The 493,400-nt window shown below is 48.9% G+C and overlaps 2 protein-coding genes across 7 annotated transcripts in view; both read right to left on the bottom strand.

Annotated features, from left to right (window-relative positions):
• Positions 1-6,822: 6,822 nt before the first annotated feature.
• Positions 6,823-420,792, bottom strand: nr2c2 (nuclear receptor subfamily 2, group C, member 2). 5 transcript variants are annotated; one of them, XM_038810866.1, is made up of 18 exons: positions 420,603-420,792; positions 405,107-405,319; positions 367,424-367,550; positions 337,019-337,230; positions 335,715-335,852; positions 316,804-317,040; positions 298,075-298,177; positions 278,001-278,180; positions 275,323-275,470; positions 223,403-223,499; positions 199,498-199,682; positions 153,434-153,611; positions 110,097-110,218; positions 80,882-81,021; positions 62,086-62,187; positions 40,752-40,889; positions 10,255-10,360; positions 6,823-9,004 (listed from the first exon to the last, which is right to left on the bottom strand). In XM_038810866.1, the coding sequence occupies exons 5-18, from the start codon at positions 335,784-335,786 to the stop codon at positions 8,830-8,832; spliced, it is 1,983 nt and encodes a 660-aa protein (XP_038666794.1). In that variant the 5' UTR covers positions 335,787-335,852; positions 337,019-337,230; positions 367,424-367,550; positions 405,107-405,319; positions 420,603-420,792; the 3' UTR covers positions 6,823-8,829. The 5 variants fall into 5 exon arrangements, with proteins under 5 accessions (XP_038666794.1, XP_038666793.1, XP_038666796.1 ...); XM_038810865.1 differs by lacking the exon at positions 337,019-337,230; XM_038810868.1 differs by lacking the exons at positions 278,001-278,180; positions 337,019-337,230.
• A 23,899-nt stretch (positions 420,793-444,691) lies between these two features.
• Positions 444,692-493,400, bottom strand: part of LOC119973207 — a 296,257-nt gene continuing 247,548 nt past the window's right edge. For both annotated transcript variants that reach the window (XM_038810862.1, XM_038810864.1), the window contains 4 exons: positions 460,668-460,801; positions 456,017-456,145; positions 447,019-447,173; positions 444,692-445,851 (listed from right to left, as the gene is read on the bottom strand). In XM_038810862.1, coding sequence (XP_038666790.1) covers positions 445,815-445,851; positions 447,019-447,173; positions 456,017-456,145; positions 460,668-460,801 — 455 coding nt within the window. In that variant the 3' untranslated portion in view covers positions 444,692-445,814. The remainder of the gene's footprint in view (positions 445,852-447,018; positions 447,174-456,016; positions 456,146-460,667; positions 460,802-493,400) is intronic.

Below are 493,400 nucleotides of genomic sequence, written 5' to 3'. Positions count from 1 at the left end.
TACAACAGTCCTCCACCTCATCCAATACTCCACCAATCTTGGTGTCATCAGCAAATTTACTGACCCACCCCTCCTCCAAGTCATTGATCAAAATTACAAATAGCAGAGGACCCAGCACTGATCCCTGTGGTACACCGCTGGTAACTGGTCTCCAGTCTTAAAATTTTCCATCCACCACCACCCTCTGTCTTCTATGTGATAGCCAGTTACTTATCCAATTGGCCAAATTTTCCTCTATCCCACACCTCCTTACTTTCTTCATGAGCCTACCGTGGGGAGCCTTATCAAACGCCTTACTAAAATCCACGTATACGACGTCAACTTCTCTACCTTCATTTACACACTTAGTTATCTCCTCAAAGAATTCAATCAAATTTGTGAGGCAAGACTTACCCTTCACGAATGTTGACTATCCGTGTTGATTATCCCGGATTAAGCTGCATCTTTCCAAATGGTCATAAATCCTATCCTTCAGGACCTTTTCCATTAACTTACCGACCACCAAAGTAAGACTAACTGGCCTATAATTACCAGGGTCATTCCTATTCCCTTTCTTGAACAGAGGAACAACATTCGCCACTCTCCAGTCCTCTGGCACTATCCCCGTGGATAGTGAGGACCCAAAGCTCAAAGCCAAAGGCTCTGCAATCTCATCCCTTGCCTCCCAAAGAATCCTTGGATATATCCCATCTGGCCCAGGGGACTTGTCGACCCTCAGGTTTTTCAAAATTGCTAATTCATCCTTCCTCAGAACATCTACCTCCTCCAGCCTAGAACATAGAACATAGAACACTACAGCGCAGTACGGGCCCTTCGGCCCTCGATGTTGCGCCGACCTGTGAAACCATCTGAAGCCTATCTGACCTACACTATTCCATTTTCATCCATATGTCTATCCAGTCTCCACTTAAATGCCCTTAATGTTGGCGAGTCTACTACAGCTGCAGGCAGGGAGTTCCACACCCCTACTACTCTCTGAGTAAAGAAACTGCCTCTGACATCTGTCCTATATCTATCACCCCTCAATTTAAAGCTATGTCCCCTCGTGTTGGTCATCGCCATCCGAGGAAAAAGACTCTCACTGTCCACCCTATCTAACCCTCTGACTATCTTATATGTCTCTATTAAGTCACCTCTCAGCCTTCTCCTCTCTAACGAAAACAACCTCAATTCCCTGAGCCTTTCCTCGTAAGACCTTCCCTCCATACCAGGCGACATCCTAGTAAATCTCCTCTGAACCCTTTCCAAAGCTTCCACATCCTTCCTATAATGTGGTGACCAGAACTGCACGCAGTACTCCAGGTGCGGCCGCACCAGAGTTATGCACAGCTGCAGCATGACCTTGTGGTTCCGAAACTCAATCCCCCTGCTTATAAAGGCTAGCACACCATATGCCTTTTTAACAGCCCTATTAACCTGGGTTGCAACTTTCAGGGATTTATGTACCTGGATGCCGAGATCTCTCTGTTCATCTACACTACCAAGAATCTTGCCATTAGCCCAGTACTCTGCATTCCTGTTACTCCTTCCAAAGTGAACCACCTCACACTTTTCCGAATTAAACTCCATCTGCCACCTCTCAGCCCATCTCTGCAGCTTATCTATGTCCCTCTGTATCCTATAACATCCTTCAGCACTATCCACAACTCCACCGACCTTTGTGTCATCTGCAAATTTACTAACCCATCCTTCTACACCCTCTTCCAGGTCATTTATAAAAATGACAAACAGCAGTGGCCCCAAAACAGATCCTTGCGGTACACTAGTAACTGAACTCCAGGATGAACATTTGCCATCAACCACCACCCTCTGTCTTCTTTCAGCTTTGATCCAAACCGCTAAATCACCTTCAATTCCATACTATACTGTATTTTCTGCAATAGCCTACCGTGGGGAACCTTATCAAACGCCTTACTGAAATCCAGATACACCACATCAACAGCTTTACCCTCATCCACCTGTTTGGTCACCTTCTCAAAAAACTCAATAAGGTTTGTGAGGCATGACCTACCCTTCACAAAACCGTGTTGAGTATCGCTAATCAACTTGTTCTTTCCAAGATGATTATAAACCCTATCTCTTATAACCTTTTCCAACATTTTACCCACAACCGAAGTAAGGCTCACAGGTCTATAATTACCAGGGTTGTCTCTACTCCCCTACTCACCTGTATCACATTCTCATCCTCAAAAACATGGCCCCTCTCCTTGGTCAACACCTCTCCTATTTCTTCTGACTCCATGCACAAGTTCCCACTACTGTCCTTGACCGGCCCTACCCTCACCCTGGTCATTCTTTTATTTCTCACATAAGAGTAAAAAGCCTTGGGGTTTTCCTTGATCCGACCCGCCAAGGACTTCTCATGTCCCCTCCTAGCTCACCTCAAACATTCTGCAGCAGAAACATTGCACTGCCTTCCCCCTAGATAACTTGCGGATAAAAACAAGAAAAAGAAAGGAAGCGCTTACCTGATATTCACTCAACCCCTTATTCTTATGGCCCCTCCTCATTCTCCCAAGTCCTTTTTTTAGCTCATTCCTTGCTACCTTGTAACCCTCAAGCAACTCAACTGAACCTTGTTTTCTCATCCTTACATACTCTTCCTTTTTCCTCTTGACAAGATATTCAACCTCTTTTGTGAACCATGGTTCCCTCACACGGCCATTTCCTCTCTGTCTGTCAGGGACATACCTATCAAGGACACGGAGTATTTGTTCCTTGAACAAGCTCCACTTTTCATTTGTGCCTTTCCCTGACAGTTTCTGTTCCCACCTTATGCTCCCTAATTCTTGCCTAATCGCATCATAATTACCCCTCCCCCAATTATAAACCTTGCCCTGCCGTATGGCCCAATCCCTCTCCATTGCAATAATGAAAGACACCGAATTGTGGTCACTATCTCCAAAGTGCTCTCCCGCAAACAAATCTAAGACTTGGCCCGGTTCATTACCCAGTACCAAATCCAATTTGCCCCCCCCCCCCCTCTTGTCGGCCTATCCACATATTGTGTCAGGAAACCCTCCTGCACACACTGTACAAAACCTGCCCCATCCGAACTGTTCGACCTATAGAGGTTCCAATCAATATTTGGAAAGTTAAACTCACCCATGACAACTACCCTGAGACCTCCACACCTATCCATAATCTGTTTTGCAATTTCTTCCTCCACATCTCTATTACTGTTTGGGGGCCTATAGAAAACCCGTAACAACGTGACCGCTCCTTTCCTATTTCTAACTTCGGCCCATATTACCTCAGTAGGCAGATCCCCTTCGAACTGCCTTTCTGCAGCCGTTAAACTATCCTTGATTAACATTGCTACTCCTCCACCTCTTTTATCACCTTCCCAACTCTTACTGAAACATCTATACCCCGGAACTTCACCTTTACATAAGCCTCCTTCTTCCTCTTGACAAGTGATTCAACTACTTTAGTAAACCACGGTTCCCTCGCTCGACCACTTCCTCCCTGCTTGACAGGTACATACTTATCAATGACACGTAGTAGCTGTTCCTTGAACAGGCTCCACATTTCAATTGTGTCCATCCCCTGCAGTTTCCTTCTCCATCCTATGCATCCTAAGTCTTGCCTCATCGCATCATAATTGCCTTCCCCCAGCGATAACTCTTGTCCTGCGGTATATATCTATCCCTTTGCATCACTAAAATAAACTTAACTGAATTGTGGTCACTATCACCAAAGTGCTCACCTACCTCCAAATCTAGCACCTGTCCTGGTTCATTACCCAGTACCAAATCCAATGTGGCCTCGCCTCTTGTTGGCCTATCTACATACTGTGTCAAGAAACCCTCCTGCACATATTGGACAAAATAGTCTCGATCTATAGCATTTTCAGTCAATATTTGGAAAGTTAAAGTCCCCCACAACAACTACCATGTTACTTTCGCTCCTATCCAGAATCATCTTTGCTATCCTTTCCTCTACATCTCTGGAACTTTTCGGAGGCCTATAGAAAACTCCCAACAGGGTGACCTCTCCTTTCCTGTTTTAACCTCAGCCCATACTACCTCAGTAGACGAGTCCTCGTCAAACGTCCTTTCTGCCACTGCAGTACTGTCCTTGACTAGCAATGCTACCCCTCCCCCTCTTTTACCACCTTCCCTGAGCTTACTGAAATATCTAAACCCCGGAACCTGCAACAACCATTCCTGTCCCAGTTCTAGCCATGTTTCCAAATGGCCACAACATCGAAGACCCAGGTACACCTCATTCCGGATGCTCCTGGCGTTGAAGTAGACACACTTTAAACCACCTTCTTGCCTGTTGGTACACTCCTGCAACCTTGAAACCTTACTCATGACCTCACTACTCTCAACCTCCTGTATACTGGAGCTACAATTCAGGTTCCCAAACCCCTGCTGAATTAGTTTAAACCCTCCCGAAGAGCATTAGCAAATTTCCCCCCCAGGATATTGGTACCCCCAGGTGTAGACCATCCCGTTTGTAGGGGTCCTACCTACCCCAGAATGAGCCCCAATTATCCAGGTATCTGAAACCCTCCCTCCTGCACCAAGACTGCAGCCACATGGCACAGGTAACAACCCAGAGATAATAACTCTGTTTGTTCTCGCTCTACGTTTCCACCCTAGCTCCCTGAGCCTCACACCCCTATCCCTTTTCCTACCTATGCCTATGGGGACCACGGCTTGGGGATGCTCTTAAGGATCCCGAAAACACGATCCGAGACATCACAGACCCTGGCACCTGGGAGGCAACACACCAACCGCGTGACTGCCCTGTCCGAGACCAGTGACCGTCCTGTTGGAGACCAGTGACCGACCTGTCCGAGACCAGTGACCATCCTGTTGGACACCAGTGACAGTCCTGTCCAAGACCAGTGACCATCCTGTTGGACACCAGTGACAGTCCTGTCCGAGACCAGTGACCGCCCTGTCCGAGACCAGTGACCGATCTGTCCGAGACCAGTGACCGACCTGTCCGAGACCAGTGACCATCCTGTTGGAGACCAGTGACCGACCTGTCCGAGACCAGTGACCGACCTGTCCGAGACCAGTGACCATCCTGTTGGAGACCAGTGACCGACCTGTCCGAGACCAGTGACCGACCTGTCCGAGACCAGAGACCGTCCTGTCCGAGACCAGTGACCGACCTGTCCGAGACCAGAGACCGTCCTGTCCGAGACCAGTGACCGACCTGTCCGAGACCAGAGACCGTCCTGTCCGAGACCAGTGACCATCCTGTTGGAGACCAGTGACCGACCTGTCCGAGACCAGTGACCATCCTGTGCCGTCCTGTCCGAGACAGTGAGCCGACCTGTCCGAGACCAGAGACCGTCCTGTCCGAGACCAGTGAGTCCTGTCCGAGACCAGAGGACCGTCCTGTCCGAGACCAGTGACATCCTGTGGAGCCGACGACCTGTCCGAGACAGTGACCTCCTGTCCGAGACCAGAGACAGTCCTGTCCGAGACCAGTGACAGTCCTGTCGAGACCAGAGACCGTCCTGTCCGAGACCAGTGACAGTCCTGTCCGAGACCAGTGACAGTCCTGTCCGAGACCAGTGACGTCCTGTCGAGACAGTGACAGTCCTGTACGAGACCAGTGACAGTCCTGTCCGAGACCAGTGACCGACCTGTCCGAGACCAGAGACCGTCCTGTCCGAGACCAGTGAGTCCTGTCCGAGACCAGTGACGTCCTGTCGAGACCAGAGACGTCCTGTCCGAGACCAGTGACAGTCCTGTCCGAGACCAGTGACAGTCCATGTCCGAGACCAGTGGACCGTCCTGTCCGAGACCAGAGACCGTCCTGTCCGAGACCAGTGACAGTCCTGTCCGAGGACCAGTGACCGTCCTGTCCGAGACCAGTGACCATCAGTGACCATCCTGTTGGAGACCAGTGACTGTCCTGTCCGAGACCAGAGACCGTCCTGTCCGAGACCAGAGACCGTCCTGTCCGAGACCAGAGACCGTCCTGTCCGAGACCAGTGACCGTCCTGTCCGAGACCAGAGACCGTCCTGTCCGAGACCAGTGACCGTCCTGTCCGAGACCAGAGACCGTCCTGTCCGAGACCAGTGACAGTCCTGTCCGAGACCAGTGACCGTCCTGTCCGAGACCAGTGACCATCAGTGACCATCCTGTTGGAGACCAGTGACTGTCCTGTCCGAGACCAGAGACCGTCCTGTCCGAGACCAGAGACCGTCCTGTCCGAGACCAGGACGACCATCCTGTCCGAGACCAGTGACCGTCCTGTCCGAGACCAGAGACCGTCCTGTCCGAGACCAGTGACCATCCTGTTGGAGACCAGTGACAGTCCTGTCCGAGACCAGTGACCGTCCTGTCCGAGACCAGAGACCGTCCTGTCCGAGACCAGTGACCGACCTGTCCGAGACCAGAGACCGTCCTGTCCGAGACCAGTGACCGACCTGTCCGAGACCAGAGGACCGTCCTGTCCGAGACCAGTGACCGTCCTGTCCGAGACCAGTGACAGTCCTGTCCGAGACCAGTGACCGTCCTGTCCGAGACCAGTGACCATCAGTGACCATCCTGTTGGAGACCAGTGACCGTCCTGTCCGAGACCAGAGACCGTCCTGTCCGAGACCAGTGACAGTCCTGTCCGAGACCAGTGACCGTCCTGTCCGAGACCAGAGACCGTCCTGTCCGAGACCAGTGACAGTCCTGTCCGAGACCAGTGACAGTCCTGTCCGAGACCAGTGACAGTCCTGTCCGAGACCAGTGACAGTCCTGTCCGAGACCAATGACTATCCGATCTGAGTCCAAGGGTAGCACTCCATTTGAGTAAGAGGAAGGGACATGCACATTGTAACCCAACAATGGGAGCAGGTATGGAAGGAAATGGTTGACTTTAATAGTAAAACCTTTCAAAGGCAGGAGGTCTTTGCAACAAAGCAGGATGCAACATTCAGAGAGCATTTAATGAAATGCACCTCCATGCATTGCTACATTCTATGTACAAAAACAATGCAGTTCCTCATCATGATTAAATATAAAATTTCGATTTTAAAAAGGATCATGCAATTATTTTCATGAAATCACATTTACAAAGGTGATTTCACAAAAAGTTGACAAAGGAACAATGTAGGTCTGCCAACACAGCAGACACAAACACTCACCTAGAAATTACAATAATTATTTGCTAGAATACATTGTCTGTGGACAACCTATAGAGTGCATTCTGCATTGCACCGGCCCAGGCAATAGCTCACTTCTTACTTTGAACTTCAATTACTACCAAGGATAAAATTGCATTAAAAATAACATCCTCTTTATAGGGTTTTTCTCACCCAAAAAAGCAAATTTTTCAATCTAATTTGAAACAACAAAGTCAGGAATATGAATAAACCATTTGAACAACACACATAAATGAATGAGACACAGACTGGTTTCAGATACAAGAAATGTCGAGCATGTAAAGGGCCACTGAGGGATAGGAGAGTGTGCAAACAGCAATGTGCACACTGAGTGACGAGCAGGTTCTGTATTGAACAGTGAAAATGGACAGCGAGTTTTTGCAGTAAGTATAGTAATCAGTGAGTATAATAAGCAGTGTGTGCAATGGGTAGGGGATGAAGTGAGGAGAGGGCAAGGTGCGTGGAGGGCGCTGCAAGGGGAACGTTCGGCGAGCAGAGGGAGGGTTATCCGGTGGACGCAGTGACCAGTGGGTACGGTGAGGGGAAAACGCAGTGAGAAGAGTGCTCTGAGCGGAGGGCACAGTGAGGAGGGCATGGTGAGCAGAGGGCGTGGTGAGTGGTGGATGCAGTGACCGGTGGTTACGGTGAAGGCGCAGTGAAGGGAGAGCTCAGAGCAGAGGATGCAGTGAGTGGTGAGGGCGGGTGCAGTGAGGGAATGCCAGGGTGAGAGGAGGGCACAGTGAGAGGCGGGTGCTGTGAGGCGGGTGCAGTGAGAGGCGGGTGCAGTGAGAGGCGGGCGCAGTGAGGGCAGGGCGGGTGCAGTGAGGAGATGCTGGCGTGAGGGCATGGATGGTGAGGGGAGGGCACAGTGAGAGGAGAATGCAGTGAGGGGAGGGTGGATTGAGGGAAGGGCTCAGGGAGGGATGACGCAGTGAGTGGTGACGTAGTGAGGGAAGGGCACAGTGAGGGATAGGTGCAGTGAGGGGTGGGCGCAGCAAGTGGTGGGGCAGTGAGGGGTGGGCGCAATGAGGGGTGACAGTGATGGTGTGGGTTGATGTAATGAGGAGTGACGCACTGAGGGGTGACGCAGTGAGGAGTGACGCAGTGAGGAGTAATGCAGTGAGGAGTAATGCAGTGAGGGTTGATGCAATGAGGAGTGACGCAGTGAGGAGTGACGCAATGAGGGGTGACGCAGTGAGGAGTGACGCAGTGAGGAGTGACGCAGTGAGGAGTGGCGCAGTGAGGAGTGGCGCAGTGAGGAGTGACGCAGTGAGGAGTGACGCAGTGAGGAGTGACGCAGTGAGGAGTGACGCAGTGAGGAGTGACGCAGTGAGGGTTGACGCAGTGAGGGGTGACGCAGTGAGGGGTGACGCAGTGAGGGGTGACGCAGTGAGGGGTGACAATGATGGTGTGGGTTGATGCAGTGAGGGGTGACGCAGTGAGGAGTGACGCAGTGAGGAGTAACGCAATGAGGGGTGAACGCAGTGAGGGTTGATGCAATGAGCAGTGACTGGTGACGCAGTGAGGGGTGAACGCAGTGAGGGGTGACGCAGTGAGGGGTAAATGCAGTGAGCAGTTCCAATAGTTCCCTTTCTGTTCATGCAGAACACTCGGTAATTTGCTCTCTTCCTCCCAGTCGCTACAGCTGCTCAGCTTGGTTAGGAGTCTGGTGTTTGGAGTCTGGAAGCTGAGCTGCACATTATCACGCTGATGAGCCAATGATCTGGCTGTTGTATTCTGCAGTTTCCATTCGCAGGATGTAAGGAATGATGCTGTCGATCTGAACATTTCCAATCAGGCCTGTAAAGAAGAGCTCCTCTGTGATGCTGGAATTCATCAATCGAAGAGCTGGGAGACGAAGCAGGATTCTGGCCAATCTGTCAAGTTAAATCAGTCCAATTTTATTAAAATTCTGTTGATGGTAATCTAATGATCATGATGGATAAAGTTTCACTTCGCCTCAATCGAGGTGAATGAGAATTTCTTGGTGAATCAATGAAAAGGGTTGAATAGTCTTGTCTTTACATATTTACACAGTATTGACACCCACCCATCTCTGCTCCCCACATTACACCAAAAATAATCATCAGGACTTTCCCTATTTTCAATCTTATATTGGACAAATAGCCTCACCACAATAGCCTTCCCTGCTTAATGCCAGATTACAGTGAAATCCCATTTCAGCTGCTCCTCTGTCTCTTCAGACAATCAAGAATGTGTGTTATAAGCAGGCTTACTGTATTTAAACAGCCCGTGTCACAGTGCAAAATAGTGGCATTGCGGCATGGTGGCGCAGAAGTTAGCATTGCTGTCTACGGCGCTGAGGACCCAGGTTCGATCCCCAGATCACTGTGTTGAGTTTGTATATTCTCTCGTTGTCTGCTTGGGTTTCATCCCCATAACCCAAATATGTGCAGGTTAGGTGGATTGGCCATGCTAAAATTGCCCCTTAATTGGAAAAAAAATAATTGGGTACTCTTAAAAAAAAGTGACATTGCAACATTTCCCCGTATCAGGTGATTAAAAAATTAACTTCTAATTAAGTTCTTTCATATCTACACATCAACTTGGGGTGACACAGTGGCAGTGGTTAGCACTGCTGTCTCACATCACCAGAGACTCGGGTTCAATTCCCATCTTGGGTAACTGCGTGGAGTTTGTACCTTCTCCCTGTGTCTCCGTGCGTTTCCTCTGGATGCTCCGGTTACCTCGCAAAGTCCAAAAAATGCGCAGTTGGATTGGCCATGATACAATTGCCCCCCGAGTGTGAAGGTTAGTTGGGGTTTTGGGGACAGAGTGGGGAAATGGGCTGAGATAGGGGGTGCTCGTTCAGAGGGTCGATGCAGACCTGATGGGCCGAATGACCTCCTTCTGTACTGTAGAGATTCCATGATTTTACCGGCCAGCTGACCTTTTCTTTGAATCTCTCATACATGCCATGAATAACAGATGAGGAGCTATTTCTTGACTAGCAGTTCCACAAATCGTATTGAGAGCAGAGCTGTTAACATTGAATTATCCCTGATACACTGTGAATTGAGGTGAAAGATGTTGTTGAAGGCTCACACAGATGCTGTGGTTGTAAGAATATGTGAAAGCTTGTAATTTGTTTGTAGCTAGGTCCTACCTGTAGCTATCTTCGGGATATGTTTTTTGCACATAATCCTGTAACTCCATCTGTGCTTTGTCTTGAAACTTTCCAATCTGACTCATATTACTGAGCCCTGGGTGATCTGAAGGAGAAGGGTACAAGGCAAGTCAATAATTCTATAAGAAACTCCTCTAACCTTTTGCAAAGGTTCTTTATTCCTAAAGTAGGACATTCACCTGTGAGAAGAGCATCAATAACAGTACAAGACAAGTCTGAAACAGTCAGTGTTCAAATGCAGCAAGACCTGGACAATATTTAGGTTAGGCTGACAAGTGCAAATAACATTCATGCTACATAAGTGCCAGGCAATGACCATCTCCAACAACCTTCACCCCTTGACAATTAATGGCATTACCATCGCTGAATCCCCCACAATCACAGTCTGCGTGGGTTTCCTCCAGGTGCTCCGGTTTCCTCCCACAGACCAAAGAATGGATTGGCCATGCTAAATTGTCCCTTAGTGTCTAAAATGTTAGGCGGGATTACTGGGTTTCGGGGATAGGGTGGAGGCGTGGATTTAAGTAGGGTGCTCTTTCCAAGGGCCGGTGCAGAGCTGATGGGCCATTCTCCTGCACTGTAAATTCTATGATAAATGAATAAAAGCAAAGGGCACAATACTAGAAAGTGTAAATTAACAGAAACCTTGATGTCTCTCTACATAAATCCTCAAAGGTGGCAGGGAACGTTTGAGATGATCATAGTGATAATTTTACAGCATGGAAAGAGGCCCTTTGGCTCATTGTGTCTGCAACAGCCATCAAGTACCTATCTATTCTAATCCCATTTTCCAGTACTTGGTCCGTAGCCTTCTATGCTATGGCGTACTTGCAGGAAACTGAGAGGACTAGATTGAGTGGACGTGGAGAGGATGTTTCCATTACTAGAACCAGAGGACACAATCTCAGATTAAAGGGACGATCCTCGAAAACTGAGGGGAAGAGGAATTTCTTCAGCCAGAAGGTGATGAATCTGTGAAACATGCTGCCACAGACGACTGTGCTTTTAAGACAGATAGTTAGGTTCTTGATTAATAATGGGATCAGGGTTAAGGGGAGAAGGCAGAAGAATGGGGATGAGAAACATATTAGCCATGATTGAATGGCTCATTAGTCAGCCATGCTGCCTATGCTTGATTAACCCTTGCCTCTCCAAGTATAGATTAATTCTGTCCCTCAAATTATTTCCAATAACTTCCCTATCACTGATGTTAGATTCACTGGCCTGTAATTTCCTGGTTTTTCCCTACTACACTTCTTAAATAATGGTACCACATTAGCTATCCTCCAGTCCTCTGAAACCCTCTCCTGTAGCCAGAGAGGATTTGAAAACTAGTGTCAGCTTGGGTCTTGGGTTTATAATTGCAGAAATAGAATATAATAACAAAATTATTTTTTCTAAAACCATTTTCAAAATCATTGGTTAGGCTTCAGGTGGAGTATTGGAGGTAATTGTGAGAATCATACTTCAGGAAAGGTGTAAATCACAGAATCCCTACAGTGCAGGAGGCCTGTACCGACCCTCCGAAAGAGCACCCTGCCTAGACCCACTCCCCGTAATCCCACCTAACCGTTGGACACTAATGGGCAATTTAGCATGGCCAGTCCACATAACCTGCAGATCTTTGGACTGTGGGAGGAAACTGGAGCACCCGGAGGAAACCCACGCAGGCATGGGGAAAATGTACAAACTCCACAGACAGTCACCCAAGGCCGGAATGGAACCTGGGTCTCCAGAGCTGTGAGGCAGCAGTGCTACAGTGCCACTGTGCTGCACTTTAGAAAGAGTGCAGAAGAGATTTTGCAGAATGTGACCAGCGATGAAGGCTTCAGTTATGAGGAGAGATTGGAAAATCTAGGGGCTGTTTATTTTGGAGGTGACCTGTGTTGTGGTCCAGGGTTTAGAGAACCCCAAAGTGTCTCATGGAGTTTACCTGACCCACAACTTTTAATAGATTGTGGTTATGAGGAGCACACGGGCCTACTTTACAGGTGTGATGCAACAGAGATCTACAGTACTTTTAAATTAAAACAATGTTTATTTATGAAAACAGTTATTTATAACCCACAGTAAACATCTTAATGACTATCAACACCAATAAATTCCCCAAAGAATACAGTACTCTATAAGTAACTCTTAACCTTTCCTTGCAACATCCATAAGACAAAAAAGAACCCTTTTACAGAAAGACATCAGGTTTAACTTCTCTACAGAAACAGGTATTATTTTTAAATCACCAAAGGATCTAGAGACAGTCTTTAGATGGCAGAGAGTGAGACTAATACACCTTCTTGCTGTGACTGCAGCTATACAGCTCTCAAAACAAAACTAAAACACACCCTGCAGCAGCTGATTGCTGTTATCGTGCGGGGCGCAGTGAGTGCTTGCTAAGGGGAGTAAATTTTTTTAAACTTACTGTTGGCGGTTTCCAGCTGAATCCGGTCGGAGTGAGGACAGAGTGACTGCTGGCTAAGTAGTAAAGATTTAAATAGTTTGCGCGGGCCCATAACAGCTGATTGCAGGGCGCAGTGGTTGCTGGTTAAGTGTTTTATTTTTGCCTGTATTTAAGTTGGGCGGTTCCAAAACCCCAGACACTACACTTGTAGTGTCCCCGACCCTTCCACCTCCTCTAACCTAAGGGGTTGAGTGAATATCAGGTAAGCTCTTTCTTTCTTTTTCTTGTTTTTATCCCCAAGTTATCTCGGGGAGGATGGCAGGGAAGGCAGTAAAATGTTCCTCCTGCAGAATGTTTGAGGTGAGGGACACCGTCAGTGTCCCTGCTGATTTCACCTGTGGGAAGTGCACCCATCTCCAGCTCCTCAGAAATCGCGTTAGGGAACTGGAGCTGGAGCGGATGAACTACGGATCATTCGGATGGCTAGAGGTGGTCATAGATAGTAGCTTCAGGGATGTGGTTACTCCGAAGAATCAAGATAGGTGGGTGACGGTGAGAGGGGCTGGGACGAAGCAGTCAGTGCAGGGATCCTCTGTGGTCGTTCCCCTCAGTAACAAGTATACCGCTTTGTATATTGTTGAGGGGGACGACCTACCAGGAGTAAGCCACGGTGAACGGATCTCCAGCACTGAGTTCGTCCCTGTGGCTCAGAAGGGAAGGAGGGAGAGCAGGAAAGCAATAGTTATTGGGGACTCGATAGTTAGAAGGACAGATAGACTGTTCTGTGGCAACGAAAGAGACACACGGGTGGTATGTTGCCTCCCGGGTGCCAGGGTCCATGACGTCTCGGACCATGTTTTCAGAATCCTTAAGGGGGAGGGGGAACAGTCACAAGTCGTGGTACACATCGGTACCAACGACATAGGTACGAGAGGGGACGTGGATTTAAAACACGAATTTAGGGAGCTAGGGTGGAAGCTGAGAGCCAGGACAAACCATGTTGTCATCTCTAGCTTGTTGCCAGTGCCACGTGCTAGCCAGTTAAGGAACAGGGGGAGGGTGCAGATAAACACGTGGCTGCAGGGATGGTGTAGGAAGGAGGGTTTCAGTTACGTGGATAATTGGAGCATATTCTGGGGAAGGTGGGACCTATACAGACAGGACGGTTTGCACCTGAACCAGAGGGGCACCAATATCTTGGGAGGGAAATTTGCTACGGCTCTTCGGGGGGGGGGGTTTAAACTAATTTGTCAGGGGGTTGGGAAAACGAGCTGTAGTCCAGAAGCCAGTGTTGAGAGTAGTGAGGAGTGAGGGTATCAAGGCTGCAGGCGTGTACTGGTAGACAGGAACATAGAACATAGAACAGTACAGCACAGAACAGGCCCTTCGGCTCTCGATGTTGTGCCGAGCATTGCCCGAAACCAAGATCAAGCTATCCCACTCCCTGTCATTTTGGGGTGCTCCATGTGCCTATCCAATAACCACTTGAAAGTTCCTAAAGTGTCCGACTCCACTATCACAGCAGGCAGTCCATTCCACAACCTAACTACTCTCTAAGTATAGAGCCTACCTCGGACATCCCTCCTATATCTCCCACCCTGAACCTTATAGTTATGCCCCCTTGTAACAGCTACATCCACCCGAGGAAATAGTCTCTGAACGTCCACTCTATCTATCCCCCTCATCATCTTATAAACCTCTATTAAGTCGCCTCTGTTCCTCCTCCGCTCCAAAGAGAAAAGCCCGATCTCCCTCAACCTTTCCTCATAAGACCTATCCTGCAAACCAGGCAGCATCCTGGTAAATCTCTTTTGCACCCTTTCCAATGCTTCCACATCCTTCCTATAGTGAGGTGACCAGAACTGCACACAATACTCCAAATGTGGTCTCACCAGGGTCATATATAGTTGCAGCATAACCCCACGGCTCTTAAACTCAAGCCCCCTGTTAATAAACGCTAACACACTATGAGCCTTCTTCACGGCTCGATCCACTTTCAGAGCTCTGTGGACAGATCTCTCTGTTCCTCCACATTCCTCAGAACCCTGCCGTTGACCCTGTAATCCGCAATCAAATTTTTTCTACCAAAATGAATCACCTCGCACTTATCAGGGTTAAACTCCATCTGCCATTTTTCAGCCCAGCTCTGCATCCTATCAATGTTTCTTTGCAGCCTACAACAGCCCTCCACCTCATCCACTACTCCACCAATCTTGGTGTCATCAGCAAATTTACTGACACATCCATCAGCCCCCTCCTCCAAGTCATTGATCAAAATCACAAATATCAGAGGACCCAGCACTGATCCCTGTGGTACACCGCTGGTAACTGGTCTCCAGTCTGAAAATTTTCAATCCACCACCACCCTCTGTCTTCTATGTGATAGCCAGTTACTTATCCAATTGGCGAAATTTTCCTCTATCCCACACCTCCTTACTTTCTTCATGAGCCGACCATGGGGAACCTTATCAAATGCCTTACTAAAATCGATGTATACAACATCAACTGCTCTACCTTCATCTACACACTTAGTTACCTCCTCAAATAATTCAATCAAATTTGTGAGGCAAGACTTACCCTTCACGAATCCGTGTTGACTATCCCGGATTAAGCTGCATCTTTCCAAATGGTCATGAATCCTATCCTTCAGGACCTTTTCCATTAACTTACCGACCACCAAAGTCAGACTAACTGGCCAATAATTACCAGGGTCATTCCTATTCCCTTACTTGAACAGAGGAACAACATTCGCCACTCTCCAGTCTTCTGGCACTATCCCTATGGACAGTGAGGACCCAAAGATCAAAGCCAAAGGCTCTGCAATCTCATCCCTTGTCTCCCAAAGAATCCTTGGATATATTCCATCTGGGACTTGTCGACCCTCAGGCTTTTCAAAATTGCTAATACATCCTTCCTCAGAACATCTACCTCCTCCAGCCTACCCGCCTGTATAACACTCTCATCCTCAAAAACATGGCCCCTCTCCTTGGTGAACACTGAAAGAAAGTATTCATTCAACGCCTTCTTCTGACTCCATGCACAAGTTCCCAACACTGTCCTTGACCGGCCCTAACCTCACCCTGGTCATTCTTTTATTTCCCACATAAGAGTAAAAAGCCTTGGGGTTTTCCTTGATCCGAGGTGCCAAGGACTTCTCATGCCCCCTCCTCGCTCTCCTAAGCCCTTTTTTTTTAGCTCATTCCTTGCTACCTTGTAACCCTCAAGCGACTCAACTGAACATTGTTTTCTCATCCTTACATACACTTCCTTTTTCCTCTTGACAAGACATTCAACCTCTTTTGTGAACCATGGTTCCCTCACACGGCCATTTCCTCCCTGCCTGACAGGGACATATCTATCAAGGATATGCAGTATTTGTTCCTTGAACAAACTCCACGTTTCATTTGTGCCTTTCCCTGACAGTTTCTGTTCCCATCTTATGCTCCCTAATTCTTGCCTAATCGTGCCATAATTACCCCTCCCCCAATTATAAACCTTGCCCTGCCCTATGGCCCGATCCCTCTCCATTGCAATAGTGAGAGAGGAGGGGGCATGAGAAGTCCTTGGCATCTCGGATCAAGGAAAACCCCAAGGCTTTTTACTCTTATGTGGGAAATAAAAGAATGACCAGGGCAGCACGGTAGCATGGTGGTTAGCATAAATGCTTCACAGCTCCAGGGTCCCAGGTTCGATTCCCGGCTGGGTCACTGTCTGTGTGGAGTCTGCACGTCCTCCCCCTGTGTGCGTGGGTTTCCTCCGGGTGCTCTGGTTTCCTCCCACAGTCCAAAGATGTGCGGGTTAGGTGGATTGGCCATGCTAAATTGCCCATAGTGTCCTAAAATGTAAGGTTAAGGGGGGGTTGTTGGGTTACGGGTATAGGGTGGATACGTGGGTTTGAGTAGGGTGATCATTGCTCGGCACAACATCGAGGGCCGAAGGTCCTGTTCTGTGCTGTACTGTTCTATGAAAGACACCGAATTGTGGTCAGTATCTCCAAAGTGCTCTCCCACAAACAAATCTAACACTTGGCCATGTTCATTACCCAGTACCAAATCCAATGTGGACCCCCCCTCTTGTCGGCCTATCCACATATTGTGTCAGGAAACACTCCTGCACACACTGTACAAAAACTGCCCCATCTGAACTGTTTGACCTATAGAGGTTCCAATCAATATTTGGAAAGTTAATGTCACCCATGACAACTACCCTGAGACCTCCACACCCATCCATAATCTGTTTTGCAATTTCTTCCTCCACATCTCTAATACTATTTGGGGGCCTATAGAAAACTCCTAACAATGTGACCGCTCCTTTCCTATTTCAAACTTCTGCCCAGATTACCTCAGTAGGCAGATCCCCTTCGAACTGCCTTTCTACAGCCATTAAACTATCCTTGATTAACAATGCTACTCCTCCACGTCTTTTACCACCTTCCCTACTCTTATTGAAACATCTATACCATGAACTTCCAACAACCATTCCTGTCCCTGTTCTAACCATGTCTCCGTAATGGCCGCAACATCGTAGTCCCAAGTACCAATCCATGCTCCAAGTTCACCTACCTTATTGCGGATGCTCCTTGCATTGAAGTAGACACACTTCAACCCATCTTCCCATCTTATGCTCCCTAATCCTTTCTGTCTGCTGGTCCACTCCTGCGACCTTGATACCCTCCTCAGTACCTCACTACTCTCAACACTGGCTTCTGGACTACAGCCCATTTTCCCAGCCCCCTGACAAATTAGTTTAAGGAAGGTGGAGAGCACTTTGGAGATAGTGACCACAATTCGGTGTCTTTCACTATTGCAATGGAGAGGGATAGGGCCATATGGCAGAACAAGGTTTATAATTGGGGGAGGGGTAATTATGATGCGATTAGGCAAGAATTAGGGAGCATAAGATGGGAAGATGGGTTGAAGTGTGTCTACTTCAATGCAAGGAGCATCTGGAATAAGGTAGGTGAACTTGGAGCGTGGATTGGTACCTGGGACTACGATGTTGTGGGCATTGCGGAGACATGGTTAGAACAGGGGGGTGGGTACCGGAGCAGTAGGTCAGAAGGTGAAAGCATTGGCGGAGTACTAGGGAATAGGGCCAGTATGGCTCTGAGGAAGAGCAGACAGGGAGGTGTAAACAGCGGTCTGGTGGCCTGAAGTGCATATGTTTTAATGCAAGAAGTATTACGGGTAAGGCAGATGAACTTAGAGCTTGGATTAGTACTTGGAACTATGATGTTGTTGCCATTACAGAGACCTGGTTGAGGGAAGGACAGGATTGTCAGCTAGACATTCCAGGATTTAGATGTTTCAGACGGGATAGAGGGGGATGTAAAAGGCGTGGCGGAGTTGCGCGACTGGTTAGGGAGAATATCACAGCTGTACTACGGGAGGACACCTCAGAGGGCAGCGAGGCTATATGGGTAGAGATCAGGAATAAGAAGGGTGCAGTCACAATGTTGGGGGTTTATTAGAGGCAGCTAGCGGGAGATAGAGGAGCAGATAGGTAGACAGATTTTGGAAAGGAGTACAAACAACAGGATTGTTGTGATGGGAGACTTCAACTTCCCCAATATTGACTGGAACTCACTTAGTGCTGGGGGCCTGGATGGGGCAGAGTTTGTAAGGAGCATCCAGGAGGGCTTCTTAAAACAATATGTAGACATATGTACTGGACCTGGTATTGGGGAATGAGCCCAGCCAGGTGGTAGAAGTTTCAGTAGGGGAGCATTTCGGGAACAGTGACCACAATTCAGTAAGTTTTAAAGTGCTGGTGGACAAGGATAAGAGTGGTCCTAGGGTGAATGTGCTAAATTGGGGGAAGGCTAATTTTAACAATATTTGGCGGGAACTGAAGAACCTAGATTGGGGGCGGATGTTTGAGGGTAAATCAACATCTGACATGTGGGAGGCTTTCAAGTGTCAGTTGAAAGGAATTCAGGACAGGCATGTTCCTGTGCGGAAGAAGGATAAATACAGCAAATTTCGAGAACCTTGGATAACGAGAGATAATGTAAGCCTCGTCAAAAAGGAAAAGGAGGCATTTGTCAGGGCTAGAAGGCTGGGAGCAGACGAAGCCTGTGTGGAATATAAGGAAAGTAGGAAGGAACTTAGGCAAGGAGTCAGTAGGGCTAGAAGAGGTCACGAAAAGTCATTGGCAAATAGGGTTAAGGAAAATCCCAAGGCTTTTTACACGTACATAAAAAGCAAGAGGGTAGCCAGGGAAACGGTTGGCCCACTGAAGGATAGGCAAGGGAATCTATGTGTGGAGCCAGAGGAAATGGGCGAGGTACTAAATGAATACTTTGCATCAGTATTCACCAGAGACGGAATTGGTGGATGTTGAGTCTGGAGCAGGGGGTGTAGATAGCTTGGGTCACATTGAGATCCAAAAAGATGAGGTCTTGGGTGTCTTGAAAAATAGCAAGGTAGATAAGGCCTGATGGGATCTACCCCAGAATACTGAAGGAGGCTAGAGAGGAAATTGCTGAGGCCTTGACAGAAATCTTTGGATCCTCACTGTCTTCAGGTGATGTCCCGGAGGACTGGAGAATAGCCCATTCTGTTTCTTTGTTAAGAAGGGTAGCAAGGATAACAAGGATAATCCTGGGAACTACAGGCTGGTGAGCCTTACATCAGAGGTAAGGAAATTACTGGAGGGAATTCTTCGTGACAGGATCTACTCCCATTTGGAAGCAAATGGACGTATTAGCGAGAGGCAGCATGGTTTTGTGAAGGGGCGGTCATGTCTCACTAACTTGATAGAGTTTTTCGAAGAGGTCACAAAGATAATTGATGCAGGTGAGGCAGTGGATGTTGTCTATATGGACTTCAGTAAGGCCTGGTACAAAAGGTGAAGTCACATGGGATCAGGGGTGAGCTGGCAAGGTGGATAGAAAACTGGCTTGGTCATAGAAGACTGTAGCAATGGAAGGATGCTTTTCTAATTGGAGGGCTGTGACTAGTGATGTTCCGCAGGGATCAGTGCTGGGACCTTTGCTGTTCGTAGTATATATAAATGATTTGGAGGAAAATGTAACTGGTCTGATTAGTAAGTTTGCAGACGATACAAATGTAGGTGGGATTGCAGATAGCAATGAAGACTGTCCGAGGATACAGCACGATTTAGATCATTTGGAGACTTGGGCGGAGAGATGGCAGATGAAGTTTAATCCGGACAAATGTGAGGTAATGCATTTTTGAAGGTCTAATGCAGGTAGGGAATATACAGTGAATGGTAAAACCCTCAAGTGTATTGAAAGTCAGAGAGATCTAGGTGTACAGGTCCACAGGTCACTGAAAGGGACAACACTGGTGGAGAAGCTAGTCAAGAAGGCATACGGCATGCTTGCCTTCATTGGCCGGGGCATTGAGTATAAGAATTGGCAAGTCATGTTGCAGCTGTGTTAGTTAGTTAGGCCACACTTGGAGTATAGTGTTCAATTCTGGTCGCCACACAGAAGGATGTGGTCAAGCAGCCAAGAGCCTCGGGATACACAGGCTCGGAGTCGCCGGTCGGTGTTGCAAGTGTCCGACGGCTTTAGAGAGGGTGCAGAAGTGGTTTACCAGGATGTTGCCTGGTATGGAGGGCATTAGCTATGAGGAGCGGTTGAATAAACTTGGTTTGTTCTCACTGGAATGACGGAGGTTGAGGGACGACCTGATGGAGGTCTACAAAATTATGAGGGGCATAGACAGGGTGGATAGTCAGAGGCTTTTTCCCAGGGTAGAGGGGTCAATTACTCGGGGGCATAGGTTTAAGGTGCAAGGGGCAAGGTTTAGAGATGTATGAGGCACGTTTTTTACACAGAGGGTAGTGGGTGCCTGGATCTCGCTGCCGGAGGAGGTGGTGGAAGCAGGGACGATAGTGACATTTAAGGGGCACCTTGACAAATACATGCAATAGATGGGAATATGGACCCAGGAAGTGTAGAAGATTTTAGTTTAGACAGGCAGCATGGTCGGCATGGGCTTGGAGGGCCGAAGGGCCTGTTCATCTGCTGTACTTTTCTTTGTTCTTTGGGAACAGAAATTGTCAGGGAAAGGCACAAATTAAAAGTGGAGCTTGTTCAAGGAACAAATACTGCGTGTCCTTGATATGTATGTCCCTGTCAGGCAGGCCGTTTGAGGGAACCATGGTTCACGAAAGAGGTCGAATGTTTTGTCAAGAGGAAAAAGGAAACGTATGTAAGGATGAGAAAACAAGGTTCAGTTGGGTCGCTTGAGGTTACAAGGTAGCAAAGAATGAGCTAAAAAAAGGGCTCAGGAGAGTGAGGAGGGGGCATGAGAAGTCCTTGGCGGGTCGGATCAAGGAAAACCCCAAGGCTTTTTACTCTTGTGAGAAATAAAAGAATGACCAGGCACTCTAGGTCCAGGACGGATAGGAGGCCGGCGGCGGCCAAAGTGCTGAGGGGGTTCATGGAGGGGTGGATCCTTGGAGATTCATGAGGCCGGGGGTTAGGGAATTTTCATTCTTCTCCCATGTCCACAAGGCTTACTCCCGGATTGACTTTTTTGTTTTGAGCAGGGCGCTGATTCCGAGGGTGGAAGTTGCGGAATACTCGGCGATAGCCATTTCAGACCACGCTCCGCGATGGGTAGACCTTGAGTTGGGGGAGGGGAGGGACCAACGTCCGATGTGGCGGTTAGAGGTGGGGCTGTTGTCAGACGAGGAGGTGTGCGGGCGGGTCCGGAGGTATATGGAGGAGTACCTAGAAATTAACGATAACGGGGAGGTGCAGGTGGGGGTGGTCTGGGAGGCGCTGAAGGCGGTGGTTAGGGGGGAGCTGATCTCCATCAGGGCACATAGGGAGAGGGGGGAGAAGAGGGAGAGGGAGAGGCTGGTGGAAGAGATGGTGAGGGTTGACAGGAGGTACGCGGAGGTCCCGGAGGAAGGGCTGTTGAGGAAGCGTCGTAGCCTCCAAGCGGAGTTTGATCTATTGACCACCAGGAAGGCGGAGGCGCAGTGGAGGAGGGCGCAGGGGGCGGTATAAGAATATGGGTAAAAGGCGGGTCGGATGCTGGCGCACCAGCTCCGGAAGCGGGAGGCGGCTAGGTAGATAGGGGGAGTTAGGGATGGAGGAGGGAATCTGGTACGAAGTGCGAGGGGCATCAACGGGGTGTTTAGGACTTTTTATGAGGAACTATACCGGTCAGTGCCCTCAGTGGAGGAGGGAGGGATGGATCGCTTTCTGGGCAAGCTAAGGTTTCCGAGAGTGGAGGAGGTGGTTGGGGGTTGGGGGCACCAGTTGGGTTGGAGGAGCTGGTTAATGTGATGGGGAACATGCAGACAGGGAAGGCCCGATGGGTTCCCGATTGAATTCTATAAGAAGTTTTCAGACCTACTGGGCTTGCTGCTAGTTAGGACCTTTAATGAGGCAAGGGGGGGGGGGGGGGGGGGGCTTTGCCCCCGACAATGTCTAGGGTGCTGATCTCACTGATCCTGAAGCGGGGTAAGGATCCCCTTCAGTGCGGGTCATATAGACCGATTTCGCTCCTGAATGTGGATGCAAAACTGCGAGCAAAGATATTGGCTAGGAGGGTGGAGGACGTCGTGCCGCAGGTCATACACGAGGATCAAATGGGTTTAGTGAAGGGGAGGCAATTGAATGTTAATGTACGGAGGCTTCTGAATGTCATAATGATGCTGGCAGTGGATGGAGAGGCGGAGATAGAGGCGGCGATGGATGCGGAGAAGGCCTTTGATAGGGTGGAGTGGGGATACTTTGGGGGGTGTTGAAAAGGTTCGGGTTTGGAGAGGGATTTATTAGGTGGGTGAGGCTGCTGTATGAAGCCCCGGTGGTGAGTGTGGTTACGAATGGGAGGAGGTCGGAGAATTTTCGACTGTACCGGGGGATGAGGCAGGGGTGATCCCCTGCTGTTTGCGCTGGCGATCGAACCCCTGGCCATGGCGCTGAGGGAGTCGAGGAACTGGAGAGGGATAGTGCGGGGGGGGGGAGGAGCATCGGCTGTCGTTGTATGCGGATGATTTATTGTTGTACGTGGCAGACCCTGTGGGGGGATGCCGGAGTTGATGAGGATTCCTGTGGAGTTCGGGGACTTCTCCGGGTATAAGCTCAACGTGGGGAAGAGTGAGCTGTTCATAGTGCATCCGGGGGACCAGGAGAAAGGGATTGGGGAGCTCCCGCTGAAAAGGGCGGAGAGGAGCTTCAGGTACCTGGGGGTCCAGATAGCCAGGACTGGGGGGCCCTGCACAGGCTCAACTTTACAAAGCTGGTGGAGCAGATGGAGGAGGAGTTTAGGAGGTGGGATGTGTTGCCACTCTCCCTAGCGGGCAGGATCCAGTCTGTCAAAATGACGGTGCTCCCGAGGTTTTTGTTCCTCTTCCAATGCCTCCTATCATGATTCCGAAGGCTTTCTTTAGGAGGGTCAACAGGAATACTATGGGGTTTGTGTGGGCGCAGAAGACCCCAAGGGTGAGGAGGGTGTTCCTGGAGCGGGGTAGGGATGTGGGGGGGTTGGTGTTGCCCAGCCTATGGGGGTACTACTGGGCCGCCAATGTGGCGATGATACGTAGGTGGGTGATGGAGGGGGAGGGGGTGGCATGGAAGAGGATGGAGGTGGCGTCCTGTGTGGGCACGAGCCTGGAGGCGTTGGTGACGGCGCCGTTGCCGCTCCACCCCAACAAGATATACTACGAGTCCGGTGGTGGTGGCTACCCTCAAAATTTGGGGGCAGTGGAGGCGGCATGGGGGGAGGTGAAGGCTTCAGTCTGGTCCCCGATACGGGGGAACAACCGGTTTGTACCAGGGAGGATGGATGGAGTGTTTCTGAGCTGGCACAGGGCAGGTATCAGGCGGATGGGGGACCTCTTTCCCGATAGGAAGTTTGCGACCCTAGAGGAGTTGGAGGGAAGGTTGGGCCTTCCCCCAGGGAACACCTTCAGATACATGCAGGTAAGGGCGTTTGTCAGGCGGCAGGTGGCAGAGTTTCCACTGTTGCCGCCAAGGGGGTTCAGGACAGGGTAGACAGGGACGTGGGTCGGTGAGGGGAGGATCACGGCAATCTACCAAGTGACACTGGAGGGGGAGGAGGCCTCGGTGGAAGAGCTGAAAGCGAAGTGGGAGGAGGAGGTGGGAGAGGAAATCAGTGAGGGGACGTGGGCGGATGCCATGGGAAGGGTGAATTCCTCCTCCTCCTGCGCGAAGCTCAGTTTAATTCAATTAAAGGTGCTGCATGGGGCGCACATGACTGGGGCTAGGCTGAACCGGTTCTTTGGGAGAGAGGACAGATGTGTCAGGTGTTCTGGGAGCTCAGCAAACCACACCCACATGTTTTTGGTGTGCCCTACGCTGGAGGGCTTTTGGAGGGGCGTCGCGGAGACGCTGTCAAGGGTGGTTGGGGTTGAGCCGGGCTGGGGGCTCGCAATTTTTGGGGTAGCAACGGAGCGGGGAGTGCAGGAGGTGAAAGAGGCTGGTAGCCCGGGGCAGGATTCTTTTGCAGTTGAAGGATGCGAGGCTCCCGGGCGTGGAATCCTGGATCGATGATACGGCTGGGTTTATCAAACTGGAGAGGGCCAAGTTTGCCCTAAGGGGGTCGGTGCAAGGGTTCTTCAGGCGGTGGCAACCGTTTCTAGACTTTCTGGTGGAGCTTTAGAGGATGGTCAATTTCAGCAGCAACCCGGGTTGGGGGTGGGTTTGTTTTTTTTTTCCTTTATTGGGTATGTGTATTGGTTCTCATGTTAATTATTTTTGTTAATTTATAGCTTCTGTATTGGGGGGGGGGGGGGGGTTTATTGTTTTTTCTCTTTTTCTTCTGTTTTTGTTGGTTAAAATTTGTTGAAAATTTGAATAAAAATTATTTAAAAAAAAAAGAATGACCAGTGGGAACGTGTGCATGGAGTCCGAAGAGATAGGAGAGGCATTGAATGAATACTTTTCTTCAGTGTTCACTAAGGAGATGGGCCATGTTTTTGAGGCTTATAGGCTGGAGGAAGTAGATGTTCTGAGGAAGGATGTATTAGCAATTTGAAAAAACTTGAGGGTCGACAAGTCCAGTGGGCCAGATGGAATATATCCTAGGATTCTTTGGGGGGCAAGGGATGAGATTTCAGAGCCTTTGGCTTTGATCTTTGGATCTCATTGTCCATGGGGATAGTGCCAGAGGACTGGAGAGTGGCGAATGTTGTTCCTCTGTTCAAGAAAGGGAATAGGAATGACCCTGGTAATTATAGGCCGGTTAGTCTTACTTCGGTGGTCGGTAAGTTAATGGAAAAGGTCCTGAAGGATAGGATTTATGACCATTTGGAAAGATGCAGATTAATCCGGGATAGTCAACACAAATTTGATTGAATTCTTTGAGGAGGTTACTAGATGAAGGTAGAGCAGTTGATGTCGTATACGTCGATTTTAGTAAGGCATTTGACCATGGTTCCCCATGGTCGGCTCATGAAGAAAGTAAGGAGGTGTGGGATAGAGGGAAATTTGGCCAATTGGATAAGTAACTGGCTATCACATAGAAGACAGGGTGGTGGTGGATGGAAGATTTTCAGACTGGAGACCAGTTCCCAGCGGTGTACCACAGGGATCAGTGCTGAGTCCTCTGCTATTTGTGATTTTTATCAATGACTTGGAGGATGGGGCTGAAGGGTCGGTCAGTAAATTTGCTGATTTGCTGATCAGTGGATGAGGTGAAGGGCTGTTGTAGGCTGCAAAAAGACATTTATAGGATGCAGAGCTGAGCTGAAAAATGGCAGATGGAGTTTAACCGTGATAAGTGCGAGGTGATTCATTTTGGTAGAAAAAATTTGAATGAGGATTACAGGGTAGGGATCTGAGGAATGTCGAGGAACAGAGAGATCTTGGGGTTCATCTCCACAGAACTCTGAAGGTTGCCACTCAATTGGACAGAGCCATGAAGAAGGCCTATAGTTTATTAACAGGGGGCTTGAGTTTTAGAGCCGTGGGGTTATGCCGCAACTGTACATGACCCTGGTGAGACCACATTTGGAGTATTGTGTGCAGTTCTGGTCACCTCACTATAGGAAGGATGTGGAAGCATTGGAAAGGGTGCAAAGAATATTTACCAGGATGCTGCCTTGTTTGGAGGATAGGTCTTATGAGGAAAGGTTGAGGGAGCTAGGGTTTTTCCTCTTTGGATGAGAGGTGACTTAATAGAGGTTCATATCGAGGGGCAGCAGGGTAGCATGGTGGTTAGCATAAATGCTTCACAGCTCCAGGGTCCCAGGTTCGATTCCCGGCTGGGTCACTGTTTGTGTGGAGTCTGCACGTCCTCCCCCTGTGTGCGTGGGTTTCCTCCGGGTGCTCCGGTTTCCTCCCACAGTCCAAAGATGTGCGGGTTAGGTGGATTGGCCATGCTAAATTGCCCGTAGTGTCCTAATAAAAGTAAGGTTAAGGGGGGGGTTGTTGGGTTACGGGTATAGGGTGGATACGTGGGTTTGAGTAGGGTGATCATGGCTCGGCACAACATTGAGGGCCGAAGGGCCTGTTCTGTGCTGTACTGTTCTATAAGATGATGAGGGGGATAGATAGAGTGGACGTTCAGAGACTATTTCCTCGGGTGGATGTAGCTGTTACAAGGGGGAATAACTTTTAGATTCGGGGTGGGAGTGGTTAGGGTGTGGAATGAACTGCCTGCTGTGATAGTGGAGTCGGACACTTCAGGAACTTTCAAGCCGTTATTGGATAGGCAGATGGTGCACTACAGAATGACAGGGAGTGGGATAGCTTGATCTTGGTTTCGGACAAGGCTCGGCACAACATCGAGGACCGAAGGGCCTGTTCTGTGCTGTACTGTTCTATGTTCAGACAGCCCAAAGTGAAAGTAAAAGCAGACAGACAGCCCAGCTCTGACATCACTGATAAACACGCATTTCTTAAAGGTACATCCACTACATCTATTCTATAAACACACATTTCTTAAAGGTACTCTCACATGACACCTGATAAAACATTTCAACATGATGAGAGTTAATAGAGAAAGAATATTCTCTCTGGTGAATGAGCTAATAACCTGGTAGATTTTAAATAATTGACATGGGAAATAGGATAACTTTTCCATTAGGAATCTGGATGGTACACCTGTAAAGTCATGAAAGGTGATTGGATAAGTAAGAAATTGTAAAAGGAAGTTGGACAGGACCTTGAGGATGATTAACTTACAGGACTACAGACAATAAGTGGGGAAGAGGAACTATATACAGTGCTCTTTCAAAAATATGGCAGAGTGTTCCTATTGATTCCCTTAATTCCCACTTATTTTGATTTGTGGTTATCATTTTGATCCATTCGCGTTTAATGGACCTTCAAGTCGAGATGAAGTGAGCAACTGAAAAGTTTCAAAATTGTATACTCAGCTATCTTTTGCATGGCAGAGCTCAGACTTTTTTGGCACCTGAGAGATCGGAGGGATTTGATTGGTTTGATGATGGCCAATAAATTAGCCAAAGGCTGTATTCTGCCCAGCGACAGGGGGTGAGATAGTATTCAGAGGATTCTGGAAGTGTGAGTCGGATCTTGGATACTAAGAGAAGTGAAAACCATTACAGACTGAGAGAACAAAAGATAAATATGGGATGTTTAGGGAGCCTTGGATAACGAGGGATATTGTGAACCTCGTCAAAAAGAAAAAGGAGGCTTTGGTACAGTCTAGAAGGATGGCGACAGTCAAAACCCTTCAGGAGTATAAAGAAAGTAGGAAGGTACTTAAGCGGAAAATTAGGATGGCTAGGAGGGGTCATGAAAAATCCTTGGCAAGTAGGATTAAGGTGAATCCCAAAACTTTTTATTCATGTGTAAAAGCACGAGGGTGACCAGGGAACGAATTGGATCACTTAAGGACAGTGGGGGGAAGCCCTGTGTTGAGCCAGAGGAAATGGACGAGGTACTAAACTTTGCATCAGTGTTCACCAAAGAAAAGGACTTTGTGGAAGATGATTCTTGGGTAGGATGTGGGGGCAGTCTGGGTCACGTTGACGTCGAAAAGATATTAAGGTAGACACGTCTCCTGGGCCGGATGGGATTTACCCCAGAATAGTGAGGGAAACAAGGGAAGAAATTGCTGGCGCCTTGACTGACATCTTTGTGTCCTCATTGGCTGCAGATGAGGTCACTGGAGAATAGCTAATGTAGTATGGCTGTTTAAAAAAGGTAGCAGGGATAATTCTGGAAACTATAGGCTGGTGAGCCTCACAAAAATGATCAGGTACAGGATTTATACCCATCTGGAAACAAATGGACTCATTAGCAATAGACAGCATGGTTTTGTGAAGGGGAAGTTGGGCCTCACTAACGTGATCAAGTTTTTTGAGGAGGTGACAAAGATGATTGATGAGGGGGGAGGGCGGTGGATGGTGTTTACATGGACTTCAGTAAAGCCTTTGACAAGGTGCCTCATGGCAGACTGGTACAAAAGGTGAAGTCATACGGCATCAGAGATGAGGTGGTAAGATGGAAAGATGGGCTGGCTCGGTCATAGAGGTAGCAGTAGCAGTAGAAGGGTGTTTTTCTGAATGGAATGTTGTGACTAGTTGCGTTCCACAAGGATCTGTGCTGGGGCCTCTGTTGTTTGTAGTATACATAAATGACTTGGAGGAAAATGTAGCCAGGCTGATTAGTTTGCAGATGACACCAAGGTCGGTGGAGTGGCAGATAGTGTTGAGGATTGTCAGAGGGTACAGCAGAACATAGATAGGATGGAGATGTGAGAAGTGAAGTGACAAATTGAGTTTAATCCAGACAAATCTGATGTAATGCATTTTGGTAAGTCTAACATAGAGGGGAAATATACCGTAAACGGCAAAACTCTTTGGAATATAGAAAGTCAGAGAGATCTGGGCGTGCAGGTCCACAGGTCTTTGAAAGTGGCAACACAAGTGGACAAGATAGTCAAGAAAGCATACAGAATGCTTGCCTTCATTGGATGGGCCATCGAGTATAAAAACTGTAGTCATGCTACAGTTGTATGGAACCTTGGTGAGGCCGCACTTAGAATATTGCGCACAATTCTGGTTGTCAAGCTACCAGAAGGTTGTGGTGGCTTTGGAGAGGGTAAGATGAGATTTACCAGGATACTGCTTGGTCTGGAGGATGTTAGCTATGCGGAGAGGCCGAATAGACTTGGACTGTTAGAATAACGGAGGTTGAGGGGCGACCTGATAGAGGTCTATAGGATTATGAGGGGCATGGATAGAGTGGATGGGTCGGCACTCTTTCCCAGGGCGGAGGGGTCAGTCACCAGGGGGAATAGGTTTTAGGTCCATGGGGCAAAGTTTAGAGATGTGCGAGGCAGGTATTTTACACAGAGGGTGGCGAGTGCCTGGAACGCGTAGCCAGGGGAGGTTGTGGAAGCAGATATATTAATGGCGTTCAAAAGGCATCTTGACAAATAAATGGACAGGATGGGTGTGGTACACCATAATTCGCATATGATACTGTAACCTATGACCTGGAAGTGGTGATACGAGCTGCTTCCAGGTACTGTACTGTAACCCCGGTATGGCTCCGCCTCTGGCTCCGCCTCACCGCCTGTGGGCGGCATTCATCTGTACAACCGACTCTGGCTAGGCAGGTTCATGACTAATAAAGCCTACTGTTCACTCGCTCTCTCTGCCTCACTGTGAATTGAAGGTATATCAATTTATTAGTCATAGACAGCACTATGGAAGCCACTCTAAAGCCAGACAGGCTCGAACTCGATGCCCGCGCTTCCGAAGCCAAGGAAATATTCAAACATTGGCTCCGATGCTTCAAGGCCTATCTCGACTCCTTCACAACGCCTCCCTCAGAGACTCTCAAGCTGCACGCTCAGGTGAGCCATTGAATCTCAGTAATGATCGAGAAAGCGGCCACGTACGAGGCGGCAGTCGCAACTCTCAAGGCACACGTCGTGAAGCCCATAAATGAGGTGTTCGCCAGACACCTCCTCACTACTCGCCGTCAACACACCGGAGAATCACTGTACAAGTATCTGGAAACCCTGACCCTACTCGCGAGGAACTGCAGCTATCGAGATGTGACGGCGGAGGAACACGTGAGCTCACAGAAACGGGACACATACGTGGCGGGGGTCCGCTCGAACTATATCAGGCAGCTTCTGCTGGAAAACGGGACCTCCGACCTGCGGGACATGGTAAAGCTAGCTACCTCGCTAGACGTGGCCCACCAGAACCTCAGTGCATTCCCCGCGGGCCTCGCGACCCCCTCATGGACACCCTCGTCGCGGAGCCCCGGTCGGACCCGAACTACATCGCAGGCCTGCGTCGCGCGTTTGGCAGCCCAGCCCGGGGAGCTGCAAGTGTTACTTCTGCGGCCAGGGTTAACACCCCCGGCAGCGCTGCCCAGCCCGCACAGCGACGTGTAGCGATTGTGGGGGAAAAGGGCCACTTCGCTAGAGTCTGTCTGGGCCGGCCTAAGGCCCAGAAATCGAAAACGCACCAGGCCTGACCCATGGACTCGCAGCCCCACAGACCCCGCAATGCGGCTGCGTGCCTCCCCGGAACACCCCCGTCAGATGCGTCATCGGGTGACTCGTGGGGGCCGCCATCTTGGTCACCGGCCCCAACACCGACCAACACGTGCGACCGATGGGGTCACAATCTTCACCCCAGCCATCGGGGTGAAGATGGCGACTCATGGGGGCCGCCATCCTGCTACTCCACCGACCACACAGACTACCCGCAGCTGGGCGCAGTCACCCTCGACCAGTCGCAGCCAAAACAGCTGAACAACTCCATGATGGTCGTCCGGGTCAACGGGCACGAGACCCCCTGTCTTTTTGACTCCGCGAGCACGGAGAGCTTTGTCCACCTGGCACGGTAAGGCACTGCTCCCTCCACACCTACCCAGCCTCCCAAACGATCTCCTTTGCCTCCGGGTCAGTTCAGATCCGGGGGTACTGTATCGCTAACCTCGCGATGCAGGGTGCAAAGTGATGTACCATCAATTGAACGCGAGGCGAGTTGCTGAACAAAAGTATGGCTTTAATCTACTAGATGTTAGCCCTGCGGTCGATTACAGTATAAGGACGACCGCCGGGAGTACTGGGTATTTATACCCCGCCTTGGAGGCGGGGTTAACTCAGCCTCTCGACCATCGCTCAAGCCGTCACATGACTGGTCTCAACCAACCGGTCGAGAGGCACATGACCGACCAGGGCCAATGGTAAGCCGGTGTTCTGCACCAATGGCAGGCAGCTATGCTAATCATACCACCACATTCACCCCTTGCGGAGAAAGAAGCCGGGGGGGGGGGGGGGGGGGGGGGGGGGGTAGAACTGGTGGTATGAGTAGTAAGGAGAGAAGGAAAAAAAATGTATCCTTGGCTTCCCACTGGCCCAGACATTTAGCAACACTACATAGCGTGGTGTTGAAGTTAAATGGACTCGATCAGCCTTTTTGTTGCCCGTGGCATCCTGGCCGACCGCCGCAGTGGAGTTGGTGACGTTGGTTCAGCCGATGGTGGTGGTTCAGCTGATGCCCTGGACTCCGGGAGCGATGGTCCTTGAACTGTCTCCGTACCCCGGGCTGGTGGGGGAGACGCCATGGATGGGGGAGGGGTGGCCTGGGTGGGGCGCTGGGGGAAAAGGGACGGGGGGGTTCTGTGGTGAAGGGGGGGAGGGCCGCACGCCGGCGGGTGCCAGGTCCCGGAGGGAGACCGTGTCCTGCCGACCGTCGGGGTACTCCACGTACCCACGAACAAGTCCAGTTACTCCACGCTAACCCGCAGTATGCGTATACTGCAGGTTAGCGTGGAGTAACTGGACTTGTTCCACCAATGGGTCGGACTTGTGCACCCGCACATGCTTCCGGAGCAAGATGGGTCCGGGGGCGGCCAGCCACGTCGGGAGAGGGGATCCAGAGGACGACTTCCTGGGGTGCAAAGAAGACGTTCATGAGGTGTCTGATTAGTTGTGGTACAGAGGAGGGAGCGGATAGAATGTAGGGCATCGGGGATAACCTCTTGCCATCGGGAAATAGGGAGATCTCTGGACCGGAGGACCAGTAGTATGGTCTTCCAGATGGTACCATTCTCCCGCTCGACCTGTCCGCTACCCTGGGGGATATAGCTGGTCGTCCTGCTAGAGGCAATGCCCCTGCTGAGCAGGAATTGACGCAGCTCGTCGCTCATAAAGGAGGACCCCCGATCGCTGTGTATGTACGCGGGGTAGCCGAACAGTGAGAAGATGGAGAGGAGGGCCTTAATGACGGTCGATGTGGTCATGTCGGGGCAGGGAATGGCGAAGGGGAAGCGGGAGTATTCATCGATCACCGTCAGGAAGTAAATGTTGCGGCTGCTAGAGGGAAGGGGCCCCTTGAAGTCTATGCTGAGACGTTCAAAGGGGCGGGATGCTTTGATCAGATGCGCGCGCTCAGGGCGGTAGAAGTGCGGTTTGCAGATGTGGCAGTCACGGGTTACTGTCCTGACTTCCTCGATGGAGTAGGGCAGGTTGCGGGTCTTTATGAAATGATAGAAACGGGTCACCCCTGGATGGCAGAGGTCCGCGTGGAGGGAGCGGAGGCAGTCTATCTGCGCACTGGCGCAGGTACCGCGGGACAGGGCATCAGAAGGCTCATTGAGCTTCCCAGGTCGATACGTAGTTGTACGTGGACAACTCGATCCGCCACCGCAAGATCTTGTCGTTCTTAATCTTGCCCCTCTGTGCATTATTGAACATGAAGGCTACTGACCGTTGATCTGTGAGGAGGGTAAACTTCCTGCCGGCCAAATAGTGCTTCCAATGTCGCACAGCTTCGACTATGGCCTGGGCTTCCTTTTCCACTGAGGCGTGGCGGAGTTCGGAAGCCTGGAGGGTTCTGGAGAGGAAGGCCACGGGTCTGCCCCCTTGGTTCAGGGTGGCCGCCAGAGCTACGTCTGATGCGTCGCTCTCGACCTGGAAGGGGAGGGACTCGTCGATGGCGCGTATCGTGGCCTTTGCGATGTCCGCTTTGATGCGGCTAACGGCCTGGCAGGCCTCTGACGACGGCGGGAAGGTCGTGGACTGAATGAGGGGACGGGCCTTGTCGGCGTAATTGGGAACCCATTGGGCGTAGTAAGCAAAGAAACCCAGGCAGCGTTTAAGGGATTTGAGAGTATTGGGGAGAGGGAGTTCCATCAGGGGGCGCATGCGTTCGGGGTCGGGGCCTATCACTCCTTTACGCACAACGCAGCCGAGGATGGCTAGACGGTCGGTGCTAAACCTTATTGTAAGTTAGGTTAAGGAGTTTTGCGGTTTGGAGGAATTTTCGGAGGTTGGTGTCATGGGCCTGCTGGTCGTGGCCGCAGATGGTGACATTATCGAGATACGGGAAGGTAGCCCGTAATCCGTACTTGTCGACCATTCGGTCTATCTCCCGTTGGAAGACCGAGACCTCATTTGTGACACCGAATGGAACCCTGAGGAAATGGTAGAGGCGCCCATCTGCCTCGAACGCGGTGTATTTGCGGTCACTCGCGCGGATGGGGAGCTGGTGATAAGCGGACTTGAGGTCCACCGTGGAGAAGACTTTGTATTTCGCAATCTCGTTTACCATGGCGGAAATACGGGGGAGAGGATACGCGTCCAGTTGCGTAAACCGGTTGATGGTCTGGCTGTAGTCGATGACCATCCGGTTTTTCTCCCCAGTCCGGACCACCAGCACTTGGGCTCGCCAGGGACTGTTGCTGGCCTCGATGACCCCTTCCTTCAGCAACCTATGGACCTCGGACCTGATGAAGGTCCGGTCCTGGGCGCTGTACCGTCTGCTCCGGGTCGCGACGGGTTTGCAATCGGGGGTGAGATTAGCAAACAAGGAGGGGGGGTCCACTTTGAGGGATGCGAGGCTGCAGACAGTGAGGGGGGGTATAGGGCCGCCGGATTGGAAGGTCAAGCTCTGCAGTCCTAGGAGTGCCGGTGTGCAAAGGTCGGGAAGGATAAGGAGTTTATCATTTTAAAAAACCTTCCCCTGGACCGTGAGGTCCGCGATGCAGCATCCGGTGATGCGGACGGAGTGCGAACCTGAGGCTAACCCTATTTTGTGTTTTACAGGGTGGACAGGGAGCGCGTGTCTTACCGTGTCAGGGTGTACGAAGCTTTCCGTGCTCCCGGAGTCCAGCAGGCAGCCCGTCTCGTGCCCGTTGAGGTGTATTTGCGTCGTCGTCTTGGCGAGCGTGCGTGGACGTGACTGGTCGAGCTGAATGGCCGCGAGCTGTGGAGAAGATCCGTAGTCGTCGGCGGCCGAGTGGGTGCTGGCAGGACCTTGTGTGCCAGTCCAGGATGGCGGCGCCCAGGACCCACATGTGGAGTCGGGGCCCCAAGATGGTGGTGCCCAGGACCCGCACGTGGGGTCGGCGCCCCAAGATGGCAGCGCGCAGGACCCGCACGTGGGGTCGGGGCCCCAAGATGGCGGCACCCAGGATCCGCACGTGGAGTCGGGGCCCCATGATGGCGGCGCCCAGGACCCACATGTGGCGTCCGGGGCCCAAGATGGCGGCACCCGCAGGGCCCTCGTGGTTGCTGGGGGCGGGGTTAGCGGTGCCGGAGGGCCGATTGGAGCGGCTGAGAGCGGGGGCAGAGAGGCGCGCAGGCCGGGCGCAGGGGCCCGCTGCAGAAACTGGTTTTGACTGCTGCAGAGGCCAGACAGCACTGTGAAAGAAAACACGTTAACATACTAATGAGGCAATACCGGGCGAGTCCCAGATACAATGGACACAAGTTAAGCACAAATCGATACATTCTATGGAAGGCCAGACCCAGTGGCGCCAGAGAAGCCCAAAACAAAAGGTCCCAAGAACCGCCCCAGCAACCAAGGAACCTAGGATTGGGGGGTTCAAACATATCGATTGGGAAGAGACCCAATCGATTCCAAGCAGGTAAGGGAGTCCGCCCAAAGGGGCGCGGACCCCCTGGGACCTATAAAAGAAAGGTCCCACACATGGTTCAGTCTCCTGTCTCCGGGCTCCTGTCTTCTACTACAGCCGTTGAGCAGCAGCCACCAACAAGTAAGTGCCTAACGACGACGACCGCTACCAGACATAGGCACTCCTGACACTCTTGGCAACTGATAGCAATTCGAAGTCTGCAGACCAGAGCAGAGCAAGAGGCCTTGTTCCCTGACTTCGCAGTTCCTTCGAGATAAGTATTAGTTGTTTAGCAGTAGGAGTAAGTTTAATTCTTTCGTGTGTGCATCGGTAGTTATTATAATTGTATTATAAACTCTAGTTGTTTGGACTTACTAATTGGTGTACGGTTTTTATTGCTTTGAACTTCACCTTGAAACTTGTGGCGGTGTCTTAACGGCACCTGGCGACTCCAGAGCTTAGAACGAGAAACAGAGCCAAGTGAATGATAAGCACACTCACCCAGAACGACCAACAGGGGTTAGCGGTGCCGGCGGGCCGATCGGAGCGGCTGAGAGCGGGGGCAGAGAGGCGCGCAGGCCAGGCGCAGGAGCCCGGGGGCGGGGGAGAATGGTGCGGTGTGCTGGAAGGGCCCGGAAGAGGAGATCCCCGGTCGCTGCACAGCACAGCAGCGACCGATTTGGCCTGGCAGACCGACGAAAAATGGCCCTTCTTCCCGCAGCTCTTACAAAGGGCGGAATGGGCCAGGCAGCGCGGGCGAGGGTGTTTGGCAAACCCACAGAAATAGCAGCGGGGCCCCGCGGACTTGTCGGGGCGTCCCGCGGCGCAGGCCTGAGGGGGTTCGGGAGCGGCGGATGGGGGTGGGGAAGCGTGCCAGGAGGCCCAGGGCGCTGCAGCGCGGCTGGGGACATAGGCGCGGGCGTTTAAGTCAGCGACCTCCAGGGAAGTGGAGAGAGTCCGTGCCTCAGTTAGGCTGAGGTCGTCTTTTTCCAGCATCCGCTAGAAGCGGACTGCATCCCAGCCACGTAAGCATCTCTGATCAAAAGTTCCATGTGCTCAGTGGCTGAAACTTGGAGTCAGGCGCAATTCCTCCCAAGGACAGCGAGGGCCTGGTAAAAATCGTCTAAGGACTCACCGGTGAACTGTTGTCTGGTAGACAGCAGATGTTGGGCGAACACTCGGTTTACTGGCTTAAGAAATTGTCCTTTTAGCTTATCCATGGCCACGTCGTATTCGTTTTCTTCCCCTATCATCGCGTAGGCCTCCATGCCCACGCTGGAATGGAGAATATGAAGCTTCTGTGCCATGGTGGGGGGGCTGCTTGCGGTCGCCAGGTAGCTATCGAAACACGTCAGCCAATGCTTGAAGATTTCCGATGCGTTCGGAGTTTGCGGGCTAATGCGGAGGCATTCGGGCTTGATCCGGAGCTCCATCTTCAAATTTCTAGTAGATTAACTTGATGTACCATCAATTGAACGCTGAACAAAAGTATGGTTTTAATCTATTAGATGTTAGCCCTGTGGTCGATTACAGTATAAGGACGACCGCCGGGAGTACTGGATAGCCTGCCTTGGAGGCGGGGTTAACTCAGCCTCTCGACCAATCGGGGAGCCGTCAAAGGACTGGTCTCAACCAACCGGTCGAGAGGCACATGACCGACCAGGGCCAATGGTAAGCCGGTGCTCTGCACCAATGGCAGGCAGCTATGCTAATCATACCACCACACAAAGTACGCTCGTTTTAAGCTCTACGTCCACCCCCACCTCTGCACCCCCCTACTGCTCGGATTGGACTTTCAATGTGACCACCGAAGTCTGACCCTACAGTTCGGCGGACCCTTGCCCCCCCTCACGGTGTGCTGCCTCATGACCCTCAAGGTCTCCCCCCCCCCTTCACTCTTTGCGAATCTCACTCCTGACTGTAAGCCCATCGCCACCAGGAGCAGGCAGTACAGTTCGCTAGACTTGACGTTTATCAAGTTGGAGGTCCAGCGACTGTTGAGTGAAGGGATCATCGAGGCCAGCAACAGCCCCTGGAGAGCCCAAGTGGTGGTCATCCGGACACGGGGAAAAGAATCGGATGGTTGTGGACCACAGCCAGACAATTAACCGATTCACGCAACTGGATGCGTACCCCCTCCCCCGCATAGAGGAGATGGTCAACCAGATTGCGCAGTACCATGCATTCTTAATGGTTGATCTGAAGTCGGCCTACCACCAGCTCCCAAATTTGTCCGGAAGAGCACCACTATACTGCTTTTGAGGCAGCCTGCCGGCTCTTCCACTTCCTCAGTCAACTTCGGCGTCACTAACGGAGTCTCGGTCTTTCAGAGAATGATGGACCGAATGATGGACCAGTACGGTTTGTGGGCTACATACCCGTACTTGGACAATATGACCATCTGCAGCCATGACCAGCAGGACCATGACACCAACCTCCAGAGGTTCCTCCAGGTCGCCCAATACCTCAAATCTCACATACAACAAAGAAAAGTGCGTCTTCCGTACGACCCGACTAGCCATCCTCGGCTATGTCGTCGAGAATGGAGTCCTAGGGCCCGACCCCAACCGTATGCGCCCCCTCACAGAACTCCCCCCTCCCCACAGCCTCAAGGCCCTAAAATGGTGCATGGGGCTGTTCTCCTACTACGTCCAGTGGGTCCCCAACTATGCGGATAAAACAACCACTTTTCCCCTGACGGATGAGGCCCGCTCGGCCTTCAGCCGCATCAAGTCCAACATCATCAAGGTCGCAATGCACACGGTGGACGAGTCCATCCCTTTTCAGGTAGAGAGTGATGCGTCAGGCATCACACTGGCTGCCACACTCAACCAGGCGGGCAGGCCAGTAGCATTCGTCTCTAGGACCCTCCACACTTCCAAATTTCGACACCCCCTCGGTCGAGAAGGAAGCACAAACCATAGTGGAAGGTGTGCGGCACTGGAGGCACTACCTAGCCAGTAGGAGGTTCACCCACGTCACCGACCAACGATCGGTCGCCTTCATGTTCGACAACGCACAACAGGGCAAAATAAAAAATGATAAAATCTTGAGGTGGAGGATTGAACTCTCCACCTACAATTACGATATCAAGTAATTAGGGGCAGCAGGGTAGCATGGTGGTTAGCATAAATGCTTCACAGCTCCAGGGTCCCAGGTTCGATTCCCGGCTGGGTCACTGTCTGTGTGGAGTCTGCACGTCCTCCCCCTGTGTGCGTGGGTTTCCTCCGGGTGCTCCGGTTTCCTCCCACAGTCCAAAGATGTGCGGGTTAGGTGGATTGGCCATGCTAAATTGCCCGTAGTGTCCTAATAAAAGTAAGGTTAAGGGGGGTGGGTTGTTGGGTTACAGGTATAGGGTGGATACGTGGGTTTGAGTAGGGTGATCATGGCTCGGCACAACATCGAGGGCCGAAGGGCCTGTTCTGTGCTGTACTGTTCTATGTTCTAAGTATCGTACTGGGAAGCTCAACGAGCCCCCAGATGCCCTGTCTCGCGGCACATGCACCAGCGCGCAAGATGACCGACTTCGGGCTATCCACAATGACCTCTGCCACCCGGATGTCACCCGGCTTACCCATTTCATTAAGGCCCGCAATCTGCCCTTCTCCACCGAGGAGGTCAAGGCAATGATCAGGGACTGCCAAGTCTGCGCGGAGTGCAAACCACACTTCTACCGGCCAGACAAGGCCCGCCTGGTAAAGGCGTCCCGGCCCTTTGAGCGCTTAAGCATTGACTTCAAAGGGCCCCTCTCCTCCACCAACTGGAATATATACTTCCTCACCGTCATCGATAAGTACTCCCGCTTCCCCTTCGCTGTCCCCTGCCCTGACATGTCCTCAGCCACCGTAATAAAGGCACTGCACAGCCATCTTACACACTGTTCGGCTTCTCTGCCTACGTCCAAGCGACCAGAGCACATCATCCATGAGCGATAAGCTACGTCAGGACCTGCTCAACAAAGGCATCGCCTTGAGCAGGACTACGAGCTGTAACCCGCAGGGAAACGGGTAGGTGCAGAGGGAGAACGCGACGGTCTGGCCGGGAAGGCCCTCAGGTCTAGAAATCTCCCGACCCCCGCTGGCAGGAGGTCCTCCCCGGCACCTTCCACTCCATCAGATCGCTCCTCTGCACAGCCACGAACGAGACCCCTCACGATCGTTTGTTTATCTTCCCCAGGTAGTCCATCTCCGGGGTCTCGCTTCCATCGTAGCTGAAAACTCTGGGACCAGTCCTTCTCCGGAGGCACATGAGGAGCCATAAGACCGACTCTCTGGTTGAAAGGGTCCAGCTGCTCCATGCTAACCCCCAGTACGCCTACATCGCGCAACAGGACGGACGGCAAGAAACGGTCTCCCTCTGGGACCTGGCGCCAGCTGCTTCCCCTGCCAATGCGCCCCCTCCTGCCTACATCCACCCACCTGCTGCCCGCCGCCACCCACAGCGCCCCGTACGCTCCCCTGGATCACTGCCGCCACCCATCACCCCCCTGCCTACCCCCACACCTCAACCGTCTCCGACACACCAGACTGAGGCTCAAGCTCCAGTCACAATGCCCCTGGAGTCACCACCTGCGACAACTGTGCCTGCCACACCGCCAGAGCTGAGGAAGCCGAAAAGAACGATCCGGCCTCCAGATAGACTGAATATGTAATGCCCCCACTTGATTTTTTTAACAGTGGGTGAATGTGGTGAATATATTCACCATAATTCACGTATGATACTGTAACCCATGACCTATGACCTGGAAGTGGTGATAGGAGCTGCTTCCAGGTACTGTACTGTAATCCCGGTATGGCTCCGCCTCTGGCTCCGCCCTCACAGGGCCATATATAGACCGGCCGCCTGTGGGCGGCATTCATCTGTAAAACCGACTCTGGCTAGGCAAGTTCATGACTAATAAAGCCTACTGTTCACTCACTCTATCTGCCTCTCAGTGAATTGAAGGTATTTCAATGGGCATGGAGGGATATGGCACAAGGAAGTGCTAAGGGTTTTAGCCAAGGTTAGTATCATGACCGGTACAGGCTCGGAGGGCCGAAGGGCCTGTTCCTGTGCTGTATTGTTCTTTATTCAAAAGCCTCGAACTGAAAGCCTTGACTGAGAAAGGTGGACTGGAATTATTTTTACACCCCCCTTTTCCCTTCTGTATTTCTTTGTCTGTCATGTGTGTGTGTGAGTGTAGAGTGTAGGGCAAGTTAAAGAGGGAGGGGCTAGAAATTAGACAATAGTTCACCAGTTGTCCTCAATGCATAATATAATTAATAAAATTAATTGTGTTTAAATTTAGAAACCTGGTGACTGTAGTTAATTGGCAGCCAAAGACTTTGGGTGTTTTTCCAAGAATTATTTGTTGAATTCAATTGCGTTTGCAAGAGGGGCTGGAATTGAACCCAGTCCTCGGGGTCGTAACAATAGGCATGGGCAGCTGAACGGTCATCTTCTACGTTGCACTTTTCTATCATTCTAGGACTGATGACTTTGAAGCAAAGGTGAAGCAATGAGACCTTCCACTGGTTGGACAGATCTACCAGCTATGGAAGCAGATTTATAATCAGTCAGAGGGAAGACTCTGTTTAGCCTCTGGCTTAGGGCAACATGAAGTCTGATGTCATCATGGTCAAGGATGCCTTTTGATAATTACCAGCAACGAGCCTCCCGCAAATGATTTGTCAGCACTCCACCAAGTGGAACACCACTTGGGAGTCCTTCCAGGTAGTAGGGCAAAAGATAATGAAGGCAAAGTAACTATGGGAGTCAACAGAATATTTGTAGATTGGAGACAGAGAAATCTGGAAGGGAAACAAGAATTCGGAGCTGAACCAAGTGAAGAAGAGAAGAGTGGAAATTGTAAGCAAATTTGATAAGAGCAGGAAACAGTACCCATACAATCATCAATATGCCGGAAAAAGAGGATAGGGAGGGTTCCAGAGTCAAACTGGAACAAGAAATGTTCCAAAAAAAGGCATTGTTAGAACCTAGGTGCCCATAGCAACTCCTTTTAAGTGGAGGAAGTGAGATTAGTTTAAGGAGAAGTCGTTCAATGTGATAAGGAATTAAGTCAGGAGGAGAAGGGTGGTTTTGGATAGAGACTGGTTAGAACTCTATTCAAGGAACAGTGGAGAGCGTTCAGAATATCCTGGTGGGGGATGGAGGGATTAGACATCAATTGTGAAGAGGACACAGTTCGGGCCAGGAAAATGGAAACTGCTAAAGTGACCGAGTCACTCGCCTGTACCCCTTGATTTGTGGCCGAAGAATATCGAAGCTTACCAGGACTGAAGAGAACAATGGCCTTGAGGTAAGCGTACTCGAACCTGTCAATGCCCAGCCTGGTCATGTTGTTACAGAATTCCTGCAGCTTCCAAATATGTTCCATCACCACTTTCACTCTGTCTGCAGAAAGCTTATCTGTCAAGAGAAAAAATTGTCAGGACTAAATCTCATGGCATAACAGTTTGTCATAAAGTAAAAAAAGAAAATGCTGGAAATACTTGACAGGTCAGGTAGCACCTGTCTTTTGAGGAAGAAAGTTCCAGAGACTCAAATTTCACCTCATCTCTGATTTTTGTGACCCCTTCTTTTTTTTTGATAAACATTTTATTGTAAGCATTTTCAAATATATACATAAGAAAGGGGAAACAACACCAACTGCGGCAACAGCACCACTGAGTCTTCACATTCTCCCTGTGTCTGTGTGGGTTTCCTCCGGGTGCTCCGGTTTCCTCAACAGTCAAAGATGTGCAGATTAAGTGGATTGGCCATGCTAAATTGCCCTTTAGTGTCCAAAAAGATTAGATGGGGTTACTGGGTTATGGGAATAGGGTAGAGTTGTGGGCTGAAGTAAGATGCTCTTTCCCAGGACCGCTGCAGACTCAATGGGTCGAATGGCCTCCTTCTGCACTGTAAATTCTATGATTCTGTGATCATATCTGCAAATCCCATGCAAAACCCCTCAAACTTGGACACGCTCAATATGGACATGATTCACCTGCACACTGCCCACACCTATCCACCACCCCTGGAAAGGACTGACTCATCCTGGACACTGTCATGGGAACCCTGTGTTTCTTTACATTGGATTGGACTTAGCTTTGCATACAACGAGGACGCATTAACACTCCACAAATCTTCTCTCCGTACTCCAACCCTCAGCGCCTCCACCCCCAGGTTCCTCCTCCCACTTATACCTAACCTCCTCCACCGGGGCGCTCTCTCTCTTGAACAGCTCCCCATATCTCTAAGACCTTGCCCTCTCCTTTTTCCTCCTCAGACAGAAATTGTCCTGCAGCACCGGGGCCGGAAACAAAGGTACCTTCTTCCTCGTGAAGTCCCTCACCTGCAGATATCTGAACCCATTCCCCTCGGCAACTGATATGTTCCCTCCAGGTCCGCAAACCTCCGTCCGATAAATAAATCCCTAAAACACTCGATCCCCACCTGCCGCCACCACCGGAACCTCGCATCCAACACCGCTCGAGCAAACCTATGATTGTCGGAGATTGATGCCCACAGGCCCATTGGTGCCTTCCATTCTGAAATGCTGTTGGTACTGGTTCCACACCCTCAACGCTGATACCACCGCCGGGCTCATGGAGTACCTGGCCAGTGAAAACGGAGGGGCGCCATTAATAGTGCCCTCAAAATTGTCCCTTTAATTGTGCCACCAGCACGGTAGCATGGTGGTTAGCATAAATGCTTCACAGCTCCAGGGTCCCAGGTTCGATTCCCGGCTGGGTCACTGTCTGTGCGGAGTCTGCGCATCCTCCCCGTGTGTGCATGGGTTTCCTCCGGGTGCTCTGGTTTCCTCCCACAGTCCAAAGATGTGCGGGTTAGGTGGATTGGTCATGCTAAATTGCCCGTAGTGTCCTAAAAAGTAAGGTTAAGGGGGGGGGTTATTGGGTTACGGGTATAGGGTGGATACGTGGGTTTGAGTAGGGTGATCATGGCTCGGCACAACATCGAGGGCCGAAGGGCCTGTTCTGTGCTGTACTGTTCTATGTTCTATATGAGGGCGCCTCCATCCGCCCCACACCGACCGCTCCTTCACTGCCCATTTCCTAACTATTGTAATGTTTTCTGCCTAATAATAGCTTTGCAAGTTCAATAACGCTAATGCTAACTAACACCCCCCCCCCCCCCCCCCCCCCCCCCCCACGATCCCTCTCCAAGAACACCCTCCCTTACCCGGGCAAAAGGCAGAAGAGCAGAGCGGAGCTAATGATTGGCTGTTCCGGAGAGATTTGCATACGTGCAGTGCGGTCAGCGTAATTTGAAGGTGTACCTGTGCAAGAGACCCGAGGTGTTCGAGCGAAGGCAAGGATCAGCAGAGGGCAGCAGAGCGGAGCTACTGATTGGCTGTTCTGGGGAGATTTGCATCTGTGCAGTGCGGTCAGCGTAATTTGAAGGTGGTTTGTGAAGGGGCTGTTGTCAAGTGACAGTTAAACCCGAAACACTTCCTCAGTGTTTCCCTCCCTACCCCCTCCACTAACCAAAAAAAAAACAACCGTGGTTGTCGGGAAGATAAGTTTATCTCTTTAAAAATTTACCTTGAAGGGTGACATCACAGCAAAGCAGTGACCTGATTGGCTGGTAAAGCAAGTGCTCCAAATAGCAGTTGCTGGGAGAAATTTAACTCTTCGTGTGTTGGTAAGTATTGTGATTGGTAAGTAAAATCTTTATTCCTTTCACTTATTAATTATTTGATACTATAATTGTAATCAGTTAAGGTAAAGGGTAAAAACGGTAGGAGATCCCAGACCCGTGTTATGCTCCTCGTGCGCAATGTGGGAGTTCAGGGACGCGGCCGATGCCCCTGACTCCTTCATGTGCAGGAAGTGTGTCCAGCTGCAGCTCCTGTTAGACCGCATGACGGCTCTGGAGCTGCGGATGGACTCACTTTGGCGCATCAGCGATGCTGAGGAGGTCGTGGATAGTACGTTGAGTGAGTTGGTCACACCGCAGATTAGAATTGGTGACGGAGACAGGGAATGGGTGACCAAAAGGCAGAGAAAGAGCAGGAAGGCAGTGCAGGTGTCCCCTGCGGTCATCTCCCTCCAAAACAGGTATACCGTTTTGGATACTGTTGGGGGAGATGACTCACCAGGGGAAGGCAGTAGTAGCCAGGCTCATGGCACCGTGGCTGGCTCTGCTGCACAGAAGGGTGGGAAAAAGACTGGCACGGCTATAGTCATAGGGGATTCAATTGTAAGGGGAGTAGACAGGCGTTTCTGTGGTCGAAAATGAGACTCACGAATGGTATGTTGCCTCCCGGGTGCTCGGGTCAGGGATGTTTCCGATCGGCTGCAGGACATACTGAAGGGGGAGGGTGAACAGCCAGTTGTCGTGGTGCATATAGGCACCAACGATATAGGTAAAAAAAAGGATGAGGTCCTACAATCAGAATTTAGGGAGTTAGGAGATAAGTTAAAAAGTAGAACCTCAAAGGTAATAATCTCAGGATTGCTACCAGTGCCACGGGACAGTCAGAGTAGAAATTCAAGAATAGTCAGAATGTATACGTGGCTTGAGAGATGATGCAGGAGGGAGGGGTTCAGATTTTTGGGACATTGGAACCGGTTCTGGGGGCAGTGGGACCATTACAAACCGGATGGCCTACACCTGGGCAGGACTGGAACCCATGTCCTAGGGGGTGCTTTTGCTAACACTGTTGGGTAGGTTTTAAACTAATTGGCAGGGGGATGGGAACCAAATGAGGAGGTTAGTGGACAGTAAGGAGGTAGCAACTAAAGCCAGTAAGGTACGAGACAATAAACTCATTGTGACTCAGGGGAAGAGTAGACAGGGAAGAGATGATGAACGCAAAGGGACAGGTGGTTTGAGGTGCATTTGTTTTAATGCGAGAAGTGTAGCAGGTAAGGCAGATGAACTTAGGGCTTGGATCAGTACCTGGGAATATGATGTTATTAGTATTACTGGGACTTGGCTGAGGGAAGGGCAGGACTGGCAACTGAATATCCCAGGGTATAGATGCTTCAGGAGGGATTGAGAGGGAGGTAGAGGGGTGGAGGAGTTGCATTGCTCGTCAGAGATGATGTCACAGCTGTGATTAAGGAGGGCACGATGGAGGATTCGGGCAGTGAGGCAATATGGGTGGAGCTGAGAAATAGGAAGGGTGCAGTAGCATTGTTGGGACTTTACCACAGGCCTCCCAAAAGCGAGCATGAAGTAGAGGTACAAATATGGAAAAATGTAGGAGCAACAGGGTGGTTGTGATGGGAGATTTTAACTTCCCCAACATTGAATGGGATTCGTGTAGTGTTGGAGGCATAGATGGAGCAGAGTTTGTAAGGAGCATCCAGGAGAGTTTTTTTTAGAGCAGTATGTAAATAGTCCAACTCGGGAAAGGGCCATACTGGACCTGGTATTGGGGAATGATCCCGGCCAGGTGGTTGATGTTTCAGTCGGTGATTACTTTGGGAATAGCGATCACAATTCCATAAGTTTTAGAATACTCATGGACAAGGACAAGAGTGGTCTGAAAGGAAGTGTGCTAAATTGGGGAAAGGCAGAGTATAACAAAATTCGGCAGGAGCTAGGGTATGTGGATTGGGAGCAGCTGTTTAAGGGTAAATCCACATTTGAAATGTGGGAGTCTTTTAAGGAATGGTTGATCCATATCTCCACTCCCAGTATAGAATGAGCTCTAATCTCCACTCCCAGGATAGAATGGGAATATGATGTTATTAGTATTACTGGGACTTGGCTGAGGGAAGGGCAGGACCCAAGTTACAACCCAATCTCCACACCCAGTATAGAATGGGTTCTGTATTGTAGACATGTTCCTGTGAAAATGAAAGATAGAAATGGCAAGACTAGGGAACCATGGATGACGGGTGAAATTGTGAGACTAGCTAAGATGAAAAAGGAAGCATACATAGGATCGAGGCAACTCAAAACTGATGAAGCTTTGGAGGAATATCGGGAAAGTAGGACGAATCGCAAACGCGCAATAAAGTGGGCTAAAAGGGGTCATGAAATATCTTTGGCTAACAGGATTAAGGAAAATCCCAAAGCCTTTTATTCGTATGTAAAGAGCAAGAGGGTAACTAGAGAAAGGATAGGCCCAATCAAAGACAAAATTTATGCGTGGACTCAGAGGAATTGGGTGAGATTCTTAATGAGTACTTTGCATCGGTATTCACAAAGGAGAGGGACAAGACAAATGTTGAGGCTAGGGATGGATGTTTAAATACTCTAGGTCAAGTTGTCATACAGAAGGGGGACGTTTTGGGTATTCTAAAAGACATTAAGGTGGGCAAGTCCCCAGGACCGGATGGGATCTATCCCAGGTTACTGAGGGAAGCGAGGGTCGAAATAGCTGGGGATTTAACAGATATCTTTGCAGCATCCTTGAGCACGGGTGAGGTCCCGGAGTACTGGAGAATTGCTAATGTTGTCCCTTTGTTTAAGAAGGGTAGCAGGGATAATCCAGGGAATTATAGACCTGTGAGCTTGACGTCAGTGGTAGGCAAACTGTTGGAGAAGATACTGAGGGATAGGATCTATTCACATCTGGAAGAAAATAGCATGGTTTTGTGCAGGGAAAGTCATGTCTTACAAACCTAATAGAATTCTTTGAGGAAGTGACAAAGTTAATTGATGAGGGAAGGGCTGCAGATGTCATATACATGGACTTTAGTAAGGGGTTTGATAATGTTTCCCATGGCTGGTTGATGGAAAAAGTGAAGTCATATGGGGTTCAGGGTGTACTAGCTAGATGGATAAAGAACTGGCTGGGCAACAGGAGACAGAGAGTAATGGTTGAAGGGAGTGTCTCAAAATGGAGAAAGGTGACTAGTGGTGTTCCATAGGGATCCGTGCTCGGACCACTGTTGTTTGTGATCTACATAAATGACCTGGAGGAAGGTATAGGTGGTCTGATTACCAAGTTTGCAGATGATACTAAGATTGGTGGAGTTGCAGAGGAGGACTGTCAGAGAATACAACAAAATATAGATAGATTGGAGAGTTGGGCAGAGAAATGGCAGATGGAGTTCAATCCAGGCAAATGCGAGGTGATGCATTTTGGAAGATCAAATTCAGGGGCCTCACGGTAGCATGGTGGTTAGCATCAATGCTTCACAGCTCCAGGGTCCCAGGTTCGATTCCCGGCTGGGTCACTGTCTGTGCGGAGTCTGCACGTCCTCCCCGTGTGTGCGTGGGTTTCCTCCGGGTGCTCCGGTTTCCTCCCACAGTCCAAAGATGTGCGGGTTAGGTGGATTGGCCATGCTAAATTGCCCGTAGTGTAAGGTTAATGGGGGGATTGTTGGGTTACGGGTATACGGGTTACGTGGGTTTAAGTAGGGTGATCATTGTTTGGCACAACATCGAGGGCCGAAGGGCCTGTTCTGTGCTGTACTGTTCTATAATTCTAAGAGCGGACTATATGGTCAATGGAAGGGTCTTGGGGAAAATTGATGCACAGAGAGATCTGGGAGTTCAGGTCCATTGTACCCTGAAGGTGGCAACGCAGGTGGATAGAGTGGTCAAGAAGGCATACAGCATGCCTGCCTTCATCGGAAGGTGTATTGAGTACAAGAGTTGGCAGGTCATGATACAGTTGTATAGGACTTTGGTTCGGCCACATTTGGAATACTGCGTGCAGTTCTGGTCGCCACATTACCAGAAGGATCTGGATGCTTTGGAGAGGGTGCAGAGGAGGTTCACCAGGATGTTGCCTGGTATGGAGGGTGCTGTCTATGAAGAAAGGTTGAGTAGATTAGGATTGTTTTCGTTGGAAAGACGGAGGTTGAGGGGGGACCTGATTGAGGTCTACAAAATTATGAGAGGTATGGACAGGGTGGATAGCAACAAGCTTTTCCGAAGAGTGGGGGTGTCAGTTACCAGGGGTCACGATTTCAAGGTGAGAGGGGAAAAGTTTAAGGGAGATGTGCGTGGAAGGTTTTTTACGCAGAGGGTGGTGGGTGCCTGGAACGCTTTACCAGCGGAGGTGGTAGAGGCGGGCACGATAGCATCATTTAAGATGCATCTGGACAGGTATATGAATGGACGGGAACAGAGGGAAGTAGACCTGGGAAAATAGGAGACAGGTTTAGATAAAGGATCTGGATCGGCATAGGCTGGGAGGGCCGTATGGGAGAACCCCATGCGACTTCACTTTTTCCATCAACCTGCCATGGGAAACCTTATCAAACGCCTTACTAAAGTCCATGTATATGACATCTACAGCCCTTCCCTCATCAATTAACTTTGTCACTTCCTCGGGTCACTACAGGATCTGTAGTCCAGCAACTAAGGTAGACGATAGTCAGGACGCCAAAGCACGTAGTGATGCAGTGGGGAAGGTAACAATGACACAGGAAAGTACTTGCAGGCAAGGAGGTGGGTTGAAGTGTGTATACTTTAATGCAAGAAGCATCAGGAATAAGGTGGGTGAACTTAAGGCATGGATCGGTACTTGGGAGTACGATGTGGTGGCCATCACGGAAACTTGGATAGAAGAGGGGCAGAAATGATTGTTGGAGGTCCCTGGTTATAGATGTTTCAACAAGATTAGGGAGGATGGTAAAAGGGGTGGGGGGGGTGGCATTGTTAATTAGAGATAGTATAACAGCTGCAGAAAGGCAGTTCGAGGGGGATCTGCCTACTGAGGTAATATGGGTTGAAGTTAGAAATAGGAAAGGAGCAGTCACCTTGTTGGGAGTTTTCTATAGGCCCCCCAATAGCAGCAGAGATGTGGAGGAACAGATTGGGAAACAGATTTTGGAAAGGTGCAGAAGTCACAGGGTAGTAGTCATGGGTGACTTCAACTTCCCAAACATTGAGTGGAAACTCTTTAGATCAAATAGTTTGGATGGGGTAGTGTTTGTGCAGTGTGTCCAGGAAGCTTTTCTAACACAGTATGTAGATTGTCCGACCAGAGGGGAGGCCATATTGGATTTAGTACTTGGCAATGAACCAGGGCAGGTGATAGATTTGTTAGTGGGGGAGCATTTTGGAGGAAGTGACCACAATTCTGTGACTTTCACTTTAGTTATGGAGAGGGATAGGTGCGTGCAAAAGGGCAAGGTTTATAATTGGGGGAAGGGTAAATACAATGCTGTCAGACAAGAATTGAAGTGCAGAAGTTGGGAACATACGCTGTCAGGGAAGGACACAAGTGAAATGTGGAACTTGTTCAAGGAACAGGTACTGCGTGTCTTTGATATGTATGTCCCTGTTAGGCAGGGAAGAGATGGTCGAGTGAGGGAACCATGGTTGACAAGAGAGGTTGAATGTCTTGTTAAGAGGAAGAAGGAGACTTATGTAAGGCTGAAGAAACAAGGTTCAGACAGGGCGCTGGAGGGATACAAGATAGCCAGGAGAGAACTGAAGAAAGGGATTAGGAGAGCTAAGAGAGGGCATGAAAAATCTTTGGCGGGTAGGATCAAGGAAAACCCCAAGGCCTTTTACACATATGTGAGAAATATGAGAATGACTAGAGCGAGGGTAGGTCCGATTAAGGACAATAGCGGGAGATTGTGTATTGAGTCTGAAGAGATAGGAGAGGTCTTGAACAAGTATTTTTCGTCAGTATTTACAAACGAGAGGGGCCATATTGTTGGAGAGGACAGCGTGAAGCAGACTGATAAGCTTGAGGAGATACTTGTCAGGAAGGAAGATGTGTTGCGCGTTTTGAAAAACTTGAGGATAGACAAGTCCCCCGGGCCTGACGGGATATATCCAAGGATTCTATGGGAAGCAAGAAATGAAATTGCAGAGCCGTTGGCAATGATCTTTTCGTCCTCGCTGTCAACAGGGGTGGTACCAGAGGATTGGAGAGTGGCGAATGTCGTGCCCCTGTTCAAAAAAGGGAATAGGGATAACCCTGGGAATTATAGGCCAGTTAGTCTTACTTCGGTGGTAGGCAAAGTAATGGAAAGGGTACTGAGGGATGGGATTTCTGAGCATCTGGAAAGGCATTGCTTGATTAGGGATAGTCAGCACGGATTTGTGAGGGGTAGGTCTTGCCTTACAAGTCTTATTGACTTCTTTGAGGAGGTGACCAAGCATGTGGATGAAGGTAAAGCAGTGGATGTAGTGTACATGGATTTTAGTAAGGCATTTGATAAAATTCCCCATGGTAGGTTTATGCAGAAAATAAGGAGGCATGGGATAGTGGGAAATTTGGCCAGTTGGATAACAAACTGGCTAACCGATAGAAGACAGAGAGTGGTGGTGGATGGCAAATATTCAGCCTGGAGCCCAGTTATCAGTGGCGTACCGCAGGGATCAGTTCTGGGTCCTCTGCTGTTTGTGATTTTCATTAACGACTTGGATGAGGGAGTTGAAGGGTGGGTCAGTAAATTTGCAGATGATACGAAGATTGGTGGCATTGTGGATAGTGAGGAGGGCTGTTGTCGGCTTCAAAGAGACATAGATAGAATGCAGAGCTGGGCTGAGAATTGGCAGATGGAGTTTAACCCTGACAAGTTTGGGAGTTTGCACGTCCTCCCCCTGTGTGCGTGGGTTTCCTCCGGGTGTTCCGGTTTCCTCCCACAGTCCAAAGATGTGCAGGTTAGGTGGATTGGCCATGCTAAATTGCCCGTAGTGTCCTAATAAAAGTAAGGTTAAGGGGGGGGTTGTTGGGTTACGGGTATAGGGTGGATACGTGGGTTTGAGTAGGGTGATCATGGCTCGGCACAACATTGAGGGCCGAAGGGCCTGTTCTGTGCTGTACTGTTCTATGTTCTAAGTGTGAGGTTGTCCATTTTGGAAGGACAAATATGAATGCGGAATACAGGGTTAATAGTAGGGTTCTTGGCAATGTGGAGGAGCAGAGAGATCTTGGGGTCTATGTTCATAGATCTTTGAAAGTTGCCACTCAAGTGGATAGAGCTGTGAAGAAGGCCTATGGTGTGCTAGCGTTCATTAGCAGAGGGATTGAATTTAAGAGCCGTGAGGTGATGATGCAGCTGTACAAAACCTTGGTCAGGCCACATTTGGAGTACTGTGTGCAGTTCTGGTCACCTCATTTTAGGAAGGATGTGGAAGCTTTGGAAAAGGTGCAAAGGAGATTTACCAGGATGTTGCCTGGAATGGAGAGTAGGTCATACGAGGAAAGGTTGAGGGTGCTAGGCCTTTTCTCATTAGAACGGAGAAGGATGAGGGGCGACTTGATAGAGGTTTATAAGATGATTAGGGGAATAGATAGAGTAGACAGTCAGAGACTTTTTCCCCGGGTGGAACACACCATTACAAGGGTACATAAATTTAAGATAAATGGTGGAAGATATAGAGGGGATGTCAGAGGTAGTTCTTTACCCAGAGAGTAGTGGGGGCATGGAATGCACTGCCTGTGGAAGTAGTTGAGTCGGAAAAGTTAGGGACCTTCAAGCGGCTATTGGATAGGTACATGGATTAGGGTAGAATAATGGAGTGTAGGTTAACTTCTTAAGGGCAGCATGGTAGCATTGTGGATAGCACAATTGCTTCACAGCTCCAGGGTCCCAAGTTTGATTTCGACTTGGGTTGTTGTCTGTGTGGAGTCTGCACATCCTCCCCGTGACTGCGTGGGTTTCCTCCAGGTACTCTGGTTTCCTCCCACAGTCCAAAGATGTGCAGGTTGGGTGGATTGGCCATGAAAAATTGTCCAAAATTCTATGATTATCCTAGGACAAAAGTTCGGCGCAACATCGTGGGCCGAAGGGCCTGTTCTGTGCTGTATTTCTCTATCTGTCTATCTCAGTTCTGGTCGCCACATTACCAGAAGGATGTGGATGCTTTGGAGAGGGTGCAGAGGAGGTTCACCAGGATGTTGCCTGGTATGGAGGGTGCTAGCTATGAAGAAAGGTTGAGTAGATTAGGATTGTTTTCGTTGGAAAGACGGAGGTTGACCGGGGACCTGATTGAGGTCTACAAAATTATGAGAGGTATGGACATGGTGGATAGCAACAAACTTTTCCCAAGAGTGGGGATGTCAGTTACAAGGGGTCACGATTTCAAGGTGAGAGGGGGAAAGTTTAAGGGTGATGTGCGTGGAACGTTTTTTACGCAGAGGCTGGTGGGTGCCTGGAACGCTTTACCAGCGGAGGTGGTAGAGGAGGGCACGATAGCATCATTTAAGAGGCATCTAGACAGGCATATGAACAGGCGGGAACAGAGGGAAGTAGACCTTGGAAAATAGGAGACAGGTTTAGATAAAGGATCTGGATCGGCGCAGGCTGGGAGGGCCGAAGGGCCTGTTCCTGTGCTGTAATTTTCTTTCTTTTGTTCTTTGTTTCAGACTGTTCCTACATTCCCGCTATTCTTCCAAAGCTTTGTCTGTCTTCAGTCACCTAGACCTTATGTATGCTTCCTTTTTCCTCTTAGCTCGTCTCACAATTTCACCTGTCACCCATGGTTCCTTAATCTTGCCATTTCTATCCCTCATTTTCACAGGGACATGTCTGTCCTGCACTCTAACCAACCTCTCTTTAAGAGCCTCCCACATATCAAATGTGGATTTACCTTCAAATAGCTTCTCCCAATCCACATTCCCCAGCTCCTGCCGAATTTTGGTATAGTTAGCCTTCCCCCAATTTAGCTCTTCCTTTAGGACCACTCTCGTCTTTGTCCATGAGTATTCTAAAACTTACGGAATTGTGATCACTATTCCCAAAGTAATCCCCTACTGAATCTTCAACCACCTGGCTGGGCTCATTTCCCAACACCAGGTCCAGTATGGCCCCTTCCCGAGTTGGACTATTTACATACTGCTCTAAAAAACTCTCCTGGATGCTCCTTACAATTCTGCTCCATCTAGACCTCTAACACTAAGTGTATCCCAGTCAATGTCGGGAAAATTAAAATCTCCTATCACCACCACCTGTTGCTCCTACATCTTTCCATAATCTGTTTACATATTTGTACCTCTATCTCATACTCGCTGTTGGGAGGTCTGTAGTACAGCCCCAACATTGTTACCGCACCCGTCCTATTTCTGAGCTCTGCCCCTATCGCCTGACTGCTTGTGTCCTCTATAGTAGCCTCCTTCAGCACAGCTGTGATATCCTCTCCGACCAGTAATGCAACTCCTCCATCCCTTTTACCTCCCTCTCTATCCCACCTGAAGCATCAATATCCTGGGATATTTAGTTGCCAATCATGCCCTTCCCTCAACCAAGTCTCAGGAATAGCAATAACATCCCAGGTACTAATCCAAACCCTAAGTTCATCTGCCTTACCTACTGCACTTCTTGCAATAAAACAAATGCACCTCAGACCTCCAGTCCGTTTGCGTTCATCATCTGCTCCCTGTCTACTCTTCCTCGAGACTTTTTCCTCGGGTGGAACAAACCATCACAAGGGGACATAAATTTAAGGTGAATGGTGGAAGATATAGGGGGGATGTCAGAGGTAGGTTCTTTACCCAGAGAGTAGTGCCTGTGGAAGTAGTTGAGTCGGAAACATTAGGGACCTTCAAGCGGCTATTGGATTACAGTAGAATGCTGGGGTGTAGATTGATTTGTTCTTAATCTAGGACAAACGATCGGCACAACATTATGGCTCAAAGGGCCTGTGCTGTGCTGTATTTTCTATGTTCTATGTAAGCAGTGTCACCGCCGCCACATGGAGCCCGGTTGGTGGTCTCCCAGGCCCCTCAGGTTGTTGCGGGGCAGCGGAGACTGGAGGGGACAAAGGAACTTCCACCAGCTCAGGGCCGGGCTCAGGATTCCCGCCTCCCTCTGGAGCCCGGTCGGTGGTCTCTCTGGGCCTCTCAGGTTCTTCCAGGGAGGCGGCGTCCCGAGATGTGGCTGCGACCTTTGAGCTGGTCTGAACTGGCGCCGGGACAGCGGTCGGTACCGGGCCTAAGTCTTGGATGGCCCGGTCCAACCGCCATGCCGCCGCTTTGCCTTTTTTGATTTCTGCTGTTCTAGCGGAGGCTGCCTCTTTTCCCCACCAGCAGCCATGGTGTTATCGGGGGCCAGCTGCTGGGCAGATGGTAGAGGAGAGGAGGGCAGTGCCAGCCGCAGCCACCATGGAGGTGGTGTTGGCGGCGGCAGTGGGTTGGGCAGTTACAGCCCTCTGTGGGCATGGCACCGCATGCCATCCGCTGACCAAAACACCTTGTGGTCCTCCCCTTGATGGGAGACCACAAAACATCCCTCCGTGACCTCCTCCCGGGTCAGGCGGATGAAACCCTGACGCCAGAAGGAGTGTACATGGCGGAGGGAGGGGTCCCAAGCGTCAGCGGCGCCACCCCGGACCTGATCTCCCCCAGTAGGTTGAGATGGGGGAGGAGGAGCTCGGTGGGGAGGTAGGGCGGGTCATCAATTAAGTCACCCCTGAACCTTTGTTGTTCCTAGGAAAATAACCACTGTACGGGTGGCGTCTGCTGTGGACCTGTTGCAGCGGTAGGCGAACTGTAGTGGATCAAGGCAATCTGGGAGACTGGAGTTGATTCGTGCCATGAATAACCTTTCGAAGCACTTCATGATGATGGATGTCAGAGCCACTGGATGATTGTCATTAAGGCACTGCTTGACTTTATTTTTGGTACAAGGATGATGGTTGTCTTCTTGAAGCAGATGGAGACCTCAGATTGTTGTAAAGAGAGGCTGAAGTTGTCTGCGAATACCCCCATCAGCTGATCCGCGCAAGACCTGAGTGCTCGTCCGGGTACCCTATCCAGGCCAGTGGCTTTCCGTGGGTTGACTTTCGAGAAGGCTGCTCTGACATCTGCAGTGGTGATCTCACTTACAAGTTCATCCGCGGCTTCTGGGGTGGAGGGCTCGCTCTCGCTGACCTCTCGCTCAAAGCGGACATAGAATGCGTTGAGCTCATCAGGAAGAACATAGAACATAGAACAGTACAGCACAGAACATAGAACATAGAACAGTACAGCACAGAACAGGCCCAGGGGGGGTGCGTTGGAGCTGACGATTTTACATGCCTTCATCTTGTAGCCCGTTATGTCTTGCAGACCTTGCCATAGACTGCGGGGATCCGTGTGGCTAGCCAGGGACTCGAGCAAGAGATGAAATTGCAGAGCCATTAGTAATGATCTTTTCGTCCTCATGTGAAATGAAATGAAATGAAAATCGCTTATTGTCACGAGTAGGCTTCAATGAAGTTACTGTGAAAAGCCCCTAGTCGCCACATTCCGGCGCCTGTCCGGGGAGGCTGGTACGGGAATCGAACCGTGCTGCTGGCCTGCTTGGTCTGCTTTAAAAGCCAGCAGTTTAGCCTGGTGAGCTAAACCAGCCCCTGTCAACAGGGGATTGGAGGAGGAGCTCGGTAGGGAGGTAGGGCGGGTCACCAATTAAGTCACCCCCCAACCTCAAGGAAAATAACCACAACCTATCCAATCTCTCCTTCTAGCCCTGGCAACATTCTTGTAAACCTCCTTTGCACTCTCTCCAGAGCAATAATGTCCTTCCTGTAATGCGGTGACCAGAACTGTACACAATATTCCAGTTGTGGCCCCCCAATGTTTTATACAATTCCAATATTATATCCTTACTTTTATATTCTACACCTTGCCAATGAAGGAGAGCATTCCATAAGTTTTCTTTTTTTTTAATAAACAATTTTATTGAGGTAGTTTTTGGCTTTATAAACAGTTACAGACATCATCAGAAAGGAAGCAAAAAAGGCAAAAATGTGCAAACATCCACGTACTTTCAATACTTCCATCGTACCGTATTGCACAAGCCCGCTCCCCTCCCACCCGTACTACCCGCCATATTTTCCCTCCTACTCTACTCTACCCCCCCCCTCCCCCCACCCCCCACCCCCCTGCACTCTCCCGCAAAGAAGTCAATAAATGGTTGCCACCTCCGGGTGAACCCCTGCACAGATCCCCTCAAGGCGAACCTAATTTTTTCCATCCCCAGGAAACTTGACATGTCCGCAAGCCACCACTCAGTCTTCGGGGGCTTTGAGTCCATCCACGCCAATAATATTCGTCGCCGGGCTATCAGGGAAGCAAAGGCCAGCACATCGGCCGCTTTCTCCCCCTGGACGCCCGGGTCTTCCGAAACCCCAAAAATTGCCACCCCTGGACTCATCACCACCCTTGTTTTTAGCACCTGGGACATGACCCCCGCAAATCCCTCCCAGTACCCCCTCAGCTCAGGGCATGCCCAAAACATGTGCACATGGTTCGCTGGTCCTCCCGCGCACCTAGCGCATTTGTCCTCTATCCCGAAAAATTTGCTCATCCGAGCCACCGCCATATGGGCCCGGTGAACGACCTTAAATTGGATCAGCCCGAGCCTAGCACATGTCGCGGTCGAGTTTACCCTACTCAGGGCCTCTGCCCACAGCCCATCCTCCATTTCCCCGCCTAGCTCCTCCTCCCATTTAAGTTTCAGTTCCTCTGTCTGGGACCCTTCCTCCCTCATGAGCACCTTATAAATACCCGAGACTCTACCCTCCCCTTCGTCCCTCCCAGAGACTATTCTGTCTAGGATCCCCATTGGCGGGAGGCGCGGGAAAGATGGGACCTGTCTACGAACAAAGTCCCGCAACTGTAGGTATCTAAAATCATTTCCCCTTACCAACCCAAATTTCTCCTCCAAGCTCCTCAAACTCGCGAAGCTCCCTTCCAGGAACATATCACCCACCCTTCCCGCCCCTGCTCGCCGCCATACTCAGAACCCCCCATCCATACTGCCGGGGGCAAACCGATGGTTGTCGCAGATTGGCACCCAGACAGACGCCCCCATCTCCCCCACATGCCTCCTCCACTGGCCCCATATCCGCAGGGTCGCCACCACTACCGGGCTGGTGGTGTACTTGGCCGGCGGCAGCGGTACAGGAGCCGTGACCAGGGCTTCCAAACTGGAGCCCCTGCACGAAGCCACCTCCACCCGCTCCCAAATAGACCCCGTACCCACCATCCACTTCCTTATCATAGCGATGTTGGCCGCCCAGTAATAATTGACCAGACTCGGCAAAGCCAGCCCTCCCTCGCTGCGGTTCCTCTCCAACATCGCCTTCTTCACCCGCGGAGACTTTCCCGCCCAGACAAAGCTCATGATCAGCCCGTTAACTCTTTTGAAGAAGGACTGTGGGATAAAGATCGGGAGGCACTGAAAAATAAACAAAAATCGAGGGAGGATTGTCATCTTTACAGTCTGCACCCTCCCTGCCAGCGACAGCGGGAGTGCATCCCATCTCCGAAACTCTCCCTTCATTTGCTCCACCACCCTTGCCAAATTTAACTTATGCAGCCTGCCCCAGTCTCGTGCCACCTGGATTGCCAAATACCGGAAATTTTCCTCAACTAACGGTAGCCCTCTCAATCTGTTCTCCTGGCCCCTTGCCTGTACCACAAACATTTCACTCTTGACCGTATTTAATTTGTATCCTGAGAACTGGCCGAACTCCCTCAGCATTCCCAGTATAGTTCCCATCCCGGCCACTGGGTCCGACACGTACAGGAGCAGGTCGTCTGCATAAAGAGAAACCCTGTGTTCAACCCCGCCCCTCACCATCCCCTTCCAACCCTCTGCGGCTCTCAGCGCAATCGCCAGCGGCTCTATGGCCAGCGCAAACAGCAGCGGGGAGAGCGGGCAGCCCTGCCTGGTCCCTCGGTACAACCTAAAGTACTCCGACACTTCTCTGTTGGTCCTGACGCTGGCCCTCGGGGCCTGATATAATAATTTGATCCAATCCACCAATCCCTCCCCGAACCCAAACCGTCCGAGCACCTCCCATAGATATTCCCACTCCACCCGGTCAAAGGCCTTCTCGGCGTCCATAGCCACCACTACCTTCACCTCTCTACCCGCCGGGGGCATCATTATCACATTGAGCAATCTCCTCAGATTGGCCGCCAGCTGCCTACCTTTCACGAAACCCGTTTGATCCTCCCCAATCACCTCCGGTACACAGTCCTCCATTCTACCCGCCAGTACCTTTGCCAGGAGCTTGGCATCTACATTAATCAGGGAGATTGGCCTGTAGGACCCGCACACCTCCGGGTCTTTACCCCGCTTTAATATCAGAGATATGGTGGCTTGTGACATCGTCGGCGGCAGGGTCCCTCTGTCCCTTGCCTCATTGAAAACCCTCGCCAAGACCGGGCCCACCAGCTCCGAGAACTTCCTATAAAACTCTACTGGGTATCCATCCGGCCCCGGGGACTTCCCCGACTGCATGGCCTTTAGGCCCCCCAATACCTCCTCTACTCTAATCGGGGCCCCCAGCTCTTCCACTCGCCCCCCCCCAACTGTTGGGAATGTTAACCCATCCAGAAACATTTTCATCCCCTCCGGTTCTTCTGGCGGCTCCGAAGTATACAGCTTACGATAGAAGTCCCGGAATACCCTATTCAATTCTGCCGGATCCTCCACTTTGTGCCCCCCCCTCGTCCCTCACTCTACCTATTTCCCTGGCCGCCTCCCTCCTCCTAAGTTGCTGCGCTAACAGTCTGCTAGCCTTTTCCCCATACTCGTACACCACTCCCCTCGCCTTCCTAAGCTGTTCCACGGCCCTGCTCGTGGATAGTGCCCCCAGTTCCGCCTGTAGCCTCTGCCTCTCCCTGAGTAAAACCTTCCCCGGGGTCGGTGCTCTTCATCTATCCGGCCCATTTCCCTGACCAATCTATCCATCTCTGCCCGGTCTGCCTTGGCTCTGTGGGCCCCAATTGAAATCAGCTCCCCCCGCACTACTGCCTTTAGCGCCTCCCACATGGTCGCTGCTGAGACCTCCCCAGTGTCATTCACCTGCAGGTAATTTTTTATACATTTCCGAAGCCTCTCGCAGATCCCCTCCTCCGACAGCAGTCCCACATCTAGCCTCCATTGCGGGCGTTGATAACTCGCTCCCCCGAACTGCAGGTCCACCCAATGCGGGGCATGGTCTGAAATGGTAATTGCTGAGTATTCCGTGTTCTTTACCTCCCCCATACAGTCCCTGCTTAGCACAAAGAAATCTATCCTGGAATATACTTTGTGGACGTGCGAGTAAAACGAGTAGCCCCCTTCCTGTTGGCTGTCCCTCTCTCCAGGGGTCCACTGCCCCCATTTGCTCCATAAACCCTTTCAGCTCCCTTGCCATTGCTGAGAGTCTACCCGTTCTGGGACACGACCGATCCAAAGTTGGGTCAAGGACCATGTTAAAGTCCCCTCCCATTATTAGCCTGCGAGAATCCAAGTCCGGGATCTTCCCCAGCACTCTTTTAATGAAGTCCACGTCATCCCAGTTCGGGGCATATATATTCACCAGCACCACTCTTCTCCCCTCCAGCCTGCCCCGTACCATCAGGTATCTGCCCCCCCTGTCTGCGGATATGCCCTCTGCCTCAAATTGCACGCGCTTGTTGATCATGATTGCCACCCCTCTGGACTTCGAGTCCAAGTCCGAGTGGAAGACCTGGCTAATCCAGCCCTTCCTTAGCCTGGTCTGGTCTGACACTTTCAGATGTGTCTCCTGCAACATAATTACGTCCGCCCTCAGGGCCCGCAAGTGCGCGAACACCCGCGCCCTCTTAACCGGCCCATTCAGTCCCTTGACGTTCCAGGTGATCAGCCTGGTCGGGGGGCACATCCCACCCCCCCCACCCCGCTGGTCAGCCATAGCCTTTCTCGGGCCGGCCCCTGACCCGTGCGTCGCGCCCTTCCTGGCCCGCCCTATAGCTGCCTCCACCCTCGACCTCCTTTCCAGTGCCTATTTCAAGTCCCTCTCCCGTCAGCAGAACAACCCCCCCCCCCCCCCTCCCCTAACCCCATCCCTCGATACCCCCACCCCTGCCATCTACTGGCTGTAACTTCCCCCCCCATCTGACTTCCTTGACTAGCCAATCTGCTAGCCCGGTGACTCAACACTCCGGCGCCTTCCTGTCCCATTCCCCTTGTTTCCCCGCCCTCCTCCCCACCCACTGGGGCAAGCCGGCTCCAGTGTCTTCCGCGTGCTGCACAAAAAGCCCAAACAGGAAGAAAAAAAAAAAAGGGAAAAAACATAGAAAAAAGAGAAAAAGCACATAAATGTCCATGAACAAAGGAAAGAGTCTCAAATGTTCCGCTTGGCCCCTTTGGCCCAGCAAACCGTTGAGCAGCAGTCCAGGCACATTCGGCGTTCCTCCCCACAGAAATCCTCGGGCCCTAACTCGCGTCCTTGGGGCCTCCTTTCGGGACCAGCCCCAGGTCCCTCACAAAAACCATCGCTTCTTCGGATCGGAAAAGTAGTGGTGTTGACCCTGGTGCGTGACCCATAGTCGAGCTGGGAACAGCAGACCAAACTTCACGTGCTTCTTGAACAGCACCTCCTTGACATTCTTAAAGGCTGCTCGCCGCCGAGCCACCTCCTGGCTTAGGTCCTGATAGATGCGGAGAACACTGTTATTCCACGTGCTGCTCCTGGCGCTCTTTGCCCACTGCAGCACCCGCTCCTTGTCCACGAACCTGTGGAACCTAATCACCATCGGGCGGGGGGGTCCGCCCAGCCGCCCCTGCCTTGCCTGCACCCTGTGTGCCCCCTCCAGCTCCAGCGGTCGCGGAAAGGCTTCGGCCCCCATCAGCTGCTTCAGCAGGTCTGCTACAAACGCTGCAGCATCAGCTCCCTCCGCCCCCTCCGGGAGGCCGACCATCCTCAGATTGTTCCTGCGGACTCTATTCTCCAGCTCCTCCACTCTGTCCAGCAGTCTTCTCTGCCGCTCTTTCAGGCCGTCCACTTCTAGCGCTGCAATCGTTTGCGCATCCGCCTGCTCCTCCACCGCTTCTCCCAGCTCCTTAACTTTAACATCCTGGGCGTCCAGCCTCTGATTCAGCTGATCCACCGCTTTCTGGATTGGGTCCAAGCTGTCCCGCTTCAGCGCTTCAAAACTGGACTTCATTACCTGGAGCATGTTATCCAGCGCCAGCTGGATTGCTGAGTCCGGGGTCCGTGTGTCCGCCATCTTAGGTCCCAGGTAATTTTCTTCCGGTCCTTGTCTCTGTCCCTTTTTCTCCTTCTTCTTCTGCCTTCTGGAATCCCGCTGTTCCATATGCCGCAGCCCGCTCCTCAGCACCTTCGCTGCCGCTTTCCTTCGCCCAGCTCCTTCAATTTTACCTCCTGGGCATCTGAAGTGGGTCCAAGCTGTCCCTCCTCAGCAACTCCAAACTTTTTCTTTTTCCCTTTGTCCTGGAGGAAGGAAGGTCCGTGGGTCCGCCATCTTATCCTGCAGGTCAGCTTCCTCCTTTCCTCCGTCTCTCTCTCCTTCCTCCTCACCTGCTGGCCTCCCACACTTTCATCTTCTGCAGCCCGCTCTCCTCTTCTGTTCCCGGCAGCCTTTCTGCCGCCTCCGTGGTCCCGCTATCGCGGGGAAACAGCTGTTCAGGCCCGCCGGAGTGAGAGCCCACCGAATGTGCGGCTCACCCGGACATCGCCGCCACCGGAAGTCTCCATAAGTTTTCTTAACAACCTTGTCTACTTTGAACTGCTGCCTTTAGGGACCTGCGTACTTGTATGCCAAGATCTCTCACATCATCTACCTCTCTTAATATATTCCCATTTATTGTGTGCTCCCGACAACTGTTTGACCTCCCTAAAGGCATGACCTCACACTTTGCAGTGTTAAATTCCATCTGCCACTTTATCGTCCACTCCATAGAGTGATAGACTTGTAGAGTCATACAGCGCAGAAAAGACCCTTCGGCTCATCATATCTGTTCTGGTCAAAAACAACCACCTAACTATTTTAATCCTATTTTCCAGAATGTGGTCCATAGCCTTGGGATCAGAAGTGTACATCTAAATGCTTCTTAAATGATATGAGGGTCATTGCCTCCACCACCTTTTCAGGCGGCGAGTTCCAAACTCCCACCATCCTTTGGTAAAAAGGTTTTTCTTCACATCCCGTCTAAACCGCCTGCCCCTTGCCTTAAATACTTAGAATTAGAACAGTGCAGCACAGAACAGGCCCTTCGGCCCTCAATGTTGTGCCGAGCAATGATCACCCTACTCAAACCCACGTATCCACCCTATACCCGTAACCCAACAACCCCTCCCCAACCTTACTTTTATTAGGACACTACGAGCAATTTAGCATGGCCAATCCACCTAACCCGCACATCTTTGGACTGTGGAAGGAAACCGGAGCACCCGGAGGAAACCCACGCACACACGGGGAGGACGTGCAGACTCCGCACAGACAGTGAACCAGCCGGGAATCAAACCTGGGACCCTGGAGCTGTGAAGCATTTATGCTAACCACCATGCTACCCTGCTGCCCCAAATCTCTACCCTCTGGTCATTTATCCCTCCACCAAGGGGAAACATTTCTTCCTGGCTACTCGATCTATGCCTCTCGTAAGTATGAGCTGATCTAACTAAAAAAGTAGCAGTTATAAGTAAATGGAACTAAGCTTAGCGCTGGGGAATAACAGAGGCATTTGGGGAGATAGGCTCTCAGGATATTAAAGGAAGCAACTCAGGCTGATCAAGCTGTTAAAGCACATTCCGAAACACTTTGCAATGTAAGAAGTCTTACAACACCCAGATTAAAGTTTGCAATGTGTGTCTGCAGGACTCCCTGAAGTCAACGAGCAGTAATTCATGGCAAGCAGGTACATTATAAATAAATAAGCACAGTCAAAAAATAAAAACAAGTGAAGACTGAATGGATGTTGTCATGTGGATTGATGGAAGTGGATTGTGAGAGGCTCCACTCAGATACCTGTAACAGCCCCTGACCGTCCCTCCTGTTGCTTCCTCTCACTCGGCTCCTCCAATGAGGCCACCACACCATCTGGGGAATTCGGCTCCACACTTGGGTAACCTGCAATTGTACAAAATCATGGTTGATAAAAACAGGAAACCAGGTTTAAATACAAGGTGAGAAAATTAGCTAGACAGACTGGGAAATCAAGAATGCTGCCAGGCTATGTCTTCCTCTAGGATTTCAAGGTCCCACATGGGAGACTTATAAAGAAGGAAATGCACATGAACTATAGGGTAATTTGAAAAGGTGTATTCAAAATTGGCTCAGCTGGAGGAGACAGAGGGTGATGACCGATGACTGCTGCAGTGACTGAAAGTCAGTGTCCAGTGATGTACCAGAGGGATCTGTCCTGGGTCCCCTATTGTTTGTATAAAAACGACATGGGTGACTATGCAGGGGCAGGTTTAGCTCACTGGGCTAAATCGCTAGCTTTTAAAGCAGGCCAGCAGCACGGTTCGATTCCCGTACCAGCCTCCCCGGACAGGCGCCGGAATGTGGCGACTGGGGGCTTTTCACAGTAACTTCATTGAAGCCTATTCGTGACAATAAGCGATTTTCTATTCTATATGTGGGGTAGGATCAGTAAGATTTTGGATGACAAAGAGGTTAACAGTGAGGTTGAGTGTCTCGAGTTACAGGAAGATATCGGCGGGATGGTCAAATGGGAAGAAAAGTGATGGATGGAATTTAACCCTGATAAGTATGAGGTAATACACTCTGGAAGGAGTAATGTGACACAGAAATATTTGATGAATGGCATGACACTTGGAAATTCCGAGGAACAAAATGAACTTGGCGTGTTTGGCCATAGATCTCTGAAGGCAGGTTAATAGATGGTAAAAAAAGCATATGTGACATTACCTTTATTAATCCAGGCATACATTACAAAGCAGGGAGGTCATGTTACAGTTGTATAGGTGGACAGGGAATATTCAAGGGTGCCTACTGTGGAGGGATTGACGAGGAGGAAAACGTGGCAGTTTGAGAGGCTGACAACAGGGAGGGCGGTAGGGCAACTGCGTAGAGCAAGAGGGGTGCAATATGAGTTTGGGGAGAAGGCGCGCTGGAGCACCAGCTATGGAAGCAGGCTGCATCCAGGGAAATATTGAAGATACAGACTGGGGCTGGGGGTGTGGTGTCGGAGCCAGGGAAGAGAAATAAGGCATTTGCGGGCTACTACCAGGGAATTTATGAGGCGGACCCAGGGTGAGAGGAGGGGGATGAGGTAAGAGGACCACTTAAATTAATTAAGGAAAAATTGGTGAGTGAGAAATTGGAAATTACACTATTGGATTACGTGTAAAAGTTTAGGGAATGATTAAATAGAGCAGGGGAATTGGCTAGACAACATTTAAATGTTGTACAGCATATGATGAAACAGGTAGCGGAGTTCGTAGTTTTGCCAGTGGAGATAAAGTTTTAGTATTGTTACCAGTGGTCGGTGAACCTTTAAAAGCATGGTTTTGTCGACCTTATCAGATTGAAAGGACATTAAGTGAGGTGAATTTTGTGGTAAGAACGCCAGATATAAGGAAAACTCTCCGAGTTCATGTGAATATGATTAAAGGGTACTTTTAAAGGGAAGGAGAGTAAAAGGAGGAGGTTTTAGTGATTCTAGCACCAATTGAAGAACCAAATCTGGGTGACTCTGAATTTGACATTCCTCAAATTAAATTGGATAACGAGGATGTTCTTAAAAATTGGGATAAATTGTTGTGTTACCTTCCAGAGGAAAAACAAACTGACCTGAAAGAGTTATTGATATCACATGGGCAGGTTTGTGGAGATAAGTTGGGAAGTCCTAAAGTGGCTATACATGATGTAGATGTGGGAAATGCTGTTCCATTCAAACAACATCCACACAGACTTAACCCTTTAAAATTGTCACAGGTTAACAAAGAGATTGAGAGTATGCTTAAAAGTGGCATAATTGAAGTGGGTTGCAGCCAATGGAGCTCACCCATAGTGATGGTACCGAAACCGGACGATTGTGTGTGGACTATAGAAAGGTTAATGCAGTTAAAGAACAAACTCTTATCCTATCCCACGCTTGGAGGACTGTATTGAGATGATGGGACAATCAGCTTTTATCTCCAAACTGGATTTACTTAAAGGTTACTGGCAGGAACCTTTATCTGAAACGGGGAAGGGGATTTCAGCTTTTGTGACTTGAGATGGTATATACCAATTCAAAGTTATGCCATTTGACATGAAAAACATCCCAGCAACATTTCAACGGTTAACTAACAAAGTTGTTTCAGATTACCCAATTGAGCGATATACATAGATGGTCTGGTGATATTTAGTCAGACATGGAAAGAACATTTGAAGCATCTGATGGAGTTCTTCTAAATAGTTGCGCGACCCCCGAGCTGGTTTTGTGAAGGGTAGGTCGTGCCTCACAAACCTCATTGAGTTCTTCGAGAAGGTGACCAAACAGGTGGATGAGAGTAAAACAGTTGGTGTGGTGTATATGGATTTCAGTAAAGCGTTTGATAAGGTTCCCCACGGTAGGCTATTGCAGAAAATACAGAGGCATGGGATTCAGGGTGGTTTAGCAGTTTGGATCAGAAATTGGCTAGCTGATAGAAGACAAAGAGTGGTGGTTGATGGGAAATGCTCTGACTGGTGTCCAGTTACTAGTGGTGTGCCACAAGGATCTGTTTTGGGGCCGTTGCTGTTTGTCATTTTTATAAATGACCTGGAGGAGGGCGTAGAAGGATGGGTGAGTAAATTTGCAGATGACACTAAAGTCGGTGGAGTTGTGGACAGTGCAGAAGGATGTTACAAGTTACAGAGGGACATAAGCTGTAGAGCTGGGCTGACAGGTGGCAAATGGAGTTTAATGCAGAAAAGTGTGAGGTGATTCATTTTGGAAGGAATAACAGGAAGGCAGAGTACTGGGCTAATGGTAAGATTCTTGGTAGTGTGGACGAGCAGAGAGATCTCGGTGTTCATGTCCATAGATCCCTGAAAGTTGCCACCCACGTTGAGAGGGTTGTTAAGAAGGCGTACGGTGTATTAGCTTTTACTGGTAGAGGAATTGAGTTTCGGAGCCATGAGGTCATGTTGCAGTTGTACAAAACTCTGGTGCGGCCGCATTTGGAGTATTGTGTGCAGTTCTGGTCGCCACATTATAGGAAGGATGTGGAAGCATTGGAAAGGGTACAGAGGAAATTTACAAGAATGTTGGCTGGTATGGAGGGAAGATCATATGAGGAAAGGCTGAAGGACTTTAGGCTGTTTTCGTTAGAGAGAAGAAGGTTAAGGGGACTTAATTGAGGCATACAAGATGATCAGATAGGGTGGACATCGAGAGCCTTTTTCCTCAGATGGTGATGTCCAGCACGAGGGGACATAGCTTTAAATTGAGGGGAGATAGATATAGGACAGATGTCAGAGGTAGGTTCTTTACTCAGAGAGTAGTAAGGGCGTGGAATGCCCTGCCTACAACAGTAGTGGACTCGCCAACACTAAACGCATTCAAATGGTCATTGGATAGGCATATGGACGATAAGGGAATAGTGTAGAGGGACTTTAAAAGGGTTTCACAGGACGGTGCAACATCGTGGGCCGAAGGGCCTGTACTGCGCTGTAATGTTCTATGTTCAATCGACTTCAGGCGACAGGTTTGGTGGTAAAGTTAGCCAAAAGTGAATTTGGAAAAGCCCAAGTCACGTACCTTGGCCATAAAATTGGACAGGGATGAATGGTTTCTGGAGATGTGAAAACAAAAGTTATTGGGGAGTTTCCAATACCCTCGACAGAAAGGGAAGTAATCCGATTTCTTGGCATGAGTGTATTTTACCGAAAATTTGTGCTGAATTTTAGCAGCGTGGTTGCTCCACTAATGGACTTGCTGAAGAAGCGTAGCAAATTTCAGTGAACGGCAGAGTGTCAACAGGCATCTAACGGCCTGAAGGCTGTGTTAACCACTCCTCCTGTGTTGGCCCTGCAAATTGCACAAAACCATTCAAAGTGGCTGTTGATGCGAGTGATGTGGGTGTAGGTGCTGTGCTCTTGCAAGAAGACGACAAAGGAATAGAGCAGCCTACTGGATATTTTTCCAAGAAATTGAATGATCAAAGAGAGGAAGGATTCAACAATTGAAAAGGAGACTTTGAGGTTGCTGTTGGCTTTGCAACATTTTTACATTTATGTCACCAGCAATTCGTCTGAAACAATTATATATACTGATAATAATCCATTGACGTTTTTGGAGCGATTCAGAAATAAAAATGCTAGAATTTATTAAGAGTACTGTAGCTGTGTGGAGCATTTATGTTGGTAGTTGATAAAAATGCTTACTGTGTGTGTTTCTAAAAATGTTTACTAAATTCGAGGTACAGTGAAAGGTACGTTTCTGCGAACAGCTTAACAGATCATTAAGTACATGAAAAGAAAAGAAAATTCATAATAGGGCAACACAAGGTCACAATGTAACTACATAAACACCGGCATCGGGTGAAGCATACAGGGGTATAATGTTAATGAGGTCAGTCCATAAGAGGGTCATTCAGGAGTCTGGTAACAGCGGGGAAGAAGCTGCCTCTGCTGAATAACACCTGAAAGGCAGGCCCTTGTGCCCATCGTAACCAAAATTAATAAACAGTTGTAGGTCAGGTGAATTCCATGATATACTTTGGAGTTTTCTAAACCCTGGCCCATAACAGGTGGCAGTGCCAGTCACCAAAAGAGTCGCCTTTGAAGTCGGCAGTATGCTACCCGATCCTGGGGTAGATTTGTGATGCTAGAAGGGAAGCAGGAAGCTAGAGGTCATGCCTGTGATGCCCCAAATCTTTTGATCAGTTTTGGGCCCCGTGTCTAGGGAAGGATGTGCTAGCTTTGGAAAAGGTCCAGAGGAAGTTCACAAGAATGATCCCTGGAATGACAAACTTGTCATATGAGGAGCGGTTGAGGACTGTGGGCCTGTACTCGCTGGGAGTTTAGAAGGATGAGGGGGATCTTTTTGAAACTTACAGGAACTGGAGAGGCCTGGATGGAGTGGACGTGGAGAGAATGTTTCCACTAGTAGGAAAAACTACAACCTCAGTAAGTTGTACAACTAGTAGGCACAGCCTCAGACTGAAGGATCCTTTAAATCTGAGATGAGGAGGAATTTAGTCAGCCAGAGGGTGGTGAATCTGTGGAACACTTTGCCACAGAAGGCTGTGGAGGCCAAATCACTGACTGACAGGTTTTTGATTAATAGGGGGATCAAGGGTTATGGGGAGAAGGCAGGAGAATGGGGATGACAAACATATCAGCCATGACTGAATGGCGGGGCAGACTCGATGGGTCAAATGGCCTAATTTTCTCCCACGTCTTATGGTCTAAATTCGGCTGATGTGGACTTTTTGAGGCCGGCTTTAGGGAAGATTCTGGATCTGGACACGCACCAGCTGAATATGGGGGGAGATTTTAACATGGTTCTGGATCCTAAGTTGGACCGATCGTGCCCTAGTTCCCTGAAGGTTTTAGCTACGGTAAGGGAGTTGATACTGTTTATGGAGTGCATGGAGGGCGGGGGATGAGGCGGTGCTTGGACGGCTTGAAGTTCCCAAGGATTGAAGACGCAAAGGTGCAGGGGTTGGGGGCCCTGGTTGGGCTGAGGGAGGTGATGGACTGCACGGTAGTCGATGCAGGCGGGGAAGGCCCAGGAAGCCGGATGGGTTCCCAGTTGAGTTTTATGAGAAGTTTGGATTAGAGCTGAGGCGCCTGCTCATTGGGATGTATAATGAGTCGATGATGAGGGTGGAACTCTTGCCCATGTTGTTGTAGGCTTCTATATCACTCATTTTCCATGGGATCAGGTCTTGAACTTGATGATCAACCCGGTGATACAGGATAAGCTTTTGTCCAAGGATGGCATTGGGGAGGGCAGGATTGTGGACCTGTATGGGGAGCTGATGAAGAGGGAGTGTACTCCTGACTCCTGTGGAGGAGGTCACGTGCAAGTGGGAGGAAGAGTTTGGGTGTGGGGCATTGGTTGGGGGCTGTAAGGAGGGATGGGTTTTGTTACCCGTTGCAGCTCTTGAATATGTATATACGAAAAATGCCTTCAATAAAATGTTTTCAAAAAATCTAACTCTTAGCCAACATCTTGCAAACTACCCTCCTATCTCCAACCTCCCACAGCAAAGCAGTGACCTGATTGGCTGGTAAGGAAAGTGCTCCAATTAGCAGTAGCTGGGAGAAATTTAACTCTGTGCGTTGGTAAGTATTGTGAGTGGTGAGTAAAATCCTTATTCCTTTCATTTATTAATTTTTTGATACTTAATTTATAATCAGTTATGGTAAAGTGTGAAAATGGCAGGAGATCCCAGACCCGTGTTATGCTCCTCGTGCTCAATGTGGGAGTTCAGGGACGCGGCCGATGTCCCTGACTCCTTCATGTGCAAGAAGTGTGTCCAGCTGCAGCTCCTGTTAGACCGCATGACGGCTCTGGAGCTGCGGATAGACTCACTTTGGAGCATCCGCGATGCTGAGGAGGTCATGGATAGCACGTTCAGTGAGTTGTCCACACCGCAGATTAGGACTGGTGAGGGAGACAGGGAATGGGTGACCAAAAGGCAGATAAAGAGCAGGAAGGCAGTGCAGGTGTCCCCTGTGGTCATCTCCCTCCAAACCAGGTATACCGTTTTGGATACTGTTGGGGGAGATGACTCACCAGGGGAAGGCAGTAGTAGCCAGGCTCATGGCACCATGGCTGGCTCTGCTGCACAGAAGGGTGGGAAAAAGACTGGCAGGACTATAGTCATAGGGGATACAATTGTGGTCGAAAACGAGACTCCCGAATGGTACGTTGCCTCCCGGGTGCTCGGGTCAGGGATGTCTCAGATCGGCTGCAGGACATACTGAAGGGGGAGGGTGAACAGCCAGTTGTCGTGGTGCATGTAGGCACCAACGATATAGGTAAAAAACGGTATGAGGTCCTACAATCAGAATTTAGGAAGTTAGGAGATAAGTTAAAAAGTAGGACCTCAAAAGGTACTAATCTCAGGATTGCTACCAGTACCACGGGACAGTCAGAGTAGAAATTCAAGAATAGTCAGAATGAATACGTGGCTTGAGAGATGGTGCAGGAGGGAAGGGTTCAGATTTTTGGGACATTGGAACCGGTTCTGGGGGCGGTAGGACCATTACAAATCGGATCGTCTACACCTGGGCAGGACTGGAACCAATGTCCTCGGGGGTGCTTTTGCTAACACTGTTGGGGAGGTTTTAAACTAATGTGGCAGGGGGATGGGAATCAGATTAGGAAGTTAGAGGTCAGTAAAGAGGCAGCAACTGAAGCCAGTAAGGTACTGGATAATAAACTCAATGTGACTAAGGGGAAGAGTAGACAGGGAAGAGATGATGATCGCAAAGGGACAAGTGGACTGAAGTGCATTTGTTTTAATGCGAGAAGTATAGCAGGTAAGGCAGATGAATTTAGGGCTTGGATTAGTACCTGGGAAATTATGTTACTGGTATTACTGAGACTTAGTTGAGGGATGGGCAAGACTGGCAACTAAATATTCCAGGGTATAGATGCTTCAGGAGGGATAGAGAGGGAGGTAGAAGGGGTGGAGGAGTTGCATTACTCGTCAGAGATGATATCACAGCTGTGATTAAGGAGGGCACGATAGAGGATTCGAGCACTGAGGCAATATGGATTGAGCTAAGAAATAGGAAGGGTGCAGTAACATTGTTGGGAATTTACTACAGGCCTCCCAAAAGCGAGCATGAAGTAGAGGTACAAATATGCAGACAGATTATAGAAAAATGTAGGAGCAATAGGGTGGTTGTGATGGGAGATTTTAACTTCCCCAACATTGAATGGGACTCATGTAGTGTTGGAGGCGTAGATGGAGCAGCATTTGTAAGGAGCATCCAGGAGAGTTTTTTAGAGCAGTATGTAAATAGTCCAACTCGGGAAGGGGCCATACTGGACCTGGTATTGGGGAATGATCCCAGCCTGGTGGTCGGCGATTACTTTGGGAATAGCGATCACAATTCCATAAGTTTTAGAATACTCATGGACAAAGACGAGAGTGGTCATAAAGGAAGAATGCTAAATTGGGGAAAGGCCAACTGTAATAAAATTCGGCAGGAGCTAGGGAAAATGGATTGGCAGCAGCTGTTTAAGGGTAAATCCACATTTGAAATGTGGGAGTCTTTTAAGGAAAGGTTGATTAGAGTGCAGGACAGACATGTTCCTGTGAAAATGAGAGATAGAAGTGGCAAGATTAGGGAACCATGGATGACGGGTGGAATCGTGAGACTAGGTAAGATGAAAAAGGAAGCATGCATAAGATCGAGGCGACTCAAAACTGATGAAGCTTTGGAGGAATATCGGGAAAGTAGGACGAATCTCAAACGCGCGATAAAGAGGCTAAAAGGGGTCATGAAATATCTTTGGCTAACAGGGTTAAGGAAAATCCCAAAGCCTTTTATTCGTATATAAGGAGCAAGAGGGTAACTAGAGAAAGGATTGGCCCACTCAAAGACAAAAGAGGGAATTTATGCGTGGAGTCAGAGGAAATGAGTGAGCTTCTTAATGAGTACTTTTAATCGGTATTCACCAAGGAGAGGGACATGATGGATGTTGAGGCTAGGGATGGATGTTTAAATACTCTAGGTCATGTTGGCATAAGGAAGGGGGATGTTTTGGGTATTCTAAAAGGCATTAAGGTAGACAAGTCCCCAGGACCGGATGGGAACTATCCCAGGTTACTGAGGGAAGCAAGGGACAAAATAGCTGGGGCCTTAACAGATATCTTTGCAGCATCCTTGAGCACGGGTGAGGTCCCGGAGAACTGGAGAATTGCTAATGTTGTCCCTTTGTTTAAGAAGGGTAGCAGGGATAATCCAGGGAATTATAGACCTGTGAGCTTGACGTCAGTGGTAGGTAAACTGTTGGAGAAGATACTGAGGGATAGGATCTATTCACATTTGGAAGAAAATAGACTTATCAGTGATAGGCAGCATGGTTTTGTGCAGGGGAGATCATGTCTTATAAACCTAATTGAATTCTTTGAGGAAGTGACAAAGTTAATTGATGAGGGAAGGGCTGTAGATGTCATAAATATGGACTTCAGTAAAGCATTTGATAAAGTTTCCCATGGCAGGTTGATGGAAAAAATGAAGTCATATGGGGTTCAGGGTGTACTAGCTAGATGGATAAAGAACTGGCTGGGCAACAGGAGACAGAGAGTAGTGATGGAAGGGAGTGTCTCAAAATGGAGAGAGGTGACTAGTGGTGTTCCACAGGGATCCATGCTGGGACCACTGTTGTTTGTATACATAAATGATCTGGACGAAGGTATAAGTGGTCTGATGAGCAAGTTTGCAGATGATACTAAGATTGGTGGAGTTGCAGATAGCGAGGAGGACTGTCAGAGAATACAGCAAAATATAGATAGATTGGAGAGTTGGGCAGAGAAATGGCAGATGGAGTTCAATCCAGGCAAATGCGAGGTGATGCATTTTGGAAGATCTAACTCAAGAGCAGACTATATGGTCAATGGAAGAGTCCTGGGGAAAATTGATGTTCAGAGAGATCTGGGTGTTCAGGTCCATTGTACCCTGAAGGTGGCAATGCAGGTTGATATAGTGGTCAAGAAGGCATACAGCATGCTTGCCTTCATCGGACGGGGTATTGAGTACAAGAGTCGGCAGGTCATGTTCCGGTTGTATCGGACTTTGGTTAGGCCACATTTGGAATACTGCGTGCAGTTCTGGTCGCCACATTACCAGAAGGATGTGGATGCTTTAGAGAGGGTGCAGAGGAGGTTCACCAGGATGTTGCCTGGTATGGAGGGTGCTAGCTATGAAGAAAGGTTGAGTAGATTAGGATTGTTTTCATTGGGAAGACGGAGGTTGAGGGGAGACCTGATTGAGGTCTACAAAATTATGAGAGGTATGGACAGGGTGGATAGCAATAAGCTTTTTCCAAGAGTGGGGGTGTCAGTTACCAGGGGTCACGATTTCAAGGTGAGAGGGGAAAAGTTTAAGGGAGTTGTGCGTGGAAAGTTTTTTGCGCAGAGGGTGGTGGGTGCGTGGAATGCTTTGCCAGTGGAGTGGTAGAGGCGGGCACGATAGCATCATTTAAGATGCATCTGGACAGATATATGAACGGGTGGGGAACAAAGAGAAGTAGACCTTGGAAAATAGGCAACAGGTTTAGATAAAGGATCTGGATCGGCGCAGGCTGGGAGGGCCGAAGGGCCTGTTCCTGTGCTGTAATTTTCTTTGTTCTTTGTTCTCCCTTTCCTGTCCAAAGCCCATGAACCTGTCATCACCTCTCAATCCTGCTCCCATCCATGCTGTAAGGGAATTCTGAATTCTCCCTCTGTGTACTGAAGGTGTCTGAATGTGGCGAGTAGGGGCTTTTCACAGTAACATCATTGCAGTTTTGATGTAAGCTTACATGTGACAATAAATAGATTATTATTAACTGTGTTTGAATCCCTTGGCTTCTACCACTGTCACAGGAACAAAACGGTCATTATCAAAGTGATAAGTGACATCCTCTATGTCTGTGACAAAGGTAAATTTGAATTCCTTGTCCTTTTCAATCTGTCTGCAGCCCTTGACAAAATTGACCACACTTCCCTCCTCAAACGCCTCTCTATCCAGCTTGATGGGATTGCACTTATTTATCCCTTTACAGCCAGTGAATCGTCTGCAAAGACTCCTCTCCCTTCTCCTCCACCATTACCTCTGATATCCTGCACGATCTGTCCTTGGCTCTTCCTATTTCTCACTTACATTTTTCACCTGGGTGACATCATCTGAAAACACAGCGTCCGTTTTCATATGTAGACTAAAGACAGCCAGCTCAACCTCACCACCACCTCTCCTAATTCCTCAATTGTTGTTGAATAATCAAGCTACTTATCTGACATCCAGAACTGGATAAACATAAATTTCCTCCAATTGAATATCAGGAAGCCATTATTTTTGGTTCCTGTGACAAACTCTGTTCCCCAGCCACTGCCTGCATGCCTCCCCTTGTAACTGTTGGAGGCTGAACCAATCTTTTCACAACCTCAGGGTCATAAAGGGAGGTAGAGAGGAAGCAGGGAGTTATGGACATGTAAGCTTAACATCGGTAGTGGGGAAAATACTTGAATCCATTATCAAGGACTTTATAGCGGAACATTTAGAAAGCAGCGGCACGATCAGTCAGAGTCAGCATGGATTTATGAAGATGTAACCAGTACAGTTGACAAGGGGAGCCAGTCGATGTGGTATGTTTGGACTTTCAGAAGGCGTTTGACAAAGTCCCGCATAAGAGATTATTGAGCAAAATGAAAGTGCAGGGGATTGGGGGAAATATATTGAGGTGGATAGAAAACTGGTTGGTAGAGAGTGATGTGTTGGGTAAGCTGGGTCTGCGATGACTGCGTTAACTGCAGTAGTGAGAGAGACAGGCTTCCAACACTTGAAGAAATGCAACTCTATTTTACTGAACTCTTAACTATTATACATACTTTACCTGTGGGTTGACACTATGCTGAGTTGACTGGAGACCTGAGGCTAACCTGACCAGACTATCTTACTACCACATGGCGTAAGTTCTAGTTGTTGCTCACAGGCTCTGACTGTCTCAGAGACTGCACCCCAAGAGAGCGGGAAAACTAGTGCCCTCTGGCTTTATAGTGGCCGTGTCCTGTCTGGTGATTGGCTGCTGTATTCTGTGCGTTCATTAGTCATCCTGTGTGTCAATCAATGCCTGTCTGTGCACCATCATATCATAGAATTTACAGTGCAGAAGGAGGCCATTCGGCCCATCGAGTCTGCACCGGCTCTTGGAAAGAGCACCCTACCCAAGTTCAACACCTCCACCCTATCCCAATAACCCAGTAACCCCACCCAACACTAAGGGCAATTTTGGACACTAAGGGCAATTTATCATGGCCAATCCACCTAACCTGCACATCTTTGGACTGTGGGAAGAAACCGGAGCACCGGAGCACCGGAAACCCACGCACACACGGGGAGGATGTGCAGACTCCGCACAGACAGTGACCCAAACCGGAATCGAACCTGAGACCCTGGAGCTGTGAAGCCATTGTGCTATCCACAATGCTACCGTGCTGTGTGTATATTATGACATCTCCCCCCTTTTAAAAAAAATATGTATAGGTCAATAAATAGTGAGTGTGTGTAGGAGCCTGACTATGTACAAAGTATGTGAGCATAGTTACATGAGCAGGAGCCTGACTATGTACAAAGTACGTGAACGTATTTACATGGGAAGGTGTCTAGTGCAGATAGAGGGAATACAACAAATTAGGAAGAAACAATATGTACAGATGTGTAAACGGATCACAAGGCAAAGCAATATTCAGTCTATAAGTTCAGTCTCTGTGGCGGGCGACGAATTCTGGTTGACCGAACAAGCATTTGGTTCTGTTGAGTCGGAGGCCATGCTCATGGATCCTATGGAACACTCGTTTGAGGCGATCGATGTGCTCCTGAGGAGTTGTGGACCAGACAATGATGGTACACTCGCATCCCCTCGATGCCCTCCATCATTTGCTCCATAATTCGGTGGAACACATGAGGCGGAGATGATGCCAAAGGGCATCCGGTTGTAACAGTAACGACCAAACAGGGTGTTAAATGTGCAGAGCTTTCGACTGGACGCATCCAGCTGTATTTGCCAAAAGCCCTTGGAGGCATCTAGCTTCGTGAAAAACTTGGTGTGAGTCATTTCACTGATTAGCTCTTCACGCTTAGGGACAGGATAGTGTTCCCTCATGATGTTCCGGTTCAAATCTTTGGGGTCGATACAAATGCGAAGTTCCCCTGACGGTTTTTTGACACAAACCATGGAGCTAACCCAGTCTGTGGGTTCCGTGACCTTAGAAATGACGCTCTGGTCCTGGAGGTCTTGCAGCTGCTGCTTTAAGCGGTCCTTAAGGGCAGCACGGTAGCCTTGTGGATAGCACAATTGCTTCACAGCTCCAGGTTCCCAGATTCCAGCTGGGTCACTGTCTGTGTGGAGTCTGCACATCCTCCCGGTGTGTGCGTGGGTTTCCTCCGGGTGCTCCGGTTTCCTCCCACAGTCCAATGATGTGCAGGTTAGGTGGATTGGCCTTGATAAATTGCCCTTAGTGTCCAAAATGGACTTCTTCCATCGGGCAGGAGATTCAGAAATCTGAGAACACGCACGAACAGACTCAAAAAGAGCTTCTTCCCCACTGTCACCAGACTCCTAAATGACCCTCTTATTGACTGACCTCATTAACACTACACCCTGTATGCTTCAACCGATGCCAATGCTTATGTAGTTACATTGTATATCTTGTGTTGCCCTATTATGTATTCTCATGTATTTTCTTGAATTTTGTTTAATTCCCTTTTCTTCCATTTACTGAATGATCTGTTGAGCTGCTTGCAGAAAAATACTTTTCACTGTACCTCGGTACACGTGACAATAAACAAATCCAATCCAATCCAATCCAAATTGCCCTTAGTGTTGGGTGGGGTTACTGGGTTATGAGGATAAGGTGGAGGTGTTGACCTTGGGTAGGGTGCTCTTTCCAAGAGCTGGTGCAGACTCGATGGGCCGAATGGCCTCCTTCTGCACTGCAAATTCTATGATTAAGGGGTGCCGGCAACCGACGCGGTGCATGAACCACAGGTGTGGCATTCAGTTTCAGAAGTATTGTATCTGTAGGGGAGTGTGCCCATACCTTCGAAGACACTGTGGTATTGTGCTATGATGTCATCTAATGGGGTTTGGAAGTTGGCATCTGGTGAGGCTGATGCCTCAGCCGGTGAAATGGTGTGAACCCACTGCACAAGATTCAGGATTTTGCAGGCCTGAGCACCGAGCAAGGAAGCTTTATTGGACCCTGCAATTTCAAATCGCAGGGTGGCTTTTGAAGAACGATGGGATACCACAGGCTGGCATGAGCCACTGGTAGCAATGGCATTGCCATTGTAGTCTCTCGACTACAATGTAGTCAATGTAGTTCTCAGCTGGCAGGCCGGTGGAAGAATGCTCGGCTTGACGTGAATGGTATCCAGGTCAGACTTCGAAATGAGGTTCGCTGAAGTGCCAGTGTCCAGCCTGAAGCGTATGAGAGCCTTGTTGACCGTAAGGGTGGCACACCACTCGTCATCCGGATCAATGCTCATCACTGGGAGTTTTTTAACCTTTTTTGCGGAAAGCATCGTATGCTTGGTGATGATGTCCACCCGGAATGGGGACATGAGGTCCTCGGTGTCGGGATCTGGAACCATGTCAGAGTAGGAGTCTGCTGCACTGACCGGACGTTCCTGCGCTGCTGCTGGGATCGCTGTGTGTTGGGCAGTTGAGCAGATCTGCACAGGACTGCGTAGTGGCCAAGCTTGCCACACTGGAAACAGCGTCGAGTTTCGCGGGACATTGCCGCTTTAAGTGGGCGGAGCCACAGTTGTTGCACGTCATGGCGCCGATGTCAGGACCCTCCGTGCGCCACCGCACATGCACGGTGTGGTTGAACGATGTGCGCACCTGCGCAGTTCGGTCATCGGCCTCGCTGTCCCCTCGGTCGTTGCGCGCATGCACAGGAGCCCGGGAAAAGCGCGTGAAATGGCCGCCCTCATCCAAACTTAGGCATTGGAGCTGTTTTGCAGCCTGTACCCGCTCTGCATCATGGGGGCCTTGCCACGCCGTCTCTGCCGCCTTGATATGGGAGTACCGGTTATTAGCGTGCTCATGTAGGACGCAGGTCTTGATGGCGATGGTGAGGGTTAGCTACCTAACATTAAGGAGCTGCTGGCGAAGGGGATCAGAGTGGACCCCGAAAACGATCTGGTCGTGGATCATGGAGTCGGAAGTGGAGCCGTAGTTGCAGGATTGGGCGAGGATACGGAGATGGGTTAAGAAGGACTGAAAAGGTTCATCCTTATCCTCTGCTGGAACACATAGTATTCAAAGCTCTCATTGACTTCGATGTCACAGTGGCTGTCGAACTTCAGCAGGACTGTTTTGAACTTTGTCTTGTCCTCACCTTCAGCAAAGGTGAGGGAGTAAAAAATATGGATAGCGTGGTCCCCGGCTGTAGAGAGGAAGAGAGCAATCTTCCTGGCATCCGATGCGGCTTCGAGGTCGTTTGCTTCAAGATACAGCTGAAACTTCTGCTTGAAAATCTTCCAGTTTGCACCAAGGTTGCCGGCGATGCGGAGTGGCGGGGGAGGGCGGACGCTGTCCATGTTACCGGATGGCTGATCGCTGGTCAAAGGCTACCGGATGGCTGATCACTGCTGAAAGGCAGACTATCTCAAGGTAGGTCCGTCATACACTGACATGACTCAGTGGTACCATGATGCGTTGGGTAAGCTGGGTCTGCGATGACTGCGTTTACTATAGCAATGAGAGAAACAGGCTTCCAACACTTGAAGAAATGCAACTCTCTTTTATTGAACTCTTAATTATTACACATACTTTAAATGTGGGTTGACACTATGCTGAGTTGACTGGAGACCTGAAGCTAATCTGACCAGACTATCTTACTACCACATGGGGGATGTTCGAGTTGTTGCTCACAGGCTCTGACTGTCTCAGAGGCTGCATCCCAAGAGAGCGGGAAAACTAGTGCCCTCTGGCTTTATAGTGGCCGTGTCCTGTCTGGTGATTGGCTGCTGTGTTCTTTGTGTTCATTGGTCATCCTGTGTGTCAATCAATGCCTGTCTGTGTACCATCATATACTTGTGTGTATATTATGACAAAGAGGAAACAAAGAGTAGGGATTAATGAGTCCTTTTCAAATTGGCAGGCAGTAACTAGTGGGGTACCACAGGGATCTGTGCTGGGACCCCAGCTATTCACAATATATATTAATCATTTGGATGAGGGAACAAAATGTAACATCTCAAAGTTTGCAGATGATACCAAGTTAGTTGGGAGGGCGAATTGTGACGATGATGCAGGGATTCTACAGCATGGTCTGGACAGATTAGGCGAGTGGGAAAATCAATGGCAGATGCAGCATAATTTGGATAAGTGTGAGGTTATTCACTTTGGAATCAAAAACAGGAAGGCAGATTACTATCTGAATGGTTGTAAATTGGGAGAGGGGAGTGTGCAGCGGGACCTGGGTGTTCTTGTACACCAGTCGCTGGAGGTAAGCATGCAGGTGCAGCAGGCGGTAAAGAAGGCTAATAGTATGTTGGCCTTCATTGCGAGAGGTTTCGAGTATAGAAGCAGGGATGTGTTGCTGCAATTGTACAGTGTCTTAGTGAGGCCACATTTGGAGTATTGTGTGCAGTTTAGGTCTCCTTCTCTGAGGAAGGATGTTCTTGCTCTCGAGGGAGTGCAGCGAAGATTTACCATTCTGATGGCAGGGATGGCGGGACTGTCATATGAGGAGAGATTGACTAGGTTCAGATTGTTCTTGCTGGAATTCAGAAGAATGAGGAGGGATCTCATAGAAACTTATAAAATTCTAACAGGACTAGAAGGGTAGATGCAGGGAAAATGTTCCCATTGGTGGGTGTGTTCAGAACCAGGGGTCACAGTCTGAGGATTCAGGTAAACCATTTTGGACAGATATAAGGAGACACTTCTTCACACAGTGGTGAGCCTGTGGAATTCATTACTACAGGAAGTAGTTGATGCTAAAACTCTGAATATATGCAAGAGGTAGCTCGATATAGCACTTGGGGAGAATGGGATCAAAGGCTATGGGGAGAAAGTAGGATTAGGCTATTGAGTTGGAAGATCAGCCATGATTGTGATGAATGTCGCAGCAGGCTCGAAGGGCCAAAAGGCCTCCTTCTGCTCCTGTCTTAAAAAAAAATCTGACTGAGATGAGTTCCGAATACATAACCAATCCATCATGAAGTCTTCCCGTCCCCACCTCCGTGACAATGTTGATCTCCACGACTGCTTAAGCACATTCGTTGCTGAAAACCTAGCAATGCTCTCACTTCCCAAACTGCACCCAACATAAAAGCCGAGTTCATCGAATGTCTACTACCACTCTATTCAATCTCACACAAATTCCTGTTGAACAATCACGTGCATACTTGCTGGATAAACATTGGTTATTCCTACACTGTTGCAAGCCAAGCAACGCCTCGGATGTATAGTTCACTCCTTCATTTCAAATCCTTCCATCACCCTCCATGTCTCAATAACCTCCTCCTGCCAAACAACAACCTGATATATCTCCCTCCCCATCTCCATACAAACTACCCTGCCACACACAGCCTGATATACCTCCATATCTCCCTCTCTATCGCTACACAAACGCCTCCTGCCTCACATAGCCTGATATACCTCCCTCCCTATCTTTATAAAAACTCCTCCTGCCACACAGCAGTTTCCAAGACTGCTCTTCCCATTTTAAAGTTTTACATATCCTTTCAGAAAATGTATTTGCATATTTCTAACGGTAAATGACTATGTAAAGATGACAGACTGCACCTTAGCCTCACTGAAGGGGTTAAATAAAGAATAACCAGTTTGCATGATAATGGCATTAAGTAAATTATTTGTTAATCACCTGTGGCATTGCACATGGAAATAGCTGTCTTTTCCTTTCCTTCAACAATCTTGTTCTCTTTTTCTCCTAGATCCAATCCCTCTCCATGTCTTTCTCACTCTCTCTTTCCTCCAACCCATATTTCTCTCACCAACCCATGACCTCGTCTCCTCTCCAACCATTTCTCTCTCCTTCTGAACCGCAGTCTCACTCTCTCTTTCCTCAACCATTTATCTCTCTCGTCACCATAATCCGAGTCTCTTTCCACAAGTGTCTCACTCTCTCTCCCCCCCCCAACCCCAATGTCTCTGTATCTCTCCCTCTCCTCTCTAACCTATCTCAATCTCTTCCTCTCCAACTTGCCTTTTCCTCACATCACCTCCTTTCTCTCCTTCTCCTTCTCAAGCACCTCTTTCTTCACCATCTCACCTTTACAGGCTTTCCTCTTTGATCCCAGGCTTTCCGTCTCGAACTATAATAATAAGATTTTTTATTGTCACATGTAGCTTACATTAACACTGCAAAGAAGTTACTGTGAAAATCCCTACTGTGACTATACTTAATCTCTGCCAATCTTTCTGCTTCCTTTGTCTCTACCTGACCCCAAGATTTCTCTATAGGGAAAACTTAAAGTATCCAGAGCCAGATTGCAATCAGACTGACCAGTTTACAGGCACTTCTTGAAAAAGTGTGCACATAGGAATGTGCCATGGAAAATATTGGCACTAGATGTGGTTGAAATGGGATTGAAAGTTTTAATGTTAAACTGAACACATTGTTCAGGATATCAAAGTCTTAATTAGAAACTGGGAAGAGAGACGATATAGAGGCATCAGGATGAATGCTTTCTCTGGGGTCTCCCACCTGAGTCCAGCATCAATGGATGGTGGGAGGGAGTTGCAATCGGAGAACGTGTTCAGAGACCTTTGGCAATGATCTCCAGTTATATTGTTGTGGGGTTTGCGAGATGATTTTAATTGGAATCTGTAACTCAGAGGCGCATCCCTGCTCCAGGAGGAAACTCGGAAAAATATTTCCAATTCATGTGCCGTGGCCTCGCTTGACCCTGGATCCACTCCATCCACATACTTCCCAATTGAAGCTGGAACTGTTTATATGCCACACCGACCAAGGTTAAAATCAGGGCTTAACACAACTCTCAGTTACAATGATCCAGGTTAAACAAAATACAGCACAAATAATACAAGGCACCAGCTAATAGGAAAGTGCATCTGGGAATTGCAGCTCATATTCCTGGTTCTGACAGAGTTCACACTCACCTTGCTGTAGACTGCTCTGCAGGTGGTTTACAATCGCAGTCAGTATAGTGGAGAGATTCATCACCTGGGAACACTGTGCCAGGGCTAGTGTGAACAGCTCGTTCCAGCAGGCACGCACCAGGCTCGTGTTACAGTCCTGGCTGAAAAATGTAAAACATTCAAATTTAAACACTGCCCACTCAAATTGTAACACCAAATCTTCACAGGCTGCCCCGATCTTTGTTGTGTATAGCATTAAATAAGGCTAAACATACTCATCAGCAGCCAGTCAGGACAGAACTAACTTGATTTACACCTCCCAACAGAGAGGGCAGGATACCAAAATCCTCAGCTCTTGCAATATATCTCACATCCCACAAAATACAACTTGAGCATGTACATTTTAATCTATATAATTCCCCAGATGCAATGGGTAATTCTCCCATCCATGGTGGGTTTGGTGCAGCGGGAGCACTGAATCTGGTGAGAGCCAGAAAGCCAGAAAAACCCTGGCTTAAAATCACGTTGTGTTTCTCTTAATGCCGGGTCAATCATTTTGCTAGCTGGTGGCATGAACTCCATTTGCATTCATTTGCATCTCATGAATGCTCATTAGAATGCTGCCCGTCAGGCCTCCCAATATTGCATCATGCCAGCGGGAAGTCATGTTAGTCTCAAATGCGATTGCTAATGAGTGGTGTGCTGAAGGCAATTCTAGGGGGTACTAATGGTGTAAATAGTAATAAAACTTTATTTCAAGGCTAATTTCAAGCTAAATTAGTTCACTGTATTGTATTTTAGGCTTAATAAAGGGAACACTACTCAGTGTGCACTGTGAGTGCTTGGCAGAACAAGAGTGCTTTTGGAGTTAGGTGAACAACAGGGAGTTAGGTGAAACTCAGATGTGCTTCTCTCCTGCACGGACATAGACTGAGCTCCATACTCAGTCTTTTCAGCTGAACCTTTGTTGGAACCAACAATTCTACAGACACGTGCTTGTAGGATTAGAATAGCGGTTTTAATATACTCACAACAGAGCCAGCCTATTAGCCATTGAACTTTCGGTGAACTGGCCGGCTGACCATGTGGCACTGACCTTTTATACAGCAGCTTCCGGGGGAGGAGTCCTGGGCAGAGCCAAGGGAGAAGCCCCTTACAACTCGAGCATTCCCAGAGCTACTCCCCCTGGAGGACAGGTAGTGCAACTGCACTTACAATACGGACACATGTATATACAGATTACAATCCGGTGTGAATCACATTCACCACATTCACCCCCTGTGAAAAAATCGAGTCCAGCGGGGGTGGTGGCTCACAGAGTTAGTCTGTCCGGTGGATGAATTGTTCTTTTCGATCTGCGGAGCACCGGGGTTGCAGCCTCTTGCGGTGGCTGTGTGGGTGTTGAGAGCTGGGGTACGATGGCAGACTCCGGGGCGGGTCTCGTCCGAACGTCATACACCTCTGGCTCGACCGGAGACTGGGGGCGGGCTGGTTCTGGCGCGTGGAACCGGTGGGGTGAGCTTGCGGAATCGGGGGCGCAAGGGGGCGGCAGCATAGGGAACGGGGTAAGGGGTTCCTCAGCGGGGGTAGGGGGGGGGCTGGATCCAGCGGGTGCCAGGTCCCGAAGGGATACTGTGTCCTGGCGACCGTCCGGGAACTCCACGAATGCGTACTGGGGGTTGGAATGGAGGAGGTGCACCTTTTCAACAAGGGGGTCAGTTTTGTGCCCCCTGACGTGCTTCCTCAGGAGGACCGGGCCTGGTGTCCTCAGCCAAGCCGGAAGTGAGACTTCCGTGGTAGTGCCCCTTGAAAAAATGAAGAGTCGCTCGTGAGGGGTTTGATTTGTAGCTGTACAGAGGAGGGATCTGATTGCGTGGAGCGCGTCTGGGAGGACTTCTTGCCATTGGGAGACTTGGAGTTTTCTAGACCGGAGGGTCAGTAGGACGGTCTTCCAGACCGTCGCGTTCTCCCTCTCCACCTGCCCGTTCCCCCTGGGGTTATAACTGGTAGTCCTGCTCGAGGCGATGCCCTTGTCGAGCAGGCACTGACGCAGCTCGTCGCTCATAAAGGACGAACCCCGGTCGTTGTGCACGTAGCTGGGGAAACCGAACAGGGTGAAGACACTATGCAGGGCCCTAATGACTGTGCGGGAGGTCATATCAGGGCATTGAATGGCAAAAGGGAATCGGGAGAACTCGTCGATGATGTTGAGGAAATAAATGTTCTTGTTAGTGGAGGGGAGTGGCCCTTTGAAATCGATCGCAAGGTGTTCAAAGGGCCTAGAAGCCTTGACCAGGTGGGCCCTGTCTGGTCTATAGAAGTGCGGTTTGCACTCTGCACAGATCGGGCAGTCCCTGGTGACCGCTTTTACCTCCTCATTGGAGAAAGGCAGGTTTCGGGCTCTGATGTAGTGGGTGAGCAGGGTGACCCCTGGATGGCAGAGATCAACGTGGATGGCTTTCAGACGGCTGACCTGCGCTCTGCCGCATGTCCCGCGGGATAGGGCATCCGAGGGCTTGTTGAGCTTCCCGGGTCGATATTTAATATTGTAACTGTAGGTGGAGAGTTCGATCCTCCACCGAAGGATTTTATCATTTTTTATTTTGCCCCTTTGCGAGTTGTCAAACATAAAGGCAACCGATCGTTGATCGGTGATGAGGGTGAACCTCCTACCTGCGAGGTAGTGCCTCCAGTGACGAACAGCCTCCACGATGGCTTGTGCTTCCTTCTCGACTGAGGAGTGTCGGAGTTCTGAAGCGGATAGGGTACGGGAGAAAAATGCAACGGATCTCCCTGCCTGATTTAAAGTGGATGCTAGAGCTACCTCTGAGGTGTCGCTCTCAACCTGAAAGGGAGTGGATTCATCCACCGCCCGCATGGCTGCTTTGGCGATGTCCTCCTTGATGCAGCTGAAGGCTTGGCGCGCCTCAGCTGACAGGGGAAATCGTGTGGCCTTAAAGAGTGGGCGGGCTTTGTCCGCATATTGAGGGACCCACTGGGCGTAGTATGAGAAGAACCCCAAGCACCGTTTGAGAGCCTTGGGGCAATGAGGGAGGGGGAGTTCTAAGAGGGGGTTCATGCAGTCCTGGTCTGGGCCCAGGACACCGTTCTCCACGACGTAGCCGAGGATGGCCAGTCTGTTTGTGCGGAAAACGCATTTCTCCTTGTTATAAGTGAGATTTAATTTCTGTGCCGTTTGGAGAAAACGGTGGAGGTTGGCGTCGTGGTCCTGCTGGTCATAGCCGCAGATGGTAACATTGTCCAGATACGGAAACGTGGCCCGAGGCCCGTACTGGTCTACCATTCGTTCCATTGCTCATTGGAACACCGAAACCCCGTTAGTGACGCCGAAAGGGACCCGGAGGAAATGGAAGAGGCGGCCATCGGCCTCGAACGCCGTGCAGTGGCAGTCCTCCGGGCGGATTGGGAGCTGGTGGTATGCAGACTTCAGATCCACCGTGGAAAATAGCCGATATTGGGCGATCTGATTAACCATGTCTGCAATTCTGGGGAGGGGATACGCGTCTAGGAGCGTAAAGCGATTTATGGTCTGGCTATAGTCGACGACCATGCAAAATTTTTCCCCGGTCTTGACGACCACCACCTGGCCTCTATGATCCCCTCACTGAGCAGCCGTCGGACCGCCGATCGGATAAAGACCCTATCCTGTAGGCTGTATCGCCTGCTGCGAGTAGCTACTGGCTTGCAATCTGGGGCGGGATTCTCCGACCCCACGCAGGGTCGGAGAATCGGCCGGCAGTGGCGTTAATCCCGCTCCCGCAGGGTTTTTAAATCTCTGACCGGCCAAAAACCGGCGTTGTGCAAATCCCGCCGGCAGCCTCTGAAAACAGCTGGCACCGGCGGGATTTCATTTTTTTTTTAGATTCCACAAATCTCCGGCCCGGATGGGCCGAAGTCCCGCCGACGTGGCCACGGGTCACGTCGGCGAAAATCACAGTTGCTTTAAAACGGCGTCAACCATTGATGATGGTTGACGCCGTTCAGTGTCGGGGGGTGGGTTGCGGCATCGGGGGGAGGGGGGTGGGTTGCGGCATCGGGGGGGGTGGGTTGCGGCATGGGGGGGGTTGCGGCATGGGGGGGTTGCGGCATCGGGGGGGAGTGGGTTGCGGCATCGGGGGGTGGGTTGCAGCATCGGGGGGTGGGTTGCGGCATCGGGGGGTGGGTTGCGGCATCCGGGGGGTTGTGGCATCGGGGGGGGGTGGGTTGCGGCATCGGGGGGTGGGTTGCGGCATCGGGGGGGTGGGTTGCGGCATCGGGGGGTGGGTTGCGGCATCCGGGGGGGTGAGTTGCGGCATCGGGGGGGGGGGTTTGCGGCATTGGGGGGTGGGTTGCGGCATCGGGGGGTGGGTTGCGGCATCGGGGGGTGGGTTGCGGCATCCGGGGGTTGCGGCATCGGGGGGGGGTGGGTTGCGGCATCGGGGGTGGGTTGCGGCATCGGGGGGGGGCATCGGGGGGGGGGGGGGTTGCGGCATCGGGGGGGGGGTTGCGGCATCCGGGGGGTTGCGGCATCGGGGGGGGGCATCGGGGGGGGTTGCGGCATCGGGGGGGGGCATCGGGGTGGGGTTGCGGCATCGGGGGGGGGCATCGGGGGGGGGGTTTGCGGCATCCGGGGGGGGGTTGCGGCATCGGGGGGGGTGGCATCGGGGGGGGGGGGGGGTTTGGGGGCAGCGGCATGCAGAGAGGGGGGGCTACGGATGCCCTGGGCCAACGCACCGTCGCCCCCCCCTCTGTATGCTGCTGCCCCCTACCCCAACCACCCCCCCCTCACCACCCCTACCTCCCTCCAACGCCCCTACCACCCTCCCCACCACCCCTACCCCCCTCCCCACCACCCCTACCCCCCCTCCAACGCCGCCCCCCATCTCTCGCAACGCCGCAACCCCCCACCCTCAACGCCGCAACCCTCCCTCATCGCCGCAACCCCCCCTCTCAACGCCGGGTCCCCCCCCCTCAACGCCGGTACCCACACCCCGTCCCCCTCCCTCTGAAGGCCGGTACCCACACACCCCCCCCCTCTCTCCTCCTCCCCCCCTTCCCTCCTCCTCTCCCCCTCCTTCCTCCTCCCCCCCTCCTTCCTCCTCTCCCCTTCCTTCCTCCACCCCCTTCTTCCTCCTCCCCCCCCTTCCTTCCTCCGTCCCCCCCTCCTTCCTCCTCCCCCCCTTCCTTCCTCCGTTAGTGGGGGGGGGTGCGGCGTTAGTGGGGGGTGGGGGGGTGCGGCGTTGGAGGGGGGTAGGGGTGGTGAAGGGGGTAGGGGTGGTGAGGGGAGGGGGTTGGGGTAGGGGCAGCTGCGTGCAGAGGGGGGGCGACAGTGCGTTGGCCCCGGGTATCAGTCGCCCCCCTCCTCTGCACGCCGCTGCCCCTACCCCAACACCCCCCTCACCACCCCTACCCCCTTCACCACCCCTACCCCCCTCCAACGCCGCACCCCCCCACCCCCCACTAACGCCGCACCCCCCCCCACTAACGGAGGAAGGAAGGGGGGGAGGAAGGAAGGGGGGGGAGGAAGGAAGGGGGGGGAGGAAGGAAGGGGGGGGGAGGAAGGAAGGGGGGGTACGGAGGAAGGAAGGGGGGGAGGAGGAAGGAAGGGGGGGAGGAGGAGGGGGGGGGGTGTGGGTACCGGCCTTCAGAAGGAGGGGGACGGGGTGTGGGTACCGGCGTTGAGGCGGGGGGGACCCGGCGTTGAGGGGGGGGGGACCCGGCGTTGAGGGGGGGGGGACCCGGCGTTGAGGGGGGGGTTGCGAGAGATGGGGGGGGCGGCGTTGGAGGGGGGTAGGTGTGGTGGGGAGGGAGGTAGGGGTGGTGGGGAGGGGGGTAGGAGTGGTGGGGAGGGAGGTAGGGGTGGTGAGAGGGGGGGGGGGGTTGGGGTAGGGGGCAGCGGCGTACAGAGGGGGGGGGCGACGGTGCGTTGGCCCCGGGCATCCGTCGCCCCCCTCTCTGCACCCCGCTGTCCGCAACCCCCCCCCCCCCCCCCCCCCCCCCCCCCCCCCCCATGCCGGAACCCCCCCCCCCCAAATGCCGGAACCCCCCCCCCCCAATGCCGGAACCCCCCCCAAATGCCGGAACACCCCCCCCCCCAAATGCCGGGTCTGTCTCTCTCCTCCTCCTCCTCCAAAAAACGGCGGGTCTCACCACTTCCGCAGCTGGTGAAACTGTCGCGTATCGCGTCAGTCAGCTGCTGGCCCCTCCGGGAACGGAGGATAGCGGCCTAAAAGAAGGCCCCGACGCCGGAGTCATGTACACTGATTTTTCTCGCCGGAAATCGGCGTTACGACGGTCTGCGGAGAATCCCGCCCCTGGAGTGAGATTGGCGAAGAGCGGAGGGGGGGAGATGCGCAGCGTGGTTAGGCTGCAGATAGTGAGTGGGGGCAGGGGCCCGCCGAAGCTGAGGGTGAGGCTCTTGAGGTTGCACTGGAAATCCAGGCCTAATAAGAGAGGCGCGCAGATGTCGGGCAGGACATAAAGTTTACATTTAGAATAACTAGCGCCTTGAATTGAGGGCGTAGCAACGGTGCGTCCTTGGATTTGGACTGAGTGGGAGCCCGGAGCGAGGGCGATAGTTTGGCTCACCGGAAAAATAGAAAGCGAACAGCATCTTACCAGCTCTGGATGTATAAAGCTCTCGGTGCTCCCGGAGTCAAAGAGGCATGGTGTGCTGTACCCGTTGATCTGGACCTCCGCCATTGAACTTCGTAGGTGCTTGGGGCGGGATTGATCCAGGGTGACTGCGCTGAGTTGCGGGTAGTCGGCGGCTCGATCAGCTGGAGTGGCCCCGTGATGACTGCCCTCTGAGTTCGTAGTCGTCGAGGTGAGTTTCAGAGTTTCATGGGGATGGATCCCAAGATGGCCGCCCCCATGAGTCGCACATGGCCGGCCGCATGGAGGAGGATTGCCAAGATGGCTGCCCCCATGAGTCGCAAATGTCGGGTGGGGGCGGTGTCGGCATACAGGCTGCAGCATTTCGGGGCCTGCAGGCCTGTGATTTCAGGGAACGAGTGCTTTGAGCCGTGGGAGGGTTAGAGGCTGGGGCTTTCTTCGCCAGACACACTCTGGCATAGTGTCCTTTTAGCCCGCAGCTGCTGCAGGTCGCGTTACGGGCCGGGCAGCGCTGCCGTGGGTGCTGGCTTTGGCCACAGAAATGGCAGGCTCAAGCAGCCGAGTAGCTGGCTGGGGCAGCAGAGTAACTGGCTTTGGCAGCGCGGTAGCTGGGGGGCCGTGCGGCACAGGCTTGGGGGGACTGTTGGTCGGGGGTCCACAATGAGGTTGCGGGGTCCGCGGGAAACGAGGTGAGGCTGCGGAAGGAAACTTCCATAGTGGTTGCAGCCTCCACAGTAGTGTCCTGGGCCCCCTTTTCTAGCAGTCTTTGGCGAACATAGTTAGGCCTAAGGCCTGCCACGAAAACGTCCCTCACAGCAAGCTCCCTATGTTCAGCCGCGGTAACGGCTTGATAATTACAGTCATTGGAAAGATTGTTCAATTCCCTTACAAACTTGGCTAGCGTTTCTGTAGGCCGCTGACGGCGGGTCGTAAGCACGTGGCGTGCATAAACCTCGTTAATGGGCCTAACGTACATTTTGTCCAATATTGCCAGCGCTGCGGTGTAAGAACCGGCCGGATTTAGCTGTGTGGATATTCTGTGGCTTACCCTCGCGTGCAGTAGGCTGAGTTTTTGTTGTTCCGGTGTTCTGGCGGTGCTGGCTTCTGCCAGGTAGGCTTTAAAACATCTCAGCCAGTGGGAAAAAATTTCCTTAGCCTCTGCATCCTCTGGGTCGAGTTCTAGGCGTCCGAGCTTGAGGGCTGCTTCCATGATTTCTTCGACTGTTTCCTGAGTATATTAAATTGTTGGAACCAACAATTCTACGGACACATGCTTGAAGGATTAGAATAGCGGTTTTAATATACTCACAACAGAGCCAGCCTATTAGCCATTGAACTTTCGGTGAACTGGCCGGCTGACCATGTGGCACTGACCTTTTATACAGCAGCTTCCGGGGGAGGAGTCCTGGGGGATAAGCCCCTTACAACTCGAGCATTCCCAGAGCTACTCCCCCTGGAGGACAGGTAGTGCAACTGCACTTACAATACAGACACATGTATGTACTGATTACAATCCGGTGTGAATCACATTCACCACAACCTTCTCCCAGAGTTTCAAACACGCCAAGGTCGGATTCCTGTTCTCAATTTCACTGCCACAGTGAAACAGCTGTGAGTATAAAATGTGTTTTTGTTTGGAGAAACAGCACAAATAAATGGAAGTCAGGGTCATTATACTGTCATGGGAGAGTCCCTTTAAGAAAAGTTTTTGTCTTATCACACGACTTCAGGGATATCATTGTTTGGGTGGAGCTGGACTCTGGCTCTGGGTTTTTACTTTTGTTTTGAGTTGGGAGCTGGGCTGTGGATCTGGGTTTTACTTTCGCTTTGAGTTTGAACTGGCGCTCTGCACAGGCTGAAAAAATAAGTCTCTGTATTTTAAAAGCTGTTTCCAGACTGCTTGATAACTTGAAAAGAAATAATTCTTTACTGGTCAAAATTCTGCTGTTTTGGAAAGGACACAAGAGCATCCAAACTAGGTCTTGAGTGCTGTGTGCTGAGCCACACCTTTGAAAAGGGGTTTCTGGTTTGTGGGATCTTATTATCAAATTGGAACAGTGAAAGAGGGGAATTTATTAAGGGTTATACATAGATTACTGTAGCTGTGTGGGTTATTTATGTTTGTAGAAATTGTAAAAATGTTTACTGTGTGTGTTTATAATTGAGTAAAAGTGCTTAAGGCCTCTGTTGAATAACATCTGAAAGGCAGGCCCTTGCGCTCATCATAACCAAAATCAATAAACAGTTGTAGGTCAGGTGAACTCCATGATATACTTTGGTGTTTTCTAAACCCTGGCCCATAACAATACTAAAGTAATACAAGTAAACAAAGTAGGGTAAGGAAAGTAAAGTTAAAGTAAGGGAGATACTTACTGCGTGGGAAACCCACGCACACACGGGGAGGACTTGCAGACTCCGCACAGACAGTGACCCAGCCGGGAATCGAACCTGGGACCCTGGAGCTGTGAAGCATTTATGCTAACCACCATGCTACCGTGCTGTCCCAGCAAGTCACGGCATGATATGCTCCTCCTCTATTATGTGGAAAATCATGGAAGCTTCAGTTTTTTTCTGGTGACGTGTGCAGGAAGTGTGTCCAACTACAGCCTCACGGGAGCCGTGGGGCCTCACGGTAGCATGGTGGTTAGCATCAATGCTTCACAGCTCCAGGGTCCCAGGTTCGATTCCCGGCTGGGTCACTGTCTGTGTGGAGTCTGCACGTCCTCCCCGTGTGTGCGTGGGTTTCCTCCGGGTGCTCCGGTTTCCTCCCACAGTCCAAAGATGTGCGGGTTAGGTGGATTGGCCATGCTAAATTGCCCGTAGTGTAAGGTTAATGGGGGGATTGTTGGGTTACGGGTATACGGGTTACGTGGGTTTAAGTAGGGTGATCATGGCTCGGCACAACATCGAGGGCCGAAGGGCCTGTTCTGTGCTGTACTGTTCTATGTTCTATAAGTAAATAGTATTATCATATAGGTAATTTTTTTGTTAAATGGGGATAAATCAGGGGCTTTAGGATAGTCATAGAACATAGAACAGTACAGCACAGAACAGGCCCTTCGGCCCTCGATGTTGTGCCGAGCAATGATCACCCTACTCAAACCCACGTATCCACCCTATACCCGTAACCCAACAACCCCCCCTTAACCTTACTTTTTAGAACACTACGGGCAATTTAGCATGGCCAATCCACCTAACCCGCACATCTTTGGACTGTGGGAGGAAACCGGAGCACCCGGAGGAAACCCACGCACACACGGGGAGGACTTGCAGACTCCGCACAGACAGTGACCCAGCCGGGAATCGAACCTGGGACCCTGGAGCTGTGAAGCATTTATGCTAACCACCATGCTACCGTGCTGTCCCAGCAAGTCACGGCATGATATGCTCCTCCTCTATTATGTGGAAAATCATGGAAGCTTCAGTTTTTTCTGGTGACGTGTGCAGGAAGTGTGTCCAACTACAGCTAGTGGCTAATGTGGTGATCGTAGATCTGAGTAGATGCAATACAACTGAGCAAGCACTAGAGGGAGCACGGAAGAGCTATATATACACAGGGACAGGAAGTGACGACACACTTCACGGAAGGCAGAACTCGTAGCAGGACACAGACACAAGAAGGCAGCATTTGAGGTAGCCATAAGTTAAGCACTGAAGAGAGAATGAATTCACAATAAAGCATCTTCTCCACCTTTGATACTACGAGCTTTATTAAGACACGAGGAACAACACATGGTACCAGGATGGGCTTCAGACGCTTACTACAGGACAACTCAGCTGCAGACACAGAAAGAACAAAATGGCATGGAAATCTCCTACTGGACATTGGACTTGGGAAGACATCGCTGATTCGAGGATGTGGCTTGGATACCCACCTCAGCTGGACACGACCGGCAATGTAAGAAATGTCTGGAAAAGGTTTAAACAAATGTTCAATTTTTATATCATAGCTAATGATGTAGCAGCAGCCTCAGACGAAATTAAAATAGCAATGCTCATCGCAGGACATGAAGCTAGGAAAGTATATAATGGATTTAAATACGCAAAAGATGAAGACAGCAACAGCTTACAAACAATACTAAACAAATTTGAAGAGTACTGTAACTGCATTTCGGAGCAGGAATGCAGAGCATGTCATGGATAGCACGCTTAGTGAGGTGGTCACTCTGCAAGTGAAGATTGAACAGGCAGAAAGGGCGATCACCAAGCAGAGTAGAGGAAGGCAGATGGTGCAGGAGTCCCCTGGGACCACCCCCCTTTTCTAACAGTTTTGGATACTGTTGGGGAGGTGACTGTGTAGCGAAATGTAGCGGCAGCGAACTTCATGGCACCATGGGTGGGTCTGCTGCTCAAGAGAGGAGGAGGAAGAATGCCAGGGCAATAGTGGCAGGGATTCAAATGTAAGGGGAACAGACAGGTTTTTCCATGGCCGCAAAATAAACTCCAGGATGGTATGTTGCCTCACTGGTGACAGGTACAGGGATGTCACTGCAAGGCAAACTGAAGGGGGGGGGGGGGGCAAACAGACAGATATCATGGTACACATTGGTAGCAATGATATAGGCAGATAAAGGGATGAGGTCCTGAAAGTAGAGTTTAGGGAGCTAGGTAGTAGATTAAAAAACAGGACCAGAAAGTATTAATCTCTGGATTACCTCGGGTGCCACGTGCCAGTGAGTATACAAATAGGTTAGCCCAGATGAATGTGTGGCTAGAGAAATGGTGCAGGAGGGAGGGCTTTAGATGTTTGGACACTGGGACCATTTTTGGGGACTGTGGGACCTGTACAAGGTGGACGGTTTGCACCTGAAATTAAATGGAATCAGAGTTCATGCAGGGATTTGCCAAGTTAGTTAAACTAACTGGGCAGGAGCCTGGGATCCTGAGAGAAGGTTCAGAAGGGATAGATATACAGTCAAAATAAGAGTAGACGTCAAGTGAGTCAGCAAAGCCTCGAATGTTTAGACCAGTTAAGGGAGTTTGGCAAGATTGAATGCAAGAATTTAATGCAAGGAGTCTGACAAACTAGGCAGATGGAAAATGGGGTATGATGTCATTGACACATGATTGAGAGATGGGCAGGATTGGCAGCTCAATATTCCAGAATACAGGGTCTTCAGGCGAGATAGGGAAGGAGGTAGAAGGGCGTGTCACAATTTGATCAGGCAATCAATTACAGTAGTAAGGAGGGACAACATCTTAGAAGGCTCATCAACTGAAACCATATGAGGGCATCACGGTGGCGCAGTGGGTTAGCGCTGCGGCTTCACGGCGCTGAGGTCCCAGGTTCGATCCCGGCTCTGGGTCACTGTCCGTGTGGAGTTTGCACATTCTCCCCGTGTTTGCGTGGGTTTCGCCCCTGTGGTGAATGTGATTCACACTGGATTATAACCTGTATATACATGTGTCTATATTGTAAGTGCAGTTGCACTACCTGACCACCAGGGGGAGTAGCTCTGGGAATGCTTGAGAGTTTTACGGGGCTTCTCCCTTGGCTCCGCCCAGGACTCCTCCCCCGGGAGCTGCTGTATAAAGATCAGTGCCACAGGGTCAGCCGGCCAGTTCACCGAAAGTTCAACGGCTAACAGGCTGGCTCTGTTGTAAGTATATTAAAACCGTTATTCTAATCCTACAAGCACGTGTCCGTAGAATTGTTGGTCCCTACAGCCCCCACAACCCAAAAACATGCAAGCTAGGTGGATTGGCCACTGTAAATTGCCGCTTAATTGGAAAAATTATTGGGTACACTAAATTTATTTTAAAAAAAGAAAAAAAACTGAAGCCATATGGGTAGGATTTAAAAAACAAAAATGAGCAATCACATTGTTGGAAGTGTTCTATAGGCTCCCTAATAATCTGAGAGACACAGAAGAGCAGATATGTTGGCAAATTTCAGGGAAGTGTAAAAGTAAGTAGTGATAGTGGGTGATTCATTTTTCCCAATATTAACTGAGCTAGCCATAGTGTGAAAGGTTTAGAGGGAGCAAATTTCTATAAAAAGAATTATTTTTATTCATATTTTTGAGGGAGTGGAATTTTTAAAATGAAATGAAATGAGATGAAAATCGCTTTTTGTCACGAGTAGGCTTCAATGAAGTTACTGTGAAAATGCAACCAGGGGAACTTTTTAAGCCAGAACATAGAAGGTCCTGCAAGAGAAGGGGCAGTTCCGGACTTAATTTTTGATCATAAAGCTGGGCAAGTGGTTGAAATATCAGTGGGGAAACATTTTGCAGAGTGACCATAACTTCATTAGATTCAATGAAGATTGTTATGGAAAGTACAAAGAAACAGAGAGGCAGCAATGCTAACCATTGCGCCACCGTGCTGCCACGGCCGATTTTAATAAGATCAGAAATAATTTTAGAGTGGACTGGGAGCAGAGACTATTAGGAAATCTGTGACAGAAAAATGGGACACATGCAAGAAGATAATAGCGAGAGTACAGGGCTAAATCAATCGAAGATGTTGCAGGCCTCGATCTCTCTGATTTTGAAGCGGGATAAGGAGCAGTGTAACCGATCTCACTGTTAAATCATCACTGCCGATCTCACTGCCTGCAACACTGCCTCGTTAAAAGCCCGAAGCAAAAAGGGCCCCAGAACCCCCGAGAACCTTTTGTAAAACTTCACTGCGTATCTATCCGGGCCAGGGGCCTTGCATGATGGCATCGCGTCCAGAACCTCCACCACTTCTACCAGCCCAATTGGGGCACCCAATCCCTCCACCAGTTCCTCTTCCACCCTCAGGAACACCAGCCCATCCAAAAACCGCCTCATCCCCACCACCTGGCCGGGTGTTCCAACTCATCCAGTCGACTGTAGAAATCCCTAAACATCCGATGCACCCCCACCGGGTCAAACACTGTGTTTCCGTGCCCTCCATCCTCCACTTTTCTGATCTCTCTCGCTGCCTCCTGTTTCTTCAACTGGTGCGCCAGCATCCTGCTCGCCTTCTCACCATATTCATAAACCGCTCCTCTTGTCTTCCTCAGCTGCCCAACCGCCATCCCCGTAGATAACAACCTAAACTCCATCTGCAGCTTCTGCCGCTCCTTCAACAGCCCCGCCTCCGGGGCTTCCGAGTACCTCCTGACCACCTGCAGGATCTCCTCCACCAGCCTTTCCATCTCTGCCAGCTCTGCCTTCTCCCTATGTAAACATATCGCTATGAACGCCCCTCTCACCACTGCCTTCAATGTTTCCCACTGCGTGGCCACCGAGATCTCCCCTGTGTCGTTTAGCTCCACATCCCCCGAATGGTCTCCCTCACCCGTTTATACACCTCCTCTTCCAACAAAAGCCCCACATCCAGCCTACATTGCGGGAACTGACCCCCTCCTTATTCACCTGCAAGTCCACTCAATATGGAGCATGATCTGACACCACTGTCACTGAGTCCCCACATCGCCCACACCCGCCAACAGCGTCCTATCTAAGACAAAAAAGTTAATTCGGGAGTACACCCTGTGCACATGCAAGAAAAACAAAAATTCCTTTGCCCTCGGCCTCCCAAACCTCCATGGATCCATCCCCCCATGTGCTCCATAAACCCCCTCAGCTCCTTCGCTACCAAGGACACCCTCCCCAACCTCAAACTCGACCGGTCCAACCTTGGATCTAGTACCGCATTAAAATCCCCCCCATTATCAGCAGATACAACTCCAGATCGGCGATCTTCCCCAACACCCGCCTCATAAATTCCACATCATCCCAGTTCGGCGCATAATTATTTACCAACACCAATGGCATCCCCTCCAATTGCCCACTCACAACATACCTCCCCCCAGAATCACCACCATACTCGAATGCCACGCGTTTATTGATCAAAATCGCTAACCCCCCCTCCTTTTAGAATCTAATTCCGAATGACATACCTGCCCTACCCAACCCCTTTTCTCAACCTAGTCTGATCCACCACCTTCAGATGTGTTTCCTGTAACAGAGCTACGTCCGCCTTTCGACTTTTTAAATGTGCAAACATACGGATCCCCTTGGCCGGCCCCATCAACCATCGCATGTTCCATGCGATCAGCCATGTTGGGGCACCCCATCTCGTGTCGATCAACCATAACCCCTCTTGGACCAGCCTCCAGCCCGTGTCCCGCACCTCCTCAGGCCCACCTCGGGCGCCCGCCATCATCGACTCTCACCATACCACATTTTAGAAACCCCTCCCCTGTCAGCAGTTCCCTCCCCCCTCCCCCCATCACAGGGGCAGTGCGGCAGCACAGTCGTTAGCACAGTTGCTTCACAGCTCCAGGTTCCCAGGTTCGATTCCTGGCTTGGGTCACTGTCTGTGCGGAGTCTGCACGTTCTTCCCGTGTCTGTGTGGGTTTCCTTAGGGTGCTCCAGTTTCCCCCCACATTTAAAAGATATGCAGGTTAGGTGAACTGGCCATGCTAAATTGCCCTTGGTGTCCAAAAAGATGGGGTGGGGTTACTGGGTTACGTGGGGAGGGTGAAGATGTGGGCGTGGGTGGGGTGCTCTTTCCGAGGCCGGTGCAGACCCGATGGGCTGAATGGTCTCCTTCTGCACTGTAAATTCTATGATTCTATGAATCTATCTATGATTCACTGAATACCAACTCCAACCTCCATCAACAAACTAACCTCCCGCTCACCGCCCACTGCGCTTCCATGAACTAGCCTGCCCAGCTAAGCCTGGCAGCTCCCGACCATGGTGCGTAGCATCCAACACCCCACTGATTCTCCTCCCCCTACTCTACCTTTCTCCCACTACAAACTTAACAACATCCACCAACACAAAGAAAAGAGCAACCCGCCATCCCCCATCAAGGACAAACCCAGAACAATGGCCCCAAACATAGTGCAAAAATAACCCAGACAAACCCAAAGGAACCAAAAGAGAACATCTCCTCCAAAGTTCAGTGTCCACCTTCTCCTGCCAGTTCATTGTCCCTGACAAAGTCCATCGCCTCCTCAGGTGTCCCGAAATACAACTCCCGATGCTTATAGGTCACCCACAACGCGCCTGGTACAACATGCAAAACATGTTTGGAAGCAAAACCAGGAAGACAGATTACTACCTGATTTGGAAGCAAAAACAGAAAGGCAGATGAACCTGAATAGTTGTAAATTGTGATAGAGGACTGTGCAGCGGGACCTGGGTGCCTTCATCATTTGATGAAGGTAAGAATGTAGGTGCAGCAGGCGGTAAAGAAGGCTAATGGCATGTTGGCCTTCATTGCGAGAGATTTCGAGTATAGAAGCAGGAATGTGTTACTGCAATTGTACAGGGCCTTGGTGAGGCCACACTTGGGAGTATTGTGTGCAGTTTTGGTCTCCTTATCTGAGGAAGGATGTTCTTGCTCTCGAGGGAGTGCAGTGAAGGTTTACCAGACTGATTCACGGGATGGCAGGACTGTCATATGAGGAGAGATTGACTAGGTTGGGATTGTTCTCGTTGGAGTTCAGAAGAATGAGAGGGCGATCTAATAGATACTTATAAAATTCTAACAGGACTAGACAGGGTAGATGCAGGGAAGATGTTACCAATGATGGGTGTATCCAGAACCAGGGGTCACAGTCTGAGGATTCAGAGTAAACCATTTCAGACAGAGGTAAGGAGACATTTCTTCACACAAAGAGTGGCGAGTCTGTGGAATTCATTAGCACTGGAAGTAGTTGATGCTAATATATTCAAGAGATGGCTGGATATAGCACTTGGGGAGAACGGGATCAAAGGCTATGGGGAGAAAACAGGATTAGGCTATTGAGTTGTATGATCAGTCATGATTGTAACAAATGGCGGAGCAGGCTCTAAGGGCCAAAAGGCCTTCTCCTGCTCCTATTTTCTATGTATCTATGCCAAACTTCACCCCATTCTTAAAGAGGGCCACATTCATTTTATTGAAGTCCGCTCTTCTTTTCGCCAACTCTACACCCAGGTATTGGTATACACGCAGCTCGCTGCCCTCTCAGGTACAGCGCCTCGTCTGCCTGGCTCACTTCAGGATCCGTTCCTTGTCCAAGAATCGGTGCGGGCGCACCACCATCACCCTCGGCTGCTCATTCCCCTGCAGCTTCCTCAGCAGTGCCCTGTGCGCCCGGTCCACTTTCAAAGGCCGTACAAATGCCCCCTCTCCCAGCAGCTTCTTCAACATTCGAGCAACATACATGCTGGCATCCGCTCCCTCGCTGCCCCCCGGCAGTCCCACGATCCTCAAATTCTGCCTGCGAGACCGATTCTCCAGGTCCTCCACTTTCTCCTGCAGCCGCTCTGTTGATCATGCATCAAACCCACCTTCGCTGCCATCGATGCAAGCTGCTCCTCATGCTTTTCCATCTTCCCGATCGCCTGGTTCTGGGCCTCCAGCCTCTTCTCCATGCAGTGGATCCCCACCTTTATCGGGTCCACCACCCTAGCCAGGTCCTCAAAATTCTCCTTCCTCTGCTGGGTGATCTTTTCGTGAAGGAGCCACCAGTTGCTCTGTTGACCACTGAATGGGTAGGGCCGATCCCTGACTCCCCACCATCTTCTGTGTCACAGGCACCACTCCAGCTATCTCCAACTGCTCCTTTCTTTTTCGACCACTTCTGGTACACAACTCATTCCACCGGTGGGACACTCTCTCCTCCCACCCCTGCTGCACCTTTTTAATCAAATAATCCACCAGTTTGCCAGTGAAAAGGTCTGCAACTTCCACCATGAGCCACCAAATGAGCGACCACTCACACCATGGCCGCCAACGGAAGTCCACCTCAAGTGATTTTTCAAATGTGATGAGGGTTTCTGTTTCTACCACCTATCAATAGCGAGTTTCAGAATCTCATCTTCCTGTGTAAAAATCTTTCTCCTGCACTTCTCTCTAATTACTTTAAATATGTCTCTCTGGTTATTGACGTCTCTGTGGAGTAACCTTCCTATTTGGGCAGCACGGTAGCATAGAACATAGAACAGTACAGCCCAGAACAGGCCCTTCGGCCTTCGATGTTGTGCTGAGCAATGTCCAAAACCAAGATCAAGCTATCCCACTCCCTGTCATTCTGGTGTGCTCCATGTGCCTATCCAATAACCGCTTGAAAGTTCCTAAAGTGTCCGACTCCACTATCACAGCAGGCAGTCCATTCCACACACTAACCACTCTCTGAGTAAAGAACCTACCTCGGACATCCCTCCTATATCTCCCACCCTGAACCTTATAGTTATGCCCCCTTGTAACAGCTACATCCACCCGAGGAAATAGTCTCTGAACGTCCACTCTATCTATTCCCCTCATCATCATTGGGCAGCATGGTAGCATGGTGGTTAGCATCAATGCTTCACAGCTCCAGGGTCCCAGGTTCGATTCCCGGCTGGGTCACTGTCTGTGCGGAGTCTGCACGTCCTCCCCGTGTGTGCGTGGGTTTCCTCCGGGTGCTCCGGTTTCCTCCCACAGTCCAAAGATGTGCGGGTTAGGTGGATTGGCCAGGCTAAATTGCCCTTAGTGTCCTAAAAAAATAATGTCAATGTTAATGGGGGTTGTTGGGTTACTGGTATAGGGTGGATACGTGGGCTTGAGTAGGGTGATCATTGCTCGGCACAACATTGAGGGCCGAAGGGCCTGTTCTGTGCTGTACTGTTCTAATTCTAATTCTAATTCTAGTCTTATAAACCTCTATTAAGTCGCCTCTCATCCTCCTCCGCTCCAAAGAGAAAAGCACGAGCTGGCTCAACCTTTCCTCATAAGACCTAGCCTGCAAACCAGGCAGCATCCTGGTAAATCTCCTTTGCACCCTTTCCAATGCTTCAAAATCCTTCCTATATTGAGGTGGCCAGAACTGCACACAATACTCCAAATACTCCAGAACTGCACTCCAATACTCCAGGGGCTGGTTTAGCACACTGGGCTAAATCGCTGGCTTTTAAAGCAGACCAAGGCAGGCCAGCAGCATGGTTCAATTCCTGTACCAGCCTCCCCGAATAGGTGCCGGAATGTGGCAACTAGGGGTTTTTCACAGTAACTTAATTGAAGCCTACTTGTGACAACAAGCGATTTTCATTTCAAATGTGGTCTCACCAGGGTCATGTACAGTTGCAGCGTAACCCACGACTCTTAAACTCAAGCCCCCTATTAATAAACGCTAACACACTATCGGCCTTCTTCACAGCTCAATCCACTTGAATGGCAACCTTCATAGATCTGTGGACATGAACCCTAAGGTCTCGCTGTTTCTCCACATTCCTCAGAACCCTGCCGTTGACCCTGTAATCCTCATTCAAATTTTTCCTACCAAAATGAATCACCTCGCACTTATCACGGTTAAACTCCATCTGCCATTTTTCGGCCCAGCTCTGCATCCTACCAATGTCTCTTTTCAGCCTTCAACAGCCCTCCACCACGTTGTGGTTAGCACAATTACTTCACAGCGCCAGGGTCCCAGGTTCGATTCCCGGAACGGTCACTGTCTGTGCGGAGTCTGCATGTTCTCCCAGTGTGTGCGTGGGTTTCCTCCGAGTGCTCTGGTTTCCTCCACAGTCCAAAGATGTGCAGGTTAGATGGATTGCCCATACTAAATTGCCCTTAGTGTCCAAAATTGCCCTTAGTTTTGGGTGGGGTTACTGAGTTATGGGGATAGGGTGAAGGTGTGGGGTTGGGTAGGGTGCTCTTTCCAAGGGCCAGTGCAGACTCGATTGCACTCTAAATTCTATGCAATCTGTTCACTCTACCTAAATGCCTCATAATTTTACACACTTCAATTAAATCTCTCTGTTTCAAAGACAACAAACCAGCGTGTCAATTTTTACCCATCAATAAAATTTTCCATTCCTGGAAACATCCATGTGACTCAGCTATACCTGGTCCAGAGTGACCATATCCTTTGTGTAATGTAATGATCAAACCTGCACGCAACATTCTGGCTGTAGCCTAACTGAAGTTTATTTTAGTTGCAGCAGAACATTCATACATTCTACTTTTACATTCTATGTATCGGTTAATAAGGGAAAGTAGAATACAGAACATTACAGTGCAGTACAGGCCCTTCGGCCCTCGATGTTGTGCCGACCTGTGAAACCACTCTAAAGCCCATCTACACTATCCCCTTATTGTCCATATGTCTATCCAATGACCATTTAAATGTCCTTAATGTTGGCGAGTCCACTACTGTTGCAGGCAGGGCATTCCACGCCCTTACTACTCTCTGAGTAAAGAACCTACCTCTAACATCTGTCCTATATCTATCTCCCCTCAATTTAAAGCTATGTCCCCTCGTGCTAGACATCTCCATCCGAGGAAAAAGGCTCTCACTGTCCACCCTGTCTAATCCTCTGATTATCTTGTATGCCTCAATTAAGTCACCTCTTAACCTTCTTCTCTAACGAAAACAGCCTCAAGTCCCTCAGCCTTCCCTCGTAAGATCTTCCCTCCATACCAGGCAACATCCTGGTAAATCTCCTCTGCACCCTTTCCAATGCTTCCACATCCTTCCTATAATGCGGCGACCAGAATTGCACGCGATACTCCAAATGCGGCCACACCAGAGTTTTGTACAGCTGTAACATGACCTCATGGCTCCGAAACTCAGTCCCTCTACCAATAAAAGTGAACACACCATACGCCTTCTTAACAACTCTATCAACCTGGGTGGCAACTTTTAGGGATCTATGTACATGGACACCGAGATCTCTCTGCTCATCCATACTACCAAGAGTCTTACCATTAGCTCAGTACTCTGTCTTCCTGTTATTCCTTCCAAAATGAATCACCTCAACACTTTTCTGCATTAAACTCCATTTGCCACCTCTCAGCCCAGCTCTGCAGCTTATTTATGTCCCTCTGTAACTTGTAACATCCTTCCGTACTGTCCACAACTCCACCGACTTTAGTGTCATCTGCAAATTTACTCACCCATCCTTCTACGCCCTCCTCTAGGTCATTTATAAAAATAACAAACAGCAGTGGCCCCAAAACAGATCCTCGTGGTACCCCATTAGTAACTGGACTCCAGGCTGAACATTTCCCATCAACCACCACCCTTTGTCTTCTTCCAGCTAGCCAATTTCTGATCCAAACTGCTAAATCACCCTGAATCCCATGCCTCCGTATTTTCTGCAATAGCCTACCGTGGGGAACCTTATCAAATGCTTTACTGAAATCTATATACAACACATCAACTGCTTTACCCTCGTCCACCTGTTTGGTCACCTTCTCAAAGAACTCAATACGGTTTGTGAGGCACGACGTACCCTTCACAAAACCGTGTTGACTATCTCTAATCAAATTATTCCTTTCCAGATGATTATGCATCCTATCTCTTATAAACCTTTCCAAGACTTTGCCCACAACAGAAGTAAGGCTCACTGGTCTATAGTTACCAGGGTTGTCTCTACTCCCCTTCTTGAATAAGGGGGCAACATTTGCTATCCTCCAATCTTCTGGCACTATTCCTGTAGACAAAGATGACATAAAGATCAAAGCAAAAGCTCAGCAATCTCCACCCTAGCTTCCCAGAGAATCCTAGGATAAATCCCATCCGGCCCTGGGGACATATTTATTTTCACACTTTCCAGAATTGCTAACCTCCTCCTTCTGAACCTCAAGCCCTTCTAGTCTAGTAGCCTGTATCTCAGTATTCTCCTCGACAACATCTCCTCGGACTCCACGCACAACTTCCCACTACTGTCCTTGACTGGCCCTACTCTTACCCTAGTCATTCTTTTATTCCTAACATACCCTTCATCCTACCTGCCAAAGACTTCTCATGTTCCCTCCTGGCTCTTCTGAGCTCTCTCTTTAGGTCCTCCCTTGCTAACTTTTAACTTTCGAGTGCCCTAACTGAACCTTCACATCTCATCTTTACAAGCCTCCTTCTTCCTCTTGACAAGTGATTCAACTACTTTAGTAAACCACGGTTCCCTCGCTCGACCACTTCCTCCCTGCCTGACAGGTACATACTTACCAAGGACACGCAGTAGCATGTGGAACATGCTCCACATTTCAATTGTGCCCATCCCCTGCAGTTTCCTTCCCCATCCGATGCATCCTAAGTCTTGCCTCATCGCATCATAATTGCCTTTCTCCCAGCTATAACTCTTGCCCTGCATATATACCTATCCCTTTCCATCGCTAAAGTAAACGTTATCGAATTGTGGTCATTATCACCAAAGTGCTCACCTACCTCCAGATCTAACACCTGTCCTGGTTCATTACCCAGTACCAAATCCAATATGGCCTCGCCTCTCGTTGGCCTATCTATATACTGTGTCAGGAAACCCTCCTGCATTCATTGGACAAAAACAGACCCATCTAAAGTACTCGAACTATAGTGTTTCCAGTCAATATTTGGAAAGTTAAAGCCTCCCATAACAACTACCCTGTTACTTTCGCTCCTATCCAGGATCGTCTTTGCAATCCCTTCCTCTACATTTCTGGAACTTTTCGGAGGCCTATAGGAAACTCCTAACAGGGTGACCTCTCCTTTCCTGTTTCTAACCTCAGCCCATAATACCTCAGTAGACGAGTCCTCATCAAATGTCCTTTCTGTCACCATAATACTGTCCTTGACTAACAATGCCGCCCCTCCTCCTCTTTTACCACCTTCCCTGAGCTTACTGAAATATCTATACCGCGGCACCTGAAACATAGAAACATAGAACAGTACAGCACAGAACAGGCCCTTCGGCCCTCGATGTTGTGCCGAGCAATGATCACCCTACTCAAGCCAACGTATCCACCCTATACCAGTAACCCAACAACCCCCCCCCATTAACCTTATTTTTAGGACACTAAGGGCAATTTAGCATGGCCAATCCACCTAACCCGCACATCTTTGGTCTGTGGGAGGAAACCGGAGCACCCGGAGGAAACCCACGCACACACGGGGAGGACGTGCAGACTCCACACAGACAGTGACCCAGTCGGGAATCAAACCTGGGACCCTGGAGCTGTGAAGCATTTATGCTAACCACCATGCTACCGTGCTGCCTGCAACAACCATTCCTGTCCCAGCTCTATCCATGTCTCCGAAATGGCCACAACATCGAAGTCCCAGGTACCAATCCATGCCGCAAGTTCACCCACCTTATTCCAGATGCTCCTGGCATTGAAGTAGACACACTTTAAACCACCTTCCTGCCTGCCGGTACACTCCTGCAACTTAGAAACCTTATTCATGACCTCACTACTCTCAACCTCCTGTATACTGGAGCTACAATTCAGGTTCCCAACCCCCTGCTGAACTAGTTTAAACCCTCCCGAAGAGTATTAGCAAATATCCCCCCCAGGATATTGGTACCCCTCTGGTCCAGGTGTAGACCATCCCGTTTGTAGAGGTCCCACCTACCCCAGAATGAGCCCCAATTATCCAGGTATCTGAAACCCTCCCTCCTGCACCATCCCTGTAGCCACGTGTTCAACTGCTCTCTCTCCCTATTCCTCGTCTCGCTAGCACGTGGCACGGGTAACAACCCAGTTTGTTCTAGATCTAAGTTTCCACCCGACCTCCCTGAATTCCTGTCTTGCATCCATATCCCTTTTCCTACCTATGTCATTGGTGCCTATGTGGACCACGACTTGGGGCTGCTCCCCCTCCCCCTCCCCCTTGAGGATCCCGAAAATAGGATCTGAGACATTGCGGACCCTGGCACCTGGGAGGCAACACACCAACCACGAGTCTCTCATGTTCCCACAGAATCTCCTATCTATCCCCCTAACTATGGAGTCTCCAATGACTAATGGTCCTCTCCCCCCTTCCCTTCTGTGCAACAGGGACAGACTCTGTGCCGGAGACCTGTACCCCATGGCTTACCCCTGGTAAGCCCCCCCCCTCCCCCAAACAAAGCTGTAAACTTGTTACTAAAGGGAACGACCACAGGTGATCCCTGTACTGACTGCTTCCTCCCAACCCCTCTCATCGTCACCCATCTATCTTTATTCTTCGGAGTAACTACATCTTAGGTCAGCCTAAGTTGAAGGTGAACCTGCGAAGAAGACGCAAGGAGTTTGAGTAAAGGCAAGCAACCAGCAGAGGGCAGCAGAGCAGAGCTACTGATCAGCTGTTCTGGGGAAATTTGCATACGTGCAGTGCGGTCAGCCTAAGTTGAAGGTGAACCTGCGAAGAAGACCCAAGGAGTTTGAGTAAAGGCAAGCAACCAGCAGAGGGCAGCAGAGCAGAGCTACTGATCAGCTGTTCTGGGGAAATTTGCATACGTGCAGTGCGGTCAGCCTAAGTTGAAGGTGAACCTGCGAAGAAGACCCAAGGAGTTTGAGTAAAGGCAAGCAACCAGCAGAGGGCAGCAGAGCAGAGCTACTGATCAGCTGTTCTGGGGAAATTTGCATACGTGCAGTGCGGTCAGCCTAAGTTGAAGGTGGTTTGTGGAGGGGCTGTCGGCAAGTGACAGTTAAACCCGAAACACTTTGTGAGTGTTTCCCACCCTACCTCCTCCTCTAACCAACCCCCCCACCCCACGGTGGTTGGGAAGCGGGAGCAGGGGCCTGTCGTGAAGGTGAGTGAGTGCCTTTAAATTTGCTTACCTTTCAGCGGGATCAGGGTTTGAGGTAATATCAGGTAAGCTCTTCCTTTCTTTTTCTTTTTCTTGTTTTTTTTTTTTTAATCTAGAGGGGATGTCAGGGAAGGCAGTACAATGCTCCTCCTGCAGAATGTTTGAGGTGAGGGACGCCGTCAGTGTCCCTGCTGATTTCATCTGTGGGAAGTGCACCCAACTCCAGCTCCTCAAAAACCGTGTTAGGGACCTGGAGCTTGAGCTGGATGAACTTCGGATCATTCGGGAGGCAGAGGGGGTCATAGATAGGAGCTTCAGGGAAGTAGTTACACCAAAGACTGGAGATAGATGGGTAACTGTAAGAGGGACTGGGAAGAAGCAGTCAGTGCAGGGACCCCCTGCGGTCGTTCCCCTGAGTAACAAGTATACCGTTTTGGATACTTGTGGGGGGGACGACTTACCAGGGGTAAGCCATGGGGTACGGGCCTCTGGCACGGAGTCTGTCCCTGTTGCTCAGAAGGGAAGGGGGGAAAGGAGTAGAACATTAGTAATTGGGGACTCAATAGTCAGGGGCACAGATAGGAGATTTTGTGGGAGCGAGAGAGACTCACGTTTGGTATGTTGCCTCCCAGGTGCAAGGGTACGTGATGTCTCGGATCGTGTTTTCCGGGTCCTTAAGGGGGAGGGGGAGCAGCCCCAAGTCGTAGTCCACATTGGCACTAACGACATAGGTAGGAAAGGGGACAAGGATGTCAGGCAGGCCTTTAGGGAGCTAGGATGGAAGCTCAGAGCGAGAACAAACAGAGTTGTTATCTCTGGGTTGTTGCCCGTGCCACGTGATAGTGAGATGAGGAATAGGGAGAGAGAGCAATTAAACACGTGGCTACAGGGATGGTGCAGGCGGGAGGGATTCAGATTTCTGGATAACTGGGGCTCTTTCTGGGGAAGGTGGGACCTCTATAGACAGGATGGTCTACATCTGAACCTGAGGGGCACCAATATCCTGGGGGGGAGATTTGTTAGTACTCTTTGGGGGGGTTTAAACTAATTCAGCAGGGGCATGGGAACCTGGATTGTAGTTTTGGGGTGCGATAGATTGAGAGTAGAGAGGTCAGGAGCACAGTTTTGACTTCGCAGGAGGGCGGCAGTGTTCAGGTCTGTGGTTTGAAGTGTGTCTATTTCAATGCCAGGAGTATACGAAATAAGGTAGGGGAACTGGCAGCATGGGTTGGTACCTGGGACTTCGATGTTGTGGCCATTTCAGAGACATGGATAGAGCAGGGACAGGAATGGTTGTTGCAGGTTCCGGGGTTTAGGTGCTTTAGTAAGGTCAGAGAAGGGGGCAAAAGAGGGGGAGGTGTGGCGCTGCTAGTCAAGGACAGTATTACGGTGGTAGAAAGGATGCAAGATGGGGACTCTTCTTCCGAGGTAGTATGGGCTGAGGTTAGAAACAGGAAAGGAGAGGTCACCCTGTTGGGAGTTTTCTAGGCCACCTAATAGTTCTAGAGATGTAGAGGAAAGGATGGCGAAGATGATTCTGGAAAAGAGCGAAAGTAACAGGGTAGTTGTTATGGGAGACTTTAACTTTCCTAATATTGACTGGAAAAGATATAGTTCGAGTACATTGGATGGGTCGTTCTTTGTACAATGTGTGCAGGAGGGTTTTCTGACACAATATGTTGACAGGCCAACAAGAGGTGAGGCCACTTTGGATTTGGTTTTGGGTAATGAACCAGGCCAGGTGTTAGATCTGGAGGTAGGTGAACACTTTGGAGACAGTGACCACAATTCGGTGACCTTTACGTTAGTGATGGAAAGGGATAAGTATACCCCGCAGAGCAAGAGTTATAGCTGGGGGAAGGGCAATTATGATGCCATTAGACATGACTTAGGATGTGTTGGTTGGAGAAGTAGGCTGCAAGGGTTGGGCACACTGGATATGTGGAGCTTGTTCAAGGAACAGCTATTGCATGTTCTTGATAAGTACGTACCAGTCAGGCAGGGAGGAAGGGGTCGAGCGAGGGAACCGTGGTTTACCAAAGAAGTGGAATCTCTTGTTAAGAGGAAGAAGGAGGCCTATGTGAAGATGAGGCGTGAAGTTTCAGTTGGGGCGCTTGATAGTTACAAGGAAGCGAGGAAGGATCTAAAGAGAGAGCTGAGACGAGCAAGGAGGGGACATGAGAAGTCTTTGGCAGGTAGGATCAAGGAAAACCCAAAAGCTTTCTATAGGTATGTCAGGAATAAAAGAATGACTAGGGTAAGAGTAGGGCCAGTCAAGGACAGTGGTGGGAAGTTGTGTGTGGAGGCTGAGGAGATAAGCGAGATACTAAATGAATACTTTTCGTCAGTATTCACTCAAGAAAAAGATAATATTGAGGAGGAGAATGCTGAGACCCAGGCTATTAGAATAGATGGCATTGAGGTGTGTAGGGAAGAAGTGTTGGCAATTCTGGACAAGGTGAAAATAGATAAGTCCCCGGGGCCGGATGGGATTTATCCTAGGATTCTCTGGGAAGCCAGGGAAGAGATTGCTGAGCCTTTGGCTTTGATTTTTAGGTCATCATTGGCTACAGGAATAGTGCCAGAGGACTGGAGGATAGCAAATGTGGTCCCTTTGTTCAAGAAGGGGAGTAGAGATAACCCCGGTAACTATAGGCCGGTGAGCCTAACGTCTGTGGTGGGTAAAGTCTTGGAGAGGATTATAAAAGATACGATTTATAATCATCTAGATAGGAATAATATGATTAGGGATAGTCAGCATGGTTTTGTGAAGGGTAGGTCATGCCTCACAAACCTTATCGAGTTCTTTGAGAAGGTGACTGAACAGGTAGACGAGGGTAGAGCAGTTGATGTGGTGTATATGGATTTCAGTAAAGCGTTTGATAAGGTTCCCCACGGTCGGCTATTGCAGAAAATACGGAGGCTGGGGATTGAGGGTGATTTAGAGATGTGGATCAGAAATTGGCTAGTTGAAAGAAGACAGAGAGTGGTAGTTGATGGGAAATGTTCAGAATGGAGTTCAGTTACGAGTGGCGTACCACAAGGATCTGTTCTGGGGCCGTTGCTGTTTGTCATTTATAAAAATGACCTAGAGGAGGGCGCAGAAGGATGGGTGAGTAAATTTGCAGACGACACTAAAGTCGGTGGAGTTGTAGACAGTGCGGAAGGATGTTGCAGGTTACAGAGGGACATAGATAAGCTGCAGAGCTGGGCTGAGAGGTGGCAAATGGAGTTTAATGTGGAGAAGTGTGAGGTGATTCACTTTGGAAAGAATAACAGGAATGCGGAATATTTGGCTAATGGTAAAATTCTTGGTAGTGTGGATGAGCAGAGGGATCTCGGTGTCCATGTACATAGATCCCTGAAAGTTGCCACCCAGGTTGATAGGGTTGTGAAGAAGGCCTATGGTGTGTTGGCCTTTATTGGTAGAGGGATTGAGTTCCGGAGCCATGAGGTCATGATGCAGCTGTACCAAACTCTGGTACGGCCGCATTTGGAGTATTGCGTACAGTTCTGGTCGCCTCATTATAGGAAGGACGTGGAAGCTTTGGAACGGGTGCAGAGGAGATTTACCAGGATGTTGCCTGGTATGGAGGGAAAATCTTATGAGGAAAGGCTGATGGACTTGAGGTTGTTTTCGTTAGAGAGAAGAAGGTTAAGAGGTGACTTAATAGAGGCATACAAAATGATCAGAGGGTTAGATAGGGTGGACAGCGAGAGCCTTCTCCCGCGGATGGAGGTGGCTAGCACGAGGGGACATAGCCTTAAATTGAGGGGTAATAGATATAGGACAGAGGTCAGAGGTGGGTTTTTTACGCAAAGAGTGGTGAGGCCGTGGAATGCCCTACCTGCAACAGTAGTGAACTCGCCAACATTGAGGGCATTTAAAAATTTATTGGATAAGCATATGGATGATAAGGGCATAGTGTAGGTTAGATGGCCTTTAGTTTTTTTTTTCCATGTCGGTGCAACATCGAGGGCCGAAGGGCCTGTACTGCGCTGTATCGTTCTATGTTCTATGTTCTATCCCTGAAGCTACTATCTATGACCACCTCTGCCTCCCGAATGATCCGAAGTTCATCCAGCTCCAGTTCCCTAACTCAGTTTCTGAGGAGCTGGAGATGGGTGCACTTCCCACAGGTGAAATCAGCAGGGACATTGACGGTGTCCCTCACCTCAAACATTCTGCAGGAGGAACATTTTACTGCCTTCCCTGCCATCCCCTCGCGATAAAACAAGAAAAAGAAAGGAAGAGCTTATCTGATATTCACTCAACCCCTTAGGTTAGAGGAGGTGGAAGGGTCGGGGACACTACAAGTGTAGTGTCTCGGGTTTAGCAACCACCCAACTTATATACAGGTACTAACAAATCTTCCCAGAAATCCCCACGGCCGACTTCCTACAGCTCTGAAGGTAGGTTTTTAAAGGTTAAACTTACCTTCCCGACAGACCCCCTGGCCACTGCTCCCGCCGAAAATCTGGTATCCGTGTGCTTGTTCACAAATCTATCTACCTGTGGAATTTGTTGACATGCATTCCTCTGTTCCTCTACATTGTTCAGCATTTATTGTGTATCCCTTACTTTACTGCATCTCCCAAAATGTATTACCTCACACCTATCTGGACTAAATCCTATTTTCCACTTTTCTGCCCAACTAACAAATCTAAGATCATCTATATCTAAAGGTTTCTTCCTCACTAAAGTCATATGACTCATTTTTGTATCATCTAGAAATTCTCAATCATGCCCCACACTTTAAGTCTAAATCACTGATATATACCACAAACCCCACTGGAAACAGCCTTCCAGTTACAAAGCCAACAATCAACCATTACCCATTTCCTCCTGCCGCCGAACCTATTTTAGATTTGATTTTCCTTTGGGTTGCATGAGATTTTACTTTGCCAAATGCCTCGCTAAAATTCATGTCAACTACATCACTCGCACTAACTCATCGACATTTCAAAAGATTCAATCAAGTTTGTCAGACAAGAACTTCCATTAACAAATCCATACTGACCGATATTGAATATTCAGTGCCTTTCCAACAATTTGTTCACCATTAAAGTTAAGTTGACTAGTTTGCAATTAGTCAGTCTATCATTCCTCCCTTTTTAAGAAATGGTACAACAATAGCAGTAGTTCCATGCCAGGATGTATGAATTTCGAGGCTTACCCGAGAGCTTGGAATGCCGGAATGGATCTCGCCCAGTGCATGGAGAGGAAAAGAAGTCTGGAGGCAGATTCGCAGATGTAATGTACATTTAGGTATTCGGGCATCGGGGTGGGCATGGTCAGCTGAAAAATAAACCATATCAACAGGATGTTTTTCATTATAGCCCTGTAAAGTCACAACTACAAATCAGTACTGTATTCTAATGTTGAGATAGTTTGACAGTGAAGAAATAGATTTAGGTATAAATCTATATCCCAAATTTAAATAAAACCTAAGGGTTAACATGAGTTCTTGCTTGTAGAGACTACAGTGGTTAACACTGTCGCTTCACAGCGCCAGGGTCCCAGGTTCGATCCCCGGCTTGAGTCACTGTGTGTGCGGGGTCTGCACGTTCTCCCCGTGTCTGCGTGGGTTTCCTCTGGGTGCTCCAGTTTCCTCCCACAAGTGCCAAAAGAAGTGCTGTTAGGTAATTTGGACATTCTGAATTCTCCCTCGAACAGGCAGAGTGTGGCGAATAGGGGATTTTCACAGTAACTTCATTGCAGTGTTAATGTAAGCCTACTTGTGACAATAAAGATTATTATTGTTAGACAAGCCATTGCAATGGCAACAGATAAAACTCCCAAAGACTTGTAACTGAGGCAAGGATGCCTGCGCACATAAAGTTGATTGATACCAGGCAACTGCCGCTCATGTGATCATGAAAGAACACAGGACAATGGGAGTTTGGAGGGCTTTAGCTCAGGTGTTTACTTAATCTACTAACTGACTGAGAGCTTGTAGATAAGAGGCGTCTATGCACTTGGCACATTATAATATTGTGTACGTGTCTTGGTTATGACTGGTAACTATACTGATGTATAATGCATTACGTAATCCGAGTTATTAATTGTGAATGGACACATAATTTTTGAACAGATGTATTCTTTTGATTGGTGTATGTTAATTACTCCAGATAACACTCAAATTATAATTGACCTGTATTTTCTGTGGTCAGGGAGCTGGTAAGTCATCTGGTGATAGTGCAGCTCCCTTGCCATAGCTTCCAATAAAAGTTTAAATTGAACTTTTGGGTGGCACAGTAGCACAGTGGTTAGCGTTGTTCTTCACAGCTCCAGAGTCCCAGGTTCGATACCGCTTGGGTCACAGTCTGTGCGGAGTCTGCACGTCTTCCCTGTGTCTGCGTGGGTTTCTTCCGGGTGCTTCGGTTTCCTGCCACAGTCCAAAGATGTGCAGGTTAGGTGGTTTGGCCATGCTAAATTGCCCACAGTCTTCAAAAAGTTTGGGTGGGGTTGCAGGGATGGGTTAGAGGTGTGGGCTTAAGCAGCATGGCTTTCCAAGGGCCGGTGCAGACTCGATGGACCGAATGGCCTCCTTCTAGACTGTACATTCTATGATTCTAAATGTTGTCTGGTCAGTTGGAGAGTGAAGTGCGTATAGTTGAATAACTACCGGTGAAGCTCCCACAACAGACAGTTATACATTATAGAGATTATTACTTACAAGATCAGGCCCAATATGTCGATGCTCATGTTGATAGGGTGGCACGGTGGTTCGTACTGCTGCCTTACAGTGCCAGGGACCAGGGTTCAATCCGGCCTTGGGTGACTGTGTGGAGTTTGTACATTCTCCCCCCGTGTCTGTGGGGTTTTCTCCGGGTGCTCTGGTTTCTTCCCAGAGTCCAAAGATGTGCAAATCAGGTGGATTGGTCATTCTCAATAGCCCCTTAGTGTCCAAAGATGTGCAGGTTAGGCAGGGTTACAGGGATGGGGGACTGGGCCGAGGTAGGGTGCAGACTTGATGGGTGAATGGCCTCCTTCTGCACTGTAGGGATTCTATGATGTTCCACACATGCCTCATATCAATATAATTACCCAAGTTGAGAGATAATCAGGCAGGGTTGATGCTGTTCTACTCTCAGCTTTTACAGATGTAACTACCTTTTTAAGTCTTTTTTGATAGATTTTTAACACTAGAATCATAGAAACTTATTTCACAAAAGGAGGCCAGTCAGCCCATGAGTCATGTGCTTGCTCCTTGAAAGAGTAGTCATGTTTATTATCACATCCTGCCTATTTCCGTATCGCTGCAAGTTCCTCATTCTCATGTAACTGTTAAATCCCCTGTGAAAAATAATTACAAAATCAGCTTCCACCCCCTTTCCAGGTAGACTGCTTCAGATCCTGACAATGAACATAGAAGATACAGTGCAGAAGGAGGCCATTTGGCCCATAGAGTCTGAACCGACCCATTTAAGCCCTCACTTCCATCCTATCCCTGTAACACAATAAACGCTTCTAACCTTTTTGGTCACTGAGGGCAATTTATCATGGCCAATCCACCTAACCTGCACGTCTTTGGACTGTGGAAGGAAACCGGAGGACCCAGAGGAAACCCAGGCAGAAACGGGGAGAACGTGCAGACTCCACACAGCTCGTGACCCAGCGGGGAATTGAACCTGGGACCCAGGCGCTGTGAAGCCACAGTGCTATCCACTTGAGCTACCGTGCTGCCCTAAGTGAGTGCTCTGAGTGAAAAATGTCTCCTAGTCTCTCATCCAGATCTTGTCCCATATAGCCTCTGGTTACTGACTTTTACTTATTATATCAACATTTCTGCTCACCTTGAAAGTTTCTATTACGTCACCTCACAATCCTCCAGTTCCTAGATCAGTCCAAAATGTTTCAGCTTCAACTCATAACTTAGTAACATAGAAAACAGGAGCTGGAGTAAGCCATTTGACACTTCGAGCCTGCTCCGCCATTCAATATGATCATTCCCAATCCTCCATCTCAACGTCACATTCTCCCCATACCCCTTGACACCTTTAGAGTCTAGAAATCTATCTGTTTCAGTCTTAAATATATTCAGGGACTTGGCCACCACAGTCTTCTACATTGGAGAATTCCATAGTTTCACCACAATCAGGATGAAGAAATTTCTCATCCCAGTCCTAAATGGCCTACCCCGAATCCTGAGAGTGTGACCCCTTGTTCTAGATCCCCCCCTAGTCTGTCCAGCCCTGTCAAAATTTTATACGTTTCAATGAGTCCAGGTCCAGTTGAACCAATCCCTCCTCATGCAACAATCCTGCCATCCCAGGAATCAGTCTGGTGAAACTTCACTGCACTCCCTCGATGATGAGTCTATCCTTTCTTGGATAAGGAGGCCAAAACTGCACACAATACTCCAGATGTGGTCACACCAAAACCCTGTACAGCTGCAGTAAGACATCCTTGTTCATGTACTCAAGTATTCTTGCAATGAAGACCAACATACATAAGAACTAGGAGCAGGAGTAGGACATCTGGCCCCTCGTGCCTGCTCCGCCATTCAATGAGATCATGGCTGATCTTTTTTGGACTCAGCTCTGCCTTCTGCCATACATCTGCCTTCCTAATGGTTTGCTGTACCTGCATGTTTTATTTCAGTGACTGGTGTACTAGCTTCTGAGTCCCAATATTTTCTAGACCCACAACCTTTAAAAACCTTCCACTCCTTCTGCCAAAGTGTATAATTTCAATAAAAGTAAAATTTCAAATCTCCCTACATTATTCTCCAGCCGTCGTCTTCTTTCCCATTCTCGGGGGGGGGGGGGGGGGGGGGGGGGGGGGGGGGGGGGGGGCATTTTACAGGATGGAGGACTGCTTCCACCCCCTGAAAATGAATTGGCTGGTTTGTTCCATGCTAGCCTTGGGAGTACTGTGTGCAGTTTTGGTATCTTATCTAAGTCAGGGTATATTTGCCATTGAGGGAATGCAGCAAAGGTTCATCAGACGGATTCCTGGGATGACAGAATTTTCATAGGAGGAGAAATTGAGTCAAGTGGGCTTGTATTCACTGGAATTAAGAAGAATAAGAGGGGATCTGGGGCAGGGCTGCACCCGGGCAGAGCTGGGGCCAATGTCCTTGCGGGGATTTTTACTAGTTCTATTGGGGAGTATTTAAACTAGTGTGGCAGGGGAATGGGATCCCAACAGCAGGATCAGATAAGTCACGATCAGGGGAATGGAGGTACTGCATTGGCTTGCAAAGTACGGGATGGACGGACAATGGATGGATGGATAAATAGATAGATTGACTTGGAATTACAGGAGAAGCAAAGTTCAAAAAGTCTCCAGCAAGGGAAATGGTAGGGTTGAACTGTTTATAGCTCAATGCATAATAATCTTTATTATTGTCACAAGTAGGCTTACATTAACACTGCAATAGAGTTACTGTGAAAACCCCTTCTCGCCACATTCCGGCACAATGTTCAGATTCACAGGGAGAATTCAGAATGTCCAATTCACCTAACAGCATGTCTCTCGGGACTTGTGGGAGGAAACCGGAGCACCCAGAGGAAACCTACGCAGACACGGGAAGAATGTGAAGACTCCGCACAGACAGTGACCCAAGCCAGGAATTGAACCTGGGACCCTGGAGCTGTGAAGCAACAGTGCTAGCCACTGTGCTACCGTGCCGCCCGCTGCAATGCAAGGAGTATTACAAATAAAGTAGATGAGATAAGGGCACAGGTAGATACATGGCAACATGATGTTGTTTGCTACAATGGAAACCTGGCTAAATTGGCAGCTCAATATCCCTGGAAACAGAGTTTTCAGACAGGAGATAACAAAGGGGAGTAGCACTAATGGTTAAAGAATCAATTCCAGTTGCAAGAAGGGATGATATACTAAACGGGTCAACAAACAAGACTTTATGTGTTGAATGCAGAAATAGAAAAGGAGCAGTAACATGACTGGGCGTATACTACAGAACCCCAAATAGCGAAAGGGAGTTAGAAGAGCAAATATATAGGCAAATTTTTGCCTGTAAGAACAGGAGGACAACTATAGGAGGAGACTTTAACTGTCCCAATATCAAACAATATAAGGGGAACTGAGGGAGAAAAATTCATGCAGTGTGTCCAGGAATTTTTTTCAACCAATTAGTGACAAACCCAACGAGAAGAGATGCAATTCCAGACCGAGTCTTGGAGAACAAAGAAGGGCAAGTGGGTGAAGTGATAATTGTGACCACATTGGGGAAAGTGATCATAATTCAGTTAGATTCAGTATTAGTGTGGAAAAGGACAGAGATAATGAAGGAGTAAAAATTTTGAACTAGGGGGAGGTAGATTTTGTCGAAATGAGAACGGACATGGCTGAAAAAGAAAAAGAAAGTGTACAATAGGCACAAAGAACTTAGAGCGACACAGTGGTTAGTGCTGCTGCCTCACGGCACCAGGAATCCTGGTTCAATTCTGGCCTTGGGTGACTGTGTGGAGCTTGCACATTCTCCCCGTGTCTGTATAGGTTTCCCCTGGGTGGTCCAGTTTTCTCCAACAGTCCAAATATATGCAGGCTAGATGGATTGGCCATGCTAATTCGCCCCTTGTGTGAAAACTAGATAGGGTAATAGAGTTATGGTGATAGGGTGGGGGAGTAAGCCTGGGTGCTCTTTCAGAGGGTCGGTGCACACTCGATGGGCCAAATGACCTCCTACTGCACTGTAGGGATTCTATTCTATTCTATTCTAAGCACTGCAGATAGCCTAGATGAATCTCGGAAATGCAGGGACAAAGTCAAAAAGAAAATAAAGAAATCAAAGAGGGCATGAAAAAAGATGAGCAAGTAAAATTAAAGAAAGCCCTAAAGATCTTTTACTAATATATTAATGGTAAAAGGTTAGTTAAGGAAAAAGAGGGACCGATCAGAGATGAAGAAAGGAACTTGTGTGCAGATGCAGAGGCTGTGGGAAATATTTTGAATCCGTATTTACAAAGGAAACAGATGATGCAGATATTCCAGTCCAGGAGGAACACCTGATAGTTGACAAGTCGCCAGAGCCAAATGAATTGTTTCCAAGGCTACTGAAGGAGGTCAGGGGGAGATAGCAGATGTTCTGGGGAGGACTGGAGAAATGAAAATGTTGTTCCATTGTTTAAGAAGGGATTGAAGGAGAGCCGCCATCGGATATTTTTTCGGCTTTTTCGGGGGGGGGGGGGGGTTTCCCGTTTCCCTCCCCCCCGATCTTTTTCGGCCTTTAGGCCTCGAGGGACGGGCACCAATCCAAGCCAGATTGAAACCAGTGAAAAACCCTGAGGGAGTGTCGGGCAGTCGGACCGGAGGCGTCGAGCCCGGAATGCGTGGCAGTTGGAGAGGTGGGGCAGAGTTTGACACAAGGCAGTCGAGGCAGCAAGCCCAAATCCAGGATGCGAGGCAGCCAAAACGGTAGCTGAGGGTAAGGCAGCTGGAGTGTGGAGCAGCTAGAGCAGCAGGACTGTGAGCAGAGTGTGAAGCAGCTGGAGCAGTGAGACTGAGGGCAGTGCTTGAAGCTGCCAGAACAGGGCCCAGAACAGGAGGCAGTCGGAGCAGCGGGGCAGGGCCCAGAACAGGAGACAGTCGGAGCAGCGGGGCAGGGCCCAGAACAGCAGGCAGTCAGAGCAACGGGGCAGGGCTCAGAACAGGAGGCAGTCGGAGCAGCGGGGCAGGGCCCAGAACAGGAGGCAGTCGGAGCAGCGGGGCAGGGCCCAGAACAGGAGGCAGTCGGAGCAGCGGGGCAGGGCCCAGAACAGGAGGCAGTCGGAGCAGCGGGGCAGGGCTCAGAACAGGAGGCAGTCGGAGAAGCGGGGCAGGGCCCAGAACAGGAGGCAGTCGGAGCAGGGCTCAGAACAGGAGGCAGTCGGAGAAGCGGGGCAGGGCCCAGAACAGGAGGCAATCGGAGCAGCGGGGCAGGGCCCAGAACAGGAGGCAATCGGAGCAGCGGGGCAGGGCCCAGAACAGGAGGCAGTCGGAGCAGCGGGGCAGGGCCCAGAACAGGAGGCAGTCGGAGCAGCAGGGCAGGGCCCAGAACAGCAGGCAGTCGGATCAACGGGGCAGGGCCCAGAACAGGAGGCAGTCGGAGCAGTGGGGCAGGGCCCAGAACAGGAGGCAGTCGGAGCAGGGCCCAGAACAGCAGCCAGTCGGAGCAGCGGGGCAGGGCCCAAACACAAGGCAGGTCGAAGCAGAGGGGCAGGGCCAGAACAGGAGGCAGTCGGAGCAGGGGGCAGGGCCCAGAACAGGAGGCAGTCGGAGCAGCGGGGCAGGGCCCAGAACAGGAGTGCAGTCGGTGCAGCGGGGCAGGCCCAGAACAGCAGGCAGTCGGAGCAGCGGGGCAGGGCCCAGAACAGGAGGGAGTCGGAGCAGCGGGGCAGGGCCCAGAACAGGAGGCAGTCGGAGCAGCGGGGCAGGGCCCAGAACAGGAGGCAGTCGGAGCAGTGGGGCAGGGCCCAAACACGAGGCAGTCGGAGCAGCGGGGCAGGGCCCAGAACAGGAGGCAGTTGGAGCAGCGGGGCAGGGCCCAGAACAGGAGGCAGCATGTAGAGGGGTCGTCGCACGTTGGGTGGCTCTGGCTTGAGGAGCATAGAACATAGAACATAGAACAGTACAGCACAGAACAGGCCCTTCGGCCCTCAATGTTGTGCCGAGCCATGATCACCCTACTCAAACCCACGTATCCACCCTATACCCGTAACCCAACAACCCTCCCCTTAACCTTACTTTTTTATTAGGACACTACGGGCAATTTAGCATGGCCAATCCACCTAACCCGCATATCTTTGGACTGTGGGAGGAAACCGGAGCACCCGGAGGAAACCCACGCACACAGGGGGAGGACGTGCAGACTCCACACAGACAGTGATCCAGCCGGGAATCGAACCTGGGACCCTGGAGCTGTGAAGCATTTATGCTAACCACCATGCTACCCTGCTGCCCCAAATGTTTTTTTTCTTTTGGGAATTTTTAATGCCCAGTCCTGGGGGAAATTCATGAAAGACTAAGAACTGCTAAAGAGGCGAAAGATGTCCAAAAGTCAGAGGAAGATAGCAGCGAGAAAGGGAGAGAATGAGAGCTTGCCGTCGAGCGTGAGGACCAGTCCGGGGACTGACAAGAGGGTGGAGGCCGGGCCGCTGGATGGAGCCGTACTGCTTACAGCAGAGAGGATGGCTGAGGTGGTGTCTCTAGAGCTCGAAAAGCAGTTTGCAAAGCAGGTGATGAGAAAGTAGATAGCAGTGGCACTGAAGGTGTTGGTAGAGGAGGCAATTGCCCCTGTGAAGGTAGCTGTTGTAATGGCGTCAGCCGAGGTGAGGGAACAGAGTGAGAAGATGAAGGAAGTGGAGGAGGCCATGTCGCGGCACAGCGATCAGCTCACCTCGATGTGAGATGAGTTGCAGAGGGTGTTTGAGGCCAATAAGGGGCTGCGAGCAAAGCTGGAGGATTTGGAGAACCATTCGAGACGACAAAATTTAAGGATTGTGGGCCTGCCCGAGGGGGCGGAGAACCCGAGGCCGACAGAGTACTTTGCTGGCAGAACTGATGGGGGAGGGAGAAGAACCCTCTCGGCATGAATTGGACCAAGCTCATGGGTCGCTGAGGCCTAAGCCTAAGTTAAACGAGCCAAATTTCACAGATATCACATGAAGGAGAAGGTACTGAACTGGGCAAAGAAGGAGCGGGAGATGCAATGGGCTGGTGCCAAGGTTCGTATCTATCAGGACTTGATGGTGGAACTGGCAAAGTGGCGAGCGGCGTTCAGCCGAGTGACGGCGGCTGTACAAGAATGGAGTGCGGTTTGGAGTGGTGTACCAGCAAAGCTAAGGGTGACCTAGAGACTTTTATTTTGAGACAGTGAAGGTGGCGGAGGCATTTATGAAGGCAGAAGCCTTGGGACGGAAGTTCCTAATTCATACTGTTACAGAGGTTAAAAGTTTTTTATTATTGTTCTTTGTAGCTTTGAATAATGTTCTTACTTCATGCTGCTATAGATTTTAAAGACTTTTGTTGCTGTTACTTCTAGCGACATTTTTTTAATGAAAAGAAGATGTTTGATTGTTTTTTTTCCCTGGGACTGGACAGGAGGGGGGGAAATGCCTGAGCAGGGCACCCGCACTAGCTAACTTCAGTCGGCTCGCGAATGAAGGTGTTGTGGAGAGAGGGGGCTGGTGCGCAGGTTTCAATGGGCCTCGGACGTGAGAAAAGGGAGAGAGGGAATTGACACTGGGTGCGGTTTCTTTGAGAGATACATAGATACATAGAAGATAGGAGCAAGAGGAGGCGTTTTGCCCCTTCGAGCCTGCTCCGCCATTCATCACGATCATGGCTGATCATCCAACTCAATAGCCTAATCCTGTTTTCTCCCCATAGCCTTTGATCCCATTCTCCCCAAGTGCAATACCCAGCCGCCTCTTGAATATATTCAAAGTTTTAGCATCAACTGCTTCCTGGGGTAATGAATTCCACAGGCTCACCACTCTTTGTATGAAGAAATGTCTCCTTATCTCTGTCCGAAATGGTTTACTCTGAATTCTGACTGTGACCCCTCATTCTGGACACACCCATCATTGGTAACATCTTCCCTGCATCTACCTTGTCTAGTCCTGTTAGAATGTTATAAGTCTCTATGAGATCCCCCCTCATTCTTCAGAACTCCAGCGAGAACAATCCCAACCTAGTCAATCTCTCCTCATATGACAGTCCTGCCATCCAGGAATCAGTCTGGTAAACCTTCACTGCACTCCCTCGAGAGCAAGAACACCCTTCCTCAGAGAAGGAGACCAAAACGGAACACAATACTCCAAGTATGGCCTCACCAAGCCCCCGTACAATTGCAGCAATGCACCCTGCTCCTATACTCGAAACCTCTTGCAATGAAGGCTAACACACCATTAGTCTTCTTTATCGCCTGCTGCACCTGCATGCTTAACTTCAGCGAATGGTGCACAAGGACACCCAGGTCCCGTTGCACACTCCCCTCTCCCAATTTACAACCATTCAGGTAGTAATCTGCCCTCCTGTTTTTGCTTCCAAAATGAATAACCTCACACTTATCCAAATTATACTGTGTCATGATATGCAAACATGCAACCAATGAACACTCAGACTGGGACACAACCAATGGGCAGTCAGGATACTCAGAGGTGGCATCACCACAAGGGGGCATGACATAAACACTATAAAAGGGATGAAGCACTCACATCCTGCCTCTTTCCACAGACATCTAGAGAGTTAGACAGGGTTGATCAGCAGCATCACACCCCAGCACGTGGCTTAGAGCAAGCTGGTACAGTTAGACTGAGTTACTGCAGTTAGATTAGCCGAGAGTCGAACTAATTTGGGAACTGTGTTAATAGTTCAATAAACACGTTGAACTAATTTCAGAGTCTGGAGCATTCTTTAGTTAAGACAGCATCAAGTGGCAGCCTGTGTTATCCGAAGCAGCATAACACAACACAAGATACCAGGAGTAACTGTTCAATCTATTTAGTTCAACTCAGCAAGATCTGTGACAACCAGCTACCGAATACAGGCACAATGGACAAGATTCAGGCTCCTCATCAGTTCAGGACCACCGGCAATCTTAGTGCAACTGGCGATCATTCAGGCAGAAATATTAACTTTACATGGAAGCATCCGACCTCAATGGCGCGACCGATGCTCGAAGATAGCTCGAAGATAGCGAAGATGGGCAGCAGGGTAGCATGGTGGTTAGCATAAATGCTTCACAGCTCCAGGGTCCCAGGTTCGATTCCCGGCTGGGTCACTGTCTGTGTGGAGTCTGCACGTCCTCCCCCTGTGTGCGTGGGTTTCCTCCGGGTGCTCCGGTTTCCTCCCACAGTCCAAAGATGTGCGGGTTAGGTGGATTGGCCATGCTAAATTGCCCGTAGTGTCCTAATAAAAGTAAGGTTAAGAGGGGGGGTTGTTGGGTTATGGGTATAGGGTGGATACGTGGGTTTGAGTAGGGTGATCATGGCTCGGCACAACATTGAGGGCCGAAGGGCCCGTTCTGTGCTGTACTGTTCTATAGCTCTTCTACTCACCACTGTGGGTGACCAGGCGATAGAGATCTTCAACTCCTTTCACTTTTCCGAAGGGCAGGACAAAACAAAGTTCCAAACCATTCTGGACAAATTCAACTGCCACTGCGAGGTGGACACCAACAAAATCTTCAACTGCTACATCTTCAAGCAGAGGATGCAAGGTAAAGACGAATCCTTCAACTCCTATCTAACTAACCTTAGACTGCGAGCGCAATCCTGCAACTTCGGTGATATCACTGACTCCATGATCAGAGACCAAATCATTTTTGGAGTCCACTCTGATCCTCTGCGAGAGCAATTGTTGAAAATCAAGCACATGACCCTGCCAGTCACGATTGAAAAGTGTACTGTGCATGAGCACCATAAAAATCGCTATTCACAGTACTAAACGGCAGAAAGTGAAAAACAAGCCTTCCTTGAGGTGGAGAGTGTTCAGGCCATCTCCCTGATGCAGAGCCTCCACATTGACGAAAGCGGCCATTTCGCGCGTTCTTCCCGGGGCTCGACGCATGCGCAATGCGATCGGGAACACGAAGCGGCCGAAAACCGTACTGCGCAGGTGCAAACGTCCGAGAACCGCACCGCGCATGCGTAACGACACACTGAGCGTCATGATGCCGTGATGTGTGCGAATTGCGGCATCGCCCATTTTTAAAATAACTGCCCTGCAAAAGGCAAACGCTGTTTAAACTGTGGGAAACCCAACCACTATGCAGCCCTGTGCAGATCTGCACCACCAGTCAGGAGCCAGCACTCCCAATTCCGACAGCGGCGCATCAGAAGTGTGCAACACCGAATGCATGACTCTGATCCAGGCAGTGCGACGGATCCAGATGATGAATACCTGGACAACACTTACCGAGTGGGCATTATTGCAAAGTGCGAATACACCACACCGGACACATCGCAAGTCCAATCAATCCTGGCCATGGATTCCGAGGACGAATGGCATGAAGTGATGAAGGTCAACTACTGCCCTATCCAGTTCAAACTGGACACAGGTGCCTCCGCCAACCTGATTTCACAGTGGATTTCAAGAGAATCAAGGAGCCCCCCACAATCCTTCCAGCTGCCTGCAAACTCCTGGACTACAATGGAAACGCAATCAAGGCACTGGGGTCCTGCCATCTGCAGGTGTCCAGCCGACACACACAAGCAAGCTTACGCTTCGAGATTGTTAAACCAGACAGGGCGTCCCTGCTAGGTGTGCACGCCTGCAAGCAACTGAACCTCATTCAAAGGGTCTACACCATGACGCCGTCCCATTCGGATCTTCAGGCCAGCATTGACGACATCTTAACCCAGTACCCAGATGGATTTAGTGGGATGGGCACGCTGCTGTACGAGTACAAGATTCTACTGCGGCCTGATGCCAAGCCAGTCCTCCACGTACCATTACGTGTCCCTGCTCCACTGAGAGAGCGCCTGAAGGCAGAGCTCACGAGTCTACAACAAAAAGGCATCATCTCGAAGGTCACTGAACCAACCGACTGGGTCAGCCCGATGGTGTGCGTAAAGAAGCCTTCAGGGGAGCTACGCATCTTCATTGACCCTAAGGATCTGAACAAAAACATTATGCGGGAACATTACCCCATCCCGAATAGGGAAGAAGTCACGAGTGAGATGGCACACGCGCGTTTCTTCACAAAATTGGACGCATCCCAAGGATTTTGGCAAATCCAACTTTAAGAATCCAGCAGAAGGCTCTGCACCTTCAACACGCCTTTTGGCAGATTCTGCTACAACCAAATGCCATTTGGCATCATCTCGGCATCAGAGATTTTCCATCGCATCATGGAACAGATGATGGAGGGAATAGAAACGGTTCGTGTCTAAGTTGACGATACCATAATCTGGTCCACAACCCCAGAGGAACATGTGTCGCGACTCAAGAAAGTATTCCAACGCATACATGAACATGGCCTCAAGCTAAACAGGTCCAAGTGCTGTTTTGGGACATCCACGCTGAAGTTCCTGGGTGATCAGATTTCACAACATGGTGTGCGCCTGGACACAGACAAAATTAAAGCCATCGAGGCAATGAAAGTCCCCGAAGACAAGAAGGCAGTACTGCGCTTCCTGGGAATGGTCAATTTCCTTGGCAAGTTCATTCCGAATGTGGCTACACACACCACGGCCCTACGCAACTTGGTGAAAAAAATCAACTGCCTTTGAGTGGTAGGCGGAGCACCGAACAGAGTGGCTGGAGTTGAAAGCCAAGCTCATCATTGCACCCATCCTCGCATTCTTTGACCCAGGCCGAGAGACCAAGATGCGAGTCAGGATGGCATTGGGGTGGTGTTGCTTCAAAGAGACGACACGTCATCCTGGGTACCAGTAACATACGCATCACGGGCAATGACACCCACTGAGACCAAATATGCGCAGATTGAGAAGGAGTGGTTAGGTATTCTCACCGGCATCCTCAAATTTCATGATTATGTCTACGGCTTGCCAACATTTAGGGTTGATACGGATCACAGGCCTCCGGTCCACATCATCCAAAAGGACCTGAACGGCATGACGCCTCGCACAGAATTCTGCTCAAACTCCGGAGGTATGATTTCAATTTGGTGTACACCTCTGGAAAGGAGCTCATCATCGCCAGTGCATTGTCCCGCTCCGTCAACTCACCCAGCAAACCACTGGAGATCATCCAGCACATTGAATTGCAGGTACAACTGTGTGCAAGCACTCTCCTGGCAACAGATGAGAAGATAGTTCTCATCCGAGAAGAGACGGTCAAAGACCCCCTGTTGCAGCGAGTCATCCACAACCTCCGCAATGGCTGGCAGAAAGGGCAATGCCTTCAATTCTACAACGTCAAGTATGACCTGACGCCGATCGATGGCATCCTGCTCAAGCTGGACAGGATAGTCATCCCGCTACGTCTACAGAGCATGGTGCTGTGGCAGATTCATAAGGGACACCTGGGCGTAGAAAAGTGCAGACGCAGAGCTCAGCAAGCTGTCTACTGGCCCGGCATCAGCCAGGACATCACGGACATGGTCCTGAAATGCGAAACCTGTCAGAGGTTCCAACCAACGCAGAGCAAGGAGACGCTCCAACCACATGACCTAGAGACCTCTCCGTGGTGCAAGGTTGGCATTGACCTATTCCACACGAATGTTCGCGACTATATCTTAATCATCGATTACTTTTCAAACTATCCTGAGGTGCTGAAGCTGCCAGACCTCACCTCACGGACCGTCATCAAAGCGTGTAAAGAGAGATTCTCACGGCATGTCATCCCGAACACCGTCATGAGCGACGATGGCCCGTGCTTCCACAGTTGAGAATCCCCGAAGAATGAAGAATGTAGCAGATTCTGCTGCAACCAAATGCAATTTGGCATCATCTCGGCATCAGAGATTTTCCATCACATTATGGAACAGATGATGGAGGGAATAGAAACGGTTCGTGTCTACGTTGACAATACCATAATCTGGTCCACAACCCCAGGTGTCCCTCATGAATCTGCCACAGCACCATGCTCTGGAGACTTTTGCCAAGAGCTACAATTTCAAGCTTGTCACCTGTAGCCCGCACTATCCACAGTCCAATGGCAAAGTCGAAAAAAGGGGTGCACATCGTTAAGCAGCTCATCCGCAAGGCCTAGGACTCCGCTTCCGACATACACCTGGCTCCACTTGCGTACCGGGCGACTCCCTTGTCCACTGGCATGTCGCCAGCTCAACTGCTGATGAACAGGGACCTGCGGACGACGCTTCCAGCCATACACCTGCCCAACATTGATCACGTCCCGATGCTGCAGAAGATGCAGCAGCTTCGCGACAGCCAGAAGCAGGGCGATGACGCACATGCCACTGATCTGGACAGGCTACCCTCGGCAGACACAGTCGGGATCAAGATACCGGATGGTGGGTGGTCTGCTCCAGCTGTCGCTGTTCGACAGGCCGCACCCAGATCCTATGTCATACGTGTGGCTGATGGCTCCATTGTGCGAAGGAATCGAAGGGCACTGTGAAAAGTTGCATGCCCACAACCACTTTCCCCTCCATTTCCACATGTCAAATTGCCACCTCCAGACACCTCGAGCCACGAGGTCACCAGTCGTGCCTCCCCCTTGCCTGTCAAGACACCGTCGTCCCCTCCACCACCTCTCCGGCGGTCGACGAGGATCAGACGCAAGCCTCAGAGACTGGACTGATGAGCATTTGTTTTGTTTGTTCTGTTCTGTATTCCTCAGTCAGTCACATTAGACAGACACATTCACATGTAAAAAAAAAGGGGGGTATGTCATGATATGCAGCCATGCAGCCGATGAACATTCAGAATAGGGCACAACCAATGGGCAGTCGGGACACGCAGAGGTGGCATCACCACAAGGGGGCATGACATAAACACTATTAAAGGGATGAGGCACTCACACCCTGCCTCTTTCCACAGACCGACATATAGAGAGTTAGACAGGGTTGATCAGCAGCATCACACCCCAGCATGTGGCTTAGAGCAAGCTGGTACAGTTAGACTGAGTTACTACAGTTAGATTAGCAGAGAGTCAAACTCATTTGAGAACTGTGTTAATATATCAATAAACACATTGAACTCATTGCAGAGTCTGGAGCATCCTTTAGTTAAGACTGCATCAAGTATCAGCCTGTGTTATCCGAAGCAGCATAACACAACATATTGCATCTGCCATTGGTTTGCCCACTCACCCAATCTGTCCAGATCTTGCTGTAGGGTCCCTGCATCTTCGTCACAATTCACCCTCCCACCTAATTTGGTATAGAACATAGAACATTACAGCGCAGTACGGGCCCTTCGGCCCTCGATGTTGCGCCGACTTGTGAAACCATCTGAAGCCTATCTGACCTACACTATTCCATTTTCATCCATATGTCTATCCAGTGACCACTTAAATGCACTTAAAGTTGGCGAGTCTACTACTGTTGCAGGCAGGGCATTCCACACCCCTATTACTCTCTGAGTAAAGAAACTGCCTCTGACATCTGTCCTATATCTACCACCCCTCAATTTAAAGCTATGTCCCCTCGTGTTGGTCATCACCATCCGAGGAAAGAGACTCTCACTCTCCACCCTACCTAACCCTCTATCTTATATGTCTCTATTAAGTCACCTCTCAGTCTTACCCTCTCTAACGAAAACAACCTCAAGTCCCTGAGCCTTTCCTCGTAAGACCTTCCCTCCATACCAGGCAACATCCTAGTAAATCTCCTCTGAACCCTTTTCAAAGCTTCCACACCCTTCCTATAAAGTGGTGACCAGAACTGCACGCAGTACTCCAGGAGCGGCCGCACCAGAGTTATGTACAGCTGCAGCATGACCTTGTGGCTCCGAAACTCAATCCCCCTACTGATAAAGGCTAGCACACCATATGCCTTCTTAACAGCCCTATTAACCTGGGTGGCAACTTTCAGGGATTTATGTACCTGGATGCCGAGATCTCTCTGTTCATCATCTGCAAACTTTGAGATGGTACATTTTGTTCCCTCATCAATATATATTGTGAATAGCTGGGGTCCCAGCACTGATCCCTGCGGTGCCCACTGGTTACTGACTGCCAATGCACGGTAGCATTGTGGATAGCACAATTTCTTCACAGCTCCATGGTCCCAGGTTCGATTCCGGCTTGGGTCACTGTCTGTGTGGAGTCTGCACATCCTCCCCGTGTGTGCATGGGTTTCCTCCGGGTGCTCCGGTTTCCTCCCACAGTCCAAGGATGTGCAGGTTAGGTGGATTGGCCATGATAAATTGCCCTTAGTGTCGAAAATTGCCCTTAGTCTTGGGTGGGGTTACTGGGTTATGGGGATAGGGTGGAGGTGTTGACCTTGGGTAGGGTGCTCTTTCCAAGAGCCGGTGCAGACTCGATGGGCCGAATGGCCTCCTTCTGCACTGTAAATTCCACGATAATTTGAAAAGGACCCATCAATCCCTACTCTTTGTTTCCTCTCTGCCAACCAGTTTTCTATCCACCTCAACGCCTTTCCCTCAATCCCACGTGCTTTAAGTTTGCACAATAATCTCTAATGCGGGACTTTGTCAAATGCCTTCTGAAAATCCAAATATACCACATCGACTGGCCGAAAACTGTCACCTATTTTCTAAGGATCTGTATCCCTCTGCTCCCTGCCCATTCATGTATCTGTCTAGATACATCTTAAATGACGCTATCGTGCCCCCTCCACCCGCAATGCGTTCCAGGCAGCCACCACCATCTGCGTAAAGAACTTTCCACGCATATCTCCCTTAAACTTTTCCCCTCTCACCTTGAACTCGTGACCTAGTAATAGAGTCCCCCACTCTGGGAAAAAGCTTCTTGCTATCCACCCTGTCTATACCTCTCATGATTTTGTAGACCTCAATGAGATCCCCCCTCAACCTCCGTCTTTCTAATGAAAATAATCCTAATCTACTCAACCTCTCTTCATAGTTAGCGCCCTCCATACCAGGCAACATCCTGGTGAACCTCCTCTGCACCTTCTCCAAAGCATCCACGTCCTTCTGGTAATGTGGCGACCAGAACTGTACGCAGATCCTGCAACTGCTTTCTAAGTGTTCCGCTATAAAGTCCTTGATAATGGATTCAAGCATTTTGCTTGAGGAGAGGAGTGTAAGGAGGGATTCTGGGAGGGGGGGATGGGGTTTGATGTTGACAATGGATAGGGACGGGTCAGACTCAGTGGGTCGGGCCCGAAATTATGATGATGGTGGATAAGCAGGGAGGAGGGTGGGTGGGAGAGCGGGGGAGGGCGGTGGGAAGAGACCCCCGTTAAGATAGTTACGTGGAACGTGAGGGGATTGGGAGGTCCATTGAAGAGGTCAAGGGTGCTTGTGCATTTGAAACAGCTGAAAGCAGATGTAGCGATGCTGCAGGAGACTCATTTGAGAGTGAAGGATGAGGCGAGGCTTAGAAAGCCTGGGTTGGGTTAGCCGGGTATTTCACTCGGGTTTTGATAGTAGGGCATGGGGAATTGCAGTTCTGGTGAATAAAAGAGTGAGGTTCCAAAAGGAGAAAGTTTGGCAGATCAGGGAGGTAGGTTTATGGCAGCAGGGTAGCATGGTGGTTAGCATAAATGCTTCACAGCTCCAGGGTCCCAGGTTCGATTCCCGGCTGGGTCACTGTCTGTGTGGAGTCTGCACGTCCTCCCCCTGTGTGCGTGGGTTTCCTCCGGGTGCTCCGGTTTCCTCCCACAGTCCAAAGATGTGCGGGTTAGGTGGATTGGCCATGCTAAATTTCCCGTAGTGTCCTAATAAAAGTAAGGTTAAGGGGGGGTTGTTGGGTTATGGGTATAGGGTGGATACGTGGGTTTGAGTAGGGTGATCATGGCTCGGCACAACATTGAGGGCCGAAGGGCCTGTTCTGTGCTGTACTGTTCTATGTTCTATGTATGTAATAGTGACAAGGGTACTTGGAGAATAGTTGGTGGCATTGGTAAGAACGTATGGTCCCAACTGGGATGATGCAACGTTTTTAAAGAAGGTGTATGGATATCCTGACTTAGATTCACATGAATTGATAGGGGGTGGAGACTGGAACATGGTGCAGGAGACAGAACTGGACAGGTCACAACTGCGATCGCTTACCCAGTCAGGGGGAGCGAAGGCCTTGGCTGGGCTAATGGTGGAAATGGGAGGAGTGGACTCTTGGAGGTTCTTGCACCCGGGGGAGCGGGAGTATTCTTTGTTCTCTTCAGTTCATAAGGCCTATTCACGAATAGATGTTTTTGTGGTGGGGAAATCACTGTTGGCCAGGGTCAAGGGGTCGGAATATTCGGCAATTGTGATATCGGACCATGCACCACACTGGGTTGATACGGTGTTGGAGAAGGGAGTAGTGCAGAGGAGGAGTTGGAGTTTGGTTGTGGGGCTGTTAGGAGACCGAGGGTTTTGTGCTAAGATTGGGAAAGTGATTGAGGAATATGTGCGGTTTAATTGTATGGGTGAGGTCTCGCAGGCGTGGTATGAGAAGCTTTGAATGTAGTGGGGAGGGGGGGATGATATCTTTTAAAGCAAAGGTGGATAAGGAAGAGAGGATGGAATGGCAAAGGTTAACAGATGAGGTGTTTAATGGAAAATATTTCACCTGGATCAGTGACCAGTGGTGTCCCGCATGGATCTGTTCTGGGACCTCTGCTCTTTGTGGTTTTTAGAAATGATTTGGATGAGGAAGTGGCAGGGTGGGTTAGTACGTTTGCCGATGACACGAAGGTTAGTGGAGTTGTAGATAGTGTCGAGGGCTGTTGCAGGTTACAACATTGACAGGATGCATAGCTGGGCTGAGAAGTGGCAGATGGAGTTCAACCGAAATAAATGTGCATTCATTTTGGAAGGTCGAATTTGAATGCTGAATACAGGGTTAAAGGCAAGATTCTTGGAGGTGTGGAGGAACAGAGAGATCTTGAGGTCGAAGTACAAAGATCCCGCAAAGTTGCGACCAAGGTTGATAGGGTTGTTAAGAAGGCGTATGGTGAGTTGGCTTTCATTAACAGGGGGACTGAGTTTAAGAGCTGTGGGGTTTTGCTGCAGCTTTATAAAACCCTGGTTAGACCACTCTTGGAATATTGTGTCCGGTTTCGGTCGCCTCACTACAGGAAGCACGTGGATGCTTTGGAAAGGGTGCAGAGGAGATTTACCAGGATGTTGCCTGGACTGGAGGGCATGTCTTATGAAGAAAGGTTGAGGGAGCTAGGGCTTTTCTCACTGGAGCGAAGGAAGGGTGACTTGGTGGAGATGATGTGGAGATGCCGGCATTGGACTGGGGTGAGCACAGTAAGAAGTCTTACAACACCTTCCTCCAATCACCTTAAAATTATGTCCCCCTGTCACAGCCATTTCCACCCTGGGGAAAAGTCTCTGGCTATCCCCTCTATCCTTGCCTCTCATCACCTTGTACATCTCTACCAAGCAAGAAGTCTTACAATACCAGGTTAAAGTCCAACAGATTTGTTTCAAACATAAGCTTTCGGAGCACTGCTCCTTCCTCAGGTGAATGAAGAGATATGTTTCAGAAATATATATATAGACAAAGTCAAAGATGCCAGACAATGCTTGGAATGCGAGCATTTGCGGGTAATCAAATCTTTACAGATCTAGAGATAGGGGTAATCCCAGGTTAAAGAGGTGTGAATTGTCTCAAGCCAGGACAGTTGGTAGGATTTTTCAAGTCCAGGCCTGATGGTGGGGGGTGAATGTAATGCGCCATGAATCCCAGGTCCCAGTTGAGGCCGCACTCATGCGTGCGGAACTTGGCTATAAGTTTCTGCTCGGCAATTCTGCGTTGTCGCAAATCCTGAAGGCCGCCTTGGAGAACGCTTACCCGGAGATCAGAGGCTGAATGCCCTTGACTGCTGAAGTGTTCCTCGACTGGAAGGGAACATTCCTGCCTGATGATTGTCGCACGATGCCCGTTCATTCATTGTCGCAGTGTCTGCATAGTCTCGCCAATGTACCATGCTTTGGGACATCCTTTCCTGCAGCGTATGAGGTAGACAACATTGGCCGAGTCGCATGAGTATGTACTGTGTACCTGATGGGTGGTGTTCTCACGTGTAATGGTGGTATCCATGTCGATGATCTGGCACGTTTTGCAGAGATTGCCCTGGCAGGGTTGTGTGAGTCGTGGTCACTGTTCTGAAGGCTGGGTACTTTGCTGCAAACAATGGTTTTTTTGAGGTTGCGCGGTTGTTTGAAGGCAAGTAGTGGGGGTGTGGGGATGACCTTGGCAAGATGTTCATCTTCATCGATGATTTGGCCATCGCGTTTAGAGTTCGGTGGTCTGGAGGGGGATAGTGCGGGCTGCGGTGGAGCATAGGGTATCTTTGTACGCAGACGACTCGCTATTGAATGTGTCGGAATCAAGTGTATTGATGGGTGGTATATTGAAGCTGCTTCGAGTGTTTGGGTCTTTCTCGGGGTTTAAACTAAATTTGGACAACAGCAAATATTTTTTGGTGCCCCGGCCAGGGATGGGAGCAGGTATTGGTGGCTGCCATTCCGTAGGGCAGTAACCCACTTTAGATACCTGGGGTGCAGCTGGCACAAGATTGTGGGGCAACTGCGTAGATATAACATCACTAGTTTGGTGGAGAGGGTGAAAGCAGATTTGGTAAGATGGGATTGTTTTCCTTTATTGCTGGCAGCTCGGGTGCAGGCAATTAAAATGAACGTGTTGCAGCGGTTTTTGATCATTTTTCAGTGCCTGCCGATTTTTTTTATCAAAGGCGTTTAAGGAAGCAGAAAAGATGATTGTTTTTTTAAAATAAATTTAGAGTACCCAATTATTTTTTCCAAATAAGGAGCAATTTAACGTGGGCAATCCACTTACCCTGCACAACTTTGGGTTGTGGGGGCGAAACCCACGCAGTCACAGGGAGAATGTGCAAACTCCTCACAGACAGTGACCCAGGGTCGGGATTCGAACCCAGGTCCTCAGCGCAGTAGGCAGCAATGCTAACCACTGTGCCACCGTGCTGCCCGTAGAAAAGATGATTGTAATGAGGCAGACTTGATTAGGGAACTTAAGGTGAAGAAACCTTTAGGGAGCAGTGACCACAATATGATAGGATTTACCCTGCAGCTTGAGAGGGAGAAGCTGCAATTCGATGTAACGGTAGTACAATCAAATAAGGGTAACTACAAAGACATGAGGGAGGCGATGGCCAGAGTTCATTGGAAAAGGAACCTAGCAGGGAAGACAGCGGAACAGCAATGGCAGGACTTTTTGGGGGTTATTCGGGAGGCACAACAGAAATTCATCCCAAGGAGGAAGAAAGATGCTCATGAAAGGACAAGGCATCCATGGCTGACGAAGGAAGTCAAGGACAGCATAAAAGCTAAAGAAAAAGCATAAAAAGTGGCAAGAATTAGTGGGATGCCAGAGGATTGGGAAACCTTTAAAAGCAAGCAGAGGACAACTAAAAAAGCAATAAGGGGGGAAAAAGATGAGGTATGAGTGCAAGATAACTAGTAATATAAAAGAAGATAGGAAAAGCTTTTTTCAATATATGAAAGGTGAGAGGCAAAAACAGACATTGGGCCACTGGAAAATGTAGCTGGAGAAGTAATAATAGGAAAAAAAGAAATGGCAGAGGAACTGAATAAATACTTGTATCAGTCTTCACAGTGTAAGAAACCAGTGGGATGCTGGGGAACCGGGGGCAGAGGTGAGTGCAGTGACCATGACTAAGGAGAAGGTTCTGGGTAAACTGAAAGGTCTGAAGGTGGCACAAGATTGTGGGGAACTGCGTAGATATAACATCACTAGTTTGGTAGAGAGGGTGAAAACAGATTTGGCAAGATGGGATTGTCTTTCTTTATTGCTGGCAGCTCGGGTGCAGGCAATTAAAATGAATGTGTTGCAGCGGTTTTTGATCATTTTTCAGTGCCTGTCGATTTTTTTATTAAGTGGGCAGCAGGGTAGCATGGTGGTTAGCATAAATGCTTCACAGCTCCAGGGTCCCAGGTTCGATTCCCAGCTGGGTCACTGTCTGTGTGGAGTCTGCACGTCCTCCCCCTGTGTGCGTGGGTTTCCTCCGGGTGCTCCGGTTTCCTCCCACAGTCCAAAGATGTGCGGGTTAGGTGGATTGGCCATACTAAATTGCCCGTAGTGTCCCAATAAAAGTAAGGTTAAGGGGGGGGGGGTTGTTGGGTTACGGGTATAGGGTGGATACGTGGGTTTGAGTAGGGTGATCATGGCTCGGCACAACATTGAGGGCCGAAGGGCCTGTTCTGTGCTGTAATGTTCTATGTCTATGTCCTAAAGGCGTTTAAGGAAATAGAAAAGATGATTGTAATGAGGCAGACTTGATTAAGGAACTCAAGGTGAAGAAACCTTTAGGTTCTTGTGCCACCTGGACCGGATGGACTACACCCCAGGGTTCAAAAAGAGATAGCTGAGGCGATTGTGGAAGCATTGGTGGTGATTTTTCAGGAATCACTGGAGGCAGGAAGGGTCCCAGAACACTGGAAAGTGGCAAATGCGACACCACTGTTTAAGAAGGGAGGGAGACAGAAGCCGGGATATTATAGGCCGATTAGCCTGACCTCGGTCATTGGTAAGATTTTAGAGTCCATTATTAAAGATGAGATTGCGGAGTACTTGGAAGTGGATAAAATACGGCTGAGTCAGCATGGCGTCAAGAGGAGGTAATGTCTGACAAATCTGTTAGAGTTATTTGACGAAGTAACAAGGAAGTTAGACAAAGGAGAACCAGAGGATGTGATTTATCTAGATTTTCAGAAGGCCTTTGATAAGGTGCCGCATAGGAGACTGTTAAATAAGTTAAGAGCCATAATGTTTGGGGTAAGGTCCTGCCACGGATAGAGGATTGGCTGACTGGCAGAAAGCAGTGAGTAGGCATAAAGAGGCCTTTTTCAGGATGGCAGCCGGTTACTAGTGGTGTGCCTCAAGGGTTGGTGCTGGGACCACAACTTCTCACAATATACATTAATGATCTGGAGGAACGAACTGAAGGCACGGTTAACATAGAACATAGCACAGTACAGCACAGAACACACCCTTCAGCCCTCGATGTTGTTCCGATCATTGTCCGAAACCAAGATCAAGCTATCCCTGTCATTGTGGTGTGCTCCATGTGCCTATCCAATAACCGCTTGAAAGTTCCTAAAGTGTCCGACTCCACTATCACAGCAGGCAGCCCATTCCACACACTAACCACTCTCTGAGTAAAGAACCTACCTCGGACATCCCTCCTATATCTCCCATCCTGAACCTAATAGTTATGCCCCCTTGTAACAGCGACATCCACCCGAGGAAATAGTCTCTGAACGTCCACTCTATCTATTCCCCTCATCATCTTATAAACCTCTATTAAGTCGCCTTTCATCCTCCTCCGCTCCAAAGAGAAAAGCTCTAGCTCCCTCAACCATTCCTCATAAGACCTATCCTGCAAACCAGGCAGCATCCTGGTAAATCTCCTTTGCACCCTTTCCAATGCTTCCACATCCTTCCTAGAGTGAGGTGACCAGAACTGCACACAATACTCCAAATGTGGTCTCACTAGGGTCATGTACAGTTGCAGCATAACCCCACGGCTATTAAACTCAAGCCCTCTGTTAACAGCGAACACACTATCAGCCTTCTTCACGGCTCTATCCACTTGAGTGGCAACCTTCAGAGATCTGTGGACATCAACCCCAAGATCTCTCTGTTCCTCCACATTCCTCAGAACTCTACCGTTGACCCTGTAATCGACATTCACATTTTTTCTACCAAAATGAATCACCTCGCACATATCAGGGTTAAACTCCATCTGCCATTTTGCGGCCCAGTTCTGCATCACATGCAGCCTTCAACAGCCCTCCACCTTATCCACTACTCCACCAATCTTGGAGTCAACAGCAAATTTACTGACCCACCCATCAGCCCCCTCCTCCAAGTCATTGATAAAAATCACAAATAGCAGAGGACCCAGCACTGATCCCTGTGGTACACCACTGGTAACTGGTCTCCAGTCTGAAAATGTTCCATCCACCACCACCCTCTGTCTTCAATCTGATAGCCAGTTACTTATCCAATTGGCCAAATTTTCCTCTATCCCACACCTCCTTACTTTCTTCATAAGCCGACCATGGGGAACCTTATCAAACGCCTTACTAGAATCCATGTATACGACATCAACTGCTCGACCTTCATCCACATACTTAGTTACCTCCTCAAAGAATTCAATCAAATTTGTGAGGCAAGACTTACCCTTCACGAATCCGTGTTGACTATCCCAGATTAAGCTGCATCTTTCAAAATTGTCAGAAATCCTATCCTTCAGGAACTTGTCCATTAAGTTACCGAACACTGATTACCAGGGTCATTTCTATTCCCTTTCTTGAACAGAGGAACAACATTCGCCACTCTCCAGTCCACTGGCACTATCCCCGTGGACAGTGAGGACCCAAAGATCAAAACCAAAGGCTCTGTAATCTCATCCCTTGCCTCCCAAAGAATCGTTGGATATATCCCATCTGGCCCAGGAGACTTGTCGACCCGAAGGTTTTTCAAAATTGCTAATACATCCTTCCTCAGAACATCTACCTCCTCCAGCCTACTCACCTGTATCACACTCTCATCCTCAAAAACATGGTGCCTCCTTGGTGAACACTGAAGAAAAGTATTCATTCAACGCCTCTCCTATTTCTTCTGACTCCATGCACAAGTTCCCACTACTGTCCTTGACCGGCCCTAACCTCACCCTGTTCGTTCTTTTATTTATCACACAAGAGTAAAAAGCCTTGGGATTTTCCTTAATCCGACCCGTCAAGGACTTCTCATGCCCCTCCTAGCTCTCCTAAGCCCTTTTATTTAGCTCATTCCTTGCTACCTTGTAACCCTCAAGCAACCCAACTGATCCTTGTTTTCTCATCCTTACATACTCTTCCTTTTTCCCCTTGACAAGACATTCAACCTCTTTTGTGAACCATGGTTCCCTGACACGGCCATTTCCTCCCTGCCTGACAGGGACATACCTATCAAGGACACGCAGTATTTGTTCCTTGAACAAGCTCCACTTTTCATTTGTGTCTTTCCCTGACTGTTTCTGTTCCCACCTTATGCTCCCTAATTCTTGCCTGATCGCATCATAATTACCACTCCCCCAATTAGAGACCTTGCCCTGTCGTATGGCCCTATCCCTCTCCATTGCAATAGTGAAAGACACTGAATTGTGGTCACTATCTCCAAAATGCCCTCCGACAAACAAATCTAACACTTGGCCCAGTTCATTACCCAGTACCAAATCCATAGTGCCCCCCCCCCCCCTCTCTTGTCGGCCTATCCACATATTGTGTCGGGAAACCCTCCTGCACACACTGTACAAAAGCTGCCCCATCTGAACTGTTCAACCTATCGAGGTTCTAATCAATATTTGGAAAGTTTTTTTTTTTTCTTTTTTTTTTAAATTTAGATTACCCAATTTTTTTTTCCAATTAAGGGGCAATTTAGCGTGGCCAATCCACCTAATGTGCACATTTTTGGGTTGTGGGGGCGAAACCCACGCAGACACGGGGAGAATGTGCAAACTCCACACGGACAGTGACCCAGAGCCGGGATCGAACCTGGGACCTCAGCGCCGTGAGGCGGTTGTGCTAACCACTAGGCCACCGTGCTGCCCCTATATTTGGAAAGTTGAAGTCACCCATGACAACTACCCTGAAACCTCCACACCTACGCATAATCTGTTTTGCAATTTCTTCCTCCACATCTCTATTACTATTTGGGGGCCTATAGAAAACTCCTAACAATGTGACCGCTCCTTTCCTATTTCTAACTTCGGCCCATATTACCTCAGTAGGCAGATCCCCTTCGAACTACCTTTCTGCAGCCGGTAAACTACCCTTGATTAACAATGCTACTCCTCCACCTCTTTTACCACCTTCCCGACTCCTACTGACACATCTATACCCTGTAACCTCCAACAACCATTCCTGTCCCTGTTCTAACCCTGTCTCCATAATGGCCACAACATCGTAGTCCCAAGTACCAATCCACGCTCCAAGTTCACCTACCTTATTGCGGATGCTCCTTGCATTGAAGTAGACACACTTCAACCCACCTTTCTCTCTGCCGGTGCACTCCTGCGACCTTGATGCCCTCCTCAGTACCTCACTACTCTCAACACTGGCTTCTGGACTACAGCTCATTTTCCCAATCCCCTGACAAATTAGTTTCAACCCCACCGAAGAGCCGCAGCAAATTTCCCTCCCAGGATATTGGTGCCCCTCTGGTTCAGGTGCAAACCGTCCTGTCTGTACAGGTCCCACCTTCCCCAGAATGTGCTCCAATTATCCACGTAACTGAAACCCTCCCTCCTACACCATCCCTGCAGCCAGTGTTTATCTGCACTCTCTCCCTGTTCCTCACCTCGCTAGCACGTGGAACCGGCAACAAACCAGAGATGACAACATGGTTTGGCCTGGCTCTCAGCTTCCACCCTAGCTCCCTAAATTCCTGTTTTAAATCCGCATCCCTTCTCTTACCTATGTCGTTGGTACTGATGTGCACCACGACTTGTGACCTCCCCCTTAAGGATTCTGAAAACACAGTCCGAGAAGACACGGACCCTGGCATCCGGGAGGCAACATACCATCCGTGACTCTTTCTCGTTGCCACAGAACCGTCTATCTGTCCCTCTAACTATCGAGTCCCCAATAACTATTGCTCTCCTGCTCTCCCTCCTTCCCTTCTGAGCCACAGAGACGAACTCAGTGCTGGAGATCCGTTCACCGTGGCTTACCCCTGGTAGGTCGCCCCTTCAACAGTATCCAAAGCAGTATACTTGTTACTGAGGGGAACGACCACAGAGGATCCCCGCACTGACTGCTTCCTCCTAGCCCCTCTCACCGTCACCCATCTATCTTGATTCTTCGGAGTAACTACATCCCTGAAGCTACTATCTATGACCACCTCTGCCTCCCGAATAATCCGAAGTTCATCCAGCTCCAGCTCCAGTTCCCTAACTCAGTTTCTGAGGAGCTGGAGATGGGTGCACTTCCCAAAGGTGAAATCAGCAGGGACACTGACGGCGTCCCTGGCCTCAAACGTTCTGCAGGAGGAACATTGCTCTGCCTTCGCTGCCATCCCAATTCGATAAAACAAGAAAAAGAAAGAATGAGCTTACCTATTATTCACTCTACCCTTTAAGTTAGAGGAGGTGGAAGGGTGGGGGAACACTACAAGTGTAGTGTCTGGGGTTTAGGAACCGCCCAACTTAAATACTGGTAAAAATAAAAGACTTAACCAGCAACCACTGCGCCCCGAACGAGAACAGCAATCAGCTGTTATGGGCCCGTGGAAACAATTTAAATCATTATTACTTACCCAGCAGTCACTCTGTCCTCACTCCGACCGGATTCAGCTGGAAACTCCCAACAGTAAGTTTAAAAAAAAATGTACTCCCCTTCTCAGCAAGCACTCATTCAGCAACCACTGTGCCCCCCCCCCCCCCCCCCCCCCCTCCCCGCACGATAACACCTCGGGGAAAAGAAAAACTACTTACCAGTCACCAGCCAATCACTTACCTGCAGGCTGTGACGTCACGGTTCAACTTCTTTCTACGTCTACCTGCCCTCGAGTCTCCCTCTTCATCTTTACTCGGCTGGCATCCTTACAGTGATTGGTTTTTTTTTGGTTAGAGGAGGTAGGGAGGGAAACACTGAAGAAGTGTTTGAAGTTTAACTGTCACTTGACAACAGCTCCTCCACAAACCACCTTCTAGATACAGTGACCACAATGCACTGATGCAAATTTTCCCTGCAACAGACAATCAGCAGCTCCGCTCTGCTGCATTCTGCTGGATCTGCTGGTTGCTAAGTTTGCAGATGATACAAAGATCTGTAAGAAGGGCAGGTAGTATTGAGGAAGCAGGTGGGCTTCAGAAGGACTTGGACAGCTAGGAGAGTGAGCAAAGAAGTGGCAGATGGAATACAATGTGGTGAAGTGTGAGGTTATGCAGTTTGGAAGGAGAAGTAGACTATTTTCTGAATGGGAAGATGCTTCGGAAATCAAAAGCACAAAGGGAGACGTTGTTCACGATTCTCTTAAGGTTAAAGTGCAGTTTCAGTCGGCAGTTAGGAAGGCAAATGCAATGTTAGCATTCATGTCGAGACGGCTAGAATACAAAACCAGGGATGTACTTCTGAGGCTCTGGTCAGACTGCATTTGGAGTATTGTGAGCAGTTTTGGGCCCCGTATCTAAGGGAGGATGTGCTGGCTTTGGAAAGGGTCCAGAGGAGATTCACAAGAATGATCCCTGGAATGAAGAGCTTGTCAAATGAGGAACGGTTGTGGACACTGGGTCTGTACTCATTGGAGTTTAGAAGGATGAGGGGGAGATCTTATTGAAACTTACAGGATACTGTGTGGCCTGGATAGTGTGGGGGCGGAGAGAATATTTCCTGGCGCTGTGAACCCTAACCACTGTGCCACCCTTATGATCAACAGTACAAATTATAATTGGTGTTAATTGTAATTCTCTTCAGTTCCATAACATGTGGAAAATAACTCATCTTATTGGTTTAGAATTGGCCTTCCAGAGGGCAGGGGAAAATTATGCAAGAGCTCTCATCTTTCCTGCGGTACAATACTCAAACCTGAATATGGAATTCGAGATGGATTTTGACCAAAGGTTGCAATTGAAAAATAAACTTCACTCCTTTGAATTCAAGCCTGCTTTAGATAAAAGCCAACATTCCATGAGCTTTATTGATTTATTTGTGTACATGGGCACATATGACAAAGAACAAAGAAAAGTACAGGACAGGAACAGGCTCTTCGGCCCTCCAAGCCTGTGCCGACCATGCTGCCCGTCGAAATGAAAATCTTCGACACCTCCTGGGTCCGTAGCCCTCCATTCCCATCCTAATCATGTATTTGTCAAGATGCCCCTTAAATGTCACTATCGTCCCTGCTTCCACGACCTCCTCCGGCAGTGAGTTCCAGGCACCCACTGCCCTCTATGTAAGAAACTTGCCTCGTACATCTACTCTAAACCTTGCCCCTCGCACCTTAAACCTATTCCCCCTAGTAATTGATCCCTCTGCCCTGGGAAAAAGCTCTGACTATCCACTCTGTCTATGCCCCACATAATTTTGTAGATCTCTATCAGGTCGCCCCTCAACCTCCATCGTTCCAGTGAAAACAAACCGAGTTTATTCAAACGCTCCTCATAGCTAATGCCCTCCATACCAGGCAACATCCTGGTAAATCTCTTCTGCACCCTCTCTAAAGCCTCCACATCCTTCTGATAGTGTGGTGACCAGAATTGAACACTATACTCCAAGTGTGGCCTAAGGTTCTATACAGCTGCAACATGACTTGCCAATTCTTATACTCAATGCCCCGGCCAATGAAGGAAAGCATGCCGTATGCCTTCTTGATTACCTTCTCCACCTGTGTTTCCCCTTTCAGTGACCTGTGGACCTGTACACCTAGATCTCTCTGACTGTCAATGCTCTTGAGGGTTCTACCATTCACTGTATATTCCCTACCTGCATTAGACCTTCCAAAATGCATTACCTCACATTTGTCAGGATTAAACTCCATCTGCCATCTCTCTGCGATCCAAACGATCTATATCCTGCTGTATCCTCTGACAGTCCTCATCGCTGTTCGCAATTCCACCAACCTTTGTGTCGTCTGCAAACTTACTAATCAGACCAGTTACATTGTCCTCCAAATTATTTATATATACTACGAACAGCAAAGGTCCCAGCACTGATCCCTGCGGAACACCACTAGTCACAGCCCTCCAATTAGAAAAGCACCCTTCCATTGATACTCTCTGCCTTCTATGACCTAGCCACTTCTGCATCCATCTTGCCAGTTCACCCCTGATCCTGTGTGACTTCACCTTTTGTACCAGTCTACCATGAGGGACCTTGTCAAAGGCCTTACTGAAGTCCAGATAGACAACATCCACTGCCCTACCTGCATCAATCATCTTTCTGACCTCCTCGAAAAACTCTACTAAGTTACTGAGACACGACATCCCCTTCACAAAACCATGCTGTCTCTCGCTAATACGTCCATTTGCTTCCAAATGGGAGTAGATCCTGTCTCAAAGAATTCTCTCCCGTAATCTCCCTACCACTGACGTAAGGCTCACCGGCCTGTAGTTCCCTGGATTATCCTTGCTGCCCTTCATAAACAAAGGAACAACATTGGCTATTCTCCAGTCCTCCGGGATATCACCTGAAGACAGTGAGGATCCAAAGATTTCTGTCAAGGCCTCAGCAATTTCATCTCTAGCCTCCTTCAGTATTCTGGGGTAGATCCCATCAGGCCCTGGGGACTTATCTACCTTAATATTTTTCAAGACGCCCGACACCTCGTCTTTTTGGATCTCAATGTGACCCAGGCTATCTACACACCCTTCTCCGGACTCAACATCCACCAATTCCTTCTCTTTGGTGAATACTGATGCAAAGTATTCACTTAGTACCTCGCCCATTTCCTCTGGCTCCCCATATAGATTCCCTTGCCTATCCTTCAGTGGGCCAACCCTTTCCCTGGCTACCCTCTTCTCTTTATGTATGTGTAGAAAGTCTTGGAATTTTCCTTAACCCTATTTGCCAATGACTTTTCGTGACCCCTTCTAGCCTTCCTGACTCCTTGCTTAAGTTCCTTCCTACTTTGCTTATATTCCACATAGGCTTCGTCTGTTCCCAGCCTTCTAGCCCTGACAAATGCCTCCTTTTTCTTTTTGACGAGGCCAACAATATCTCTCGTTATCCAAGGTTCCCGAAATCTGCCGTATTTATCCTTTTTCCGCACAGAAACAGGAGGGTCCTGAATTCCTTTCAACTCACATTTGAAAGCCTCCCACATGTCAGATGTTCATTTACCCCCAAACATCCCACCCAATCTAAGTTCTTCAGTTCCCACCTAATATTGTTATAATTAGCCTTCCCCCAGTTTAGCACATTCACCCGAGGACAACGCTTACCCTTGTCCACCAGCACTTTAAAACTTACTGAATTGTGGTCACTGTTCCCGAAATGCTCTTCGACTGAAACTTCTACCACCTGGCCGGGCTCATTCCCCAATACCAGGTCCAGTACAGTCCCTTCCCTAGTTGGACTATCTATTTTAAAACGCCCTCCTGGATACTCCTTAAAAACTGGCCCATCTAAGCCCCCAGCACTAAGTGAGTCCCAGTCAATATTGGGGAAGTTGAAGTCTCCCATCACAACAATCCTGTTGTTTTTACTCGTTTCCAAAATCTGTCTACCTAGCTGCTCCTCTATCTCCCACTGGCTGTTGGGAGGCCTGTAGTAAACCCCCAACATTGTGACTACACCCTTCTGATTCCTGATCTCTACCCATATAGCCTCGCTGCCCTCTGAGGTGTCCTCCCACAGTACAGCTATGATATTCTCCCTTTTTACATCCCCCTCTATCCTGCCTGAAACATCTAAATCCTGGAACGTTTAGCTGCCAATCCTGTCCTTCCCTCAACCAGGTCTCTGTAATGGTAACAACATCATAGTTCCAAGTACTAATCCAAGCTCTAAGTTCATCTGCCTTACCCGTAATACTTCTTGCATTAAAACATATGCACTTCAGGCGACCAGATGCGCTGTTTTCAACAACATCTCCCTGTCTGCTCTTCCTCAGAGCCATACTGGCCCTATTCCCTAGTTCTCCCTCAGTGCTTTCACCTTCTGACCTATTATCCGGTACCCACCCCCCCCTGCCATACTAGTTTAAACCCTCCCCTATGACACTAGCAAACCTCGCGGCCAGGATATTTATGCCTCTCCAGTTTAGATGCAACCCGTCCTTCTTATACAGGTAACACGTGTTTTGTTATGCTCTTGACGTAGCATACACTGCTTCCTTGATGTGCACTCTAACAAAGGAAGGTTCAGACTTGGAGATCGCTTTAACACATTCATTAAACTGTTAACAATTCTACTACTTGGATTCAACTCTCCTGTTAATCCTGCTATAGCTACTCAGACTGACGAACCAGTCTGCTACAATCCAGGTGGTGAGTGTGATGTGTTCAATAAACCCTGTGTACTCACTAAGTGTCTCCACTGGAAAGAGACTGAGCATGTGTGCTGTGTCCTTTTATATGGGTTGGTGTAATGCCCCCTTGTGGTAGTGTCACCTCTGTGTGTATCTTGAATGCCCGTTGGTCGTGTCCTATCTTATTGACCTATTGGTTGAACGTCCAGCAGAGGGCAGCAGAGCAGAGCTTCTGATTGGCTGTCCCGGGGAGATTTGCATACGTGCAGTACGGTCAGCATAAGTTGAAGGTGGTTTGTGAAGGGGCTGTTCTCGAGTGACAGCTTTACCCGAAACACTACTTATGTAGTGTCTCCCACCCATCCTCCTCCTCTAACCAAAAAAAAAAGTTCTGTATGTCGGATTGCTAAACTAACAAGTTTTTTTTAGTTTTTAGTTTTCAGTAGTTGGGAAGTTAGTTCAGTGGGAATGGAGGCTAGGGCAGTTGAATGTTCCTCCTGCAGAATGTGGGAGGAAAGGGTCATCTCGAGTGTCCCTGCTGACTACATCTGCGGGAAGTGCACCCAACTCCAGCTCCTCGAGAACCGCGTTAGGGACCTGGAGCTGGAGCTGGATGAACTTCGGATCATTCGGGAGGCGGAGGGGGTTATTGAGAGGAGTTATAGGGAGGTAGTCGCACCTCAGGTAAAAGAAGAAGATAGATGGGTTACCGTCAGGGGAGGGAGAGGGAACCGGCAGGCAGTGCAGGGATCCCCTGTGGTCGTTCCCCTCTATAACAAGTATACCGTTTTGGATACTGTTGCGGGGGACGACTTACCAGGGGTAAGCAATGGGGCACAGGTCTCTGGCACAGAGTCTGTCCCTGTTACTCAGAAGGGAAGGGAGAAGAGGAACAGAGCACTTGTCATTGGGGGCTCTATAGTTAGAGGAACAGACAGGAGGTTCTGTGGGAACGAAAGAGACTCACGGTTGGTGAGTTGCCTCCCAGGTGCCAGGGTTCGTGATGTCTCTGATCGTGTTTTTGGGATCCTAAAGGGGGAGGGGGAGCAGCCCCAAGTCGTGGTCCACATAGGTACCAACGACATAGGTAGGAAGAGAGATGGGGATTTGAGACAGAAATTCAGGGAGCTAGGGTGGAAGCTGAGAGCAAGAAAAAACAGAGTTGTTATCTCTGGGTTGTTACCCGTGCCACGTGCTAGCGAAGTGAGAAATAAGGAGAGAGAGGAGTTGAACACGTGGCTACAGGGATGGTGCAGGAGGGAGGGTTTTGGTTTCCTGGATAATTGGGGCTCATTCTGGGGTAGGTGGGACCTCTATAAACAGGATGGTCTTCACCTGTACCAGAGGGGTACCAATATCCTGGTGGGGAGATTTGCTAGTGCTCTTCGGGGGGGTTTAAACTAATTAAGCAGGGGGATGGGAACCTAAACTGTAGTCCCAGTGTACAGGATGTTGAGAGTAGTGAGGTCAGGGATAGGGTTAAAAGTTCGAAAGAGGGCACTGGCAAGCAAGACGCTGGTTTGAAGTGTGTCTACTTCAACGCCAGGAGCATCCGGAATAAGGTGGGTGAGGTTGCAGCATGGGTTGGTACCTGGGATCTCGATGTTGTGGCGATTTCGGAGACATGGGTAGAGCAGGGACAGGAATGGTTGTTGCAGGTTCCAGGATTTAGATGTTTCTGTAAGAAGAGAGAAGATGGTAAAAGAGGGGGGGTGTGGCATTGTTAATCAAGGAAAGTATTACGGCGTTTGAGGGCTCGTCTACTGAGGTAGTATGGGCCGAGGTTAGGAACAGGAGAGGAGAGGTCACCCTGTTGGGAGTTGTCTATAGACCTCCGAATAGTTCCAGAGATGTAGAGGAAAGGATTGCAAAGATGATTCTCGACAGGAGCGAGAGTAACAGGGTAGTTGTTATGGGGGACTTTAACTTTCCAAATATTGACTGGAAATACTATAGTCCGAGTACTATAGATGGGTCAGTTTTTGTGCAGTGTGTGCAGGAGGGTTTTCTGACACAGGCCAACAAGGGGCGATGCCACATTGGATTTGGTACTGGGTAATGAAACCGGCCAGGTGTTAGATTTAGATGTAGGTGAGCACTTTGGTGATAGTGATCACAATTCGGTTATGTTTACTTTAGCAATGGGCAGGGATAGGTATATACCGCAAGGCAAGAATTATAGCTGGGGGAAAGGCAATTATGATGCTATTCGGCAAGATTTAGGATGTATAGGATGGGGAAGGAAACTGCAGGGGATGGGTAAAATCGAAATGTGGAGCTTTTTCAAGGAACAGCTACTGCGTGTCCTTGATAAGTATGTACCTGTCAGGCAGGGAGGAAGTTGTCGAGCAAGGGAACCGTGGTTTACTAAGGAAGTTGAAGCACTTGTCAAGAGGAAGAAGAAGGCTTATGTTAGGATGAGACATGAAGGCTCAGTTAGGGCACTTGAGAGTTACAATTTAGCCAGGAAGGACCTAAAGGGAGAGTTAAGAAGAGCGAGGAGAGGACACACGAAAAGTCGTTGGCGGATAGGATCAAGGAAAACCCTAAGGCTTTCTATAGGTATATCAGGAACAAAAGAATGACTAGAGTAAGATTAGGGCCAATCAAGGATCGTAGTGGAAAGTTGTGTGTGGAATCAGAGGAGAAAGGGGAAGCGTTAAATGGATATTTTTCATCAGTGTTTACACTGGAGAAAGACAATGTTGTCGAGGAGAATACTCAGGTTCAGTCGACCAGGCTAGATGGAATTGAGGTTCACAAGGAGGAGGTGTTAGCAATTTTGGAAAGTGTAAAAATAGATAAGTCCCCTGGGCCAGATGGGATTTATCCTAGGATTCTCTGGGAAGCCAGGGAGGAGATTGCAGAGCCTTTGTCCTTGACCTTTATGTCGTCTTTGTCGACAGGAATAGTGCCGGAAGACTGGAGGATAGCAAATGTTGTCCCGTTGTTCAAGAAGGGAAGTAGAGACAACCCTGGTAATTATAGACCTGTGAGCCTTACTTCAGTTGTGGGTAAAATGTTGGAAAAGGTTATAAGAGATAGGGTTTATAATCATCTTGAAAAGAACAAGTTGATTAGCGATAGTCAACACGGTTTTGTGAAGGGTAGGTCATGCCTCACAAACCTTATTGAGTTTTTTGAGAAGGTGACCAAACAGGTGGATGAGGGTAAAGCGGTTGATGTGGTCTATATGGATTTCAGTAAGGCGTTTGATAAGGTTCCACACGGTAGGCTATTGCAGAAAATAAGGAAGTATGGGATTGAAGGTGATTTAGCGGTTTGGATCAGTAATTGACTAGCTGAAAGAAGACAGAGGGTGGCGGTTGATGGCAAATGTTCATCCTGGAGTTCAGTTACTAGTGGTGTACCGCAAGGATCTGTTTTGGGGCCACTGCTGTTTGTCATTTTTATAAATGACCTGGAAGAAGATGAAGAAGGGTGGGTTAGTAAATTTGCAGATGACACGAAGGTCGGTGGAGTTGTGGATAGTGCTGAAGGATGTTATAGGATACAGAGGGACATAGATAAGCTGCAGAGCTAGGCTGAGAGGTGGCAGATGGAGTTTAATGTGGAAAAGTGTGAGGTGGTTCACTTTGGAAGGAGTAACAGGAATGCAGAGTACTGGGCTAATGGCAAGATTCTTGGTAGTGTAGATGAACAGAGAGATCTTGGCATCCAGGTACATAAATCCCTGAAAGTTGCCAGTCAGGTTAATAGGGCTGTTAAGAAGGCATATGGTGTGCTAGCCTTTATCAGTAGGGGGATTGAGTTTCGGAGCCACTAGGTCATGCTGCAGCTGTACATAACTCTGGTGCGGCCGCTCCTGGAGTACTGCGTGCAGTTCTGGTCACCACATTATAGGAAGGATGTGGAAGCTTTGGAAAGGGTTCAGAGATTTACTAGGATGTTGCCTGGTATGGAGGGAAGGTCTTACGAGGAAAGGCTCAGGGACTTGAGGTTGTTTTCGTTAGAGAGGAGAAGGCTGAGAGGTGACTTAATAGAGACATATAAGATAGTCAGAGGGTTAGATAGGGTGGACAGTGAGAGTCTCTTTCCTTGGATGGTGATGACCAACACGAGGGGACATAGCTTTAAATTGAGGGGTAGTAGATATTGGACAGATGTCAGTGGCAGTTTCTTTACTCAGAGAGTAGTAGGGGTGTGGAACGCCCTGCCTGCAACAGTAGTAGACTCGCCAACTTTAAGGGCATTTAAGTGGTCGCTGGATAGACATATGGATGAAAATGGAATAGTGTAGGTCAAATAGGCTTCAGATGGTTTCATAGTTCGGCGCAACATCGAGGGCCGAAGGGCCCGTACTGCGCTGTAATGTTCTATGTCTGTGTGTCATGTCTTTGGTGCTCCCTCTAGTTTCTATCTAGGATTAATGTGTTCACATTAACCCCTTGTGTATTTACAGTGTCCTAGTGTATCGGCATTAACCCCTTGTGTATTTACAGTGATGCATATCACCACATCCCCCTTTTTTCATGTTAAATATTTTCTGTACAGTGTTAAAGAAAATTGAACAAAAACAGGTAGATAAGTGATGCTGTGTACAAGTTATGAAATTAAATGAAAATCGCTTGTTGTCACAAGTAGGCTTCAATGAAGTTACTGTGAAAATCCTGAGTCGCCAAATTCCGGCGTCTGTTCGGGGAGGCTGGTACGGTGATAGCATGAGTCCAAAATTGATTAATTATTATGATAGAGTGTCTTTCTTGTTTGGTTGGTGAGGTAGTGATGTTGATGGTGGCATTGCTTTGTAAACGCCGTCAGTGTCCCTGTGCGTAAGGAAGCAAGAAGTGGTCAAATCACTTTGTTGTCTGATTTGGAGTCTTGTTTTCGTCCGATGCTTGTGGTAGCAATGTATGCAATCTGTGTCGTCCTGCCATGGTATGTCATTGTACTGAGCTGAGCAGTAACAGTGTCCCTCATTTGCAGAGTTGTACCATGTTGTCCCAGTTGTAGTTCCATTGTTGTTGTTTTTGTCATGCTTGTTGTCGACGTTGTTGCCTCTGGTACGCTTCTTGCTATTGTTTTTGATGTTGCTGTTGTGTTGGTTGGTTTTGTTGTCGTGTTTGCTGCGCTAAAGGACCACACTGGGCTTGTTTAGCTCACTCGGCTAAATCGCTAGCTTTTAAAGCAGACCAAGGCAGGCCAACAGCACGGTTCGATTCCCGTACCAGCCTCCCCGGACAAGCGCCGGAATGTGGCGACTAGGAGCTTTTCACAGTAACTTCATTGAAGCCTACTCGTGACAATAAGCGATTTTCATTTCATTTCATTTTTCACTCTGTGGATAATACGAGTCCTTCACAAAGTTACTCATGTCAACGTGCTTTGTGGCATCTGCTGTTTCCTTGAGTGTGCCGTCACTGAGTTCGCAGCGCTCCCCATCTGGAGTCATGTCTGGCTTACTTGAATCAGCTTTGGCTTGTCGATTCTCCCCGTCTGGAGTCTGGTCTGTTTCACCTGAGTCAGTTTTGGCTTGTCGATGCACCCCGTCTGGAGTCTGGTCTGTTTCACCTGCACCTTTTGAGGTTTCTTGATGCTCCACATCCGGAGTCAAAACCTTCCGGAATTCATTTGCTTGTGGAGAGGCTCGAGCGGATGAGGATTGAATTAACATGGTGTCACCGGAGTCACCAGTAGTCTCACTGTGATTGTCGAGTGCCTCTGTACACACTAGCTGAGGTCTGTCATGTTGCACATACAGTGGGTAGAGCCTCAGTGTCTTCTTGTTGTTCACTTGAGCTGGGTAGACTCAGAACTGTCAGAGTCTTCTTCTGGTGGCTCAAGTAATCTGGGTGGACTGTCATAGTCGCTTTGTTGTTCACGTCAGCGTGGTAGACTGTCATAGTCTTCTTGCTGTGCACTTGAGCGTGGCAGACCTGCATCGTCTGCTGCTGGTTGCTCAGAGGAAGTTGCTAGATCCTCATGGTCTTGTTCATGCAAGGACTGCGGTCTGGAGTCTTGCGTTGCTTCTATCGTGGAGGCTGTCCACAAGCTCGCTGTGGAGGCTTGTGTCACGCCCTCTGTGGAGTCTTGCAGTGTTCCCTGTGTGGAATCGTGCATTCTCTCTGTGGAAACTTTCATCACTTCTTGTGTGGAGGCTGGGACCCTTCGTGGTGCGTGGATCACTCTCTGTGTGTCAGCAGGCTGCTCTTTGTGGGCTTGTACCGCTCTCTGTCTCTTGGCGCCAGGCAGCAGCATAATCCTGCACTCACGAGTCGGAATGTCACCTATGCTGGGCTGAGGATTTCCAAATCCGAAGAACTCGTTGTCGGGGTCTTCAATGTACAACACCTCTAGTTGCGGTTCGGATTTGGTACTGGGGTAGTCACCTCCCAAGATGAAATCTTCATCTGAGTCGGAGTCTTTTAGGACCATATCATCTTCTAAGGCGGTGCTGCTTGTTGCACGGCTCTGTGGAGGTTACTTTCAGCTACTGGTCGAATTTCAGGCATTGTGCTGTTGTTGCAGGTGAAAGAATCTGGTTTTGAGGCTGTAAATTATTCTTTTCTTGCTTTGGGACATTTCCCCTTTAAATGGTCGTGGTCCAGGGCCTCTGATGTCACGAAGCATGTGACGTAGAGCGTAGGAAGCGATGGCGCATGCACAGATTGCTGCTCCTTTACTTGGGGCCTTTTTCGCAACTGCGCATGCGCAAATGGACCTTCCAATGTGCGCTATTCGCGCAACTGCGCATGTGCAGCTCCATTTTCAAGATGGCCGCAAATCAAAACTGTCGTTTGTTGCTGCAAGCCTACCTCGTGGTGAGTTTTGCCGCCTCTTTTACCTTTTCTTCTTGTATCTTCCTCGCAGAATTCTTGGACTGCCTGGAAGTCGCTCTTGTTTTGCCCTTTGAGTATTTGAAGGTCTGGAAGATTTCAGCTGCTCTTGGACCCGCGATGGTAAGTAGAAGCTTTATTTTCTCTGCATCCGCCATGCCATCTAAGTCCGACGTTACCAGGTAGATCTCGAGTCTCTGCCTGAATGCACACCAGTTTTCACTGAGATTGCCTTGGTACCTGAGCTGCTGTGGAACCGGAATCTCGAACATCATCTGCCTGTCTGCTGTTGCTGGTAGTCACTGTCTGCTGAGTTGTAACTTGTTGCTCGTTCTGGGTGAGTGTGCTTTACACTCAATTTGGCTCTGTTTTATTTCTTAGCTCTAGTGTCGCCAGGTATCGTTAAGATACCGCCACAAGGTTCAAGTTCAAGTTCAGACCAATAACTCAATACACCAGTTAGTAAATTCAAACAAGACACGTTTATTATAATAGTTATCTACTAATTATGCATATAAAACTAAAAGACTAGACTATTCTTACCACTAACAGGCCAATACTTATCTGGAATAAGGGAACTGCCGGATCAGGGAACAATGGCCTCTTGCGTTGTCCTGGATCTGCAGGCTTCCAGTTGGTGTGGACTAAAGGAGTCAGGAGTGTCTACTCTCGTAGCCTGCGTTGTATGACACTTACTTAATGGCGGCTGCTGACCAGGCCTTTCCTTCTCAAGGTTCTTCTACTGCAAAGGTGTTCTGTTGGGAGGGCCGGCTGGTCAAGAAGAACGAATCAGTCCTGGGACCTGACTTTTATAGGTCCCAGAGGCTTTGCTTCCTTCTGGGCGGACCCTCTATAAACCTGCAATCGATTGGGTCTCTTCCCAATCGATTGATTTGAATTTCCCCAATAACGGAGCTGTTCCTCGATCACCGGGCGGTTCCTTACACCTTATTGGTGTCCTTTGTCTTAGACTCCACTGGCGCCGGAATGTCTGACCTTCCATAGAATTTAGCGATTGCAGTTAACTGTTGTGTCCATTGTGCCTGGGAATCACCGTGAATCGCTCACTTAATATGCGCAGCTCGTTAGTTACAGTTCTGTCTGGTTTCTGTAGCAGCTAGAATACAGGGGATTCTGCAAACTGCTTGTTTCTTTGCTAATGTCCATTTTTCCCTGTAATCTTTGCATTCTTCCATTTTGTGTGAGGAAGTGGCCAACCCAGGTGGCGACAAACTACATGGATCTAAACAGTTCACTCACTGGTACCATGTCTTGTTATGCTCTTGACGTAGCATAAGCTGCTTCCTTGATGTGCACTCTGACAAAGGTTCAGACTTGGAGATCGCTTTAACACATTCATTAAACTGTTAACAATTCTCCTACTTGGATTCGACTCTCCTGTTAATCCTGCTATAGCTACTCAGACTGACGAACCAAGTCAGCTACAATCCAGGTGGTGAATGTGATGTGTTCAATCAACCCTGTGTACTCACTAAGTGTCTCTACTGGAAAGAGACTGAGCATGTGTGCTGTGTCCTTTTATATAGGTTGGTGTAAGTGTAGTGTCACCTCTGTGTGTATCTTGAATGCCCGTTGGCCGTGTCCTATCTTACTGACCTATAGGTTGAATGTCTGTGTGTCATGTCTCTGGTGCTCCATCTAGTGTCTAGCTAGGTGTAGTGTGTTCACATTAACCCCTTGTGTATTTACAGTGTCCTAGTGTATCTACATTAACCCCTGTGTATTTACAGTGATGCATATCACCACAACACCTACCCCGGAAGAGCTCCCAGTGGTCCATAAAACTGAAACCCTCCCTACTACACCAGCTGTATAGCCACGTGTTTAGCTGCTCTATCTTCCTATTTCCAGCCTCACTGGCACATGGCACAGGGTGCAATCCATAGATTACAACCCGCGAGGTCCTGTCTTTTAACTTTCTGCCTAGCTCCCTGAACTACTGCTGCAGGACTTCATGCCCCTTCCTGCCTGTGTCATTAGTACCAATATGTACAATGATCTCTGCCTGTTTGCCCTCCCCCTGAGGATTCCCACTACCCGTTCAGAGAAATCCTGGACCCTGGCACCAGGGAGGGAACATACCATCCTGGAGTTCCTTTCACGTCCACAGAAGTGCCTATCTGTGCCCCTGACTATAGCCAACCGTTGTGCCACTGCTCTTGCTGCTTCTGTTTTCCCCTGATAGGCTATCCTCCCCGACAGTATCTAAAGGGGTATACCTGTTCGAGAGCAGCACAACCACAGGGGATTCCTGCACTGACTGCCTGCCCCTTCTGGTGGCCACCCATTTCTCGGCCTGCACCTTGGGTGTGACCACATTTATATAACTCCTATCTATGACGTTTTCCGCCACCTGCATGCTCCTAAGTGCATCCAACTGCTGCTCCAACCGAACCATGCGATCTGTGCGGAGCCCCAGTTGGGTGCACTTTCTGCAGATGAAGCCATCCAGGACGCTGGAAGCCTCCCGGACCTGTCACATCTCAGTCAGAGCACTGCACCCCTCTAATTGACATTGTATGAATTAATTAGTAAATTAAACTTATTTTTTTAAAGTTACTGTTAACTATATGTTTCCTAGCACCAGGTTTCTACTATAAATGTGAAAGCTAAATACAGTACTCTCCGATCTCTGGCTTAGATACCCCTCTAAATTATAATGAAGTAATTCAAATTATGTTTAATTAGTAATTATGTTTAATTAGTTTAACAATGCTTAATTTTTAAGTTTAGTGTATATTCCCAACCAGCCAATCAGGTCACAGCTTTACTGTGATGTCACTTCAGTTTCTCCCCCCCACACAATTTGAAAAGGTAACAAACATAAAAATAAATAAAAGTAAAAATCACTTACCTTCCCAGGTTCTCAGATGCGCTCTGGTTCTCTCCCTGCAGAGTAAAAGTTGCAGGCCAGAAGAACAAATAGGTAGGGAAAAAGCACCTTAGAACAGTACAGCACAGAACAGGCCTTTCGGCCCTCAATGTTGTGCCGAGCCATGATCACCCTACTCAAACCCACGTATCCACCCTATACCCGTAACCCAACAACCCCCCCCTTAACCTTACTTTTATTAGGACACTACGGGCAATTTAGCATGGCCAATCCACCTAACCCGCACATCTTTGGACTGTGGGAGGAAACCGGAGCACCCGGAGGAAACCCACGCACACAGGGGGAGGACGTGCAGACTCCACACAGACAGTGACCCAGCCGGGAATCGAACCTGGGACCCTGGAGCTGTGAAGCATTTATGCTAACCACCATGCTACCCTGCTGCCCCTATGCTACCCTGCTGCCCCACTCTCCCTTCTCCCACTCTGCACCGAATTACCTCACTGCACCAAATTACCAAGTTCCAATTCCCACTCTGGATGTGCCTCACTCCGGCTGTGTCTCCTTGACTTGCGCAAATCTTACTGAGTGTGCTTTCTGTCTGTCTTTTATACAGACCTCAGCTAACCAGGGTGACTCACACTATCTAAGCTTCAAAGACAAGAATACAATGTGCACCTCTGTGCCACTAAACAGGCCTCAGGTGACAGAGATAACTGCCTCTCAGCAATTAGGGTGGGGGCAGCTTCAGCCAATCAGACACTAAGCTACACACCGCACTTTTAACTGAAAAACAGCAGAATTAGACTTACCACTTACCTTTCCTGATTACCTCACTGCACCAAATTACCAAGTTCCAATACCCACTCTGGATGTGCCTCACTCCGGCTGTGTCTCCTTGACCTGCGTAACGCTAAACTCCCCTCTAAATAGTTGCCCTTCAGTTTGAAGCTTGTCCCCAGTGTTACACAGTTCCACATTCTGCTGGGCACCCATCTGCTTGGTTGCTCAGTGGGCACAGTTCAGTAAGAGGCAGAAGGTCAGGAACACATGCTCTCTCCAGACCTGGGGAAGCCCCAGTGGCAGCAGGGTACTGTGAGAGGGCAGATCTACCTTAGTCCCCCCCCCCCCCCCCCCCCCCCCCACTTTGTACTCTGGGACATGGACATTTCCAAGAGAGAAAGTATAAGAATACTGGATAAACATGATGTAAGCCAAGATACAACAGACAGCATTCATTGTGATGATCAGAAGTGTGAAGGCAGAGATCAAGTAGAACAGATTCTTACAGTCGGTAAGGCACCACAGCATTTACTGGATTCATCAGCATTGGGTAATGTATGACTGGGGTGATTAATCCCCTTCATGATAACAAACCTTGAAGATCACATGGGTATCTGTCAGTAAAGGTCCTTCCACCTCTATTATTGGCATCGATTGGTCTCTGCTCATCAGCTGGATACTGGGTCCTCCGAGAACTTCCAAACCTTCCATCAGGATGGGCACACTGCTCCCATCCGTAGGGCTCAGTGCTTTTGCCAAAGTGTCAAATGCCCTGCAGTAAAGAACACATGACTAGCGCTTTACTCCCACTCAGTGTAGAATTACAGCACTGCACAGCAACTACAAGGAACATGCTATGTATGCAACATTTAAAAGCACTATTGTAAATTCTTGAGCAACCCAAAGTATCTGTGTTGTTTTATGAACTGTCTTGTGGATAGCTAAAGATCTGTTTCTAACATTCAGCCTCGTGCAAAGTTTATGCCAATAGCTGGGTTCCGCTGAGATACTCAGCTGCCTGCCTGGTTTAAGTGCAGCTGACGGTAGATCACTGCTGTCCACACCAGGAAATAAACACTGATGATCAGAGATCCACCAGCACCTGCTGACTCCCAGTTTGAAAGGTATACAGCATAAGGGTAAATTAAACATCTGTCTACCAGTGAAGCTAGATAAGTGCACACAGGCATTCAGCTACTTGCTGCAAAGCACAGCGTAACACAAATACACAGCAGTCCTTCGTGAACAACTTGCATTCAAGCAACACCTTTAATGTAGTTAAACCACTCCCAGGCACTTCTCACAGGAGCATTATAACATCAAAACTGACAATGAGCCACATAAGGAAAATGAGCACTTACTCAGAGAGATAGCTGTTAAGCAGCATCTGAAGCAAGGAAAGCAAAGTAGGGAGGTTCAGACAGGTTACTCCAGCGTCTTGGCAGCTGGAGGCAAGGACGCCAATGGTGGAGCAATTAAAATTGGGGACATTCAAGGGGCTTTTATGGGAGGAGTGTAGATATTTGAGAATTGGGGGACTGGAGGAGACTATAGATATCGAAAGTGGGGGAGACCATGCAGGGATTTGAAAACAAGTATGATAATTTTAAATTCAAGGGGTTATAGAACAAAGAACAGTACAGCACAAGAATAGGCCCTTCAGCCCTCCAAGTCTGCGCCGACCATGCTGCCGTCTAACCTCTACACTTCCGGGGTCCATATATCTCTAATCCCATCCTATTCATGTATTGGTCAAAACGTCCCTTGAACATCACTATCGTATCTGCTTCCACCACCTCCTCTGGCAGCGAGTTCCAGGCTCCCACCATACTCTGTAAAAAAACGTGCTTCACACGTATCTCTTCTAAACTTTGCCACTTGCACTTTAAACCTATGTCCCCCAGTAATTTACTCTTCCAACCTTGGAAAAAGCTTCTGATTATCCACTCTGTCCATGCCCCTCATACTTTTGTAGACTTCTATCAGTTCGTCCCTCAACTTCCGTTGTTCCAGTGAGAACAAACAGCTTATACAACCTCTCCTCATAGCTCCCTCCAGACCAAGCAATATCCTGGTAAACCTCGTCTCTATCCTCTCCAAAGCCTCCACATCCCTCTGGTAGTGTGGCGACCAAAACTGAACACTATACTCCACATAAGGTAAGATACGAACAGCAGACTTTTGTTTAGTTCCATTTATGTACGATGAAAGCTGAGGTGCGGCCGATGAGAACACCAGAATTGTCACAATGAGAAGACATGGATGAAAGTTCAGCAGTCGCTGAGCGAATGCAGGTGCAGATTGAGGTGCAAGTTGGTGGTCTTGGTGATGGAGTGGTTAAGGGGTTAGAAACACATCTCAAAATCAGATCTAATAATGGAAGCAACCCAACCTTTTGCAACCAACTAAAGGGCCTGCGAAAAAAAGGGGCCAGTGCGAGGACAGCAATAGATAATTATGTTGCCTGACAACAATAGTCTCTAAATTACAAACTTAATTTGAGTAAACAGATAGGTTTAAGAATCATGAAGTGCACAATCTGGTCCATCACCCTCACCATGACCTGCAGGATTTGACCTTTCACCTTCACTATAGCCTTCAGTAGCTGATCTCTCACTCTTCCCATGAGCTGCAGGATTTGATCCATCTCGCTCATTATACCCTGTAGATTGTGATCCTTCTCCACCACTGCATACGAGGGTAGGATGAGATGATGTTATATTACTGTTTCCTTGCCCTAACTTGCATGAAAAGGCAAGGAACAGTGGAAGATTGCTCTTGAATCTGTTACTTTAGTTAGAGATTAATGGTCAGTGAGGTTCAGGATTTTTAATGTAGATTTAGATTTGTCACGGGCACAGTGAAAAGTGTTGTTTGCGTAGAGTTCAGGCAGATCGTTCCATATGTGAAAAATATAGGACATACGATAAATACACAATAGACATGGACATCGGGTGAAGCATTCAGAGTGTAGTGCTACAACTGTAGAGCGATCAATTCAGTTCATAAGAGAGCCATTCTTGAGTCTGAACAGTAGGGAAGAAGCTGCTTTTGAATCTGTTAGTGCGTGTTCTCAGACTTTCTGCCCGATGGAAGAGGTTGGAAGAGAGAATAACCCAGGTGGGAGGGGTCTTTGATTATGCTGCCTGCTTTCCCAAGGCAGCGGTCGGTGTAGACAGAATCAATGGATGGGAGGTGGGTTTGCATGATGGACTGGGTTGTGTTCACAACTCTCTGCAGTTTCTTACAGTTTTGGGCCGAGCAGTTGCCGTACCAGGCTGTGATGCAGCCAGGTGGGAGGTTTTCTATGGTGCATCTGTAAAAATTGGCAAGAATCGATGTGGACATGCCGAATTTCCTTAGTTGCCTGAGGAAGTCAAGGTGCTGTTGTGCTTTCTTGGTTGTAGCGTTGACGTGGGTGGATCAGGACAGATTGTTGGTGGTGTGTACGTCTAGGAATCTGAAGCTGTCAACCATCTCCACCTCGGCACTATTGATGGGCAGCAGGGTAGCACAGTGGTTAGCACAGTTGCTTCACAGCTCCAGGGTCCCAGGTTCGATTCCCAGCTTGGGTCACTGTGCGGAGTCTGCACGTTCTCCCCATGTCTGCGTGGGTTTCGTCTGGGTGCTCCGGTTTCCTCCCACAGTCCAAAAATGTACAGGTTGATTGGATTGGTATGCTAAATTGCCCTTAGTGTCCAAAAAGGTGAGGTGGGGTTACGGGGATAGGGTGGAGATGTGGGTTTAGGTAGGGTGCTCTTTCTGAGCGCCAGTGCAGACTCGATGGACTGAATGGCCTCCTTCTGCAGTGTAAATTCTATGATAAATTCTAGGCAGAGAGGGGTGCGTATGACACTTCGCTTCCAGACCAGATCCTTAGTTTTGCTGACATTGGGGGAGAGATTGTTGTCGTTGCACCATGCCACAAAGTTCTCTTTCTCCTTCCTGTACTCTGCCTCATCATTGTTTGAGATCCAACCCACTATGGTCGTCTCATCAGCAAACATGTAGATAGAGTTGGAACCGGATTTTGCCATGCAGTCATGTGTGTATAGGGAGCATAGTAGGGGGCTGAGTGCGCAGCCTTGTGGGGCCCGGTATTGAGGACTATCATGGTGGAGGTGTCATTGTTTATCCTTACTGATTGTGGTCTATGGGTCAGAAAGTCGAGGATCCAGTTGCAGAGGGAGGAGCCAAGTCCTAAGGTTTGAAGTTTGCAAATGAGCTTGGCTGAGATTATGGTGTTGAAGGCGGAGCTACAGTCAATGAACAGGAGTTTGACATAGGAATCCTTGTTGTCAAGATATTTCATGAATAAATGTAGGGCCAGGGAGATACGTCTGCTGTAGATCGGTTGTGGTGATATGCAAATTGCAATGGATCAAAGCAATCAGGAAGGATGGAATTGATGTGCCTCATGACCAACCTCTCGAAGTACTTCATAATGATTGAGGTCAAGGCCACCGGACAGTAGTCGTTGAGGCACATTGCCGGGCACCGGTATGATAGTGTTTTTTTCAAAGCAGGTAGGAACCTCGGAATGGAGTAGGGAGAGGTTGAAGATGTCTGCGAACCCAGCCGCCAGTCAGTCCGCACTTGATCTGAGTGCATGATCAGGGACTCTGTCAGGACCCATTGCTTTCCATGGGTTCACTTTCAAGAAGGCCGATCTGACTTCTGAGGCTGTGACGGAAGGTATAGGTGTGTCTGAGGCTGTTGGGGCAGTCAACAATGGTTTGTTGGCTTCTTGCTCGAAATGAGCACAGAATGCATCGAGTACAAATGGGATGGGATGCTCAATCGCCAGAGATTCTACTCGGTTTTGATTTGTAGCCTGTTATTATTTAACCTTGCCACAACTGACGGAAGTCCATGTCGTTAGTCTGTGGCTCTAGCTTAATCTGGTATTGCCTCTTGGCATCCCTGATGGCATTGTGAAGGTCGTACCTAGATTTCTTGTATAGGTCAGACTCGTCTGTCTTGAACGCATCAGACCTGGATTTCAGTAGAGAGTGGATCTCCCAGTTAAACCATGGTTTCCAGTTGGGGAATGCACATACTACCTTCTTTGGCACACAATCTTCGACACACTTGCCGAATAAAGTCCATGATGGTGCTGGCATACTCATCTAGGTTGGCCGCTGAGTTCTTGAATATGGAGCAATCCACTGACTCCCAAGCAATCATATAGGAGAAGTGCGGTCGGGGTATGGATCGGTAGGTGCCCTTGATGTTTGTGTAGCAGTGGTCAAGGATGTTGGGAGTCCCTGATGGACAGGAGATGTGTTGGTGGAATTTGGGCAGTACACTCTTGGAGGTTGGCTTTGTTGAAGTCCCCGGCCACAATTAACGAGGCCTTTGGGTGTTCTGTTTCATTATTATTTGTAGCAGTGTACAATTCATCAAGCATCTTCTTCATTTCCACCTGGGGTAGGATGTAGGCAGCTGCAATGATGGCAGAAGTATGCTGGGGAAAGGAGACTTGAAATCATGTTGTTTTCATTTGCAGATTAGCATATTTCCCTCACAGGTTGGTGGCTGCTTCTGGATATTCCTGGGATCTGATGGGAGAAGTCTGACCTTGTGGAAGGGAAGTGGTTGCACCTGGCTAGGTCCCGGGCGCTGGTTGCGATTTTGGTGTCACCAGGAGGGGCCTGTTCGCAATAAGGTCGAGCCCCAGGGTTCTGCAAGGACGGGTCTACCTTTCAGCATATTCAGGTTCTTGTGTGGGGTCTTTACTGTTTTGGGGTGTTTAGGCTGGGTATACACCGCGAGGAGTCCCTTCCTGGGTTGGGCATTCCGGGAGCAAGATCGGTGCTTATTTGAGCCCTTATTTATTCATTTATGGAATTGGTGCATGCTGCTTAAACCAGCACATTGCCTGTCCCTAATTGCTCTTGAGCAGGAGTTGGTGAGCTGCCTTCTTGGACCGCTGCAGTCATTGAGTTATCATAGAGTTATAGAATTTACAGTGTAGAAGGAGGCTCTATCCCCGTAACCCCACCTAGGCTGCACATCTTTGGACTGTGGGAGGAAACCGGGAGCACACAGAGGAAATCCACGCAGACACGGGGAGAACATGCAGACTCCGCACAGACAGTGACCCAAGCCAAGAATCCAACCTGGGACCCTGGAGCTGTGAAGCAACTGCGCTAACCATTGTGCCAGCGTGCTGTCCTTGTGGTATAGGTCCCAGCCACTGTGCCATCAGGGAGGGAGATCCAGGATTCTAACCCAGTGACAGTGAAGGAACGGCGATATATTTCCAAGTTAGGATAATGTGCAACTGTGTGTGGCTTGGAAGGGAAGTTGTTGGTTGTGGTGTTCCCAATGTAAGCATTCTTCCTGTTTATTCCTAGTTCCCCTTTCTTTTATTTTGCCATTATCATTTTTGATCCATGGATGATTAGTGGACGTGTGTCTTTAAGTCAAGCATCAGAGAGGAGTGAGCAATTCCCAACTTACAGGAGGGAAAAATCTGCTAGTCTGAACAGGAGACTGCAGACACTTCGGCACCAGAAAGATAGATAGGGTGGGACTTGGTTTGATTGATTGGCTGGTGGTCAACGAATTGGCAAAAAGGCCGTATTCTGCTTGGAAACAGATGGTTTCTATCCCAGTGGGACGGTTCTCAAAGACCTGAGGGAGCAGCTGAATTCTGGACACACAGCGACAAGGTCCCGCCTACTCTCTCCTCCGTGTTTTCTCCAGAAAGGCTGTGAGTGCTGTATTTCAGAAACTGCAGAGAACCTGAATGGATGAATCTTCGGGGAAACTATTACAGGTTGGAAAAAGGATGAGGACTTGATCTCTCTCTCTCTAGAAAGGCTATTTTGATGTATTTCTGAGAACCTGAATGAATCTATCCTGAATGTTGTCCAGCTCTTGCTGCATTTGGGCACGCAGTGCTTCAGTATCTCAGGAATAGCAAATGGTGCTGAACATGTAATCAATAGCAAGCAGCCCCATTTCATTGTTATGGAGTAAAGCAGCTCAAAATAGCTGAGCCTGAGATACTAACTTGAGGAACTCCTGCAGTTATTCATTTATTGAGATGACTGAGCTCCAACCACCACAACCATCTTTCTTTGTGCCAGGTATGACTCCAACCAGTGGCAAGTTCCCCCTAATTCCCGTTGACTCTAGGTTTGCTCTGGCTCCGTGATGCCACTCGATCAAATGATACTTCTATGTCAAAGGCAGTCACTTTCACCTCACTTCTTGGACACAGTCCTTGTGTCCATGATTGGATCAAGGCTGTAATGAGGTCAGCAGCTGAGTGCCCAGTGGACCCCAACTAAGAGTCAGTGAGCAGATTGTTGCTGTGCAAATGCTGCATAAATAACACTGGCGACAACACCTTCCATCACTTTGCTGATGATCAAGAGTTAGTTAGGATGCTAAGTGGCTGGGACATGCCTGGGGAATTCTCCATATTCCCAGGTAGATGCTGGTATTGTAACTAGGACAGTTTGATTAAGGGTGCAGTTAGTTCTGCAGTACGGCTTCAGTACTATCGCTGGAATGTTATCTTGACAATATGCAGTGCTGTCAGCCCTAACTATAATCAGTCTGCCCTCACGATGATCTTCCAGAGTTCTGTAGATTCAGGAGTAGTGCCTCAGGATTGGAAAATTGCACGTCACTCCACTTTTTAAGAAGGATGAAAGAGGGAAAGCAGGAAATTACGTCTGTGGTGGGGAAATTGTTGGAGTCTATAATCAGGGATGGGGTAACTCAACACCTTGAAAAGTTCTGGTTGATCAGGGAGAGCCAGCATGGATTCATGAAGGGGAGGTCATGCCTGACTAGGGTAGGGTGTCTGGACAGTCTGGTTCATGTTAACATCGAAAAGGAGGAGGTATTGGGTCTTTTAAAAGATATTAAGGTAGATAAGTCTCTGGATGGGATTTACCCCAGAATACTGAGGGAAGCAAGGGAGGCAATTGCTGGGGCCCTTGACTGACATCTTTGTATCCTCATTGGCTACAGGTGAGAACCCAGACGACTGGAGAATAGCTAATGCGGTACCGCTATTTAAGAAATATAACAGGGATAATCCTGGAAACTATAGGCCGGTGAGCCTCACGTCGGTAGCAGGTAAATTATTGGAGAGAATTCTCAGGAACAGGATTTATACCCATTTGGAAACAAATGGACTCATTAGCGATTGACAGCATGATTTTGTGAAGGGAAGATCGTGCCTCACTAACTTGCTCGAGTTTTTCGAGGGGGTGACAAAGATGATTGATGGGGAGGGCGGTGGATGTTGTTTACATGGACTTCAGTAAAGCCTTTGACAAGGTGCCTCATGGCAGACTGGTACAAAAGATGAAGTCACACGGGATCAGAGGTGAGGTGGTAAGATAGACACAGAACTGGCTCAGTCACAGAAGGCAAAGGGTAGCAGTAGAAAGGTGTTTTTCTGAATGGAAGGTTGTGACTAGTTGTGTTCCACAGGGATCTGTGCTGACGCCTCTGTTGTTTGTAGTGTACATAAATGACTTGGAGGAAAATGTAGCCAGGCTGATTAGTAAGATCGCAGATGACATCAAGGTTGGTGGAGTTATGAGGTTTGTCAGAGGATACAGCAGGACATAGATAGGTTGGAGAGAAATGGCAAATGGAGTTTAATCCGGACAAATGTGAGGTAATGCATTTTCAGAGGTCTAACATCGAGGGAAAATATACCGTAAATGGCAAAACTCTTTGGAATATAGAAAGTCAGAGAGATCTGGGCGTGCAGGTCCACAGATCTTTGAAGGTGGCAACACAAGTAGACAAGATAGTCAAGAAAGCATACGGAATGCATGCCTTCATTGGACGGGGCATCGAGTATAAAAACTGGCAAGTCATGCTATAGTTGTATCGAACCTTGGTAAGGCCACACTTGGAAAATTGCGCACAATTCTGGTCGCCACACTACCAGAAGGATGTGGAGGCTTTGGAGAGGGTGCAGAGGAGGTTTACCAGGATGTTGCCTTGTCTGGAGAGTGCTAGCTATGTAGAGAGGCTGAATAGACTCGGACTGTTTTTATTAGAAAGACGGAGGTTGAGGGGTGACCTGATAGAGGTCTACAAGATTATGAGGGGCACGGATAGAGTGGATGGGCAGGCACTCTTTCCCAGGGTGGAGGGGTCAGTCAACAGGGGGCATAGGTTTAAAGTCTGTGGGGCAAAGTTTAGAGGAGATGTGCGAGGCAGGTCTTTTTACGCAAAGGGTGGTGAGTGCCTGGAACACGTTGCCAGGGGAGGTTGCGGAAGCAGATACATTTACGATGTTCAAAAGGCATCTTGACAAACACATGGATCGGATGGGTATAGAGGGTACAGGACAAGGAAGTGTAAGGGTATTAGCAAAGGTTGTTATCATGACTGGTACAGGCTTGGAGGGCTGAAGGATCTGTTCCTGTGCTGTATAGTTCTTTGTTCTAATCTTACTGCATTTTTTGAGGAGGTGACTAAGGTAGAGGACAGGCGAATGTCTATGGATGTCATTTATATGAACTTCCAAAAGACATTTGATAAAGTTCCACACAAGAGATTGTTAACTAAGAACATAGAACATAGAACACTACAGCGCAGTACGGGCCCTTCGGCCCTCGATGTTGCGCCGACCTGTGAAACCATCTGAAGCCTATCTGACCTACACTATTCCATTTTCATCCATATGTCTATCCGGTGACCACTTAAATGCCCTTAAAGTTGGCGAGTCTACTACTATTGCAGGCAGGGCGTTCCACACCCCTACTACTCTCTGAGTAAAGAAACTGCCTCTGACATCTGTCCTATATCTATCACCCCTCAATTTAAAGCTATGTCCCCTCGTGTTGGTCATCACCATCCGAGGAAAAAGACTCTCACTGTCCACCCTATCTAACCCTCTGACTATCTTATATGTCTCTATTAAGTCACCTCTCAGCCTTCTCCTCTCTAACGAAAACAACCTCAATTCCCTGAGCCTTTCCTCGTAAGACCTTCCCTCCATACCAGGCAACATCCTAGTAAATCTCCTCTGAACCCTTTCCAAAGCTTCCACATCCTTCCTATAATGTGGTGACCAGAACTGCACGCAGTACTCCAGGTGCGGCCGCACCAGAGTTATGTACAGCTGCAGCATGACCTTGTGGTTCCGAAACTCAATCCCCCCTGCTTATAAAGGCTAGCACACCATATGCCTTCTTAACAGTCCTATTAACCTGGGTGGCAACTTTCAGGGATTTATGTACCTGGATGCCGAGATCTCTCTGTTCATCTACACTACCAAGAATCTTGCCATTAGCCCAGTACTCCGCATTCCTGTTACTCCTTCCAAAGTGAACCACCTCACACTTTTCCGAATTAAACTCCATCTGCCAACTCTCAGCCCAGCTCTGCAGCTTATCTATGTCCCTCTGTATCCTATAACATCCTTCAGCACTATCCACAACTCCACCGACCTTCGTGTCATCTGCAAATTTACTAACCCATCCTTCTACACCCTCTTCCAGGTCATTTATAAAAATGACAAACAGCAGTGGCCCCAAAACAGATCCTTGCGGTACACCACTAGTAACTGAACTCCAGGATGAAGATTTGCCATCAACCACCACCCTCTGTCTTCTTTCAGCTAGCCAATTACTGATCCAAACCGCTAAATCACCTTCAATTCCATACTTCCTTATTTTCTGCAATAACCTACCGTGGGGAACCTTATCAAACGCCTTACTGAAATCCATATACACCACATCACCACCCTGATCCACCTGTTTGGTCACCTTCTCAAAAAACTCAATAAGGTTTGTGAGACATGACCTACCCTTCACAAACCCGTGTTGAGTATCGCTAATCAACTTGTTCTTTTCAAGATGATTATAAACCCTATCTCTTATAACCTTTTCCAACATTTTACCCACAACCGAAGTAAGGCTCACAGGTCTATAATTACCAGAGTTGTCTCTACTCCCCTTCTTGAACAAGGGGACAACATTTGCTATCCTCCAGTCTTCCGGCACTATTCCTGTCGACAAGGTGGAAGCCCATGGAGTTGCGGGCAAATTATTGACATGGTTAGAAAGCTGGTTGAATGGCAGGCAGCAGAGTGGGGATAATGGGTAATTACTCTAACTTGGCACAGGGATCTGTGTTGGGCCTCAATTATTTGCACTATTCATTAATAATTTGAATGGTGGCATAGAAAGGCCATATATCCAAATTTGAGGATGATACAAAGATAGGTGGCATTTTAGACAGCTTAGACGATAGCATAAAATTGCAAGGCTATATTGACCAGACTAGGTGGATGGGCATAATTGTGGCAGATAGAATTTGATGTAAGCAAGTGTGGGATTATCCATTTTGGACAAAAAAAGGATAGGGCAGAGTGTTTCATTTCTAAATGAAAAGAGCTTAGGTGCAGTGGATGTCGAAAGAGACTTGGGGGTTCAGGTGCTTAGGCCCTTTAAATGCAGAAAATGATCATAAAAGCTATTAGAATGCCAACCTTTATATCTCGAGGATTGGAATATAAAGACACAGGGATTATGCTGTAGCTATACAAAGTGTTGGTGAGACCTCACTTGGAGAACTGTGAACAGTTCTAGGCACCACACCTTAGGAAGGATATTTTGGCCTTGGAGGGAGTGCAATGTAGGTTTACAAAAATTATACCTGGATTACAGGGGTTGAGCTATGAGTGTGGTGATATGCATGTGCACATTAATGTATATAGTTATATAGGCAGCACGGTAGCATGGTGGTTAGCATAAATGCTTCACAGCTCCAGGGTCCCAGGTTCAGTTCCCGGCTGGGTCACTGTCTGTGCGGAGTCTGCACGTCCTCCCCGTGTGTGCATGGGTTTCCTCCGGGTGCTCCGGTTTCCTCCCACAGTCCAAAGATGTGCGGGTTAGGTAGATTGGCCATGCTAAATTGCCCGTAGTGTCCTAAAAAGTAAGGTTAAGGGGGGTGGGGTTGTTGGGTTACGGGTATAGGGTGGATACGTGGGTTTGAGTAGGGTGATCATTGCTCGGCACAACATCGAGGGCCGAAGGGCCTGTTCTGTGCTGTACTGTTCTATGTTCTATATTCTATGATACATCCTCCACAGGCAGATGTGTGTGTGAACCGCACCAACGTCACGGATAATGCCACTAAAGCCAAGAAGACAAGGAAATGAAAAAGAGGGGGTTATTCAAACGAATAGGAGGGGTAAGAGAAGAGTTGAGGGCACAGTTTGTCAACCGGGTAGCAGCCGTGACAATGAAGACGCAAGCATTGGCAGTAAGGCCAATTGACAAGAGCACACACGGAGTAGGAAGCATTGTTTCAAAAGGCTGAAAGAGTTGGTGACTCAGACCAGACAGAAAACCAGTCTTTCGAAAGATGAAGCAAGATCAAGTAATTGGTCAAGATTCAGGAGACCAACAAGAACCTGTCTCTTTGAACGTCAATAAAGTGCGTACAAGGGGCACACTTACAATGATTATGCATATCATGTTTAATAAAGCAGTTACATTTGTAAATGTTAACATTTCCAAAGGATGTGGTGATATGCATGTGCACATTAATGTATATAGTTATCGATACGACCTCCAACCAGCAGGTGGCAATAGAGATCCACCATGTGACTCAAGGTCCGGCAGTTGGTAGTACGTCGTACTAGCCATCTCCCTGCCCAAGTCGCCAAATGACTTGGTAAACAAGGTTGTTGAGAAAACATATGGAATTCTCTCTTTCATTGGCAGAGGTATAGAATATAAAAATAAGGATATAATGTTAAGAGTTGTATAAAACACTGGTGAGGCCACAACTGGAATATTGTGTACAGTTCTGGTCGCCACATTACAGGAAGGATCTATTACTCTGAGTGAGTGCAGAGGAGGTTTACAAGAAAAGTGTAGCTACGAGGAGAGATTTTATAGGCCGGGGTTATTTTCCATGGAACAAAGAAGGCTGAGGGGTAACTTAATTAAGGTGTACAAAATTATGAGGGGAAGAGATAGGGTGGACAGGATGAAATTGTTTCCCAAGGTGGAGAATTCTAGAACTAGATAAGTGGCAGAAGGTGTAGAGGGGACATGAAGAAGAACCTTTTACCCAGAGGTTATTGGGTGTCTGGAATTCGCTGCCCAAGTTGCTGGCGGAGGCAGAGACCCTAAACTCTTTCAAAAAGTACCTGGTTCTGCACCTTTTACAAAATATTTTATTGAGGCATTTACAATTTTAACAATTTTTTTTAATAAACATTTCATTGAGGTATTTTTGGTATTGTAACAACAACAAAATAAACAATGTACATGAAACTATAAACATAGTGCAAAAGCTTCCTTACAGGTCCCACCTTTATTAACCCCCTACTCTAAGCTGAACTAAACCCCCCCCCCCCCCCCCCCCTTCTGCTGACGATTAATTTTCCGCGAAGAAGTCAACGAATGGTCGCCTCCGGGCGAACCCTAACAGTGACCCTCTCAAAGCGAACTTGATTTTCTCCAGACAGAGAAAGCTAGCCATGTCCGATAGCCAGGTCTCCGACTTCGGGGGCTTCGAGTCCCTCCCAAGCTAATAGTATCCGTCTACGAGCTACCAGGGAAGCAAAGGCTAGAACATTTCCCTCTTTCTCCTCCTGGATTCCCGGGTCGTCCGACACCTCGAAAACCGCCACCACTGGACTCAATGCCACCCTTGTTTTTAACACCGTGGACATGACATCTGCAAACCCATGCCAGGATCCCCTAAGCTTTGGACATGTCCAGAACATGTGAATATGGTTCGCTGGTCCTCCCAAACATTTTGCACACCTGTCCTCCACCCCAAAGAATCTGCTCGTCCGGGCCACTGTCCTGCGAGCCCGATGTTCGACCTTGAATTGTATCAGACTGAGCCTGGCACATGTTACGGACGCGTTGACTCTATTCAATGCGTCCGCCCTTAGACTATCCTCCATCTCTCCTCCCAGCTCCTCCTCCCACTTGCACTTCAGCACCTCGGTTTGCCTCTCCCCCGACACCATATGTTCCTTGTAAATGTCAGAGACATTTCACCTCTTCACCTCCCCACCCACTGGAAACTACCCTGTCCTGGATCCCCTTTAGCGGTAGGAGCGGGAAGGTTGACACCTGTTTACATAGGAAGTCCCGCACCTGCGGATACCTGAATTTGTTTCCCCTCGTCAACCCAAATTTCTCCTCCAGTGCCCTCATACTCGGACAACTCCCCTCGATAAACATATCCCCCATCCTCTCAATCCCTGCTCTCAACCATATCCAGAACCCCCGATCCATACTTCCCGGGGCAAACCGGTGATTATTACAGATTGGGGATCAGACCGATGCTCCCTCTGCTCCTACATTGCCCCCAGACTCTCAGGGCCTCCACCAACACGGGGCTGGTGGAGTATCGTGCCGACGGGAACGGCAGAGGCGTAGTTACAAACGCCCCCAAACTGATGCCCTTACATGAAGCCGCCTCCATACGCTCCCATGCCGACCCCTCCCCCACCACCCACTTCCTGATCATGGCTATATTCATCACCCAGTAATAGTTAGTAAAATTTGGCAGCGCCTGCCCGCCTTCTCCCCGACTCCGCTCAAGCATTACCTTCCTTACTCGCGGGGTCTTGCCCGCCCAAACAAAGCCAGTGATCACTTTGTTGACCCATTTTAAAAAGGACCACTGAATAATGATGGGGAGACACAAAAATACAAACAGGAATCTCGGGAGGACCGTCAACTTCACCGTCTGCACCCTCCCAGCCAGTGACAACGGAAGCACATCCCAACTCCTAAAATCGTCCTTCATTTGGTTTACTAGTTGGGCCAGATTAAATTTATGCAGCCGGTCCCATTTCCGCGCCACTTGAATGTCTACTACCTGACTTCCCCCCACTAATCTAAACGGCAGCTCCCCCAATCGCCTCTCCTGTCCCCTCGCCTGGACCGCAAACGTCTCACTTTTCTCCATATTTAGCTTATACCCCAAAAACTGGTCAAATTCCCGAGAATCCTCATGATTTCTTCCATCCCCTCTATTGGGTCCGATACATACAGAAGCAGGTCTCTCCATAGAGCGAGACTCTGTGCTCCACAACCCCCCCCACCCCCCCCCCCCCCCCCCCCCCCCCCCCCCAACCTTCCCCCCCCCCCCCCACCCCGACCAGCCCCTTCCAGGCCCTTGAGGCTCTCAGAGCAATTGCCAATGGCTCGAAAGCTAACGCGAACAACAGTGGGGAGAGAGGGCATCCCTGTCTCGTCCCCTGGTGCAGTCCAAAATAGTCCGATGTTGTCCCATTCGTGCGTACATGTGCCACAGGAGCCTGATACAGCAACCTGACCCAGTCAATAAAGCCGCGCCCAAATCTGAACCGTCCCCGTGCCTCCCACAGATAATCCCATTCTACCAGGGGCCTCATTCTTCAGGGGCCTCATTCTTCAGGGGCCTCACGGTAGCATGGTGGTTAGCATCAATGCTTCACAGCTCCAGGGTCCCAGGTTCGATTCCCGGCTGGGTCACTGTCTGTGTGGAGTCTGCACGTCCTCCCCGTGTGTGCGTGGGTTTCCTCCGGGTGCTCCGGTTTCCTCCCACAGTCCAAAGATGTGCGGGTTAGGTGGATTGGCCATGCTAAATTGCCCGTAGTGTAAGGTTAATGGGGGGATTGTTGGGTTATGGGTATACGGGTTACGTGGGTTTAAGTAGGGTGATCATTGCTCGGCACAACATCGAGGGCCGAAGGGCCTGTTCTGTGCTGTACTGTTCTATGTTCTATGTACCCAATCAAAAACCTTTTTTGCATCCATTGCGATCACAACATCCACCTCCCTACCTTCATGATCATGTTCAACAACATTCTTACATTAGCCACCAACTACCTACCCTTAACAAACTCTGTCTAGTCCTCCCCAATAACATCCGGAACACAATCCTCAATCCTGGAGGACAAAATTTTGGCCAGCAATTTGGCATCTACATTCAAATGGGATATTGGCCTGTAGGACCCACACAGCTCCAGGTTCTTGTCCCACTTCAGAATCAGCGAAATCAGTGAAGGCAGTGCAGGTGTCCCCTGCGGTCATCTACCTCCAAAACAGGTATACCGTTTTGTATACTATTGGGGGAGATGACTCACCAGGGGAAGGCAGTAGTAGCCAGGCTCATGGCACCGTGGCTGGCTCTGCTGCACAGAAGGGTGGGAAAAAGACTGGCAGGGCTATAGTCATAGGGGATTCAATTGTAAGGGGAGTAGACAAGCGTTTCTGTGGTCAAAAACGAGACTCCCGAATGGTATGTTGCCTCCCGGGTGCACGGGTCAGGGATGTCTCAGATCGGCTGCAGGACATACTAAAGGGGGAGGGTGAACACCCAGTTGTCGTGGTGCATATAGGCATCAACGATATAGGTAAAAAAAAGGATGAGGTCCTACAATCAGAATTTAGGGAGTTAGGAGATAAGTTAAAAAGTAGGATCTCAAAGGTAGTAATCTCAGGGTTGCTACCAGTGCCATGGGACAGTCAGAGTAGAAATTCAAGAATAGTCAGTATGAATACGTGGCTTGAGAGATGGTGCAGGAGGGAGGGGTTCAGATGTTTGGGACATTGATTTATCAATTTCTGTCTTAAAGATAAGACCATAAGGCATAGGAGTGGAAGTAAGGCCATTCGGCCCATCAAGTCCACTCCACCATTCAATCATGGTTGATTTCAACTCCATTTACCCACTCTCTCCCCATAGCCCTTAATTCCTCGAGAAATTAAGAATTTATCAATTTCTGTCTTAAAGACATTGGCACCAGTTCTGGGGGCGGTGGGACCATTACAAACCGGATGGTCTACACCTGGGCAGGACTGGAACCAATGTCCTAGGGGGTGCTTTTGCTAACACTGTTGGGGAGGTTTAAAACTAATATGGCGGGGGATGGGAACCAGATTAGGAAGGGCAGCACGGTAGCATTGTGGATAGCACAATTGCTTCACAGCTCCAGGGTCCCAGGTTTGATTCCGGCTTGGGTCACTGTCTGTGCGGAGTCTGACAATCCTCCCCGTGTGTGCGTGGGTTTCCTCTGGATGCTCCGGTTTCTCCCCAGTCCAAAGATGTGCAGGTTAGGTGGATTGGCCATGATAAATTGCCCTTAGTGTCCAAAATTTCCCTTAGTGTTGGGTGGGGTTACTGGGTTATGGGGATAGGGTGGAGGTGTTGACCTTGGGTAGGGTGCTCTTTCCAGGAGCCGGTGCAGACTCGATGGGCCGAATGGCCTCCTTCTGCACTGTAAATTCTATAAGTTAGAGGTCAGTAAAGAAGCAGCAACTAAAGCCGGTAAGGTACAAGATAATAAACTCCATGTGACTAAGGGGAAGAGTCGACAGAAGAGATGATGAATGCAAAGGGACAGGTGGTCTGTCGTGCATTTGTTTTAATGCGAGAAGTGTAGCAGGTAAGGCAGATGAACTTAGGGCTTGGATCAGTACCTGGGAATATGATGTTATTGGTATTACTGAGACTTGATTGAGGGAAGGGCAGGACTGGCAACTGAGTATCCCAGGGTATAGATGCTTCAGGAGGGATAGAGAGGGAGGTAGAAGGGGTGGAGGAGTTGCATTACTCGTCAGAGATGATATCACAGCTGTGATTTAGGAGGGCACGATAGAGGATTCGAGCACTGAGGCAATATGGGTGGAGCTAAGAAATAGGAAGGGTGCAGTGACATTTTTGGGACTTTATTACAGGCCTCCCAAAAGTGAGCATGAAGTAGAGGTACAAATATGCACACAGATTATAGAAAAATGTAGGAGCAATAGGGTCGTTGTGATGGGAGATTTTAACTTCCCCAACATTGAATGGGATTCGTGTAGTGTTGGAGGCGTAGATGGAGCAGAGTTTGTAAAGAGCATCCAGGAGAGTTTTTAGAGCAGTATGTATATAGTCCAACTCGGGAAGGGGCCATACTGGACCTGGTATTGGGGAATGATCCCGGCCAAGTGGTTGATGTTTCAGTCGGTGATTACTTTCGGAATAGCGATCACAATTCCGTAAGTTTTAGAATACTCATGGACAAGGACAAGAGTGGTCCGAAAGGAAGAGTGCTAAATTGGGGAAAGGCAGAGTATAACAAAATTCGGCAGGAGCTAGGGAATGTGGATTGGGAGCAGCTGTTTAAGGGTAAATCCACATTTGAAATGTGAGAGTCTTTTAAGGAAAGGTTGATTAGAGTGCAGGACAGACACGTTCCTGTGAAAATGAGAGATAGATATGGCAAGATTAGGGAACCATGGATGACGGGTGAAATTGTGAGACAAGCTAAGAGTAAAAAGGAAGCATATGTAAGTTCGAGGCGACTCAAAACTGATGAAGCTTTGGAGGAATATCGAGAAAGTAGGACGAATCTCAAACGCGCAATAAAAAGGGCTAAAAGGGGTCATGAAATATCTTTTGCTAACAGGGTTAAGGAACATCCCAAAGCCTTTTATTCGCATGTAAGGAGCAAGAGGGTAACTAGAGAAAGGATTGGCCCACTCAAAGGCAAGAGAGGGAATTTATGCGTGGACTCAGAGGAAATGGGTGAGATTCTTAATGAGTACTTTGCATCGATATTCACAAAGGCGAGGGACAAGACGGATGTTGAGGCTAGGGATGGATGTTTAAATACTCTAGGTCAAGCTGTCATACGGAAAGGGGAAGTTTTGGGTATTCTAAAAGATATTAAGGTAGATAAATCCCCAGGACCGGATGGGATCTATCCCAGGTTCCTGAGAGAAGCGAGGGTCGAAATAGCTGGGGCCTTAACAGATATCTTTGCAGCATCCTTAAGCACGGGTGAGGTCCCGGAGGACTGGAGAATTGCTAATGTTGTCCCTTTGTTTAAGAAGGGTAGCAGGGAAAATCCAGGGAATTACAGACCTGTGAGTTTGACGTTAGTGGTAGGCAAACTGTTGGAGAAGATACTGAGGGATAGGATCTATTCACATCTGGAAGAAAATAGACTTATCAGTGATAGGCAGCATGGTTTTGTGCAGGGAAGGTCATGTCTTACAAACCTAATAGAATTCTTTGAGGAAGTGACAAAGTTAATTGATGAGGGAAGGGCTGTAGATGTCATATACTTGGACTTTAGTAAGGCGTTTGATAAGGTTTCCATGGTAGGTTGATGGCAAAAGTGAAGTTGTATGGGGTTCAGGGTGTACTAGCTAGATGGATAAAGAACTGGCTGGGCAACAGGAGACAGAGAGTAGTGGTGGAAGGGAGTGTCTCAAAATGGAGAACTAGTGGTGTTCCACAGGGATCCATGCTCGGACCACGGTTGTTTGTGATCTACATAAATGACCTGGAGGAAGGTATAGGTGGTCTGATTAGCAAGTTTGCAGATGATACAAAGATTGGTGGAGTTGCAGATAGCGAGGAGGACTGTCAGAGAATACAACAAAATATAGATAGATTGGAGAGTTGGGCAGAGAAATAGCAGATGGAGTTCAATCCAGGCAAATGCGAGGTGATGCATTTTAGAAGATCAAATTCAAGAGCGGACTATATGGTCAATGGAAGGGTCCTGGGGAAAATTGATGTACAGAGCGATCTGGGAGTTCAGGTCCATTGTACCCTGAAGGTGGCAACGCAGGTTGATAGAGTGGTCAAGAAGGCATACAGCATGCTTGCCTTCATCGGACGGGGTACTGAGTACAAGAGTAGGCAGGTCATGTTACAGTTGTATAGGACTTTGGTTAGGCCACATTTGGAATACTGCGTGCAGTTCTGGTCGCCACATTACCAGAAGGCTGTGGATGCTTTAGAGAGGGTGCAGAGGAGGTTCACCAGGATGTTGCCTGGTATGGAGGGTGCTAGCTATGAAGAAAGGTTGAGTAGATTAGGATTGTTTTCGTTGGAAAGACGGAGGTTGAGGGGGGACCTGATTGAGGTCTACAAAATTATGAGAGGTATGGACAGGGTGGATAGCAACAAGCTTTTTCCAAGAGTGGGGGTGTCAGTTACAAGGGGTCACGATTTCAAGGTGAGAGGGGGAAAGTTTAAGGGAGATGTGCATGGAAAGTTTTTTACGCAGAGGGTGGTGGGTGCCTGGAACGCTTTACCAGCGGAGGTGGTAGAGGTGGGCACGATAGCATCATTTAAGAGGAACCTAGACAGGTATATGAATGGGCAGGAACAGAGGGAAGCAGACCTTGGAACGTAGGAGACAGGTTTAAATAAAGGATCTGGATCGACACAGGCTGGGAGGGTCAAAGGGCCTGTTCCTGTGCTGTAATTTTCTTTGTTCTTTGACATCGTCGGGGGCTGCACCTCTCTTCCCTTGCCTCAAAGAACATCGTAAGAAGTCTTACAACACCAGGTTAAAGTCCAACAGGTTTGATTCAAACACAAGCTTTCGGAGCGCAGCTCCTTCCTCAGGTGAACCTGTACAGCCTACTGTAGAATCCCGAAACGCCTTATTCACCCCTGGAATCTCCAACAGTTCCCATCTCCGTCATTTACTTTCCCTATCTCCCTGGGTGCCTCCCTCTTTCTAAGCTGCTGCGCAAGAATTCTGCTGGCCTTCTCTCCATGCTCATAGATCGTTCCCTTCATCTTTCTCAGCTGCTCCACCGCCCTCGCTGTGGTTAACAAGCCGAACTCCTCCTGTAGCCTCCGTCATTCCCTTAAAAGCCCTGCCTCTGTGGTCTCTGCATACCTCCTACCGATCTGTTGCATCTCCTTTACCAGTCGGTCCGTCTCTGCGCAGTCTACCTTCTCCCTATGAATCCGTATCGAGATCAGCTCCCCTCTGACCACCACCTTCAGTGCTTCCTAGACCATCGCTGCTGAAATTTACTCCGTGTCGTTGACCTGCAAGTAGTTCTGAATACATTTCCTCAGCTGCTCGCAAACCACTTCGTCAGCCAAAAGTCCCACATCTAACCTCCAGTGCGAACGCTGGTTACGGTCTTTACTAACCTGCAGGTCAACTCAGGGCGGTGCACGGTCTGAGATTGTAATCGCTGCATACCCCATGTCCACCACCCCTGCGAGTAAGGCAATGCTCAAAATAAAGAACACTTCATGCACGTGTGAGTAGAAGGAGAACTCCTTCACCCTCGGTTGCCCAAATCTCCATGGATCCACCCTCCCCATCTGCTCCATGAACCCTTTTAGTTCCTTTGCCATTGCTGGCACCCTGCCCATTTTCGAGCTTGACCGGTCCAAGCCAGGGTCAATAACTGTGTTGATGACCCCTCCCATGACCAACCTGTGCGAGTCCAGGTCCGGTATCTTCCCCAGCACCCTCTTTATCATAGATTATCATAGAATTTACAGTGCAGGAGGCCATTCGGCCCATCCAGTCTGCACCGGCTCTTGGAAAGAGCACCCTAACCAAGGTCAACACCTCCACCCTATCCCCATAACCCAGTAACCCCACCCAACACTAAGGACAATTTTGCCACTAAGGGCAATTTATCATGGCCAATCCACCTAACCTGCACATCTTTGGACTGTGGGAGGAAACCGGAGCACCCGGAGGAAACCCACGCACACACGGGGAGGATGTGCAGACTCTGCACAGACAGTGACCCAAGCCCGAATCGAACCTGGGACCCTGGAGCTGTGAAGCAATTATGCTATCCACAATGCTACCGTGCTGCCCTTTTATAAGGGGCCTGAACGGGAAACATGCAGCCGCACATAGCTCGTTCTGTACAGTGGGGTTCTTCGCTTAGAACATAGAACGACACAGCGCAGTACAGGCCCTTCGGCCCTCGATGTTGCACCGACATGGAAAAAAAAACTAAAGGCCATCTAACCTACACTATGCCCTTATCATCCGTATGCTTATCCAATAAACTTTTAAATGCCCTCAATGTTGGCGAGTTCACTACTGTTGCAGGTAGGGCATTCCACGGCCTCACCACTCTTTGCGTAAAAAACCCACCTCTGACCTCTGTCCTATATCTATTACCCCTCAATTTAAGGCTATGTCCCCTCGTGCTAGCCACCCCCATCCGCGGGAGAAGGCTCTCGCCGTCCACCCTTTCTAACCCTCTGATCATTTTGTATGCCTCTATTAAGTCACCTCTTAACCTTCTTCTCTCTAACGAAAACAACCTCAAGTCCATCAGCCTTTCCTCATAAGATTTTCCCTCCATACCAGGCAACATCCTGGTAAATCTCCTCTGCACCCGTTCCAAAGCTTCCACGTCCTTCCTATAATGAGGCGACCAGAACTGTACGCAATACTCCAAATGCGGCCGTACTAGAGTTTTGTACAACTGCAACATGACCTCATGGCTCCGGAACTCAATCCCTCTACCAATAAAGGCCAACACACCATAGGCCTTCTTCACAACCCTATCAACCTGGGTGGCAACTTTCAGGGATCTATGTACATGGACACCAAGATCCCTCTGCTCATCCACACTACCAAGAATTTTACCATTAGCCAAATATTCCGCATTCCTGTTATTCTTTCCAAAGTGAATCACCTCACACTTCTCCACATTAAACTCCATTTGCCACCTCTCAGCCCAGCTCTGCAGCTTATCTATGTCCCTCTGTAACCTGCAACATCCTTCCGTACTGTCTACAACTCCACCGACTTTAGTGCCGACTGCAAATTTACTCACCCATCCTTCTGCGCCCTCCTCTAGGTCATTTATAAAAATGACAAACAGCAACGGCCCCAGAACGGATCCTTGTGGTACGCCACTCGTAACTGAACTCCATTCTGAACATTTCCCATCAACTACCACTCTCTGCCTTCTTTCAACTAGCCAATTTCTGATCCACATCTCTAATTCACCCTCAATCCCCAGCCTCCGTATTTTCTGCAATAGCCGACCGTGGGGAACCTTATCAAACACTTTACTTAAATCCATATACACCACATCAACTGCTCTACCCTCGTCTACCTGTTCAGTCACCTTCTCAAAGAACTCGATAAGGTTTGTGAGGCATGACCTACCCTTCACAAAACCATGCTGACTATCCCTAATCATATTATTCCTATCTAGATGATTATAAATCATATCTTTTATAATCCTCTCCAAGACCTTACCCACAACAGACGTTAGGCTCACCGGCCTATAGTTACCGGGGTTATCTCTACTCCCCTTTTTGAACAAAGGGACCACATTTGCTATCCTCCAGTCCTCTGGCACTATTCCTGTAGCCAATGATGACCTAAAAATCAAAGCCAAAGGCTCAGCAATCTCTTCCCTGGTTTCCCAGAGAATCCTAGGATAAATCCCATCCGGCCCCGGGGACTTATCTATTTTCACCTTGTCCAGAATTGCCAACACTTCTTTCCTACGCACCTCAATGCCATCTATTCTAATAGCCTGGGTCTCAGCATTCTCCTCCACAATATTATCTTTTTCTTGAGTGAATACTGACGAAAAGTATTCATTTAGTATCTCGCTTATCTCCTCAGCCTCCACACACAACTTCCCACCACTGTCCTTGACTGGCCCTACTCTTATCCTAGTCATTCTTTTATTCCTGACATACCTATAGAAAGCTTTTGGGTTTTCCTTGATCCTACCTGCCAAAGACTTCTCATGTCACCTCCTTGCTCGTCTCAGCTCTCTCTTTAGATCCTTCCTCGCTTCCTTGTAACTATCAAGCGCCCCAACTGAAACTTCATGCCTCATCTTCACATAGGCCTCCTTCTTCCTCTTAACAAGAGATTCCACTTCTTTGGTAAACCACGGTTCCCTCGCTCGACCCCTTCCTCCCTGCCTGACTGGTACGTACTTATCAAGAACATGCAATAGCTGTTCCTTGAACAAGCTCCACATATCCAGTGTGCCCAACCCTTGCAGCCTACTTCTCCAACCAACACATCCTAAGTCATGTCTAATGGCATCATAATTGCCCTTCCCCCAGCTATAACTCTTGCCCTGCGGGGTATACTTATCCCTTTCCATCACTAACGTAAAGGTCACCGAATTGTGGTCACTGTTCCCAAAGTGCTCACCTACCTCCAGATCTAACACCTGGCCTGGCTTGCCGGAACTCCCCAGTTTCGCGAGAGAGCGGGGCGCCATTTAAAAATGGCATCCAGACCCCCGACCTGCTCTCCAGGCCAAACACACTATAGGAGGGCTGCACCCCCCCCCCCCTCCCCCCCACCCCCGCACAGGGCACTCCTGGCCTGATCGCAAGCATGCAAGAAATGGCAGCTTGGCACCTTGACCGTGCCAACCTGGCACACTGCCAGTGCCATTTGTGCACCTTGGCACTGCCAGCATGCTCAGGTGGCACAAGGAATACCACCAAAGGGAGCTGGGAGCCTCCGATCCCCTTGGAGACCCCCACGAGTGCCGTTCAGTCTGGTCCCCAGACTTGGGTTAAACTCGACATCATCCCAATTTGGCGCATACACATTTACTAATACCACCTGCACCCCCTCAGTTTCCCACTGACCATAATGCACCAACCACCCACATTCGAGATTATTCTACCCACCTCAAACACCACTGGCTTATTGATCAGAATCATGACCCCTCTCGTCTTTGAGTCTAGTCCCGAGTGAAAGACCTGACTGACCCTGCCTTTCCTCAATCTAATCTGGTCAGTTACTCTAAGATGCGACTCCTGCAACATTACCATGTCCGCCTTCAGTCCCCTAAGATGCGCAAACACACGTTCCCCCCCCCCCCCGCTGATCAGCCATCCCCTTTTTTGGACACGCCTCCAGCCCATGCTCTGCGCCTCCACTGGTCCGCCCCCAAGCAGCCTCCGCCCCCAACCTCCTCTCTGTCCCTTACCCCAAGTCCCTCCCTCCTCAGCAGAACATTTACCCCCCTCCCTAGTAACAACACTCTGTAACCCAACCCCATTAATAACTGAACATATGCACACCCCCCATTGTGCTTCCGAGTGCTAGACCGCCCAGCTAGCTTGGTGGCCCCCATCCCTAGCGCCGGATAGTCTCCCACCTATTGTTCCCCCCCCCCTCATACAAACATACTTCAACATCAAACAATCCCCACACAATTGTCCGACAGAAAAACACCAAGATCGAAACAAGCACACCTCCATCCCCCAACAGTGCAAATGAAAACCTTAACTTACTCAGCTATACCACTGGTCCCAAATCAATGCAAAAGGCATTACAGCTCCCACAAAATGAAAAACTCTTTTTTAAAAACAGAAAAACAAAAAAACACCATGAACGTTGCAGCAAAGTTCAAAAGTTCTCAATCCACCACCAGTCCTTTCCTTTTCATGAAGTCCAGCGCGTCCTCAGGCGACTCAAAATAAAAGTGCTGTTCCTCATGCATGTCCCAGAGACGGGCCGGATACAACAGTCCGAACTTCACCTTTTTCTTAAAAAGGATCGACCTAATCAGGTTGAAGCCTGCTCTTCTGACCACTCAGGTCTTGATTAAACCCGCAGGATACTGCTGTCCCACCTACATCTCCGTGTCTGCTTGGCCCATTGTAGAATGCGCTCCTTATCCAAGTACCTGTGGATTTAACCACCATTGCCCTGGGGGGGGGGGGGTCTCCCATTCGTGACTTCCTCGCGAGTGCTCTGAGAGCTCTGTCCACCTCCAGGGGCCGGAAAAATGCCACAACCCCCAGCAGCTTCTCAAATATGTCTGCGACGTATGTCCCAGTGTCCGCTCCTTCGGACCCCTCCGGGAGCCCAACTATTCTCAAGTTCTGCCGGCGGGACCTATTTTCTAGGTCCTCCACCTTCTCCAGGAGCTTCTTACTGGTGTCTCAGTATCCCCACCTCCAACTCCACCGCAGTTTGATGTTCCTCCTGCTCAGCCAGCGCCTTCTCTACCTTCTGCATCGCCCGATCTTGGGCGCCCAATCTAAGCTCCAGCCGCTCAACTGACTCTTTTATCGGGCCCAACCAAGACCCGTTTCTGCTTAGTAAAGCATTCCTGAATAACTTGCATCAGCTGCTCCATTGACCGCTGGGTCGACAAACCAGAGGTCCGGTCGGTAGGAATAACAGCAAACGGGATTATTATTTAAACGATAAAATATTAAAGCATGCCGCTGTTCAGAGAGACTTGGGTGTGCTAGTGCATGAGTCACAGAAGGTTGGTTTACAAGTGCAACAGGTGATTAAGAAGGCAAATGGAATTTTGTCCTTCATATCTAGAGGGATGGAGTTTAAGACTAGGGAGGTTATGTTGCAATTGTATAAGGTGTTAGTGCGGCCACACCTGGAGTATTGTGTTCAGTTTTGGTCTCCTTACTTGAGAAAAGACGTACTGGCGCTGGAGGGTGTGCAGAGGAGATTCACTAGGTTAATCCCAGAGCTGAAGGGGTTGGATTATGAGGAGAGGTTGAGTAGACTGGGACTGTACTCGTTGGAATTTAGAAGGATGAGGGGGGATCTTATAGAAACATTTAAAATTATGAAGGGAATAGATAGGATAGATGCGGGCAGGTTGTTTCCACTGGCGGGTGACAGCAGAACTAGGGGGCATAGCCTCAAAATAAGGGGAAGTAGATTTAGGACTGAGTTTAGGAGGAACTTCTTCACCCAAAGGGTTGTGAATCTATGGAATTCCTTGCCCAGTGAAGCAGTTGAGGCTCCTTCATTACATGTTTTTAAGGTAAAGATAGATAGTTTTTTGAAGAATAAAGGGATTAAGGGTTATGGTGTTCGGGCCGGAAAGTGGAGCTGAGTCCACAAAAGATCAGCCATGATCTAATTGAATGGCGGAGCAGGCTCGAGGGGCCAGATGGCCTACTCCTGCTCCTAGTTCTTATGTTCTTATGTCCTCCGCCATGCTGTCTCCTGCTGCAGCTTCAGCGCAAGCCTTCTCCGTCTTTCCGGTTCTGCCTTTATGAGCACTTCTAGTCCTTCTCTCCATGCACCGATGTGGGAATTCAGTACAAAATTGCCTCTGTCATCAGTTTTACAATTCAAGCCCGGTATAAAATCGGGCGATAAGGTCCAAAAGTCCAACAAAAGCGGGAGCCACCAAATAAGAACATAAGAACATAAGAACTAGGAGCAGGAGTAGGCCATCTGGCCCCTCGAGCCTGCTCCGCCATTCAATTAGATCATGGCTGATCTTTTGTGGACTCAGCTCCACTTTCCGGCCTGAACACCATAACCCTTAATCCCTTTATTCTTCAAAAAACTATCTATCTTTACCTTAAAAACATGTAATGAAGGAGCCTCAACTGCTTCACTGGGCAAGGAATTCCATAGATTCACAACCCTTTGGGTGAAGAAGTTCCTCCTAAACTCAGTCCTAGATCTACTTCCCCTTATTTTGAGGCTATGTCCCCTAGTTCTGCTTTCACCCGCCAGTGGAAACAAACTGCCCGCATCTATCCTATCTATTCCCTTCATAATTTTTAATGTTTCTATAAGATCCCCCCTCATCCTTCTAAATTCCAACGAGTACAGTCCCAGTCTACTCAACCTCTCCTCATAATCCAACTCCTTCAGCTCTGGGATTAACCTAGTGAATCTCCTCTGCACACCCTCCAGTGCCAGTACGTCCTTTCTCAAGTAAGGAGACCAAAACTGAACACAATACTCCAGGTGTGGCCTCACTAACATCTTATACAATTGCAACATAACCTCCCTAGTCTTAAACTCCATCCCTCTAGCAATGAAGGACAAAATTCCATTTGCCTTCTTAATCACCTGTTGCACCTGTAAACCAACCTTCTGTGACTCATGCACTAGCACACCCAAGTCTCTCTGCACAGCGGCATGCTTTAACATTTTATCGTTTAAATAATAATCCCGTTTGCTGTTATTCCTACCAAAATGGATAACCTCACATTTGTCAACATTGTATTCCATCTGCCAGACCCTAGCCCATTCACTTAACCTATCCAAATCCCTCTGCAGACTTCCAGTATCCCCTGCACTTTTCGCTTTACCACTCATCTTAGTGTCATCTGCAAACTTGGACACATTGCCCTTGGTCCCCAACTCCAAATCATCTATGTAAATTGTGAACAATTGTGGGCCCAACACGGATCCCTGAGGGACACCACTAGCTACTGATTGCCAACCAGAGAAACACCCATTAATCCCCACTCTTTGCTTTCTATTAATTAACCAATCCTCTATCCATGCCTTTACCCTTAATGCCATGCATCTTTATCTTATGCAGCAACCTTTTGTGTGGCACCTTGTCAAAGGCTTTCTGGAAATCCAGATATACCACATCCATCGGCTCCCCGTTATCTACTGCACTGGTAATGTCCTCAAAAAATTCCACTAAATTAGTTAGGCATGACCTGCCCTTTATGAACCCATGCTGCGTCTGCCCAATGGGACAATTTCTATCCAGATGCCTCGCTATTTCTTCCTTGATGATAGATTCCAGCATCTTCCCTACTACCGAAGTTAAGCTCACTGGCCTATAATTTCCTGCTTTCTGCCTACCTCCTTTTTTAAACAGTGGTGTCACATTTGCTAATTTCCAATCCACCGGGACCACCCCAGAGTCTAGTGAATTTCGGTAAATTATCACTAGTGCATCTGCAATTTCCCTAGCCATCTCTTTTAGCACTCTGGGATGCATTCCATCAGGGCCAGGAGACTTGTCTACCTTTAGCCCCATTAGCTTGCCCATCACTACCTCCTTAGTGATAACAATCCTCTCAAGGTCCTCACCTGTCATAGCCTCATTTCTATCAGTCGCTGGCATGCTATTTGTGTCTTCCACTGTGAAGACCGACCCAAAAAACCTGTTCAGTTCCTCAGCCATTTCTTCATTTCCCATTATTAAAACTCCCTTCTCATCCTCTAAAGGACCAATATTTACCTTAGCCACTATTTTTTGTTTTATATATTTGTAAAAACTTTTACTGAATGTTTTTATATTCTGAGCAAGTTTACTCTCATACTCTATCTTACTCTTCTTTATAGCTTTTTTAGTAGCTTTCTGTTGCCCCCTAAATATTTCCCAGTCCTCTAATCTCCCAGCAATCTTTGCCACTTTATATGCTTTTTCCTTCAATTTGATACTCTCCCTTATTTCCTTAGATATCCACGGTCGATTTTCCCTCTTTCTACCGTCCTTCCTTTTTGTTGGTATAAACCTTTGCTGAGCACTGTGAAAAATCGCTTGGAAGGTTCTCCGCTGTTCCTCAACTGTTCCACCATAAAGTCTTAGCTTCCAGTCTACCTTAGCTAGTTCTTCTCTCATCCCCTTGTAATCTCCTTTGTTTAAACACAAAACACTAGTATTTGATTTTACTTTCTCATACTCCTTCATAGCCGCCACCGGAAACTCTTAACAATTTTAAACACCGAATTTCAACAAGAACAAAAGAATATATAACCTACAAACCCCCAGTAACAAACTCCAGCCAATATGGCTTACATAGACAGTGCCACCTTACCCAGCCCTCATTTCGTATGCCCTTACTCGTCCTCCCCGGGTCACCCCTGCCCCTCCCCAACCCCCTGCTGACAGCTTAATTTTTCTCAATGAAGTTGATGAACAGCAGCCACGTACGAGCTAACCCTTGCAACAATCTCCTCAAGACAAATTTAATTTTCTCGAGTCTGAGAAACCTTGCCATGTCGCTAAACCATACCCCCGACTCTGGGAGCTCCGAGTCCCTCCATCCTAGTAGGATCCGCCTCTAGGCCACCAGGGAGGCAAAGGCCAGGACATAGGCCTCGCTCACCCCCTGGGATCCAGGGCCTTCGGACACACCAAAGATAGGCACCTCTGCACTCGGCACTACCCTCAGTTTTAATACTTCTGACATGACGTCAGCAAACCCCTGCCAGAAGCCCATCAACCTTGGACATGCCCAAAACATGCCACTTGCACAGTCCCCACAGCTATCTTCCACCCCCTCAAAGAACCAGCTCATCTGGGCCACAGTCATGTGTGCCCTGTGGACCACCTTAAATTGTATCAGGTTGAGCCTCCTCCCATAATCCAGCCTTTAAATCCCCACCCAGCTCTTCTTCCCATTTTATCTTCACAATCCCTATCGGGGTTCCCTCCCATTCCATCAGTTCATTATAGACCTCTGAAACCTTCCCCTCTACTACTCCTGTTCTCAATACCAACGTATCCTGCAGACCCTCGTGCGGCAGGTGCGGGAAGGTCGAAACCTGCAGTCGGTAGACCTTCAGTGTCTTCTTGTCGGTTAGATGAGCTGGGTAGACTGTCAAGAGTCTTCTTCTGGTGGCTCAAATAATCTGGGTATATGTCATAGTCTTTTTGTTGTTCACGTGAGCCTGGTAGAATGTCATAGTCACCTTGCTGTGCACTTGAGCGTGGTAGACTTACATTGTCTGCTGCTGGTTGCTCAGATAAGGTTGCAGGACCTTCATGGTCTTGTTCATGCTCTGGAGTTTTGCGTTGCTTCCATTGTGGAGTCTGTCAACGGGCACGCTGTGGAGGCTCGTACCACTCTCTCTGTGGAATCTGGCATCGTTCCCTGTGTGGAGTCATGCAGTGGTCTCGCTATGGAATCAATCTGTGCGCTTTCAACGGAGTCATGCAGTGGCCTCGCTGTGGAGTCTTTCTGTGTTCTCTGTGTGGAGACGTGCAGTGGTCTCGCTGTGGAGTCTGTCATCGCTTTGCGTGCGGAGTTGTACTCTTCAAGGACCACATAATCACTTTCAGTGGCAGAGCTGTCATTGTGCTCGCGATGTTCAAAGAAGAAATCAATGTCTGAGTTGTAGTCTTCAAGGACTAAATCATCTCTCAGGGCGGTGCTAACTGCTTGTTACAGGGTTCTGCGGAGGTTACTTCCAGCTACTGGTCGAAGTTCAGGCATTGTGCAGTTGTTTAGGTGACAGAATTGTGTTTTAAGGTTTTAAAATTTTATTTTTTTATTTTTGGGCATTTCCCCTTTAAGTGGACATGGTCTGGGGCCTCTGGCATCATGACGTAGAGCGCAGGAATGGATTGCGCATGCGCAGATCATTTTTCCTTTACTTTGCGCAACTGCCCATGTGAAACTGCGCATGTGTGGCTCCTTTCTCAAGGTGGCTGCCAATCAAAACTGCCGTTTTCCTCTGCTGCAAGCCTACCTTAGCCTTGTGGTGAGTATAGGCACCAGTTTTACCGATCTCTTTTGCGTTTTCCTCGCAGTATTTGTCAAACTTGTCCGGGACTGTCTGGAAGTCTCTCTTGTCTTGCCCTTTGGAGTACATGACGGTCTTAAAGATTTCTGCTGCACATTCACCCGCAATGGTGAGCAGAAGCTATCTTCTGAGATATCTTCTCAGCATCGGCCACGCCATCTAGGTCGGATGCTACCAGGTAAATCTCAAATCTTTGCTTGAATGCACGCCAGTTGACACTGAGATTGTCGTGGTACCTGAGCTGCTGAGGAACCGGAATCTCGATCATCTTGCCAGGGTGCTGTTGCTGGTAGACACGGATATGTTGAGATTAACTGTTTAGATTCAACAGGCACTCCTGGAACCATGTTGTGTTATGCTTCTTTATGTAGCATAAGCTGCTTCCTTGATGTATGCTCTGAGAAAGGAAGATTCAGACTTGGAGATAGGTTTAACACATTGATTGAACAGTTAACAATTCTCCTACTTGAGTTCGACTCTCCTGCTAATCTTGCTATAGTAACTTTGTCTAACTAACCAGTCTGCTCTAAGCTATGCGGTGGGTGTGATGCTTCTGATCTGCCCCTGTCCTTCTCTCTGAGTGTCACTTGTGGAAAGAGAAAGAGCATGTGTGCCGTGTCCTTTTATATGGGTTGCACCCTTGTGGTAGTGTCATCTCTGGGTGTCTTGACTGCCCATTGGTCATATCCTACTCTATGTGTTCATTAGCTGTATGTCTACATGTCATGATGTCTCTGGTGCTCCCTCTAGTGTTTAGTGTCATGATGTCTCTGTAATTACAGTGATGCATATCACCACACTGCCTTCGCACAAAATCTCTTACTTGTAGATACCAGAACCCATTCCCACCTGTCAATTCAGACTCCTCCTCCAACTCCTCCAAGCTCGGGAAGCCCTCATCAATAAAAGATTTCCAAACCTCTCTATCATCGCCCGCTGCCACCTCCGAAACCCCTCATCCAGCACCCCCGGTACGAACCAGTGGATTATCACATATCAGCGCCCATGTCATTACATGACAGTCCCATGTGCTGCCTCCCCTGTCCCCACACCTTCAGGGCAGCCACTACCACGGGGTTTGTGGAGTACCTGGCCAAAGAGGCACCGTTAACTGCCCCTAAACTCGTGCCCCTACAGGTGGCCACCTCCACCTGCTCCCAAACCGACTCCTGCCCCACTACCCACTTCCTAACCATCGCAATACTGTCGCCCAATAGTAATTGATAAAATTTGGAAGAGCCAGCTGCAAAGTTTTGACAAAGGGTCATCTGGACTCGAAACGTTAGCTCTTTTCTCTCCCTACAGATGCTGCCAGACCCACTAAGATTTTCCAGCGTTTTCTTTTTCATTTCAGATTCCAGCATCCGCAGTAATTTGCTTTTATGCAGCTGCTCTCACTCCCGCACCACATGGATACCCAAATACCAAAAGCCCCCTCCCACTACCTTGAATGGCGTCTTACTTAACCGCCTCTCCTGCCCACCCAACTGGATCACAAAGACCTCATTCTTACCCATATTCAATTTATACCCTTAAAACTGACCAAATTCCTCTAATATCCCTGTAATCACTTAAATCCCCCCCCTCCCCCCAAGCGGGTCTAATATATAGAAGTAAATCATCCGCGTAAAGCCAGACCCTATGCTCCACCCCACCACCTGTACTATCCCCTGCCAGACCGCTGAATTTGGACTTCTCCTTTGCTTCAGGCTATATACGAACACCAAAAAAAGCATTGCGAGACATTTAAATCAAAACCCTAATTGCCAAAACCATTGCCAATGGCTCAATAGCCAGGGCAAACAGCAGTGGGGAAAGTGGGCACCCCTGCCTCATCCCCCAATGTGACCTGAAATAGTCTGATCTCGTCCGCATACTCGCCACCGGTGCCTGATATAACAACCGGACCCAGTCCACAAAACCCCGCCCAAACCCAAATCGCCCCAGGAACTCCCAGAAATATTCCCACTCCACCTTATCTGTGACAATTGCCACTATCATCTCTACCTCATGCCTCTCTGGAGACATCATGATTACATTGAGTAACCTCCCAATGTTGGTCGTCAGATGCCTCCCCTTAACAAACAACGTCTGGTCTTCCCCAATTACCCCTGGGACACACACAGTCTTCGACCCTCATGATTAGGATCTTTGCCAGTAGTTTTGCTCTACATTTAACAGGGAGATCGGTCTATACAACCCACATTTTTCTGGATCCTTTTCGCGCTTTAAAATGAGGGAGATCGACGCCCGTGACAACGTCGGGGAGGGGGGGGGGGGGGGGTACTCTCAGCTCCTTTGCCTCATTGAAGGCCCTTACCAGCAGCGGTCCCAACATCCCTGAGAACTTCTCGTAAAATTCCACCGGGTACCCATCTGGACCCAATTGCATCGCCTCCACCGCCTCCTCTACCTCTGCCAGCCCAATTGGAGCCCCCAGGATGTCCTCTAGATCCTCATCAACCTTCGGGACCTCCAACTTTCCAGAAACTGTTTTACAATTTACTATGGAAGTTTCCATGCCAAATCCAGAACCGTATTCTCATCTGTGTCCTTAACTTTTCCAATCTCGGGCAGCACGGTGGCCTAGTGGTTAGCACAACCGCCTCACGGCGCTGAGGTCCCAGGTTCGACCCCGGCTCTGGGTCACTGTCCGTGTGGAGTTTGCACATTCTCCCTGTGTCTGCGTGGGTTTCGCCCCCACAACCCAAAGATGTGCAGAGTAGGTGTATTGGCCACGCTAAATTGCCCCTTAATTGGAAAAAATAATTGGGTAATCTAAATTTTTAAAAAAACTTTCCCAATCTCTCTCGCGCCTCTTGCTTCCTCAACTGGTGTGCTAACATCCTACTTGCCTTCTCCCCATACTCACATTCCGCACCTCTCACCCTTCTCAACTGCCCCATCGCCTTACGCCGTAGATAATAGCCTGAATTCTATTTGCAACCTCTGCCATTCCTTTAGCAACCCTTCCTCCGGGGCCTCTGCATATCTCCTGTCCACCTGAAAATCTCCTCCACTAGCATTCTATCTCTGCCCGCTCCGCCTTCTCCCTATATGCACTAATCAAAATAAACTCCCCCCTGATCACTGCCTTCAGTGCCTCCAAAACCGTACCTGCGGAAACCTCCCCCGTGTCATTAATCTCAACATAGCCCCGGATGGCCTTCCTCACCCACCTCATCCTCTGTCAACAGACCCACATCCAGCCTCCATTGTGGGCGCTGGGCCCCCCTTTGTTCACTCATAGATGCACCCAGTGCGAGACATGGTCCGATACCACTATTGCCGAATAAGCAATATCAACCACCCCTGCCAACAATGTCTTGTCAAGACAAAGAAATCTATGTGAGAGTAACCTTGAGCACATGGGAGTAAAACAAAAATTATTTCGCCCTCGGCCTCCCAAATCTCCATGGATCCACCCCCCTCGTGCTCCATGAACTCCCGCAGCTCCTTGGCTGTCCGACCTCCAGTCTCGGATCCAGGACCGCATTAAAGCTCCCCCCCAATAATCAACTGATGAGAGTCCAGGTCAGGGATCCTCCCCAGCACTTGCCTCATAAATTCAACATCGTCCCAGTTCGGAGCATAGATGTTTATCAACACCACCAACATAGAACATAGAACATAGAACGATACAGCGCAGTACAGGCCCTTCGGCCCTCGATGTTGCACCGACATGGAAAAAAAAAACTAAAGGCCATCTAACCTACACTATGCCCTTATCATCCATATGCTTATCCAATAAATTTTTAAATGCCCTCAATGTTGGCGAGTTCACTACTGTTGCAGGTAGGGCATTCCACGGCCTCACCACTCTTTGCGTAAAAAAACCCACCTCTGACCTCTGTCCTATATCTATTACCCCTCAATTTAAGGCTATGTCCCCTCGTGCTAGCCACCTCCATCCGCGGGAGAAGGCTCTCGCTGTCCACCCTATCTAACCCTCTGATCATTTTGTATGCCTCTATTAAGTCACCTCTTAACCTTCTTCTCTCTAACGAAAACAACCTCAAGTCCATCAGCCTTTCCTCATAAGATTTTCCCTCCATACCAGGCAACATCCTGGTAAATCTCCTCTGCACCCGTTCCAAAGCTTCCACGTCCTTCCTATAATGAGGCGACCAGAACTGTACGCAATACTCCAAATGCGGCCGTACCAGAGTTTGGTACAGCTGCATCATGACCTCATGGCTCCGGAACTCAATCCCTCTACCAATAAAGGCCAACACACCATAGGCCTTCTTCACAACCCTATCAACCTGGGTGGCAACTTTCAGGGATCTATGTACATGGACACCGAGATCCCTCTGCTCATCCACACTACCAAGAATTTTACCATTAGCCAAATATTCCGCATTCCTGTTATTCTTTCCAAAGTGAATCACCTCACACTTCTCCACATTAAACTCCATTTGCCACCTCTCAGCCCAGCTCTGCAGCTTATCTATGTCCCTCTGTAACCTGCAACATCCTTCCGCACTGTCTACAACTCCACCGACTTTAGTGTCGTCTGCAAATTTACTCACCCATCCTTCTGCGCCCTCCTCTAGGTCATTTATAAAAATGACAAACAGCAACGGCCCCAGAACAGATCCTTGTGGTACGCCTCCAGTTTCCCGCTCACCACAACATACCGTCCGCCAGAGTCAGCCACTATATTTCCCACCTCAAACGCCACCCGCTTATTGATGAAAATCGCCACCCACAGTTTTAGAGTCCAATCCCGAATGAAATACTTGTCCAACCCATCTCTTCCTCAGTCTAGTCTGATACCCCACCTTCAGCTGAGTTTTCAGGTGTAGCATGGCCACATCCGTCTTCTATCTTTTTAAATGTGCGAACACATGGGCCCTCTTGACTGGCCCATTCAATCCTCTCAGTGTGGTGAATGTGATTCACACTATATATAGTTGCCAATATCACTCCATGTATATATGTTCGTTATCTACCCGTTGTAAGATCAATGCTGTATATAGTTGCCAATATAACTCCGTGTATATATGTTCCCTATCCACCATTGTAAGTGCAGTTGCACTATCCGACCACCAGGGGGAGTCGCTCTGGGAGTACGCGAGAGTTTGTACTGGGCTCCTCCCTTGGTTCTGCCCAGGACTCCTTCCCCTGGGAGTGATGTATAAAGATCAGTGCCTTAGAGTCAGCCTGCGAGTTCATCTGGAGTTCAACGACGAATAGACTGGCTCTGTTGTAAGTGTATTAAAGCCTCTGTTCAGATCCAACTACACGTGTTCGCTGAATTGATGGTTCCATCAATTCAATACACTTAAGAAGCTGCCGAAGTAAAGCATGGAATCCACTCTAAAACCAGGACGTCTAGAACTCGATCCGCAGGATGCAGAAGCGAAAGAAACCTTCTGCCACTGGATGAAATGTTTTATGGCCTACCTGGCCGAAATCAGCACCGCTGAAACTACGGAGGAACAAAAGCTCAGCCTACTGCACGCGAGGGTAAGCCACAGAATTTCTACACAACTAAATCCAGCCGGTTCCTACACCGCTGCGCTGGCGATTTTGGACAAAATGATTAGGCCCATGAACGAGGTCTTTGCCCGCCATGTGTTCATGACTCGCCGACAACGGGCTACTGAGATTTTAGCTGAATTTGCACGCGAGTTGAACAATCTCTCAAATGACTGCAATTACCTGGCCGTAACCGCGGCCGAACATAGGGAGCTTGCTGTGCGGGATGTTTTTGTAGCGGGCCTTCGATCTAGCTATGTACACCAGAGACTATTAGAAAATGGGGCCCAGGGCTTAGAGACTATATCACAATGGAAGTTTCCTTCCGCAGCCTCAACTCGTTTCCCGCGGACCCCGCTAACCCGCATGGGCCCCCGACCTGAGGAGCCCGCAAGCCTGTGCCGCAAGGCCCCCCACCTATGGTGCTGCCACAACCGGCCGCCCTACTGTCCTAGTCAACTACTCAAACTATCCAGCTGGTCCAGCTAATTACTCAGCTCCCCCAGCCAGCTACTCAGTTTGCCAAACCAGTTATTCAACTGCTCCAGCCTGCCACTATTCAGCTCCCCAAACCAGTTATTCAACTACTCCAGCCTGCCACTTCTGTGGACAAAGCCAGCACCCACGGCAGCACTGCTCAGCCCGATCCGCGACCTGCAGCAGCTGCAGGAAGAAAGGCCACTATGCTAAAGTGTGCCTCGGCAGAAGGGCCCCAGCCCTCAACACCCCAACAGTCCAAAAACATCGCCCCCAGCACCAGCAGGCCCCGAAACGCTGCGGCCTACGCTCAGGCTCCGCCCCGCCACGTGCGATCCATGGGGGCTGCCATCTTGGCAAACCTCCACCATGCGGCCAGCCACGTGCGATTCATGGGGGCTGCCATCTTGGACGCCATCTTCATCACCACCCTCCACGTGCGATCCACGGGCCCTAGCTGCATCCCCAGACTCAAACAGCTCATCGGAGGAGTACGACCTCCCCGGGCAGTCCCCACATGGCCCGCAACTCAGCGCAGTGTTCCTGCATCAAGCTCGCCAGAACGCAGCGGCAGCTACTCGACAGGACGCCCGATCGGAAGAATTCGACTTTCCCCGGGCACCCACCACGCGGCCCGCAACTCAACACGGTCACCCTCGACCAATCTCGCCCCAAGCATCTGAGACATTCGATGACGGAGGTCCAGATCAACGGGTACAACACGTCGTGCCTCTTCGACTCCGGGAGCACAGAGAGCTTCATACACCCAGAACTGGTAAGATGCTGTTCCCTCCCTATTTATCCCGTCAACAAAACGATCACCCTCGCTTCGTGCTCCCATTCCATCCAAATCCAAGGCCGCACTACAGCAACGCTAACGATTCGAGGTGCTAGCTATTCCAAATTTAAACTGTATGTCTTGCCCGACCTCTGCGCGCCACTCCTCTTAGGCTTGGATTTCCAATGTAATCTCAAGAGTCTCACCCTCAGCTTCGGCGGGCCCCTGCCCCCACTCACTATCTGCAGCCTCACCATGCTGCGCATCGCACCCCCTCCTCTCTTCGCCAACCTCACCCCGGATTGCAAACCGGTAGCCACCCGCAGCAGGCGGTACAGCCTGCAGGATAGGGTATTTATCAGAACGGTGGTCCGAAGGCTGCTCAGTGAGGGGATCATAGAGGCCAGTAACAGTCCCTGGAGAGCTAAGGTGGTGATCGTCAAGACCGGGGAAAAATTCCGCATGGTCGTCGATTATAGCCAGACCATAAATCGCTTTACGCTCCTAGACGCGCATCCCCTCCCCAGAATCGCAGACATGGTAAACCAGATCGCCCAATATCGGGTATTTTCCACGGTGGATCTGAAGTCTGCATACCACCAGCTCCCAATCCGCCCGGAGGACCGCCACTGCACGGCGTTCGAGGCCGATGGCCGCCTCTTCCATTTCCTCCGGGTTCCCTTCGGCGTCACTAACGGGGTTTCGGTGTTCCAACGAGCAATGGACCGAATGGTAGACCAGTACGGGCTGCGGGCCACGTTTCCGTATCTGGATAATGTTACCATCTGCGGCCATGACCAGCAGGACCACGACGCCAATCTCCACCGTTTTATCCAGACGGCCCAAAAATTAAACCTTACATATAACAAGGAGAAATGCGTGTTCCGCACAAACAGACTAGCCATCCTCGGCTACGTTGTGAACTCACTGCTCCCCCTCTTAGAACTCACCCTCCCCCATGGCCCCAAGGCCATCAAACGGTGCTTGGGGCTCTTTTCGTACTATGCCCAGTGGGATCCCCAATATGCAGACAAAGCCCGCCCACTCTTCAAGGCCACACTATTTCCCCTGTCAGCTGCATCAGGGATGACATCGCCAAAGCAGCCATGCGGGCGGTGGATGAATCCACTCCCTTCCAGGTTGAGAGCGACGCCTCAGAGGTAGCGCTAGCAGCCACTTTAAACCAAGCAGGGCGGCAGGTTGCATTTTTCTCCCGTACCCTATCCGCTTCAGAACTCCGACACTCCTCAGTCGAGAAGGAAGCACAAGCCATCGTGGAGGCTATCCGACACTGGAGGCACTACCTCGCTGGTAGGAGGTTCACCCTCATTACTGACCAACGGTCGGTCGCCTTCATGTTCGACAACTCGCAAAGGGGCAAAATTAAGAATAACAAAATTCTTCGCTGGAGGATTGAACTCTCCACCTACAATTATGATATGAAATGTCGACCGGGGAAGCTCAACGAGCCCTCGGATGCCCTATCCCGCGGGACATGCGCCAGCGTGCAAATCTGCCGCTGAAAAGCCATCCACGATGACCTCTGCCACCCAGGGGTCACCCAGCTCCCCCACTACACCAGAGCCCGAAACATGCCTTTCTTCAACGAGGAGGTAAAAGTGGTCACCAGGGACTGCCCGATCTGTGCGGAGTGCAAACCGCACTTCTATAGACCAGACAGGGCCCACCTGGTCAAGGCATCTAGGCCCGCTGAACGCCTTGCGATGGATTTCAAAGGGCCACTCCCCTCCCCTAACAAAAACATTTACTTCCTTAACATTATTGACGAGTTCTCCAGATTCCCCTTCGCCATCCCATGCCCCGATATGATCTCCCACACAGTCATTAGGGCCCTGCATAGTGTCTTCACCCTGTTCGGTTTCCCCAGCTACATGCACAGCGACCGGGGTGCGTCCTTTATGAGTGACGAGCTGCGTCAATACCTGCTCGACAAGGGCATCGCCTCGAGCAGGACTACCAGTTACAACCCCAGGGGGAACAGACAGGTGGAGAGGGAGAACGCGACGGTCTGGAAGACCGTCCTACTGACCCTCAGGTCCAGAAAGCTCCAAATTTCCCAATGGCAGGAAGTCCTCCCTGACGCGCTCCACGCACTTAGATCCCTCCTGTGTACAGCTACCAACCAAACCCCTCACGAGCGGCTCTTCATTTTTTCCAGGGGCACTACCACAGGGGTCTCACTTCCGGCGTGGCTGAGGACGCCAGGCCCGGTTCTCCTAAGGAAGCACGTCAGGGCGCACAAAACCGACCCCATTGTTGAAAAGGTGCGCCTGCTTCATTCCAACCCACAGTACGCATCATGACCTCATGGCTCCGGAACTCAATCCCTCTACCAATAAAGGCCAACACACCATAGGCCTTCTTCACAACCCTATCAACCTGGGTGGCAACTTTCAGGGATCTATGTACATGGACACCGAGATCCCTCTGCTCATCCACACTACCAAGAATTTTACCATTAGCCAAATATTCCGCATTCCTGTTATTCTTTCCAAAGTGAATTACCTCACACTTCTCCACATTAAACTCCATTTGCCACCTCTCAGCCCAGCTCTGCAGCCTTCTTGTAGAGGGCTGCCTTGACCTGGTTAAAACTCGCTCTCCTCTTGGCCAGCGCTGCACCCAGGTCCAGGTACATTCAGATTTCACTGCCATCCCAGGTGCAGCGCCTCGTCTGCCTGGCCCACCTCATAATTTGCTCCTTGTCCAGGAAATGGTGCAACCGCACCGCCATCGCTCTCGGCGGCTCACTTCCTTGGGGCTTCCTCATTAGTGTCCTATGCGCTTGGTCCACCTCCAAAGGCCGTGGAAATGCACCCTCTCCTCGCAGCTTCTCCATCATCCTCCTCAGATATACGCCAACGTTGGCTCCGTCACTCCCCTCCAGCAGACGCACAATCCTGATATTCTGCCTGCACGATCGGTATTCCAGGTCTTCAACTTTCTCCTTGAGCTGCCTCTGCTGATCTTGCACCAGCCCCATCTCCACTGCCATCAAGGCAAACTGCTCCTCATGTTCCCCCACCACCTCCTTGCATTGCTGGGTGAACTTCTCATTCAGGAAGCTCACCAGCCGGTCCGTAGACCACTGAGCTGGTAGGGCCGCTCCCTATCCCTTCACCATCTCCACGTGCGTCGCAGGCGCCGCACCAACTCTTACAGACCGATTCCCTCTTTTGCGACCACTTCTGGCCCTCAGCTCCATACTCCAGTGGGTCAATCTCTTTCACTCACTTTCCTGCACTTTTTTGCCTCCTCACATCCACCCATTAACCGGGGAAAGGTCCGAAAAAACCGGCACGAGCAGGAGCCACCAAATGTGCAATCACACCATGGCCGCCACCGGAAGTCCCTGGGTCTTCGTCTTAAGTGCTCTAAGCTACAGGGCTCTGGCGCTCGTGCAGGAAGGTGGGATTAGTGTCTGAGGACTGTTTTTAGGACTGAGTTTAGGAGGAACTTCTTCACCCAAAGGGTTGTGAATCTATGGAATTCCTTGCCCAGTGAAGCAGTTGAGGCTCCTTCATTACATGTTTTTAAGGTAAAGATAGATAGTTTTTTGAAGAATAAAGGGATTAAGGGTTATGGTGTTCGGGCCGGAAAGTGGAGCTGAGTCCACAAAAGATCAGCCATGATCTAATTGAATGGCGGAGCAGGCTCGAGGGGCCAGATGGCCTACTCCTGCTCCTAGTTCTTATGTTCTTATGATTAGAAAGGGCACCTGGTATCCTCACCTGGAATGGACAAGATAGGCCAAATGGCTTTCTTCTGTGCTGTAAATTTTCTATGATTCTGGAGAAATTGTCACACTGCAGTTTAAGGGCTGCTGACCACCAGGCAGTCCAAGAGAACTAGGCAGGACTCCCCTAGGGTCCCACTCAGAAAGCAGTTTTCTGTTTTGGAAGCTGGTTCCTCAGAGGAGTGCAGTCAGAGCCAGGTTTGTGGCATGACGTCCAGCCCGGTTGGACTGAAGGATACGGAAGAAGGGATGTGCAAAAGTGGTAGGGGATTCATTAGTTAGGGGAACAGACCGGTGTTTTTGTGGCCATAAATGTGACTCCAAGATGGTATGTTGCCTCCTGGTGCCAGGATGAAGGATATCATGGAGCGGCTGTTGGGCATCCTTCTAGGGAGGATGAACAACCAGAGGTCGTGGTTCACATTGATACCAATGACTCAGTTAGGAAGGGGGATGGGTTCCTGCAATCAGAATTTAGGGAGCTAGGTAGAAAATTAGCATGCAGGACCTCAAATGTAGTAATCTCTGGATTACGCCCAGTGCCATGTGAAAGTGAGTATAGAAACAGGAGGATAAGGCAAATCAATACGTGGCTGGAAAAATGGTGCAGGAGGGAGAATTTAGATTACTGGGTCATTGGTATTCAGAAAAGATAGGAAAGGAAGAGGGATGGCAGTATTGTTTAGGAGAGCATTGCAGTGCTGGAGAAAGAGAATCTCCCAGAGGATTCAAGGACAGATTTAATTTGGCACAAGCAAAGGAACAAAAAGGGTGCAATTATATAACACGGTGTCTTCAGCAGACCACCAACTAATGTGAAGGGTGTCGAAGAACAAGTCTACAGGGAAATGAAATGAAACATTAGGCAGTTTTAATGGGGAATTTTAATTACCCAAACAAAGGCTAGAACAGTGGTAGTGTACAGGGCAAAGAGTCGCAAACATTTCTAGATTTGTTCAATACAATCTTCTACAGCAGTTTGTATCCAGTAAGTGGCTATCCAATAAGGGGCTGTTTAGCACACTGGGCTAAATCGCTGGCTTTGAAAGCAGGCCAGCAGCACGGTTCGATTCCCATAACAGCCTCCCGGACAGGTGCCGGAATGTGGCGACTAGGAGCTTTTCACAGTAACTTCATTGAAGCCTACTCGTGACAATAAGCGATTTTCATTTCATTCCAGTCCAACAAGAAAGGAATCACTGTTGGGCCTGGTTCTTGAAAATTAGATGGCCAAGTGGAGCAAGTGTCAGGGAGGGAACTATTTAGGAGACAGTGACCATTGTTTCGTAAGGTTCAGGGCAATTCTAGAAAGAAAAATCCGGAGTAAACATATTTAACTTGGGTGAGCCGACTTCAATGGGGCAACAACGGAGTTGGGCCGGTTAGACAGGAATGAAAGGTTGGTGGGAAAATTTGCAGCTGAACAATGGGCTACCTTCAAAATAGAAATGATCGAGACAGTCAAGGTATATTCTCTCAAAAGGGAAAGGTAAGCCAACAAATACAGAGCTACCTGGACGAGAAGGGAGATGGGAATCCCAAAGTCTTCGATAGGCATATAAATAAGTAAAAGGGTGGTAAAAGCAAGAGTAGGACCGATGAGGGACCTAAAAGGAAATTTACACTTGGGAGGTTGGTGACATGGATGAGGTATTAAATGAATACTCCTCATCCATCTTTACCAAGGAGGTAGATGCTACCAGGGCTGGTGGCAGATGAGGAAACTCTGTTCAAAATTGATAAGGAGGAAGTGTTGAATAAAATGTTGGTACTTAAAGTTGACAAGGCACCGGCAACGGATGCAATACATCCAAGGATATTGAAGGAAGTGAGAATGGAAATTGCAGGGGCAGTGGCCATAATCTCCCCAACCAGAGGACTGGAGAATTGAAAATGTTACATCTTGTGCAAAAAGATTGTAAGGATAAAGAGTTTGCATATTCTCCCTGTATCTATGCTTGTATCTATTCTCCGCCAGGTCATAGAATCGGCGGGGGCCGGCGTCAATCCCGCCCCCGCCGTGTCCCGAATTCTCCGGCACCAGAGATTCGGCGGGGGCGGGAATCGTGCCGCACCTGTCCCCCCGGCGATTCTCCACCTGCGAGGGCTGAATTCCCGCCGCTGTCATGCCGGTCCCGTCAGCGTGAATCAAACCACCTACCTTACCGGCGGGACCAGGTGTCGCGGGCAGGCTCCGGGGTCCTGTGGGGGGCGCGGGCCGATCTGGCTCCGGGGGGTGCTCCCACAGTGGCCTGGCCCGCGATCGGGGCCCACCGATCGGCGGGCAGGCCTGAGCCGTGTGGGCACTCTTTTCCTTCCGCCTTCGCCATAGTCTTCACGATGGCAGAGGTGGAATTGACCCCCTCCCCTGAGGATGCGCGGGGATGACGTCAGCAGTTGCTGATGCTCCGGCGCATGCACGGAGACTTCCGCACCTTTAGGGCGGCCCGATGCCGCAGTGCTTCACGCCACTCCATCCCGCCGGGACCCCCCTCCCCACTGGGTAGGGGAGAATCCCGCCCCACAACTCATCAGTGCAGAAAGATGCTTTGTGGATCGGGACACCAGATCTTTTGACCCCCCTCTCTTCTCCACTGCGGCCTATGGAACCCCCACTGCCCAAATCACCTCTTTGGGGGTCTTCGAGCCCCCCCTACCCCCATCTCTTAAGGGCAGGGCACCCCATGTCCGATCCCTGGTACAGACAACCTGGTACCTGAGCACCTTGGCACTGCCAACCTGGCACCCTGCAAAGTGCACAAGATGCTGGGCTGGCAGTGCCACGGTTCCCAAGTGCGAGTGGAAGTGCCAGGTACTATTCTGCCCAGAGCCCGACCATCCGGGTCCTCCAATGGCCTGGGGGATCCTCCCAGATACCGTTATGCATGATCCAGGTTTGTGTGGACCAGTGCTAAACGATGCCATGGCAAGGTCTCCCAGGCAAGGACGTTAGTCCACGGTCCTCGGGAGAACCCGGCGTAGACATATTTAAATGAGCCTAATGGCTCACTTAAACATGTTAATCTGGATCTTACCCAGCAAGGGAGAGATCCAGATTGCGAAATCCCATGAGCTTTAATGAGAGCTCGCGAGGCGTTCAGAGCATCGTAAATCTCAAAGGCCTTGTCTCCTCACAGAGTCAAGCATGTTGTGGCCATTAGATCGCGTCCAATGAGAGTAATGCTGTTGATGACACGTACATAGACTTTCAGAAGGTATTTGATATAGTGCCACACAACAGACTTGTGAGAAAAGTTACAGCTCATGGAATAAAAGGGACAGTAACAATTGGCTGAATAATAGGAAGCGAAGTGTAATGGTCAATGGACTTTACTGGTTGGAAGGTTTGCAGTGGTGTTCCCCAAGGGTCGGTATTTAGGCCCATGCTTATCCTGTTGTCTAGTAACAATCTAAATTTTGGTGTGCAGGGGACAATTTCCAAGTTTGCAGATGATACAAAACTTGGAAGTATTGTAAACCGTGAAGACAACACTGTAGAATTTCAAAAGGACATAGACACGTTGATGGAGTGAGCAGATAGGTGGCAAAGGACATGCAATGCGGAGAAGAGTGAGGTGATGCATTTTGGTAGGCAAAGTGTGGAGAGTCAATATGAAATAAGGGGGTGCAAGAGCAGAGGGACCTGGGTGTAAATATGCAGAGAACAGTGAAGGTGGCAGGACAGGTGGAGAGAGCAATTAATAAATCATATAGAATACTGGGTTTTATTAAGAGGTGCGTACAGTACAAGAGCAAGAAAGTTGTGCTGCACTTATACAAGACACTAGTTAGATCTCAGCTGGAATATTGTGTACAGTTCTGGTGCCATACTATAGGAAGGATATGAACACATTGGAGAGAGTGCAGAAGAGGTTTACAAGAATGGTTCCATAGGTGAGAAACATAGAAAATAGAAGCAGGAGGCCACCATTCCAACTCAATATGCCTAATCCCGCTTTCCCCCGATATCCTTTGATCTTCTTCGTCTTAGGTGCTTTATCTAACTGCTTCTTGAAAACATTCAATGTTTTGGCCTCAACTACTTCCTGTGGTAACGAATTCCATAGGCCAACCACTCTCTAGGTGAAGAAATTTCTCTTCATCTCTGTCCTGCACAGTCCACTACGTATCCTCAGACTGTGCCCACGGGTTCTGAACACACCCACCATTGGGAACATCCTTCCTCCACCGACTCTGTTTACTCCTGTTAGAATTTTATAGGTTTCTATAAAATCTTCTCTCATTCTTCTGAACTCCAGCGAATACAATCCTAAATGATTCAATCTCTCCTTATATGAGAAATTTCTGGTACGAGGGTAGATTGGAGAGGTTGGGACTGTTCTCCTTGGAGCAAAGGAGGCGAAGAGGGGATTTGATAGGAAGAGCATGGCGAGTCAATATAAAATAAGGGGTGCAAGAGCAGAGGAACCTGGTGCAAATATGCAGAGAACATTGAAGGTGGCAGGACAGATGGAGAGGGCAGTTAATAAAGCATATAGAATACTGGGCTTTATTAATAGGGGTGGAGAGTGTAGTGGATAGCCTCATTGATATAATTAAAGCAAAGTCAGGTTAATATTTTCTATGTTATAGCCATCCATGAATACAAATACACATCATCACTAGTTCAGGAACTGCACTATCAATACCACTCCTCTTCTTTCTGGGACAGTTAATGTGAACTCACTCAAATGTCCATCCTTCACATTCAAACTTAATCAGTGTCAGGAAGCTATTTGACTGTGGGAAACATCATAGTAAAGATCCTGTTGCTATCAGTTATGCACACCCTCCAACAGCAATCATGCACCCTGGGACACTGTTAAATGTTACAGAAGGCACTTCTTCATTAGAGAAACACTGCATTACAAGCTGCCCACTATATCACAGCTTATCATTTTCAATTTTACTGAAGCTACAAAGACTCAGCAATTATTCCAGCTTTTACCTCAAACACTAAAAAATTCCAGAAATAACCTCCTCATTGCTGGAACCAAAATACAGACTGCCATGGAACTGATTGTAAGTGACTCACAAAATCAGTTCGAGTGGAAATGGTGAGAAGTCAATGTTCTGCACTCTCTTTATTCAGGGAACTCAGAGGGGGAGCCAATAAGTTGCTGATGGATGGCACATTGAGTGGTAGTTGTGTGTACCGTGTAATCTCATTGGTAGACTGGTCCTCTTGCTGCAGATCTGTGACACTGATATCTCCATTATTAAGTGCTTCAATTGCTGTCAGATCACTCAGGCTCTGTGAATTGTCTTTTCCCTTGCTGAGGTTTGCTAGTGAGCTGACGACATTAGCCAGTGTACGCAAATCACCCTGGCTTGTTTCAGTCTGAAATAAAGAGATAAAGTGGAATTGATCACACTACTGATCTAAAGACCGTGACAGGTATCAGAGACGCCAGGATATCTCTAGCCAAATTCCTGTACATATCTGACATTCTGGGCAGAATTTTATCAGCAATCCAGGCCATCACCTTACAAGAATAGCATGTTATAAATTTGATGCAGAAAATAACAGTCACTCCCAAAATCTGACCACCTCAGATTTAATATGTTCTGACTCCCACTGTCCAAACTCCCACATCTACTTTAACAAGGGCATAGCCTTGAGTCGAACTGCGATAGCCCTTGTGATCTAAACCAGATATTCATGCCATCTGCACTGCCAATTCAGAAGGATGTGGAGATGCTGGCATTGGACTGGGGTGATCATAGTAGGTGTGAATTGTCTAAAGCCAGGACAGTTGGTAGAATTTTGCAAGCCCAGGCCAGATGGTGTGGGATGAACGTAATGCAACATGAATCCAAGATCCCGGTTGAGGCCGTACTAATGTGTGTGGAACTTGGCTATAAGTTTCTGATCGGCGATTTTGCGTTGTCGCGCGTCCTGGAGGCCGCCTTGGAGAACGCTTACCAGGAGTTCAGAGGCTGAATGCCCTTGACTGCTGAAGTGTTCCCCGACTGGAAGGGAACATTCCTACATTCCTGTCTGGTGATTGCCGCGCGATGTCCGTTCATCCAATTCACACCTCTTTAACCTGGGGTTACCCCTATCTCTGGATCTGTAAAGACTAATTACCTGCAAATGCTCGCATTCAAAGCAATGTCTTGCATCTTTGACTTTGTCTATATATATGTTTCTGGAACATACCTCTTCATTCACCTGAGGAAGGAGCGGTGCTCCGAAAGCTAGTGATTTGAAACAAATCTGTTGGATTTTAACCTGGTGTTGTAAGACTTCTTACTGACTTCAGAAGGAGTTCAGGGAGTTAGGCCATAAACTAAAAAGCAGGACCTCTAGGGTTGTAATCTCAGGATTACTTCTTGTGCCACGTGCCAGTGAGGCTAGAAATAGGAGGATAGTGCAACTAAATACGTAGCTGAACTGGTGGTGTAGGAGGAAGGCTTTCAGATTTCTGGACCACTGGGATCTCTTCCAGGGCAGGTGGGACCTGTACAAGAAGGACGGGTTGCATCTAAACTGGAGGGGCACCTGTCTGCTCAAACGCAGTGATTTAAAGGGTATTTGTTTCAACGCTAGAAGTAAGGCAGATTGAACTTTGAAGATGGTACAGAGGAGATTTACCAGGATGCTGCCTGGACTGGCAGGCATGTCTAACGAAGAAAGGTTGAGGGAGCTAGGGCTTTTCTCACTGGAGCGAAGAAGAAAGAGAGGTGACATGATAGAGGTGTACAAGGTGATGAGAGGCATGGATAGAGTGGATAGCCAGAAACTTTCCCCCAGAGCGGAAATGGCTGTCATGAGGGGACATAATTTTAAGGTGTTTGGAGGAAGGTATAGGGAGATGTCAGAGGTGGGCTCTTTAAACAGAGACTGGTGGGTGCGTGGAATGCACTGCCAGCGGAGGTGGTGGAGTCAGTGTCATGCGGGACATTGAAGGACTCTTGGATAGGGACTTCTGGTGGCGACCATGAGGGAGTAGGTCGCACATTTGTTGAAACCCGCTCTGGCTAGACATTCGGACCTTTCCCCCCGACTTTGTTTGCGCTTTAAAGCACTGGATTTGAAGAAACAGTGAACAAGTGTTCGGTGTATATATTGGTTTATGGAACAGAGCCCGAAGAGATCGAAAGGGAAGAAACATAAAGTCAGGGTCGAGCTGAGTGTTGGCTGCAGCAGCGGGCAAAATGGCCGGTGTCCAGACCCTGGGGCTTCGACTCAACCATCAACGGAGGAGCTGATGCAGGTCATCCGGGAAGGCTTCGCCAGACAGAAACAGGAATGTCTGGATCCGATTAAGGAAACGGTGGAGCGGAGGCTAGATTCCCAGGACCGGGCAATCCAGAAACTGGAGAAGGCGCCAGCTGAACAGGAGGAACACCAGACAGCTGTGGAGATGGAGGTGGGGATGCTGAGGGACCGGCAAAAAAGGCTGCTGGAACAGGTAGAGGATTTGGAGAACAGGTCCTGTAGACAGTACCTAAGGATTGTTGGCCTCCCGGAGGGGGCTGATCCCGGGGAGTTTGTGGCGAACATGTTCCAGAAGCTGCTGGGAGATGGGGCTTTCCCCCGACCGTAGGTGGAGGATCGGGCGTACAGAGGCTGGCGAGGAAGCCGCGGCAGGGAGACCCCCTCGGGCAATGGTGGTCAGGTTCCATAGGTACCTGGATAAGGAGCGTATTCTCCAATGGGCCAAACGCACGCGGAGCTGTAAGTGGGACAACAGCATTTTGCGGGTGTACCAAGATTTAAGCGTGGAGGTGGCCAAGAGGAGGGCAGGCTTTAATCAAGTCATGTCGATCCTGTTCAAGAAGCTGGTTTAGTTCGGTCTGTTGTATCTGGCGCGACTTTGGGTTACGCATGAGGACCAATATCATTACCTTGAGTCGCCCGAGGACGCTATGGAGTTTGCCAGGAGGAAAGGACTGGTGCCGACTTGAGAATATTCTGCTCTAAGTTTGAGAAACTGTTTCTCCTGTTCGTTTCAAATGATGTTTGCACTGATTTATTTGTTTATTCGTTTTTGTTCTTGGTTTTTCGCTTCGATAATTGTGTTTTGTTTAAGAAGGGGAAAGTAGTTTTAAAATAATTCGATTTCGGTGGGTTTTCTGTGTTGTGGTGGGGATTTTTGACTTTGTATTATTTTGAGTGGTATTACTTTGATCTGTACTATGGCGAGAGTTTGGCTTTGTTTTTCTTTATATTGACTTTGGTTGGCGTCTGTTTCTTAAAATGGGCGGCCGTCTGGGCTGGGTTGATGAGGTCGAGGGTTTCAAGGGGCAGGGGGAGGGCAGGTAGGCAACAATAGGTGGGAGACATGCTGGCGCCGGAGCCGCGGGCCACTAGGCTAGCTGGTTGAGCTAGTCTGCGGGAGCACAGTGGGGGTGTGTACACAATCGAATTAGGGATGGGGTTAGGTTACAGAATGTCGTTGCTAGAGGGGGGGAGGGGGAGGGGGTTGCTTAGCTGACGGGAGAGGGATTTGGTTTTAGAAGTGGAGAACAGGTCGGGGATGGGTGCTGCCAGGAGGAGGGGCTACAAAGGTGCGGGGCAGGGGGCAGACCCAGGAAAGGGGACCGGCAAGGCGGGGGGGGGGGGGGCGCGGTGCCCCCCCAACCAGGCTGGTTACGTGGAATGTTAGAGGGCTAAATGGGATGGTGAAGAGGGCTAAAGTGTTTGCGCATCTTATGGCTTTAAAGGCGGCATGATAATGTTGCAGTAGACGCACCTGAAGGTAGCGGACCAGATCAGGTTGAGGAAGAGCTGGGTTAGTCAGGTATTTCACTCAGGGCGAGATATTAAAACCAGGGGAGTCGCGATTCTGGTGAACAAGTGGGTGCAGTTTGAGGTGGGGAATATTGTCTCGGATGGGGGAGGTCGCTACATTATGGTTAGCGGCAGGCTGGAAGGGAGGAAGGTGGTCCTGGTCAACGTATATGCGCCAAACTGGGATGATGTGGATTTCATAAAGAGGGTGCTGAGGGTTAACCAACCTGGATTCCCACAAGCTGGTTATGGGAGGGCATAACAATACAGTTATGGATCCAGGCCTGGACCGGTCGTGTTCAAGAACGGGCAGAGTGTCAGCAATGGGAAAAGAGTTGAGGGAGTTCATGGAGCAGATGGGGGGAGTCGACCCGTGGAGGTTTGGAAGGCCGACAGTGAAGGGGTTCTCCTTCTTCTCGCATGTTCATAGGGTCTACTCCCGGATCGATTTTTTTATACTGAGTAGGGATCTACTGACAGGGGACGCGCAGTATTCAGCAATCACCATTTCCGACCATGCCCCGCATTGGGTCGAGCTACAGGTGAGTGAAGAGAGCTTCCAGCGCCCGGAGTGAAGGCTGGATGTGGGACTGCTGGCGGATGAAGGGTGAGGAAGTGTATACAAACTTACCTGCAGGTCAATGATTCGGGGGAAGTCTCAGCAGTGGTGGTGTGGGAGGCGCTCAAGGCTGTGGTGAGAGGGGAGCTGATTTCAATCCGGGCTCACAGGGACAAGATGGACGGGGCAGAAACGGACCGACTGTTAGCGGAGATTCTGCAGATTGACAGGAGGTATGCGGGGACCCCGAGTGCGGAGCTCTTGAGGGAACGAAGGAGGCTGCAGGCGGAGTTTGGGGTGGTGTCTACGGGTAAGGCAGTGGAGCAGCTCAGAAAGGTGAGGGGTGCAGTATATGAGCATGAAGAGAAAGCCAGCAGGATGCTGGCTCAGCAGCTCAGAGAAAGAGGGAGGCGGCTAGGGCAATAGGTAAAGTGGGGGATGGAGGCAGTAACTTGGTAGGGGATGCGGCGGATGTGAACAGGGCTTTCAAGGACTTTTATTGCAAACCCTATAGCTTGGAGCCCCTCGCGGGGCCGGAGGGGATGAGATGCTTCTTTGACGGCCTAACATTTCCAAAAGTGGACAGGGAGCTAGTAGAACATAGAACAGTACAGCACAGAACAGGCCCTTCGGCCCTCAATGTTGTGCCGAGCCATGATCACCCTACTCAAACCCACGTATCCACCCTATACCCGTAACCCAACAACCCCCCCCTTAACCTTACTTTTATTAGGACACTACGGGCAATTTAGCATGGCCAATCCACCTAACCCGCACATCTTTGGACTGTGGGAGGAAATCGGAGCACCTGGAGGAAACCCACGCACACAGGGGGAGGACGTGCAGACTCCACACAGACAGTGACCCAGCCGGGAATCGAACCTGGGACCCTGGAGCTGTGAAGCATTTATGCTAACCACCATGCTACCCTGCTGCCCCTAAAGTAGAAGGGCTGGGCGCCGCGATCAGAGTTGAGGAGATATTAGAGGGCTTAAAGGCCATGCAATCAGGTAAGGCCCCAGGGCCGGATGGGTACCCGGCAGAATTTTATAAAATGTTCTCCAGGATATTGGGGCCGTTGCTGGTCAGGGTTTTTAATGAGGCAAGGGACAGAGGGGTGCTGCCCTAGACCATGTCGCAGGCTACCATCTCCTTGATTTTAAAACGGGACAAGAACCCGGAGTTGTGTGGGTCTTATAGGCCGATCTCCCTTCTTAATGTGGATGCCAAACTGCTGGCAAAGATCTTGGCCACTAGGATTGAGGATTGTGTGCCGAGTATTATTAGGGAGGACCAAACAGGGTTCGTTAAAGGTAGGCAACTGGGGGCGAATATAAGAAGATTGCTCAATGTGATCATGATGCCCCCGGAGGGAAAGGAGGTGGAGATAGTGATGGCTGTGGACGCGGAGAAGGCATTTGACCGTAGAGTGGGACTGCTTATGGGAGGTGCTGGGACGGTTTGGATTTGGGGTGGGTTTCATCGACTGGGTCAGGCTGTTATATCAGGCCCCGGAGGCGAGTGTGAGGACAAACAGGACAACTTCCGACTATTTCAGACTGCACCGTGGGACGAGACGGGGGTGCCCCCTCTCCGCACTGCTGTTTGCATTAGCTATAGAGCTGGCAATTGCTCTGATGGCTTCAGGGGGTTGGGGACCGGCTGGGGGAGCTGCCATTCCGGCTTGTTAGGGACAGTTTCAGGTACTTAGGAATACAAGTGGCGCAGGAATGGGTCGACTACACAAGCTGAACCTGTCCCGGCTGGTAGATCAAATGCGAGGGGAGTTCCGGAGGTGGGATGAACTCCCGCTGTGGTTAGCTGGGAGAGTTCAGACAGTTAAAATGATGGTCCTCTCGAGGTTCTTATTCTTGTTCCAATGTCTCCCCATTTTCATTCCATGTTCCTTTTTTAAGAGGGTAAGCAAGATCATTTTGGGCTTTGTATGGGCGGGGAAGTCGCCGCGAGTGAAGTGGGTGATGCTCGAGCGGAACCGGGCGGCGGAAGGGGGGCTTGCACTGACGAATTTCAGCAACTATTATTGGGCGGCTAACAAAGCCATGATAAGGAAGTGGGAGTGGATAGAGACAGCCTCATGTAGAGGCACCAGTCTGGGGGCATTGGTGACGGCGCCTCTGCCGTTCCCGCCGGCGCGCTTCTCCACCAGTCCTGTAGTGGTGGCAGCCCTTTGGATCTGGGGACAGTGGAGGAGGCACATGGGAGCTACGGGAGCATCGGTCTGGTCCCGATATATGACAACCAGCGGTTTGCTCCGGGGGGGGGGGGGGGGGGGGGGGGGTATCAGGAATGGCGGAGGGCGGGGATTGAGCGGATGGGAGATTTGTTTTTGGAAGGGAGCTTCCCTAGCTTGAGGCTGCTGGAGGACAAGTTTGGGTTGACGAGGGGGAATGAATTCCGGTATATTCAGGTGCGGGACTTTTTGCGCAGGCAGGTGCCATCTTTTCCACTCTTGCCACTAAGGGGGATCCAAGATGGGGTAGTGTCTAGAGGATGGGTGGGGGAGGGAAGTGTCTCAGATCTTTACAAGGAGTTCATGGGTGCGAAGGAGAAGCAGACCGAGGAGCTGAGGCATAAATGGGAGGAGGAGTTGGGAGGGTAGATTGGGGAAGGCCTGTGGGCGGACGCGCTGAGCACGGTTAACGGGACTGCAACATGTGGCCAGGCTCAGCCTAATTCAGTTTAAGGTCATCCACCAGGCCCACGTGACAGTGTCCCGGATGAGCAGATTCTTCGGTGTAGAGGACAGGTGTGTAAAGTGTCTGAGAGGATCGGCAGACCATGTCCACACGTTTTGGGCATGTCCAAAACTAAGGAAATACTGGCAGGGGTTCGAGGACGTCATGTCTAGAGTATTGAACACGAGGGTAGCAATGAGTCCAGAGGTGGCGGTTTTTGGGGTTTCAGAGGCCCCGGAAGTCAGGGGGGAGAAAGAGGCCGACGTTTTGGCCTTTGCTTCCCTGGTAGCCCGGAGACGGATACTTCTAGCTTGGAGGGAGTCAAAGCCCCCGAAGTCAGAAGCCTGGCTGTCAGACATGGCGGGTTTGCTGGGCTTGGAGAAAATCAAATTTGACTTCAGAGGGTCGATGTTCAGGTTCGCCCGGAGGTGGCAACCATTCATTGACTTCTTCGCAGAGAATTAATCGTCAGCAGGGGGGCAGGGGGGAGGGAAGGTTAGGGGAATGTAGTATGGGGGGTCAATTAGGCAGATCTGGGTAGGACGGGTTAGAGCAATTTTTTAAAATTTTTTTAGAACAGTACAGCACAGAACAGGCCCTTCGGCCCTCGATGTTGTGCCGAGCCATGATCACCCTACTCAAACCCACGTATCCACCCTATACCCGTAACCCAACAACCCCCCACCCCTGAACCTTACTTTTTAGGACACTACAGGCAATTTAGCATGGCCAATCCACCTAACCCGCACATCTTTGGACTGTGGGAGGAAACCGGAGCACCCGGAGGAAACCCATGCACACACGGGGAGGACGTGCAGACTCCGCACAGACAGTGACCCAGCCGGGAATCGAACCTGGGACTCTGGAGCTGTGAAGCATTTATGCTAACCACCATGCTACCGTGCTTGCACTGGGTACTTTGTTTATTGTACAGTCCTTTTATTTTCATGTTCTGTAATTCTACTGTTTACAATGCCAAAAAATACCTCATTAAAATTGTTTATAAAAAAAGGACTCTTGAATAGGCACCTGGACAGCAATAAATTGAAGGGGTTGGGTTGATCTTAGATTAGCATAAATGGTCGGCAAAACATTGTGGGCCAAAGGGCCTGTACTGTGCTGTTCTATATTCTATAACTTAGGGCACTTATTAGTGCTTGGAATTATGATGTTGTGGCTCTCACAGAAACGTTGTCAAAGGAAGGGCAGGATTGGTAGCTGAATGTTGGAGGATACAGATGATTCAAGAGGGATAGAGGGAGATGTAAAAGGTGTGGGGGAGTAGATTTACTCGTTAAGGAGAATATTATAGCCGTACTAGATACATAGAACAAAGAAAAATTACAGCACAGCTATCCAAGCCTGCGCCGATCCAGATCCTCTATCTAAAACTGTCGCTATTTTCTAAGGATGTATATCCCTCTGCTCCCTGCCCATTCATGTATCTGTCTAGATACATCTTAAATTACACTATCATTCCCACCTCTACCACCTCCGCCGGCAATGCGCTCCAGGCACCCACCACCCTCTGTGTAAAGAACTTTCCACGCATATCTCCCTTAAACTTTTCCCCTCTCACCTTGAACTTGTGACCCCTAGTAATAGAAGATAGGAGCCTCCTCCACCATTTATCACGATCATGACTGATCATCCAACTCAATAGCCTAATCCTGCTTTCTCCCCATAGCTTTTGGTCCCATTCACCACAAGTGCTACCTATATCTATTATATATACATATATATCTATCTATATATATCTATATCTATCTCTTGAGTATATTCAATGTTTTAGCATCAACTACTTCCTGCGGGAATGAATTTCACAGGCTCACCACTCTTTGGGTGAAGAAATATCTCCTCATCTCTGTCTGAAATGGTTTACCCTGAATCCTCCAACTGTGAACCCTGGTTCTGGACACACTAACCATTGGGAACATCTTCCCTGCATCTACCATGTCTCGTCCTGTTAGAATTTTATAAGTCCCTATGAGATCCACCCTGATTCTTCTGAACTCGTTCTCCCCGTGTGTGCGTGGGTTTCCTCCGGGTGCTCCGGTTTCCTCCCAAAGTCCAAAGATGTGCAGGTTAGGTGGATTGGCCATGATAAATTGCCCTCAGTGTCCAAAATTGCCCTTAGTGTTGGGTGGGGTTACTGGGTTATGGGAATAGGGTGGAGGTGTTGACCTTGGGTAGGGTACTCTTTCCAAGAGCCAGTGCAGACCCGATGGGCCGAATGGCCTCCTTCTGCACTGTAAATTCTATGAAAAAAACTCCAGCAAGAACAACCCTAACCTAGTCAATCTCTCCTCACATGACAGTCCCACCATCCCTGCAATCAGTCTGATAAACTGGAGGGCACCTCTGTGGGCTCACACAATGAGGGCAGCACGGTAGCATTGTGGATAGCACAATCGCTTCACAGCTCCAGGGTCCCAGGTTCGATTCCGGCTTGGGTCACTGTCTGTGCGGAGTCTGCACATCCTCCCCGTGTGTGCGTGGGTTTCCTCCGGGTGCTCCGGTTTCCTCCCACAGTCCAAAGATGTGCAAGTTAGGTGGATTGGACATGAAAAATTGCCCTTAGTGTCCAAAATTGCCCTTAGTGTTGGGTGGGGTTACTGGGTTATGGGAATAGGGTGGAGGTGTTAACCTTGGGTAGGGTGCTCTTTCCAGGAGCCGGTGCAGACTCGATGGGCCGAATGGCTTCCTTCTGCACTGTAAAAATAATTCTATGAGGCATTCTGAGTAGAGTTCAGGAACAGGCAATCACAATGTTGGGCGTTATTGCAGGCCTCCCAACTGTAATCTCAGAGAAGGGGCAGTACTGCACCTGGTATTGGGAAATGAGCCTCGTCAGTTGGTTGAGGTTTCAGTAGTGGAACAATTCCGTAAGTTTTAGGGTACTTTTGGATAGGGATGAGGTAATCCTCGCGTTAAGGTGCTAAACTGGGGAAAGGCAAATTCCGATAATATTAGACAGGAATTGAAGAATTCGGCTGTAAATCAACATTGGACATGGGCGAGTCTGTCAAGTGACAGTTGATTAGGATTCAAGAAACTCACGTTCCTGACAGAACAAAGGATAAGTATGGGAAGTTTAGGGAGCCTTGGATAATGAGGGATTTTGTGAACCTCGTCAAAAAGAAAAAGGAGGCTATTTTACTATCCAGAAGGGTGGGGACCGTCAAAATAATTGAGGAGTATAAAGAAAGTAGGAAGGTACATAAGCAGGAAATCAGGAGGGCTAGGAGGAGTTATAAAAGTCCTTGGTAAGTAGGATTAAGGTGAATCCCAAAGCTTTTTATTCATATGTAAAAAGTAAGAGGGTGGCCAGGAATAGGATTGGATCACTTAAGGACAGTGGGGAGAATCTACGTGTCGAACAAAGGAAATGGGCGAGGTACTAAATGAGTACTTTGCATCAGTGTTCACCAAAGAAAAGAACTTTGTGGAAGATGATTCTTGGGTAGGGCATGTTGACAGTATGGGTCGTGTTGACATCAAAAAGGAGGAGGTATTGGGTCTTTTAAAAGATATTACGGTAGATAAGTCTCCTGGGCCGAATGGGATTTACCCCAGAATACTGAGGCAAGCAAGGGAAGAAATTGCTGAGTTCTTGACTGACATCTTTGTATCCTCATTGACTACAGGTGAGATCCAAGAGGACTGGAGAATAGCTCATGTGGTACCGCTGTTTAAGAAAGGTAGCAGGGTCGGGCTACAAGTTGAACCTGGGCAAGAGCGAGCTGTTTGTTGTACACCCGGGTGATCAGGAGGGGATTGGTAGGCTCCCGCTAAAAAGGGCAGTGAGGAGTTTTAGGTACCTGGGGGTTCAGGTGGCTAGGAGTTGGGGGACTTTGCATAAGCTTAATTTTACTAGGTTGGTGGAGCAGATGGAGGAGGAGTTCAAAAGGTGGGACATGCTGCCGCTGTCGTTGGCGGGTAGAGTACAGTCCGTTAAAATGACGGTGCTCCTGAGGTTTTTGTTTTTGTTCCAGTGCCTCCCCATCCTTATTCCGAGGGCCTTTTTTAGGAGGGTGAACAGCAGCATCATGGGATTTGTTTGGGTGCATGGGACTCCGAGGGTGAGGAGGGTCTTTTTGGAGCGGGGCAGGGATGGAGGGGGGCTGGCGCTGCCCAACCTCTCTGGGAACTATTGGGCGGCTAATGTCTCGATGGTACGCAAGTGGGTAATGGATGGGGAGGGGGCAGCATGGAAAAGGATGGACATGGCGTCCTGCGGAGGCAAGAGCCTGAAGGCACTGGTAACGGCGCCGCTGCCGCTCCCTCCAACGAGGTACACCACGAGCCCGGTGGTGGCGGCTACCCTCAAGATTTGGGGGCAGTGGAGGCGACACAGGGGGGAAGTGGGGGGCTCGGAGTCCACCGGTTTGTCCCAGGGAACATTGATGGCGGGTTCCTGGGGTGGCACAGGACGGGCATAAGGAAGTTGGGAGACCTGTTCATTGACGGGAGGTTTGCGAGCCTGGGTGAGCTGGAGGAGAAGTTTGAGCTCCCCCCGGGGAATATGTTCAGGTACCTTCAGGTCAAGGCGTTTGCTAGGCGGCAGGTGAAGGGGTTCCCTTTGCTGCCCCCGCGGGGGGTAAGGGGCAGTGTGCTTTTGGGGGTGTGGGTTGGGGATGGGAAGGTGTCTGACATCTACCAGGTGATGCAGGAGGTGGAGGAGGCGTCGGTAGAGGAGCTGAAGGCTAAGTGGGAAGTGGAGCCGGGGGAGCAGATTGAGGAGGGGACATGGGCGAACGCCCTGGAGAGGGTGAACTCCTCCTCTTCATGTGCGAGGCTTAGCCTCATCCAGTTCAAGGTACTGCACAGGGCTCATATGTCCGGGACGAGGATGAGCAGGTTTTTTGGGGGTGAGGACAGGTTCATTAGGTGTTCGGGGAGCCCAGCGAACCATGCCCATATGTTTTGGGCATGCCCGGCACTGGGGGAATTCTGGCAGGGGGTGCCGAGGACGGTGTCTAGGGTGGTAGGGTCCAAGGTCAAGCGAGGCTGGGGACTTGCGATATTTGGGGTTGGGGTGGAGCCGGGAGTGCAGGAGGCGAAAGAAGCCGGTGTTTTGGCCTTTGCGTCCCTAGTACCCCGGCGGAGGATCTTGTTGCAATGGAAAGATATGAGAAATTAAAATCGCTTATTGTCACGAGTAGGCTTCAATGAAGTTTCTGTGAGAAGCCCCTAGTCGCCACATTCCGGCGCCTGTCCGGGGAGGCTGGTATGGGAATCGAACCGTGCTGCTGGCCTGCTTGGTAAGCCAGCGATTTAGCTCAGTGAGATAAACCAGCCCCTGAGGGGCGAGACCCCCAAGCGTGGAGACCTGGATCAATGACATGGCGGGATTCATTAAGCTGGAGAAGGTCAAATTCACCCTGAGGGGGTCGGTACAAGGGTTCTTTAGGCGGTGGCAGCCTTTCCTCGACTTTCTGGTTCAACGATAGGGAACTAGGTCAGCAGCAGTGGCAACCCGGGGGGGGGGGGGTATTGTTTATGTTAATTTAATTTATTTTTAATTTATTTTGTTGTTCATCGGGTTTGGGGGGGGGGGGGGGGGGGAGACTCGTTATATGCGTTGTTACGGGTCCGGGGGGGTGTTTATTATTGTTATTATTATTGTTTTGTTGTTATACATTTTTCAAAAATGTCAATAAAAATTATTTATTAAAAAAAGGTAGCAGGGATAATCCAGGAAACTATAGGCCGGTGAGTCTCACGTCGGTAATAGGTACATTATTGGAGAGAATTCTCAGGGACAAGATTTATACCCATTTGGAAACAAATGGACTCATTAGAAATAGACAGCATGGTTTTGTGAAGGGGAGGTCGTTCCTCACTAACTTGATGCAAGTTTTTTGAGGTGATAAAGATGATTGATGAGAGAAGGGCGGCGGAAGTTGTTTACATCAACTTCAATAAAGCATTTGACAAGGTGCCTCATGGCAGACTGGTACAAGACGTGAAGTCACAAAAGATCAGAGGTGAGGTGGTAGGATGGATACAGAACTGGCTCGGTCCCAGAAGGCACAGGGTAGCAATAGAAGAGTGTTTTCCTGAATGGAAGGCTGTGACTAGTGGTGTTCCACAGGGATCTGTGCTGGGGCCTCTGTTGTTTGTAGTGTACATAAACGATTTGGAGGAAAATGTATCTGGTCTGGTTAGTAAGTTCACCAAGGTTGGTGGAGTGGCAGATAGTGTTGAGGACTGTCAGAAGACACAGCAGGACATAGATAGGTTGGAGACTTGGGTAGAGAAATGGCAAATAGAGTTGAATCCAGGCAAATGTGAGGTAATGAATTTTGATAGGTCTAACATAGAACATACAGTGCAGAAGGAGGCCATTTGGCCCATCAAGTCCGCATTTACCCACTTAAGAGGAAATATAGAGGGGAAATATTCCATAAATGGCTAAGCTCTGTGGAATATAGAAAATCAGAGAGATCTGGGCGTGCAGGTCCACAGATCTTTGAACGTGGCAACATAAGTGGACAAGGTAGTAAAGAAAGCATACAGAATGCTTGCCTTCATTGCACGGGGCATCCAGTATAAAAACTGGCAAGTCATGCTCCAGTTGTACAGAACCTTGGTAAGGCCGCAATTGGAATACTGCGCACAATTCTGGTCGCCACACTACCAGAAGGATGTGGAGGCTTTGGAGAGGGTACAGAAGAGGTTTACCAGGATGTTGCCTGGTCTGGAAGCTGTTAGCTATGTAGAGAGGCTGAATAGACTCGGACTGTTTTCATTACAACAACGGAGGTTGAGGGGTGACCTGATAGAGGTCTGCAAGATTATGAGGGGCATGGATAGAGTGGATGGGCAGGCACTCTTTCCCAGGGTGAAGGTGTCAGTCACTAGGGAGCATAAGTTTAAGGTCCATGGGGCACAGCTTAGAGGAGATATACGAGGCAGTTTTTTTTTTTTTACACAGAGGGTGGTGAGTGCCTGGAACACGTTGCCAGGGGAGGTTGTGGAAGCAGATACATTAGCGGTGTTCAAAAGGCATCTTGACAAATACATGGATAGGAAGGGTATAGAGGGGTATGGCGCAAAGAAGCGCTGGACAGCACAGTAGCTGGCACAGTGGCTTCGCATCTCCAGGGTCCCAGGTTTGATTCCCGTCTTAGGTCACTGTCTGTGCGGAGTCTGCACGTTCTCCCTGTGTTTGTATGGGTTTCCTCAGGGTGCTCCAGTTTCCTCCCACAGTCCAAAGATGTGCAGATTAGGTGGATTGGCCATGCTAAATTGCCCTTAGTGTCCACAAAGGTTAGGTGGGATTGGTTACTGGGTTACAGGGATAGGGTGGAGGTGTGGGTTGTTCTTTCCAAGAGTCGGTGCAGACTCGATGGGCCGAATGGCCTCCTTTTGCACTCTAAATTCTATGTCTATATCTATGTCTAAGTACTGAGGATTTTGGCCAAGGTTAGTATCATGACCGGTATAGGCTTGAAGGGCCGAAGGGCTGTCCTGTGCTGTATTGTTCTTTGCTACTCAAACAGATGGTTCCTGAAAAGGAGCAAGCTCAAATTGCTTACAAATTCAGCAAATGCCAATGATCAGTTCCTCATAAAGGGATGGGAAAGACATTAATTTACAAGTGAATGCCAACAATACCTTTGGAATAGTGTGCTGATGTAACAATAGTGACATGGTGGCACAGTGGTTAGTACTGCTGCCTCACAGCGCCTGGGACCGGGTTCAATTCCAGTCTTGGGTGACTGTGAGGGGTTTGCATGCTCTTCCCATGTCTGCGTGGGTTTCCTCTGGGTACTCCTGTTTCCTCCATAGTCCAAAGATGCGCAGGTGCAGGTTAAGTGAGGTTATGGAGGGGACTTCCGGTGGCGGCTATGAGGGAGTAGGTCGCACATTTGGTGGCTCCCGTTTCAGTTGGACTTTTGGACCTTTTCCCCTGACTTTTTTGCGCTTTTGAGTATGGAACTGGAAAGCAATAGCACTCAGGCACTGGACCCATACAGAATTGTATGGACCTAAGAAACCGGAGGGACCGTAAACAGCAGAAGAAGTGGTCGAGTAAGGGCACAGTGGAGGCTGTGAGAGAGACCAGCATGGCTGGTGTTCAGAGCAAGGAGCCGACAGCCCAGCCCACAATGGAGCAACTGCTGCAGACTATGCAGAAGGGCTTTTTGGCTTTGAAGCGTAGAACTTGGAGCCGCTTCAGAAGTCAATTGATCGGATGGGAAAAAGGCTGGATGATCAGGCTGAGAAGCTCCAGCAGTTGGGGAAGTCAGTGAAGGAGCAGGCTGACTTTCACATGGTGGCGGATGTGGAGTTTCGGAGGCTGAGGGACCAGCAAAAAGTGCCTCTGGAAAGGCTGGAGGACCTGGACAACAGATCTCGCCGGCAGAACTTGAGAATCGTGGGCCTCCTGGAGGGGGCAGAGGGGCTAGATGCTGCCGCATTTGCGGAGGGTATGTTTCAGAAGTTGCTGGGGAACGAGGTGTTCCCACGCCCGCCGGTGATGGACAGGGCACACAGAGTGCAGCTGAGGTAGACGCGACAAGGGGGTCCCCCAGGAGCGATGGTGGTATGCTTTCACAGGTACCTGGACAAGGAACGGGTGCTGCAATGGGCAAAGAGCACACAAAGCTGTATTTGGGACAATACCACCCTGTGCGTTTACCAAGATTTGAGCACAGAGGTGGCCAGGAGGAGGGGAGGCTACAGGCAGGTGAAGGAGATACTGTATAAAAACAAGGTGAAATTCGGGATCCTTTTTCCAGCACGACTGTGGGTTACGTATAAGGGTATTACTATTTCGAGGAACCCGAAGAGGCGATGGACTTCGTTAAGAAGCAAGGGCTGGCCCTGAGCAGAGGGTGTTTGGACTCATGTTCGAGCTTTTAAGTATATGTGGTGTCTCTCCCGTTTTGGGATGTATCTTTTTTTTTTTTGCGTGTTTTTTGCGTGGTTTTCCTGAATGTTTCTTGTTTGGGCTCTTTGCTTAGTTGGAGTTTGGCTGGGGGGGAATTAATAAAGAAAACAGTTAAAAGGCTTGGGTTAAAATGGATGCTTCAGGGGAACTTTGTGCAATCTTTTTTTTTCTGTGTCTGTATGGGAAGGACTGAAGAGTGCCTGTTATTTCTTATCTTTTTTTTTGTTTAACTTAAAGATGTGCGGGTTAGGTGGATTGGCTATGCTAAATTGCCCGTAGTGTCCTAAAACGTAAAGGTTGGGGGGGGGGGGGGGGGGGGGGTTGTTGGGTTACGGGTATAGGGTGGATACGTGGGTTTGAGTAGGGTGATCATTGTTCGGCACAACATTGAGGGCCGCAGGGCCTGTTCTGTGCTGTACTGTTCTATTCTATTCTATTCTGTACACTTCGGAACCACCCGGGGTATTGGGGGGGACTGACCTTCCGAAGAGTGGGGAGAGGGTTGGTGGACGGACTGGGAGCCTTGGTCCGGATCGAAGAGGTATTGGGGGGCCTGAAGGTCATGCAGTCGGGTAAAGCCCCGTGGTCAGACGGGTACCCGGTGGAGTTTTACAAAAAATTTGCCGCGGTAGTGGGGATGGTGCTGGTCAGGGTCTTTTTAAAAAAATAATTTTTATTGAAATTTTTTTACAAAATATATAACACCAAACAGTAACAAGCAACAATAAAACAACATAATAATAAGCATAACACCCCCAAGACCATAGCAACGCGTATCTCGAACCCCCCCACCCCCCCCCCCCAAACCCAGTAAACAACAAGAAAACAGGAAAATAAATTAAAATAAACATAGTCAACGCCCCCCACACCCTCCCCCCTCCCCCCTCCCTCCCTCCCTCCCTCCCTCCCCCCCTCCCTCCCTCCCTCCCTCCTCCCCTCACTTCTTTCCCCCCCGGGTTGCTGCTGCTGACCTAGTTCCCCATCGCTGAGCCAGAAAGTCGAGCAAAGGCTGCCACCGCCTAAAGAACCCTTGTACCGATCGTCTCAGGGCGAATTTGACCTTCTCCAACTTAATAAAACCCGCCATGTCATTGATCCAGGTCTCCACACTTGGGGGTCTCGCATCCTTCCACTGTAGCAAGATCCTCCGCCGGGCTACTAGGGACGCAAAGGCCAAAACACTGGCCTCTCTCGCCTCCTGCACTCCCGGCTCCACCGCAACCCCAAAAATCGCGAGTCCCCAGCCTGGCTTGACCCTGGATCCTACCACCCTCGACACCGTCCTCGCCACCCCCTTCCAGAACTCCTCCAGTGCCGGGCATGCCCAGAACATATGGGCATGGTTCGCTGGACTCCCCGAATACCTAGCACACCTGTCTTCGCCCCCAAAGAAGCTACTCATCCTAGTCCTGGACATATGGGCCCGGTACAGCCCCTTGAATTGGATGAGGCTAAGCCGCGCACATGAGGAGGAAGAGTTAACTCTCTCCAGGGCATCCGTCCATGTCCCATCCTCGATCTGCTCCCCCAGTTCCCCCTCCCACTTAGCCTTTAGCTCCTCTACTGACGCCTCCTCCACCTCCTGCATTACCTTGTAGATATCAGATATCTTCCCATCCCCGACCCAGACCCCCAAAAGCACCCTGTCCCTCACCCCCCTCGCGGGAAGCAAAGGGAATCCCTCCACCTGACGCCTAGCAAACGCCTTTACCTGCAGGTACCTGAACATGTTCCCCGAGGGGAGCTCAAATTTCTCCTCCAACTCTCCCAGGCTCGCAAACCTCCCATCAATGAACAGGTCCCTCAACTTTCTGATGCCCGCTCTGTGCCAACCCTGGAACCCCCCATCAATGTTCCCCGGGACGAACCGATAGTTCCCCCTTAGCGGGGCCTCCATCGAGCCCCCCACTTCCCCCCATGTCGCCTCCACTGCCCCCAGATCTTGAGGGTAGCCGCCACCACCGGACTCGTGGTATACCTCGTAGGAGGGAGCGGCAACGGCGCCGTTACCAGGGCCCCCAGGCTTGTGCCTCCACAGGACGCCATCTCCAACCTTTTCCATGCTGCCCCCTCCCCCTCCATCACCCACTTGCGCACCATCGACACATTGGCCGCCCAATAATACCCGAGAGATTGGGTAACGCCAGCCCCCCACCATCTCTGCCCCGCTCCAAGAAGACCCTCTTTACCCTCGGGGTCCCATGCGCTCAAACAAAGCTCATGATGCTGCTAGTCACCCTCCTAAAAAAGGCCCTCGGGATAAAGATGGGCAAACACTGAAAAAGGAACAAGAACCTCGGGAGCACCGTCATTTTGACGGACTGCACTCTACCCGCCAGCGATAGCGGCACCATGTCCCACCTTTTAAATTCCTCCTCCATCTGCTCCACAAGCCTGGTAAAATTAAGCTTGTGGAGAGTCCCCCAACTCCTGGCCACCTGCACCCCCAGGTACCGAAAACTCTTCACTGCCCTCTTAAACGGGAGCTTACCAATTCCCTCCTCCTGATCACCCGGGTGCACTACAAATACCTCGCTCTTGCCCAAATTCAGCTTATAGCCCGAAAAGCCCCCAAACGCAGCCAACAGCTCCATTACCCCCGGCATTCCCCCCACTGGGTCCGCCACATACAGCAGCAGGTCATCCACATACAGCGATACCCGATGTTCCTCCCCACCCCGCACCAGACGCCTCCACCTCCCCAACTCCCTCAACGCCATAGCCAGAGGTTTAATTGCCAGTGCTAAAAGCAAGGGGGACGGGGGCACCCCTGCCTGGTCCCACGGTAGAGCTTGAAGTACTCTGATCTCCTTCCATTAGTTACTACACTCGCCATCGGGACCTCATAAAGCAACCTCACCCATTTGATGAACCCCTCCCCAAATCCAAACCTCTCCAGCACCTCCCACAGGTACCCCCACTCAACTTTATCAAACGCCTTCTCTGCATCTAGCGCCACCACTATCCCCCTCCACCGCCGGCATCATGATAACATTTAACAACCTCCGCACATTCGTGTTAAGCTGTCTTCCCTTGACTCCTGTCTGATCCTCGTGTATCACCCCTAGCACACAGTCCTCTATCCTGGTGGCCAGGATCTTCGCCAGCAACTGAGCATCCACATTGAGGAGCGAGATTGGCCTGTATGATCCGCACTGCAGGGGGTCCTTATCCCGCTTCAGGATCAAAGAAATCAGCGCCCATGACATCGTCGGGGGTAAAGCCCCCCCCCTCCCATGCCTCATTGAAGGCCCGCACCAACAGGGGGCCCACCAGGTCCGCATACTTTTTATAAAATTCCACCGGGAATCCATCCGGCCCCGGGGCCTTCCCTGACTGCATTTTACCAATCCCCCTGACTAACTCCTCCAACTCAATCGGCGCCCCCAGCCCCTCCACCAGCTCCTCCTGCACCTTTGGGAAACATAGCCTGTTCATAAAGCTCTCCAGCACCGTGTTAAAGTCTCCCCCCATGATCAGGCCTCCTGCCTCCAGGTCCGGAATGCAGCCCAACATACGCCTCATAAAGCCAGCGTCATCCTAATTCGGGGCATACACGTTTACCAGCACCACCTTCTCTCCATGTAGCCTACCCTTCACCATAACAAACCTGCCGTCCTTGTCCGCCACCACCTCAGACGCCACGAATGCCACCCTCTTCCCCAGAAGAATCGCCACCCCCCGGTTCTTCGCATCTAATCCTGAGTGGAAAACCTGCCCCACCCACCCCTTCCTCAGACGAACCTGGTCCGCCACCTTCAAGTGGGTCTCCTGGAGCATAGCCACGTCCGCCTTCAGCCCCTTCAAATGAGAAAATACCCTAGCCCGCTTAACCGGCCCATTCAGCCCCCTCACGTTCCAGGTGGGGATCAGAGGGCACCCCGCCCCCCCTCCCCTGCCGACTAGCCATAGCTCATTGACTGCTCGCCCCAGGCCAGCACACCCCGCCCGACCCGTTCCCCATGACGATAGCGCCTCTCCCCTACCCCCCCCGGCCCACACCAGCTCCTTCCTGGCCAGTCGAGCAGCAACCCGGTAACCCCCCCAGGCTAGGACCCCTCCAAGCCGCGACACACCCTCCATGGTACTTCCGTGAGTCAGCTGACTTCTGCTGACCCCGGCAACTCCCGCCAAAGCCCGGCCCCTCCCGACATGGGGTCATCCCCCTCCTGCCCCTCCTCCTTGGCACCGCTTCAGCGCGGTAAAAAACCAGTAGAGGCCACGCCCCCACCGCCAGCTCCACCCCTCCTGCCCCGCAGCGTGGGAAACCAGAGGAAAGCCCACCCCACTGCCACTGCCCCACCCCACCTTTCTGACGCAGCTCCCAAATTCCAGCTCCACCCCATCCCCCAGCCCCGTACAGAAAAAAAAACAAATCCCCAACATTCCCCACATAACACAAAACCATACCCAACAGGACCACCCGGAAACAGAGCAAGAACCAGCATAAAAAAAACATATCTACATTACAAAAACAGCAACAGGAAAAATAGCAACAACCATAGTACACAAGACCCCGCAGCCCCCAAACCCTAGTTCCGAGTCCAGCTTCTCCGCCTGCACAAAGGCCCACGCCTCCTCCGGGGACTCGAAGTAGTAATGCCAGTCCTTATATGTTACCTACAGACGTGCAGGCTGCAGCATTCCAAAATTAACCTGCTTGTTATGCAGCACAGCCTTCGTCCGGTTGAACCCGGCCCACCGCTTAGCCACCTCCGCACTCCAGTCCTGGTAGATTCGCACTACCGAGTTCTCCCACTTGCTGCTCCTCTACTTCTTGGCCCAGCGCAGCACACACTCCCGGTCACTGAACCGATGGAACCACACCAGCACCGCCCGCGGGGGTTCATTCGCCTTGGGCCTCCTGGCCAGCACTCTGTGGGCTCCCTCAAGCTCCAGGGGCAGATGGAAGGACCCCGCCCCCATCAACAAATTCAGCATCGTGGCCACATAGGACGGAAGATCCAACCCCTCCAGCCCCTCCGCCAGGCCCAGGATCCTCAAATTCTTTCGCCTCATGCGAAAGTCCAGCGCCTCCAAGCGGTCTTGCCACTTTTTGTGAAGTGCCTCGTGCATCTCCACCTTCCCCACGAGGACCACGGCCTTCTCCTCCCGATCAGCGGCCTACTGCTGCAACTCCTGGATGGCCACCCCCTGGGCTGTCTGGATCTCAAGCAGCTTGCTGGTAGTCGCATTCAGGGAGTCCAGGGAAAACAGTGAAGAGCAGCTTGCTGCTCCTGCGCCCACTTCCACCAATCCTCGGGCGCTCCGCCGGCCGCCATTTTGTCCTCCTTCCCCCGCTTTTTCTGGGGAGCTGCTGCAGCCTTTTTCTTTGCCCCACTCTGGTTACGCACCATAAATTTCGGGGAATGTTCCTCCAAACACCATCTCCCACCTGGAATCGTCGAAACAGCGCCGTTTGGGGCCCTAATACAGGCCCGAAAGTCCTTTGATAGCGGGAGCTGCCGAACGTGCGGCTTAGCTCCGCATCACCGCAACCGGAAGTCGCTGGTCAGGGTCTTTAACGAGGCAAGAGGCAGAGGGAGTTTACCCCCGACGATGTCGCAGGCCACCATCTCGCTCATTCTGAAAGGGGATAAGGACCCGGAGGCCTGTGGGTCATACAGGACGATCTCCTTGATCAACGTAGAAGCCAAGTTACTGGCCAAGATTTTGGCGACCAGAATTGAGGACTTTGTACCGGATGTAATTGTGGAGGACTAAACCGGGTTTGTAAAGGGGAGGCAGCTGGTGGCGAACATAAGAAGGCTGCTCAACGTGATTATGATGCTCCCGGAGAGTAGGGAGGTAGAGATAGTGGTAGCCATGGATGCTGAAAAAGCTTTTGACCGGGTCGAGTGGGATTATCTGTGGGAGGTACTTGGACGGTTCGGGTTCAGGGCGGGGTTCATCGACTGGGTTAGGCTATTGTATCAGGCCCCGGAGGCGACATCGGACTACTTTAGACTGCACCGTGGGACAGGACAGAGCTGCCCTCTCCCCACTGCTGTTTGTGCTGGCCATAGAGCCGCTGGCAATTGCACTGAGAGCTTCTAGGGGCTGGAAAGGGCTGGTCCGGGGGGTGGAACATAGAGTCTCGTTATCCGCGGATGATCTGCTGTTATATGTATAGGACCCAATGGTGGGATGGACGGTATTATGGCAACCCTGAAGGAATTTGGCTGGTTCTCCGGATACAAACTGAACATGGCGAAGAGCGAGTTGTTTGTAATTCAGGCGAGGGGCAGGAGACAGGCTGAAGGGCTGTTCAGGCTAGTGGGGGAGAGTTTCCGGTATTTGGGGATTCAGGTGGCACGGGACTGGGGCAAGTTGCATAAGCTCAACCTGTCCCGACTGGTGGAACGAGTGAGGGAGAAGGTCCGGAGGTGGGATGCGCTCCCGCTGTCATTGGCGGGGAGGGTGCAGACTGTTAAGATGACGATTCTCCCGCGGTTCTTGGTTGTTTTTCAGTGTCTCACCATCTTTATCCCGCGGTCCTTCCTTAAGATGCTCAATAAAATTATTCTGGGATTTGTATGGGCAGGGAAGTCCCCGCGGGTGAAGCTTGAAAGGAACAGAGGAGAAGGGGGGCTGTCGTTGCCGAACTTCAGCAACTATTACTGGGCGGCCAACATAGCGATGATAAGGAAATGGATGGTGGGTGCAGGGTCGGTTTGGAGGCTGCTTCGTGCAGGGGCACTAGCTTAGCAGCCCTGGTCACGGCGCCTCTGCCGCTTCCGCCGGCACGGTACTCCACCAGCCCGATAGTGGTGGCGGCTCTTCGGATCTGGGGCCAGTGGCGGAGGCATGTAGGGGAGGTAAGAGCATCGGTGTGGACCCCAATCTGCAGCAACCACCGATTTGCCCCGGGGAACATGGACAGGGGTATCGACTGTGGAGGGTGGGGATTGTGAGGATGGGTGATCTGTTCCTGGAAGGGAGCTTTCCGAGCATGAGGGCGCTGGAGGAGAAGTTTGGGCTGGCGAGAGGGAACGACTTTAGATACTTGCAATTGAGGGATTTTGTATGCAGATTGGTGCCGTCCTTCCCACGTCTCCCGCCGTAGGGGAGGCAGGACAGAGTAGTTTCTAGGAGAGAGGTGGGAGAGGGTAGAGTCTCAGACGTCTACAAGGAACTAATGGGAGCTGAGGATACGCAGACCGAGGACCTGAAGCTTAAGCGGGAAGAGGAGCTCGGAGGGGAGCTGGAGGACGGTATTTGGACAGAAGCCCTGAGCAGAGTAAACACGACCGCAACATGCGCCAGGCTCAGCCTGATCCAATTTAAGGTCATGCACCGGGCCCACATGACGGTGGCCCGGATGAACAGATTCTTCGGGCTGGAGGACAAGTGTGCTAGATGCGCCGGAGGGCCGGCTAACCATGTACACATGTTCTGGTCGTGCCCTAAACTCGAGGTATTGGCAGGGATTCGCAGATGTCATGTCCCGGGTATTGAAAACTGGGGTGGTAATGAGCCCGGAGGTGGCAATCTTTGGGGTTTCGGAGAACCCGGAAGTCCAGGAAGAGAGAGAGGCCGACGTTCTGGCCTTTGCTTCCCTGGTAGCCCGGCGACGAATACTGTTAGCATGGAGGGACTCAAAGCCCCCGAGGGCTCAGGTATGGGGGGGGGGGGGCAAGGGTAGAATAGAGTATAGTAGGGGGATATTGAGGCAGGTCCATGCGTGAACAGAGCCGTGGTTTGCACTATGTTTAATTTGTAATTTGTGTCTTGACTTCTTTTTTTGTACTGTATAATGTCACTTTTTCTATATGCTTAAAGTATCTCAATAAAATTGTTTGTTAAAAAAAAAGTGAGGTTGTGGAGACAGGGCAGGGGAGTGGGCTGAGGTACAGTGATCTTTCAGAGGGTTGAGCAGACTCAATGGGCCGAATGACCTCCTTTTGCATTGTCGAAATTCTGTTGTATTCCCTGGATTTATGCAGTGAGGAAGAAACCTGGCCTGTAACAATCTATTTAATTCTTTTTGGTCAAATGAAGAGATGAAAATATTCTCCTGCTGATGAAAGTCATGACCTGACAACAAATGAGGGAGAATTCTACTTTACATGATTCAACCATGTGTCATTGAAATCATATATTACAGATTGATTCCTGTGATGGATCTTCAACATATTTACCCGACACAAAAAGATCCCCTCACCTTAGAGTCTGCAGCTACCAAAACAGCACCACTGTCTGTTTGTATTAATGGCTGTTGGATATTCACCAGTGCTCCTGATTCAAACAGATTAGTCTGTCTGCAAGAAAACAGAAAATAAGATTTTCTCTGAGGAAGAAACATACGGACTCGAAGCATTAACTCAAAGTTTCTCTCCACAGATATTGCCAGAACTCCTGAGCTGATCCAGTATTTTCTGTTTTTATTGCACATTTCCAGCATCCACAGTATTTGCTTTTGGTAAAGTGTGTACAACTCATTAAGAATATTCTGCTCCATTGTCTCCCACAACATCATAGCTGGCAAACATGACTTGGTTTTAAAAAGCAAGCGTTCAGGGGTGTGATAGAGAAGAGCATATTTATGTGTTGTTTATATGGATTTCCAGATTTTCCATAGGTTCCATAGAGAAGATTGTTCACACGATGGCTATTTGGCAAAGGAGACAGAGAAGGGTAGAACATAGAACAGTACAGCACAGAACAGGCCCTTCGGCCCTCAATGTTGTGCCGAGCCATGATCACCCTACTCAAACCCACGTATCCACCCTATACCCGTAACCCAACAACCCCCCCCCTTAACCTTACTTTTATTAGGACACTACGGGCAATTTAGCATGGCCAATCCACCTAACCTGCACATCTTTGGACTGTGGGAGGAAACCGGAGCACCCGAAGGAAACCCACGCAAACAGGGGGAGGACGTGCAGACTCCACACAGACAGTGACCCAGCCGGGAATCGAACCTGGGACCCTGGAGCTGTGAAGCATTTATGCTAACCACCATGCTACCCTGCTGCCTAAACATTCAGATTGCCAGGTGGTGACTCACGTTGACCACCAGGGATCTGCACTGAGGCCTCATATTCTCACTACACGCATAAATTATTTGTATGACGGAAGAAAGAGTCATACATCTAAGTTTGCTGGCAACACTAGTCACTAATAATAATAATAATCTTTATTGTTGCAAGTAGGCTTACATTAACACTGCAATGAAGTTACTGTGAAAAGCCCCTCGTCACCACATTCTGTTAGGGTACACAGAGGGAGAATTCAGAATTCTCAGCTGGTACAGGAATTGAACCCTCGCTGCTGGCCTTGTTCTGCATCATAAACCAGCTGTCTGGCCCACGAGTTAGGTGGCATAGCAAATGGTCTCGAGGTGAATATGCGATATTGATAGAACTCGTGGGCAAAACTGTGGCAGATGACACTGAAATGGTGAAATATGAATATTCTCTAGATGATTAGATGCTGGGAATGGCAAAGGGCAAATAAATTTAGGGGTCCCAAGTACAGAAACATACAGTGCAGAGATGTGCAGGTTAAGTGGGGTTATGGGGATAGGGCGGGAAGTGGGTCTAGCGAGGGTGCTCTTCAGAGGGTTGGTACAGACTCAGTGGACCAAATGGCCTCCTTCTGCAATGTAGAGATTCTAATTCAATGTTTCTAAATCCTTAAAGACTAGTGGACAGATACGAAAAATAGTTAAGGGGTTAATAGGATCTAGTTTTTAACTCAGGAAGACTGGAAAATAAAAGGGTTGTAGTTATGGTATAGCTGTAAAGAACTCAACAAATATCCCATCTGGAATACTGCATTCAGTTCTGGCCATTGCACCCCAGGATGCATACAATGGAATTAGAAGGAATGCATTCACCTGGATAGAAATGCTGTAACTGTGAGAGTAGGCTGGATAGACTAGAACAGAACAGAACATAGAACATAGTACAGCACAGAACAGGCCCTTCGGCCCTCGATGTTGTGCCGAGCAATGATCACCCTACTTAAACCCACGTAACCCGTATACCCATAATCCAACAATCCCCCCCATTAACCTTACACTACGGGCAATTTAGCATGGCCAATCCACCTAACCCGCACATCTTTGGACTGTGGGAGGAAACCGGAGCACCCGGAGGAAACCCACGCACAAACGGGGAGGACGTGCAGACTCCACACAGACAGTGACCCAGCCGGGAATCGAACCTGGGACCCTGGAGCTGTGAAGCATTGATGCTAACCACTATGCTACCGTGAGGCCCCCCCTACTACCGTGAGGCGACTAGGCGCAGGATTCTCTAATCCCGTGGCAGAGTGTCTACGCCGTCGTAAACGCCGTTGCATTTTACGACGGCGTGAACGGGCCGACCCCACGACTAATTCTGGCCCCGACAGGGGGTCAGCATGGCACTGGAGCGGTTCACACCATTTACGACGGCGTGGACACTCTGCCGCGGGTCAGGCCACATCAGAGGCCCCCACCCCCCACCCCGGACACCCCCCCCCCCACCCCTCCCCACCCACAGGCCGCCCACCCGACCTTTCCATGCCGAGGTCCCGGTGGCTGAAAGCAGGTGTGAACGGCGCTGGCGGGACTCGCCGTTTTCACGACGGCCGCTCAGCCGTTTGGGTAGGGTGCTCTTTCCAAGAGCCGGTGCAGACTCGATGGGCCGAATGGCCTCCTTCTGCACTGTAAATTCTATGAATCATGGAGTCACCTGAATTAGTGAATGGAGATAAGTGAATGTCTTTCATGTTTGACTAGGTGCAAAGGGCTCGTCCGTGATTTGAACCCAAAGTTCTAGCATGCTCATTGACTGAAAATCCCCAAGCAAGAATCATACCCCTAGACCACCAAGCCCATTGCTGAAATATAATTCACTGGATTCTTTCCTTTGGGAACTTTGCCAAACACTATAAATCTGTGTTCTCTTTCAAGTCTTTTATCCATTCCTAGGATGTGAACATTTTTGGCTGGGCCGACATTTATTGTCCTTCCCTAATTGCCTATGAGAAGGTGGTGGAGCCGCTGCAGTCCATGTGATGTAGGTACATCTAAAGGACTGTTCGGGATGGAGTTCCAGAATTTTTGTTTCAGAAAATATTTTATTGAGGCACTTATAATTTTAACATTTTAAAGAACAGAGATTCAACACATGCAAAAACACCGCAGTAACACACCCGACTCCCCCAGTCCTGAACCCTAACTACCCATACATTAGATTCCATGCACTTAATCACCACAGACAGTGACTCACTTCCACCACTTCCATGCCCCCCGCCCCCTGCTGATGGTCAATTTTCCTTAAGGAAGTCGATGAACGGCTGCCACCTCTGAGCGAACCCCTTAAGGCGAACTTAATTTTCTCTAGCCTAAGAAACTTTGCCATGTCACTGAGACCACACCCCTACTTTGGAGGCTCCGAGTCCCTCCATCCCAGCAAAATTATTCCCCAGGCCACCGGGGAGGCAAAGGCCAAAACATCGGCCCCTCTTCCCCCCCTGGGCTCCCGGATCTTCCGCCACTCCAAATATTGCCACCTCTGGACTCGGGAGTCACCCTCCCTTCCAGGATCTCTGACATGACATCTGAAAATCCCTACCAGAATCCCCTCAGCTTCGGACACGCCCAGAACATATGTACATGATTCACAGGACTTCCCCCATACCGCCCATACCTGTCCTCCACCTCCTCAAAAAATATTATATATTTCCGAGACCCTCCCCTCCCCAACCCCTGTTTTAGACAACACCTTATTCTGCAGTTCCCTTAGTGGGAAGCTAGGAAAGCTTGGGACCTGTTTCCGGACAAAATCCCATACCAGCAGGTACTGGAACCTATTCCCACCCGGTAATTCAAACTCCTCCTCTAGCTCCTCCAGAGTTGGGAAACCCTCCTCAATGAAAAGGTCCCCAAATCTCTCAACCACTGCCCGCTGCCACCTCCTGAAGCCCTCATCCAGCCCCCCCCGGAGCAAACCGGTGGTTAGCACAGATGGGTGACCACACTGACACTCCCTCCAGTCTCATGTGCTGCCTCCATTGTCCCCACACTCTCAGGGCTACCACTACCACTGGACTTGTGGAGTACTGCGCCGGCGAGAAAGCCAGAGCTGCCTTTAACTTTGGAGAGCCTTTAGACTCGTGCCCTTGCAAGATGCTGCCTCCACTCGCTCCCACACCGACCCCTCCCTCACTATCCTAACCATTGATATATTGGCCGGCCAGTTGTAATTAATAAAGTTTGGAAGGGCCAAGCCCCCCTTCCCATGCCCCCGTTCAAGAAGGACCTTCTTCGCCTTCGGGGTGGGATCGCCGCATTCAACTTCCCAACAAATGCCTTGGTGATAAAGATTGGGAGACACTGAAACACGAACAGCAATCTCGGCAGGACTGTCATTTTCACAGTCTGTACCCTCCCTGCCAGTGACAGCGGGAGCACGTCCCACCTACGGAAATGCCCTTTCATTTTCTCAATCATCCTGCCCAAATTTAGTTTATGAAGCTGACCCCAGTCCCTTGCCACTTGAATCCCCAGGTACCTAAAATTCCCTCCCAGCACCTTGAATGGTGCCTCCTGCCCCCTTGCCTGGATCGCAAAAACCTCACTCTTGCCCATACTCAGTTTATAACCTGAGAACCGACAAAATTCCTTCAGTTTCCCCATAATTCCTGCAATTACCCCCAACGGGTCTGTTATAAGGAGCAAGTCATCTGGATAGAGCGAGATCTTATGTTCCGCCCCCTTCTCTCACTATCCCTTGCCAAATGTTCAATGCTCTCAGCGCCATTGCCAAATCTTCTATGGCCAGGGCAAACAGTAGTGGGGAGAGTGGACACCCCTGTCTCGTCCCCCGGCACAGACTAAAATATTCTGATCGAACCTGGTTTGTCCTTCCATTCGCCACTGGACGCAAACCACACATCCTTGCCCAAACCCAAACCTTCCCAGAACATCCCACAAGTACTTCCACTCCACTCGATCAAAGGCCTTTTCTGCATCAATGGCCACCACCACCTCGGCCTTGCACCCCTCCGCAGGCATCATTATTACATTTAGGAGCCGCCTAATGTTGGACGTCAGGTGTCGTCCCTTCACAAATCCCGTCTTGTCCTCTCCTATTGCCCCCGGAACACATCCTCTATGCATGTGGCCAAGATCTTTGACAGCAATTTCACATCTACAGTTAACAGGGAGATTGGCCTATATGAGCCACAGCTCTCCGGATCCTTATCCCTCTTCAAAACAAGGGAAATCGCTACCTGCAATAATATTGGGGGGAGCACTCCCAGCTCCTTTGGCTCGTTTAAAGCCTTTACCGGGAGCGACCGCAACAGCCCGAAAAACTTTTTATAAAACTCAACCGGGTATCCATCAGGTCCCGGGACTTAACCCGATTGCATCGCGCCCCCCCGCCCCCCCCCCCCCCCCCCAACCCGCCTATATTCTCTCCAATCCCAATTGGGGCTCCCAAATCCTCCACCAACTCCTCGTCTATTCTCGGGAACTTCATCCCCCCCAGAAATTGCTGCATACCCTTCTCCCCAGCTGGGGGTTCCGATTTATACAAGTTACTATAAAACTCCCGTAACACATAAATTACCCTGGCTGGATCCATAACCACCTTCCCCCCTGTATCTCTCACTTTCCCAATCTCTCTCGCCGGCTCCTGTTTCCTCAGCTGGTGCACCAACATCCTACTGGCTTTTCCCCAATATTCATACACCGCCCCCTTTATCCTCCTCAGCTGTCCCTCCGCCTTACCTGTGGACAGGAGCCCAAATTCCAGCTGCAGTCTCTGACGCTCCTTCAAAAGCCCATCATCCGGAGACTCCGCGTACTTCCTGTCCAACTGTAAAGTTTTGCCTACCAATCTGTCCAATCCCACCCGCTCAACCTTCTCCTTACGGGCCCGAATTGAGATGAATTCCTCCTAATAAAACCCTTCAGTGCCACCCCTGCCGAAACCTCACCTGTGTAATTAATCCCTATATATCCCTGAATGGCCTCCTTCACCCGCTCACATACCTCGTCCTCCGCTAACAGCCCCACATCCAACCTCCATTACGGGCGCTGGGCCTTTCCCTTGCTAACTTGCAAATCCACCCAGTGCGAGGCATGGTCTAACACGACTATAGCTGAATAATCAGCATCTACCATCTCAACCAGCAACGTTTTATCTATCACAAAGATGTCTATCCGAAAATACACCTTATGCACATGGGACATAAGAATTAGGAGCAGGAGTAAGGCATCTTGCCCCTCGAGGTTGCTCCCCCATCCAATAAGATCATGGCTGATCTTTTGTGGACTCAGCTCCACTTTCCGGCCCGAACACCATAACCCTTAATCTTTATTCTTCAAAAAACTATCTATCTTTACCTTAAAAGCAATTAATGAAGGAGCCTCAATTGCTTCACTGGGCAGGGAATTCCATAGATTCATAACTCTCAGGGTGAAGAAGTTCCTCCTCAGCTCAGTCTTAAGGAGTAGAATGAAAACACCTTATTCCTCGGCATTCCAAATCTCCACAGATCGCCACCCCGCGCCACCCCCCCCCCCCCCCCCCCCATCCCCCCCCCCCCCAAAACCCCTATACTCCATGAAACCCCGGAGCTCCCTTTCCATAGCTGATAACTTGCTCGACCTAGAACTCGACCGGTCCAGCCTTGGATCAAGGACCGTATTGAAATCTTCCCCCATAATCAGTCGATGTGAATCTAGGTCTGGGATCTTCCCCAGTACCTGTCTAACAAACTCAATGCAGCATGGGGCAGCAGGGTAGCATGGTGGTTAGCATAAATGCTTCACAGCTCCAGGGTCCCAGGTTCGATTCCCGGCTGGGTCACTGTCTGTGTGGAGTCTGCACGTCCTCCCCCTGTGTGCGTGGGTTTCCTCCGGGTGCTCCGGTTTCCTCCCACAGTCCAAAGATGTGCGGGTTAGGTGGATTGGCCATGCTAAATTGCCCGTAGTGTCCTAATAAAAGTAGGGTTAAGGGGAGGTTGTTGGGTTACGGGTATAGGGTGGATACGTGGGTTTGAGTAGGGTGATCATGGCTCGGCACAACATTGAGGGCCGAAGGGCTTGTTCTGTGCTGTACTGTTCTATGTTCTATGTTCTATGGGTTGGTACCTGGGACTTCGACGTTGTGGCCATTTCGGAGACATGGCTAGAGCAGGGAAGGTGGTAAAAAAGGGGGAGGGGTTGCATTGCTAGTCAAGGACAGTATTACGGTAGCAGAAAGGACGTTTTATGAGGACTCGTCTACTGAGGTAGTATGGGCTGAGGTTAGAAACAGGAAAGGAGAGGTCACCCTGTTGGGAGTTTTCTATAGGCCTCCGAAAAGTTCCAGAGATGTAGAGGAAAGGATTGCAAAGATGATTCTGGATAGGAGCGAAAGTAGCAGGGCAGTTGTTATGGGGGACTTTAACTTGCCAAATATTGACTGGAAACTCTATAGATCGAGTACAGTAGATGGGTCCGTTTTTGTCCAATGTGTGCAGGAGGGTTTCCTGACACAGTATGTAGATAGGCCAACAAGAGGCGAGGCCACATTGGATTTGGTACTGGGTAATCATTGGATTTGGTACTGGGTAATGAACCAGGACAGGTGCTAGATTTGGAGGTAGGTGAGCACTTTGGTGATAGTGACCACAATTCAGTTACGTTTACTTTTGTGATGGAAAGGGATGGATATATACCGCAGAGCAAGAGTTTATAGCTGTGGGAAAGACAATTATGATGCGATGAGGCAAGACTTAGGATGCATAGGATGGGGAAGGAAACTGCAGGGGATGGGCACAATTGAAATGTGGAGCTCGCTCAAGGAACAGCTACTGCGTGTCATTGATAAGTATGTACCTGTCAGGCATGGAGGAAGTGGTCGAGCGAGGGAACCGTGGTTTACTAAAGTAGTTGAATCACTTGTCAAGAGGAAGAAGGAGGCTTATGTAAAGATGAGACATGAAGGTTCAGTTCGGGCGCTCAAGAGTAACAAGTTAGCTCGGAAGGACCAAAAGAGAGAGCTCAGAAAAGCCAGGAGGGGACATGAGAAGTCTTTGACAGGTAGGATGAAGGATAACCCTAAAGCTTTCAACAGGTATGTCAGGAATAAAAGAATGATTAGGGTAAGAGTAGGGCCAGTCAAGGACAGTAGTGGGAAGTTGTGTGTGGAATCCGAGGAGACAGGAGAGGTGGTAAATGAATATTTTTCGTCAGTATTCACGCAGGAAAAAGACAATGTTGTCGAGGAGAATACTGAGATACAGGCTACTAGACTAGAAGGGCTTGAGGTTCATAAGGAGGAGGTGTTAGCAATTCGGGAAAGTGTGAAAATAGATAAGTCCCCTGGGCCGGGTGGGATTTATCCTGGGATTTTCTGGGAAGCTAGGGGAGAGATTGCAGAGCCTTTGGCTTTGATCTTTATGTCATCATTGTCTACAGGAATAGTGCCAGATGACTGGAGGATAGTAAATGTTGTCCCCTTGTTCAAAAAGGGGAGTAGAGACAACCCCGGTAACTATAGACCAGTGAGCCTTACTTCTGTTGTTGTCAAAGTCTTGGAAAGGTTTATTAAAGATATAATCATCTAGAAAGGAATCATTTGATTAGGGATAGTCAATACGGTTTTGTGAAGGGTAGATTGTGCCTCACAAACCTTATTGAGTTCTTTGAGAAGGTGACCAAACAGATGGACGAGGGTAAAGCAGTTGATGTATTGTAAAATTTTTGATAAGGTTCCCCACGGTAGGCTATTGCAGAAAATACGGAGGCATGGGATTCAGGGTGATTTAGCAGTTTGGATCAGAAATTAGCGAGCTGTAAGAAGACAGAGGGTGGTGGTTGATGGGAAATGTTCAGCCTGGAGTTCAGTTACTAGTGGTGTACCACAAGCATCTGTTTTGGGGCCACTGCTATTTGTCATTTTTATAAATGACCTGGAGGAGGGCGTAGATGGATGGGTGAGTAAATTTGCAGATGACACGAAGGTCGGTGGAGTTGCGGACAGTGCGGAAGGATCTTGCAGGTTACAGAGGGCCACAGATAAGCTGCAGAGCTGGGCTGAGAGGTGGCAGATGGAGTTTAATGCAGAAAAGTGTGAGGTGATTCATTTTGGAAGGAGTAACAGGAGTACAGAGTACTGGACTAATGGTAAGATTCTTGGTAGTGTGGATGAGCAGAGATAACTCGCTGTCCATTTTCGTAGATCCCTAAAAGTTGCCACCCAGGTTGAGAGGGTTGTTAAGAAGGCATATGGTGTGCTAGCCTTTATCAGTGGGGGGATTTAGTTTCGGAGCCACGAGGTCATGCTGCAGCTGTACAAAACTCTGGTGCGGCCGCACCTGGAGTACTGCGTGCAGTTCTGGTCACCACATTATAGGAAGGATGTGGAAGCTTTGGAAAGGGTTCAGAGGAGATTTACTAGGATGTTGCCTGGTATGGAGGGAAGGTCTTACGAGGAAAGGCTCAGGGACTTGAGGTTGCTTTCGTTAGAGAGGAGAAGGTTGACAGGTGACTTAATAGAGACATATAAGATAGTCAGAGGGTTAGAAAGGGTGGATAGTGAGAGTCTTTTTCCTCGGATGGTGATGACCAACACGAGGGGACATAGCTTTAAATTGAGGGGTGGCAGATATAGGACAGATGTCAGAGGCAGTTTCTTTACTCAGAGATTAGTAGGGGTGTGGAACGCCCTGCCTGCAACAGTAGTAGACTCGCCAAATTTAAGGGCATTTAAGTGGAGACTGGATAGACATATGGATGAAAATGGAATAGTGTAGGTCAGATAGGCTTCAGATGGTTTCACGGGTCGGCGCAACATCGAGGGCCGAAGGGCTCGTACTGGGCTGTAATGTCCCATGTTCTATGTGTGCGAACATACGGGCCCTTTTGACCAGCCCATTCAGTCCCCAAACATTCCATTTGACCAGCCTGGTCGGGAGGGCACCCCGTCCCCTCCCCATCAACCAGAACCTCTCCTAGGCCAGTCTGTGGCCCATGTCCCGCACCTCCCCTGGCCTGCCCTTGGGCAACTACCATCATCAACCCTCCTCCACCTCCAATTTGAAAGTCACCTCCCCGTCAGCAGTATAATCCGCACCCCCCGCCCAACATGCACCACTCCCATTCTCCTCCCTCCCCCCCCCCCCCCCCCCCCCCCCCCCCCCACTCCAATCGATCTTCAGTTCACCCCCCACTTTGCTTCCATGAACTAGCCCGCCCAGCTAGACTGGCAGACCCCGCCCGTGGTGCCTAGCATCCTACCCCGCACTGATCCCCCCCCCCCCCCCCGGCTCTTAGTGCAAACAGTCAAAACAAAAGCAAGAAGTAAAAAGAAATAAACAGTCCCTCCCAAGGTCCAAACACCCCGCATCCCTTAACAAAGCACTGCAAACCAACTTAACCTAAACAGGACCGAAGAACGGGAAAAAAATGAAAGAAATCCCAACAACATAAACGCAAAGTTTTTCACAACATAGTTCAGTTCTCCTCAATCAAAGTTCAAGGAACTCCTTCTCCTGCCAGTCCATTCTCCTTCATAAAGTCCGCTGCCTCCTCCGCCGAGTCAAAGTACAACTCCTGGCCTCCATAGCTCACCCATAGGCGGGTACAGTAGTCCAAACTTTACGTCCTTCTTGTACAGGGTCAACTTTACTCGCCCTCCTATTCGCGAGCTCTGCTCCCAGGTCTTGGTACACCCGAATCTCAAAGTCTTACCAAGTGCATCGCTTCATTTGCCTGGCCCACCTCATGATGCGTTCCTTGTCCAGGAACTGATGCAATCGTACCACTATCGTCCTCGGCAGCTCACCCCCCCCTGGGACCGGGCATCAGTGCCCGGTGAGCCCAATCCATCTCCAACGGCCACTCAAACGCACCTTCCCGAAGCAGTTTCTCCAGCATCTTCACAACTTATACACCCGCATACGATCCTTCGATTCCCTCCGGCAGACTCACAATTTGGATGTTCTGCCTCCAAGAACGGTTCTCCAGGTCTTCCACTTTCTCCAGCAGTCATTTATGCTGGTCATGCATCAGCCCAATCTCTGCTGCCATTGATGTGGACTGTTCCTCCTGCTCCCCCGCCTGCTCGGGCAGTACAGTAGCACAAGTGGCTAGCACTATGGCTTCACAGCGCCAGGGTCCCAAGTTCGATTCCTCGCTGGGTCACTGCCTGTGCGGAGTCTGCACGTTCTCCCCGTGTCTGAGTGGGTTTCCTCCGGGTGCTCCGGTTTCCTCCCACAGTCCAAAGACATGCAGGTTAGGTGGATTGGCTGTGCTAAATTGCCCTTAGTGTCCAAAAAAGTTAGGAGGGGTTATTGGGTGGAAGTGAGGGCTTAAGTGGGTCGGTGCAGACTCGATGGGCCAAATTGCCACCTTCTGCACTGTATGTTCTATGTTCTGTGCTCTATGTTCCTCCAACCTCTGGATCGCCTGTCCCTGGGCTGCCAGTCTCGACTCAATGCGGTCAACCACTGCCTTGATCGGGGTCCACTGGCTGGGCCAGGTCCTCCGCACTTTCCTTCCGCTGTTGGGTGAACTTCTCATTTAAGGTCACCAACTGGTCCATCGACCACTGAACCGACGGGGCCAGATCCAACCCATCCGCCATCTCCACGTGCTTGTCTGCACCACACACGCTTCAACCAAGTGGTTCACTTTTTCCCGGGCACTTCTGGATCGCAAATCCATAAACTCGGGGTCACTGTCTTCTGCTCTCAATTCTGCACCTTTATCACAAAATTCCTGCAACAAACCGATGTAAAGGCCACAAAAAGACCACCACGAGCGGGAGCTGCCAAATATGTGACCACTCACTCCATGGCCACCACCAGAAGTTCCCGGAGCTCCAGAGTTTTGTCCCAGTGACAGTGAAGGAACGGCGTCATAGTTCCAAGTCAGGATGGTGTGTTGTTTGGAGGGTGTGATGCCTCGAGGCATACACAGTAGTTAACATGCGGTTTCTTGATGAAAGGCAAAGGCAGTTAAGTAACAGGCACAGAAGAACACTTCCGCTCTGGAGTCGTGTTCCCAAGGCCCCACGCAAACTCCCTATGGTTTGCGTGCTCCCAATTGACCCCAAGCCGGTCAGTCAGGCCCGCCCTCCTAAAGGGACCGCACTAACACATCCCTTCCCTTTTAAGTCAACCTATTAAAAAAAATTCAGAATTTACTAACATTACAAAAGACAACAGGGGAAAGAGAGTGTATGAAAAGTCAATCGGTCTGGACACCTCTGCGTCCACCCAGATCTCCCCAGCCCTTCCACAGACTCGGTACCCTTCAAGGTAATCAAGTTGTCAGCAGCCGGTAACACTTCAGGAGGCACTGCCTCAACGACAGGAGAACCGGCCTCATCGGTTTTCACAGGTTCAGCTGGTCCAGTGCATTCAGGAGACCTCTGCTCCCCTTGGCGAGATAAATTTACAGGGGTGTCTATATTACTGGTAGAGCTTGTTGGCTCCAAATTGCAGATTGTCACTCCTCCCCCAACTCCTCAATTGGTTGACGTGTATTTTGAAAGTCTGACCCCTGATTGGGCCACAATCCTTCTGGCTAGCTAAGGCAGCCCTGAGCAAGTTTATAAATCAAAACCAGGTCTCCTACCTGGAAAGACCTGACCCCTTTCTGCAGAGACCATTGACATCTCTGAGATGCCTGATGTGCCTCCACCCTCCCTGCCAAATTAAGAAACATGAGATCCAGCTGGGTTCTCAGGCGACGGCCCATGATCAGCTTAGTGGTTGTGAGCCCCGTGGTGGTGTGGGGTGTTTGATTATACAACAAAAGAAATGGTAAAACGCTGGCGAATTGGTTTGCCAGACTGTTTGCACAATGTTTTCTTGAAGGTCTGAATGGCCCTCCAAGCTAAACCGTAGGGGTTGTCCTCATGTGTCGCATGTCATTGGCTTGCATGAAAACCTTGAAGTCATCGGCTGTAAATGGGGTGCCATTGTCTGACACGATGGGATTACGAAAATCTATGAATAGCGAAAACATAGAGCCAGGCATCTACTGGGGCAGTTGACGTGGTGGTCCCCATCTCAGGGGCTGGTTTAGCACACTGGGCTAAATCGCTGGCTTTTAAAGCAGACCAAGGCAGGCCAGCAGCACGGTTCAATTCCCGTACCAGCCTCCCCAAACAGGCGCCGGAATGTGGCGACTAGGGGCTTTTCACAGTAACTTCATTAAAGCCTACTCGTGACAATAAGCGATTTTCATTTCATGTACATACAGCCACCTAGAATGGGCATCCACCAAAACTAAAAACATCCTGACCATAAAGCGTCTTGTGTAGTCAACTTTGTCCCAGGTCCCAGGAACCTGGCCATTCCCAAAGGTGGAGAGTGGCCGGCGAAGGCAGGTACTGCTGTGCTTGACAAGGATGGCACTGTTGTATCAATTCTTCAAAGGCTTCATCTATGCCTGATCACCAGAAGTAGCTGGGTGCCATCATCTTCATGTTTGTCTGCCCTGAGTGGGCGCTATGCAGCTCCTGTAAGAGGGGTCACCCCCTGGCTGGAGGGGTGCCCTGAGTGGGCGCTATGCAGCTCTGCCAAGAAGGCTTCATAGCTGAAACAACTACTCGTGGTCACAACAAGATCACACCATCCTCGCAGGTGAACTAATCCAGATGGGTAAAATAGGGCCTTAATTGCTCAGGTTTCTCATAGTGCCACCTGGTCTGTATCATTCTCTTCACTTCTGATAGTATGGGTCCAGTTATTTTTTTATTATTATTGTTTGTTCCAATTAAGGGGCAATTTAGTGTGGCCAATCCATCTACCTTGCACATCTTTGGGTTGAGGGGATGAAACCCATGCAAACACGGGGAGAATGTGCAAACTGCATAAGGACAGTGACCAGAGCCGAGATCAAACCTGGGACCTCGGCGCCGCGAGGCAGCAGTGATAACCATTGCGCCACCTTGCTACCCTCTGGGTCTACTTATAAAAGCGTTCGGTAGAAACTGGCAGAGTATCCAGGAAGCTCAAAGCTAATACTATCTCCTGATGTACTGGTGGCGGCAGGATACTCTTCGACAGGGGAACAAAGAACAAAAAAAAATTACAGCACGGAACAGGCCCTTCAGCCCTCCAAGCCTGCGCCGATCCAGATCCTCTATCTAACTGTCGCCTATTTTCTAAGGATCTGTATCCCTCTGCTCCCTGCCCATTCCTGTATCTGTCTGGATACATCTTAAATGACGGTATTGTGCCCGCCTCTACCACCTCCGCCGGCAATGCGTTCCAGGCACCCACCACCTTCTGTGTAAAGACCTTTCCACGCATATCTCCCTGAAACTTTTCCCCTCTCACCTTGAACTTGTGACCCCTAGTAATTGAGTCCCCCACTCTGGGAAAAAGCTTCTTGCTGTCCACCCTGTCTAAACCTCTCATGATTTTGTAGACCTCAATGAGGTCCCCTCTCAACCTCCGTCTTTCTAATGAAAATAATCCTAATCTACTCAAACTCTAATAGCTAGCGCCCTCCATACCAGGCAACATTCTGGTAAACCTCCTCTGCACCTTCTCCAAAGCATCCACATCCTTCTGGTAATGTGGCGACCAGAACTGCACGCAGTATTCCAAATGTGGCCTAACCAAAGTCTTATACAACTGTAACATGACCTGCCAACTCTTGTACTCAATACCCATTCTGATGAAGGAAAGCATGCCGTATGCCTTCTTGACCACTCTATCGACCTGCGCAGCCACCTTCAGGGGACAATGGACCTGAACACCCAGATCTCCCTGTACATCAATTTCCCCCAGGGCTTTTTCATTTACCGTATAGTTCTCTCTTGAATTGGATCTTCCAAAATGCATCACCTCGCATTTGCCCCGATTGAACTCCATCTGCCATTTCTCCGCCCAACTCTCCAATCTATCTCTATTCTGCTGTATTCTCCGACAGTCCCCTTCACTATCTGCTACTCCACCAATCTTAGTGTCGTCTGCAAACTTGCTAATCAGACCACCTATACCTTCCTTAAGATCATTTATGTATATCACAAACAACAGTGGTCCCAGCACGGATCCCTGTGGAACACCACTGGTCACAGTTCTCCATTTTGAGAAACTCCCTTCCACTATTACTCTCTGTCTCCTGTTGCCCAGTGGTGGGCAAACAATCTGGTTTGAGAATGGGTACTGATGTGTTACATAAATTACATAGAATGTACAGTGCAGAAGGAGGCCATTCGGCCCATCGAGTCTGCATCGGCTCCCGGAAAGAGCAACCTACCCAAAGTTAACATCTCCACCCTATCCCTATAACCCAGCAACCCCACCCAATACTAAGGGCAATTTTGGACACTAAGGGGAATTTATCATGGCCAATCCACCTAACTTGCACATCTTTGGACTGTGGGAGGAAACCGGAGCACCCGGAGGAAACCCACGCACACACGGGGAGGATGTGCAGACTCCGCACAGACAGTGACCCAAGCCGGAATAGAACCTGGGACCCTGGAGCTGTGAAGCGATTGTGCTATCCACAATGCTACCGTGCTGCCATCAAAATTTTTTTTTTAAAATTTAGAGAACCCAATTCATTTTTTCTAATTAAGGGCCAATTTAGCGTACTCTGGCCTACTCTGCACATCTTTGGGTTGTGGGGGCGAAACCCACGCAAACACGGGGAGAATGTGCAAACTCCACACGGACAGTGACCCAGAGCCGGGATTGAACCTGGGATCTCGGCACTGTGAGGCTGCAGGGCTAACCCACTGCACCACCATGCTGCCCCGTGTTGGGCTGGCTGGGTCGATGTGGACTGCACTTGCTGCAGTGTAGCGAGAGACAGACTTCCAACATTTGATGAAATGCAGCACGATTTTATTTAACATCTAAACTATAATACATGTTCAACTGTGGGTTGACACTAGCCTGACCAGACTTACTAGCTACCACATGGTGTTTGTACTGGCTAGCTCACGAGCTCTGACTGTCTCAGAGGCTAGGTCCTGAGAGACCGGGAAAACTGGTGCCCTCTGGCTTTATAGTGGTCGTGTCCTGTCTGGTGATTGGCTGCTGTGTTCCGTGTGCTTACTGGTCATCCTGTGTCTCAATCACTGCCTGTCTGCACTCCATCATGTACATGGATGTATATTATGACATCTCCCCCCCTTTTTTGTTTTACAGTGTTTGTGTTCAGATAATAAATAGTAAGGTGCATGTGCGTGTGTACGTGTATATGTGCATGACTATATACAGAATGTGTTAAAATGATCTTATATACATAGGAAGGTGTCGCTAATGCAGATATAGGGCAGATGAAACGGTAGAAACGATATTTATAGAGGTCAAAACGATGAGGTAACAAAATTGTGCAAAAGTTCAGTCTATAAGTTTAGTCTTTGCGGCGGGCGACGAATTCTGGTTGACTGAACGAGCACTTGGCCCTGTTGAGTCGGAGGCCACGCTCGTAGATTCTGTGGAATACCTGCTTGAGGCGATCGATGTGTTCTTGAGGAGTTGTGGACCAGATTATGACATCGTCTGCACACACGCGCACCCCCTCGATACCCTCCATCATCTGTTCCATGATGCGGTGAAATACCTCTGAGGCAGAGATGATGCCAAAAGGCATCCGGTTGTAGCAGTAGCGACCGAACGGGGTGTTGAATGTGCACAGCTTGCGACTTGATGCGTCCAGCTGTATTTGCCAGAACCCCTTGGAGGCGTCCAGCTTCGTAAAGAATTTGGCATGAGCCATCTCGCTGGTCAACTCTTCTCGTTTCGGTATTGGGTAATGTTCTCTCATGATGTTGCGATTTAGATCTTTGGGGTCGATGCAGATTCGAAGCTCCCCTGACGGTTTCTTGACGCAGACCATGGAGCTGACCCAGTCGATGGGTTCTGTGACCTTTCATATGGTGCCCTGGTCCTGGAGGTCCTGCAACTGTTGCTTGAGGCGGTCCTTGAGGGCTGCCAGCACCCGAAGCGGTGCGTGAGCCACAGGGGTGGAGTTTGGTTAGAGTAGGATTTTGTAACTGTATGGGAGTGTGCCCTTTCCGACGAAACACACTGTGGTACTGCGTGATGATGTCATCAATTTCAGCTTGGAAGTTTTCATCAGGTGAGGACGTTGCCTGTGAGGATGACATGGTGTGGACTCGCTGAACCAGGTTCAGGAGTTTGCAGGGCCGAGCACTGAGCAAGGATGCTCTGTCAGGACCTACAATCTCAAATCGCAGCGTCGCTTTAAATGATTTATTGGAAACTCCGAGTTGGCATGAGCCACTGGCAGCTATGGCATTGCCATTGTAGTCAAGTAGCTGGCAGGCCGGTGGAAGAATGCTAGGTTTAACGCGGATGGTGTCGAGATCGGATTTCGAGATGAGGTTCGCCGATGTGCCGGTGTCCAGCTTGAACCGGATGCGAGCCTTGTTGACTTTGAGGACAGCACACCACTCGTCATCGGGATCCACGCTGAGGATCGGGAGGTGCTTCACTATCTTGGAGAGAGGCAGCGTATGCTTCGTAATGATGCCCACCCGGTATGGGGATTTGGGGCACTCAGCCTCAGGATCTGTTGGGCTGTCGAGGTCGGAGTCTGGCATGCCTTGCTGTATGGAACGGACGCTTCAGCGCCGTGGCTGGGATCGCTGGATGCTTGGCAGTGGAGCAGATCAGCAAACGGCTGCGTAGTGGCCAAGCTTGCCACACTGTAGACACCGTCGTGATTTTGCCGGACATTGCCGCTTTAAATGGGCGGAGCCACATTTCGGACATGTCATGACACCAACAACAGCGCGTTCCGTGCGCCAACTGCATGCGCAGTGCGGTCGAACAACGTACGCACCTGCGCAGGCTGATCTCCTGTCCCCTCGGTCGTGGCGCGCATGCGCAGGGACCCGGGAAAAGAGCGCGAAACGGCCACTCTCATCGATCAGTAGGCCCTGCATCTGTGCGATGGCCTGTACCCGTTCCGCCTCGTGGGAGGTTTGCTTTGCCGTTTCTGCTGCCCTGATGTGGGAGTACCGATTGTTAGCATGTTCGTGGAGAATGCACGTTTCGATGGCGATGGTGAGGGTGAGCTGCTTGACTTTCAGGAGCTGCTGGCGAAGGGAATCGGAGTGGACCCCGAAAACGATCTGATCCCGGATCATGGAATCAGTTATGGAGTCATAGTTACATGACTGTGCAAGGATGCGGAGATGGGTCAAAAAGGATTGAAAAGGTTCATCCTCACCCTGAAGCCTCTGCTGGAAAACGTACCGTTCAAAGCTCTCATTCACCTCAATGTCGCAGTGGCTGTCGAACTTCAGCAGGACTGTTTTAAATTTCGTCTTGTCTTCGCCTTCAGCGTTGTAGATGTGGATGGCGTGGTCCCCGGCTGTGGAGAGGAATAGTGCGATCTTCCTGGCGTCCGATGTGGCCTCGAGGTCGGTGGCTTCGAGATAGAGTTGGAACTTCTGTTTGAAGATCTTCCAATTTGCACCGAGGTTGCCGGCGATGCGGAGCTGCAGAGGAGGGCGGACGTTTTCCATGTCACCGGATGGCTGTTTGCTGATCAATGCTGATTCACTCAAGGTAGGTCTGTCAATTTTCAGCATCCAAATCTGGTACCATGATGTGTTGGGCTGGCTGGGTCGATATGGACTGCACTTGATGCAGTTTAGCGAGAGACAGACTTCCAACATTTGATGAGATGCAACACGATTTTATTTAACATCTAAACTATAATACATGTTCAACTGTGGGTTGACACTAGCCTGACCAGACTTACTAGCTACCACATGGTGTTTGTACTGGCTAGCTCACAAGCTCTGACTGTCTCAGAGGCTGGGCCCTGAGAGAGCGGGAAAACTGGTGCCCTCTGGCTCATTAGTGGTCGTGTCTTGTCTGGTGATTGGCTGCTCTGTTGTGTGTGCTTACTGGTCATCCTGTGTGTTAATCACTGCCTGTTTGCACTCCATTATATACATGGATGTATATTATGACAGGTATTATGCGTGTCACCCACTCGGAGAACTGAACTGGTTTAGCACAGGGCTAAATCGCTGGCTTTGAAAGCAGACCACGCAGGCCAGCAGCACGGTTCGATTCCCATAACAGCCTCCCCGAACAGGCACCGGAATGTGGCGACTAGGGGCTTTTCACAGTAACTTCATTTGAAGCCTACTCGTGACAATAAGCGCTTTTCATTTCATTTCATTTTCATTATGCCTAGTTTTTCTCGTCTCAGTTTCAACCTTCTGATGCAGGGCATACGGTACTGGTCCGGAGAACATGGGCGCCGAGTCTGGATTAACATAGATTTTGGCTCTAAAGCCTCTGATCCTATCCAGTTCCTTGAGAAAAACGTCCTCATATCTCCTCAGGACATCTTGAAGAACGCCATTAGAAATTAAAAACATTTCCAGCCAATTGAGCCTAATATCATCTGTAATTAGTCTCTTCCCATCAGGCTGTATCTTTGTCTTTCCTCAACAATCATTTTGATTATCGTAAAAACCCATCTTGTTCACTAATGTCCTTTCAGGAAGGAAATGGGCAGCACGGTGCCACATTGGGTAGCTCTGCTGCTTCACAGCTCCAGGGTCCCAGGTTCGATTCCCGGCTTGGGTCACTGTCTGTGCAGAGTCTGCATGTTCTCCCCGTGTCTGCGTGGGTTTCCTCCAGGTGCCCCAGTTTCCTCCCACAAGTCCCTAAAGACGTGCCGATAGGTAATTTGGACATTCTGAATTTTCCCTCTGTGTACTCGAACAGGCGCTGGAATGTGGAGACTGGGGATTTTCACAGTAACTTCATTGCAGTGTTAATGCAAGCCTACTTATAACAATAAAAGTCTTACAACACCAGGTTAAAGTCCAACAGGTTTGATTCAAACACGAGCTTTCGGAGCGCAGCTCCTTCCTCAGGTGAATGCGCAATCTTCCTGGAGATCCTCTCCACTTTGAGCCGGCAGTTTGCGGTGTCGATGGTAGCCATGATGTGGAGATGCCGGCGTTGGACTGGGGTGAGCACAGTAAGAAGTCTTACAACCCCAGGTTAAAGTCCAACAGGTTTGATTCAAACACGGGCTTTCGGAGCGCAGCTCCTTCCTCAGGTGAAGGAGCTGCGCTCCAAAAGCTTGTGTTTGAATCAAACCTGTTGGACTTTAACCTGGTGTTGTAAGACTTCTTACTGTGCTCACCCCAGTCCAACGCCGGCATCTCCACATCATGTATAACAATAAAGGTTATTATTATTCTAAATCTGCCATCCTCCCCTGGTCTGGACAACATGTGACTCCAGACCCATAGTAATGTGGTTGATTCTTAACTGCCCCCTCAAAGGCAATTAGGGACGACAATAAATGCTGGCGCAGCCTGTGACGTCCACGACCCATGAACAAATAAAAAGCTGATACATTGCAAACTCCTTCTTGCCGCGCAGCTCGTGGTCATACCGCTCCATACGTGATTGACCTCTCCTTTGGCCATGCTATTTGGCTCGGTGGTGTCTTTCTCAGTGTACTCTGTTGCCAGAGGTATCTCAATTGCTTTTTCCAACGTTACGGTGGTTTCAACCAGGAGCTTCTTCTGGAAATTGAGGTTGTGGATCCCACAAATCCCATGTGGTTGCACAACATATCACAAAGCACGGTCCCAAACTCGCAGTGCTCAATGAACTGATAAAGCCTGTTTATGAAGGCTGAGATGGAATCTTCATGGTCCCTCAGCACAGAGTTAAATTTGTAATGATGGAAGATAGTCAAGGGACTTGGGTTGAAGTGTTTTTTGGGAAAAGTTTAGAACAGATGTACGAGGCAAGATGGTAAATATATTGAACACGCTGCCTGGGGAGGTGGTGGGAGCAGGTATGATAATGGCATTTAAGGGACATCTAGACAAATACAAAAATAGGGTGGGAATGGAAGGATAAGTCTCCATAAGTGCAGACAATATTAGTTTGGGCAGGTACCATGGTCGGCGCAGGCTTCGAGAGCCAAAGGGCCTGTTCCTGTGCTGTATTGTTCTTTGTTCTTTGCTCCTTGACCAACTTAATTGTCTGGTCAAAGGTCTTCAAGTCAGAGACCTCCGGGGATGTGAGGTTCCTAATTAAATTATACGTTTGGGGCTTGCAAAATGTCAGAGGTATCACCCCCTGCTTGTCCTCGCCTGTGATCTTGTTCATGGTATATAAATAGCGGAGCCCTTCAATGTACTCACTCCAATCTCAGCCCCTTGGTCAAACGGGTTTAGTTTATCGCTGATAGACATTTTTGCTCACAGGTTAATGGCTCCCGACCCTTTTAAAAAAAAAAAAAAATTTAGAGTACCCAATTATTTTTTTTTCCAATTAAGGGGCAATTTAGAGTGTTCAATCTACCTATCTTGCACATCTTTGGGTTGTGGGGGTGAAACCCACGCAGACACGGGGAGAATGTGCAAACTCCACACGGACAGTGACCCAGTGTCAGGATTCGAACCCGGGTCCTCAGCGCCGTAGGCAGCAATGCTAACCACTGTGCCACCGTGCTGCCCCATGGCTCCCGACCCTTGATGGTGCTTCTTTCCTTTGTCAAGTGCTCCTTCCTTGCCCCCTTAAATCACGATGTACAGCAAGCTGCGATCGAACCTTTTACCTCATTGCCAATGTGGTGCCATACACCTCTTGAATTCAGCTCTTTGACCATGTGATTTGGAGACAAGTGGACCTGAAACAACCCAAACTGAGTGAGCGGGTTACAGCTGAGTATGTGATGCTTGATAGTGCTATCAACGACACCCTCCATCACTTCACTGATGGAGTGGATTGATGGGGCAGTATTTGGCCATATTCGATTTGTTCTGCTTTTTGTGGACGAGACACACCAAGGCAATTTTCAACATTGTCAGATAGTTACCTGCGTTGTCGGGAACTGTATGGTTTGGGAGCGTGGCTAGTTCTGCAGCCACAAATCTTCAGTAGGACAACTGGATGTTGTCAGCACCCATAGTCTTTGCAGCACCCGTGTCTGAAGCTGTTTTTTGATATCAGGTGAAGTGAATCAAATTTGCTTAAGACTGGCATGTGCAATGGTAGGGGTTTGAAGAGGAGACTCAGAGCCTGCGCAGACTAGCTGGCGAGTGTATTTGCAGATATCTTCAACACCTCACTCCTCCACTCTGAGGTCCCCATTTCCTTCAAGAAGACCACTATAATACCAGTACCAAAGAAGAACAAGGTAGCCTGCCTCAATGACTACCGACCGGTGGCCTTGACGTCTGTTATCATGAAATGCTTCGAGCGGCTAGTCATGAGACGGATCACTGCCAGCCTCCCAGACGGTCTTGATCGACTGCAGTTTGCCCATCACCAAAACCGGTCCACAGAAGATGCTATCTCCCTGGCTCTACAATCAACACTCGAACACCTCGACAACAAGGACATCTATGTAAGACAGCTTTTCATCGACTACAGCTCCGCCTTCAACACCATTATCCCGACAAGACTAATAACCAAACTCTGCAATCTTGGACTTGACCCCTCCCTGTGCAGCTGGATCCTTAACTTCCTCACCAACAGACCACAATCTGTCAGGATAGGGAACAGCACCTCCTCTACATTAGTCCTAAACACCAGGGCCCCGCAAGGATGGGTGCATTGTCCTCTAATGTACTCTAGTCATACGCACATGACTGTGTGGCAAGATTTAACTCCAACTCAATCTATAAGTTTGCAGATGATACAACTGTGGTGGATTATGTTCTCAAACAATGACGAATCAGACTACAGGAGGGAGATAAATCACTTGGTTGCATGGTGTACAGAAAACAACCTCTCTCTAAATGTCGGAAAGACCAAGGAACTGATCATCGACTTCAGGAAGCACAGCACGACACAGATTCCCATCTGCATCAATGGTTCCGAAGTGGAGATGGTCGATAGCTTTAGGTTCCTGGGGGTCACCATCACCAACAGGCTGTCCTGGTCCACTCACATTGATGCAACAGTCAAGAAAGCCCAACACCGTCGGAAGCTAAAGAAATTTAGCATGTTTGCATCGACTCTCACAAACTTCCACAGATGTGCGATAGAGAGCATCCTATCTGGCAGTATCACAGCGTGGTATGGCAACTGCTCAGTCCAAGATCGCAAGAAACTGCAGAGTGTGGTGAACTCAGCCCAACGTATCACACAAACTTGCCACCCCCACATTGATTCTGTATACACTTCCCATTGCCTCAGGAAGGCAGACAGCATTACCAGAGACCCCTCCCACCCAGGCATTGTCTTCTTCCAGACCCTTCCATCAGGCAGGAGGTACAGAAGTCTGAAGACCCGCACATCCAGACACAGGAACAGCTTCTTCCCCACAGCTACAAGACTCCTCAACGACTCCCCCTCGGACTGATCTGTTCCCTGTAAGAACACTATTTACGGCGCCCTATGCTGCTCTTGCTCATGTATTTGCTTCGTTTGGCCCCTTGTTCCGCACTGTAACCGATCACTGTTTGTCGATGTACCATTGTCAATGTTCGATGTTGATTATTCTCTTTGTCTACCATGTACGTACTGTGTACGTCTCCTTGGCCGCAGAAAAATACTTTTCACTGTACTTCGGTACGTGTGACAATAAATCAAATCAAATCAATCATTCAATAATCCACTTGGTACGTCTGGCTGAAAATGATTGCAAATGCCTTGTCTTTGGCACTGATTCTACATCACTGTGGATGGGGTTATTTGTGAAGCCTCCTCAGCCTATTATGACACCCTGGGCTAGTGTGGGGTCTATTCCAGCCCCACTTGACCTGGAGTTACAACACAAGTGAATTAACCAATAATTCTTAGTAAAATACCCGAGGTCTTTGGCCCTTGGCTGCCCAATAATTACAATCACCACATTTGTAAGTTTAAACATAATGACTGCATATTTACAACAAGAACTATAATGGAATATGCAGTAAATACAACTGGGTAACCATTATCTACTTCTTAATTCCCCACTTTAATTTGCCCCCACCCTCTATACAGAGTGAGAGTGTGTGAGAGAGAGAGAGAAAGAGAGAGGGCGAGATTGAGAGATTCCTTCCTCCTTTGCTATCGTTTTACAATGCCCCATCAGACGAAGCATCAGCTCCACGTCTACTTTACCCATACCTTTAGCATTTTGTATACATCAATTAGATCTCCTCTCATTCTTCTAAACTCTAGGGAGTATCGGCCTAAACTCCTCATATGACAAACCTCTCATTTCTGGAATCAATCTCGTGAACCTCCTCTGAACTGCCTCCAATGCCACTACATCTTTCCTCAAATAAGGGGACTAAAACTGTGCACAATACTTAAGGTGCGGTCTTACCAATGTCTTGTATATTTGCAACAACACTTCCTTACCTTTCTACTCAATTCCTTTTGCTATGACTGCCAACATTCCATTTGCTTTCCTTATTATCTGCTGCACCTGCATGTTCGTTTTCTGTGACTCATGTTCTGGGACACCCAACTCCCTCTGCACCCGAAGTCTCTCCCCATTTAGATAACAAGTTGTCTTTCCATTTTTTCAAACAAAATGCATGGCCTCACGCTTACCCACGATAAACTCCATCTGCCACATTTTGGCCCAGTCTCCTAACCTATCTATATCGATTTGTAAAGTTATTATTTCCTCATTGCAACTTATTGTCCCACCTATTTTTGTGTCATCTGCAAATTTGGTTATAGAACCTTCTATCACTATATCCAAGTCGTTAATATAGATTGTAAATAGGGCAGCACGGTGGCACAGTGGTTAGCATTGCTGCCTGTGGCGCTGAGGACCCTGGGTCACTGTCTGCGTGGAGTTTACACATTCTCCCCATGTCTGCGTGGGTTTCACCCCCACAACTCAAAGATGTGCAGGATAAGTGGATTAGCCACACTAAATTGCCCTTTAATTGGAAAAAATAATTAGATACTCTAAATTTAAAAAACTATATATATATATAGATTGTAAATAGCCGTGGCCCGAAACCTGTGGCACCGCACTAGTTATATCTTGCCATCCAGAAAAAGATCCATTTATCCCGATTCTCTGACTCCTGTCCGTCAGCCAGTCTTCTATTCAAGCAAATAAATTACCCCTAATCCCATGTGATCTCACCTTGAGAATTAACCTTCTGTGCGGCACCTTATCAAATGCCTTCTGGAAGTCCAGATATACTACATCTACAGGATCCCCATATCTTGTTACATCTTCGAGGAACGTAAGCAAATTAGTCAAACATGATTTGCCCTTCATAAAACCATGCTGACTCTGATGGATAGCGCTTTGGCTTTACAAACGTCCTGATATTATGTCCTTGATAATTGATTCTAACAATTTTTCAACAACAGATGTTAAAGTAACTGGTCTGCAATTCCCACATTCTGTCTCCCTCCCTTTTTGAATAAGGGCATTACATTAATATTTTGTGATCCACTGGAACCTTTCCCGTGTCCATGGAATTTTGAAATATCATAATCAGTGGATCCACTATCTCTGCTGCACTATCTCCTTTAACACCCTAGGATGTAGGCCATCAGGCCCTGGGGACTTGTCTGCCCTCAATCCCAAGAATTTGTTGAGTACATTTTAATGTTGATTGTTCAAAGTTCCACCCTTTACCCCTAAATTGCCCGTTCCGATAGGAATGGTACACACTACCTCCACCGTAAAAACTGAGGCAAAGTATTGATTTAGCATCTCTGCCATTTCTGTGTTCCCCACTATTAACTCTCCGGTTTCATCTTCCAAGGGGTCAACATTCACCATAGCAACTCTCTTCCGTTTTATGTACCTGTAGAAGCTTTTACTATCCTTTTTGATATTGTATGTTAGTTGTTTTTTGTAATTTCCCTAAGCTTTTTTTATTACTTTTTAGTAACCCGTTGTTTATGTTTGAAAGTGTCCCAATCTTCCAGTGTCAATGGCCTTTTTCCTCACTGGGATATACTTCAGTTGTGAGGAATTGAGTATCTCCTTAAACAGCTGCCACTGCTCATCAGCTGTCCTATCTTTTATCCTTCCTACCCAGTCTGTACAGGCCAAATCTGACCTCAAGCCTATGTAATTTCCTTTGTTTAATTCCAGAACACTAGTGTGGGACTCCACTTTCTCACCCCCAAACTGAATCTTGAATTCTACCATACTATGCTCACTACTCTTTAGTAGATCCTTAACGATGAGGTCATTAATTAATCCCTCCTCTTTACAAAATGCCAAATCCAGAGTAGCCTGTGCCCTGGTTGGTTCCGTAACATACTGCTCCAGGAAACAACCTCTGACGCATTTAATGAACTCTGCCTCCAGGCAACCGATGCCAATTTGATTCCTCCAGTCTATGTGCATATTAAAATCACTCATTATTATTGCCGTACCTTTCTTGCAAGTCCTCAGTATTTCCTGGTTTATATTGTGCTCCACTGTGGAACTACTGTTTGGGGACCTATAGATTACTCTTACCAAGGACTTTTTTGCTTTGTTATTTCTTATTTCTACCCAGACTGATTTGACATCTTGATCTCCAGTGCTTATGTCAATTCTCATTCCAGCACTGATGGAAATAAAAAGGAAGGATCTTTACAGACCTCCCTCCTTAAAAGAATGACATTTCAGGGCACGGACATTTCACTTTGAGGTGTGCAAGCCATAAATCAGAAACACATATCCATCCAATCCACCCCCAGTATTCAAATCCACTTCCCAGTCTCTATATTGGTAACTAGTCAACCCTTAAACCCGTGACTAAGCATCTGCAATCACATTATCCTTTCTGGGAATATGTACAATTTTAACATTAAACAGCTGTAACAATGAACTCCAACGGAATAATCTTGCGTTCGGGGTTTAAAATGTCTCCATAAATGCAAGTGTATTATGGTCTGTATAAACTATGATTTGTTTATTAGCATGCCAGACATATACTTCAAAGTGCTGGAGGGCTAGTAGCAAGGTGAAGGGAACCAGCTATTTCTGATAGGTGAAAGGGTCATTGATTTATCCATTTTAAAGTAAATACTAACGGCCAGAAAATGGATTTCATCATAAGATATCAAGCATAACTTTAGATTATAAAAACACACAGCTTTCAGTAACAAAAGCACAAAATTTGAAACACCTACAGGCTAGCTAGACGCTAATGCAACATTTTTACTGAAAGGTTAAATTGACATTATAAACTGTCCAATGTTCTAATGAACAGACTTGCAAAAGTTCAAATTAGTTTCATTACCACAATCTGATGATGGTCAAAATAAGCACCATGACAACATAAATCTACCATTGTGCAAAATATGAAAAACCAGCAGAAACCAGAGCTGATTAAAAGTATAAGTCACATTCCAACACATGCCAATCATCTAAAAAGCAACATATCTACAGCTATGTTGCACATTGATGATTGACAACTGACTATCCAACCAAATGCATTTGAAATTCATCCAAGCCAATCAGCACATTGCAGGGGCAGGGACAGATGGAGTCAGACTGGTAACATTCTCCTTAAACATAGATGTCCCGGCAGCCATTTTTCATCCAGGATCACTCTATACCTTTTACCTAACTATTCACTATCTTTATTTCGTCTTTCATATTTCCACTCTAACTCTTCAAGTCTGCGCAAGCTGTTTTTGCTTTGAGCAAGAAACCATTACTGTATTTGAAAGTTAAATCAATTTGTAAACTACTAAGTCGATTATATCGCTTGAAGTCTTCTGCTGGCAAGGGCTTTATTGAGAACATTTGACTTGTAACCACAAGAAGATCTCAACCTCTCAATTATAATCAATAGACACAATAAAAGATTTTGTTTCGCACCCGAGACGTGTAACGTAAATTTCTACTGAGTTCAAAGTGTTTATGAGACTACACTTAAACTGCATGGTAGAATTTAACACAAGGCTAAAGCTTCTTTTCACTAGTGCAATACGTTCTTTGGCACAGACTTAGGTTTTTTGAAAAATATCCGACAGGCCTCTCCGACAGGGGCTGTTTAGCTCACAGGGCTAATCGCTGGCTTTGACAGCAGACCAAGGCAAGCCAGCAGCACGGTTCGATTCCCGTAACAGCCTCCCCGAACAGGCGCCGGAATGTGGCGGCTAGGGGCTTTTCACAGTAACTTCATTTGAAGCCTACTCGTGACAATAAGCGATTTTCATTTAATTTCATTTCCTGCATCGTCATTTTGTAGTAGCACTTCTCCTAACCCCAGGTCACTGGCACCTGTGGCCATTTTAACTGGTCTGGAAAGGTCCAGGGCGGCCAGCAATGGTTCGTCCACAAACATAGCGTTTGATAAGGTTCCCCACGGTAGGCTATTGCAGAAAATAAGGAAGTATGGGATTGAAGGTGATTTAGCGGTTTGGATCAGTAATTGGCTAGCTGAAAGAAGACAGAGAGTGGTGGTTGATGGCAAATGTTCATCCTGGAGTTCAGTTACTAGTGGTGTACCGCAAGGATCTGTTTTGGGGCCACTGCTCTTTGTCATTTTTATAAATGACCTGGAAGAGGGTGTAGAAGGATGGGTTAGTAAATTTGCAGATGACACGAAGGTCGGTGGAGTCGTGGATAGTGCTGAAGGATGTTATAGGATACAGAGGGACATAGATAAGCTGCAGAGCTGGGCTGAGAGGTGGCAGATGGAGTTTAATGCGGAAAAGTGTGAGGTGGTTCACTTTGGAAGGAGTAACAGGAATGCAGAGTACTGGGCTAATGGCAAGATTCTTGGTAGTGTAGATGAACAGAGAGATCTCGGTATCCAGGTACATAAATCCCTGAAAGTTGCCACCCAGGTTAATAGGGCTGTTAAGAAGGCATATGGTGTGCTAGCCTTTATCAGTAGGGGGATTGAGTTTAGGAGCCACAAGGTCATGCTGCAGCTGTACATAACTCTGGTGCGGCCGCCCCTGGAGTACTACGTGCAGTTCTGGTCACCACATTATAGGAAGGATGTGGAAGCTTTGGAAAGGGTTCAGAGGAGATTTACTAGGATGTTGCCTGGTATGGAGGGAAGGTCTTACGAGGAAAGGCTCAGGGACTTGAGGTTGTTTTCGTTAGAGAGGAGAAGGCTGAGAGGTGACTTAATAGAGACATATAAGATAGTCAGAGGGTTAGATAGGGTAGACCGTGAGAGTCTTTTTCCTCGGATGGTGATGACCAACACGAGGGGACATAGCTTTAAATTGAGGGGTGGTAGATATAGGACAGATGTCAGAGGCAGTTTCTTTACTCAGAGAGTAGTAGGGGTATGGAACGCCCTGCCTGCAACAGTAGTAGACTCGCCAACTTTAAGGGCATTTAAGTGGTCACTGGATAGACACATGGATGAAAATGGAATAGTGTAGGTCAGATAGGCTTCAGATGGTTTCACAGGTCGGTGCAACATCGAGGGCCGAAGGGCCCGTACTGCGCTGTAATGTTCTATGTTCTATGGTCGTTAATCTCCAAAACTCTGCATCCGTTCTGTGAACCATAGCATTTTCGCTTGTTTCCACAACATGCACAGCATTTCAGTCTCTAAATGAGTCAGTGGTTTTAGTCGAGACAGATGTGGCTTTATTGGTTCAGAGTTTCTTCTGTCTACGTATTGTTTAGATAACAGTGTGCCCCCTGGTGTTTCCCTACAACTCTGTCCATACTCTTTCAGTATCTTTAGTATATGTTCTCTCTGTTAACAGGTTTGCAACTCTGGTTTTAGAACTCGCCCCGATATCCTCAACAGTGCCTTGTGCTCATTCTTATCTACAAAATGAGGCCTCACGGTAGCATGGTGGTTAGCATCAATGCTTCACAGCTCCAGGGTCCCAGGTTCGATTCCCGGCTGGGTCACTGTCTGTGTGGAGTCTGCACGTCCTCCCCGTGTGTGCGTGGGTTTCCTCCGGGTGCTCCGGTTTCCTCCCACAGTCCAAAGATGTGCGGGTTAGGTGGATTGGCCATGCTAAATTGCCCGTAGAGTAAGGTTAATGGGGGGATTGTTGGGTTACGGGTATACGGGTTACGTGGGTTTAAGTAGGGTGATCATTGCTCGGCACAACATCGAGGGCCGAAGGGCCTGTTCTGTGCTGTACTGTTCTATGTTCTAAAATCAAAGACAAATGAAAACTTTGACAAAGAGTCATCCAGACTTCAAACGTTACATCCCTCTCTCTCCACAGATGCTGTCAGACCTCCTGAGATTGTCAAGTATTTCCTGTTTTTATGTCAAAGACAATGGCCAGGATTCTCCGTTGGCCAACGTCAGGATAGGGAAACACGATTGGGCAGAGAATTCGTCGTAAGTAGAAAATCGAGATTGGCGGCGAGCACAAAATAGAGTGCCATGCTCTGGTCCCTCGACAGCGGCGTGAACGTGATCTACGACGCACGCCGGCATGGCCATGCAAATTGTGCAGTAAAGGCTTTTGGCATATCATTAATGGGCCCATCCCGGCATTCTCCGGGCTGCCAGCAATGCTCCACCTCCGCCAGGAGGAATTACTGATAGCGAGGTTCACATAAGACATAGAAGCAGAATTAGGCCACCCGGCCCATTGAGTCTGCTCTGCTATTCAATAATGGCTGATATTTCTCTCATCCCATTCTCCTACCTTCTCCCATAACCCCTGATCCCCTTATTAATCAAGAACCTATCAATCTCTGTCTTAAACACACTCAGTGATTTGGCCTTCACAGTCTTCTGTGGCCAAGAGTTCCACAGATTCACCATCCTCTGGCTTAAGAAATTTGTCCTCATCTCTGTTTTAAAGGATCATCCCTTTAATCTGAGATCATGTCCTCTGCTTCTAGTTTTTCCTACAAGTGGGAACATCCTCTCCACGTCCACTCTATCCAGGCCTCGCAGTATCCTATAAGTTTCAATAGGATTCCCCTCATCCTTCTAAACTCCAAAGAGTACAGACCCAGAATCCTCAACCGTTCCTCATATGAAAAGCTGTTCATTCCAGGGATCATTCTTGTGAACCTCCTCTGGACCCTTTCCAAGGGTATTGAGGTATTTACAACTGGTAAACAAATGCTGTGGCTGATGAGGGTGCGGGAGAGGGTACAAACTGTGTCTGACATTGCTATAGTTGTGCCACTGGCTGGGGCGTCTACCAGGGCTGGGGGGAGTAGTGGATGGCGGATAGGAGGAGGGCCGTAGGGCCGGGCACGGACCACCAATGCCGCAAGCTGCAAAGCAGCCATGTGGCTACGCATGCCGCTGACTGCCCACTGGGAACTCAGCACCACGAGTCGCAAGGATGCCCTCAGACTTCCCTCTTAGTTACCCTCTGGCCCCAACCGACCCATCAATGGGATGACCATGCTTCAGAACAAGTGCCATCATTTTGGCTGGGATCAGGTTCTGCATGCGTTAAGCTTGCAGCAGTGCTACATGACGCCGGTGCTAGCCCATTAATGGGGCCTGAATGGCTCTGCAACTGGCACCAATTTTGTTGTCAGGAAGTCCACCGATTCAGTCCTGGCATCAACACTTAGTCTCTCAAATGGAGAATCCTGCCCAATGTACTTCCTTTTGTCAGGTTTCTTTCTCACTTGTAAAAATTAGAGAACCCCCTGAATGAGTTTCTTCTGAATTTCAGTCAGTTTCAGTCTCTCGTGGAATGTCAGCCAGTCTTTTCTCATTGTCCAACAAACGTTAATCCAAATTTCAAAGATCTTCTGCAGCCAAACTGCAAGCAGCATTGACAAAGAGGAGGGAAGATGGTTAATTTTAATCAATAAAACCCTCTCTTTTCCTTCACAAGGTTATTTTCAGCTGAGGATTCAATCAGTCCCAGTCCTGCCCAGGTGTAATCCGTCTTGTTTGTACAGATGCCACCTCCCCCAGAACAGGCCCCAATGCCGAGGAATCTGAAACCCTCCCCCTCACACCATCTCTTCAGCCACGTATTCATCCGATACATCCCACTACTTCTATTCTGATTAGCATGTGGCACTGGTAGTAATCCTGAGATCACTACCTTTGAGTTCCAACTTCCCAACATTCTTCCTAACTCACTATATTCTGCTTTCAGGACCTCATCCCTTTTTTTTAAACCTATGTCGTTGGTACCTATGTGTACTATGACCACTGGCTGTTCACCCACCCCCTCCAGAATGTTCCGTAACTGTTCCGAGACATCCTTGACCCTAGTACCAGGGAGGCAACATACAATCCTGGAACCTCGTTTGCAGCCACAGAAACGCCTATCTGTTGCCCTTACAATCGGATCCCCTATAACTATTGCACTCCCACACTTTGTACTTCTCTCTGCAGCAAAACTAACTGTGATGCAACAAATTTGGCTCTTGCTGCTTCTCCCAGAGAGGTAATTCGTCTCAACAGTATCCCAAACGGATACAGGAAATGGCCACAGGAGATTCCAGCACTGCCAGCCTCGCTCTCTTGCACTGCCTGGTCGTCACCTATGCCCTTTCTGTGGAATCTGACCATGCGGTGTCGCCACCTCTCTATACATGCTATCCATGACATTCTCTGCCTCGCGGATGCTCTATAGTGTTCCCAACCTCCACTCCAGCTCTGAAACTCAGGCTTCCAGGAGCTGTAGCTGGAGACAACTCCTGCACACATGCTGGCCTGGCCTCCTTACTATTAAATTTGGACTCTTCTTTCTTATGGTCACCTTCGATATTAGAGTTCTCAGAATGTGGTTCTTTCGTAGATTTTATCGTTGGCACGTTTCTGTGAGGAATCATTCTTGTAGAGACAATTTTGTCAGTAGTTAGCAGAATCAGGTTCACTACCATTGTCATTTGATATGTGATCAACGTCTTCAACATTTCTTTCTTTGAGTCATTTGATGCCCAATGAGTTTCCCTAATTCCCATATGCCCTACCCGTGGTATCTCATGAGCTATCTGCAGTACTCCACTCAGACTCTCTGTAATCATGAGTGAAGCTACAAATTTCACTCCTGCCAAATCGCTCCCCAAAAGTAAATCTACTCCATCCGCTGGGAATATCTTAACCACTCCAACAACTGCTGACACTAAATCACACACCAATTGTACTTTGCATAATGGAACTGGGATACAATCCTCACCTATCCTATTCACGAAAATGATTGGTTGAATTCGCCTTTCCTGAGGCTAAGTGTTGATACCAGGGCAGGATTCACGGACCTCTACGATACTAAAACTGGCGCCGCACATGGACCGATTCGGCGACCACTGAGAGGCGAATATCAGCACCATGTGGAACACAATCGCTTCCAATGAGAAACAATGCTGGTTTCGCTGAGTTCGCGATTGACACTCAGGAGGTTGACAAGGTTGCAGCCGCATATACACACTGCACTCCCCACACAAATCATCCCAGCCAACAAGATGGCAGCGAGGAGAGCAACACCAAGGTTCTTAGATGCTGAGCTCGGGATGCTGCTGGACACCATGGAGGATGACTCTGTACTCCGGCCCAGCAAGGAGGCTGCCAGCTGCTGCCGTTCGCCGTGCCTTGGCGCAGATGGCAGAGGCCTTCAGCGCCACGAGCAACTGTCTGGAGTGGCCAGCAGTGCCATAAAAACCTGCATGGCTGTCTCAGAGCGGCAAGGGTGAGCAGCATTATGCCTCGGCACCAACCGCCGTCCCCCACACAGCATAACAACCAACCCCAATCCCCCCAACCGGGGGAGGTTAGGGGCTGGTTTAGCACACTGGGATAAATCGCTGGCTTTTAAAGCAGACCCAGGCAGGCCAGCAGCACGGTTCAATTCCCGTACCAGCCTCACCGAACAGGTGCCGGAATGTGGCGACTAGGGGCTTTTCACAGTACTTTATTGAAGCCTACTTGTGACAGTAAGCAATTTTCATTTCATTTCAACCACAGGGCGTCCGAATCCCCCACATAGGCCACCATGGCCAGGTGTCCTGGCCACTGAAGCTACCAGCTACCCAACCCCTGGGCTGCATGAGTTGGACTGTCTAACAATCTGCATTTTCTGCTTCCACCCCATCGGAGAAAGCCGCCCATAACCGTCGAGAGTGGGAAAAGACGGGAGGGGACCGTCAGATCTGCGTCCCCTCACCAAAGTAGAGCAGAGGGCCTGGATGAGCTCGGTGGGCCTGAGGAAAGAGCAGTCGCCGTGATGGAGATTGGCGTCAGGCGAGGTACTAAAATCGCGCTGAGTTGCGATTTCCCGTTACACGTGCGTCAAACTTCCCCCTATCTAGTGCGCACCATACACATGCTCCGGAATAGCAGGTTGAGGTAGGAACCACTGAGGGGGCGGACGATTGGAGGGCCGGCCGACCCCAGGGACCAGCTGCTGTCCAGATGGGTTTCGGGCTTCTGGAACGGACAGTCCCATCAATCGTGGAGATGCAGTTGCAAAGCCAGGAACTACATGAGGGGTTGTCGCCTAACATCCAGCACCTGCAGGCGCAGGTGAAAGAGTCCAATCACATGCAAGAGCAAGAGGTGGTGTTGGCAGTCATCTGCCAGAGCCACCTGGACATTGCAGTGGCATTCCTGAGCATGGTCCAGTCACAGCGGGCCATGGTTAAGAGCATCGGCGGCATTGCCCAGGCACTGGTTGATGTGACACAGACACACAAAGTGGTGACCCAGTCAATGGGTGATGTGGCACAGTCCCAGATGCAGTTGGTCCACTCCCTGTGCTCCATGGCTGCGAGCATGCAGATCCTGGTCAAGACGAGAGCGAGCCTATAGGACTGTCAATGCCACATGGCTGGGAGCCCCGCTCGCACCCCCGTCCCATGGAGTAGCCAAAGGCCATTGGCAATCTCGAGGGAGGAGAAGGTGATGGGGGCCCACACTTCAGACTCCCCCCTCCTGTCCCTGGCGTATCTGGTGGGCAGCAGGAAAACAGGGCAGCACCATGTCACCTGGGACATTTGGACAGCAGCTTGGCCCATCCAGGCCTGGTCGGCCCAGAAGACTCCTGCCGAAGGGACCCAGGTCGCAGAGCGGGAAACACAGCAGGCCACCTCCACTCGTGATGTACCATCTGGGGCAGTGTTCTTCAAACTTTTTTTCCAGGAATCCATTTTTAACAACCAGCCAACCTTCAGGACCCAACCAGGCCGACCTTCGCGACCCAGGCCGGCTGACCTTCGCGACACACACCGGCCGACCTGCGCGACCCACAATTTTCTCTTACCTTGTTTGCTGCTGAAAAAAATGGAGGAAATAGCTTTGGGTCCCTTTGGCCCTCGTACACGCTCCTCCAATGGAACCTGTTGGATGAAGGTGAAGCCTTCTGGTGTGGAGTCTCCATCTGTCCAAAGTTCTGAATTTTTTTCCTGTACAATAGAACATAGAACAGTACAGCACAGAACAGGCCCTTCGGCCCTCGATGTTGTGCCGAGCAATGATCACCCCACTCAAACCCACGTATCAATCCTATACCCGTAACCCAACAACCCCCCCCCCTTAACCTCACTTTTTAGGACACTACGGGCAATTTAGCATGGCCAATCCACCTAACCCGCACATCTTTGGACTGTGGGAGGAAACCGGAGCACCCGGAGGAAACCCACGCACACACGGGGAGGACGTGCAGACTCCACACAGACAGTGACCCAGCCGGGAATCGAACCTTGGACCCTGGGGCTGTGAAGCATTTATGCTAACCACCATGCTACCGTGCGGCCCTGCACTCCCGATTTTATCAAATAAAACCCCACCCCGAACTTGTAAAAAAAAGAGTAAAATAAATGAAAAAAAATTAAATAAAATAAATGAAAAAAAATTAAATGAATAAAATAAATGAATAAAAACCACGCCAGAACTTGTAAAACAAAAACCTGCAACCGTTTTTAAAAATAGTGGCCGCACTGTGCATGCGCGCCCATCATTGTGCGCTTATGCGCAATGCAGCCCAATTTTTTTTACCGCGTTCGTGGCCGCTTGCAGACAGCGCTATAAAAAGCTGGCTGCTGCGCGGCGATTTGCACGATCGGGAGTGCCGTGGCCAATGGCTCCGTGACCCTCCCGACACCTGCCCGCGACCCACCCATGGGTCGCGCTCCAGACTTTGAAGAACACTGATCTGGGGATTCACCTCGATGTTGTGTTGGCCCGTAAAGACAAAAAATTACACACCATTTAAGTTGGCATGGGTGCAGGGCACACTTTAGTAACAGGGGCTAGGGCACAAATCTGTACATGGTTTTCACAATAAACACCTGTATACAATGTTACAACCTACCTAAGTGCTCTGTCAGAAGGGTGTGAGCTGAGCTGCAGGGCTGGCTGCAGAGTGGGCGGGTGGGGGGGAAAATAGGTGGACGTTGGGATTGCCCTTGGCTCAGGGACCATAAGACCATAAGACATAGGAGCGGAAGTAAGGCCATTCGGCCCATCGAGTCCACTCCACCATTCAATCATGGTTGATCCGCTCGTGTCACACCCCCGTAGGCTGCACGGTGGCCCGGTTGGCACTACAGACCCTGCTCCCGCATGTCCCCTCCCCTCCCCATCACTGCAACCCTGACCCCGTCGGTGCCCGCCACCATGGCGGTCCTCTGGCCCTGGCTCCTGTCCCTGCTGCCATGGGGTACCATTGTCTGGCGCTGCCATGGGGTACCATTGTCTGGCGCTGCCATGGGGTACCATTGGCTGGCGCTGCCATGGGGTACTATTGGCTGGCGCTGCCGTGGGGTACCATTGTCTGGCGCTGCCATGGGGTACCATTGTCTGGCGCTGCCATGGGGTAGTATTGGCTGGCACTGCCGTGGGGTACCATTGTCTGGCGCTGCCATGGGGTACTATTGTCTGGCGCTGCCATGCGGTACTATTGGCTGGCGCTGCCGTGGGGTACCATTGTCTGGCACTGCCATGGGGTACCATTGGCTGGTGCTGCCATGGGGTACAGTTGGCTGGCACTGCCGTTGACAGCAGTACGTTCTGCCGCCCCCTTGTAGGGGCTATTGAGGGTGTTGCTCTTCGGTGGGCCGTGTGATGCCCCGGATTTGGGGGGTGGGGGGAGTGGAGGGTGGGGTGTGGGGGTGGTGCAAGCACCCATACAGCCGGTGTCACTCTGCAGTACCAGGGACCAAGGTGGGTGGTCAGTGGGGTGTGCAGCAAGATGGATGCCTTGCCGGCCGCGGTGATTGCCGTCCGTGCCTGGACACGGCACCAGTCTCTTGGGGGAGGGTTCATCCCGGCTCCATGGCCCATCTTCTGGTCACCACCCTCCCCTCCCCTCACACTAGCAAGCAACCACCCCCCCCCCCCCCCCCAGGCCGTGTCCAGCCCGACAGCCCGTGGTCGTGGCTCTGCATGTCCTACCTCCTCTCTCTCTCTCCCTCATCAGCCACGGTGTTTGTTTCTCGAATTTTAAAAGCACAAGTGAACCTCGCCGTCAGGAATTCCCCCCATTGCAGACAACAGAATCACGGAGGCCGTGGAGAATACCTGATCAGGCCCGCTAATGATATACGTACATGCCGAGCGGAATGCATTGAAGCTGTTGTCAAGGCAGCGGAGAATTACAATTTGGTGTGAAACCGGCGCCTGCCATGATTTTGCCGTCAAAACCAATTCTCCGTCCAATTGTTTTTCCCGATTACGACGGAGAGTCCTGCTCCATAGCTTTTATTGAGCTCTCTGGAGGGAAAATCAAATCCTTCTCCAGTAAGCGTGTGTGAGCAGCCTCTGCGTCCTTAAGATGAGTTACAAAGAAAATCACAGCACAGGAACAGACCCTTCGGCCCTCCAAGCCTGCACCGACCATGTTCTACACTTCCGGGGACCGTATCCCTCTATTCCCATCTTATTCATGTATTTGTCAAGACGCCTCTTAAACGTCACTATCGTCCCTGCTTCCACCACCTCCTCCGGCAGCGAGTTCCAGGCACCCACTACCCTGTGTGTAAAAAAACTTGCCTCATACATTTCCTTTCAACCTTGCCCCTCGCACCTTAAACCTATCCCCCGTGTAATTGATTCCTCTACCCTGGGGAAAAAATCTCTGACTATCCACTCTGTCTATGCCCCTCATAATTTTGTAGATCTCTATCAAATCCCTCAACCTCCGAAGTTCCAGTGAGAACAAAGCGAGTTTATTCAACCTCTCTTCATAGCTAATGCCCACCATACCAGGCAACATCATGGTAAATCTCTCTGCACCCTCTCCAAAGCCTCCACATCCTTCTGGTAGTGTGGCGACCAGAATTGAACACTATACTCCAAGTGTGGCCTAACTAAGTTTCTATACAGCTGCAACATGACTTGCCAATTTTTATACTCAATGTCCCGGCCAATGAAGGCAGCACGATAGCATAGTGGTTACCACAATTGCTTCACAGCTCCAGGGTCCTTGGTTTGATTCCCAGCTTGAGTCACTGTCTGTGTGGAGTCTGCACGTTCTCCACGTGTGTGTGTGGGTTTCCTCCGGGTGCTCCGGTTTCCTCCCACAGTTCAAACATGTGCTGGTTAGGTGGATTCCCATGATAAATTGCCCTTAGTGTCCAAAATTGCCCTTAGTGTTGGGTGGGGTTACTGGCTTTTGGGGATAGGGTGGAGATGTGGGCCTGGGTAGGGTGCTCTTTCCAAGAGCCATTGCAGACTCGATGGGCCAAATGGCCTCCTTCTGTATTGTAAATTCTATGCCGTATGCCTTCTTGACTACCTTCTCCACCTGTGTTGCCACTTTCAGTGACCTGTGGACCTATACATCTAGATCTCTCGGACTGTCAATACTCTTAAGGGTTCTACCATTCACTGTATATTCCCTACATGCATTAGACCTTCCAAAATGCATTACCTCACAATTGTCCGGATTAAACTTCATCTGCCATCTACGATCTAAATCCTGCTGTATCCTGTGACAGTCCTCATTGCTACCCGCAATTCCATCAACCTTTGTGTCATCTGCAAACTTACTAATCAGACCAGTTACATTTTCCTCCAAATAATTTATATGTACTACGAACAGCAAAGCACTGATTCCTGTGGAACACCACTAGTCACAGCCCTCCAATCAGAAAAGCACCCTTCCATTGCTACTCTCTGCCTTCTATGACCGAGCCAGTTCTGTATCCATCTTGCCAGCTCACCGCTGATCCCGTGTGACTTCATCTTTTGTACCAGTCTGCCAGGAGGGACTTTGTCAAAGGCCTTACTGAAGTCCATACAGACAACATCCACGGCCCTACCTGCATTAATCATCTTTGTGACCTCCTCGAAAAACTCTATCAAGTTAGTGAGACACGACCTCCCCTTCACAAAACCGTGCTGCCTCTCGCTAATACGTCCACTTGCTTCCAAATGGGAGTAGATCCTGTCTCGAAGAATTCTCTCCAGTAGTTTCCCTACCACTGACGTAAGGCTCACCAGCCTGTAGTTCCCTGGATTATCCTTGCTACCCTTCTTGAACAAAGGAACAACATTGGCTATTCACCAGTCCTCCGGGACATCACCTGAAGACAGTGAGGATCCAAAGATTTCTGTCAAGGCCTCAGCAATTTCCTCTATTGCCTCCTTCAGTATTCTGGGGTAGATCCCATCAGGCGCTGGGAACTTAGCCACCTTAATATTTTTCAAGACGCCCAACACCTCATATTTTTAGATCTCAATGTGACGCAGGCTATCTACACACCCTTCTCCAGACTCAACATCCACCAATTCCTTCTCTTTGGTGAATACTGATGCAAAGTATTCATTTAGTACCTCGCCCATTTCCTCTGGTTCCACACAGATTCCCTCCCCTGTCCTTCAGTGGGCCAACTCTTTTCCTGGCTACTCTCTTGCTTTTTATATATGTGTAAAAAGCCTTGGGATTTTCCTTAACACTATTTGCCAATGACATTTTGTGACTCCTTTTGGCTCTCCTACTTTCCTTGTATTCCACACAGGCTTCGTCTGTTCTCAGCCTTCTAGCCCTGACAAATGCCTCCCTTTTGTTTTTGACGAAGTCTACAATATCTCTCGCTATCCAAGGTTCCCAAAATTTGCCATATTTATCCTTCTTCCTCACAAGAACATGCCGGTCCTGAATTCCTTTCATAAGAACATAAGAACTAGGAGCAGGAGTAGGCCATCTGGCCCCTCGAGCCTCCAGTGAGTTAATTGTCTGCCACCATCCACGGATGAATGTGACAGGACTGCAGAGCTTAGATCTGATCCATACGTTGTGGAATCGCTTAGCTGTCTATTATTTGTTGCTTATGCTGCTTGGCACACGAGTAGTCCTGTGTTGTAGCTTCACCAGGTTGAAACTTCACCCCGCCTCCTCTCCAGCTACCAATCCAAAACTATTCTCCACGTCGCTCACATCCTCGCCCCCTCTCCTGCTATCAGTCCAAACTCAACTCCTGATGGCCTACTTCCAGAAGATGATAAGACATTGGAGCAGGATTCGGCCACTCGGTCCAGCAAATCTGCTCCTCCATTCAGTCATGGCTGATATTTTTCTCATCCCCATAATCCCTGATCCACTTTTTAATCAATAACCTATCTATCTAGATCTTAAAGGCACTCAGTGATTTGAACTCCACATATTCACCAACCTCTGGCTGAAGAAATTCCTCCTCATCTCTTTTAAAGGATCATCACTTTAGTCTGAGATTGTGTCCTCTGCTTCTAGTTTTTCCGACAAGTAGAAACATCCTCTCCACGTCCACAATATCAAGGCCTCATAGTATCCTGTAAGTTTCAATTAGGTCTCCCCCTTATCCTTCTAAACTCCAACGAGTACAGACCCAGAGTCCTCAACCATTCCTCAATAGACAAACTCTTCATTCCAGGAATCATTGTTGCGTACCTCCTCTAGACCCTTTCCAAGGCCAGCACACCCTTCCTTAGATATGAGGCCAAAACTGCTCATAATACTCCTAATGAGGTCTGAGCAGAGTTTATATAGCCTTAGAAGTAATTCCTGCTCTTATATTTGAAGAGCAGGGGCTGGTTTAGCTCACCAGGGGCTGGTTTAGCTCACCAGGCTAAATCGCTGGCTTTTAAAGCAGACCAAGCAGGCCAGCAGCACGGTTCGATTCCCGTACCAGCCTCCCCGGACAGGCGCCGGAATGTGGCGACTAGGGGCTTTTCACAGTAACTTCATTGAAGCCTACTCGTGACAATAAGCGATTTTCATTTCATATTCTAGCCCTCTCGACATGAATGCTAACATTACATTTGACTTCCTAACTGCGGACTGAATCTGCATGTTAACCTTAAGAGAATAGTGAACAAGGGCTCCCAAGTCCCTTTGTGCTTCTGATTTCTTAAACATCTCCCCATTTAGAAAATAGCCTATGTCTCCATTCCTCCTACCAAAGTGCGTAACCTCACACTTTTCCACATTATATTCCATCTGCCACTTCTTTGCCCACTGATAGAAATTGACCTTTTCAGTCAGCTATAACCATGAGGTATCATCTCGATTGAGGTAAAATGGTTAAATGAGAACTCATTAGGAATAATTAACTATAATCATATTAAGCAACAATAGCTGAGAATTCACTAAGGGTTGCTCCAGGTCATACACTTTAATTTCTGTCTTATTTCCCATTTGCAAGTTGCTTGAGGCTGCAAGATCAGTGACGTCAACTAGCTAAAAAGCCCCATTGTTGAACAGAACGGGTAGTCCCCTTTCAATGGTAACAGCGAATCTTGGGTAATAATGCTTCAACAAAAACTGTGTTTCTCTAATTAATGTTAGATGCAGGTGTGGACAATTTGGAAAATTGGCAAGCGATGGAATGGGAAATTTGCACCAATATATTAAGATGCATATATCTCTTAAATTGATGGGCAGACATTTTGGCCAAAATTAGTAAATTATAAATTAGTAAAAGCCAATCAGAAGTAAAGCTACACCTTAAGATAATAATCTCCTTAAGAATCACTTACCAGGATGGAAAAACTCATCCAGGGATCACCCCATCTATATTTCTGAAACATTTTTTCTTTGCTGCTTGCTTTTGCTAATCGTCATCTTTCTTTTGTTTAAATTACTTAGTTATGTTATCCTGTGTATTATGATTTGAAGAATTACTACGATCTGTAATTGAATGAAAACTCAGTATTCGCGAAAGACAATCAATCTGACTAGCTTGCCGCAGGGCTAGTTAGAAACTATCTAAATTTTGAATTGAAAATGAGTTTACCAATGGCACAGCTGACAAATAAAGTACAGTAAGAAGTCTTACAACACCAGGTTAAAGTCCAACAGGTTTCTTCGCATCACTAGCTTTTGGAGCACTGCTCCTTCCTCAGGTGAATCTACCTGGTGTTGTAAGACTTCTTACTGTGCTCACCCCAGTCCAATGACGGCATCTCCACATCATGACAAATAAAGTACAAGTTGACTTTGCCAAAACGCACAGACTTGACCTCTGTTATTTGGGAACTGAGAAGAGATAACGGATATCCAGGGTTTTCGAAAAGGCACAGAGATCCATCACCCACTCTCCTAGCCTGTTTAAGCCCTTCTACAGTCCCCCTACTTCCTCAATACTACCTGTCCCTTCACATATCGTTGTATCATCTGCAAACCTAGCAACAGTGCCTTCCGCTCCTTCTTCCAGATCATTAATGTATATTGAGAAAAGCTGTGGTTCCAGCACCGACCCCTGAGGCACATCACTAGTCACCATCTGCCATCCTGAAAAAAAAACCTTTTTATCCCCACTCTCTGCCTTCTGCCAGTCAGCCAATCCTCTATCCATGCCACGATCTTATCCTTAACACCATGGGCGTTTAACTTATTTAACAGTCTCTCTGCGGCACTTGTCAAAGGCATTCTGGAAATCTAAATAAATCACGTCCACTGGTTCTCCTTTGTCTAACTTTCTTGTTACCTCTGTAGCCACCAAAGTTGGCCTCTGCCCGGCATAAAATGGAGAATTGAAATGCATGCAGGGAAAATTGGACAATGTCAGAAAGACAAGCAAGCTGCAGAATCTCTCTGTGTATTCTGTCTGCAGAGAAACCAGACAGCACTGAAACTGTCTGCATACTAATTGAGCGATTCCCGGTGATTCCCGGGCACAATGGACACAATCACGAATAACAACGGTCAAGCTAAACTCTTAGGCGCCAGCAGGAGTCCCGGACAATAAGTTACAAACAGCCCCAAGAACCGCCCAGCGATCGGGAAACAGCCCCAGTATTGGGGAATTCAAACCAATCGATTGGTATGAGGTCCAATCGATTGAAAGCAGGTATAGGTTCCGCCCAGATGGGCGCGAAGCCCCTGTGACCTATAAAGGACAGATCCCAAGTCCAGCTCTCTCTCTTAGCCGGCCCTCCCAGCAGAACACCTTTGCAGCAGCTCTCTAAGAACTTGAACGTGAGAAGGAGAGGCCTGGCCAGCAGCTACACCGACAAGTAAGTGTCGCTGCGAGAGTAGACACTCCTGACCCCTTAGCCCGTACCAACTGGGAAGCCTGCAGTCTCAGGACAGAACAAGAGGCCATTGTTCCCTGATCCAGTGTGTTCCCTTATCGAAGATAAGTATTGGCTTATAGTGGTAGGAATAGCTTAGTCCGTTAGTATTAGTTGCATGAGTACCGATTTACTGTGTAATAATAAATGTGTTTGATTGAACCTTACTAACTGTTGTATTGAGTCATTGATCTGAACTTGAACCTGAACCTCGTGCGGTATCATAAAGATACCTGGCGACTCTAGAGCTAAGGAATAAAACAGAGCCAATTGAGTGTTAAGCACACTCAGTAAAACGAGCAACACCTCCTCAAAGAACAGATTTGTCACACATGACCTCCCCTTGACAAAGCAGTACTCCTCAATCTCATCTTCAATAATAGACTCTAAAATCTAACTAATGACCGAAGTCAGGTTAACTGGCCTATAATCAGTCAGAGTCAGCATGGATTTATGAAGGGAAAATCATGTTTGATAAATCTGTCGGAATTCTTTGAAGATGTAACCAGTACAGTTGACAAGGGGGAGCCAGTCGATGTGGTATATTTGGACTTTCAGAAGGCGTTTGACAAAGTCCCGCACAAGTTTTATTGTGAAAAATCAAAGTGCATGGAATTGGGAGAAATATATTGAGGTGGACAGAAAACTAGTTGGTATGAGGAAACTAAGAGTAGGGATTAATGGTTCCTTTTCAAATTGGCAGGCAGTAACTAGTGGGGTACCACAAGGATCGGTGCTGGGATCCCAGCTATTCATAATAAATATTAATAATTTGGACGAGGGAACAAAATGTAACATCTCAAAGTTTGCAGATGATACCAAGGTAGATGGGAGGGTGAATTGTGACGAGGATGCAGGGGTCCTACAGCATGATCTGGACAGGCTGGGCAAATCAATGACAGTTGCAGCATAATTTGGGTAAGTGTTGTTATGGGCCAGGGTTTAGAGAACTCCAAAGTATATCATGGAGATCCCCTGACCCACGACATTTACTAGATTGTGGTATGGAGAGCATGCGGCCACTCTACAGGTGTGGTGCAGCAGAAATCTTAAAGTAATTTTTATGAGCAAAACAATGTTTATTCTATGAACTATTACCTTCTTAAAACATACAGTGAACACCTGAGCAACCATCAATTCAAATACAACCCCCAAAGAATACAACACTCAAAGTTATCCTTAAACTTTCCTTTTAGCATCCATAAAACAAAACCACTTTTTACAGAAGGACATCAGGTTTAAATTCTCTAATATAATAATAATAATAATCACTTATTGTCACCTGTAGGCTTCAATTAAGTTACTGTGAAAAGCCCCTAGTCGCTACATTAGATAGATAGAACAGTACAGCACAGAACAGGCCCTTCGGCCCTCGATGTTGTGCCGAGCAATGATCACCCTACTCAAACCCACGCATCCACCCTATACCCGTAACCCAACAACCCCCCCCCCCCCTTAACCTTACTTTTTAGGACACTACGGGCAATTTAGCATGGCCAATCCACCTAACCCGCACATCTTTGGACTGTGGGAGGAAACCGGAGCACCCGGAGGAAACCCACGCACACACGGGGAGGACGTGCAGACTCCACACAGACAGTGACCCAGCCGGGAATCGAACCTGGGACCCTGGAGCTGTGAAGCATTTATGCTAACCACCATGCTACCATGCTGCCCATAACATTCTGGCGCCTGTTCGGGCAGGCTGGAATGGGAATTGAACCTGCGCTGCTGGCATTGTTCTGCATTACAAGCCAGCTGTCTTAGCCTACTGTGCTAAATTCCAGCCCCTGGTACTGAGGGCAATTGATACCCTGATACTGAGAACAGTTATCACTCTGAATTCACCAAATGATCTAGAGATAGTCTTTAGATGGCAGAGAGATCAAAATTACATCTTCTATGGCTGGCTGCAACTCCAACACTAAAACGAAACTAAAAAACACAGACACACCCAAGTTTTTCCTCAAAGTGAAACTAAAAAGCAGAGCCAGAGCTCAGCTCCACCCACACTCTGACATCACTGCAGCCACTTGAGCAGACAAAGAAGGCTAATGGTATGTTGGCCAAAATTGCAAGAGGTTTCGAGTATAGAAGCAGGGATGTGTTGCTGCAATTGTACAGGGCATTGGTGAGACCACACCTAGAATATTGTGTGCAGTTTTGGTCTCCTTCTCTGAGGAAGGATGTTCTTGCTCTCGAGGGAGTGCAGCAAAGGTTTACCAAACTTCAGGGATGGTGGGACTGTCACATGAGGAGAGATTGACTAGGTTGGGATTGTTCTCGCTGGAGTTCAGAAGAATGAGGTGTAGGGGGGGGGATCTCATAGAGGCTTATAAAATTCTAACAGGACTAGACAGGGTAGATGCAGGGAAGATATTACCAATGATGGGTGTGTCCAGAACCAGGGGTCACAGCTGAGGATTCAGGGTAAACCATTTCGGACAGAGATGAGGAGACATTTCTTCACACAAAGAGTGGTGAGCCTGTGGAATCATCACCACAGGAAGTAGTTAATGTTAAAACTTTGAATATATTCAAGAGGCGGCTGGATATAGAACTTGGGGAGGATGGGATCAAAGGTATCGGAATTAAGCTATTGAGTTGGATGATCAGCCATGATCGTGATGAATGGCGGAGCAGGCTCGAAGGGCAAACAGGCCTCCTCCTGCTCCTATCTTCTATGTTTCCCATCTTCTGCTTCCCTCCCTTCTTAAACAGCGGGAGCTGTTTCCAGGACTTTACAGTCCTCTGTGACATGCCCTGCCTCCAGTGATTCCTGAAAGATCATCACAAATGCCTCCACAATCTCCTCAGCTATCTCTTTTAGAACCCTGGGGTGTAGTTTATCCGGTCCAGGTGATTTATCCACCTTCAGACCTTTCAGTTTCTCCAGAAACTTCTCCTTAGTGATAGCCACTGATTCTCCTGGAGCTCTGGCATCCCACTGGTGTCTTCCACCGTGAAGACTGATGCAAAGTAACTATTCAGTTCCTCTGCCATTTCTTTATTTCCTTTATTTATTTTTATTTTATTTTGCTGTACAAAACTCTGGTGCGGCAGCATTTGGAGTATTGCGTGCAGTTCTGGTCGCCACATTATAGGAAGGATATGGAAGCATTGGAAAGAGCGCAGAGGAGATTTACCCGGATGTTGCCTGGTGTGGAGGGAAGATCTGATGAGAAAAGGCTGAGGGACTTGAGGCTGTTTTCGTTAGAGAAGAAGGTTAAGAGGTGACTTAATAGAGGCATATAAGATGATCAGAGGATTAGATAAGGTGGACAGTGAGAGCCTTTTTCCTCGGATGGTGATGGCTAGCACGAGGGGATATAGCTTTAAATTGAGGGGAGATAGATATGGGACAGATGTCAGAGGTAGGTTCTTTACGCAGAGAGTAGCAGGGGTGTGGAATGCTCTGCCTGCAACAGTAGTTGACTCGGCAACATTAAGGGCATTTAAATGGTTATTGGATAAACATATGGATGACAATGGAAACGTGTAGATGGGCTTTAGATTGGTATCATAGGTCAGCGCAACATCGGAGGCCGAAGGGCCTGTACTGCGCTGTAATGTTCTAATGTTTAATTATTACTTCTCCAGACTCATTTTCCAGTGGTCCAATGTCTATTTTGCCTCTCTCTTACCATTTATATATTGAAAAAAACTCTTGCTATCTTCTTTTATACTACTAGGTAGCTTGCACTCATATTTCATCTCCCCCCCCCCCCCCCTATTGCTTTTTTAATTGTCCTCTGCTCGCATTTAAAGGCTTTCCAATCCTCTGCCTTCCCAGTAATCCTCGCCACTTTGTATGCTTTTTCTTTTTCTTTTGTGCTGTCCTTGACTTCCCTCATCAGCCATGGATCCCACGTCCTCCGCTTAGCGTGTTTCCTCCTCCTTGGGGTGAATTTCTGTTGCGCCTTCCGAATAACCTCCAAAAGCTCCTGCCATTGGAAAAATACCATGCCAACATATCTGGAAATGTCAGTGTGGATAATAGCACCATTACAATGTTAGTCAATAGTGTTTTCTTTTCCCAGCCAACTTCTAATCTTGAACTAACGTTTACGGCGAGCGTTGCCCCGGAGCTCCGTCTCTCTATCCAAATCTAGGCAAATCTTGCAGTGTTGCTTAAAGCACGGGAGCATAGTGGTTAGCACAGTTGCTTCACAGCTCCAGGGTCCCAGGTTCGATTCCCGGCTGGGGTCACTGTCTGTGCGGAGTCTGCACGTTCTCCTGTGTCTGCGTGGGTTTCCTCCGTATGCGCCGCTTTCCTCCCACAGTCCAAAGATGTGTGGGTTAGGTGGACTGGCCATGGTAAATTGCCCTTAGCGTCCAAAAAGGTTAAGTGGGGTTACTGAGTTACAGGGATAGGGTGGAGGTGTGTGCTTGAGCAGGGTTCTCTTTCCAACGACCGGTGCAGACTCAATGGGCCAGCACTGTAAATTCTATGATTCATCAACTTGGTCTTTCCAAACTGAGGGTGAGCTCCCACCTGCAGTATATGTGGTAAACTACAGTTCCAGCGGTTTCTCTGTGTCAGGTGCAGAAGTAGCTGCCCCTCCATTCTGCTCTCTCACTCTGAGTCTTGAAGACTTCCTTGAATCTGAGAGTTTCAGGGATAGCTCAGGTCTTAGGAACACCCCATTAATATAATATTTGTTATTTGCGTGAAGTGGGTATCATGAACACTAGCAGGCCTACTTCCTAATGCATCCTATCAACACGAAGTCTGGTCAGTGAGGAGTTGATGGTGGAAACTGGCTAACAACACATTACTATTGGTAACTGTGGATAACTGCCTCTAACTGAGGGTAACTGACAGTAACTATAGTTTTTTTTATATATAAATTTAAAGTACCCAATTCTTTTTTTCCCAATTAAGGGGCAAATTAGCGTGGCCAATCCACCTACCCTGCACATCTTTGGGTTGTGGGGGTGACCCACACAGAACATAGAACATAGAACAGTACAGCACAGAACAGGCCCTTCGGCCCTCGATGTTGTGCCGAGCCATGATCACCCTACTCAAACCCACGTATCCACCCTATACCCGTAACCCAACAACCCCCCCTTAACCTTACTTTTTAGGACACTACGGGCAATTTAGCATGGCCAATCCACCTAACCCGCACATCTTTGGACTGTGGGAGGAAACCGGAGCACCCGGAGGAAACCCACGCACACACGGGGAGGACGTGCAGACTCCGCACAGACAGTGACCCAGCCGAGAATCGAACCTGGGACCCTGGAGCTGTGAAGCATTTATGCTAACCACCATGCTACCGTGTTGCCCCTAGACACGGGGAGAATGTGCAGACTCCACACGGACAGTGACCCAGGGCCAGGAAACCCCATGCCCTCAGCGTCGTGAGGTAGCAGTGCTAACCACTGTGCCACCGTGAAACTAACTGTAGTTAACTGCCGGTAACTATGGCGAACTGAAAGTAACTGAGGGTACCTATGGCAAAGTGCAGCTAACTGGGATTCACACTTTGGGAAAGTGGTATTGAGACCATCCCCCCACCCAGCTGTAAATCAGCCTTTGTGTGCTTGGTAAATTATGAGGTTGAGTCTGCTACACATGCTTTTCTAAACACTGTTGACTAACATCGTTATGGTACTATTATCCTGACGAATATTTCCAGATGTTGCCAGTGTACTGTACCATGAGCTGCATCATTCTCAAACCTGACCATGTTCAAACCCTATGTCTATGAAATCGGAGTCACAGATGGGTCCGTTTTGGACAATGTGTGCAGGAGGGTTTCCTGACACAGTATGTAGATAGGCCAACAAGAGGCGAGGCCACATTGGATTTGGTACTGGGTAATGAACCAGGACAGGTGCTAGATTTGGAGGTAGGTGAGCACTTTGGTGATAGTGACCACAATTCGGTTACGTTTACTTTAGCGATGGAAAGGGATAGGTATACACCGCAGGGCAAGAGTTATAGCTGGGGGAAAGGCAAATATGATGTGATGAGGCAAGACTTAGGATGCATAGGATGGGGAAAGAAACTGCAAGGGATGGGCACAATTGAAATGTGGAGCTTGTTCAAGGAACAGATACTGCGTGTCCTTGATAAGTATGTACCTGTCAGGCAGGGAGGAAGTGGTCAAGCGAGGGAACCGTGGTTTACTAAAATAGTTGAATTACTTGTCAAGAGGAAGAAGGAGACTTATGCAAAGATGAGACGTGAAGGTTCAGTTAGGGTGCTCGGGAGTTACAAGTTAGCTAGGAAGGACCTAAAGAGAGAGCTCAGAAGAGCCAGGAGGGGACATGAGAAGTCTTTGGCAGGTAGGATCAAGGATAACCCTAAAGCTTTCTATAGGTATGTCAGGAATAAAGAATGATTAGGCTAAGAGTAGGGCCAGTCAAGGACAGTAGTGGGAGGTTGTGCGTGGCGCCCGAGGAGATAGGAGAGGTGCTAAATGAATATTTTTCTTCAGTATCCACGCAGGAAAAAGACAATGTTGTCGAGGAGAATACTGAGATACAGGCTACTAGACTAGAAGTGCTTGAGGTTCATAAGGAGGAGGTGTTAGCAATTCTGGAAAGTATGAAAATAGACAAGTCCCCTGGGCCGGATGGGATTTATCCTAGAATTCTCTGGAAAGCTAGGGAGGAGATTGCTGAGCCTTTGGCTTTGATTTTTATACCGTCATTGTCTACAGGAATAGTGCCAGAAGACTGGAGGATAGCAAATGTTGTCCTCTTGTTCAAGTAGGGGAGTAGAGGCAACCCCGATAACTATAGACCAGTGCAAAGTCTTGAAAAGGTTTATAAGAGATAGGATTTATAATCATCCAGAAAGGAATAATTTGATTAGGGATAGTCAACAGGGTAAGGTCGTGCCTCACAAACTTATTGAGTTCTTTGAGAAGGTGACCAAACAGGTGGACGAGGGTAAAGCAGTTGATGTGGTGTATATGGATTTCAGTAAAGCGTTTGATAAGGTTCCCCACGGTAGGCTATTGCAGAAAATACGGAGGCATGGGATTCAGGGTGATTTAGCAGTTTGGATCAGAAATTGGCTAGCTGTAAGAAGACAGGGTGGTGGTTGATGGGAAATGTTCAGCCTGGAGTTCAGTTACTAGTGGTGTACCACAAGGATCTGTTTTGGGGCCACTGCTGTTTGTCATTTTTATAAATGACCTGGAGGAGAGCGTAGAAGGATGGGTGAGTAAATTTGCAGATGACACTAAAGTCGGTAGAGTTGTGGATAGTGTAGAAGGCTTTTCACAGTAACTTCATTTGAAGCCTACTCGTGACAATAAGCGATTTTCATTTCATTTCATGTTGCAGGTTACAGAGGGACATAGATAAGCTGCAGAGCTGGGCTGACAGGTGGCAAATGGAGTTTAATTCAGAAAAGTGTGAGGTGATTCATTTTGGAAGGAGTAACAGGAATACAGAGTACTGGGCTAATGGTAAGATTCAGCGCCGGCCCGAGGGTTGCTGGCGCCCCGGGCAAGCTGAACTTCGGTGCCCTTGGGGGGGCGGGGCCGAGGGGGGGGTGAGGGGCCGAGGGGGGGGGCGCGAGGGGGGGGGCCGGGGACCCGAAGGGGGGGGCGGACCCGAGGGCGGGGCGGGGGGACCCGAAGGGGGGGCGGACCCGAGGGCGGGGCGGACCGAGGGGGGGGGGGGGGGGGGGGGGGGGGGGGGGGGGGGGGGGGGGGACGGACGGAGCGGGAGGGGGGGGGGGGGGGGCGGACCGAGCCGGGGGGCCGCCCTGGGGGAGGGCGGCCACCGCGCATGCGCTGGTTGGCACCGGCCCAACTGCGCATGCGCGGGATCCGAGTCTCTGGCGCCCCCTAGCATATGGCGCCCCGGGCGACTGCCCGAGTTTCCGGTGCCTTGAGCCGGCCCTGGTAAGATTCTTGGTAGTGTGGATGAGCAGAGAGATCTCGGTGTCCATGTACATAGATCTCTGAAAGTTGCCACCCGGGTTGCTGTGGTTGTTAAGAAGGCTTACGGTGTGTTAGCTTTTATTGGTAGAGGGATTGAGTTTCGGAGCCATGAGGTATGTTGCAGCTGTATAAAATTCTGGTGCGGCCGCATTTGGAGTATTGCGTGCAACTCTGGTCGCCGCATTATAGGAAGGATGTGGAAGCATTGGAAAGGGTGCAGAGGAGATTTACCAGAACGTTGCCTGGTATGGACGGAAGATCTTATGAGGGAAGGCTGAGGGACTTGAGGCTGTTTTCGTTAGAGAAGAAGGTTAAGAGGTGACTTAATTGAGGCATACAAGATGATCAGAGGATTAGATAGGGTGGACAGTGAGAGCCTTTTTCCTCGGATGGTGATGGCTCGCACGAGGGGACATAGCTTCAAATTGAGGGGAGATAGATATAGGACAGATTTCAGAGGTAGGTTTTTTACTCAGAGAATAGTAAGGGCGTGGAATGCCCTGCCTGCAACAGTAGTGGACTCGCCAATATTAAGGGCATTTAAATGGTCATTGGATAAACATATGGATGATAAAGGGCATAGTGTAGATGGGCTTTAGAGTGGTTTCACAGGTCGGCGCAACATCGAGGCCGAAGGGTCTGTACTGCGCTGTAATGTTCTATGTTCTATACAGCAATCAAAGACTCTGAATTGCCTCACAGCTCTGAATTCAAAAGAAATCGAAACTGAGACATTCAGTCAATAAGGAACAGCTGATACTGAATTTATCAAACCAAGTCAAGGGGGAAATCATTTAACACTGCCGCGAGCCAAATGCTACAGCAATCCAGCAAGTCTCACTGCCGCTTAGTGTGTGCGACAAATCGAATAAAAGATCCAGGCTCTAGGCAGAGACTGCTGTTAATTATACCTGACACTCTCTTTGCCTGCGATGAATGTTGGCATGGCTGTGAGTGGGCTCCTTAGGTCTTTCCTGATGTAGATTTTTTCTGTGGAGGCGGCGCAGTTTGCTGGTTTTTCCCGCTGTGCTTCGATCGGCTTTCTCTCACACTGAACAGCTAATGTTAGAAGAAAAATTACAACATATTATCAGCACAGCAAGACTGGTGTATCTTCAGTACATCCCTAGCCTCTTTTCCAAACTCAACAAGGCTTCATATACCATGCAAAGCTGGTTGTGGTTCTTGGGAACAATTTGCAACCTTGACCAGCATTCTGTGCTTTTCTCTGAAAGGTATGCAACAATCCTGACACGAGAGATACCTGCCCTGTTCAGGCACTTAACTAATTTGGACAGGCAGTATTATCTAGCATGTTCATCAGACATGGATACAAATCTTTACCCAATGTGTCCAACAGAGAAAAGAGTAACTGTTAATGCTGGATCTAGTGAATGAGTTGCCAAGAGACTGAACATTTGGGGGACAATGTTCATGTTATCATCAGGTTTAGGTTGGCTCTGGGAAAGAATACAGAACAATTCAGAAAAAGAATAATTAACAGGTGGGGGGGCAACTTAGTGGGGCAAGAATGGATCTGACCTGGATTACGGCGGCATGGTGGCTAGCAGTGCTGCCTCACTGCTCCAGGAACCGGGGCTCAATTCCAGCTTCGGGTGACTGTGGGAGTTTGCAGATTGTCCCCGTGCCTGCGTGGGTTTCCTCTGATTTCCTCCCACAGTCCAAAGATGTGCAGGCTAGGTGGATTGGCCATGATAAATTGTCCCTTAGTGTCCAAAAGGTTAGGTGGGGTTACTGGGATAGAGTGGGGGCTCTTTCCAAGGGCCGGTGCAGACTCGATAGGCTGAATGGCCTCCTTCTGCACTGTAAATTGTGTGACTCTATTATAATTGGAATCAAAGGTTTAAATGAAATACAATAACGAGGAACCAGTTCAGCGACTTTAAAGGTATATTCACATGAAGGGGAAACGTGGGGCAAACAAATCCAGAGCTCAGTGGATGACAATAAAGAGATAGAGATTAAGTTGAAGCAGTAAAAGTTTACTTATCGCAGATGTCAGGTGGATAATAGGACTGAGAACCAGGATGAACATGGAAGGTACAAAAGGAAAATGAAAAAAGCAAAAAGAAGAAGTGAAGAGAAAGTATGAAAGGAGACCAGCAGCTAACATAAAAGGGAATCGATACGTCCTCTGCAGACATGTAGATAGTTGAGGAATTGTAAGAGGAGGACTGGGCTGGGTAGGGAACAAATAGGAGATTTAGACATGGAGTTAGTGGATATGACTGAGTTATTGAACAAACACCTTGCATCTGTCTTTATGCAGTTCTGACTACGTGACACACCAGCAGCAAGGTGACTCTTCCCCCGACACTCCAGCGACAGGTGACCCTCCCCCACCCCATGACACTCCAGCAGCTGGGTGATCCTCCCCCAACCTGCCACGGAACTCCAGCTGCAGGATGACACTTCCCCCGAAATACTACTGGCGAGGTGACACTCTCTCCCCCCCCCCCCCCCCACACACACACACCACTCCGATAGGCCAGCATGACCCGCCTCACCCAACATATCAGCGACAGGGTGACCTCCAACCCCCCTGACTAGCACTTGAATTATACGGTGATATGCCCTGCCACACACCAGCGTCATGGTAAGCCCCTCCTCACCAACACCCCAGCAAAAGGGTGACCGTGCCACCAGTTGAGCCTCCACCACTAACACGGCAGGGAGAGGGTGAACCTATCCCCTCATCCCCCCCAACATTCCAGCCACTTGGTGACACCCCCAACACACCAGCGGGAGAGTGACCCTCCCCCGACACACCAGCGACAGGGTGACCCTCCCCCGACACATCAGCGACAGGGTGACCTTCCCCCGACACATCAGCGACAGGGTGACCCTCCCCGACACACCAGCGACAGGGTGACCCTCCCCCGACACATCAGCGACAGGGTGACCCTCTCCCGACACATTAGCGAAAGGGCAACCCTCACTCCCAACACTTCAGCGACAATCACAGAATCTTAAATTGCAGCAGGAGGCCATTCAGCCCATCCAGTCGGCACGGCCCCTTGTAAACAGCATCCTACTTAATCCCAGACCTGTCCCTATCCTTGTAACCCAGTGACCCCACCTAACCTTTTTGGGCACGAAGGGACAATTTACTATGGTCAATCCAGTTAACCTGCACATCTTTGGACTGTGGGAGGAAACCGGAGCACCCGGGGGAAACCCACGCAGACATGGGGAAAACGTGCAGACTCTGCACAGTGACCCAAGCCGGGAATCGAACCTGGAACCCTGGGGCTGTGAAGCCACTGTACTAACCACTGCGCTACCGTGCCGCTTAATGTCACCTCCAACCCACACTCCAGCGACAGGCCTCACCCCGACACGTCAGCGATAGGGTGGCCCTCATCCCCTGACATTCCAGTGACAGGGTGGCCCTCATTCCCTGCCTCTCCAGTGACAGGGTGGCCCTCATTCCCTGCCTCTCCAGTGACAAGGTGACCTTCACCCCACCCAACACTCCAGCTACAGCCTGAAGCCCCCACCCTGCACTATAGGGTGACACTTTTCCCCTCACCCGCCCCTGACACTCCAGCTACAGGGTAATACTTACAGTCTATTTTCATGCCCATCTCTAAACATTTTTGAAGCCTGCAGAACTGACAGCGGTTACGATGATGCTTGTTGATGACACAGTCTTGACTGCTCCGGCAGCTGTATGTCAGGTTTTTCCTCACACTTCGTTTGAAGAATCCTTTACAACCCTCACAGCTGACAGCACCATAGTGACGTCCTTTAAAAGTAAAGGAGCACAAAGTGACATTGTCAGACTCTGGTTACTGAACTTGGAATCATTCAGAACAGAATTAGTCTCAAGCCTGGTTTACTGCTTTCACAATTCTGGAAATCCCACTGCGAGAATGTTTCGTTGGTTCCTGTCCCTCGATCAGAAGTTAAAGAACTGCATTTTTATAATACTTCTCACCATTTTAGGTAGTCTGAAAGTACTCCACAGCCAAGTAACCACTATTAAAATGGATTGCGGTTTTAATGTAGAAAATGTCGCAGACTATTTGTGACCAGCAAAATCCCACTAATAAGATCATAAGACATAGGAGCAGAAATAGGCCACTCGGCCCATCGAGTCTGCCCCTCCATTCAATCATGGCTGATATTTTCTCATCCCCATTCTCCTGCCTTCTCCCCATAAACCCTGATCCCCTTATAAATCAATATTGTTTTTTTTACTGATGTTCATTGGGAGAGAAATATTTTCCCAGTGCACTTACCATAGAACCATAGAAGCCCTACAGTCCAGAAAGAGGCCATTTAGCCCATCAGGTCTGCACCGACTCTCTGAAAGAGCACTCCACCCTATCCCAACAACCCCATAACCTAACCTACACATCCCTGGACATTTGATCATGTCCAATGCACCTAACCTGCACATCTTTGGACCGTTTTTTGGAGGAAACCGGCACACTCGGAGGGAACCCATGCAGAATGGGGAGAACGTACAAACTCCACACAGACAGTCACCCGAGGTCAGAATTGAGCCCAGATACCTGGCACTGATGCAGCAGTGCTAACCACTGTGCCACTCCACTTGGAATAACTTATTCGGGTCTTCTTCAAAATAACTGTGATAGGGTCTTTGGTATTCACCTGAGGGGCAGTCAGAGCCTTGATTCAATAACTCACCAAAAAGACAGAACCTCCAACAATGCAGCATTTCCTCGGTAGTGCACCAAAATGACAGCCGGGATTATGGAATCAAGGTTCAGGAGTGGGGCTCAAAGCCACAACTTTGGGATTTGGGTGACATTGCCTCGCACTGAGTCAAAGCTGATAGATATACCTGAGGCAGCTATTCCACTGGCAATTATGACGATCATTATTAATATTATGATGTATTTTAATTTGAAAGAGGAAATTAGGTGAAATGATGAGAGAGTCCATGATCTTTAATTCAGCTCTCAGTGTCGTGGGTGAAACACCATGAAACATCAACTCCCTGTAATGAGGAGGGATAAGCAGGCCTTGCGGTTACAAAGTACAGGTCCAAAATGTAATTCCAACCCAGTGTCCTTCGATTTTGATGGTGCTAAGTGTGCCTTGGCCACCTGTAATATTCATCGCAGTTTCTCATAGTGCAGTTGCAGCATGAGTTAAAGTTATTGCTAGCTCTAAGGAAACCGTCCAGCTAAAGGGATCATAGAGTAAGTACGGCACAGAGGAGGCCAAATCAAGAGGTTGAAGAGATTGGCTGCTCCTGCATCCATTCCGATTGCCTTTCCTACCCTCCAGATGAGTGTGCTCCTCCCTCAGCACCAATCATTCCCTCCCAAACAAGTGCTACGTGCCTACCACAGCCCCTTCCTAATCATTCCCTCCCCATCACCATGTTCCCCACCACAGCCCCTTCCTCATCATTCCCTCCCCACCACTGCCCCTCCCTCATCATTCCCTCTCCATCACCATGTTGCCCACCACAGCCCCTTCCTGATCATTCCCTCTCCATCACCATGTTGCCCCCCACTGCCCCTCCCTGATCATTCCCTCTCCATCACCATGTTGCCCCCCACTGCCCCTTCCTCATCATGCCCTCCATCACCATGTTCCCTCAACTGCCTCTTCCTCATCATTCCCTCCCTATCACCATGTTCCCCTCCACTGCCCCTTCCTCATTATTCCCTCCCCATCACAATGTTCCCTCCACTGCCTCTTCCTTATCTTTCCCTCCTTTTCAGCATGTTTCCTCCATTGCCTCTTCCTTATCATTCCTTCCACAACGCCATGTTGCCCCCCACTGCTCCTTCCTCATCATCCTTTCCCATCACCATGTTCCCCTCCACTGCCCAATCCTGACCTTCCTATCACCATGTTTCCTCCATTGCCCCTTCCTCATCATTCCCTCCCCATCACCGAGTTCCAGTTGTTTCCCCTTTCCATTCTGTCAATTGTATATCAGTTGGGTATTTAATTGTATTTAGGTAGTGGACATTAATTAGGGCTTACCTGTGTGCTTAAATAGAGGAGAAGGCTGAAACTGTGAACAAAGAACAGCACAGAAACAAGCCCGTTGGCCCTCCAAGCCTGCGCCAACCATGCTGCCGGTCTAACCTAAAACTTTCTACACCCAGGATTCGTATCCCTCCATTCCAATCCTATTCATGTATTTGAAAAGATCTCCCTTAAACGTCGTAGCTATTTCCACCACCTCCTCCGACTGCGAGTTCCAGGCACTCATTACCCTGTGTAAAAGACTTCCCTCGCACATCTCTTCCAAACTTTACCCCTCACACCTTAAACCTATGTCCCCTTGTAATTGACTTTTTCACCCTGGGAAAAGCTTCTGAGTATCCACTCTGTCCATGCCTCTCATAATTATGTAAACTTCTATCAGGTCGCCCCTCAACTTCCTTCGTTCTAGTGTGAACAAACTGAGGTTATCCAACCTCTTCTCATAGCTAATGTCCTCCATACCAGGCAACATCCTGGTAAACCTCTTCTGTACCTTCTCCAAAGCCTCAAGGTTATTCTGGTAATGTGGCGACCTGTAGGGGCAGCACGGTAGCATAGTGGTTAGCATCAATGCTTCACAGCTCCAGGGTCCCAGGTTCGGTTCCCGGCTGGGTCACTGTCTGTGCGGAGTCTGCACATCCTCCCCGTGTGTGCGTGGGTTTCCTCCGGGTGCTCCGGTTTCCTCCCACAGTCCAAAGATATGCGGGTTAGGTGGATTGGCCATGCTAAATTGCCCGTAGTGTTCTAAAAAGTAAGGTTAAGGGGGAGTTGTTGGGTTACGGGTATAGGGTGGATACGTGAGTTTGAGTAGGGTGATCATTGCTCGGCACAACATCGAGGGCCGAAGGGCCTGTTCTGTGCTGTACTGTTCTAAATCTAAATCTGTATGGAATACTATGGCCGGGATTCTCCCCTACCGGGCAGGGCGGGGGGTCCCGGCGTATTGGAGTGGCGTCAACCACTCCAGCGTCGGGCCTCCACAAACGTGCGGAATTCTCCGCCCCTGTCGGGGCCAAGCCCTCAACATTGAGGAGCTAGGCCCGCGCCGGAGTGGCTCCCGCTCCGCCGACCGGCACGAACGGCCTTTGACACCCCACCAGCTGGGGCCGAAAGGCCTTCGCCGGGCGGCGGAAGTCCACGCATGCTCCGGTGCGTCAGCGGCAGCTGAGGTCATACCGGCGCATGCGCAGCAGAGGGGGTTCTCTTCCGCCCCCGCCCCGATCGCGGGCCAGGCCACCATGGGGGCACCCCCCGGGGTCAGATCGCCCCGCGCCCCCCTCCCCCAGGACCCCGGAGCCGGCCCGCGCCACCAATCCCGCCGGCACCAGAGGTGTTTTGATTCCCGCCGGCGGGATTGGCCTGTCAGCGGCGGGACTTCGGCCCATCACGGGCCGGAGAATCGCCGTGGGGGGCCCGCCGACCGGCGCGATTCCCGTCCCCGCCGATTCCCGGGTGGTGGAGAATTTGGGCCACGGTGGGGGCGGGATTGACGTCGGACCCGGGCGATTCTCCAACCCTGCGGGGCGGCGGGGGGAGGGGGGGGGTCGAAGAATTCCGTCCTATATTCCAAGTGTGCCCTTACTAACGTTCCATATCGCTGTAGCATGACTTGCCAATTGTTTTTTTTTATATAAATTTAGATTACCCAATTATTTTTTCCAATTAACTCTGCACATTTTTGGGTTGTGGGGGCGAAACCCACGCAGACACGGGGAGAATGTGCAAACTCCACACGGACAGTGACCCAGAGCCGGGATCGAACCTGGGACCTCAGCGCCGTGAGGCGGTTGTGCTAACCACTAGGCCACCGTGCTGCCCTGACTTGCCAATTGTTATACTCAATGCCCTGGCTGATGAAGGCAAGCATGCCACATGCCTTCTTGATTACCTTCTCCACCTGCGTTGCCATTTACAATGATCTGTGGAACTGCACACAGATCCCTCTGCCTGTCAATATTCATAAGGGTTCTGCCATTTAGAGCCGGGGAGAGGGCGAGAGCCGGGGAGAGGGCGAGAGCCGGGGAGAGGGCGAGAGCCGGGGAGAGGGTGAGTGCCGGGGCGAGGACGAAGATACCTCCCATATCCCCCTCCCCCATATCTACCCATATCCCCTCTCTCCGCCCCCCCATATCCACCCATATCCCCCTTCCCCATATCCACCCATATCCCCTCTCTCTGTCCCCCGTATCCACCCATATCCCCTCTCCGTCCCCATATCCACCCATATCCCCCTCCCCATATCCACCCATATCTTCCCTCCCCATATCCCCCCTTCCCCTCCCCCATACCCACCCATATCCCCCCTTCCCCCTCCCCCATACCCACCCATATCCCCCCTCCCCCATATCCCCCTTCCCCATATCCACCCATATCCCCCTTCCCCTCCCCCATATTTCCCCTTCCCCTCCCCCATATTCCCTCTTCCCCATATTCCCCCTCCCCCATATCCCCCCTTCCCCATATCCTCCCTTCCCCCTCCCCATATCCTCCCTTCCCCCTCCCCATATCCCCCTTCCCCCATATCCCCCCTTCCCCCCATCCCCATATCACCCCTTCCCTATATCCCCATCCCCTCCCCATATCCACCTTCTCCTCCCCCATATCCCCCTTCCCCCATATCCCCCCTTCCCCTCCCCCATATCCCCCTTCCCCCATATCCCCCCTTCCCCCTCCACCATATCCCCCCTTCCCCCTCACCCATATCCTCCCTTCCCTTCCCCCATAACCCCCCTCCCCATATCCCCCCTTCCCCCATAACCCCCCTCCCCCATATCCCCTTCCCCCACATCCCCTTCCCCCTCCCCCATATTCACCCATATCCCCCCTTCCCCATATCTACCCATATCCCCCCTTCCCCATATCCACCCTTCCCCATATCCACCCATATTCCCCTCCCCATATCCACCCATATCCCTTCCCCATATCCCCCCTTTCCCTTCCCCCATATATCCCCTCTCCCCCATATATCCCCCTTCCCCTCCCCCATATATCCCCCCTCCCCCCCATATTCCCTCCCCCATATCCCCTTTCCCCCATATCCCCCTTCCCCCCCCCTCTCAACCACCCTCCCCTTCCCCCCCTCCCCCCTATCCCTTCCTCGCCCCTAGCCCCCCCTTCCCCCTATCCGGCACCCCGAGGGAGGAGGAGGTGCAGGGGAGGCCCTAGAACACCGCGACATCTCGGACTCCCCTTCCGTCCCAGGTGCATCTGGTGGTCAACGTGCAGGACAGGCTGGCAGCTCGCCATCCCAGTCGCCCAAGCCGCAGCCTGGCCCAGCTAGGCCGGGCCGCCCCAGGAAACTGCCGCCAAAGGGATCCCAAGAACAGGGCAGTAATCACAGGAGTCCACGTCCAGTTCTGCTGTACCGTCTGGGGAACCGCCTAGATGTAGTCAAAGGGCCCGCAAGGCCAAACAATTAGACACTGTTTGTAATTGAAATCACTTTCACACCTACAGAAGCTGTCTTTGTGCTCTGTCCGAAGTGTGCGGGGGTGTCGTGTGCGTTGAGCGCCAGTGTGTGTGTGAGGGGTGGTATTACGTCGGCTCCAGATGAGTGTGCTCCCCCTCCCCCCGGGTCGCCCTCGCCATCCCCCCGGGCAGAGGACGGGACCGTGCGCTGCAGTGTCACGGTCGCATGCAGGGAAGGTCCAGGTGGAGGGTGGTACTGTGGCCATGGGTCAGACATTGTCCAACGATGTAGAGCCCAGAGCTCATCGCAGAGCGGGTTGTCATCATCCTCCATGGCCTGCAATAGACACCGGCGACCGTGTGAGCCTGGCCCATTGTGCCGCAGGTGGATGTGCAATTGTAGCCATCTGGGATGGCCACTTCCAGAATACAAAATGGACGCTCACAAAGAATATAGGGAACTGTGGACAATGCTAGAAAACAAGCAGGCACAGGCGCCTGAATATATATTTGGGAAACAGCTCCCAGACGGAATTGAAATTATAGGTCGATTAGCATATTGATGGCCCATCTCCGGGAACATAGGAATGACACTAAAGTAACCAATACCATTGCAGACATCCCGGCGCCAGAAAGACACAAACAAAGCAAGGCCAACGGCCACCTAAGACACGCCCAGGCATCAGGGCACCCACCCCATTATTGGTCAAGATCGATAACAGTGATCGAGAAGCGACCCAATTAATTGGGGCCAAGTTTAAGGCCCGCCTAAAAGGCCCTCCAGGTATAAGAAGAAACCCCCACGAGAGAATCGCTCTCTTGGACTTGGCTCTCAAAGCGGAGAGACCCGTCCACCAGCATCACCAGAAGCAGTAAGTTCAAGGTCAACACTTGCTACCAGACGGACGACCTTAGCTGTTCTCCTGTATCTCTTCGAACTCAACAGCCTCAGATCCGAACAACGGCCATTGTTCCTCTGACTAAGTGGACATCCGAAGTTAAGTATAGGCATTAGCGTTAGAGATAGTTTAGTTTGTAGCACTGTTGTGCATGAGTAGATCATATTGTGCAAAGTAGATATTACTGTGTGTGTAAATAAATAGTACTGACTTTGAACTAACTAACTGATGCATTGGCTCTTTGATCGGTATTCGGGTTGAACCTTGTGGCGGTATCAAGAGATACCTGCCGACTCTAAGTGTAAACATAATTAGGATTAAGGAAGGCGACCATATTGACTGCTATATTTATAGCAAGTGAACAGAGCAACACAATGGAGGGGTGGTGTGCATGCGAGTGGGGTGGGGGTGGTTGGTGGTGAGTGGGTGGGGGGGGGTGAGGGTGTTGATAGTGGGTGGGTGGGGGGTGAGGGTGTTGGTGGTGGGTGGGTGGGGGGTGAGGGTGGTCGCCTGGTGTCGTGGTGTGCGGTCTGTGCCCATACTCGGCGATTCCCATGCCCCCCCCCCTAATAAGTGAACCGGGCGGCTATCAGTCTGTCCCGTGCCCGCTGGCCCAGCCGATAACGGTGGACAGCCTCCCGTCCATGTCCAGCCCGTCTGTCCTGACCATTGCCCCCATCCTCCTCATCTGGGGAGGACTGTGCCTCGTCCTGCTGTTTCTCCACTTCCCCCTCCTCTACCTGCGGCACATTGCCCCTCTGCTGGGCTATGTTGTGCAGACCACAACGATGTGGCCGACCCTATCTGACGGGTACAGGAGGGCCCCTCTAGAGCGGTCCAGGCACCTGAAACGCATTTTTAGCAGCCCAAAGCACCTCTCTATCACATCCTTGGTCGCTGCATGGGCAGCGTTGTAGCCAATCTCCGCGTCACACTGTGGCCTCCGTATGGTCGTCATCAACCATGACCGCAACGCGTAACCCCTGTCGCCCAGCAACCAGCCCCTCAGCCCGACGTACGAGTCATGTACACTGCAGGATCATCATGCGGTGGTCACACGTGCCCTGGACCATGGGAAACCCGGCCACGGCAGCGAAGCCCGCTGCCCGGGCATCCTGGCTGGCCCGGTCCACAGGGAACTGGATGTAGCGGTCCACAATGGCATATAGGGCGTCTGTCACTGCCCGGATGCACCAGTGCACCGATGTCTGCGAGATACCGGACAGGTCCCCACTCGGCGCCTGGAATGACCGCATGGCATAAAAGTTCAGGGCAACCGTAACCTTGATGGACACGGGGAGAGGGTGTCCTCCCCCAGTGCCACGCGGTGCCAGATGTGCCATCAGGTGGCAGATGTGTGCCACGGTTTCCCGGCTCATCCGGAGTCTCCTCCTGCATGCCTGGTCCATGAGGTCCTGGTACAACAAGCGGGGCCGGTACACACGGGGCCTCCTCGGGCGTCTCCGTCACCGTGGCGCCACCACCTCTTCCTTCCCCTCCCCCTTGTGCTCCTCCTCCTCGTGCTCCTCCTCCTCCTCATCCTGCCGGGCGAGCGGCCCTCCAGCTGGGCGGCTGCCACCTGCCCCTGTGCAGCACGCTCCTCTGCGGCAGCCTCCACCGCCTCCCTGGCACTCTCCTCCTCCTCCCCCAGGGCAACATGTAGAAGTGCGGCTGCCGTCACAGCGGCCAACATTGCTGGCCGATCAGCAAACATAACGGCCTGCAGGGTGGGGGTGGGGAACGACGACAGGTCAGCATTGCCCGTTCCCCCCCATCCCCAACCAGGTGCCATGGACTGCATGGTCGCGTCTGTTGGAAGCTGGCACCTGGCCAGGCGGACGACCTTCCTCGCCCTCTCCCCCCTCCCCAGCACTCGCCCTCTCCCCCCTCTCCGGCACTCACGCACTCCAGGCACTTGCCCCCTCCGCCTTCCACGGCACTTGCCCCATTCCCCCTCCCCGGCACTCGCCCTCTCCCCCCTCCCCAGCACTCGCCCTCTTCCCCCCTCCCCGGCACTCGCCCCTCTCCCCCCTCCCCGGCACTCGCCCTCTCAACCCTCCACTCTGCCCCTTCACACCCCCTTCCCCACCCCCCCCCCCCCCCCCACCAGACACACGCAAACCGGCACACCCCCTCCACACACACATCCCCCCCCCCCCTCACACCGACTGCAGCCACGCCATCATTTCTGCGGCCACCCCGCGCTGTAACCTACCTCCACGCTGTCCGGCGTCAACCATCAGAGCTGGTTGGCGCTGTTATATAGGTGGTTCTATTCACGCCGGCGGGACTTCGGCCCATCCGGTCGGGAGAATTCGGTCAGCCCCGGGGTCCATAGCATCGCGCCGGTCCCCGCCATTCTCCGAGGCGGGCAGCGCGATTCATGCCTCGGCGACTTTTGGTGGGGGGGGGGGGTCGGAGAATTCGGAGGCCGGCGGGGGCGGGATCCACACCGACCCCAGGCGATTCTCCGACCCGGCGGGGGGTCGGAGAATCCCGCCCCATATCCCTCTATTCCCATCCTATTCATGTATTTGTCAAGAAACCCCTTAAACATCATTATCGTATCTGCTTCCACTACCTCCCTAGCAGTGAGTTCCAGGCTCCCACCACCCTCTGTATAAAACATCTCCTTTCAACCTATGGCCCCTGGACTCTTCCACCCTGGGATAAGCTTCTGACTATCTACTCTGTCCGTGCCCCACATAATAGAACATAGAACAGTACAGCACAGAACAGGCCCTTCAGCCCTCAATGTTGTGCCGAGCCATGATCACCCTACTCAAACCCACGTATCCACCCTATACCCTTAACCTGACTTTTATTAGGACACTACGGGCAATTTAACATGGCCAATCCACCTAACCCGCACATCTTTGGACTGTGGGAGGAAACCGGAGCACCCGGAGGAAACCCACGCACACAGGGGGAGGACGTGCAGACTCCACACAGACAGTGACCCAGCCGGGAATCGAACCTGGGACCCTGGAGCTGTGAAGCATTTATGCTAACCACCATGCTACCCTGCTGCCCCATAATCTTGTAGACTTCTATAAGATCGTCCCTCAACCACACTTTCACGTCCACAGAAGCACCTATCTGTACCCCTAACTATAGAGTCCCCTATAACTATTGCTCTTGTGCTCTTTCACCAATTCTATCCCCAATTAAATGATTTAAGAAAATGTAGTAAACTCTTACCTTCACTTATCACTGCAGATATGCTAAATTGCCCGTAGTGTCCTAATAAAAGTAAGGTTAAGGGGGGGGTTGTTGGGTTACGGGTATAGGGTGGATACGTGGGTTTGAGTAGGGCGATCATGGCTCGGCACAACATTGAGGGCCGAAGGGCCTGTTCTGTGCTGTACTGTTCTATGTTCTATAAACGAGGTAGGTTGTTAGATCACTTACCTTCCCAGCATGCTCTCTGGATCTCTCTCTGCAGATTAACAGTACAAACGAAGAGAAAGAAAACAAAACAGAAAGAGAAAAAGCACCGCCTCCTACTCTGCACAGAATTACCACACTGCTCCAAATTACCAAATTTCAATCCCACTCTGCTGCCTCACTCAGGCTGCCACCCACTGCAAACCTTACTGAATGTGAATTTATCTGGAGCTCAGCCAGTTAGGCTTCAAACAGAAGAATGCAATTTACACCTTTTGCCTCTAATCAGGCTTCAGGTGATTGACAGATAACTGCCAGTCAGCTATTTGGGTGGGGGCAGCTCCTTTTTACCAACTAACTAGACCACTAATCTTATAACTGAAAAAAAGAACAGGAAAATTTAATTTACCACTTACCTCTTTAATTACCACACTGCTCCAAGTTACCAAGTTTCAATCCCACTCTGGTTACCTCACTCAGGCTGTCTCCCACTTCATGTGCACAAAGTGTACTGAGACACCAAGTTTAAAAATCACAGTTAAATTCTACTATAATCACACATTCAAAAGATCATGAGATTAAATTCTGTTTTATTTTTACATTGCATCCAACTCATTTGTGGGTTCCTTGATTGATACCCGGAACTGATCCATCTATTAGTGCTAGTTGGGGCTCACCAGCAACAACCGACACTAGAGTGGGCGCCAGAGGAGGGGAGTCGCCTGGTACCTCATCTCTTCAGCGTCCGACATCCCATGCTGGCGGTGACATGCCTGTGCACCGTATGCTTTTTTAAAAAAAAGATTTTTATACAAATTTTCAGTTTACAAACATACAAAATATTAAACCAGATTCACACAATAAACAAAAATATTCCCCTCCACCCAACCCGCTCCCCCCATTCCAGTTAAAAAAGTATTTTAACTATTTTTCAGAATAACACTATTACACCACCTATGTCCAACGGTGAACAATATTTCAACCACCCAAACACCCCCCAAAACAACCGCTAATCCCCAATGCCCTCCCTCCTCTCACCAACATTTGATGGGTGACCAACTCTCTCAAAATGGACAAAAATGGCTGCCACCCAAGGTAAAACCTCTAAGCCCACCTTCTCATTAGAGACTTGATTTTTTCTATGTACAACAATTCAGATCGCCGAGCCAAGACGCTGTGCTGGTTGGGGTTGAGGACTTCCTGTCAAACAAGACTCGCAAAGGCAAGACCGTCCATGCTCGTCTCTGTCTGTAACTCCGGTAAGTTTGAGATCCCAAAAATAGCTACCAACGGGCAGTTCCAAGTCAAACCAAAGAATACCTGGCCTGGTGCTGAAGAAAGAGAACCAAATGTTCGCAAGCCCAGGGAAGGACCAGAATGTACGTGTGTGATGGGTTGTGTCCTCCCTCTACATCTGCAAAAACCCCACTGATTCGGGCCCTGGTCAAATGCCCTGTACACCATCTTGAATTGTATCAGACTGAACCTTGTGCACAAAGAGGTAGAGTTGACCCTTTATAGAGCCTCGCTCCACTCCTCACCCTCCAAGTATCTGGCCCAACTCCTCCCACTTTCTTTTAATCTCATTCAACAGGACCTGATCTGTCAACATCAGACTACTGTAGATCTCTGACACCCCTCCCTCCCTACATTTGCTGCCAAAAGAACTCTGTCCATCACGAGGCAGGGGTGGGGGAGGGGGGGGCGGCAAAGGGAAGGAAACAATCTCCTTGCGCGCAAAGTTTGCACCTGGTAATATCAAAACTGGTTAGCTCTTGACAGCTTATACTTCTCCAGCCACTTCTCAAAACTGAAGAACATACCATTGCTCCAGCTTCCTCCCACAAGTCCCGGAAAAAGTGCTATATGGTAGTTTGGACATTCTGAATTCTCCCTCAGTGTACTGAACAGGCGCCGGAATGTGGCGACTAGGGGCTTTTCACAGTAAATTCATTGCAGTGATGTCAGAGGTAGGTTCTTTACACAGAGAGTGGTGGGTGCCTGGAGTCATTAGGGACATTTAAGCGACTCTTGGACAGGCACATGAACAGCAGTAAATTGAAGGGGTGTAGGTTAGGTTGATCATGGATTAGGATAAATGGTCGGCCCGTTCTATGTTCTACTGTAAGCCGACTTGTGACAATAAAGATTATCATCAACAAACAGATCACCAAGCCTCTCGAACATCTCCTCCAAGCCCTGAAGGCCGAATCCAAAACCGCCACACAACACAATGATTTCCACAGATTGGGGCAACATCGACATCGCATCAGTTTAAAATGCCATATAAATTGTCACCGTATTTTCAAGGTGCCACCACCACTGGATCAGCAGTCCAATTCATCGGGAAAACTGAAGGTCAACCATTACCAATGCCCTCAAGCTGGTGCCTTTACAATCTATCTTTTTCTCCATCCCCCCATATGGACTCCGCCCCTCTATACCATCCCCACACATTTTCAATATTAGCCATCCAATAATAAGATAACAGGTTGGGTAACACAAGGCCCTTTGATTGCCTATTCCTTTGTAAAATATAAACTCTACGGATCCAAGGGGTCCGGCCTGCCCAAATAAAAGAGATCATCTTATTGACTCCAGTAAAAAAATAGTTTGAAAGGAAAACTGGAAGCCACTGAACCGAAAACAGAAATCTTGGGAGAATATTAATTTTAATCGTCTGGATCCTTCCAGCCAAAGACAGTGGGAGGCTCTCCCATCTCTTTAGGTCCTCCTTCTCTGTCTAAGCAGGAACCCCAAATTTAGCTTCTCTAATGAGGCCCAGTGATGGGCTACCCAGACGCTGAAAACTGGACCCAACCAGGCAAAAATGGCAACTTCCTCAGGCTCTCCTTCCTGGGGAATTCACTGGAAAACAATCGATTTTACACTGAAAAGGAGCCAAACCTCTCGGGCAACTTCATTATCCCCTCTGCTTTGGAGACAGGGTCTGTCATATACAATAACAGGTCTTCCACATATAAGGACACCCCATGCTCCCTCCCTCCTCTATCTATTTTCCTCCACTTTGTGGATGACCTCAGTGCGATAGCCAGAGATTCATTAGCCAGGAAAAACAGTAGGGGAGACAATGGACAACCCTGTTTGATGCCTCTTCCCAGTTGGAAGTATTTTGAGTTCAAAGCATTTGTACAGGGCTCTATACAAAAGACGGATCCAGGATATAAACCTATGCCTAAAGTCAAACCTGCCCAAGACCTCAAATAAATTGTTCCACTCTACCCTATCAAACATCTTCTCTGCATCTAAAGAAATAACAAACCTCTGTTTCAGGGGATGGAGAGGGGGACAAAACCACATTGAGCAGCCTCTGAACGCTGCCTGACAGTTGTCTCCCCTTGATAAATGCCATCTGCTCCTTCGTTAAAGTCCCTGTGAGGCAGGACTCCATGCGCCTTGCCAAGACCTTCGCCAGCAACGTTGTGTCCACATTCAACAAAGTAATGGGGCGTATGACCCACACTCTTTATCCTTCTTCAATATCAAGGAGATTGTCGCCTGCACCAATGAGGCTGGTGAAGTCCCCCAAGCACCTCAAACATCTCAAGCATCACTGGGGTTAGCAACCAGGCAAATATTTAGTGAAGTTCAATCGAGAACGCGTTCAGTCCCGACACCTTCCCCGACTGCATCAAACCCATACCCTCCGCAATCTCCTCAAGAGTAGGAGCTTCCAATTCCTCCCTCTTCTCTTGTTCCACTACCAGGAAGGCCAAACCGTCTAAAAACTATAACATTGAGGACTGAGGGGTTACGACTCATACAGGTTCCGGCAGAACGCCTTGAATGCCCCATTAACCTTGGCCGGGATGGAAACCAGTCAACCTCCCGCATACCTAACTTGCACTATTTCCTGAGCGGCCGCCTGCCACCTCAGCTGATGTTCTAGCAAGCGACTAGTCTTTTCCCCATGTTCATAAAGAGCTCCCCTCAAACGTCGCAGCAAGCGCACTGCCCTCTCTGTGGATAGAAGCACAAACTCCAACTGTAGCTTCTTCCTACTAGCCAACTGTAGCTTCTTCTAACTAGTCAACAATTCCGGTGTCTGCTTGATTGAGAATTGACAGTCGACCTCCAAGATGGTGTCCGACAATCTGTACCTCTCTGCCCTTTTCCTTATGTGCCTTAAAGCAGATAATATCCCCTCCAACGACCACCTTCAGTACCTCCAGTAGCGTAGAAGGAAAAATCTCCTGTGGAAAAACTCCAACAGCGAGATGAAATGAAAAATGAAATGAAAATCGCTTATTGTCACGAGTAGGCTTCAATGAAGTTACTGTGAAAAGCCCCTAGTCGCCACATTCTGGCGCCTGTCCGGGGAGGCTGGTACGGGAATCGAACCGTGCTGCTGGCCTGCTTGGTCTGCTTTAAAAGCCAGCGATTTAGCCCAGTAAGCTAAACCAGCCCCGATTTCAAATCCCCGGGGTGGGGCCTGGCAGATAAGAATTTATACGAGAGGTCCTTTCAGGAGATTTCACCTTCCACGCTATGGGAACATATACACTGGGCTGCCTTGGGCTTGTGAACTTTTGGGTCTCCTTCAGCACCAGGTCAGGGATTCTTGGATTTGACTTGGAACCATACCCTTTGGTAGCTAATTTTGGGACTCAAACTTGTCAATTACAGATAGGGACGAGGGTGGATTGTCTTGCTTTTGCTTCCTTGGTAGCCCGTAGGCGAATCTTGTTTGACTGGAAGTCCTCGACCCCGCCCAGGTAGCGGCTTGGCTCGGCGACCTGATTGGGGGGTGGGGGGCTGAAATTGTTGTTGTTTCTTTGGGGGGGGGGGTTTGATAAAACAAAGTTGGAATATTGCTCACTGTTATACATAGATGGTGTAATGGTACTATTCTAAAAACAAAATTAACAAAATATGTGGCCAAGAATATTTGTGTTTATTGTATGAATCTGGTTGAATATTTTGTATGTTTGTAACTGAAAGTTTGAATAAAATCTTTTTTAAAAAAGCATACGGTGCACAGACGTCACCACCAGCATGGGATGTTGGACGCTGGAGAGGTACAAGGAGACTCACTGCCTCTGGTGCCCGCTCCAGTGCTGGTTGTTGCAGATACGCCCCACCGCAACAACATACGGATCAGCTCCGGGTATCAACCAAGGAACCCAGGTAGCGTTTCTGCAATTGTGAAGGATGCAATGCAAAAAAAAAACAGAATTGAATCTCATGATCTTTTGAATGTGTGATTACCGTAGAATTTAGCTGCGATTTGTAAACTTGTTGGTACTTTATAACCCGCAAATAGGAATCATGTACTAAATGTGATTGTGAAAATGCTGCATAGTGTAACACAAATCGAGCTCAGGTAAACCTATGCAGGAGAACGGCCAAATTAATGATCCAATACACACATTCCTGTGTGAACAGATCAGAGGGGGGAAATGTAGCTCTGGTCCTCAGCCTAATATGTCCAAGTTAGCAGAGACACTGTAGCCTGATGGGAAATATGGCCAAGTAACACAGGTACCAAAGAAGTTACAGAAGCTTTGTGAAGTCTTTCTGGAAAGGTAGTTTCTCCAACAGGATGCAAGACAGCAGGAGGCCCCTGGCCTCAAAAGCGGATCACGTCAAGGCAAAACATGGCAGCTATGTGACAAAGAAAACAGGAGGCTGATTGAAACCAAACGACTGCAGCCAGTCGACCTTAACAAAGAGGCCTTTGTAGTCACACAAACTGTTAATCTGGAAGCTGTTTTATGGCATAATGGAACAACTGGATCCTGTTTATTGGATCTGTGAATCACAACCTCAGTTGCCAGAGGATTCTAAAATTGACATCACCGAACCTTTGAAAAGCTTGAAGAAACAATATGAAGCAGGGACTTGAAGCTTCATCAGCGGAAACTCTGGGACCAACCATCACAGAAGGTTACCAACCATCACAGAGTCAAGGGCTCGGTGACCAGTAAAGCATCCTTCGAGAAAGCTTGGCCAACTGTTCTGTTTCGGGTAATGTTTGAGTTTGAATCGTAAGTTGAGTAACACTTTGACATAGAGCCATTCAGACTCGAAATGTTAGCGCCTTTCTTGCTTCACAGATGCTAGGAGAGCTGCTGAGATTGTCTAATATTGTCTGTAAGTGAAACAGTTATCACTTATTGAGTTAAAGTATTGGTGACACTTATTGAGTACTAGTTTGTGTGACAATAAAAAACTGCTGTATAAGAGTCTGTGTGACACATTTTTCAGAATCAAGTAAATTGATTTAAGAATATTTGTGTAAGTACTTTGTGTCACATATCAGTTGTGACCCTCATCCATGAGGGGCAGCACCCTCTTATTATATGCCGATGGCACAATAACCACTGACTAACCAAAAATACTGCCTCACAAAGAACAAGAACAAACAACAAATAAATTTACAGCATGGGAACAGGCCCTTCGGCCCTCCCAGACCGCGCCGATCCAGATCCTTTATCTAAACCTGTCGCCTATTTTCCAAGGATCTACTTCCCTCTGTTCCCCGCCCGTTCATATATCTATCTAGATGCATCTTAAATGATGCTATCGTGCCCGCCTCTACCACCTCCGCTGGCAAAGCGTTCCAGGCACCCACCACCCTCTGAGTAAAAAAATGGGTTTGCTTCCAACCTTGGGTGACTATCTGTGCAGAGTCTGCACGTTCTCCCCGTGTCTGCGTAGGTTTCCTCCAGGTGCTCCAGTTTCTTCCCACAGTTCAAAGATGTGCAGGTTATGTGGATTGGCCATCCTAAATTGCCCATAGTGTCCAAAGATGTGCAGATTAGGTCAGATTATTGGTATCGGGCAGGGGATTGGGCCTAGGTAAGTGTTCTTTCGGAGGGTCGGTGCAGACGTGAAGGGCCGAATGGCCTCCTTCTGCTCTAGTGATTTTATGGACGAACACAAAGAGAGTGTAAGCAGGACGCCTGCCAGGGCAGATGATAAACCAAAAGAAAGCAGATGTTTGTGTAAAGGCGAGTGGCAGGTCAGAAGATTGGAAAGAATATAAAGACCATCAAAGAATGACAAAAAGGTTGATAACGCGCGGGAAAAAACGATGATCCCATCAAAACATATAAGATTCTTAAGGATAGATGCTAGGAATGCAGAGTCTGCATGCTCTCCCCGTGTCTGCATGGGTTTCCTCCCGGTGTTCCGGTTTCCTCCCACAAGTCCTGAAGACGTGCTTGTTAGGTGAATTGAACATTCTGAATTCTCCCTCTGTGTACCTGAACAGGCACCGTAGTGTGGCGACTGGGGGATTTTCACAGGAACCTGCTAATGTAAGCCTACTTGTGACACAAATCAAGATTATTATGATATTATAAATGTCTTGAACTAGAGATTGCAGTCTGAGAATTGGGGGCTGGTCATTTAGGATTGAGCTCGGGAGAAATCACTTTTGAGGTCTGGGAATCTTTGAAATGCTCTGCCCCAAAGAGCTGTGGATGCTCCATTATCGAATACATTCAAGATACAGGTCAATAGATTTTTGGATACTAAGGTAATTAAGGGATAACAGCAGAGTGCAGAAAGTTGGCATTAAGGTGCAAGATCAACAGTGATCATATGGACCAAATAGCCCACTCCTGCTCCTACCAATCTATGATTTGAAATTTTCAATATGCCTCTAGCATCATCAGCTTTTTCGGTGACAGAGTTCCACATTTCCACTGCCCTTTGTTTGAACTTCTTTCTGACATCATTCATGAGGGGTGAACTGATAGAGGTTTAAAAGATTATGGCAGGGATTCTCCGAAATTCCAGCCAAGTGTTGGCAGCGGCGTAAACACCAGAGTGGTGTACACAGGCATCAACGGGCCTCCTGGCCCAGCAATTCAGCTGCCTTCAGGGGGCTAGTATGGCACTGGAGTGCTGCACGCAGCTCCGGCGCCGAAAGGCGGCCCTGCACAGCCGGCGCGGGTCCACGCATGCGCGTGGCTGCCGTCTCCGTGCCGGCGTGGGGCAACATAACGGAGACCTACAGCGGGCCCACGCGGAAGGCGGTAAGCCCCCTCCAGATCGCGGGCGCCCGCCGATCGGAAGCCCCCAATTGCGGGCCTGGACCCCGTGGAGCCCCCCCCCGCGAGGACGTCCACCGCAGCCGTGGGTCTGAGCTCCCGCCGGGTAGTACCAGGTTGGAACTACGCCAGCGGGAGTTCAGCCGGTCGTCCGCGGAGAATTCGACCTCCGACCTGCGCCGAAGGTCCACCGAGAATCATGGAAGTGCTTTGCGCCGGATTTCCAGCATGAACGGCTATTCTCCGCCCCCACGCCGGGCGCGATTCCAGCGCGGAGGGTCGGAGAATCCCGCCCTATGAGGGGCATGAATAGATTGGCTGGGCAAGCATCTTTCCCAGGGTGGAGGGGTCAGTCACCAGAGGGTCCGTGAGGCAACGTTTAGAGGAGAAATGAAAGGCAGGTTTTTTACACAGAGGGTGGCGAGTGCCAGGGGTGGTTGTGGAAGCAGATACATAAACGGTGTTCAAAAAGCATCTCGACAAATAGATGGATAGGATGGTATAGAGGGATACAGCACAAGGAAGTGCTGATGCTTTTGATCAAGGGTGGTATCATGACCGGTACAGGCTTGAGGGGCTCGAGGGCCTGTTCCTGTGCTGTATTGTTCTTTGTTCGTTGAATAGCTGAGCTCTAATTTTAAGGTTATGTCCCTTTGTTTCGGATTCTCCAATTTATCAACCCCATGAATCATCTTAAACATTTTAATTATAAAATTTGGCTATACAACATAACCAAAGCTCCATACAACTGTAATTAAACTTCCGCTCGCTTGCATTTCAGCCTTAAGCTAAAGGACCTGGACCCCGTGGAGCCCCCCCCCCCCCCCGCGAGGACGTCCATTAAGTTTTCGAATTAACTAGCTCCACTCTATTGCAAACTGCCATCAGTGTGGCTATTTAAGACCAAAGTACATGCAATGCAAATTTAACGACAAAATGTATGACTTAAAAAGGAGGCTTTGCACAGTACACCCAGATCCCTGTGTAGGTCTTGTGCTGCAGTGGGGACCATCCCTACCTCTGAGTCAGAAACTCTGGGTTCAAGTCCCACCCCAGGAAGGAGCAGTGCTCCGAAAGCTAGTGTTTGAAACAAACATGTTGGACTTTAACCTGGTGTTGTAAGACTTCTTACTGTATTCATGATTGAGTTCTATATGAAGTCAGTCAGGTATGGAACCGACAGAGCAGACACGACTGGGATGTGTTGTGCGTTGTCACATATTGCTCTGCAATAAACAGTTTTCTTTTAACTTCTCGATTCGGACACCTCGGTCGCCGACAAAAATAACCAAAGAGGGTGCATTCATAATATGGATTGAGTATCAACCTGCAAAATCCTGCCAACAGGTCAATGGTAAATGGAAAGAGGAGACACACCAGTAGGTGCAGGTAGAGAAACAAACAAATTTCAGTACCCTAAAAGACTACACGTGCTCTTACACACGTACACAGTGCCTCTCAGAGTGGAGCCGATGAAGCTATTCCTCCCTCCAGGAGTGCGGAACATGTGCGGCCCTGCCTGCCACTGGCTGTCCACCTGTCTTCTGATGTTGTCTGACTGTAACTCTGACCCAGCCGGCGCCGAGCTGGCCATCCCCAGGAGGATCCGCCTGGCCGGATGCCGGAAGGAGCAAGAAGCCGGGTCCGGCGCAGGCTATTCCTGGGGGAGGACGGAGATGCCAGTGGGGAGAAGCATCTCTACCTCCAGTTGCCGGATTTCGGGACCGAGCTGCTCTTACACCCGAGGTGGGAGCCTTCACAATTGCATCTTTTATTTTATAATTCTTTTCTCATTCTTCTTATCAAAACAAATTATTTCATACATCTCGACATTAAATTTAATCTGCCGCCTGTCCACCCGCCCCACCAGCCTGTTTGTATCATCTTCAAGTTCACAATAATTCCAAACCTTCATCTGCATTCACATCATACTTCGGTTGGTGTTTACCTGATGCTTTGTCTCCACACACGACACAGTACTCAATTGGCTGTGACCGTTGCACTTCTGTTTTTATTAATAGACGTTCTACTGCAGCTGCATCTGTCACAATCTGGAAAAAGAGGGCAGTCAAATACGATAGTAAACTTTGTGTTATCTAGCACTCTACCAACTGGAATTCTTGAGTCACCGAAATTCCTGACAACTCATTTCTTTTTAGAAGCCGATCACTTCCAGTGCTCAGATATTGCATTTTTTTTTAAATTCTAGCAATAACTATACCTTGTAAATCTGTAAAGATGTTTTTCCACACTGAAATTGTTAAATCGTGTCACAAAGATATATCGCACCTTGTCTCATGGCCTTATGTGACTCCCAACTAACTGTATTTTTGATTAAGCAGCACTGCCCATTCCCCGTGCATAGTGGAGAACAAGATTTTTGCATAATCATAGAATTGTTACGATGCAGGTCATTCATCATGTCTGCACTGGTTCTCCAAATGAGCCAACGGATCAGATGGCTTTTTATGACAATCGACAATGGTAGAAATAACAGCAAACGGGATTATTATTTAAATGATAAAATATTAAAACATGCTGCTGTGCAGAGAGACCTGGGTGTGCTCGTCGCAATGAGTCGCAAAAAGTTGGTTTACAGGTGCAACAGGTGATTAAGAAGGCAAATGGAATTTTGTCCTTCATTGCTAGAGGGATGGAGTTTAAGACGAGGGAGGTTATGCTGCAATTGTATAAGGTATTAGTGAGGCCACACCTGGAGTATTGTGTTCAGTTTTGGTCTCCTTACTTGAGAAAGGACGTACTGGCACTGGAGGGTGTGCAGAGGAGATTCACTAGGTTAATCACAGACCTGAAGGGGTTGGATTACGAGGAGAGGTTGAGTAGACTGGGACTGTACTCGTTGGAATTTAGAAGGATGAGGGGGGATCTTATAGAAACATATAAAATTATGAAGGGAATAGATAGGATAGATGTGGGCACGTTGTTTCCACTGGCGGGTGAAAGCAGAACTAGGGGGCATAGCCTCAAAATAAGGGGAAGTAGATTTAGGACTGAGTTTAGGAGGAACTTCTTCACCCAAAGGGTTGTGAATCTATGGAATTCCTTGCCCAGTGAAGCAGTTGAGGCTCCTTCATTAAATGTTTTTAAGAGAAAGATAAATAGTTTTTTGAAGAATTAAGGGTTATGGTGTTCAGGCCGGAAAGTGGAGCTGAGTCCACAAAAGATCAGCCATTGAATGGCGGAGCAAGCTCGAGGGGCCAGATGGCCTACTCCTGCTCCTAGTTCTTATGTTTCAAGATCATCATTAGAATTTTAATTCCAGGTGTTTTATTGAATTTGAAAGTCACCATTTGCCTCGAACGCAGAGCATTGCCCTGGGTCTCTGGATTACTCGTCCAGTGACAATCCCAATGTGCCAGTGCCAGCCCTTCATCTATTAATTTACTAATCTCTATATTAGTCCTTTGTCTCTTAGCACAGGGCTAAATCGCTGGCTTTGAAAGCAGACCAAGCAGGCCAGCAGCGCGGTTCGATTCCCGTACCAGCCTCCCCGAACAGGCGCCGGAATGTGGTGACTAGGAGCTTTTCACAGTAACTTCATTGAAGCCTACTCGTTACAATAAGCGATTTTCATTTCATTTCATGGCTCTCCAGTATATTGTACATTCAGGTATTCCTCTCTAATATTTCCTCTTGGTTCTCTCAACCCTGCTGAGTCAGATTGCAGCTCCCGCAGATTGAAGGCCCCGTGACAGCACAAGCAAAACACCCCACAAGGAACTCAGTCCCAGCTCTGTTCTGCTTGTACAGAATAGTCCTAGTATCCCAGAAATCAAAAACCCTCCCCCCTGCACCATCTTTCCAGCTATGCATTCATCTGCCTTATCCTTCTATTTCTGTACTCACTTGCACATGGCACTGGGAGTTTTTCTTTTAATTCATTTTTTGGGGTGTGGGCTTCAATGGCTAGACCAGCATTTGTTACCCATACATCTCTAGTTGTCTTTGAGAAGGTGGTGATGAGCTGCCTTCTTGAACGGCTGCAGTCCATGTGGTGTAGGTACACCACACCCACAGTGCTGTTGTGGAGGGAGTTCCATAAGACATAGGAGCAGAATTAGACCATCGAGTCTGCTCCGTCATTCAATCATGGCTGACATTTTCTCATCCCTATTCTCCTGCCTTCTCCCCATAACCCCTGATCCCCTTATTAATCAAGAACCTATCTATCTCTGTCTTAAAGACACTCAGTGAGTTGACCTCCACAGCCTTCTGCGTCAAGGAGTTCCACAAATTCACCCTCTGGCTGAAGAAATTCCTCCTCATCTCTGTTTTAAAGGATCGTCCCTTTAATCTGAGATGGTGTCCTCTGGTTCTAGTTATTCCTACAAGTGGAAACATCCTCTCCACGTTCACTCTATTCATGCCTCGCAGTATCTTGTACGTTTCAATAAGATCCCCTCTCATCCTTCTAAACTCCAAAGAGTACAGACCCAGAGTCCTCAACCGTTCCTCATACGACAAGTTCTTAATTCCAGGGATCATTCATGTGAACCTCCTCTGGACCCTTTCCAAGGCCAGCTCATCCTTCCTTAGATATGGGGCCCAGAACTGCTCACAATACTGCAAATTGGATCTGACTAGAACCTTATACAGCCCAGAAATACATCCCTGGTCTTGTATTCTAGCCCTCTTGACATGAATGCTAACATTGCATTTGCCTTCTGAACTGCCAACTGAACCTGCACATTAACCTTAAGAGAATTGTGAACATGGACTCCCAAGACCCTTTGTTCTTCTGCTTTCTGAAGCATTTCCCCATTTAGAAAATAGTCTATGCCTAGATTCCTCTTACCAAAATGCATAACCTCACACTTTTCCACATTGTATTTCATTTTCCACTTCATTGCCCACTCTGCTAGCCTGTCCAAGTCCTTCTGCAGCCCCCTTGCTTCCTCAATACCACTTGTCCCTCTACAAGACAATAAGACAACGGAGCAGAATTAGGCCACTCGGCCCATCGAGTCTGCTCCGCCATTCAATCATGGCTGAAATTTTCTCATTCCCATTCTCCTGTCTTCTCCCCATAACCCTGATCCCCTTTATCAATCAAGAACCTATCTCTCTCAATCTTAAAGACATTCAGTGATTTGGCCTCCACAGCCTTCTGCGGCAAAGAGTTCCACAAATTCGCCACCCTACGGCTGAAGAAATTCCTCCTCATCTCTGTTTTAAAGGATCGTCCCTTTAATCTGAGATGGTGTCCTCTGGTCAGGGCCGGCCCAAGGTACTGGCAACTCGGGCAATCGCCCGGGGCGCCATCAAGAAGTGCGTGAACGGCGTCAGAGACCCGGCGCCGCGTAAAAGACTCGGGTCCCGCGCATGCGCAGTTGGGCCGGTGCCAACCAGCGCATGCGCGGTGGCCGCCCTCCCCCAGGCCGCCCCGCACAAACATGGCGGATGGATCCAGGCTTGCCGGTGGAAGAAAGGAGGCCTGCCGACAGAGAGACCAGCCCGCCGATCGGTGGGTCCCGATCATGTACCAGGTCACTCCGGCAACCCCCCCCCACCCCTCCCGCGATGGGCGCCGAAGTTCAGCTTTCCCGGGGCGCCAGCAACCCTAGGACCGGCGCTGCCTCTGGTTCTAGTTTTCCTCCAAGTGGAAACATCCTCTCCACGTCCACTCTATCCAGGCCTCGCAGTATCTTGTAAGTTTCTTGTAAGGACAAGTGTGTATCGGCGGAGACGAAGAAGAATTCGCTGCAGCCGAAGTGTCATGTCATTTAAATCCTTTAGGATTTACAGCGTCAAGGACCTCGGTTCGATTCCCGGCTTGTGTCACTGTCTGCATGGAGTCTGCACGTTCTCCCAGTGTCTGCGTGGGTTTCCTCCCACAGTCCAAAAATGTGCAGGTTAAGTGGATTGACCATGTTAAATTGCCCTTAGTGTCCATAAAGTTTAGGTAGGGTTACAGGGATAGGGTGGAGGCGTGGGCTTAAGTAGGGTGCTATTTCCAAGGGCCGGTGCAGACTTGATGGGCCAAATAGCCTCCTTCTGCTATTCTATGATTATATGGAAGGATTTCTTCAGAGACTGAATGAAGGCAGCTCACGAGGATTCGAAAATGATCTTCCCGGTAATGGAGAGTAAGGAGATTCCTTGGCTGTTCCAACAGTCCGCTTTGTCTCTTTTCTTGAAGATGGTGATGATGATGGCAACCTTGAGGTCGGCAGGAATTTCTTCTCTGCCCCAGATTTTCAGCAACAGCTAATGGAGATGACGGGTGATCTCTTCCCCTACAAGTTTGAAAATCTCTGCCGGGATCCCGTTCATTCCAATGGCCTTTCCATTTTTCATGTGTCTGATGGCGGCTCCGATTTCATCCACGTTTGGTGGGAGTCCAAGATCATCTTTGAAGGGGAGTTGGTGAATTTCCTCAAACATAGCCTAAGTCGGGATTTTTGGTCCAGCGACATTGGAATCGCGAATCTCGATCAGCCTAAAATCGAGGTCAGTGCTGGGTGCCCAACGTAATGCCATGCACCGGCAACTCAATAGCAGCGTGAATGCATTCCACACCACACACCGCGTGGGCATGCAAAATGTAAAGTAGCATACATTGACATCTGATTAATGGGTCCGACTCGCTAGTCTCCGGCAACCTGCGATGCTCCACCTCCAACAGCGTGGTTTACTTGTGAAATTGGGAAACAGGCGTGTGGCTGCTGAGGGAGAGAGAGGAGTTAGGTAATGTCCTCAAAAGCAAAATGGTGGGCTGACAGTTGTTCCGCTGACAAAACGACATTAGACAGGGCCGGCGGGAATAGCAGGGAGCAACCAGGGGTTGGGCCATGGGGTTAGGAGGCCTCCCCAGGACCAGGGTGTCCGGACACAGACCCCCAGCCTGCAAGGCAGCCATCTGGCTGCGCATCCCACTGACTGCCCACTGTGGCCCGTAGATGCCCAGTGCGCCACAGGCCGTATGGGTGCTTCCCCCAAGGACCCCCCACCCAGTTGCCCACAGACCCACGCGGCACCGGTAGCACCGGTGCTGGCCCAGTAGCATGTCCTGAATGGCTCCGGGACCGGTGCAGTCATCGGGACCATAGAACACCCGTGATTCAGTTCCGGCGTCAGCATTTAATCTCTGAAACAGAGAAACTCTCATCTATGGTTATATCACGGTTTAGGAGTTCTTTGATGTGTTCTCTCCATCGAAGGTCAATGCTTTCTCTTGTCTCTCAGGAGGGTTCCGAAGTTACTCCACACCGATTTGAGGCCCAAGGTATTGGGTCCATATATTGCCTTGGTGGCACTGAAGAAGCCCCAGGTGTCATGCTTGACAGCGAGGAGTTGCAGCTCCTTAGCTTCTCAGTTCACCATTGATCTTGATTTTCTTTGCACCTCCACCTTAGCTAATTGATGAGCTCTCCTCTTTGCCTTGCTAGTTATGTCATTTTGCCAGACGTGGAGAGTTTTCCTCTTCATGTTGATGAGGTCTTCAATAGTGTGGTCGTTCTCGTTGAACCAGTCTTGGAATTTTTCCTGGTCTTGCCAATGGCTTCTTCACAGCTTTACATAATGGTTATCTTCAGCTCTTTCCAGTTTTCCTCCACTCCATTAGAATGGAGACTTTGAAGATTTTGGAAGTTCACCAGCTCTTGAAACTGCTCGATCTTTCTTCTGAGTTGTTTCTTCATCTTCCGTTGCTTCTGATGGAGTTTGATGGACATGGAGGAGCAGATGAGCCCGTGGTCTGTTCAGCAGTCATCTGCTCTGCCCACCGCATCTTTTTGGTCTCGGGGTCGCAGGATGCCGAAATTGATCATGTGCCAGTGCTTTGATCGTGAATGTCTCCAGGAAGTCCTGAATTTACCTTTATGGTGGAACAGTGTGTTAGTGATGACATGCTGGTGTCCCCCTGTTTGGCGAGCAGGAGAACCCTGTTGGAGTTGCAATTCCCAATTCCTTCCTATCCAATGGTTCCTTTCCAGATTGTGGAGTCTTTTCCAACTCTGGCACTGAAATCCCCAAGGAGGATGATCTTACCTTCTTTGGGAATGTTCTAGAATATGGTTTCCAGGGTGGGGTAGAAGCCTTCTTTGGACCCATCATTGGCATCAAGTGTTAGTGTATGGGTGCTCACAACCGCTGCCTGCTGATTCATGGCAAGTTGTAGATGGAGGGTCATGAGGTGCTGGTTGGCACCAACAGGGAGCTCCAAGAGTTGGTTAATGAGTTTGTTCTTCATGGCAAAATCAGTTCCTTGTGTCCTGGGCTGATTCTCAAGTTTTCCTCTCCGGAAGAAGGTGCAACCCCTGCACGGTAGCACAGTGGTTAGCACAGTTGCTTCACAGCGCTAGGGTCTCAGGTTTGACTCCCTGTTTGGGTCACTGTCTATGTGGAGTCTGCACGTTCTCCCTGTGTCTCCTCCAGGTGCTCCGGTTTCCACCCACAAGTCCCGAAAGACATGCTATTAGATAATTTGGACATTTTCAATTCTCCTTCAGTGTACCCAAACCGACGACGGAATGTGGCGACTAGGGGATTTTCACAATAACTTCATTGCGGTGTTACTGTAAGCCTACTTTTAACAATAAAGATTATTATCTTTCCTCAGTTGCCCTTTGCCTGCTCATCGGGTCTCTTGCAGGCCAGTGACGTCAATGTTGTAGTGCCTGTGCTCGTGACAACAAGGGAAATTCTCCATTTCGGTTGATTGTTTGGCTCATTATCCATGAGGTTTTGTGCATTCCTCTTAATTCATCGTCTATGTCTCCTAAATGTTCCCCCACTGACACTTGATCTACTTGGCCCACCTCATTTCCAAGAACCAGGTCCAACAGTGCACCCTTTCTTGTTAGAGTGGACATGTATGGAACATATTAGCAAAAACGTTACTTAGATTCAGGCAGTTGTCAGGATCAACTCGGGGTCAGTGGTACAAAAGTTCTACTTGTTTTAGCTTTGGTTGAGGTCAGTAAAAGCTGGTGAATACATGCAACATAGCTGGAGTAAGCCATTGTATTCGTACTGATGTAGTCTCTAGTTTGTTATTGAGTACAAATCTGGACATGGATTGCTACGCAGTAATTGTTTTTGGAAAGTCAGTAGATCTGCAATTTCTTACTCAGGACCCTTAACAACACCTGATGTTTTTAATTAGAATGTCAGGGAAGTATTATCAGGTTGTAAGAGTCAGAAGGAAAAAAAGCAAATGGTCTGAAAGCTGCATTGACAACCTCCTCACCCTTCTTGTCAAATATTAAAAATTCCAGTACAGAATGCAGGTGTGGTGGTTGAGAGGTAGGTGCAGCTCGAAGAGATTTGTGCAAAGTGTGAAATATGTAAAATGTATCAGAGAATGCCACCACGTCCTATTGTAAACCTTCCATTAGAAAATTGCTTTAATGAGGCAATTGTCATGGATCTAAAGGTATGGAACAAAGACAGAAATGTATTTATTTTAGACTTTATACACATGGCAGCAAGATTTAATCTTTTTGTTGTAACAGAAGGCCAAAACAAACGGGTGATTGTGGATAACATAATAACATTATGACATTATCTAGTCCTGGATAGGTACTAGACTTGGGACACTGGGTAAGTTTATGATTAATAATGGAGGGAAATTTGCTAATGATGATTTCAGAGACGCATGTAATGACACAGTCATGACTAGCCCAGTTGGAAGTTCTTTCAGCAGAGTACAGGAGGAGGCTACTCTGCCTCTCAAGCCTACTCCTCCATTCAATGTCATGGTATTTTTATTGTAATCTCAAACCCAAATTACTGCCTATCCGTCACCCCCTTGTCGATCAATAATCTATCCAGCTCATTCTTAAAAGTATTCAAAGACTCTGCTTCCATTGCCTTTTGAGGAAGACAGTTCCAAAGACAGAGTGAAAAAAATTCTTTTCATCTCTGTCTTAAATGAGCGACCCCTTATTATAAACAGTAGCCCCCTAGTTCTAGATTCTCTGACAATAAGAAACATCCTCGCCTCATCCAATCTGTCAATACCCTTCAGGATCTTAAATGACAGAATGACAATGGATCTTGAGTGGATCCCCACTAAAAACTGACGTTAGGATAACTGGCCTTCAGTTTCCTGCTTTCCGTTTCCCTCCCTTTTTGAATAAAGGAGTTACATTTGCTATCTTCTAACCTAAAGGAACCTTCCCTGAATCTAGGGAATTTTGGAAAATTAAAACTAATGCATCAACTATCTCATCAGCCACTTCTATCAAGGACCTGAGGGTGAAGTCCATCCAGAACAGGTGATTTGTCAACCCTCAGACCCAACAATCTGCTCGATACCACTTTATTGTTGATTGTAATTTGCTCAAGTTCCTCCTTCACGTCCATTTCCTGATTTTCAGGCATTTCTGGAATGATCAGCTATGATCATAATGAATGGTGGAGCAGACTCGATGGGCCGAATGGCATGCTCCTGCTTCTACGTATGTTTCTATGTATGTTACATATGTCCTCTAAGCAAAATACATGTTTAATTCATCTGCTACACGTCTTTCTTTCCATTATCAATTCACCAGATGCATTTTTCGACAGGACCAAAGCTCGCTTTGTTAACTCTTTTCTTATTTAAATATCTATAGAAACTCTTACTCACTGTCTTTATATTACTGGCGTGCTTTCTCTCATACTATCGTTTTTTTCCTTCCTCATCAATCTTTTTGTCATTCATTGATGTCCTTCATATTCTTTCCAATCTTTCTAACTCACCGTTACACAAATATATAGGGCAGTTGCATGCTCCTCCTGTAGGATGTGGATGGTGAAGGACAACATTGGTGCCCCCACTGACTACACCTGCGGGAAGTGCACCCAACTCCAGCTCCTCAGAGACCACGTTAGGGAACTGAAGCTGGAGCTGGATGAACTTCGGATCATCCGGAGGCAGAGGGGGTGATAGAGAGTAGTTACAGGGAGTGTAGCACCAAAGGAGCAGAACAAGAGTAGCTGGGTTACAGTCAGGGGAAGGAAAAGAAACGGGCAGACATTCAGGGATCCTCCGAGGCCGTTCCCTTTCAAAACAAGTATACCGTTTTGGATGCTGTTGGGGGGGATGACCTACAAGGGGAAGTCCCTAGCGGCCAGGTCTCTGGCACTGAGTCTGGCTCTGTGGCTCAGAAGGGAAGGGGGGAGAATAGAAAAGCAATAGTGATAGGAGACTCAATAGTTAGGGGAACGGATAGGAGATTCTGTAGTCGCGAACGTGACTCCCGGAAGGTATGTTGCTTCCCGGGTGCCAGGGTCAGGAATCTCTCGTATCTAGTCTACAGGATTTTTACGGTGGAGGGGGAGCAACCAGAAGTCGTGGTGCACACAGGCACCAACGACATAGCTAAGAAAAAGGATGAGGATCTAAAAATTGGAGTGAGGTTGGAAGCTAAAGAGCAGGATCAGCAGAGTAGAGATCACAGGAGTGTTACCAGTGCCATGTGCAAGTGAGACAAAAAACAGAGAGCGAGTGCAGCTGAACACATGGCTACAGGGCTGGTGCAGAAGGGAAGGCTTCAGATATGTGGATCATTGGGATGACGTCTGGGGAAGGTGGGACCTGTACATGAGGGACGAATTGCACCTAAACTGGAGGGACACCAATATCCTGGGTGGGAGGTTAGCTAGACCTCTTCAGGAGGGTTTAAACTAGTTTCGCAGGGGGATGGGAACCAGAGCTATGGATCAGAGGATAGGTTAGCTGTTGAACAGACAGAAATAGTATGCAGCAAGTCTGAGAGGAAACAGTTGATAGGGCAATGTTGCACTCAGTGGAATGGGTTGAAGTGTGTCTGTTTCAATGCAAGGAGTGTCAGGAATAAGGGAGATGACCTTAGAGCATGGATAGTACTTGGAATTACGATGTTGTGGCCATTACGGAGACATGGATTTCACAGGGGCAGGAATGGTTGTTAGATGTTCCGGGGTTTAGAAGTATTAAGAAGAAAAGTGAGGGACGTAAAAGAGGAGGGTGAGTCTAACTGTTAATTAGGGAGCGCATCACAGCTGCAGAAAAGGAGGCAGTCAAGGAGGGTTTTTTTACTGAGTCAGTATGGGTGGAAGTCAGAAACAAGAAAGGAGCAGTCACTTTATTGGGAGTTTTCTATAGACCCCCCGACAGCAGCAGAGAGGTGGAGGAACAGATTGGGCAGCAGATCTTGGAAGGGTACAGAAATAACAGTTGTTGTCATGGGTGACTTCAACTTCCCTAATATTGACTGGAACCTCCTTACTGCAAATGGTTTGGATGGAGCAGATTTTGTCAGGTGTGTACAGGAAGGATTCCTGTCTCAATATGTTGATAGGCTGACTGGGGGGGGGAAGTCATATTGGAATTGGTGCTTGGCAACGAACCAGGCAAGGTGTCGGATGTCTCGGTGGGAGAGCATTTCGGTGACAGTGACCACAACTCCTTGACCTTTACCATAGTGTTGGAGAGAGATAGGAGCAGACAGTAAGGGAAGGCATTTAATTGGGGAAAGGGAAATTATACTGCTATTAGACAGGAGCGGAGGACCATAAAGTGGGAACAGTTGTTCTTAGGGAAATGCACAACAGTAATGTGGGGGTTGTTTAAGGAACACTTGCTGCGATCCTGTATAGTTTTGTCCCACTGAGACATGGAAGGAATGGTAAGGTGAAGGAGCCTTGGATGACAAGCGAAGAGGAGCTTCTAGTCAAGAGGAAGAAGGAAGTTATGTAAGGTTGAGGAAGCAAGGATCTGGCACGGCTCTAGAGGGTTACAAGGTAGCCAGGAAGGAACTCAAAAATGGACTGAGGAGAGCTAGAATGAGCCATGAAAAAGCCCTGGTGGGAAGGATTAGGAAAAAACCAAGGCGCTCTTCACTTAAGTCAGAAATAAGAGGATGATCAGAGTGAGAGCACGGCCGATCAGGGATAGTACAGGGAACTTGTGTCTAGAGTCTGAGGAGATAGGGGAGGTCTTAAATGAATATTATGCTTCAATATTCACGAGAGAGAGGGATGTTGTTGCTCAAGAGAACAGCGTGAGCCAGGTTAATATACTTGAACTGCTGGAAACTTTGAAAAACATCAGGATAGATAAGTTCCCTGGGCCTGACGGGGTATACCCAAGGTCACTACGGGATGCGAAGGACGAGATTGCTGCGGTGTTGGCATTGACGTTGATCTTTGCGTCCTCATTCTCCACTGGAGTAGTACCAGATGATTAGAGGGAGCCGAATGTTGTCCCCCTGTTCAAGAAAGGGAATAGGGAAATCCCTGGGAATTACAGACCAGTCAGTCTTACGTCTGTGGTGAGCAAAATATTGGAAAGGATTCTGAGAGATAGGATTTATGATTATTTAGAAAAACATAGATTGATTAAAGATAGTCAGCACGGCTTTGTGTGGGGCAGGTCATGTCTCACAAGCCTCATTGAATTCTTTGAGGATGCGACAAGTCACATTGATGAAGGTCGGGCAATGGATGTGCTGTATATGGATTTCAGTAAGGCATTTGACAAGGTTTCCCATAGTAGGTTCATTCAGAAAGTTAGGGGGCATGGGATACAGGGAAATTTGGCTGTCTGGATACACAATTGGCTGGCCAAAAGAAGACAGCGAATGGTAGTGGGTGGAAAGTATTCCCACTGGAGGTCGGTGACCAGTGGTGACCCGCAGGGATCTGACTGGGACCTCTGCTCTTGTGGTTTATATAAATGATTTGGATGAGGAAGTTGAAGGGTGGGTTAGCAAGTTTGCCGATGACACGAAGGTTGGTGGAGTTGCAGATAGTGTTGAGTGTTGTTGCAGGTTACAACAGGACATTGACAGGATGCAGAGTTCGGCTGAGAAGTGGCAGATGGAGTTCAACCTTGATAAATGTGAAGTGATTCATTTGGAAGGTCGAATTTGAATGCTGAATACAAGATTAAAGGCAGGATTCTTGGAAGTGTGGAGGAACAGAGGGATCATGGGTCCACGTACATAGATCCCTCAAAGTTGCCACCCAGGTTGATAGGGTTGTTAAGAAGGCATATGGTTTGTTGGCTTTCATTAACAGGGGGATTGAGTTTAAGAGCCGTGGGGTTTTGCTGCAGCTTCATAAAACCCTGGTTAGACCACACTTGGAATATTGTGTCCAGTTCTGGTCGTCTCATTACAGGAAGGATGTGGATGCTTTGGAGAGGGTGCAGAGGATGCTGCCTGGACTGGAGGGCATGTCTTATGAAGAAAGATTGAGGGAGCTAGGGCTTTTCTCACTGGAGCAAAGAAGGAAGAGAGGTGACCTGATAGAGATGTATAAGGTATGGATAGAGTGGATAGCCAGAGACTTTTCCCCAGGGCGGAAATGGCTGTCACGAGGGGACATCATTTTAACGTGATTGGAGGAAGGGGAGATGTCAGAGAGTGGTGAGTGTGTGGAATGCACTGCCAGCAGAGGTGGTGGAGTCAGAGTCATTAGGGACATTTAAGCGACTCTTGGACAGGCACATGGACAGCAGCAAATTAAAGGGGTGTAGGTTAGGTTGATCTTAGATTAGGATAAATGGTCGGCACAACATCTCGGAAGGAGCGATCACAATATGGTGGAATTTAAAATACAGATGGAGGGTGAGAAAGTAAAATCAAATACTAGTGTTTTGTGTTTAAACAAAGGAGATTACAAGGGGATGAGAGAAGAACTAGCTAAGGTAGACTGGGAGCTAAGACTTTATGGCGGAACAGTTGAGGAACAGTGGAGAACATTCCAAGCGATTTTTCACAGTGCTCAGCAAAGGTTTATACCAACAAAAAGGAAGGACGGAAGAAAGAGGGATAATCGACCGTGGATATCTAAGGAAATAAGGGAGAATATCAAATTGAAGGAAAAAGCATATAAAGTGGCAAAGATTGCTGGGAGATTAGAGGACTGGGAAATCTATAGGGGGCAACAGAAAGCTACTAAAAAAGCTATAAAGAAGAGTAAGATAGAGTATGAGAGTAAACTTGCTCAGTATATAAAAACAGACAGTAAAAGTCTTTACAAATATATAAGACAAAAAAAAGTGGCTAAGGTAAATATTGGTCCTTTAGAGGATGAGAAGGGAGTTTTAATAATGGGAAATGAGGAAATGGCTGAGGAACTGAACAGGTTTTTTGGGTCGGTCTTCACAGTGGAAGACACAAATAACATGCCAGCGACTGATAGAAATGAGGCTATGACAGGTGAGGACCTTGAGAGGATTGTTATCACTAAGGAGGGAGTGATGGGCAAGCTAATGGGGCTAAAGGTAGACAAGTCTCCTGGCACTGATGGAATGCATCCCAGAGTGCTAAAAGAGATGGCTAGGGAAATTGCAGATGCACTAGTGATAATTTACCGAAATTCACTAGACTCTGGGGTGGTCCCGCTGGATTGGAAATTAGCAAACGTGACGCCACTGTTTAAAAAAGGAGGTAGGCAGAAAGCAGGAAATTATAGGCCAGTGAGCTTAACTTCGGTAGTAGGGAAGATGCTAGAATCTGTCATCAAGGGAGAAATTGCGAGGCATCTGGATAGAAATTGTCCCATTGAGCAGACGCAGCATGGGTTCGTAAAGGGCAGGTCATGCCTAACTAATTTAGTGGAATTTTTTGAGGACATTACCAGTGCAGTAGATAACGTGGAGCCGATGGATGTGGTATATCTGGATTTCCAGAAAGCCTTTGACAAGGTGCCACACAAAAGGTTGCTGCATAAGATAAAGGTGCATGGCATTAAGGGTAAAGTAGTAGCATGGATAGAGGATTGGTTAATTAATAGAAAGCAAAGAGTTGGGATAAATGGGTGTTTCTCTGGTTGGCAATCAGTAGCTAGTGGTGTCCCTCAGGGATCCGTGTTGGGCCAACAATTGTTCACAATTTACATAGATGATTTGGAGTTGGGGACCAAGGGCAATGTGTCCAAGTTTGCAGATGACACTAAGATGAGTGGTAAAGCGAAAAGTGCAGAGGATACTGGAAGTCTGCAGAGGGATTTGGATAGGTTAAGTGAATGGGCTAGGGTCTGGCAGATGGAATACAATGTTGACAAATGTGAGGTTATCCATTTTGGTAGGAATAACAGCAAACGGGATTATTATTTAAATGATAAAATATTAAAGCATGCCGCTGTTCAGAGAGACTTTGGTATGCTGGTGCATGAGTCACAGAAGGTTGGTTTACAAGTGCAACAGGTGATTAAGAAGGCAAATGGAATTTTGTCCTTCATTGCTAGAGGGATGGAGTTTAAGACTAGGGAGGTTATGTTGCAATTGTATAAGGTGTTAGTGCGGCCACACCTGGAGTATTGTGTTCAGTTTTGGTCTCCTTACTTGAGAAAGGACGTACTGGCGCTGGAGGGTGTGCAGAGGAGATTCACTAGGTTAATCCCAGAGCTGAAGGGGTTGGATTATGAGGAGAGGTTGAGTAGACTGGGACTGTACTCGTTGGAATTTAGAAGGATGAGGGGGGATCTTATAGAAACATTTAAAATTATGAAGGGAATAGATAGGATAGATGCGGGCACGTTGTTTCCACTGGCGGGTGACAGCAGAACTAGGGGACATAGCCTCAAAATAAGGGGAAGTAGATTTAGGACTGAGTTTAGGAGGAACTTCTTCACCCAAAGGGTTGTGAATCTATGGAATTCCTTGCCCAGTGAAGCAGTTGAGGCTCCTTCATTATATGTTTTTAAGGTAAAGATAGATAGTTTTTTGAAGAATAAAGGGATTAAGGGTTATGGTGTTCGGGCCGGAAAGTGGAGCTGAGTCCACAAAAGATCAGCCATGATCTAATTGAATGGCGGAGCAGGCTCGAGGGGCCAATTGGCCTACTCCTGCTCCTAGTTCTTATGTTCTTATCTTGTGCGGTGATCATTCTGTTCCACAGTTTCTAAAGGAAGGAGCGGGTCCTGGAGTGGGCCAAGAAATGCCATAGTATTGGTAACATGGAAAGAATTTACCAGCACTAAGCACCTAATAAGGTGAAGATGGTCTTGTACAATCAAGGAATGTAGTCTGGGGTGGTGTCCCCAGCAGTTTGAAAGTCAGTTTGACTTTAATTCGAAACTCTGGATGGGGTAAAGAGCTTCATCACAGATCATGGACTGGGCACAGTTTGAGGGCTGCAGGTGGACTGTTTGGTGTTTTACTGTTCATCTTGAGGAAGGCTGAGGGGTGAGAGGGGCACGGTGGTAGCGGAGCCAGGCAGGGTGAATGGTGTTTTTGAGGCCTTCTATCGAAGATTGTATGACTCGGAGCGTCCGGTGGGGGATGAAGGGAAGAGGCGTTTTTTTGGATGGGTTGGAGGCCCCGAGGGTTGAGGAGGCGAAAGTAGAGGGATTGGGCTGAGGGAGGTGATGGATTACGTGGGGTACATTCAGGCCGGGTTGACCCTGGGACTGGATGGGTTCCCGTTTGGGATGTATAACGAGTCGATGGTGAGGAGGGATCTCTCCCCCACGCTGTCGCAGGCCTATATGTCGCTCATTTTAAAGAAGTACAAGGACCCAGAGTAGTGCGGATTGTACTGCCCGATCTCGCTATTGAATGTGGATGCAAAGTCGTTGGCGAGGCTGCTGGTGTCGCGGTTAGAGGGTTTCATGCCAGGGGTGGCAGGAGAGGTTCGTGAAAGGGCGGCAGTGGTCGATGAACATGCAGAGGCTGCTTAATGCTATTATGATACCCATGGTGTTGGCAATGGACGCGGAAAAGTCATTTGCTTGGATGGAATGGGCGTATCTGATTGAAGTGTTGGGTTCATACAGGGGTTTGTGGATTGGGTTTGGTGCTCTACAAGGCACCCAGGGCTAGTGTTCGAACAAACAAGGTTAGTTCGGATTACTTTGGATATTAAAGGTATCCCAAATTTAGCATGGCAAATCCACGTGCACATCTTCAGACTGTGGGAGGAAACCGGAGGACCCAAAGGAAACCCACCCAGACACGGGGAGAACGTGCAAACTTCACACAATCACTCAAGGTCGGAATCAATCCCAGAGCCATGGTACTGTGAGGCAACACTACAAATCACTTTGCCACCCACAAATGTATCCTTTCACTTTGTGAATAAACCTGAGTAGAGATTGATTTTTGGTCTCCTCCTTCACCAACTGGCAATAAGACGTTTAACATCAGATACTGATGAAGTTTGTATCTATATGCAGCAAGACCTGGACAACATTCAGGCTTAGGTTGATAAGTGACAAGTAACATTTGTGGCACACAAGTACCAGATAATGACCATCTCCAACAAGAGAATCTAACCCCTCCCACAACTCCTTTACCGATACATTGATGACTATTTTGATGCCGCATCATGCTCTCGCCCGGACCTGGAAAAATTCATCAACTTCGCTTACAGTTTCCACCCCTCCATCACTTTCACCTGGTCCATCTCAGACACTTCCCTTCCTTGATCTTTCTGTCTCCATTTCCGGTAATAGACTATCACTAATATCCACTACAGGCCGACTGACTCCCACATCTATCAGGACTGCAGCTCTTCGCACCCTACACCCTGTAAGGACTCCATCCCTTTCACTCAACTCCTTCGCCTCTGCCGCATTTGTTCCGATGATGCCACTTTCCAAAATGGTGCTTCGAAAATGTGTTCCTTCTCCCTCAACCGTGATTTCCCACCTACAGGGCCCTCAACAATGTGCGATCCATCTCCCACGCCAATACCCCTCCACTCCCTCCCAGAACAAGGAGAGTCCCTATACTTCTCACATTTCATCCCACCAGCCTCCGTATGCAAGGCATGATCCTCCGCCAACTCCAGTGTGATGCCACCACCGAACACATCTTCCCTTCACTCCCTCTGTCAGCATTCCACAGAGACCGTTCCCTCTGAGACAATCTAGTCCACTCCTCCACCACACCCAGTACCCTCCCATGCAATCGCAGAAGATGTAACACCTGCCCCGTTACCTCTTCCATGCTTAACATCCCAGGCCCAAAACACTCATTCCAGGTTAAGCAGAGTTTCATTTGCATCTCTTCCAATTTGGTCTGCTGCATTCGCTGCTCCCAATGTGGTCTCCTCTAATCGGAGAGACCAAACGCAGACTGGGTGATCGCTTTGCTGAGCATAGAACATAGAACATAGAACAGTACAGCACAGAACAGGCCCTTCGGCCCTCAATGTTGTGCCGAGCCATGATCACCCCACTCAAACCCACGTATCCACCCTATACCCGTAACCCAACAACCCCCCCCTTAACCTTACTTTTATTAGGACACTACGGGCAATTTAGCATGGCCAATCCACCTAACCCGCACATCTTTGGACTGTGGGAGGAAACCGGAGCACCCGGAGGAAACCCACGCACACAGGGGGAGGACGTGCAGACTCCACACAGACAGTGACCCAGCCGGGAATCGAACCTGGGACCCTGGAGCTGTGAAGCATTTATGCTAACCACCATGCTACCCTGCTGCCCCTGCATCTTCAGTCTGTGCACATTCAGGACCCTGACCTTCCTGTTGCTTGCCATTTTAACAAAAGACCCTGCTCCCATGCCCAACATGTCTGTTCTTGGCCTGTTGCAATGTTCCAGTGAAGCGCAACGCAAACTAGAGGAACAACATCTCATCTTCCGGTTAGGCACACTACAGCCTTCCGGCCTGAACATCAAATTCAACAACTTCAGATGATCAGCTCTACTCCACCTCGACCCATTTGTTTTCATTTCATTTTAACTGTCTTTTACCATTTCTTTCTTTCTCCCCCGCCCCTTTTCTTATCCACCTTTCTTTCACCTTTCTCCTCTTTGCTTCCCCCTTCCCCTCCCCCCCACATCTACAGTTCATCCTCTGATGTTAGTTTCTCTGCTGTTTGACCTTTCACATCTTTTGTCCTCTCTGGGGACTGCCATTAGCACTCTTTCCCCTTGGTTTCTGTGGCCATTAGCACCCGGTTTCCCTGGGTTTCTGTGACGATGACTCATCTTTCATTCTCACTCCACAGTATAAATATTTCCCACTTTCTGTCTGTTAGCTTTGACAAAGAGTCCTCGGACTCGAAACGTTAGCTCTTTTCTCTCCCTACAGATGCTGCCAGACTTGCTGAGATTTTCCAGCATTTTATCTTTCGTTTCAGATTCCAGCATCCGCAGTAATTTTCTTTTATCCAGAGAATCTAACCATCTCCCCATGACATTCAATGGCATTACCATTATTGAATCTGCCATTATCGATTTCCTGGGTTACCACCGGCCAGAAACTAAACTGGACTAGCCATATAAATACCATTGTTACAAGCGCAAGTCAGAGGCTGAGGATTCTGTGGCGGGTAACCCACCTCTTGCCTGCCCAAACTCTTTCCACCACCTACAAGACAGAAGCCAGGAATGTGATGGAATACTCTCCACTTGCCTGGATGAGTGTAGCTCCAACAACACTCCAAAAACTCGACACTGTCCTGGATAAATCTTTATCTGTATCCCATCCACCACCTTAAACATTCACTCCCTCCACCACCAAAGCAGTGGCAGCAGCTAGAAGATGCACTGCAGCAAATCACCAAACCTGCAACCTCTACCATCTAGAAAGAGAATGGCAGCAAACACATAGGAATATGTACCGTTTCTCTGATCCAATATTCTCTCAGTAGCAGTAAATAGCTGACGATATCAGAGAAATTAACAGAAGGCCAATCCAACACCACCTGCTTATATTAGCATCCAAGGTGAATTTCTACCCCATTATGCAGATTGTATTAGTTACCTGAAATCTTTGGGGTACAATGCCATCTGTAGTGGTGAGGATTAGCTGCTTCGAACTGGAACTTTCAGGCGTTGTCAGAACAAGTTTTCCTTGGGCTGTATTGTTCCCACTATCCAAAATCACCCTTCCTGCACCTCTGCCATCCGGAGTGGCCAAGATAAGCTCCTTGGAGGATGCAGCTGTATCTAAGGTCGTCACTATCTGTATTTTCTGCCCTGTTTGTTGATCAGTTACAATCTGAAAAAAATAAAGTTGCAAATTTTTATAATCATGAACATGAAAGATTCCATTTTAATGTCAGATATGAGTCACATTGCTGTAGCCTACTACCTGGAATCAAAATAACCTTCACTTCTTTTAAGTTGTGCAATATTTTCCAAGTAATTTTCTTACATTGATTATTGTTACATTTTAGGGATTCATGCTGAATGTTCTACTCAGGTAGTCACTAAGCACTACCGATATGGGAACTTGAGGAATTGAATGCGCAGAGCACTCATATTATTGCACCACATGATACTCCTCGTCTGCTCTTGATAACTAAATAATCCAAGGCTCAAGCTATCGACTAACAGTTTATTTGCCATCAATCAGTTCAATGAAAAATACAAAAATGTATTCAGTCATATGACAAACTTTGTCCAACTCGCATATCTGGCCTAGATTTCAATTTCAATGAAAATCACTGTCTCTTGACGATTAGTGCCAGATAACTCGAATGATCTGTTTAAAACCTGCATACATTTGTTCAAAAGGCCATACTGTGGCTCAGATAACCATTTAAATAATGTTTCAAAAGATTAGGCAGGCTATTATCCCTTAGACAGATTAGCTGTTGAAACAATTCAATGGTCACTTTGCATGCAATGGTCAACAGTGGCATTATTAATTACACAAGCCTTTGACACTTGTAAAGGTAATTGATCTGGATTCAGGCATCATCCCTGACCTTTCCATAATATTGATGACTCAGTCAGTGGTTACTCTGATCGAAAGAATTTCATTAATTAAGAATAAAGAATAAATAAAATTACAACACAGGCCCTCCAAGCCTGCACCAGCCATGCTGCCGTCTGAACTAAAACGCCCGACCCTCCAGGGGACTATATCCTTCTATTCCCATCCTATTCATATATTTGTCAAGACACCCCTTAAAAGTCACTATTGTATCTGCTTCCACTGCCTGCCCCGGCAGCGAGTTCCAGGCTCAGCCACCCTCAGTGTAAAAAAACTTGCCTTGGACATCCCCTTTAACCCTTGCCCCTCGCACCTTAAACCTATGAAAAGGGAATAAAGAAAATTCTGCCATAATTCTGCTTCTAATTTCTGCCCCTCTTTACAAGATTCATCGCTGATTCACCCATTCTATTAGTTGGGCTTTAAAACAAACTTAGAACACAGGCATTGCTAGAAAGTACATACTGTCCACCCCAATTGGCCTCGAGAAGGTGGTGGTGAGGTTCTTCTTGAACCGCTGCAATCGTGCCAAATGGACTCCCACAGTGCTGTTAGGTCGGAAATTGTCAGATTTTTCCAAGACAAAATAGTGTGTGGCTTTGAGGCAAACTTGTAAGTAGTGGTGTACACATACTTCTGCTTTCCCTATCCTTCCAGGTGGTAGAGATCACTGGTTTAGAATGGGCTATTGAAGTAACTTTGGCGAGTTGTTGCAATGAATCGTGTAGATGATAAGCATTGATGTACCAATGGTGATGGGAGTGAATTTCTACAGTACTGGAAGGACAGCCAATACAGCAAGAAACTGTTTAGTCATTGATGGTGCTGATCATCTTGAGTGTTGTTGTTTTAGGTAGTCAACAGCCTAGTGGAAAGTATTGCATCTCACTCATTCCTTGTTTCTTTTTACATTACCTACCACAGAATTCCCAGCCTTTGATCTGTTCTTGGAGCCATGGCATTAGTGTTGTGCTTGGATTAGGAATCCCTTTCCGTCGTGTTGGAATACGGTGCTTGCTGGGTTCTCTCCACTTTTGATTCCAACCTGTCATCCAGCAGAGGGCAGCAGAGCAGAGCTACTGATCAGCTGTTCTGGGGGAATTTGCATACGTGCAGTGCGGTCAGCCTAAGTTGAAGGGGAACCGGCGAAGGAGACCCAAGGAGTTTGAGTGAAGACAAGCATCCAGCAGAGGGCAGCAGAGCAGAGCTACTGATCAGCTGTTCTGGGGGAATTTGCATACGTGCAGTGCGGTCAGCCTAAGTTGAAGGGGAACCGGCGAAGGAGACCCAAGGAGTTTGAGTGAAGACAAGCATCCAGCAGAGGGCAGCAGAGCAGAGCTACTGATCAGCTGTTCTGGGGGAATTTGCATACGTGCAGTGCGGTCAGCCTAAGTTGAAGGGGAACCGGCAAAGGAGACCCAAGGAGTTTGAGTGAAGACAAGCATCCAGCAGAGGGCAGCAGAGCAGAGCTACTGATCAGCTGTTCTGGGGGAATTTGCATACGTGCAGTGCGGTCAGCCTAAGTTGAAGGTGGTTTGTGGAGGGGCTGTTGGCAAGTGACAGTTAAACCCGAAACACTTTGTGAGTGTTTCCCACCCTACCTGCTCCTCTAACCAACCCCCCCACCCCACGGTGGTTGGGAAGCGGGAGCAGGGGCCTGTCGTGAAGGTGAGTGAGTGCCTTTAAATTTGCTTAACTTTCAGCGGGAGCAGGGTTTGAGGTAATATCAGGTAAGCTCTTCCTTTCTTTTTCTTTTTCTTGTTTTTTTTAAAATCTAGAGGTGATGTCAGGGAAGGCAGTACAATGCTCCTCCTGCAGAATGTTTGAGGTGAGGGATGCCGTCAGTGTCCCTGCTGATTTCATCTGTGGGAAGTGCACCCAACTCCAGCTCCTCAAAAACCGTGTTAGGGACCTGGAGCTTGAGCTGGATAAACTTCGGATCATTCGGGAGGCAGAGGGGGTCATAGATAGGAGCTTCAGGGAAGTAGTTACACCAAAGACTGGAGATAGATGGGTAACTGTAAGAGGGACTGGGAAGAAGCAGTCAGTGCAGGGACCCCCTGCGGTCGTTCCCCTGAGTAACAAGTATACCGTTTTGGATACTTGTGGGGGGGACGACTTACCAGGGGTAAGCCATGGGGTATGGGCCTCTGGCACGGAGTCTGTCCCTGTTGCTCAGAAGGGAAGGGGGGAAAGGAGTAGAACATTAGTAATTGGGGACTCAATAGTCAGGGGCACAGATAGGAGATTTTGTGGGAGCGAGAGAGACTCACGTTTGGTATGTTGCCTCCCAGGTGCAAGGGTAAGTGATGTCTCGGATCGTGTTTTCCGGGTCCTTAAGGGGGAGAGGGAGCAGCCCCAAGTCGTAGTCCACATTGGCACTAACGACATTGGTAGGAAAGGGGACAAGGATGTCAGGCAGGCCTTTAGGGAGCTAGGATGGAAGCTCAGAGCGAGAACAAACAGAGTTGTTATCTCTGGGTTGTTGCCCGTGCCACGTGATAGTGAGATGAGGAATAGGGAGAGAGAGCAATTAAACACGTGGCTACAGGGATGGTGCAGGCGGGAGGGATTCAGATTTCTGGATAACTGGGGCTCTTTCTGGGGAAGGTGGGACCTCTATAGACAGGATGGTCTACATCTGAACCCGAGGGGCACCAATATCCTGGGGGGGGGAGATTTGTTAGTGCTCTTTGGGGAGGTTTAAACTAATTCAGCAGGGGCATGGGAACCTGGATTGTAGTTTTGGGGTACGGGAGATTGAGAGTATAGAGGTCAGGAGCACAGATTTGACTTTGCAGGAGGGTGCCAGTGTTCAGGTAGGTGGTTTGAAGTGTGTCTACTTCAATGCCAGGAGTATACGAAATAAGGTAGGGGAACTGGCAGCATGGGTTGGTACCTGGGACTTCGACGTTGTGGCCATTTCAGAGACATGGATAGAGCAGGGACAGGAATGGTTGTTGCAGGTTCCGGGGTTTAGGTGTTTTAGTAAACTCAGAGAAGGGGGCAAAAGAGGGGGAGGTGTGGCGCTGCTAGTCAAGGACAGTATTACGGTGGCGGAAAGGATGCTAGATGGGGACTCTTCTTCTGAGGTAGTATGGGCTGAGGTTAGAAACAGGAAAGGAGAGGTCACCCTGTTGGGAGTTTTCTATAGGCCACCTAATAGTTCTAGGGATGTAGAGGAAAGGATGGCGAAGATGATTCTAGAAAAGAGCGAAAGTAACAGGGTAGTTATTATGGGAGACTTTAACTTTCCAAATATTGACTGGAAAAGATATAGTTCGAGTACATTAGATGGGTCGTTCTTTGTACAATGTGTGCAGGAGGGTTTCCTGACACAATATGTTGACAGGCCAACAAGAGGCGAGGCCACATTGGATTTGGTTTTGGGTAATGAACCAGGCCAGGTGTTAGATCTGGAGGTAGGTGAGCACTTTGGAAACAGTGACCACAATTCGGTGACCTTTACGTTAGTGATGGAAAGGGATAAGTATACCCCGCAGGGCAAGAGTTATAGCTGGGGGAAGGGCAATTATGATGCCATTAGACATGACTTAGGATGTGTTGGTTGGAGAAGTAGGCTGCAAGGGTTGGGCACACTGGATATGTGGAGCTTGTTCAAGGAACAGCTATTGCATGTTCTTGATAAGTACGTACCAGTCAGGCAGGGAGGAAGGGGTCGAGCGAGGGAACCGTGGTTTACCAAAGAAGTGGAATCTCTTGTTAAGAGGAAGAAGGAGGCCTATGTGAAGATGAGGCATGAAGTTTCAGTTGGGGCGCTTGATAGTTACAAGGAAGAGAGGAAGGATCTAAAGAGAGAGCTGAGACGAGCAAGGAGGGGACATGAGAAGTCTTTGGCAGGTAGGATCAAGGAAAACCCAAAAGCTTTCTATAGGTATGTCAGGAATAAAAGAATGGCTAGGGTAAGAGTAGGGCCAGTCAAGGACAGTGGTGGGAAGTTGTGTGTGGAGGCTGAGGAGATAAGCGAGATACTAAATGAATACTTTTCGTCAGTATTCACTCAAGAAAAAGATAATATTGTGGAGGAGAATGCTGAGACCCAGGCTATTAGAGTAGATGGCATTGAGGTGCATAGGGAAGAAGTGTTGGCAATTCTGGACAAGGTGAAAATCCCCGGGGCCGGATGGGATTTATCCTAGGATTCTCTGGGAAGCCAGGGAAGAGATTGCTGAGCCTTTGGCTTTGATTTTTAGGTCATCATTGGCTACAGGAATAGTGCCAGAGGACTGGAGGATAGCAAATGTGGTCCCTTTGTTCAAGAAGGGGAGTAGAGATAACCCCGGTAACTATAGGCCGGTGAGCCTAACGTCTGTGGTGGGTAAGGTCTTGGAGAGGATTATAAAAGATACGATTTATAATCATCTAGATAGGAATAATATGATTAGGGATAGTCAGCATGGTTTTGTGAAGGGTAGGTCATGCCTCACAAACCTTATTGAGTTCTTTGAGAAGGTAACTGAACAGGTAGACGAGGGTAGAGCAGTTGATGTGGTGTATATGGATTTCAGTAAAGCGTTTGATAAGGTTCCCCACGGTCGGCTATTGCAGAAAATATGGAGGCTGGGGATTGAGGGTGATTTAGAGATGTGGATCAGAAATTGGCTAGTTGAAAGAAGACAGAGAGTGGTAGTTGATGGGAAATGTTCAGAATGGAGTTCAGTTACGAGTGGCGTACCACAAGGATCTGTTCTGGGGCCGTTGCTGTTTGTCATTTTTATAAATGACCTAGAGGAGGGCGCAGAAGGATGGGTGAGTAAATTTGCAGACGACACTAAAGTCGGTGGAGTTGTAGACAGTGCGGAAGGATGTTGCAGGTTACAGAGGGACATAGATAAGCTGCAGAGCTGGGCTGAGAGGTGGCAAATGGAGTTTAATGTGGAGAAGTGTGAGGTGATTCACTTTGGAAAGAATAACAGGAATGCGGAATATTTGGCTAATGGTAAAATTCTTGGTAGTGTGGATGAGCAGAGGGATACCGGTGTCCATGTACATAGATCCCTGAAAGTTGCCACCCAGGTTGATAGGGTTGTGAAGAAGGCCTATGGTGTGTTGGCCTTTATTGGTAGAGGGATTGAGTTCCGGAGCCATGAGGTCATGTTGCAGTTGTACAAAACTCTAGTACGGCCGCATTTGGAGTATTGCGTACAGTTCTGGTCGCCTCATTATAGGAAGGACGTGGAAGCTTTGGAATGGGTGCAGAGGAGATTTACCAGGATGTTGCCTGGTATGGAGGGAAAATCTTATGAGGAAAGGCTGATGGACTCGAGGTTGTTTTCGTTAGAGAGAAGAAGGTTAAGAGGTGACTTAATAGAGGCATACAAAATGATCAGAGGGTTAGATAGGGTGGACAGCGAGAGCCTTCTCCCGCGGATGGAGGTGGCTAGCACGAGGGGACATAGCCTTAAATTGAGGGGTAATAGACAGAGGTCAGAGGTGGGTTTTTTACGCAAAGAGTGGTGAGGCCATGGAATGCCCTACCTGCAACAGTAGTGAATTTGCCAACATTGGGGGCATTTAAAAATTTATTGGATAAGCATATGGATGATAAGGGCATAGTGTAGGTTAGATGGCCTTTAGTTTTTTTTCCATGTCGGTTCAACATCGAGGGCCGAAGGGCCTGTACTGCGCTGTATCGTTCTATGTTCTATGTTCTATTTCTCATCTATCCAGATTTTCATGCTTCCTTTTCACCAGCCTCTCTTCCACCCCGCTAGGTAGACATACATTCTCTATATCCCCAACATCCGTCTACCCTCCAATGTCCTTGAAATTGTAGGCACAGTTGGCTGAATTAATCTACAGGACCTGTGGATTTGATTGTCAACTTGGTGAGTTCAAACACTGAAATTGAAAGCACACCATGGAGCTGGCCCCAACGTGCCAACCTCTGCAATGAACACTAGCTTCTTAATCCACATGCAAGCTATGGTCGTGCAGCACAGTGGCTAGCACTGCTGCCTCATGGCGCTGTGGGCCCAGGTTCGAACCCAGCCCCCGGTCACTGTCCCTGTGGAGTTTGCACATTCTTCCTGTGTCTGCTTGGATCTCACCCACCTAACCGAAAGAGACAGTGTAGGTCGATTGGCCACGCTAAATTGCCCCTTAATTGGAAAAAAAATAATTGGGTACTTTAAATTTTTTTAAAAACATGCAAGCAAATCCCTTGAGAGGGGCGCATTCACAATGAACATACTTTAATCACTCAATTAAAGATATTTCAATATACTTTTCAGTTTAGTTCCAGAGCCACAATGTTTCATGAAACTCACCAGTTAAACCAAGCTGAGTATATAATGGGAGTTGACTGGGCTGAATCACTGACAGAAAGTATATCAATAAATATTCAGTATTGAGAACTGTGTTCTTACAAGTTTGTGGTAGAGTTTAATTGAAATATTGCTTTCTACAAAATGGGGGTTTTCCCTATCACATCAGGATGCATATGGCTTGTGCTGCCTTAGGTTGGAGCTGAGCTGACTATTACTATTATGGTTCCTCTTTCCTGATGGCTTCCAGGCTTATCTGGTTTCCGCCTATTTCTTGGGGTAATAAGGTTAATATCTGTGGTCACATGATCAATGCTTTCTATTGTCCATCCAGAATGAGTTGGAAGTCCAAAGCCATTGCTACACAATGGGGAAATAAATGGCTTACTCATACCTATTTATGATAAGCTGGTTTCAGCATAGCTCTTTTCGCTAAGCTTTGAACTTGGAGAACTGCAAATCTGTACTTGAATTTTAATAGAACATAGAACATTCGGCTCATCGAGTCTGCACCGACCCACTTAAGCCCCCACTTCCACCCTATCTCCGTAACCCAAGGTCCCACGGAATCAATTTGTAAATTCGTCCAGGGTCCCGCTATGGGCTTAGAATGTCTGAGTTCTCCTTTATAAGCATATAGATCGGGGTTGTTATGGGCATATATCAAGCAATTTTCAATATATAATGTTTTATATCTTTGTGCAATTTGGCTACCAAGATATATTTTTAATTCTTTTTACAGTATTTTCTATTCCTTGATGACAGTGAATATCATGATATTAAGAAATCAGGTGGTTACGATCTAGGGTTGGTACCATGTATTGTTCGTCTTTAAGAACTAGTACGTCCTTGACTTCTAGCTTGTTTTTCACTTACTTGATGATGGGAATGGACTTGATCCTTCTCCAATCTTTTTCAAATTAGCAACTTGACTTTTGGATTGAATAAAATCCACTTATTTCCTCGATCATTCGGGGTTCCCAAGCAATGGTTTCCAGAAAGATTGCAGCACAGGAGGATGCCATTTGGCCCATCTTGTCCATGCCAACCCGAGGACACCAAAATGCCATCATTTTGTGCACAAATCCAGTCAAATGGTTTCACATTGTGAATGGCTATTCAAGGGAGGGCATTCCAGCCATGGTGATTTAAATATTTACAACTTTCCAGAAGCATATTCTTATATGAGTTAATCTCGTGTCTATCTGGAATCACAGAAGGTCTCCTGTCCCTTGGTGGTTACCTGTGGCAGACGTTTGACCACTTGTCAATTGTAAAAAAGACCATATTGATTCAAGTCTATATGTTGACAGTTAGAAAGGTGTCATTATTCCTGGGCAGGACACTGATAACATTTCAAAGAACAAAGGACAATTACAGCTCAGGAATAGGCCCTTCCGCCCTCCAAGCCTGTACCGATCATGATGCCAACCTTGGCCAAAACCCTCAGCACTTGTGCCGTATCCCTCTACATCCATCCTATCCAAAATTGGTGGCATAGTGGATAGTGAAGAAGGTTATATAAGATTGCAACAGGATCTTGACCAATTGGGCTTGTGGGTCGATGAATGGCAGGTGGAAGTTTAATTTGGATAACTGTGAGGCGATGCATTCTGGTAGATCAAAGGGCAGGACCTACTCATAGAACATAGAACACTACAGCACAGAACAGGCCCTTCGGCCCTCAATGTTGTGCCGAGCCATGATCACCCTACTCAAACCCACGTATCCACCCTATACCCGTAACCCAACAACCCCCCCCCCCCCTTAACCTTACATTTATTAGGACACTACGGGCAATTTAGCATTGCCAATCCACCTAACCCGCACATCTTTGGACTGTGGGAGGAAACCGGAGCACCCGGAGGAAACCCACGCACACAGGGGGAGGACGTGCAGACTCCACACAGTGACCCAGCCGGGAATCGAACCTGGGACCCTGGAGCTGTGAAGCATTTATGCTAACCACCATGCTACCCTGCTGCCATTCTCAGTTAATGGTAGTGAGTTGGAGAGAGTTACAGAACAAAGAGATCTAGGAGGACAGGTTCACAGCCCTTTGAAGGTAGAGTCGCAATGGACAGGGTGGTGAAGAAGGCATTCAGCTGCTAGGTTTTACTGGTCAGAATATCGAATACAGGAGTTGGGACATCTTGCTGAAGTTGTACAAGACAGTGGTAAGACCACACATGGAAAACTGTGTTATGTTCTGGTCACCCTATTATAGGAAGGATATAGTTAAACTAGAAAGAGTGCAGAAGAGATTTACGAGGATGCTACCAGGACTTGATGGCCTGAATTATAAGGAGAGGCTGGATGAATCATAGAATTTACAGTGCAGAAGGAGGCCAGAAAGAGCACCCTACTTAAGCCCACACCTCCACCCTATCCCCGTAACCGAACCTAACCTTTTTGGACACTAATGGCAATTTAGCATGGCCAATCCACCTAACCTGCAGATCTTTGGACTGTGGGAGGAAACCGGAGCACCCGGAGGAAACCCACACAGACATGGGGAAAATGTGCAGACTCCGCACAGGCAGTGACCCAAGTCGGTAATCGAACTTGGGACCCTGGAGCTGTGAAGCAACAGTGCTGACCACTGTGCTACCGTGCCACTGGGATCTTTTTTCCCTGGGTTTAGGGGTGATCTTGTAGAAGTCTATAAAATAATGAGGAGCATAGATAAGGAAGACAGTCGGCATCTTTACCCAAAGGTAGAGGAGTCTAGAACTAAAGGGCATAGGCTTAAGGTGAGAGGGGAGAGATACAAAAGAGACCAGAGGGGACATTTCTTCATACAGAGGGTGTTGAGCATCTGGAACGGGCTGCTAGAGGCAGTGGTAGAGCAGGGTACAATTTTGTCTTTTAAAAAGCAGTTAGACAGTTACATGGCCAGAGTGGGTATAGAGGGATACGTGCCAAAAGCGGGCAAGTGGGACTAGCTTAATGATAGAAACTGGGCAGCATGGACAAGCTGGTCTGAAAGGTCTGTTTCCGTGCTGTAAACATCTATGACTCTATGTATGTATTTGTCAAGATGCTTTTTGAACGCCATTAATGTACTTGCTTCCACAATCTCCCCAGGCAACGCGTCCAGGCACTCACCACGCTCTCTGTATAAAAAAAAAAGCCTTGCACATCTCCTCTAAACTTCGCCCACGGGCATTAAACCTATGCCCCCTGGTGACTGACCCTTCCACTCTGAGAAAGAGTGTCTGTCCATCCACTCTATCCATGCCCCTCATAATCTTGTCAACCTCTTTATCAGGTCACCCCTCAACCTCCATCTTTCCAATGAAAACAGTCCGAGTCTATTCAGCTTCTCCGCATAGCAATCCTCTAAAATCCTGAAGGACCAGTTTTTAAAGAAACTTCTGTTTGTGATATTCTGAGAGAGTTTCCCTTGATGTAAGTGTGTGTGTGTTAGTAAAGTGAGCCAGCTCTCAGGAGTGGGTGTGGATTCCTGCTTTAGTTGGTGACGTGAATTATAGACAGATCCTCTTCAAGTGACGACTGTTTGACTAATACCATGGATAATGTTTGTACTCTCCTGTCTGGGAGGACTACTATCCCGAGTATGGTGAGGGAGTGGGGGCGAGTCTCGACAGACCCGAGTTCCCTCATACCTCAATGTAATAACAGTGTGATATGTTCACCTCACACTCTTCCAGGATTCATGTCATATTCTGGGAAAAATCTTCAGTCATTTTCAAATGCTTTGTTATTTGTTATGGGCAGCACAATAGCACTCTTGCTTCACAGCTCCAGGGTCTCAGGCTCGAATCCCGGCTTGGGTCAGTGTCTGTGTGGAGTCTGCACGTTCTCCTCGTGTCTGCATGGGTTTCCTCCAGGTGCTCCGGTTTCCACCCACAAATCCTGAAAGATGTGCTGTTAGGGAATTTGAACATTCTGAATTCTCCCTCTGTGTACCCGAAAAGGCGCCGGAATGTGGCTCAATTGCAGTGTTAATGTAAGCCTACTTGTGACGATAAAGATTATTATTATTATAGCTAACACCCTCCAGACCAGGCAACATCCTGATAAACCTCCTCTGCACCCTCTCCAAAGCCACCACATCGTTCTGGTAGTGTGACGACCAGAATTGTGCGCAATATTCCAAGAGTGATCTTACCAAGGTTCTATACAACTGCAGCATGCCTTGCCAGTTTTTATATTCGATGCCCCGTCCAATGAAGGCAAACATTCCGTATGCTTTCTTGACTATCTTGTCCACTTGTTTTGCCACTTTCAAATATCTGTGAACCTGCATGCCCAGATATCTCTGACTTTCTATATCCTAAGAGTTTTGCCATTTGCCAATCAGAATTTGCCAATAACCTTCTTCACTATCCACTATGCGAACTTCCTAATTAGACCAGCTACATTTTCTTCCAAATCATTTGCGTATACTACAAACAACAGAGGCCCCAGCACAGATCCCTGTGGAACACCGCTAGTCACAACCTTCCATTCAGAAAAACACCCTTCTATGCCTTCTGTGACCGAGTCAGTTCTGTATCCATCTTACCACCTCACTTCTGATCCAGTGTGATTTCAAAAAGAAATGACTTTCCAAAATCAATAGAAATAACCAAAGGACAAGATTTCCCTTTTTTGAGTTTTTTACTGTAACAAACTAAAATCAACATAAATCAGGCATTATTTAACAGGCAACTAATAAATCAAACAAAGAAAAGGTACTATCTGACACAATCGAGTTAAATATTACCACCCCTTTCACTGCAGACTCCATTGCTGATAGATGCGTAGCACTATAAGAATAAGTCCAAATCTCCCAGCTCTCCAGCAGGCTTTAGGACAGAATTTCTAGGGTCCACTGAAAGTCGTTTCACTCAGCCTGAGTTTTAGAAATCTGACTTCTACCAGCAAGGCCCACCTCATAAATTTCTTATTCCTTAAATCTCCAAATATCCTGTTGGTCCTGTCCCGTACCTTCCAAATAGGAAACTAACTAGCTTTTCTGCTCCACAGAGCAGTATCTGCTTTGTCTTTCTTCCTGTGTCCCAAAAAATAACAGTCCTTTTATTGAGAGTTAATGTGGAAAGTTGTGAAAAGTTGTGAAGTTTGTGAAAAGCTTGATTTCAAGAAGTTTGTTTGAGTTTCACCCTCATGCGAACCAGACCACACGGACATGTCTCCAAGCTGAGGACACTTCCATAATTCCCAATTTTGCCTTTCAAAAGGAGACATTTTAAAACATAACAATCTTAAAAAGTCCAGCTTTCGTAATAGCTCCCCACTAAAGTCACATCCCTCCAGTAACATTTTTGCATCAGGTTCCTTCCAGGATTTTCTGTTGCAGTAAAATCCCATTTGACCACCCACAAATGCTCCACAGGTCACTGGTGGCTTATTTATATCAACTTTGGCATTGGTTATGCTAATCCGAATGAGCCCGACTGGGCTCTCAGCTCTGATGTTCTGGTTGGTTTCCCACAATTGCTGGGCACAAGTGACTGCTCACCTGATAATTACAAAATCACAGAATACTACAGTGCAGAAGAGGCCCTTCGGCCCATCGAGTCTGCACCAACACATGAAAAGCCCCGGCGTGCCCACCTAATCCCACTTGCCAGCACTTGGCCCACTGCCTTGAATGTTAACAGTTAACAATCCAGGCACAGTCAGATGCTCCACAGTGGAGCATTTGTCAACTTCAAAGATTTTCACTCCATCAGGATGCAGCTGGTCTCCAACCATAAAAAAAGTATTTTCTGCAGCAGATTCCCCAGCAGCTATTGTGATGTTGTTGACAGCTTGTGGCAGTCCAAGATCCCTGGACCTGGAAGCAGATTTAAGGGGTGGATGCTAGAGAAAGCAGAAAATGCGGGAGAAACACAACAGTTCAGGTCACTTGGACTGGATTATAAAAGCGGATTTGCAGGCAGGACAGCCTATGCTTGCTGCCTTTGTCTGCACTGCAATTCTACTAGCAGAGGGGGTTAGGTGGATTGGCCATGCTAAATTGCCCGTAGTGTAAGGTTAATGGGGGGATTGTTGGGTTGCGGGTTACGTGGGTTTAAGTGGGGTGATCATGGCTCGGCACAACATTGAGGGCCGAAGGGCCTGTTCTGTGCTGTACTGTTCTAGGGGGAGACATAAGGAGGCTTGCCCACCCGAGAGCCTATGGAGGGCCTCATCCTGCCGCTTGCGAGATTTAACTAATGTCTGGAGAACCCCAAACCAGCCCCAATGCTATCATTGCAAGGATGGGGAATGTCTGGGCCCATCAGAGGGCAGACTTACTCCCCTTCGGTCCCAGACAAATGTTTGAAGTCTGAAGGCTACATTTTTTTATCCTATCATGGGACGTGGGTGTCACTGGCTTGGCCCGCATTAGTTGCCCAACCTAATTACCTTTGAACTGAGTTTCTGGCTCAGCCGAGTCAAGCACATGGCTTATGGGTCTGGAGTCACATGAAGGCCAGACCAGGAAGGATACCAGATTTCCTTCCCCAAAGGATATTAGTGAGCAAGGTGTTTTTTACAGCTATCGATTCTAGTTTCATAGTCATCATTGCTGAGACTAGTTTTCAATTCCAGATTTTCTTAATGGAATTTAAATTCTACTAGCTGCCACTTGCTTTGGCAATTCTCATGTGTGTCTCATCGTCAATGTACATTTTTGAACATGCTGGATAGGTAAGTGGCAGGTTTAGGTCATGGTCTGAAACCTTGGGCTCAAGCTGGTGCTTGCCTGGAGTAGGGTGTACATCTTTGTGATGATGGGAAGGCTGAAGTTATTGCATGCATTGGAGAACATTGCATGTCCAGCTCTGGACTGGCAGCTGGTGCACAGAAAATTGCAAAAAGAGCCCTTGGACACCTTAGTCTTTTCCTGGAGTCATCTCAGATTAAGCATCTAATTTTGAAGACAGGATCACCATCATGGAAAGTATCAGAGAACAGGGCAAGAGAAAAGCGTGCTGAAGAGAGTTTGCATTAGCACACAGTCCTGTTCAACTACACTGATAACTGGGACCAAGTCAAAATCATTGAATTATAGAATGGTTATTTCACAGAAGGAGACCCTTTAGCCAGTCATGTGACAGCTAACTGTGTGAAGGAGAAATTCCTCTGGTGCTACTTCCCTTCCTTCTTCATGTAGCCCTACATGTTTTCCTTTTCAGATCCTTTTGGGAGCATCAGTTCTGGCTCCACGACACTTACAGAAAGCACATTCCAGATCCTAACCATGGAAAAAGCTTTTCCACATGTTGCCATTGTTTTTTTTGTCAAATATCTAAATTCTCTGTCCTCTCCTTCTCCATCCTTTCACCAAGGGTACTGTTTCTCCCTATCAACTCTATCAAGACCTTTCAGGAATCTAAACATTTCAAATTTTCTCTCAACCTTCTCTTTTCCAAGGAAAACAGTCCTAACTTCTCCCATTTTCCTAACTAAGGTTTCTCATCCCTGGGACTATTCCATAAAATCCACAGAATTCCTACGGTGCAGAAAGAGGCTATTCAGCCCATCGAGTGCACAAACCCTCTGAAAGAGCACCTTACCTAGGCCCACTCCCCGCACTATGCTGCAACACCAGTTAATCTGAACATTTTGGACTATGCCTGTGATTTTTTCTGTACTCTGAAATATCTTTACATCCTCCCTAAAGTCACATCCTCTGACACCCAGAACTGGACGGAATACTCCAATTGGGGCTGAATCAGCATTTTATACAAGTTTAACCTAACTTAATTATTTTGTACTCTGTGCCCCTCCTGATAACAGCCACGATTTTGTGAGTTTTATAAGCAACTCTCTTAACCTGTCTTTCACTTTTAATGATTGATGCTCATATATACTTTTACAATCCCAGACCAGACCCCGGCATTTACAATGATACCGGACTGGTACTCAGTTACTTCTTTTAAATTTGTAAAAGTGTGAGAAAAGGATTATTTGCTCCAGGAGTAATTCCATGCAAAATAGGGATATAGAACATAGAACAGTACAGCACAGAACAGGCCCTTCGGCCCTCGATGTTGTGTCGAGCAATGATCACCCTACTCAAACCCACGTATCCACCCTATACCCGTAACCCAACAACCCCCCCCCCCCCCCCCCCCCTTAACCTTACTTTTTTAGGACACTACGGGCAATTTAGCATGGCCAATCCACCTAACCCGCACATCTTTGGACTGTGGGAGGAAACCGGAGCACCCGGAGGAAACCCACGCACACACGGGGAGGACGTGCAGACTCCACACAGACAGTGACCCAGCCGGGAATCGAACCTGGGACCCTGGAGCTGTGAAGCATTTATGCTAACCACCATGCTACCGTGCTGCCAGCTAACTGTGTGAATATGATGTATTAAAACAAACTTTATTATTAACACAACATTAAACTACCTTAACGTTACCATGGCTCATTTAAATATGCATTCGTGGATTCACCTGGGGCCCAGGACTCACCGGGCGCACCTAGGAGACCTCGCCAGGGCGCCGTTTAGTACTGGCCCACACAAACGTGGACCAATCGTAAAGGCACCTGCGGGTGTCTCCCAGGCTATTGCCGATCCCTGGGTGGTCAGGGACAGGGCAAGGTGTCTCCTTCGCACTGGGCACTGCCAGACTGGCACCTTGGTAGTGCCTCCCGGGCACTGCCAAGCTAGCAGTATCATGGTGCACAGGTGCCAGGTTGCCCATGCCAGGGGCCAGGCCATGAGGGCCTTGCCCATAAGAGGTGGAATGAGGGGAGCCCCTTCCCGAGGACCCCAGAAGAAGTACGTTGGTGGGTGAGTCCTAAGGCCAGGGTAGGGGCACTAAGGGTGGCCGAAAGATTAGGGTTTCCTTTAAAAGTGACTGAGCCCAATCCGAAAGCTGAGCTCGTCACTGCAGGAAATGGCTTTGCGGCCTCGACAGGGAGTTCCTTGGCTCAAACAAATTTACCATTGAGCAACAGCGTCTTTCTCAGCGTTGCAAGCACTAGCACCCCACTAATTGCGTCATTCAGCGGATTTTAACTCAAGTTGAATGTATTTAATTATCTACTCCCCAGGAATCATAACAAAAACCAATTAGACCTCTCTTGGTAAACATATACAGTTTACAAATAAGGATGATCTCACTTTTACAACATCTCATTGCATCTTTGTGCAGCTACAAAGTCTGGCTGCCTTTCAAACCAGGATTTAAAAGGAATATTACTGCAGCAGATACATGTAATTCAATATATATCACAATTTCTTACATTCATCACAATGCCCAGGTCCCTCTGCTCCGGCACAGCCTTTAGAATTGCACCCTTTATTTTATATTGTTTTTCTGTGTTCATCCTACCAAAATGAATCACTTCACACTGCTCTGCATTATATTTTATGTGCCACTTGTCCTCTCATTCCACCAACCTCTCTGTTGTTTTGAAGTTCTACATCACCCTCCTCACAGTTTACAATGTCTCCAAGTTTTGCATCATCCGCAAATCTTGAAATGCTGCTCTATACAATGTCTCGGTCAATACTGTCAGAATAATCATGGAGCCCAAACACTGACCCCTCGAGACCTCCACTGTACACCTTCCTCCAGTCCAAGAAACAACCGTTCACCACTACTCTCTGTTTCCTGTCACTCAGCCAATTTCGTATTCATGTTGCTACTGTCCCTTTTATTTCATGAGTTCCAACTTTGCTCACAAGTCTGTTGTTTCACTTTATCGAAAGTCCAATGTGACAACGTGAACCCCATCAACTTTCTCTGCTACCTCATCAAAAAACCCAAGCGAATTAATTAAGCACAATTTACCCGTTACAAATCCATCCTGGCTTTCCTTAATTAAAGGCAAGTGACTATTAATTTCTCCTGAATTATCATTCCCCACCATTGAGTTAAAGGCCTATGGTTGCTGACTTTTATCCAAACAATCTTTACTGAACAAGCGATATCACATTGTAATTCTCCAGTCCTCTTGCACCACAAGGAAGATTGGAAAATTATGGTCAGTGCTTCCACAATTTTCACTCTCGCTTCCCTCAGTATCCTTGGATACATCTCAGCAAGTCCTGGTGCCCGATCAACTTGAAGTGCAGACAACCTATCCAATATCATATCCTTAGTAATTTTAAACCCATCAAGTTTCTGAATTATTTCCTCTTTCACCTGGGCAGCACTTTTATCCTCAATGAAGGCAGATGCAAAACATTAATTTAATACCACAACCATGACTCCAAACGTAAATCTCCTTTTTGGTCCCTAATCAGCCTCACTCTCGTCATGCCACCCTTTAAATACCTGTATGCCTATAGAAGACTTTTAAATTCCCTTTTGTGTTCGCTGTCAGTTTTCTCATACTCCATCTTTGCTTATCTTATTTGTTTTATCATTTCTTTGATCCTTCCATGTTCAGCCTGGTTCTCGGACATATTACCCACTTGGCATCTGTCATAAGCACACTTTTTCTGCTTCACCTTAATCTCTATCTCTTTCATCATTCAAGGGGCTTTAGACTTGTTTGCCCGACCATTCCTCTTCATGAAAATAAACCTTGACTGCACTTGAACTATCTCTTATTGAAGGGGAAATTCTTCAATCACAGTTTTGCATGATAATCTTTGATTACAAATTATCAGGGTCAGCACTATTTTTACCCCAGTCTGGGGCTTCTGGACTACTCTTTGTTCCAACCAAAGTCTTATGATCCAATGATCACTGTCTCCTAAATGTTTTAATACTGACACTTGGTCCACTTCGCATAGCTCATTCCCAAGAACCAGTGTCTCCTTCATTGTTGGATTGGAAACATACAGCTGTTAAAGAAATGTTCCTGAATCATAGAATTTGCAGTGCAGGAGGCCATTCGGCCCATCGAGTCTGCACCAGCTCTTGGAAAGAGCACCCTACCCAAGGTCAACACCTCCACCTTATCCCCATAACCCAGTAACCCCACCTAACAGGTGCAATTTTGCAATTTTGGACACTAAGGGCAATTTATCATAGCCAATCCACCTAACATGCACATCTTTGGACTGTGGGAGGAAACTGGAGCACCCGGAGGAAACTGGAGCACACACGGGGAGGATGTGCAGACTCCACACAGACAGTGACCCAAGCTGGAATCGAACCTGGGACCCTGGAGCTGTGAAGCAATTGTGCTATCCACAAGGCTACCGTGCTGCCCACACTCTAGTAACTCTTGTCCCTTGCAGCTACACTACTACTATCAGAGCCTGCACTCAAATAATTGAGGCCCCCAATTAGAATTATGAAGCAGCCGGTTGAGGAGATGGGATGGTCAATGCGCTCCCTGTGATCAGCCCCATCAGTGTGATGAGCCGCACGATCGCAGCAGATCACGTGGACTGGGCGCCCACCACCCAGGAGTGGCGGACCAGGTGGAACGAGCGGCGGAGCACGTGGACCGGATGCCAGATCACCCAGACCAGACACTGGATCACCCAGACTGAGCGGCAGATCATGTGGACCAGGCGGCAAATCATGTGCACCGGGTGGCAGATCCCTCGACCAGGCAGCAGATCACCCAGAATTGTTCACATTTCAGTTCAATTTTTAAACACATTTCCCAAGGAGGAATCCCCTCTTCAAACATCAACACTGTTAATTTAGTTACCCAGAAAGAGAGCGAATTTTGTTCACATATTATGGCACTCATCTGAATACCATGGATTATGCTGCCACATACCTGGATTCTTTGAGGGGAGGATACCGGAGATTCAGTGGAGATTATCTGGATTTTCTGAGGAGGACTGGTCATCACCGGTGATCCTGGCAGTGTGGCCTGAACCACAGTACTAGTGACTTGAGCATGAACTTCTGTGGTCTATAAAACAATAGTTCAAAATAAACACATTAAAGGATATTTATGAGATAAATGTGAATGTGGAGTCCCAGATCCCAGGCAGATTTCCTTCCCGAAAGGACATTAATGCAGTAGGCAGGTTTTTACAGCAGTCTGGTTGCCTCATGGCAACCTGGTATACGGAGTTCAATCAAGCCTTATTTATTCATGAATTAAATTGTCCAGCTGCCATGGTGGGATTTGAATTTATGTATCCAGGTCATTAGTCCAAGCCTCTGTTACTAGCTCAGGAATATATTTACATGCTACTTTATCCCAAACAGAACCTGCAGCCAACACCCAGACTACCATCCCAACATAAATTCCACCAGACATTGGTAACAATACACCAGTAGTACTCCAACCCACGTCATTGGTGGCATTACAACAGCAAGGCCAGCATACACAGATATGCACAGCATACACGTTCCAAAATAAACAACAGTATTCATAACTGATTCCATCCAAAGATAAAATTCAGCATATTTTGGAAAAATTGCACCAATTCACATTCCTGCATAAATAATCGCAATATCTCAACATTCACTCTGACTGATACAGTTTATAATGCAGCAACAAAAAGTTCAAGAAAACACGGATGATGGAACCCCAATACAAACAGCAGCAAACACAGATAGGAAACATTCGGCCAGGCATGTCTGTGCCGGTACTCTGCAATAGCAACTCAACTCAGCCCACTTCGCCCGTCTTTCTCTCGCAGCCCTACAAATTTTCTTCTTCATAAATATAATAGAATACAGAACATACAGTGCCATTCGGCCCATCGAGTCTGCACCGACCCACTTAAGCTCCCACTTCCACCCTATCTCCGTAACCCAAGGTCCCACGGAATCAATTTGTAAATTCGTCTGTGGGCTTAGAATGTCTGAATTCTCCTTTATAAGCATATAGATCGGGGTTGTTATGGGCATATATCAAGCAATTTTCAATATATAATGTTTTATATCTTTGTGCAATTTGGCTACCAAGATATATTTTTAATTCTTTTATCAGTATTTTCTATTCCTTGATGACAATGAATATCATGATATTAAGAAATCAGATGGTTACGATCTAGGGTTGGTACCATGTATTGTTCGTCTTTAAGAACTAGTACGTCCTTGACTTCTAGCTTGTTTTTCACTTACTTGATGATGGGAATGGACTTGATCCTTCTCCAATCTTTTTCAAATTAGCAACTTGGCTTTTGGATTGAATAAAATCCACTTATTTCCTCGATCATTCGGGGTTCCCAAGCAATGGTTTCCAGAAAGATTGCAGCACAGGAGGATGCCATTTGGCCCATCTTGTCCATGCCAGCCCGAGGACACCCAGGTGCCATCTGCTCTTATATTGCCTGCTGGGGAAGATCAATGGTGAGCCTTTACTTTACTTACCCCATATTCTTTGCCTTGGGCTTTCTCGATTATATATTTTAATAATAGGGTTGACGGAATGACTCTACCTTCAGCGGAAACAAATCCTCTAGCTTCCCATATCGGCAATCAGGATATTACACACATACATGCTATCTGAATAAATGTCAAGTGGTAGAGGGAAATATTCCAGGTAGCTACGTGTGCTCCTGAGGGTTTACTTTTAATCCCAAGAAGACGCGAATGCCAAGCAATTCATCTTGGAGATCTATGTGTTTCTCTCTGACTTTGGTTTGGAGGAGGTCGTCTACGTATTGAATTTGGGCTTGGAGAAATTCGGAAGTCCTTTCACTAATCTTTGGTGAAATGTGGAGGGGACATTGTGAAATCTCTGCGGCAAACATGTCCAGGTGCACTGTTAAGCCTGGAAGGTGAAGGCAATGGAAGTTATTGGCACTTCCACTTTAAGGAATGGACCAAAATCCATGCCTAGAAAAGTAAAATATCGGGCTTGGGGTTTTATCAAAATCTCAGGACTGGTCACAACCGTCGGGGCGGTCAGAAGGGTTGTTTTATTCAATTCTCAATAGTTCAGCAGCAGGATCCATCCGGCTTCTTTACTGGTCATGTGGGCAAATTAAATGAGAAGGATTTTAATTGGGGGAGGGAAAATTATACTGCCATTAGACAGGAGCTGGGGAGCATAAAGTGAGAACAATTGTTCTTGGGGAAATGCACAACAGGAATGTAGGGGTTGTTTAAGGAGCACTTGCTGCGAGTGCTGGATAGTTTTGTCCCACTGAGACAAGGAAGGAATGGTACGGTGAAGTAGCCTTGAATGACAAGAGAAGTGGAGCTTCTAGCCAAGAGGAAGAAGGAAGTTTACATAAGGTTGAGGAAACAAGAATCTGACTCAGCTCATTAGGGTTACAAGGTAGCCAAGAAGGAACTCAAAAATGGACTGAGGAAAGCTTGAAGGGGGAATGATCGAGGAAATAAGTGGATTTTATTCAATCCAAAAGCCAAGTTGCTAATTTGAAAAAGATTGGAGAAGGATCAAGTCCATTCCCATCATCAAGTAAGTGAAAAACAAGCTTGATGACAGTGAATATCATGATATTAAGAAATCAGGTGGTTACGATCTAGGGTTGGTACCACATTGATGAAGGTCGGGCAGTGGATGTGATGTATATAGATTTCAGTAAGGCATTTGATAAGGTCCCCCATGGTAGGCTCATTCAGAAAGTTAGGGGGCATGGGATACAGGGTAATTTGGCTTTCTGGATACAGAATTGGCTGGCCAAAGGAAGACAGCAAGTGGTAGTGGGTGGAAAGTATTCCACCTGGAGGTCGGTGACCAGTGGAGTACCGCAAGAATATTCTTGGAGCTCTGCTCTTTGTGGTTTTTATAAATGACTTGGATGAGGAAGTGGAAGTGTGGGTTAGTAAGTTTCCTGATGACACGAAGGTTGGGGGAGTTGGAGATAGTGTTGAGGGTTGTTGCAGGTTACAACAGGACATTGAAAGGGTGCAGAGCTGGGCTGAGAGGTGGCAGGTGGAGTTCAACCTTGATAAATGTGAATGGATTCATTTTGGAAGGTCGAATTTGAATGCTGAATACAAGATTAAAGGCAGGATTCTTGGAAGTGTGGAGGAACAGAGGGATCATGGGTCCACGTACATAGATCCCTCAAAGTTGCCACCCAGGTTGATAGGGTTGTTAAGAAGGCATATGGTTTGTTGGCTTTCATTAACAGGGGGATTGAGTTTAAGAGCCGTGGGGTTTTGCTGCAGCTTTATAAAACCCTGGTTCGACCACACTTGGAATACTGTGTCCAGAACTGGTCGCCTCATTATAGGAAGGATGTGGATGCTTTGGAGAGGGAACAGAGGTGATTTACCAGGATGCTGCCTGGACTGGAGGGCATGTCTTATGAAGAAAGGTTGAGAGAGCTAGGGATATTCTCACCTAAGCAAAGAAGGCAGAGAGGTGACTTGATAGAGGTGTACAAGGTGATGAGAGGCATGGATAGAGTGGATAGCCAGAGACTTTTCCCCAGGGTGGAAATGGCTGTCACCAGGGGATATACGTTTAAGGTGTTTGGAGGAAGGTAGAGGGGAGATGTCAGAGATAGGTTCTTTACACAGAGTGGTGGGTAGGTGGAATGCACTTCCAGCAGAGGTGGTGGAGTCAGAGTCATTAGGGACATTTAAGCAACTCATAGACAGGCACATGGAGAGCCGTAAATTGAAGGGGTGTAGGTTAGGTTGATCTTAGATTAGGATAAATGGTCGTCATAACATCGTGGGCTGAAGGGCCTGTACTGTGCTGTACTGTTTTATGTTCTATTTGTTGAGGCTACGGGTCGTAGGACTCCTTGTTCTAATATGCTGACATTCTGCAATGTCTTTCAACACATTTCCTTCTGCTTGTTTGGGAAACCCATACTGGTTCTGTGGCTTGGAGTCTAGCCCCTCTCTAGCGATCTCTCCTGACATTCTGCCACAATCATATTTATGTTGGACAAAAGCTGACTCTCTATTCCAGAGTACATGTTGCACCTCCGGATCCCCTAATATTTTATCGGGCTAAACCCACAGTTCGCCCACGGTACAAATTCTGTCCGTATATTTTCCCACTGGTATCTCGCGTACTGTTTCGACTTCTCCATCAATTTGCCAAATACAACAATTTACTCGGTCAAAGGATAAATTGCACTCTCTCTAGGTCAGAGCCTAGAGTGAGTTCAGCTCCTGGGGATAAATCGTTCATAATTAATCACAACGGCAGAACAATACAAAATAGTTCCCCCAGTCTAAACGGGTCAGTTATTCTATCTTTTACAAATAGCCAGTGAAACTGCTCAACACGATATTTCTTTGAGTGCGCCTTTCAATTCGGGGTAGTCTGCTGGTGTTAAGGGTGGTGCGGGTGCTCCAGTATCCCAAAGGAATTCGCTGGATGGCCTCCTACCCAACCATTCACTTGAGAAAGGGGGGGGGATTGAGTCGGGAGAGTGCACACCTCCAAACTCCGGCCAATCTTCATTAGTACTTACTAATGCCATTTCTGCTCCACCAGGCCTCTCCAACGGCTGGGGAGATCTTAGAGAACCATGTGCTTAACACTGGTTGTTAGACGCTGGTCCTGGTCCAGTCGGTGGCACGGGATTTCCCCTGGCTGGGGGTCACCCACAGCCTGTATCTGGTCTCATATTTATGTGTGGCATCAAAAAAAAAACCAATCTCATCCATCACTGACGTTGCTTTCTGACTCCTGCTGAGTACTATAAGCACAGATCATCCCTTCCCCAACAACTGGTGCCATAACCAACCAATCTCTTTTCGACATTTAGAACGGTCAGCAGAGCCATTTGGTGTAAAAATTTTAAGGGCTGCCTGCAAGTTATCACATTTAAATTCTAGTGACTTAATCTGTTTATTCTACCCGCCTAACTCCTGCTGCGTCCGATCTCGCTCAGGGCTTTATCACAATGCTGTTGGAACTGATTCAAATGTATCATATTCATCTCACTTGCACAACCAGCATGATTGCAGGATTCCATAGCTTCATCATTTAACCTTTAATTTACGCTTCCAATAGTTCAATTTCCTCATCTTTACTTTTCAGTTCTCTATCAATGGTCAAATTCAGCTCATCTACGCTATCTTTTGATTTATGCTTTAACAACTCAATTTCTTTTTTCTTACTCTTTAACTCTTCATCTCTAGTCTCAACTCTTCTGCTTAAGCTCTACAGGCTGTGATCGCTATTTCTTTTGCTAGTTTGGAAGCCTTTGTTCACTTTGACTTTCGGGTCTGTTCCTAATACTGCTGACCTAAGATTCCTGATTCCCCCTCACTCAAGCAGGGCAATTTGGCTGCCAAATATGCTACTAATTCTTTCTTCCAGTCTTCCCTCCCTGGATTTAACTTCTGCACAATCTTTACTTTTGTGTGACATAGAACATAGAACGATACAGCGCAGTACAGGCCCTTCGGCCCTCGATGTTGCACCGATGTTGCAACAATGTTGACAAATGTGAGGTTATCCATTTTGGTAGGAATAACAGCAAACGGGATTATTATTTAAACGATAAAATATTAAAGCATGCCGCTGTTCAGAGAGACTTGGGTGTGCTAGTGCATGAGTCACAGAAGGTTGGTTTACAAGTGCAACAGGTGATTAAGAAGGCAAATGGAATTTTGTCCTTCATTGCTAGAGGGATGGAGTTTAAGACTAGGGAGGTTATGTTGCAATTGTATAAGGTGTTAGTGCGGCCACACCTGGAGTATTGTGTTCAGTTTTGGTCTCCTTACTTGAGAAAGGACGTACTGGCGCTGGAGGGTGTGCAGAGGAGATTCACTAGGTTAATCCCAGAGCTGAAGGGGTTGGATTATGAGGAGAGGTTGAGTAGACTGGGACTGTACTCGTTGGAATTTAGAAGGATGAGGGGGGATCTTATAGAAACATTTAAAATTATGAAGGGAATAGATAGGATAGATGCGGGCAGGTTGTTTCCACTGGCGGGTGACAGCAGAACTAGGGGGCATAGCCTCAAAATAAGGGGAAGTAGATTTAGAACTGAGTTTAGGAGGAACTTCTTCACCCAAAGGGTTGTGAATCTATGGAATTCCTTGCCCAGTGAAGCAGTTGAGGCTCCTTCATTACATGTTTTGAAGGTAAAGATAGATAGTTTTTTGAAGAATAAAGGGATTAAGGGTTATGGTGTTCGGGCCGGAAAGTGGAGCTGAGTCCACAAAAGATCAGCCATGATCTAATTGAATGGCGGAGCAGGCTCGAGGGGCCAGATGGCCTACTCCTGCTCCTAGTTCTTATGTTCTTATGTTCTTATGACATGGAAAAAACTAAAGGCCATCTAACCTACACTATGCCCTTATCATCCATATGCTTATCCAATAAATTTTTAAATGCCCTCAATGTTGGCGAGTTCACTACTGTTGCAGGTAGGGCATTCCACGGCCTCACCACTCTTTGCGTAAAAAACCCACCTCTGACCTCTGTCCTATATCTATTACCCCTCAATTTAAGGCTATGTCCCCTCGTGCTAGCCACCTCCATCCGCGGGAGAAGGCTCTCGCTGTCCACCCTATCTAACCCTCTGATCATTTTGTATGCCTCTATTAAGTCACCTCTTAACCTTCTTCTCTCTAACAAAAACAACCTCAAGTCCATCAGCCTTTCCTCATAAGGTTTTCCCTCCATACCAGGCAACATCCTGGTAAATCTCCTCTGCACCTGTTCCAAAGCTTCCACGTCCTTCCTATAATGAGGCGACCTGAACTGTACGCAATACTCCAAATGCGGCCGTACTAGAGTTTTGTACAACTGCAACATGACCTCATGGCTCCGGAACTCAATCCCTCTACCAATAAAGCCCAACACACCATAGGCCTTCTTCACAACCCTATCAACCTGGGTGGCAACTTTCAGGGATCTATGTACATGGACACCGAGATCCCTCTGCTCATCCACACTACCAAGAATTTTACCATTAGCCAAATATTCCGCATTCCTGTTATTCTTTCCAAAGTGAATCACCTCACACTTCTCCACATTAAACTCCATTTGCCACCTCTCAGCCCAGCTCTGCAGCTTATCTATGTCCCTCTGTAACCTGCAACATCCTTCTGCACTGTCTACAACTCCACCGACTTTAGTGTTGTCTGCAAATTTACTCACCCATCCTTCTGCGCCCTCCTCTAGGTCATTTATAAAAATGACAAACAGCAACGGCCCCAGAACAGATCCTTGTGGTACGCCACTCGTAACTGAACTCCATTCTGAACATTTCCCATCAACCACCACTCTCTGTCTTCTTTCAACTAGCCAATTTCTGATCCACATCTCTAAATCACCCTCAATCCCCAGCCTCTGTATTTTCTGCAATAGCCGACCGTGGGGAACCTTATCAAACCTTAGGAGGAACTTCTTCACCCAAAGGGTTGTGAATCTATGGAATTCCTTGCCCAGTGAAGCAGTTGAGGCTCCTTCATTACATGTTTTTAAGGTAAAGATAGATAGTTTTTTGAAGAATAAAGGGATTAAGAGTTATGGTGTTCGGGCCGGAAAGTGGAGCTGAGTCCACAAAAGATCAGCCATGATCTAATTGAATGGCGGAGCAGGCTCGAGGGGCCAGATGGCCTACTCCTGCTCCTAGTTCTTATAAACGCTTTACTGAAATCCATATACACCATATCAACTGCTCTACCCTCATCTACCTGTTCAGTCACCTTCTCAAAGAACTCGATAAGGTTTGTGAGGCATGACCTACCCTTCACAAAACCATGCTGACTATCCCTAATCATATTATTCCTATCTAGATGATTATAAATCGTATCTTTTATAATCCTCTCCAAGACTTTACCCACCACAGACGTTAGGCTCACCGGCCTATAGTTACCGGGGTTATCTCTACTCCCTTTCTTGAACAAAGGGACCACATTTGCTATCCTCCAGTCCTCTGGCGCTATTCCTGTAGCCAATGATGACCTAAAAATCAAAGCCAAAGGCTCAGCAATCTCTTCCCTGGCTTCCCAGAGAATCCTAGGATAAATCCCATCAGGCCCCGGGGACTTATCTATTTTCACCTTGTCCAGAATTGCCAACACTTCTTCCCTACGCACCTCAATGCCATTTATTCTAATAGCCTGGGTCTCAGCATTCTCCTCCACAATATTATCTTTTTCCTGAGTGAATACTGACAAAAAGTATTCATTTAGTATCTCGCTTATCTCCTCAGCCTCCACACACAACTTCCCACCACTGTCCTTGACTGGCCCTACTCTTACCCTAGCCATTCTTTTATTCCTGACATACCTATAGAAAGCTTTTGGGTTTTCCTTGATCTTACCTGCCAAAGACTTCTCATGTCCCCTCCTTGCTCGTCTTAGCTCTCTCTTTAGATCCTTCCTCGCTTCCCTGTAACTATCAAGCGCCCCAACTGAAACTTCACGCCTCATCTTCACATAGGCCTCCTTCTTCCTCTTAACAAGAGATTCCACTTCTTTGGTAAACCACGGTTCCCTCGCTCTACCCTTTCCTCCCTGTTTGACTGGTACGTACTGATCAAGAACACGCAATAGTTGTTCCTTGAACAAGCGCCACATATCCAGTGTGCCCAACCCTTGCAGCCTACTTCTCCAACCTACACATCCTAAGTCATGTCTAATGGCAACATAATTGCCCTTCCCCCAGCTATAACTCTTGCCCTGCGGGGTATACTTATCCCTTTCCATCACTAATGTAAAGGGGCCTCACGGTAGCATGGTGGTTAGCATCAATGCTTCACAGCTCCAGGGTCCCAGGTTCGATTCCCGGCTGGGTCACTGTCTGTGTGGAGTCTGCACGTCCTCCCCGTGTGCGCGTGGGTTTCCTCCGGGTGCTCCGGTTTCCTCCCACAGTCCAAAGATGTGCGGGTTAGGTGGATTGGCCATGCTAAATTGCCCGTAGTGTATGGTTAATGGGGGGATTGTTGGGTTACGGGTATACGGGTAACGTGGGTTTAAGTGGGGTGATCATTGTTCGGCACAACATCGAGGGCCGAAGGGCCTGTTCTGTGCTGTACTGTTCTATGTTCTATGTCACCGAATTGTGGTCACTGTCTCCAAAGTGTTCACCTACCTCCAGATCTAACACCTGGCCTGGTTCATTACCCAAAACCAAATCCAATGTGGCCTCACCTCTTGTTGGCCTGTCAACATATTGTCTCAGAAAACCCTCCTGCACACATTGTACAAAGAACGACCCATCCAATGTACTCGAACTATATCTTTTCCAGTCAATATTAGGAAAGTTAAAGTCTCCCATAACAACTACCCTGTTACTTTCGCTCTTTTCCAGAATCATCTTCGCCATCCTTTCCTCTACATCTCTAGAACTATTAGGTGGCCTATAGAAAACTCCCAGCAGTGTGACCTCTCCTTTCCTGTTTCTAACCTCAGCCCATACTACCTCGGAAGAAGAGTCCCCATCTTGCATCCTTTCTGGCACCGTAATACTGTCCTTGATTAGCAGCGCCACACCTCCCCCTCTTTTGCCCCCTTCTCTGACCTTACTAAAACACCTAAACCCCGGAACCTGCAACAACCATTCCTGTCCCTGCTCTATCCATGTCTCTGAAATGGCCACAACATCGAAGTCCCAGGTACCAACCCATGCTGCCAGTTCCCCTACCTTATTTCGTATACTCCTGGCATTGAAGTAGACACACTTCAAACCACCGACCTGAACACTGGCTCCCTCCTGCGAAGTCAAATCTGTGCTCCTGACCTCTCTACTCTCAATCTCCCGTACATGTCAATGGTTGAGCACCTGTATATGTCGTAATGCAACCACTTTTATTTTTTACAAGGGCTGTAATGCGACCACTGTACAAACATTTTCAGGTCCCACCTAGACTCAGCAGAAATGCTGCCTCTCCTGGACTAGGGTCACAACTGACACGTCACACAAACTACTTATACAAGTAATTTTGAATCAAGTTTACTTCATTTGGATCAAATGTATCACACAGACCCAGCACCAATCCCTGAGGCACACCGCTGGTCACAGGCCTCTAGTTTGAAAAACAACCCTCCACAACCACCTTTTGGCTTCAGTTGCCACGCCAATTTTGTATCCAATTGGCTACCTCACCCTGAATTCCGTGGAGATTTAACATTTTGCAACAACCTACCATGCGTTACCTTGTCAAAGGCCTTGCTAAAGTCCATGTGGACAACGTCGACTGCACTGCCCTCATCTACCTTCTTGGTTACCCCTTCAAAAGACACAATCAAATTTGTGAGACATGGCTTTCCCCTTACAAGCCATGCTGACTTTTCCGAATTAGCCCTTGCCTGAATAAATGACTGCAGATCCTGTCCCTCAGAATATTTTCCTTAGTGTGGCTAGAAATCATTTTGGTGACACTAGAAACCAATTAAGTTTAAAATCCAGTCAAGCTGGGCTCAGGTGAAAAGAAAATCTTAAGGAAGGCAGGCCTGAGGGCCCAGATTAATTAAAGTTAAAGTGACTTTCCAGAGGAAATCCTACTGTCTGGGAGTACTGACTGAATGTTATTGCCAGAAGATCATTCCTGACACTACACTGGCGGCTTTGATCATTAAGCTTCCTAGGAGGACAGTCTGCTGCATAGACTTTAATATCGGAAGCAAGCATTCTCTTCTTTCATTTTGCCTTTAAACCTTTATCATTTTCACCCCTTTCGCCTTTTCTCTGTGTGTCTGTCTTGTGTGCTTGGGCAGAGGATGAAACGGTAAAAGGGGGTAGTAGATTATCTAGCCGTTATTCCGTTTTTCTTACTGCATATTTCAACAAGTGAAGTCCAACAACCTTACCTTGAAATTCAACAGCTTGTTGCATTCCCCATCATCAATAACCTGGGTTACCACTGGCCAGAGACTGAATTGGACCAACCACATAAATATTTTGACAAGAGCAGGTCAGAAGTTGAGTATTCTGATTAGTAACTCACCTCCTGACTCGCCAAACGTCCCGCCATCCACAAGGAACAAATCAGGAGTGTGATGGAATACTCTCTACTTGTCAGATGCTTCAAATTAAAACAGGACTGATAAATAATTTACATTCCCACAACCGAACAGTTGAAATATTACCCTCAGTGCATTTGGGTTCATGCTATCTGCTGGGTATCTGATGAAGGGCAAGGCAAGGCTGGGCTGTGAATTTCTCCTGCTCAACAGAATGTCAACACTCATCATGCAGACTCGCACATGAAGAATGGTCAGTTGGGTGAACTGTTGGGAGAGTGACTGGTTCAGTATAACTGTATTCAATAACTCAGGATAAGAGGGAGAGATAAGAACATTGGAGCAAAATTGTTTTAAATTTCCACTGTAATGCTGAAAGCTTTTTTTAAACAGTTATTCAGGTTAATAAAAAGCCACAATAAGACAATTTACTGCAAAATATTGTTCAATCAATGCCGCAGTAAAATGGAGTATCCTGCTGCAATAACAGCTCCTGTTGCTTCAGCTGTCAGCCACCTCTGGAATTAGTTGACAGGATAATATAGAGCAATAAAAACATTTTCTGTAAGATCATGGACACACATTGGCATACTGTAAATATTGCAGCCTGTGACCTTTGCCCACATCTCTCTCACCATTTGCTTTAAGGCCTGCATGTTCTGACAATCACCTTTATGTCTGTGTTACTACGTAGAAGCTTCCTATTGAAACTATTCAGAGGTTACTCACAGTGTCAAATCCTTCTTGCAACTTTTGCATTATCCTGCAACTGCTTCCTGATGGTGGGAAGGATCAGTGACCTAAGTATTTAAAAACCTTCTTCTGACTATTCAGATGTATAAATTCACAAAACAGACAAGAATGTCAAATATGCCCTTAGTGACCCTGCTCCTGTGAAGGTCAAGTACACTCTCACATATGGTTACCAAGGTAGCAAAATCGACAACTCCTGCTGTTTTGCCAGCTGCTGAAGCAATTTACCTATTTACTGGATTTGGAGACCATTGCTGTAACAGCACCTTTTGAAAGGGCGTAGTGTAGAAAAGGAGTTTGATTGCTCTGATGATGTCAATTTGTTATTTCTCTTATTACAAATTTATTATTATTTAAAGGTCCTTGCACACCACAGCATAAGTTCCCTCGAGAAAAAAAATGCTCTTTCAAAACAACTTGGCCTCTGTGAATGAAATATGTCCTGATCGGATATAGAGCAACAGGTTGTCAGAATCGCATAAAAATCTCTGGGATAGCTATTAACTGGAACATAATAGCAGTAGAAAAATAACCTAATTAATATCAAGATAAAAACAGGTTTCATATATATTGAGATAATAGGGGCAATGCTACAGAGCACCTAATAGTAAAACAGTGGGATGTAATGGGGCTCGAGTGAGACAAGGTGCTAGTACTATCTTAGGTATTTGTTGCAGGTCGTTTTTCTCAAGTTATAATTTAGATTAGCAGTCAGACTATGACTGTTGATCAAATGAAAGTGAATCAAGTTAATCAATGTAGTGGTAAGATAACTTTACAGTTGCCCTTGGGTGAGAGTTATCAGCTATCTTAAAATTGGCAGGTTATTCTACCACAGAGTACAATGATGTCCAACTGTGACAGGGTATAATAACTGAGTTAGGAACTTCATGGAATCATAGAATTTACAAGGCAGTAGGCAGCCATTTGGCCCATCTAGTCTGCACCGGCCTATGGAAAGAGCACCCTACCCAAGCCCACAACTCCACCCTATCCCCATAACCCAGTAACCCCACACCACCTTTTGGACACTAAGGACAATTTAGCATGGCCAATCCACCTAACCTAATAATAATGATCGCTTATTGTCACAAGTAGGCTTCAATGAAGTTACTGTGAAAAGCCCCTAGTCGCCACATTCCGGCGCCTGTTCGTGGAGGCCGATACGGGAATTAAACCTGCGCTGCTGCCTTGTTCTGCATTACAAGCCAGCTATTTACTCCACTGTGCGAAACCAGCCCCTACCTGCACATCTTTGGACTGTGGGAGGAAACCGGAGCACCCCGAGGAAACCCATGCAGACTTGGGGAGAATGTGCAGACTCGGCGTAGCGACTCAAGCCGGGAATTGAACCTGGGACCCTGGAGCTGTGAAGCAACTGTGCTAACCACTGTACTACCATGCTGCCCTTGATGGTGGGAATTCAATGCAAAGGTGGAAGGGGGTTCTGCTTTTTATTATTAATAATAATAATAATAATAATCTTTATTAGTGTTACAAGTAGGCTTACATTAACACAACAGTGAAAATCCCCAAGTTGCCACACTGGCCACCTGTTCGGGTACACTGAGGGAGAATTCAGAATGTCTAATTCACCTAACAAGCAAGGCCTTAGGGATTTGTGGGAGGAAACCGGAGCACCCAGAGGAAACCCAGGCAGACATGGGGAGAATGTGCAAGCTCCGCACAGACAGTGACCCAAGCTTGGAATCAAACCTTGGTCCCTGGCGCTGTGAAGAGTGCTAACCACTGTGCTATTATATCTTTTTATATTTTTTTCAGCCTTCAGAAGTTGATGAGTGTTTAAAGCTTTAATGAAGTGAGCAGGGACGCGATCGTTTGGTGAGGTTTTAAAATGTTATCCCCCTAAATTCAAACACTAGTTTACGCTGCCATTGGGAAGGCACAAGTAAGACCATAAGACATAGGAGCAGAATTAGGCCACTCGGCCCATCAAGTCTGCTCCGCCATTCAATCATGGCTCATTTTTCTCATTCCCATTCTCCTGCCTTCTCCCCATAACCCCTGATCCCCATATTGATCAAAAACCTATCTATCTCTGTCTTAAAGACACTCAGTGATTTGGCCTCCACAGCCTTCTGCGGCAAAGAGTTCCACAGATTCACCACCCTCTGGCTGAAGAAATTCCTCCTCATCTCTATTTTAAAGGATCGTCCCTTTAGGCTGAGATGGTGTCCTCTAGTTCTAGTTTTTCCTACAAGTGGAAACATCCTCTCCACTACACTCTGTTCAGGCCTCGCAGTATTTTGTAAGTTTCAATAAGATCCCCTCTTGGTACAATTGCAGACAACAGTTGAGTGATATTTCCAAAATGGAAACCCAATTCATTGAATTAAGCACAATAGGGATAGTGGAGAAGGTGATGTGTTGCAGCTGTAAAATGTGGAAAAGAGTAGACACCAGTATGATGCACAGCAACCATATCTCTAGTAAGCTTCTGCAGCTCGAAGAACTTTGCCTCAAAGTTGATGAGCTGAAGTCCGAGCTTCAGACTCTTCAATGCATCAGCGAGGGGTGGGAGTTAACTGGGCACTTTATTCCAGGATGCAGTGACAAACCTGAAGTTAAGTACTTCAGATTAATCTTGTGATTAGGGACAAGAATATGTGATTTAGAGGCAGACAGGAACAAGGTAGCAATTAATGATTATTTGCAATAATCCAACAGGTTTGAGGACTTTGCAACTTGTGTGGATGAAAGTAGGTGCTACATGGAGGACGAACAAACTGGCAATGGCACCATGGTGCAGATGGCCATTCAAGTGGGGGAATAATAAGGAATGTTGCTGCAGTAGGGGGCAGTATGTTTGATTGTGAAGAACAGTATCTATTCTATTCGCTATGAGAGTTCCAAAGGCTGCGCTCCTTGCCCAGTGCAATGGTCAAAGATGCCGTAAAAACGCTGGTGTTGCATTCTCCAGTTTCCATCAAAAAATAAAAGGCAATTCACCTACCTTCTGGGGACTAGCAGGTACTCGGAGTGCTTCAAGCATCTTTGGCTGTGGATACGGGCCCCCGCACTTCCGGTTTCCGAGTCCGAGCATGCACACGGCAGCGGCCTCCAGCGGCCACGCAGAGCATCATGGCAGACTCGGACCGCAGACCAATATGAACAGTCTAGGCACCCCCCCGATCGTCCGCACGCCACTGAATCAACCCGGCCCAATTGCTGCCCCAGCCGCCCATAAGGCCCCGCAGTTCTCGATCCTCCCGCCCCCCCCCCCCACCAGGGCGACCGCGGACTGAGTCCACAGCCGCAGGCACGAGAGTTTCGACCGGCTATGTCACATTAGTTCCACGCCATCGGGAACTCGGCCGGTCGGGAGTGGAGTATTGATGGGAGGGCCGATGGCATTGGCCCCCCCAGCCGTGCGGCGTAATTCGCGGACGCGCAATTCTTCGGGGCCCGGAGAATCGCTGGAGCAGCGCCGCGCCCGATTCAGTCCGGAACTTCGATTCTCCATCCCCATGCCAAACGCGATTTCGGCGCGGGGCTGCGGAGAATCCAGCCCAACTCCTCAGGATTAGAGGGAAATTTGGAATGGGAATGAAGTTGTTATGGTTCATGTATGTCGGACTAAAAGGGTTCTGGTTAGAGATTTTGAGCAGCTCGGACTGAATTAAAAGGCAGAACAACAAAAGTAATAATCTCTGAATTACTACCCGAGCTACAAGCAAATTCACATCGACGAAATAAGATTAAAAAGCTGAATATGTGGCTGAAAGATGTGAGAGGAGTGGGTTTTCATTCATGGGGCATTGGCACCAGTACCGGAAGAGAGAGCCATATCATTGGGAAAGCCTTCACTTGAACCATGCTGGGATTACTGTACTGGCAAGTCATATAACTAGGGCTGTAGAGAGGGCTTTAAAATAAATTGTGGGGAATGGAGCGGGAATAGTGGGGAATGGGGCAGCATAATGCGGGCAGCACGGTAGCACAACGATTAGCACAGTTACTTCACAGCTCCAGGGTCCCAGGTTCAATTCCCGGCTTGGGTCACTGTCTGTGTGAAGTCTGCATGTTCTCCCTGTGTCTGCTTGGGTTTCCTCCGGGTGCTCCAGTTTCCTCCCATAGTCCAAAGATCTGCAGGTTAGGTGGATTGGCCATGATAAATTGCCCGTGTCGATAAAGGTTAGGAGAGGTTACTGGGTTGCGGGGATAGAGTAGAAGCATGGGCTTAAGCAGGGTGCACTTTCCAAGAGCCGGTGCAGACTCGATGGCCGAATGGCCTCCTTCTGCACTGTAAAAAATTCTATGATCTATGAAACAGGGTTTACCTGCAATCAGATCTGGAAAGCTAGAGAAAGAACAAGGAAATAGTACAGGGTAGCAATGTGGATAGTTATTAAGAATGTGAGACCGGAAGGGAAAGGGCTTACAAACAAAAGAGTGCGCCAGCAAATAGGGTGATCTGTGGACCTGTACACCAAATCTCTCTGACTGTCAATACTCTTGAGGGTTCAACCTTTCACTCTATTCCCTATCTGCACTAAACCTTCAAAAATGCATTACCTCACATTTGTCCGGATTAAACGCCATCTGCCATCTCTCCGCCCAAGTCTCCAAACGATCCAAATCCTCCTGTATCCTCTGACAGTCCTCATCGCTATCCGCAATTCCACCAACCTTTGTGTCGTCCGCAAACTTACTAATCAGACCAGTTACATTTTCCTCAAAGTCATTTATATATACTACGAACAGCAAAGGTCCCAGCATTGATCCCTGCGGAACACCACTAGTCACAGCCGTCCAATCAGAAACGCACGCTTCCATTGCTACTCTTTGCTTTCTATGACCTAGCCAGTTCTGTATCCATCTTGCCAGTTCACCCCTGATCCTGTGTGACTTCACCTTTTGTACCAGTCTGCCATAAGGGACCTTGTTAAAGGCCTTACTGAAGTCCATATAAACATCATCCACTGCCCCACCTGCATCAATCACCTTTGTGACCTCTTCGAAAAACTCTATCAAGTTAGTGAGACACAACCTCCCCTTCACAAAACCATGCTGCCTCCTGCTAATACATCCATTTGCTTCCAAATGGGGGTAGATCCTGTCTCAAAGAATTCTCTCCAGTAATTTCCCTACCACTGACCCAAGGTTCACCGGCCTGTAGTTCCTGGATTATCCTTGCTACCCAAGGAAGAACATTGGAAATTCTCCAGCCTCCAGGACATCACCTGAAGACAGTGAGGATCCAAAGATTTCTGTCAAGGCCTCAGCAATTTCCTCTCGAGCCTCCTTCAGTATTATGGGGTATATCCCATCAGGTCCTGGGGACTTATCTACCTTAATATTTTTCAAGTCGCCCAACACCATGTCTTTTTGGATCTCAATGTGACCCAAGCTATCTACACACCCTTCTCCAGACTCAACATCCACCAATTCCTTCTCTTTGGTGAATACTGATGCAAAGTATTAATTTAGTACCTCGCCCATTTCCTTTGGCTCCACACATAGATTTCCTCGCCTCTCCTTCAGTGGGCCAACCCTTTCCCTGGCTACCCTCTTGCTTTTTATGTATGTGTAAAAAGCCATGGGATTTTCCTTAACCCTATTTGCCAATGACTTTTCATGACTCCTCTTAGCCCTCCTGACTCCTTGTTTAAGTTCCTTCCTGCTTTCCTTATATTCCACACGTCTGTTCCCAGCCTTCTCACCCTGACAAATGCCTCCTTTTTCTTTTTGACGAGGCCTACAACATCTTCCGTTATCCAAGGTTCCAGACATTTGCCGCATTTATCCTTTTTCCTCACAGGAACATGCCGGTCCTGAATTCCTTTCAACTGACATTTGAAAGCCCCCCACATGTCAGATGCTGATTTACCCTCAAACATCCGTCCCCAATCTAGGTTCTTCAGTTCCCGCCTAATATTGTTACAATTAGCTTTCCCCTAATTTAGCACATTCACCCTAGGACCACTCTTATCCTTGTCCACCAGCACTTTAAAACTTACTGAATTGTGGTCACTGTTCCCAAAATGCTCCTCGACTGAAACTTCTACCACCTGGAAATTCTATCACAATAGGATATGGTTTAAAATACTGATTGAGATATCAGTATGATTTTTAAAATTCTGGTCTTTGAGAGGATGAAAATGGGATGACAAGGTGAGCTGCAAAAAAAGAAGAGCTCGAAGAGCAGTGGGAAAAAGTTTTCTTTTTTAAAGAACCCTTTTTAAAGCCAATAGGATTTAGGAGAAATGTATGTCAATAAAAAGAACAAATTAGCCAATAGTGAAACAACAAGGATGAGTTAACACAAAGATTGGATCAATAGAAAATGGGGAACACTACTTACAAGGTATGGGGAGGTGCTGGCGTAGTGGTATTGTCACTGGACTAGTAATCCTGAGACCCAGGATAATGCTCTGGTTACCGAGTTCAAATCCCACCATGGTGTAATTTGCATTCGATAAAATCTGGAATTAAAAGTCTGATGATCTGATTAAGAAACCATTGTTGATTGTTGTAAAAACCCATTTGGTTCACTAATGTCATTTCGGGAAGGAAATCTGCCACCCTTACCCGGTCTGGCCTACATGTGACTAAAGACCCACAGCAATGTGATTGCCGCAGCAAAACCACTCAGTCCAAGGCCAATTAGGGATGGACAATAAATGCTGGCACAGCCGGCGACACCAATTTCTCTGAACAATTAAAAAAAAACACGTGACTTCCGGTGGCGGCTATGAAGGAGTAAGTCGCACATTTGGTGGCTCCCACTCTGGTCGGACTTTTGGAACTTTCCCCCGTTTTTCTACCGGACTTGAATTGTAAAACAAATGTTAGTGGTAATTGTTTACTGAATTCTCATTTCAGTGCATGGAGAGAAGGACTAGAAGTGTTTGTAAGGACAGAAACAAAAAAATAGAGAAGGCTTGGGCTGTAGCTGCAAAAGAAGACAGCATGGCGGAAGTTCGGACCTCTGGTTTGTCGACCCAGCAGTCTATGGAGCAGCTGGTGCAAGTCATTCAGGAAGGCTTTGCTACGCAGAAACGGGACTGTTTGGACCCAATAAAAGAGTCGATTGAGCGGTTGGAGCATAGATTGGACGCCCAGGATCGGGCGATCCAGAAGGTGGTGAAGGCGCTGGCTGAGCAGGAGGAACATCAGACTGTGGTGGAGCTGGAGGTGGGGATGCTGAGGGACCAGCAGAAGAAGCTCCTGGAGAAGGTAGAGGACCTAGAAAATAGGTCCCAATGGCAGAACCTAAGAATCGTCGGGCTCCCCGGGGGGGTCCGACAGAACGGATGCTGGGGCATACATGTTTGTGAAGCAAAAAAAGAAGAGCTCGAAGAGCAGTGGGAAAAAGTTTTCTTTTTTAAAGAACCCTTTTTAAAGCCAATAGGATTTAGGAGAAATGTATGTCAATAAAAAGAACAAATTAGCCAATAGTCGCATTCTCCCAGCCCTTGGAGGTGGATAAGGCTCACAGAGCACTCGCGAGGAAGCTGCGAATGGGAGATCCCCCTCCCCTCAAGGGCAATGGTGGTGAGATTCCACACGTTCTCGGATAAAGAGCACATTCTACAGTGGGCCAAGCAGATACGGACCTGTAGCAGACAATAGCATCCTGCGGGTTGACCAGGACTTGAGTGTAGAGGTGGCCGGGAGGAGCTGAGGCTTCAACCAGATCAGGTATAGAACATACAGTGCAGAAGGGGGCCATTTGGCTCATCGAGTCTGCACCAACCCACTTAAGTCCTCACTTCCACCCTATCCCCGTAACCCAATAACCCTTCCTAACCTTTTTGGTCACTAAGGGCAATTTATCATGGCCAATCCACCTAACCTGCACGTCTTTGGACTATGGGAGGAAACCGGAGCACCCAGAGGAAACCCATGCAGACACGGGGAGAACGTGCAGACTCCGCACAGACAGTTACCCAGCGGGGAATCGAACCTGGACCCTGGCGCTGTGAAGCCACAGTGCTATCCACTTGTGCTACCGTGCTGCCCCAGATCCTTTTTCAGGAAAAGGTGTTATATCCAGCCCGTCTCTGGGTCACAAATGCTATCAGCGCTTCTACTTCAAGTTGCCTGAGGACGCGTTGGACTTTGTGAAAAAGGGCTGGTGATGGATTGAGAACTTTTGAACTTTGCTGCAACGTTCATGTTTTTACATAGAACATTGAACGATACACTGCAGTACAGGCCCTTCGGCCCTCGATGTTGCACCGACATGGAAAAAAACTAAAGGCCATCTAACCTACACTATGCCCTTATCATCCATATGCTTATCCAATAAACTTTTAAATGCCCTCAATGTTGGCGAGTTCACTACTGTTGCAGGTAGGGCATTCCATGGCCTCACCACTCTTTGCGTAAAAAACCCACCTCTGACCTCTGTCCTATATCTATTACCCCTCAATTTAAGGCTATGTCCCCTCGTGCTAGCCACCTCCATCCGCGGGAGAAGGCTCTCGCTGTCCACCCTATCTAACCCTCTGATCATTTTGTATGCCTCTATTAAGTCACCTCTTAACCTTCTTCTCGCTAACGAAAACAACCTCAAGTCCATCAGCCTTTCCTCATAAGATTTTCCCTCCATACCAGGCAACATCCTGGTAAATCTCCTCTGCACCCGTTCCAAAGCTTCCACGTCCTTCCTATAATGAGGCGACCTGAACTGTACGCAATACTCCAAATGCGGCCGTACTAGAGTTTTGTACAACTGCAACATGACCTCATGGCTCCGGAACTCAATCCCTCTACCAATAAAGCCCAACACACCATAGGCCTTCTTCACAACCCTATCAACCTGGGTGGCAACTTTCAGGGATCTATGTACATGGACACCGAGATCCCTCTGCTCATCCACACTACCAAGAATTTTACCATTAGCCAAATATTCCGCATTCCTGTTATTCTTTCCAAAGTGAATCACCTCACACTTCTCCACATTAAACTCCATTTGCCACCTCTCAGCCCAGCTCTGCAGCTTATCTATGTCCCTCTGTAACCTGCAACATCCTTCCGCACTGTCTACAACTCCACCGACTTTAGTGTTGTCTGCAAATTTACTCACCCATCCTTCTGCGCCCTCCTCTAGGTCATTTATAAAAATGACAAACAGCAACGGCCCCAGAACAGATCCTTGTGGTACGCCACTCAGTAACTGAACTCCATTCTGAACATTTCCCATCAACTACCACTCTCTGTCTTCTTTCAACTAGCCAATTTCTGATCCACATCTCTAAATCACCCTCAATCCCCAGCCTCCGTATTTTCTGCAATAGCCGACCGTGGGGAACCTTATCAAACGCTTTACTGAAATCCATATACACCACATCAACTGCTCTACCCTCAGTCTACCTGTTCAGTCATCCTTCTCAAAGAACTCGATAAGGTTTGTGAGGCATGACCTACCCTTCACAAAACCATGCTGACTATCCCTAATCATATTATTCCTATCTAGATGATTATAAATCGTATCTTTTATAATCCTCTCCAAGACTTTACCCACCACAGACGTTAGGCTCACCGGCCTATAGTTACCGGGGTTATCTCTACTCCCCTTCTTGAAAAAAGGGACCACATTTGCTATCCTCCAGCACTCTGGCACTATTCCTGTAGCCAATGATGACCTAAAAATCAAAGCCAAAGGCTCAGCAATCTCTTCGCTGGCATCCCAGAGAATCCTAGGATAAATCCCATCAGGCCCCGGGGACTTATCTATTTTCACCTTGTCCAGAATTGCCAACACTTCTTCCCTACACACCTCAATGCCATCTATTCTAATAGCCTGGGTCTCAGCATTCTCCTCCACAACATTATCTTTTTCCTGAGTGAATACTGACAAAAGGTATTCATTTAGTATCTCGCTTATCTCCTCAGCCTCCACACACAACTTTTTTCTTTTTGTTTCTTTGTTTTTGGTCAAAAGTTTCTCGTTTTACGTTTCATGGAAGATGTTTGTGATGCCGTTTGCATTGATTTGGAACCAGCGGTAGAGCTGAGTGAATTAAGGTTTTCATTTGCACTATTGGGGAATGGAGGGGTGCTTGTTTCGATCTTGGTGTTTTTCTGTTGGGCAATTGTGTGGGGATAATTTGGTGTTGGAGTTTGTTTGTATGAGCGGGGGGTGGGGGGGTGAATGTTCTGCTGACGAGGGAGGGACTTGGGCTGAGGGACAGAGAGGAGATTGGGGGCAGGGGCTGTCTGGGGATGGACATGGACGGGTGCAGGCATGGAGCACGGGCTGGAGGCACGCCTAAAAAAGGGGATGGGGGGGGGGAATGAGCCCCCCAATTAGACTGATCACCTGAAATGTTCGAGGGCTAAATGGGCTGGTGAAAAGGGCACGTGTGTTCACGCATCTTCGGGGACTGAAGGCGGACGTGGTAATGTTGCAGGAGACGCACCTTAGAATAACAGACGAGGTTAGACTGAGGAAAGGCTGGGTCAGTCAGGTCTTTCATTTGGGACTAGATTCAAAGACTAGAGGGGTTGCGATCCTGATCAATAAGCGGTTGGTGTTTGAGGCTGGTAGAATAGTCTCGAACGTGGGAGGTCGGTGCATCATGGTCAGTGGGAAGCTGCAGGTGGTGCAGGTGATATTAGTAAATGTGTATGCGCCGAATTGGGATGATGTGGAGTTTATAAAGAGGATGCTGGGGAAGATACTGGACCTGGACTCGCACAGGTTGGTCATGGGAGGGGACTTCAACACAGTTATTGACCCTGTCTTGGACTGGTCAAGCTCGAAAACGGGCAAGGTACCAGCAATGGCAAAGGAACTAAGAGGGTTCATGGAGCTGGTGGATCCATGGAGGTTTGGGCAACCGAGGGTGAAGGAGTTCTTCTACTCATACATGCATAAAGTGTATTCCCGGATTGATTTCTTTATTTTGAGCAGGGCCTTGCTGGCTGGGGTGGTGGACACTGGGTACTCAGCGATTACAATCTCAGACCATGCTCTGCACTGGGTTGACCTGCAGGTTAGTAAAGACAGTAACCAGCACCCACACTGGAGGTTGGATGTGTGACTTTTGGCGGATGAAGGTGTGCGAGCGGCTGAGGAAATATATTCAGAGTTACCTGCAGGTCAATGATACGGGGGAAATTTCAGCAGCGGTGGTGTGGGAATTTATAAGGAGATGCAGACCGAGGAGCTGAAGCGCAAGTGGGAGGAGGAGCAGGGAGGTGAGATGGAGGATGGTCTATGGGCGGACACGTGAGTAGAGTCAATACGTCCGCAACATGTGCCAGGCTCAGCCTGATACAATTCAAGGTCATTCATCGGGCTCACATGACTGTGGCCCGCATGGGCAGATTCTTTGGGGTGGAGGACAGGTGTGCAAAATGTATGGGAGGACCAGCGAACCATGTCCACATGTTCTGGACATGCCCGAGGCTTCGGGGATTTTGGCAGGGGTTTGCAGATGTCATGTCCACGGTGTTAAAAACAAGGGTGGCACTGAGTCCAGTGTTGACGATTTTTGGAGTGTTAGAAGACCCGGGAATCCAGAAGGAGTAAGAGGCAGACGTTCTGGCCTTTGCTTCCCTGGTAGCCCGGAGATGGATACTATTAGCATGGATGGACTCAAAGCCCCCGAAGTCAGAGACCTGGCTATCGGACATGGCTAGCTTTCGCTGTCTGGAGAAAATTAAGTTCGCTTTGAGAGGGTCACTGTTAGGGTTCACCAGGAGGTGGCAACCGTTCGTTGACTTCTTCGCGATAAATTAATCGTCAGCAGACGGTGGTGGGGGGGGGGATGTAGTTTAGATTAGAGTAGAATAAATCAGGATATAAGGAGGGCATGTAAAAAAGGCAATAAATTAATCATGGATGATTTTAATCTTCGTGTAGATTGAGAAAATCAAATTGACAGAGATAGCCATGAGGAAAAATTAATTGAGTTTATTCGGAGCAGTTTCCTCAAACAATACGGTGATAAAGGCATGTCAATTGCCTTCATCAATTGATGTGGAGATGCCGGCGTTGGACTGGGGTGAGCACAGTAAGAAGTCTTACAACACCAGGTTAAAGTCCAACAGGTTTGTTTCAAACACGAGCTTTCGGAGCACGGCTCCGAAAGCTCGTGTTTGAAACAAACCTGTTGGACTTTAACCTGGTGTTGTAAGACTTCTTACTGTTCATCAATTGAGGCATAAGATTACAAAAGCAGGGAGGCTCTGCCTTCAGGATCACCTCATAATGTTAACCTACTTCTGCCCACTGTGTTACAATTATATAGAACGTTGATTAGGCCACATTTGGAATAATGTGTCCAATTTTGGTCACTGCACTACCAGAAAGACGTGGAGGCTTTGGAAAGAGTACAGAAAAGGTTTACCAAGATGTTGCCTGGTATGGAGGGTATTAACAATGAGGAGATTGAATAAAACTGGGATTGTTCTCCCATGAGAGACGGAGGCTGAGGGGCGACCTGAAAGAAGTTTCCAAAATTATTAGAAGTGAAGGCTTTTTCCGAGGGCGAAAATGACAATTCCAAGGGGGCACAAGTTCAAGGTGAGGGGGAAAGGTTCAGTGGAGATGTGTGGGGGATGCTTTTTACACAGAGGGTAGTGGTGGCCTGGAATGCACTGCCAAGTGAGGTAGTTGAGGCAGATACATTAGCAACCTTTAAGACTTATCTGGATAGGCACATGAACAGACTGGGGATAGAAGGATACAGGCGGTTGGTCTAGATCGGACACGTGATCAGTGCAGGCTTGGAGGGCCAAAGGGCCTGTTCCTGTGCTGTACTGTTCTTTGTTCTTTTGTCATGTTGGAGTTGTATAGAAATTTGGTGAGGCCACAGGTGCAATTCTGGTCACCACCTTATATGAAGGATAGGACTGCACTGGAGGGGGGGTGGAGAGGAGATTCACCAGGATGTTGCCTGGGATGGAACATTTAAATTATGAGTTGGATACGCTTGGGTTGTTTTCACTGGAGCAGTGAAGATGGAACGGTGACCTCATCGAGGTGCACACGATTATGAAGGGCATGGACAGGGTGGATAGGGAGCAGCTGTTTCCCTGATTCAAGGGTCAATCATGATGGGACATACATTCAAGGTTCAGCAACCGGCATATCTTCAGGACCCAACCCAGCTGACCTTTGCGACCCAAACCTGCCAACCTTTGCGGCCCACACCGGCTGACCTGCGCGACCCACCATTTTCTCTTACCTTGTTTGGTGCTGACAATAATGTAAGAAATGGTTTTGGGTCCCTTTGCCACCCACCCCCCCCCGCCCGAACTTGGGGGAAAAAAGGCTGCGGCCATATAAAAAATGCAGCCGCACTGCGCATGCGTGCCCAATCATCGGTGCGCATGCACATACTTTTGCGCATGCGCACCGATGATCGGACACGCATGCGCAGGGAAGCCAAAATTTTTTTAATCTGTTCCTGCCCATTTTGAAGGCCGCTCGCAGCCGGCATTATTAAAAGTCGACGGCTGCGGCTGTTGCGCGCGGATTTGCGCGATCGGGAGCACCGTGACAGAAGGCTCTGCGACCCTCTCGTCACCCGCCGTGGGTCGCGCCCCTGAGTTTGACAATGCCTGGTCTAGGACTAGAAGGCATAATCTGAGAATAAGGGGTCGCCCATTTAAAACAGAGATTAGGAGCAATTTCTTCTCTCAGGGGGCAGTGAATCTATGGAATTCTTTATCGGAGAGAGCTCTCGAGCTGGGTCGCGAAGTATGTTCAAGACTTGATCGGCATATTTTTAATCAGTAAGGGAATCAAGGGTTATCGGGATAAGGCAGGAAAGTGGAATTTAAAAAAAATATATTTTTATTCTCCTCCTTTTTCACATTTTCTCCCAAATTTACACCCACCAACAATAAACAATAATCAGCAACAAATATGTCAATCCCCATAACAATAACAATGATCCCATCCTCCCACCAAACCCCAAATATTAGCCCGCCTGTTTACATAAACAAATCACAAAAAGGAATCAGGGATCACCCATAGTCACCTTTAACACACACAGTCCCCCTCCACCCAACTCTTCCACCTATCCCCCCCCCCAACTAATGTTTGATGTTATCCAGTTCTCGAAAGTGCATAATGAAAAGTGCCCATGAATTGTGGAACCCCTCCGTCCTTCCCCTCCCCTCAGTTCAAACATGACCTTCTCAAGAGTCAAGAATTCCAACAGTTCCCCCCGTCACGCCAGGGCGCCACGCCAGGGCACAGGGTGGAGAGGCTGCTCTCCATTCCAACAGGATCCGCCTTTGGGCGATCAACGAGGCGAAGGCTACAATATCTGCCTCCGCCCCCGTTTCCAACCCTGGCTGGTCCGACACCCCGAATATGGCCTCCCGGGGACCCGGGTCCAGTTTCATGTGCACCACCTTGGAAATTACCCTAAAAACCTTCTTCCAGTAATCCTCTAGCTTTGGACAGGACCAAAACATATAAACGTGATTAGCATCTCATCCCCGTCCCCTCCCCCACCCCGCCCTGCAACACTCACACACATCTTAGAACATTTGTGGGATTAGTGGGAAACCAGAGGATTAGGAATCCTTTAAAAGTGAGCGGAGGACAACTAAAAAAGCAATAAGGAGAGAGAAGATGAAACATGAGTACAAGCTAGCTATAATATAAAAGAAGATAGGAAGAGATTCTTTCAATATATAAAAGGTAAAAGAAAGGCAAAAATAGACATTGGAGCACTGGAAAAAATGGCTGGAGAAGTAATAATAGGAAACAAAGAAATGGCAGACCAACTGAATAGTTACTTTGCATCAGTCTTCACGGTGGAAGACACCAGTGGGCTGCCAGAGCTCCAGGAGAATCAGGGGGCAGAGGTAAGTGCAGTGGCCATCACTAAGGAGAAGGTTCTGGGGAAACTGAAAGTCTGAAGGTGGATAAGTCACCTGGACCGGATGGACTACACCCCATGGTACCAAAAGAGATAGCTGAGGAGATTTTGGACGCATTAGTGGTGATCTTTCAGGAATCACTGGAGGCAGGAAGGATCCCAGAGGACTGGAATGTGGCTAATGTTACATCACTGTTTAAGAAGGGAGGGAGGCAGGAGATTGGAAATTATAGGCCGGTCACCATGACTTTGGTCATTGGTAAGATTTTAGAATCCGTTATTAAAGGTGAGATTGCAGAGTATTTGGAAGTGCGCGGCTTTGTCAAAGGGAAGTCATATCTGACAAATCTGTTAAGAGTTATTTGAGGAGGTTAACAAGGAAGTTAGACAAAGGAGAACCTGTGGACATGATATATTTAGATTTCCAGAAGGCCTTTGACAAGGTGCCACATAGGAGATTGTTAAATAAGTTCAGAGCCCATGGTGTTAAGGGTAAGATCCTGGCATGGATAGAGGATTGGCTGACTGGCAGAAGGCAGAGAGTGGGAATGAAGGGGACTTTTTCAGGATGGCAGCCAGTGACTAGTGTTGTGCCTCAGGGGACCACAACTTTTCACAATATACACTGTACTGTAAATTCTCCATTAATGATCTGGAAAAAGGAACTGAAAGCACTGTTGCTAAGTTTGCAGATGATACAAAGATCTGTATAGGGACAGGTAGTATTGAGGAAGCAAGAGGACTGCAGAAGGCTAGCAGAGTGGGCAATGAAGTGGCAAATGAAACACAATGGGGAGAAGTGTGAGGTTATGCACTTTGGAAGGAGGAATTTAGGCATAGACTATTTTCTAATTGGGGAAATGCTTAGGAAATCAGAAGCACAAAGGGACTTGGGAGTCCTTGTTCACGATTCTCTTAAGGTTAACGTACAGGTTCAGTCAGCAGTTAAGACGGCAAATGCAAAGTTAGCATTCATGTCAAGAGGGCGAGAATACAAGAGAACGGATGCACTTCTGAGGTTACTTAAGACTCTGGTCAGACCCCATTTGAAGTATTGTGAGGAATGGTTGAGGACTCTGGGTCTGTACTCAGTGGAGTTCAGAAGGATGAGGGGGGGATCTTGTTGAAACTTACAAGATACTGCGACGCCTGGTGAATCTGTGTAACTCTTTGCCGCAGAAGGCTGTGGAGGCCAAATCACTGAGTGTCTTTAAGACAGAGATAGATAGGTTATTGATTAATAGGGGGATCAGGGGTTATGGGGAGAAGGCAGGAGAATGGGGATGAGAAAAATATCAACCATGATTGAATGGCGGAGCAAACTCGATGGGCAGAGTGAACTAATTCTGCTCCTATGTCTTCTCGTCTTATTAGGATAAACAACATCATCTCCTCCATGATAGTCCTCAATACCGGCGCCCCGCAAGGCTGCATACTTAGCCCCCCATATACACACACACACACACGACTGTGGCAAAATTTTGTTCCCGCTCCATCGACATGTTTGATTGCACGACTATAGTGAGTCGGATCTCGAACAACAATGAGTCACAGTTACGGAGGGAGATAGAGAACCTAGTGGCGTGGTGTAATGACAAAGATCTCTCCCTCAACATCATCAAAACTAAGCAGCTGGTCAATTACTTCAGGAAGCAAAGTATCGTGTACACCCCTGTCTGCATCAATGGTGCTAAGGTGGAGATGGTTGACAGCTTCAAATTCCTATGTGTACACATGAGAACAGAAGAACTAGGAGCAGGAGTAGGCCATCTGGCCCCTTGAGCCTGCTCCGCCATTCAATGAGATCATGGCTGATGTTTTGTGGACTCACCTCCTCTTTCCGGCCCGAACACCATAACCCTTAATCCCTTTATTCTTCAAAAAACAATCTATCTTTATCTTAAAATATTTAATGCAGGAGCCTCAACTGCTTCACTTGGCAAGGAATTCCATAGATTCACAAACCTTTGGGTGAAGAAGCTCCTCCTAAACTCAGTCCTAAATCTACTTCCCCTTATTTTGAGGCTATGCCTCCTAGTTCTGCTTTCACCCGCCAGTGGAAACAACCTGCCCGCATCTATCCTATCTATTCCCTTCAAAATTTTATAGGATTTCTATAAGGTCCCCCCCCCCGCATCCTTCTAAATTCCAACGAGTACAGTCCCAGTCTAATCAACCTCTCCTCGTAATCCAACTCCTTCAGCACTGGGATTAACCTAGTGAATCTCCTCTGCACACCCTCCAGTGACAGTACGTCCTTTCTCAAGTAAGGAGACCAAAACTGAACACAATATTCCAGGTGTGGCCTCACTAACACCTTATACAATTGCAGCATAACCTCCCTCGTCTTAAACTCCATCCCTCTAGCAATGAAGGACAAAACTCCATTTGCCTTCTTAATCACCTGTTGCACCTGTAAACCAACTTTTTGCAACTCATGCACTAGCACACCCAGGTATCTCTGCATAGCAGCATGTTTTAATATTTCATCATTTAAATAATAATCCCTTTTGCTGTTATTCCTACCAAAATGGATAACCTCACATTTGTCAACATTGTATTTCATCTGCCAGATTTAGCCCATTCACTGAAACTATCCAAATCCCTTTGCAGACTCCGGTATCCTCTGCACTTTTTGCTTTACCACTCATCTTAGTGTCATCTGCAAACTTGGATACATTGCACTTGGTCCCCAACTCAAATCATCTACGTAAATTGTAAACAATTGTGGGCCCAACACTGATCCCTGAGGGACAACACTAGCGACTGATTGCCAACCAGAGAAACACCCATTAATCCCCACACTTTGCTTTCTATTAATTAACCAATCCTCTATCCATGCTACTACTTTACCCTTAATGCCATGCATCTTTATCTTATGCAGCAACCTTTTGTATGGAACCTTGTCAAAAGCTTTCTAGAAATCCAGATATGACCACAACCATTGTCTCCCCGTTATCTACGGCATTGGTAATTTCCTCAAAGAATTCCATGAAATGAGTTAGGCACGACCTGCCCTTAATCAACCCATGCTGCGTCAGTCCAATGGGACAATTTCCATCCAGGTGCCTCGCTATTTCTTCCTTGATGGCTACCTCCTTTTTTAAACAGTGGTGCCACCCCAGAGTCTAGTGAATTTTGGTAAATTATCACGAGTGCATTTGCAATTTCCCTAGCCATCTCTTTTAGCATTCTGGGATGCATTTCATCAGGGCCAGGACACTTGTCTACCTTTAGCCCCATTAGCTTGCCCATCACTACCGCCTTAGTGATAACAATCCTCTCAAGGTCCTCACCTGTCATAGCCTCATTTCTATCAGTCACTGGCATGTTATTTGTGTCTTCCACTGTGAAGACCGACCCAAAAAACCTGTTCAGTTCCTCAGCCATTTCCTCATCTCCCATTATTAAATCTCTCTTCTCATCCTCTAAAGGACCAATATTTAGCTTAGCCACTCTTTCTTGTTTTATATTTTTGTAGAAACTTTTACTATCTGTTTTTATATTTTTAAAATAAATTTAGAGTACCCAATTCATTTTTTTCCAATTAAGGGGCAATTTAGCGTGGCCAATCCACCTACCCTGCACATCTTTGGGTTGTGGGGGTGAAACCGACGCAAACACGGGGAGAATGTGGAAACTCCACACGGATAGTGACCCAGAGCCGGGATCGAACCTGGGACCTCGGCGCCGTGAGGCAGCAGGGCTAACCAAGTGCGCACCATGTTGTCCCTGTTTTTATATTCCTGTGGTGGTATGATTAGCATAGCTGCCTGCCATTGGTGCAGAACACCGGCTTACCATTGGCCCTGGTCGGGCATGTGCCTCTCGACCGATTGGTTGAGACCAGTCATGTGACGGCTCTCCGATTGGTCGAGAGGCTGAGTTAACCCCGCCCAATACCCAGTACTCCCGGCGGTCATCCATTTACTGTAATCGACCGCAGGGCTAACATCTAGCTGATTAAAGCCATACTTTTGTACAGCAACTCATCTCACGTTCAATTGATGGTACATCAATTCCTAGGGGTGCATATCTCCAAAAATCTGTCCTGGTCCACCCACGTCGACGCTACCACCAAGAAAGCACAACAGCGCCTATATTTCCTCCGGAAACTAAGGAAATTCGGCATATCCACATTAACCCGTACCAACTTTTATAGATGCACCATAGAAAGCATCCATTGTCAACTGGCAACTGCTCGGCCCAGGACCGCAAGAAACGTCAGAGAGTCATGAACACCGCCCAGTCCATCACACGAACCTGCCTCCCATCTACTGACTCCATCTACACCTCCCACCGCCTGGGGAAAGCAGGCAGCATAATCAAAGACCCCTCCCACCCGGCTTACTCACTCTTCCAACTTCTTCCATCGGGCAAGAGATACAGAAGACTGAGAAAACGCACGGACAGACTCAAAAACAGCTTCTTCCCCGCTGTTACCAGACTCCTAAATTACCCTCTTATGGACTGACCTCATTAGCACTACACCCTGTGTGCTTCATCCGATGCCGGTGCTTATGTAGTTACATTGTATATCTTATGTTGCCCTATTATGTATTTACTTTTATTCCCTTTTCTTCCCATGTACTCAATGATCTGTTGAGCTGTTCGCAGAAAAATACTTTTCACTGTACCTCAGTACTTATGACAATAAACAAATTCAATCCAATCCAATATTTACCTGGTCCTTTTTGACTTTTTTTTTTAAAAAGTGGGTACTGCATTAACCCCCTTCCAGTCAACAGGAAGAATCTCAGATTTCAGCGAACTATTAAAAGTAAAAGCTAGGGATTCACACAGCATGTGTCCCATCATCCTGACAGCCCTCATTTGGGAAACATCCAGCTCAGCCGCTCTATCTATTTTCAAGTTCTTCTATCTGGAATATCTGATAATCTAATTGAAAATTGATCGGTGTACTCATAAAATCACTCAATTCGAACAGTCAAGCATAATTTTGAAGAGTGTTTCCCATATAAAAACTACTCACTGAATAATTTCCCTGAACCCAATGATTCCTTTAGAATCTCTTTCAATATCTTTCAATAGCCCAATGCAATCCTAATCTCTTCACATAATTTCCCATTACCTCCAAAATTGTTGATGACCTTCTTTTCCATCAGCCCATTAGTTGATCCAAAAGCAACCTTTGTCTTCTTAAACTCAATGCTGTTTAGTTGGTCTGGGAGAATTGGATCTGCACATACTTGATGGAACTAAGAGAGATAGAAGAGGCATTAAGTTCACACATATGTGTACATTAAAAAAATCAATATATAAATGAATAGTGTAAGAATACTGGCAGATGGCTAAATCCTGATTTCAAAGAGGATAAAAGACCATATCTAGAGAATTATTCACCAGTTAACTCAAAACCACTGGTAGGAATGTATTCAAGTCCCTCAAAGATGTACAGAAAGCATCTAGAAAATGAAATAGAATAAACAATTGTGAGTATAGTTTTCAAAATGGGAAGGTTGACCAACCATGTTTGAATAAGCAACAGAAAGTGCAGGTAAGGATAATGTAAAACATGCAATATATTTTCGAAAGATTTGGACAAGGTACCACATAGTAGAGTCATGGCTACAGTGAGAGCTTCTAGAGTCAAGGGGCAAATGCAGAGCGGCTTCCAAACAAGCTACCGAACTAAAAACAAAAGGCTATTGTTTCCAGATAGGAGGAGGCTTAACTTAAATGATATTCATTGATCTTCTCACCACCCATCTATAAACAGAATTGTGTCTTGATTTGTTTCCCCCTTTATAAGCGGTGATGTTTTTGCCAACCCCTCAGTTTTGGTGTGATTTACTCTCTATTAATACCCCACAGCATACTCGAGATAGGATGAACTCATTTGCTGACACTCAAAACACGTGAGGCGAGGAGGGTTGCAATGTTGCTTCCTCTGCATTCATACAGTAAAAGAGAGATAGAGTAAAGAAAGACTTAGGGCACTGACCATAGAGAAAAGGAATATTGTTTCATGTAGGTGCCTGAGTCCAGAAGTTAAGTTCGATGAGGTATTCCTTCACGGAGGTCAGTGAGCTATAAACTGATATTGGATAATTCCCTTTTCAAGTGGTGTTATTTTCACACTATTTTTATAGAATTTTATAGAATTTACAGTGCAGAACAAGGCTATTCTGCCCATCGAGTCTGCACCAGCCCTTGAAAAGAGCACCCTACCCAAGCCCACACCTCCACCCTAAACCCGTAACCTCACCTAACCTTTTTGGACACCTAGGGCAATTTAGCAAAGCCAATCCACCTACCCTGCACATCTTTGGAATGTGGGAGGAAACCGGAGCAGCCGGAGGAAACCTACGCAGAAACGGGGAGAACATGCAGACTCTGCACATACAGTGACCCAAGCCAGGAATCAAACCTGGCCCCTGGAGCTGTGAACCAACAGTGCTAACCACTGTGAACAATGAAATAGGTGTGCAGAGATGACAAGGCTTTATCGGCCAATTTCCAACAGAAGAAATGTAGATGGAACCAGGTGTCCAACCTGGGCCAGGGTTCCTTGTCTTTTTTGTATTTTTTTTTCAGCTTGTCTATTCCCTATAGATATGGACAAAGAAAGGGTTTCCCCTTTCTTTTTTTATTAAATTTAGAGTACCCAATTAGTTTTCCAATTAAGGGGAAATTTAGCGTGGCCAATTCACCTACCCTGCACATCATTTTTGGGTTGTGGGGGTGAGAACCACGCAGACTCGGGGAGAATGTGCAAACTCCACACGGACAGTGTCCCGGGGGCAGGACCAAACCCGGGCCCTCGGTGCCGTAAAGCAGCAGTGCTAACCACTTTGCCACCCTGCTGCCCTCATTTCCCCTTTCTTTTATTTTTTGTTGTTACATTGTTGATCCAGAGATGATTTGTGGACATGCGTCTTTAAGGCAAACTGCCATTTTAATTCAAGCAGAATGAAATCATGGCCTGTGCCATTAATTCAAATGGTAGAATCCAGAAGGCTGTGCGGATTTAAATTGTGGAATGGCACCAATGATAGAGATTGGCTGGGACTTGGTCTGATTTATTTAGCTGGCGCTCAATGAATGAGCTCAGAAGGCTGTGCTCTGCCCAGTTACAGGTGGTGTTTGGATATTATACCTTTGGAATGTTTTTCTGGCAGCGGAGACAAAAGATCCAGAAAAACCCTCCCCAGAAAAGTGCTGCTGAGGGCAGATGCCCGTACCGCAAGCTGAGCTTGGAACACCGAGAAACATTCAGTATCTTATGATGATCTGCGTAGATCAGGGGCCTCAGCAGGGAACTCCCCAACAAGGCCATACTTAGCCCCTTTTCTGCATTGAAGAGCTCCACTGTTTAGCACAGGGCTAAATCGCTGGCTTTGAAAGCAGACCAAGCAAGCAAGCAGCACGGTTCGATTCCCGTAACAGCCTCCCCGAACAGGCGCCGGAATGTGGCGACTAGGTGCTTTTCACAGTAACTTCATTTGAAGCCTACTTGTGACAATAAGCGATTTTCATTTCATTTCATTTCATAATAATGGCGTCCCGATCTCTCAAGTCACAGGCGCAACCCCCAAAACCTCCCCAAGCCCCAGCTCTCTCCAATAAGGCTGTGGGTGTTGGATTCCTGAAAATAGGGCCTGAAGGCAGACTACAAACTGAAAGCAAAGTATGATGAAACAGGGACTCTGTCTCACCGGGAAAATTGAGAGTATAGGCTGAAACAAAAGGCACTGGATTCTCCGCAGCACCGCGCCGAAATCGCGTTTGGCACAGGGGGGGCGGAGAATCACCTTTCACGCCGAAATCAGGCCCGGCGTGATTCTCCAGGACCCGAGAATCGGCGTGATCATGGAGTACTCCACGTGGCTGGGGGGCCATTGCCAGAGAACCTGGGGGCAGGGAGGTGAGTGGGTGGTGAAGATCAAGGAGAAATGGGAAGTGGAGTTGGGAGGGGCGATCAATTGGGAAATATGGAATGAGGCACTGCGTAGGGTAAACAGGACCCCCTCTTGTGCAAGGATGAGCCTGATAGAGTTTAAGGTGGTGCACAGGGTGCATGTGACTCGGGCGAGAATGAGTGGGTTCTTTCAGGGGGTAGCAGATGAACGTGAGAGGTATGGGCAGAGGCGAGTGAATCACGCGCACATGTTTTGGGGTTGCAAAAAATTGGGAAGATTCTGGGTGGGAGTGTTCGCGGTCTCAGCCAGGGTAGTGGAGGAGGAGGTGGACCCGGCCCTTTGGTGGCGATATTTGGGGTTTCAGAGAAGCCGGAGCTCATGGAGAGTTGGAAGGCCGATGCCGTGGCCTTCGCCTCTCTGACTGAACGGTGGCAAATTTTGCTGGAGTGGCGGTCAGCATCGCCACCTGGTTGGTTGGGTGACCTGTACAACTTCCTGCAGTTAGAGAAGATGAAGTTTGAATTAAGGGGCTCAGCAGGGGGGTTTGAGAAAAGGTGGAAGACCGTATTTGAGGAGCTGTTCGTCACGGGGGGGGGGGGGGGGGGGGGGGGGGGGGGGGGGGGGGGGTGATGATGATGATGATAAAGGGGATAAATCTGTACAGATTGTTGGGAAGTATGTTCCCGGGTGTTTATTTGCTGTAACCTGTTTGTAAACAGGTTTGTAATAAAATAATTTTTTTTAAAAAATTACATCCTGCGATGAGGCTAGAATTATAATAATAAACTGTTTTAATCGAAGTCTGAAAAACAAAAGTACTCATCAGAATGCCTCTATTTTTTTCTCTCTATTCATTCATGGGACGTGGGTATCATTGGCTGCCCTAAAGGACATTAATGAACCAGATGGATCTTTTACAACAGTCAACAATGGTTTCATGTTCATCATTAGACTTTTAATTCCAGATTTTTATTGAATTCAAATATCACCATCTGCCATGGTGGGATTTGAACCTGGGCAGTACCCTGGGTCTCTGGATTACTAAACCAGTGATAATATCACAACGCCCCCCCTCCCCTATTGAAATATTGTCAGACCCTGAGTAATGTAGAATCAGAAAAGATGGTCAGTTCCAAGATGTGTTCCAGAGGGAACACGGCAAGACCCTGGGTCAGAAAACACAAACATATCTCCACTTACATTATGGAGGTGATCCAGGAGGCTCAGGGCATTGGAGAGGTTGAGGGGCAGATTGTCACATGTGACGGCATGGATGTGGCACTCTGTTTCTGGTACAAACGTCCTGTGATAAAGTTTCTTCTCTTTCCAGCATATCAATTCAATTCAGCATCTTTTCCAACAATCATTTTATCATATTGGTTCTTGTGCTTTTCCATAAGTGTAACCATTTCAGCAATCTGGGGCAGAATTCTCTGACCCCCTGCAGGGTCGGGGAATCGCCCAAGGTCGGCGTAAATCCCGCCCCCGCCGTGGCCGGAATTCTCCGCCACCCGGGAATCGGCGGGAGTGGGAACCACGCCCTGCCGATCGCGTGCTCCCTGCGGCGATTCTCCGGCCCGCGATGGGCTGAAGTCCCGCCGCTGACAGGCCAATCCCGCCGACGTGGTTTAAACCACCCCTGGTGCCGGCAGGATTGGCGGAGCGAGCAGGCCGCCGGGGTCCTAGGGGGGGCGCGGGGCAATCGGACCCCAGGATGTGCCCCCACAGTGGCCTGGCCCACGATCGGCGGGTGGGCCAGTGCCGTGGAGGCACTCTTTTTCTTCCGCCGCCGCCACGGCCTCCACCATGGCAGAGGCGGAAGAGACGCCCCCCCTACCGCACATGTGCCGGTGGTGACGTCAGCAGCCGCTGACGCACCGGTGCATGCGCGGACCGGCGAAGGCGTCTCGGCCAGCCCCAACGCCGGGCGGCGTAGCGCCTTTGGGGAGGCCCGATGCTACGCCGGGACCCTCCGCCCCACCGGGTATGGGAGAATCCCGGCCCTTGTTCTGGCACATAATCTCAGATTCTTTCTGTCTGACTTGCTGATTCTGCCCCCGCCCCCCGCCCCGACCCCCCTCTAATCCAGCTCCTCACCTTCTCAGCATTCGCCGCCCAATAATACAGTACATTCGGGAGACTCAACCCCCTGACTGCCGTGCTCTCTGCAACAGCACCTTCCTAATCCTGGCCACCGTCCCCCCGCCCATATAAGCGAGATAATCATTTTTCAACTTCCTGAAAAAATGCCTTTGGCAGGAAGATTGGCAGGCACTGAAAAATAAATAAAACCATGGCAACAGTTTCATCTTAATTGCCTGTATCTGACCTGCCAGCGACAGAGGAAGACCATCCCACCTTGCCGAATGCACTTTCACCCTCCCCACCAAACTAATAATATTATAATTATGGAGCCCGCCCCCCGCCACCGCAATCCTGTGCCTTCTGCACTCCCAGGTATCTAAACTGGTTTGCCATACTAGAGAATGGCACCCCTGCCCCCCAGCCCAGTCAGGACACCACAAACTATTCACTTTTGTCTAAATTTAGCTTATATCCCAAAAACGACCCAAACACTCGAAGCATTTCCAGTATACCACCCATCGACGTGCTCGGTTCCGACACTTACAATCACAAGTCGTCTGTGTACAAAGATACCCTATGCTCACCCCTGCTACCTTCCCTGACTGCATCCTCCCAATCGCATTTTTTTCTCCTGCTCCAATATCGGTCCCTCCAATATGGCCTTATTCTCCCCCCCCCCCCCCCCCAAAACCTCGGGTATTCCAAGCCATCCAGGAATTCCTGCATCCCCCGATCCTCGCCTGGTGGTTCCGACCTATACAACCTCTCATAAAACTCCTCAAACACCCTATTAATCTGGTCCGGAGCCACCACCAACTTCCTGCCCTATCCCGCACCTGAACAATTTCCCTAGCCGCTGCCTCCCTCCAAGGTTGGCCTGCCAATATGTCCCCCTTCGCCTGCCTCAGTTGGCGCACCGCCTTCCTTGGGGATAGCCGATCATAGCTTGCCTGCAACTCCTTCCTCTTTTCCAACAGTGCTGGATCCCTGACTTCTGCATACCTCCTGTCTACCTCCAACATCTCATCTATTACTCTTTGCCGCTCCACCCTCTCCTCCTTATCCACCTTCGCCTTAAATAAAATCACCTCCCCCCTCACCACTGCCTTCAGAGTTTCCCATATCACCGCCTGCGAAACCTTCCCCCCGTACAATTAAACCCCACTTCAATTACTTTCCAAACCTTATCACTAAACCCTCGGTCCCCCAACAGCCCCACATCCAATCTCTACCCCGGTCTCTGCACTATTCCCCTCTCCAACACCATATCCACCCAATGCGGTGCATGATCCGATGTCGCAATTGCCAAATATTCCAACCTCTTGGCCCCGGCCAACAGCACCTTCACCACCACAAAAAAATCTATTCGTGAATAGACTTTATGAACCAAAGAGAAAAATGAATACTCCCGTTCCCCCGAGTGGAAAAGCCTCCAAGGGTGCACTCCTCCCATTTCCACCATTAGTCCAGCCTTCGCCCCCCCTAACTGGACAAGCGACCACGGCCATGACATGTCCAATCTTGGCTCTTGCACCAAGTTCCAGTCTCCACCCACTATTAAATCATGTGAATCCAAGTCGGGGATGTCCACACACCTTCTTTACAAACCCTACATCATTGCAGTTGGGACCATACACGCTTACCAATGCTACCAACCTCCCTTCCAATGCCCCTGTCACTATTACATACCTACCTCCCTGATCCACCACCACTTTCTCCATCTGGAACCTCATAGAATTCACAGTGCAGAAGGAGGCCATTTAGCCCATCGAGTCTGCACCAGCTCTTGGAAAGAGCACCATACCCAAGGTCAACAACTCCACCCTACCCCCATAACCCAGTAACCCCACCCAACATTAAGGGCAATTTTGGACACTAAGGGCAATTTATCATGGCCAATCCACCTAACCTGCACATCTTTGGACTGTGGGAGGAAACCGGAGCACCCGGAGGAAACCCACGCACACACGGGGAGAATGTGCAGACTCCGCACAGACAATGACCCAAGCCGGAATCGAACCTAGGACCCTGGAGCTGTGAAGCGATTCTGCTATCCACAATGCTACCGTGCTGCCTCATCTTTTACTAACCAAGACCACTAGCCCCCGCGCCCTGCAATCAAAACCAGAGTGAAACACCTGACTAACCCAGCCCTTCTTAAGCCTCACCCTCAAGTGAGTCTCCTGCAGCATCGCCACATCAGCCTTCAAACCTTTTAGGTGCATAAGCACCTTCTTCACTGGGTCTCCAAACCCCCACATGTTCCACATAACTATCCTAACCAGCAGTCCCTCACTCCCTCCTCCCTTCCTATTCACCATCATCATAACTCCGGGCCCTGCCCCATGGGCCTGACCCGCCCCTATCCACTGTTAACATCAAACATGTTCTCCCCTCTCAGAAACCCACCCTTCACTTCCTCTCGAAAAAACCTCACTCAGTATCGATCCCCTCCCCCATGTCTTTTCACACCCCCTAGGCCCATTGAAACCTGCTCGCCAGGCTCCAATGTACGCGGCCCCTCCCCCTACCACACTCCATTCACTAGCCGACTTAGGTTTGCTAGTGCGGGGTCCCTGCCCAGGCTTTCCCTCCCCTCCCCGCCCCTCCCGCCCAGTGCCAGGAAAAACAACCAAACACACACATTTCAGAAAAAAACGTTGCGGCAAAGAATAACAATAAAACATTTTACATCTGACAGCATGAAGTAAAAATAAAAATGTACATCAGAACTACATATATACACTCTCCCAACTCCCCTTCCACAGTCCACACTCTCCATAAGGAGCCCCACTTTGGAGGCTAGATGTGGGGCTGCTGGCAGACGATGAGGTTTGTGGGCGGATAAGGAGGAACATCAGGAATTACCTGGAAACTAACGATACGGGAGAGCTAGCGGCGTCCAAGGTGTGGGAGGCCCTGATGGCAGTTGTCAGAGGGGAGTTGATCTCTATCAGGTCCCATAGAGAGAAAAAAGAAAAAGCGGAGGGAAAAAGGCTAGTCGGGGAGATACTCAGAGTAGACAGGATCCAGCAGAGGGCAGCAGAGCAGAGCTACTGATCAGCTGTTCTGGGGAAATTTGCATACGTGCAGTGCGGTCAGCCTAATTTGAAGATGTACCTGCGAAGAAGACCTGAGGAGTTTGAGTAAAGGGAAGCATCCAGCAGAGCAGAGCTACTGATCAGCTGTTCGGGGGAAATTTGCATACGTGCAGTGCGGTCAGCCTAATTTGAAGGTGGTTTGTGGAGGGGCTGTTGTTTAGTGACAATTAAACCTGAAACACTTCATTAGTGTTTCCCACCCTACCTCCTCCTCTAACCAAAAAAAAAACCCACGGTTGTTGGGAAGCGGGAGCAGGGGCCTGTCGTGAAGGTGAGTGAGTGCCTTTAAATTTACTTACCTTTCAGCGGGAGCAGGATTTGAGGGAATATCAGGTAAGCTCTTCCTTTCTTTTTCTTTTATTTTTCTTGTTTTTTTTTTAAATCTAGAGGTGATGTCAGGGAAGGCAGTACAATGCTCCTCCTGCAGAATGTTTGAGGTGAGGGACGCCATCAGTGTCCCTGCTGATTTAATCTGTGGGAAGTGCACCCAACTCCAGCTCCTCAAAAACCGTGTTAGGGACCTGGAGCTTGAGCTGGATGAACTTCGGATCATTCGGGAGGCAGAGGTGGTCATAGATAGGAGCTTCAGGGAAGTAGTTACACCAAAGACTGGAGATAGATGGGTAACTGTAAGAGGGACTGGGAAGAAGCAGTCAGTGCAGGGACCCCCTGCGGTCGTTCCCCTGAGTAACAAGTATACCGTTTTGGATACTTGTGGGGGGGACGACTTACCAGGGGTAAGCCATGGGGTACGGGCCTCTGGCACGGAGTCTGTCCCTGTTGCTCAGAAGGGAAGGGGGGAAAGGAGTAGAACATTAGTAATTGGGGACTCAATAGTCAAGGGCACAGATAGGAGATTTTGTGGGAGCGAGAGAGACTCACGTTTGGTATGTTGCCTCCCAGGTGCAAGGGTACGTGATGTCACGGATCGTGTTTTCCGGGTCCTTAAGGGGGAGGGGGAGCAGCCCCAAGTCGTAGTCCACATTGGCACTAACGACATAGGTAGGAAAAGGGACAAGGATGTCAGGCAGGCCTTTAGGGAGCTAGGATGGAAGCTCAGAGCGAGAACAAACAGTTGTTATCTCTGGGTTGTTGCCCGTGCCACGTGATAGTGAGACGAGGAATAGGGAGAGAGAGCAATTAAACACGTGGCTACAGGGATGGTGCAGGCGGGAGGGATTCAGATTTCTGGATAACTGGGGCTCTTTCTGGGGAAGGTGGGACCTCTATAGACAGGATGGTCTACATCTGAACCTGAGGGGCACCAATATCCTGGGGGGGAAGATTTGTTAGTGCTCTTTGGGGGGGTTTAAACTAATTCAGCAGGGGCATGGGAACCTGGATTATAGTTTTGGGGTACGGGAGATTGAGAGTATAGAGGTCAGGAGCACAGATTTGACTTCGGGAGGGTGCCAGTGTTCAGGTAGATGGTTTGAAGTGTGTCTACTTCAATGCCAGGAGTATACGAAATAAGGTAGGGGAACTGGCAGCATGGGTTGGTACCTGGGACTTCGATGTTGTGGCCATTTCAGAGACATGGATAGAGCAGGGACAGGAATGGTTGTTGCAGGTTCCGGGGTTTAGGTGTTTTATTAAGCTCAGAGAAGGGGGCAAAAGAGGGGGAGGTGTGGCGCTGCTAGTCAAGGACAGTATTACGGTGGCGGAAAGGATGCTAGATGGAGACTCTTCTTCCGAGGTAGTATGGGCTGAGGTTAGAAACAGGAAAGGAGAGGTCACCCTGTTGGGAGTTTTCTATAGGCCACCTAATAGTTCTAGGGATGTAGAGGAAAGGATGGCGAAGATGATTCTGGAAAAGAGCGAAAGTAACAGGGTAGTTGTTATGGGAGACTTTAACTTTCCAAATATTGACTGGAAAAGATATAGTTTGAGTACATTAGATGGGTCGTTCTTTGTACAATGTGTGCAGGAGGGTTTCCTGACACAATATGTTGACAGGCCAACAAGAGGCGAGGCCACATTGGATTTGGTTTTGGGTAATGAACCAGGCCAGGTGTTAGATCTGGAGGTAGGTGAGCACTTTGGAAACAGTGACCACAATTCGGTGACCTTTACGTTAGTGATGGAAAGGGATAAGTATACCCCGCAGGGCAAGAGTTATAGCTGGGGGAAGGGCAATTGTGATGCCATTAGACATGACTTAGGATGTGTTGGTTGGAGAAGTAGGCTGCAAGGGTTGGGCACACTGGATATGTGGAGCTTGTTCAAGGAACAGCTATTGCGTGTTCTTGATAAGTACGTACCAGCCAGGCAGGGAGGAATGGGTAGAGCGAGGGAACCGTGGTTTACCAAAGAAGTGGAATCTCTTGTTAAGAGGAAGAAGGAGGCCTATGTGAAGATGAGGCGTGAAGTTTCAGTTGGGGCGCTTGATAGTTACAAGGAAGCGAGGAAGGATCTAAAGAGAGAGCTAAGACGAGCAAGGAGGGGACATGAGAAGTCTTTGGCAGGTAGGATCAAGGAAAACCCAAAAGCTTTCTATAGGTATGTCAGGAATAAAAGAATGACTAGGGTAAGAGTAGGGCCAGTCAAGGACAGTGGTGGGAAGTTGTGTGTGGAGGCTGAGGAGATAAGCGAGATACTAAATGAATACTTTTCGTCAGTATTCACTCAGGAAAAAGATAATGTTGTGGAGGAGAATGCTGAGACCCAGGCTATTAGAATAGATGGCATTGAGGTGCGTAGGGAATAAGTGTTGGCAATTCTGGACACGGTGAAAATAGATAAGTCCCCGGGGCCTGATGGGATTTATCCTAGGATTCTCTGGGAAGCCAGGGAAGAGATTGCTGAGCCTTTGGCTTTGATTTTTATGTCATCATTGGCTACAGGAATAGTGCCAGAGGATTGGAGGGTAGCAAATGTGGTCCCTTTGTTCAAGAAGGGGAGTAGAGATAACCCCGGTAACTATAGGCCGGTGAGCCTCACGTCTGTTGTGGGTAAAGTCTTGGAGAGGATTATAAAAGATACGATTTAGAATCATCTAGATAGGAATAATATTAGGGATAATCAGCATGGTTTTGTGAAGGGTAGGTCATGCCTCACAAACCTTATCGAGTTCTTTGAGAAGGTGACTGAACAGGTAGACGAGGGTAGAGCAGTTGATGTGGTGTATATGGATTTCAGTAAAGCGTTTGATAAGGTTCCCCACGGTCGGCTATTGCAGAAAATACGGAGGCTGGGGATTGAGGGTGATTTAGAGATGTGGATCAGAAATTGGCTAGTTGAAAGAAGACAAAGAGTGGTAGTTGATGGGAAATGTTCAGAATGGAGTTCAGTTATGAGTGGCGTACCACAAGGATCTGTTCTGGGACCGTTGCTGTTTGTCATTTTTATAAATGACCTAGAGGAGGGCGCAGAAGGATGGGTGAGTAAATTTGCAGACGACACTAAAGTCGGTGGAGTTGTAGACAGTGTGGAAGGATGTTGCAGGTTACAGAGGGACATAGATAAGCTGCAGAGCTGGGCTGAGAGGTGGCAAATGGAGTTTAATGTAGAGAAGTGTGAGTTGATTCACTTTGGAAAGAAAAACAGGAATGCGGAATATTTGGCTAATGGTAAAATTCTTGGCAGTGTGGATGAGCAGAGGGATCTCGGTGTCCATGTACATAGATCCCTGAAAGTTGCCACCCAGGTTGATAGGGTTGTGAAGAAGGCCTATGGTGTGTTGGCCTTTATTGGTAGAGGGATTGAGTTCCGGAGCCATGAGGTCATGTTGCAGTTGTACAAAACTCTAGTACGGCCGCATTTGGAGTATTGCGTACAGTTCTGGTCGCCTCATTATAGGAAGGACGTGGAAGCTTTGGAACGGGTGCAGAGGAGATTTACCAGGAAGTTGCCTGGTATGGAGGGAAAATCTTATGAGGAAAGGCTGATGGACTTGAGGTTGTTCTCGTTAGAGAGAAGGTTAAGAGGTGACTTAATAGAGGCATACAAAATGATCAGAGGGTTAGATAGGGTGGACAGCGAGAGCCTTCTCCCGCGGATGGAGGTGGCTAGCACGAGGGGACATAGTCTTAAATTGAGGGGTAATAGATATAGGACGGACGTCAGAGGTAGGTTTTTTACGCAAAGAGTGGTGAGGCCGTGGAATGCCCTACCTGCAACAGTAGTGATCTCGCCAACATTGAGGGCATTTAAAAGTTTATTGGATAAGCATATGGATGATAATGGCATAGTGTAGGTTAGATGGCCGTTAGTTTTTGACTTCCCATGTTGGTGCAACATCGTGGGCCGAAGGGCCTGTACTGCGCTGTATCGTTCTATGTTCTAAGCGGAAGCCCCCCGAGATGGGGCTACTGAAGTGCACCAGAGGCTGCAGGCAGAATTCGACCTGCTGACCACTGGGAAGGTGGTAGCACAGCTGAGGAAGGCCAAAGGGGCTATCTACGAATACGGGAAGAAAGCGAGTAGAATGCTGACGCAGCAACTTCGCAAGAGGGAGGCGGCCAGGTAAATTGGGGAAGTACGGGTTAAGGAGGGCAACACGGTCATAGACCCAGAGGGGGTGAACAAAGTCTTTCGGGCGTTTTACGGTAAATTGCATGAGTCAGAGCCCCCGTCAGGAGGGATGGGGATGAAGCAATTCATGGACCAACTGAGGTTCCCAAAGGTGGAAGAGGATCTGGTGGAGGGACTTGGGGGCCCCGATAGAGCTGGAGGAGATGGTAAAGGGTTTAGGGAACATGCAGTCGGGCAAAGCCCTGGGGCCGGACGGCAACCCTGTAGAATTCTACAAGAAATTTTCGGAACTACTAAGGACCTTTAATGAGGCCAAAGAGAGAGGGACCCTTCCCCCAACGACCCCCCCCCAACAATGTCACAGGCTTCGATTTCACTCATCCTCAAGTGAGAGAAAGATCCGCTATAGTGTAGATCTTATAGACCAATATCCCTCCTGAACATAGACGCCAAACTGCTGGCCAAGATCTTAGTTGCTAGGATTGAGGGCTGTGTCTCTGGGTGATAGGGGAGAATCAGACAGGCTTTGTCAAGGGAAGACAATTGAACTTCAATGTACGGAGGTTCCTGAACATCATTATGATGCCCTCAGAGGGAGGAGAGGCAGAAGTAGTGACGGTAATAGACGCGGAGGAAGCCTTTGACCGGGTGGAAGGGGACTACCTGTGAGAAGCGCTAAGAAGGTTCGGATTCGGTGAGGGGTTCATAGGTTGGGTCCAGCTACTCTACCAGGCCCCCGTGGCAAGTGTGTGCACGAACAGGGTGAGGTTGGAATATTTTAGGCTCCACCGGGCGACGAGGCAGGGGTGCCCCCTCTTCCCGTTATTATTCACCCTTGCGATAGAGCATCTGGCTATAACGCTGCGGACTTCAAAGAACTGGCAGGGGTCAGTTCGGGGGGGGGGGGGGGGGAGAAGGAGCATCGGGTCTCGCTTTATGCGGATGATCTGCTCCTGTACATTTAGGACCCACGAGTAGGGATGGGGGAGGTCATGCAGGTTCTGAGGGACTTTGGCAATTTCTCGGGATACAAAGTAAACGAGAAGAAAAGCGAGACGTTCATGATCCAAGCTAAGGATCCGTTTAATGTGGAGGGACTCGAAGCCCCTGAGTGTAGAGACCTGGGTTAGTGACATGGCTGGGTTTCTCAGTCTTGAGAAAATAAAGTTTGTCTTGAATGGGTCCATGGTGGGGTTCTCTCAGAGGTGGCAGCCGTTCCTCGACTTTCTAGAACAGTAAAGGTCGTCAGCAGCAGCATTGGGGGGGGGGGGGGGGGGGGGGGGGGGGGGGGGATCGTTACGTTGTATTGTTCTTTTTTAGATATATACCGTTAACATTTATTTTGTTTTGTTAATTGTTGCGTACAATCATGCAAAAATTTTGTTTTTGACAAAAATTTGAATCAAAATAATTTTTTTAAAAGGTTTACGCATGAATAAAGAAGCTGGTCTACCCGGACAGACCGGACACGCTTCCCGTTCATGACGTTTGTTGATCTGGTTGAAAGGCACCTGAATCCACAACCTGATCATGGTCCGGAGGTACCGGTTTCACACTGCTTCACAGACCCCGACTGAATCAAACGGAGAGTTTTTGACGTGCCTGCTGAATCCCTGCAGGACCGTTTTGTTTGTGGGCTGCAAGACCGGGAGATGCAGCAGAAACTGTTGATGGAGACTCCCCTCACTCTCCAAAGAGCCATTGATATTGTGCTTTCCCGGGAGAGTGCCGAGCAAGGACGCAAAGAGCTCCAGGGCTTAGCAGTCCTCAACATCGGGCGCCAGCGGGACAGCTGGCTGGCCAAAACCGGAAATGATCACCGGGGGAGGAACCACCACAGGTTCCACAACCGTCATCGCAACTCACCTTGGAGTGGCCACGGAGCTTCCCCCCGACCCAGCGCTCCAGGAAGGCGGCCATCAAAATCGGGCAGGACGCCGCAACCAGGAACGAGGCGCTTGGAGATCACATGGGGGCACCATTCCCCGGCAGCAGGCCAGTCGTCACCCACCCCGAGAGAACGGACACTCTACCTGGATGACCCAGAAGCTGATGACCAATCCCTGCTGCTGCACTGCGTTATAGGTCACAGGACTGCACCTATCCACGTTACGCTGCAGATCAATGGCCACCCCACCAAGATGGAACTCGACATGGCCCCCCCCCCCAGTTTCTGTCGTCAAGATGTTCGCCGCAATCTGGACTGGCCTCCAGATACTGGAGCTTCAGTACACGGTGCAAGGCTGGCCACGTATACCAGGGAACTCTTGGCGATCAAGGGTGATGTACCATCGATTGTACGCGAGGCAAGTGATTTACCAAAGTCTGGCTTTAATTGACTAGAACACAGCTCTGCGATCGTCTACAATAGAAAGGGACGATCGTCAGGCGTCTGAGCATTTATACCTCGTTAATAGAGGCGTGGTTAACTCAGCCTCTCGGCCAATCGGTCGAGTGGCACATGACCAACCAGGGCCAATGGTAAGCCGACGTTCTGGCCCAATGGCAGACGAGTATGCAGATCATATTACCACATTCACCCCTTACGGAGAAGGAAGGCTGGGGGGGGGTGAACGGAGAACTGGTGATATGAGTAGCCGTCGGGAGAATAATTTTCTCTCCGTACCCTTATTGAATTTGGGGGCTTCCCACTGGCCCAGACATAACGATATTTACAAAAAGAAAGTCCATGGGACTGTAGAACTCTAGAAGGATTCGATCACTCTTTTGGTGGTCCTTGACGTCCTGGCCGAGCGCCGCAGTGGAGGAGTTGTCGTCGGATCGGCTGATGGTCCTGCTGATGTCCTGGAGTCTGGGAGCGATAGACTTCAAGTAGTCTCCATCACCTGAGCTGGCCGCGGAGACGCCATGGATGAGGGATGGGGAAGCTGAGTGGGGTGCTGGGGTGAAAAAGGGGAGGGGGGGGTCTGTGGTGGGGGGGGGCGCACGCCGGCGGGTGCCAGGTCCCGGAGGGAGACCGTGTCCTGCCGACCGTCGGGGTACTCCACATACGCGTACTGCGGGTTAGCGTGGAGTAACTGGACATGCTCCACCAACGGGTCAGACTTGTGCACCCGCACATGCTTCCGGAGCAAGATGGGCCCGGGGGTGACCAACCACGTCGGGAGAGGGGATCCGGAGGACGACTTCCTGGGGAAAACAAGAAGACGCTCATGAGGTATCTGATTAGTTGCAGTACAGAGGAGTGAGCGGATAGAGTGCAGGGCATCGGGGATCACCTCTTGCCATCGGGAAATAGGGAGATTTCTGGACCGGAGGGCCAGTAGTATGGTCTTCCAGATGGTACCATTCTCCCGCTCGACCTGTCCGTTACCCCGAGGGTTATAGCTGGTCGTCCTGCTAGAGGCGACGCCCCTGTCGAGCAGGAATTGACGAGGCTCGTCGCTCATAAATGAGGACCCCCGATCGCTGTGTATGTACGCGGGGTAGCCGAACAGTGAGAAGATGGAGAGTAGGGCCTTAATGACGGTCGATGTGGTCATGTCGGGACAGGGAATGGCGAAGGGGAAGCGGGAGTGTTCGTCGATAACCGCCAGGAAGTAAATGTTGCGGTTGTTAGAGGGAAGGGAGGGAGCGGAGGCGGTCTGTCTGGGCGCTGGCGCAGGTACCGCGGGACAGGGCATCAGGAGGCTCATTGAGCTTCCCAGGACGATACAAGATATCATAGTTGTACGTGGACAACTCGATCCGCCACCGTAAAATCTTGTCATTTTTGATCTTTCCCCTTTGTGCATTATCAAACATGAAGGCTACTGACCGTTGGTCTGTGAGAAGGGTAAACCTCCTGCCGGCCAAATAGTGCCTCCAATGTCGCACGGCTTCGACTATGGCCGGGGCTTCCTTTTCCACAGAGGGGTGGCGGAGTTCGGAAGCCTGGAGAGTTCTGGAGAAGAAGGCCACAGGTCTGCCCGCTTGGTTCAGGGTGGCCGCCAGAGCTACTTCTGATGCGTCGCTCTCGTCCTGGAAGGGGAGGGCCTCGTCGATGGCGCGCATCGTGGCCTTTGCGATGTCCGCTTTGATGCGGCTAAAGGCCTGGCAGGCCTCTGTCGACGGCGGGAAGGTCGTGGTTTGCATGAGGGGACGGGCCCTGTCAGCGTAATTGGGAACCCATTGGGCGTAATATGCGAAGAACCCCAGGCAGCGTTTGAGGGATTTGGGGAGAGGGAGTTCCATCAGGGGGCGCATGCGTTCGGGGTCAGGGCCTATCACTCCGTTACGCACCAAGTAGCCGAGGATGGCTAGGCGGTCGGTGCTGAACACGTATTTATCCTTATTGTACGTGAGGTTAAGGAGCTTTGCGGTTTGGAGGAATTTCTGGAGGTTGGCGTCATGGTCCTGCTGGTCGTGGCCGCAGATGGTGACATTATCAAGATACGGGAAGGTAGCCTGTAATCCGTACTTGTCGACCATTCGGTCCATCTCCCGTTGGAAGACCAAGACCCCATTTGTGACACCAAACGGAACCCTAAGGAAGTGGTAGAGGCGCCCAACAGCCTCGAACGCGGTGTACAGTCGGTCACTCGCGCGGATGGGGAGCTGGTGGTAAGCGGACTTAAGGTCCACAGTGGGGAAGACCTTGTATGTCGCGATCTCGTTTACCATGGTAGAAATACGGGGGAGAGGATACGCGTCCAGTTGCGTAAACCGATTGATGGTTTGGCTATAATCGATGACCATCCGGTTTTTCTCCCCCGTCCGGACCACCAGCACTTGGGCTCGCCAGGGGCTGTTGCTAGCCTCGGTGACCCCTTCCGTCAGCAACCTTTGGAACTCGGACCTGATGAAGGATCGGTCCTGGGCGCTGTACCGTCTGCTCCGTGTGGCGACGGGTTTGCAATCGGGGGTGAGGTTAGCAAACAGGGAGGGAGGGTCCACTTTGAGGGACGCGAGGCTGCAGACAGTGAGGGGGGTATAGGGCCGCCGAATTGAAAGGTCAAGCTCTGCAGGTTGCACTGGAAGTCCAGTCCTAGGAGTGCCGGTGCGCAAAGGTCAGGGAGGACAAGGAATTTATAATTTTTTAAAACCTTCCCTTGGACCGTGAGGTCCGCAATGCAGCACCCGGTGATGTGGACGGAATGCGAACCTGAGGCTAAACCGATTTTGCGTGTTACGGGATGGACAGGGAGCGCGCAGCGTCTTACCGTGTCAGGGTGAACGAAGCTTTCCGTGCTCCCGGAGTCCAGCAGGCAGTCCGTCTCGTGGCCATTGAGGTGGATCAGCGTAGTCGTTTTGGCGAGCGTGCGTGGACGAGACTGGTCGAGTTGAACGGCCGCGAGCCGTGGAGAAAATCCGTCGTCGCCGTCCGAGTCGATGCTGGAGGGACCTTGCGTGGCAGACCTGGAAGTCGGTGGCCAGGATCCATATGTGAGGTCTGTTCCCCAAGATGGCGGTGCCCAGTATCCGCACGTGGGGTCGGGGCCCCAAGATGGCGGCGCCCAGGATCCACACGTGGGGTCGGCGCCCCAAGATGGCGGCGCCCAGGATGCCCTCGTGGCCGCTGGTGGGGGAGCTAGCGTTGCCGGTGCTGCGAGCTGATGAGGTGAGGCGCGCAGGCCGGCTCCAGGAGGTGAGTTACGTGCATCAGCTGTGGGGACGCGCAGGCCGGCTCCAGGAGGTGAGTTAGATGCATCAGCTGTGGGGACGCGCAGGCCGGCTCCAGGAGGCCAGTTAGATGCATCAGCTGTGGGGACGCGCAGGCCGGCTCCAGGAGGCCAGTTAGATGCATCAGCTGTGGGGACGCGCAGGCCGGCTCCAGGAGGCCAGTTAGATGCATCAGCTGTGGGGACACGCAGGCCGGCTCCAGGAGGTGAGTTAGGTGCATCAGCTGTGGGGACGTGCAGGCCGGCTCCAGGAGGCCAGTTAGATGCATCAGCTGTGGGGACATTCAGGCCGGCTCCAGGAGGTGAGTTAGGTGCATCAGCTGTGGGGACGTGCAGGCCGGCTCCAGGAGGTGAGTGAGGTGCATCAGCTGCGGGAGGAGGTAAGGCGCGCAGGCCGGGGGCGGGGGAAGCAGAGTCGGGCTGCGGGCAGGCAGGGACCGGGGGGCCTCGGAGAGGCGAGCCGGTCGGGCGCCGGGGCCCGGGGGCGGGGGGGAGAAACGTGCGGGGCAGGCCAGCAGAGGCCTGGAGGGGCCGGGAAGGTGCACTTGTCGGCCGGCGGGGCGCGAGTCAGGAGCGGCTGGGGCGGCCCTGGGGGAGAGAGAGAGGCACACGGGCCGTTCGCAGAGGCCTGGGGGCGGGTGGGGGGGGGGGGGGGGGGGGGGGGGAGAGAGAGAGTGCTGTGCAGCTTCCAGAAGCGATGCAGCCAGCGTTTTGGCCTGGCAGACCGTGGAGTAGTGGCCCTTCTTCCCACAGCTCTTACAGAGGGCGGAGCGGGCTGGGCAGCGTGAGCGAGGGTGTTTAGCGTACCCGCAAAAGTAGCAGCGGGGCCCCGCGGATTTATCGGGGCGCCCCGCGGAACAAGCCTGAGGGAGGCCGGGAGCGGCGGGTGGGAAGCGTGCCAGGAGGCGGCCTGGCCAGGGTCATAGGTGCGAGCGCTTAGATCTGCGACCTCCAGGGAGGCGGAGAGAGTCAGCGTCTCAGTTAAACTGAGTTCGTCTCTTTCCAGCATCCGCTGGCGGATCACGGGAGACAGCATCCCAGCCACGTAAGCGTCTCTGATGAGTAGCTCCATGTGCTCTGTAGCGGACACCGCTACACAGGCGCAGCCTCTCCCCAGGGCATAGAGGGCCCGGGCGTATTGGTCTAGAGACTCACCGGGGACCTGCTTTCTGGTGGCCAGCAGATGTCGAGCGAATACCCTGTTGACCGGTTTGATGAATTGTCCTTTTAGCTTTTGTATAGCGTCATCATAATCCGTTTCCTCTTTGATTATTGCGTAAGCGTCAATACCCACGCTGGAGTGGAGGACGTGCAGCTTCTGTGCCCCGGTGGGGGGGGGTGGTTGTAGATGCTAGGAACCCGTCGAGGCAAGACAGCCAGAGTTGGAAAAGTTCTGCAGAGTTCGGAGTTTGCGGGCTGATGCGGAGGCATTCAGGCTTGATGCGGAACTCCATCTTCAAAGTCGTAGTCAATTAAATTGATGTACCATTGGCGAGGCGAGTGATTTACCAAAGTCTGGCTTTAATTGACTAGAACACAGCTCTGCGATCGTCTACAATAGAAAGGGACGATCGTCAGGCGTCTGAGCATTTATACCTCGTTAATAGAGGCGTGGTTAACTCAGCCTCTCGGCCAATCGGTCGAGAGGCACATGACCGACCAGGGCCAATGGTAAGCCGATGTTCTGGCCCAATGGCAGACGAGTATGCAGATCATATCACCACAAAGGGCACTACCCATATGCCTGTAGTCAATCCTCATGCTTGCCGGTGATAGTTGTCAGCAGTGACAAACCCAGCTTGCTGGACGTGATTGGCTACGACAGCTTTTGGATTTTGTTTATTGTGTTACTGACTGCTTCTATCTTTATTACTACTAATAACCACAATGTGCGAGTGTGTTCCGTGTACTGGGTAAATGACCACACAAGTATTTAGTATAAGCACAGTTTATTACGGAACATAGGATTAGTTCTATACTTAATAAATTACACGCTACTACATCTTAGACTATATCGAGCAGATTAAACGACCTTTACTTAACTTCCAAGTGACCGGTTCTGTGCAGGTTAGATAAGACCTTTATCTGGTTCCCTACGTGTGGCGGCTGGAGGTCGTCTGGTTTGTCTAGGCGGAATGTCGTCTTGGCTGGTCAATGTGCTGCAGTTGGATGACAGAAGCCAGTCTCCCAAAAGAGACAGAATGTTGGTTGAGCAGTTCCTCTTACCCACCGATCTTTCGGTTCTTTTGGCGGTCCCAGGTAGGGATCCAATGGATCAATAGGATTTCGATCACCCTATTTGATTCGGGCCAATTAGGGGCGGGTTCCTTGATGGCTCGGAGGGTCCTAGTTGGCCATGGCTGTTAGTGTTCAAAGCATGTAGGCACTCCCAAATAAGGCAAATAGGCGCCCCCCCAGTGTGCTGCTAATGGTAAATTTCAATCTGAAGTCCATTGTTCTGGGGAGGCCTGTGAATGGCCTCTAGCAGGTGCGAGTTTCTGTGCAAGTCTGAGTTGTTGTTTGCAATATACATAAGTTGTGTCCTGCTGTCTGTGTCCCAACCTGACCACAATTCCCATCATCCCTTACGGGCAGCCATTTTAGATGGCCACAATTGTCACCGAGGTACAGTGAAAAATATTTTTCTGCGAGCAGCTCAACAGATCACTAAATACATGAAAAGAAAAGGAAATAAAAGAACATAAATAATAGGACAACACAAGATACACAATGTAACTACATAACACCGGCATCGGGTGAAGCATACAGGGTGTAGTATTAATGAGGCCAGTCCATAAGCGGGTCATTGAGGAGTCTGGTAGCAGCGGGGAAGAAGCTGTTTTTGAGTCTGTTTGTGCGTGTTCTCAGACTTTTGTATCTCCTGCCCAATGGAAGAAGTTGGAAGAGTGAGTAAGCTGGGTGGGAGGGGTCTTTGATTATGCTGCTCGCTTTCCCCAGGCAGCTGGAGGTGTAGATGAATGGGAGGCAGATTTGTGTGATGGACTGGACTGTGTTCACGACTCTCTGAAGTTTGTTGCGGTCTTGGGTTGAGCAGTTGCCATACCAGGCTGTGATGCAGCCAGATAGGATACTTTCTATGGTGCATCTGTAAAAGTTAGTAAGAGTCAGTGTGGACATGCCGACGTTCCTTAGTTTCCGGAGGAAGTAAAGGCGCTGTTGTGCTTTCTTGGTGGTAGTATTGACGTGGGTGGACCAGGACAGATTTTTGGAGATGTGCACAGGGGTGTGTACAGTACTTAGCTTCCTGAAGTCAATGATTGATGTCACTGCACCAGTCCACTAGGTTCTCTATCTCCCTCCTGTATTCTGACTCGTCATCATTCAAGATCCAGCCCACGACGGGCGTATTGTCAGCAAACTTGTAGATGGAGTTGGAACCAAATTTTGCCACACAGGGAGTATAGTATGGGGCTAAGTACGCAGCCTTACGGGGCCCGGTATTGAGGACTACTGTGGAGGGGGTGTTGTTTATTCTTACTGATTGCGGTCTGTGGGTCAGAACGTCAAGGATCCAGCTGCAGAGTGAGGAGCTAAGTCCTAGGTTTTGGAGCTTTGATATGAGCTTGGCTAGAATTATGGCGTTGAAGGCGGAGCTGTAGTCAATTGGACTGTCAATTAGAACATAGAACATAGAACAGTACAGCACAGAACAGGCCCTTCGGCCCTCTATGTTGTGCCGAGCCATGATCACCCTACTCAAACCCACGTATCCACCCTATACCCGTAACCCAACAACCCCCCCCCTTAACCTTACTTTTATTAGGACACTACGGGCAATTTAGCATGGCCAATCCACCTAACCCGCACATCTTTGGACCGTGGGAGGAAACCGGAGCACCCGGAGGAAACCCACGCACACAGGGGGAGGACGTGCAGACTCCACACACACAGTGACCCAGCCGGGAATCGAACCTGGGACCCTGGAGCTGTGAAGCATTTATGCTAACCACCATGCTACCCCGCTGTTGTGATTGGACTAGCAGCGAGTATGTCAAATGTATCACCGTGGGCTGGAAGGGGTACTGGCCAGGTTCCTGGCGGCCTTTGTCAAAGGCCTTGGTACCATTAAGGGGGCAACAATCAACATAAACGAGAATACCCAGCTCAGGTATTTTCACGCCTGCCCAGTACTGTACACACACCGCCAGAAGGTCGACCACGAGCCAAACCAATTCAAACAGTTGGGCACCATCTGGCCGGTCCACTTCGTGGATTGTGGTGCATCAGTGGGCTTGGTGTTGAAATCTAACAGATCCATACGGCTGTGCGACGACTATAAAATGACAGTGAACTGAGTGTCCCGCCTCGACCTCGTTACCCGGTCCCACGCATCGAAGATCTTTATGCCAGGCTCAGGGAAGGCAAGACAATCATGAAACTGGACATGAGCCACGCATATCTGCAACTGGTGCTGGACCCAGGGTCCCATAAATATATGACGATCAACACCCAGCGGGAGTTATACAGGTATGCCATTCAGGCTTGCCACAGCCTCTGTAATATTCCAGTGGGTCATAGAAAATATAATAGAGGCTCCAACATGGACACCAGACCACCAGACGACTGCATGCTAACACGTTTGCCAACTGAGCTGCTCCCACTTTGGCACTCTTCACAGTTGCCGATGCGCTATACGCCTCCCAGGCCAACTGTGACACCTCTGTTGCCCAAGCGATCGAGATGCACTTCCAGAAGACATGAGCGTTTCTCCAGACTTTGAGGGGGTGGGGGCTTTGTTTTGAACCCCAAAGCGGCTAAGACCTACATTGTATCCAGTTCCCCTCCTACACACTGGAGCATGAGCTCTCCAGGTGATTGGGGGAGGGGGCGCGGAGCCTCCCCAACTGGAGGAACCGCACAGGATATTAACCCCGACTGGAAGCAGGTCGTGTAGGGAGATTATGCAGGGAGAGGAGTAGAGTGATTAATGTATTGTTAGTAGTAAAAATACCAAGTCATATTCTGTCTACCTGACCTCGTGTGGAGTCCTTGCCTTCGTTCCTAACAATAGGGGCTGTTTAGCACAGGGCTAATTCGCTGGCTTTGAAAGCAGACCAGCAGCACGGTTCAATTCCCGTAACAGCCTCCCTGAACAGGCGCCGGAATGTGGCGACTAGGGGCTATTCACAGTAACTTCATTTGAAGCCTACTCGTGACAATAAGTGATTTTCATTTCATTTCATTTTCATAATTCAATAAATTATCCCAATTTATTCATAGTTCCTCATTGTCAAATTTAATTTGAGGAATGTCAAATTCCGAATCATCTGGATTTATCTCCTCTCCCCGAGTTTCAACGCATAGCACTTCTTCCGTCTTTCCTTCTCTATCAAAATAACTTTTAAGCATATTAACATGACACAGAGTTTTCCTTCCATCTGCCGTTCTCACCAAATAATTTACTTCACTCAATTTCCTTTCAATTTGATAAGGCCCACTAAATCTTGCTTTTAATGGTTCATCTACCGTTGGTAACAATACTAGTACTTGTATTGGGCTGTGCGGAGTCTGCACGTTCTCCCCGTGTCTGCGTGGGTTTCCTCCGGGTGCTCAGGTTTCCTCCCACAGTCCAAAGACGTGCAAGTTAGGTGGATTGGCCATGATAAATTGCTCTTAGTGACCAAAGGATTAGGAAGGGTTATTGGGTTACGGGGATAGGGTGGAAGTGAGGGCTTAAGTGAGTCGGTGCAGACACAATGGGCCGAATGGCTGCCTTCTGCACTGTATGTTCTATGACAATCTATTTTCTCCCCACTAACCAAACTATGAGATTTGAACTTTTATCTGCCTCTTTTTTGATCACATGACAATTTAAAATGTTTCCTCGCCAACTCACCAGCCCTAGTTAATCTCTCCCTAAAGTTTGACACATAGATGGACTGAAATTAGTTGATTCAGTACATGCATCAGAGAAGGGCAGCACGGTAGCATGGTGGTTAGCATAAATGCTTCACAGCTCCAGGATCCCAGGTTCGATTCCCGGCTGGGTCACTGTCTGTGCAGAGTCTGCACGTCGTCCCCGTGTGTGCGTGGATTTCCTCCGGGTGCTCCGGTTTCCTCCCACAGCCCAAAGATGTGCTGGTTAGGTGGATTGGGCACGCTAAATTGCCCGTAGTGTCCTAAAAAGTAAGGTTAAGGGGGAGGTTGTTGGGTTACGGGTATAGGGTGGATATGTGGGTTTGAGTAGGGTGATCATTGCTCGGCACAACATAGAGGGCCGAAGGGCCTGTTCTGTGCTGTACTGTTCTATAAACTGTTCTATAAATTGTAAATGTACAAATAGAATTCCTTTGTCCCAATCCTCTGGATATTCCTGACTATAGGCCCTCAACATGGTCTTTCAAGTTTGATGCCAGCTTTCTAAGATGCAATCTTTGCCAATTGTCTTAAACTGGTAGGGCACCTTGTTCTTAACCCTCCCACAATGGGAACAGTTATCCCTATCTATCCAGACCCCTCATGAATTTGTACATCTCTAATAGTTCTCCTCTCAACCTACTCCTCTCCAAGGAAAACAGCCATATCTTTCCTGAAGTGTGGCGCCTGGAACTGGGCACAACAGGCCAGAAATTCAGAGGAGAGGCAATCAATCCATTCCACTGCTTTTTACCTATCCAAGTCAGGAGCTCCACATTTCTCGCCTGCCATTGGTTCCGAAAGGCATCCAGTGCAGGGCACTGTGCAGCATTGGGGGAAGTGCAGCCATTTTTTACAGCATCAGCTGCTGGAAAGCAGGTAGGTATAAAGACCGTTGCTATTCACCATGAGAGGCCATGGAGAAGCTGCTAAGTGTGTCAGGTAGGTGGCTAGAATTGGGAGGGGGGGAGGGGGGGGAGAGAAAAACAAAAAAGTGGCTCCTGGCAAGGTCTTTGTATTTGATCTCTTTTACCTTTTTTTCCCCGGGGCTTTTGGTGTTCAAACAAGTGAGTTGAGTAGGTGAACTCTGTCCAGATAGGGGCATGTTGAAATTGTCGACTAAGAAGCTCAATATTAAAAAGGCTCATGAGGGTAGCCCATCAAAGGAAGGTGAAGGAGGGAAGGTGACCGCCAGATGGGCCAGAAAAACTGACCCAGTATTTCTCAGAAATGTTTTCTCAGCTAGTGGGAGGGGATACATTTCTCCTGATTTGGACAGAGCACATTGGGCGGTCAAGCAAAAGCCAAGACCAAATGAGCCGAATGTTTCAATAAGTTTACCAATAAAGGTGGTAAAAGAGGTGAGGGGTGGCATTGTTAATTAGAAATAGTATAACAGCTGCAGAAAGGCAGTTCGAGGGGGATCTGCCTACTGAGGTAATATGGGTTGAAGTCAGAAATAGGAAAGGAGCAGTCACCTTGTTGGGAGTTTTCTATAGGCCCCCCATAGCAGCAGAGATGTGGAGAAACAGATTGGGAAACAGATTTTGGAAAGGTGCAGAAGTCACAGGGTAGTAGTCATGGGTGACTTCAACTTCCCAAATATTGAGTGGAAACTCTTTAGATCAAATAGTTTGGATGGGGTGGTGTTTGTGCAATGTGTCCAGGAAGCTTTTCTAACACAGTATGCAGATTGTCCGACCAGACGGGAGGCCATATTGGATTTGGTACTTGGCAATGAACCAGGGAAAGTGATAGATTTGTTAGTGGAGGAGCAATTTGGAGATAGTGACCACAATTCTGTGACTTTCACTCGAGTAATGGAGAGGGATAGGTGCGTGCAACAGGGCAAGGTTTACAATTGTGGGAAGGGTAAATGAAATGAAAAATGAATGAAAATCGCTTATTGTCACGAGTAGGCTTCAATGAAGTTACTGTGAAAAACCCCTAGTCGCCACATTCCAGCGCCTGTCCGGAGAGGCTGGTACAGGAATCGAACCGTGCTGCTGGCCTGCTTGGTCTGCTTTAAAAGCCAGCGATTTAGGCGAGTGAGCTAAACCAGCCCCTACAATGCTGTCAGACAAGAACTGAAGTGCATAAGTTGGGAACATAGGCTGTCAGGTAAGGACACAATTGAAATGTGGAACTTGTTCAAGGAACAGATACTACGTGTCCTTGATTTGGGGCCTCACGGTAGCATGGTGGTTAGCATCAATGCTTCACAGCTCCAGGGTCCCAGGTTCGATTCCCGGCTGGGTCACTGTCTGTGTGGAGTCTGCACGTCCTCCCCGTGTGTGCGTGGGTTTCCTCCGGGTGCTCCGGTTTCCTCCCACAGTCCAAAGATGTGCGGGTTAGGTGGATTGGCCAGGCTAAATTGCCCGTAGTGTAAGGTTAATGGGGGGATTGTTGGGATACGGGTTACGAGGGTTTAAGTAGGGTGATCATTTGCTCGGCACAACATCGAGGGCCGAAGGGCCTGTTCTGTGCTGTACTGTTCTATGTTCTATGTTCTATGTCCCTGTCAGGCAGGGAAGAGATCGTCGAGTGAGGGAACCATGAGAGGTTGAATGTCTTGTTAAGAGGAAGAGGGACACTTATGTAAGGCTGAGGAAACAAGGTTCAGACAGGGCGCTGGAGGGATAGAAGATAGCTAGGAGGGAACTGAAGAAAGGGATTAGGAGAGCTAAGAGAGGGCATGAAAAATCTTTGGCGGGTAGAATCAAGGAAAACTTTTTACACAGAACATAGAACGATACAGCGCAGTACAGGCCCTTCGGCCCACGATGTTGCACCGACATGGAAAGTCAAAAACTAAAGGCCATCTAACCTACACTATGCCATTATCATCCATATGCTTATCCAATAAACTTTTAAATGCCCTCAATGTTGGCGAGTTCACTACTGTTGCAGGTAGGGCATTCCACGGCCTCACCACTCTTTGCTTAAAACATCTACCTCTGACGTCCGTCCTATATCTATTACCCCTCAATTTAAGGCTATGTCCCCTCGTGCTAGCCACCTCCATCCGCGGGAGAAGGCTCTCACTGTCCACCCTATCTAACCCTCTGATCATTTTGTATGCCTCTATTAAGTCACCTCTTAACCTTCTTCTCTCTAACGAAAACAACCTCAAGTCCATCAGCCTTTCCTCATAAGATTTTCCCTCCATACCAGGCAACAGCCTGGTAAATCTCCTCTGCACCCGTTCCAAAGCTTCCACGTCCTTCCTATAATGAGGCGACCAGAACTGTACGCAATACTCCAAATGCAGCCGTACCAGAGTTTTGTACAGCTGCAACATGACCTCATGGCTCCGGAACTCAATCCCTCTACCAATAAAGGCCAACACACCATAGGCCTTCTTCACAACCCTATCAACCTGGGTGGCAACTTTCAGGAATCTATGTACATGGACACCAAGATCCCTCTGCTCATCCACACTGCTAAGAATTTTACCATTAGCCAAATATTCCGCATTCCTGTTATTCTTTCCAAAGTGAATCACCTCATACTTCTCTACATTAAACTCCATTTGCCACCTCTCAGCCCAGCTCTGCAGATTATCTATGTCCCTCTGTAACCTGCAACATCCTTCCACACTGTCTACAACTCCACCGACTTTAGTGTCGTCTGCAAATTTACTCACCCAACCTTCTGTGCCCTCCTCTAGGTCATTTATAAAAATGACAAACAGCAACGGCCCCAGAACAGATCCTTGTGGTACGCCACTCGTAACTGAACTCCATTCTGAACATTTGCCATCAACCACCACCCTCTGTCTTCTTTCATCTAGCCAATTTCTGATCCACATCTCTAAATCACCCTCAATCCCCAGCCTCCGTATTTTCTGCAATAGACGACAATGGGGAACTTTATCAAACGCTTTACTGAAATCCATACACACCACATCCACTGCTCTACCCTCGTCTACCTGTTCAGTCACCTTCTCAAAGAACTCGATAAGGTTTGTGAGGCATGACCTACCCTTCACAAAACCATGCTGACTATCCCTAATCATATTATTCCTATCTAGATGATTATAAATCGTATCTCTTATAATCCTCTCCAAGACTTTACCCACAACAGACGTGAGGCTCACCGGCCTATAGTTACCGGGGTTATCTCTACTCCCCTTCTTGACCACATTTGCTATCCTCCAGTCCTCTGGCACTATTCCTGTAGCCAATTGTGACATAAAAATCAAAGCCAAAGGCTCAGCAATCTCTTCCCTGGCTTCCCAGAGAATCCTAGGATAAATCCCATCAGGCCCCGGGGACTTATCTATTTTCACCTTGTCCAGAATTGCCAACGCTTCTTCCCTACGCACCTCAATGCCATCTATTCTAATAGCCTGGGTCTCAGCATTCTCCTCCACAACATTATCTTTTTCCTGAGTGAATACTGACGAAAAGTATTCATTTAGTATCTCGCTTATCTCCTCAGCCTCCACACACAACTTCCCACCACTGTCCTTGACTGGCCCGACTCTTACCCTAGTCATTCTTTTATTCCTGACATACCTATAGAAAGCTTTTGGGTTTTCCTTGATCATACCTGCCAAAGACTTCTCATGTCCCCTCCTTGCTCGTCTTAGCTCTCTCTTTAGATCCTTCCTCGCTTCCTTGTAACTATCAAGCGCCCCAACTGAAACTTCACGCCTCATCTTCACATAGGCCTCCTTCTTCCTCTTAACAAGAGATTCCACTTCTTTGGTAAACCACGGTTCCCTCGCTCGACCCCTTCCTCCCTGCCTGACTGGTATGTACTTATCAAGAACATGCAATAGCTGTTCCTTGAACAAGCTCCACATATCCAGTGTGCCCAACCCTTGCAGCCAACTTCTCCAACCTACACATCCTAAGTCATGTCTAATGGCATCATAATTGCCCTTCCCCCAGCTATAACTCTTGCCCTGCGGGGTATACTTATCCCTTTCCATCACTAACGTAAAGGTCACCGAATTGTGGTCACTGTTTCCAAAGTGCTCACCTACCTCCAGATCTAACACCTGGCCTGGTTCATTACCCAAAACCAAATCCAATGTGGCCTCGCCTCTTGTTGGCCTGTCAACATATTGTGTCAGGAAACCCTCCTGCACACATTGTACAAAGAACGACCCATCTAATGTACTCGAACTATATCTTTTCCAGTCAATATTTGGAAAGTTAAAGTCTCCCATAACAACTACCCTGTTACTTTCGCTCTTTTCCAGAATCATCTTCGCCATCCTTTCCTCTACATCCCTAGAACTATTAGGTGGCCTATAGAAAACTCCCAACAGGGTGACCTCTCCTTTCCTGTTTCTAACCTCAGCCCATACTACCTCGGAAGAAGAGTCCCCATCTAGCATCCTTTCCGCCACCGTAATACTGTCCTTGACTAGCAGCGCCACACCTCCCCCTCTTTTACCCCCTTCTCTGAGCTTACTAAAACACCTAAACCCCGGAACCTGCAACAACCATTCCTGTCCCTGCTCTATCCATGTCTCTGAAATGGCCACAACATCGAAGTCCCAGGTACCAACCCATGCTGCCAGTTCCCCTACCTTATTTCGTATACTCCTGGCATTGAAGTAGACACACTTCAAACCACCTACCTGAACACTGGCACCCTCCTGCGAAGTCAAATCTGTGCTCCTGACCTCTATACTCTCAATCTCCCGTACCCCAAAACTACAATCCAGGTTCCCATGCCCCTGCTGAATTAGTTTAAACCCCCCAAAGAGCACTAACAAATCTCCCCCCCAGGATATTGGTGCCCCTCAGGTTCAGATGTAGACCATCCTGTCTATAGAGGTCCCACCTTCCCCAGAAAGAGCCCCAGTTATCCAGAAATCTGAATCCCTCCCGCCTGCACCATCCCTGTTGCCACGTGTTTAATTGCTCTCTCTCCCTATTCCTCATCTCACTATCACGTGGCACGGGCAACAACCCAGAGATAACAACTCTGTTTGTTCTCGTTTGTTCACATATGTGAGAAATATGAGAATGACTAGAGCGAGGGTAGGTCCGATCAAGGACAGTAGCGGGAGATTGTGTATTGAGTCTGAAGAGATAGGAGAGGTCTTGAACGAGTACTTTTCTTCAGTATTTACAAACGAGACGGGCCATATTGTTGGAGAGGACAGTGTGAAACAGACTGGTAAGCTCGAGGAGATACTTGTTAGGAAGGAAGATGTGTTGGGCATTTTGAAAAACTTGAGGATAGACAAGTCCCCCGGGCCTGACGGGATATATCCAAGGATTCTATGGGAAGCAAGAGACGAAATTGCACAGCTGTTGGCAATGATCGTTTCGTCCTCACTGTCAACAGGGGTGGTACCAGGGGATTGGAGAGTGGCGAATGTCATGCCCTTGTTCAAAAAAAGGAATAGGGATAACCCTGGGAATTACAGGCCAGATAGTCTTACTTCGGTGGTAGGCAAAGTAATGGAAAGAGTACTGAAGGATAGGATTTCTGAGCATCTGGAAAAACACTGCTTGATTAGGGACAGCAGCACGGATTTGTGAGAGGTAGTCTTATTGAATTCTTTGAGGAGGTGACAAAGCACGAGGATGAAGGTAAAGCAGTGGATGGAGTGTAAATGGATTTTAGTGAGGCATTTGATAAGGTTCCCTATGGTAGGCTTATGCAGAAAGTAAGGAGGCATGGGATGGTGGGAAATTTGGCCAGTTGGATAACGAACTGGCTACCGATAGAAGCCAGAGAGTGGTGGTGAATGTCAAATATTCAGCCTGGAGCCCAATTACCAGTGGCATACCGCAGGGATCAGTTCTGGGTCCTCTGCTGTTTGTGATTTTCATTAATGACTTGGATGAGGGAGTTGATGGGTGGCTCAGTAAATTTGCAGACGTTACGAAGATTGGTGGAGTTGTGGATAGTGAGGAGGGCTGTTGTCGGCTGCAAAGGGACATAGATAGGATGCAGAGCTGGGCTGAGAAGTGGCAGATGGAGTTTAACCCTGAAAAGTGTGAGGTTGTCCATTTTGGAAGGACAGATTATGAATGCGGAATACAGGGTTAACGATAGGGTTCTTGGCAATGTGGAGGAGCAGAGAGATCTTGGGATCTACGTTCATAGATCTTTGAAAGTTGCCACTCAAGTGGATAGAGCTGTGCAGAAGGCCTATGGTGTGCTGGCGCACATTAGCAGAGGGATTGAATTTAAGAGGCGTGAAGTGATGATGCAGCTGTACAAAACCTTGGTAAGGCCACATTTGGAGTACTGTGTGCAGTTCTGGTCGCCTCATTTTAGGAAGGATGTGGAAGCTTTGGAAAAGGTGCAAAGAAGATTTACCAGGATGTTGCCTGGAATGGAGAGTTGGTCTTACGAGGAACGATTGAGGGTGCTCGGCTTTTTCTCATTAGAACGGAGAAGGATGAGAGGCGATTTGATAGAGGTTTATATGATGATCAGGGGAATAGATAGAGTAGACAGTCAGAGACTTTTTCCTCGGGTGGAACAAACCAAGGGGACATAAATTTAAGGTGAATGGTGGAAGATATAGGGGGGGATGTCAGAGGTAGGTTCTTTACCCAGAGAGTAGTGGGGGCATGGAATGCACTGCCTGTGGAAGTAGTTGAGTTGGAAAAATTAGGGACCTTCAAGCGGCTATTGGATAGGTACAAGGATTACTGTAGAATGCTGGGGTGTAGATTGATTTGTTCTTAATCTAGGACAAAAGTTCGGCACAACATCGTGGGCCGAAGGGCCTGTTCTATGCTGTATTTTCTATAGACTAGAGAGCCACCACAGGCGGTGATAATCCATTTCCACAATTATCAAAGGAAGGAGAGGGTCTTGGAGTAGGCGAAAAGGATTCGTAATATTGACTGGGATGGAAATATGGTCCAAATATATCAAGATATTGGGAGTGAATTGGCAAGAGCCTTCAATAGGGTGAAGGCAGTGTTCTATAATAAGGCCATGAGGTTTGGATTGGAGCACCCGGCACATTCACGGTTACAATTTATTCAAATGATCACTTTTTTTGATACATCGGAGCAAGCGGAGGCCTTCATCAGAGAGAAGAAGTTGGGACCGCTGTGATGAGGCCTACTTTGGACTCCGTGCATGAAGAGGGGTGTTTGTATGATACAGATATCTTGCTGTTTTTAACCACTGTTTACCTTTGTTTTTTTGTTGGGGGAAGGGGGTAGTTGTAAAAGGGGGTTGGTATGTGTTCCTTTGTCATTTTTACCTCTTGGAGTTTGTTGATCTTGTTGGGGTTTGGGTACAGTTGGCGGTGGGTGGGGAGATGGGATGTATTAGCTGTTGTTTGAGTATATGTTACATGGACCATGTTTGGGAGCCACTTTGCTGGCAATGCGGAGAGGGGAGGCTAGCAAACAAGATTGGAGTGCAGGGAGAGGCTACTGACTGTTGGGCCAGGTTGGGATGGTCGCAGTAGGTCTAGCTATAGTTTTGTGATTGTGTGGTGGGGGAGGAGATGGTGCCAGGCAGTCTGGGGGGATGGAGGGGGAGCATTGGGCAGCAGGGGGGGCTTGAACTGACAGTGACAAGCAACTTTTCTTTGTCTCGCCCTGTTGGTGGGGCTGGCAGCCACACCATCCTGGGTCTGGGACCGAGGAATTTGGGAATGGATATTGCACTACGGTGCAAATCGCTGACTTGATCGGGAGGTGTTTGAGAGACCCCCAACGAGATTGATCACCTGGAGTGTGCAGAGCTTGGGAGGCCTGTGAAGAGAGCAAGGGTCTTTCCCATTTAAAAGGGCTGGGGGCCGATGTGGCTTTCTTCAGGAAACTTACCTGCTGGTGCAGGACCAGATCAGGTTGCGGAAGGCCTGGGTGAGTCACGTTTTTCACTCAGGGTATGACAGCAGGGCACGGGGGTGTGACGATTCTGATTAGCAGTTGGGTCCATTTTCAGGTGGTTGGGTGGTGGCTGATCCGGGGGGTCGGTATGTGATAGTCACAGGTTGGAATGGAGGGCTGTGATGATGGTAAACGTATATGCCCCGAATTGGGAAGATGTCAAGTTTATGAGACAGAGGTTGGCTGCCATTCTGAAACTGGACATACCCCACCTGATTTTAGGCAGGGGGAATTTAGTTACGTTTTGAATCCAAAATTGGACCACTCCAGGTTCAGATCGCTGGTCCCTTCGGGGATGTCGAAGGTGTTAACGGCATTTATGGAAGAGACAGGAGGGGTGGGTCCAGGTGTACCCAGGGGGCAAGGAGTTTTTGGTTTTTTTGCCGGTACTTAAGGTGTATTCGTGTATCGATTTTTCCATTATGGGTAACTTTTTTTTTACTATCTGGAGTGAAGAGTGCAGAGTACTTGGGTGGTAGTTATTTCAGACAATGCGGTGGTGCAGCTGGTGGACTTAATAAAGTTGGATGGGGGCCCAGCACAGCAGGTGGGCTGGAGGCTGGATGTGGGTCTGTTATCAGATCTCTGCTTCTGTGTGAAAATTTCAGGGGCCATAAAGAACGATGTTAAATGGAATGAGGTGATCTCACCGTCCACTGTGTGGGAGCCATCAAAGGCGGTGATTAGGGGGAAGATCATGTTGTACAAGTCATATATGGATAGGGAGAACAGACGAAAGTGTCAGCAGGTAGCGGATGAAATTCTAGTTGTGGATAGGGAGTATGCGAGTAACCCAACATCAGAGCTCATGTCACGCAGGAAGAAGCTGCAATTGCAGTTTGTCCACAGGCTGGGTGGTACGACTGCTGCAGCGTTTAAAGAGGATGGTATACAAGTATGGGGAGAAGGCAAGCCGACTGTTCGCTCATCAGTTAAGTAAGCAAGACACTGCCAGGGAGATTGTGCAGGTGCGGGAATCTGGAGATGGGTTGATCTCTATCCTGGAGAAAATTAATGTTTTGTTCCTTTTATGAGGGGCTTTACAGATCTGAGCCACCAGAGGATGAGAGGAGATGAATGGGTTTTTGGAGGTGGTGGATGAGTCACAGGAGACATTAGAGGCCCCGCTGGGATTGGAGGAGGTCCGCAGAGCTCTGGGTAAGATGCAGGCAGGAAAGGAGCCGAGGCCTGATGGGTTCTCGGTAGAATTTTACAAGGCGTTTGCAAGCCAGCTGGCCCCATTAGTGCTGGGGATGTTAAATGACTCATTGGCGCGGGGTTCCCTTCTGGAGACACTGTGCTAAACGTCCATCTCCTTCCTTCTGAAGAAGGACACAGACCTCACAGAGTATGGGTCGTATCGCCCAATCTCTGCTTAATGTGGATGAAAAACTTTTAGCTAAAATCCTAGCGTTGAGGTTAGAGTCCTGCTTCACGGGGGAAGTGTGTAGAGATCAGACGGGGTTTGTGAGGGGCAGAAACCTTTCATACAACATGAGGCGGATATTTAATATAATTCTGACACTGGCGGTGGGACCAGAACCAAAGATTATTGTGTCTTTGGGTGCCGAAAGGAGTTTGGTTGAGTTGAATGGATCTATTTGTTCTCATGTTTTGGAGACGTTACGGATTGGTTCTGGGTTTTACATCATGGGTTTGGCGGTTATATGAACAACATGAATTTGTGGTCGTTCATGCTGCACAGGGGGACGAGGCAGGATTCCTCTCCGAACCGGAGGTGGTCTCCCACCCATATGAAGCCTCTTATGTGCCACTCCATCTCCCGAAAAAAAGACTTCAGCAGAAAAACTGGGAGGCATTGAAGTAAGACGACAAATCACAGCAAAATGTTCATCTTAACAGATTGAACAGTGACAGTGGAAGGCTGGCCCATCTCTGCATGTCTGCTCTCATCCAGATGATATAGCAATCTCTCCCTCCACCCCACCCAGTGTAGCCATCTGGGATGGCCACTTCCAACTAGGTACAGAGAAACTCGCAAAGCCTGGCGGGTAAAATGGACAAGCCAAGACTCAGGCAGGCTCTGAGCCTGAAATCCATATACGTAAGCAAGAAGTCCAGACGGTATTGAAACTCCATCCAATTAGCATTTTAATGGGGCCTATTAGCATTTGTTGGCCCATCTTCACCAAAACAAAGGACTGATACTCAAGCAACCGGTACAGTCCCAGACATTTTGGGGCCACTCCCTGTCCAAGGGAAACGCAAACAACGGGGTCAGTCACCGCTTGGGATACACCCAGCCATCCAGATCTCCACCCACTTATTGGTTAAGGAATAGAAAAGAGTGATCAGGGATCACCCAATTAGTAAGGCCCAAATCGAAGCACCGCCCAAAAGAGCACGAAAACCCCATGGGTATAAGAAGAGTTTGCTATATGTTCGCTCTCTCTTGGCCTTGGTACTGCGGTCACGGCCATTGCCAATTGCAGCAACACCAGAAGCGAGTCCAAGTTCAATGCCTGCTACCAGACGGATGAGCCCAGCTGAGCAGCAGTGACTCCTCCGAACACGAGAGATCCAGAATTGAACAGCGGCCACTGTTTTCTGACCTCAGCCGGGTGCCCGAAGTTAAGTACAGGTTGTCTTAGTTCATAGGCGTAGTTAACTAGTAGTGTTTATGTTGCATAACTAATTGTATGTAAATAAAGTACCCTTGACCTTGAACTAACTAACTGGTGTTTGGCTCTTTGATCGATAGCCAGTTGAAACTTGTGATGGTATCATTTGATACCTGGCGACTCTAAGCATTCGGACGTAGATAACATAGAAAGAAAGGCAAATTCACTGATTGCCATAATTGGAACGGACAAAGAAAAGACAAAGTAGGAAAGAAACTAGCAACACCAGCACCTCTCCTCAGAGGGCTAACCAGAAAATATTCACTCTTCTCAACTTTTAGAGTGAATAATTTGTGGTTACCCTTATGTGGGGAGGTGCTGGGTGGATTGGGTGGGGGAAGGGGATTACCATATCGTCTGGTGGTGACCAGTTTTCACTTTTTGGGGGTTCAGGTGGCCCGGGATTGGACACAAAATCGCAAACTGAATTTTGCACGCTTGATGAGCAGCGTTAGAGCGGACTTGCAGAGGTGGGAGTTTGCAAGGGGAAGAGTTGAAGGAGAAAACGGAGCTTGGGGACTCGATATTACCTGGTGCAGGACTTTGGTTGGCGGTCATTTCCAACTTTCCCAGACGCACCGCCGTCTATCTTGCTGGAAAGAATACTCTCGTGTGCAGGGTCGGAGGGCAGCGCGCCTGGGATATATGGGCTGATCATGGGTGAAGAGGAGGTTTTGGTGGATGAGGTAGAGAAACTAGAACCCATTTTGGAGGAGGTGGCGTGGAATGGATCCCTTCATAGGGTGAATGCTACATCATCCTGATCGAGGTCATGTTCACCAGGGTCAGGATGAGTCGATTTTTTGAGGGGGATTGAGGATAAATGTAAGCGGTGCTTGAGAGGGCCTGTTCACCATATAGACATGTTCTGGTCCTGTTCCAATCTGGTGGGTTTTTGGGGGTCCTTTTTCCACTCCACATCGACAATCCTGAATGTTGAATTAGAGCCCTGCCCGTTAGTTGCTGTATTCAAAACTTTATAACACAGTGAACTATTTTGACACTTGAGTTCCTTTGCTTGACTTAAATACATGTCTCCATTAACGATCCATGGACCAAAAACAATGTAAACAAAATAAAAGAAATAGGAACTAAGGGGATCAACAAGAAGTCTGGAAAATTATAGCCAGCGCTTCCGCAATTTCCACTCTTGTGACCTTCAGCAGTGATAGCTCCTGGTGTCTCATCAACTTTAATACAGCCAGCCTACCCAATGCCGCCTCCATATCAATTTAAAAACCTTCAAGTGTCTGGATTACATTATGTTTCATCATGATCTGCGCAACAGCATCTTCCTTGATAAAGACAGATGCAAAATATTAATTTAATACCTCCGCTCTGCCCCCGTTATGTGTCAACCTCCTTTTTTGGTTCCTAATTAACCGGAGTCCTCATTTTACCCTCCTACCTTTTAACGATTTATATGCCTATTGAAGACGCTTGGATTTACTTTTATATTAGCTGCTAGTCTCTTCTCATACTCTCTCTTTGCTTTTCCTATTTGCTTTGTCACTTCTCCTCTGCTCAGCCTGGTTCTTGGTTGTCCTGACATCTGCTAAAAGGACACTTTTTCCTCATAATCACTCTCTTTCACCATCTGGAAGCTCTGGATTTGTTTGTCCCACTTTTCCCCTTTATGGAAATATACCTTGACTGTGCTTGAACTCTCTCTTCTTTGAAGGCAGCCCATTGTTCAGTTACAGTTTTGCCTGCCAACCTTGAATTTCAATTAATCCAGGTCAGATCCACTCTTGCCACACTGAAGTTGGCTTTCCCTCCAGTTAATTATTCTTTCCCTGGATTTATCCCCATCCTTTTCCGTAGCCAATCTAAACCTGAGGATAAAATAAACATTGTTCCTAAATGTTCCCTTCTTGACACTTGACCCATTTGGCCCACCTCATTCCTAAGATTCAGATCTAGCTGTGCTTCCTTTCTTGTTGGGCTGAAAACATAGAACACTCTCCTGAATACACTATCAGATCTCTTGCCCCTCTCTGCACATTATCCAATCTATTTTCAGGTAATTAAAGATCCCTTTATCATTTTTTCAATTCTTTAGACCTACAGCTGTATATTTTCAGTCTTTGCTGTATCCAATGCCTTCAGGGTTTCAATTAATCAAATTGTCTGAGGACTGTCATCTGTGATGCTGGGGCCTTAGGAAAAGGCCTTGATGGATCATCTGTTTAGCAATTCTGGCTATACAAAGATATGGGACACAATACACCACAAAAGTGTTGGGTATCAGATTACCTGTGTTAAGTGGAGCCCTCCTCAGTTTTTCAATCAACTTCCCCGTTGAAATCAGCATGTCTATCATTGTCCCTGGATGGTCCAGGCATGCTGTTCTTTAACTTGCATGTTTCCGTTGTGTTTCTCCAATTCAACTCTTTCGAAAGTGTTCTGCTGGGTTGCAAGATTTCTTGGTCTGAGAGGCAGGAGGGACTTCAAAAACCAGCAAGAGCACTGAAACATAAAGCAAGCAAAACATTAGGAAAAGCCAATTATTTAATTTTCAGCCCAGGTTACGTTCTGTTCTCGGATCTCTTTCCACAGCTCTCTCAAGTAGAGAAGAGCACAAGGGCTCGCCGCATAACACAACACAATTAAAATGACTGTCAGTGGGAGCTTGCAATACATAAATTGATTCCTGTATTTCTAATATTGCAACAGTGACAACGCTATTGGGACATTGTAAAGTTGTGAAAGATCATATGAAAATTTTCTTTTTGGCCTCGACAAACAACATCCATAATCTACTGTAGCTACAATTCCCATTTCCCTTTACTTATTTTTCCTTCCATCACCTTTTGAACCTTTTCTTAAATCTCTGCTTTAAACATTAATTCTGGGAGTCATGACAGACCCTCTGTATAAAAAGGTTTCTCCTGCTCCCTGTCCTGAATTACTTACATTTGAGCTCTCTCTGTCCTTCATTATTACATTTATTAACATCTCCTCTGCTCTAATGAAAGCAGATCCAAGTCTTTCTTGATATTTTGCTTTCTCATGCTATCCAACATTACAGTAAAGCATTATCTCAACATTTTGTGCTGCCTGCCCCGTGGTCTACGGAGCAGTTGGTGGAATTCCTCAACAGCAAGTTCCAGGAGCAAAGGAAAGAGGCCTTAGAGGATCTGGCTAAGGTGGTCGAGCCGTTTAGGTCGGCGATTGAGTGCGTGGTGATCTAAAAGGTGGAAGAGAAGGGACATTGAACTTTGGAGTGGTGTTTTTCATAGAGTGTGGCACTTGTACAGGTGGGTGGAATGGCAAAGGTTACAATGAGGAGAATGCAGAGGGTGAGTGTGCCTTTTGCATTTTCTATGTTGGGGTTTAGGGAGGATGGGGTTTGAGGAACAGACTGGGGGAGGGGTGGAGTGCATCTTCAACAGAAAGGTTTGTTGAAGGTCAGAGGAGTAGTTTCCCCGGGTGTGGTATGTCCGCAGGTTACCAAACCCGGCAGAAGACAGTGAAAGACCTGGCCAAGGAGTTGGAGAAGACCTGTGGCGCAGCAGTCAGTGGAAGAACAGCAGAGGAGGAAGGGCCAGCACAAGTTGGAAAGCCCCAGGTGGAGGAGTTGATGGCCTTCATCAAGGGTGAGTTAGACGAAGGAGATGCATCAAGATCGTTTGCAAGCCATTGAATGGGCTGTGGCACTCCTGAAGGGCTCCATGGAGAGGGTGGAGAAATATTTGGAGGTGCAGGGGTCGCAGATCCGGGAGATTGAGAGGGTAATGTTGAATCACAGCAGTCAGATGGTGGTATTGGAGGTGGAGTTGGGGCTCTTAGGACACTTTTGCAAGGCGTTGAGAGCAAAGGTGGGGGAGGAGGAAAACAGTTTGAGAAGGCAGAATCTGCGGAAAGTGGGCCTGCCTGAAAGAGTGAAAGGTGTGAGCGCCACGAGATACGTGTCAAAGTGGCCAGCCTCAAGAAAGGCTGCGCAGGTGGTGCTGGTTAAGGTCTCTGAAATGGACAGAGTGCACAGGGTCTCTGAGGCAGACTTCTAGAGGCGGAGAGATGCCTCGGACAGTGATCATGAAACTTCATGGGCTGGATTCTCCGATTCTGAGACTGGCTGACGCCGGCAGGGGAACGATGGCAATTTACGACCGAAATAACGGTGAAAAACGGCCGCCGATCCCCCGCCTGGTTGGGGGGCTAGCAGGCACGCAGCGTAGAGCACCTGGCTCTAGCTGCGGATATGGCTGGAGAATTGCCGGGTCCGTGGCCGCGTATGCGCATAACGGCGGCCTGCAGCGGCCACGCCATGCAACATGACGCCGGTTGCGCGCGGACCCAGCCTGCCAAATAGTGACCACCTTTGGCCAGGCTCGCCACCCCTGGACCACCCCCCACCAGTGCCCCCAGCCCCCGCCAAAGACCCCCTTGCTTGCGGATCGGCTCTCCCCTGACTGTGGTGCCGCTGGGCTCCGTCCGCAGCCGCCACGCCGACTTCCTGAAAGAAAATAGCATTAGTGACCCATGCCGTCGGGAACTCGGCGCATTGGGGGTGGAGCATTGGGGGGGGGTGCTCAGGTAATATCCTGAGGCTGTCCATATGGCGAGTACGCCGCTTTGGAGGGGGCAGAGCCCCCGATTTCAACGCCAACGTGGAGTCTGGCCGATCACCCAACGCGATTTTGGCGTCGGAGACCGGAGAATCCCGCCCTAAAGTTCGTGGAGAAAGGGAAGATCTTGCTGTGGGCCAGGAAGAAGCGCAACTGTGAATGGGAGGGGAAGGTTCGAATATGTCAGGACATTGGAACTGAGCTGGCAGCACAGCGTGCAGGTTCCAACAAGACCAAGGCGGATATCGGTGGCAGATCAGGTTTGGAGTGCTCTATCCGGTGAATTTATGGGTGACGTTTGCAAACCAGGTGCATTACTTTGAGACCCCAGAAGCAGCCAAGGGCTTCATCAAGGAGCATAAATTGGGGGAGAACTGAATTGAACAATTCTGGGGGACTGAGGTGCTGGCACTTTGAAATGATTGGGAATACTGGTGGAGTGGGGGGTTTTATTTTCACCTGGTCTGGAGGGGGTTCTTTTTCCTATTTGTTATTTACTGTTGGGTTGACAGTATAGCAGGGGTGAAAAGTTTAAGCGGGAATGACTGTCCCCACCTCGCTCTCCCCTCCTGTTTCCTGGGGCTGTATGCGTTTTATCTCTCATTTGTTTGCTCTTGGGGAAGGTGACCCGGAGTTCAGGATGAGTCGTGTTTGGGTGGGGTGGGCAAGGTCAGCAGGGAGCCTTCTTCTTCTTCACTGAGTAGAGCAGGGGTGGGCAAACTTTTGCGTGCAAGGGCCGCATTCAGAAATTCACAATTCACAAAGGGCCGCATAGTATATTAAGTAAAATAATTACTTCACCCGGTTATGATTCTGGGCGCCTCATATAGAACATAGAACAGTACAGCACAGAACAGGCCTTTCGGCCCTCGACGTTGTGCCAAGCAATGATCACCCTACTCAAGTCAACGTATCCACCCTATACCAGTAAGTAACCCAACAGCCCCCCCACCCATTAACCTTTAAAAAAAAATTAAAAAAAAAAAAAAAAAATTTTTTTTAAAAAAATTTTTTTTTTTTTTTAATGACTTGGTGGGCCGCAGAAATACCTTTGGCGGGCCGCATGCGGCCCGCGGGCCGTAGTTTGCCCACCCCTGGAGTAGAGGATGGGGTGGGGGATGTGGGGGGGGGGGGGGGTGATGTGACAAGGTGAGATGGGAGAAGAGCATGGTAAGGTACAGAGAAGGGGGCCATCTTGGATGGGCCAGGTACAGGGTGGAATTAACAGGATGAGAGTTAAAGGGGGGGGGGTGACAAACGGTAGAGAGGAATGGAGGCGCAAGCCTCCGTTAAGGCTGATAACATGGAATGTGCGAGAGCTCAATGGACCAGTTAAAAGATCTCGGGATTTTGCGCAGCTCAGGAGCTTGAAAGCGCAGGTGGTCTTTCTGCAGGTGATACACCTCTGCGTAAAGGACCAGGTTAGACTAAGGAAGGGATGGGTTGGTCAGGTTTTCCACTTGGGGTTTGATTCAAAGCTGCAGGGAGTAGCAATTTTAATGAGTAAGAAAACGGCATTTGTGAGCGCGAAGGTAGTGAGGGACCCGGGTGGGAGATATGGGATTGTGAGTGGGGTATTAGAAGGGACATCGGTGGTGTTGGTGAATGTGTACGCACCAAATTGGGATGATGTAGGTTTTATGAAGGGGTTGCTGGCAGCAATCCCGGACTTGGCCGCACACCAGTTGATAATGGGAGGAGATTTTAACTGTGTCCGAGAGCCGAGGGTGGATAGGTTGAGCCCCAGGTCGATGGGTAGGATACAAAGGGCAAAGGAGCTCAGTGGGTTTATGGAAAAGATGGTTATGGTGGACCCATGGCGGTTCAAGAACCCAGGAGAAGGGAGTATTTCTTTTTTTCACGTGTACAGGATGTACTCCAGAACTGACTGTTTTGTGGTGAGCCGGGAGATTTTGGTTGTGGTGTTGGGGCAGAGCATGCGGGGATAGTAATTTCGGACCTTGCGCCCCACTGGCTGGAGATTCAGCTTAGATCGGGACAGAACCAGAGGCCGGGGTGGGGACTTGATTCAAGGTTGTTGGCAGATGAAGGCTTTTGTGATAAGGTGCAGGGTAGCACGGTGGCGCAGTGGGTTAGTCCTGCTTCCTCACGGTGCCGAGGTCCCAGGTTTGATCCCGGTTCTGGGTCACTATCCGTGTGGAATTTGCACATTCTCCCCGTATTTGTGTGGATTTCGCCCCACAACCTAAAAATATGCAAGCTAGGTGGATTGGCCACGCTAAATTGCCCCTTAATTGAAAAAAATTAATTGGGTACTCTAAATGTATAGGGAAAAAAAAGTGATAAGATGCGGGTTGCAATTGAAGATTATGTGGAATTGAACCAGAATGGGGAGGTGTCAGCGGCCACCATTTGGGAAGCACTGTTCGGGGGGAGATTATCTCGTTCAGGCTCATGTAGACAAAGCTCTGGTCAGACCCCATTTGGAGTATTGTGAGCAGTTTTGGGCCCCGTATCTAAGGAATGATGTGCTGGCCTTGGAAAGGGTCTAAAGGAGATTCACAAGAATGATCCCTGGAATTAACAGCTTGTCGTATGAAGAACAGTTGAAGACTCTGGGTCTGTACTCGTTGGAGTTTAGAAGGATGAGGGGGGGATATTATTGAAATACAGGATACTGCGAGGCCTGGATAGAGTGAACGTGGAGAGGATGTTTCCACTTGTCGGAAGAACTAGAACCAGAGGACACCATCTCAGAATGAAAGGTCGATCCTTTAAAACAGAGATGAATAGGAATTTCTTCAGCCAGAGGCTGGTGAATCTGTGGAACTCTTGGCCACAGAAGACTGTGAAGGCCAAATCACTGAGTGTATTTAAAACAGAGATAGATAGGTTCTTGATTAATAAGGGGATCAGGGGTTATGGGGAGAAGGCAGGAGAATGGGGATGGGAAAAATATCAGCCATGATTGAATGGCGGAGCAGACTCGATGGGCCAAGTGACCTAATTCTGCTCCTATGTCTTATGGTTAGTAAAAGGAGGGAGGAATAAGACCGGCTCATGAACAAGATAGTTGAGGTAGATAGGGAGTACAGGAGGGTCCCCTATTGGGGAGGAGGAAAAAAATTACAGGGGCATTTCGATAGGCAGACAACGGGGAGGGCAGTAGGACAGCTGCGTTGGGTAAGATGGCTGCAGTACGAATACGGGAAGAAGGTGAGTCAAATGCCAGCGCACCAGCTACCGAGGCAGGCCCCATCCAGGGAAATACTGAGATACGGTCTGGGGTGGGGATGTGGTGTTGGAGCCGGGGAAGATAAATGAGGTGTTTAGGGAATAACAGCTCCAGGGTCCCAGGTTCGATTCCGGTTTGGGTCACTGTCTGTGCGGAGTCTGCAATCCTCCCCGTGTGTGCGTGGGTTTCCTCCGGGTGCTCCGGTTTCCTCCCACAGTCCAAAGATGTGCAGGTTAGGCCATGATAAATTGCCCTTAGTGTCCAAAATTGCCCTTAATGTTGGGTGGGGTTACTGGGTTATGGGAATAGGGTGGAGGTGTTGACCTTGGGTAGGGTGCTCTTTCCCAGAGCCAGTGCAGACTCGATGGGCTGAGTGGCCTCCTTCTGCACTGTAAATTCTATGATAATCTATGATATTATAAGGAGTTGTACAGGGCGGACCTGGGTGGTGAAGAGGCGGACATTTTTTTTTTTTTTTTTTTTGTTTTTTTTATAAATTTAGCGTACCCAATTATTTTTTCCAATTAAGGGGCAATTTAGTGTGGCCAATCCACCTAGCCTGCACATCTTTTGGGTTGTGGGGGCGAAACCCACGCAGACACGGGGAGAATGTGCAAACTCCACACAGACAGTGACCCAGGGCCGGGATTCGAACCCGGGTCCTCAGCGCCGTAGGCAACAATGCTAACCACTGTGCCACCGTGCTGCCCGTGAAGAGGCGGACATGGGACGGTTTTTAGATTAACTGAGCTGGAGGAAGAGAAGAGGCAGGTGCTAGAATAGCCCCTGGGACTGAGGGAAATATTGGACAGTACCAGGGGTATTAATTTGGGGAAGTCTCCAGGGCCTGATGGCTATCCGGCAGAACTTTATAAGGAGTTCGCAACGGACCTGGCACCGCAACTCCTTGGGGGCGTATAATGAGGGAGAAGGCGGAGCTGCTGGAGACGATGACGCAGGCAGCGATCACGTTATCCCAAAAAACAGGAAGGACCCAATGGAATGTGGGTCGCATAGGCCCATAACACTGTGAAAAAAGATGAAAGTGCTGGCTAACCTACCGGCAGGAAGGATGGAAGATTGTGTCCCCGGGTGGTTACGGAGCTCTTTAGAAATACAAGGAAGATGTTAAATGTAATTATGACCCCGTCGGGAACTCAGGTACCAGAGGTAGTGGTGTCCATGGACGCGGAGAAGACATTCATCCAGGTGGAGTGGTGGTACCTGAGGTCTTGGGAAGGTTTGGGTTTCGGCTGAGGTTTGTGGCATGGATACGCTTGTTATATGTGGTACGGAGGGCAAGCGTGCAGACTAATGACATGGGCTCACAGAACTTCGAACTGCACAGGGGAACAAGGCAGGGGTGCCCACTGTCACTGCTGCTGTTTGCACTGGCAATAGCTCTCAGGGGGTCGGCAGAGTGGCAGGGGATTGAGGGGACGGAGGGAGCGTCGGATATCGCTCTATACTGGGGACCTACTGTTTTTATGCTGGAGAGCATGGAGAGGATCGTGGCCTGTTGGGGAGGTTTAGAGTGTTCTTGGAGGATAAGTTCAAGGTAGGAAAAAGCAAAATGTTCCCGGTGAATGAGTTGCGACGGCAAGCCAATTTAGGGGGGGCATGCCATTTAAGGTGGCTAGAGACAGGTTCAAATACCTGGGGATTCAGGTAAACAGGGAATGGCCGATGCTTTACAGGTGGAATTTAGCGAAGTTGGTGGAGGAGGCCAGGGAGGATCTCAAGAGGTGGGATACGTTACAATTGACTTTGGCGGGGAGAGTTCAAGTGGTAAAGATGAACATTCTGCGGCAGTTCCTGTTCATTTTCCAGACACTCACGATCTTTGTTCCGAAGGCCTTCTTTCGGAAATTGGGCACAATTATTTCTGACTTTGTATGGGCGGAGAAGGTGCCAAGGGTTAGGAGGACCCAGCTACAGAGACAGAGGCAGCAGGGAGATTTGGCGTTGCCGAACCTGCTTCATTACGGCGAAAGCGGAGAAGATGGAGGAAGAATCCTGTAAGGGGTCCAGCTTAAGGGCTATGGTGATGGCAGTGTTGCCAATGGCGCCGAGCAGTTATTCAAGGAGCCCGAAGGGCAGTCCATGGTGAAGATCTGGAACCAGTTGAGGAGTCATTTTAGGATGGAGGGGATGTCGGTGTTTGTGTGAGAATCGCGGGTTTGAGCAGGGGAGGTGAATGGCATATATAGGAGGTGGAGGGAAGTGGGGCTGGTCAAGGTGAGGGATTTGTATCTGAAAATGAAATGAAATGAAATAAAAATCGCTTATTGTCATGAGTAGGCTTCAATGAAGTTACTGTGAAAAGCCCCTAGTCGCCACATTCCGGCGCCTGTCCGGGGAGGCTGGTACGGGAATTGAACCGTGCTGCTGGCCTTCTTTAAAAGCCAGCGATTTAGCCAAGTGAGCTAAGCCAGCCCCTATGGGAAGGGTTTGGCAATCTGAAGGAACTGAGGGAGCGGATGGAGCCTTACAGGAAGTGGAGGCAGGATTCACCTGGAGGGGGAAGCTGTTTATCGACGTCTTTAAAGTTAATAGTGAATTAAGGCATCAGCAGGACTTTTCTTTCATTTATCTTTGTGTAGTGGTGGTGGGGGGGAGAGGAGACAGAGAGAGAGAAAAAAAAGAGTTGTGGGCTCGACATCAGGGGTGTGGTTAGCCTATGCTTTTCGATCCGTGGTTTTCTAATATTTCTATGTACATATGCAAAATGTCTTTAATAATTTTTTTAATGTGGAGTTAGGGAGGATGTGGTGGTGGGATCAGGGAGGTTTTGAGACAGGTGGCAGGGAAGATGTGGGGTCAGAGAGGATGTACGATCAGCGAGGGTGTGGGAGTGGAGTTATGGAGGATGTGAGTTCAAGGAGGAGGTGAGATGGCAGGGCTGAACTCATGAGCTGACTAAGCACATCACTATGAGTTTCACCTCCTCTCTCTCATCTAATCCGTACATTACCTTTTGCTGCCAAATGTCTTCAAAGAAGCAATTTTTGGACACTAAGGGCAATGTATCACGGCCAATCCACCTAACCTGCACATCTTTGGTCTGTGGGAGGAAACCTGAGCACCCGGAGGAAACCCACGCAGACAGGGGGAGAACGTGCGGACTCCGTACAGGCAGTGACCCAAGCCGAGAATCAAAATTGATTGGGCACATGCAGGAAAGCTACATCACGGCCTCGATACAGGTTTGCGTAGGCAGTATAGTTACAAAATACCCCGAGGTATTAGTCTCCCAAATCCCGTAGAGCAAGGCTTCTCTGAATGTGAATGACACTTGCTCGCAGTATTTTGGGCTGTCCAATATTTTGCCTACATTACCGGACACATGCCTGTCACTATTCTCACGGAACACACCCTGACCCAACTCTTCTTAGACGGTCGACTCAAAGATTGTTCAGTATGCCAGGTCCGTGCTGCACGTTGGACACTACCACTGCAGGGTAGGGACATTACAGTATCCCACTCCTGACATTGACTTGTTGGCGGCACGGTAGCACACTGCAAACCAGAACACCCGGACGAAACCCACGCAGACACGGGGAGAACGTGCAGACTCCGCACAGACAGTGACCGAAGCCGGGAATCGAACATGGGACTTTGGAGCTGTCAAGCAACAGTTTTAACCACTGTGCTACCATGCCGCCCTAGTGAATTGGACATTCTGAACACCCCTCTGTGTACCCGAACAGGCAGCGGAATGTGGCAACTAGGGTTTTTTCACAGTAACTTAATTGCAGTGTTAATGAAAGCCTACTTGTGACAATAAAGATTATTATTATTCTCACTAAAGTGTCCACGTTTCTAGCTGACAACTTGTATTACGGAGGAGCCCCACATGAGTGCCAGGTAATCGCGACCAAACATCCCACGATCCCTTCATTCCCAAACCATTAGGAGCCACAGGCAGGCAACAGACAGGCAGCTACCAGGAACACACAATATGTTAAAATGTATGTAGATGGCTCCTCCATGATTGAGGATGGGAGTAGAATAACTGGTCGTGGCATTTATACGGAGGATGCACAGGAATGCCCAGTGGAACAAGAAGCCCTCAAACTACCTGGACACCTGTGAGCCCAAGCCGCCGAACTCGCAGCAACAGCTTATGTGGTCACCCACCCTGACTCATTCCCAACACCCGCTGACATACATTTGGGCAGTATGTATGTGTGGAACAGCCTGACAGAGTTCCTTCCCCTATGGCAAGCATGAACTTTTGTCTCGGCAGACAGAAAGCCCCTACCATCAGTCCCACTATTGGAATACATTTTAAAGGAAGCCACCGGCCGCACATGCAGCATCACCAAAGTTAAAAGTCACCACAGGACCTCCCAACCTGGCAACTGCAAGGCAGACGCCTTAGTTGAAGCCGGCGCCCGTAACGGACACTTCTGGCAACCACCCGGAGGTGAACCTTAAAAGCAGTAACCGTCTCCCAGACCAACAAAGGTGACTTAGCCAGGCCCAACGCATGGACGAATCCCTGAAAGCAATTTTAGATAGCACCTACACAGCACCACACGATAAATAGAGGGACAAATTAACTGTACAGGCCAGCTTAATTTTGAAGAATGGCAATTACATAGGCCCCATCCAAGACAAAAATCAGCTCATCTACCAAATCCACGACAGATAGGGACACCAGGTGATAGGCACCACCACCACTAGGGCTGGTTTAGCTCACTGAGTTAAATCGCTGGCTTTTAAAGCAGACCAAGGCAAGCCAGCAGCACGGTTCGATTCCCGTACCAGCCTCCCCGGACAGGCGCCGGAATGTGGCGACTAGGGGCTTTTCACAGTAACTTCATTGAAGCCTACTCGTGACAATAAGCGATTTTCATTTTCATTCATAAGACCATAGACATAGGAGCAGAATTAGGCCACTCTGCCCATCGAGTCTGCTCCGCCATTCAATCATGGCTGATTTTTCTCATCCCCATTCTCCTCCCTTCTCCCCATAACCCCTGATCCCCTTATTGATCAAAAACCTATCTATCTCTGTCTTAAATACACTCAGTGATTTGGCTCCACAGCCTTGTGCGGCCAAGAGTTCCACAGATTCACCACCCTCTGGCTGAAGAACTTCCTCCTCATCTCTGTTTTAAAGGATCGTCCCTTTAGTCTGAGATTGTGTCCTCTGCTTCTAGCTTTGCCTACAAGTGGAAACATTCTCTCCACGTCCACTCTATCCAGGCCTCGCAGCATCAGTTTCAATAAGATCCTCCTCATCCTTCTAAACTCCAACGAGTACAGACCCAGAGTTCTCAACCGCTCCTCATACGACAAGCTCTTCATTCCAGGGATAATTTTTATGAACCTCCTCTGAACCCTTTCTAAGGCCACTCATCCTTCCTTAGATACGGGGCTCAAAACTGCTCACAATACTCCAAATGGGGTCTGACCAGAGCCTTAAATAGCCTCAGAAGTACATCCCTGGTCTTGTATTCTAGCCCTTTCGACATGAATGCTAACATTGCATTTGCCTTCCAAACTGCTGACTGCACGTTAACCTTCAGAGAATCGTGAACAATGACTCCCAAGTCCCTTTGTGCTTATGATTTCCGAAGCATCTCCCCATTTAGAAAATAGTATTTCTCCTTCCAAAGTGCATAATCTCACATTTTTCCACATTGTATTCCATCTGCCACTTCTTTGCCCAATCTCCTAGCTTGTCCAAGTCCTTCTGCAGCCCGCCTACTTCCTCAATACTACCTCTACAGATCTTTATATCATCTGCAAACTTAGCAACAGTGCCTTCAGTTCCTTCTTCCAGATCATTAATGTATCCCAGCACAGACCCCTGAGGTACACCACTAGTCACCTTTGCCATCCTGAAAAAGACCCCTTTATCCCCACTCTCTGCCTTCTGCCAGTCAGCCAATCCTCTATCCATGCCAGGATCTTACCCTTAACACCATGGGTTCTTAACTCATTTAACAGTCTCCTATGCGGCACCTTGTCAAAGGCCTTCGGGAAATCTAAATAAATCACATCCATTGGTTCTCCTTTGTCTAACTTCCTTGTTATTTCCTCAAGGAACAGATTTGTCAGACGTGACCTCCCCTTGACGAAGCTGTGCTGACTCAGTCCTATTTTATCATGCACTTCCAAGTATTACACAATCTCATCTTTAATAATGGACTCTAAAATCTTACCAATGACTGAATTCAGGCTAACCGGCTTATAATTTTCCGTCTTCTGCCTCCTTCCCTTCTTAACCACGGAACACATCAAAGCACTATGATGGTGGCTGGAATTATGGGACGATGTAACGCAATACATCAAAAACTGCCTCATTTGTGCACAGAATGGCCCCGACAGGTACACCAGGAAGGGACAATTGAGACACACCTGTCCCGTGGAAGGCACCTGGACAAATCTCTAGGTGGATTACATTGGCCCGCTCCCACCATGCAGAAACAGCTTTAAGTATGTCCTGGTCATTATTGATACATTTACCAAATGGGTTGAGGCACTTCCGACCTGCTACAACACAGCTAAGGCCACCGCTAAAATCCTTGCCCACCAGATCTTTACACAATGGGATCTTCCTCGCAGCAAAACATCCGATCAAGGGACACATTTCACTGGGTGGGTCATGGAAAACGTAATGGCTACATTTGGGATAAAGCAAGTCCAGTGGCATCACTGAGAGGATGAATCGCACCCTTAAATCTATCACTAGGAAAACAGTGCAGCAGAATAACACAACCTGGGACACAGTGCTCCCCTTCGGCCTAATGATCATTCAAAACACAATTTCTAACTCCACCAGCTTCACCCCCCACACACTCATGGCAGGCCGACCGATGAGGGGTGTGGGGTACTTGTTCGGACTTGACCTGGCCAACCATGCTATCACAGCTCTCACTCATGAGAAAGCCGTTCAGCAGATTACTGAGGATCTCAAAGCGGCCCAACTGGTTGCTGCTGTCCGATTTAGCGCGAGGAAGAAGCAGAACATAGAACATACAGTGCAGAAGGAGGCCTTCGGCCCATCGAGTCTGCACCGACCCACTTAAACCCTCACTTCCGCCGCATCCCCGTACCCCTCCTACCCTTTTTGGTCACTGAGGGCAATTTATCATGGCCAATCCACCTAACCTGCACGTCTTTGGACTGTGGGAGGAAACCGGAGCACCCGGAGGAAACCCACGCAGACAAGGGGAGAACGTGCAGACTCTGCACAGACAGTGGCCCAGTGGGGAATCGAACCTGGAACCTGTGAAGCCACAGTGATATCCACTTGTGCTACCGTGCTGCAGAGAAAGGCCTACTTCGACAAACATGTGCACCCAGTAGAATACAGTCAGGCAGCAAGTTCTGATCTCTCTGTTCTTTTCTAGCCCCTAAATTATCTGGCCCCTACAACACGCTGACAAGGTTAGCCCTCGGTTCATAAAAGTTTGTACCCAAACGACAAGACCAGTTGGTTCCACATCAACCAACTTAAAGTTTATGGAGTTCAAAACAGCCACGGCTACTACATTGTATTAGCAATGGGAGAGGATGACACCCCTCCCACCAGCCTGACACACCCACAAGACATTCCCAGTGATCTGTGCACTGTTGAAGACTAGCACGATTTACAAGACCTTCCCCACTCACCCGTTAGCATAAGCCCGCCATCCCCACAGCAATCAACCGCTCATGCCCACTCCCGAATCACCATCCTGGCCAAGAGACCAGACTCAACGTTTAATCCGAATTGAATTAATCCGAAATGAATCCTATGAATTGGTGTAACGAACAAACACGTGTTTGGAGGCCAGGTGAGACACATGATTCTACGGATGAGTCTCTCTTGGGCGTGCTCCAAAGTATGATGTGGAGCACGGAATTCTGAGGTGTCAGATGAAGAATTTTAAAACGCCTATGAAACATTACAACGGTACAAGAATTTCTAATGGAACCTGCCCACCCACCACATGTGCTCCAAACAGTTCTTTTAAAAACACCATAGAGGTCGAGCATGGCTAAATTTTAAATGGCGGTGGGCTTGCACGCCCCGGACCACCCCCCCATAGTGCCGGCCCCCCCCCCTCCCGAATAATGTCCCCCCCCATGCCCGTGGATCGGCCCTCCACCCGACTGTAGCTGCGTTGGACTGAGTCCGGTAGCCACCACGCGAGTTCCCTACGGACAGGACCACACGCGAGCCACTCCGTCGGGAACAAAGCCGGTCGAAGGCGGAGCATCGGGGGGGGGGGGGGCAGGTCTCAGGCAATGTCTTGAGGGCATCAATACGTGGCGTGGCGTGGCTTTGGAGGGGGCGGAGCATCGTGATAGCGGCACCACCCCCGAGTTGGTTGTAAACTTGGGATTCTCCGGCCTATTGCCGAATGCAATTTTGGCATTGGCAACTGGAGAATCCAGCCCCAGATGAGATGAAAGACAACCAGGTATGAAAGTAACTATAATCTCTTGCTCGTTGTGAGAAAATCCATGGATGATTTTGCAATAAAATCTTACATATGCTTCACCTTTATGGTAATTTTTTTACTGTATAAATCCGTCTTTATTTATAATACAAACAGCCGATGTAAATTTGTAAGACAATTCTGCACACAATGGTGAAGATAATGCAGTAACACTATTAGCTTCATAGTGTAATTGCAGAAACAAAAGGTAAAACCAAACATAGAGCAACGGGAAGGAAAAATATGACGCTCCCAGACAACAGAACTCGAGATTAGTTACATGAGAGCAATTCACGATCTCCCCAACACACTTCTGAGTTATCATGGGCAGGAATTTTGCTGTTAGGATTTTGAACTCTCACTCATTTCCTATAAAGTCCAGACACACGTGATTGATTACACCCTCCTGACATGAAACAGCATAACAAAGATGCACTATGCAATTCCATGGATGACCTAACTGTATCAAATATGATTCTCATCCATCAGCCCAGCCCCTCTTAACCAACTTGGCTTTGCAACCAATTCCACCTTATGTTTGGCTTTTTCCAAAGACTCCCACAAACTGTGCAGGCCTATTTGCCCTTTGCTTGCTCCCTGCTGCTCCACAACTGCAGACAACAGAGGTGACCTAATTCAAACTAATTGTTTTACTTCACTACTGTTTAAAACAAAGTGACATCTCTCCATCCGATAACTATAGGAAGGGAGCTGTGAGCAGACATTCTAACTAAAGCAACGCATGGGAGGTCAGCCAGAATAGGTCCCGCTACTGCCCACAGCTGAATGGCTAATCACCAATTGCTCACCAGCTGCCGAATTATGTGAATGGCCGAAGCGGTTGTCAAATACTCTGGGACCCCCTGCTCCGTAGCTGATATTGAGGTCGCTTTGGAGGGAGGAGCACTGACAAACCCCTACGCCGCCATCAACAACAATGCCCACCTGCAAGGAACCCCAACCCATCGGGAACCCGACCAGCAACCCTGCTCTGCCAGGAATCCAGACCCACCGGCAGCACTTTAGTTAGCACTGCTCCCTCACATCGCCAGAGACCCAGATTCAATTCCAGCCTTGGGAGACTGTGTGAAGTTTGCACTTTCTCCCCAGGTCTACGTGGGTTTACTCCAGGTGCTCTGGTTCCCCCTCGGTCCAAATATGTGCAGGTTAGGTGGATTAGCCATGCTATACTGCCCCTTAGTGGCCAGGGATGTGCAGGTCAGGTTTGGGGTTACAGGGATAGGGCCAGGTGGACCATCATACTCATTCAAAGGGTAGGTGCAGAATTGATGGGCCAAATGACCTCCTTCTGCACTGTCGGGATTCTATGAGCCCCGCCCCGCCGGCAACCCCGCCCCACCCTCCGGAAACCCCGCCCCAACCGCTCCAACCGCTCCCTCTCTTTCGCCTGCTTTTACCTCAACTTTAGCAGGGCCCCGAGATCGGTTCACCATCAGCTGGGAATCCCAGGACTTCAGCAGCAGTGGCCCGAGTTTATCACCGAGCTCCCGGAGCGGGCCGGACTGGCTCATAGTCGCACTTACCTGCAGAAAATCGCTTTATTTCATGTTTTTTAAAACCATTTTCTTCCCTTCAGAGGTCATAGTTCATGACCTTGGCGCTTTTTTTTCCCTGGCGCATGGATTAGCGATCAAGTCAGCGGAAGGAGGCGTTCTGTACGCATGCGCGGGCCGGCTGCTGGCATTGGCTGGTACAGCCTGGCATCCCACGTGTGCTTGGCGGCGCCCTTGGGCTGTTTCCGGAAACCTCGGCGCTCTTCGGCTGTTTCCGGAAACTGCGGCGCCTCCGGGCTGCTTCCGGAAAGCTCGGCGCTCTTCGGCTATTTCCGGAAACTGCGGCGCCTTCGGGCTGCTTCCGGAACCCTCGGCGCCCTTCGGCTATTTCCGGAAACCTCGCGCCCTTCGGCTATTTCCGGAAACCTCGCGCCCTTCGGCTATTTCCGGAAACCGCGGCGCCCTTCGCTGTTTCCGGAAGGTTGGGCAGGAATCTTGCAGCATTTCCCGCCCTGATGGAGCTCGCCCGAGATTCGACGGTGACGACCACACCAAATGTGCATTAACACATTAAGTTGCTGTATCAAATAAGATCATCCTGGGCACCTGTCTCCCGTTAAGTAAAAGGATCTGGGAAATTAACCAGTATTTATTTTGATGAAAATTTTAAGTAAAACATTTCCATGAACTTAAGATTAATAAATTATATCAACAGAAGGGAAGTGAGTAGCTTATTTATTATCTATCAGAGGAATGGCAGGGCAACGCTGAGTTAAAACACAATTACTGTTCATTTGATGTATTTACTGGGCCAACGGAGTCCTCCTCCTGACAAAATGTTTAGAACATGACCTGGTCATCACAAATACCCTGATCTGCTACAGGGACAAGCAGAAGACCTCACTGCAACATCCTCACTCCAAGCTTAATAGACTATATCATGGTCCGGGAAAGGACCCGCAAAGAAGTCCGCATCACCCACAACTTTAACTGATGACTGCTGGACTGGTCACTGACTAATCCGTTCTCGCATCTTCATCAGACTGGCCCCAAACCGGCACAGGCAGAAGATATTCTGCCACACGAGACTCAAAGTTGCTGGATTCAAGACCCTGAGAAAAAGAGCTACTCAGTCGGCGCCACACATCTAACATGGCGACAACCAACGAGTCAGAGCCGCAGAACGCCCACAATTCCTGGTCTGCTTTAAGAACCCCATTGTCAGCACCTGCAAAGAGACACTCGGGCTCTCGACCAGGCAACACCAAAACTAGTTCAAAGAGAATGGTTTAGCTGGGCTGGTTTAGCTCACTCGGCTAAATCGCTGGCTTTTAAAGCAGACCAAGCAGGCCAGCAGCACAGTTCGACTCCCGTACCAGCCTCCCCGGACAGGCGCCGGAATGTGGCGACTAGGGGCTTTTCACAGTAACTTCATTGAAGCCTACTCGTGGCAATAAGCGATTTTCATTTCAGTTCATTTCATGATCAGTAGATCGAGAATCTCCTTGATCCCACGCACAAGGCATTCCTAAACTGACAGCTCCACCAAAACCGGAGTGAGAGGAAACAAGCTTACAGGCAGCTGACAGCTGAGGTGCAACAAAGAACTCATCACCTAAAGAACAGATGGTGGATGGAAAGAGGCCAGGAGATTCAGCAATTTGCCAACAACCACAATGTGTGAGGCTTCTAAAGCACAATCAAAACCATCCCAACAGCATGATCTGGACATGTTGGGCGAGTGCGCAAATCAATGGCAGATGCAGTATAATTTGGATAAGTGTGAGGTTATTCACTTTGGAAGCAAAAACAGGAAGGCAGATTACTACCTGAATGGTTGAAATTGGGAGAGGGAACTGTGCAGTGGGACCTGGGTGTCCTTGTGCACCAGTCGCTGAAGGTTAGCATGCAGGTGCAGCAGGCGGTAAAGAAGGCTAATAGTATGTTGACCTCCATTGCGATGTTCTTGCTCTCGAAGTAGTGCAGTGAAGGTTTACCAGACTGATTCCAGGAATGACGGGACTGTCATATCAGGAGAGATTAACTAAGTTAGCATTGTTCTCGCTGGAGATTAGAAGAATGAGGGGAGATCTCATAGAGACTTATAAAATTCTAACAGGACAAGACACGGTAGATGCCGGGAATTTGTTCCCAATGGTGGGTGTGGCCAGAACCAGGGGTCACAGTCTGAGGATTCAGGGTAAACCATTTCAGACAGAGATGAGGAGACATTTGTTCATCCAGAGAGTGGTGAGCCTGTGGAATTCATCACCACAGGAAGTAGTTGATGCGAAAACATTGAATATATTCAAGAGGTAGCTGGATGTAGCATTAGGGGAGAATGGGATCAAAGGCTATGGGGAGAAAGCAGGATTAGGCTTTTGAGTTGGATGATCAGCCATGATCGTGATAAATGGCGGAGTAGGCTTGAAGGGCCAAAAGGCCTCCTCCATCTTCTATGTATCTATGGTCCGACTACCCAGGTACCCTGAGATCCAAAAACGGAGAGGCACTCATCAAAGATAAAGACGCAGTCAACGCACGCTTGACAGAGCACTTCGAGGACCTCCTCAATCAAGATACAGCCTTCAACACAAGTGTTATCGATACCATCCCGCAACCTGCCAGCATCTCAGTGCAACCCCAGCTCGGCCATGAGGTCAAAAAAGCCATCTGACAGCTGAAAAACAACAAGGCCTCTGGCACAGATGGAATCTCCGCGGAAGTACTAAAGTGTGGTGGAGATGCACCCTTTTAAAAATCTTTTTATTGGCAATTTCCACATTTATAAATAGTTATGTGCAGTTTTTTAACCGCGTTAATTTACTTGCACAGAAAAGTTTATCCTATCCTTCCTTTAATTAATTTTATATACATTTCGCCGGCCTATGGCCTTCCATGCCCCCTTCCCCTTGTCTTGTGTCGTACCCCCCACCCCCCGTCGTCTTCGGTTATGTTTGCTTTGTGATTGGGGAGGGGGTTCCCCCCCCACCTCTTCTCCTTTTCCTGTGACTTTCCTCTTCTCCTTCCCCGGGGTTGCGCATTCCTTTGGTTCTCCCATCTATCTTGTTTTTTTTCCTTGTCTTCCCTCTTTTACTTCCTCTCTTTCCTGTTTTACTATCTTAGTCCTTGTTGCTGGCCTCGAACAGGTTTTGGAACAGGCCGACAAACTGCCCCCAAGTATCTGGGAAGCCTTCCTCCGACCTTCGGATGGCGTACTTAATCTTCTCCAGGTGGAGAAATTCCGAGAGGTCAGCGAGCCAGTCTGCAACGGTGGGTGGTGCTGCCGATCACCAGCCGAGCAGGATTCTCGGTTAGGGAAATGTGCGATTAGGGAAGCGAAATCAAGGGCGTCGGCCCTCTTCCCCATATGTAATTCTGGCTGCTCCGATACCCCGAAGATTGCCACAATTGGGCATAGCTTCACCCTCACCCCCACAACCTTGAACATTGCCTCGGAAAAGGCTGTCCAGACACCCAGCATGTTTGGGACAGGCCCAGAATATGTGGGTGTGGTTGGCTGGGCCTCTCTGTCACCGTTCACATTTATCCTCCACCTCCGGGAAGAACCTGCTCATTCGGTTTCTGGTCAGGTGCGCTCTGTGCACCACTTTGAGCTGCATTAGGCTGAGCTTTGTGCAGGAGAAGGTGGAGTTAGCCCTGCTCAGCGCTTCGCTCCAGAATCCCCACCCTACCTCTATCCCCAGTTCATCCTCCCATTTTCATTTGGTCTCGTCCAGTGGTGTTCGAGCTCTGTCCAGTAACTGTCCGTATATTTTCCACAGAGTCCCCCTCCTTTGCTGCTTGTGCCTATCAGGTCCTCTAGTAGTGTGGTTTCTGAGGCCCTACTATCTCCTTGCGTAGGAAGTGTTTTATTTGAAGGTGTCTCATTTCCTGTCCTTTTGGTAGTTTCCACTTCTTCATGAGTTCGTCCAGTGTTGCCAGTCGCCAGTCTATGCCCTATGTAAAAGTCCCTGACTGTCAGTGTGCTCCCGTCCCGCCTCCATCTTTTGAAGGTGGTATCTAGCATGACTGGGGGGAATCTGTGATTGCCACAGGTGGGGATGATGGGGGACATCTTGGTTAGCCCAAAATGCTGTCTCAGTTGGGCCCACGCTCTCAGCGTGGCTGCAACCACTGAGCTTGTTGTATATCTTGTTCAGGGGATTGGAGTGCTGCTGTAGCCACGGGACCTCCTCCATCTGTACCCACTCTGAGTCGGGTACCCAACCACTCACTCTTTCTGCCGTTGCTGTCCAGTTGTAGTATTGCAGGTTTGGTAAAGTCAAGCCACTTTTGATTTTCTTTCTTTGCAGTGTCGGTTTAGGAATTCTCGGTACTTACCCCCACACAAACACCATAATTAGACCGTATACATTTTGGAAAAAGGTCTTGGGGTTGAAGATTGGCATGGATCTAAACAGGAAGATTGGCATGGATCCCTTCCCGTACCAGCCTCCCCGGACAGGCGCCGGAATGTGGCGACTAGGGGCTTTTCACAGTAACTTCATTAAAGCCTACTCGTGACAATAAGCGATTTTCATTTTTTCATTTTTCACCTTAGCAGCATGTTCATCTATATCGTCTGCACTCTTTCCGCCAGGGAAAGTGGGAGTGAGCCCCATCTCTATAGGTCTCTTTTTACTTCCTCCGCCAGGCTGGTCAGGTTCCACTTGTGGATCTGTGTCCAGTCTCTGGTTATTTGGATCCCCAGGTAATGGAATCTGTTCTGGGCCGTTTTAAATGGGAGCCCATCCAGCTCTGCCCCTCCCCCGTTTGGGTTCACTGGGAATGCCTCACTTTTGTCCAGGTTACGTTTGTAGCCCGAGAAGGTTCCAAACACTTTCAGGATCTGCAGTATTGCCTTCAGTCCCTCCTGAGGCTTTGAGACATCGAGGAACAGATCATCTGCAAAAAGTGAAACTCTGGGCTCTGTCGTACCACAAGGATCTGTTCTGGGGCCGTTGCTGTTTGTCATTTTTATAAATGACCTAGAGGAGGGCGCAGAAGGATGGGTGAGTAAATTTGCAGACGACACTAAAGTCGGTGGCGTTGTAGACAGTGCGGAAGGATGTTGCAGGTTACAGAGGGACATAGATAAGCTGCAGAGCTGGGCTGAGAGGTGGCAAATGGAGTTTAATGTGGAGAAGTGTGAGGTGATTCACTTTGGAAAGAATAACAGGAATGCGGAATATTTGGCTAATGGTAAAATTCTTGGTAGTGTGGATGAGCAGAGGGATCTCGGTGTCCATGTACATAGATCCCTGAAAGTTGCCACCCAGGTTGATAGGGTAGTTAAGAAGGCCTATGGTGTGTTGGCCTTTATTGGTAGAGGGATTGAGTTCCGGGGCCATGAGGTCATGTTGCAGTTGTACAAAACTCTAGTACGGCCGCATTTGGAGTATTGCGTACAGTTCTGGTCGCCTCATTATAGGAAGGACGTGGAAGCTTTGGAACGGGTGCAGAGGAGATTTACCAGGATGTTGCCTGGTATGGATGGAAAATCATATGAGGAAAGGCTGATGGACTTGAGGTTGTTTTCGTTAGAGAGAAGAAGGTTAAGAGGTGACTTAATAGAGGCATACAAAATGATCAGAGGGTTAGATAGGGTGGACAGCGAGAGCCTTATCCCGCGGATGGAGGTGGCTAGCACGAGGGGACATAGCCTTAAATTGAGGGGTAATAGATATAGGACAGAGGTCAGAGGTGGGTTTTTTACGCAAAGAGTGGTGAGGCCGTGGAATGCCCTACCTGCAACAGTAGTGAACTCGCCAACATTGAGGGCATTTAAAAATTTATTGGATAAGCATATGGATGATAAGGGCATAGTGTAGGTTAGATGGCCTTTAGTTTTTTTTCCATGTCGGTGCAACATCGAGGGCCGAAGGGCCTGTACTGCGCTGTATCGTTCTATGTTCCTCTCCGGATGCCCTTCCAGCTTTTCATGTCCCGCAGGGTTATTGCCAGGGATTCGATCGCTAGCACGAACAAGAGTGAGAACAGCACGCAACCCTGTCTTGTTCTTTCTATAGCTGGAAGTATTCAGAGCTGGTGGTGTTAGTTCAGACACTCGCTTTGGGAGCGTTGTACAGGAGCCTCACCCAGGCGGTGAATCCCCCTCCTAGCCCAAACCGTTCCAGTACCTCGAGGAGGTACTTCCATTCGACTCTGTCGAAGGCCCTTTCTGCGTCCGGGGAGACAACCATATCTGGCGTTCTCGACCGGGGGGCTTATTATTACATTCAGCAGCTGCCTGATGTTCGCAGTGACTTGCCTACTCTTGACAAAGCCCGTTTGGTCCTCTGCGACCACCTTCGGTACGCAGGACCTTTTGAGAGTATTTTTGCATCAAGATTCAACAGCGAAATGGATCTATATGATCTACATTCCGTCGGGTTTTATCCTTTTAGGGTATCAGTGAGATTGTGGCCTGTGCTAGCCTGGGAGGCAAAGTGTCCCTTAGGTGTGGGGCCAGGACTGGTGCAAGTTTTTTATAGAAGTCCGCCAGGAACCCATCGGTCCCGATGTCTTGCCTACCTGCATAGAACTGATGCTCTCCATGATTTCTGCGAGATCTATTGGTGCTTCAAGCTCTCCCCCCCACCCTTTGTAGAAGGCCCCTGTGTCTGGCGGAGTGGGTACACTGCTTTCCTGGTGGACAGCAGGTTAAAGTCCATTTGCAACATTTTCCTCTCCGCCAGCTCTGCGATCGGGGCCTCAGAGAACTTTCTATCGACTTCAGGAATGGAACCTACTAGCTGCTGCCAGGCCACCCTCTCTTCCCTATCTCTGCTTGCCTTGTAGGCTATGATATCTCCTCTGGTCACGGCCTTCAGTGCCTCCCAAAACGTGGAGGGTGAGACTTCCCCGTTTTGGTTGTTACCAAAGTAATCGCCTATGGCCCGCAATGTTTTTTGGCAGAAGGCCTATCGGCAGGAGGTCTGTGTTCAGCCTCCATGTGGGGCGCTGGGCACGACCTGTCTCCAACCTCACATCCATGTAATGTGAGCGTAGTCAAAGATAACAATCGCATAGTATTCCGCTCCCGTGATCCTGGAAGCACTACTTTCCCCGCTGCAAAGAAGTCGATACGGGTGTACACCTTGTGCACTTGTGAAAAGAACGAGAATTCTTTGTCTCCTGGGTGTAGGAACCTCCATGGGTCCACCACCCCCATCTGCTCCATAAAGGCTCCCAGTTCCCGAGCCATGCCAGTCTTTTTCCCCGTTCTGGGATTTGATCGGTCGCTCAGTGGGTCCTGCACACAGTTAAAGTTGCCCCCCCCCCCCCCCCCCCCCCCATAATCAGTCAGTGTGTGTCAATGTCAGGGATTTCCGCCATGGTCTTCTTTATGAATTCTGTGTCGTCCCATTTGGAAGCGTACACATTTGCCAATACGACTGGTGCCCCTTCCAGGACACCTCTGACCATGACGTACTTTCCCCCTGGGTCCGGAACTGTCTTGATTTCTGTGAATATCACCCTCTTGTTAATCAGTATTGTCACTCCCCTCGCCCTCGTCCCGTAACATGAGTGGTACGCCTGTCCCACCCAGCCCTTCCTTACTAGCTGCACGGTCCTTCTCCCTCAGGTGCGTCTCTTGTAGGTAGATTGTGTCGGCCTTTAGGCTTCTGAAGTGGACGAAGACTCTGGATCTTTTCAGAGGCCGTTAAGTCCCCTTACATTCCAGGTAACAATCCTGGTGGGTTATTTCTGACCCCTCCCCCCCCCCAGGTCCTGCAGGACCACCCATATTTACCTGTTGGACGAGCCCGTGCACTGCGGGGATTTCCTTTGTTAGGGGCCTGTCCAAAATGGTCGACGCGCTCACTATGAGAGGACGGGCCCCTGCACTCTGGAGTTTCCCTTTGTCCAGGGGGCACCCAACATGGCAGCCAACTATGTGTCCGCCACATGGATGGACCCCTGCATTCCGGAGTCTTCCCTTCAGTTTATCAGCGGTAGCAGCGAGATCAGTAACCAGGGGGCTGTCGGGAAGGTAAGCTTCCCCATTTTTAAAAACTTACATTACAGGATCGGTGAGAGTGAGGAGCTGAATGGGAGCGGTCGGATTGCGCTCTGGGAGGGTGAGTGAACTGATATATTTGGGCAGCGGCTGAACCCGAGATACTACATGTGTAGTGTCTCCCACCTGCCCTCCTCCTCTAACTGTGTTGATAAGGTAAGGTTTTTCTTTTTATCGTGCGATTGGTCACAATTTTTCTTTTTTTTCCCCTTTTTCATTTATCTATTATTCAATATTATAGTTGGTCTAAATTAAGCTGAAGATTAAAAATGGCAGGAGATCTCAGACCCGTGTTATGTTCCTCTTGCTCACTGTGGGAGCTCAGGGACGCGGCCGATGCCCCTGACTCCTTCATGTGTGGGAAGTGTGTCCAGCTGCAGCTCTTGTTAGACCACATGACGGCTCTGAAGCTGCGGATGGACTCACTTTGGAGCAACAGCGATGCTGAGGAGGTCGTGGATAGCATGTTCAGTGAGTTGGTCACACCGCAGATTAGGATTGCTGAGGGAGAAAGGGAATGGGTGACCAAAAGGCAGAGAAAAAGCAGGAAAGCAGTGCAGGTGTCCCCTGCGGTCATCTCCCTCAAAAACAGGTATACCGTTTTGGATACTGTTGGGGGAGATGGCTCACCAGGGGAAGGCAGCAATAGTTAAGTTTATGGCATCGTGGCTGGCTCTGCTGTACAGAAGGGCGGGAAAATGAGTGGTAGGGCTTTAGTCATAGGGGATTCAATTGTAAGGGGAGTAGATAGGCAGTTCTGTAGTCGAAAACAAGACGTCCGAATGGTATGTTGCCTCCCAGGTGCACGGGTCAGGGGTGTCTTAGATAGGCTGCAGAACATTCTGAAGGGGGAGGGTGAACAGCCAGTTGCTGTGGTGCATATCTAAGAACATAAGAACTAGGAGCAGGAGTAGGCCATCTGGCCCCTCGAGCCTGCTCCGCCATTCGATGAGATCATGGCTGATCTTTTGTGGACTCAGCTCCACTTTCCGGCCCGAACACCATAACCCTTAATCCCTTTATTCTTCAAAAAACTATCTATCTTTATCTTAAAAATATTTAATGAAGGAGCCTCTACTGCTTCACTGGGAAAGGAATTCCATAGATTCACAACCCTTTGGGTGAAGAAGTTCCTCCTAAACTCAGTCCTAAATCTACTTCCCCTTATTTTGAGGTTATGCCCCCTAGTTCTGCTTTCACCCGCCAGTGGAAACAACCTGCCCGCATCTATCCTATCCCCTTCATAATTTTATATGTTTCTCTAAGATCCCCCCTCATCCTTCTAAATTCCAACGAGTACAGTCACAGTCTACTCAACCTCTCGTCGTAATCCAACACCTTCAGCTCTGGGATTAACCTAGTGAATCTCCTCTGCACACCCTCCAGTGCCAGTACGTCCTTTCGCAGGTAAGGAGACCAAAACTGAACACAATACTCCAGGTGTGGCCGCACTAACACCTTATACAATTGCAGCATAACCTCCCTAGTCTTAAACTCCATCCCTCTAGCAATGAAGGACAAAATTCCATTTGCCTTCTTAATCACCTGTTCCACCTGTAAACCAACTTTTTGCGACTCATGCACTAGCACACCCAGGTCTCTCTGCACAGCAGCAATGTTTTAACATTTTATCAGCTAAATAATAATCCCGTTCGCTGTTATTCCTACCAAAATGGATAACCTCACATTTGTCAACATAGTATTCCATCTGCCAGACCTTCGCCCATTCACTTAACCTATCCAAATCCCACTGCAGACTTCCAGAATCCTCTGCAGTTTTCGCTTTACCACTCATCTTAGTATCGTCTGCAAACTTGGACAAATTGCCCTTGGTCCCCAACTCCAAATTATCTATGTAAATTGTGAACAATTATGGGCCCAACACTGATCCCTGAGGGACACCACTAGCTACTGATTGCCAACCAGAGAAACACCCATTAATCCCCACTCTTTACTTTCTATGAATTAACCAATCCTCTATCCATGCTACTACTTTACCCTTATTGCCATGCATCTTTATCTGATGCAGCAACCTTTTGTGTGGCACCTTGTCAAAGGCTTTCTGGAAATCCAGATATACTGAGGAATTGAACAAACAAATGTGATATAAAATAGGATTATTAGTTAGAATAATGTAGATGTGAGCCAGTCTGATAGTAGTGAGCTCACAGACAAAGGACAGAGGGGCATCGTCCAGGGTGGTGAAAAGGATGCTGGGTAACAAGAGGCCCAGGGTTGAGGAATGCGAAGTGAGACAATCAGGATATATGGCCAGGTCAGGAGGTGTATAGGATGACCTATGGGAATCTTGTATGTGAAACTTGATGCCATTTGAATGATATGTGTAGAGTTTTCTTTGTCTCCGATTTCACTTGGTTCTGGGGCTTCAGAAGACTGTATGTGTTCTGAATCTCTATCGAGCTGGTCAGCCTAGCAAGTTGTTTAAAAATAAATAATACTATACCTACAAATCCCTCTCGAGTTTTATTGTAGCCAGACTGACGGGTAAAGAACTTGATTTGTCTTTTGGTGCCGAAACCCGTGATTTCTCCAGACGGTCACCGACCAGCTGCGCAATCAGAAATAGACTGATGTTGGACAAGGAAAGTGGAAATGGGCCCACAATGCGAGTAGCTGGAAAATGACCACATTGATTTTCCCCTTTTCTCATGGTCTGATTGGTCTGGTCACTGGTTGGTACGGAAAGATCGTCTCGACGAAATCAAAGTTCAGTCTGGGGATTAAAAAATAAAAAAATTCAGTCGATGTAGGTGCGGCTGAGGGTTGGAAAAAAAAACTGATGGGATGTCGGAAAGACAGTTCAGTTCCACGAGTGTTTTGAAACTAAAATTGATTAAGCTAAAATTGTATCCTTGGACTGTAGTGGTGAACAATGCAGTCTTGAGGACTAGTTCAAGATTATGGGGAATTGCTTGGATAACACGAGTGATCCAAACAGTTCATTGCAAATATAATGTGATATTTATCCAGGTACAAGTTAGCCAGGAAGGACCTAAAGGGAGAGTTAAGAAGAGCGAGGAGAGGACATGAAAAGTTGTTGGCAGATAGGATCAAGGAAAACCCTAAGGCTTTCTATAGGTATATCAGGAACAAAAGAATGACTAGAGTAAGATTAGGGCCAATCAAGGATAGTAGTGGAAAGTTGTGTGTGGAATCAGAGGAGATAGGGGAAGCGTTAAATGGATATTTTTCGTCAGTGTTTACACTGGAGAAAGACAATGTTGTCGAGGAGAATACTCAGGTACAGTCGACCAGGCTAGATGGGATTGAGGTTCACAAGGAGGAGGTGTTAGCAATTTTGGAAAGTGTAAGAATAGATAAATCCCCTGGGCCAGATGGGATTTATCCTAGGATTATCTGGGAAGCCAGGGAGGAGATGGCAGAGCCTTTGTCCTTGATCTTTATGTCGTCTTTATCGACAGGAATAGTGCCGGAAGACTGGAGGATAACAAATGTTGTCCCCTTGTTCAAGAAGGGGAGTAGAGACAACCCTGGTAATTATAGACCTGTGAGCCTTACTTCGGTTGTGGGTAAAATGTTGGAAAAGGTTATAAGAGATAGGGTTTATAATCATCTTGAAAAGAACAAGTTGATTAGCGATACTCAACACGGTTTGGTGAAGGGTAGGTCATGCCTCACAAACCTTATTGAGTTTTTTGAGAAGGTGAATGAGGGTAAAGCAGTTGATGTGGTGTATATGGATTTCAGTAAGGCATTTGATAAGGTTCCCCACGGTAGGTTATTGCAGAAAATACAGAAGTATGGGATTGAAGGTGATTTAGCGGTTTGGATCAGTAATTGGCTAGCTGAAAGAAGACAGAGGGTGGTGGTTGATGGCAAATATTCATCCTGGAGTTCAGTTATAGTGGTGTACCGCAAGGATCTGTTTTGGGGCCACTGCTCTTTGTCATTTTTATAAATGACCTGGAAGAGGGTGTAGAAGGATGGGTTAGTAAATTTTCAGATGACACGAAGGTCGGTGGAGTTGTGGATAGTGCTGAAGGATGTTATAGGTTACAGAGGGACATAGATAAGCTGCAGAGCTGGGTTGAGAGGTGGCAGATGGAGTTTAATGTGGTAAAGTGTGAGGTGGTTCACTTTGGAAGGAGTAACAGGAATGCAGAGTACTGGGCTGATGACAAGATTCTTGGTAGTGTAGATGAACAGAGAGATCTCGGCATCCAGGTACATAAATCCCTGAAAGTTGCCACCCAGGTTAATAGGGCTGTTAAAAAGGCATATGGTGTGCTAGCCTTTATCAGTAGGGGGATTGAGTTTCGGAGCCACGAGGTCATGCTGCAGCTGTACAAAACTCTGGTGCGGCCGAACCTGGAGTAATGCGTGCAGTTCTGGTCACCACATTATAGGAAGGATGTGGAAGCTTTGGAAAGGGTTCAGAGGAGATTTACTAGGATGTTGTCTGGTATGTAGGGAAGGTCTTACGAGGAAAGGCTCAGGGACTTGAGGTTGTTTTCGTTAGAGAGGAGAAGGCTGAGAGGTGACTTAATAGAGACATATAAGATAGTCAGAGGGTTAGATAGGGTGGACAGTGAGAGTCTTTTTCCTCGGATGGTGATGATTAACATGAGGGGACATAGCTTTAAATTGAGGGGTGGTAGATATAGGACAGATGTCAGAGGCAGTTTCTTTACTCACAGAGTAGTAGGGATGTGGAACGCCCTGCCTGCAACAGTAGTAGACTCACCAAATTTAAGGGCATTTAAGTGGTCACTGGATAGACATATTGATGAAAACGGAATAGTGTAGGTCAGATAGGCTTCAGATGGTTTCACGGGTCGGCGCAACATCGAGGGCCGAAGGGCCCGTACTGCGCTGTAATGTTCTATGTTCTTCTATGTTCTATAAAGCGAGAGATTTTAGAAAAATGTCAGCAACTTTAAGGAAGAAATTGGGTGACGAATGGCCACTAGGGGGCACTAAAGATCTGAAGATTATTAAACAAATTCAGGGTGAAGTATGGAAAAAAAAACAAAGTATGCGGGCCAAAGAGTTGATTGGATTATGGAGACAATATTGTCAAGAGGAGAGGGATAAGATCATGTTATCAAGTTGGCAAGAAAATGCCCTTAAAATGGGGATTCTAATTAGTGAAGGGGGGAACCAGAAAACTCTGGAGATCTTGAAAAAGGAGTGTGCATTCAAAAAACGCGCAAGTAAAGAGAGGGAGACACCTAGCGGGGCAGACTCGCGTTAAAAAATGGGCCTCGTAGTTCAATGGCTGGCCTTGCATTGACAGAGGCAGATGATGACCTAGAGAATTGGACCATGTCGGGTAGAGTCCAGACTGCATCAGCGGCATTGCCCGCACTAATTCCAGAGCCACCAGGGTATCATAATTTATATCCAGTCACTGCTTCCCAGATTCAAATCATGCCAGCCTCTCCAGTCCCTTCGGTTGATAGTTTGGGTCCTATTTCTGCACCTTCACCGTCTGTTAGAGAAGGGGTTCCACAAGCCCAGTTAGCTCTAGGACCCGATCTCGGACAATGGGAAAGGGGCCTGATCCTATCCAGAAACAATTACGCCTACCACCTAGATCCCTTAAGGCTAATATGATAGGACAGAAAAGTATGAGAACACAGGGTGAGGATGGGAATGGTTCTGAGGAGCTGGAGCTCCCCCTCTCGGAAGGGAAGGACGTCAAAGTCTTTGAAGAGCCAGAGGAATCCGCTAAAGCGCCCCCTAGTGAGACTCTGAGACAGTTGCCGATTAGGAAAATACCCAACCCTGATGCTGCAACAGCAGCAGCCCAGCCCACGATAGAAGTTTATCTCCCATGGAGACCCAGTGAGATGATGGCTATTCTGGCTGCAATCCCAGACAGGAAGAAATCTCCTGCTGCTTTCGTGGACTATCTGAGAACTATCATCTCAGTTTATCAAGTTGATTCTAGGGACCTCTGGGCCCTAGTCCAGCAGGTTTTAACCCCAGCAGAATACCGCAATCTTACTTTGAAGTAAAGTGTGCTAAAACTGTCACCTGGAAGAAAGACTCTTCCTTCCCTCCACTTCTAATTTTTATTCCTTTCCACCCCTCTGTGTTTGTCTGTCTTGCTTGTGTGTATAGAGGGTAGTGGCAAGTTAAATTGAGCATTAGGTATTAGCTTCATGTTAACCAGTTGCATTTATTTCCTATTACATTATAGTTCTTGTTATAAATAAATAGTAATTGTGTTTACATTTACAAACCTGGTGACTGATTATTGGGCAACATCGAGCCAAAAACTTTGGGTATTTTAGAAGAATTAGAAACACTTCCTCAGTGTTTCCCCCCCTACCCCCTCCTCTAACCAAAAAAAACCAACCGCGGTTGTTGGGAAGCGGGAGCGGCCTCCGGATATTCGGCAGGAGCAGGGGTTGTCGTGAAGGTGAGTGAGAGCCTTTAAATTTGCTTACCTTTCAGCGGGAGCAGCCTCCGGATTTTCGATGGGAGCAGGGGCCTGTCAGGAAGGTGAGTGAGTGCCTTTAAATTTGCTTACCTTTCAGCGGGAGCAGCCTCTGGATTTTCGGCAGGAGCAGTGGCCTGTCAGGAAGGTGAGTACCTGTACAAGTCGGTACCAACGACATAGGTAGGAAAAGGGATAGGGATGTAAGACAGGAATTCAGGGAGCTAGGGTGGAAACTTAGATCCAGGACAGAGTTATTATCTCTGGGTTGTTAGAGGGAATAGGGAACACGTGGCTGCAGGGATGGTGCAGGAGGGAGGGTTTCAGATTCCTGGACAATTGGGGCTCATTCTGGGGTAGGTGGGACCTCTACAAACGGGATGGTCTACACCTGGACCAGAGGGGTACTAATATCCTGAGGGGGAGGTTTGCTAATGCTCTTCGGGAGGGTTTAAACTAGTTGAGCAGGGGATTGGGAACCTGAATTGTAGCTCCAGTACACAAGAATCTGAGAGTAGTGAAGTCATGAGTAAGGTTTCAAAGTTTCAGGAGTGTACCGGCAGGAAGGAAGGTGGTTAAAGTGTGTCTACTTCAATGCCAGGAGCATCCGGAATAAGGTGGGTGAACTTGCGGCATGGTTAGTACCTGGGACTTCGATATTGTGGCCATTTCGGAGACATGGATAGAGCAGGGCGAGGAATGGTTGTTGCAGGTGCTGGGGTTTAGATATTTCAGTAAGCTCAGGGAAGGTGGTAAGAGAGGGGGAGAGGTGGCATTGTTAATCAAGGACAGTATTACGGTGGCTGAGAGGACATTTGATGAGGACTTGAATACTGAGGTAGTATGGGCTGAGTTAAGAAACAGGAAAGGAGAGGTCACCCTGTTAGGGCTTTTCTATAGGCCTCCTAAAAGTTCCAGAGATGCAGAGGAAAGGATTGCAAAGATGATTCTGGATAGGAGCGAAAGTAACAGGGTAGTTGTTATGGGGGACTTTAACTTTCCAAATATGGACTGGAAACACTATAGTCGAGTACTTTAGATGGGTCCGTTTTGTCCAATGTGTGCAGGAGGATTTCCTGATGCAGTATGTAGATAGGCCAACGAGAGGCGAGGCCGTATTGGATTTGGTACTGGGTAATGAACCAGGACAGGTGTTAGATTTGGAGGTAGGTGAGCACTTTGGTGATAGTGACCACAATTCGATTACGTTTACTTTAGCAATGGAAAGGGATAGTATACACCGCAGGGCAAGAGTTATTTTCAGCTGGGGGAAAGGCAATTATGATGCGATGAGGCAAGACTTAGGATGCATCGGCTGGAGAGGAAAACTGCAGGGGATGGGCACAATGGAAATGTGGAGCATGTTCAAGGAACAACTTGATAACTATGTACCTGTTAGGCAGGGAGGAAGTGGTCGAGCGAGGGAACCATGGGTTACTAAAGCAGTTGAAACACTTGTCAAGAGGAAGAAGGAGGCTTATGTAAAGATGAGACATGATGGTTCAGTTAGGGCGCTTGAGAGTTACAAGTTAGCTAGGAAGGCTCTAAAGAGAGTGCTAAGAAGAGCCAGGCGAGGGCATGAGAAGTCTTTGGCAGGTAGGATCAAGGATAACCCTAAAGCTTTCTATAGATATGTCAGGAATAAAAGAATGACTAAGGTAAGAGTAGAGCCAGTCAAGGACAGTAGTGGGAAGTTGTGCGTGGTGTCCGAGGAGATAGGAGAGGTGCTAAATGAGTATTTTTCGTCTGTATTCGCACAGGAAAAAGACAAAGTTGTCGAGGAAAATACTGAGATACAGGCTACTAGACTAGAAGGGCTTGAGGTTCGTAAGGAGTAGGTGTTAGCGATTCTGGAAAGTGTGAAAATAGATAAGTCCCCTGGGCCGGATGGGATTTATCCTAGGATTCTCTGGGAATAGTGCCAGAAGACTGGAGGATAGCAAATGTTGTCCCCTTGTTCAAGAAGGGGAGTAGAGATTAGCCCGGTAACTATAAACCAGTGAGCCTTACTTCTGTTGTGGGAAAAGTCTTGGAAAGGTTTATAAGAGATAGGATGTATAATCATCTGGAAAGGAATAAATTGATTAGAGATAGTCAATATGGTTTTGTGAAGGGTAGGTCGTGCCTCACAAACCTCATTGAGTTCTTCGAGAAGGTGACTAAACAGGTGGATGAGGGTAAAGTGTGGTGTATATGGTGTATATGTGGTGTATATGGATTTCAGTAAAGCGTTTGATAAGGTTCCCCACGGTAGGCTATTGCAGAAAATACAGAGGCATGGGATTCAGGGTGATTTAGCAGTTTGGATCAGAAATTGGCTAGCTGATAGAAGACAAAGAGTGGTGGTTGATGGGAAATTTTCTGATTGGTGTCCAGTTACTAGTGGTGTACCACAATGATCTGTTTTGGGGCTGCTGCTGTTTGTCATTTTTATAAATGACCTGGGGGAGAAGGATGTGTTAGTAAATTTGCAGATGACACTAAAGTCGGTGGAGTTGTGGACAGTGCAGAAGGATGTTACAAGTTACAGAAGCACATAGATAAGCTGCAGAGCTGGGCTGACAGGTGGCAAATGGAGTTTGATGCAGAAAAGTGTGAGGTGATTCATTTTGGATGGAATAACAGGAAGACAGAGTACTGGGCTAATGGTAAGATTCTTGGTAATGTGGACGAGCAGAGAGATCTCGGTGTCCATGTCCATAGATCCCTGAAAGTTGCCACGCAGGTTTATAGGGTTGTTAAGAAGGCGGACGGTGTGTTCGCTTTTATTGGTAGAGGGATTGAGTTTCGGAGCCATGAGATCATGTTGCAGTTGTACAAAACTCTGGTGCGGCCGCATTTGGAGTATTGTGTGCAGTTCTGGTCGCCGCATTATAGGAAGGATGTGGAAGCATTGGAAAGGGTACAGAGGAGATTTACAAGGACGTTGCCTGGTATGGAGGGAAGATGTTATGAGGAAAGGCTGAGGGACTTGAGGCTGTTTTCGTTAGAGAGAAGAAGGTTAAGAGGTGACTTAATTGAGGCATACAAGATGATCAGAGAATTAGATAGGGTGGACAGTGAGAGCCTTTTTCCTCAGATGGTGACGTCCAGCATGAGGGGACATAGCTTTAAATTGATATAGATATCGGAGAGATGTCAGAGGTAGGTTCTTTACTCAGAGTAGTAAGGGCGTGGAATGCCCTGCCTGCAACAGTAGTGGACTCGCCAACACTAAACACATTCAAATGGTCATTGGATAGGCATATGGACGATAAGGGAATAGTGTAGAGGGACTTTAGAGGGGTTTCACAGGACGGCGCTGAGGAAATGAACAGAAAGGCGTAATGGGTAGTTAGGTCAAGTTAGAGTAACATTTTACTGCAGTAGAATAAGGAACTGGGATTCAGGGCAGGCAGATGGGGATGGGCAGTCACTGAGACCATTTCTTTGTTGCCAGGGATACTGGAAAAAGGGGCCTCAGGCCAGGTTGAGGAATGTGGGGAAAGCCTATGGGAGCTTTGCATTTGTACTGTTGCCTTATTTGGTTGTATGCATGTGAAACTTGATACAACTTGAATGTATTTGTACAGAAATGCTTAGTCCCTGTTGTTCACTCTGGCTGTTGGAGAGCCAGGAGATGGTTGCGTCCTGCTCTGCAGATGGAGTGGATCACCCAGCTAGCTGGTTGAAATAAACAATAATTGATACCTGCAAATCCGTCTCAGATTTTATTGAGCCGAGACTGGCAGCAAAAGAATCAAGGATTGACAGCGCAACATTGAGGGCCGAAAGGCCTGTACTGCGCTGTAATGTTCTATGTTCTATGTTCTAGTGGTTAATTAATTTATATTGTGACTCCGGGCACATGGAGCTGAAATTGAACGCGCACCTGTCCAGGGTGTCATAACAATGGTAACTGAACATCTAGGGTATTCAGTATTTAGGAGCGACAGACAAAATGGAGCTGCATTGCTAGTTACTAAAGAAATGAATGCAATAGTGATGAAGGATATTGGCTCTGGTAATGTGGGATATGTATGGGTAGAGCTGAGAAATACTAAGGGGCAGAAAATGTTCGTCGTGGTTGTTTCTCGTTGCCAAACTTTAGTGGTGATGTTGGGAATGGCATTAAACTGTAAATTAGAGATGCATGCAATAAAGGAACATCTGTAATTATGGGTGACTTTAATCTTCATATAGATTGGGCAAATCAAATTAGTCACAATACTGTAGAGGAGGAATTTCTGGAGTATAAACTGTATGGTTTTCTGGACAAATACATTGAGGAATCAATTAGATAACAAGTCATCCTAGTCTGGATATTGTGTCAGTAGAAAGGAATAATTGACAACACAGTTGTGCGAGACCCCTTAAAGATAAAAAACCTTAATGATAGAATTCTTCATCATGATGGAGAGTGAAGTAGTTGATTCTGAGACTAGGGTTCTGAATCTTAATAAAGGAAACTACAATGGTATGAGGTGCCAGTTGGCTACCATGGATTGGGCAACATTGTTTAAAGGGAGGACTGTGGATAGTGTAAGGTTCCTTCCTGTTGATTCCCTTATTTCCCATTTATTTTACTTTGTCGTCATCATTTTTCATCCATGGATATTTAATGGACATATACCTTATAGAGGAAGTGAGGAACTCAAAAGTTGATAATAATACACTGTGCTATTGGAGATTTTGATTTTGTACAGCAAAACTGTTTTCTGGCACAAGACAGATCGGAGGAAATTGGTTTGATTGGTTGGCTGGTGGCCAATGAATTGGCCAAAGGCTTTGAGTCCTACCCATGAGAGATTGTTTTCAGAGAACCCAGGAAGGATCAGTCGGATCCTGGCCGCTGAGAGAAGCTGTGAGCTGCTGCCTCTCTCTCTTTCACTCTTTCTCCAGAAATGCTGACTACGTGCAGAAATGCTTTGAGACCTGATGATTCTACAGTGAAAACCATTTTAGTCTGAAAGCACATACCTCCTAGACAGAAGAAAGGCATACTGGAAGATATTAATCTGAAAAGAGACTTTTATCCTTTTTACTTTTAGTATCATAATAATCTTTATTATTGTCACAAGTAGGCTTACATTAACACTGCAATGAAGTTTGTGTGAAAATCCCCTCGTCACTACATGCCAGCGCCAGTTCGGGTACGCAGAGGGAGAATTCAGAATGTCCAAATTACCTAACAGCACGTCTTTCGGGACTTGTGGGAGGAAACTAGAGCACCCGGAGGAAATCCACGCAAACACGGGGAGAACGTGTAGACTCCGCACAGACAGTGACCCAAGCCGGGAATCGAACCTGGGACCCTGGTGCTGTGAAGCAACAGTGCTAACCACTGTGCTACCGTGTCGCCCATATTTTTCATTACACCCTTCTTTCCCCTTTGTGTTTGCCTGTCTTGCATTTGTGTAGAGGGTGGGGAGAGTTAATGAGGGGTTCGGGGGTTGGGAACTAGATAATAGTTAACCAGTTCTATTTGCTGCCTATTTACTCATAGTTCTTATTATTTATAAAAAATAATTGTGTTTAAATTGACCAACCTGGTGACTGTAGCTGTTGGGAAGCCTGTAGAGCAAAGATTTAGGGGATTGTTTAAGAATTGTTAATTTCAGTTGTGTTGCAACTCCAGATATGGTAACACTGGAGGGGCAGCAGGGTAGCATGGTGGTTAGCATAAATGCTTCACAGCTCCAGGGTCCCAGGTTCGATTCCCGGCTGGGTCACTGTCTGTGTGGAGTCTGCACGTCCTCCCCGTGTGCGTGGGTTTCCTCCGGGTGCTCCGGTTTCCTCCCACAGTCCAAAGATGTGCGGGTTAGGTGGATTGGCCATGCTAAATTGCCCGTAGTGTCCTAAAAAGTAAGGTTAAGGGCGAGTTGTTGGGTTACGGGTATAGGGTGGATACGTGAGTTCGAGTAGGGTGATCATAGCTCGGCACAACATTGAGGGCTGAAGGGCCTGTTCTGTGCTGTACTGTTCTATGTTCTACTGCTGCCTCACAGCTCCAGGGTCCCAGGTTCAATTCCGGACTTGTTGTTGTGTTTGCTGCGCTCAAGGACCTCACTCTGTGGATAATACGAGCCCTTCACAGTTACCCGTGTCAGCGTCCTTTGTGGCATCTGCTGTTTCCTTGAGTGTGCCGTCACTGAGTTCGCAGCGCTCCCCATCTGGAGTCATGTCTGGCTTACTTGAATCAGCTTTGGCTTGTCGATGCTTCCCGTCTGGAGTCTGGTCTGTGTCACCCGAGTCATTTTTGGCTTGTTGATGCTCCCCGTCTGGAGCCCTTTCTGGTGCACCTGAAACATCTTTAGTTTCTTGCCACTCCACGTTCAGTCAAAATGTTCAGGAATTCATTTGCTTGTGGAGTGGCTCGAGCGAATGAGGTTTGAAGTAACGTGGTGTCACCAGAGTCACCAGTAGTCTCACTGTGATTGTCAAGTGCCTCTGTACATCTAGCTGAGGTCTGTCACATTGCACATCTTGTATGGGAAGTGGGATGCCGTCGTCACTTGTCTCACATACAGTGGGTAGAGCCTCAGTGTCTTCTTGTCGTTCACAATGAGTTGGGTAGACTGTCAGAGTCTTCTTCTGGTGGCTCAAAGAATCTGGGTGGACTGTCATAGTCGCTTTGTTGTTCACTGGAGCGTGGTAGACTGTCATAGTCTTCTTGCTGTGCACTTCAGCTTGGGAGACCGTCATAGCCTATCTGTTGTTCACTTGAGCATGGCAGACCTGCATAGTCTGCTGCTTGTTGCTCAGAGGAGGTTGCTAGACCCTCATGGTCTTGTTCATGCAAGGACTGGAGTCTTGCGTTCCTTCCATCGTGGAGTGTCCATGAGCTCGCTGTGGAGGCTTGTGTCGCTCCCTCTGTGCAGTCTTGCAGAGAGACCACGTGCATTGGTCTCTCTGTGGAAACTGCCATCTCTTCTTGTTCATGCAAGGACTGCGCTCTGGAGTCTTGCGTTGCTTCTATCGTGGAGGCTTTCATCGCTTTCTGTGTGAAGGCTGGATCCTTCGTGGTACGTGGACCACTCTCTGTGTGGAGTCGGGGACTCTTCGTGGTGCGTGGACCACTCTCTGTGTGGCAGCAGCCGCTCTCTGTGGGCTTGTACCGCTCTCTGTCTCTTGGCGTCAGGCCGCAGCATAATCCTGCACTCACGAGTCGGGATGTCAAATATGCTGGGCTGCGGATTCCCCAATCCGAAGAACTCGTCGTCCGGGTCTTCAATGTACAACGCGTCTAGTTGCGGTTCGGATTTGGTACTGGGGTAGCCACTTCCCAAGATGAAATCTTCGCCGGAGTCGTTGTTTTCCAAGATTATATCATCACGTTTTGTGTTGGACCTGGCATTGGGCTTGCGATGTCCAAAGAAGAATTCAAGGTCTGAGTCATAGTCTTCAAGGACTGTATCATCTCTTTGGGCGGTGCTAACTGCTTGTTGCAGGGTTCTGTGGAGGTTACTTTCAGCTACTGGTCGAATTTCAGGCATTGCGCTGTCATTCCAGGTGAAAGAATCTTGTTTTGAGGCTTTAAAATTTTTTTTCTTGTTTTGGGACATTACCCCTTTAAGTGGGCATGGTCTGGGGCCTCGGATGTCAGGAAGCGTGTGACGTAGAGCGTAGGAAGCAATTGCACATGCGCATATCGCTGTTCCTTTACTTGGGGCCTTTTCAGCAATTGCGCATTGTGCAGCTCCTTTTTCAAGATGGCTGCAAATCAAAACTGCCGTTTGTTGCTGCAAGCCTACCTCGCGGTGAGTTTTGCCGCCTCTTTTACCGTTTTTTCTTGTATGTTCCTCGCAGAATTCTTGGAATTTGTCCAGGACTGCCTGGAAGTCGCTCTTATTTTGCCCCTTTGAGTATTTGAAGGTCTGGAAGATTTCAGCTGCTCTTGTACCCACGATGGTAAGTAGAAGCTTTATTTTCTCTGCATCCGCCACGCCATCTAGGTCAGACGCTACCAGGTAGATCTCGAATCTCTACCTGAACGCACGTCACTTTTCACTGAGATTGCCTTGGTACCTGAGCTGCTGTGGAACCGGAATCTCGAACATCATCTTGCCTGGGTCCCGTCGCTGGTTGTCACTGCTTGCTGAGTTGTAACTATATGGATTTAAACAGTTCACTCACTGGTACCATGTTTTGTTATGCTCTTGACGTAGCATAAGCTGCTTCCTTGATGTGCACTCTGACAAAGGGAGATTCAGACTTGGAGATAGCTTTAACACATTTATTAAACTGTTAACAATTCTCCTGCTTGGATTCGACTCTCTTGTTCATCCTGCTATAGCTACTCAGACTATCTAACCAGTCTGCTACAATCCATGTGGTGAGTGTGATATGTTCAATCAACCCTGTGTACTCACTAAGTGTCTCCACTGGAAAGAGGAAGATCATGTGTGCTGTGTTCTTTTATATGGGTTGGTGTAATGCCCTCCTGTGGTAGTGTCACCTCTGTGTGTATCGTGAATGCCCATTGGTCGTGTCCTATCTTACTGGCCTATTGGTTGAATGTCTGTGTGTCATGTCTCTGGTGCTCCCTCTAGTGTCTATCTAGTCTACATGTATTTACATTAACCCCTAGTGTATTTACAGTGATGAATGAAATGAAATGAAAATCGCTGATTGTCACAAGTAGGCTTCAAATGAAGTTACTGTGACAAGCCCCTAGTCGCCACATTCCGCGCCTGTTCGGGGAGGCTGGTACGGGAATTGAACCGTGCTGCTGGCCTGCCTTGGTCTGCTTTAAAAGCCAGCGATTTAGCCCAGTGTTCCAAACCAGCCCCATGCATATCACCACACTGTTTTTGTCACCAAAGTGGATAATCTCACATTTACCCACAATATATTGCATTTGTCATGTATTTGCCCACTCAGCCAGCCTGCCTAAGTCACCCTGCAGCCTCTTTGCATCCTCCTCATAACACACACTGCCATCCAGCTCAGTGTCACCTGCAAATTTGGAGGTATTGCATGCAATTCCTTCATCCAAATCATTAATGCATATTGTGAACAGCTGGGGTTCCAGCACTGAACCCTGCGGTACCCCACTAGTCACTGCCTGCCACTCTGAAAAGGACCCGTTTATTCCCACTCTCTACTTCCCATCTGCCAACCAATTCTCTATCCAAGTCAATACATTACCCCCAATACTATGAGCTTTAATTTTGCTCACTAATCTCTTGTGTGGGACATCATCAAAAGCTTTTTGACAGTCTAGATACACAACATCCACTGGTTCACCCTTGTCCACTCTATTGATCAGAGCCTCAAAAAATTCCAGATGATTTGTCAAGCATGATTTCTCTTTAGTGAATCCATGCTGACTTGGACCAATCCTGTCCCCACTTTCCAAATGCTCAGCTATTTCATCCTTAATAATTGATGTCAGGCTAACCGTCTATAATTCCTGTTTTCTCTGTCCCTCCTTTTTTTAAAAGTTGGTTTACATCAGCTACCCTGCAATCCACTGGAACTTTTCCAGAGTCTATAGAATGCTGGAAAATGATCGCTAATGCGTCCAGTATTTCCTTAAGTACTCTGGGATGCAGAGCATCAGGCCCTGGGGATTTAGCGAGTTTTAATCCCATTAAATTCAACAATACAATTTCCTGACTGATAAGGATTCCCTTATCCATAAGGAATGCCAAACATGAAATGATAAGCAATCAATAGAAAACGTGATTTCAAAATGTTTATTGATTCCTCATATTTTCCTTTCGGACTTTCTTACTTTTCCTTATTTTGTGTTTCTAATCAGTCATCATCAGGTGTTGGCTCCAAGAATTGCAGCCAATGATTATCATTATTTATAATATATTATACATTTACAATTTCTGCTCCGCAGTTTCCAGGATAATATTTAAATTCCACATTTCTATTGTGCACTTTATTCCATTTCAGTGAGATTAGTAATGTTGTTTGACAATCACTGACAAATCATAAGAAAGGAACACATTTTAAGTTCATCAGTATGTCTCCAACCCTCACCTTCAGTGAGCAGTCAGACACCACCCATTCTCCTGGAAGCCTGTCTCATTGAGTGCAGCCGCAAAGAGCCTGCTGCAGTTTCAACACGCTGGAAGATCAGCAACATTTGTACACAATAATCAGTATTAAACCTTGTTTATATCAGGCAATCACGTGTCCTGTTTATCCAAAAAGCAAAAGATTACGTTCTGTCTTGTTGGCAAGGGAGCTCCATAAACCCAATGCAAAAGAACAAACAATCCACCTCGTCTCTATAGTGGATGATGAGCATTACCGAACCTGGATTGCTTAACAGCATCCAGTCTGATTCAAGAGGAATCCCACTTGAAGTGCCTAACACCCATCACTGGAGCCATCTTGATTGCAATGCACTCTGACACCAACTCCATTGCTTAAGCAATCCATTGCTCCTTCACCATGAACCAGATCGATTTTTCAAAGTCAGGGACTTATGTGCGATTCTCTAGACAGGACCTCAAACACTCAGAAGGTGCATTTTAAAACTCACTGATACTTTTATTCCCAAGTGCATTAAAGTCACTTGTTCCTCTCTCTGTTCCAGGAGAGGGACAACTTTTTGTGATGGCTGTTGAAAGAGGAAGAACTTGTTCAGTTATAATAAAATCCAAAGAAAAATGGACAACTTGTGTGGAAAAGCTGGATGTGCATGATTGAATTGAGCGTATTTGGAGCCGAGTAGTCAAAAATGCCCCTTTAATTGTCTTGAGCTGTGAGAAACATCACGAAGATTTCCTTGAACAGCCACAAAGTCAGAGCAAAAAGCAGTATCTGATGCTGTGAGGGTCCACAGATGCTATAATATGGAGGCTTCAAACATTGCTTCAATCCACCTGAAACACAGAGTGTCAAAACAGTTAAGATACAGTCAGCAAGCAGTAAAGCGAGAGCAGATAGTTAACCACTTCACACCCCGGAGGCTAGCACAGAGATGGGATCAGGACGTGGTAATTCATCTGGGCACAAAAGAGCTGGAGCCAGGTTGGGAACAGAGAATGATCCATCTTCCAGCTCCCCTGAGGTGGTGCATTGGAAAAAAGGTAGGAGAATGGGGATGAGAAAAATATCAGCCATGATTGAATGGCGGAGCAGACCCGAGTGGCCTAATTCTGCACCTATGTCTTCTGGTCTTATACTGTGAGGTTCCAGATAACTTGTCCTGCAGAAATTACAGATTAAGACTTCATGATGGATGACACTGAACGTGCATCTACAGCAAGATGCGGGGTACATGGGCTGGCCTGCAGGCAGCCACTTGTCACTATCTAGGTGTCCAGCTCTACCCTGGAAGAGTGAATAGCACAGAGCTTGCCCCCTCTGCATCTCCCTGTTTTTCTGCAAACCCAGAGACACGGCCACTAATGTACCTCCTCATCTGCTACAACCTTTGCGTGGACAGTCCACCTACTCCTTTTGGCCATTACAATGACCTTTTCAGATCCTGCACGTTCCTGTGTAATTGTGGTAAAAATGATTCCTGTTAGACTGAGGATCATTTCTGGCCCAGTACTACCGGGATTAGAGGGGCTACATTCAGAACCGGAACAGCAAACCAGCTCCCCACTCCACCTTAACCTCAAAGCTGTGAAAACAGGCCTGAGATCCTCAAACTGACTGAAGCACATATCCCAGATCAGAGGATTAGATGGGGTGGACAGTGAGAGCCTTTTTCCTTGGATGGTGATGGCTAGCACGAGGGGACATAGCTTTAAATTGAGGGGAGATAGATATAGGACAGATGTCAGAGGTAGGTTCTTTACTCAGAGAGTAGTAAGGGCATGGAATGCCCTGCCTGCAACAGTAGTGGACTCGCCAACACTAAGGGCATTTAAATGGTCATTGGATAAACATCGATGATAAGGGAATAGTGCTGATGGACTTTCGAGTGGTTTCACAGGTCGGCGCAACATCGAAGGCCGAAGGGCCTGTACTGCGCTGTAATGTTCTATGTTTTATTTGCACAGCCTAGACTAACCTTGGTGAGCAAGAGCAGTACCTACCTCTGTGCAGTGTGGATGTCCTCAGCTTTGAACGAATAGTAAAGGATGTTCTTATGGTAAAGCTGAAAGAGCTCACTGGGTGCGGCGGGGTCATCATCTTTTGATCCCTTGACAGTGAACCCCAATAGAGGCAAGCTCTCTGCAGCAACCTTGTTCTGTCACAGAAATAGATGAACACCAAATATTACATTTTTAATCAGGATTTTTAACCTGATCTACATTGGTTGTTAATGGCCCACCTGTAAAATTTTCAGCTTTATTTTCCAATTGCAACATGGCCTCAATCTCTGGAATCATCTCCAGCTCTCCATCTCTGTACTCTGACTATTTGGGACTCCTGCATCAACCTCGCCACCCCTACCTCCCACCTCCATTTTTGTGATCACACTTTCAGCTGCCTGGACTCCACTCTTTCTAATTCCCTCTCTAAACCCTCAGCCTGCTAAGCCACTCTAAACTCCTCTCTCTAAACCCTTCACCCCTATACCCTTTCCCCACTAAATCCTCTCTCATAAACCCTCCTCTCCCCTAAACCCTTTCCTCACTAAACCCTCTCTCCTCTAAACCCTCCTCTCCCCTATACCCTTTCCCCTCTAAACCCTCTCCACTCTAAACCCTCTCTCCTCTATACCATTTCCCCACTAAACCCTTTCCCCACTAAACCCTTTCTCCTCTATACCATTTCCCCACTAAACCCTTTCCCCACTAAACCCTCTCCACTCTAAACCCTCTCTCCTCTATACCATTTCCCCACTAAACCCTCTCCACTCTAAACCCTCTCTCCCCTATACCATTTCCCCACTAAACCCTCTCCACTCTAAACCCTCTCTCCTCTATACCATTTCCCCACTAAACCCTCTCCATTCTAAACCCTCTCTCCTCCAAATCCTCCCCCTTAAACCCTTACCCCTCCAAACCCTCACTCCTCTAAACCTTCCTCCGCTCTAAACCATGGCACAGCCAGAGTGAGTTTCCCGTACCAGGACAGGCGCCGGAATGTGGTGACTAGGGGCTTTTCACAGTAACTTCATTGAAGCCTACTCGTGGCAATAAGCGATTTTCATTTCATTTCATTTTCAACTTGGAAATTTGCAAACCAGTGTGAATTCGGTGCAGAGAGGGAAATGGTGCTCTTTGCTTTTTCTCCTTGCTTTGTAACTTTTAAATCTTCAGAGAGGGGCCTTGCTCTGCTGCAGCTGAGGCTACAAGGGGGAGAGCTGAATAGTAAGTAATGGATAAGGTCAGTAAGTCTTTACAACTTTTATCACATGTATAGTTGAAAATATGTTTTGTGGTTTATAAATTGGAAGAGCTATAATTGGTAGTAACAAGGACAAGGAAAGAAGAGTCATAGGGAATTGGATTTAATCTCAAGCATCTTCCAAAGGTTTAATTTAAAGGGATAAGTCATGGCAGGAGAGCTCAAAGCCTTTGTTTGCTCCCCTTGCTCCATCTGAGAGGCCAGGAACATTTCCAGTGTCCGGCTCAGCACGTGTGCTGAAGTGTCTCCAACTACAGCTCCTCGAAGCCTGAAACGGCTGGGGACACCGTGGAACATCTGTGAGGCAGAGTATCGTGGCTAGCACGTATGGCAAGGTGGCCACACCGCAGGCTCAGGCCCCACAGGCAGGACGAGAATGGATGAGCATCAGACAGAGCAAGAGCGCTAGGCAGGCAGTGCAGGAATCTCCTGTAGCCATTCCCCTGCAAAACAGATATACCGCTTTGGATATTATTGAATGGGAATCACCTCTCAGGGGAAAGCAGCAACAGCCAAATTGTGTTGCACCACGGTTGGTTCTGCTGCAGAGAAGAGGAATTAAAAATATGGGAATGCAATAGTTATAGGGGATCCAATTGTATAGGGCAGCATGGTAGCATAGTGGTTAGCACAGTTGCTTCACAGCTCCAGGGTCCCAGGTTCGATTCCTGGCTTGGGTCATTGTCTGTGCGGAGTCAGCATGTTCTCCTCGTGTCCGCGTGGGTTTCCTCCGGGTGCTCTGGTTTCGACCCACAGTCCAAAGATATGTGGATTAGGTGGATTGGCCATGCTAAATTGCCCTTAGTGTCCAAAAAATGTGAAGTGGGGGTTACTAGGTTACAGGGACAGGGTAGATACGTGAGTTTCAGTAGGGTGTTCTTCGTAAGGGCCGGTGCAGACTCGGTGGGTCAAATGGTCTCCTTCTGCACTGTAAATTCTGCAAGATTCTATGAATAGATAGGCATTTCTGTGGCTGCAAACGAGACTCCAGGATGGTATGTTGCCTCCCTGGCGCTAGGGTTAGGAATGTCTCGGAACAGTTGCAGGACATTCTCAAGGGGGGAAGGTGAACACATAGTACAAACGACATAGGTATAAAAAGGAATGAGTTCCTAAAAGAATATAGGGAGTTAGGAAGTAAGTTAAGAAGTCTGACTTCAAAGGCCATTCTGGAGCAGAATCAGGCCATTCAGCCCACCGTGTCTGCTCCGCGATTCAATCGTGGCTGTTATGTTTCTCATTCCGTTCTCCTGACTTCTCCCCATAACTCCTGATCTCCTTATTACTCAAGAACCTATCTATCTCAGTCTTAAAGGCACTCAGTGATTTGGCCTCCATCTGCGGCAAAGAGTTCCACTGATTCACCATCCTCTGGCTGAAGAAATTCCTCCTCATCTCAGTTTTAAAGGATCATCCCTTCAGTTTGAGGCGGTGGCTCGGGTTCTAGTTTTTCCTCCTAGCGGAAACATCTTCTCCACGTCCACTCTATCCAGGTCTCTCAGTATCCAGTAAGTTTGTATGTGATTCCCCCCTCGTTCTTCTAAACTCTGAATACAGACCCAGAGTCCTGAACCACTCCTCAAATGACAAGCCCTTCATTCCAGGTATCATTATTGTGAACTTCCTCTGGACCCTTTCCAAGGCTAGCACATTCTTCCTTAGATACAAGGCCCAAAACTGCTCACAATACTTCAAATGGGGTCTGACAGAGCCTTACAGCCTCAGAAGTATATCCCTGCTCTTATATTCTACCCCTCTCGACATGAATGCAAAGGTAATGATCTCAGGATTACTACCAATGCCACGTGTTAGTCAGAGTAGAAATGACAGGATATATTGGATGAATACGTGGCTGAAGAGATGGTGTGAGGGAGAGGGTTTCAGATTCCTGGGGCATTGGGACCAGTTCTGGGGGAGGTCGGACCTGTACAAACTGGACGGGTTACACCTGGGCTGGACTGGGACTGATGTCCTAGGGGGAGTATTTGCTGGAGTGCTTGGGGAGGGTTTAAATTAAAATGGCATGTGGTGGAAACCTATGCAAGAAGTCAGAGCAGGAGGAAACAAGGACAAAAACAAAAGTCAGAAAGGAGAATAAGAAAAGTGATAGACAGAGAAAACAGGGCCAGATTCAAATAGGGCCACGGTGAACTATTGGGAGTGAGACAAGTAATGTTAAAAAGACAATCTTAAAGGCATTGTGCCTTAACGCGTGGAGCATTCGCAATAAAATGGATGAACTAATCGCGCAAACAAACATAAACGGGTATAATATAATCGGGATTACAGAATCATGGCTGCAAGGTGACCAGGGATGGGAACTGAATGTCCCAGGGTATTCAGTATTTAGGAAGGACAGACCAAATTAACACATTAGTGAGGAAGGATGTTAGCTCTAACAATGTGGAATTTGTATGGGTAGAGCTAAGAAACACCAAGAGGAAAGAAAACATTAGTGGGCGTCGTATATAAACCCAAACTGCAGTGGTGTTGGAAATAACATTAAACAGGAAATTAAAGATGCTTGCGATAAAGGAACACCTGTAATTATGGGTGATTTTAATCTGCCTATAGATTGGGCAAATCAAATTTGCCACAAAAATGTAGAGAAGGAATTCCTGGAGTGTATACGGGATGGTTTTCTGGACGAATACGTTGAGGAACCAATCAGAGAGCAAGCCATACGAGAATGGGTACTGTGTAATGCGAACGGAATCATTGGTGATCTAGTTGTATGAAACCCCTTGGAAATGAGCGACCATAATATGATAGAATTTTTTTTTGTGATGAAGAATGAAGTAACTGATTCAGAATCTAATAGTCTGAGGTGAAAATCGGCTATGACAGATTGGGAAACATTACAGAATCACAGAAAAGTACAGTGCAGAAGAGGCCATTTGGCCCATCGAGTCTGCACCGCTGCATGAAAAACACTTGACCTGCCTACCTAATCCCATTTGCCAGCACTTAGCCCATCGCCTGGAATGTTATGATGTGCCAACTGCTCATCCAGGTACTTTTAAAAGACGCGAGGAAACCTGCCTCTATCACCCTCCAAGGCAGTGCATTCCAGGTCATCACCACAATCTGGGTAAAAAGGTTTTTCCTTCAAATCCTCACTAAATCTCCTGCCCCTCACCATGAACTTGTGTCCCTCCTAATTGACCCTTCAATTAAGGGGAACAACTGCTCACTATCCACCCTGACAATGCACCTCACAATCTTGTACACCTCAATCAGGTCACCCCTTGGTCTTCTCTGCTCCAGCAGAGGTGGTGGTGTAGAGGTATTGTCACTGGACCAGTAAACCAGAGCAATGCTCTGGGGACCCAGGTTCAAATCCCATCACTGCAGATGGTGAAATTTGAGTTACTTAAAGGAATGAGAGCAATGGCAAACATCCAAGCAACACATGGGCTAACTACAATTGTTTATTCCTATCTGGCACAAAAGTAAAATGGACAAGGTGGCCAATCTATGGCTTACAAGAGAAATTAGAGATAGATTCAATCCAAGGAAGAAACATACAAATTGGCAAGATAAACAACAGTTCTGAGGATTGGGAGCAGTTTAGAACTCAGCAAAGAAGGACCAAGGGATTGATTAAGATGGGGAAAATAGAATACAAAAGTATGCTTGCAGGGAACATAAAAACTGACTGCAGAAGTTTCAATAGTTATGTTAAGAGAAAAAGGTCCCTTACAGTCAGAAACAGGGGAATGCATAATAAGGGAGAAAGAAATGGCTGAGCAACTAAACATATACTTTGGTCCTGCCTTCAGAAATTAGGACACAAATTGGATAACAGAAATGTTGAGAGGGAGGAACTGAAGAAGATCAATATTAGTAGAGAAATGTTGTTGGGAAAATTGATGGGATTGAAGGCTGATAAATCTACATCCCAGAGTACTAAGTGGCTCTAGAAATAGTGGATGCATTGGTGGTCTTCTTCTAGGATTCTATAGACCCTTGCAGATTGGAGAGTAGCTGATGTAACTCCACTATTTAAAGAGGGAGGTAGACAGAAAACAGGGTATTATAGATCAGTAAGCCTGACGTCAGTAGTGGGGAAAATTCTAGAATGCATTTTCAAAGATTTTTTAGCAGAGCACTTAGAAAATGGTAGCAGGATTGGTCAGAGATGGATTTATGAAGGGGAAATCATGCTTGACAAATCTACTGGAATTCTTTGAGAATGTAACTAGTAGAGTTGATGAGGGGGAGCCAATGGATGTAGTATATTTTGACCAAGTCTCGCATAAGAGATTAGTGTTTATAATTAAAGTGCATGACATTAGGGGTAGTGTATTGAGATGGATAGAAAACTGGTTATCAGACAGGAAACAAAGAGTAGGAATTAACAGGTCTTTTTCAAATTGGCAGGCAGTGACTATTGGGGTACCGCAGGGACCGGTGCTAGGACTCAGCTATTCACAATATATATATATATAAATGATGTAGATGAGGGAACAAAATGTAATATCTCCAAATTTGCAGGTACTACCAAGATGGGTAGGAGGATGAGCTGTGAGGAGGATGCAGAGATGCTTCAGTATGATTTGGACAAGTTGAGTAAGTGGGCAAATGAACGGCAGTTGCTCTATAATTTGGAGAAATGTGAGGTTATCCACTTTGCCAGGAAAAATGAGAAGGCAGACTATTATCTGAATGGCCATAAATTAGGAGAGGGAATGTGCAACGAGACCAGTCACTGAAGGTAAGCATGCAGGTACAGCAGGTGGAAAGAAGGCAAATGGTATGTTGGCCTACATAACAAGTAGATTTGAATACAGGAGCAGGGATGTCTTGCTGCAATTATACAGAGCCTTGATGAGCCACACCTGGAGAATTGTGCACAGTTTTGGTCTACTTATCCGAGGAAGGAAGTTCTTGCTCTCGAGGGAGTGCAGCGAAGGTTTACCTGATTCCTGGGAAGGGGGACTGGCGTATGAGGAGAGATGAAATCAGTTAGGATTGTATTTACTGCAATACAGAAGAAGGAGGGGGGATCACATAGAAACCTATAAAATTCTAAGAGGACTAGACAGAGTAGGTGCAGGGAGGATGTTCCTGATGGTGGGTGCATCCAGAACTAGATGCCACAGTCTGAGGTAGACCATTTAGGACAGAGATGAGGAGACATTTCTTCACCCACAGAGTGGTGGGCCTGTGGAATTTGTCCCCCCCCCCTCTAAACCGTCCAAACCCTGCTCCCCACTAAACCCTCGACCCACCAAACCCTACTCCCCGTTAAACCCTCTCCCCGTTAAACCCTCTCTCCGCTAAACCCTCTCTCCGCTAAACCCTCTCTCCGCTAAACCCTCTCTCCGCTAAACCCTCTCTCCGCTAAACCCTCTCTCCGCTAAACCCTCTCTCCGCTAAACCCTCTCTCCGCTAAACTCTCTCTCCGCTAAACCCTCCTCACTGCTACAGCCACCTCCCCTCTAAACCCTCTCCTCTCTCAACCCTCCCGCTCACTCAACCCCACCCCCCTGACCACTCCTCCCCCCCAAATCGTTCTCCGCTCTCACCCGCCAACCCCTCAACCCTCCATGCCGTCTAAACCTTGCTCCCTGCTCATCCCTCTCCATTCTAAGCCCTCTCCCCTATAACCTCTCCCTCTAAACCCTCCTCACTGCTAAACCCGCCTTCTCTATAAACCCTCTCCTCTCTCAACCCTCCTGCTCTCTCAACCATCCTCCCGTCTAAACAACCCTCCCCTCTTCTAACCTCTCCTCCCCTCTGATTTCTCCTGCTCTAAACCCCTCCTCCCCTCCAAACCCTGCTCCATGCTAAACCCTCTCCCCACTAAACCCACTCCCCTCAACACCCTCCACACCTCTTCCCTCTAAACCCTCTCCCCGCTAAACCATCTCTCGCCTGTGGAGGCCAAATCACTGAGTGTCTTTGAGACAGAGATAGATAGGTTTTTGATTAATAAGGGGATCAGGGGTTATGGGGAGAAGGCAAGAGAATTGTGATGAGAAAAATATCAGCCATGATCGAATGGCGGAGCAGACTTGATTGGCCGAGTGGCCTAATTCTGCTCTTATGTCTCATGGTCTTACAGAATGCCCTGTAGCCAATCAGAGACTTCCTTGACCCTTGCACCTGGGAGGCAACACGCCATCCTGGAGTCTCATTTGCGGGTGCAGAAACACCTATCTATTCCCCTTACCACTGAATCCCCTATCACTATCACTCTGCCACTCTTTTTCCTGCCATCCTGTGCAGCAGAGCCAGCCACGGTGCCATGAACCTGGCTGTTGCCGCCTTCCCCTGGTGAACTATCTCCCCAACAGTATCCAACACGGTATATCTGTTTTGGAGGGAGATGACCACAGGAAACACCTGCACCACCTTCCTACTCTTCCTGTCTGGTGGTCACCCATTCCCCATCTTCCTCAGTAATATTTATCTGCGGTGTGACAACTTACTGAACGCGTTATCCATGATTTCCTCAGCATTGCAGATGCTCCGAAGTGAATCCACCTGCAGCTCCAGAGCTGTCAAGCGGTCTTACAGGAGCTGTAGTTGGACACAATTCCTGCACGTGAAGGAGTCAGGGACACCGGAAAGGTCGCTGAATTCCCACATCACACAAGAGGAACAGGGGACTGGGATCTCTTACCATGACTTAACCTTAAGTTAACATAGAACATAGAACAGTACAGCACAGAACAGGCCCTTCAGCCCTCAGTGTTGTGCCGAGCCATGATCACCCTACTCAAACACACGTATCCACCCTATACCCATAACCCAACAACCCCCCCCTTAATCTTACTTTTATTAGGACACTACGGGCAATTTAGCATGGCCAATCCACCTAACCCGCACATCTTTGGACTGTGGGAGGAAACCGGAGCACCCGGAGGAAACCCACGCACACAGGGGGAGGATGTGCAGACTCCACACAGACAGTGACCCAGCCGGGAATCGAACCTGGGACCCTGGAGCTGTGAAGCATTTATGCTAACCACCATGCTACCCTGCTGCCCTAACTTTACAACAAGTCCAAGAGAGAATAAGAGAAAAGAAAATAGAAAATAAAAATAAATAAAATATACTCGGTTTATAGTAAGTTATTCAAGGAGATTGTATTCTGAATGCAGCTGGTGATGTGAATGATGGAATTCAAGGAGCCTGTAGATAACAATGAGCAGTCATTGAGAATGTGAAAAATGTAACAAACAACCCAAGTCCTCAAACGCCACAAAACAAATGGCAGAAGTTAATCTCAGCACCAAATAGTCTTCAGCGTCCACACAGATGATGATGGAGGAGCTGCGTTCGTGATTACAAATCTGCAAAATGTCCAACCAACTGAGACCCTGGAAACACCAACCCAATCTTGCTGAGGCCAGAGTAAGTCATCAAGACAACAAAGGTGAAAACTGGAGAAATAACTGGCAAATGGCTTTAGCATCTAGACTCTCACACTTTTTACTATCTAATTGGCTTCAGTTCATTATTAATCAGCTGTTTCAGTGTTTCCTAATCCTATAAGAAACAAAAGGATGTAAACAATATCTGTGAAGGCAACCAAAAGAAGGCACTATCCTGTAATGCCCCACATTAGGGCAATCACAATATCTCCCATTGTTTTATACATTCAAAGAATGTGACTCTTACTGGCAAACGTGGTTGAAGGAGAGAGTGAAGGACAATGGAGGAGAGAGAAGTGGGACAAAGGGAGAGTAGAGGACTAAAGGAGAGAGTTGTGATGCAGATGCTTACTCCTCTGGCTCCGTATGTGTAAAGCACCTTCTCATAAATGACAAACCACAGCTTCTTCCAGTGCTTCTTGTTCCTTTTGCACCTCAGGAGATATCCACTGATCGATACTCCCTCTGCTGAAGCTGCAACCTGAAAACCCACCAAACATTCCATTAAATATTGTGCACTGAATAAAGAGGGGGGTCAAAGTCCCCTACAGTGTGACAGGTTTCTCCCCAAGGGCAAAGTCACCTTGAATATGAAGGACCTTTCCCTCTGGGGACAGAGTCACCTTGAGCACGAAGGGCCTCTCCTCTCGAGGTCTGTATCACCAACAACGCGAGATTGTTCTCCCTCCGGTTCAGCGTCGCTTACAGTGGGAAGTGTCCCTCCCCACCGGGTTCAGCGTCACCGACAGCATGAGGGTTCTCTCAGCCCGGGGTCAGTGTCATCTACAGCATGAAAAGTCTCTCACCCCGGGTCAGGTAACCTACCGCAGGAAGGTCTATCCGCCGTACCCCCGGGGTCAGATCACCGAGAGCGTGAAAGGTCTCCCCAGGGTCAGAGTCACCTACATTTGAGGAATCACTCTCTCTCCAGGATCAGTGCTACTTACAGCGTGAGGGGTCTTTCCCCGGGGTCAGAGTCACCTACGGTGTGAGGAATCTCCCCCCCCGGGGTCAGAGTCACTGACAGCGTGAGGGGTCACACTCCCCCTGGGTGGGAGTCACCGACAGCGTGAGGGGTCTCCCCCTGAAGAGTCTCTCTCTCGCCCCAGGGTCAGTGTCACCTACAGCATGAGGGAACTCCCCTCCCCACCTGACCACCCCACCCCAAGGGTCAGAGTCACCTACATTGTGAGAGCTCTCTCCCCTGTGATGTCTCTCTCTCGCCACAGGGTCAGTGTCACCTATAGCATGAGGTGCCTCTCTTTCCCCACCCACCCCCCCATCTCTCCAGGTCAGTGTCACCTTCAAGGTCCTTCCCCCAGGGTCCGAGTCACCTACTGTGAGGGGTCTCTCCCGGGTTCAGCGTGTCAGGGAGAGGTCAGTCCCGGGGTCAGTGTGTCACAGAGAGACGTCTCGCCCGGGGTCAGTGTGTCACAGGGAGAGGTCAGTCCCGGGGTCAGTGTGTCACAGGGAGAGGTCACTCCCGGGGTCAGTGTGTCACAGGGAGAGGTCACTCCCGGGGTCAGTGTGTCACAGGGAGAGGTCTCTCCTGGGGTCTGTGTCACAGGGAGAGGTCACCCCCGGGGTCAGTGTGTCACAGGGAGTGGTCACTCCCGGGGTCTGTGTCACAGGGAGAGGTCACTCCCGGGGTCAGTGTGTCACAGGGAGAGGTCACTCCCGGGGTCAGTGTGTCACAGGGGGAGGTCAGTCCCGGGGTCAGTGTGTCACAGGGAGTGGTCACTCCCGGGGTCAGTGTGTCACAGGGAGTGGTCACTCCAGGGGTCTGTGTCACAGGGAGAGGTCACTCCCGGGGTCAGTGTGTCACAGGGGGAGGTCAGTCCCGGGGTCAGTGTGTCACAGGGAGAGGTCTCTCCCGGGGTCAGTGTGTCACAGGGAGAGCTCACTCCCGGGGTCAGTGTGTCACAGGGAGAGGTCACTCCCGGGGTCAGTGTGTCACAGGGAGAGGTCACTCCCGGGGTCAGTGTGTCACAGGGAGAGGTCAGTCCCGGGGTCAGTGTGTCACAGGGAGTGGTCACTCCCGGGGTCAGTGTGTCACAGGGAGAGGTCACTCCCGGGGTCAGTGTGTTACAGGGAGAGGTCACCCCCGGGGTCAGTGTGTCACAGGGAGAGGTCACTCCCGGGGTCATTGTGTCACACGGAGAGGTCACTCCCAGGGTCAGTGTCTCACAGGGAGAGGTCACTCCCGCGGTCAGTGTGTCACAGGGAGAAGTCAGTCCCGGGGTCAGTGTGTCACAGGGAGAGGTCACTCCCGGGGTCAGTGTGTCACAGTAAGAGGTCACTCCCTGCGTCAGTGTGTCACAGGGGGAGGTCAGTCCCGGGGTCAGTGTGTCACAGGGAGAGGTCACTCCCAGGGTCTGTGTCACAGGGAGAGGTCACTCCCGGGGTCAGTGTGTCACAGGGAGAGGTCACTCCCGGGGTCAGTGTGTCACAGTAAGAGGTCACTCCCTGCGTCAGTGTGTCACAGGGAGAGGACTCTCCCGGGGTCAGTGTGTCACAGGGAGAGGTCACTCCCGGGGTCTGTGTCACAGGGAGAGGTCACTCCCGGGGTCAGTGTGTCACAGGGAGAGGTCACTCCCGGGGTCAGTGTGTCACAGGGAGAGGTCACTCCCGGGTTCAGTGTGTCACAGGGAGTGGTCACTCCCGTGGTCAGTGTCACAGGGAGAGGTCACTCCCGGGGTCAGTGTGTCACAGGGAGTGGTGAGTCCCGGGGTCAGTGTGTCATAGGGAGAGGTCTCTCCCGGGGTCAGTGTGTCAGGGAGAGGTCACTCCCGGGGTCAGTGTGTCACACGGAGCGGTCTCTCCCGGGGTCAGTGTCACAGGGAGAGGTCACTCCCGGGGTCAGTGTCACAGGGAGAGGTCACTCCCGGGGTCAGTGTGTCACAGGGAGAGGTCACTCCCGGGGTCAGTGTGTCACAGTAAGAGGTCACTCCCTGCGTCAGTGTGTCACAGGGGGAGGTCAGTCCCGGGGTCAGTGTGTCACAGGGAGAGGTCACTCCCAGGGTCTGTGTCACAGGGAGAGGTCACTCCCGGGGTCAGTGTGTCACAGGGAGAGGTCACTCCCGGGGTCAGTGTGTCACAGTAAGAGCTCACTCCCTGCGTCAGTGTGTCACAGGGAGAGGACTCTCCCGGGGTCAGTGTGTCACAGGGAGAGGTCACTCCCGGGGTCTGTGTCACAGGGAGAGGTCACTCCCGGGGTCAGTGTGTCACAGGGAGAGGTCACTCCCGGGGTCAGTGTGTCACAGGGAGAGGTCACTCCCGGGGTCAGTGTGTCACAGGGAGTGGTCACTCCCGGGTTCAGTGTGTCACAGGGAGTGGTCACTCCCGGGGTCAGTGTCACAGGGAGAGGTCACTCCCGGGGTCAGTGTGTCACAGGGAGTGGTGAGTCCCGGGGTCAGTGTGTCACAGGGAGAGGTCTCTCCCGGGGTCAGTGTGTCACAGGGAGAGGTCACTCCCGGGGTCAGTGTGTCACACGGAGCGGTCTCTCCCGGGGACAGTGTCACAGGGAGAGGTCACTCCCGGGGTCAGTGTGTCACAGCGAGAGGTCAGTCCCGGGGTCAGTGTGTCACAGGGAGAGGTCACTCCCGGGGTCATTGTGTCACACGGAGAGGTCACTCCCCGGGGCAGTGTCTCACAGGGAGAGGTCACTCCCGGGGTCAGTGTCACAGGGAGAGGTCACTCCCGGGGTCAGTGTGTCACAGGGAGTGGTCACTCCCGGGGTCTGTGTCATAGGGAGGGGTCAGTGTGTCACAGGGGGAGGTCAGTCCCGGGGTCAGTGTGTCACAGGGAGAGGTCTCTCCTGGGGTCTGTGTGTCACAGGGAGTGGTCACTCCCGGTGTCAGTGTGTCACAGGGAGTGGTCACTCCCGGGGTCAGTGTGTCACAGGGAGAGGTCACCCCCGGGGTCAGTGTGTCACAGGGAGAGGTCAGTCCCAGGGTCAGTGTGTCACAGGGAGAGGTCTCTCCCGGGGTCATTGTGTCACACGGAGAGGTCACTCCCAGGGTCAGTGTCTCATAGGGAGAGGTCACTCCCGTGGTCAGTGTGTCACAGGGAGAAGTCAGTCCCGGGGTCAGTGTGTCACAGGAAGAGGTCACTCCCGGCGTCAGTGTGTCACAGGGAGAGGTCACTCCCGGGGTCAGTGTGTCACAGGAAGTGGTCACTCCCGGCGTCAGTGTGTCACACGGAGAGGTCACTCCCGCGGTCAGTGTGTTACAGGGAGAGGTCACGCCCGGGGTCAGTGTGTCACAGGGAGTGGTCGCTCCCGCGGTCAGTGTGTCACAGGGAGAGGTCACTCCCGGTGTCAGTGTGTCACAGGAAGAGGTCACTCCCGGGGTCAGTGTGTCACAGGGAGTGGTCAGTCCCGGGGTCAGTGTGTCACAGGGAGTGGTCACTCCCGGGGTCAGTGTGTCACAGGGAGTGGTCAGTCCCGGGGTCAGTGTGTCACAGGGAGAGGTCACTCCCGGGGTCAGTGTGTCACAGGGAGAGGTCACTCCCGGGGTCATTGTGTCACACGGAGAGGTCACTCCCCGGGGCAGTGTCTCACAGGGAGAGGTCACTCCCGGGGTCAGTGTGTCACAGGGAGAGGTCAGTCCCGGGGTCAGTGTGTCACAGGGAGAGGTCACTCCCGGGGTCATTGTGTCACACGGAGAGGTCACTCCCAGGGTCAGTGTCTCACAGGGAGAGGTCACTCCCGGGGTCAGTGTGTCACAGGGAGAGGTCACTCCCGGGGTCAGTGTGTCACAGGGAGAGGTCACTCCCGGGGTCAGTGTGTCACAGGGAGAGGTCACTCCCGGGTTCAGTGTGTCACAGGGAGGCGTCTCTCCCGGGGTCAGTGTGTCACAGGGAGAGGTCACTCACGGGGTCAGTGTGTCACAGGGAGTGGTCACTCCCGGGGTCAGTGTGTCACAGGGAGAGGTCACTTCCGGGGTCAGTGTGTCACAGGGAAAGGTCACTCCCGGGGTCAGTGTCTGTCACAGACAGCCTACCTCCTTCAGAGCTGTTGGACTCCTCTTCCGTTTATGGATGAAGGGTATCTGGAAACTATGAAACACCGAGGACAGGGCACTACTTGGTGAGCAAGCCGTTAATGATGGAGATCTTTCATTCACTGTCATCAACTCTACAGAAAAAATTCAGAGGTTGTATCAGAGTGAGAAGCTTCTCATTGTACAGTTACATTATAAACACTCTCAAACAATTTAACCTGTTTCCCCCCAAACTCTCAGAGAATTTAACCTGTCTCCCCCACACTCTCAGAGAGTTTAACCTGTCTCTCCCACACTCTCAGAGAGTTTAACCTGCCTCCCCCACACTCTCAGGCAGTTTAACCTGCCTCCCCCACACTCTCAGAGAGTTTAACCTGTCTCCCCTACACTCTCAGACAGTTTAACCTGTCTCCCCCACACTCTCAGAGTTTAACCTGTCTCCCCCACTCTCAGACAGTTTAACCTGTCTCCCCCACACTCTCAGAGAGTTTAACCTGTCTCTCCCACACTCTCAGAGAGTTTAACCTGCCTCCCCCACACTCTCAGGCAGTTTAACCTGCCTCCCCCACACTCTCAGAGAGTTTAACCTGTCTCCCCTACACTCTCAGACAGTTTAACCTGTCTCCCCCACACTCTCAGAGTTTAACCTGTCTCCCCCACTCTCAGACAGTTTAACCTGTCTCCCCCACACTCTCAGACAGTTTAACCTGTCTCCCCCACACTCTCAGAGTTTAATCTGTCTCCCCCACACTCTCAGACAGTTTAACCTGTCTCTCCCCCACTCTCAGACAGTTTAACCTGTCTCCCCCACTCTCAGAGAGTTTAACCTGTCTCCCCCACTCTCAGACAGTTTAACCTGTCTCCCCCACACTCTCAGACAGTTTAACCGGTCTCCCCCACACTCTTAGACAGTTTAACCTGTCTCTCCCACACTCTCAGAGAGTTTAACCTGTCTTCCCCACACTCTCAAGTTTAACCTGTCTCCCCCACACTCTCAGGCAGTTTAACCTGTCTCCCCCACACTCTCAGACAGTTTAACCTGTCTCCCCCCCCCCCCCACTCTCAGAGTTTAACCTGTCTCCCCCACACTCTCAGACAGTTTAACCTGTCTCCCCCACACTCTCAGGCAGTTTAACCTGTCTCCCCCACACTCTCAGACAGTTTAACCTGTCTCCCCCCCACTCTCAGGCAGTTTAACCTGTCTCCCCCCCACTCTCAGAGAGTTTAACCTGTCTCCCCCACACTCTCAGAGAGTTTAACCTGTCTCCCCCACACTCTCAGAGAGTTTAACCTGTCTCACCCACACTCTCAGGCAGTTTAACCTGTCTCCCCCACACTCTCAGACAGTTTAACCTGTCTCCCCCACACTCTCAGGCAGTTTAACCTGTCTCCCCCACACTCTCAGAGAGTTTAACCTGTCTCCCCCACACTCTCAGAGAGTTTAACCTGTCTCCCCCACACTCTCAGAGAGTTTAACCTGTCTCCCCCACACTCTCAGAGAGTTTAACCTGTCTCACCCACACTCTCAGAGAGTTTAACCTGTCTCCCCCACACTCTCAGGCAGTTTAATCTGTCTCCCCCACACTCTCAGACAGTTTAACCTGTCTCCCCCACACTCTCAGGCAGTTTAACCTGTCTCCCCCACACTCTCAGAGAGTTTAACCTGTCTCCCCCACACTCTCAGAGAGTTTAACCTGTCTCCCCCACACTCTCAGACAGTTTAACCTGTCTCCCCCACACTCTCAGACAGTTTAACCTGTCTCCCCCACACTCTCAGACAGTTTAACCTGTCTCCCCCACACTCTCAGAGTTTAACCTGTCCCCCCCACACTCTCAGACAGTTTAACCTGCCTCCCCCACACTCTCAGACAGTTTAACCTGCCTCCCCCACACTCTCAGACAGTTTAACCTGTCTCCCCCACACTCTCAGACAGTTTAACCTGTCTCCCCCACACTCTCAGACAGTTTAACCTGCCTCCCCCACACTCTCAGACAGTTTAACCTGCCTCCCCCACACTCTCAGACAGTTTAACCTGCCTCCCCCACACTCTCAGACAGTTTAACCTGCCTCCCCCACACTCTCAGACAGTTTAACCTGTCTCCCCCACTCTCAGACAGTTTAACCTGTCTCCCCCCCCACAGTTTAACCTGCCTCCCCCACTCTCAGACAGTTTAACCTGTCTTCCCCACACTCTCAGACAGTTTAACCTGTCTCCCCCACACTCTCAGACAGTTTAACCTGTCTCTCCCACACTCTCAGAGAGTTTAACCTGTCTCCCCCACACTCTCAGGCAGTTTAACCTGTCTCCCCCACACTCTCAGACAGTTTAACCTGTCTCCCCCACACTCTCAGACAGTTTAACCAGTCTCCCCCACACTCTCAGACAGTTTAACCTGTCTCTCCCACACTCTCAGAGAGTTTAACCTGTCTCCCCCACACTCTCAGGCAGTTTAACCTGTCTCCCCCACACTCTCAGACAGTTTAACCTGTCTCCCCCACACTCTCAGACAGTTTAACCTGTCTCCCCCACACTCTCAGGCAGTTTAACCTGTCTCCCCCACACTCTCAGAGAGTTTAACCTGTCTCCCCCACACTCTCAGAGAGTTTAACCTGTCTCCCCCACACTCTCAGAGAGTTTAACCTGTCTCCCCCACACTCTCAGACAGTTTAACCTGTCTCCCCCACACTCTCAGACAGTTTAACCTGTCTCCCCCACACTCTCAGACAGTTTAACCTGTCTCCCCCACACTCAGTTTAACCTGTCCCCCCCACACTCTCAGAGAGTTTAACCTGTCTCCCCCATACTCTCAGAGAGTTTAACCTGTCTCCCCCACACTCTCAGACAGTTTAACCTGCCTCCCCCACACTCTCAGACAGTTTAACCTGTCTCCCCCACACTCTCAGACAGTTTAACCTGTCTCCCCCACTCTCAGACAGTTTAACCTGTCTCCCCCCCACAGTTTAACCTGCCTCCCCCACTCTCAGACAGTTTAACCTGTCTCCCCCACACTCTCAGGCAGTTTAACCTGTCTCCCCCACACTCTCAGAGAGTTTAACCTGTCTCCCCCACACTCTCAGAGAGTTTAACCTGTCTCCCCCACACTCTCAGAGAGTTTAACCTGTCTCCCCCACACTCTCAGAGAGTTTAACCTGTCTCACCCACACTCTCAGGCAGTTTAACCTGTCTCCCCCACACTCTCAGACAGTTTAACCTGTCTCCCCCACACTCTCAGGCAGTTTAACCTGTCTCCCCCACACTCTCAGAGAGTTTAACCTGTCTCCCCCACACTCTCAGAGAGTTTAACCTGTCTCCCCCACACTCTCAGACAGTTTAACCTGTCTCCCCCACACTCTCAGACAGTTTAACCTGTCTCCCCCACACTCTCAGACAGTTTAACCTGTCTCCCCCACACTCTCAGAGTTTAACCTGTCCCCCCCACACTCTCAGACAGTTTAACCTGCCTCCCCCACACTCTCAGACAGTTTAACCTGCCTCCCCCACACTCTCAGACAGTTTAACCTGTCTCCCCCACACTCTCAGACAGTTTAACCTGCCTCCCCCACACTCTCAGACAGTTTAACCTGTCTCCCCCACACTCTCAGACAGTTTAACCTGTCTCCCCCACACTCTCAGACAGTTTAACCTGCCTCCCCCACACTCTCAGACAGTTTAACCTGCCTCCCCCACACTCTCAGACAGTTTAACCTGCCTCCCCCACACTCTCAGACAGTTTAACCTGCCTCCCCCACACTCTCAGACAGTTTAACCTGTCTCCCCCACTCTCAGACAGTTTAACCTGTCTCCCCCCCACAGTTTAACCTGCCTCCCCCACTCTCAGACAGTTTAACCTGTCTTCCCCACACTCTCAGACAGTTTAACCTGTCTCCCCCACACTCTCAGACAGTTTAACCGGTCTCCCCCACACTCTCAGAGAGTTTAACCTGTCTCCCCCACACTCTCAGACAGTTTAACCTGTCTCCCCCACACTCTCAGACAGTTTAACCAGTCTCCCCCACACTCTCAGACAGTTTAACCTGTCTCTCCCACACTCTCAGAGAGTTTAACCTGTCTCCCCCACACTCTCAGGCAGTTTAACCTGTCTCCCCCACACTCTCAGACAGTTTAACCTGTCTCCCCCACACTCTCAGACAGTTTAACCTGTCTCCCCCACACTCTCAGGCAGTTTAACCTGTCTCCCCCACACTCTCAGAGAGTTTAACCTGTCTCCCCCACACTCTCAGAGAGTTTAACCTGTCTCCCCCACACTCTCAGAGAGTTTAACCTGTCTCCCCCACACTCTCAGACAGTTTAACCTGTCTCCCCCACACTCTCAGACAGTTTAACCTGTCTCCCCCACACTCTCAGACAGTTTAACCTGTCTCCCCCACACTCAGTTTAACCTGTCCCCCCCACACTCTCAGAGAGTTTAACCTGTCTCCCCCACACTCTCAGAGAGTTTAACCTGTCTCCCCCACACTCTCAGAGAGTTTAACCTGTCTCCCCCACACTCTCAGACAGTTTAACCTGCCTCCCCCACACTCTCAGACAGTTTAACCTGCCTCCCCCACACTCTCAGACAGTTTAACCTGTCTCCCCCACACTCTCAGACAGTTTAACCTGTCTCCCCCACTCTCAGACAGTTTAACCTGTCTCCCCCCCACAGTTTAACCTGCCTCCCCCACTCTCAGACAGTTTAACCTGTCTCCCCCACACTCTCAGACAGTTTAACCTGTCTCCCCCACACTCTCAGACAGTTTAACCTGTCTCCCCCACACTCTCAGAGTTTAACGATATAGTTCAAAATCGGGATGAGATCCTTCATGCTGAATTCCGGGAGTTAGGAGCTAAACTAAAAAGTGGGATCTCAAAGATAGTAATCTCGGGATTGCTACCAGTGCCACATGCTAGTTAGAGTAGGAATGACAGGATAGACAGGATGAATGTGTGACTTGAGAGATGGTGCAGGAGGGAGGGATTCAGATTTTTGCGATTTTGGATCCGGTTCTGGGGGCGGTGGGACCATTACAAATTGGACGGTCTACACCTGGGCAGGACTGGAACCAATGTCCTCAGGAGTTGTTTGCTAGCGCTATTGGGGAGGGTTTAAACTAATGTGGCAGGGGGATGGGAACCAAAGCAGGAAGTTGGTGGTAGTAAAGAGAGGATAGAAACAAAAGTCAAAAACAGGAGGCAGAGACTGATTGAACTGCATTTATTTCAATGCAACTGGCTAACAGGCAAGGCAGATGAGCTCAGGGCATGGATGGGTACATGGGACTGGGATATTATAGCTATTCCTGAAACATGGCTAAAGGAGTGGTAGAACTGACAGCTCAATGTTTCAGGGTACAGATGCTGTCGGAAAGATAGAACAGGAGGTTAGAGAGGAGGGGGAGTTTTGTTTTAGATTAGGGACAGTATCACAGCCGTACAGAGAGAGGATATATCCAAGAGTTCGCCTACTGAGTCTACATGGGTAGAACTGAAAAATAAGAAGGGTGAGATCACATTGATAGGTCTGTACTATAGACCCCAAATAGTCAGCAGGATATTGAGGAGCAAATATGTAAAGAGATTACAGATAGCTGCCGGAAAAAGAGGGTGGTAATAGTTGGGGACTTTAACTTTCCCAACATTAACTGGGACAGCCATAGCACTAGAGGTTTGGATGGAGAGAAATTTGTTGAGTGTATTCAGGAAGAATTCCTCATTCAATATGTGGATGGCCCAACTAGAGAGGGGCAAAACCCAACCTTCTCTTGGGGAATAAGGAAGGGCAGGTGACGGAAGTGATAGTGAGGGATCACTTTGGGATCAGTGACCTTAATTCTATTAGTGTCAAGATAGCTATGGAGAATGATAGTTACATAGAACATAGAACAGTACAGCACAGAACAGTCCCATCGGCCCTCGATATTGTGCCGAGCCTTGTCCGAAATCAAGATCAAACCAACCCACTTCCTGTCATTCTGGTGTGCTCCATGTGCCTATCCAATAACCGCTGGAAAGTTCCTAAAGTGTCTGACTCCACTATCACAGCAGGCAGTCCATTCCACACCCTGACCACTCTGAGTAAAGAACCTACCTCAGACATCTCTCCTGTATCTCCCACCCTGAATCTTATAGTTATGCCCCCTTGTAACAGCTACATCCACCCGAGGAAATAATCTCTGAACATCCACTCTATCTATTCCCCTCATCATCTTATAAACCTCTATTCAGTCACCTCTCATCCTCCTCCGCTCCAAAGAGAAAAGCCCTAGCTCCCTCAACCTTTCCTCATAAGACCTATCCTCCAAACCAGGCAGCATGGTAAATCTCCTTTGCATCCTTTCCAATGCTTCCATATCCTTCCCATAGTGAGGTGACCAGAACTGCACACAATACTCCAAATGTGGTCTCACCAGGGTCATGTACAGCATAACCCCGCGGCTCTTAAACACAAGCCCCCTGTTAATAAACGCTAACACACTATAAGCCTTCTTCACGGTTCTATCTACTTGAGTGGCAACCTTCAGAGATCTGAGGACATGAACCCCAAGATCTCTCTGTTCCTCCACATTCCTCAGAACCCTGCCGTTGACCCTGTAATCCGCATTTAAATTTTTCCGACCAAAATTAATCACCTCGCATTTATCAGGGTTAAACTCCATCTGCCATTTTTCGGCCCAGCTCTGCATCCTATCAATGTCTCTTTGCAGCCGACAACAGCCCTCCACCTCATCCACTACTCCACCAATCTTGGTGTCATCAGCAAATTTACTGACCCACCCTTCAGCCCCCTCCTCCAAGTCATTGATAAAAATCACAAATAGCAGAGGACCCAGCACTGATCCCTGTGATACACCACTGGTAACTGGTCTCCAGTCTGAAAATTTTCCATCCACCACCACCCTCTGTCTTCTATGTGATAGCCAGTTACTTATCCAATTGGCCAAATTTCCCTTTATCCCACACCTCCTTACTTTCTTCATGAGCCGACCATGGGGAACGTTATCAAACGCCTTACTAAAATCCATGTATATGACAACTTCTCTACCTTCATCGACACACTTAGTTACCTCCTCAAAGAATTCAATCCAATTTGTGAGGCAAGACAATTCACGAATCTGTGTTGACTATCCCGGATTAAGCTGCATCTTTCAAAATGGTCATAAATCCTATCCTTCAGGACTTTTTCCATTAAATTACCGACCACCGCAGTAAGACTGACTGGCCTATAATTACCAGGGTTATTCCTATTCCCTTTCTTGAACAGAGGAACAACATTCGCCACTTTCCAGTCCTCTGGCACTATCCCCGTAGACAGTGAGGACCCAAAGATCAAAGCCAAAGGCTCTGCAATCTCGTCCCTTGCCTCCCAAAGAATCCTAGGATATATCCTGTCTAGCCCAGGAGACTTGTCAACCCTAAGGTTTTTCAAATTTGCTAATACATCCTTCCTCAGAACATCCATCTCCTCCAGCCTGCCCACCTGTATCACACTCTCATCCTCAAAAACATGGCCCCTCTCCTTGGTAAACACTGAAGAAAAGTATTCATTCAACACCTCTCCTATTTCTTCCGACGCCATGCACAAGTTCCCACTATTGTCGTTGACCGGCCCTAACCTCACCCTGGTCATTCTTTTATTTCTCACATAAGAGTAAAAAGCCTTGGCATTTTCCTTGATCCGAGCCTCCAAGGACTTCTCATGCCACCCCCTAGCTCTCCTAAGCCCTTTTTTTTTAAGCTCATTCCTTGCAACCTTGTAACCCTCAAGCGTCCCAACTGAACCTTGTTTTCTCATCCTTATACGCTTCCTTTTTCCTCTTGACAAGACATTCAACCTCTTTTCTGAACCATGGTTTCCTCACACGGCCATTTCCTCCCTGCCTGACAGGGACATACCTATCAAGGACATGCAGTGTTTGTTCTTTGAACAAGTTCCACTTTACATTTGTGCCTTTCTGTTCCCATCTTATGCTCCCTAATTCTTGCCTAATCGCATCATAATTTCCCCTCCCCCAATTATAAACCTTGTTCTGCCATATGGCCCTATCCCTCTCCATTGCAATAGTGAAAGACACCAAATTGTGGTCACTTTCTCCAAAGTGCTCTCCCACAAACAAATCTAACACTTGGCCCAGTTCATTACCCAGTACCAAATCCAATGTGGCCCCCCCTCTTGTCGGCCTATCCACATATTGTGTCAAGAAACCCTCCTGCACACACTGTACAAAAACTGCCCCATCCGAACTGTTCGACCTATAGAGGTTCCAATCAATATTTGGAAAGTTAAAGTCACCCATGCCAACTAACCTAAGACCTCCACACCTATCCATAATCTGTTTTGCAATTTCTTCCTCCACATCTCTATTACTCTTTGGGGGCCTATAGAAAACTCCTAACAACGTGACCGCTCCTTTCCTATTTCTAACTTCAGCCCATATTACCTCAGTAGGCAGATCCCCCTCGAACTGCCTTTCTGCAGCCGTTAAACTATCCTTGATTAACAATGCTACTCCTCCACCTCTTTTACCACCTTCCCTATTCTTACTGAAACATTTATACCCCAGAACTTCCAACAATCATTCCTGTCCCTGTTCTAACCATGTCTCTGTAATGCCCACAACATCGTAGTCCCAAGTACCAATCCACGCTCCAAGTTCACCTACCTTATTCCGCTGCTCCTTGCATTGAAGTAGACACACTTCAACCCACCTTCCTGCCTGCTGGTACACTCCTGCGACCTTGATACCCTCCTCAGTACCTCACTACTCTCAACACTGGCTTCTGGACTACAGCTCGTTTTCCCATCCCCATTTAAATTAGTTTAAACCCCCCGGAAGAACAGGAGCAAATTTCCCTCCCAGGATATTGGTGCGCCTCTGGTTCAGGTGAAAACCGTCCTGTCTGTACAGATTCCACCTTCCCCAGAATGTGCTCCAGTTATCCACGTAACTGAAACCCTCCCTCCTACACCATCCCTGCAGCCACGTGTTTATCTGCACTCTCTCCCTGTTTGTGGTACGTGGCACTGGCAACAAACCAGAGATGACAACGTGGTTTGCCCTGGCTCTCAGCTTCCACCCTAGCTCCCTAAATTCCTGTTATAAATCCCCGTCCCTTCTCTTATCTATGTCATTGGTACCGATCTGTACCACGACTTGTGACTGTTCCCCCTCCCCCTTAAGGATTCTGAAAACACGGTCCGAGACGTCACTGACCCTGGCACCCGGGAGGCAACATACCATCCGTGAGTCTCTTTCGTTGCCACAGAACCATCTATCTGTCTCTCTAACTATCGAGTCCGCAATAACTATTGCTTTCCTGCTCTCCCTCCTTCCCTTCTGAGTCACAGGGACAAACTCAGTGCTGGAGATCCGTTCACCGTGGCTTACCCTGGTAGGTCGTCCCCCCTCGATAGTATCCAAAGCGGTATACTTGTTACTGAGGGGAACGACCACAGGGGATCGCCGCACTGACTGCTTCCTCCCAGCCCCTCTCACCGTCACCCATCTATCTTGATTCTTCGGAATAACTACATCCCTGAAGCTACTATCTATGACCACCTCTAGCCATCCGAAGTTCAACCAGCTCTAGCTCCAGTTCCCTAACGTGGTTTCTGAGGAGCTGGAGATGGGTGCACTTCCCACAGGTGAAATCAGCAGGGACACTGACGGCGTCCCTCACCTCAAACATTCTGCAGGAGGAACATTGCTCTGCCTTCCCTGCCATCCCCTCTACATAAAACAAGAAAAAGAAAGAAAGAGCTTACCTGTTATTCACTCAACCCCTTAGGTTAAAGGAGGTGGAAGGGTCGGGGACACTACAAGTGTAGTGTCTAGGGTTTAGGAACTGCCCAACTTAAATACAGGTAAAAATAAAACACTTAACCAGCAACCACTGCGACCCACACGAGAACAGCAATCAACTGTTATGGGCCTGCGCAAACAATTTAAATCTTTATTACTTACCCAGCAGTCACTCTGTCCTCACTCCAATTGGATTCAGCTGGAAACCCCCAACAGTAAGTTTTTAAAAAATTTACTCCACTTCTCAGCAAGCACTCACTCAGCAACCACTGCGCCCCACACGATAACAGCAATCTTGTTCTGGCCCAAAAGTTAAAATTCTAAATTGGGGCAAGGCCAATTTTGAGGGTATTAGGATGGAACTTTCAAAAGTAGATTAGGGGTGCCTATTTGCAGGCAAGGGGACAGCTGGTCAGTGGGAATCTTTCAAAAAGGTGTTAACTAGGGTTCAGTTTGAGCACATTCCTCTGAGAGTGAAGGGGAAGGCTGGTAGAAGGAGGGAACCCTGGATGACCCGGGATATGGTCAAAAGGAAGGAGGCATAGGCAGCTGGGATCAAGTAGATCCCTCGAAGAGTATATGCATGTTAAGAGAGAAATCAGGAGGGCAAAAAGGGGCAGATAAGGCAAAGGAAAATCCAAGGTGACTAGGGAGAGGTAGGGCCTCTTAAGGATAAACAAAGACACGTGTGCAGATCCATAAGGGATGCAAAGGTCCTAAATTAATATTTCTCATCATTATTTGCTGTTGAGAAAGGCACAAATGTGAGGGAAATAAAAAGTGATATCAGGGGGAGTGTACATATTACAGAGAAGGAAGTGCTGGAGGTATTAGACATCAGAAGATGGCGCCAAAGCGAGGCGACTCTCTGCGTGCTCTCCCCAACAGATCCACTTTTTACTTAACTTATACTCATTCTAATCTTTTAAAATTTAATTCTAAGACTAACATGATGACTAACCTCTCTCTTTTATCTTTTCTTGCAGGCTTGAACATCCTCCGAGGCCAATGGAGACCTTTTGACGTGACCCGACCTGACCCCAGCGATCTGGAAGTGGATCGGGCCCAAAGTGGAAGTGAAGCCCCAACCTCGATTTGGAGCTGACCCGGACCTTGGAGCTCCCAACTCGGCCTAACAACCGATGCCAGCCCCTGGATCGCCCCGCCCAGTCCCCGGAGCTCCCGACCCGACCTCCAATGACGAGACCCGGCCCAACGCAGGTGCCGTGGCCTAGCGGTCAACTCACCTGACTGGGAACCAGAGAGGCAGCGCGGCCCCGGGCCGCGGGTTCAAATCCCAGTCCCGCATACACCAGACGGCCAACACGGGCTCAAACATCACTAACCTAAATTACATTATGTATGGGCAGCACAGTAGCATAGTGGTTAGCATCAATGCTTCACAGCTCCAGGGTCCCAGGTTCGATTCCCGGCTGGGTCACTGTCTGTGTGAACTCTGCACGTCCTCCCCGTGTATGCGTGGGTTTCCTCCGGGTGCTCCGGTTTCCTCCCACAGTCCAAAGATGTGCGGGTTAGGTGGATTGGCCATGCTAAATTGCCCGTAGTGTCCTAAAAAGTAAGGTTAAGGGGGAGTTGTTGGGTTACGGGTATAGGGTGGATACGTGAGTTCGAGTAGGGTGATCATTGCTCGGCACAACATCGAGGGCCGAAGGGCCTGTTCTGTGCTGTACTGTTCTAAATTCTAAATTCTAAACTCGACCCCGAGAGACGCACCCAGCGACCCAACCTACCTGGAGATGGAAGAAAGAAAAATCCACCAGGAGACCCGACCGGACCTACTTCAAGACCCAACCCAGGAGCGCCCAGGGAGGGAACAGACCACGGGTCTCAGCCCAACCTGCCTCAGGAAGCCCCTGCCCATGACCCAGGACCCCTGAAATGGCAGAGACCCCGCGCGAGGACCCGAACGTGCTGCAAGGTATTCCCGTGCCCGCAGAATGCCAGGACCCATCCGGTTCGAAAACATGCCCCCCTAGCAACCCCTCTACCTCAACCAGTGCCGGGACCCTGCCAGACGCGACCCCGGAAACGTAACCAGCGCCCTGGTCCCCGCCAGTGCCGTGGACCCCGCCAATCGCAACCACCTACCTTCCAAAAGGTCAGACTTCTCCCATCGGATCCCAGGATCATCCAGCCGCAGCCGACGACAGAGGAAGCGAGTGAGACATGGCGGTCTGCAGGTTAGACTGAAGCAATGCGGTTTCCAGACCCCTCTCCCCAGCATACTCCTGGCAAATGTCCAAACGATCGAAAACAAGCTGGATGAACTTAACGCCAGACTTACCTCTCAGAAGGAAGCAAGAGACTGCTGTGTGCTCTGTTTCACAGAGACATGGCTCACCCCCGCCTCACCGGACTGTGCCATACAACCTGAAGGCTTCTCTATTCACCGGGCGGACCGCACGGCATCTTCAGGCAAAGCGAAGGGTGGAGGGGTTTGCCACCTCATCAACTCCTCCTGGTGCTTGAATGTGGCGACCCTGGCGACCGGCTGCTCCCTGGACCTGGAATACCTGACCGTGAAGTGCCGCCAATACTATCTTCCACATGAGTTCACTTCAGCAATTATCACAGCGTTCTACATCACACCTCAGGCAGAAGTGAGGAAGGCGCTGGACGAATTGTACACAGTTATAAACAACTACGAAACAGAACACCCGGAGGCCTTGTTCATCATGGCCGGAGACTTCAACAAGGCCAACCTCAAGAGTGTACTGCCAAAATTCCACCAGCACATCTCCTGTCCCACCAGGGGCGACAACACTCTTGACCACTGCTACTCAAAAATCAAGGGCGCCTACCGTTCCATCCCATGACCGCACTTTGGGAAATCAGACCATAAGATGGTGCTCCTTCTCCCTGCATACAAGCAGAAACTCAAGCGGGAGAATCCAGCTAAAAAGGTTGTGCAGTGCTGGTCCAAGGAAACAGAAGAGCTCTTACGTGACTGCTTAGAGACAGTGGACTGATCCATATTTAAGAACTCAGCGACCAATTTAAATGAGTATGCCACCACCATCACAGACTTCATCAGCAAATGTGTGGACGACTGCGTGCAAAAGAAAGCAGTACGTACGTTCCCCAACTGGAAACCATGGCTCAATTGTGAGATTGACTCCCTACTGAAGACAGATCAGAGGCGTTCAAGTCAGACGACCCTGACCTATACAAGAAATCCAGGTATGACCTCCGCAAAGCCATCCGAGATGCCAAGAGAGAATATCAAACCAGGCTAGAGTCACAGACAGACTCTCGGCGGTTGTGGCAAGGACTAAACAACGTAACGGCTACAAAGCGAAGCCGAGCATTATCTCCAGCAGCAGCCAACCCCTCCCCAATGAACTCAATGCATTCTATGCTCAGTTCAAGCAGGTAACCAACAATCTGCTGTCGGGTGCCCCAGCAGCCAATAACTCATCCATATCCACCATCACAGCTTCCGAAGTCGGATCGGCTTTCACAGAATCACAGAATTTACAGTGCAGAAGGAGGCCATTTGGCCCATCGAGTCTGCACTGGCTCTTCGAAAAAACATCCTACCTAAGCCCACACCTCCACCCCATCCCCACACCTCCACCCTATCCCCGTAACCCCAACTTACCTTACCTTTTATTTGGACACTAAGGGCAATTTGGCATGGCCAATCCACCTACCCCTGCACATCTTTGGACTGTGGGAGGAAACCGGAGCACCCGGAGAAAACCCACGCAGACACGGGGAGAACTTGCAGACTCCGCACAGACAGTGACCCAAGCGGGAATCGAACCTGGGACCATGGCGCTGTGAAGCTCTTGTGCTAACCACTATGCTACTGTTATAACCTGCCTGCTTACCATTGGCTGGGGACTAATGAAACCCCACAATCCTGTGGGAGTATGAGCTTCCCCAATGATGGGGGTGGAGAAATCATTAGCAGACTCCCTGCATAAATAGAGCTGGCCAGTTTGGAACCAGCAGAGAGAGAGAGGAGTGAGCAGCAAGGGAAGTTGCTGCTGTTGTATATATATATTATTGTAAATAAATGTTATTTCTTTGTATTCTGAAAACTCGTGCTGGATTCTTCGTGGCCCTCACAAAACTGGCGACGAGGGTTAAAGTGAATAGCTGTCTACACTGCTGAAGCCACCTCCCTGGAGTTTTGTTGGATACAGGTTGGAAGTTGTTTTCTATTACACCATGCTTCTGTATGGACGTTTGGATGTTTTTGATGCTGCGTTGGAAAGCTGGAACCAGTATGCACAAAGGATGCGTTACTATTTCCTGGCAAACAATATCACCGAAAACGAGTGCCAGGCGGTCATATTGCTCACCACTTGCGGCCCGCATACGTTTGGGGTGATTAGGAGCCTTACGTACCCAGCTGCACCGGACACCAAAACGTTTGATGAACTTGTGAATTTAGTGGGGCAACATTTTAACCCAACCCCATCCACGATAGTCCAAATTTTCCGGTTTAATACTGCCGAGAGGACCCAGGAGAATCCCTTGCCGACTTTCTATCCAGGCTATGCAGGATTGCGGAGTACTGTGACTATGGTGAGACCTTGTCAGAAATGTTACGCGACCGTTTGGTTTGCGATATTAACAATGCGGCCACCCAGAGAAAATTGTTAGCTGAGCCAACATTGACTTTTCAACCGGCCATTCAAATAGTATTGTCCCGAGAGAGCACAGAACGAGGAGTGCAGGTGCTACAGGGAATGGAGGTGCATGCCTTGGGGCGCAACCCCTTCCGTCCGAAAGCATCCCCCCGCACCCCTGCGGTACCTTGGGCGAGGCGACATCCGGATCGACGCCAGTGGCCGTCGGACATTCCTCCCCGAAGGGAGCCTTCTCCAGAACCAATGGATGAGGAGCCATGTCCGTGTCAGACTTGTGGGCGCTGACCCCGTCGCGGACGCCGGTCCCGGGGGCGCCAGAGGCGTCGTCATTCCGACCAAAACTGGGGCCATCCTTTCATTTGGATGAACCTGCGGCGACTACTCCCGATGACGTGGAGACGGAGGACGACTGCCTGCAGTTGCATTGTGTGGCAGCTCCCCGTGTGGCCCCCATTAAAGTGACAGTACGGGTCAATGGTCACCCGCTTGAGATAGAGTTGGACACTGGCGCAGTGGTCTCCGTGATCGCCCAGAGGATATTCGACCGCATCAAGCAGGGTATACAGACCCTTACATTATCCAACACACAGGCCAGGTTGGCCACCTATACGGGGGAACCATTGGACATTGCAGGAACTACAATGACCCCTGTTGTTTATGGATGCCAGGAGGGGCGTTTCCCACTTATCGTGGTGCGTGGCCATGGGCCCAGCCTGTTGGGTCGGGACTGGTTGCGCCATTTGCGGTTGCAGTGGCAGCACATCCTCCAAACAGTTTCTGGAGGGTTGACTGAGGTGCTAGGACGATACCCAGATGTATTCCAGCCCGGTTTGGGGAAAATAAAAGGGGCTGTAGCCTGTATCCAAGTCGAACCAGGAGCCACGCCGCGCTATTTCCGGGTGCGCCCGGTGCCTTACGCCTTGCTCGAGAAGGTAGAAGGGGAGCTCACTCGTTTGGAGACTTTGGGTATCATCAGGCCTGTCCGTTTTGCTGACTGGGCAGCACCAATTGTACCTGTAATGAAGCCAGATGCCACAGTTCGCTTGTGCGGCCACTATAAACTTACAGTGAATACGGCTTCCCGACTCGACCGATACCCAATGCCTCGCACAGAGGACCTCTACGCGAAGCTTGCAGGCGGACTCTCGTTCACAAAATTAGATATGAGTCATGCCTCCCTACAGTTGGAGCTGGACCCTGCCACCCAGCCATATGTAACGATTAATAAACACCGGGGCCTGTATGAATATACACGTTTGCCCTTTGGAGTATCCTCTGCCCGTGCTATTTTTCAAAGCGTTATGGAGGGCATTTTGAGAGGTTTACCGTGTGTTGCTGTCTACTTGGATGACATTTTGATCACAGGGACGTCGGACCAGGAACATTTGGAAAATTTGGATGCTGTCCTTAGACGCTTTTCGGAGGCTGGAGTCCGTTTGCGTCGCACAAAGTGCGTTTTTCGAGGCGAAGGAAGTAGTCTACCTGGGTTATCGGGTGAACCGTGAAGGTTTGCACCCCGTCGCAGAGAAGGTGCGCGCAATTCAAAAGGCCCCCGCCCCAACTGACACTTCGCATCTTCGTTCGTTTCTTGGCCTCGTAAACTATTACGGAAAGTTCCTCCCCAATCTGGCAACTACGCTGGCCCCGTTGCACCTTCTGCTAAAGAAGAATCACACCTGGGTTTGGGGCCAGCCGCAAGAAACCGCTTTCCGGCGGGTAAAACAACAATTGTCGTCGTCTGGGTTACTAACCCACTATGATCCTGGAAAGCCTTTTCTCGTCACATGTGATGCATCCCCATATGGTATTGAGAACGGGGCCGAGCGGCCGATAGCTTTCACCTCCCGCACATTGACTGCAGCGGGAAAAAAGTACGCGCAGATCGAGAAGGAGGGCCTGGCAGTGGTCTTCCCGGTATATGGCCGCCACTTCACTATCGTGACTGATCATAAGACTGCTGGGACTTTTCAGAGAGGATAAGCCAATACCGCCCATTGCTTCTGCACGGATCCAGCGCTGGGCTTTGTTGCTCGCTGCATATGAGTATTCTCTGGAGCACAAACCAGGAACACAGATAGGGAATGCCGACGCACTGAGCCGACTGCCTTTATCGACCGGCCCCATGTTTACCCCCACAACCGGTGAGGTGGTTGCAACCCTAAATTTTATGGACACCTTGCCTGTCACGGCATCATAGATCCGTGAGTGGACCCAGACGGAGCCAGTCCTGTCAAAGGTTCGGCACATAGTCCTGTATGGTGGGCAGCATAGACAGATCCCAGGCGAGTTGCGGGCATTTTCCTCCAAGCTGTCCGAATCTAGTGTGGAAGACGGCATCCTTTTGTGGGAAAGCGTGTGATTGTCCCGGAAAAAGGACAGGAGCTGATACTGAGAGACTTGCACAATGGGCATCCAGGTGTGACCAAAGTGAAAATGTTGGCCCAGAGTTATGTCTGGTGGCCAGGCCTCGACACCGACATTGAGAAGGTGGCCCAATACTGCTCCATTTGCCAGGAGCATCAGAAGCTTCCGCCGGCCGCGCCCCTACATCACTGGGAATGGCCAGGGCGGCCTTGGGCGCGCTAGCATGCGGAGTTCGCCGGCCCTTTTCAAGGATCCATGTTCCTGCTATTAATCGACGCCCAGTCTAAATGGCTAGAGGTGCATAAGAAGGGAGGCACAATGTCCTGCGCAACAATCGAGAAGATGCGTTTGTCTTTCAGTACGCATGGCCTCCACGAGGTGCTGGTCATGGACAATGGCACTCCATTTGCAAGTGAGGAGTTTGCGAGGTTCATGAAGATGAACGGCATACGCCATATCCGCACTGCCCCTTACCCGGCTTCAAATGGGTTGGCGGAGTGCCCAGTGCAGACATTCAAACAAGGCTAAAGAAGCAGTCTTCCGGGTCGATGGACACGAGACTGGCTCAGTTTTTGTTTTCATATAGGACCACTCCCCATGGGGTGACTGGGGTAGCTCCCGCAGTACTCCTAATGGGCCGGAGACTTCGCACCCGCCTTAGCATGGTTTTCCCGGACATTGGCGCAAAAGTACGCCGCACACAAGAACGGCAGGGACATGGTTTTTCTCGGCATCGGCCGATTCGGCAGTTTATGCCTGGTGACCCAGTGATCGTTCGGAATTTTACTGGTGTTGCCCAGTGGGTCTCTGGCGTAATCTTTCGCCAAACGGGCCCTATCACTTACCAGGTACAAGCTGTTACCAGACTCCTAAATGACCGTCTTATTGACTGATCTCATTAACACTACACCCTGGATGCTTTATCTGATGCCGGTGCTTATGTAGTTACATTGTATACCTTGTGTTGCCCTATTATGTATTTTCTTTTATTCCCTTTTCTTCCCATGTACTTAATGATCTGTTGAGCTGCTCGCAGAAAAATACTTTTCACTGTAGCTCGGTACAAGTGTCAATAAACAAATCCAATCCAATCCAATTAAAGCGCATCAAGATAGAGAAATGCCCGAGATCTGATGAAATGTATCCCAGGACGTTGTAGGAGGCTAGGGAGGAAATTATCGGCCCCCTTGCTGAGATACTTGAATCATCGACAGCCACAGGAGAGATGCCTGAAGATTTCAAGGTAGCAAATGTTGTGCCCTTGTTTAAGGAGTTGCTGTAGGATAACCCTGGGAACTACAGACCGGTTAGCCTTACTTCTGTAGTGGGTAAATTGTTAAAAGGTATTCTGAGGGACAGGATCTACAGGCATTTAGACAGGCAAGGGCTAATTAGCCCTTGCTAATGGCTTTGTAAGGCGAAAGTCATATCTGACCAATTTGATTGAGTTTTTTGAAGGGGTAACCAAGAAGGTAGATGAGGGCAGTGCAATCGATGTTGTCTACATGGACTTTAGCAAGGCCTTTGACAAGGTACCGTATGGCAGGTTGTTGCAAAAAGGTTAAATATCACGGAATCCAGGATGAGTTAGCCAATTGGATACAAAATTGGCGACCGAAGCTAAAGATTGGTTGTGGAGGGTTGTTTTTCAAACTGGAGGCCTGTGACCAGCGGTGTGCCTCAGGGATCGGTGCTGGGTCCACTGTTATTTGTAAAATATCTTAATGATTTGGATGAGAATGTAGGAGGCATGGTTAGTAAGTTTGCAGATGACACTAAGATTGGTGGCATAGTGGATAGTGAAGAAGGTTACAAAAGATTGCAACAGGATCTTGACCAATTAGGCTGATGAATTGCAGATGGAGTTTAATTTCGATAAATATGAGGTGATGCATTTTGGTCGATCAAATCAGGGCAGGACCTCCTCAGTTAACGGTAGGGAGTTGGGAAGAGTTACAGAAAAAATAAATCTACGGGTGCAAGTTCATAGCTCCTTGAAGTTGAAGTAGCCGGTGGACAGGGTGGTGAAGAAGACATTCAGCGTGCTAGGCTTTATTGGCCAGAATATTGAATACAGGAGTTGGGACGTCTTGTTGAAGTTGTACAAGACATTAGTAAGACCACACATGGAATACTGTGTTCAGTTCTGGATACCCTATTATAGAAAGAATATTATAAAATGAAAAGAGTGCAGAAGAGATTTACGAGGATGCTACCAGGACCTGATGGTCTGAGTTATAAGGAGAGGCTGGGTAGGCTGGGACCTTTTTCCCTGGAGCATAGGAGGCTTAGGGGTGATCTTAAGGGCAGCATGGTAGCATAGTGGTTAGCACATTTGCTTCACAGCTCCAGGGACCTAGGTTTGATTCCCGGCTTGGGTCACTGTCTGTGCAGAGTCTGCACGTTCTCCCCGTGTCTGTGTGTGTTTCCTCTGGGTGCTCCGGTTTCCCCCCACAGTCCAAAGATGTGCAGGTTAGGTGGATTGGCCATGCTAAATTGCCCTTAGTGCCCAAAAAAGGTTGGGTGGGGTTACGGGGATAGAGTGAAGTGTGGGCTTGGGTAGGGTGCTCTTTCCAAGGGTCGGTGCAGACTCGATGGGCCAAATGGCCTCCTTCTGCACTGTAAATTCTACGATTCTTATAGAGGTCGATAAAATAGTGTGGAGCATAGATAAGATACATAGATACATAGAAGATAGGAGCAGGAGGAGGCCTTTTGGCCCTTCGAGCCTGCTCTGCCATTTATCACGATCATGGCTAATCATCCAACTCAATTACCGAACCCTGCTTTCTCCCCATAGCCTTTGATTCCATTCTCCCCAAGTGCTTTTTCCAGCTGCCTCTTGAATATATTCAAAGTTTCAGCATCAACTACTTCCGGTGGTAACGAATTCCACAGGCTCCCCACTCTTTTTGTGAAGAAATGTCTCCTTATCTCTGTCCGAAATGGTTTACCCTGAATCCTCAGGTTGTGACCTCTGGTTCTGAACACACCCATCATTGGTAATATCTTCCCTGCATCTACCCTGTCTCGTCCTGTTAGAATTTTATAAGTCTCTATGAGATCCCCCCTCATTCTTCTGAACTCCAGTGAGAACAATCCCAACCTAGTCAATCTACTCATATGACAGTCCCGCCATCCCTGGAATCAGTCTGGTAAACATTCACTGCACTCCCTCAAGAGCAAGAACATCCTTTCTCAGAGAAGGAGACCAAAACTGCACACAATATTCTAGGTGTGACCTCACCAAGGCCCTGTACAATTGCAGCAACACATCCCTGCTTCTATACGCAAAACCTCTCGTAATGAAGGCCAACATACCATTTGCCTTCTTTACCGCCTGCTGCACCTGCATGCTTACCTTCAGCGAATGGTGCACAAGGACACCAGGTCATGCTGCACACTGCCCACTCCCAACTTACAACCATTCAGGTAGTAATCTGCCTTCCTGTTTTTGCTTCCAAAATGAATAACCTCACACTTATCCAAATTATACTGCATCTGCCATTGGTTTGCCCACTCACCCAACCTGTCCAGATCCTGCTGTAGGATCCCTGCATCCTCGTCACAATTCACCCTCCCACCTAATTTGGTATCATCTGCAAACTTTGAGATGTTCCATTTTGTTCCCTCACCCAAATCATTAATATATATTGTGAATAGCTGGGGTCCCAGCACTGAACCCTGTGGTACACCACTGGTTACTGCCTGCCAATTTGAAAAGAACCCATGAATCCCTACTCTTTGTTTCCTCTCTGCCAACCAGTTTTCTATCCACCTCAATACATTTCCCCCAATCCATGCACATTAATTTTGCACAATAATCTCTCATGCGGGACTTTGTCAAACACTTTCTGAAAGTCCAAATATACCACATCGACTGACTCCCCCTTGTCGACTGTATTGGTTACGTGGAAGCTTTGGAACGGGTGCAGAGGAGATTTACCAGGATGTTGCCTGGTATGGAGGGAAAATCTTATGAGGAAAGGCTGATGGACTTGAGGTCGTTTTCGTTAGAGAGAAGAAGGTTAAGAGGTGACTTAATAGAGGCATACAAAATGATCAGAGGGTTAGATAGGGTGGACAGCGAGAGCCTTCTCCCGCGGATGGAGGTGGCTAGCACGAGGGGACATAGCCTTAAATTGAGGGGTAATAGGTATAGGACAGAGGTCAGAGGTGGGTTTTTTACACAAAGAGTGGTGAGGCCGTGGAATGCCCTACCTGCAACAGTAGTGAATTCGCCAACATTGAGGGCATTTAAAAGTTTATTGGATAAGCATATGGATGGTAAGGGCATAGTGTAGGTTAGATGGCCTTTAGTTTTTTTCCATGTCGGTGCAACATCGAGGGCCGAAGGGCCTATACTGCGCTGTATCGTTCTATGTTCTATGATACCTCTTCAAAGAATTCAAACAGATTTGTCAAGGATGATTTTCCCTTCATAAATCCATGCTGACTCTGACTGATCCTGCCACTGCTTTCTAAATGTTCCGCTATAAAGTCCTTGATAATGGATTCAAGCATATTCCCCATTACCGATGTTAGGCTTACTGGTCTATAATTCTCTGCTTTCTCTCTACCTCCCTTTTTGAATATCGGAGTGATGTGAGCTACCCTCCAATCTGCAGAGACAGTTCCAGAGTCGATAGAATCCCGGAAGAAGACCACCAATGCATCGACTATTTCCAGAGCCACCTCCTTAAGCACTCTGGGATGCAGATTCTCAGACCCTGGGGATTTATCCGCCTTCAATCCCATCAGTTTTCCCAGCACCATTTCTCTACTAATGTTGATCTCCCTCAGTTCTTCCCTCTCATTAAACCTTTCATTCTCCAACATTTCTGGGATCTGATTTGTGTCCTGGGGCGGGATTCTCCCCTTCCCGGCATAACGGGGGGGGGGGGGGGGGGTCCCAGCGTAGGGGAGTGGCGCCAACCACTCAGGGGTCGGGCCTCCCCAAAGGTGGGGAATTCTCCCCACCTTTGGGGGCTAGCCCCGCGCCCAAGCGGTTGGCACCAGAAGACTGGCGCAAAAAACCGGTGCCCCCGGCAGCGGGGCTGGCCGAAAGGCTTTCGCCAGTTGGCGCATGCGCGATGTGGGTTTCTCTTCCGCTTCCGCCATGGCGGAGGCCGTGGCGGCCGCGGAGGAGAAAGAGTGCACCCAGGGCACTGGCCCGGAGTCTGAGCGGGGGGCCCCGATTGCGGGCCAGGCCACCGTGGGGGCACCCCCGGGGTCCGATCGCCCCCCACCCACCCCAGGACCCCGGAGCCCCCTCACGCCGCCAATCCCGCTGCCACCAGAGGTGGTTCAAACCTCGGCAGTGGGAGAGGCCTCCCAGCGGCGGGACTTCGGCCCACCCGGGCCGGAGAATCACCGCAGAGGTCTTGCCGATCGGAGTGGCGAGATTCCTGCCGCCGCCACTTCCCGGGTGGCGGAGAATCTCTGCCACGGCGGGGGCGGGATATTCGGAGGCCCCTGGCAATTTTCCGATCCTGCTGGGGGTCGGAGAATTTCGCCCCTGATTTGTGAAGACAGAACCAAAGTATGTATTCAATTGCTCAGCCATTTCTTTGTCCCTTATTATGCATTCCCCTGTTTCTGTCGGTAGTGGGCCTACATTTCTCTTTACCAATCTCTTTCTCTTCACATGTCTATAGAAACTCTTAGTGTCGGCCTTTATGTTGCCTGCCAGCTTCCTTTCGTACTGTACTTTCCCCTTCTTAATCAATCCCTTCGTCCTTCTTTGCTGAATTCTAAACTGCTCCCAATCCCCGGACCTATTATTTTTCTTGGCCAATCTGTATGCTTCTTCCGTGTATTGGATACTATTTCTAATTTCCTTTGTAAGCCATGGATTGGCCCTCTTTCTCCCTTTGTTTTTGTGCCAGACAGGAATGAACAGTTGCTGTAGTTCCTTCATACGTTCCTCGAATGTTTGCCATTGTCTATCCGCTGTAATCCCTTTAAGTAACTCTCTCCAATCTATCAAGGCCAACTCACGCCTCATATCCCCATAGTTTTCTTTATTAAGAAACAGCACCCTAGTCTCCGAATCAACTACTTCACTCTCCATCTTGATAAAAAAATTCTATCGTGTTATGGTCGCTCATCCCCAAGAGGTCTCATACAGCCAGATTAGCAATGGTTCCCTTATCATTACAAAGTACCCAGTCTAAGATGGCCTGCTCTCTAGTTAGTTCCTCCACATATTGGTCAAGAAAACCATCCCATATACACTCCAGGAATTCCTCTATTGCATTGTGGCTAATTCGATTTGCCCAATCTATGTGAAGATTAAAATCACCCATGATCACTGATATCCTTTATGACATGCATCTCCAATTTCTTGTTTAATGCCATTCCCAACCTCACCAGTGCAGTTTGGGGGTCTATATATGACACCCACTAATGTTTTTTGTCCCTTGGTATTACTCAACTCTCCCCATACAGATTCCACATTGTCAGAGCTAATAACCTTTCTCACTGTTAATTTCCTCTTTAATCAGCAGTGCCACCACCTTTTCTTTTATGTCTATCCTTCCTAAATACTGAGAACCCTGGGACATTCAGTTCCCATCCCTGTTCACCCTGCAGCCACGTCTCCGTAATCCCAATTATATCATAGAATTTACAGTGCAGAAGGAGGCTGTTCGGCCCATCGAGTCTGCACTGGCTTCTGGAAAGAGCACCCTACCCAAGATCAACACCTCCACCCTATCCCCATAACCCAGTAACCCCACCCAACACTAAGGGCAATTTTGGACACTAAGGGCAATTTATCATGGCCAATCCACCTACCCTGCACATCTTTGGACCGTGGGAGGAAACCGGAGCACCCGGAGGAAACCCACGCACACACGGGGAGGATGTGCAGACTCCGTACAGACGGTGACCCAAGCCGGAATCGAACCTGGGATCCTGGAGCTGTGAAGCAATTGTGCTATCCACAATGCTACTGTGCTGCCCATGAATGCCCATTTATATCTATCTGCGCGATTAGTTCATCCACTTTATTGCAAATGCTCCATGCATCAAGGCACAGAGCCTTGAAGTTTGTCTTTTTCACAATGCATGTCTTGCTCTCAATATTTTTCTCTGCTGCCCTGTTTGAATTTTGTCGTTGGTTTCTCCACCTATCACTTTTCTACCTTTTGCTTTTGTCCTTGCTCCCTCTTTCTCTGACTCCTTGCATAGGTTCCCATCCCCTGGCATATTCGCTTAAACCCTCCCCAACCGCTTAGTCAACATCTTTTGCCAAAGGTAGAGGAGTCCAGAACTAGATGTGAGAGGGGAGAGACACAAAAGAGACCAGAGGGGGAATTTCTTCACACAGAGGGTTGTGAGCATCTGAAACGGGATGCCAGTGGCAGTGGTAGAGCAGGGTACAATTTTTTCCTTTAAAAAGCAGTTGGACAGTTACATGGGCAGGGTGGGTATAGAGGGATGTGGGCCAAATGCAGGCAAGTAGGACTAGCTTTGTGATGTAAACTGGCCGGCATGGACAAGCTGGGCCGAAGGCCCTGTTTCCATGTTGTAAACATCTATAGCCTGTCTCCGCATTGTCTCAGACGGTTTAACCTGTCTCTCCCAAACTCTCAGTTTGATCTGCCTCCTCCATACCCACAGCTTAATCTGTCTCCCCCACACTCACAGTTTAATCTGTCTCCCCCACACTCACAGCTTAATCTGTCACCCCCGCACTCACAGCTTAATCTGTCTCCCCCACACCCACAGTTTAATCTGTCTCCCCCACACCCAGAGTTTAATCTGTCTCCCCCCACACTCACAGTTTAATCTGTCTCCCCCACACTCACAGTTTACTCTGTCTCCCCCACACTCACAGTTTAATCTCTCTCCCCCACACTCACAGTTTAATCTCTCTCCCCCACACTCACAGTTTAATCTCTCTCCCCCACACCCACAGTTTAATATCTCTCCCCCACACTCACAGTTTAATCTCTCTCCCCCACACTCACACCTTAATCTGTCTCCCCCACACTCACAGTTTAATCTGTCTCCCCCACACCCACAGTTTAATATCTCTCCCCCACACTCACAGTTTAATCTCTCTCCCCCACACTCACAGTTTAATCTCTCTCCCCCACACCCACAGTTTAATCTCTCTCCCCTACACTCAGTTTAATATCTCTCCCCCACACTCACAGTTTAATCTCTCTCCCCCACACCCACAGTTTAATCTCTCTCCCCCACACTCACAGTTTAATCTCTCTCCCCCACACTCACAGTTTAATATCTCTCCCCCACACTCACAGTTTAATCTCTCTCCCCCACACTCACAGTTTAATCTGTCTCCCCCACACCCACAGTTTAATCTGTCTTCCCCACACTCAGTTTAATATCTCTCCCCCACACTCACAGTTTAATCTCTCTCCCCCACACCCACAGTTTAATCTGTCTCCCCCACACCCACAGTTTAATCTCTCTCCCCCACACCCACAGTTTAATCTGTCTCCCCCCACACTCACAGTTTAATCTGTCTCCCCCACACTCACAGTTTAATCTGTCTCACCCAGACCCACAGTTTAATCTGTCTCCCCCACACTCACAGTTTAATCTGTCTCACCCACACCCACAGTTTAATATCTCTCCCCACACCCACAGTTTAATCTGTCTCCCCCACACTCACAGTTTAATCTCTCTCCCCCACACCCACAGTTTAATCTGTCTCCCCCACACCCATAGTTTAACCTCTCTCCCCCACACCCACAGTTTAATCTCTCTCCCCCACACCCACAGTTTAATCTGTCTCCCCCACACCCACAGTTTAATCTGTCTGCCCCACACTCACAGTTTAATCTCTCTCCCCCACACCCACAGTTTAATCTCTCTCCCCACCACTCACAGTTTAATCTCTCTCCCCCACACCCACAGTTTAATCTGTCTCCCCCACACCCACAGTTTAATCTCTCTCCCCACCACTCACAGTTTAATCTCTCTCCCCACCACTCACAGTTTAATCTCTCTCCCCCACACCCACAGTTTAATCTGTCCCCACCACCCACAGTTTAATCTATCCCCACCACCCACAGTTTAATCTCTCTCCCCCACACCCACAGTTTAATCTGTCCCCACACCCACAGTTTAATCTGTCCCCACCACCCACAGTTTAATCTCTCTCCCCCACACCCACAGTTTAATCTGTCTCCCGCACACCCACAGTTTAATCTCTCTCCCCCACACCCACAGTTTAATCTCTCTCCCCCACACCCACAGTTTAATCTCTCTCCCCCACACCCACAGTTTAATCTCTCTCACCCACACCCACAGTTTAATATCTCTCCCCCACACTCACAGTTTAATATCTCTCCCCCACACTCACAGTTTAATCTCTCTCCCCCACACTCACAGTTTAATCTCTCTCCCCCACACTCACAGTTTAATCTGTCTCCCCCACACCCACAGTTTAATCTGTCTTCCCCACACTCAGTTTAATATCTCTCCCCCACACTCACAGTTTAATCTCTCTCCCCCACACCCACAGTTTAATCTGTCTCCCCCACACCCACAGTTTAATTTCTCTCCCCCACACTCACACCTTAATCTGTCTCCCCCCACACTCACAGTTTAATCTGTCTCCCCCACACTCACAGTTTAATCTGTCTCACCCAGACCCACAGTTTAATCTGTCTCCCCCACACCCAGAGTTTAATCTGTCTCCCCCCACACTCTCAGTTTAATCTGTCTCCCCCACACTCAGTTTAATCTCTCTCCCCCACACCCACAGTTTAATCTGTCTCCCCCACACCCACAGTTTAACCTCTCTCCCCCACACCCACAGTTTAATCTGTCTCCCCCACACCCACAGTTTAATCTGTCTCCCCCACACCCACAGTTTAATCTGTCTGCCCCACACCCACAGTTTAATCTGTCTCCCCCACACCCACAGTTTAATCTGTCTGCCCCACACTCACAGTTTAATCTCTCTCCCCCACACCCACAGTTTAATCTCTCTCCCCACCACTCACAGTTTAATCTCTCTCCCCCACACCCACAGTTTAATCTGTCTCCCCCACACCCACAGTTTAATCTCTCTCCCCACCACTCACAGTTTAATCTCTCTCCCCACCACTCACAGTTTAATCTCTCTCCCCCACACTCACAGTTTAATCTCTCTCCCCCACACACAGTTTAATATCTCTCCCCCACACCCACAGTTTAATCTCTCTCCCCCACACTCACAGTTTAATCTGTCCCCACCACCCACAGTTTAATCTGTCCCCACCACCCACAGTTTAATCTCTCTCCCCCACACCCACAGTTTAATCTGTCCCCACACCCACAGTTTAATCTGTCCCCACCACCCACAGTTTAATCTCTCTCCCCCACACCCACAGTTTAATCTGTCTCCCGCACACCCACAGTTTAATCTCTCTCCCCCACACCCACAGTTTAATCTCTCTCCCCCACACCCACAGTTTAATCTCTCTTCCCCACACCCACAGTTTAATATGTCTCCCCCACAATTTGTCAGGGTTGATGGGAAAACGAGCTGTAGTCCAGAAGCCAGTGTTGAGAGTAGTGAGGTACTGAGGAGGGTATCAAGGCCACAGGAGTAGGCAGACAGAAAGGTGGGTTGAAGTGTGTCTACTTCAATGCGAGGAGCATTCGGAATAAATTAGGGGAACTTGGAGCGTGGATTGGTACCTGGGACTACGATGTTGTGGGCATTACGGAGACATGGTTAGAACAGGGACAGGAATGGTTGTTGGAAGCTCTGGAGTATAGATGTTTCAGTAAGAGTAGGGAGGGTGGTGAAAGAGGTGGAGGAGTAGCATTGTTAATCAAGGATAGTTTAACGGCTGCAGAAAGGCAGCTCGAGGGGGATCTACCTACTGAGGTAATATGGACCGAAGTTAGAAATAGGAAAGGAGAGGTCACGTTGTTCGGAGTTTTCTATAGGCCCCCAAAGAGTAATAGAGATGTGGAGAAAAAAATTGCAAAACAGATTATGGGTAGGTGTGGAGGTCTCACGGTAGTTGTCATGGGTGACTTTAACTTTCCAAATATAGATTGGAACCTCTATAGGTCGAACAGTTTGGATGTGGCAGTTTTTGTAGAGTGTGTGCGGGAGGGTTTCCTGACACAATATGTGGACAGGCCGACAAGAGGGGGGGCCACATTGGATTTGGTACTGGGTAATGAACCGGGCCAAGTGTTAGGTTTGTTTGTGGGAGAGCACTTTGGAGATAGTGATCACAATTCGGTGTCTTTCACTATTGCAATGGAGAGAGATAGGGCCATACGGCAGGGCAAGGTTTATAATTGGGGGAGGGGTAATTATGGCACGATTAGGCAAGAATTAGGGAGCATAAGATGGGAACAGAAACTGTCAGGGAAAGGCACAAATGAAAAGTGGAGCTTGTTCAAGGAACAAATACTGCGTGTCCTTGATAGGTATGTCCCTGTCAGGCAGGGAGGAAATGGCCGTGTGAGGGAACCATGGTTCAGAAAAGAGGTTGAATGTCTTGTCAAGAGGAAAAAGGAAGTGTATGTAAGGATGAGAAAACAAGGTTCAGTTGGGTCGCTTGAGGGTTACAAGGTAGCAAGGAATGAGATTTTAAAAAGGGTTTAGGGGATGTTTAGCATACTGGGCTAAATCGCTGGCTTTGAAAGCAGACCAAGGCAGGCCAGCAGCACGGTTCGATTCCGGTAACAGCCTCCCTGAACAGGCGCCAGAATGTGGCGACTAGGGGCTTTTCACAGTAACTTCATTGAAGCCTACTCGTGACAATAAGCGATTTTCATTTCATTTTTCATTTCAATGAGGGGGCATGAGAAGTCCTTGGCGGGTCGGATCAAGGAAAATCCCAAGGCTTTTTACTCTTACGTGAGAAATAAAAGAATGACCAGGGTGAGGTTAGGGCCAGTCAAGGACAGCAGTGGGAACTTGTGCATGGAGTTAGAAGAAATAGGAGAGGCGTTGAATGAATACTTTTCTTCAGTGTTCACCAAGGAGAGGGGCCATGTTTTTGAGGATGAGTGTGTGATACAGGCAGGTAGGCTGGAGGAGACAGATGTTCTGAGGAAGGATGTATTAGCAATTTTGAAAAACCTGAGGGTCGACAAGTCCCCTGGGCCAGATGGGATATATCCAACGATTCTTTGGGAGGCAAGGGGTGAGATTGCAGAGCCTTTGGCTTTCATCTTTGGGTCCTCACTGTCCACGGGGATAGTGCCAGAGGACTGGAGAATGGCAAATGTTGTTCCTCTGTTCAAGAAAGGGAAAAGGGATGACCCTGGTAATTATAGGCCAGTTAGTCTTACTTCGGTGGTCGGTAAGTTAATGGAAAAGGTCCTGAAGGATAGAATCTATGACCATTTGGAAAGATGCAGCTTAATCCGGGATAGTAAACACGGATTCGTGAAGGGTAAGTCTTGCTTATGTGTAGATGAAGCGAGAGCAGTTGATGTCGTATACATGGATTTTAGTAAGGCATTTGATAAGGTTCCCCATGGTCGGCTCACATGCAAGACAGAGAGTGGTGATGGATGGAAAATTTTCAGGCTGGAGACCAGTTACCGTGGTGTACCACAGGGATCAGTGCTGGGTCCTCTGCTATTTGTGTTTTTTATCAATGACTTGGAGGAGGGGGCTGAAGGGTGGGTCAGTAAATTTGCTGATGACACCAAGATTGGCGGAGTAGTGGATGAGGTGGAGGGCTGTTGTAGGCTGCAAAGAGACATTGATAGGATGCAGAGCTTGGCCAAAAAATGGCAAATGGAGTTTAACCCTGACAGGAGCGAGGTGATTCATTTTGGTAGAAAAACTTTAATGCAGATTACAGGGTCAACGGCAGGGTTCTGAGGAATGTGGAGGAACAGAGAGATCCTGGGGTTCATGTCCACAGATCTCTGAAGGTTGTCACTCAAGTGGATAGAGCCGTGAAGAAGGCCTATAGTGTGTTCGCGTTTACTAACAGGGGGCTTGAGTTTAAGAGCCGCGAGGTTATGCTGCAACTGTACATGACCCCGTTGAGACCACATTTGGAGTATTGTGTGCAGTTCTGGTCACCTCATTATAGGAAGGATGTGGAAGCATTGGAAAGGGTGCAAAGGCGATCTACCAGGATGCTGCCTGGTTTGCAGGATAGGTCTTGAGGAAAGGTTGAGGGAGCTTGGGGTTTTCTCTTTGGAGTGGAGGAAGATGAGAGGCAACTTAATAGAGGTTTATAAGATGATGAGGGGGATAGATAGAGTGGTCATTCAGAGACTATTTCCTCAGGTGGATGTAGCTGTTACAAGGGGGCATAACTATAAGGTTCAGGGTGGGAGATATAGGAGGGATGACCGTGGTAGGCTCTATTCTCAGAGAGTAGTCAGGTTGTGGAATGGACTGCCTGCTGTGATAGTGGAGTCGGATTCTTTCGGAACTTTCAAGTGGTTATTGGATAGGCACATGGAGCACACCAGAATGACAGGGAGTGGGATAGCTTGATCTTGGTTTCGGACAATGCTCAGCACAACATCAAGGGCCGAAGGGCCTGTTCTGTGCTGTACTGTTCTATGTTCCATGTAACCACTGTTTAATCTCGCTCCCCCACACTCAGTTTAATCTGTCTCCCCCACACCCACAGTTTAATCTGTCTCCCCTACACTCTCAGATTGTTCAATCTGTTCCCCCTGTGGTGAATGTGATTCACACTATATATATTTGCCAATATCACTCCATGTATATATGTTCATTATCTACCCATTGCAAGTGCACTATCCGACCGCCAGGGGGAGTCGCTCTGGGTGTACGCGAGAGTTTGTACTGGGTGTACGCGAGAGTTTGTACTGGGCTCCTCCCTTGCTCCGCCCAGGATTCCTCCCCCTGGGACCGATGTATAAAGATCAGTGCCTTAGAGCCAGCCTGCCAGTTCACCGAAGTTCAACGACGAATAGGCTGGCTCTATTGTAAGTGTATTAAAGCCTCTGTTCAGATCCAACTACACGTGTTCGCTGAATTGATGGTTCCATCACCCCCCACCCACAAACAGTTTACTCTGTCGCCCCACACTCTCAGACAGTTTAATCTCTCTCACCCACACTCACTGACAGTTTAATCTCTCACACACTCACAATTTAATCTGTCTCCTCCATACTCTCAGGCAGTTTAATCTGACTCCCCCATACTTTCAGATAGCTTAATCTGTCTCCTCCATACTCTCAGGGAGTTTAAACTGCCTCCCACACACTCACACAGTTTAATCTCTCTCACCCGCATTTTAATCTGTCACACTCACAGACAGTTTACTCTCTCCCACATTCTTAGTCAGTCACACACACCCACATAATGACACACACCCGCATAAAGACACACACACCCGCATAAAGACACACACACCCGCATAAAGCCCCACACACCCACATAAAGCCCCACACACCCACATAAAGCCCCACACAGCCACATAAAGCCCCACACAGCCACATAAAGCCCCACACAGCCACATAAAGCCCCACACAGCCACATAAAGCCCCACACAGCCACATAAAGCCCCACACAGCCACATAAAGCCCCACACAGCCACATAAAGCCCCACACACCCACATAAAGCCCCACACACCCACATAAAGCCCCACACACCCACATAAAGCCCCACACACCCACATAAAGCCCCACACACCCACATAAAGCCCCACACACCCACATAAAGCCCCACACACCCACATAAAGCCCCACACACCCACATAAAGCCCCACACACCCACATAAAGCCCCACACAGCCACATAAAGCCCCACACACCCACATAAAGCCCCACACACCCACATAAAGCCCCACACACCCACATAAAGCCCCACACACCCACATAAAGCCCCACACACCCACATAAAGCCCCACACACCCACATAAAGCCCCACACACCCACATAAAGCCCCACACACCCACATAAAGCCCCACACACCCACATAAAGCCCCACACACCCACATAAAGCCCCACACACCCACATAAAGCCCCACAAATCCAAACCATTTAAGGACAAACACACATGCATAAGGGCACAAATACACAAACCTTCATGAAGTTACACACACTCGCATTATGACACACACATCCTCCTAAAGACACACACACATCCTCAAAGGAACAAACACACATCCTCATTAGGACACACACACATATCCTAAAAAGACACATGCCCAACCGCATAAAAGCACAATGCACACCCATCCCCCACATAAAGACACACACGTGCACTTAAAAACACACATGCATAAAGATACACACACAAGCGTAAAAACGCTTACACCCATGTAAAGACACACACCCGCGTAAAGGTACCCACACCAACTGACACATGCGCATACACACATACACACCCCCTCAAAGACACAGACATGCATCAAAGAACAGGCTCTTTGGCCCTCCAAGCCTGTACTGGTCCTGATACCAGCCTTGGCCAAAACCCTCAGCACTTCTTAGTGCCGTATCCCTCAATTCCCATCCTATCCATGTATTTGTCGAGATGCCTTTGCTGTATCCTCTGACAATCCTTAACATTATCTGCCACTCCACCACCCTTGGTGTCATAGAACATAGAACATAGAACGATACAGCGCAGTACAGGCCCTTCGGCCCTCGATGTTGCACCGACATGGAAAAAAAAACTAAAGGCCATCTAACCTACACTATGCCCTTATCATCCATATGCTTATCCAATAAATTTTTAAATGCCCTCAATGTTGGCGAGTTCACTACTGTTGCAGGTAGGGCATTCCACGGCCTCACCACTCTTTGCGTAAAAAACCCACCTCTGACCTCTGTCCTATATCTATTACCCCTCAATTTAAGGCTATGTCCCCTCGTGCTAGCCACCTCCATCCGCGGGAGAAGGCTCTCGCTGTCCACCCTATCTAACCCTCTGATCATTTTGTATGCCTCTATTAAGTCACCTCTTAACCTTCTTCTCTCTAACGAAAACAACCTCAAGTCCATCAGCCTTTC

Source organism: Scyliorhinus canicula, chromosome 11 (genome assembly GCF_902713615.1).
Source record: "Scyliorhinus canicula chromosome 11, sScyCan1.1, whole genome shotgun sequence".
Classification (NCBI taxonomy): domain Eukaryota; kingdom Metazoa; phylum Chordata; class Chondrichthyes; order Carcharhiniformes; family Scyliorhinidae; genus Scyliorhinus; species Scyliorhinus canicula.
Note: the sequence above shows the minus strand (reverse complement) of the source record. Positions and strands in the feature narration are given on the sequence as shown.

Bases quoted from the DNA above. Each gene is read 5' to 3' on its own strand.
- nr2c2 (XM_038810866.1), bottom strand. From the start codon at position 335,786: ATGACCAGTCCTCCTCAGAAAATCCAGATAATCTCCACTGAATCTCCG. The intron at 40,890-62,085 runs GTATCTGAGTGG...TTCTCTTGACAG, and splicing joins ACGGTCAGGGGCTGTTACAG to ATAAGCTTTCTGCAGACAGA. The intron at 9,005-10,254 runs GTAGGACCTAGC...TTAACTTGACAG, and splicing joins TATCCCGAAGATAGCTACAG to ATTGGCCAGAATCCTGCTTC.